Genomic DNA, 576,716 nt, shown 5'->3' with positions numbered 1-576,716 from the left:
CTGACTCCAGACCCAGACTGGCCATGACCTTGACTCTAGATTGAACCCTAACCCCTTTTCCAGGCTGAGCCCTGACCCTAGCCCCAGACTGAGTTCCGATGTTGGCCCAGACGTTGGCAGTTGAGGACATGAATAGTTATGGTCAGCTCTTCTCCCCTTAACTGCAGGAAACTCAGCTGAGGACGCCCCAATAAAGGCCACTAGTTCCTGACTCACTGTGCCCTGAGCGTTCTGTCTTAAAGACCTGCCCCCCACACCCTGGCCTTGGCCTCAGTGGCCTGGGGACCAGCAGCTGTGGGTGATGGACATCCATCCAGGCCTCCTTGCTCTGACCATGAACTCTGCATCCCCAAGTGGGGTGCCAGCACAGCTGAAACTTCCCTCCTCCTCCTCCTAATTTGCCTCCTAATTCCCCACGCCATGTGATCCATGGTGAGGGCTGAGATATTTATAAAATCTGTGTCCTTCTTGATAAAGCCAGCCCCAGGGACCAGGGCCAGAGCAGTTCTATTCATCCTGTAAAGCTCCAGAAACTTCAAACCACAGCCACTGCAGAGGGCCCTCATCAGTCCACCTGAAGTCACCACTCCTGCATTTCGGAGCTGTCCCTTCTGCTGCACCCTAGCAGACCTGGAATCACTGTTGCTAGCAGCCGCCAACCCTGGTGGAGTGGAAGGGACCGGGCATTGGAGGCAGGCAGCCACTCCGCTTCTGACTGGCTGCCTGACGGTGAGTCACTACCCACCTCTGAGCGCCAGTCTCTTTGTCTTGCAAATGGGAACAGTGGCTCCTGAGTCCACAGCCCGGGGAGTGGGATTCAATGAGGTGCAAAGGGCTCAGCGCAGGGCCTGCCAGAGAGGAGCTGCTTAACACCATGCCCACCATAACAAGGGCCATGGGAGCAAATGGGTAGGACCTACTGTCGCTTTCCCACAGCTGTCACAGTGACTGAAGGTGCATCATTGGGTTGTCTAGAAATCTCAGTGTAAATACAGATCACCCTTGAATGGAGGCAGCTTAAGGCTGCCCTTTCAGGGAGTTGCAAAGGCTCTTGGGAACATCCTGACTTCACATAGTGGGCCTCAGGGCCTGGGTGATAGGCACAGGGAGTGGCTTGGGGTCATGCTCCTGAACAGTCCCTTGTGCCAAAACCATCTTCACCAATAGGTCAGAGACTTCAGAGGTCTTCCAGCCACCCCTTCCCAGGGCAGAACTCCCTCCTCAAATTCTGCTGCATTCCTCTGACCTCTGCTTGCATTCAAGTTCACCCTCTGCCAAGCAGCTTCTTGCACCATTGGGGTTTTTCTTAGATTTATGCCAAAACCTTTCTCTGTGTAATTTCTCCCCTCTTATCGAGTTGCTTCCACTTGGAGCATTTGTTGTTGAGCCCAGCCCTATGCACTGGGCTCTGAAGACTCATGGGAAGAAAGCTCAACATGATCCCTGCTGTCAGGGTGTTCACAATCCACTTTTAGAGTCAGATGGACCTGCGTTCTAATCCTGATTCTGCTGTCACTTGCTGTGTGACCTTGGGCAGGTCACTTAACCTCTGTGTCCTCGTCTGTAAAATGGGCTGCCATGCAGATGATATGACATGATGCATGTGAGGCTCCCAGGACATGGCCTGACAGGTGGTTGGAGCCTGATAAATGGTGGGATGAGAGAATGCAGGCTGAGAGCAGCATGGCATAGGCTACAATAGACAGCTGCCCAGAGACGGGGGAAATGGCCCACGCCTGGGCAGGGGCACAGCTCTGAGAAGGTGGTGCAAAGCTGGGACGTGAGCAGCCAGGCAGACAGAGAGGGGAAGGCTGTCCTGGCAGTGTGAACTGCTGGATAGAGGTCTGGAGGCTTCACCCCCACAGGCTGTCATAGTGGCAGAAGCCTGGGTGTGTAGTGGCAGTCGAGGCTGGAGAAACCACCTGAGTCATGTCACAAAAGACCCTTGTTATTGGGCTATGGAGTTTGGGCTCCAGCCTGTGGTCACTGTGGAGGCAGTGAGAGATTAGGAGGCATGGTGAGGTGGTATGGATTCAAGGGGCTGGACTGGTATGACCCTCCTGACAGGTGATGGTGGCCAGGTCTAGGACTGAGGCAGCAGGGATGGAAAGAAACAGGCAGTTTGAGAGTTAGCTCAGAGATGGAACCTCCAGACCTGGCCAGTGGGCTGGGCTGGGGGGGTAGGTGGGCTGGTGGAGCAAGGGTGGGGATCCAGGGTCCTCCGCATCCATCTCAGGTGCTGGGGGGCCACTGGGATGGGGACATGGAAGGAGCAGGTCTCCCAGAGGAGATGCAGAATTCAGTTCAAATGTATTGAACTGAATTGACATTGGTTGACATGCAGGAGGAGGTGGCCAGGAGGTGATAGATCCTCAGGGTTACTGGTCGTTCATTCACTCATTCATTTATGCATTCTTTTACTCAACGTACATTTATTAAGCACCTCCTGTATTTCAGGCACTGCATCAGGCCCCAGGATATTGCAATGGACAAGACCCAGCCCCAGCTTTCATGGGGTTCTCAATCTATGGAAGAGACAGACAATAAGCAAAATAAATGAACAAATGCTCTGAAGAAAATAAACCTGGATGACATGAGAGTGGGAGAGGGCCCCCACTGTAGATGGGGAGGGGGCTCGGGGAGGCCTCTCTGAGGAGGTGACATGTGGGCTGAGCCCTGGATGAAGGGAGCGAGCAGCCACATGAGGATCTGGGCAGAGCACTCCTGGTGGAGGGAACGGTGAGTGGAAAGGCCCTGAGGCAGGAAAGTGTCCCATGTCCCAGGAAAGAAAAGGAGGCCAGGCTGAGGGCTGCAAATGGGGGATGGGATGGTCAGAAAGGAGTGTGTGGCCTCTGTGAGGAGTTTGCTTTGGGTCGAGAACCCAGGGGTGAGGTTGGAGTGGGACTGGAGAGGCTGAGACTCGTCTGGGCAGAATGGGTGATTAAAATCCCGAAGGGCACAAGGTGCACCAGGGAGAGGGGGTTGAATGGGGAACAGTGGCCTGGCCAAGAGCCCGCAGAGGCCTGCAAGTGCCCCCTGGGCCATGGGGTCACAGAGGCCTGAGTTAGAACCCTGATCCCTTCACTCACTCACCATGTGGTCTGGGCAGGTCCCCCCATCATCTGTTAGATAACAACATTGATACCTGTCCCTAGGGGGTGATGGTGGCAGAGAAAAGAGCTGCTAAACTGTGAAGTGCTGTGCATTTAGGAGGCGCTGCGGTGATCTGCAGCCCCTCTTGCTGAGCTGGGGAGGGCAGGGCCGGCCTGGATTCTGGATTTGTACCCCCCACCTCCCCCAAGATCTCCAAAGGTGGAACCCCTAGAGAGGACTGAGGGGAGAGCCCAGCTTGGCCTGACTGGTGCCGCAAGTCCGGGTGGGCCAGCTGCTGTGAGCACTGACCGGACTAGAGCTTATCTCAGCCCCAGCCTGGAGACGGGACCCCAGGCCCTAAAAGAGCTGGTGAGCAAAGTGAGGAACTGAGGCAGAAGCTAGCACAGGAGAGAGAAGGAAAGGGAGGGAAAGTCCATTTGTCCATTACCTACTACGTGCCTGCACCTTTCGTGGCACTTTACACACGTTCTCTTGAAATTAGGCATGGGTTGGAGTCTCCGTTGTTCAGATGAGGAACGAGGCTCAGAGAGGGAGGTAACCTGCCCAAAGTCACATAGCGAATGAGTACATTCCAACCCTAGCCGGTCTCTCGACCAGCCCTGAGGCAGCTGGGGAGGGGGCTCAGGGACGCGTCCCCTCGTCAGCCCCCAGTCTCGGCCCTGGGCCCTGCTGTACACACAGGGAAGGTTGACTTCTGTCTGCACCTCCATTCCCCCGCCACACTGGCTTTCTCTCTATTTCCCTGGACCTTTGAATCTTTGTCTGGCCTCAGGGCCTTTACACGCACTGTCACCTGCCTGGAGCTCTCTCTCTCTCTCTCATATACACACACACGTATCTCATCCTGCCAATTCCTATTCATCCGTCAGAGCTCAGCTCAAACCTCACTTTCTCCAGAAAGCCTTGTGTGACTTTCTCTCCTTAAATGCTCTCCCTGACCCACTTACCCTGTCTCCCGAGCTCAGGTCACTGCTGTCACTTTCATCCATCTGTGTGGTTTTATATTTATGATGTCTCTCCCCTGACAGACTGACTGCTTGTCCCTGAAGGCAGGGCCCACATTTCTCGTGGTTTCTGCGGGGCTGATGCAGAAAAGGACTGCAGGAACTCTGATGGGGAGTGTTGCTCTGTACCTCGGCCCTGCGGGGATGTGGGGCTGCAGAGGGTACAGAGGACCCCTGGCCTTCTGGTCCTCCTGGACACCTGTCCCCCACCCTACTCCTGAGACGACTTCATGAGCCCCATCTCCTCTGGAGTGTGACGTCAGGCATCAGGTGGCTTCTGAGATGAGCTGGGATGGCGTGGGCTCTGTGGTGCGTGTGTGTGCACGTGGCCCTGGGTGCACGCACGTGTGCACACGGGCCTCCGTGAGTAATTCCAGTGGTGCTTCCAAACGCAGTCTCCATGGAGAGGCCACCCCCACCTGCCCCAGCCCCAGGTCGCTTGCCTCTGCCCCCCCTTCTGGCTCCCCTTCTGGCTTCTCCATGACCCAGATTCGACCTGCCTCACCTCCCACATCTGCAAGGCTCTGGCTTCTGAAGGCTCGGGGTTCAGGGGCTTCTCCCTAGACGTGCCTCTCATTCAGGATCAGCTCCAGCTTCCAGCAATGCTTACTGAGGCCACGTGGAAAGAGAGTGGGCGCTGGCATGTGACTGTCTGGGTTGGAACCCAGGTCTTCCATCCTGGTTGTGTGGCCTGAGGATAATAATGGCTCATTTTGGGGATCCAGTCTTTAGAGTGGCCCACGGGACTCCGCATGATCTGCCCCTCCTCTTACACACTACCCCACTCAGGCCCCCTTGCACTAAGCCTCTCACCCAACATGTACTCATACACACTGACACACTCACATGCTCTGACACACACACTCTGACACACTCGCACATACTCTCATACTCTGACCCACTCACACACACACACACCAGTTGCACTCCCACTTTTGCACCTGCTGTTCCTCCACCTGGAATGTTCTTTCCCCCAAAATCCCCAGGGCTCGCCCCTCACTTCTGCCCAAATATTGCTTTTCCAGAAAGCCTTTCCTGACCACCCATCACACCCGTTCTCTTCATGTTCTCTTCAAAGCTCTAATTTGCTTCCAAGAAGGTGTTGTTACCTGACATTGTAATGTGTAATGTGTTATACACATTATTATATAATTATTATATTGTACACATTGCACACCTGTGTCTGTTGTCTGTCTCCCCGTGGCATGTAAGCTCTCCGAGGGCAGGAACTTGGTCTTTGCTGTGTATCCCAGAGCCCTGATTGCCTGGCACACAGTAGGTGCTCAGTAAGTACCTGTTAAGTGCAGGAATGATTGAACCTGAAGCACTTGGCCATGTGGCTCTCACTGTTACTCCCGCCATTCTTAACCCTGGAGCCTAGTAGGAGCTTGGCGGAGGGTAGTGGGCTCCGTACTGGGCACTTATCACTTGGGACCCTCACAATAATAACAAATATTATTATTCCCACTTTCTGGAGGAAGGTACAAGGCTTTGCGAGGTGCCAGGGCCCCCTGAGGCTGGTGGGGCTGAAGGGGTTGTTGGAGCCCAGCCTGCCCAGTCTCAGCCTCCAAGCCCAGCACTTGCTGCCAGCTCCGAGGTCACCACCTGCAAACGCGGCCATCTTGGGAGCCCTGTTTAAATAGTATCATGGCAGCGGGCACTCCAGGCCACTGAAGAGGGAGGCAGCTCCGTGCCGAGGAGAGAGGCCGGGCCCCAGAGGCTGGAGCCCCGAGTTCCAGACCCAGGTTGGGACTCCTCCCTGCTGGGTAACCTCGGGTCAGCATCTGTACCTCACAACCCCGGGAGTGCAGTGAGTGAGGTCATTCAAGCAACTCGAGACCTCTTCCAGGTCTAACGCTCCTGAGTCTAAGAGAACGACCAGACAGCCTGGGGCCAGGGGCCTGCCAGCCTAACCCCCTCACCCAGCACGTGTGTGCACAGGACACGCACGCGCGCGCACACACACACACACACACACACACCAGGACCCCATGAGGGATAGGGATAAGGAGGTTTGACCTCCTTCTGGGGTAATTCCAGGGGCCCATTGAAGACTTTGCACCCCAAAGACAGCCCTAATCAGCCTCGGTTTCTTCATCTGTAAACAAGGACCCTACCGAGCCCTGCCCACGGTCCCAGGGCTGTTGTATTCAAATGCTTCAGAGGAGGGAGGATGGCCTTTGTGAGCTGTGCCTTTTTGAGGAACAACAACCCACCAGCGGTGACCCCTGTCATAGAAAGTTGGCCTGTGCCCCAGGGACGAGTTGCTGGAAAGAAAAATCCTGAGGCTCTGGAGGTGCAGGGGAATAACCATCTTTATTCCCATATTACAAGCAAGTAAACTGAGGCTTGGATTTGGGACATGATTTCTCTAAAGTGGTATGAAGCAGATTATGAAAATCTCAGCAGGGAGGAGGGTCCCTGAGGGGAGGGTGGGTTCCCTTGACAGACACACCTGACCTCACACTTTTCCCTGAGGCTGCCCTGCTCTCCCTCACCTTGGGGTTCAAGATCAGTGCCCAGGGAATTCTCCAGGAGCTTGTTAGAAAATGTAGGTTCTGGGGCTTCGTTCTGTTTAGACTCAGATAGCCCAAGTTATCTCATACAGGTGGTCTGGAAACCCAACTTGAGAAACACCAACACTGAAAATGGAAGAGTGAGGAACCAAAACTGTTGTACCCATAGCACACATTCAACTGACAGTTACTACAACCCTCCAGCACCAACCCCTGGGCCAGCCTGTGCTGGAGACCCAGAGATGCCCCTGGTGCGATGAGGGAGACAGATGTGGAAGTTGGCAAGCAGTCCCTCCCTTCTACCTTCTTTGTATTTATTCTGGTGTTTTTTTTCTAATTTCTTAAGTTAGATACTTGTATTATTTTTCAGTCTACTTTTCTAATACAAACACTTAAGGCTATAAATGTCTCTCTACGTACTGCTTTAGCTGCATCCCACAAATTCTGATATATTGTATTTTTATTATCATTCAGTTCTAAATGTTTTCTCATTTCCCTTTTGGTTTCTTCCTCAACATATGAGTTATTTAGAAGTATGTGTTTAAAAATTTTTAAACATAAGGGCAATTTTAAGTCATCTTTTGTTATTGCTTTGTGGTTTTTAAAAAAATGTATATGTGATACTGTTCTTTGGTATTTGGTGAGACTAATGGCCAATCTAACATGGCCTAAAACATGGCCAGTTTTTGTAAATGTTGCATACGTGTTTGAAAAGAACATGTATTTTCTAATTATTGGGGTCAGGATTTTCTATATGTTTCTATATGTAATATTTCTTTTGTAACATTTTCTTTGTGTTTCTATATGTAATATTTCTTAATGTTCAGTGTCAATTCTGGTGTGTAAGAGAGAAGAACCAAGGGCTGTGGGAGCCAAGAGGAGATTCCTGAGTGTGTCTCAGGGCAGGCCTCCTGGAGGAGGTGCTACTGAAAGATGTAAGTGTTAACCTGGTAGGCAAGACAAGGAAGAACATTCCACCCAGAGGGAACAGCATGGGCAAAGGTTTGGAGGTAGAGAGTAACTTGCAGAAAAAATGGAAACACTGAGAAAACTTGCTAGGAATCCAGGGAAGGGAAGACAAATCTGGCTGAGGTGGCAGGGTCAGGGAATGGTGTTTACTGGAGGACATATTGATCCTAGGTTGATGGGATGAGTCCAGTTTCAACTAACATAGCCATACAGAAGGGTATGTCAGGTGGCAGGAACTGTGCGAGTAATAATACTAAGTCCAGCTAACATCTCTTGGGCTCTTACCACCTGCCAGGCACTGTGCTAAACGTTCTGTGTGGATTGACTCATTTAATCCCTTCAATGGCTCCATGAGGTAGATAGTATTATCATCTCTGTTTTACAGATGAGGAAACAGAAGCCAGAGAGGTTAAGTAACCTGCCCCAGGTCACACAGCTCCAAGTGGTGGAGTCAGGATTTGAAGCCAGCCGGATACAGTCTGACTCCAGCTCCCACGCTCTTAGCCACTACACTGCTGTCGCCTAGGTATGCTGGGGGTCGTTGAGGAACGACATGTGGCCCACTGTGACGGGGCTTGGATTACCTGAGACAGGATGGAGATGAAAAGCACAGGCTGGACAAATGAGGGTTTTACACTCAAGAGAACAGGGTTCCATTGCTGACTACTTCTCAGCTCTGTGACCTTGGGCAAGTCACTTCTGCTCCAAGAGCCTTGGTTTTCTTATCAGTAAAATGGGCTTGATACCCCTGCCCTGCCTGCCTCACGGTGGTGTGTAAGGATCAGATAAGATCGCGTATGCTTTGCAGTCTCTGAAGCGCTCTGAACTCGTGTGTCATTGTTGGGCCAAGTCAGGGAGAGCTCAGAACGCCAGGAAGAGGGAGCAGGGCTGCTTCCTGTCAGCCATGAGGAGCCATGGGTGGGCTTTGAACTGGGGAGGGGCAGATCCTTGAGCCTGAAGCTAAAAGAACCTCGCAGATCCTTCATTCATCTCTGTCAAATTCAGTAAATATTTGTGAGTTGAATGAATTGCAACACTGAGCCAAATTTCATCTCATGATCCAATTCCAGTGGGCTGCACAGAGTGCCAGTTTGAGGATTCCAGGCCTTATCCATTCGGTGAGAGAGTAAGCTTTCGATTAGCCGTGTCTGCCAGGAGTGCAGGAACAGCAATGGTGGCAAGCTCTATATCTGCCATTCAGGCTCTGGTCCGGAGGCTCTCAAGGGGACACCACTGCCCCCAGGGACCATTTTTGTTACCACAGTAATTGGGCAGGCACTACCAGCATTTAGAAGGCAGAGAACTGGGAATGCTCTGGCCAGCCCCTCACAACGAAGAATTGTCCCACTTGCATCCCACATGACTTTCAAATGTCCTGCCAGCCATTCCAGCCATTCCACTCACTATATTTTGTATACATGCATGAAGAATTTTCTGCGCAGTTTTAACATCCCCTGAATTTTCTGGGAATGTCACTATCATGTATATCAAGGAAAGGATATGCTTCGCCTGTACGTTCAGAACTTTACCAAGAGTTGGTCGCCGTTTTAGAAAAATCACACCCCCTCGAGTTTGTGGTGCTTGTGTATTTGAGTAGCTGATTCAACAACACATCTTTCTCTGTCTGCCTTCGTAGCTCTCACTGAATCTGCGTGTAGGTGCCAGCATCCTCCTTCATTAGTCTTCCAGTGGAGTTATGTCCCAGCATTTATGCTTTATAATATGCTACATTGTAAATTACTTTCCTTCGACTTCTTTTTTATGTTTCAGTTAGGACATTGTATTTTTTTTATTATGTGTGTAGGTAGGTAAAATTATCTATGAATTTTATTTCAGGATAATAAAGGGGGACATTATCAAATATTTGCTGTAAAATGAGGCTTGAGGTCTGATGGGTTTGGATGGGGCTGAGAACTACTGTTGTAGCTTAACCCCTTCCTTTCATGGGGAAACCGAGGTCCAGGGAGGGGAGACCCTTGACTAAGTTCAAATGCCAAGTGGGAGGCAGAACTTGAAGCTTATATTTTAGGAAGATTTGTCTCACTTTGGAGTAGGGGGAACAGGGAGGCAGGAGACTAACGATGTGCCTAGGGCAGGAGAACGGGGACGGGAGGAGGGGGTCACTATGACGGGGATGAAAAAGATGGTGCAGAGCTGAGAGATGATTCGGAGGCCAGGCGAGTGTGTCATAGGGCACTGGAGGATGGAGGACAGGAGAGTGTGCCTTCAGTTCTTTTTTGAGGAATTCCTCCCTTTGCCGGAAGAACTAGCTGTCTCTGGCTGGGAACCTCAGAGGCAATCAGGCCACCCCACAGAGAGGTAAGACAGATCTCCTCCTGCACCTGCCCCCAGAGCAGCCAGAGACCCACACTGGGCCCAGCCAGTCAGGCAGCCTGAGGCCAAACCAGCTCCCACCCAATCCTGGGTGGCAGAGGCTTCCGCTCCCTGGGAAAATGATGTGTCTGTTCCGAGAAACCAAATATCCTACAATGAATCCAATTAGATTTCATAGGCACATGAAAACGCGATCCATCTCAAATGTCCTCTGCAAACCTCCTGCCACAGATAAATATTTTATTCCATTCCATGCGGTCCTAGGCAGAATATCAAGCAGCATCCAGCCGCCTCCCTGGTGGGTCCAGACAGTCCTGGCCTGGGGAGGGAGTTCTGAGCAGGGAGACAGAGCCCTGGGTCTGTGCCATGTGCTGCTGCCTTAGCCCTCGCATGACCTCGGGCAGGTCGCTTTTCCTTCCTGAGACTTGCATGGCCTCACTTGCAAAATGGGTTTGCAGCAACCGCAGCCTTCTCTCCTCCCCCTACAGTGCTGAGCAAGGAGCTGGGCACGCCGGAAGCTCATGTTCATTCATCTGACAAATAGTCACTGAGTAGCTGCTGTGGCCGGCGTCATGATTGGTGTAGGGGCACAGCCGTGAACAATACAGGCCAGTCCTTACCCTTGCAGAGCTCAATGATCTGGGAGGAAGGGGCAGAAATCAACAAGTAAACAAAGGTTGCTTTTGACAGAGATGAGTTTTGCAAAGGATGCAGTCAGGCTGCTATGTTGGAGAGAAACAGGGAGCACCTACTGTGGATTGACGGGTCAGGCCTCCCAGAGACCAAGATCTGAATTGGAAAAAGTATTCCCGACAGAGCGCTCAGCAAGTGCAAAGGCTTGGAGGAGGGAAAGTGCTTGGTGAGTCTGAGGGTCAGGAAAACCAGTGTGGCTGGTGCCGACTGAGCGACGGGGAGAGAGGTGTGAGAGGAAGCTGGAGACAGCAGCAGGCCCGAGTGTGATGTTGAGTTCATGCTACGTCTCTGCTCAGCAGATGAATTGTGAAATTGTTCACAACTGCAAATGAGCTGGACCAGGAAGACACACATCACCCCAGTGGGAAGAGCACTGAGTCAGTGCATTTGGGGTCCCGTTCCCTGCTGGAGCTCTACTGATGAGAACACGCTGGTAGAAAGAGAGTGCCCCTTACCTAGGATATCTCTCGACCTAGGCAGAGTCATGTGGGGTTCAAATCTCAGCTCCACCGCTAACCAGCTGGGCAAGTCACTTCACTTCTCTGGGATCAGTTTCCTCCTCTGTAAAATGAGGCATAATCTCACCGCCCCTGCAGAACTGTTAAATGGGCTATTGTATGTCAAGTGTCTGGTGGATCATATAGAGGACCTGGGATTCAAATCTAGATCTTCCAGATTCTGTAAGTGCTATTACTTCCTCTTAGCCACTCAGGTCTGTAATAATCTGGACCATGGCTTGAAGAGAAAACACAGAGTGGGTGGGAACCTGAAGCCTCACTCTCTGAAAAAGGAGGCCAAAGAGTGGGCTGGCTGTGCCCAGGGCTGTGCAGCTGGCAGAGGAGGAGGCCAGAAAGAATGCAATCCCTGCATGGCCAGCCCAGGGCAGAGGGAGCTTGTGTCTTCTGTAATCCCAGGGCGCAAAGCTGGGGCCAACGAGGAAACCCCAGGGAGGCAAATAGTCTGAGCTGCCCAGTGGTAGAGGAGATGGCTTTATGAGGTAGTGAGCTGCCCATCCTTAGAAGTATGCAAGCAAAAGTCAACGTGTTTCCAGAGGAGATTTGTATTGGTTATATATTGCTGTGTAACAAAGTACCTCAAAACATAGCAGCCTAAAACAGCAATGAACATTTATTATCATATGGTTTCTGTGGGTCAGGAATTTGGGAGCAGCTTAGCTGGGTGGTTCTGGCTCAGGGATCTCTCATGAGGTTGCAGTCAAGACGTCAGCCAGGGCTGCAGTCATCTGACAGCTTGACTGGGGCTGGAGGCTTGGCAGCTCACTCCAGGGCTCTTGGCAGGACGCCTCAGTTCTTTGCCACGTGGACCACTCCATAGGGCTGCTTGAGTGCCTTGAGGACATGGTGGCTGGCTTCCCCCAGAGCAAGAAATCCAAGAGAGCAAGATGGAAACTGCAGTGTCTTTTATAACCTAGCTCTGGAAGTCACATATGGCATTTCCACAATATCCTATTGATTACACAGGTCAGCCCTCGTCAGTATGGGAGGGGACTGACTATCCAAGGGTATCAATACCAGGAGATGAGACTCATTGGGGGCCATCCTGGAAGCTGGCTATCACAAGATTGGACTGTGAAATCTTAACTATACTTTCCAGCATCAGGTGTCCCCTCCAAGCCTCAGTTTCCCCATCTGTACAATGGAGGTTACGTATGGTGATTCGTAAGACTTCCTGCAGGTCTGTGGGAGGGTGAACCCAGGGTCAGTATGTCAGGTCAGCTGCAGAGCCCCATGTGGTGGAACTCAGGAGCCAGGCATACAAGAGGGGACAGTGGAGGCCTGTGGTCACCCCAGAGTCCCCGAGGGGCACCGAGGTAGGCTGCGGGATGTTCCCCCAGAGGGTGCCATCCCCAGGCACCAGGCCACCTCTGATGTGGCAAAGGGGGCGTCTCAGGGGCAGGTAGGCTGCAACGGGTGTATTCCTCTGCTCCCAAAAAGTCCCACATAAAATTTAGATAACTCATTTACAAAATGCTTGATATGGTTATAAGATACTTAGGTTGATCTACAAAGAAATTCTTCCAACGTTCAAACATTTTTAAAATCCAAATTATGATTAATTAAAAAAGAGAAGTATTTTTTAAAATTCAGCATATCTTCTTCACAAAATAGTTGGAGGTCAGTTGCTTTAACTGTGTATATAGAAAAATATGTGTACTTTTGACATCTATAGCTTCTGTTCCTGTTGGTAGAATACTGTAGCTCTTTAGGCTGCACTTAGATTTGTGTGTACCACACAACCAATTGCAAGCACACTTCTCTATAGATTTCTTAATTTAATAAAAATACCATTTTTACTATGGCATTATGCTCCACCAAAATTGTATTCATATTATCACTATAAAAAAATAAATCACACGCACTGTAAAAAAAAATCCCACATAGATCAGATCCTATTTCATCCATCTCCTTTTCCAGAGAGCTTTTTCTAAAAGCTTCTCTAGAGAGACAGTGTGTGAGGGGGTGGAGTGAGGGGAGCAGAGGGGTGGGCATGTTCTGTGTGTGGTGCTGGTCTCCTCCACAAGACAGCTCTGCTGATGAGCACTGGCCTAGCTCACAGGAGGTGTTTACAAATATTTGTTGAATGAGTGAATGAATGAATGAAGCAGATATGAAAATGAGTAAGCTGCCGTCCCAGCTTGTGGGGAGCCCCCAGTCCAGTGGGGACCCTGACAGCTCACTCCAGCACAGTGGGATAGATGCTCTAGTGGCCTTTGAAGGTACAGGGGCTCCTGGAGGGAGAGACAGCCGTCTGGGCTGCAGGCAAGAAAGGCAGTGGCTGAGCAGGTCAGGTAGCCCCAGACCTGGAGGAGGAGAAGGGCATTCCAGGCAGGGGAAACAGCACAAATGATGGATGGAGGGAGAACAGATGGCGTGGGGCGGAGATGACGCTACAGAAGTGGGCAGGGCAGGGTTGCAAAGGACTTTGAATGCCAAGGGGAGCAAGGCAGCCAGGGAAAGGTCTTTAGTAAAGGAGGACGTGAATGGAGTCAGGAAGACATGTAGAGTGATGAAGAGCATGGACTCTGGACTTAGACGGCCTGGGTTCAAATCCCAGCTCTGCTGCTGACTGGCTCTGTGACCTTGGGCAAGTTGCTTATCCTGGGTGCCTCAGTCTCCTCATCTGTGAAATGGAGGTATTGACAGTAGACAACCACCTCGTGGGGCTGTCAGGGGTGTGTTTAAAGTGCTCGGAACAGAGTCTGACATGTAGTGAGGCTGTGTAAGTGTTAGTTATTGTAAGCATTATGTGCACATGCGAGGGAGGCATGGACTGTTTCTGGAAGACCACACAAGAAATTCCCTGGGAGGCCTAGGTGGGAGGGAGACTTGCTATTTTTTTTAACACATCCTGGGCATGTGCTATTTTAATAATGATGGCGGATGGGCCAGGGAGGCTGCTGGGGGCTGGGGACTGGTTGGACCAGAGCTGATGAGGGTCCAGTCATGCAGAGGATGTGGGGCAGGAGGCAAGGGCTGGATTAGGATGTTGGATGCTGCCACCCTAGAACAGCATGGTGACCTGTTAAATGTGGGAGAGAGGGAGAGGGTGGAGTGAGGGCACCCCAAAGTTGGTACATCCATATTGGGACATCCAGACCCAAATGGACACCAGGCTGGGGGCCTCCGTGGAGTGAGTACCAAGAAGCTTTGCCAGGCTGGTCCAGAAAAGAAGGGCCCAAGGTAAGAACAGCTCATAGGGCCCAGGAATGCTTCCTCAGAGGTGCTGAGACAACAATCAAAGCAAATTATTGGTGTCCATGGGGAGGCTGGGGCCGCTGGCTCAGGCCGTGAGGGTCGCTGTTAGGAGCTGGGGCCCCCACACACAATGGGGAGCTCCGCCCCTTGTTCCACCCATTCAGCCCCTCACCTTGGCGAGGGGGTGGGAGGGGGTGAAATGTTCACCCTTGAAGTCACATCGGATGAGTCACCTCCACTCTGCAAAGCACAGAATCCCTGCTTGCCTTAGTCTCAGGGGTGGAAAGGGGTGACAGGTCACCTGTAAGGGGACCGGTCGTTGACTCTCCTCTTTAAAGGGAGGGTGGGGCTCGTAGTAGGGTGTTTGGATACCACGGATGACTCTTGAACCATGGATGGTTCTTCACCTTGAACACAGCTTTTTAGTTACCAAGTACTGTGCCTGACCCCCCTCCCGTCCCTGAGAGACAAGGGGACAGGGCTGAGTCCCCTTCACCCAGGGCAGTCCGCTGGCAGACCCTGGAATCCCAGACTGTGTGAGCTGTGAGAGACCTTAAGTCTCCCTATTCCAGCGAACCCACATTGTGCAGATGGGGAAACTGAGGCCCAGAGGCCAGCCTGAGCTCTCCTTGCAGGTTAGGTGCCCAGCCACGACCAGTCAGCAGGCTTGGTGCTCCAGCTTGTGAGTAGGGGGCGGGGGACAGTGGAAAGGCTGAAGGAATTCGACAGACCTGGGTTCGAATCCTAGCTCTGCTACTTACCAGACAAGTCCCCTCACCTGTGAGCCTCAGTTTCCTCATCTTTTGATCAGAATTAATGGTACCTCAATCTGAGAGTTGTGGGGAGGTCAAATGATACCACGTCTTAAAGGGGCTGATGCACAGTAGGCCCTCAGTGAGTGGTGTTCTCCTTTACAATGTGGTCCTAAAGCGTTGTTCACTTCTTCCTGCATTGTTTCATTCATTCATTCACTAGGCATTTATTAAGCACCTGCTGTATACCAGACTCTGTGAGGTGTATCAGACTCAGGAGCGTCTTTGCACTCGGGTTGCTCACAGAGTGTGGAAGAGAGGATTCCAGATTTGCTGGAGGGGTGACTAAAGCACCATGTGCCCCCTGAGGGTCAGAGAAATACAGAGGAGACGGCATTCGGGCTGGGCCCCTGGGATGAGCAGGAGTTCCCTGGGCAACCAAGGAGAGGGGGGACATTCCAAAAGCACGTGCGAAGTCACGGACATCTGAAACTAGCATTTTTGGGGATCCCTGAAGGGACCTCTGTGTGTGGCTTCCAGGTGGGCAGCTGCTGGGGGCAGGGAGCAGGGATCTGGGCGCAGACAGCCTAGGGATCAGGCCGAGGGGCTTGAGTTTTATCTCAGTTGGAGTTTTCCTGGAGACACAGAGACAAGGATTGCAGGGACATCTTTTCAGGGGTGATCCCAGAACAGCTGTGTTGGGGAGTGAGTAAGGGAAGAAAAGGGAGTCAGTAAAGCCCTGTTGCCTAGGCAGGTACCGCTGTGGACGACTGGGGCCCCTGGGAGACACAACTCGGAGTTACCAGCACCTGGGATGAGGAGGCTGCGTGTTTATCCACCAGTTCCCCAGCTGTCATGGTTGAGGGCTACTTCCGGGGGCACCAGCTCCCTGATATTTGCTGCCTGCCTTGTGCCTGGGCAGAGCTTGCTCCCGTAGACAGAGTCACAGTGTTTGTGGAGGTGGCCTTGGGTAGGTAGAGGTGAGTGCCCAAGGGATATCGGGGGTGTTCCAACAGCATCTGCTACAGGTTTCATCCTTCTTTTTGGAGAAAAGGGACCAGCAAATGCCTGTGCAGGGGGACCAAGCCCCTGTGTGCGGCTTGCATGGCCCAAGCTTGCCTTTCCATGGGCTTCTGGTGCTGGGGGTAACCCAGGTCAGGTCAAGCCTGCTCAGAAGTCTTCGATGACTCCCAAGAGCCTACAGTTTATTATTTGTTGATAAATTTTTGGAATAGATAATATATTCACATGGATCGAAATTCTAAAGACTAAATGCGATGGGGTATCCTGAATTGGATCCTGAAACAGAGAGAGGACATTAATGGAATTGTGAACTCCAAATAAAGTCTGGAGTTTAGTTAATAGTAATGTACCAGCGTTAATTTCTTAGTTTTGACAAATGTACCATTGTTATGTAAAATGTCCACATTAGGGGAAACTGGGTGGAGGTTATACCGGAACTCTGTACTCTTTGCAATCTGGAATAATCTAAAATTATTCCCAAATAAAAAGCTTATTTTTTTTTTAATTCTAAAAAAGCATAGTAAAAAGTCCCCCTCCCACCCTTGCTTCCATCCACCCTGATCCTAGTTTGTTCGGTACCTTTCCACAGATAAACAAAGATGAATCATATTCTGTTGCCCCCTTTTTAGACGATTGGGACCGTTCTGTACTGCCTCACTTCACTGTCTGGTTCATGCCCACTGCTTCCTTCTGGAAACACCTGCAACTCTCCAGGTGAGGGCTTTCCTTGAGCCTGCGTTGGGGGGGGCGGGGAGCAGCACTGGGGAGTTAGTGCCCCGAGGCAGCCCTCAGCCAGTGCGGAAGGAGGTGGGGAATAAACACCCCAGCTCCCCTGGCCAGCCCCCCCTCAGCCGGCCCGCCCTCGGTGGGGAAACTCTTGAGATGTGTGTTCTCCCTGTCATGCAGAATTCCCCAGCAGGACAGAGCTTGGTTGCCCCCTGCTCAGGAATGCGTCCTTCATTGTCTTTCCTTGCTTCCCACTCCCTCACTGTGCTTCTTGGAATCACCTCCCAAATACCACTCAAAGCCTTGGCTAGGGGTCTGCTTCTGAGAGAACTCAAACTAAGACAGATACTCTTACTCTGTTCTGCCCCTTGCTGTTTTCACTTAACGGTATATTTTGGAGGGCTTTTCATGTCAATACTTAGAGCTGCCTTATTCTTTTTTCCTGTTGCATAGTATTCCATAGTGTGTTGGATCCTAATTTGCTTATCCAGTCTCCTAGTGTACATTTGGGTTGTTTTCAGGCTTTTGCTAGTACACATGATATTTCAAGAAGAACCCTGCACACCCCCATTTCCCACATGCGTAAGGCAAGGCTGCTAGATAATTCCTAGAAGTGGAATTGCTGGTGCCAGTGGCCTTTGGGGTTCTGTTCTATTTTGATGGAAGATGGCCTACAATTTAAATATAGAGTCCCTGGGCTTTACCAAGGCCCTCCATGATCTGACCCCAGGTGTCTGCCTCCCCCTCCCTCTCAACCCCCCTCCCCCATAGACAACTTGCTGTTTCCAGCACCGCCTCCATCTCTCACCTCTGACCATGATTTGTCTATGCTTTTCCATTTTTTGAAATGCTCTTCCCTACACCTTTATCTGTTGAAGTCTTACTTGTCCTCAGAGGTCTGGCTGAAATGCCACCTCCTCCAGGGAGCCTTCCTGGTGCCCCAGTGAGTATTAATCCCTCCTTTCACTGGGCTATGCACCTGGCTTAGACGCTTCCTGGAATTTATTTCTATGTGTTGTCTAATTGCTGTGTGTATTTCTGCCTCCTGCACTTGGCCACATGCTCTTTAAGGGCTGAAACTATCTGAGTCACAGAGCAGGCCCCATAAATGTTGGAGGAATTGAATTAAATGTGCTGGCAATCGCTGCATTCTGACCATTTTGTTCTACTCTTTGCCAACACGATCTTCCAGGATGGTCCCTCAGCGGGAGCCAGACTGAAACAGGCTAGGGGCCCACCTGCCCCACTGTCAGAGCTCTGAAGCCAGACAGCAGGGCAGTGCGTCCCCTGGACGACCTTCCTAATAGTCCTCTCCCAGGAAGGTTGTGGTGAGCAGGCAGTTAGAGGTTGTGTCTCCTGACCCAAGCTTGGGGCTCTGTGAGCTGGTGGCAGATGGGACATTGTTACCTGAAAGCTGAGAGGTGGCTCAGGGAGGTGACTGGAGGCGGGGGCTCTGGAGCCAAGCTGCCTGGGTTCAAATCCCAGCTCCTCCACATCCTACTGTGTGACCTTGGGCAAGTCACTACTTTTTGTGCCTCAGTTCTCCCTCTGTAGAATGGGACTAACCATAGGATGCACTTCATAGGGCTGATTTGAGGGCTCTGCAAGACAACTGATGTAACATGCTTATGTACATATAGGAAGCGCTTGACAAATAAGCTTCAGAAAGGTCTTGAAAAGTGGCTTTTGGGGGTCCTGTAACAACCACGGCTTCTCTTTATCGAGCCCTTTCCTGGGTGCTCTGTAGGCAGGCTCGTGCTGAAGCTCACAAATACCCTACAAATGAAGTATCTTAATTTTTTAAACTGTGGTAGGAGACATAAAATTTACCATTTTAAACAGTTAAAAGTGTACAGTTCAGTGGCATTAAGTACACAGTGTTGTGCAAACATCACCACCATTTCTAGAACTCTTTCATCACCTTTAACAAAAATTTGTACCCATTTAACAGTCACTCCTCACTCCCCCTCCTCCCAGCCCCTGGCAACCACTAATCCACTTTCTGTCTCTATAATTTATCTGTTCTGGGCATTTCATAGAAATGGATCGTCCAGTATATGGGCTTTTGTGTCTGGCTTCTTTCCCCTGGTGTAATGTTTTCAAGGCTCATCATGCTGTAGCAGGTATTAGCACTTCATTCTTTTTTATGGCTGAATAATGTTCCATTGTATACCACGTGAAATATCTTATCTGTACCTCCCAGGTGAGGAAACCGAAGCTTGGAGAGCCAGCTGACCTGCGTAAGGTCACACCGCTGGGAAGAGGTGGATCCCGTCCAACCCAAGTCAGATGGGATCCAAACCTCTTCTCCCCCTCCCCTCATGGCGCCTGGTGGACACATGCTCTCCCATCCAGCTGGTCCCATTGGGCCTCTCATCAGTGCCCCACACAGTTGGGATAATTATCTCCTTTCTCTAAATGAGAACCCCGAGGTGGGGGCGGTGACTTGCCTGAGGCCACACAGTGAGTCCGCCAGGACTTAGGGTCCCAGCCCCCATGAGCACAACAACAAATATTGCTTTGAAATGGCAGCTGAGGGAGTTATTGGGGTCCCTCCAGATTCTGCTGGAATGGGAAGGGGAGAAAATGAATCCTGCCTTTGCCCTCTTCCCAGCCCTATGGTCCTCCCAGTGTGACCTGGGGAGCCGTCCATGGGGCTGATGGGTGCCTGCTCTGCAGCTGTGGCCAGCTGCCCCCTGCCTTCCATCCCAGAGTGGTTTTTTGGCTTTTGTCCATCAGCAAAAAATCATTTCTGTTGACCAGCACCTCTGCCCAGCGTGGCCTGACTGCTGACTGTCCAGCCTGAGCAGCGGGGGGCTGGGGCACAGCAAGCACGGAGTCAGGAGACCTGAGCCCCTCACAGTGTCCATCTGCTGTGTGACCTTGGGGAAGTCCCAGCCCCTGCCTGAGTCCACTGAGCAAAGCGTAGCATGAGAAGGTTAGAAAGATTCTCCAGGTTCAGCGCTGAACATTCCTACAACCGTAGACTTTAAGGGGTTTCTCTGGAGACTGCAGAAGGCAAAACACCATTGCTGTCCCTCTCCAGTGCCATGTAAGTATCGTGAGCACCAACCACGTGCAGTGATCAAGTTCTAGGCCAGCGCTGTCCCCTAGAGCTGTCTGTGCTGATGGAGATGGTCTGTATTGCACCGTGTGTGTGGTGCCACTAGCCAGATGTGGCCATTGAGCAGTGGAAATGTGGCTAGTGCGACTGACAATTTTAATTTTAATTTAATTCCACTTAAGTTTCATTCAATGTCTAGAGCAGGTCTAGACAGTTAGGCTCTGGGGACACGAGGAGGGGTGAGGACCACTGGGACGGTGCCCATAGCCCAGAACACACCCAGCCCTTGTTGGTTTGAGACCTCTAGAGAGCACTGGCCTAGGAGTCCAGAGGCCTGGGTTCAAATCCCAGCAAACACCAACGTGCTGTGTGATCCAGGCTAAATTCCATTCCCTCTCTGAACTTCCAAGTGACTAAACAGGACAGTGCCCAGCCCAGTTTGCCTGGGATGGGTCCTGTTGATAAGGACAGCAACAGCACTCACTGTGTGCCAGGTGCTGTGTCCAGCCATCTGTCTAGATTAACTCCTTTATCTCTCCCAACAACCCTTTGAGGACACTGGACTCAGGGAGGTTCAGTAACCAGCTCAAGGTCACACAGCACCAGGGTTCAAATTTGAGGATGCTGGTTCCAGAGCCCACATGCTCAGCCTCCATCCTGGACTGCCTGCAGGGGCAGGGCTGTACTCACCCCTCCCTGGGGCCACCGCAGGGAGCAGCTGGAGTAGGGCAGGGAGGCCTGGAGTGTCAAGGGGTGGCCCCAGGTGAGGCCTGGAGGTGGAAGGGAGAGGGACAGTCGTGATCATCACCTCTCATCCCTCCAACTCAGGCTTTTCCTAGATGAGGGTGGGGTGACCCTGATCACCCTAGGATTGAGGGGGTCCTGGCTTGGGAATCCAGGGAAGAAGCTCAGGCCAGACCTGATTTACTCCATCTCAGCCCCACACCGCTTTTCCTTGCCTGTGTCCCCGTGTTCCTTCTTGCATGAGGTGAGCATATAATTCATCCTCCAAACCATGACATCTTCGAGAATGAAATAGGACATTAGCCATCAGGGACTCAGGACAACAAGTAGAACCTGGGCAAACCAGGATGTACGTCACCCTCTTCGTGCATGAACACTTAGAATGCCAGCTCTGTGCAGGGTCCTGCTTCTGGTGCAGAGGGACACTCAGGACTGTCTGTGATTCCTTCGGGTGGTAGCTCCCATCACGGGAAAACCCAGAGGGGGCCTACCCCCCACCTGCAAGGTCAGGGAAGACTTCTTGGAGGAGGCAGTGTCTCTTCTGAGCTTCAACGATATTAGGCAGGGAAAGAGGGTAGGGACAGAATGTTTTTGGGAAGGTTCTGGGGAGCAGAAACACCAGCCTAGTGTGTCAGGGACCGAGCATGGAGAAGAAGCAAGAAGGGAGTATGGGCAGCCTGGCAGTCAGCTCCCTTCTCTCCCTCGGGCAGCTCCAGCTCTCTCCTGCTCCTCTCCCTCTGAGGCTCTGTCTGACCACCTCATTCATTTAGCAGCTGCTTATTATGCACCTACTGTTTGAGGACTCTGTCCTTAGTACCGGGGGTACAGTGGAAAATGAAACAGGCATGGTCCCCCCTACTCTCAGAGCCCCCAGAGCATGGAGATGGATATTAGTCAAGTACACAAGGAACCAAGCAGGGTAACTAGAGACCTGATAAGTGCTTTGAAGGAAATCAAGAAGGGGGTCGAGAGAGAGCAGGGTGGGTTGGAGGAACCATCTTAGACGCAGCGGTCAGGGAAGGCCTCTGAGGAGGTGATGTTTGAGCAGACTCAAATCAACAGAAGCAGCTGGATATGTGAAGAATTGAAAGGAAAAACGTTCAGGCAGAGGGAACAGCATATGTAAAGGCCCTGTGGCAGGGAAGAGCTGGAGGTGCTGGAGAAATAACAAATGAGGAGGCCAGCAGGGCTAAGTCAGGATAAAGAGGCTGGTGTTTTGCCTGAGGGTGAGAGGAGACCTGTAAGGGGTTTTAAGGGAACTGGGTAAAGCGATTCTGTTTGGGTTTTTTAAAGGATGACTCTGTGGTTCTGCCTCTGTAGTCTCTTTGTTCTGAGGGTCTAGGTCTGTTTCCTTTTATCTTTTCTGGGTCTACCACACAAAGATGAGTGCTGAGCGGGGTGCTCCTGTGACCTCTGAGGCCTTGCCTGAGGCTAGGCCGGTTTAAATGGGGTCTCAGAGAGGGCTGGCAGGCAGCCCTGTCCCCACAGAGCGCTCAGCCCCAAATCTGTGCCCCTCACCCCAGAAGAGCTACAGCACCCGCATCATGGGCGCTGTGTTCACCATCAGGATGGGCGGCACAGGAAGTCGGCTTCGAGCACAGGAGGGGGCCCAAGGTGGACACAGTGTCGGCCATGTGTCCCGAGCATCCAGATCCAGGGGTATATGCTCAAGCCATTGCCTGCTATCTTGTTGACCAAACAACCAATTGATTGAATGTCAAACAGTTGCTATGGACACAGACTTAGGCTGGAAACAGTTTGGACCTTGAATCCACCAGGATAACAGAGCTGTCATAGATGAAAAGGACCCTGGAACGTCAGCCTGGTAGGCAAGGCCGTGGGATGTGGGCTCAGGAGTCAGACTGAAGCACACCAGGCTTCACCCCCTACCAGCTGTGGGGCCTAGAGCAGGTGACTTCAGTCATCTGAGCTGCTTTTTCTCCTCTAACATGGGTGTATTAGTTACCTATTTCTGCATAAAAAATTATACCCAAACTTGGCAATGGCTTAAAACGATAAACGTGTATTATCTCACACAGTGTCTGGGAGTCAGGGACCCAGGAGCAGCCTCAGTGGGTGGTTCTGGCCCTGGATCTCTCACAAGGTGGCACTCATGTTGTCATCCGGGGCTGCCGCCATCCGAAGTCCTAAGTGGGGCTGGAGGGTCCGCTTCCAGGGTGGCTCACGCACATGGCTGGCAACTTAGTGCTGGCTGTTGGCAGGCAGACTCAGTTCCTCCCCACGTGGACCTCTCCTTCGGGCTGCTTGAGTGTCCTCACAACATGGCAGCTGGCTTCCCCCAGGGCCAGTGATCCAAGAGAGCAAGGCAGAAGCTGCAATGTCTGTTCTGACCTATCTCAGAAGTCATGCTCGGTCATTGCCACAATATCCTATTGGTTATATAGTCAACCCGGCTCATGTTGTGGGGAGGCGGCATACACAAGAACATGAATACCAGGAGGTGGGGGTCACTGGGGTGCATGTTGGAGGCTGACTGCCACGGTGGACTCATCATCCCCCCCAGAAGAGCTGCAGTGAGGCTTCAGTGAGCTTGCATATGGGAAGTGCCCAGTATACAGTGAGCACTCAATAAGGATTGCTGTGATTAGCTTGAGCTGAAAACTCACAGCCCTGTGGCTCCTCACTTCATTATTTCTAGGCATCCCCCAAGACCTTCTGCCACTCTCTAATTTAGCAAAAGCTTTGTGAGCCTCTGTGGCGTCCAAGCCCTGTGCTGGGTGCTGGTGACACAGCAGTGACAAACACAGGCCCTGTCCCTACTGTTCCAGGCTCTGTCGGACATAAATCAGGGTGATACGGAAGAGAGGGCTGGCAGGTGAGGGGCTGCTTTGGACGGTGGTCAGGGCTGGCCTCTCCGCGGAGGTAGCCTGTGTGCCGAGACCTGAATGAAGTGAAGGAGTAGTCGTGTGGTCAGAGAGGGCAGAGCATTTCAGACAGGCGCACTAGTCAGGGCAGAAGCCCCAAGATGGACGTTAACGGTCTGTGTTCAAGGAACAGAATGGAAGCCCAAGGGAGTAGGGGCAGGAAATGTGGTCGGGAAAGCAAGAAGAGGTAAGAGTAAGAAGAGTGGCTTTTAGTCTAAGGGCCATGGGAGTCTTGTCATCTGGGTGAGGATGATGGGGACCTGGCCCCGGGCTGGGCTGTGGAGGTGGTGAGAAGTGGTGGGATGCTGGGATATCTTGAAGGTAGAGTTGTTGAAGGATTTGCTGTTGAGTGGAATGTGGGGGGTGAGAAAAAGAGAAGTCAAAGATGGTGCCAAGGTTTCTGACCCGAGCAAGCGGGAGGGTGACGAAGCTGAATTGGGGCAGACTGTGGGAGGAGTAGGTCGGGGTGGGTTGGAGATCAGGCATTTGATTTTGGACCTGTCAGACATCCAGGGCGAGATGTCGAGGAGGCAGTTAGAGATAGGAGCCTGGTGTTTGAGAGAGAGATTGGGCGGAAGATGTAAACCGAGGAGTTGTCAGATGTCAGTGGTGTGTAAAGCCATGAGTCTGGATGAGATCAGCAGGAGAGTGAGTGTAGAGAGAAGCAAAGAGCACTCAGTTCGTCTAGCGCCGAGAGGTCCGTGGAGGAGAGGCCAGCAAGAGATGGAGCAGGTGTGGCAAGAGGGGTCAGAGGAGAACAGGAGGGGTACCCAGAGACCAAGTCACGGTGTAACACAACCTGCCTCTCTCTGCCTCTGCCCCTACCCCAGGCAGCACGAAGTCCCTGGAAGCCCCATAGAGCCCACCTTCCCTTTCCACACATCATCCTTTCAGAGGCCTAAGACAGTGGCTGTGTCCTTCATGGACTGCTGTGAACATCCCCAGAATATTCGGCCATTCCACCCACATCATTTTCAGCCTTTCATCGCTCAACTCACCCTCCAATGCCCCAGTCTAGTTGTCTGTCTCTCTCTTAACAACAGGGCTCAGCATTGGATAGGACTATCCCTTCCCTTCATTTAGACTCTCTATCTCTGTTAATGCAACCTTAGACAAAACCAGCCTTTCTGGTAGCACCAAATATGGAAGATATAAGTAGGAAATAGTATGGGATTCGGGCTGGTTAAAGGGAAGAGCTGTGAAGAAGGGAAGTGGGATTGATAATATCTGAAGAAAGGTTTGGGGTTAGATCAGTGAGGGTCTTGGAAGGAGTTTGGGAAGAGGATCCACAGAAAGTTCTAGATTAGGGAAATGACATGATCAGGTGAATTTTGCTTCAAGAAGAGGCAGGCTGAGTTCTGTTCCTGGCCTTGTCCCTAATTAGCTCTCCCATGCTCACAGGCCAACCCTGGCTCCAGGATGAGCTGGGGTAGGGCAGGGAGGCCCCACTCTGTAAAGATGGGGGGTAGCGGCTGCAGACACAGAGGCACCACAGAGTAGGGAGGGCTCCCAGGGAGGCAGCAGCTCTGCTGGTTCCTCCACGTTTCCGTGAGGGCAATGAGGCTTATATTATGAGAGGTAATTATGGGCACCCGGATGGGCCTAAGTATAGCTCAGAGACACAGGCAGCACGAGGCAGCCAGTTGCTTCCCCTGTGAGGCCGAGGCCTGCCTGTTTTAAGACCTCCCCAAGGTGAGGCTCTTGCCACCCCTGGGTGTTGGGTGGCTGAGGGGCTGGCATCCAGTGTCCCAGGAACCATGACCAAGAGTGCTCAGAGGGCATCAATGTGACCAGATGCCCAGAGCACCCTCCCTCACCTCAAACCTCCTCCTGCCTAGAGATGAAAACTGGGGCCCAGAGAGAGGGACCAGTCCGAGGTCACAGCAAGTGAAGAGCAGAGCCAGGATTTGAATCCAGGTCCAGATGCGTGCACTTTGCACTGTGCTTTGCAGCCTCCCTACACTTGGGAGCCTTGTCCTGTCCTCAAGAATCACAGTAAGGTGAAGAGGGGAGCATGAGTGGTATTTACAGAGCACCTAAGTGCCAGAGGCTTTCTCCATGGCGTCACAGTTAATGTTGAAAAGTAACGATCCTCATCCCAGTGTTATAGAAGAGCAAACTGAGGCTTACGAGGAGTAATTAAATTGCCAAATGACCCATGGTAAGGAGGGAAAGAAGTAGAACCCGGTTATGTCCTGTCTTAGGGTCAGGTTCCCCAGGAAATAGACTTTGAGGTTTTGCTTGGGAAGTCTCTTGGGAACACCTGTGACAGGTGAGGGGCACAGGGTTGAGGAGATGCAGTTAACAACAAAGGCCTCAGCTAATCCCATCGGGAGCTCTGAAGTGGGGCTGGCCCTTTAGGGTTGTCTGAATTGGGCAAGGGGGCCAGGCCTTAGTGCCTGCATATCAACCAGTTACTGGATGAAGGCTGCCCCTGGGGAAGGAGTGTAACCTTGAGTGAGTCATCTCCCTTTGGCTGAGAGCAAGTCCTAGCAGGTTCCCAGCTGTGAACTGTCAGCAGCCAGTGCACTTGGCAGCTGGAGACGTGAGTGCCTCAGTCCTGAAGGGGGGACCTACGTGGCCACCACTACATGTCCTACAGCATCCACTACATGTCCATCTCCAGATCCTCCTCGGTCCTCTGCCCCCCAGATGCGGAGAACCAGCCCCTGCACACAAGGAGGTTATGGGAACATGGACTCATGTTCTTTGTGGAACTAACAGGCCAAGGGATGCTGAGGGGAAGGGAGGCCATCAGTGCTAATGAAGAAGAAAAGAGTGAGTGGCCAGTCCAGGAAAAGTTGAAAGACATTACCTATTAAAAACCTATAGGGACAGAAGGGGAGAAAATATTTGTAAATCATATATCTGATAAGAGTTTAATATCTGGAATCTATAAAGAACTCCTAAAACTCAAAAAAAAAAGTGACAAATCACCCAATTAAAAAATGAGCAAAGGACTTAATTAGACATTTCTCCAAAGAAGATATACAAATGGCCAATAAGCACATGAAAAGATGCTCAATATCATTAGTCATCAGGGAAATGCAAATTAAAACCACAATGAGATACCAGTTGATAACTACTGGGATAGCTATAATTTTTTAAAAAGGAAAATAAGTGTTGGTGAGAATGTGGAAAAATTGGAACCCCATACATTGCTGGTGGGAATGTAAAATGGTGTGGCCACTATGGAAAACAGTTTGGTAGTTCCTCAAAAAGTTAAACAGAATTACCATGACTCAGCAATTCCACTCCTAGGCATATACCCAAAAGAATTGAAAGCAGGGACTCAGACACTTGTACACCAGTGTTCATTGCAGCATTATTCATAATAGCCAAAAGGTGGAAACAACTCAAATGCCCATCAGTAGATGAATGGACAAAATGTGGTCTATACATACAATGGAATATTATTCAGCTATAAAAAGGAATGAAGTACTAACACATGCTATAACATGGATGAACCTTGAAAACATTATGCAAAGTGAAATAAGCCAGATACAAAAGGACAAATGTATAATTCAATTTATATGAAATATCTAAAATAGGCAAATTCATAGAGACAGAAAGTAGATTCAAAATTACCAGGGGCTGGGGCAAGGGGGAGAATAAAGAGTTATTGCTTAAGGGTTGTAGAGTTTCTATTCAGGGTCATGAAAAAGTTTTGGTGATAATGGTGGTGGTTACCCAACATTCTGAATGTAATTAATGCCACTGAACTGTATACTTAAAAATGGTTAGAATGGCAAATTTCATGTTATGTATATTTTACCACAATAAAAATAAAACCCATGGGAAGTAGGTAAATTCTTAGAGACCAAAAGCAGATTGGTGGTTGTCAGGGGCTGGGAGGAGGAAGGAACAGGGAGTGACTGCTCACTGGGTGCAGGATTTTCTTTTGGGGTTAAGAAAATATTTTGGAACTAGATGGTGGTAGCGGTTACACAGCATTGTGAATGTACTAAATGTCACTGAATTGTACACTTTAAAATGGTTAATATTATGTTATGTTAATTTCACCTCAATTTTTTTAAAAGAGAGGGAAAATACCCATGGGAAAAGAAAATCTATGAGATGCAGCCAAATAGGTACTCAGGGGAAAATGTATAGCCTTTCCAATGACACATTTATTAGAATATAAGAAAGTCAGAAAATGAATTAAGCTTCCAACTCACAAAGGTGGACAAGGTGTTAGAGGAAAGAGAGCATCCTGGACCCCAGCCTTAGAAGGGTGAGGGAGGGAGTTTTGAAGTCCTAGAACTGTACTGTTCAATATGGTAGCCACTTACCACATGTGAGATTTAAATTTAAGTTAATTACAACTAATTAAAATTAAAAATTCAGTTCCTCAGTTGCACTATCTGCATTTCAAGTGCTCTATAGCCACCTAGTGGCTACCACAGTGGACAGCACAGACCAGGGAACAATGGACAATAAACTAGCAAGCAAGTAACATGTGAGAGTTTCCAAGAGCAGTGAGAACTATGAAGAAAATCCAGCAGGGCAATGAGTTTCGTTGGCAGGGGGAAACAAGGGGTGGGGATGAGGCTGGAGAAGCTGGCAGAAACTAGACTATGCTGAGCCTTCTGGACCTCCACTCTTTGCTGAGGCACCTCATGTGTTCCACCCTCCTCACTCTGCTGCTTGGCTGGCGATGCAGCCCCAACACTGTCCTCTTCCTTTGCAGACCCTCTAGTTCAGGAGGGACGGTGGGCAGGGGCCTGGGTCGAGTCAAGAGACCTGGGTTCCAGGCCTGGAGTGGCCTATGCTGTCCCTTCCCCAGGCTGACACTCTCACAGTTCCTTTAGCTCAAGCAGGTCATGTGGCTGGAGCCAAGGGTTAGAGGTTTGCAGAGACTAGCTCTCCAGTGGCCTTGAATAACAAGCTCAGGAGTTGAGCATTCATCCTAAGAGCCATGGGGAGCCACTGAACGGGAAGAACACTATTGCTTTGGCATTTTAGAGCCAGCCACAGTTTGGAATCTTGAATTGTAGGGGTCTTAGAGTGGACACAGAAAGACCATGGAGGAGGCTGATACAGTTTGACATAGGCAGAGAATACCAAAGAGGGGATGGCACCAGGAAACACAACTGGGGTAGAATCACTGTGACTCAGTGACTGTCATAGTTGGGGTTCCCCAGAAGCATGCCCAAGACAAGGATTCAAGTGCAGGTACTTCATTTGGGAACAGGCAGCACAGTGTGTGTGGGGGGTGGGGGTCGGGAGGTAAGACAGGGAAGGGGAGGCAGCCAATGAAGGGAGCATTATCAGGCAAGTGACCACTGTGGGCAGCTGGAGCTCAGTGTCACTGGGCAGCTCCAGGAGTCAGTGTAGAGCACATTCCTCAGTTGGCCCACCTGAGGGTGGAGGAGCTGGGGTATTTATACACCAGCTCCCCTACAGTCACTGGTTGAGAGTGCAGCTGGATGGGGGTGTCGTTAATACTCTGACAGTTCTTGCGGGCCGCATGTGAGCAGAGCAGGCTCCAGCTGCTAGAGAACCTCTCCCCTCACCCCTCCGCAGGGATACAGATGCTGACAGTTGGAAGTCAGCCTTTTGGGTACCACAGTGATGAGGCCACAGGAGATGGGCAGGGCACCCACAGCCACTGCTATAGTGACCTACTAGATGTGAGGCCAGCATCAGTCAGGCTGTTGTTGAAAGACACAGAAGCTCAACTCAGACTTAAGCAAAAAGTCTCTTGACTCTCATATCTGAGATGTCAGGCAAGATCTTGATGAAGGACTCCAGGCTGACACTCTGCCAAGCAGAGTAGCCCTAATAGAAAGGAGAACACCTCTTTCCCTGGAGTTAAGCCATAATCCCGGGGCCAACTCTCATTGGCTAGCAAGGATCCTGTTTCCATCTCTGAGCCAATCAGTACTCAGGGATACAAGGCTCTGATTGGCTAGGCCTGGGTCATGTATCCACCCCCAGGGTGCTGGGATAGAGCTGGCTCCCAGTAGACCACAGGAACTGAGACTCGGGGAGAATCATTTTCCAGGCACAGTGGGGGCTGTTACTAGGGGAAGGACAGGGAAGGTCAGGAGAGGGAAGAATTCAAGGAGATGCCCAAGTGTCTGGCTTGAGCCCCCACTGGGTGACATTGAAGCATTTTACTGATATGGGGACACTGTGGGCCCACCCAGAGCCCTGGAATGCACCAGCAATTAAGGCAGGGTAGAAGGACAGACATGCAGGACCCCAGCAGTCAGAGGAAGAGATGTTTTAACAATGAGGGCCCAGTCACAGAAAGGAGAGCAGTTGGGAGGTCACTTGTGATCATTAAAGTGTCTAGCTGGTCTCTGGAGGTCTCCCTGAGGCTGGTAGCCCCCACTCTCCCTCTTATAACCCCAAAAGCACCTTTGAGACCTAACTCCTCCCACAAGCCAGGCAAGGGGCCTCATTACTCAAGACCACCAGGACTCAGGGGAAGAAGCACATGCCAGCACTTCACAGTTCAGTCAGCTCTTCCCCACATCTTCCCTCACATCCTCCTCCTGGCCCCATTTAGCACACGCACAGTCTGAGGCTCAGGGAGGCGGCCATAGGCCCCGGCCCACACTGTCCTCCTGGGGCCGCCCTGGGTTCCCGGGATCAGGAGTACCTGTGATGTGACATTGAAGCCAGCTTCTCTCCAGGAGGGTGGAGAAGGTGCTCTGGGCTGGGAGAACTGAGTGTAGTATGCACTTCTGGGACAGGGCTCTGCAGCTGTCTTCTGCTCCCGGTGACCAGAGTCAGGCCCCTGCTGAGCCAGCAAGCCAGCAGGGTCGTGTTTGCAAACAGTGTTCTCAGTTTTCAGTATCATTGGCGTTACTTGAGTGGGCGTCAAGAACACACAGTTCTCCAGCTGGAGAGCCAAGGAGGCCGGCCCCTGAGCACAGGGATCACTCAGGCCCTGAGGGGATGCAAGGAGGCCAAGAAAGGCCCAGGGGCAGGAGGGATATGGGGGTGGTTTTGCATTTGCCTGAAATTGTCTTCAGGAAGGGGTTTGCCCAGAGAAAGCTGCTGGTGGCTGGAGAGGAGGGGCATCCTTGACTGTCTGGGACACTGATGGGGTGGCTGAAGTCTGAGTTACCTATTTCACTTTGGCTAGAACTGCGTCTCCCAGTCTCAGTTTCCCCATCTGTAAAATGGAGACAATGGTCCCCCACCTCATGTGGCTGTTGTGCGGATACGGCCTAATGAAGATGAAGATGTCAGTCAGCAGACTTCCTCTCCAGGCTGCGGATGCGTGCTCTGCCAGGCCTGGTGGAAGCAGAGATGGAAGCATCACGAAAGTGCTCTGGACTCCAGGAGTGGGGTCCCTCAGGCTCCTGGAGGCAAGGAAAGTCTCCGCAGAGCAGCGGGGGAAGTCGAGCCAGGTGGACTCTGCAGAGGTCTCAAGGCTTAGGAAGACTTAGGGCGCTGTTGGTCATGAAAATGCCTGGGTCCAAGGAAATAATTCTCAGATTCTTGAGGGTCTTGGGACCAGCCAGCTCAGGGTGACAGTTGCAAGGTAGCCATGCAGAAGAGTAAGAAGAGTTGTGGGTCCCAGTCCTGCCTCAGTCGCTGACCCACTCTGTGACCTTGGGGAAGTTCTTCCCCTCTGAGGGCCTCGGTTTCCCCATCTATAAGATGAGGGTTTCACCTAGGCCAGTTTTTCATGCAGTGTTCAGTGAGGTCTGGGATTTGCCTTAAGAGCTGCTCTGAGGGGTGGGAGGGAGTCTCAGATACCCGCACCCATGTTTCGTGTATTAGTTTTACTATTGCTGCTGTAACAAATTACCACAAACTTAGTGGCTTAAACAACACAGATTTACTATCTTACAGTCCTAGAGGTCAGAAATCTAAAATGGGTCACAGGGCTGCATTCCTTCTGGAGGCTCTAGGGGAGAATCTAGGGGAGAGGCTCCTTGGCTCTTCCAGCTTCTAAAGGCTGCCACATTCCTTGACTCATGACCCCGCATCACTCTGACCTCTGCTTCCGTCGTCACATCTTCTTCTCTGACTCCTCCCTCTTATGAGGACTCATGTAATTAGGCTGTACCCCTCTAGTTAATCCAGGATAATCTCCCCATCTCAAGATCCTTAGTCATATCTGCAAAGTCTCTTTTAATATGTAAAGTAACTTAGTCACAGGTTCTGAGGATTAGGACATGGACATCTTTGGGAGCCATCATTCTGCCTACCACACTTGGCTTCAGCCAGAGCCTGTCCACTTTGACCTGCCTCAGCCCCTCTGAGAGCTCTCCCCCTACTGCCCGTGCCCTCACTTGCTCTGGTCCAGCCACACTGACTCCTTGCTGATTCTCATCACACCAGGCACACAGGCCTGGACCCCACCGAGCAGGGCTGGTGGGGTCCAGGGATTAGAAACCTCGCTGACCTCTCCTCTGCTCCATGGTACAGATGAGAAGATTGAGGCCCAGAAAGGGACGGGACTTGCCTAAGTATGAGACTGGTATTTCCAGGATGGTCCTGGCTGGAAGACCCAACTAGTCCAACTGCCCCATTTTGTAGGTGGAGAAACTGAGGCACAGTGGTTCCACCTAGAAGCCATACTCTCCTGAGGCCTTGCCCTGTCCACCCAGTCCTGAGGATGTGTTCCTGTTATTGACTCGCTGAGAGCTCTGTTCCAGGCTGGCCATCATTGATTCAGCCCGGAAATGATGGGCTAATGGGCTTGTTGGCCTCTCTCATGTCTGCAGCCCCCAGCACCTAGCCCAGGGGTCACACTCGGTAGACTACTGTTGAGAACAGAGCAGGTTTTTATGGAGGGTTTGCATTTGATGTATGGATTCTTTTGCTAAAATAAAGAGTTGGACAGTAATGCCCTCGGACCTGGGTAAGAGGGGCCCCAGCCCTGGCCCCTACTTGTTAGAAGGCCCCTCTTTTGACCAGGTTCTTCCCCATGAGGCAAGGAATGTTCATGGGCCAAGGGGACATGCCCGCCCAGAGCCTACATCCCCCTTTAGACCACACTCTGGATACTGGGGCCCCTGGAATTCCCTGCCCAGATGACCCCAAGCCTGCTTCCTGGGCCAGCACAGGATCTTCCCTTGGGTGGCCTACACTGCCAGTGGGACCACCCCTAGCCCCAAAGGTGGCTATTTTGGAGGCATGTGGCATGAGCTTGGATGTGGAGGCTAGGGTACACATGTGTTTGCAGTTCCTTGTGGTGAAGGACAGAGTCAGAGATGAGTGGAAACGGAGGGCAAGTAGCTCTCCCACCACATTCCACCACAGAATTCAGAGGAGACCAAGAAGTCTGAGTTTGAACCTGGCTTTCAAGGTTATTATGAAGATAATGTTCATCAAGGTAGAAAAGCAGTGCATATTTTGTTTAACAGTTTGCTAGCCTGAGTTGTAACTTTTATTTATACATACAGTGTGTGGGCCTCCATCTGTATTCTCGTCCTCAGCCCCACAATGACAAGGGCAGGCCAAGAGTCTTCAGAAATCGTCCCAACCCTGAGACCTGTGGGGGTCTGGCTGACCTTCCCGGCACCCTGTCCCCTCCAAATCCAGCTGACCCCTCTCTGTCTTCTCTCCCCAGGATAGCTGCTGCCCGGGAAAGGTGACCTGGGCGCCCCGCTAGAGTGACGGCCCCTGCCCCGAGGGCCAGGATCATGAAAGGCCTCGGTGACAGCCGCCCCCGCCACCTCTCCGACAGCCTGGACCCACCACATGAGCCCCTGTTCGCAGGGCCTGACCGCAACCCCTACCTGCTGTCGCCCACGGAGGCCTTTGCCCGCGAGGCTCGCTTCCCTGGGCAGAACGCTTTGCCAGGGGATGGTCTCTTCCCCCTCAACAACCAGCTGCCGCCACCGAGCAGCACCTTCCCCCGCATCCACTATAACTCCCACTTCGAGGTGCCAGAGGAGAGCCCCTTCCCCAGCCATGCCCAGGCCACCAAGATCAACCGGCTGCCCGCCAACCTCCTGGACCAGTTTGAGAAGCAGCTGCCCATCCACCGCGATGGCTTCAGCACGCTCCAGTTCCCCCGCGGTGAGGCCAAGGCCCGTGGCGAGAGTCCTGGCCGCATCCGCCACCTGGTCCACTCAGTCCAGCGGCTCTTCTTCACCAAGGCACCCTCACTGGAGGGCACAGCAGGCAAGATTGGTGGCAATGGCAGCAAGAAAGGTGGCATGGAGGACGGCAAGGGCCGGAGGGCCAAGAGCAAGGAGCGGGCCAAGGCTGGGGAGCCCAAACGGCGCAGCCGCTCCAACATCTCGGGCTGGTGGAGCTCCGATGACAACTTGGACGGCGAGGGTGGTCCCTTTCGCAGCAGTGGCCCAGCCTCTGGGCTGATGACACTAGGCCGACAGGCGGAACGCAGCCAGCCACGCTACTTCATGCACGCCTACAACACCATCAGCGGGCACATGCTCAAAGCCGCCACAAACAACACGGCTGAGCTGACCACCCCGCCAGCCCCGCCTGCACCCCCAGTTGCCTGCCCCAGCATTGGGGTGGGCACCGACAACAATTACGTCAAGCGGGGCTCCTGGTCCACTCTGACCCTCAGCCACGCCCATGAGGTCTGCCAGAAGACCTCAGCCACCTTGGATAAGAGCCTGCTAAAGTCCAAATCCTGCCACCAGGGTCTAGCCTACCATTACCTGCAGGTGGGTCCCTGCCAGGGTAAGGGGTGGGGTGAGGAGTGTGGGGAAGGCACCAGTTTTGAGGCCCACCTGTACCACAGATTCACTTGGAAAGTTGCTTCACTTTGGGCCTCTGTTTACTCACCTGTGGAATGGGTGTCTGGTGGTACCTGTCAATAAGGGGATTCTTCCACTGGTCATGGTCTCACAGACATTGATTAGGTCCCTTCTGAGCCCAGGCCTGAGTAGGGACTAAAACAAGTCCCTGCCCTTTGGAAGACAAGTTTGGAAGCTGTGCCATCCAACTCCCCTCATAGGACCAATTGAATGGCATTCTAACCTACTGGCCTCTGGAGCCCACCAGAGCAGAGGCTTCTTGAGGACAGGGGCCACATCTGATGCAGCTGTGTGTCCCCAAGGTCTAGGACAGGGTCTGGCATAGAGGAAGTGCTCAGGAAATAGGAGAGGAGAGAGGGATAGATGAACAGATGGACACGTAGGTGAACAGAACTAGAAATAAATAAGACATAGCCCCATTTATCAGGATGCTGGGAGAGAAAGATGCATGAACAGACAGACATGTCAATGTGAGCAGAGCATGATGGAGACCACTCCTGGAAAGTGGCAGAAGGCTCAGAGATATCTCTGCTGCTGCACATCCCCTGAGGCTCTCAAGGGCAGGGCGAGTGGCTGGGTACGGTTCCTGAGGGCAGAGCCCAAGCTGTGGGTGGAAGTTACAGGAAGATGTCAGTACATGTCAAGATGGAAAGGGCTACTTCTGTAGGTAGTGAGCACCTCATCCTGGGGGGTATGCCAGCACAGGCCTGGTCAGCCTTTGGGAATACATTAGATGCATTTTGAAACAGATGAACATCAAAGTCTGACAAAGCCCTGAGTTCTTGTCATTCTATATAAAATTCCAAAGAGAGTGAGACTATGGGAGGAAAGGCTGTTTCTTTTCAATAGGAGAAAAATGAAATAGGCAGTATTGTATATATTTAAAGCTTTTGTGGCTCTCAATCCACTTCCTTAGTTTAGAAACATCAGAGAGGGTCGTATGTGACCTGGCTCCCTCTCCAAGTGGTGTGGTTTGGGCTGATCATGTGAAAATGCTTCAGAAACACCATGAAAGGGTGCCCTGCGGGCCCTCGGGTTTGTGCTGCCTGCCTGGGTCACGGGAGGTGGGTGAGTGGGGGCTGGAATAGCAACAGGTTTTGAGCAGGGATATATAAGGCCACCTTTCCAAGGGACAAGGAGCGGTAAGGAGGACGGACTAGCAAATGGTTTGAGAGGTAGAATGTGCTGGCCCTCATGACTGGCTGGGCAGTTAGCAGCAGGGGTTATGGAAAGGCTGAGGGGGGCTCTTGGGGGGGAAGTCCCAGACAGGGACCCTCCCTTAGCCAGGAATCAGCCACTGGCACTGTGGGCACCTGGAAGGATGTGGGGTCTGTGCAGGTATGGTGATGCTGGGAGTATGCGTTTGTGCGCGTGGTGAAGAACGGGTGTGCTGTGTACACTGAGAAATGTGTGTACTGAGCATCTGTGGTGAAGTGCGTAGACCTAGTGAGGGTGTGCACTCTGTATGTGTTGAGGCAAGGACGCTGTAGTGGGGACGTGTTGAGATGTGTCCACAGTGTGGTGGTTGCTGGTACAACAGGTGAGGAGGGGTGTGAGTATGCTCTGTGTTCACGTCGTGTACACGTTGAGGGGCATGCGCATGATGAAGTGGTTGCTGTGGTGCATCCTTGGTGAGATGGGTCTGTGGGAAGGTATGCTTGCTCTCTGAGACATGTGACCATGGCGAGGCGTGTTCCCTCTGTGCTGGGGCTGAGGTGCAAGTGCTGAGATGTGTGTACTCATTCACCGTGAAGTGAACGTCCACTGTGTGCACACATCGGTGTGTATCAGGTGAACGAGAGGTGTGGACTGTGCGTGCTGCCCTGGAGCATCTGGCAGAAGCTGGCCTCAGAGGGGCAGGGGAGGTCCCCTCGGTTGGTTTCTGCCACCGTAACCCCTGGGGACCAGGGCTGCCCTCACAGCTGTGCCCTCACTTGCCTTTATCACAGGTCACCTCCACGGGTGGGGTCCTGAGGTTCAGATGGGAAAACTGAGCCTTTTTTCCAGGTCACCACGTGGCTGCCCAACCTTCACAAGCCTCTCTGTACCCTGTACCTTGGTTTACCCACCTGTGGGATGTGGAATGTTGATTGACTCCAGGGACCCTGCCCACATACTGATGTGTTAGGGTCCTCTGACAGGTCCTCTGCCCCCCAATCCTAGGGCCAGCCTCTTGGTGCCAGGTCTGGGGGCCTCTCAGGCCTGCAGTTCTCACCTGTGCAGTGGGATCATAAGCCATCCTCTGAGACAGTAGGGTGAAGTGATGGGAACACTGTGGGTGCTCAGGAGGGTAGCTACAGTGGAGGCCGTTGTCTTCATATGGCCTGGATGGTTTTGCTGGGGCACGCCCAGCCTGGGATCCACAGAGAAATCTGAGCCCGGAGAGGGGCAGGGACTTGCTTAAGGCCAGACAGTGAAACTGTGGCAGAGCCGGCTCTGGAACCCAGGTATCCTTGCTAGCCCAGGGCTCTGCCGTGCTGCTAGGAGGCTTCAGTGGCAGTACCCAGTACCGAAGGCTGAACTCTGCGAGGTGGGGAGCGAGGGAGCTTCGGGAACCCGGAGCTGAGGGTTCTCGCCGTCGGCTCATTTCCCAGGTGATGAGCCCGAGGACGGGCGGCCGGCGGGGCGCTGGGGGTGTGCGCTGCCCGCCGCGCCACCCTCGCTGAGGCCTATCCGCCCGTCCCCAGGTGCCCGGCGGCGGCGGCGAGTGGAGCACCGCGCTGCTGTCCCCGCGCGAGGCGGACGCCGCGGCCGAGGGCCCCATCCCGTGCCGGCGCATGCGCAGCGGCAGCTACATCAAGGCCATGGGCGACGAGGACAGCGACGAGTCCGGCGGCAGCCCCAAGCCTTCACCCAAAACAGCGGCGCGGCGCCAGAGCTACCTGAGAGCCACGCAGCAGTCGCTGGGAGAGCAGAGCAACCCCCGCAGGTGAGCGCGCAGCCCCGCCCCTTAGAGTCCCGCCCCCAGGCAAGCCCTGCCCCCGGGAGCCCCGCCCCTGGAAAGACTCTCGGGCGTCCAAGTCCCGCGCAGGAGGTCTCCGCTCACAAGAGAGCGCCGCCCACCAGAAGCCCAGGCCACTTATGAGTTCTGCTTCCTAAGTAGACCACTGCCTTAAAGGGAGCCCCGCCCCCATGGGAGCCCCGACCACAGGCTAACCCTGCCCTATTGGAGCCACGCCCCGCTCCGGTGAGCCCCGCCCTCATTGAGCTCTTCCTAGGAAAGCCTCTTTCTGCATGCACAAGCCTGGCTCATAGGCAAGCCTTGCCTCTTAGGTGAGCCCCTCATAGGTATGCCCCGCCCCTGGGAACCTCGCCGCCCCCGAGAGCCCAGGCCCACAGATGCATCCTGCCCTCCAGCCTCAGATCCAGGTGAACCCGCCCGCGCAATGATCCGGCCCCCTGGGTGATACCGACTTTAGGTTAGCCCGCTCCCTGAGATCCTCATCCTTAGGTTGGCCCCTTCATTTTGAGGAGTCGACTCCAGAGAGCCCCGCCATCAGCCCCCCCAAGTTAAATCCTGACCACAGATGAGCCCCATCCTTTGGTAAACCATAAGGAGAGACTCTCTGGAATGACTGGCCTGGGGTAAACCCTGCCCATAGGAGCCGCACCCTCAGGTAAGTTCCGTTCCCACAGGGGAACTGCCCCAGGGGACCCTCTTCTTCAGGTTAGGAGAACCCTGCCCTTAGTGAGCCCACCATTTGTGCCAGCACTGCCCAGGGCATGCCAGAGCACCCTCTGCCATTGCCCCTGTAGTTGATCCCTGTGGTGAGCTCCAAGACTGGGAAGGGAAGGGGATCCATAAGTCAAAGAGACAGATAGCCTTCACCTGTCCCGTCACCCTGCCTGGAATTCCACCATTCCAGCCCCGTCCTGTTGCTCTATGACTTGGAAGAGTTAGTGAAAGTATGAGCAAATGAAATGCATACACACAGAAAACAATAATTCAACTGTTAGAGAGAGGGGTGAGACTTTCACACACAGAAGTCACCATGGGGATTAGAACAGAAAGGAATGAGAAGAGAGTTAACAGAAAGTCTATTGAATGAGGTACAAACAGGCAAAACTACTTAGTAGAGGGGGTTCCAAGGCCACTGAGGAAAAGAAATAAAAGCAAGTCAGAAACAAACAAAAAAAGCCTTGGAAGAGTAAAAGGAAACCAGCTTAGTCTCAGTTCCTCGACTACTGGGGACATAAGCCAAGGCTCCATGGAGGAGGTGCCCTGGGGGGACTGCAAGAGAGGGAAGAGAGCAGGTCAGGTGACAGTAGCACTGAGGCAGGGAGGGACAGTGCACTGGGAGAAGACTGGACTCAGACTGGCTGGGAAAGAAGGCAGGGAGTGGCCTTCAGGTGGGAATTCAGGACACCACCAGCCAGTCCCAGGTCTGTCCCACTCTGAGCCTCAGTTTCCCCATCTTTAAGTGAGGGGGCTGAGCTGGATGATCTATAAGACCGCTTCTAGTCCTGAGATCCTACGGTTCTATGAAGGGGGCATTGAGGTGGAAAGGTGGGCAGGACTAGGGCACAGGCCTTGAATGAGAGGGAATCAATAATAATAGTAGTAGTAACATAATGGGCACCATTTGTTAGCACTTGCTGCACTCTGGGCTCGATGCCTGCCCCTGTGCACTTCAGTCTGCGTCACTGAATCCTCATCACAGCCCCAGCAGGCAGGCATAGTGTCATCCCCACTTTATAGGTGAGGAGACTGAGACTTAAGCAAGTGGTGATGACTTGCCCAGGGTCACCTGGTGAGGAAGCTGGGTTCTAATCCAAGCCAGTCTGTGTCAAGGGCCTGAGCTGTTGGCTGCTTGGACCTTATCCCTAGAGCTGTGATGAGGGGAGGCCCAGGGTCAGATAGGTGTGAGAAGGATTGAAGAGCCAGGATGAAGTAGTGAATCTTCTGGGGCCTGGTGGAGGCCACCTGGACGTCGTGTCGAAACTGATGCCCTTTGGGCAGCCCTAGCCTGAGGTCAAGGCTGTGAGCCTTGACCAACCTCCTCTGTCCAGCCCCTCGACTTGCCCCAGATCTGCAGGGGAGAGGCTGTAGAATTGGGCTGGTGTGGGCCGCCTTGGGTTTGAGATGGTCAAAAGCAAGCTCATGCTGCCACCTTGCGGCTGCAGCGGACATGACAGGGGAGGGCTGCCTGCACCTTCCAGATGCACAAGGCTTCCAAAAGCTGGGAGCTCTCCCCTTGCTCATTGCCCAGGCCACTACCCAGGCTGACAGTGACTTCCATTTTTCCCTCTGCCACTGGATGACCTTGGCCAGTCTTTTCCCCTCTGGGCCTCAGTTTCCTAGGCTGAACAATGGGTGGTCTGAGCCTTGTCTGCTCCCCACCCCCACCAGGAGTCTGGACCGCCTGGATTCAGTGGACATGCTGCTGCCCTCCAAGTGTCCTAGCTGGGAGGAGGACTACAACCCCGTCAGCGACAGCCTCAACGACTCCAGCTGCATCAGCCAGGTGAGGGGGTGGGAAGCCAGAAAGGTCAGTGGGCTTGGGAGAGAGAAGGACAGATGTCCAGGTTGAGCGGTTCGTCCCCAGATGTCTGCACTGTGCTTCTGTTTGGTCTTTGTTCCCGAAGCTCCTTTGTGTGTCTCTCTGCCCCACTGACCGTCCTGTGGCTGGAGAGCAGTCACAGGGCCTGGCCTTGCATGGCCCAAGCTGAGGGCTCTGAGGGAGGGGCTGCTCCACTGCTGTAGACCCAGGGGCCCTGAGGATAGGGAACTGGAGACCTGGGTTTGAGTCCCAATCTTATCACTGACAATATGAACCCAGGACAAGTCACCCCCTCCCTGGGCCTCAGTTTCCTGATTTACCACAGAAGGGTGATAATTCCCATTTCAAAGCTTAGTGAGGAATCAGTGAGATAATGAACATAATATGCTTAGCCAAGGGTAGCTACCTTTACGGTTATTATTGTCATCTTGCCGTGTGACCTCAAGCAAGTTACTTCTCCACTCTGGACCTCTGTGTCCCACTTGCTCTGTGGAAAGTTGGACATCTAGGGCCTAGACAATTCTGCCACTAACAGCAATAAGCACACTGTGCTGCACTTTTAATTCTCAACCATCACCTCCTTGAATCCTCACAGCCACCCCCAGAGGGTCTCTTATTATCCATATCCCCTTTTCACAGATGAAGAAATTGAGGCTCAGATAGGTGAGGTCACACAGCTAGGAGGAGGCAAAGCTGGGCAGGGATCCAGAGCTGTCAGACCCAGAGCTGGACCCCAGGCCCTGCTATGTGCACAGTACTTTAGGACTTGCGAAGGGAGGACCAGCCAAGGCTCAAGGGCTCCCCCTGTGGTGTGGATGGGGAGATGGGGCCCAGAGAGGGCAAACATCTGCCAGTAGTAGCACAGTGAGGCAGTGGAGACAGCCAGGTGCAGATTCAGCCTCCTCTCTGGGTAGGAACAGGCCCCAGGTCCCACTGTGTGCAGCACCATGGCCCAGGCTAATGGCTTAGAACTGGAAGGCTTTGGGGTCCCCGCTCCTCACTGCTCCATTATTCTTGACCAGGCCAAGCCCTCCCCAGCCCCACCCCCTACCCCCCAGCACTGTCATTCCCAGACTCCAAGGAGACGTGGGAGGGGTAGAGTGCCCCAGCCATGGAACCCTCTGCCCCTGCCATCCTCATCCAGGCCTCACCAAGTCTCACCTGAATGGTTGTCCTGGCCTCCGTACCTGCCACCTCCAATCTGTTCTCAGCGACCAGAGGGAGCTTGTAAAAGATGTAAGTCAGATCATGCCATGTCCCTGCTCCAAACTCTCCCATGGCTCCCACCTCACCCTGAGTGAAAGCCAGAGTCCTTACTCAGACCCGTGAGGCCCTGCCTCCTCCTCAGACGTGATCTCCGACTTGCTCTGCCACCCGCCTGCTCCAGCCACACTGGGTGCTGTCTGCTCTTCACGCACCTTATTGCTGCCCCAGGTTCACTGCATTTGCCGCCCTCTCCCAGGAGCACTCCTCCCTCAAATCTTCACACAGCTGGCTCTTCTCTGTATTCAAGTCTTGGCTCAAATGTCCCCTCCTCAGAGGGGTCTGCTCTGTCATTGTCTAAAGAGCCCCCAGGGCACTGTCCCCTGACCTTCCTTAATTTTCGTGACAGCACTTCTCACTATCCGGAATTACCTCTGTTTGCTTATTTACTTGATGTCTGTCTCGCTCTTAAGACTGGGAGCTCCCTGCAAGCGGGGACCTTACTGCCTTGTTCCCCACAGTGTCCCCAGCACGTGGCACAGGGCACCTAGGTGTTTGCTGAATGGACAGCTTCCCTCCCTGTCTCTCCCATCCTACCACATTCTGTCATCTCTCCATCTTCCTATCTGTTTGTATCTGTCTCCCTCTGTTTTTCTCTCCCCTCGTTCACATTCTTCTCTGACTCTCTCTAGTGTGTCTCATCTCCATGTTTCTCTCTGGGTCTGTCTGTCTCTCTCACACACCCCATCTCTATCCTCTGCCTGGCCCTAGCATCTGAGACACTTTTGTTCTTTGGGTACACAAAAAGGCACATGGAATCAGCCAGGCTGGGGACCCCAGCAGGTCTCTCCCACCACCCCCTGCCCAGCCCCAGCTCTCTCCTCTGACTCCCCAAACCCTCACCCCCAGGAGCTTGAGTGACCCAAGCCACATATGTGACCCCAAAGTCAGAGGGGTCCCAGCTCTGGCTGTGTCTCTGAAGCCTCAACTCCTGCCAGAAGGAACTCCCGTCCCACCAGGCACTCGACTGTGTAGGCCCTGATGAGAGAAGAGAAGGCTCTGGACTCTGTCCCTAATCTATAGACCTTGGGGGGCTGCCTGCCCAGGTGAGAGGCAGCAGACAGGGCATCCATAGCCCCAGGGGCCAGACCAAGAGGAAGACTTGTAAACAGTAGGTGACAAGTCCTCAGCAATGCCCAGCCCCAGAAGGAATGAGCCTCCCATCCTTGGAGGAAGCCAAATGAGACCTCCTAGCACCAGGGCCCCAGCCAGTCTGGGGAGGAGGTTAGACCAGCCAACCACAATTTCTCTTGCAGCCAAGCCTAAACACCCACCCCCAGCCCCCAGCCTTGGTCTCCCCATAACCCTCCCCCTCTCTTTCCTGCAGATTTTTGGACAGGCCTCCCTGATCCCCCAGTTGTTTGGCCATGAGCAGCAGGTCAGTACGTTTGCCATTCCCTTGCACCCCACTCCCAGAGTCCAGGGCTGGGCCTTACGCCTGGCATCTGAGTGGTCTTAGCCCCCAGCCTGGGCAGGTACAGGCAGAGCCAGCACCAGGAAAGCCACCTCCAGTGAGGATGGAGTCGAGGCTTACGTTGGTGCCCTGACCTTCCACTCCCTGGCCCTATCGCTTCACTTCTCTCTGCATCGGTTCCCTCTTCTCAAAAATGAGACAGAATGAGCTAGGTTCTATGGATGAGACAAGAAATAACCCCAGTATAAGGGAAGGTGTTCCCTGAGAGTCTTCTGGCTCTCTCCCTCCTTGCCTCCCCCAAAGCCTGGGGAGACTATTTTATTTGGACAGGTTAGGGGCTGGGGGCTGGTGGTACTGGCCTCCAGGTCCCAGCCCCCAGATCCCCTGACTTTTCTCCTTTCTTGGGCTCCAACAAGACCTTTAAGGATGTTGGGGTGTTGGAATGAATACAGAAACTTTCCAATTTTCAAAAGTTGGTGGAAGTGGTACCAGTCCTGGCACTCTGTGGCCACCCTAAGGGTGCCCCCATCCCATGCACACCCATCCTGCCCCTGGAAGTGGCCCTCTCCTCCATACCAGGCCCCAGCCCCAAGACAGAAAGTGGGGCAGGAAAGGTGCTCTGAGCTCCACCCCTCATTGTGGCCAGGAGTGGGCAAGGGACTTGTCCAAGGCCACTCGTCCTCCCGGGGCAAAACTAGGACTGGCCCACACTTCCTGATGCCAGCTGTGGATGCCTTATGTGCCTTCACCCCCATATCACAGTTCCTCTTGAACACATTATTCCAGAGGGACTTTGGGGAGCCCACAGTGGGCCAGGCAACCTCTTCCTCCCCTAACTTCAACAGGCTCAAGGTAAGGATGTGATGTGTTTACATAAAAAATCCCCAGGGCAGTTCTCTGCACACAGTGTGTCCTCAATGATACATGTACCAGCAGCACTGACCAGCTCACCACCCCCCTAGAGCTTGGGAGTATCTTAACCAACATTTACAAATCCTTGACTCACCCCACGGAGCTGCCTGTAATAATAGGTGCTTCTTCTCACAGACACTCTTCTAAGCACATGATATTAATTGTCACCTTTAATCTTGACAACAAGCCTATGAAATCAGGTGTGTAATTAGCCCCCATTTTATAGATGGGGAAACTAAGGAACGGAGCAGTTAAGTGATTGCCTACATTCATATTTCGAGGAAATGATTGCTCCAGGATTGAAACTCTGGCAGTCTAGTTCCAGAGCTGTGCTGTTACTGTGCAATCCCAATGCAAGACCTCATTGCCCCTGGCAGTCACAGGGCCTCTCGGTATACTTCAGGTTGCAGCTTTGGAGGATAAACACCCATCTCTTTAATATCCCTTCCAAGTGAAGTTTGGGTATGCCATATGGCCTGTGTTTTAGTTTATCAGCACTGCCCAACAGAACTTTCTGCAATGATGGAAATGTTCTATATTCCACACTGTCCAATAAGGTAGTGTAAGCAAGTGCAATATGGCTACTGTGACTAAGGAGCTGAATTTTTTATTTAATTTTAATTAATTTAAACCTAAATAGCCACACATGGTTAGTTGCTACCATTTTGGACAGTGCAGATTAAGAACTTTCCAAACATACCCCCCAAATTGGGTGATGACCCATCTTGTCATTTGACCTGATACAGAGTCAGACAAGTAACAGGCATTCTATTTCATTTAGAATAGGAAACACTGACCCAGAGGGTAGTGATGGCCTGGGGTCACACAGCCAGGTCCAGAGCAAAGCTGGCCCCAGGCCCAGCTCCATCTTTTCCTCCACATGGTGCTCAGTCAATTTCTGCTGCCTTCCGTCTAGCTCGGGCCTCTCCCAGGACCTCCACCCACCATCTTTGGCCAGCTGATTCCTCATCTTATACTCTGTGATCCACAGTTACCAACATGGCCTGAGACATGGGTCAGACAGAACTTTGCAGAACCCTTGGCGTGGGTATGCCTGGTGAGGTCCCTCTATGCTCACACCTCCAGCTGCAGATTTGCTGGATCTTGGATGGTCATCTCTGGAGGGTCACTTAGAAGCCATGTAGATGAGGTTGAACTAGATGTGAGATGGCAAATAGCACACATGCTGCCATTCTTCATACTGCCCATGGCAGACATCATTAATCAGTCCTCATTGCCACTACCCTCATTCCAGTCTTATCTTCTCTCACCAGACTACTGCATAAGCTTCATCTCTGGCCTCTGCCTCCATTCCATACCCCTCCACTACATCTATTCTGTACACCAGGGCTAGATTAATCTTCCTTAAATACACATTTGGAGTGTTGATTCTGCCACTTAGTCACTGGGTACCCCTGGCAAGTGTCTTCCCCTCACTGGCCCTCAGTTTCTTTGCTTGTGAAAATGAAGGAATTGGGCCATAGATGGTAAATATCTAGCACACCTATTCCCACCACCTATTCCAACATTCAGGGCAGACATTACTAATTGATTATACCCTTCTTTCCCACTGAATTCAGATGTGATCTCAAAATCTACTATCAATCCATCAGTGTGGATACGCAAGACATAATCTAGTTAATATCCTAGAAACTATCCTTAACAATCTCTTTTCCATTGTAGAGATGGGGAAGTTGAGGCCCAGAGAGGTTGAGAGGGGCTGTATATTTCTTAAGGGCTCCATCTGCACATCCCATACCCTGAGTGAGATGGGAGGGGGAGGATAGGCTGAGCTGAGGCCCTGCAGACTCTCCAGCCCTGCAGCCGAGCCAACCACCAAGCTCCCCATCCTTCCAGGATGGGCAAAGCTGGCCCCTGACACCTGCCTTTGCCTGGACAGGTACGGGAGGCAGATCTGAGCGACCAGTACGAGGCTGCCTGTGAGTCGGCCTGCAGCGAGGCGGAGTCGGCGGCGGCAGAGGCGCTCGACTTGCCGCTGCCCAGCTACTTCCGCTCCCGCAGCCATAGCTACCTGCGTGCCATCCAGGCGGGCTGCTCGCAGGAGGAGGACAGTGTCTCCCTGCAGTCCCTCTCCCCACCGCCCAGCACCGGCAGCCTCAGCAACAGTCGCACACTTCCGAGTGAGTACTGTGACAGGGAGAGGGCTTCTTTTTTCTTTTTTTTTTTTGCAAGGGGACCCCTGGGATCATTCCTGGTGGGCCAATGCTGGGGAAGAATCCACGGTGGGCTGGCCAAGACTGGAGGGATGGTTAGGAGGGAAAGCAGGAGGTCTTGGGGCTGAACTTCCCACCAGCTGGAGAACTGGAGCTCACATGAGGGTCACAGAGGCAGACGTCACCACTGGTTGTGGGGGTGAGGGGATTGGAGAAGGCTCCACTGGGCTTGCGGGAAGCTTGGTTGCCCCTGACTGTCGAGATCCTGGCTCAGAGCAGCCACCAGCTGGTGGGCAGGGCTTACTGAAGCCCTACCTACCTGTTTAGATTAGTTCAGGTACACAAACCTGTGGGGAGGGTGGGACCCTGCAGGGAGAGGATGGGATCTGCATTGATCTCCTCCTCAAAGAGATGAGTTTGCAGGTTTCTCTTATATTCACAACTGATTGGGACAACCTATCCTCCTGATACTTGTTCTAAATCCTTGAAGATAACCCATGCACAATCAGAGAATAAAGGGGACCGTGCACAGAGCAAGCAATGAAAATCAAGACCAAGGAAAATCATGGGACAATTTCTGGTTTAGTAAAGAGAGCTTTGAGCTTACTCTGGCTAGCTAGTTCTCCTCCCTGAGCCTTAGTTTCCCCATCTATAAACTGAGGCATAAGCCAGAACCCAGAGGGCTCTTGAGGAGATGAAATGAGCATAGGAGTGTTTAGGCAGGACCTTGCATGGGGTAGGAGCTGCCAAGTGATAGCTTTTATCAATGGTTCTCCCACTTGACTCTGAGCTTCCTGATAGTCAAAGGCAGTTGGGGTTGGATTGTTGTAGGAAGAGAGACAACTGTTTCAATTGCTCAATTGGTGTGTGAGGTAAATAAATGAACCTGAATCCCATGGATATTCTCTACACAGGAAACTAGCTTATTAATGGAGTGAACTGCTCTTTGCAGGGGGCAGAGCAAGAAACCATTTTGTTTCACTATTGCCCTCCAAACCCTGGGTGATATCTGAGTAGATCCCTGAGCTTTTCCAGTCACTTTTAGGCCTTAAGGAGCAGTCTCACTTTCAGGTATGGAGCCCAGTCTGGTCTCATTTCATAACTTCAGTCTTGTCCACCTCAAGTCTCATGCACCTGCAGCTAGGGCCTGGCTTGGGCTGGGAAGCCCACAGTGGGGAGCTGTGTGTGGTGGTCATGTCTTCTCTGTTTCTGGTTCACCAATGGCTGTTTCTGGTCTCTCCCGGTGGGAGGGGAAGGCAGCTAGTGCAGGTGTTGTCTGGCATCAGGACTTTCTAGATGACAGATGCCACATGCTGACTCTTTCTCCAAGGTGGTGCTTTTGGAGTTTCTCCTGTCCTGCAGGGCCCTCATGGTGCCGCCTTTCCTGGCATGGGCAATGCCCCTCCAGGCCACTGCTTCTTTTTTTTTTTTTTTTTTTATAATTTTATTTATTTTTCCCCTCAAAGCCCCAGTAGATAGTTGTATGTCATAGCTGCACATCCCTCTAGTTGCTGTATGTGGGACGCGGCCTCAGCATGGCCGGAGAAGCGGTGCGTCGGTGCGCGCCCGGGATCCGAACCCAGGCCGCCAGCATTGGAGCGCGAGCACTCAACCGCTAAGCCACGGGGCTGGCCCCAGGCCACTGCTTCTTATTCCCCCTCAGCTCTTCCATCCGGTGGTCCCCCTCCTCCCCACTCAGCCTCTTTTTGCTAGGGGACCTGGCCCTGCCAGGCAGGCATCTTGGGCAGAATCCTCTGAAGACAACTTCAGCCGTACTTTCTTCCTTGGCTCCCACTTAACCTGTCTGAAGATGAGGCCTTTGCCTTGTGGAAGTCTGAAAGTATGGGCTGGTCTGCTACAGCCTTCCTTCTAGACCTGCCAGTCACAGGTAGCCCTGCCAGCCTCTCCATTTTAGAGGTCTCCAAGCAGGTGTTGAGGCCCAGGTTCTGTGGCCCCCAAATCCAGAAGATCCCTGCCAGGCTCTCCCAAGCAGTCCACTACAGTCCCATAGAAGCCTCAGGTAAAGGATCAGATTCTCCACATCATCAGGCCCATGAGAAGTTCTCTAAGCATGAAGTGGGCCTAGGGGGACATATAGCACCTCAGCAATTTTCTTCTAATAAACCCTCATTCCCCAACCTTCCCCAACCCCAATCACTCAAATGGGCTGAGGATGGGTCAGCTATTGCTACAATAGTGCTGCATAACAAATCGTAAAATCATTCTAATACAACAATTAACATTTATTTCTTGCTCCCAAGTTTGTGGGTCAGCTGGGACAGCTCTGCTCCACATGTCTCTCATCCTCCTCCTGCAACCAAAGAGTACTGGGATCAGTGGCCTAGCCAGGGCATGTTCTTCTCATGGTGATGGCAGAAACACAAGAGAGCAAGTTTAATTATATAAGCACATTTCAAGGCCCCTGCCTGCATAATATCTACTAAAATCCTATTGGCTAACGCAAGTCATATTGACTGAGCTCAAAGACAAAGGATGGAGAAGTACCCTCCCACCTTTGTGTAAAAAACTATATTTATATGACAAAGAGTGTGGATACAGGGAGGAGTGAAGAATCAGGGTCAATAATTCAGTCTACTATAGTCCACTCTCTTGGCCACATTTATTCATGTCCCTCTCACATAGAAAATATGCTTATACTTAAGACCCCCCCCAAAGTCTCATCCAATCATAACATCAAGATCTCATGATCTATATCAGTTCTGGATGTGGCTTCTCATGACTGAGTGACCTAAAATCTAAAAAAGAAAGTTATCTACCTCCCCCGCCAACTCCCAACACATTGGCAAAATATGGACAGTATGACTGCAATTCATGATCAAGAGGGAGAATGGGAATTCAGAAACTTACTGATCCATGGCAATTCTGGAGTCCTTCTGGGCAGCTACTGGGAGAATACTCTGAGATAGGGAATGTTCCTTGATTAGGCCCAATCTCTACTCCCTGGGGTTGACTCACTAATCCATTGTTTTCCACAGCTTTTGGTTCTGCTCTCTGAAAATGCTTCCTTTTCCATTAGCCTTTTTGGCCACTTCTGAAGGGAACATTGAAGAATATGCCCTTTGGGCAGCTGAACAGCTTTCTTAGCCTGCCTTCTGCCTGAAGAAAGTTAGGTACTCAGATGTCTTTTTACATCTTGAATGGCCTCAGTCCCTTTGACCTAAGCTGATCATAATTTTGGCCATCTACCTACCTCAACACTTTATGGGTTTTTTACATATTTGATTCCACTTAACTCCATGTGCCAAAAGCCACACCCACAATTATTTTTGAGTCATGCCAGTCTCTCTAGACTCAATTACAACTACTTTGAGTACAGCAGGCTTCTGTGAGGCCAAGCTCTTCAGCTTTCTGGAAGCCCTTTTGAGTAGCTGAGAGCATCTACTAGATGGTACCTTATTATTTTAGAGTATTAATAAAAGATGTTATAACCATACCCTTGATTTGATCTGGTCCACATGCTATATCTGAACTGGCCATGACCTTGGTTTGATCTTTGTCTTTTGTCCAGTCTCTGTCTTAATTTAAGAATGATTTACTGGCAGGAGAGGCTGGAGTTGACAGATTTATTTTCCAACTCAGCAAGTTCTAGGCTCTCTATATTCCCTCTAAACACTCTCTGCCCTACAACACTCCTATATTTTTTATGAGTTCCTCTCTTTCTTGTAAGTCCTTATCAAATGTAGCCCAAAGGAGCCAGCTTTTGCTTTCCACATTTTGCCTGGAAACCATCTTGCCCAAATCCATTTGCTCTCTTCAAGTTACTGTAGATTGACAGTTCTACCAAGTGTTTTGTCTCTACATAATGGGTCACCTTTTTTTAAGCTTCCTTTGACAGTTCACTCACTGCTCACCACTTGGTCCCAGAGCCACTTTTTCATATTTTCATTTTTGTTGCTAACACACCATTCTTGGTACCAATTTCTGTATTAGTCAGCTATTATCACAATAATGCTGTGTAACAAGCAAGCACATAATTTCAGTGGCACACAATAATATGCATTTGTTCTCATTCATGAGTATGCAAGTTGGCTGGTTCTGCTCTGCATGTCCTACATCCTCCTCTTGGAACCAAAAGGTACTCCTGGAATGAGTGCCCTAGTAAAAGCATGCTCTTCTCATGGTGGTGGCAGAAGTATAAGAGGGCAAACCCCACAATGCAAGCACATTTTCAAGTCTCTGTGTCATATCTGCTAACATCTGGTTGGTCAAAGCAAGTCACATGAGTCCAAAGCCAAGGTCCAGGGAAGTAGACTCCACTTTTTGTGAGAGAAACTGCAGTTACATAGCAAAGGGCATGAATACAGGGAAGGATTGAGAATTGAGACCAAAAATCCAGTCAATTACAGCTCCCCCAGCACATCCGATATGGATGATCCAGCATCTGGCTGGATGTAGGAATGTGGGGCTCCAGTTATTCTCAGTTTGAGGGCTTTAGCCCAAACCAAGACACTCAATAAAGTATCGTATAGCATCTGACGCTTACCCAGACGTGTGCACATATGCACCTACTTATAGACATATATAAAGTTTTTTACCCTTAGACCTATATATGACACACACACACTGATGTTCTCACATGTACACATATACACCTCATCTCTACATACACCTGCACACACATTCACATACATGTGTGTCTCCTTCAAGGCTCATGCCACCTCTACACCTGTGAGGAAATCGTCCCCCTAGCATATTGGAGCCACCAAAAAATTCACCCCCCATGTTTCCCTGGGGGAAACGTTCAACCCTCATTCCAGGGCTCTGCAGTGAGCACTACATACTTGCTCCTCTCGCCTCTACCCTCTGATCCCCTCACGCTCATCAGGTAAACCCACCTGTCTCGCAGGGAAAGCCAAAGCCACCAGATTGTCAAACCTATGCCTAGAGCTGCAGCTGGTCCATACAGTACCTTTGTGCTGGGTTAGGAAAAGGTGCTCCTCCCAAGACACTTAATTGCCATCTGTTGAAAAATTGTCATGATGTACAGTTTTTATTAGAATAAGGTCCTTTACTGCCATCTGCCAGAAATTTGTCATAATAAGTATATAATTCAATTATGTCTTTGTTGTGAACAGCACCCCCGTTATATGTGGCATCCTTAATCAGTGTGAAACTTGTCCAACCATACATGGCAATCCTGCCCATCATCACGTCCCTCCACATAGGCACACCCTCACTCAGACATTGTCTCCCCGCAGGGTCACCCCTGCTCAAAAGGCTGCCCCCTCTCCTCACTCCAATGAGTGAGTGGTCCAGGTCCTATCCCACACCTAGGGCTGTTCTGAGCCCCCAAGTTGCTGAGGGGCTTGAAAGCTCTTTGTCACTCTCACATGGGTGCATATGCTCTCGGGCCATATGTAGGCGGGTGGGTAAGTGGGGGGTGGTTATTGAGGCAGTGAGAGCCTGGAAGGGGCGGGCCCCTCTGGAGTGGCTGTGGCCAGGACATGGATCTGCCCACCCACCTACCCACTCAGAGCTGGCCAGCCTCCCAGCCACCACCCCCCTGTCTCCCTCCCCATTTCTGACCCAGATTCCACATTCCAGAAATAGCTCTGGTAGGTGACTGGCAGGCTGGGTCAGCTCCAGCTGGGATGGTGGGGGAAGCAGCAGCTTGCCTGCATATACATGCCCCTCCCCAGCCAAAGGACCTACCTGGGAGGGGCCACAGGGGTACCATCACCCCTCAGTCTGCCCCATCCTGCCTCCTCTCTCTCTGCCTCTGAGAAAGAGAAGAAGAAAGAACAGAGAAAACCCTCCCTCCCTCTTCCTCCCTCCTCCTCCTCTGCCCATCTCCCATTAGTGCTCATTCTTTTCTCTCCCCTCCCTTCCTCCATCCCTTTCTTCCAGCTTCCCCTTCCTCTCCCCCACCTCCCCACCATCTTAGCCTTCCATCTGTCTCCCCCAGCCCTGTTTCTCCCCGCACTCTCTCTTCCTTTCTTCCCTCTCAGTTTCTGGCCCTCCTCCCTCCCTAGCCTCCCTTTCTGTGTCTCTCCCACTCCCTCTGAATCACAAGGGAGGCTGTGACATCATCCAAGGACCTCAGCAAGCCAGGTGGTGGGCTGCTGGGTGGCACCCCTGCTCCTGCCAACTGCACTCTCTGCACCTGCATATGTGTACATGTGTGTACACACGCACAGAGGTACACACACTTGGGGTCACTCCCTGGCAGTGCTTGAGGCTCTAGACTGAGCTGGGATAGGTTCCCGGGCCTGGGATACACCCTTGCTCCTTGCTCTGGGGCCCTGAGTTCTAGTTTCAGCTCTACTGTGTCACTCTGGGTGCACCCCAGCCCCTCCCTGTGCCTCACATTCTCCATCAATGTTGTGAGGCTTGGGTTTGTGGAACCCCCAAACATCTCCCATCCAAGTCACAGAGTGCTCTGCCCTCCCTCCTTCCCCCCCACCCCCCCAGAACTCTCCCAGTTCTAATTCATTCCCCGCTCCATAGACAAAGGAAAGGAGGCTGACAAAATTCTAGGAAGCAGCCAACCCTCCAGTCAGCCTTGTCCCCCAAGCCCTCTCCCAGGCCTAACCCTCTGCAATCTCTGGTTATTACCCCACAGGCTCTTGTCAGATTGGACACTCCAACCCCAGAGTGTCAGGGCTGAGAGGAACCTCAAAGAACATCATGTCCAGAGATGACAAATAGACTTCAACTCATATGCCATCTCTGATCCCTGGAGCTCAGGACTGAGATTTAGTTAAGCAGAGAAGTGTACCACCATCAATTAGTGATGTCTGCCGTGGCCAGGATGGTTACACCTATCTGACATTCCTGATTTAACCCAGTTTAACCTCACACACACATGCACATACACATTTACAGATATTTTACAAGAAACTGCAGCCTAGAGAAAGTGAGTGTCAAGTCCAGGTCACCCAGTTAGTAGATCAAAGAGCTTTTCCCACCTGGGTCTGCCTGACTCCAAAGCCTTGAGTTCCCCATTATCCTATGTGGAGAGGAGCCATCCAGGTTCCTGGTAAAGAGATGCAGTATGGTTACAGGAGTTTCAGGGAGAATTATCTGGCAACCTGGGCAGGATGGACTGGAGGCTGATGCAGTGGTCCAGGCAAGGCACAGTGAGGCCTGGGCAGGGACCGTAGGGTTGGAGAGTAATGGGAGGACCCAGGAGGCCTTCTCAGACTGAGTGATAAGGAGCCAGAATTCCTTGCTGCTGCACCTCTCCACAGAAGGCACTGGGCAGAAGGCAGGGCTCCTCACTGAGCTCCACCAAGCCTTGGACCAGGACGTTCCTGGTTAATGGGCCCACCATGTGCTCAGTGCATAGATCCTGGTTAATGGGCCCACCATGTGCTCAGTGCATAGATCGTCACTCTTCTCAGTCCCATTTTTTGGCAGACCCATTGAACCTTCTGGGGGAAAATAGTGATTAGGCTTAAGGACTGGTGGGCAGGCCAGGAATCCCAGAATTGAGATTCTTGAACAAGACAGAAGCATTCCTTACACGCTCAAGGGCAGAGATGTCAGGCTGAAGGACGAGAGACTAAGGTGCTTAAAGCGAACCTTGGAGGCCCTACAGTACCGTGGCTAAGGATATGAGCCTTGCACTCTGGCAGCCCTGTCATTGAGTAGATGTTTATTATTCACCTAAAATAGTCCAGGCTGTGCTCTGGGCACCAGGGACACATCAGTAAACAAAAGGGAAACCGCTGCCTTCACGGAGAGTACATTATTTGGGGGTGGGGGCAGACAAAAAAGAATAAGCATAAATAACAAGTATATGATTTATGGGAAAGAAGCGCAGAACAAGGGGTCCTGGGAGCGCTCGCAGGGGAGGGGAGGGGAGGGGAGGGGCATTGCAGTGTAAACAGAGTAGCTAGGGTAGAACTCATTGAGAAAGATGTTTGAGCAAAGACTTGAAGGAAGTGAGGGAACAAGTCTACAGGGGAAGTACTCCAGGCAAAGGCAAGAGTGCAAAGGCTCCGAGGCAAGAGGCTGCCTGGTGTGTTGGAGGAGCAGGGGCCCGTGTGGCTGGGTCAGAGCAAGACAGTCAGCGTCGTGCTTAGGGACTTCCTGAATTTTTTAAGTTAATCAGTTTACTAAGTGAATAGTACAGGTGTAGCATAGTGAGTGTGAGTAGGACAAAGTCAGCTAATATTTTCAAAGCGCTTAGCACAGTGCCTGGCGTCAAAGTGGCTCAGTAACCCTCAGTTGCTTGTTATTATTATACCTTTATGCAAAAATCGCCACAGTGGTATTAGAAACACTGTATCATCTTCAGTAAGATTCTTTTCTTCATTTTATATTTGGAAAAGAGATGCACAGAGAAGGGAAGGGACTTGCCTAGGTCACCCAGCAAGGCAGGTCTGGGAACAAGAGCTGGGTCTATGGGTGACAGATCTACAGTAGGTGCGACTTGGAGGGATGAGGCCACCAAGGAGACGACTCAGGACCAGGACTGTGAAGAGGGGGGACTCGCCGGGGAAAAGCTGGCAACTGGGACGGCCATGAGGCGGGAAGAGACTGATTTACGGATTTAGGCAGTGCCAACTGCACTTTGCTCTCCAGGGCACCGTGGGTGTGCTGGTTTTATTTTGCTGAGGAGAAAACGAAGGCTCAGGGAGGTTGAATGAGCATCTTGTCCAAGGTCACACAGGCCTACGGAAGCTGAGCGGGGATTTGAACCCAATCTGAAGGAGTCCAGATGAGGACAGCAAAGCGAGGATGGGGCGGAGGGGACAACTAGAATCATTTAGGACGTAGACTCGATAGTACTTGAGGGCTAATTTGACCAGACGGAGGTGAGACGACCAGCACAGTACCCACGGTACTGCTGTGAACTCTCCCAGCCCGCCTCCCGTACAGAGCATGCGTCCCGTTCCAGCTGGAACCGGTTTGGCGCGGCGGCCCGAGGGGCGGAGCCCCCGTGCTCAGGCATGCGCGTGCCGACGTGGGCGCGCGCTCCCTCTCACAGTCGGCCGGCCTGGGCGTGGGCAGGACTCAGCGCGCCGCGCGCGCGCGCGCGGGCCACGTGCCGAGCGGGCTGCGCGCGCCCCCGCCCGCCCCGGGAATCCCGGGGGACGCGCGCGCGCGGCTGACGCGGGGGGCGGGGCGGGGCGGGGCCGGCGCGGGGCTTTAACCCAGAGGCCCCGCCCCTCGGGCGTACAAAACCGGAGCGTCGGGCCGGGCCGCGTGAGGGAGGAGGGTGAGTGCCCGCCGCTGGCCGCAGCTGCCGCCAGCCAGTCCGTCACTCCGTCCGTCTGTCCGGTCCACGTCGTCGCCGCCGCCGCCTCAGCCCGGACGCCCGGGGCCCGCCCAGCGCCGCCCGGAGCCGCCGCGGCCCTGCGAGGAAACGGGCGCCGCCCCCGCCCGGCCCTGCCCCCGCCCTCCTCCCCGTCTGTCCGTCCGTCCGTCCGTCCGTCCATCCATCCACCCGCCCGCCCGCCCGCCCGCTTGCGCTTCCGTCCTTCTGTCCGGCCGCCGGCTCTCGGGCCCGTGTCCCGCTCCGCCCGCTTTGTCTCTCTCTGGCTCGCTGTCTCTTTGTCTCTGCCCTCGCGGTGCCGCGGCCCCTCCCTCGCTCCCGGTCTCGGGTGCCCCTCGGAACGCTCCTCGTCCCTCACAGCCTCCCTTTCTTAGCGCCCCCATTTTTCGGACTCCCCATCAGAGCGCCCCACATCTTTGGGGTCTTTCCTTTACAACGCCCTCCACACTCTCCCCTCGGAGCTCCCGCACATCTTGTGGGGGTCCTCTCTTCCATCTGTACCCCCAAATCCCTGGGGTCTTGCCTCTTAGCCCTCATTTCCCCAGGATTTCCCCTCTTTTTGTGTCCCCCATATACATTGAGCTCTCCGAGATCCCTTAGGGTCTCTCCTTGGGACCCCCAAAAGCTCCCCACTCGCTGACTTCAGTGCCCCTCCCTGCCTTACCTTGGTTTGTCCGCTGTCTCTTTCCTTGTTCTCTCTCAGGCCTCTGCACCCTCTCTTTCTCTGGATCGGGGTCCCCTGCTTTGCTCTCCCTGTCTCTCTCTGCCCCCACATCTGTCTCAGTGGTCTCACCACTTGATGTCTCTTGCGCTGAAGGCCCCCCTTTGACCCTGCTCCTTTGCCCAGGGCTCCTGGCCCCCGTTGCTTTCTCTGCCCCGGCCCCCTGTCTCCCCTGCTTTCTGCTCCCCTGTCTCTCCCTCTCCCCTTTTCTGTCTTTGCCGGTCTCTGGGGCTCTGACCCCCATCCGGCCCTCATGGCTTTGTGTCTGGAGCTCTTGAAGCAATGTGAGTGGTGGGGTGTCCAGGTCGGGCCGGAGTCCGCCCGCAGGCTGGCCGCGGCCAAGGCTCCATGGGGTTGGCGCTGGGGCAGGGCTAGCGCTGGGGCAGGAGGCTCTGGGGCCTCCCAACAAAGGGGGCAAGGAGGGAGGGGCCAGGCTGTCTGGCTGAGGGGGGAGTGGGGGCCTTCCTGCTCTGAGGCTTCTGCTTTAGTTGCTTGAGTGTGTGGAGGGTGCCACGGGCTGGACGTCCCTGCCCGCTTGGCCCTGCATGGCCTGGCACTTTGTGATCGCTTGTGGGCAGGCCTGCGCTATTTTGGAGCCGGCAGGATGTGATATCACTTGGGCGTTTATTTAGATCAGGCTGGGGGTGGGGGTTGCGTTCTTGCCAACTTGAGTAATGAAATTTTGCAGGGGGTGCGGCCTCCTAGGCAGCTGGGCCGTGGGGTGTGTGGCCAGAACTTTGCAGGCCACGAGACTAGGCAGGTGAACAAGGGTCTATGTTGCCTTGGTCTTGCTGAGACTCTCAATCAGGATGAGGGGAGAGAGTAGTTCATAATCTGACCATCCTTGAGTACTGGGTTTGGCATCTAAGACCTCTGGGCCCTTGGTTCTACCAGCTTCAAGCTCTGTGACCTTGAGTGAGACCCTTGACCGCTCCAAGACTCAGTTTCTCCATCTGTAAAAAGAGAATAATTGCGCGGGTCTCATGGGATTTGTTACAAAGATCAAATGAAACATCTGTAGACATGTCTTGTGAACTGTCAGCCTGTCTTTAAACAGAGGTCTACAGAGGGAAAGCAGCTTGCCCGGGGTACACAGCTAGTTCATGGCAGAGCTGGGACAGGGATCCAGGCCTGGGACTCCCCAGTCCAGGGTTCTTTACCTTCTACTCCATTGCCACCTAGTTATTCAGGAAAACACCTGCCCTTCTGATAGGGCTGAGAGCAGGCTGTCCCTTGTTTGTGCCCTGATTCTTGGTTGTCCTTTGTCAGTTTGTGAAGATAGGCGGGTGTGTTCCGCTGGATGTCTGTACTGGTAGACAGTTGGATTTTCCATGTTGTTTTCCATCCCGTTGTTGTTTGTGGGTGGGCCCTGCTTGGCCAGTGGCCCTTGGGAGTAAAGTCAGTCAGTTTGTAGTTGAGCCCAGGCTGCTTTTCCTGCTTCCCGGTAGAGTGGGGGAACAAAGGCCCCAGCTGACAGAGGCTCCACAGACCGCTGGGGTCTGCTGTCAGGGTGCCTAGGATGTCCTAGAACTTCGGAGCGGAAGATGAGATCAGCTATCATAGCCCGCTTGTCTTAGAGATGAGGCCCAGAGAAGCCGGGGACTCACAGAGGGTCAAGCCAGGACTCCTGGGTCCTGTTCCATGACACTGCCTCTGAGGAGGTCACTGTAAGGCTGGTTTCACCTGCCCACTGGTGTATAATGACAATTTCTAACATCCGTTGACCTTTTAGTGTGGGCCTGTGCCTGGCACACTCCACGGACTACTTACAGTGGGGCGGAGGAGGGCCTTGGTCCCTGGCTTGGAAGTGAGAGATCAGGGTTCTGGTCCCCACATCTCACCCACTCTCACGCCACTTTCCCCTGGGCTTCAGCTTCCTTATCTGTAAAATGGGAATAATAATCCTTGTTCTAAGACTGATTTTGAAATCATGGAATTCCTAAAGAAATTCTGTGAGGCAGAATGCCAAGGTTCTATTCCTAGCTCTGATGCTAAGATGCTGTGTGACTTCAGACAAGTGTTTTCCTCTCTGCATTTTTCCTTCTGAAAAATGAGAGAGTTGGGTGGCATAGTCTCTTAGGTGCTTCCAGCCCCTGGCATTTCAGAATTCTAAGGTAACTCAAAGATCACCTATTTGTACCTGCATCTCATCTTACCTGTTAAAAGTGTGCTTATCACAGAATTAGAGGGAGAATGTGCTGATTGCTACCAGATGTGTGCTGATGATGTGCTGGGGGGTTTCATAGGAGAGAGGTCCGTCTGGGCAAAGGGATCAGAAGGGCTTCCAGGAGAAGGTAGTACTTGAGCTGGGCCTCTATACCAGGCATGTTCTGCCTCTTATACAGACTTTTCCAGAGAGTAGAAATAGTGTGGATTTTAGAGCCACCAACACCTGGTTTTAATAAGTCTGCATCAGCAGCTGCCAGTGTAATCTTTGTCACGTTACTTTCTTTGGGCTTCAGCTTCCTCATCTGGACTCAATCATATTTACACTGCAGGATGGTAGTGAGGATTGAGACTGTATATAAAAAACACCTGGTACACAGTAGGCACTTAAATGTGAACTTTCACCTCCCCAAAATATCTAGATCACATTTGTTTTTGTGGAACGAAACAGAGGCCCAGCCTCTCCCCCCACCCCCTGTGGCTGGGCTTCAGGTAACAAGGAAAGCACCTTCTGGCTGTTCTAAAAAATAATAGGAGTAATCCTCTAATCTGTCACTTGCTGTGTGAGGCATTGTATAATCTGCCAGGCTCTTTCCTGACCATTGTTCCTCACAGTAGTCCTGGGAGGAAGTCAGAAGCCAGTGGAGTTCTCTGTTTCACAGGTGCGTGAAGAAGAGAGGGCCAGGGACCTGCTCAGGATCCCACAGCATGGAAGTGTTTGGGCGGGCTTGAGTCCAGGTCTCTTGACTTGTCCTCCCCCCCCCACCCCCCCGCCCCGAGCCCACAGTCTTATTGCTTCTGCCTGATAGCCTACCCCGCAGGCCGCCTTCTCTGGGTCTGGCATCTGTTCTGCACTGGGGGTTTGACATTTCCCCAGCCTCCGAGCTCATCTCAAATTTAAATGGGACTAGCTTGAGGCTGGGTGGGAACTGAGTCACCGTCTTCCCTGGTTTTCTCATCCTGAGCAGCAGCCAGACACACCCAGAGGGCTACTGCCAGAGACCTGATGGTTGTAGACACCGCACATGACAGGCTTTCCTCCCAGAAGCTCAGGTGAGCTCAGGACTGTCTCTCCCTGGGCTCTTAGGGGAAGGCTGTAGCAGTGGCTTCATGTGTATTTCTTCACTCCCCAGGGATGGGAAGCACAGGGCACGTGGAACAGTTGTTGCCTGGCCATTCCTGTTCTAAGCCTTTATTTGTGCTCTACCCTCCCCCTATGGTGCCCTCTCTTCCCTTCGAGGTCCCCGTGGTCAAATGCCACCTCCTCTCGTAGTCTGATTGCTGCCTCTAGAGTCGGACTGTGAATTCAATCCCAGGTTCATACTTACTGAAAGTGTGACCGTGGTGGGTCCCTTCACCTCTCTGTGCCTCAGTTTTCTCATAGATAAAATTTAGATTCCTCATCTTTATAAAGTTCAAGTTCCTGAGCTCTATCCCCAGAGATTCTCGTTTGGTGGTTCTGGAGGCAGGAATCCATGTGTTAAACCAGCCCTCTGGAGGAGTCTGATGCTGACAGCCTGTGGGCTGCACTCTGGGAAAAGCTGAACTGAGAGTTTCCTGGGTGTGTATCACAGCTTGTCTTGTCCCTGCTGTGTGACCTTGGATTGATCAACTTTCTGTGCCTCAGGTTTTCTTCCCTGTCAAATTGGGATGAAAGTACTTACATCACAGGCTGCTGTGTGGATGAGAACTCATGTAGTAAAGGCCCCTCAAGAAATGAGAACCTGTGTGCCACACTGCCATTCCTGGGTGTCAGGGGACTGTGCTAAGTGGTTTATGGCATCCTGTCACTGCATTATTGCAACAATCCTTTGGTACGGGTAACAATAGTATCCCCATCTTACAGGTGAGGAAACTGGACCCTTGTCAACATCTTTGTTTCAGGTAGGATTGGTTGTTTCCAAAAGCAGGTTACCCTTCTGCTTAGCCCTGGCAGCAGACGCTGTCAGACCTGGCCAGGGTGAGGGCTGTGGAATTGAACACCTGGGCAGGAATACAGTCCAGTCGTCAACGGGAATTTAATGAGATTGATGAGGTTTGAGTGCCTCTCAGGTTCCCAGGTTTCCCAGTCCTGGCTGTGGCTCCCTCCCTTCCCTCAGCCTGTGTTGGAATCAGCTGGTTCCTCACCCACCCACTCCCGGGAACCAAGGCTACTTTAAAGACAAATAAAATCCATATTCTAGAGCTAAAAGCTTATTGTTTCTTGTTTCACAGTAAGGAAGCAGGTCTAGGGAGGGGGAGGGACGAGGATGTGCCTAGGATCCCAGAGCAAGACCATGCCCGGGCCAGGCGAGAGCCATAGCCCTGCCTCCCCACCCAGGTCTCCCTCATTTCCGTACATTGCTGGCCCAGCGAAGAGCTGGAGCACCAAGGTCTGGTTTGGCCAGTGAACAGTTTACTCACAGGACAAGAGCAGGAGAAGTGGTACCAAGTGGTCAGAGCTAGACTTGGCTCAGCCTGGAGCTGAACTGGGCTTGGAAAATACTCTCTGACCAGGGGCCTGCCCTCCCAGCCCTGGGCCAGGCTCTGAGAGGATGGGAAAGAACAGACAGACAGGGCCTCTGCCCCTGGGAACTTGTGGTCTGATGAGGGAGACAAGGCCTACAATTATGAGAGACTGTGTGACAGTCTGTAATTAAGCGTCTGCTGAGGAAAAGCATTGTCTGAGAAGGAAGAAGTGAGCGTGAGCCAGAGGAAACAAAAGCCCTCTTGAGGGGGGCTAGATTCTGTAGAGACCGAGGGTGGGGCTGACAGTCGGGGAATGGTTTGCGGAAAGACAGAGGTGTAGGGGCTGGAAGGGAAGTACGTATTTAGGGAAACAGCAAGTAGACTAGTTTTGCTGGTGCGTCGGTGAATATCTCGGAGGAGCCAGGAGGTTGTAGGCAGTGTTAAACATTAGCTGAAAAACAGGCTTTGGGGAGCCATGGAAGGTTTTAGAGCAGGGGTAGCACAGTTGGCAGGCTGAATGAATGAAAATGAGGACAGGGAGGAAGCTTTGCCAGCATCCGGATGAAAGAAGAGGGCAAGGTTTGGGTGGAGCCTGTGGGAGTGGGAAGGGCCAGTTGTCCCTGAGGAGAGCCTGGCCAGGCTCTTATCTCTCTGATAAGCCAGAGAGAAAGATGGTGGGTGTTGCTGCTTTGGGGCAGGAAGTAACAGTCTGACCACACTGCTTGTACACCTGCTCTATACCAGGCTGTGTGCCAGGGCCTCCCAGGGTGCTCTCATGAAATCCTTACAACAAACCGGAGGCAGGTGGACGTACCATCCCCATTTTAGAGATAAGGAACCTGTGGCGCAGACCCAAAGCTGGCTGTCTGCAAACCCTGGCTGTTTCCACAGTTCAGCTCCACTTCTTGGAAAGGAAACTCCTACTGTTCAGGTCCCAGGAATCTGAGCCTTCTTGCCCCTTGAATTGGGGGCATGGAAATACATCCCCTACAGCCCACAAACCTCTGCTTTCTAAAGATCTGGAAGGCTGAGGCTGGGTGCCAGCTTAGAATTTCTTCAGGGTGGGAAGGTCAGGGAAATAAGGGGCCTTCACATCAGCAGTTTTGCTCACCAGGCTGTGAGCAACCTCCAGAGTTGGGTCTCATATGTGTCTAGTCCAGTAGTGGGCAGATCCATGACTGGGCCTGTTGGGATTCTCAGCCAGCCCCACCAGAGAGGGTGTACCCTGGCCCAGCCAGCAGAATCAGTCACGCGCAAAGGCAGGAAGGGACTTGTCCCGAGGTGCTCTCGGCACAGGAGAGCCAGATGATGGAGCCTGGTTCCCATTTCCCAGGCTGCAGCCAGGGATACTCATTGGTCAGAGGGAAGGGAGAGGGCACTGGTACTTACCGAGCGGCTACCATGGGAGGCAGCAATGGTTGATCCCAGTGTGCAGCTAGGAAATTGATGGCTTGGCCAGTCATTCTCCTCTGTGTGCTCCCCTGAGCAGGGCCTCAGCCTTGGATCATGAGGCACAGTGACCACATGAGAGGCAGGCACAGCCTCTATGCTCCACTCACCCCACTCGTCCCTTGCCTCCAGTGAACACCCCCAGGATCCATATGCCAGTCTACATTGGCATATGCTCTCTGAGCCCAGATGTATGCAGGGTACGATTGTAACTGCATCCATGTTTTTCATACCAATATCTGGACAAAGGTTTTGATGAGGGACTTTTGTACTCCTTTGGAATAGATGCAGCCTGTGAAATAGCATTTGGACATTGGAACGGTGGACTAGAATGACCTGTGCGGTCCCTTTCAATTGTAGTAATTCATTTGATTAATGCTTTACCGTTTGCCAGGTGCTTTCTCGTAAGTTTGATCATTCTCATGTATATTCATTCTTTTTATTTTGTTTTCAGCATATTGGTTCTGGATCCTTAATATTTGTTTAGCCTGTTTTTGATTTGCAGAGCACTTTCATCCACATTATCTCAGTAGATCCTTATACAACCCTAAGAGGTCATTACTGTTCTTGTGATCTTCATTTTCCAGAAAGGGACTTGACCAACGTCACTCTGGGATTCATTGGCTAAACTGCTCATTTATTCAACAAATATTTATTAAGTGCCTGCTGTGTGCCAGGCGGTGGGCTGGCCCCGGGGGTGCAGTGGCACGTAGAGCAGTCTTAGAGACTTAGTTTCTGACCTCCTAGAGTCCACAGTATCCTTGAGGTCTAACCAGGATCCATCCCAGCACTCCTGACCTCCTCCCTGGGCTCTTTCCACTGCAGACCCCTGTGGTTTGGCTTAGATCTAGACTGTTGTAGCCTGTGAGACCTCAGCCTAGAGTATCATGGTAAAGCAGCCAAGGCAGCAAGTCTCTGCAAACTGAACTTCAAAAGTGACAAAGGAGTTCTTCAGGAATAACTTAATTATTAACAAGAAGCGGGGGAGGGCATCTCAGCAGAAGGCCATCTGTTCATTTTCCTCTGGGGGCAGTCACTCAAGGGCTGCTGTACCTAAGATCCTGGCCTGCATTTTCTGCAGCCTCCAAATATTTGATTACAGTCTGCACAGGTGTGGAGCCCTGTGGCCATGTGCTGAGCTGGGAACCCTCCCTTCCTCCTTTAATATTAAATGGGATGAAATAAAGGCAGATCCTAGGATATCTGGTCTGCAAAGGACTCTGGCCCAGCCCCCTCACTACCTATGAGTGGGAACCAAGCTTAGGAGGGGAGAAGATCACGTATTGAGAGACCTTCCTTCCACTTCCTCTGTCTACCAGCCTGACTTATTTCCCTTGTCCTTCAGGTAGGAACCCTCTCTTGCCACCGGTACCTGTTCAGCATTCAAAGCTCTCTTCAAATCCTTCCTGTGCCTTAAGGCCAAGTTTTTCCCGAGTCTTCCCTGATACTTTCTCCCCACCCAGAGCCCTGTGGTGTCCAGGCCACCTCTGTCTGCTCTCAGCTGCCGACCACCTGTCCTACAAGGTTAGACAGGCAGCCTTTGAGGAGACTGGGTGCCTGGGCCCTGCCCCCAGGGAGTCTGATGCCTGAGACCTAGAGGTCTCTGGGTGCATTTTGCTGGAGTTTTTATTGAAAAAGCAATATGTGTATGTGGTTAAACATTTCAAACTTTGTAGAAAAATTAGTCTGTCTCCCACCTGGGCTCCTAGATAGTCACTCTGAACAGTATTGATGTTTCCTTCCAGAAATACTCTGCGTATACAGGCAGCTGTGTCGATAACATCCCTTTTTATTACAGAAACAGTGGCATATTCCCTACCTACTGTTCTGTACCTTGTCTTCTTCGCACAAGTCTGTCTCTGTTGTAGGTTATTTCCTGTGGGTGCACACAAGTCCACAGCCTACTTTTCTGTGACTGTGTGGCAGACCATCAATAGATGGACCACCGGTTGTTTCTCCAGTCCTCTATCAGGGACATTCAGGTTGCTCCCAGTCTTGCTGCTATGAGTAATGCTGCAGCGAGCACTCTTCCCCACGTGTCCATGTGCATATGTGTGCGCACAGCTGTGGGAGCCAGTCCTGCAAGTGGAATTGCTGTTTTGAAGAGTCTGTGCAACTAAAATTTTGTTAGATATTTTCCAATTGCCTTCTTTTGCATTCTGAAAATGTATATATTTTTAAAAGCACCCTGCCCCCACCCCTGGATTCAAATTCATTTCCTTGGTTAAGAACGACTATTCTAATCTAGCCCAGAGAGGGAAGGGGGTTGGCCAGTGTCACTCAGCAGCCAATGAGGTGTCTTTCAGAGTAAGGTGCAGATGGAGGAAGTGAGGGATGAAGGAAAGAAATGGGCTGGAGGGATGGCAAGAATGGAGCCAGGACTGGGGGGAGGGAACTCTGTTACAGGTACCTTGGGACTTATATACATCTTGGTCTCCAGGGAGAGGTGTCGCGCGCGCGCGCGCACACACACACGCACGCATGCCATGCTGTATCCTTCCTGTGCTTCTCTGGCGTGTGCTGCACCTGCTTGGCAACCCCTGGGCCAGTGAGCTCATTCATCCAGTAGATATTTACTGAGCTCCTGAATCTGGTACTGGCTTGGCCACTCTGTCTCTGCCCTTCTCTGAGCCTCAGTTTTCCTCACCTGAAAGGTGGGGAGGCTCATCCCTGCTTTTTCTCATGTCATCAGGCTAGTGGAAAGATTTGGTAAACCAGCCAGTGGGAAGACACCATAAAACAGATTACAGTGGTCTTAGCCAGACACTGCTAGGCACCCTGGGGTCAGCAGAGTCTGAAGTTTGGGCCAGTTTTCAGTCATCTGTTGGTGGGTGTTTCCTCTTGCTGTGCCAAGACAGGGTCAGGCTTGTGCCTAGGAGCTTCCTGAATTTGCCCTGCCCCAGGCTGCTGGGACTCCAGGGCCCACTCAGGATATAGGAATTCAGTTGACAGTAGGGGAGAGACAAGGAGACCAGGAGGGTTTCCACACTACAGGCAGAGTTTTGCCTCTCCCTCCAAGCCAACAGGAAGGCCCTTTTGGGTCTCCCCCAGGTCATTTCTGCAGCTCCTTTTCAGTCTTTTGTGGTGGCAGGGATGAGGAAGGGGAAGTTCTGTCGTTTCTAGTTTAAAATGACGTTTAAAGTCACTAGCCTAGTCCCTCCCTCCCATTTTATCAATAGAGAAACTGAGGCCTGGAGTTGAAGGCATCCTTCCAAGTTTCCCAGTGAGTCAGCAGCCTTACCCGGATTAGAAGCCAGATGTTCAGCCCTCCCAGGCCTGAACTCTCACCTCCTTTCCCACATCGTCCCCATCTTTAGTTTCACTTTGGGGTTAAAAACCAAAGTGAAAGAAAGAAAAAGACAAAGCAGGAAGCAGCTGCTTCAGAGCCAACCAAGGCTGGCGTGGAGCCTGGGGGACCTAGGCTGAGCTGGCCTTACTAGGAGGGGAGCCACCCTCTTCCCCACAGGCTCCCACCCTTGTTCTGGGGGCCTGGCTGGGGCGGGAGCTGGGTGGGGCCCCGCAGGGAGAGGTGCCAGGCTGCAGACAGGCAGGCAGTGGCATTCTGTCCTGGCCCACCGCTGTCTGGGAGACTGCTAGTCAGACGGGTTCCCTGGTGAGGTCAGTCTCCCCTGGGTGTGGCTCCAGGTGGGGAGCTACTGCCTTTGAAACTCCTGTCCTTCCAGGGCAGGGCTGAGCTGGAGCTGGGCCTGTGTTGGCCTGGGAAAGAAATCCTGGCCTCCCGAATCCAGCTTTCACAGAACAGTTCCACTCGCCCTGAGGTAAGAGCTAGCGCCCTGTCTCCCCTGTGAGGACTTTTAAACTTTCGGTCGCTGTGGGCACTTACCTCAATCCCTGGCCGTGTCTTCTCAAGGACCCAGAGGGCCTGAAAGCCTTTTTGTTCTGGTTCCAGTCCCAGGGACTTGGAGAGGACAGGGGTTGGGGGAGCAGGAGCCATGGCTTCTTATCGAGTTGATAGGTGGCCTCAGGCAAGACCCTTTCCAGCTCTGGACCTCAGATTCCCGTTTTGTTTCTGGGGCAGGAGGAAATTCCTTCTCGCTCTGCTGTTCAGTTGAATCGATTTTGGTCCCTTGGAAGCTACTGAGAGAGTATCATAACACTTGGTTTGGTTGGCCTGTGTATTTCAAAGATCAGCTGTTATCTAACTAGCTGGGGTCGTAAGTTCCTGTTTCTCTGTGCTTTTTCTAAGGAAATTTTCAGACTTGCCAAAGCAGATATGGTATAAATTTTGTTGCTTCAACAAATATGATTTTTGTGTACCTCACTTCTCCTCTGCACAATCACAAGGTCCCCAGGCACAGAGCCGCTGTGGTTCAAGTCCACTCCCTGAGGGTACACACTGAGCACACAGTAGGTGATCTGGAAGTTGTTGTTGAATGACTGCGTTGATGACCCACACCTGGCGGTGCTGCTCCCATGGAATGCAGAAAGCTGGCATTTATAAAGCCCAACTGTTTAAGGCTGAGCTGGGCACAGTGGGGAGAAGCCCATACCCCAAAGGTCACGCATACCTGTAGTTAAGAGCATAGCTCTAGAGTCAGACTGCCGGGGTTCAGATCCTGGCTGCTGTCTAGAGCTGTGAGACCTTGGGCAAGTTGCTTAACCTCTCTGGGCCTCAGTTTCTTCACCGGCAGAACAGAAATGTTAATATTACCTAACATTAGTCTCAGCGTGGGGACAAGAGAGAGAATATGCACAAAGCACTGAGCACAGTGCGTGGTACAGGAGAAACACTTAAGCAGTGTTAGCTGCTGCTATTATTTTTTTTTTAATTATTTTTTTTTTAATTTTATTTTTTCCCCCAAAGCCCCAGTAGATAGTTGTATGTCATAAATGCACATCCTTCTAGTTGCTGTATGTGGGACGCGGCCTCAGCATGGCCAGAGAAGCGGTGCGTCGGTGCGCGCCCGGGATCCGAACCCGGGCCGCCAGCAGCGGAGCGTGCGCACTTAACCGCCAAGCCACGGAGCCGGCCCGTAGCTGCTGCTATTATTGATATCCAAGGGGAGAAAGAAGACAAAATATTTAGACTGTCCATGTCCCATGCCTGGAAAGATGTAGGTGGACTAGGTGGGGTATTTGGAGGGGATCAGTCATTTGATGGCTGTTTGTTGAGTGCAGGGCTCTAATGGGGAATATGGAGTGAACCAAGGCAGGCTTTAGAGAGGAGGTGACCTTCAGGACCTCAAAAGTTGGGTAGGCTCCAGGTGGATGGAGGTTTTTTTTTTTTTTGGTGAGGAAGATCGGCCCTGAGCTAACATCTGCCAATCCTCCTCTTTTTGCTGAGGAAGACTGGCCCTGGGCTGACATCCATGCCCATCTTCTTCCACTTTATATGGGACGCCACCACAGCATGGCTTGACAAGCAGTGTGTCGGTGCGCACCCAGGATCCCAACCGGTGAACCCCGGGCCGCCGCAGTGGAGCGGGCGCACTTAACCACTTGCGCCACCGGGCAGGCCCTGGATGGAGATTTTGAAGGGAGGACACCGTGGATGGGGGAGGGGAGGGTACCCTGGGTTGGGGAGGGAAGGCAGCGGCGTGCCGTCCAGAGCCAGGAGAGCTGAGATCAGGCTAGAGAGGCCTGCCCAGGGCCCTCGGAGTCTACCACACTCAGAGCCAGGGTTTTTCTCTGCAAGGTCATCACTCCATGGAGGCAGTCTCCTTCTGGGGGCCAAGATGAGGAGCCTGTTATTGAGGGTGCTGTGAATAGATTCAATAGTTTAGCCGCTCCTGGAACTTTCTTGCCTTCCCACGCTTCATGATGTGGCTGTTGCCCTGCACAGGGGTGTGGTAGCAGTCAGGAGGTGTCTGCCTGCAGCCTGTGCCACCCGGTGGGGTACAAGCGGGGCTTGTTTGACAGCACCTATAAATGCAGGGCTGCCACCACTCCTGCTGCCCCAGCAGTTTCCTCAAAGAGGGCGGGTGCAGCAGTGTGTGGGAACAGTGCAGGGGAAGAGGATTTGGGTTCATCCCAGCCAGCTCCTCCCCTCCTCACCCCACCTCCACTTCTTTCTCCGAACAATCAGCCATTCATGCACTCAGAGTGCTAGGTGCTGAGCTGGGGGGAGGGCGGGGGGACAAGATGGACTTGGTCTCTTTCCTCATGGAGCTTCCATCCAGCTTAGAGTCCCCATCCCAGCAGGTAGCAGATACACAAGATACTGTCTAATTGAGATAAGCCCTGAAGGAAACAAACAGGTGCTGAGAGGGACCTATTCAGAGGATGGGGAAGGCATTTCAGGGAAGGTGAGGTGGAGGATGGGAAGAAGGTAGTCAGAGGCAGACTAGGAACAGTGGGGGTCGAAACCCTGAGGTGGGAAGTGTTTGGTTTACTAAGGGAACAAGGAGAGGTGCACATTACATCTGGAGGATCTGCAAGATCAGGCAGGGCCTCATTGATCTCAGTGAGCCTGGTTAGGTCTGAGGCAAGTACCTTTGCTTACCCTGTAGGAGCCAGAAGTGTCACTGAATTAAGAGGTGTGGTAGTGAAAGCGCTACAAGTGATTTTGTTTTAAAATTGACATCAGAACTTCCGAAAACTTACCTTATGATTGGTTTTCATACTGATTGTAAATCATCAAGAAAAGGCTTCTTCAGCACTCCCTATTTATTGCTAACTTCCTTTCTCGTACTGCTTCACAGTCCACAAAGCCTTGTTGCTTCTGTTGCTGAGGGAACCAGGTTGCAGTTTTTAGAGGTGATGGAACAGAGAGGTGAAGTGACTTGCCCAAAGTCACACAGCTTAATCAAAATTTGAAGTCCTGGTTCACTATTCTTTCTGTTCTACCACACTGCCTCTGTTTAAGAAGACCAGAGCAGAAGTTTATTTCTTTTTAGCAAGATTGCCATTCTAGGCTGGCCCGGTGGCTTAGCGGTTAAGTGCGCGCGCTCTGCTGCTGGCGGCCCAGGTTCGGATCCCGGGCGCGCACAGACGCACCGCTTCTCCCGCCATGCTGAGGCCACGTCCCACATACAGCAACTAGAAGGATGTGCAGCCATGACATACAACTATCTACTGGGGCTTTGGTGGAAAAATAAATAAATAAATAAAATTTAAAAAAAAAAAAAAAAAGATGCCATTCTAAAATGATCACAGTTAAAAAGTTTTGGTGTAGAATGATATAATAGTAATTGTGTTAGGGTAATGGGATTAAAATGACTTTTTTTCTGTGTTCTATAGTGTTACACAATATATTTATTTATTTTTTCCTCCCCAAAGCCCCAGAACGTGGTTGTATATTCTGGTTGTAAGTCCTTCTAGTTATTCTATATGAGCTATCACCACAGCATGGCTACTGACAGATGAGTGGTGTGGTTCCATACCCGGGAACTGAAGCAGGCCTCTGAAGCGGAGTGTGCCGAACTTTAACCACTAGGCCATCAGGGCTGGCTCAATTCTGTTTTTTCAAGTTTTTTTTTTTTTTTTTTATCTCACACAGTCTCCCATCCAGCTCCTTTCCAAGGTTCTGTGATACTGACAAATCCGTCACTGCCCTTGTAGGCCTCCGATCTTTTTTATTCTCTATTTGAATTCTTTTTCTTTTATTTCTATTTGCTGAATCTCAGTAAAGAGATTGTAGGCAGATTATAAATCAGCCCCAGCTCATAAATACATTTAACTCAAAACAGAAATCAAAAAATTTATGCCTAAAGTAGTTTTAAATATTTTATTTTGTGACTCTTGGATTTGGGATGAAAAAATTCAAAGCAGTTTGATAACTTGGGCTCATTTGTAGAGAATTCCTCAGTGGACTCCTCACTAGCCCTTTTTTTTTAATTGTAAAATACACATAAAAATTTACCATTTTAACTCTTTTTAAGTGTACAGTTTAGTGGCATTAAATACACTCACATTGTTTTACAACCATCACCACCATCTATCTCCAGAACTTTCTCATTTTGTGAAACTGAAACTCTTACCCATTAAACAGCAACTTCCAATTCCCTCCTCCCCCCAGCCCCTGGCAGCCACCATTCTACTTTCTGTCTCTGAGTTTGACTACTCTAGGTACCTCATTCACCTAGCCCATTTTAAGGAGGTACATTTGAAAAGGGGAGCAGGTGATGTCTCTGAATAATTAACTCTTTTTATGGTGATGGATTCTCCAAGTTAACGCACACTGCAGCTCTAAGCTTTCTGTGGCCGTGTTCCAGCAGAGTTTTTAAAAGACTGATCATCTCCTGGGACGGCTTTTTCCGCAGAGGCACCCTTGGTTCCAAAGCCGTGGTGGCTGCGGGGAGCCTGGCCACATCTCCCCTGGGGAAGTGGGCTAATGGGATGGGGAAGACTGTGGATTTAATCATAATTTAACATAATTTGTCAATTAGCTACTTGCTGTGGGATTTGGGCCAGGTCCCTCCACCTCTCTCAGCCTCAGCTTCCTCTTCTGAGAAATGGGACAATACTTTCTGTCATGTGTACATCCCAAAATCAGTGAGACAAATAATGAACTTCTCTTTGAGCCCTGAGAATCCTATCACAGTATTCAGATGTGGTTAAATGCAAGGAAAACAGGGCTCCTGATCCCCATTTTACAGAAGCAGCAGCAGAGGCTTGGAAGTAAAGTGACTTACCCAAGGTCATTCAGCACTTAAGTGATAAAACTGGGCTGAAACCCAGCCACCCTCACTCTATAAGTTGCACCTATTTAGGGTTCCTTGTTGGTCAGTCTTTCGAAGGATAGTAGACTGAAACAGAAGGTTGCTTTCCCATCTTACTGGATTTAAAGCATTGCCCAAGAAGCTCTCATGTTGATGGGCCTATCAGGAAGGATGAGGGGTAAAGGTTTTGGTGGGGAGTCAAAGATGGCGATGCTGCATCATGGGAGTGGAGTCCTAAAGCATTTCCATGGGGACCATCTTGCCCAGGGACAGCAAATACCTTGGACTTGGCAGTTACTTCCCATACTAGGCCTGTGGCTGACTGCATTAGTCAGCATTAACACTCCCACTGAGCCTAGATACAGCTTCAGGATCCTTCTTAACACAGGCACGTATTACCAGTGAACCAGAAGTAGCACACCCAGTGGAACCTGTGCTGTCCCCAGCCTAGTGCAGTCCTCAGCTTTTACAGATGGGTGGCAGTCCTAGGAGGGGGAAGGGGCTGTTTGAGGGGCAAGTGATGTCACTGGTCTCTTTGTGAGAGCGGAAGAGAGTCTTGCCGGAGACCCCGAAGCCTGGGGAGGTGATTGGTGTGCTTGTGGAAACATCGAGGCAGAGCAGCTCAGAGGGGTAGAAGTTGTCAAGGTAAAGTCTGCTTTCTTCAGGTGCTCTTTGGTTTGCTGGCTTGGCTTGAGGTCTTTGTGAAAGTGCACTCTAGTCAGATTCCGCCAGCAGAAGGAGGAGACCACACTTGTCTTTTATGGCAGCTTCTAAGCTTCGTAGGAGTGTGTGTTCAGTCTTGCTTGTATTTTTATTACTTGTGAGACTGGATGCTGTGAAGGTTGGGTTCTGGAGATTAAAATCTGTAGGGTTTGCACTCCTTTAGCAGATAGAGTATGACTTGCTGTGTGATGATGAGCAAATCCCTCAACCTCTCTGAGCCTGCGTTTCCTCAGCAGCACAAGGAGAGATGGTGAAAACATCTTGTGGGGATCAAATATAAGATGCAGATGTAAGGACCTCGGACAGTGACTGGGCCACTGCAGTAGCCACCGATTCCTGAGCAGACGATACACACCGGTAACTATGACTGTTAGCCACTAATATTCAGCCAGTTCACAGTGCCTAACACTGTGCCGTTGTCGGGGCAGGGCTCTGTGGACAGGGTAGGGAGGCTGGTGACCTTCCCTTGGGTAGGTGTTCTTTCAAAGAGATCTTCCCAAATGTTACCATGTTGTGCTTCCAAAGGTGCCTGGGAGAAAAATCGAGTTGAGGGGGTGGGGTATGGAGGCGTGAGGGGGAAGCGTGTAGTCATGACTTGTCCCAGCGCCTCTGTCTTCTGTTTGCCAAGTCGCCTTTTACAGACTCTTCTCTACTTGCTGTGTCCTCAAAGTCTTCCAGAGGGAAGGCCCTGCAGTACCACTTTTGGGGTGAAGTCAGAGATGGGGTCCTACCTCATAAGTGTCAGCAGGCATTTGCTTAGCCACCTCTTCTGAGCCAGGGATGGGGCCACAGGCGTGGGAACCACTGGTTGCTGTCTTCAGGGGCTTAGGGTCCAAAGAAAGAAGTAGAAAAGTGAGCAGGCCTGTTCCAGTGTGGTGGCAAAGGCCCACGGCACATCTGAACGTAGGGTAGTGACTCAGGGGAGCCAGGGTGGGATAGTCAGGGAAGGCTTTTTGGAAGTAGTAATGCTGGACCTGAGACCTGAAGGAAGAGGCAGAATTAGGAAGGATATTGCAGGCTGGGCGCAGCTGGTACAAAGGCCTGGAAGCTGAGAGCATGGCATGAAGAGGGTGTGGAGAGAAGTTAGAGGGGTACTTAGCAAGGCAGGGACGCGCACGGTCACTACCCTAAAATATTAGAACAGTGATGCAAGTGGGGCATGGAGAGGATGGACAGCTGTGGGTCCTCAGGCAGGGCACTGAACCTTCCTAACCCTGCCCCCTGGAGGGGTGTGCCCCAGGCCGGAAACCCCCAGCCTCTGGCCTGCAGAGTCCCTGGAGGGCCTGGGATTGTGGGCTCCTTGCTCAGGAGATATGTGGGCCCCTCAAGCAGTTGTAATGACAGTTTCTCACCTGCCAAGCCTTTTCCACCTGTCTTCTCCAGAGACTCTCATGGCAGTCCTGGGCAGTGTTGTTCTCATTTTATAGATGGGAGGAAGGCCTGGGGAGCCTAAGTCGAACAGTGAGTGAGTGTGGGAAGCAGTGCTCACACTCAGGGACTCCTGACCTACAGGCCACTTCTCTAACCCAGTAGCAGGTATTGGGGGCGGGGGGGTAGCAAGTGTCGGCTGATCTCATATTCTGAGGATGGGTTTATCATTTCAGGTAGGGGCTCTGTGCTGCCAGACTTCTCAGAAGGTGTCTTAAGCCCTGACTGTGCTGAGGCCCTGGTGTTAGTCCTCACGACATTTCCCATGTAGCTAGGCTGTATAAACATTCTTTCTTTTTTCTGCTTGTTGATCACAATTCTCCCGAGGCAAAAAAAAAATTTGAACTATGAATGTCGTACACACAAAAATGATGTCTGATGTCATATCCAGAACTGGGCGTGAAGTAGGAAGGCAAAGAAAGAACATCTCAGGCCTGGAAGGAATCTTGAAGGTCACCCCCGTGGGGGCTTGAGTCCCTCCCTAGGATCCATCGTGCCTGTGTCTAGCCTTGCTGGCTCACTCCTGGGAGTTCTGCCCCTTAGAAAGTGCTTCCTTATAGTGAGGCAAAATCTGCTTCCCCTTAACCACCCCCACCTTCCCGTCCCCGCTCTGGTTGTAGTGTGACGACCTGGACCGTGTGTATATGTGACCACCTTCTAGGTATTTGGGGACAGCAGCCATGCCTTTCTGAGTTGCCTCTCTTTTCCAGACCACTCATCCAGTCTCTCCAAGCCCTCCCTTATGTTAGACTAGGCCCGGCTCATGATGCACCTGTCTCACACCCCATTTGTGGCAAATCTGTGACAGACGTCACTAATCAGTCACAGCACTCTGATTCAGTCCGTCCCAGGCTTTCTCGTGGACTACTCCATGTGGCTACGCCCAGTCAGTGGAGGGAACATTTCATTGCCACCTCTTCACTTTATTTGTGACTTTCTTGAGGACAAGGACTATTCATCCTGGGTCCTTAGTGCCCATGCAGGGCCCGATGTGTGACTTCCCCTTTGTAAATAAGCACTTGTAATGGGATGGATTTGAGACTTGTCCCGGTGCGGATTGCCCTCTTTTCATCAGGCTCCAGTTTGGCAATGTCCCTTGTCCAGAATCGCCACCAACATTACCCAGAGTTCAGTGGGGGCTGCCGCCCTCCCTGGTCGTCCACCTTGCTCTGTTAGTGCAGCCTCAGACTGTGTCTGTGGTCAGCTGGAGCCGCTAACGTGTTTTTCCACATGTGCTGCTCTCTCGTGGAGTTGTCTAACTTGGGCTCCCAAACTCGGGGTATTAATATAAGCTCTGAGGACAGGTCCCTCTCCCTGCCTGTGTCTCTGTCCCCAGGCCTGGCACTGAAGCAGGCAGCATTGCCTTGCTGACCTGAACTGAACTCATGGTTTTCCCCATTCAGTTCTGTGCCGTTCATTTCATCCCATCTCTTGGCTGCCCGGGGTTCTTGGCTCCTGCTTCTGTCGCCTGATATACCACCTGTCACTCCAGGCACAGTGAATGAGCCTGTTAACACCGTCTTTCTATTCTGGGATCTGCTTGGTCATTCAGAATGATGAAGGAGGCCAGCAGTCGAGGTGCGCGGGGCCTGGCAGTGTCTGGCTTTGCACAGTGGACACTGAGATCCGTGACAGCTTGTAAAAAGCCCGTGACCCATCACCAGGGTTTGATGTCAGCCCTCCAGAAGTGAGGGTGGTTTTTGACGCTCTTTCTAAGTAGTACTTTCCAGGCTGGGCTCCTGGGACCTTACGGCTTTTGAAAGACAGGAACAAGGTCCACATGCCAGAGCCAGTATTTGAAAAGCCAAATCTTAGATTCTACACCCCCACTCCCCAACCAGGCAGACAGGGGCTGTACACATCAAAGTCTTGCTTGGACTGGAGCTGTAGCAGCCCTGCAACTCAGGCCATCATCAGCACCCCTTACTAGTGGTTATAGCTTTAATATACAGCAAGAGAATCGTGATTCAGTAACCGCAGCTTGGAAGCTGGCATCTCCTTAAAGCTTGGACTCCCAGAGGTGGTGGTAATAAGGTGTCCTGGGGGGTAGGGCAGGGGCCTCTGAGCAGAAGTGCTGGTAGAGCCGACTCTGCAGGTGAGTCTTGGAGGATACGTAAGACGACGTTTGTGGCAGATTCCAACACAGAATGGGTGAGGGCTGAAGGTTGCCTGACAGGTTGCTTCCTGGATACTGTTGCAGTAATGATGGAAATGGTTTTTGAGAAGCAGCATGCTATTTGGGGTTCCCTGGTCAGGGGCTGGAGGAGGTGGGGTTCAGCCACAGGTGAGTGCCTCCCTGAATACCTGGAACTGGTGGTCTCCAGTCTAGGGAAGCTGAAGGTGTCTTCCTTTCTCAGTCTGAGGGGAACAGGGAACACACCCACATTCAGAGCCCTGGGCAAGGGTCCCTGCTCTGCCACCTGATCCCCAGGGAGTGCATTGCCTTTCTGATCCTCGCTTTCCTTGTTTGTACTATGAGGAGGTTGAATAAGTCTAGTGGGTCTCAAAATACCATGTGAGGATTTCATATGGAGAAAAAAAGGAAAATGGAGCTGCTCTAAGGGACCTGGAGTGGGGTGGGAGTCAAAAAACCTTCCCCAAGGTCCCCTTGGGGGCCCTCAGAACCTGGTTTGAAAAGCACTGGAATTACTATTTCCTAGGACCCTGGAATTTGGAGGCTCCACATCCTCTTTCCAATCCCAGTGCCCCATCAGCTAGCTATGTGATCTCAGACAAGTGGCCTCACCTCTCTGGGCTTCACTTTGAGGCTGTAGTGAGACTTAGTCAAGCTGGGGAGGTCCAGGTGACTGGGAAACCATGTCAGGGGTTCTTTGGGTGAGAGGGTTGGAGTGTCCAGGACGACTGGAGGAGGAGGGCCTGAGGAAGGGCAGCGGGCAGCGGGCAGCAGTGGTCATGGGGAGGGCTGGGCGCCTTTTTCTTCCATATGCTGGGGTTCTGTTCCAGGGGGCACTAGGCCTCTGCTCCCATGACTGGCAGAGCCAAAGGCTGCCACCATCTAACCCAATGAGAGGAAATTGTCAAACCCTGCTTGAAGATCCCAGGAATAGGGACGCATCTAGGACCTGACAGGGGAGATGTCCTGGAGCTTGTGAAGTCTCCCGACTGGCTGCTTCCTGTCCTCTGAGAACCAGCTGACCTTAACTCTAGGTCCATCTGGAAGGCCTTGCTTAACCGCTTCCTCCAGCCCCTCTGGCTGAATGTGTCAGGACAGAACCCCCTCACACCCTTGACTCCAACTGGGGTGTGAACAGTGCTTCTAAGGAGCAGCTGTCTCTGGAGGGGGCCCGGGGTGTTGCCCCAGCAACCAAGCAGGTCCCTCTCAGGCAGCTGCTCCAGGCCCATGAAGGGGGGTGGCCATCTGTACTCCGGATGGGGCTCTCCCGCCACCTGTGCCCTGGTGCCAAGAGCCTAAAACCAGACCTGTCCTGCCAGCCAGAAGGGGCTTTCTCTGCGTTCGCCCAGCTGGAGCTGCAACGCCACCTGAAGGGCCTCCTGGCTGCTTTACTTTCAGGGTTCCCAAGGGTCTCCTCCCTTTCCAAAGGGGAGGCTCTTACAAACAGGCTTCCTAGGGTGCAGGGGGAGAGGGGATGGAGCTCCAGAAGGAGCAAGGAGGTCTGAGGGTCTGCTCCAGCAGTCACAAGCTTGTGTGCCACAGGCCACATTAGCTGGCAGGCATGTACCTGCGCAGTGTTTTTTAAAACTCTGAATTAACTAACTCCATTTCAAAATTTTAGAGGTTTTTTTGTTTTTTTTTTTTAAAGTCCATATTTCTGGCTTCTCTCACCCAGGTCTCCACATGGCAGCTATGGGCCAGAGGGGTTAGATGCCCAGTCTCCTGTAGACATTTGAATTTGTGACCCCCGTTCAAGGTCAACCTGCTTAGTTTACAGCTGAGGAAACTAAGGCCCAGAAAGGATCAGGCCCCATGCAAGGTACACAGCCCGCCGTGGCCAGTGTTGCGTTTAGAACCTGGCACCCTGGCCTCACAGAGCAGACCTTTCTACGCTGCCACTCTTGAAAGTAAAAAGCTTGTTCTCTCCTCTGTAGAACATCAGTGATAATTGTCTTCCCTCCCAGGCTAAGCACTGCCTACTTTCTTTCTCTGCCGCCTTTCAGAAATGGTTATTTTTCCAATAATTTCTGATAGCCGGTGCTTAGGGTTTGTTGGGCTCTTGTTCCCATGGCTTCATTGCCCAACTTCAAGCTGAGTTGCTCAAGGCTTTGCCTCCCACCAGATTTTGCTCCTATCGAGAGTGTGTGTGTGTGTGTGTGTGTGTGTGTGTGTGTGTGTGTTAGGAGCTGAGCTGAAGGGAGTTCAAAGCCCTAGCTCTGGGCATTAGATTCCAACTCTGAGTCAGGAGTAAATCATTCTGCTTCTCTGAGCCTTAATTTACCCAACTGCCAAATACAGATTTGTTCACTCGTTCAATAAATATTTACTGAGCCCAGCCATGTATTGGGCCTGGTGCTGGGAAAGCATAGTAATTGTATAAGATATTCAGTGTCTCCACCTCCAGGAACCTATGTGGGATACTCAGGATCCCTATCAGGTAGGTGAGAGAGACAAAAGACAAATGAACAATAAGTTGATTGATGCTTGAATGAAACAAACAGGTCCTCAAAGAAAGAGTAACAGCTTTAGACAGGGTGGTCAAGGAGGCCCTTGTTGAGGACGTGACACCTGAGTGGAGACCTGAATGGGAAGCTAAGACGAGATCAAGATGGGAAGAAGTAGGCATGCAAAGATGGGGGTGGGGATCATTTCAGACAGGGAGTAGCAGGTTCAGGGGCCCTGAGGTGGGCACATGCTTGGGGTGTTTGAGGAATAGCAAGCAAGGTGGCGTGGCTGGAATAGAAAGAGCAGGGGAAGTAGGAGCTGAGGCTGGAGAAGGGGGCAGGGGCCAGTTCCTCTTGTAGGCCAAGGTGAGCCATGTGCATTTTATTCTTCATGGACTGGGGAGCTTTTGAAAAGCTTTAGAAAGAGGAGGAAGTAATCCAATTTGTACTTTTAAAAAATTCCGGGGCCGGCCTGGTGGTGCAAGCGGTTAAGTACATGCGCTCCCGACGGTTCAGATATCGGGCGCACACCGACGCACCGCTTGTCAAGCCATGCTGTGGCGGCGTCCCATATAAAGTGGAGGAAGATGGGCACATGGGCACGGATGTTAGCCCAGGGCCAGTCTTTCTCAGCAAAAAAGTGGAGGATTGGCAGATGTTAGCACAGGGCTGATCTTCCTCACAAAAAAATAAATAAATAAATAAATAAAAAATAAGAATGAAAAATTCCTCAGGCTGCTGTTTGGAGAGTGATTGTGGGTGAGTTGGGCAACTGACAAAGCAGGGAGGCCAGGGGGTAGAAAGTGGAAGCTTAGACCAGGCTGCTGGGGATGGAGGGAAGCCGGTCTCTGTAACATGTGCTTTTATGGAGGAGGGGCAAGGCCTTGCGGATTTCGGGGGGGGGGGGGGCGGGGGGCAGTCCCAGGCTTCTGGTGTGTGTAACTGAGTGCATGGGGTCCCTTCTCTAGGAGATCAAGGCCGATGTAGGGGAGGAAAGAATTCAGACTCATTCTGGACATGCTCAGCTCGAGATGGCCTTGGCACGTCACACAGAGCTGCCTAGTGCATTGGGCTATTGAGATAGGGGGTGATACGCCCTCCCAGCGACTTTCAGGTCTGCGTGCTGTAAAATCCTCTGCAGGCCAGTTTGGAGGGACTTTATGAGCAATGCTGTGGGCAGGGAGAAGATGCCTCTGTTCCCGTTGCCCAAGCAGCCTCAGGAAGCCGAGGACCCTGTCTGAGAGGAGGCAGCCTCCTCTCAGCCCTCCTTGCCTCAGTCCCTGTCTTCCCATGCCTTGGGCTGTCCTGCCCTGCTCCTTTGCTCATAGAGGATCCCTTCACCCTAAAAGCCCTGTGTTTTCTTGCCACTCAGTGACTCTGGTCTGTCCTTCCAGATCCAGTCAACCTTAATGTCTTCCAGAAAGGCTCCCAGGCTGCCCCCCAGGAGGTGATCACCCTCTCCTTCATCCAGAAACCATGGTCACAGGAGTTGCAGGGGGCCACCCCACAATTATAAAGCGTCTTCATGTCTATCATCTCCTCCGTTCCTACTCAGAGCACGTTGGGTATCACACCCCATTTTCTGGGTGAAACGATTGACATGCCCAAGGCTGCTGCCTCCACATGACCCTCACTGAGTTAGTGCAGTGGACAGGGCATAGGGTAGTGGTCAGCCTTCAGGCAGCCTGGTTCAAGCCCTGGCCCCAGCACTGCCTAGCTGGGAGGGTGAGCTGGGGCGAGTCATTCCACCTCTCTCAGCCTCATCTGTAAAATGGGGCGATGACAGACCTACCTCACACATACCCATTTTGAGGATCCAGTTGGCAAAAGTACAGTCCATTCTCATTATTGTTCATAAAGTCTCACACTGAATTAGTGAACACTGAACCATTGTTCCTTTGGGAAATGCAGGGTCCCTGCAAGCCTCTGGCCACAATATTTCCACTAACCAGTCAATACATAACCTTGTTTTATGTGTATTTCTGTTTTAAAAACACCTTATTTAATATGTTGTTGATTTATTAACATTGAACACAACCACAGCACTGTGACTCGTGCCTCAACAAAGCTTTTCTGACACACGTATTTTCTCTGTAAGGCACATCATGGCTTTCTTGCACTTAGAAACACTAGACAGTGCTTCAGCACTGTGTCTGGGGCCCATTTTAAATAGATCACCAACAGAAAGCACAAAAACGTGAAAAGCATAGCACTAAATAGACCAGGGAAAGGACACTTGTGTACAGTATGAGAGCTGAAACAAGAAGGCAAAGTGTCACCTTGTTCAGCCTCAGCTGGGAACCTGTGCGTTGGGTGACTCAAATTTTCAGGTTCTGTGCACATCTGTGAGTGACCATAAAAGCCCCATGAGGATTGATTTTGGGGATACCAATAAATTTTTGTGAGTAGGCAAAATCACAGATCAGCATCGTGAGTAATGAGGATCAACTGTGTATGAAGTGCTTGCTCAGGCCTGGCCCAGTGGGCTCTCAGTCAGGTCGCTGTTAGTGTCGGAACCCTTACCAACAGGGGTACATCCTGGCTTCCAGATAAGCCTCCGAGGATAGGCCAGAGCTCCTTGAGCTCTGTGGTCCGCTGTGGGTGCGGATTCTGTAGGCCCTAATGCCCGCACTGAAGGGTTTGTTCCACGTCCACTGGGTGGGTTGTGGCACCATTGAAAGGTTTCAAACAAAGCCGTGATGTGATTGGACTCCTCGAACAGCCGGCAGGGGTGAAGGAGGGACAGGAAAGGCAGGACAGGAGGTTGGGGGGCCAGGGAGCAGCAGTATGGGTGGTCTAGGGGAGGCTGGCTCTAGATCAGGGGGAGAAGGGAAAGATGGGAGAGGCAGTTAGGGAATGCCTGATTGTGCTGAGTGGTGGAGGATCCCCAGGAGGATGTTGAGGCAAGACATACTGCTAGTCCCGCTGGCTGGAGTTTGAAATTGAAGTTTGATAACTTTAAGCTAACTCTTAAGGCACAGCAGGGGGGAGGTGGCTTCCACACTGACGCAGTGGGAAGATGGGGGTCACATGGGCTGCCGCCAGGAAAGTGGCTCTGAGGGGGCAGTCTGCCCCTGATCCTGAGCTAGCTGCATGGAATCTTTCCAGCTTCCCCTCTTTGGGGGAAGAAACAGGGAAGGAGGGAGCAATTTGAGGCTGGGTGGGTGGGAGCCTTGAATTCTCTTTTTACCATAGCACACAAATGAGTTGCCCAATTTAGCTGTATGGTTTGACAGGTCACTCGGGTGAGAGAGGGAATGGGATCTTACAGGCCCTCAGCCCTTCCTCTGACAAGCCCTTTCATAAGCCTGGCAGAGCCAGCAAAGGGAGTTTAGGGGGTTCTGGCTCTGAGGCCAGCTGTTCCTTCATGTGGGGCCTTGAGTGGTGTCAGGGAAGAGGGAGAATCCCTCTCCGCCCTTTTCCTTCAGGTTCTTCTGGCTGGCCAAATAATGAAAAGACAGGTTAGCAGGAGAAAATAATACCAAGTTTAATAACATGCATACATGGGAGAAACCAAGGAAACTGAGTTTCTCAACACAATAGCAGAATACCATCTTTAGCCAAAGACAAAGGAGGATGTTGGGGGTGGGGGGAGTCAGTTATGGGAGATTACCAGTAAAGCACAGTAAACAAGAGTAAGGTTATTATGCAGATTTAAGGCCTCACCTTCCACATTGATAAGTTTCTAGAAATGAGGTCATCCCCCCTCTTCCCAATACAGAGAGGGAGATACCTTTACAAATGGAGATTTCCCTTATAAATGTAAATATTTGTCTGGCATCTCCTAGCAGGGCCACCTAGAGAATGTGGCCGGGAAGAGACAGAATTTTTGATAAGAGGGGCCCGTTGGTGCCTTTCCTATTGTAACATCTATTTTACATCATATTACAGTCATCAGATAGTAACTCCTTCCTGGAACAGGTCTTCTATGTTAAATTCTTTAGGCAGTTAGTGGGGGAGGTCAAATGTCTGTCAGAAAAAACAATCAAGGTAAAAAGATATATTTCAGGGTAGCCAATTTTGATCTCCCACAGTGGCCACACTGCCTCTTCTGTAAAGCCTGCTGCCATGGCTCCCACACTGTCTGTGGCCCCCTGCATCCATTCCTCTTCAGGAGTCTAGACCTCTTCTTCAGTCCCCCTGCCAAGCTTGGGCCCCTGGTAGCTAGCAGGCATGAAGGCCACCCTGGGCCTCAGGACCAAGTCCGTATTGGCCTCCGAGGCACTTGGAGGGGGCTAGCTTCCTGGAGTTGCTGTGTCCTCCATATCTCTAGGGAGATAGGGTCACAGCCACTCCTCTGAGTGTCAGAAGCTCTCTTTGGCCATGTTATACACTGTGGCATTAAAAAACAAAATATGGAAACAAATACATTCTGACCTGAAAGTTTGCTGGATAAAATCTTGGGGCAGAAGGCAGAAATGAAACAAAGGGAGCTTCTACTTAGAAGAACCAAGGACTTGTGTGCTGTGGGGCAGGGAGGCTGGGCTGGATGTCTGGGGCTGGGGGCAGGCTGCACCGAGGAGGCATCGCACAACTGGCTCCTGTCTGAACCTTGGCAAGAGGGACCAGCACGGCCAAGAGGGGGACAGGGAAGCATGCAGCCCCTGGGGGCAGTGGTTCAGTGTGTGCACGCTGCTGTGGCTCAGTGGATTCTTCACTCAGGATCTTTGAAAATATGCACAAGGACCAGCTGGAGGAGACGGTCACACTGGAAGGATGCTCACCCCCAAGCTTCCTGGGCAAATCTGCAAGTTTTCCAGAGTGAATGGACAAAGAGTCGAACATGCCATGTTGTTGTAAACTGTGGGACAAAGAACATTTCCCCAGGGCAGGGAGGGCCGGAGTCACATCCTGGAGGATGCAGGGCTGATCAGGTCCAACATCTTGGGTGTCTGAGGCACTTGCCTCCCTCTAAAGTTTAATCAGCAAATGATGGTTGTGCACCCTCTGGGCTGGGCACTGGGCACCGGGCACCAACATGCGTGGGACACTCTCTCAGGTGCATGGCCACAGCCCTGAGTGCTCCAGCTGATCCACAGAGAAAGCAGGGGGGCCAGACTCTGCCTGGGCCAGAAAGAGCTGGGGATGGGGGGACTGGCGGGAGGACAAGAAGCACAGAAGATATGAAAAGGGATTCTGGCAGAAACAAGTGCATGCAAAGGCCTGGGTGCATGAAGTGTGTGGAGTGTTTGGGAAAGGGCGCGTTGGGTTCTCTGGAGCTGGAAGGGGCATGCTGAGGGGGTGGGAGGGCAGGAGATGAAGGGGCAGATGTGTGGGTGAGTACCAAGCAGAAAGGGCTCCAAATTCAGGAGGGGACTAGAGCCTTGGATACTAAAGTACTGGGAGCCTTCACTATAGCTAAATAATCTTGATTTTTGGCAACCAAAGGTTTTTTGTAGCAATGATGAGGTTCATTTTCTCATTCAACAAATATTCGTTAAGAGCTTTCTGTGCTTAGGTATTACCCTGGGCCTGAGATATGACCTGTTGTGCCAAGACAGAGTTCTCCCCATCGCCCCAGGCCTATAACCATCAACAAGTAAATCTTTCAATGAGCCGATGACAAATGTGATAGGTGCTCTCATGGAGATCCTGGGTGATATGAGAGTGGAGGGCAGTCAGGGGAGGCCTCTCTGATGAACTGACGTTTGAAACATGAGGAGCTGAGAGAAGCTTTCCAGGCAGAAGGAATGGCATGTGTAAAGGCCCTGAGGTGGGAAGCAGTGTGATGGGTGTGAGGAACACAGAGTGGCTGGAGTGTGATGTTGGAAGGGGCAGGAGGAGAGGTTGGCCTATATTTCCTAGCATTTCACACATGTGAAATGAGAGCTGTCCCATGCAGTCAGGTCCCATTCCCCTGCCCTGGAGGGGACAGTGCTTAGAGCTGAGGGATGCCTGCCACCCAGAGAGTCCCCGAGGCCCCGAAATCCTCTCTGTTACACCCCTTATCCAGCTGTGACCTGTGCCCCCGGAGACAGAGAGAATCCAAGATAAGTTCACTTTTTCTGTTATCATATCTGGCCCGGCCTCTCGCTAGTTCAGTTTCCCTCTAATGAGTGGCTGCCTCAGCCAGGGCTCAGGGCCTCTCAGCATCAGCAGGACTCTGGGCCCAGAGAGCCCTAAGAGAGAGGCTGGAGGGTCAGTCCTCTGTTCAGACCCCTAGCTGTGGGCAGCCCCATTGTCTCCTGGGGAGGTAGGAAGAGCTCTTCTATGCAGATTCCTACACAGACTCCTCCAGGCCAGTATCAGCCCCACCCCACAGATGGGGACCAGGACACTGATGAGGGTCACACAGCTTCAGGCAGGCCTAGAGCCCAGTTCTGGCTCCTCACGCCCATTGCTACCCCCTTAAGGGGGAAATACCCCCCTTGAACATTTTGAGCAGGTTGAGACTTCACTCTTCTGATCTAGGGCAGAAAACTTCACTGAAGCCCTGCTTCCTTGGGGATATTTAGGCCAAACAAATCAATTCCTGAAATCTCCAATGAGTCTGGTCTCTGCTGGGCACGGGTGGCCGTTGGCTTCAGTGGGCTGCTCTAAATATCCAGCTCTTGGGGGAAACCGCCCCTGGTCTGGTCAGAGAACCAGCCCAGCCTCCCCACCAGTATTGGAGTGGGGAGTGGTAAAAATTTTGGCTCACTGCCCTCCAGGCGTGGCTCCCTCTGTATCAGAGACCAATAGGAGCCATGCCCTGGGCCTGTCTGAACCTTAACCTCTGTGGTGTAGCCTATCTGATCACTCCCTGTGGCAGTACAGCTGGTATGCAGCAGAGCTGGGATCTGGACTCAGGCTTGTCTGGTTCTGTGCTGCTCTGTGGCTTCTGGATCCTCACCACCAAAGGAATGGCTCTCAAATGGTAGAATTTCAGGCAGTGGAGAGAAGGAATTCAGAGCAGGGATCTTTCCTTCAGTCACAGTGATGGGAGGTTCCACACCTGTGCTTGAATGAGAGAACGAATGGGAAAATGCTTTGAGTTTGTCAAGGGCTGTGTGAATATGGTGTGCTGTTACCCAGTTAGAACCTCCCCCACCACCACCACCACTGAACAGATGAGGGTACTGAAAAGTTGCGGGGTGGGGCAGGACTTGCATGAGGAATTGCTGGGGCCTGGAAGCCAGGCCTCTGCCTTTACTCCTACTCCAGCAGTCAGATCTTGGCTTGGGTGTGCCCCTGCAGACTGGCTCCAGGGTCCATCAGGATGCTGGGGGTGTACTGTGATCAGTGAAGGCCCCAGACCCTTGGGACCCCAGACCCTTGGAGCCCCAGCCCAGCAGGAAGGGGCCTGAGGCCTGGGGAGCAGAGTGAGGAGGGCTGTACTGTCAAACAGATGTGGTTGCCACTTACTGTTGGCAATTTGGGTGTTTTCTAACCTTTCTGAGCCTTAAGTGCCCCATCCGTAGAGTGGGCATAATCGTATCCCCACCTCACAGAGTCACTGTGAGGCTTAAATTACAAAGCCACAAAGCTGCTGAACGCAGCTCAGTAAATGACCCAGCTTTTGGCTGTCAGCCTATGCCTTATGGCCAGCTGAGTACAGGAGCTTGGCTTCCCTGAAGCCGCCTGTCCCTCCTCCCACAGGGAGGAGCATTGGAGGGTCATTCTTCTGTGGACCGAAGCCCCGCCTCCTGCCTGCCCTGCTGCCTTGATTCTCCTTCTGCCCACGCGCTGCCCTTCTCAGGTTGAGGAGTCAGAGATTGCGAGTGTGTCTATCTGGGGGATCCCTGAGTTTTTCTCAAGTCCTGAGCAGGACTGGAAAGTTTTCAACAGAGTGGAACTTTAGTGCTTCTGGCTCTGAGCTCCCAGAGCACTTTGTCACCTCCAGGCTAGGCCAGGCACAAGACACGGCTCCCAGCTCCTGGCCTTTCTCATTGTGGTATCTGTTGCTGTTGAAGCACTCATTTCCCAGCTAATGAGGGCTCGTCACTTCCCTGGAATCCAGTTCTGGGCCTGGCTTAATAGATGTCTGTTGGATGAATGGACAGACGGATGGGCTTTTTAAATTAAATTTTTTATTTTTAGGTCATTGTAATTTACAAGCAGTTGTAAGAAATAATACAGAGGGATCCTATGTATCGTTTACCCAGTTTCCCGCCATGATAAAATCTTACAAAACTGTAGTATTATATCATAACTAGAATATTGACATAGATACAATCCACCAATCTTATTCAGATTTCACCATTTCCGCTTGTGCTCACTTGTGTGTGTATTTGGTCCTGTGCAGTTTCATCACATTTGTAGAGTCATGTATCCACCACCACCGTCAAGATGCAGAACTGTTCCATGAGTCAGCACACACAAGGATCCTTCTTGTCGCCCTTTTATAACCACACCCACGTTCCTCCCAGCCTCTCCGTCACCCTCTCCCCCTCTCTGCTTAGTCTTCCTCACCAACCGCTAATCTGTTCTCCATCTTTATAATTGGGTCATTTAAAGAATCCTTTATAAATAGAATCATACAGTATGTAACTTTTGGGGATGGGCTTTTTTCACTTGGCATAATTCACTTGAGATTCATCCAAGTTGTTGCTTATATCCGTAGTTCATTTAGTGTTATTGCTGAGTAATATTCCACAGTCTGGATGCTACAGTTTGTTTAACCATTCACCCATTGAAGGGCCTCTAGGTTGTTTCCACTTTTTGTCTATTACAAATCTGCCATGATTCAGTATGAGTTTTTTCTGAACATGTTATCATTCCAAGGGATAAGTACCCAAGAGTGCAGTTACTAGGTTATATGGTAATAGCATGTTTAATTTTAAAAGAAACTGCCAAAATGTTTTCCAGTGTGGTTGTATCATTTTACATTCCTACCAGCAATGTATGAGTGAGTGATTGTTTCTCCACATCCTCACCATCATTTGGTGTTGTCATTGTTTTTTATTTTAGCCATTCTGATAGGTTTGTGTAGTGATAGCTCATAGTGGCAGTTGAATAGGTTCTGCTATGCCTTGCCCACAGCCTCTGTGGCACGGGGCCTACTTTTGTGGGTTTCCATGGGGCCATTACCACGACCATGGTTGGTAGCCCTTTGGAGGCAGGGCTTCAAGTCACTTGTTTGGCTCCTGCTCCCAGCCCAGGCCCAGAAAGGGCACTGGACAATGGGCATTTGGAGTTAAGATGCTGAGAAAGGCCCTTGAATCTGACCCAGCCCCTCATAGCAAGTAGCTACTGCTGTTTGAAAAGCACCTTCTGTTTGAAACAAAAAGTTCAGCATCTGAGAAGCCAGCTGTGGGCCAGCCCCACGCCGGGAATGTTATTCGGAGATGACCCCAGGTCCCACCCATGGCAGGTCCTGGTTCCCTGAATCTCCGTGGAGTACAGGGAGGCAGACCAGGCATGATGAAGTCTTGGAGGAGACAGACTGGTGTATGGGGTTTTCACGTAATGGAGGTGAAGTGGAAATGGCAAGATGGGGGAAGGGTTAGGGGGTCCCTGAAGGATGTGTTGGTTTTTGACCAGACAGGGAGGGGGCATCCAAGCAGAGGGAACAGAGGTATAGGGAAGGTAGAGTAGAATAAAAGACCAGGGGGAGCAGTAGGTCTCTCTCAGCTTAAGGAAAGCAGGGTTGACCATTCCTTAGGTGTCCTGACTTCCACTCTGCTGTCACTGCTTCCCCTGGCATGGTTCAGGCTCTGTCATAGCCTGTGGTACCTCACCGTCTAGCCCATGCCCCAGCTGGATAATACCTTTGTGTGTGACTATGAGGTAGAGGATATCTTTGGTCAGTGTTGGCATCCCCCACTAGATTTGGCCTTGGCCTAGCATGAGGGTGGGCAGGGCCTGTGTCTGTCTTGGTCACTGCTGCATCTGACTCCCATTCTCCTGCTCCAGAAATCCTCGCTGAGGGAATGGCTGAGGCCAGAGCTAGGGCCGGGTCAGGTAGGGCCTCAGACTTGAAAGGGGCTCGAGAGGGTTTGGGGGGCTCACCTTCTCCCTTATCCTCCTCTCACCCATCTGCAGGTTCATCATGCCTAGTGGCATATAAGAAGACCCCGCCACCGGTCCCGCCACGCACCACGTCAAAGCCATTCATCTCAGTCACGGTCCAGAGCAGTACCGAATCTGCCCAGGACACCTATCTGGACAGCCAAGACCACAAGAGCGAGGTGGCAAGCCAGTCAGGCCTGAGCAACTCGTCGGACAGCCTAGACAGCAGTACCCGACCGCCCAGCGTGACACGGGGCCTAATCACCCCAGCCCCCGAGGCCCCCGAGCAGCCCCCAAAACATGCAGCTCTGAAGAGCGAACAAGGGACGCTGACCAGCAACGAATCCCACCCTGAGGCCATCCCCAAAAGGAAACTGTCATCTATAGGAATACAAGTAGGGGCCCCTTTCACACTCGTGTGTCCTTGGCCCGCTCCGTGCACTTGCCTGTGTGTAATTACATCTGGTGGAAGCCCACTAGGTCTCTTGGACAAAAGTGACAATAGACAAAAGTCTGTCTATTTTGGGGGGTTGGCCCCAAGTGGCCAAACCAAATTCCACCCATAGCCATGCCTTCCTCACGTCACCTACATGTGCTGCGACGTCTGTAGCTGTGGGCATGTCTCTGCTCCTCCGATGGGTTGTCCCAGTGAATGTAGTTACACTCAGCCAGCCATCTCCTGTCCACTGTTTGCCTGTCCACTGTCTGTCTGTCCATTCTACCCTTTGCCCTGCCAGCCAGTGTGTGGGAGGCGGGACTGGCCTAACAGTTCTCTAATCCAAGGTCAGCTCGGGTGCGGAGACCTAAGCCCCGCTTGGCAGCGGGAGCAGCGTGGAGCATAGACGCCAGTGGGCCAGGAGCCCAGGACCCAGGACCCTTAAGCCATGGGGGTTGCTCGAGGGGACCTTTGCCCAGAGCCCTCTCGGGCATTGGGGACAGGTAGGTGGCTCAAGGCGCCAGGCTCATGTCAAATTGAGAAATGTGATACTGGTCCTGATGCCTCTCTCCGTGGGAAAGGATCCAGGCAGGTGGTTCCCTAGGACCAAGTGGCCAAAGCCAGCAGACCTTCCTGGAAGCCAGACTCACTGTGTACCCATGGCCATGGCACACAGCAGGGCAGGGTGTGCTAGCTTCCCCTCCACTGCTTCATTGCACCCCTGCATGCACCTAACATCAGTAATCTGTCTTCTGTTAGCTGAACTGGGGAAACTTGGGCCCCGCCTTGCAGTTTTCAGGAGGTGCTCTAAATCCAGAGTGAGAGGACTCTCCCTGCCCTGGCTGGACTTCCACACTAAAGTGGAGCACACTCAGGGCAAGGAGGGGGGGAAGCTACAGTGGGCCAGGAGCTTGGGGGAGGCAGAGCCCTACTAAACCCGGGGGGGCGGTCAAGGTGGTGTGCATTGTAGCTTAGGGTTGGAAGGAATTTCCATTTCCCCAGCCACCCCTGAGCAATTGGACGTGGCAAAGTGGATGACAAAGCAGTGGAATGTGGAAGGAACACAAGAAACAAAAGGGGCTGAATGGAACAGAGACGGCTCGCTGACCAATTTCTTGCACTTGCCTGAATTTCCTTCCCCGCAAGAGGCAGCTCTGGGCTTCAGTGTCCCCACATATATAAGAAGAGAGTTGGCGAGGAGACTCTCCTGTTTGTTTTCTGGGCTCCTTCATAAGGGGTCCAGCCCCTGCCCTGTACAGCCGCTCCGGGAGGGGTTCTTAGGAACACAGAAAGTAGCCTAGTCTCTGACTCTGGGTCCTGACCACCCAGGGTCTTTGGGCAGCCCTCCCCTCTCCTTGGCCAAACCAGATGCTCCTGTCTTTCCAAAAGGCCTGAGTTAGGCTCAGTCTTGATTCCTTTCACCCAGAAGTTCACATGAGGATGAGAACTCCACATCTTGGGCCTATTCTAGGCTTCTCCTTCCCCAGATTCCCCCCTACCCCCATTCCATGCCCTCATTGCAGCTCCTTGAGGTCCAGTGATGCTGCATTCTCGGAGCTGGCTCTTGCTGAAGAAGTGCGGCCGCACCGCCATGGCAAGGAGGAGCCTGTTGCTCAGCCCCCTGGCCCCTGATGCTTCCGTGAAGCCAAGAGACTGGAGAATCCCCAATTTCCAAGGATACCCTGACAACCCTCATCCCATCCCTTGGTGCCTCAAGTCCTAGGTCAAGTGTGGGTTCTCCCTTATTCATGAGTCATGATGGAAGGGCTGGCCTGGCTGCTCCATGGCCACACACCTTTGTCCCAGAAAAGAAAGGCAGGCCCAGGGCATCATTGTTGCCATGTTTCTTTGCAGTTCACAGGAGTGTAGAGAAAGAGTGCTAGCTTTGCAGTTGGCCCTGCCCTGGCCCTTCCTACTGCTCCCCAGGCGCTCAGTGCTGAAGGTAACCTCAGCCAAGTGTGATCAAGGCCCAGGGATGGCATGTCGTAGTGTCCAGGGGCTTCGCCAGCTATTGCCTTGGTGGCAGTTCTCAGATCCAGAACTGCTATCCGAGGTTTGCCCAGTACAGGCACCTCCAGCCTGCCCTTCAGCTGCAGGGTTGGGGGAGTGATCTGAGCCTCGAGACAGCCCCCAGCTTCGACTACACCAGATAACGGCTGTGGCCTTGTGTGTGTGTGTCTTCTTTCTCTTTCGTCCTTTTTTTTCTTCTCTCTGATGTGTGTAAAGGAGAGGACTAGAAGGAACGGTTCCCACCTCTCGGAGGACAACGGACCCAAAGCGATCGATGTGATGGCACCCTCCTCAGAGTAGGGAAAGCCAGTCATCTCCACCCCATCCCACCTCCCGCCCGCCTCCGTGCGAATGAGCAGTGCCCGGCTTAACCTGGTCCGGCCTCGGGCCCATGTGGTGTCTGCATGCCTCGTGTCTGTCTGTCCACTTGTCTTTTTGCGTCGTTCCACTAATGTGAATTTCAGCAGCAAGTGTGGTGTTTGTTTTTTATTTTTGTCTTTGTCTCTGTGCTGTTGCTGTCGTTGTCCTTCAATAAGGTTGACTGCATTCAGCCAGTGCCAAAAGAGGAGCCCAGTCCCGCTACCAAATTCCAGTCCATCGGGGTTCAGGTAGAGGACGACTGGCGGTAAGTCGCACAGAGGTGGTGGCTGCTTCTCCCCTCTTCTCTCCCGCCCTCTGCTCTCACCTCTCCTGCGCCGCCTTCTCCTGCTCTCGCTAACCCACTTCTCCTTGCTGGATTTCTAATAACCAAGCTGGGTTTGGGTGCGGGTGGTGGCCCAGGCATGGGAGGCTGGGCAGGCAGGCGGGTGGGCAAATGAGCACGTGCTCTGTGAGATTAATCCGCCCATGGGGGGCCAAGGCCGGGTGGAGACATGGCCCGGCTCCCCGATGCTGGTGGTCTTCCTGGCCCCACTGCAGTAAACAGGCAACCTTATGACCTTGTCCATGTGTGTGTGTGCGTGTGTGCGTGTGGGCGTGGTGGGTGGGGCAAGGGCTGAGCAGAGAATGAGATCCGGGCTGTGGGACCCGCTTCAGGCGCATGGTGAGCAGATGATGCATCCGTTTCTCTGTCTCCCGTGTGTCCGGGTTGGGGTGGCCTCTGGTCTCTGGCCCTCTTGGTGACTCTCACCCCTTCCTGTCCCCACCCCACTCCACCCCCCAACCACAGAAGCAGCGCCCCCTCTCACAGCATGTCCTCCAGACGGGACACCGACTCAGATACCCAGGATGCCAATGACTCAAGCTGTAAGTCGTCTGAGAGGAGCCTCCCGGACTGTACCCCGCACCCCAACTCTGTCAGCATTGATGCCGGCCCTCGGCAGGCCCCCAAGATTGCCCAGATCAAGCGCAACCTCTCCTATGGAGACAACAGCGACCCTGCCCTAGAGGCATCCTCGCTGCCCCCACCTGACCCCTGGCTCGAGACCTCCTCCAGCTCCCCGGCAGAGCCGGCACAGCCAGGGGCCTGCCGCCGAGATGGCTACTGGTTCTTGAAGCTACTCCAGGCAGAAACGGAGCGGCTGGAAGGCTGGTGCTGCCAGATGGACAAGGAGACCAAAGAGAACAACCTCTCTGAAGAAGGTAGGTGCTGCAAGGATGGCCCCCTGGGGCGAGGGGAGAAGGTGGATACACAGCTAGTTCTGCAGCTTCCAACCAGATAGCCTCAGAGCGGGGAGGGTCTCTTAGGTTCTCTTCTCGGGTCAGTTGTGAGCTCACCTCTTCTTTTCATTCTTTCCTTTCCTCTATCCATGCATCTGCCTAAGGAAACCTTTTTACAGAAAGGCTTTATGGCAACAGCTGCTAGTTGTACAGGCTGTGGGATCAGCCATACCTGGTTGAATCCCAGCTCTTCCGTTACTAGTGAAGTGACCTTGGTCAAGTTACTCTGAGCCTCAATTTCCTTATCTGTAACGGGGAGATAATCCTACCTCTAACTGCATAAGTATATTGTGAGGATTGAATGTGGCAGTGCATGTAAAGGGCCCTATGAAGTGCTGGACCCAGAGAAAGTTGGTACCATAATTATGCCTTCAGCTCCTATTGAGCACCTACTGTGTGCCAAGCACCAAGGATCTAACTGTGGGCCTCAAAAGGGTGTGAGGAACTATAAATGGGTGAGACAGAAGTCATCTACTTTTCCACTTATGTTTCTAACTATACCATGCCTATTTCCAAAAATTCCCCCCATAAATTAGTTCAAGAGCTAGAAATATGTAGGGGGCCTAGATTCGCAGGTGGTTGATATAGGGGAGGGGTGGTTTGGAGGCAGGCCTTTGGGAAGCTCCAGGAGCCATACCCTGCCCTGACTTGGTTCAGTCAAAGCTCCAATCCCCAGTTAGCTCCTCCTGCACAGAACACACGGGAAGGACAGGTCTCTAGAGCATCCAGAAGGGACAGAGCCAGCATCCCACTGACACGTGATGGGGTGGGGCCCGAGGAAAGCACCCTTTGATGATTCAGGGAGCACTTAGGAGTCACCGTTTTCACTGTCCTCCAGGCCAGTTCCCAGCTTTGATGTCACACCGCTGTTGTGAGGTATATATCTAATAACCCTTTACAATAATATATTTAAAAAATCAGAATGGAGGCAAGGATCAGAGAACACTGAAAGGCTTCTAACAGAAACCATTCAGCCCACTGCCCTACCTTAGTCTTCTCCACTTTCAGCTCTCATTAGCTGTATATTCTGGTATTTACCTTCATATTTCTTTTTTTAAATGTGATTACCTTGGGCCGGCCCCGTGGCTTAGCGGTTAAGTGTGCGCGCTCCGCTGCTGGCGGCCCGGGTTCGGATTCCGGGCACGCACCGACGTGCCACTTCTCCAGCCATGCTCAGGCCGCGTCCCACATACAGCAACTAGAAGGGTGTGCAGCTATAACATACAGCTATCTACGGGGGCTTTGGGGGGAAAAATGAATAAATAAATAAAATTATAAATGTGATTACCTTTAATTTCCTCTCTAAAATTTAATCAGCATTATGGATTGATTTCCTGCCATACTAGATGAGTATTTAGCTCTGTTACCTCCACCTCCTGTGCCCCACCCTCCCTATATTACATCACAGTTTTGGATTAAATAACAACCAGTATTTCTGTTTACTGTGAGCATGCAAATATTGTTCATTGCAGAGCCTAGTAATATATTATGATTTCATTTTCTTTTTTATACATTTTGTTTTCCCTAGAATGAATAGTTGCCTCATTTTTTTTACATCATTTTCTAAGCTCTTATTTGTAATTTTTTCACATGCTCCACCAGATCTGCCAACCCTCTTCAGTATTATTTTCCAGATGTGCAAACATATCAGATAATCTCTTGGGTTCTCATTTTTCCTGGTGCCCTCTGCCTCTGCTCTGGTCTGGCCAGGCTGCGTTCTGGGCCTGCCACCTAGCTGCTGTCCGGAGATTCCCCTTTTCATCACCTGGACTGCCTTCAGCCGCTTCCCATAATGGGCACCCTACTTTTTGGACCACATGGTCTGCTGCTTTCTTGGTTTTAGTCGCTCATTTTCCTGGAGCACATCTTCAATTGAAGATAAATTTTTGGAAACTTTGCATATCTTTATTCAGACTTCACACAGTTTGGCTGGGTGTAAAGTTAAAAATAATAAATATATATATATAAATATATGTGTTTATATGTATATATAATTTATATGTTATAAATTTATATATATAATTTTTATATAAATTATATATATAAAATAAATATAAAAATAAAGTTGAAAATAATTTTCCCTCAGAATCTTAAAGACTGTATTGTGTTTAGCTTCCGTTACTTGTGCTGAAAAGTTTGATGCCATTGCAGTTCTCAGTGCTGTGTATTTTTTATCTCTGGAAGCTGTTAGGATCTTCACTTTACCTCTCTTGTGAAATTTCTCAGTGATGTGCTGTGGAATGGGTTTTTGTTCATTTATGGTGCTAGTAGTTAGAAGGCCATTTCTATGTGGAGACTCAGGTCTTTCATTTCTAAGAAATAGTCTTGCATTAATTTTTAAAAATAATTTCCTCACTTGCATTTCTTGTTTTCTCTCTCTAGAATTCCTGTCACGCAGGTGGACCTGCTGGATAGATCCTTAGTCTCTGATCTTTTCTTCCTCAAATCTTATCTTTTTTGTCTATCTTTCTGGAAGCTTTTCTTTTTCTTTTTTTTTTTCCAACCTGTAACAGCTTTATTGAGATATAATTCATATGCCATAAAATTCACCTTTTTAAAGTGTACAATTCAGTGGCAGTTGGTACACTCATAGTGTTGTGCAACCATCACTACTATCTGGTTTCAGAACATTTTCTTCACTCCAAAAAGAAACCCCATAACTATAAGCTTTCACTCCTCATCACCTCCTCCCCCCTTGCTCTTAGCAACCACTAATTCTGTCTCTGTGGATTTGCCTATTCTGATCATTTATATAAATGGGACTATACAATATGTGGTCTTTTGTGTCTGGCTTCTTTTGCTTTGCATAATGTTTTCTAGGTTCATCCGTGTTGTAGCATGTGTCAGTACTTCATTCCTTATTGCTGAATAATATTCCATTTTATGAATATACTACATTTTATTTATGCACTTATCTGTTGATGGACATTCGGGTTCTATCCACTTTTGGGCCAATATGAATAATGCTGCTGTGAACATATTGTGTACAAGTTTTTGTGTGGATGTATGTTCATTTCTTTTGGGTACATACCTAGGAGTAGAATTGCTGGGTCATATGGTAACTCTGTGTTTAATTTTTTGAGGAACCGCCAAACTGTTTTCCACAGTGGTTACACCATTTAACATTCCCACCAGCAATAGTATATGATGGTTCTAATTTTTCCACATCCTCACCAACACTGGTAATTACTGCTCTTTTTGATTATAGCCATCCTAGTGGGTGTGAAGTAGTATCTCATTGTGGGTTTTTTTTTTAAGTTTATTTTTTTATTGAGGTAACATTGGTTCATAACATTATATAAATTTCAGGTGTACGTCATTGTATTTTGATTTCTGTGTAGACTACATCATGTTCACCACTCAAAGACTGTTACCATCTGTCACTATACACATGTGCCCTGTTAATCCTTTTGCCCTCCCCCTCCCCCTCTGGTAACCATCAATCTAATCTCTATATCTGTCTGTGTGTTTGTTGTTGTTGTTTTTATCTTCCACATATGAGTGAAATCGTATGGTATTTGGCTTTCTCTGGCTGACTTATTTTGCTTAGCATAATACCCTCAAGGGCTATCCATGTTGTTGCAAATGGCAAGATGTAATCTTTTTTTATGGGTAAGTAGTATTACATTGTGTATATATACTTCGTCTTCTTTATCCACTCATCCATTGACTGGCACTTAGATTGTTTCCAAGTCTTGGCTATTGTGAATAATGCTGCAGTGAACATAAGGGTGCAAATATCTTTTTGAGTTGATGTTTTTGTATTCTTTGGATAAATACCCAGAAGTGGAATAGCTGGATCATATGGTAGTTCTTAATTTTTTGAGGAATCTCCAAACTGTTTTTCATAGTGTCTGCATCAGTTTACATTCCCACCAACAGTATATGAGGGTTCCCTTTTCTCCACATGCTCTCCAACACTTGTTATTTCATGTCTTTTTAATTATAGCCCTTCTGAAGGGCGTGAGGTGATATCTCATTGTAGTTTTGATTTGCGTTTCCCTAATAATTATTGATGTTGAACGTCTTTTCATATGCCTGTTGGCCATCTGTATATCTTCTTTGGAAAAATGTTCAGATCCTTTGCCCATTTTTTAATTGGACTGTTTTTTTGTTGTTGAGTTGTATGAGTTCTTCATATATTTTGAATATTAACTCCTTATCAGATATACGATTTGCAAATATCTTCTCTCAGTTGTTATGTTGTCTTTTTGTTTTATTGATGGTTTCCTTTGCTGTGAAGAAGCTTTTTAGTTTGATGTAGTCCCATTTGTTTGTTTTCTCTTTTGTTTCTCTTGCTTGGAGAGACATGGTATTCAAAAATATACTGCTAAGACTGATGTCAAAGAGCATACTGCCTGTGTTTTCTTCTAAGAGTTTTATGGTTTCTGGTCTTACAGTCAAGTCTTTAATCCATTTTGAGTTAAGTTTTGGGTGTGGTGTAACATAATGGTCTACTTTAATTCTTTTGCATGTGGCCGTCCAGTCTCATTGTGGTTTTGATTTGCATTTCTGTGATGGCTAATAATGTTCTAGCATCTTTGCATGTATTTATTGGCTATTTGTATATTTCTGTTGGAGAAATCAGTTGAGGTTGGGAGGTTTTCTTGACTTTATCTCCAAACTGTCCATCAAGTGTTTACTGTGGCTGTCCATATAGGAACTCTTTCTTATTCTGCTCCTTTTTCATAATATTTTTGTCCTTGTTTTATGCATGTAGTATCTTCTCCTACCTCTCTGAGACTTAACATAAGTTTTCATGTTGTGTCTGTTTCCTTTAGGTTCCTTTTTTCTATTTGTCTTTTGGTTGGAGGCTCTCCTGGAATGTCAGTAATCTTTGGTTGTTTATTCATATTTAAAAGTGAGGAACTGATTCAGGAGTAGGAAGGAGATTGCTGTTTTTGTTGTAAGCCTAGTAGTTCCACTTGTTTTTTAATTTTATGATTTAATTTAAAATAAAACTTAATTTTAGAGTTTCCAAAAGCTAACTATATAAAAATAAAAATAGCAAAAGTCATGGTAATATACTAGTATGTTAGTAATATATGGTAATAACATTAAAGATGAAGAAATAATTATTTAAGCATCAGGATAAAAACTCTTTAATAGCAGGATAGAAGCTATTATGAATAATGCTGTGTTCAGATCTCCTGAGATATACCTAGGAGTAGAATTGCTGGATCATATGATAATTCCATTTTTAACTTTTTCATTTTTTTATTGTGGTAAAATATATATAACAAAAAATTTTCCATTTTAACCACCTTTAAGCATACAATTCAGTGGCATTACTTACATTCACAGTGTTGCATATCACCAATATCTATTTCCAGAACTTTTTCATCACCCCAAACAGAAATTTTGTACCCATTAAGCAATAACTCCCTATTCCTCCCTCCACCCAGTCCCTGGTAACCTCTAATCTACTTTCGGTGTCTATGAATTTGCCTATTCTAAGATATTTCGTATAAGTGGGATGTTACAATGTTTGTCCTCTTGTGTTTGGCATGTTTTCAAACTTCATCTGTGTTGTAGCATATATCAGAGCTTCATTCCTTTTTATGGCTGAATGATATTTCCATTGTACCTAGATATCACATTTTGTCTATTCATCTGTTGATGGACACTTGGGTTATTTCCACCTTTCAGCTACTATGAATAATTCTGCAGTGAACACCGGCATACAAGTATCTGTTTCAGTCCCTGTTTTCAATTCTTTTGGGTATATGCCTAGGAGTGGAATTGTTGGATCATGTGGTAATCTATGTCTAGCTTTTGAAGAACTGCCAAACTGTTTTCCACAGTGGCTACACCATTTTACATGCCCATCAGCGATGCACCAAGCATTCCAATTTCTCTCCTTGCTAACACTTGTTATTTTCCATCTTTTTTTTTTAAATTACGGCCATCCTAGTAGGTATGAAGTGGTATCTCATCGTCATTTTGATTTGCATTTCCCTGATGACTGGTGTTGAGCATCTTTTCATGTTCTTATCGGTCATTTGGATATCTTCTTTGAGAAATATCTGTTCAGTTTCTTTGCTCATTTTTTAATTGGGTTATTTGTCCTTTTGTTGTTGAGTTATAAGAGTTCTTTATATATTCTGGATAATAGGCTCTTATCAGATATACGACTTGCAAATATTTTCTCTCATTGTGTAGGTTGTCTTTTCACTTTCTTGATAGTATCGCTTGATGTACCAAAGTTTTTAATTTTGATAAAGTCCAATTTATCTACATTTCTTTTATTGCTGTGCTTCCACTTACTTTTTAAGTTTTGAACATATATTAATTTAATGAAAATCAGGATAAAAGATGGAGGCACTGAGAAGCTATCTGGCAGCTCTGTGTGGGCAGGGCTTGTGGAAATGTAGGCTTCTGTGGACACCACAGAAAATTGGTTTTAAATAACATAAAGCAAAAATTATATCAAGATAACAAAGGATACCAATTACATTAATATACAATTATCAAAATATTAAATAAATTTGTGATATAATAATTTGTGTACTTGTTTGTCAAGGCATTAAATAATAAGATCTAGCCGTCAGTCTGGTTACTGTAATTTTGAAGTAGTGATGACGGTAAACATTATTTCAAGGTAACTGTGACAACTATAATGTGATATGAAATTATCTGTGATTTCTATCAGTGACAAAGTGACACATACTGCTAACATTAAAGTTGTTTGTTGCCCAGCTAAGTTTAAGGACATCCTGCTCTAGGGTGATTGGGTGACAAACTGGCCTTTCCTTAGGAGAAGACTTCGAAAGCTCAGTATCTTTTCTGTGGAATCCTTCAGAATCTTCTTCAGAAAAGAATCCTCTAGTTACTCTAGGGGCCAATAGAAACTAGAGGTGGTATCTCGTGGTTTTGATTTGCATTTCCCTAATGATTAATGATGTTGAGCATCTTTTCATGTGCTTGTTGGCCATTTGTATATCTTCTTTGAGAAATGTCTTTTCAGATCCTTTGCCTATTTTGAATCTGGTTGTTTGTTTTTCTTTTGAGTTTTGGGAATTCTCTATATATTCTGATTGTAAATCCTTTATAAGATATATGATTTGCAGATATTTTCTCCTATTTTGTGGGTTGCCTTTTCACTCTGTAGATAGGGTCTTTGATGACAAAATTTTTAAATTTTCATAAAGTCTAATTTGTCTATTTTTTCCTCTATTACCTGTGTCTTGGGTGTCATATCCAAGAAATCACTGCCAAATCCAGTGTGATGAAGCTTTTGTCCTATGTTTTCTTCTAAGACTTTTATTGTTTTAGGTCTTATATTTAGGTCCTTGATCCATTTTGGGTTAATTTTTTTAGGTGGTGTTGATAAGGGTCCAACCTCATTCTTTTGCGTGTGGATATTGAGTTTTCCCAGCACCGTTTGTTGAAAAGACTGTCCTTTCCCCATTGAATGGTCTTGGCACTCTTGTCAAAAATCATCTGGCCGGGCCGGCCCCGTGGCTTAGCGGTTAAGTGCGCACGCTCCGCTGCCGGCGGCCCGGATTCGGATCCCAGGCGCGCACCGACGCACCGCTTCTCCCGCCATGCTGAGGCCACGTCCCACATACAGCAACTAGAAGGATGTGCAGCTATAACGTACAACTATCTACTGGGGCTTTGGGGGGAAAATAAATAAATAAATAAAATCTTTAAAAATAATAATAATAAAAAAAAATCATTTGGCCATGTTTGCAAGGGTTTATTTCTGGGCTCTTCGTTCTATTCCATTGGTCTGTTTGTCTGTCTGTATGCCAGTATCACACTGTTTTGATTATGTAGCTTTGTAGTAAGTTTTGAAATTAGGAGGTGCAAGTCCTCCAACTTTGTTCTTCTTTTTCGAGACTGTTTTGGCTGTTCAGGGTCCCTGGAGATGCCATACGAATTATAGGGGTGGGTTTGTCTGTTTCTGCAAAAAACGTCATTGGGATTTTGATAGGGAGCACATTGAATCTGTAGATTGCTTTGGGTAGTATTGACATTTTAACAATATTAAGTCTTCTAATCCCTGAGCATGGTTTCCTTTTATTATGTCTTCTTTAATTTCTTTCAGCAGTATTTTGTAGTTTTCATTGTATAAGTCTTTCCCCTCCTTGGTTAAGTTAATTCCTAAATATTTTATTCTTTTTAGTACTACTATAAATGGAATTGTTTTTGTAGTTGTTGGTATATAGAAATGCAGCTGATTTTTGTGTATTCACCTGCTAGTCTGCTGAATTCATTTATTAGTTCTAATGGTTTTTTTATGGCATTTTTAGGGTTTTCTACATGTAAGATCATGTCATCTTCAAACAGAGATAATTTTACTACTTCTTTTCCAATTTGGGTGCCTTTTATTTGTTTTTCTTGCCTAATTGCTCTGGCTAGAACTTACAGTGTTATGTTGATTACAAGTGGAGAAAGTGGGCATCCTTGCCTTGTTCCTGATCTTAGAAAAGACACTTTGAGTCTTTCACCATAGAGTACGATGTTTGCTGTGAGTTTTTCTTATATGGCTGTTATTATGTTGAGGTAGTTTCCTTCTATTCCTAGTTTGTTGTGTTTTTAACATGAAAAGGTGTTGAATTTTGTCAAATGTTTTTTCTGCATCAATTGAGATATCAAGTGGTTTTTTTCCTTCGTTCTGTTGATGTGGTATATTACATTGATTTTTGTACATTGATCCACCCCTGCATTCCAGGAATAAACTCCACTTTGTTGTGGGATTTAATATGCTGCTGAATTCTGTTTGCTAGTATTTTGTTGAGGATTTTTGCATCAACATTCTATAAGGGATATTGGTCTATAGTTTTCTTGTAGCATCTTTGTCTGCCTTTGGTAATGCTGGCCTCATAAGAATGAGTTAAGAAGTGTACCCTCTTCTTCAAGTTTTTGGAAAAGTTTAAGAAGAACTGGCATTAGTTCTTCTTTAAATGTTTAGTAGAATTCACCAGTGAAGCCATCAGGTACAGGGCCTTTATTTGTTGGGAGATTTTTGATTACTGATTTAGTCTAATTACTAGTTATAGGTCTATTCAGATTATCTATTTCTTTGTAATTTAGTTTTGGTAGCTTTTGTGTTTCTAGGAATTTGTTTATTTCATCTAAGTTATCCAATTTGTTGGCATACAATTGTTCATAGTACTCTCTTATAGTGGTTTTTATTTCCGTAGAACCAGTAGTAATGTCCTCACTTTTATTTCTGATTTTAGTAATTTGAGTCTTCTCTCTTTTTCCCTTAGTCTCTCTAGCTAAAGGTTTGTCGATTTTGTTGACCTTTTCGAAGAAACAACTTTTGGTTTCATTGATTTTTCTTTTTTCTTTTTTCTTTTTTTTTTTTTTTTTGTGAGGAAGATCAGCCCTGAGCTAACATCCATGCTAATCCTCCTCTTTTTGCTGAGGAAGACCGGTTCTGAGCTAACATCTATTGCCAATCTTCCTCTTTTTTTTTCCCCAAAGCCCCAGTAGATAGTTGTATGTCATAGTTGCACAGCCTTCTAGTTGCTGTATGTGGGACGCGGCCTCAGCATGGCCGGAGAAGCGGTGCGTCGGTGTGCGCCCGGGATCCGAACCCGGGCCGTCAGTAGCGGAGCACGCGCACTTAACCACCAAGCCACGGGGCCAGCCCTCATTGATTTTTCTCTATTGTTTTTCTATTCTCTATTTTGTTTCTCTCTGCTCTAATCTTTATTATTTCCTTTTGCTAACTTTGGGTTTAGCTTGTTCTTCTTTTTCTAGTTCCTTAAGTTGTAAAGTTAGGTTACTGATTTGAGATCCTTCTTGGGTTGTTTTTTTTTTTTTTTTTGAGGAAGATTGGCCCTGTGCTAACATCTGTTGTCAATCTTCCTCTTTTTGTTTTTTTTCCTACCCAAAGCCCCAGTACATAGTTGTATATCATAGTTGTAGAGTTGTAGCTCTTCTATGTGGGACACCGCCTCAGCATGGCCTGATTAGCAGTGAGTAAGTGTGCACCCAGGATCCAAACTGGTGAACCCTGGGCGGCCAAAGCAGAACACGCGAACCTAACTGCTACGCCACCAGGCCAGCCCCTCCTTCTTGTTTTTTAGTGTAAGCATTTATAGCTATAAATTACCCCCTTAGCACCACTTTTGCTGTGTCCCATAAGTTCGGTATATTGTGTTTTCATTTTCATTCATCTCTAAGTATTTTCTAATTTCCCTTGTGATTTCTTCTTTGATACATTGGTTGTTTAAAAGTACATTGTTTAGGAGGCCGGCCCCATGGCATAGTGGTTAAGTTCAGCGCACTCTGCCTCAGTGGCCCAGGTTTGTGGGTTCAGATCCCAGGCACAGACCTACACCACTCGTCAGCCATGCTGTGGCAGTGACCCACATACAAAATAGAGGAAGATTGGCACAGATGTTAGCTCAGGGCAGATTTTCCTCAGCAAAAAAAAAAAAAGTATGTTGTTTAATTTCCACAATTTTGTGAATTTTCCGGTTTTCTTTTTGTTATTGATTTCTAACTTCATCCCATTGTGGTCAGAGAAGATATCTATCTTTTAAAAAATCTACTGAGTCTTAATTTGTGGCCTAACATGTGATCTGTCCTTGAAAATGTCCCATGTACACTTGAGAAGAATGTGTATTCCAATTGTTGGGGTGAGTGTTCTGTATGGGTCTCTTAGATCTAGTTGGTTTATTGTGTTGCTTAAGTCCTCTGTTTCCTTACTTGTCTTCCGTCTAGTTGTTCTATCCACTATTGTGAGTAGGGTATTGAAGTCTCCAACTATTATTATAGAACTGTCTATTTCTCCCTTCAGTTCTGTCAGTTTTTGCTTCATATATTTTGATGATCTGTCATTAGATATGTAAACGTTTATAATTATTCTATCTTCTTGCTGTATTGAATGCACCTTTGATTCTTAAGAACACCAATGACAGAAATTTTTTCATGGTTTCAAAATTTGTTTTTTATGTTTTTTCATATTTAGGTGTTTAATCCATCTGCAGTTTATATTTGTGCATTCTAGGATCTCATTTTATTTTTTTCATATGGAAAGCCAGCTGTCACAACACTAGTTATTGAAGTGTCTCTACTTTCCTCACTGATTAGTAATACTAATAACTAGTATACTAATAACTAGTAACCTCTGCCAAATTTCCATGTACTCAAGGGCGTGTTTCTGAGCTCCATTCTGTTCTGCTCCTCTTTTGCCTATTTCTGTGCTAATAGAACTTTTAATTACCATAGCTGTGTAACATGCCTTGGTATCTAGTAGAGTGAATCCCCCTTCCCTATTCTTTTTGTCCAAAAAGGAAAACTCCACTTACCTCTTTATTCTTCCAGTACTAATTTTAGAATTAGTTTATCAAGTTGCTCAGAAAAATTTTGCTGGGACGTTGACTGGAAATAGAGTTTATAGATTACTTTGGGAAGAATTGATACCTCTGAAATATTGAGTTCTCTTACCTATGAATAAAGTTTCTCTCATCTCTCTCCATTTATTCAGATCTCCTTTTATATCTTTCTTTTCGAGTTTGATTAATTTCTCTATGAAGGTCTTAAATATTTTTATTAGATTTATTCCTTGATACTTTCCAATTTTTGTTTTGATGGTAAAATGAATCATTTTTTAGTATTTGTGTATTCTAATTAGTTATTGCCAGTAGATAGAACTGATGCTTGATCCTTGTACATTGATCTTGTGTCCAGCAATCTTGTATAATTCTCAGGTCTCTTAGATTTGCATCATAAATGATCATATTGTTGGCTAGAATTGCAATTTTGTCTCTCTTTTTCTAATCTCACTGTGTCTTCTGCATAACTTGTCTGTGGGAGCTTCAGGACATTGTGGAATAGTAGGAAGAAAGCAGCATCTCTCCCCTGCTCCTGACCTTCATTTAGTCAGCCAGTGGTTACGAGTACCTACCATATGCCAGGCACTGTTCTAGTTTCTAGGGATATAGCAGTGAACAAAACAACATCCCTGCCCTCGTGGAGCTTACATTCTCGTGGAGAGAGACAGAAAATAACCAAATACACAAGTAAACATAATATGTAGGATGGTTAGATGTGCAACCAAGAAAATAAAGCATAGGAAGAGCAGGATAGTGATGCTGCATGTTGTGGGGTGGGGGCAGTGTCACGGTCCCACATAGGGACTCAGAGAAGGCCTCTCTGAGAAGGTGACCTTGGAGCAGAAACCTGAAGGAAGGGAATGAGAGAGGTCTTAGAGATCAGAAGAGCAGAGGTGACCGTAGGGGCAGAGAACTCCTGTGATGGGCAAATGCTTCTAGGCTTAGGGAAGGTGGCTGGTGTGGCTGCAGCAGTGAGCAGGAGGAGAGAGGGGGAGATGAAGGCAGAGTGGTGGCACCCCAAATCACAGAGGGCCTCAGAGGTGCTTTTAAAGCCTTGACTTTCACTCCCAGAGGAGAACTCGTTGCAGAGTTTTGAGTGCTGCAACTTGACATTCTTTTCTAAGGGATTAATCTGAATTCTTTACTCAAAAGAGAGTTGAGGGAGAGAAGTGGAAGTTGTGAGATGAGGTAGGAGGATGTAACCATCATCTGGGTAAGAGAAGATGGTGGTGGCCATGGAGCCTTTAAGGGAGGGGGTCACCTTCTGGATATATTGGGAAGGTAGAGCAGGATTTCTTGATGGGCTGGATATGGAATAAGAGTGAAAGGAGTCAAAAATGGTTTGGAGTCTGAGTGATGAAAAGGCTGGAGTTGCCACTGAGATAGAGAAGACTAGTGTAGACATCAAGAGGACAGTCAGGAGTTCAGTTTTAAACTTGATAAATTTGATACACATTATTAGGTGTCAGAGTGGAGAAGCCGAGCAGGCAGTTGGACATATGACTCTGGGCAGAGGTCTAGGTTGAAGATTATATTTGGGAGTCATCAGAGTACAGATTAAGGCCAAAAATGAGATGAGAATGCCTAAGGAGTAGAGGAGAGCCTCGATGCAAGGACTGAGGCCCAAGACACTAGTACTTCATGGTGGGAAGGGAGGAGCAACCAGTGAGATGGGAAAAAAGGCAGTTGGAGCCAACTGAATAAGGTTTTCAAGAAGAGAGAATCAGTGATGTCAGATGCCGCGGATGGGCACAACAGGGCAGATCTAGAAATGCCAGGTCACTAAAGACCTTGAAGAGCTGGTCTGTTTTGGTGGAATGGTGATGGTAGGGGGCAGGGGGAGGGGCAGCCTGATTGGAGAAGGATTAACAGAAAATAGAGTAATTGGAGATGCCAAGTATAGTCAACTCTATTGATAATTTTTTTTTTTTAATAGGGTCAAGGGAGGAGAAGGTTGGGTTTTTTTGTTCTTTTTCTTGTTAAATGGAGTGATGTAAGCATGTTTATATGTTGTTGAGAAGGACCTTGTAGGGAAGGGGGAATTCATGATATGGGAGAGAAAGGAGACAGCTGCTGGGATGATATTCTTATGCAGCTGAGAAGGAACTGAACTAGTGCCCAAGTGGAGAACAGATAGTGACGAAAGGGAGCAGAGTGAGAAAGTGGGAGGCAGCTCGGGAGGTTTGAGGAGAGATCTGGAATGGTCGTCTAGAAGTGCAGGGGCCGCTGAGATGAGGTGGTAGAGGGAGAACTAGAATGGGGCCAGGGGTGTGTTAATCCAAAGATTAGCTTGTTCTTAATTTCGTTTTCAATTTAATTGTGTTGTGTTTAGGGAATGTATCTATATCATACCACTTCCTATAAGATGGTGAGTTTGTCTGTTTCTCCTTATAATGCTGTCAAATTTTGCTTTATATTATTTTGGAGATATCTTAGGTGTATCAAGTTTAGAGTTGTAACATTCCTGGCAAATGTTTCCTGATCCACTCTCTGTGTTTTTCTGGATTTATATTTGTGTTTTGCCTTAAAGTCTTATTTGATGTGTTAGGAGTATTGCTGTCCCAGCTTTCCTTTGGTTAGTGTTTGGTATAACATACCTCTTTTCCATCCTTTCACTTTCAGTCTTTCACTGTCCTTATAATCAGATATACCTGGCTGTTGTGTTCTGTCCAGTCCGGTGATTTTTATTTCAGAAGTAGACAGTGTACTCCCTTTATAGTAGGATATCTATATTTTATTCCTACCTTGTTACTTTGTGGTATTTGTTCTACTTTTTTGAGGTTTCTTTTTTTCTTCTCTCTTTTCTTGCCTTCTTTTGGATTAACACACCCCTTTCCCCATTCCCTTTACTAGTTTTGAGGCTGTATTAATTGGAATTACATTTGCCTACAAATAATGTTTGGGAAAAAAAAATGGTTTGAACAAGACTGTTTATTTCTCTCAAGTTCATGACTAAGATAGTAATGCTAGAGCCCCAGGCTTCTTTTTTTCTTGAGGTTTGATGTCATGATTGGCTTCCATTCACAAGATCTTCTCATCATTCAGAGTGGCTGCCGGATTCCAGAATCCCAAGTGCATTTCAGCCAGCAAAGAAACCAATAGCAAAAAAGAGCGAGCCATCCCCATATACCACTCCTATCTCTACCTGCTTTTTTTTTTGGTGAGGAAGACTGGCCCTGGGCTAACATCTGTGCCCATCTTCCTCCACTTTTTTTTTTTTTTTTTTTTAATATGGGTCGCCACTACAGCATGGCTTGCCGAGCGGTGTGTCGGTGTGTGCCCGGGATCCGAACCAGCGAACCCCGGGCCGCCGCAGTGGAGCGCGCGCACCTAACCACTTACACCACCGGGCCGGCCCCCTCTTCCTCTGTTTTGTATGTGGGACACCGCCACAGCATGGCTTGATGAGCAATGTGCAGGTCTGCGCCCGGGATCCGAGCCCACGAGCCCTGCGCCGCCAAAGCAGGGTGTGCGAACTTAACCACTATGCCATCGGGCTGGCCCCTACTTATACCCCTTGTCCAGACTGCTCATAGCTTGTTGCAAGGGTAGCCTAGGAAATGGTCGAGTCCAGGCTGCTGTGTGCCCAGTTAAAAATCAAAGGTCCCCACAGATCACTTGTTTTCAGAAGCCTGTGCTGTGCTTAGCAGTGTGTGCACGTTATAGAGATGTGACATAATACTAACAACAGAAGTCCTTATTCTAATCTTGATTCTACTGTAACTTGTTATATGACTCTAATATTTTACATACCATGCCTCATATTTTCCAAAGTATTTGACAATACTTTGTCCTGGAAAATTCACACTATCTGTGCTTAAGAAATTTCTCTGTTTTTACTTCATCTGAATAAAGTTGCTATTTGACATGAAGAAAAAAAAAAAATCAAAGGCTCTATTTCTGAGGGAGAAGGAGAAACAAACATTGGGAACAACTAGCCATATCTGCCACAGAAGTTATACACTGTATTTGTATTCTTTTTTTTTTTAGATTTTTATTTATTTATTTTTTCCCCCCAAAGCCCCAGTAGATAGTTGTATGTCATAGCTGCACATCCCTCTAGTTGCTGTATGTGGGACGCAGCCTCAGCATGGCCGGAGAAGCAGCGCGTCAATGCGCGCCCGGGATCCGAACCCCGGCCGCCAGCAGCGGAGCGCGAGCACTCAGCGGCTAAGCCACGGGGCCAGCCTGTATTTGTATTCTTTTAACCCTTAAAATTTTAACATTAAGTTGCTCAACATCTTCACCTTTCTCTCAAACAACACAAGGACTTGAAATATGATTCATCTAATTGTTTTCTTATGGTAAAACCCCACTAATAATAATAATTATATAATTTTCAATTTATTATATAATTATGATTATTTTATCAATATCTTTATTTAAATTTGTTTCTATATTTGTAGTTTTCTTTGCTCACCTTTCCTTATTATATCTCAGATCTTCCTTCTTGGATCATTTTCTTCTTTGCTGAGTACATCCTTTAGAACTTCTTTAGTGAGAACCTGAGAACTGGCATTAACTCTGTTTTTATTTATCTGAAAATCTTTATTTTACTCTCATTCTTCTTATTAACTTTTATTTTTATTGTGAAAGATACATGCAAAGAGTAGACAGAGTAAAGAAAGATAATAAAAAGAACACTCGTGGGGGCCGGCCCGGTGGCTTGGCGGTTAAGTGCACGCGCGCTCTGCTACTGGCGGCCCAGGTTCGGATCCCGGGCGCACACCGACGCACCGCTTCTCCGGCCATGCTGAGGCCCTGTCCCACGTACAGCAACTAGAAGGATGTGCAGCTATGACCTACAACTATCTACTGGGGGGCTTTGGGGGGAAAAAAAGGAGGAGGATTAGGCAATGGATGTTAGCTCAGAGCCGGTCTTCCTCAGCAAAAAGAGGAGGATTAGCACGGATGTTAGCTCAGGGCTGATCTTCCTCACAAAAAAAAAAAAAAAAAGAACACTCGTGAACCCACCACCTAGTTTACAAAATAGAATGTTACCAACATCTTTGAGGTCCAGTGATATATCACCTTTCTCCCATAGCAGTCAGCACTGTCCTGAATTTTGTATTAATTATACCCCTGCTTTTCTTTATACTTACACCACATATACGTATGACCCTAAGAAATATATTGTTTAGTTTTGCCTGTTTTTGAAATTTGTATTAATAGAAGCACAGTGTGTGTATTTTTCTGAGGCTTGCCTTTTTTATTCAACCTTGTTTTTGAGATTCATCCGTGTTAATGCCTGTACTTGTAGTTCATTCTTTTCATTGGTATGTAACATTCCACTATATGAATATACTACTGCTTATCCATTCCACTGATGAGCATTTGAATTGTTTCTAGTTTTTAGTTATGAACAATTTTTTATAACAGTGTTGAGATATAATTTACATACCATAAAATTCACCTCTTTATACAATTCAGTGGTTTTTAGTATATTCACAGAGTTGTGCAGCCATCACTGCCATCTATTTTAGAACATTTTCATCATCCCAAAAAGAAACCTTGTATCTATTTAGCCATCATTCCCTACTCCTCTTGCCCCCTCCCCCAGCCCTAGGCAAATGCTAATCTGTTTTACTCTCTATAGATTTGCCTGTTCTGGATATTTCATATAAATGGAGTCATACAATATGTGGTCTTTTGTGTCTGGCTTCTTTCACTTTGCATAATGTTTTTGAGACTTATCCATGTTGTAGCATGTGTCAGTACTTCCTCTTTATTGCTGAGTAATATTCCATTGTGTGGATGTATCACATTTTGCTTATCCATTCAAAAGTTTCCACTTTTTGGCTATTAGGTACTCTTTGAAACACAAGTTTAATTTTAGTGAAGTCTAGTTGGTTTTTTCTTTTGTCACTTGTGATTTTGGTGTCAAGTCTAAGAAACTATTGACTAATCCAGAATCATGAAAATTTACTGCTGTTTACTTCTAAGAGTTTTATAATTTTAGCTGTTACATTTAAGTCTGTGATTTATTTTGAGTTAATTTTTGTATATGGTGCGAGGTATGAGTCCACCTTCATTCTTTTACATGCGCATATCCAGTTGTCCCAGCATCATTTGGTAAAGAGACAGTTCTTTCCCCACTGAATGGTCTTGGTACCCTTTGTAATAAGTTTTCAAATTGGGAAGTGTGAGTCCTCCGACTTTGTTCTTCAAATAAAAATGGAAATAAAAGCAGTTTATGGCCAGTTCTCAGGTTCCCACTAAAGGGAATTCTAAAATATGTACTTCATTCTTGCATTTCCATATGAATTTTAGGATCAGCTTGTCAATTTCTACAGAAAAGGCAGCTGCGATTTTATTTTGATAGAGATTGTGTTAATCTGTAATTCAATTTGAGGAGTATTGCCATCTTACTATTAAGTCTTCCAATCCTTGAACATGGGATACCTTTCCATTTATTTAGGTTTTTAAAAATTTCTTTCCATAATGTTTTATAGTTTTCAGTGGACAGGTCTTACATTTCTTTTGTTAAATTTATTCCTAAGTATTTTATTCTTTTTGATAATATTGTAAATGGAATTGTTTTTTTAATTTCATTTTCAGATTGTTCATTGTTAGTGTATAGAAATCCAATTGATTTTTGTATATTGATCTTGTATGCTGCAACCTTGCAGAACTTATTTATTAATTCTAAGTTCTTGGGGGATTCTTTTTCGTTTTGTTTTCTGCTGAGGAAGATTCACCCTGAACTAACATCTGTCACCAGTCTTTTTTTTTTTTTTTTTTTGCTTGAGGAAGATTAGCCCTGAGCTAACATCTGTGCCATTCTTCCTCTATTTTGTATGTGGGTTGCCACCACAGCGTGGCTGGCGAGTGGTGTAGGTCCATGCCTGGGAACCAAACCCATGAACTCCAAAGTGGAGTGCACCAAACTTAACCACTACGCCACAGGGCCGGCCCCTTTTGGGATTCTTTAGGATTTTTTATATATAAGATCTTTTTATCTGAGAATAGAGATAGTTTTACTTTTTTCTTTCCAATATGGATTCCTTTTATTTTGTTTTCTACCTAATGGCCTTGGCTCCATATAATGTTGAACAGAAGTGGCAAGAGTGGGGGGCATCCTTGTTTTTGTCTCATTCCTGATCTTGGGGAGAAATTATTCAGTCTTATACCATTAAGTATGATGTAAGCTGTAGGTTATTATGACCATATTTGACCATGTCTCCTGGTGTACATAGACAAGAGTTCTCTAAGGTATATACTGGGAGTGGAAATGCTTGGGTCCTAGGGTATGCATGTGTTCAGATTTACAAGAAATGCCAAATTGTTTTCCAAAGTGATTATACCCATTTATTATTCCCTTAGCACTGTGTGAAAGTACCCAGCGTTCTATATCTTTGCTTACACTTAGTATGTAAGAGTTTTTTTCCTCACCCAATCTACAGATATAAAATGATGGTTATAATTTACATTTCATTGGTTACTAATGACATTGAGCATCTTTTCACATATTAGCCATTTATGTTTCCTCCTCTGTAAAATATCTGTTCATGTTTTTTGCTCATTTTTCTATTAAGTTGTCTTTTTCTTTTTGCCTCATAGGTGATCTTTATATAGCTGGATTCTGGAACCTTTGTCAGTTATATGTGTCGTAAATATCTTCTTTCAGTTTGTGACTTGTCTTTTCATTTTTTTCATAGTATCTTTTAAATGAACGGATATTCTTAATTTTAATGTAGTTAAATTTATCAGTGTTTTCCTTTAAAGTTTGTACTTTTTGTATCTTAAGAAATCCATTGTTCTCCCAAAGTCGAAAGACATTAAAATAATAATAAACTGTTTCCTTGTTAACAGTTTTCAAGTTTTGTCTTCCATATTTAAGTCCTTGATCCCTTGGAATTGATTTGTCTGCATGGAGTGAGATAAGTCTCTATGTTGATTTTTTTCTTGTTTGTTTGTTTGTTTGTGAGGGAGATCAGCCCTGAGCTAACCTCTGATGCCAATCCTCCTCTTTGTGCTGAGGAAGATTGGCCCTGGGCTAACATCCGTGCCCATCTTCCTCTACTTTATATGGGATGCCACCGCAGCATGGCCTGACAAGCGGTGAAGCGGATCGCGTGCACTTAACTGCTACGCCAGCGGGCCGGCCCAGATGTTAATTTTTTCTTATTGGACAGTAATGTATTAAAATGTTCATCCTTATCTATCAGTATGCAGTACAGCTCAGACAAATATCAGGTTTCCTGTGTGTGTTGCTCTGCTTCTGAGCTTTCTATTCTGTCCATTAGGCCATCCTTAGGCCCACATCATACTCTCCTCGTTGTTATGACTGTATCATGAATCCTGATCATTGGAGGGACACGTTCCCCCAACCTTGCTCTCCTTCAAGGGTGTCTCGGCTAATCTCGGCTCTTTGCTCTTCCATAGAAATTTCAGCATCAGCCTTTCAAGTTCCATGTTGAGATTTTGATTGGAATTATATTAAATCTGTAGATCAATTTGGGGGGAAATTGACATCTTTATGAACTGAGTCTTTTCTATCCAAGAACATGATTATGTCTCTGCATTTATTTAGGTCTTCTTTAGTGTCTTTCGATTAGATTTTATATTTTCTACATAAAAGTTTTGCATGTTTTCTAACAATATGTTAGACTAGTATTTTAATTCTGGAGGGATGTAAGTCTTGTTTTTTGTTACTGTGTTTTCTGTTTATTGATGAAATTCTCTTGACATTTATATTTATCTTATATCTAGAAACCTTTTTATATTCTTATTAATTTTATTTGTAAATAAGGAATTGCTTTTAACGTACCACTGAGTATGAAGTTCACTGTAAATTTGTTGTAGATATTCTTACTCTGGTTAAGGAAATTGTTGAATTTAATGAAATTTCTTACCATGTCTATTTAGTTAATCATATAGTTTCTCTTTTTTAATCTAGTAATGTGGTAAATTTTATTACTAGGTTTTTCTCCTTTCTTGCCTTCTTTTTGGATTAATCAAGTATTTATTTCCAGTTTTCTCATGTTAGCTTATTATTCTTTTAGTAGTGACTCTAAAGATAACAAACTGCATCAGTGACTTTATAAAGACTAATCTGAGTTGGTACCTTTACCACTTCACAGATGATGCAAGGATCTTTGAACACTTTTTTCCCTTCCTGACTTGTATACTATTGCTGTGAAGTTTTTTGGTTCTATGTATATTCTAACTGCCACAAGACATTATTTTTGTTTTATACAATCAATATTACAATCAGTATTTACTTAGCTTTACCCACATATTTACCCTTTCTGTTACTCTTCACTCCTTTACGGTCATGCGCCACATAATGATGTTTCAGTCAACAACAGACCACATATACAATGGTGGTCCCGTAAGATTAGTACACTGTAGCCTAGATGTGTAGTAGGCTGCACCATCTAGGCTTATGCAGATACTGTAGGGGAGGAAGAAATTTTCCTCTACCTTTCTTGGTTCTTCTGAAGAATTAAATTGACATGAGACAGATTAACAGGAGAAAAACAAAAGTTTAATAACATGTATACATGGGAGAAACCCAGGAAAACTAAGTAACTTGCCAAAATGGCCGAAGCCCGCACCTTAAATACCATCCTCAGCTAAAGACAAAAGAAAATGTTGGGGGTGGGGAGAGTTGGGGACTTCAAAGGGAAAGAAGGCAATTCACATATTTTGGAAAACAAGTGTTGGGCCACATAGAAACAGAAAAACACAGAGGGGAGCCCAACAAACAGGCTTTTCTAGGTTCCTCCCTGTCTGCCACCTAGTTCATGTTATGCTACGGTGATAGTGCACTTCCTGAAACAGGTTTTTTATCTGAATTCTTGTAGGCAGTTACGGGGGAGGTAACAAGAGAAACTTACTTTTTTTTTTTTTTAATTTTATTTATTTTTTCCCCCAAAGCCCCAGTAGATAGTTGTATGTCATAGATGCACATCCTTCTAGCTGCTGTACGTGGGACACAATCTCAGCATGGCCGGAGAAGCAGTGCGTCGGTGCGCGCCCAGGATCCGAACCCGGGCCGCCAGCAGGGGAGCGCGAGCACTTAACCGCTAAGCCGCGGGGCCGGCCCAGTCACAGTTATTTTAAAGCCCTTGTCCAGTAACTCTAGTATCTGTATCCCCTGTAGGTCTTTTTCTTCTTTCTATTTTTTCTCTTTTGGTGTGCAGTCATTTGGTTGTATCTTCTGGTATGCTTGGTGATTCAGTGCCACAAACTGTCTATGAAAACTACAGATAACTTGGGACTCAGGATGATTTTCTGTTCTTCAAGAAAGGATTTACTTTGGCTTCTTGCAGGCAATGAGAGTAGAGCTAGACCAGCTTAATCCAATGTGGGACTGAACTGATTCAGAGCTGAGTTTTCGTGGTGGTTAGTCTATTTCTAGTCTGCCCTTATCCTGATGTGTACCCTTCAGGGAATCCCAGTGATAGCCTGTGGTATTTACCAAGCCCCTCCTCCCTGGCAGACCCTGAGCTCCAATTTTGGTCTGTCCCACACCTAAGACTGCTGGAAGCGTTGCTCAGCTTAATGCACTTTCCTTGATACTTCAAGTCCTGTCTGCCTTGGTAGCTGTGAGTTCCAGTTTTGGTCTTACTGTCCCCATGAAACTGCCACAGGCTCTGTTCAGCCTCTTAGCCTTGTGTTGCTTATAGATGGGAGATTCCTTGGGGTAAAAGCAGTATAGAATATCAGACTCGCCTGACTATTGTTTCCCTTCTCACTGGGATATTATTAGCTTCTCAAATTCTCGTTGCTTGCTTAATTTTTTAATGCCTTGAAAGAGATTTTTGTTGTTGTTTTTGGTATTTTATTTAGGTTTTTTTTTATTTGTTCTTGGTGGGGGAGGATTTAGTTTGTCTGATACTGAGTGGTTTTTCATGGCCAGATTCAGAAGTCATTAGAATTTTCTAATATTGAGTCAGTCTTGTATTACCAGAATAAACCCAGCTGAATTATGATATATTATCATTTTAGTACATTGTTGGACTTGATTAATATCTGATTTAATAATTTTGCCTTTGTTCACGAGAAATTGGCTGGTGCTTTTCCTTCCTCATCCTTGTCCTGTTTTAGTAGCAAGGTTATCTGGTTTCATAAAATGAGTTTGGAATGTTTCTTCTATTCGTATTCTCTTTTGTTTAAGAACAAAATGATCTTTTACTTCATTGTTGTGTAGAACTTTTTTGTGTGTGTGTGAGGAAGATTAGCCATGAGCTAACATCCATTGCCAATCCTCCTCTTTTTGCTGAGGAAGACTGGCCCTGGGCTAATATCCGTGCCCATCTTCCTCCACTTTATATGTGGGACCACCGCCTCAGCATGGCTTGATAAGTGGTGTGTCGGTCTGCGCCCAGGATCCAAACCTGCGAAGCCTAGGCCACCGAAGCGGAGCCCTTGAACTTTAACCACTACACCACCAGGCCAGCCCCTAGAACTCTCTTTTTTAAAATATCTTTTCCAGTATGGTTATGTTATATGGTCCTTTTCCATTCTTAATCTTTTTTATTTGTACCTGTCTCATTTTTTCTTGACCAGTCTGGCAGGGTTTGTTAATTTTATTAATCCTCTGTTATATGTTGGTTTATTATTTTGTTAATTTCTCCTCTCTTTGGGTTAATTGTACTATTCCTTCATTCATGTCTTAAATTGGATCATTAGCTCATTTGTTTTTCAGCCTGTCCTTTTTTTTTTTTTTTTTTTGGTGAGGAAGATCAGCCCTGAGCTAACATCCATGCCAATCCTCCTCTTTTTTGCTGAGGAAGACTGGCCCTGAGCTAACATCTGTGCCTATCTTCCTCCACTTTATATGGGACGCCACCACAGCATGGCCTGACAAGCGGTGCATTGGTGCGCACCTGGGATCCGAACCCGGGCCACCAGCAGCGGAGCACGCACACTTAACCACTATGCCACGGGGCCGGCCCCCAGCCTGTCCTTTTTAAAAATATAAGTTTTGAAGCCTATGGATTTCCTTTTAAGTGCTACTTCAGCCATATCTAACAAGTTAGGGTGTGTAATATTTCCAACATCCAATAGGATTTCTTTGACCAGTGGGTTATTTAGAAATGTATGTTTTTAGGTTTTAGAAGTATTTGTTTTTAAACATATGAGTTTATTAGTTTTGTTTTCATTACTAGTTTCTAACCTAATTATATTAATGTCAAAAAACATGATTTGTATGATGCCCATTTCTTTAAAATTTGTTGAGATAATACTTTATGTCCTAGAATGTGTCAGTGTTAGTGAATGTTCCATGTGTGTGTGAGAAGAAAGTATATTTTATGAGTGGGTATAGGGTTCTATATTATGTCTTTTAGATCAATTTGTTAAATAAGTTAATCAGATATTCTCTGATGTTGGTGGGTTTTTTTGGTCTGCTTTATCTGTTTGCTACTCAGAGAGGTTCTGTTAAGGTCTTCTGCTCTGATGATGGATTTGTCAGCTTCGCCCTACATCTGTCACTTTTTGCATTTACACAATTGAAACTGTTATTACATGCCTATGAGTTAAGAATCATTTTAATTTTCCTGGTGAATTGAACCTTTTATCAATATTTAGTCACCCTTTTTCTCTCTACTTTTTGGCCTAGAGTCCATTCTTACATTAGTATAACTATACCAGCATTTTTTTTTTAGTATTTACCTAGTATACCTTTTTCCATTTTCTTATTCCTAAGCTTTCTGTGTTCTTAGGTTTTAGGTTGTATCTCTTGTCGACAGCATATATCATATATCTAGATGTTGGTTTTGTATCCAGCCTGAAATTGGTATATTTTAATTGGAAATTTAGTTCATTTGTAAAGATTGTAATTACTGGTATATTTGGATTAATTTCTACCATTTTATTTTGCACTTTGTCTCTTTTCTGCCTTTTTCTAAATCATTTTTTAATTGTGGCAAAATATATATAACAAAATTTCCCATTTTAACCACTTTTAAGCATACAGTTCAGTGGCATTAATTAAATTAACAGTGTTCTGCAACCATCACTACTATATAATTCCAAAACTCATTACCCCAAACAGAATCTGTGTACCTATTCAACAATAACTCCTCATTCCCACCCCCTGCCCCCTGGTAACTTCTAATGTACTTTTCTGTCTCTATGAATTTGCCTATTCGAGATATTTCATGTAAGTGGAATCATACCATATTTGTCCTTTTGTGTCTGGCTTATTTCACTTAGCATAATGTTTTCAGGGCTCATCTATGTTATAGCATATATCAGAACTTCATTCCTTTTTATGGCTGAGTAATATTCCAGTGTGTGTATATACTACATCTTGTTTATCCATTCATCTGTTGATGGGCACTTGGGTTGTTTCCACCTTTGACCATTGTAAATAATACTGCTTTGAATACTGGCATAAAAGTATCTGTTTAAGTCTCTGTTTTCAATTCTTTTGGGTATATACCTAGGCGTGGAATTGCTGGGTCATATGGTAATTCTATGTTTAACTTTTTGAGGAGCCACCAAACTGTTTTCCACAGCAGCTGCACTGTGTTACGTTCCCACCAGCAATGCTCAAGGGTTCCAGTTTCCCCACATCTTTGCCAACACTTGTTTTCTGGGGGTTTTTTGGTTGTTTTGTTTTTATCCTAATGGGTGTGGAGTGGTCTCTTGTGGTTTTGATTTGCAGTTCCCTAATAACTAATGATGTTGAGTATGCGTACTGACCATTATCTTGGGAGAAATGTCTGTTCAAGTCCTTCCCCATTTTTTAATTGGATTGTCTGTCTTTTTGTTGTTGAGTTGTAGGAGTTCTTTATATAGTCTGGATATTAAACCTTTATTAGATATATGATTTGCAAATAATTTTCCCATTCTCTGGGTTGTCTTTACACTTTCTTCATAGTATCCTTTGATATATAAAAGTTTTCTGTTTTAGTGAAGTCAGATTTATTATTTTTTCTTTTGTTGTCTGTGCTTTTGGTGTCTTATTTAAGCAACTACTGCCAAATCCAAGGTCAAGAAGGTTTTCCCCTGTGTTTTATCCTAAGAGTTTTATAGTTGTAGCTCTTATGTTAAGTTTTTGATCCATTCAGAGTTAACTATTTTATATGGTGTAAGGTGAGGGTCAACTTCATTCTCTTGCATGTGAATATCTAGTTTTCCCAGCACCATTCATTGAAGAGACTGTACTTTCCCCATTCACACTGACTCTTGCCGGATAGTTCCTCTGGGTGTGGAATTCTAAGTTAATACTTTTCTCTCAGTACTATATTCAGTCTCCATCCATTGTTGTAGTTGAGAAGTTTGCTGTTTAATTCATTCCTTTGGCAGTAATCTTTCCTTTTCCTTTGGCTGCTTTTTAAGAGCTTCTCTGTCTTTGGTTTTACTGTAATTAAGTGTTGATTTGCTTGGGATCCATTTGGCTTCCTGACTCTGAGGACTGGTGTCAGCCATTTCTGGAAAATTCCTAATCATGATCTCTGAATATTTCTTTCTTCCATTCTTTCTGTTTTCTTCTTGTAGAACTCTGAGTGATGTATATTGAGTCTCCCTCTCTGTTCCATGTCTCAGTTGCTTTCTTTTTCAGTCTTTTCTTTTTAATACATTTAGTTGCTTCTTTTATTTTTTAAAAAACGAGGTATCCACGTGCAATCTGATGATTAGGAATTCTCAGGAGAGACTTTTCCTTTTATTCCCATTCTACCTTAGACCAAGCCAGGCACGCTACCCACTACCTACTTGGGGGGTGTTCATTTCATTTCCAGCAGCTTAGCTATTCATTTTAAAAGATAGCTTGTTTTGTTAATCAAGAAGTTTGTGTTCTGCACCAGGAGCTTTTCACTCCTGTTCTCCTTGTGCTTTATTCTTTGTACTGCTTCTAGTGTGACCCTTGTCTCTGGGATGGCCTGAATGTTCTCTTGAACTAGTTCCAGAGCTCGTGTTTTATCTCCTTGCATTGGCTTCCATCTCTTTTCGCAGCACCTCTGTCTCTGCTTTGAACTACTATTTTACATGTGCATGACTAAACGTCACACTTTTCCATCTGTTCTCTGGCAACGGCTTTTCTGGTGAATGTTCATCTGCCATTTGCTGTTCCTATAATGTCTGTTTAGCTCCTGTGTTACTTCCTTTTTAATTACTAATTTCTTAATGAAGTGAAATTCTTCCTTGCTGAGCTCTTGTAAGTAGATCCTTGTGGGACAGGGGCCAGGACTGTGTCCCAGGCTCGCAGGAATTCCTAAGGGATGAGTGCAGGCATGCCTTCTTCAGCCTTGTCTTCCCCTACTTTGGAGAGCTCAAAACTGCCACCTCTATCTGAGACCTTCGACCCCAAGAATCCTCCTTGTGTGGCCTTCACTGCACCTAGCAGCCTTGCTCATACGCTGTGCTCTGGAGTTCTGTCAGAGACGATTTCCATTTCTTGTCTACTCTGTTTTGCTTTTCAGTGATTTCTAAGAGGTTTGGAGGTAGTACTGTCTTTATGCCACCACTTTAAAGCTGGAAGTCACGCTAAAAGATCAACCTGGGCTAAACACTTCATGGTTCACTCTTTTGTTGGATTCTATGTGCTTATATTTTATTTAAGACTTTTACATTTATGTTCATAATGAAAGTGGTCTATTCTTGGCATGTCCTATCTGCTCTCAGGTCTCCTGAAATCAGTTGTGTCATTTCCTATGTTTATTTACTCTCTGGAACAGTTTGAATATTCTAAGACAGGGATTTTTTAAAACAGTTATTGGTCTAATCAGATTTTCTTTTTCTTTTTGAGTCTATAATAGTGATTTATGTTTTCCTGAAAAATTTTTCCATTTAAATTCAGTTTTCAAATTTATTGCCATAAAGTGTCCTTAAGAACTAAAGGATCGGGGACGGAGGCCAGCCCTGTGGCGTAGTGGTTAAGTGCGTGCGCTCTGCTGCTGGCGGCCCGGGTTCAGATCCCGGGCGTGCACCAGCGCACCGCTTGTCAGGCCATGCTGTGGCGGCGCCCCACGTAAAGTGGAAGAAGATGGGCACAGACGTTAGCTCAGGGCCAGTCTTCCTCAGCAAAAAGAGGAGGATTGGCAGATGTTAGCTCAGGGCTGATCTTCCTCACACAAAAATAAAAAAAATTAAAATAAATTAAAAAAACAAAAACTAAAGGATGGGGTTCACTTTATATGTATTGTTTGCATTTTTCACAATGAGAGTGGATTAGTGTGTAAATAAAATGAAGACCAACTGCCATCAGCAAATAATGATTCGTTATCCTAAGGTGGGGTGGGGAGATGAGAGCCACGACCCTGATCCTGCCTTCCACCCCAACAGACACTGCTCTGCTCACTCAGTCTTTTTCCACCTTCTCTTCTCAGTCTTAGGAAAAGTCCTCAGTGCTGTGGGCAGTGCCCAGCTACTGATGTCCCAGAAATTCCAGCAGTTCCGGGGCCTCTGTGAGCAAAACTTGGTGAGTGTGATTTTTCTTCCTACACAGTGGGGCTTCCAGCCTTTGGCTGCCTGCCAGATCCCCCATCTGGATTAGCCCCTCTAAGCCTCTGTGACCGCCCCCGTAACATGGAGAAGGTGCTGCTTCCTCATGGCATTGAAAAGATGACGGTGACATGTGTCAGTGCTCAGCACAAGAAGAGGGCCAGGAAGGGTCCTTTCAGATCTCTTAATACCTTTTGATAATTTTATTTATTTATTTTTTCCCCCAAAGCCCCAGTAGATAGTTGTATGTCATAGCTGCACATCCTTCTAGTTGCTGTATGTGGGACGCGGCCTCAGCATGGCTGGAGAAGCAGTGCGTCAGTGCGTGCCCGGGATCCGAACCCGGGCCGCCAGCAGCGGAGCGCACGCACCCAACCACTAAGCCACGGGGCCGGCCCTCTAATACCTTTTGAAATGGAAAAGTGAACTCTGTAAAAACAGCCACATGCAAGTTAAAAATCAATTAGCACTGATTTATTTATATAAAACTCTATATCTGGGGCCAGCCCCGGGGGGCATAGAGGATAAGTTTGCACACCCCACTTCGGTGGCCCGGGCTCCGCTGGTTCAGATCCTGGGCGAGAACCTACGCAGCACTCACCAAGCCATGCTGAGGCGGTGTCCCACATAGAGCAACTGGAAGGATGTACAACTGTGACATACAACTATCTACTGGGACTTTGGGGAGAAAAAGAGGAAAAAGGAGGAAGATTGGCAACAGATGTTAGTTCAGGGCCAATCTTCCTCAAAACAGAAAACAAAAAAACTCTATATCTAAGAAGACAGTCAAGGTAAGAACTAAAGAAGTACCACCACGAGGCTTGGTGGGTTTCCTCCACCCTTACCTGTTAGGAGAACAGCTTTTCTTACGGAAGCCTCTCTCCAGCTGGTCAGGGGCAGTGTATTCCGAGGGGTAGATGACAATGGCGAGTGTTTGTCTCCAGGACCTATAGGGGTTTTTGGGTTGGCTGGGGCAGTCATGATGAGAAATGTATTGTCAGAGAACATAATGGTGGGAGGGAAACCACCTGGATTCTGTAATCATACCCACGTTGGAGTGATCCTGGCTTCCCCCCCGCCTCACTGTGAGATCATCGCCAGGAACTTGTTTCCTCCCTGTAAAATGAGAACAGTTGTCTGCCTGGCATATGTTAGGGACATGCGAGCCTTCCTCACTGTAGCCCTACAGTGGTGGCAGAGGCCTCAGTCCCCATTTTGTGCAGGGCCTGCTCTCTTGATGGAACTGTCTCCTTCTCCCAAAGATGTCCACCATCAGGGCTGGTAGTGACCAGGAACTGGCTTCGTTCACTCATACAGATACTGACCCTGGGAACAGGGGAGCAAGACTAGGCCTCAAGAGACCCCAACCATGGGGCCAGCCCGGTGGCGCAAGCGGTTAAATGCGTGCGCTCCGCTGCGGCAGCCTGGGGTTCACTGGCTTGGATCCCGGGCGCACACCGATGCACTGCTTGTTAAGCCACCGCTTGTTAAGGCGGCTAAAGTGGAGGAAGATGGGCATGGATGTTAGCCCAGGGCCAGTCTTCCTCAGCAAAAAGAGGAGGATTGGCAGGTGTTCGCTCAGGGCGGGTCTTCCTCACACACACACACAAAAAAAACACCCCAGCCATACTTGGGGTGGGGTGCAGGACAAGCCTCTGCCTTGCTTGTCCCACTGATCCTCATCTGCCCCACAGAACCCTGACGCCAACCCACGTCCGACAGCCCAGGACCTGGCAGGGTTCTGGGACCTGCTACAGCTGTCCATCGAGGACATCAGCATGAAGTTTGATGAACTCTACCACCTCAAGGCCAACAGCTGGCAGCTGGTGGAGACCCCCGAGAAGAGGAAGGTGAGCATGGAGCAGTGCGGAGGGGAAGTCCAGGGACAAATTCCTGGTCGGCAATAACGCTGCCCACATCGGTCAGTGCTGCTTGGCTCCCTTCTCCGTGTGTTGTCTTTGAGCTGGGGGCTCACGTCCATCAGTGCGCGGGGTCCATGCTCGGCACTTGTCCAGCATGCCGCTCGCTCTGTGTAGTTGAGGCTGCCCCCCTGAAGCATGCCCTCCTGCCCTGCATGTTCAGAAAATGGGGCTCCTGGGAGACACATGCCCATAGCCTGGAGCACTAGTGTAGACATGACTGTTGGAATTTCAGAGGCAGAAAGATGGTCCTTCTCCTGGGGCCACACTGCCAGGAATACCGGGGTTTGGACCCAATTCTGCCTCCTGGGGCAGCCTTTTCCCTGAGGCTCAGGCTTCCTTCTGTAAAACAGTGGCACCCAATGACCCCTATGGTTATTGGTTACTAGACTGTTGCCCTTGTGAGTTCTGATCCCCTAGAATAGCATGTAAAATGTGACCTGGGAGTTGAAGGCCCTGGATTTAAATCCCATCTCTGGCTGTGTGACTCAGGCTCATTCCTTTCTGAGTCTCAGGTTCCCAGTGGTTCAAAGGAGGGGTGGGAACAGGTGGTGATCTCTCTGTCCCTTCCTGCTAGAACATTCTAGAATCATAAGCTTGCTTTTGCTCCTGTGCCTTGTGCTATTCCCACTATCATCGCTTCTTGTGGCTTCCTGATTCCAAATGTGTGTTGCTTGTGCCCGATGCGGGAGGCTGGGGTGGAGACTCCAGCTGCCAGCATATAGTGGGTGGTAGCGCCACACAAAGGGTGGCACCTTTATTTTATTTTTCTTCCCTCCTCACTGTCTCACTAAAGGAAGAGAAGAAACCACCCCCTCCAGTCCCAAAGAAGCCAGCCAAATCCAAGCCGGCAGTGAGCCGCGACAAGGCCTCTGACGCCGGGGACAAGCAGCGTCAGGAGGCCCGCAAGAGACTCCTGGCGGCCAAGCGGGCGGCTTCTGTGCGGCAGAACTCAGCCACAGAGAGCGCAGACAGCATCGAGATTTATGTCCCCGAGGCCCAGACCCGGCTCTGAGACCAAGAAGCAGGAAGCAAACAATTTTAAGTCATTAAGAAAAAAACCACACAAACTAAATGCAAATGGAACAAAATTTTCTCAACCTTTAGTATGGTTATTCTGTCTAGAGACCCTGAGCCAACTTTCAAATTGATGCATACAAGGGCTCACAATTTGGCTTTTTTGGGTCCCTCTCAGCTTTAGGTTATGAAGACTTCACACAGAAAAAGTCAACAAAAACACAAAAGTATAAAACTTTTTCTTCCCTCTTGCTGGCCGTGGTGGACTAGAGAGATGGACTTCGGCAACTCCTCGGCCCAGCCTCCAGACTGTGGTCTTTTTACTTGTTCTATCTAATGAGAACTTAAACTAGCTTGTTTACAAGATGACGACAGTCCAAGGGCAGCCTTGGGCACCTGCCATGTCCTTCCTTCTTTTCCCAGCTACCCCTGCTCTGACTTGGAGTTTTCATTCTTACATTTTTCTCTTTTCCCTTCAGAGCTCACACAGGGGTCACCATCCTGGTATCGGCTTTCAGGTTCTCAGCCCTTTTCGTGGTTGAGAGCTCAGAGGACAGAGATGGACATGCATCCCCTCCCCCACCAAGTGCTCACACACAGTCACACACATGCACACACACAGATGTAGGTTCCTCTCAGCAGAAGCAGCCCTCCCACTGTGATCCGCCAGCATCAGGGTCAGGTGGGGGACTCGCCTCTCTGAGAAGATGAGGAGGGTTTAAGTCTTGGGGGAGGGTGGGGGGAATGAGAGAAAAGCCACAGTCATCACACTCCAGACTCCTGCCTTTTTCTTCTCTCCAGCCCCTTCTTCCAAAATGTATGACTCAGAGTGACTTGCAGGGGGCACTTGAGAGGGACCCCATTTTCCAAGGGTTGTCTGTCCCTGGCGAACCTGTGTACAGTACCCGAGAGGCGGGCGGCTGTGTCTGTACGTATGTGTACATATGCACATAGACTTTAGAGTGTATATTTAACAAACGCCCATCTGCTCACCCATGCCCACCAGCGCCACCGCTGGCTCTCGGGGCACCTGGCAGGAGGCGGGTGTGTGAATAGCATATATTTTTACATGTACTATATCTAGGTGTGTGTACAAGTGTGTGTAAAAATATATACCTTGTGTATAAGCAGCCCTTTTTTTTTGGTCTCCCACCTGCCCCCTGCCATGGGCCTATCTGCCTGGCCTCTGAGTTTTCTGTTCTATTTTTTTTACCCCAGTCATCCTCTCTCCCCTGCCCCCCAGCCCCACTCCCAGGGTGTCATGAGCCCTGAGCTGCAATGGCCCGGGCCTGCAGGGTGGGGAGGGGGAGGGCGGGGCCCAACCCGCAGTGAGCTCAGTGCACAAGGGCTGCTCTCTACTGTGTACACAACTAGGCATTGGAGACGTCCTCGTGTCCAGCACTTGCTGCAGGGGGCCCTGGGGGGAACCGAAGGCCTGCTCTGGGGCCCCATTCCAGCTTGGCCGCCGTCTGTGACCTTGGGCAAGTCACTTGACCTCTGTGTGCCTCAACTTCCTCCTCTGTAAAACGGGGACAGTCCCTGCCCCTCCCTACCTCACAGGCATGTTGTGAGAATAAATGAGGTAACGTGTACCAGGGGCTCATGGTGTTATTACAGCGGGACGGGCCAGGCTGGGATGAGGCGAGTGGAGCAGCTGCCCCAAGAGACTGAGCCAGACGTGCCCCCCCACCCACCCCCAAACGGCAGCTCTTTGGATACAGACTGACTTGAGTGCAAACCGTAATTCCAGCTCTGTCATGTGCCAGCTCTGTGATCCTGGGCAAGAAAACTAAGCTCTTGGTTCCTGCACCTGGAAAATGAGTGTGCAACATCTACCTTAGCAGCTTTCTCGGAGAAATAAATGCTTAATTTATAGTTGCTACATGGGAGCCAAGATGGGCTGCCTTTGCTGACCTCTCACTTCCTCCATAGACCCTGACTCTGCACATCTCCCGGGACAGGGTACTCAGGACCCTGGCAGCTGCCTCCACCCGACAGCTATATGCACTGAATGAGCTTCCTGAGCACCTACTGTACCAGGCCCAGTGCCTGGCAGGTCATTCACAGAACTCGCGCTCTGGTGGGGGACACAGACACTGAACATGTCACAGATGAGTTCAGGTCTACAGCAGGTGGCAGAAAAGAAGATGAGTGCAGTGAGGCTGTGGGAATCCATGACAGCACCACCAAACCTGGTGTGGGCAGGAGCGTTCTGGTCAAGGCCGGAAGGATAGCTTTGGGGATGGGGGTGGTGTGCAGCAGAGAGCCCAGGAAAAGTGTGTTCAAGGCAGAAGCAACAGTAGGTGCCAACACCCAGTGGTAAGAACATGAGAAAGTTTTTGGGCCAGGCTAAGCTACAGACACCTGGATTCCTCCCTTGGTCCATCTCAGCCAACATGCCAGTGACTTCCGGCCTAGGGAATGCACAGACCTGCCTCCACAGGAGCTTTGTTCAGGCTGCCCCGCCCTTCCCAGTGGGGCCCCTCGTGTGCTCATCCCAACCCTGTGGGCCAGAACTCCTGCACTGGGAGCAGCGTGCTCTCATCTGTGAATCCTATCAGTGGCAGCTGAGCGTCCAGTGACCATGGTGGCTCTGATTAACTCCTGGGGCTGGCACCTTCCTGGACCTACCCCTGCTCTGAGACCCAACTAGGGGGTGACTTGAAGGGCAAGGGAAGAGGTTTCAGGTTGCCTTGGGCAATGAGCCAGACACCCAGAGCTCAGTAAGTGCAAGAGGTGGCCAGGCTGGATTTGAGGGCCACCGTCCAGCTAGCAGTCCAGCTCTACTGACAGGCGTTGGGGGACCAGGGTGGACCCTTACCCCTTCAAAGCTTGAGTGTTTCTGCTGCAGCAGGGGAGGGACCTTGAAGGTTAGCTCAGGGTCTCAGGGAGGGTCCGGCACTCCCTGTATAAGAGCACAGGGGGGAGGGAAGCATCTGATGTGCAGAATCTGGGCACCCACTCCCAGTCCTACTGGTGCAGCAGTGGAGGGCCCCCCCCATCCCCCAAGATGAAAGAATAGTCCTTGACCCAGAATTACTGACTGTCAGCATTTTGCCATATTTGCATCATCCCTCTCAGGTACACACGTGTACACACACACACACTTTTTTCCCCCTGAAGCCACTTGGAAAGTAACTTGATACATCATGATAATTCACCCCCTTACACCCCACGCAGCTCCTAAGGATAAGGACATTCCTGCATGATCACAGTACCACCATTACCCTCTCATCTAACAAATGAGCGGTCTGCAAGCTTACCCAGGGAGGCACTCGGCGCGCAGACCTTAATGCCAGCTAAAGCCCAGCATGTTCCAGATGCCCCAGTCATGTCCTCTATGGCTTTTCCTTTGTATCCATCAGAGATCTAGTTAAGGATCATTCACTATTATTTTCATTTATCATGTCTCTTTAGTTTTGTTGAATCAAAAACAGTTTCCCCACTTTTTTTGTTTTGTTTTTCATGACATTGACATCTTTTAAGTGTCCAAGCATCTTGTGAAATGTTGCATAATTTGGATTTGTTGTCTCATAACTAGATTCAGATTAAACGGTTTGAACAAGAATATGACTTAGATGATGTCCCATGTCCTGTACTGTGTTCTGTAAGGGAGGCATTTGTCACTTCAGGGAAAGGCCAAAAGCAGCTTTCCAGAGAAACTGGGAAATGATCCCTCGGCTTCTGCGTTTCCAAAGCCCAGTCCTTGAGGGAACAGAAAGGACGAGGACTGACAGGGACAGGAAGCACCCTCCTGAGGACTGCAGGGTGCTGGGGAAGAGGCAGAGGGAGAAACAGATTGCACGCCACCCCTGGTCCCTGAGACCCACCCACAGGCTGCAGGTCGGAAAGCAGGGAGGCCCAGCTTCCCATTCTAGACCCCCTCCTCCCCCAGGGTTGCAGGTCCCCAAGCCTCCCAGAGTCCCCACCCCACAGCCTGAGAGCAGAAAAAGAAGGCTCAGCCGCAGCCAGGAGCAGCACTGGCCCTAGGTGCCTCATGGTCAGCACAGAAGGACAAAGCCATTGCCATCAGTGGCCTGAGAGCCAGGGACCAACTGGACGCCAGCATGGGTAAGTGCTGCTGAGGACCACCAGACCAACTGAGATGAATTCCTACCACCAGCACTGGAGCGGGGTTCATAAGAGAAATTTAAAACAAGGTTGTGTCTCCTGCCCACGTGAATGTGGCTGACCTGAAAAATCAGTGTGGTCCCCGCTGCCCCTCCCGCCTCTCCTTAGGGCAGCCAGAGGCCCTCTTCAAAAGTCCTCCCTCTGCTCCCTCCAAAAGTCGCCCTCGGCTCAGAGCCCTTTGCAGCCTGTCCAGTGGTGGCAGCAGAAAATCCAGCCTCTTTGCCTTGGAGGCCCCTGTGCACCTTTCCAGCTCCAGCTCCATGGAGCCCACCTCTGCCCTCTGCCCTCCAGTCTCAGGCCTCGCACAGGGAGCGCTGGCTCCCCCACCAATGCGGTTAACATCTGCTCTTTCCTCAGCTCTCAGGCCAGTGGCAGTCCCCTCAGGGAAGCCCTCCCGAAGCACCTCAGCCAGGCCAGGTTGATGCAAATCCCCTGCTCTACACTTGGAGCACGAGAGAGTCACTTCATTTTGTTGCTGTCACCGATGTGATGATACTTATATCTGTGTGATTTTATGTAAATATCTGTCTCCACTAGGAGATGGTGGCTCCCTGAGGACAGGAATTGAGTTTTTTCACCAGTCTCAGTGCCTAGCAGAGGAGAGCCTCAAGAACTATTTCCAAAATTAATGACCTTGTTGAGGGGACGTGGAGCAGGACTTCACAGAGAAGGCAATATTTGAGCTGGGCTTTGAAGGATGAGCAGGCGTTCTCCAAGCTGTGGCAGTGAAGGGCACAGTAAGCACACAGAAGTGTGAGACTGTGCTGCTGCTCACGGAAGGGGCAGTGCCAGACAGGCCTCGAATGCCAGGTTACGTTGTAACGGCTTTCACCAGCTTTCAATGAAGCAGGGAAATTTCCTTCCACAGAACCCAATTCTTCCCTGCTTCTATGGAGCCACGGTACCCTGGTGACCCAGCCAGCCCCAGGGTTTGTCTCCGAAACATGTCAGCAGAGCCCAGCCTGGTGAAGCCCTATGACTAACAGGGAACATGGGCTCTTGGGGACCCTCAGCTGCTAATGGCTTTAACTTTCTATAGGCTGACAACTGTTACATCTAAATCTGCAACCTGTGCCTTTCCTTGAACTCCACACTTCCCACTTACCATCTCCACTTGGAGGTCTAACAGGCAATCTCAAAATTAACATGTCCACCAACTAGTAAAAGGAAGTGAGAAGGTTAGAAAATCACCATTTGGCAACTGTCATAGTAACAACTGAATCATCCGTGGGTGTTAAAAGCATGGTTGAAAGTTTGATGAGGAACGGAATATTCAGTCTCAAAGGAGGACCCCACAAATTACTTATTAATTATAAAGGGAAAAATAGTAACTTTCTTACGGATAAATCTGGCAGACACTACCTTAACTAGATGGCCAAAGTTATTATTACCAGCCAGTGATGGGAAAACTTAATGTATCTCCTGATGAGATGCACTGAGAAGGGCACATCATCACTCCCATGATATTCCTGTCAAAAATCCATGACCTGAAGCTAATCGTGAGGGAGCACCAAGTAACTGGCCTGGACTCTCCAAAAATGTCAGTGTCATAAAAGACAAAGAAAAGCTAAGGAACAGTGCCAGATCAAAAGGGATTAAAGACATCTCAATAGATGCAGAAAAACAATTTGACAAAACCCAATACCCTTTCATGATAAAAACATTCAACAAGCTAGGACTAGAAGAGGACTTTCTCAAGCTGATAAAGGGCATCCAAGAAAACTCCACAGCTAACATCATATTTCATGGTGAAAGACTGAAAGCTTTCTCTCTAAGATCAGGAGCAAGAGAAGGATGTCTGCTCTTGCCACTTCTATTATTCAACATTGTACTGGAGGTTCCAGCCAGGGCAATTAGGCAAGAAAATGAATGAATGAATGAACAGCATTCAGATTGGAAAGGAAGAAGTTAAACTATCTCAATTCGCAGATAACATGATCTTTCATATAGAAAATCCTAAGGTATCCATAAAAGAACTCTTAATGAGTTCAGCAATGTTCCTGGAAACAGGATCAACATACAAAAGTCAATTGTATTTCTACTGTGATATAATAAAAAATAAATATTTGGCCTCTGTTCCTGGTTCCTGGCACACAGCTCTTAAAACCCTTGGAATCTCTGAAGTGATGAGTGTCTTTTGTATGCTAATGAGAAGACTGGAGGTTGGGGGCCCTAGATAGCTTTAGGATGGGGGCTGGTTGCCAGAAAGACCAAGGCATGATTAGTGGGTTGGAACTTTCAGCCTCACTCCCCAACCTCCTGGGAGGGAAGAGGGGCCGGAGATTGAGTCAATCATCAATGGCCAGTGATTTAATCATTATGTCTATGTAATGAAACCTCCATAAAAACCCCTAAACAACAGGGTTTGAAGAGCTTCCAGGCTGGCGAACACGTAAAGGTGCTGGGAGGATGGCATGCCTGGAGAGGGCACAGAAGCTCCCCACCCCGACCCCATCTCACCCTATGCATCTCTTTCATTTGGCTGTTCCTGAGTTCTATCATTTATAGTAAACTGGTAATAGTAAGTAAACTGTTTACCGGGGTTCTGTGAGTAGTTCTAGCAAACTTTTTTTGGGGGGAGGAACCCCCAATTTGTAGCCAAGTTGGACAGAATCGTGGGTAACCTAGGAACCCAATACTTGCAACTGGCGTCTGATGTGAGGGTAATCTTGTGGGGCTGAGCCCTGAAACCTGTGGGGTCTGACACTAACTCCAGGTAGTTAGGGTCAGAATGGAACTGAACTGTAGGACACCCAGTTAGTGTCCAGAGAGTTGGAGAATTGGTTGCTGTGAGGAAAAAAAGCCCCACACATTTGGTGTCAGAAGTGTTGTGAGTAAAAACAGTTTAACTACTAGTGAACACTGAAAATGAATTTAAGAAAACAATTTCATTTACAATAGCATCAAAAAGAATAAAATACTTAGGAATAAATTTAACAAAAGAAGTATAAGACTTGTACACTGAAAACTACAAAACATCAAGAGAAATTTTTAAAGACCTATGTAAAAGAAAAGACATTTCATGTTCATGAAATGTCAAGTCAGAAGACTTAATATTGTTAAGATGGTAAGACTCCCCCAAATTAAATCTACAGATTCAACACAATCTCTGCCAAAATCCCAGCTGGCTTTTCTGCAGAAATTGACTAGCTGATCTTAAAATCCATATGGAGGGGCTGGCCTGGTGGCATAGTGGTTAAGTTCATGTGCGCCGCTTCAGCAGCCCAGGGTTCATAGGTTTGGATCCCGGGCGCAGACCTAAACACTGCACATCAAGCCATGCTGTAGCGCCATCCCACATACAAAATAGAGAAAGACTGGCACAGATGTTAGCTCAGGGCCAATATTCCTCATCAAAAAAAAAAAATTCATATGGAAATGCAAGAGACTCTGAATAACCAAAGCAATCTTGAAAAAGAAGAATAAAGTTGGATGACACACTTCCTGATTTTAAAACTTACTACAAAACTGAAGTGATCAAGATTGTGTGGTACTGGCATAAGGGTAGACATATATATCAATGAAATAGAACTGAGAGTCCAGAAATAAACCCATACATTTATGGACAACTGATTTTTCAACAAGGATGCCAAGAAAATTCAGCGAGGAAAGAACAGTCTTCCTAACAAATGGTTCTGGGACAACCGGATATCCACATGCAAGAGAAGGAAGCTGGGCCCTTACCTCACACCATATACAAAATTAACTCAAAGTTAATTAGAGACCTAAATTTAAGAGCTAAAACCATAAAACTCTTAGAATAAGACAGGCATAAATCGTCATGACCTTGGATTACACAATGGTTTCTTGGATATGATATCAAAAGTACAAGAAACTAAAGAAAAAATAAACCTCATCAGGGCCGGCCCCGTGGCTTAGTGGTTAAGTGCGTGCACTCCGCTACTGGCGGCCCGGGTTCGGATCCCGGGTGCGCACCAACGCACCGCTTCTCTGGCCATGCTGAGGCGGCGTCCCACATACAGCAACTAGAAGGATGTGCAACTATGACATACAACTATCTACTGGGGCTTTGGGGGAAAAAAAAGGAGGAGGATTGGCAATAGATGTTAGCTCAGAGCCGGTCTTCCTCAGCAAAAAGAGGACGATTAGCATGGATGTTAGCTCAGGGCTGATCTTCCTCACACACACACAAAAATAATAAAATAAACCTCATCAAAGTTAAAAACATTTGTACTTCTTGAAACTATCAAGAAAATGAAAAGATAACCCACTGAATGGGAGAAAAATATTTGCAAATCATATTATCTGGTAAGGGTGTAACAGATAGAATATATAAAGCACCTTTGCAATCCAACAACAAAAAAAACAAATTTTAAAATGGGCAAAACATCTGAATAGTCATTTCTCCAAAGAAGATATACAAATTTTCAACAAGCACATGAAAAGATGTTCAACATACCTAACCATTACGGAAACACTAATCAAAACCACAATGAGACACCACTTCATACTCAACAGGATGGCTAGAAGACAAGTGTTGGTGAGGATGTGGAGAAACTAGAACCCTCATACATTACCGGTGGGAATGTAAAATGGTGCAGCACTGTGGAAAACAGTTTAGAAGTCCCTCAAAAAGTTAAAGATAGAGTTACCAAACGACCCAGGAATTCCACTCTTAGATACATATCAAAAAAAGTGAAAACATACATCCACACATAAACTTATACACCAATGTTCACAGCAGCATTATTCATAATGGCCTAAAAATGGAAACAACCCCAATGTCCATCAACTGATGAATACATAAACAACATGTGGTATATCCATAGAATGGAATGCTATTTGGCAATAAAAAGAATGAAGTACTGATACACGTTACAACACGGATGAACCTTGAAAACATTATGCAGTAGATTATTATTCAGCCTTAAAAAGGAAGAAAATTCTGACATATGCTACAAGATGGGTGACCCTTGAGGATATTATGCTAAATGAAATCAGCCAGTCGCAAAAGGACAAATACTATATATGATTACACTTATATGAGGTATGTAGAGTAGTCAAATTCAGAGAGACAGAAAGTAGAATGGTGGTTGCCCAGTGGTTGAGGGAAGAGAATACGAAATTACTGTTTAATGGATACAGAGTTTCAGTTAGGGAAGATGAAAAAGTTCTAGAGATGGATGGTAGTGATGGTTGAACAACAATGTGAATGTACGTAATGCCACTGAACTGTACAATTAAATGGTTAAAATGGTAAATTTTATGTAATTTTACCATACATACACACACACGCACAAAAACAGGGAGATTAAAGAAACATAACCTTGGATTGGCTCTCGGACCAGAAAAAAAACTTACTGTAAAGGACATTATTGGAATAATTGGCAAAACTTGAACAAGGATTATAAATTAGATAACAGTATTAAATCAATGTTAAAATTTTCCTGATTTTGATAATTGTACTACGGATATGTAAAAGAATCTCCTTTTTAGGAGATACTCACTGAAGTATTTCAGGGTAAAAGGGCATGATGCATGGAAGTTACTCTCAAAGGTCCGGGGTTGGGGGGAGACACACACATACACACAAACGTGGAAAGAAAGAGAGTACAGTAAAGCTAAATGTTAACAATTGGAGACTCTGGATGAAAGTATACAGGAGCTCTTTGTACAGTTCTTATAAACTTTATTGTAACTTTGAAACTATTTCAAAATAAAAAGTTTTAAAAAAAATTAATATGTCCAAAACAGAACTTCTGATATCTCCCCAAACCTGCTCCTCCCACTGCCGACCCATCTTAGAAAATGGCAGCTGTCTCTCCAGTCGCTCAGACCAAACCCTTGCAGTAATCCTCGATCTTCTCTTTCACACACATTCCAATCCATGCGCAAATCCTATTGGATGCAACTTCAAAATATTTCCAGAATCCTGCCCCTTCTCCCCACCTCCACTGCTACACTAGTCTGAACACATCACCTTGCTGAATACTCCTCACTAGTCTCCCTGCTTCCGCCCTTGGTCCCTTCACTCCATTTCAACACAACACAAGGAGGGATTCAGTTAAAACATAAGCCAAATCAAGTCACCCTTCTGCTCAGAAATCTGTCTTACTGTGACCTACAAGGAGCCACCGGCTACTGCTTCTCAGACCTCATCTCCCACCCTCTCCCTTCACTCCCTCTCCAGTCACGCTGGCCTCCTGCTGCTGCTTGACCAGGAGCTGGACCAGCTCCCCCTTCAGGGCTTCCACCTTACAGGCTCCCTGGGCACGGCTCACTCCCTCACCTCCTTCAGGTCAGCCCAAATGTCACTTCCGGGGAGGCACCCCCCTCCTGCTACTCTCTCTCCCCTCACTCTGCTTTATTCTCCTTCAAAGCACTTATTTCTACCCTCTAAGCCATGTAGCTCCTTGTTCACCATGTTTCCCTCCACAAGAACAAATGCTTCCAGAGAGCAATGCCTTTAGTTCACTGCTGTTTCCCCAGCACCCAGCAGTGTCTAGCAGGTAGAAGGTGTCAGTTAATATTTACAGAATAAGTAACTGGGTGCTGGAAAGTTCCCTTGGGAACGTCTACGTTGGATCAGAGGAGGCAGGGACAGAAAGCTGGGCTGGAGTCCAGTAGGGGCTGAAGGTGTTCCTTCAGGGGTCAAAATGATGGACAAGACCTAATGCCTGATTGGGGAGGAGATGGGTCTATCCTCCCAGACTCCATCCTCCGACTCAGGCCAGCAAGAGGTGGGTAGGGGGTGCTGCCACCGCCAGGATACACACGTGGTTTTCTGGCCCTCTGGCTGGCTCCTGGGTGCTATATGGCTCTTTCCGGCCACTCTTCCACTGAATCCTCACCACCACCCTCCCATTTTACAGGCGAGGAAACCAAGGGCAGGTAGAGAGGAGAGTGACTTGGCCGAGGTGGGCTGTCCCCAAAGTGGTTCGACCCAACTCCCATGTGCTCCCCACACCCGCAGGGGCCTGACTGGTGGCCCCTTGCGTGAGGAGAGCGGGTCCTCTCTGACGCGCCTCTTCTCTAGTACTGGAAAAAAGCCGTACTTGGCCTGATGGAAGAAAGCCCTCCCCCTCCCCGGGAAGGCCGGCAGTGGGGCCTCTGGGGAAAAGATGGGGTAGGGTCTGAGAACTGGAGGCCCCTGGACGTTCTGCCCGCCTCGCTGGAGAGGGAGGGACGCCCCAGGGTGTCCAGGCACCCCACTCACCGCCATCACCTCCCCCTGCCTACCACGGGGCAGGCCGTCATCGCAGCCTGGGGGTTCACCCAGGAGCGCGCCCCCTCTTCCCAGCCCGTGGGTCGAGGCCAAATAAGGCCGGGCGGGCCCGGCCCCGCCCCCGCCCCGCGCGCGCACATTCTTCTGCCTTGTAAGGCCCGGCGCCGCGCCCCGCCCCGGCCGCCCGCCCCGCCCGGCCTGCCAGACCGACCGACCGACGGCCGCCGGCTCCGCACCCAGCTCCGCGCACCCAGCGAGCGAGCGAGCGCCTTCTCCGCACCAGGTGGGAGCCCGGCCGGCGGCCGAGGGGGTCTAGAGTAGGCGGTGTGACGGCCGGCCTGAACCTGGGGCGGGTCCCCGGGCGTGGACAGCCGCGGTGGGGCTGGAGCTGCGAGGGTGCCCGGGTCCGGCAGAGATTCTGGCTGGGGCTGGGCCGCAGGGAGACTGTTCCGGGCTCTGGGAACCGGTGGTCCTTTGGCAAGGGAGGACTGTCCCAGGCCCCGGCCCTTTCCTGTGGAGTTAGAGACGCCGAGCACCCGGGTGGATGGAAGGGGGTCGTGATCGCGCGGCATTCCCGGCCCCAGTGGACCGAAGTGTCACAAACAGGAAACTGAGCCCTGTCGGCTCCATGAGGCTGTGTCCCCTCCCCCATCTCCTGGGGCAGGAAAGAGGGATGGAGACTGGGGTGACCTCGCCCCATACACACTCAAGTTGTGTGCCACGCACTGGGGCTTCCTGCTCTGGGCCATCTGCCCATCTGGGCCTGTTGGGGAAGGTCTGCCAAGGACCCTGCAGGCTCGCCCCTGACAAAGATGGACAATGACCTGAGCTGGGGGAACTCAGCCCCTGCTCCTCCCAGGCCTCCAGCTGCTCTCAGAAAAGAGTCAGATGAGGTGAACTTAGAAGCGAGGCATCGGCACTGCCAGCCATAGGGCCCATGAGGTGATGGCGGACACAGGCCTTGTCTTGGCTGTGATGGTGGGATTTCAGGCACCAGAAGGGGGAAGGTGGCACCTAGTTGCAGCCAAGCTAAGTACCAGCTATATCTGATCCCTGGTGTCCAGGACCCCCAGGAGGGGGAGGCAATGGCTCCAGGGCTAAGGGCCCAGCCTGTCTCTGACCCCAGTCCCTCAACCAAGCCTAGAAACTGCCTGGTCACACAGAGCCCTGAGCCCCTCAGCTGCAGTAGGCCCACCAGGAGCCTCTTCAGACAGATGTTTTCTTCTGTGTTCAGGCCTCGAGGGCACCAAGGGCCATTTGCCACCACTGACCCAAGCCTAGCCCAGGGGTCCTAGCTTCCAACTGGACTCCACCCCTCTCATGGGCATGCCACACCCCTTCTTGGGCCTCAGTTTTTCTAACTGCACAGTAGGGGCCACCCCACCCTCTTCCCCAAGATTGCTGGGATGGACAAACCATAGAGTTGAGTGCTCTCAGCCATGTCACGGCCCCTTGATAGAAGAGGGTGGGGAAGGGGCGGCCATGGAGGCAGAGGGGCCCAGCCGATATCAGAGCAGTGGGTGAGCTCTTGGCCATTCCTGCCTCTGGCCGTGGCTTCCTCTCTCCTCCTGGCCATGTCCGCCCTAGAGCTTTGCAGACAGGTGGGTGGTGGTGACAGTGACGATGACCCTCATAGCCTCTGTGGACTTCTCGGCTGCCTTCTGTGCCAGAGTCAAAGTTCCCAGAGAACAGCAGGCTCAGGGAGGGATGGGGCCCCTGGAAGCACAGGAGAGGACGGCACTCCCCGCTGACGACCGGCCCACTCTCGCACACGTCACAGCAAGAAAGGCTTTAGTCAACCCACCCTGAGCCGTGCGAGAAACACCGAGGGCCTGGTGTGTCGGTCCAAGGAGACATGGCAGCCAGTGTCTCATGACTATACGCAACTGCGGCCCTGGGGACAGTTGGGGCTGGCCAGGATCCTACTCAGGGTTTAAGAGCTCAAAGGCCAAAGACCGAGAACAACTTGAACAGGGTCATGGGGTAGAGGCCTGGAGAGGGTGCAAGGAGCACTCACGACCACCCAGTTTGGGGTGAAAAACAGAAGGCTTCCTGGAGGCCTTCGAGCAAGGGGTTCAGGGCAGAGGAAAGAGGGGGGCAGCAGTCCTGGGGCCTCGGCCAGGCTCACAACTGCCTCAGTCAAGGGGCACACGGCAGGAGGTCTACACAAGCCGTGACAAGGGTTCAGGGAAAGAGCCCCTTGCTGGGCCTCAGTTTCCCCATCTGTATAGGGGGCAGTAGACTGGCCACGGCTGCCCTCACAGTCATTCATTAAACAAGTATCTGTTAGCCCCACCGTGGGCTTTGGTGTAAATCAGGGGATTTATACCAGCCCTGATTGACCGTGAGGCAGAGAGACCTTGAAGTGCTTATTGTCAAAGCAAGGGTGTGGGATCTGCTCCCCAAGGGGGTGTCTCGAGAATTGGGCTGGAGAAGGAAGGGCGTTCCACGGGGAGGGAGGATGAAGGAAAGTCTGAGCATGTCTGGAGAACGGCCAGAGGTCCAGCTTGGCAGGATCACAGATGGCAGAAGGGACACACTGAGGGGTGCCATGGTCAGTCAGAGAAAAGGGCAGGAGGGGTTCACAGCCTTGAATGCCATGCCGAGGGGCCCAGACTTGCTCCAGGGGATGGCAGGAACCTTTGAAGGCTTCAAGGAGAGGTGACAGGTGCAGGTCTGGAGCAGTATGGGGTGCGACAGACTGGCTGGAGGCCAGGAGGCCAGGTCTAAGCAAGGGTGACAAGAACCTGGCCTTCTCAGCCTGCAGGAGCCTCACGCCCCATCAGACTGAGGACTGAGAACAGGAGTAGGGCCCAAATCAGGTCCATCACCCACCTGAGGGGCTGGTCAAGTGTGGGCAGGCGGGGGGGAGGGGAGACTGCCCAGAGCACGCCTTCCAGAACCTCCAGAGCAGGGAGCCTGGAGGGATGGGGAGGAGGAGGAGGAGAGAGAAGAATGTCAGGAATGCAGGGCCGCTGATGCAGCTCCTTCCTGCTGGGAGGAGGGGGGTGCGGGGAGCCTCACAGCCTCCCACATCTCCACCCACCTTGTCACTTGGAGAGAGAGATGGAAGGTGTAAATGCTATTAAGGATTACAGGAGAGAAAGCATGGAAACGGTTGGCACCAAACCCAATCCTGAGTGTCTTACCCAAACAGTCACAGCAAAAATAGCTTACTCTGTGCCCGGCACCATTCCAGGGGCTTCTCAGGCACCAAGTCAGTTAATCTCTACTGCTGGGCATTCCTCATGTCCCCATTCCCACCTGAAGAAACTCACTCAGAGAGGTAGAGGAAGTTGTTTAAGATCACACAGAGCCCACGCTTGTCTGCTTTTGTGATGAGCCCAGTGGCAGGAGCCCCAAGCCTGTGGGAGGCCCTGAATGCCAGGCCCAGGCACTGACAGCCAGTCTGGGGAAGGCAGGAGGCTTCCCTGGCCCAGGGTCGTAGGCTCTCCCCCTGACACTCACTTCCTGCAGGGAAGCCCCACCTACCTGAAGCCAAGATGTCCAGCAAGCGGGCCAAGGCCAAGACCACCAAGAAGCGGCCACAGCGGGCCACATCCAATGTCTTCGCGATGTTTGACCAGTCCCAGATCCAGGAGTTTAAGGAGGCCTTCAACATGATCGACCAGAACCGAGATGGCTTCATTGACAAGGAGGACCTGCATGACATGCTGGCCTCGATGGGTGAGCAGGGACGGGGCTGGGCGGGGTCTGCGTGGGCCGGGCAAGGGCCGCATCTGGAGCAGGCAGTGGGGCTGTTCACCACTCACGGAGCACTTCCCGTGTAGTGACACGTGGTCCCCACCCTGGAGAGTAGGTGCCACTACTGTCTCCACTTAACAGATAGGGAAACTGAGGCACAGAGCAGTTCGGTGCTGGATTTGAACCTAGACAGGCTCACTCCAGAGCAGAAGTGGCTCAGGCAGATTTGTGGGTTGGGCTGCCCCGTACCATTTCATTTAAAGAAAGGGATCCATGACTAAAAGAAAGTTTGAACTGCACAGACTTTCCATTGTACGGATGGGGAAACTGAGGCCAACAGGGGAGGCCAGAGCACCTCCCCTCCTTCAGAGGTCACCCATGCCAGGCTCTCAGAGCCTGACACCACTGACTTCCCCAGAATCAGAGTCTTAGGGCTGAAAGGGCTCAGGAATCCAGTACAATTCACCATTGCTCAGATGGGGAAACTGAGGCCCAGAGACCAGGCCTCCAGACACCACCGCCCCCAGCCTGTAGCCCTGCCCCCACATCCCTCCCCATGTGCTGGCCACAGACAACCACCCTCAGCCCCCTTCATCCAGGTGAGAGCACCTAGACCAGACACTGGCCGGGGGAGAGGGAGAGCCTCTGGCAGCAGGGGAGGCAGTCTTGGAGGTCAAGACCCGAGCTCGGGGGCCAGATGGGCCTGAGTCAGTCCCCGGCACTGCCCCTCACAGCTGGGTGGCCCTGCTTTGTGCCTGTTTCCCTTCCTGTGCAATAATGACTGTGGCCCGTGTGTGCATCCCCAGGGCGTCCAGTGGGAGGACCGGCAACCCTGAGTGGGAGGGCTGACATCGGACTCGGCCCCCACCCTGGGCGCCAAACCTCTCCCAGCTTCAGACCAGACTCACGTGACGATTCTCTCCCCCAGGAGGTCACCCGGCAAAGGGGGACTGAGGCCCAGTGATGGGCGGGGCTGTGGGTCCTGATGTCACAGCTCCTCTTGGGCCTCGGCCATCCTGTAGGGACACAGCAGGGTGTGTGAGGCTCAGAGGAGACAGGGACAAGACGACTCCTTCCCATTTAGGATGCAGCACCCTGAACCCAGGGCCCTAAACTGCAGAGACCTGATGACAGCCCTGGGCATCTACCCAGAAAAACCCCACACTCCCGTCTGTAGCTCAGGTCACTGGGTCCACAGATCAGTCATGGCATCTGGTTAAGAATATTCAGGTTAAAAAACAAGAGCAGGGGCCGGCCCTGTGGCGTAGCGGTTAAGTGCGCGCTCTACTGCTGGCAGCCCGGGTTTGGATCCCGGGCGCGCACCGACGCACCGCTTATCAGGCCATGTTGTGGTGGCGTCCCATATAAAGTAGAGGAAGATGTGCACAGATGTTAGCCCAGGGCCAGTCTTCCTCAGCAAAAAGAGGAGAATTGGCATGGATGTTAGCTCAGGGCTGATCTTCCTCACAAAAAAAAGGAAAAAAAAACAAGAGCAGCATATAATAATTACAACAACAAGGGGCCGGCCCCATGGCCTAGTGGTTAAGTCGGCACGCTCCGCTTTGGTGGCCCAGGTTCAGTTCCTGGGACCAGACCTACACCACTAGTCCATGGCTACACTGTGGTGGCGACCCACATACATAATAAAGTAGAGGAAGATGGGCACAGATGTTAGCTCAGGGCCAATCTTCCTCAGCAAAAATAAGCAGCAGCAGCAGCTTGGGCCGGCCCCGTGGCTTAGCGGTTAAGTGCGCGCGCTCCGCTACTGGCGGCCCGGGTTCGGATCCCGGGCGCACACCCACGCACTGCTTCTCTGGCCATGCTGAGGCCGCGTCCCACATACAGCAACTAGAAGGATGTGCAGCTATGACATACAACTATCTACTGGGGCTTTGGGGAGAAAAAGGGAAAAAAAGGAGGAGGATTGGCAATAGATGTTAGCTCAGAGCTGGTCTTCCTCAGCAAAAAGAGGAGGATTAGCACGGATGTTAGCTCGGGGCTGATCTTCCTCACAAAAAAAAAAAAAAAAGAAGCAGCAGCTCTGCCAGCATTATCTTAAATCTCAAGGCAATCCTATTGGGTAGACATGATTATCATTCCCACTTTACAAATGAGGAAACAGAGGCTCAGAGAGATTAAGTAATTTGCCCCACAGCTACTAAGTGGTAGAGCTGGGATTTGAACCCAGCAGTTGATTCCAGGGTCCACAGGGCTGTGCCAATCGTTGCTACGTGCATTTTACAACCATTGCCTTCTTCCTCTTCACAATTCTCCTAAGAGGCAGGGGAAACTGAGGCACAGAGCTGGGATTCAGACCCGAGCCTGTGTGACACCAAAGCTCACTGGTTTAACCACTTTCTAAACTGCCTGGAACCTGGGGTCTGGCTGCCTGGCTCCACTCCTTACTCCCTGTGACCTTGACGCGTCTCCTCAGCTGTGTGCCTCAGGTCCCACACCTGTGAAGTGGGGGTACAAAGGCACACAGGGGTGACCGCTGAACGCAGTAAGGCACGTGGAGCACCCGGCAGAGTGAGCGGGCGGCAGACGGTGCCTCTTCCTCTTGAGAGAGCACGACTGGTGGCAGGCATGCAGACCAGCAGAGGAACCTGCTCAGGGCAGCCAAGAGAGCCCGCAGGAGGGGGCGGTCAGGAAGCCGGCCGCCCCGGCAAGATGCTTTACAGTTTACAAAGTGACCACCTCCTGTCTGTGGGCCCCACCGTGGGCCAGGAGGGGAGAGGACAGGGAGACAGGAAGGGACAGACAGTGACAGCAGCACAAACGCCCCACTCACCACAGGGAAGAACCCCACGGACGAGTACCTGGAGGGCATGATGAGCGAGGCCCCAGGGCCCATCAACTTCACCATGTTCCTCACCATGTTTGGGGAGAAGCTGAACGGCACGGACCCCGAGGACGTGATCCGCAACGCCTTCGCCTGCTTCGACGAGGAGGCCACAGGTGGGCAGCCTCCAGATGGAGGCCTGGATGAGGTGGGGGCCGAGCCCCTCACCCACGGTGCTCCCATGTAGGCAAGCAGGGCTGGGCCTTCAGGGCCCCTGCCCCAAAGGCCAGAACAGAAATCACCCACGTGCTGGTTTCTGTCGCCAAAACTATAAAAGCCATGCTGCTGCCTTGTTCTCTCCCCCAAATGCTAGACCGAAACAGCCACGTCCTCCAAGGCTTCCCACTTCTTCAGTTCACCTGTTGGCCCTACACACTCTGCCTCTGCTTTAGACCTTTCCAGAAACCAGACCATTTCAGGCCCTTCTGGCCAACAAGGTACAGAAACCAGTCCCCATCCTCAAATCTTCCAAAGGACTTCCTGTCCCACAGCTAGCTTTTCCCAGGGACAGACCAGAGTGATAATGGCAGTAGTAGTTTCTCAGGGGCCACAGGCCTAGGTATGTTCAGAACATTTTCCTGACTACCTTCACAGTCCCTTCCAGGTTGACATATTTGCATCCCTGTTTTCCAGATCAAACAGACACAGAGAGGTTAAGTAACTTGCCCAGGGTCACACAGCTTAGGAAGAAGGGGGATCAGCGTTCAAACTCAGGCAGTAGAACGCCAGGGCTCATGCTCTTAAAGCAGGACATACCCAGCACTCCCCCACTCCCAGCCCCCAGTTCCACACAGAATCACCTTGCAGGGCCGGCCCCGTGGCTTAGCGGTTAAGTGCGCGCACTCCGCTACTGGCGGCCCGGGTTCGGATCTCGGGCGCGCACCGACACACCGCTTCTCCGGCCATGCTGAGGCCGCGTCCCACATACAGCAACTAGAAGGATGTGCAACTATGACATACAACTATCTACTGGGGCTTTGGGGAGAAAAAAGGAGGAGGATTGGCAATAGATGTTAGCTCAGAGCCAGTCTTCCTCAGCAAAAAGAGGAGGATTAGCATGGATGTTAGCTCAGGGCTGATCTTCCTCACCAAAAAAAAAAAAAAAAAAAAAAGAAAAGAATCACCTTGCAGACTGTCCCACTGTAGAACTCTTCCCTCTGGGGCCCTGGCAGGCTTGAACTGACCAGAGACTAGTGCTGTCTCTTCCTGGTCCCTCCCCCACTACAAGGTCTGCAAGGACATGGGGGGCCGAGGGGCAGGGGGTGTGGGGTGTCCCAGCCCAAGTCCCTGTCTCATATGAGGACCCTGGCCCTGCCCCCAGGTTTTATCCATGAGGATCACCTTCGGGAGCTGCTCACCACCATGGGCGACCGCTTCACAGATGAGGAGGTGGACGAGATGTACCGCGAGGCGCCTATTGATAAGAAAGGCAACTTCAACTATGTGGAGTTCACCCGCATCCTCAAACATGGCGCCAAGGACAAAGACGACTAGGCCACCCCAGCACCCCCACGCCCAGGCCCCTGTCCCAGTCCAGTCACCTGCTCCCCACACACACCGTCTGCGCCAGCTCCAGCCCACGACCCCACAGGACCCTCTCAGGGGATCCTCCCTCTAAGGGGTTAGGAGCCCAGCTCCCAGTGGAGGAAACAGGCCTAGCGAGCACAGTGCCAGGCAAGGGGCACACAGCCAATGTAACGCAGGTGACCCTGCAAGAAAGGACCATCTTCTAGGGAGCTGGGTCAGAGAGCTGGACCTGGAGGCACCAAGGGAAGGCCCCTCAAGAGAGCCCAGGCCTCAGCTGTTGCCTGCCCATTACCAGGCTGCTCCCCACAGGAAGGGCCCTGTGTCCTGCTCTGAGACACCACTTCACCTGCACTCCCATGCAGGGCATGAAACCCATTTCCCGGCCACTGCCACAAACACACGAACCTTGCCAAAGTCTCTGTTCTCAGAGGACAGGATGCCAAGTCCCCTCCTCTACACCCTGCCCAGCCACCAGAACACCCCACCCCACCAGGAGTGTGCTCCAGAAGACGCGTGTAGGGAGGCAGAACCTCTAATAGAAGGCTGAGCACTGCTTTGGGTCTGTGTGTCTGTGGCTGGGGTGAAATAAGGGAGCCCCTTGGCCCTAAACTCCCTCCCAACCTCTCCTCCCACCCCCAGTGGCTGCCCTGATCCTCCCGCACTCCCCACTCAGGGGAGGGCTCAGCTGAGACCAGTCCAGCAGTGGGGAGGACAGAGGTACTGAGGGAAATGGCCCTCCTAGGAGCGAGAGGGCAGAGTAGGGGATCCATGGAAATCACCACAGCAAATCCCAGTGGGGAGTTCTAGGCCTCTTGGGGCAGGGGACAAGGTCACGCGGCCTTCAGGACTACAGCCTGGATCTCCAGGGTCACCTCAATGCTCCTGGAAAGCCAGGTGGTCCTGGAAGAACAGGGAGGTTTTGGGAACAGTGAAGAGGGAGCATCCCAGTAGCTCAGAGGTGGAGGTGGGAATGAATGGGTTTAATGGATTCCCTGAGGTCAGCTCCAGGCAGCCACCAGGTGTGCTCTGGGCTGCGCCCTCCACAGCTAGAGGGTGAGTTTGGCCACATGACAGCAGCACAGCGGGCCACAGCTTTTTACATCCCATATGTACACTGAGGTGGGCAGGGCTGGGATCCCTGCTGCATTTGAATGAAGGGGACACTGACAACAGTACCTGGGCCATAAGAGAAGCAGAAATATTGGCTGAATGAACAGAGAGTCAAGAGGGGCAGGGACTGCCTGAGGTCACCCAGTGGGTCTGGGGCAGGGGGAAGGCTGGACCCCGGCCTCTGGATCCTCCACTGGGCTCAGGCCAGGACTAGACACATCCCACCTGACCCCAAGCAAAGTTCAGAGAGCAGGTGCTGGGCCCGGCTCGGTCCTACTGCCTTCCCTAAAGCCAGCCACTGCACACAGATGTCCGAGATCAGAGCCAAGGGAGTGCTGAGCACTGAGGGGACCCTGCACTGGCCCAGGAGGCCCTAACCTCCCATGGGTCTCTGCCCCGACCCCAGCACCAGGCCGCTCCAGCCAGGCCCTGGTCAGACCCCATGAAACCCCTCCTCTTACTTCCAAATTGAGCTCCACGAGTCCCTGATCTCAACTCCAGATGGAGCCAGGCCCAAATACTGCCCCAGACTCGGTCCTGACTACACCCTCAACTCTGGCCCCAGACTGCCCGCCCTGAGTTACCCTCAGCCCAGCCCCACACTGAGCCCGGCCACCCACTCACTGCAGCCAAGGGAGGGCCCAGGGAGTGTGGCAGCTCTGGGTGTCCTCCTGGGACTCCTAGAGCACTGGCCATGCATGCCCGACACAGCGTCACAGGTCCCTCTGCAGAGCCACTGCAGCACCAAAGGCCTTCCTGGAGGAAGGCAGGGACCTGTGGTCAGGAACAAACCTCTTGGCTCCAACCCTAGTTTGCAATCCTGCACAAGCCTACTCCCTCTCCACCTCAGAGAGATGGGAGGATTCACACCTGGGGGGAGGACAGAACCAGTCCAGCCTCACTGGTTTCAGAGCTGGCCTGGGGCTGACGGGACCCAGGGGACGGGAAGGGAAGTGTTCTGTGTATGGAAGGGCAGGACCGCAGGCCCGGGGGACTCTGCAGAAGCGGAGCTAAGGGGGAAAGGGTGCTGCAGGGCATGGACACAGCCTCAACAAGTCTGGGAGCAGGACCGCATGTGGCATACTCGGGAGCCGGCAAGAGGGCAGTGTGTCGCTCATGAACTAACTGATTAAGATCTTAGCAGGTTTTCAGAAAAGCAGCAGCAGCACGGGCTGCTGTTTTATTTCTCACAGGCAACATTTAGAGGTAGCAGTGAAGCGCCCTCGGAACTTGCAAAGTCTGGCAGAAAGCTCAGAAGCCACACAGGGAAAGTCTGGCGGAGTAAATGCACGAAGACTAAACACTTCTGTGGGCTACGGGAACATAAGCAAAGTTAAAACCAAATGCAGATCGGGAGAAAACACTTGTAGCATATTGAACAAAAAGAGTTAACAACACTCACCCATAAAGCGCTTCAGCAATTCAATAAGAAAAAGACAACTCAGTAGGAAAAAATGGGCAAATAATATGAAAAGGGAATCTCAGAAGAAACACAAACACTTAAGAAGCATTTTTTTCTCCTCTGGTGAGGAAGACTCACCCTGAGCTAACACCTGTGCCAATCTTCCTCTACTTTGTATGTGGGTCGCCGCCACAGCATGGCTGACATGTAATATAGGTCCGTGCCTGGGATCTGAACCTGCGAACCCAGGCCACCGAAGCGGAATGGGCCAAATTCAACCACCAGGCCACAGGGCCAGCCCCAAGAAGCATATTTTAAGTGCTCAATATCATTGTAAAATCATTAAACTATTCTATATTTTTCTAGTTTTAATTTTTATACTTAGATCTTTGACGAAAGTGCCTGGGTTTTTGACAATTATATTCCCAGGAACAATAGTTCTATCTGGAAAAAGTTGTGTGACCTCAGACAACTCACATGATAGTGTTACATTTATTTTTTGGTTAGTTTTTTCTTAATTTTTAAAATTTTTAATTGTGGTAAAATACATAATGAATAAATGAAAAGCAATAGGATATATTGGTGTGTATGAGAAAGTTATTTGGTTTAAAACTAATTTGGGGGCCGGCCCGGTGGCGCAAGCGGTTAAGTGCGCGTGCTCCACTGCGGCGGCCTGGCATTCACCAGGTGGGATCCTGGGCGCACACCGACGCACCGCTTGTCAAGCCATGCTGTGGTGGCGTCCCATATAAAGTGGAGGAAGATGGGCATGGATGTTAGCCCAAGGCCAGTCTTCCTCGGCAAAAAAAAGAGGAGGATTGGCAGATGTTAGCACAGGGCCGAGCTTCCTCACAAAAAAATAACTAATTCGGCCTGACCTTGTTTTTCTAAAAGGGCCTGATGTGGCCTGTTGAGCATGCACTGTACATCTGCTTTAAACATTTACAATGTCCCAAAGACAAGACTGATGCCTTTAAAGATAGGGATGTAACCTTCCCCCATGTCGGCATTTCTTTAAGGATAAGCATTTCTTCCTGGAAACTGAGGATTAATTACCGACCTGCTGTGCTCACCTTGTGACCACTGACCTGCTGACCACCGACCTGCTGTGCCAGCTAAGCATCTCATGACAGTAGTAAAAGAGATATTCCTATCATCTGTAATGTATGCTCTGTTCCAAGACGGTACATAACCACTCTGTACACCCCACTTCTTTGGTGCCCTTCCTTCCTTGGGGAAGGAAGGCCCCAGGCTAGTCCTCAGACCTGGCTCATAATAAACTCACCCCAATTTTTTTTTTTTTTAAGTTTAAATATTTATTTATTTATTTATTTAGTGTTTGTGTGTGAGATGAAGATCAGCCCTAAGCCAACATCCATGCCAATCCTCCTCTTTTTTTTGCTGAGGAAGACTAGCCCTGAGCTAACATCCATGCCCATCTTCCTCCACTTTATGTGGGACGCTGCCACAGCATGGCCTGACAAGCGGTGCGTCGGTGCATGCCCAGGATCCAAACCCGGGCCGCCAGCAGCGGAGCTCGCACACTTAACCGCTATGCCACGGGGCCGGCCCCTCACCCCAATTTTGATTTATAGAATGATTGTGGATTATCTGTGTCAACATACACATAACATAAAAATTACCATCTCAACCACTTTTAAGTGTACAGTTCAGTGGCATTAAGTATTCACATTGTTATGCAACCATCACCACCATCCATCTCCAGAACTTTTTCGTCTTCCCCATCTGAAACTCTGTTCCCATTAAACAATAACTCCCCATTCCTCCTCCCTTCAGGCTCTGGCTACCACTATTCTACTTTCTGTCTCTATGAATTTTACTACTCTAGGGACCTCATTTAAGTGTAATCATACAGTATTTGTCCTTTTGCACCTGGCTTATTTCACTTAGCATAATGTCCTCAAGGATCATCCAATGTTGAAGCATGTGTGAGAATGTCCTTCCTGTTTAAAGCTGAATAATATTCCACTGTATGTATATACCACATTTTGCTTATCCATTCATCTGTCCATGGATGCTTGGGTTGTTTCCACCTTTCAGCTATTGTGAATGATGATGCTATGAACATGGGTGTTGATTAGGTTATTTTTACATATGTAGAGCACCTACTATGTGCCAGGCACATAATAAGCACTGGAGCTTTCAAAATGGACAAATCACAGTTCTCATGCTAAAGGAGCTCACAGCATCATGGGAGACTGTCCAGAAACCATACAGCACTGAGTAGGAGTTGAGTGTCACGGGGTCACACAGGGACTCAGGGATGCCCTGAGGAAGGGGGATGAGGCAGGATCCAGGAGAAGGTGTGAAGTGAGGCATAAATCAGGCCAGGTTCCCTCAGGCAGAGGAAACCACTAGTGCAGAAGCCTGAGATCACAGCTAAAGGGCCTCTAGCTGCCAACAAGAAGAAGAAAGCCTGAGCTGTGGCTCCCGCCTCATCAATCCAGAGACTCAGGGGAAGCCAGAGGGAGGTTAAGGAAACGTCAACACCATCCCAAAACAAAGACTCCCCGGGGGCCATGTTTGGGCCCCAATGGATGACGTGGCGCTGTGTAAAGAGGAGGAGAGAGAAAGAGCAGCCCAAAGCAGAGGCAGGGTTGTAGCAGGGTTGGAAGTCTATGCCTTTTTGCCCCCACCACTTATCCAGAGCTCAAGGGTTGGAGACCACCCAAACTCCTAAGCATTCCTCTTGTAACTGTGAAGGAGACAGTACTTGAAAAAGAACTGTGCCAGGGTGGAGAAGAATTAATGAACTAAGACCAAGAATTTATTCACATTATTAACAACTATATGCCAACAATTTTGAAAACTTAAACAAAATGAATAAATTCCTAGAATAATAGAGCCTTAGAAGTGGCTCAGAAAGAAATAAAAGGGATAATAAAACATTTAAAGATAGGAAAAAAGAAGAAAGCCTGAGTTTTCTTCTAAGTATTGACGGAATTAAAGCAGTGGTTAAAAATCTTCCCACAAAGACAACACTGGGCCCAGATAATTTTATAGGTATGTTCCACCAAACTTTCAAGGAACAGATCATCCTGATTTTATATATACTGTTCTAGCATAACTATGATACCAGAAGTAGACAAAAATATTATCAGAAAAGAAAATAGCAGGTCAGTCTCACCCATGACTATAGATGCAAAACTCTTATACAAAATATTAGCAAACCAAATCTAACTGTATTAAAAAAAGGTAATAAACAATGACCTAGTTATCCCAGGTATTCAAGGATGGTTTAATACTAGAAAAGTCATGAGGGGCCGGCCCCGTGGCGTAGCGGTTGGGTGCACACACTCCGCTACTGGCAGCCGGGGTTCGGATCCCGGGCACGCACCACTGCACCACTTGTCCAGCCATGCTGAGGCCACGTCCCACATACAGCAACTAGCAGGATGTGCAGCTATGACATACAACTGTCTACTGGGGCTTTGGGGAGAAAAAGCGAAAAAAAAAGGAAGAGGATTGGCAACAGATGTTAGCTCAGGGCTGATCTTTCTCAGCAAAAAAGAGGAGGATTGGCATGGATGTTAGCTCAGGGCTGACATTCCTCACAAAAAAATAAATAAAAAAAGAGAGGTCATGAATGTAATTCATCACATTAACAGATTAGAAGAGAAGAAAAACACATATGATTATATCAAGAGATGGAAAAAAAACTTTAAAAAAATCAACTCCTGGGGCTGGCCCAGTGGCATAGTGGTTAAGTTTGCGCGCTCCGCTTCAGTGGCCTGGGGTTCGTGGGTTCGGTTCCTGGGTGAGAACCTATGCACCGCTTATCAAGCCATGCTGTGGCAGGCATCCCACAAATAAAGTAGAGGAAGATGGGCACGGATGTTAGCCCAGGGCCAACCTTTCTCAGCAAAAAGAGGAGGATTGGCAACAGATGTTAACCTAGGGCTAACCTTCCTCACACACACACAAAATATCTATCAACTCTTATTCATGACAAAAATTCTTAGTAAATTAGAATAGAGGGGAATATCCTTAACCAGATTAAGACTATCCAAGGAAAAAAAGCCTGGATCAAATAGCATCTTAAAGAGGCAAAAAGTAAAGGCATACCCTTTATAATCAGGAATGAGACAAGGGTGCCCACTATCACCACTTTTATTCGACATTGTATTGGAAGTCCCACATAGTACAAAGAGACAAGGAAAAAAAATTAGAAGCCTAAGGATTGGAAAGGAAGAAATAAAACTGCCATTATTTGCAGATATGACCCATTTACAAAGAATCTACAAATAATTAGAAAGAATAAGAGAATTTAGTCAAGTGGATGGATAAAGATTAATATATGAAAGTCAGTTGCATTCCTAGGTGCCAGCAGCAAAAAGCTAGAAAACGTAACTTAAAAGGAAAAAGAAAAACACTGAAAATTGTATAAGAAAATATTAAGCATCTAGGAATAAACTGAACAAAACATGTATAAGGTCTGTGCAAGACCTGTACAAGACCTAAAGTAAAATTATAAAGTTTTATTAAGTGAAATTAAAGACCTAAATAAATGAGAAAATAAATCATGTCTACAGATAGCAAAGATGTCAATTTCCTCTGAAGTGATTTACAGATTCAATGCAATTCTGTTCAAAATTCCAAGAATGTTTTTCATGAAACTTTGTTAAGATGATTCTAAAATTTATAATGAAAGAGTAAAGGGCCACGAATTGCCAGATAATTATGAAAAGGAAGAAGAGGAAAGGAAGATGTGCCTTCTAGATTTTAAGGCTTAATATGAAGCTATAGTAAACATGATGGTGATACTGGTGGAGGGATAGACAAATTGATCAATGGAATAAAATAGAGAGTCCGGGAACAGACCTACACATGTACAGGACTTGTTATACGACAAAGGTGGTGTATCAGATTAGTGGGGAAAGGAGGGACTCAACGAATGGCGCTGACACCCCCCAATGAAGCCACCATGAAAGAAACCTCTCAATACCAAGTATTGTGAGGGCGAGAACGGGGAGCACCTAGAACCCTCACACACTACAGGGGGAGTGTAAACAGGTACAACCATTTTGGAAAACTGGTTGGCAGTATCTACCAAAGCTGAATACTGTAACATACATCTACCCCACGACTCAGCATGTCCACTCCTCAGTATGTACACACCCAACCGAAATGTGGACACGTTCACAGATGCAAGACTGCTCACAGCAGCATCACTGTAATAGCCTCAAACTATAAACAACCCAACCTGCCCACCAACAGAATGGACAAAGAAATGACAACAAACTACAGCTACGTGCATCAACACGGATAAACTCACAAACATAATGTCAAGCAAAAAAACCAGACACAAAAGAGTACACATTTGTATCAGTCAGGATTCAATCAGGGGACAGAAACCACACTGGTTATTTCGACAGAGATTATTTAAAATAAATAATTGTTAACTAGATATAAAGTTTAATTAAGTAACTGAAAAGGTAAAAAGAACTCAAGAAATTTGAAAATATGGGTGAAATTTTTTTCTGGGAAGTACAAGAAACAACAAAATCTGAATAGAGTGAATCACATCAAGTAAGTGAAAACAGAAAATATTTGCAAATCATATATCTGATAAAAGACCTGTATATAAGTAACTCTCATAACTCAATAATACAAAGATAAATAACCCAATTTAAAAATGGGCAAAGGATATGAACAGACATTTCTCCAAAGAAGACATGCAAATAGCCAATAAGCAAATGCAAAGATGCTCAGCATCATCAGGCCTTAGGGAGATGGATGGCTATACAGTAAGCCCTCAGTATCCATTGGTTCCACATCCACGGATTCAACCAACCATGGATCAAAAGGCCTACCATGGTTGCCTCTGTACTGAACATGTACAGACTTTTTTTTCTTGTCATATTCCCTAAACAATAGAATATAACAACTATTTACATAGCATTTACATTGTATTAGGTATTATAAGTCATCTAGAGATGATTTAAAGTATACAGGAAGAAAAGTGTAGGTTATATGCAAATACTACACCATTTTATAAAACGGACTTGAGCATCCGCAGATTTTGATATCCGTGGGGGTCCTGGAACCAATCCCTCTGCAGACACCAAGGGACAACTGTAAACAAAAAAAAAAGAAAAAGAAAAAGAAAAGAACAAGTGTTAAGCAGGATGTGGAGAAATTAGAACCCTCATCCACTGCTGGAGGAAATGTAAACTGGTGCATCTGCTTTGGAAGAGAGTCTGGCAGTTGCTCAAAAAGATTAAACATAGAGTTACTACATGACCCAGCAATTCCACTCCTAGGTATATACCCAAGAAAATGAAAACCTACATCCACACAAAAACTTGTACACAAATGTTCACAGCAGCATTATTCAAAACAGCCAAAAAACAGGAACAACCTAGATGTCCATCAACTGATGAATGGATAAGTAAATGTGGTATATCCCTGCACTGGAATATTATTCAGCAACAAAATAACAAAGTACTGATTCATGCTACAACATGGATACACCTCAAAAATATTATGCTAAGTGAAAGAAGTCCACAACAAAAGATCACATATTATATAATTCTAATTATATGAAATGTCCAAAATAGGCAAATCCATAGAGAATAAGGTAGATTAGTGTTGGCCTATGGCTGGGGTAGGGAAGGTGCAGATGGGGAGTGAAATCAGATTATGCTGATGGTTGCACAACTCTTCACATATACTTAAACTAATTGAATTGTACACTTTAAATGGGTTAATTTTATGGTATGTAAGTTATATATTAACAAAGCTGTTAAATAGTAACTAGTCAAAAAAAACAAACAAACACAAACCTTCCTAAGCTAACATTTTTGTAAGGTTTGCTTTTTTTCCTCCTCAAAGGCTAGAGCATTTAAACTATTAGAACTTCCATTTCTTTATTTTCTGGAACTTTTTGTATTTCCTTATATTTATGTAAGCCCCATTAGCTCCAGTAAAACAATCAAAACAAACCTCTTTAAGAGATGTTACAATTTAACTTATTAATTAACATACTATACAGGTAGGAAATATTTCAGGCTCATATAGACACACTGAAAACTTTCAGCTCCAGTTCTCAAACCTCACATGTGCCAAAGTAAACCAAGGAACACAAAAACCCACTGGCCCGTATCTCAATGCGCTTTTCTCCTTTCAATGCTTTCTTAATTCTACTTCTCTCAATATTTTCTTAATTGATTTGAGCTCACAAATAGACAAGCAAACTATCAAAGAAAGACTAGCAAATAAGATTCTCCTCATCTCCCACTGGATAGAGACCAGATCCCCACAGTCCTGACAGAGATCAACAAACAAACCATAAAACCAATTGTCAGTCACTGCTGCCAGCAATGGGAAATAGCTTGGCCAAGAACTAAAACCAAAACACAGAGCAAGAAAACAAACAACAAAGGAAAAAAAGACAGAAAGATGGTATGGGGGAAGAAACAGAGTCAGTGAAGGCAAAGTTTTATTGATGCTTAAAATGCACTCCAGGGGGGCAGAAAAAGGTGTGCCAGAAACAGCTCATGAGACCCCCTTCACAGACAACAGTTTAACTGGCTCTGGCAGGTAAGTCCACTGAGCATCAACAGCAGGATGCCCTCCAAAACTCATTGTGTAATGTTCAAGGAGTTAGATGTGACTCGCAGGCATTCTACAAAATACCTGACCAATATGCCTCAAAACTGTTAAGGCCACCAAAAACAAATTGACAAATTTGCAAACAATCCAAATATCCTTCAAACAGCAAATGGATAAACAAAATGTGGCAGAGTCATCCAATGGAATGCCATTCATCCATAAAAAGGAACCAATTGCCTACTGAGATGCACATGACATGGGTGAATCTCAAACGCATTATGCTAAAAGAAAGAAGATTTAAAAGGCTATATACCATATGATTCCATTTATATGACAGTCTGGTTATGGTAAAACTATAGGATAGAAAACAGGTTAGTAATTGCCAGGGGCTAGGGATGGGAAGAGACCCTGACTGTAAACGGGACATGAGGGAATTCTGGGAGGTGACGGAACTGTTCTATATATTGACTATGGTGGTGATTATTTGATTGCTTATGTTTGTTAAAACTCATTTTTTAAAAAGGGTGAATTTTTACCATATCGAGATGAAACAAGGAATTAATATCTGAAATATTACAAGAAAAAGCTGGAGAATCTAATAGGCAAATGGGCAAAGCATATAAATAGGAGATTCACGAAAGGGAAATTTCAACTGACAAGTATAATATATCAACCTCACTGGTGTTCAGAAAATAAATTAGAAACAAGAGACCACATTATACTCATCAGATTGCCAAACATTAAAGAGATGGATATTACCAAACACTGGCAGAGATGGAGAGGAGAATCCTCATACGCTGGGTGATGGGGGACAGACCAGTGCACCCATGCAGGAGAGCACCTGACAGTACCTGTGAACACGTACACCCTTATGGCTCAGCAGCTCCACTGGAAACATCTCCCAGAGAAACTGTGCATAGGCCCAGAAGGGGCCGGACAACACGTTCACTGGGGCAGCATTGACAGTAGCAGGGCGTTGGAGGGAACATACGTGTCTGTCTCAAGTAGAATGGATGAGTGAAACGTGACGGCTGCATGCTGTGGGATACCACGCAGTGCTGTGAAGCAGTGAACTAAACGTTCATGCATCTACGTGGATAGATATTAAAAACAATGTGCGTGTGTGTGTGTGTGTGGGGAGAAACTGAATGAGCTATTGCCCAATAACTTATATGTAATTTTAAAACATACGTAGTATTTTAAAGCTAGCATAGGAGTGTTCAAGGGACCGTTCATACATTATCTAAGGATCCAAAGAAAACATTTTAGAGTGGATTTGTAGGGTCGGGGGGAGGGGCGATGGAGTGGGGACTGGAAAGACACAGGATGACATCAGTGTGTCACGATGACTGTACCATCGAGCAGAGTTTACCACGATGAGGACAGAGAAGAAAAGAAAGGGGGGCCACCTGGATTGGGAAGAGTACCTGAGATTAACAGAGTGCTGCCTGATGGAGAATCGCCACGAGAACAGGCACGCAATGACTGGGTGTGTTCCCAAACCAAAGCGGGTTCACTTCTTGGTGACCTGAAATCAAAGACTTCACCAGAAGTAGTTGTCACACAGAGTAAAATTTATTTGCAGTAAATAAAGGAGACCAAAGGCAATCACTGCCAAAGCTGTGGCTCCCAAGCTAGGGAAAACAGGTGTCTTTTATCTCAGATGGGGAATGAATATTCAAAGGGGAAGTTTTGTCATTACATGTAGAGGTGGGCATAAGCTTCCGTAGGTGCAGTTTGAAAACATGCTTTCACATACACTGCATGTTATGATAATAAGGCTTAAGCTCCTCCTGGGGCAGAGATCTTAACATTAAAATGAAGCAAAGGTAACTCCTGCACACTTCTCGGCCCAGCTGCGCAGGCATCACTCTTGTGCTGGGGTTTGGACCAGTTCAGGGCAGTTGGTAACTGCATCTCTTAACATAACTGAAGAAACAGTTACGTGCCTCTGAAACCTCCTTTGAGTTACTCTGGGCAGTTAGTTGGTGACAGGTGCACAATAAATGATTCAGGTTTATCTGAAGCTCAGAAGGAACCTTGGTCACCTTAACTGATGAAAAAAGAAAGCCAAACAGGTGAAGGGACTCCGCCCAGTCTCACTGACACAGCGTAGGGCAGGGTGGGGAGAAAGCTGCAGAGCCAGATCTGAAGAGCCTTCAATGCCAGGTGAAAGTGTTTGGTTTTTCCTCTTCCCCCACCCCAAAGCACCAAGGAGTCTTTGAAGAGTCTGAAGCAGGACAGAGCTTGATCAGATCAGCCCAAGAAAGAGCAGTGTGGATGCAGGTGAGGCACTCGACTGGACACTGGGTGCCAGGTAGCAATAAGCATCTATTCAGAGCCTATTATGGGAGGTTTTAGGTGTTGGGGGATTCCATAGTGAATATAACAGTTTACCATCGAGCAGAGGAGAGAGAGACAATAAACAACAAAACCCATCATTACAAACTAGGTTAACTGTGATGTAGGAAACAGAATAACATGGCAGGGAGGGGCTGGGAGCCCCGTCCTGAGTGGCCAGGGACAGTCTTCCCGAGGTGACATTTAGGCTAATATCAAGGGAAACAACAAGGGTTAAAAACAAAAACAAAAAGCTACTGAGTGGACACAAAGTGGAGTGAGTGAGGCTGAGAAGTGAGACGAGAAGTAGGCAGGGACCAAGTGATGAGTTCAGAGCTTTCTAGGACACGGGGGGAGTTTGGACACGACTATAAATATCAGAAGAACCACTGGGAGGTTTCAAGCAGGGACAGACTTTCATTTTTACTGGGCACTTACTATGGGCCACGTGACAAGCTCTACATTTTACATGGATAATCGCATTTAACTCTGTACGATTCCGCCATAAAGAGAGGCTATTATTAACCCCATTGGCACCTAAGGAAACTGAGGCAGGAAAAGGTTAAATGACCTCCTCAAGTCAAGGTCACACAACTAGTAAGGGTAAGACCCACAGTCAGACACTGCATAGGATGTTGCTTAATAAAATAAAGGGCCACACTTAATGAGCAATTATTATATGCCAGGCAGTCTGATTCCAGGGCCCCTGCTCTTTCCATGTCACTGACCAGGAAAGTGATCTTTGTAAGAATTCCTCTGGCTGTAAAATTATACGAGCAAATCCCTGTCCCTCTCTGGGTCTCGGTGTCCTCACATATAAAATGGAAAGGCTGGACATGGAACACAACAGCTAAAAGGACCTTCAGCATCCCAGCTGTGGCTCAGAGAGGGGCAGCAGCAAGCACAGGGTCACCCAGCCAATTCAGGACAAAGAACTTGGAATTCCCAGCCTAGTCTACTTTCCTGATGCCAGCTGCCTCTTGAGGACCTCCAAGGTCCCTCCAGTTCTAAGATGTTAGGAGCCTACCTCAAGGGGCCAGCTGCCCAGGCCCATGGGGCCCTCAAGAGCCTCTGGGTGGCTCTTAGGCACCCAGGCTGAGTAGCTCCGTTCTTCAAAGCCAGCACTCAGGGTGGGCAGTAGTGACAGGCAATGACTGCAGCCAGGAAAGACATCACAAGGACTACCGTCCCGCCCACCCACACCCCTGCCTGATCCCCTCACACATCCACTGAGTCACCCTGGGCAAACCACTGACCTCCATGTCCACCATACCTGCCAAATAAAGGAAAATAATAGAATCAGCTTCATCAGTCTTGGCAAAGTTGGGAGTTACTTTACAAAACCACTTAACCTGGGATCTAACTCTAGTAAACTTGTAGAAATTACCAGCAACTCTCCCCTGCCTAAGAATTAACTTCCTAGAAGAGGCAGAGTGGATCTTCCCTAGGACTGGTCTTTCCTTCATCCCAGGACATTTATGGAAGGCCCACCGTGTGTAAAATCCTGTGCTAGCCTTGAGGGGGATCTATGCCAAGACCTTCTTTGTGCATCAAAATAAATCTAAGCAAAGAAATGTAAATAAATCAAACCTTAAAAGAATTCATGTAATTCTTCACATGCCCCCCCATTTTACAGATGAGGCTTTGGGGGCCCGAGGTCACCCTGAAGAGGAACTGGGGCTCAGACCTGAGGTTAAGTTGGCTTAACTCCAGCTGTCAGTACCATATTTATTGACCCATAAGATACACAAGTACAGGGGGCTGGCCCCCTGGCCTAGCGGTTAAGTGCTCACATTCTGCTGCTGGTGGCCTGGGTGCGGAGCCCAGGCGCGCACCAACACACGGCTTGTCAGGCCATGCTGTGGCAGCGTCCCACATAAAGTGGAGGAAGATAGGCACAGATGTTAGCTCAGGGCCAGCCTTCCTCAGCAAAAAAAAAAAAAAAAGAAGAAGAAGAGGAGGATTGGCATGGATGTTAGCTCAGGGCTGATCTTCCCTACAAAAAAACAAAAAAGATACACAAGTACATAAGATGCATTCCAATTTTACATGGAAAGTTTTGGGAAAATAATTTTGAAGTCAAAGGTAACACAATGGAGTAATTAAGAGAAAAAAAATTAGTTTGCAATCCTGGTTCTGCCATTTATTAGCTACGTGAACTTGAGTGTGTTACTCAACCTGAGGCTCAGTTTCTCATCTATAAAATGGGGATAATAACACCCACCTCATAGAGTTGTTATGAGGATTAAATAAGTTTATAGTTATAAAGTACATAGAAGAGTGCCTGGTACATAGAAAGTGCTATTTTTTAAAAAAGTTATTACATAAAATGAATTTTAAAATACACGTATTGACTGTGACCTTAAAGTGGTCTTACAGGAGAAAACACTTGGTTATGTAAATACAGTTCAGAGGATTCTAATAGGAATTCACAAGCTCTGAAAAGGACAAAAATCCCACAACCTAAGAAAAAAATGACATCAGTGAATAGTGAGTGATACATCATAAGTAACAAGCTATATTGGATTTGTTGGTAAATAAAGCCCCATTCCATACATACAGTGGTGTAAAAGAAAACACCAGGACTGCATCCAAGGGAATAAAAAGCAAGTGGCAGTGCAAAAATGCAATGCAAAAACATATTGAAGGAATGTCTACCTGGTCCCTGAAGCAAAAGTAAATACATCAGCAAAATCTGGTAAAAAAACCATCCAGGGATGTTGTGTGTCGTCTCACTTTCCCACTAGGGGTCGCCCAAGGTCACTCAGAGAATTTGGGACAGAGAATTCAACTCCCAGCTCAGTCTGCTTTCCCCGATGCCAGCTGCCTCCAGGACCTGCAAGCTGCCTCCCGTTCTAAGATGCTCAAGGGACGGGTAGCCCCAGGCTCATGGAGCCCTCCAGAGCTTAAATAAAGGGATTCTGCAGCCCAGCGTGCCCAAGAGCCACACTTTGCACCATCCCCTTCCATCCACAATATGGGCACATCATAAGGCAGCGGGGAAATTACAGAATGCATTATTTAGGAGGGGGGAAAAGGGGCAGAAGTCATATGCCAGAAAATAGGATATTATCCTCATTTTACAGGCGAGGAACTTGAGGCTCAAAAACATTAAACACCCTGTCCAGGGTCACACCGCTAGGGAACTTCAGAACCAGCATTCACACCCCAGTGGGTCAGATCCTTGTCACTGGGTTACTAATCCCCCGCCCTTAGACGGGTTTGGGAGAAGACAAATAGGTAAGGAGAATGTATGAAGGAGGGACGTGAACAGACGGCTACTTCTTCCGCCAAAGTCCCTCCGTGCCTTCCCCAACTGGTTCAGGAAGGCTGTCCCCTATCCCCACCAAGCCATGACACTTGAGGATGAGGTCTAGGCCTTTTTTTGGCTCCCCATCCTAGCAGAATCCCAGAGCTAGAGTAAGTTCATTCACTCCACCAGGGCCCCTGAGCTCCACTCAGAAATGTGCATCTCAGTGCTCAAATATGACCTGATTTTCTCCCTGTCCTGGCCCCCCATTCCTCCCCCAGTGCCTCCTCTCAGTTTCCCAACATTTCCTCAGACCCTACCAGTTCTACAATCAGAATCCCACTCAAGTTCCTAGACTTGTCCCACTGCTCCCAGCCTGGCCTGGAGCCCCCTTGTCTGGCCTCTGGACTTCTCACGGACTACTGTGATAGTCTTTTGTTCTCATTTTTAAAAGCTGAAGTATAATTTACATATAGAAAAACACATACATTTTAAGCATACAGCTCGATGAACTGCACCAGCCTCTTAACTGGCCTTCCTGATTCTCCCCCAACCGGCCTCTCATCCATCCTCCACAGCGCAGTTTCAGGGTGCTCTTTCCAAGTATATCTGGCCATGTCAGTGTCCTGGCCAAAACGAGGCCAAAACTTCAAGCAGCTTCCTCCTGCTCTATGGATAGAGACCTATAGAAACAGAATATAAGCACTCCTCACCTTTGAGAAAGAAAAATAAAAAGTCAGATATAAATCCGCCTTTAAGAAAGGAATTCAGGCCCGGCCTCATGGCTTAGCGGTTAAGTGCATGCGCTCCGCTACTGGCGGCCCGGGTTCGGATTCCGGGTGCGCACCAACGCACCGCTTCTCCGGCCATGCTGAGGCCGCGTCCCACATACAGCAACTAGAAGGATGTGCAACTATGACATACAACTATCTACTGGGGCTTTGGGGGAAAAAAAATAAATAAATAAAATTATAAAAAAGAAAAAAAAAGAAAGAAAGGAATTCACTTCAGTTAAAGGGAAACTATTAGGCACAAGGTACTTGGACCTTAAAGGATTTTGTTGTTGTTTTTGTTGTTTTTGTGAGGAAGATCAGCACTGAACTAACATCTGATGCCAATCCTCCTCTTTTTTGCTGAGGAAGATCGGCCCTGGGCTAATATCCGTGCCCAGCTTCCTCTACTTTACATGGGACGCGGCCACAGCATGGCTTGACAAACGGCGCGTCGGGGTGTGCCCGGGATCCGAGCCTGTGAACCTGGGGCGGCCCCTCTGCGCTGAAGCGGAGTGCGTGCACTTAACCACTACACCACTGGGCCGTCCCTAAAGGATTTTGTTTATCCAGATGCTGCAGTGTAAAATGTCTCCGTCTGGGATGATGAGAAAGTAAATTTACAACACAGTGAACAAAAAGCATAGTTTAACTGCATATGTAAGCTGTTGATCAACTCAAATTTACCCATTTGTTGTTGTTGCATTTGTTTCCCTTTATTATTGCTTTGTCTCTGTCTCATAGTTGCTTGTTTTTTTAAAATAGAATTTACCTACTTGAAGTGAAAAATGAAATTAATTTTGGCAAATATTCGCTCATTCTCCTTTTGGTCGAGTCCTTCTCCACACCTCTCAGTCCAGGCAACCACTGATCTACTTTTTATAGATTCCTTGTGCCTTTTCTAGAATTTTATATGAATAGGTCATACAATACTTACTCTTTTGTGTTTGGCTTCTTTAACTTGGCATATTTTGAGATTCATGTATGTTATTGCATGCGCCTGGAGTTCCTTTTCACTGCTGAGTAGTATTCCATTGTAAGGCTATAACACAATTTAGCCTTTCATCAATTGGTGAATATTTGAGTTGCTTACAGTTTTGGGCTATCATCAAAAGGCTGCTATGAACATTCATGCACAAGTTTTCATGTGGACATATACTTTGTTCTCTACCAAAAATGTCAGATTTCTCTGGGGTGCTTCCTGCAATTTCATGCAAAAATAAGTATTCTCTGGCTATTGATTTGACTTACTACAGAAGCCTGTCTCTCTCATATGAAACACACACACACAATGACTTGTGAAACACAGATTAGAAAATTGTAGGAAGTCATAAAATGTAACTAGTGAAGATTTTTGTGCAACTTTCCCTTACTATTTACCAAGCGTTAGGCAGAGCATAGCATAAGCGTTTTGTCATTTACCTTTCACAACAGCCTTGGGAGGAGATAGTGCTGTTATTCCCATTTCCCATATGGGAAGTTGGGCTCAGGGAGGGGAAGAGAATGACCCGAGGTACACCCAGCAGCAGGGTCCACCAGGGTCAAGGTTCATCCCAGGGCTGGGGCTCGAGGACTGCTTCCACCACGAACTTGCTGTAGGCTCACTGGGCCTCAGTTTTATGATTCACTCAGCATGAGAGATTTCTGAGACTCTTCTGGAAAGTCCTGGCTTCAAATATCCTGCTCCCACAAATAATGGAAAAGTCCAGGAAATGCAAACATGTCACCAACCACAGCAGAAAGTCAGGACAGTAAACCTGGAATGCAGAGCCAGGTGGGAAGTTTTCTTATCTAACTGCTGGCCCCACACTACTCTTAAGTTAGTCTTGGTTTAGGGAAATACCTTGGGGCTTGACCAAAATAGACAGAGCCTGATGCTTGAGAAGCCAAAGAAACAAAGACAACAAAAGCAGCCATTAAATGGCTCTGCAGAAAGCAGAGGAGGAGATCTGTTTTTGCTCCAGAGAGGGTGGGGGTGAGGGGAGAGGGCAGGAGGGCCTCACAATGGAGTGGAGAGGAGACCAAAGCCAGGAGCAGGTGATGGAAGGCTGGGTACTGTTGGGCCATGACAAATCCTTCAGTAGCTGGGGCACCAGAGATTGCCCATGGATGGAGAACGTGGGATTGAAGCCCTTTGTGTTTCTGTAAAGTATACCTTTCCTCTCACCCTCCTGTGGTAAATGGCTTACTTCACTTGTGTTAGCAAGGTTTGGTGAAGGGTGGGGAGACACCAGGAGAGGCAAAGGGGAAAGTTATTGAAATGTGAAGACTATATAGAACCAGGGCATGCTTGTGGGCAAGCAGGATCCAGGGCCCAACATGATGGAGAACGAGAATGTCTAGCAATCTGCAGGTATCTTGGGAATGGCTTGGGACTTCCTCAGAGTACAGAATGGAACTTCAGCTGGTCTTATCAAGACCCAGGGCAGGAAGATCCAGCTGACATAGAACACCTGGGTGAGTCTGGAATGCCCAAGAACATAGTAGCTGGAGGAACACCTGAGGACACACCTTCAGAGGCAGCGCAGTTGGTGTGGGGTTAGGAAGATGGGCTTGGGAGTCAGATGGTCTGGGTTTAAAATACTATCCCCTACTAGAGATAAAGAGGGATATTTTATAATGATAAAAGGATCAATCCTTCAGGAAGGTATAAAAATTTTAAATAGGACCAGCCCCAGTGGCCTAGTGGTTAAGTTCAGCATGCTCTACTTCAGCGGCCCAGGTTCTTTTTTTTTTTTGTGAGGAAGATCAGCCCTGAGCTAACATCCATGCCAATCCTCCTCTTTTTGCTGAGGAAGACTGGCCCTGTGCTAACATCTGTGCCCGTCTTCCTCCACTTTGTATGGGACGCTGCCTCAGCATGGCCTGACGAGCAGTGCGTCGGTGCGCGCCCAGGATCCGCACCCGGGCCGCCAGCAGCAGAGCACGCACACTTAACTGCTACGCCACGGGACCAGCCCAGCGGCCCGGGTTCTGTTCCCAGGTGTGGACCTACACCACTCGTCTGTCAGCGGCCATGCTATGGCGTCAGCTCACGTACAAAAAGAGGAAGACTGGCAGCAGATGTCAGTTCAGGGCAAATCTTCCTCAGCAAAAAAAGTAATAATAATAAACATATATGTATCTGACAATAGAGCACCAAAATATATGAAGCAAAAACTGACAGAAATGAAGGGAAAAGTAGACAATTCAATAATCATAGTCGGCCACTTCAATACCCTACTTTCCATAATGGATAGAATAACTAGGCAGAAGATCAACAAGCAAACAGAAGACCTGAACAACACTATAAACCACCTACACCTAACAGACATCTATAGAACTCTCCACTCAGCAATCACAATACACATTCTTCTCAAGTGCACATGGAACATTCTCTAGGATAGACCATATGCTAGGCCATAAAACAAACCTCAATAGATTTAAAAGGAATGAAATAATACAAAGTATGTTCTCTGAGCATAACAGAATGAAATTAGAAAACAATAACAGAAAGAAATTTGTGAAACTCACAAATACGTGGAAATTAAACAACATACTCCTAAATAACCAATGAATGATGCTAAGAAGAAACCATAAAGCAAATTAGAAAAATCTATGGAATGATGAGAATACCAAAACGTATATGGGCTATAGCTAATGCAGTGCTTGAAGGGAAATTCATAGCTGTAAATGCTTATTTTTTTAAAAAGAAGAAAGATTTCAAATAAAAAACCTAACCTTCCACCTAAGACACTGGAAAAGAAGAAAAGAGGAACAAACTAAACCTAAATCAAGCAAGAGGGAAAAAATAATAAAGATTAGAGCAGAAATTAATGAAATAGAGATTAAAAAAAAAATAGAGAAAATTAACAAAGCCAAAAGTTGGTTCTTCAAAAAGATAAAAAAAAAATTGACAAACCCTTAGCTAAACTGACCAAGACTAAAAGGGAGAAGACTCAAAATTATTAGAATCAGAAACAGAAGGGCCGGCCCTGTGGCTTAGTGGTTAAGTGCTCGCGCTCTGCTGCTGGCAGCCCAGGTTCGGATCCCAGGCGTGCACCGACGCACTGCTTCTCCAGCCATGCTGAGGCCGCATCCCACATACAGCAACTAGATGGATGTGCAACTATGACATCCAACTATCTACGGGGGCTTTGGGGGAATAAATAAATAAATAAAATTATTAAAAAAAAGAAACAGAAGAGGGGATATCACTACTGACCTTACAGAAATAAAATCCTACCTCCTCCAATGACCAATGTGTAATCACAGGCAAGTTACTTAACCTGTCTGTGCCTTCATTTCCTCTACTCTTCAAAAAGATATCATTTTTTTCAAAGGGCTATGAAGAGTAAACAAAAGGATTTATGTCAAGTACCTCGTCAAGCTCAATTAATTATTGCTGCTCCCCCATTTGCTTAACTTCACTCTTTTCCTCTCCTTCCACATCCAGTCCTTCAGCCCATCTGTTTTGTTGGCTCTGTCTTCAAAATATATTCCAGCCGGGCCGGCCCGGTAGTGTAGTGGTTAATTTCACATGCTCTGCTTCGGCGGCCCGGGGCTCGCAGGTTCGGATCCTGAGCACAGACCTATGCACTGCTTATCAGCCGTGCTGTGGCAGGCGTCCCACATATAAAGTAGAGGAAGATGAGCATGGATGTTAGCCCAGGGCCAATCTTCCTCAGCAAAAAGAGGAGGATTGGCAACAGATGTTAGCTCAGGGTTAATCTTCCTCACCAAAAAAAATATATATATACATATATATATATACACACATTCCAGAGCCAACTGCTTCTTGTGTTGTCCGTCCATCCAACCCCTAGTCAGTCCAAGTCACCATTCTCTCTCCCTGGGTTAGGTACAGCCTCCTGACTGCTGCTACTCCTGCCTCCTCCCATAGTCTGTTCTCCACACAACGACCACAGCCATGCTTTTAAAACGTAACTATGCTTATGTCTCCATTCTCCTGCTCTCAACTCTCCAATGACTTCCCACTGTGTGTAGAATAAAATACACACTCTTTTCCATGGCCTACCAGGCCCTGCATAATCTGTCCCCATGCACCATTCTCCCCTTTGCCTGCGGGGCTCCAGCCAAACTGTTCTTGTTATTCTTCAAACTCGCACCGTTCATTTCTGTCCCAGGGTCTTTGCTCTTGGTATCTCCTCTGCCCAAAACAGCCCCCTCCAAAGATCCATGCATGGCTGGAGTTTCCAATTCATTAAAGATTCTACTCAGTGTCCTTCCTCTGACCAGCTTACATACAGTAGCTCAATCTCTCACTCTCTATGCCGCCACTCTGCTTTATTTTTCATCCTAGTACTTATCACTATCTGACACTGTTTACTGCCTATTATTACCTCTTCACTACAATGTAATCTCCATGAGGTGGGGGGTTTGCTTAATACACTGCTTTTACCTCCAATGCCTAGACAGAGCCTGCCACATAGAATGTGCTCAATAAATACCTGTTGAAACAGAGGAGAGAGCTCAGTAATAGGACTTACAGACAAATGGGACTTTGTACTTGGTGTAGGATAAAGACGGCATCTCAAACCAGAGGGAGAAAGGTGGACTAGTCAACACAGGGTGTTGGGACCACTGGGAAGACATGTGGGAAAAAAATTAAGTTGAAGACAGTGGATTTATCACAGGTATGTAACTTGCTTCCCTCTTGAAACTCTACTTTCAAAATGCATAAGCCTTCAAGAAAGGGGAGAGTGGGAGAGAGGAGCCCAACAACATGTCTGAGGGTAGAAAGTAAACGGACAAGTACTATCAATCAGAGAGCAACACCAAGCAGGCAATAAGAAAAGGTGAAAATTCAACCTGATTTACAACACAAAATCCTTAAAAGGCTCAGAAATTAGTGGTACCTCTAGAAGGGAGCATGAAGGTGAGGCTGGGTGGGGGGGCTGCTACAGGAAGGAAGGCTGCTATACTGGTAGAAGAGGGTTTAAAAAGCAGCTTAAAAAATAAAAACAGTAAACTCCTAGATCTCTTCCCTATGCTACCCCTACCCCCCACAGCTGAAACTCAGACCCTGACAGCTCAGAAATTTATTTTTAGGAGAGGATAGAAGAAGGTCCCTGGATAGGTGGACACAAGGCACAGGAGTCAGAGAAGGTACAAACAGAGGGATTGTATCAAAGTTCACCTACTAACTGTTGACAATATCCAGACCTTCAGCCCTCTTCCTCCACTCAGCTCTGGGAACACTGCCAGTGAGGCAGAGAGCTCATAATACTAAATGGTGAGACCCCCTCCCAGACTTTCATCTCCCACTCAACTCCCAGAGCTCCCAGCACAATGGGAAAAACAGACTCTTATCAGAGCATATCATCAAGAAATTCCAGTTCACTAAGGATGAAAGGAGATTGTAGAAATTTCTAAAGAAAAAGTAGGTCATATACAAAGTATCAGTATTCAAAAAGACTTGGGACTTCCCAGCTGCAATACTGAAAGCTAAGAGACAACAGAGTAATGCCTTCAAAATCTGTGTGGAACTTCTGGGTATATACCCAAAAGAACTGAAAACAGGGACTCGAACAGATATTTTCACACTCATGTTCACAGCAGCATTATTCACAACAGCCAAAAGGTGGAAACAACCCAAGTGTCTATTGACGGCTGAATAGATAAACAAAATGTGGTATATACATGCAATGGAAATATTATTCAGCCTTAAAAAGGAAGGACATTCTGATACAGGCTACAACATGGATGAACCTTGAAGACATTACATTAAGTGAAATAAGCCAGACTCAAAAGGACAAATACTATATGATTCCACTTATATGAGGCATCCATAGAGTAGTCAAATTTATAGATACAAAAAGCAAAATGGTGGGTGCCAGGGGCTGAGGAGAGGGAGGAAATGGGGAGTTACTGTTTAATGGGTACAGAGTTTCAATTTGAGAAGACAAAAAGTTCTGGAGATGAATGGTGGTGATGGGTGTACAACAATGTGAATGTATTTAATACCTGCGAACTGTACACCTAAAAATGGTTAAAATGGCAAATTCTACATTATTTATATTTTTCCATGATAAAAAAAATCTGAAGAAAAATTATTTCCAAACTAAGCTTTTATCATACACTCATGGGAGTGCAAATCCTGAGAATTTATCCTATGATTGTACTTGCATAAAACGACATATGTATAAGCTAAGTTACTGCAGGTCTGTTTGTGACAGCAATGCTGGAATCAAGCCAAGTGACAATCCATGGGACAGCAGTGTGATAAATGTGAAATACCCATCCAAGGGAATGAGAGGTAACTGCTGAAAAGACTGAGGCAGCTCCTCATGTGTGAAGAGAGAAAGGTCTCTAAGATACACTGTTAAGGGAAAAAAGCAAGGTGGGGGCTGGCCTAGTGGCATAGTGGTTATGTTCGTGTGCTCCGCTTTGGCAGCCCAGAGTTCGCAGGCTTGAATTGCGGGCACAGACCTACCCACCGTTCATCAAGCCACGCTGTGGTGGCATCTCACATACAAAATAGAGGAAGATGGGCACAGATGTTAGCTCAGAGCCAATCTTCCTCAGCAAAAGAGGAGGACTGGCAGCAGATGTTAGCCCAGGGTCACTCTTCCTCATAGAAAAAAAAAAAAAGAGCAAGGTGAAGAACAGAGTACTTCAAGTAACTTGACCTTTAGCCAGATCCAAAAATATGTCGGGGGCCAACACAAGGCCACTTGAAAGGAGGAGAAAAGTGAGGGGGAAGTCATAGTGCAGAAAGACAGGGAGGGGTCTTAACTGATTACAATGAAAATTTCTTAATTTCGTAAATTTTATAAAACACATGACCCTTTCCAGGGCCTTGGAAGAGAGAAGGGCAAATAAGGGTCTTTAAAGTGCCACATCATTAGCTTCAAGGAGAATCTGTCTCCACTACAGAAATTCAAAGGCTTTCCCTCCCTAGACAAAAATCCATCTTTTCATCCTCTATAGTAGTAGTCTCAAGATACCCCTTCCTTGGGGGTACACCATGAAAAACAGTGTAAGGACTCACTGCCCTGGAAAAGGCGCCATCACACATCCATGAAGAAAGGAAAGGCGGTGAGAAATGGTATGCAATTCAGAAAAAAAATTTATTGGGATTCTTACTTCACACTGTAAACCAAAATAAATTCCAGATGTAGTAAAGGGTTAAATATTAAAAATTCAGCCATTAAGAAACAAAATCAAATACTGTATTATATATTTGAAAGTTGCTAGGAGAGTAGATCTTAAGGGTTCTATCACAAGAAAAGAAAAAAATCTGTAACTATGTGTGGTGATGGATGTTAACTAGACTTATTATGGTGATCATTTCATAATACATACAAATATCGAGTCATTATGTTGTACATCTGAAAGTAATATGTTATATGCCAATTATATCTCAATAAAAATAAATTATTTTTTTTTAAAAAAGGAAACTAAGCAGTGGTGGAACTTATTAAATGAAAGTTTTTTGAAAAAAGAAACAAAATCAAAAAGAAAACGTAGGTGACTACCCTTTGATTAGTGGCCAGTGTATTCTTTCTCAGCCTAAAAGCAATGGACAACATCACAAAGACTGACATGTGACCAACTGAAAAGTTTAAACATAAAACAAACAGCTTAGAAAAATGTAAGGCCAACAATAATCTTGGGGGAAAAACGACCTGCAACAAATAGTACAAACAAGAGTTAAGCATCCTTACTACTAAAAAGAGCTTGCAAGTCAGAAAGAAACTTACCGGGGCCGGCCCGGTGGTGCAGCGGTTAAGTGTGCGTGCTCCACTTCAGCGGCCAGGGTTTGCAGGTTCAGATCCCGGGCGTGCACTGATGCACTGCTTGTCAAGCCATGCTGTGGCCTCGTCCCATATAAAGTAGAGGAAGATGGGCACAGATGTTAGCCCAGGGCCAATCTTCCTCAGCAAGAAAGAAAAAGAGGAGGATTGGCATCAGATGTTAGCTAAGGGCTAATCTTCCTCACAAAAAAAAAAAAAAACACTTATGAAGACCTCAAAAGATGTGGAGATAATTCACAGGTGACAAATGTCAAATAATTACGAAATTTTAAGATATTCAATCTTGGGCCGGCCCCGTGGCTTAGCGGTTAAGTGCACGCGCTCCGCTGCTGGCAGCCCAGGTTCGGATCCCGGGCATGCACCAACGCACCGCTTCTCCGGCCATGCTGAGGCCGCGTCCCACATACAGCAACTAGAAGGATGTGCAACTATGACATACAACTATCTACTGGGGCTTTGGGGGAAAAAATAAATAAATAAATAAAAATTAAAAAAAAAAAAAAGATATTCAATCTTACTAATAAAAAATGCATATTAGAGGGCCAGCCCAGTGGTGCAGGCAGTTAAGTGCTCGTGCTCTGCTGTGGCGGCCGGGGTTCGCCGGTTCGGATCCCGACGCACGGCTTGTCAAGCCATGCTGTGGCGGCGTCCCATATAAAGTGGAGGAAGATGGGCACGGATGTTAGCCCAGGGCCAGTCTTCCTCAGCAAAAAAAGAGGAGGATTGGCAGATGATCTCCTCACAAAAAATTAAAAAAAAAAAAAAAAAAAAATGCAGATTAAAAGAACCAAAGGCTGAGGCCTGCTCAGTGGCGTAGTGGTTGGGTTCACAAGTTTGGATCCCGGACGTGGACCTGTGCACCACTTATCAAGCCATGCTGTGGCTGGCGTCCCACACGTAAAGTAGAGGAAGATGGGGACGGATGTTGGCCTGGGGCCAATCTTCCTCAGCAAGGAGAGGAGGACTGGCAACGGATGTTGGCTCAGGGCTAATCTTCCTCACCAAAAAAAAAAAAAAAAAAAAAAGAACCAAAGGCTATTCTTCAGCCATCAAAAGAGCAAAATTCAACACAAAATTGCTAACACTTGATAAGGCTAAGGCCTGGGTGTGATAAACACCCATACACTACAAATACTGTCAGAGAGCACTTTGTAATGCCTTAAAAGTATTCATTCTTACACTTTGTCCCAGTAATTCAACTTCAGAGAATCTATTTCAGGAAATTCTCACTACTGCAAAGATATTTATGTAGAAAACGTTAACTGCAGTCCTGTTGAAAACTGGGGAAAAAATGTAAATAAGAGAGAGAGAAGAGAACACACCTCTCAGGATGTGTGCATGTTTGCATGTGTTTACATGAACGTGGAGAAAGGTGAGATAGAACACATACCTGTTATCACAGCTAATGCTGGAAGGTGGGAACGAGGGGGGAGGTTATTCACTTTTTCTTTATATGCCTCTGCATTGTTTAACTTGCCATAATAAACCTAGTGTATCTGCTTTTGTAATTAAAAAAATACTCCAGGGCTGGCCCCATGGCTTAGCGGTTGAGTGCGCACGCTCCACTGCTGGCGGCCTGGGTTTGGATCCCGGGCGCACACCGATGCACCGCTTCTCTGGCCATGCTGGGGCCGTGTCCCACATACAGCAACTAGAGGGATATGCAGCTATGACATGCAGCTGTCTACTGGGGCTTTGGGGAAGGGGGATAAATAGAAATTATTAAAAAAAAACTCCAGGAGATAAGAAAATTCCCACATATAAAAAAGATGAAACCATGCCAAATGGAATCTGATCCCCATCGATCCTATCACTCAAACCCTAATAAAAAGAATAAAGAAAAATACAGTCATTAAGTCCCCAAGGCCCCACAGTAGCCAACTCTGACCGGCTGATTTCTATAGCTGTGATTGGAGGTGCCACTACCCAGCGGCTTACGGGTAGGAGAGAAGACTACCAGAAAATCAACTGGGATTTTTTTTTTTTCCTTTTGTGAGGAGATCAGCCCTGAGCTAACATCCATGCCAATCCTCCTCTTTTTTTGCTGAGAAAGACTGGCCCTGGACTAACCCGTGCCCATCTTCCCCCACTTTATATGGGACGCCGCCACAGCATGGCTTGACAAGTGGTGCATTGGTGCATGCCCGGGATCCAAACCGGCGAACCCCGGGGCCGCCGCAGCAGAGCGCACGCACTTAACTGTTTGCACCACAGGGCCAGCCCCTCAACTGGGATTTTTTAAATCCTCAAATTAAAAGCACAACACTCACTATTTAATCTGTGTCTAGAAGCCAGAGGGCATCAAGAGAAGAGACTGTGGTATCCCTACTGCAGGTCACCACCACATCCCTGCCACACTGACACCGTTCCGTCAGCCGAGGAAAAATGCTGTGACCCAGGCCCATCTGAAATATACCTTTGATGCAAACTGTTTGCAGAGGAAGAAAATCAGATAATCAAGCATAACTAGAACAAAGCTTAGCCTGGCTATTGAAGAAAGCTAGGCAGACATATATCAGCTTTCAGGTAACACTCCTCACCACTTAAACCAGCAAAGAGAAAATAAAAAAGATAAATCCCAGTGTTGCCTAAACCGTGGGCAAACAGGCATTTGTACATATGTTGCTTTTAAAAACATTTAAGCCTTAGACGGTAGAATGCCAAAGAAGGAAGAGACCTTTAGGATTATCATGTCCAACTCTCTCATTTCCTAGATAGAGAAAAAGAAACTGGGACTCAGATGAGTTTATTTGTCAAATGCCACATAGCTATTAGAGGCACAGCTAAGACACCCTGACAATGGTATGTGCTCTCCTATAAGCACTTACCTTACTCACAAAGGGCTTTCATAGCCATTATTTTCTTTGACCCTCACCAAAGCCAGATGTTTCCACAGATAAGAAAACCGAGGCTGGAAGAATTTGGATGATTTGCCTACACCACCTGGCTAGTGGTTCCAAATCCCAAATCCCATACCTTTCCCACCACCAAGTACTGCTGTCCAAACCCTTCATCACGGCCTAGGTAGTGGGTTCCCCAGCTTCAAGCACACTGCCTGATGCGTACTACGCACTCAGAACTTAGCTGAATGAGTGAATATCCAACAACTAGGAGAAGGCTAAGCAAATTGTGCTTGACCAACAAGATACTACAAGGGTTTTAAGAAGGAAAATGTTGATAAGCTGAAATCCACATTAGATGAAAATGCAGAACCTCACGTAAGACAGCCACAAATCTCCCAGACCTCAGAGACAGGTCTCCAACTGTTCAGCCTCAATTACCCAGAGCTGCCTCACAGGATCACCCCACCTCCAATCTCTTCCACCCTCTCCTCAGCCGCTGTCTCAAGAACCTGCAGGCACTCCCTACTGCTGACAATGGCAAATCCAAATTCTTCACCCTGGCCTTCAAGGCCCTACCAGCTGATTCCGGCTGTTTCCTGCATTACTCACTGACCCTGGCCTTTGCTGGACTCTTCCCCTTTACTCCACAGAATCCCATCTCTTTTATACTGCCATATCTAGCCTTGGCTCATGTTGGCTCCCAGTGATTGCTGGTCTCTTTCCCCCACTTTCATCAACCCTGGGTAAAAAGGGTAGCGGCTTTTTTGTTTTTTTAAATGAAAGTGGAGGGGCCGTTAAGTGCGTGCGTGCTCCGCTGCTGGCGGCCCAGGCGCGCACGGATGCACCGCTTGTCAGGCCATGCTGTGGCAGCGTCCCATATAAAGTGGAGGAAGATGGGCACAGATGTTAGCCCAGGGCCAATCTTCCCCAGCAAAAAGAGGAGGATTGGCGGGGATGTTAGCTCAGGGCTGATCTTCCTCACAACAAAATAAATAAATGAAAGTGGATTTACATGACACTCATTTGAACCTATTTGTGATCACCAAGTTCACCAGAATCAGGCACAATCAACATGGAGCCCCATCATCAGGAACCTCTAATTCGGGTTTTCCAGTATGGCAGCAGGGAGTTGCCTTATGCGGCCTATCCAGTCCCTTTTCTGGCCTGAGGGGCCTTGAGTTTCTGGGACTCTTCCTAAAATGGCCTCCAGGGGGCAACCAGGTTGGACTGGGCTGGGCTCTGATGCCATGCCCACCTCTCCTTCCCCTCCTAGCCCCACCCCAGATCTGTCCCAGGAGTCAGGACCTCAGGTTCACTATCAGACAAGTCCCTTCTTCTCTTAGGGACCCAGTTTTTTCATATGTGAAAAAAGGGGCAGGGGGTGGCAAAACCGGATGAGAGAAAAATAATAATAAAAATAATTTCCCAGTTGGAAAAGGTTTTCCCATGAAAATTCTCATCAAATATATCCAAAGCCCCTCCTAGCCGGGACACTGCAGTCATAATAAATATACCTTAGCCATGCCCTAGGTTAGTGTGCACAGACTAACCCCATTACAACATCCCGACGTGCTGAGGTCCCAGAGTTGCTCAGGTCCCAGTCAGCTCCTGGTGAGCAGCATGTACTTGTTTCTAAGTTTCCACCAGAATGAACAGTGCTGCAAAGAACAATCTTGTATAAGCATTTATCTTTGTTCTGCGATTATTTCTCATGATAGATTTGTAGAAGCGGATTTACTGGCTTAGAGGACGCACACATTGCAAAGTTTGATACCTACTAGTTGAGAAACTTTACATGGTAATTCTCAAACTACTTGTATTTAGGCTTTACCTGGGAAATTTGTTTACAATGCACAATCCTAACACACTACCCGTCTCCCTCTACCTCCTCCCAACCCTCCCCCTCCCGGAAGTCTGGGGAGGGGCTCCTGAAGCTGCTTTGTTATCCAACTCCCAGGTGGTTCTACTGCAGGCTAAGGGGAGGAAGAAGCTGCTCCCTTTCATTTGCCCCAATGCAGCTCATCTAGCACAAGACTTGGGAAGCGCTGGCCTAGGGGGCTGCCGCTGGCCAAATCTGTGTGGAGGTCTCTGGGCTCCAGCCCAGGTCCCCAGTGGCTTCCCCAAAATTGGCAAAGTCTGGCTCTCATGCACTCGAGAACAATGCCTGGGGCCTGGCACTCAGAGCTGGGGACAGTCACATCTCCAGGTTCACCTGGCTGCACCCATTTTGCCCTCCAGGTTGCCCTTCTGAAGGTCCCTGCCCCACAAACACTCTGTGATCCCAGTGGCCAAGGCCCAGCAGTTTTACCTGTCTTACCTAAGACTCCCAAGCCTCCCTTTTTCTTTCAGAAGGCTGTAGACAGACCACCACTTCCCCAAGAAATGACTTGGGTCCTCCACTCCGGACCTTGGTTTACCTCTCGGTGAAATGGAGAGCACTGGGCAAGTAGCACTGACACGCTGGGTGTTGCTGTGAGGAGAGCAGTGTGGCCAACTAGGTTCTCAGCGCTTGCAGCGAAGCCTGGCTTCAACTGGGAGTCCAGGTGCACCTTAACAGTCATTGAATCAGTATTCTGATTGGCTTAGGACCTGTTTGGAGAAAATTCGATTTTTGTCACCAGAGTTCTCTACTGTTAAAGTGCAATTAAGACCAAAAGCCCGGGCCAGCCCCGTGGCTTAGTGGTTGGTTAAGTGTGCACGCTCCACTACTAGAGGTGCAAGTTTGGATCCCGGGCACGCATCGACGCACCGCTTCTCCGGCCCTGCTCAGGCGGCGTCCCACATACAGCAACTAGAAGGATGTGCAACTATGACATACAACTATCTACTGGGGCTTTGGGGAAAAAAAGGAGGAGGACTGGCAGTAGATGTTAGCTCAGAGCTGGTCTTCCTCAGCAAAAAGAGGAGGATTAGCACGGATGTTAGCTCAGGGCTGATCTTCCTCACACAAAAAAATAATAATAAATAAAGTGATTTTCTAAAAAAAAGGAAAAAGACCAAAAGCCATTTTAAGGCTGCTGATTCCCAAGCTCACGGGTCCTAGATGGGAAACCAGAGGCCCAGAAAAGGCCTCGCCCAGTTTTAGTTAGGCTGACTCTGCTGGGCTCTGAGGGTTTGGTCAGCAGGTATTTCACAGTATGTGGTAGAGAGCAAAGAGCAGGGAAGAGTGCTGACAGGGTTGGGGAAGACCAAGGGAAACGCTGGTTGGGTGCTGCGGGCAGAGGGAAGAGAAACCGTCCGGGAGCGCTGGGAGCCCGGAGACGGGCGGTCTGCCTCCTTCAAGGCTCCAGGCTCCGCTCTCCGACCCACCTGGCTGAAGGACACTGGTCGTCTGCGTGACAAAAAGCAAGCCAAGAGCCTCTCTGCAGCTCATGGGTACACCAGGGACTGCTCCATAACAGCACCTACCCCATAACCCGAGGACTAGACGGGGTGATACACGCGAAACGCCTGGCTCAGCCTCCTTGCGTTAGACCCTCCCGAAGCGCCGGCTGTTTTGACCTCCGGCCGTCACTGTGTGCTAGAGCCTGGAGCTGCGTGCTTCGGGGTTCTGTCTCAGGCGGCTTTCCACCCGCCTCAACGGCCCTTGAGGGCAGAACAGGGGTCGCATTCAGCGCCTGGGCCTCAGTTTCCTCCCGGTGCAATGGGAAGAAGCCTCGCGCCGGCGGGAGAGGAAGGGGACTTACGACCGTCAGCATTTGCATTACTTCTCCTCAGGGTAACGGCCCCCACCCCCAGCGTGGAGCACACAGTGGGCGCTCCGGAAACGCTCTCCGAAAGGACGGACGGACCACTTCCTGCCCCCAAGCGGACTCTCCCGAGCCTGGGTCCCCGCCACTCCTCCTCGGAGGCCATGTGGCATTCCTGAGGGTGGGGGTGGGCGCAGGAAGAAGGTGCCCTCCCGGCCCCGCCCCCTCTGGGCGCGCGGGGCGGGGCGAAGCCCCTCGCCGCCGTCGGCCCGCCCCGCGGGGGGTGGGCGTAGCTCGCCGCGCTCCGCACAAAGTTTGTTTTCTCCCTCGGGGCGGGTGGGGGAGGGCGAGGAGACCGCGGAGGGGAGGAGAGGGGATCTGACGTCAGGCCGCGAGGTGCTTTCCAGCCGCGAGCTGTCAGGCCGAGTGTCAGGCCCGGCAGGTACGCGGCGCGCTCCCCCGGCGCCCCCCGCCCCCTGCCAGGACGCCCCGGACCGAGCCCAAGGCCGCGTGGACGGAAAAGTCGCTCGGAAAAGTCAGTACGGGGCGCAGGAGGGCGGCAGATGGGGGCGGGGGCCGCGCGGACAACTTGGAAAGTTTCCTTTTCTTGGCCGGGCGGGGGAGGGGGCGGCGTCCTGGCGCGTGCGATTGTGGGTGTAGTGAGCTCGGTTGTGTTTGTGAGTCCCGACTGCGGTGTGCCGGCGGGGGCGGGTGGGGGGCTGTCCCACCCCCCGGGAGGAAGCTCGCTCGGGCCCCTTTTCGGGGTCTCAGCTCTCTAGGATCCCACCCCGGGACAGGGCCGCCCGTGCCCCGGGCCGGGGTGAGCGCGCGGGGGGCGGGTTTGTTTGGTTTCAAAAGTGCACGTTGCTAACCGCCGGCAGCCCCCCCACCCCCCGCCGCGGCCGAGCCGGGGAGGGGGCCGCTGAGAGTGACAGCTGCGGGTGGGGGCAGCGGGAAGGGCCCGGGGCTGGGGGGGCTAGGGAGCCCGCGCGAGTTCCCCTTTCCTTTGGAACAAAGGAAAGTCTGTCTCTGAGGCATCTGTCACTCCCAGGCGGGCCAAGGAAGCGGGGCGCGTGGGGCCGGCGACCCGAAGAAAGTTTGTTCGCGCCGGGACCCTCGGGCAGGCCGAGCGCGAGCCGAGCCTCCCGCGGGCGCAGCGCGCAGTCTCCGGGCAGGGGGCGGCCAACATGGAGTCTGGGCGCAGGGCTGGGGGTGGGGGGGCGGCGCGGAGGTGGGAGCCCAGCCCCCTCCCCTCCCCCTCCGGGCCGAGTTCGGAGCACAAAGCCGAGCGCGCAGGCTCGGCCGGCCCCGCGCCCCGAAGAGTCAGCCAGCGCCGAGCGGCGGGGGAAGGGGGTGGGAACCAAACTTTTTCCTGCCCCGGGACAGACACGTGAGTTTTCTTTCTTCCAGAGCCCCCGCCCCACCGAGATTGCGGGCCCGCGGGGGAGCTGGAGCGCCGAGTCTGACGCGGAGCGAGGGGCTGAGGGGTGCAGGCGCCCCGAGCGCAGGCCGATCCCCTGCCGCCCCGGGAACCATGTGCTCCGACTCGGTCTGGGCCGCGGGGGAGGCTGCGCGCTTTGTGTGAACTGTTGGGAATGCAGCGCGAGTGTGCCGCCCGGGGGAGTGTCGGGCCGGGCTGGGGGAGTTGTCAGAAAGTTCGTGCGGGAGTGGCTGCAGGTCGGCGTGGTGGAGTGTGTATGTAGGAGGGTGCGCCGGCTGTTGTGTCGAGAGGGTGCTGCCCCAGGCCAGTTAGGGTAAGAACTGATCGCTGGTGTGATGATGTCTGGCGTTTTCCCAGTCAGAGATCGTGGGTGGGCGGGTCGGTTGGAATTCGTGGGTGGGCATGTGTCCAGGATTGGGCTGGTTTTGTGGGTACCAGTTGTTCGCGCTAGACGTGGGATTTGTAAACTGTGTGTGTGCTGTGTTTGTCTGTGAAAATCATGGGAGTTCCAGGGGCTGAGCGATGGGTTGGTGCCAGTTATCTGAGTGGCTGTTAGAGAGTTGCCTGGTGTGACGGTGTGAGTGTGGGGTGTATATGTGGGAAACCTCCCGGATTGGTAGCGGACTGTGGTGCAGGATACTATGGTGGAGAGAGAAGTCTGTGTGGACTGAGGAGTCATCTCCACGGGCCACCCCTGGAACTCTGCAGACTGGGACTTGGCTGGCAGCCAGGGTGGAATTTGTACAGATAACCTTCAGTAAACTCACAGCCTGCCAGGGCTGCATCCCTGAGCCCAGATCCCAACTGTCCTGGCCAGCTAGACCTCAGAAACCTGACCTCAGACAGCAGCCTGCTCTTAGTGCTGAGGGGCACCTCTAACCAATGCCTGTCTCACCTCCAGGTGGCCTGGCTGGGAGGGTAGACCCTTCCCTCGAAAGCCTGGGCTAGCCAGCCCAGATATCTGGGCTCAGGCCCAAGTCGAGGAAACAAAACCTGGGAGATGCCAGAGTCTGTTGGCCCAGCCTGCTGGGGCGCTGTTAAAAGGCTGAGGAGGGAGGAGCCTTGAGATTCTGGCATCAGCTTGGCCTGGAACTTTTGGTTTTAAAATGTAGATGGATGAGGCATGTGTGAACAAGAAGTTTGTCAGTAGGATGAGCAACTGAGTTGGGTTGTCTAGGGAAACATCTTCCTTCATTTGACAGGTGAACAGGGGGCTCAAGCCCAGAGAGGGGAGGACACTTGCCCATGGTCACACAGGCAAATTGGAGGGTCCAGAGCCTAGCCTTGTTGATTTATCTGGATTTTTGAGGAGTTGATTCTGGGACTGGGCCAGGGGCTAAATAACAAAGGAAAATGTCTGAGATACAACCAGTAGGGATGACTCGACACTCTCTCTGCAAAGTACAGAGTAGGTGCACAATAAATGTTACATGGATTGCTGTAGGACCATGGTGATTGATAGATTTTCCAGACTCCTCACTGCGTCTTGGGAGACCTAGGAGGCAAGATGGTATAAGGTGGGCGGGAAGGGGGTGGCAAACTACCTTGGTCCAAACCCTACTTCCACACCATATCCTGGAGGTGAGATTTTTTTTCCGCAGCAGCTTTATTGAGATATAATTCACATACCATACAACTCACCCATTTAAAGCAAACAAATCAGTGGTTTTTAGTATATTCACAACTATACAACTATCACCACAGTCAATTTTAGGACATTTTTATCACCTCAAAAAGAAACTCCATACCTTTTACCTATCACCCTTCTCTTCCCTCTCCAGCCCATTCTGGACATTTCGTAAAAAATGGAATCATATAATATGTGTTTTTTGTGATTTGCTTCTTTAACCTAGCGTAATATTTTCAAGGTTCATCCACACTGTAGCATGGATCAGGACTTCAGGCCTTTTTATGGCCAAATAATATTCCACTGTATGGACAGACCACATTTTGTTTATCCATTCATCTGTTGATAGACACTTGGGTTGTTTCCACCTTTTGGCTATTATGAATGATGTTGCTGTAAACATTTGTGTACAAGGTTCTGTGGGGGGGGGCCGGCCCCATGGCGTATTGGTTAAGTGCGCACACTCTGCTGCTGGCGGCCCGGGGTTCAGAACCCCGGGCGCGCACCAACGCACGGCTTGTCAAGCCATGCTGTGGCGGTGTCCCATATAAAGTGGAGGAAGATGGGCACAGATGTTAGCTCAGGGCCAGTCTTCCTCAGCAAAAAGAGGAGGATTGGCATGGATATTAGCTCAGGGCTGATCGTCCTCAAAAAAAAAGAAAAATTAAAATTAAAAAAAGGTTCTGTGTGGACATAGGTTTTCATTTCTCTTGGGTAGATATACCTAGGAGTGAAATTACTGGGTCACATGGTAACTGTTTAATGGCCACAGTATCTTGGGTGGCTTTCCTAATCTCTCTGGGCCGTGGTTTTCTCATCTATAAAATGATAATAGTAGTGTCTCTCTTACAAGGGCTTTATGAGGATTGAATGAGATAATAAATGTAAAGTGCTCAGTACAGAGCATGGAAAACATGTCCATGGTAGTTGTAATTACTTCGTCTGGTACTGCTTTTTTTTTTTTTTGTGAGGAAGATCAGCGCCGAGCTAACATCCATGCCAATCCTCCTCTTTTTGCTGAGCAAGAACGGCTCTGAGCTAACATCTATTGCCAATCCTCCTCCTTTTTTTCCCCCAAAAAAAGCCCCCAGCAGATAGTTGTATGTGATAGTTGCACATCCTTCTAGTTGCTGTATGTGGGACGCAGCCTCAGCATGGCCGGACAAGCGGTGCGTCGGTGCGCACCCGGGATCCGAACCTGGGCCTCCAGTAGCGGAGCATGCGCACTTAACCGCTAAGCCACGGGGCCGGCCCTAGTCTGGTACTGCTTATTAATGAGCTGCCATTTATTTCAGTAGGCATCTACTGACCCCATGAAATGGAGGCATTTTGGACTGAGGCCTTCTAGCTTGCTCAGGCTATGGTATGGCCTGAGACTTTGAATTTCAATTCTCCCATTTCTGGTGTCCCAGGCTCTAGTAATGGTGTGTATGGAGACTAGGAAAAGGTGAGAGGCCGTGCATGGTAATAATATCCCCATCCCCTTTGTCACTTGTTCCAGGCTTGCCAAGGTCCAGCCTAGCCTCTAGACACCATGTCAGATAGTGATCTGGGCGAGGATGAAGGTCTCCTCTCCCTGGCAGGCAAGAGGAAGCGCAGAGGGAACCTGCCCAAGGAGTCGGTGAAGATCCTCCGGGACTGGCTGTACTTGCACCGCTACAACGCCTACCCCTCAGAGCAGGAGAAGCTGAGCCTTTCTGGACAGACCAACCTGTCAGTGCTGCAGGTAAGGAGCAGGTAGCAGGAGACCTGGGTTCTAGGACACACTGTGTGGCCTTGGATGGTCACTTCCCCTTTCTGGGTCTCAGTGTCGTCTTGGGTCAGATGAGAACACCTACTCTCCCTGCCTCAAAGGAAGACAGTGACGTGAAACCATTACAACTAGATTTCAGCTTTTAGAGCATTCTAAAGAGGCAAAGAATCAATATTAACGTCTAGGTGTCATCATCAACATTGGAGGCGGTGGGAAGGTGAGAAGGCATTGAATGTCTGGGATTCTAGACACTGGGATTGAGACTGAGCTTCCAGCCCCAGAGCAGTACTTGGATGGTGACTTGGTTGCAGGGGACAGCTGGCATCAGCAGTGTGGTTAAAAAATGAGTTGGGCTGGCCTGGTGGTGCAGTAGTTAAGTTCGGCGTGCTCCACTTTGTGGCACCAAGGTTTGCAGGTTTGGACCCCGGGCACAGACCTACACCACTCATCGAGCCATTCTGTGGTGGCGTCCCACATACAAAAAATAGAAGAAGATGGGCATGGATGTTAGCCCAGGGCCACTCTTTCTCAAGCAAAAAAAGAGGAAGATTGGCAGCAGGTGTTGGCTCAGGGCATTTTCCTCACCAAAAAAAAAGAGTTGGAATCATGGTCAAGGAAAGGGCAGAAGTCAGGAGTTCTGGGCTCAAAACCCAGTTCTGCCACATAGGAGCTGGGGACCACATCCTGATTTTCCCATCTGTAAAGTGGGGGTTAGAATCTTCCCCTGCCTGACTGAACTGTTGTGAGGAACAGATTCAGAATTGGATATGAAAGTGCTTTGTAAACCATGCACATGAGCACACTCAAAAGATCGTGTTATCCACTTTTTGTCAGAGTGCAGGGTCATTATCGCCTCTGAATTGCCCGACTGCTGACCTACAGGTGTTTTGGTTCTGTTTTCACGGTGCTGAGGCAGGACACCCTGCACTACCACTGCCTTGCCTCCAATTTAGTTCTCACGTACCTGGGAGACACAGAGCAGGCCCTCAGCCTAGCAAAGGCCTACCGCCTGCCCCACTGGCCCCTACTGCTCCCTTCATGAGCCAGCCAAGCCTCTACCCCAACCCCTCCTGCCTCCCTTTCCACCTCTGTTGTTTTCTAGCCCATTACTTTAATCCATGGTGCTGTCTCTTCCTCCTTCCCTTACCCTACTCTGAGCCTCCCATGTCTTCCCAGCTTTTGTCCCTCCTCCATGAAGCCTCATGGTGAGTATTCAGCCTTCAGAACTCCTGTCACCTGACTTTATACTCGCTGGGCAGTGGTTAATCGGAATCTGTCTATGAGAAAGGCTTTAGTTACAGATGCTAACTCAGATCCCATCTTCTTCACAAGAGGAAGCCTGGAGCTTGGCCAGTCACTGCCTCCTCTCTGAGCCTCATGTATCTTCATCTGGAAACGGAGATGATTATAGCACTTTCATAGTGTGTAAGGAGGAGGAACTGAGAAGAAAGAATTAAGGCTCACTGTGAGGTGTTTGGCATAGAGTGGGTGCTTCTCCTCTCCTTTTCATCCTCATCTCTCCTATATCATAGGTCTTGGACTGACCCCAGGTGTCTAGCAGGGCCTGGCATCTCACAGTGTATTGCCAAATACCCCACTGTGCCCATCTCTGTGCTGGACGGAGTTGGGATCTCAGAGAGGAACCAGACAACATTCCTACCCTCAAGGAGTGTCTAGTCTGGGATGGGAAGCAAGGGAAGACCTGGCTACTGATCTTTGCAAAAAATGATCACAGCTGGGACAGAAGTCAGCAGAGACCCGGGGCAGGGCTTTGGAGCTGGCCTGGACCCTCAAAAGGCCTCCCAGAAGAGGTGGACTTGAATTCACAGGATGTGGAACACAGGCCAAAGGCTGGAGCCTGAAAGTCAGGATTACGTACCGAGCCTCTTTGCTGATCTTCCTGCCTCCAGCCTTGTTCCTTCAGTACATTCTCTTGAACACAAAAGTGCAAATCTGATTGTGTCACACACTCCATGGACCCCACTGTCCTCAGGATAGAGTCCAAACTGCTTCGGAGCTTACCAGCCTCATCTCTCAGTTGTTCCTGTCCATGGGGCCCTCGAACCCTTGGGCCTCCAGGCCTTTTCCTTGGCTTCTTCCTGACCTTTCTCAACCGGGCTCACTCCATTTAAGCATTTTCTCGTGAAAGCATTTTCTGACTCCCCCATCCTAGGTTTGAGGCCACCTCTGTATTCCCAGTGTGCCTTATACCCTGTGCTGTCAAACCACTTGTCACACTGTATTGAAACTGCTTTTTGTCAGAGACACTGTTTCTCAAATCTGAGTATTGTACCAAATCCTTTTAAAGAAAATATTTTTCAGGGACCGCCCTTCCCCCCAACATGTTGACTTGAGTCGTTTTTATTATCACATCACTTAAGCATGTACAAACATAAAACTGGGTAAAAAACTTGCTTTTGCTCTTATACACAGCTATAAAAAACCAAATAGTTTTCCAAAGTTAAGTAAATGTAAAACCAATGAGGTTCCGTCTAACTGCACTAATATAAGATGGTGGATGGTGTTTGCTGACAGAGCTGTGCTGTGTAGGATGACAGAGGCACTGACTCTGGAGTTGAGCAGGTCTGGGTTGCCACAGGCCACGGTACTCCTACTTGTGATCAAAATAGAAAGACAAAGTCAAAACGTTCTTGTGGAGAACTAGTGGACCTCTAGAATGACACATCCCCAGCTCCCACTTAGAGAAATGTACGTCTGGGGCAAGGATTAGCTGCTGGAGACTTCTAAGCAAGGGCCGGCTGGGTCCCAATATCCCCTGGTGAGTGGGGCTCCAGTGGTGGTCACGCTGCTCTAGAGTCATGCTGAGCGTTAAGGAGCAGTGGGGACCATCTGGCACTCCTTGATGGAAACTGTACCATGAATCTCAAACAGCCCCAGCCATACACCTCTGTTGGAGGTCTTACAGGCACCTCAGATTTCCTTATTGATAAGTGATAACCCTGCCAAGCTGGCTCCTTCCCTTTCTAAGAGGTTCCCCTTGATAGCCCTTTCTCAGCTCGTTTGGTCAGTCACCAATTCCTATACATTTACTCCTTAAATATTTCTGAATATGGCTTCTTTCCTACCCTAGTCCAACCTATTATTGCCTGATCACTTGTCACCCCCTACTTAAAACCCTTCAATGGCTCCTGCCAACCTAATGACAACATCACCTGTCCCTATCTACATAGTGGGGCTCATCCCTGGCCCCCCCATTCCTGCCACGCTGATCTATACCCCAGAGCACTTTGCTCCCGCCCCTGACCAGGGAGACTCCTAGCCCTAAGAGGAGGTGTGTGCTCCACAGCACCTGGACTGGGTCAGCCTTTGGACACTTGACTAGAATTGCTTTTTAGGACACACTAAACTCCAGAGGCCTAGTCTTACTGATCACTATATCCCAACTGTTTAGCTCAGTGCCTGGTGTCTTGTAGGTGCTCAGAAAACAAATGCTGAAGTGACAGAATATGAAGATAAAGTGTTGGAAATGTCAACAGTCAGGACCTCAGAAGTAAGGAAATGTAGTGGCTCCTCAATCTGGAAAAGTTGGCTTAAGTCCCTGGAGGCAGCTCTTTTTCCTGTATTTAATTTTTAAAATTTCATTGTTTATTAAAAACATTTGCAAATATCCACAAAAGTAAGAGAATATTATAATGCACCCCTGGTACCAATCACCTGGCTTGACAAGCATCAACTTTTTGCCAAGCTTGTTTTCTCTCTCCCTGGAGACATCTCTTTTCATTGTCTCCTTTAACCCGCCCCAGAGCGATCTCATTAGCAAGTCAATGAGTCATTTAACTGGTTTGCTGGTACTTGCCTGGGGCGAGGCAGTTGGGAGGCTCAGACCAAAAAAAAAGTTGTTTGTGAAGGACTTTCACAGGTCCCTGTGACACCCTCTAAGCCCATTTTATTGCTGTGGTTTCTGACTGTTCTAAGGGGCTGCCTCTTGGGCAGGGAAGGTAAGTGTGGCAGGGAGATTCAGGCCTCATTCCTGCACTCTGTCATAGTGACTGGGGGTATACTGTGTGTCAGGCCCAGGGCTGTGTGCTGGAAACACAGCGATAAAACAGGCACTGTCCCTGCCTTCGGGTAGCCTCCTAGGGGAGGGAAGACATCTTTTAAAGGTCTAAGAATTCAATGTAATTAATTACCAGTGTGTTGTCAGCTGAGCTGCCCTGGTTGTTAGGAAAGGCTTCTCTGGGGAAGCTGCATTTGAATGGAGTCCTGACAGCCCTGAAGGAATGTGGAGGGGAGGGGCTGCAGTTCCTCTGATATGGAGCATAAGGCAAGAAAGGAGCCTAGTGCAGAAGTTGTGGCCTGCTGTGTGGTGACGGTTGGCCTGGACCTCACTGACACTTTATCGATGGAAGCTGCTCTCCTTACTCTGGCTCCAAAGCTAGCTGCCTCCCAGTTCTTCCCACTGGCAACCTCTGTCTCCCCACCTTCATCTGTGTATATATTTTTTGAGCTTTTGTGTAAGCTTTCTTGCTTAAATAAAGGGCTCGACCTACCAGGACAAGTTAAACCAGTGGGTTAAACTATCGGTTCCTAAGCTGGGCAGCAGAAGTCTGGGGAGCTTGTTTAAAAAACACACATTCCTGACTCTGTCCCCAACCCACACTGGATCTATAAAGCTGAAGAGAAATAGGTATTGTTAAACATCACCCTCAAGGTGATTCTAACACAGCCAGCTGCCTTTAAGAGCACCTGGATATGGGTGGTCACAACACAAGTGGAGGTACCGTGATGTTTGGCAAAGGTCTCTCCACACCTTCACTTCTCTCTCTTTTGCTTCTGTCTTTCACAGCTGAAAAGACATTAAAATTAAAGCACTTGTGTCGCCTTCTTCAGATGCTCCATCCTCATGGCCTTCATCAGCTTCCTGCTGCCCCTCCCACTCCCATTTGCCACAGTGATTCCTCCTGTGTCCTTCATCTCAGCCACTGATAAAAAATACTGGTAGGGCAGCAGCCTTTCACATAGGGCCCAGTTTTATGGTAGAGACAAGCTTTCAGGGATCCAGGCTGTGTTTTTTCATATCAATCAGAGAATTCACCTTGGCATTTTCCCTACCACCTCCTCAAGGACCTTGAGTAGGGGCAAGTCACATGCTCTTTTCCTGACTTAGGCATGGGTCGGGCAGCTGGAAGGGGCTATAGAAAATCCTGATAGCCCCTTATCACAGCTGGCACTGGTGGTGCAGCTGTGCCTGCACCTCCTGCCTTTGCTCGGCCCCCCTCAGCTGTGCATTTCTATCGGATGAGAAGACAAAACAGACAGCGGGCTGCCAAGTTTTCTGTGGACCAGGGTGAGTGTGTGGGAGAGTGTGTGTGGGGGGGTGTTTTTCTGCTGTTCTCTTCTCCGAATTATAAGCCAAAGTGGGAGGTGCAGCTAGGGGCTGGGTGCCCACACAGCTGCTAGTAAATGCCCAGGCTCCCCTCCCGGAGACTGCTTTCTCAACAAAAACATTCATCCCTACTTCGCTTGACCCTGGTCACTGAGACCTGACTGTTTCCGTGTATACAGGGGTGAGGTGGAGAGGTGCAGTGCTCTCCTGTGGCACAGGTGGCTGAGGCGGCGGCTGCGGGGATGGAGGGATGGAAGCATCTGAGCAAGGAGAAAAGGCCTCAGGTTGACTCTTCAGTGTTGTCTCTTCACCTGGCAGTGGTGGTTGCCTGGAACCAGGCTGTCTGGATCAGATCCCAGTATTTGCGCTTGTGACCTTGAGCAAGTTACTGAACCCCTCTGATCAGGGCCTCTGTTTCTTCAAAGGTTCAATGGATAAAATGGAGATCATCACAGAACCTGATAGGCTGTTGAAGATTAAATGAGTAATTAGATGGGAAATGTTTAGAACAGCACCTGATATGTTTTGTGTTGAACAAATGTTTGCTTTTAGGATTAGGATGATGATGATTCTGTTTGATAAGACAGAGGAAAGCAGAGTAAGAACAGAAGTAGGGGCCCTAGAGCCAGGAGACCTGGGTTTGAGTCCCAGCTATGCACTCGGAAGCTATGTTACTCTGGGCAAGTTCTTTCATCTCTTCCAGTCCCCATCCCCTCTTTAGTACTTGGGAGACACTGCTCACTACCTTCAAGGCTTGTATGCAGATTAAACATAATGCAGGTGAGATAGCTGGCATGATACCCGGTATCAAAGATGCTTAATTAGCTCCCTTCCTTCGTCGCACCCAAGCCGTTCAGCCTTACCTCTCCTTGGGGCTTCCCTGCAACTCTAGCCAGGATTCAGCTCAGTCGGTGTCTGTTGATACAGGCTGTTGTGTGTGTGCTCAGTTGTACCAGGAGGACCATAGAGGTGAAGATGGGTAAATGAGAACCCAGGGGCAGGGTCCTTTCAAGCTGGAATGGGGAGGGAGAGAAGCCACAAAAAGGCTCTGGCTCTGCCCTGCCCAGGAGCTTTCCCAGCCTGACAGGGCCAGGGGCCAAGCACTGTCCTTGGGTCACCTATGGAGTGAGTGCAGTTGCAGCCTGCTGGGCCAGGAGCCAGGCCATCTCCTGTCACAGGTGGCTCTCCCTTTGGCAGAGTGGAGGCAGATACAGTCCACAGGAAGATGGTACCCAAGGGCTTGCCTGGGTATGACCCAAGAAAGGTGATAGGTAGGAGATGAAACTGGTACAGGAGCCCTGAGGAGAGCTAGGCCTTTGATCCAGCCAGCAAACATTAGAGGTATGTTAGGCATTGCTGCAGCCCCCACAGTTCCTAACATCCCAGCACACAGGAGGGGAAGGGGAGAGGGCTCCTGTGTTTTCTTCCCCCTACAGCAACTGACACATTCTCTGTAAGTATCTGTTGATAAACTGAGAGGAGAAAAGAGACATGACTAGGAGAAGGACCTAGAGTGTGAAATTTAGGTCAAGCCACTATTTAGGCCTTTTAATGGTATACAATGGTGTTCTGGCCTAGTGGGATCAGCCCTGCCTACTTCTGTCAGTTCCTTAAACCAAACCCTTTCCTGCCTCAGGACCTTGGCATTTGCTGTTCCCTCTGTCTAGAACATTCTTCCCTTAGCTTTCTGTATGGCTGGCTCTTTCCTATTCTTTAGGTCTCAGCCTTCCCAGACCCCTTATCTACGGAAGTCTCTCTTATCTTTATATGCTACCCTTTTATTCCTGTCTGTTTCCCTCCTGGCACTTATTGGTGGCTATTCACCGTATTTGTTCATTGCCATTCTCCACAACTAGATCGACTGTAAGCTCCACAGGGCCGAGTACATGTTTGTTTAATTCACAAAGACATCCCCAGCACCAAGAACTGGGCCTGGCACATAGGAAACACTCAATAAATATCATTTGAGTGAGCACGAAGCTTTGAAAGGGAAAGCGACAGGAAAATGAGAAGTTCTAACTTGACTGTTGTAGTGAATAAAATAAGCTGGGCTCTGGGGCCCTGTGACAGCCTGAGAGAAAGATTCAGAGAGGAGGGGCTCCCGCTCCTCCAGATCCGAAGGCCCAGGCTTGGGGATCCCTGGCTGGAGGTGGAATCCTGCCTGATGTCTCTAGGCTGAGCTTTAAGTATGTTCATCAGTAAAATGGGAATTGATCAAACTCTTCGGGCTGACGTAACTGTTAGAAGAAAATTGTGTAGATGTACAGTGCTCAGTAAATGGCAGCTATTGGTAAACTCTTCTCAGTGAAGGCTCCCCAAAAGATGCCTAGACGTGTGGATATCTACTAGGCCACATCCCTGCCCCATGCCCCCCACACACCCACAGTTTCCCCTGTTTCTTCTCTCCTGCTCCTTCTGAGTTAGCAAGAAAGTAATTAGGCAGCTTTTCCCCTATGGTGGCCCCTCCAGTGGAGGGCAAGAGGGAGAAGAGGGACTTGGATAAAAATGATAGGGGTTGTATTTGCCTGTTTAAGGAAAGAGTTAATTTTTAAAACATGTTTTGTATTTATGAGTTTACACCAGCCATGCAGCTAAGAAACTGTTTTCTAGTCTAATCCATAATGGGTTTTAAATAATGCCCAGGTGAGCTATTATAGGATTGCTTGTCACATCTCCAGGCCATTAGGAGTAAATGAGAGGAAAGAGGGTATAAGTGGCTGATCTTTTAGATAGTCAAGAATGATGCCACAATTAGGTGCCTGTCTGCTCCCGGGTGTGCAGAAACTATTCACATTCTTACTGAACAGTTATCTACCCTGATGGCGTCATTCATTCATGTATGAAAAGAAACTGCTAGGCCTTACACCAGCCATAGGTGAATAGAGATATGTTTTGAATCCATTTCCTCTACTCTGGCCCTATCTCTAATATCTTAGATCAGCCAAGACTTAGAGGAGTAGGCATTCTCCAAGTGGAGAAGAGAGCATTCCAGAAAGAAGGAAATGTGATATACAAAAGTCATGGAGCTATTCGAAAAAAAAAAAAGCATAGGCCCTGAATGAGGGCTGGTGAGCAATTTCACATGCTGAAGAATACAGGGCTGGAAAGATAGGGGAAGGTTTTAGCACCCAGGCCCAAGAGTCTGGACTGAAGCCTGTAGGAATAGGAGACAAATGGCAGCTTTCTAGAACAGGAATAACAGTCACTGCATTTTAGAAAGAGAAGTGACAACCAGTGAAGAGGCTGGACTGGAGGGCCATGAAACTGGAGGCTGTTAAGAGAGAGTCCAGACAGACATGGGACAGGGTGCTAGATATGTCTTGGCTTTGCAGCATACCACTTAACAGTGAGAAATTTCATGCCTCATGCATAGGTCTAAAAAGATTGATTTAAACAATGAGCTAGATGAGAATGGGGTCAAGGTTAATGGTAGCTTTCTCAGCAACATGTAGGAAAAAAAGACTTAAGGATGTTGGTTGAATGCACATTCAGCTGGAACCACTGATTCTGGTTTTGCTTGGAAACAATTTTTTCTTCTAAAACAATTTTTTCACGGTACCTTAGTGTCTTTGTGGCTCTTTCTCTGGCCTGCAGCAAGACCCTGCTCTAAACACTTAGGAGTGAATCATCCTTGGCACCATCCCCTCCTCTTTCATACACCCATATCCAACTGGGCACAAGATCCTGTCATTTCCAGTTTCCCAAACAGATCAAACAATCATCATCTTCTCATCACCTCCGTCCACGTAATTTTAACTACTAACCTTTCTCCCTGCTTCCACTCTGTTCTCCACATAGCAAGTCACTCTTTTGCTTAAAACCCTCTTTTGGCTCCTCTTTGCCCTTAAAATAAAGAACCAAATCCCCACCGTAGGAGGTAACCTCTAGTTACCACTCTGAGCTCCAACCATACAGGCCTTCCTTCTCTGAGTTCCTCATAGGCATTCTACTACCACCTGCCACGGGGTCTTTTCAGGGTTGATCCCGCTAAATCGAAAGCTCTTCTCCCTTCCTGCCTCCCACCTAAACTACTGCTTACCCTTCAGATAACAACTTACCAGCCATTTCCTCAGAGAATACCACCCTGAGTCCATAAAGACTACATTAGATCTTCCCATTATTGTCTCCAACAGCCCCATTGTACCTTCCCTTCACTGGCTGAATCACAGTTGCAATTTTATATTCATTTGTATGATTTCTTCTTTACCTGTCTCTTCCCAACATGAACCTGAGGGCTGGGATTGTGTCTGGCGTTTGCTGCTGTGTTCCTGGAGCCTGGAACATAGGTACTTCATAGCTGGTTTTGATTGAGTGAACTGATCACAGTCTCTTATACTCATTCCAGATATGTAACTGGTTTATCAACGCCCGCCGGCGGCTTCTCCCAGACATGCTTCGGAAGGATGGCAAAGATCCCAACCAATTCACCATTTCCCGCCGCGGGGGTAAGGCCTCAGATGTGGCCCTCCCCCGTGGCAGCAGCCCCTCGGTGCTGGCTGTGTCCGTACCAGCCCCCACCAATGTGCTCTCCTTGTCTGTGTGCTCCGTGCCGCTCCACTCAGGCCAAGGGGAAAAGCCAGCAGCCTCCTTCCCACAAGGGGAGCTGGAGCCTCCCAAGCCCCTGGTGACCCCTGGCAGCACACTCACCCTGCTGACCAGGGCTGAAGCTGGAAGCCCCACAGGTGGACTCTTCAACACGCCACCACCCACACCCCCAGAGCAGGACAAGGAGGACTTCAGCAGCTTCCAGCTGCTGGTGGAGGTGGCGCTACAGAGGGCTGCTGAGATGGAGCTCCAGAAACAGCAGGACCCATCGCCCCCATTACTGCACACTCCCATCCCCTTAGTCTCTGAAAACCCCAAGTAGGCATCTGCCAGTAGGGGTGCTCGAGGCTCGAGCCAGCTGTCCTGGGTTTCCGTTCTGGTTCCCTTTCATACGGAGGGTTTTCTTTGGATCACTGCCAAACATCAGGATCATCTCCTCTGTTCAGAGGTCTTCAGCAGGAAGACACCAGCTGGTGTCACTGCACTGTGATGGGGACCTCTCCTTTGCTGACTCTGCCATTTCTCCAGGCCTCCTCAGTGATGAGACCAAGAGATATTGGAGACAGGCATGGTGCTGCTGCTGCTGCTTCTCCAGAGAGTCCCCGGGACACCTTTGTCCCAGCCTGCTTTCCTGGGCTGGGCACAGGAAACCTGCCAAGTTCAGACCTATGCTGGGTCCAGGTTGCCCCTGAGCTGGGCCTCTTTTTGTTAAGCCAAGTGTGGACATTCCAAGTTCATAAGTGTGAACAAAAGAAAAGAGGAACCCAGCACATGTAACAGAACCGACTCCAGTTGAATGTTTAGGTTTTCACTAAACTTTGTGTTTATTTTTCCCTTTTTGCTGTGGTTTGCATTAATGGGAGTAGTTAGCCCAGGTGTGGGGAATGAGAGTGCGTTGCATGATGGAGTCTGATGAACTGGGAATGATCCACCACTGCAATTGGTGATTGTTTTACAAGGAAGGAGTATTTTTATTTGGGGGACCAGCAGAATCTCTGCAAAATTCCAAATGGTTGTTTTATTGTTGGTTTGGTTTACCAAAAAAAAAAGCAGAAAAAAACTTATAGGCTTTGGCTTTTCTGCATCAGGCACAGAAGAGGATAAAGCCACAGCTAGAGAGAGGGTCCAACAGAGAATCTGACCAAACCTTCTAGGCGCAGAGCAGAGAAGGATGACAAAACCAGAGAGGTGTTTGTTTTTTTTTTATTTTTGTTTTTACTGTATTTGGGGGGGGATGGGGGAAGTAAGCTAGACTGAGGCATTGGGTTTTTTTTTTTTCTCTTTAATGTTTTCCCCTTCTTTATCCTTGAAAGCTTTGCCCTGCAACCTGAGTTTTGAATTCCTTTAGGAACTTGGATTAGTGGGGCCAGAATGTCAAAAGCTCCCAGTAGCTCCACTTGGAGAGAAGTGAGCCATCTACTGGTCAGGAAGCCCTTGTAGCTGACTCAAATGGGCAGCTTTTCCCACGATGGTGGCAGGAAACTATTCCTGGAGGAAGCAGGCAATAGAACCCCCAGCTGCCTGAGGAACTGCCTTCAGAGGAGGCTGGGGCTGGAAATCGGTTATGAAGCCTGTTCGCAGTGAGTGTCTTTGTGTTGCACCTTTCTTTCAATTGGAGTTGCAGAGGCTCCTGCCCTGAACTTCACAGTGAAACAGATCACAGTTGGTCTTATTCTCCTCCCTCCTCCCCAACTTTTATTTTGCTGTTTCATTGCTGACAGCATTCAACAGCAATATACCCCATCTTTATATATCCTAAGAAACACTAATCCTAGGTTATTATTAGCCGAAATATTTTTGTTCTGAATAACATTGTTACTGGGCCAAAAGACAGGTCAGGAGCCCCAGCCTGTAGTTTCCTCAAGTTGCCAAGTTGGGCACATGGGGGAGAGTTCCTGGGTGTTGGCTGACTTGGGTGGGCCTGGTCAGGAGAAAGGCAGCAACATATGCTCTGTCCTTTCTAGAATGATCCCTGCAGCCTTCAGGGAGGCTCCTCTACTTCTGAGTGGCTTGGCCCACCCTTCGCTGTGGGAGTGGGGATTGGTTATTTAAGGAGAGAGAGCTTTGCTCTCTGTGAGTGAGCAAGTTTCCTAGGCTCCCTCTTGCCTCCCTGCCCGCTCCTTGCATGCCCCGGGGGGATCAGGGATCCTCACCCTCCTGAGGCCCAGCTGGGTAAGAATGAACAAGGCAGCTTCAAGGTTAGTTGAAGCTGCTGTTTGCTCAGCCTCCTCCACCCCACCCTTGTCTGTGAGCCCAGATCTGTGTGACTGTTGCAAGATGCTTGAAGCAGGGGACTCTGGAAGTGTATTGGGCTGGGGTGGGACTTTTCCTTCCCACAGTGCACTGAGCAATGGAGGTGGTGAGGGGTGAGAGAGCCATGCTGCTGAATTCTGGTTGGCATTCCCCCCTCGTGCAAGATGGGGAGGCTGGGGGTGGGGCAGCCTCTGCTTGGTTTGGTTGTGAGATAAACCTGGAGGAGAAGCACAGTTATCCCGTTGAATTATTTGAGCAAAAAACTACTGTAAATAACTTTTGTTTTTGTCTTTTGTCAAATAAAGTTGTTTTTGGTTTTTGTTTTGTTTTGTTTTTAAAGCAGACACAGATTGATCCACTGTGACCCTGTGCCCAGTCTGGAGATGGGGCAATTGCTGACTTATTACCGCTTGTTACCTCTTGCACCTTCCCTCTAGTAGCCACCTGTAAGAGCTGTGCACCCTGCATCCTTATTTCCTTGGCCTCAACCAGGTTCCATGACCCATTCATCAAAGTCTTGCAAGGGACATATGCGTCCCAAGCTGGACCAGTTTCTCCTGGGTTCAACAGTCAAGCTTTGGGGTTGCTGAGTGGTGAGGGAACTTAAGGGAGCTGGCCACTGTGTCCTCCCTCTCTCCCAATGAAGAAAGAGCATGACTGCGATATGAAGCCAGCACAGAAAGAAACAGAGAGGAGATGGATGCTCTAGTCATGTGCAAAACCAGTGCCACTTCTGGACTTCATATTATGTAAGCTAGTAAATTCCCCTTTCTGCTTAAGCTAGCTGTGGGATGCATTTCTGTCATAATGAAATGAGTATGCATTGTAATTGCAGCCCAAACAGTGCAAAATCAAGGTCTGCAACAGTAGTAAACAATGAGGCTTGCTATGTGCGTGGTCCTGCGTAATGTTCATTACCTCTTAACTTTTGTACACACAAAAATTAAAAAATTTTGTACACACACTCATAAGTGAGATGCCCTTCTCATAGGTAAAGAAACTGGAGATTTAAGTTACTTGCATAAACTTACACAGCCAGTGTTAAGTGGAGCTAGGATATGAACTGAAGTCTGTCTTGCTTGAAGGTCACCTTGAGGTCTACCCAGACCTTATTTGAACTAGTGATGGGCAGTTCACTGCCTATTGGCATCCAGCTATCTCACATGGCTTGGGCTAAGCATGAGAAGTTTTTTCTGCTGAACCAAATTGGCTTTTTCCTGATTTCTCCCCAATACACCTGGATGGAGGATATTGAATCTCTCCCACAGGACACTCTCCTTTAGGAATTTGGAGATGGAGCCTCCCCAATCAAGTTATCCAGATTAAAGAACCCCAAATCCAAGCTCCTGGTCTTCCCACTTCCATCGTCAGTATCCCTCAAACTGGACAGAATAGGAACATGCTTGAAGGGCTCTTCTTCGAAATAAGTTTAATACTCATTTTACATCTGAAAAATGAATATTAATATTCCCCTAAAAGGGGAAGTGATTTGGATGGTTCGACTGCCTCAGAAGAGATGGCTTCTTACAAATACTTTTAAGAGAATTGAAACCAAAAGTGTCTTCTGCATCAAGCTTCAAATTCATGAACCCTGGTGTGAGCATGCTTCTAGATAACGAAAGTTGACAGGGATAATGTGGCTAGAGCCCTTCTCTAAGCTATGAATGTTGTCTAAAGACATCTACCTTTCCTCTAACAGTCTCATTTAGGAATTAGCTTTTAAATGCATTTCTCCTCCCTGGTCTTGAGTACCTGCTGTTGTGTTGGCTATGTATTACCTGACCCCCTCTTTACGCCCCTCTTCTTAACAAGGGGATCATGATGCTTCAAGTCCTTGGGTATCAATGTAAACTTAGACCCTGTGTCAAGTAGTAGTGGTAGGGATCAGGGCAGGGGGTATCCCTTTAGACTGGAGATCAAGGAAAGCCTCTTCCTTTCCACTATTTTTGAAAGTGTGGTAATTTCTCCATGGACCCCCCAACCTCATGGACCCCACTGGGAAACGTTTCCCCAACTCAGTCCTATGAATAAAAATTACTAGGGGAGTACTGAGAACTCTGGATTTAAAAAGTACGGTGGTGGGCCGGCCCTGTGGCTTGGTGGTTAAGTGCGCGCGCTGCGATGCTGGTGGCCCGGGTTCGGATCCCGGGTGCGCATCGAGGCACCACTTCTCCGTTCATCCTGAGGCCGAGTCCCACATACAGCGACTAGAAGGATGTGCAGCTACGACATACAACTACCCACTGGGGCTTTGGGGGGGAAAAAATAAATAAAATCTTTAAAAAATAAATAAATAAAAAGTACGGTGGAGGGCTGGCCCCGTGGCTAAGGGGTTAAGTGCGTGCGCTCCGCTGCTGGTGGCCCGGGTTGGGATCCCGGGCGCACACCGACGCACGGCTTCTCCGGCCATGCTGAGGCTGCGTCCCACATATAGCAACTAGAAGGAGGTGCAGCTATGACATACAACTATCTACTGGGGCTTTGGGGGAATAAATAAATAAATAAAATTAAAAAAAAATAAAAAGTACGGTGGCACAGCGGTTAAGTTTGCGCCTTCCACTTCGGTGGCCCGGGGTTCTCTGGTTCAGATCCTAGGCGTGGACGTACTCACCGCTCATGAAGCCATGCTGAGGTGGCGTTCCACATAGACGAACTAGAAGGACCTACAACTAGGATATACAACTATGTACTGGGGGCTTTGGGGAGAAAAAAGAAAAAAAAAAAAAGAGGAAGATTGGCAATAGATGTTAGCTCAGGGCCAATCTTCCTCAAACAAAAAAAAAAGTACACTGCAGTTTGGAAGCTGCTACTGTGAAAGCTCCCAGAGGGCAGGAGCCAAATCTGCCTTGGCGTGGCTGTAACCTTGCTATGTTAGCCACTAGAGCTGTAGAGATTAAGGTCTGGAACTCAGGAGGGTGTGGAAATCATCATCATCACTGCACCCAATGTTACTAGTTTCCAGAGCACTTCTCTGTGATCTAAGCCTGGGTTCCAATTCTGGTTCTGTCACTTAATTACCTGTTGTGACCACAGACAAGTCAATTCACCACTCCAAACTTCAGTTTCCTCATCAATAAAGTGGGAATAGTAATATTCACCTCTTACAAGGATGAAAAAGGATAATCCATATGTTACCATTATTATCTATGGTTATTATCTGGCATCTCAGCACAGGGCTGAGAGTAAAAGAGAACTGTTGAAATAACTTGCCCCACACCACCCAGCTTTTAAGTGGCAGAACTGGGACTAATTACCCAGAGAAGTAGTTCTAAAGCCTTAATATGCATCAAGATCATCACAAGAGCTTATAAATATGCAAATTCCCAGACCTTACCCCACAACAGTCCAGAAATCTGCACTCTCCACTGATGCCACAGGAGACTCTCACGCTATTGCTCCAGGGGCCTCATCATCATCAGGACACTGACTTATCTCCAGGAAACTGCTGAGTTGGGAAGACAGCACATCCTCTTTCAAAGTTACAAGACAAGAGGAAGAAGGGTACCACCAAGTAGTCCTCCCTTAACCATTTGACTTCCTCTTGCCCCCCCCAGGAGTCTATGGTGGCCTGAAGGTCAAGTGTATCCTGCCTGAGATTGTCATTTTAATTACATAAGTAATCCACATTCACTGTAGAAAAATTTAAAATAAAGATAAAAGGAGAGGAGTTCAGTATAGTGGTTAAGAGCCCAGCCAACTTTTGGGGGAAAACAAATGTATGCAGAACATTTAGCAAAACTGGCTCAATAGTGAGGGCTCAATAAGTGCTAGTAAAACATTCATTGTAGGCAAAAAGAAAAGAGACCAGCATACAAACCCAGACTTCCACTTCACAACAGGTGCTCTTTCCACAGCTCATAGCTTTTTCCCACCTAGGCCTCCTGATTTCTGTGATTCCATCTATGTCTGTCTGGGGCCACAATCTTTTTTTTTTTTTTTTCTTGTGAGGAAGGTCAGCCCTGAGCTAACATCCATGCCAATCTTCCTCTTTTTTTTTTTTTTTTTTTTTGCTGAGGAAGACTGGCCCTGAGCTAACATCCATGCCCATCTTCCTCCACTTTATGTGGGACGCCGCCACAGCATGGCCTGACAAGCGGTGCCTCAGTGCACGCCCGGGATCCGAACCCGAGCCATCAGCAACCACTGCACCACGGGGCTGGTGGGGCCACAATCTTACCCCTCAGAGTGCACCCTCCTCTCCAAACCCTACTACAAGCAGCTGGCAGTGGTAGACAGGCATTCAGCTGGGAGAACATACTCAGCCCCAAGGCTGAGATCATGTATTTGGTGCTAAAAAGCCCCAGCCTCACAAAGGCAAAATCTGTCCTACTTCCAAATCTGTCTTTCACTTCTTGATCTGACTCTTCAAGTTCTTTTCCATCTTAGACCACCCAGGATGTTTATTTTAACCAGATGGATGCACTGGGATTCAGCCAGATTCCCCACTTCCTAAGATAAGGAAAGCCTTGGCTGAAAGCAGAAAGGGAACAACTCTCAGTCCCATAAATACATTCTAGGCAAGGGCTCTCCACCCTAGCTCCCAGCTTGGCTTTGTCTGCTCCTGGAAGCAAAGAGGAGGAACACAGATCAGGTTTCAGATGCCTACTCAACCTCTAACTTGCTGTGTGACCTTGGGCTGGACTGCAGGATCTGAGGACCCTTCCAAATATAACTTTTTGTGACACCCCCCTCTTCTCCCATGTAAACACAAACTTAATAAATCTGAGTTAAGATCAGAGCTTTAGGGCCAGCCCCATGGCTTAGCGGTTAAGTGCGTGCGCTCCGCTGCTGGCGGCCCGGGTTCACACCGACGCACTGCTTCTCCAGCCATGCTGAGGCCTCGTCCCACATACAGCAACTAGAAGGATGTGCAGCTATGACATACAACTATCTACTGGGGCTTTGGGGGAAAAATAAATAAATAAATATAATTATTTAAAAAAAAAAGATCAGAGCTTTACAATATAATACGATACGACATACAAAGAATTAACTCTTTTGTTTTGGAAGAAATAAAGTTATCTCTGCAGATGATATGAGCGTATATGTAGAAAACCCTAGGGATTCCACAAAAAAACTGTTGAACTTTTTGTGGAACTTTTGTGTAATAAATGAATTCAGCAAAGCTGCAGGATACAAATATCAGCACATAAAAATCAGTTGTGTTTCTATACACTAACAATGAACAATCCGAAAAGGAAATTAAGAAAACAATTCCATTTACAATAGCATCAAAAAGAATAAAATACTTAGGAATTAACTTAACCAAGGAGGTGAAAGACTTATACACTTAAAACTACAAATTATCACTGAGTGAAATTAAAGATACAAATAAATGGAAAAACATCTCGTGTTCATGGATTAGAAGACTTGATATTGTTAAGCTGTCAATACTACCCAAAGCAATCTACAGATTCATTGCAATCTCTATCAAAATCCCAATGACTTTTTTTTTGGAAGTAGAACAACTCATCCTAAAATTCATATGAAATCTTAAGGGACCTCCAATAATCAAAACAATCTTGTAAAAGAAGAACAAAGTTGGAAGACTCACATTTCCTGATTTCAAAACTTACTACAGAGCTACATAATCAAAACAGTGTGCTATTGGCATAAAGACAGACCAATAGACCAGCGGAATAGAATAGAGAGCTCTGAAATAAACCCTTGCATACGTGGTCAAACGATTTCCAACAAGGATGCCAAGACCATTCAATGAGGAAAGGACAGTCTTTTTAACAAATGGTGCTGGGAAAACTGGACATCCACATGTACAAGAATGAAGTTGGACCCTTACCTAACACCATATAAAAAATTAACTCAAAATGGATAAAGTCCTAAACATAAGAGCCAAAACTATAAAACTCGTAAAAGAAAACAGGTGAAAACCTTGATGACATTAGATTTGGCAATGATTTCTTGGACATGACACCAAAGGCACAGGCAACAACAACAAAAAATGAGACAAAATGGACTTCATCAAAATTAAAAACTTTTGTGTATTAAAGGACACTAGCAACAGAATAAAAAGACAACTCACAGAATGGGAGAAAATATTTGCAAATTACATATATGATAAGAGATTAATAAACAGAGCTCCTACAACTCAACAACAAAAAACTAAACAACCAGACTCAAAAATGGGTAAAGGTCTGGAACAGACATTTCTCCAAAGAAGATATACAAATGGCCAACAAGCACAAGAAAAGATGCTAAACATTACGAATCATTATGGAAAAGCAAATCAAAACTGCAATGAGATAACCACTTTACACCTGTTAGGTTGGCTATTATCAAAAAAACAGAAAACAAGTGTTTAGAAGAATGTGGTGAAATTGGAACTCTTGTGCATTGTTGGTAGGAACGTAAAATGGTGCAGCCACTATGGAAAACAGTATGGCGGTTCCTCAAAAAATTAAAAATAGCATTATCATATGATCTAGCAATTCCACTCTGGGTATATACCCAAAAGAATTGAAAGCAGGGATATGAACATATATCCGTGCACCTATGTTCATAGTAGCATTATTCACAATAGCAAAAAAGTGGAAGCAGCCCAAGTGTCCCTCAACAGATGAATGGATAAACAAAATGTGGTATATACATACAAAGGACATTTAACAAAGTTATTATTCAGCTTAAAAAGGAAGGAAATTCTGACATGTGCTACAACATGAATGAACCTTGAAAACAGTATGCTAAGTGAAATATACCAATGAGAAAAGGACACATACTGTCAGCTTCCATTCTCATGAGGTACTTAGTCAAATTCAGAGACCAAAAGTAGAATGGCAGTTGCCAGCAGCTGGGGTGGGGGGAGAATTGGGAGTTAATAGTTTAATGGGTACAGAGTTTCCGTTTTGCAAGATGAAAGGGTTCTGAAAATGGGTGGTGGTGATGGCTACACAACAAAGTGAATGTACTTCACTGTGCCACTGAACAATACACTTAAAAATGGTAAATTTTGTTATGTATATTTTACAGCAATTTAAAAAAAGTTTTAAGCTTTAAAAAATAATTAATTCCATTTTATTCCAATTTTCCCCATCTTCAGTGCCCCCATCAAATCTCACCTGAATAACTTTAACAGTCTTTAAACTAGTCTCCCACCCTGATCCAGTCCTCCAATAGCACCCAGAGTGATCTTGCTAAGACGCAAACCTGAAGAGTGTCCCCTGCTCAAATCCTTTCTGTGGCTTCGTCCACCCTTGGGACAAAAACAAATTCTTCAGCATGACCCTCTCCCACCTTCCCCAACTTGTGGCTTTATTCCTTACCATTAGCCAACATGATTTCACCTCCTGGAATGCTCTCTCCCCTTCCCCTCCCTCTTCCCCTTCTTAACTCCTACTCTTCCTTCCAGTGCTTAGTCTTCCCTAACCCCCAGATCATATTCCCCATTACAAACCTTTACCAATACACCCAGCAGACTGAAAACTTACCATTTTTGTCTTTGACCGTGGGCCAGGTATTCTTCCAACATTCTATGACAGAGTGATCAGTTTGTCTCCAGAGCCGCGGGCCACCAGGGAGTCTGTAAAAGAGGCTGTATACCAATAGTACACTTCCAAACTGGAGTGAGCTGGTTAGGCTTTACCAGAGTTTTGCATATGGGAGGGAAACTGGTTCAGAAAAGCGGCAGGGCCGGCCCCATGGCTTAGGGCCGGCCCGTGGCATAGCAGTTAAGTGCGCGGCCCGTGGCATAGCAGTTAAGTGCGCGGGCTCCACTACTGGCAGCCCGGATTCGGATCCCAGGCGTGCACTGACACACCGCTTCTCCGGCCACGCTAAGGCGGCGTCCCACATACAGCAACTAGAAGGATGTGCAGCTATGACATACAACTATCTACTGGGGCTTTGGGCGGGGGGGGGGGGGGGGAGGATTGGCAATAGATGTTAGCTCAGAGCCGGTCTTCCTCAGCATAAAAGAGGAGGATTAGCACGGATGTTAGCTCAGGGCTGATCTTCCTGACAGGAAAAATAAAAGAGGCAGGGCTGAAAACAACAAGATCCTGGGGGCTGGCCCAGTGTCGTAGTGGTTAAGTTTGCCCGCTCCACTTCTGAGGCCCCCCTGCTTGTGGGCCTGGATCCTGGGCTGAACCTAGGCACCACTCATCAAGCCATGCTGTGGCAGCGTCCCACATGTAACATAGAGGAAGACTGGCACAGATGTTAGCTCAGTGACAACCTTCCTCAAGCAAAAAGAGAAAGATTGGCAACATATGTTGGCTCAGGGTCAATCTTCCTCACCTAAAAAAATAAAAATAAATAAAAAATAAAGTATGCCAGCCCCGTGGCACAGCAGTTAAGTGCGCGCGCTCCGCTGCTGGCAGCCTGAGTTCGGATCCTGGGCATGCACTAAGGCACCGCTTGTCACGCCATGCTGTGGCGGCATCCCACATAAAGTGGAGGAAGATGGGCATGGATGTTAGCCCAGGGCCAGTCTTCCTCAGCAGGACTGGCATGGACGTTAGCTCAGGGCTGATCTCATCACTAAATAAATAAATAAATAGACAAACAAACAAAGTACAGGGAGATTAGCAACAGATGTTAGCTCAAGGCTAGCTCAGGGCCAGTCTTCCTCACCAAAAGAAAAGAACAAGATCCATGTGAAAGTTAGGACTGAAAGTGTGCACCCACATCAGGTATATGGCCCTCCCACCAGATCCAGACAGGGGAATGTCTGTTGCAGTGTATATCACCTTTGGAGTCCAGCCCCACTCAACCTGCTGAAACAGGATCTTGGGATTGAGTTGTGGTGGAAAACACCAGCTCTGGTATTCTGAAACAGCTCCCTAGGAGATTCTGTTGCTCACCCAAGGTGGAGAACTACAGGTGAATGTTGACAGGTATGCAAAGGATGTTCTGACCTTACTGATATTCTTTAAGACTTAAAGCTTAAGGTTAACAGTACCGATTCTGGAGTCAGACAGATTCAAGTACTAGTTGAGTGATTCTGAGGAAGTTACTTTGCCTCTATAAACCCACAGAAGTCATGTGCCTTGGTCTCAACTTACTGAGCATGGCACCACCGGGAGAGCTTATTAAAACGCTGATTATGGACCGCACCCCCAGAATTTCTGATTCAGTAGGTCTGGGATAGGATCCGAAAATTTGCATCTCTACTCAAGTTCCCAGATGATGCGGTGGCTGCTGGTCTAGCAACACACCCTGAATCACTGACCTAGCACAATCCATGAATACTCGGATATTCTGATACCTAATAAAGTACTCTCTCCACGTTTTCCCCTCTAAGGAGTCCTCAGCTGGTTCCAACTTGCTATATAGCCTTAGACAATCATTTCCCCTCTTTAGGTCTCAGGGCTCACACTGGCCAAATGGAAGTGCTGGGCATGGCGAGACACTAAGATATCAGAGAGAAAGAATTAATATCCTGAACAAGGTCCTACGGAAATTTGCAGGGTTAGGGGAGAAAAAGAGCAAGGGTTAACGCCTGAGGCCCAGTCAGGGCCCCGGGGAAGCAAAGTTTGGGCTCAAAAGGACGCCTCAAAAAACGAAGGTCAGCCTTCTGCCCCGCAGCTCGAGGGAACGAGCTGTCGCGGACTGGGCGACGCTCACATCCAACCTACGCCTTCGCTTCAGACACCGGTCTTCAGTCTCCACAGCGCCTCCTCCCGCTAGTATCACCATCCTCACCAAGATTGTCCCTTTCCTCTCACCCTACCACGCGCCTGGAGGAAGTTGCCGTCACTTCCGTCACGCGTGGAGCGCCTGCGCCGAGGCGACGGCTGCTCTTTCACTCGGACTGCTGCGCGGCCGCCGATTGGCTACGTGGGCACGTCAGCGGGGGGCGCGCGTCGCTGCGTTGCTCCTCCCTCCGGGGCGCCTGGTCTCGGCCAAGCAAACAGAGCTGGGTGCCTTGGCCGAGTGAGGGTAGCCGCAGCCCGCCACCGAGCCCGACCGCTGAGCTTGTCCCTGCCGCCGCACTGCGCGCCGTGACCCGCGACTCCAGACCCCGACTCCCTTTGGCTCGGCCCGCGCGCCCCAGGCCCGGCCCGGGCGGCGCGACGGGAGGATGAGCGGCGGGCGGCGGAAGGAGGAGCCGCCTCAGCCGCAGCTGGCCAACGGGGCCCTCAAAGTCTCTGTCTGGAGCAAGGTGCTGCGGAGCGACGCGGCCTGGGAGGACAAGGTGCGGTTGGACTGGCGAGGGCGCAGGTTCGAGGAGCCAGCTCGGACTCGGGGACGGATGGACAGGCTCCAGCCTGCTCCTGCCGCCGTCCGGGCGCGGCCGAGTGTTCGGCGTAGTAGGGCTGGTGGCCCAAGGGTGTAGGACCAACTTGGCGGGCCCGGCTCCCGGGCTGGGGGCTCACCGCGGAGTTGGGGAAGACGCCTGGGTCACGCGGGGAGCAGCGAGGAGGGGGGGGAGGAGTTGTCACCCGCGGGCAGGGCGTGTGCCCGACAGGCGAGCTGAGTTCGATTTGCCCTCCGCCTTTTGTTCCCTGTAGGAGAGGGGAGACTGAGACCACCTGCAGGGGTGAGTGTGTGTGTGAGAGAGAGAGAAAGAGACAGAGAGAGAGAGAGACAGAAAGAGAGAGACAGAGAGACAGAAAGAAACCACCAAATATGTGTGAGGAATGGTTGGGGCTTCAGGATTTCCTTACTGGTCACGCGCATTCAGAAGATCTGAGTGTGGGCACTCCCCAACTCTGCTCCGTGGTCTGGAGGAACCATCACATACAGCTTGATTCTGGATGGCCTGAAAAGAATGTTATTTTTGCAATCTTTCCTTTGTTTTTCGGGACTGATGAAGTGGGTTTTCCTTCCCGGAGTTCCAGTAAGGGGGGAATGGGAGGTGCTTCCTGAGAGTGCCCTTGTCCTGCCCCCAGCCCTGCCCAGCTCTTGTAAAACCTTTCTGATCTGCTGTGTCATTTCTTTCCTTTTACTGTAAGGACTGGTTTCTGCAATCTAGGGCAGGTCAGAAACCTGAGTCTTCATGTCCTTATGTGAAATTTAGATAAGCTGGCACCTGTTTCTAGCACTTTTGTATCTAATTCTTTCTCTCCTTTGTCACTTACTCAAAATTCAGTGTGCAGGAAGACGGTGCTGAGTAAGATAACAGTCAGCCCTTCTGTCTCTGGATAGTCTGTTTAGGTCTCCCCAGATCACATAAGAGTTATCCGTGGCCAGTAGCACAATTACTGTCACAGCCATTTCGTCACAAGCCATTTCATTTTTGCAGCTTCTAAAAAAGGTAAATGATTTTTCTAAAATTTTGATTTAGAGCACAGGCCCTGGAAGTCATCACTTAAAATAACTAAATATATTGCTTTTTACCACATTTTAGTATAAGAAGAGTTGGAGATGTGAGAACCACATACCATTGCTTTTGGGGGGATAATTCCCTGGAAGATGTGTTTAGCAGAAAGTTTCTCTGTTCCTCACTTATTACAAAAGGCTCTCCTATGGCACCCACTCCAGATAATGCATGCATTCTTTCTTTTTCTACAGGATGAATTTTTAGATGTGATCTACTGGTTCCGACAGATCATCGCTGTGGTCCTAGGTGTCATTTGGGGAGTGTTACCATTACGAGGTTTCTTGGGAATAGCAGGGTAAGTCTTAGGTAGCTTGCATTTTCATGGTATCATTTCTTTTCAAATCGAGATTTTGTTTTCCTTCTACAGAAGGCCATTGCTACTTTGGAGGATTTTTTTTTTTTTTAATGTGTGTGTGTGTGCGCGCGCGCGTGCGCGTGCGTGTGTAATGACTAAAGGAAAAAGTGGCCCCATGGCAGCACTCTTCAGTTCAACAAGCTCAGGAGCATCTTAGGTCAGGCATGTTACCTTCCCGAAGGCTGAGCCAGTCCATTCATTCATGGGTCCAAACTGACCTCATGCAGGAGGCTACCACATTGCCTGTTGGTGGCAGGCACCCTAGTTCTGGCGTGACCTTTGTTTGTACCTAGGGAAATTTGGAAAGTGGAGGAGCTTCTGTACTTGATGACTACTCCCTTGTGCCTGGCATTATGCTGGAGGTGCTGAATCTTGGCTTCAGCAGAAGTTGTTTCAACTCCCTAGTTTTTTGTTTTTGGTTTTTTTTTGTGAGGAAGATCAGGCCTGAGCTAACATCCATGCTAATCCTCCTCTTTTTGCTGAGGAAGACCAGCTCTGAGCTAACATCTATTGCCAATCCTCCTCCTTTTTTTTTCCCCCCCCAAAGCCCCAGTAGATAGTTGTATGTCATAGTTGCACACCCTTCTAGTTGCTGTATGTGGGACGTGGCCTCAGCAAGGCCGGAGAAGCAGTGCGTCGGTGTGCGCCCGGGATCCGAACCGGGCCGCCAGCAGTGGAGCGCACGCACTTAACCGCTAAGCCATGGGGGTGGCCCTCAACTCCCTACGTTTTAAAGGCAGTGAAAAAGTAGGACATTGGGCCCTCCATTTTTTACTGTGCTCCTGTGGCCAGTGGCAGCACGGTTGACACCAGCCCCTGGTCATCGCTCAGGTTAACAAGCCATTGAAAGTGAGTCCACATACCCACCAGATTGAATTAAAAGGGTGTTTGGGAGTTGTCTTCAGACAGGAATTGGGGGCAAGTTGTGGAACTGGACAGACAGGCCTGTGACCTTTTCTCTTTTCCCACGCAGAATATAAACTGTCATCCTTACCCATGGAAAATCACATTGATCACATCTCTTATTATTTCCTTACCCAAGGGTGGAAAGGGAGAAATAGATATCAAACTCATTTGAGTTGCCTGTTTTCTCGGAAGATAACCCAAAAGGGATGTACCTCTCCTAGCTAAAAAGGTTTTTCATTTGTGGTACTGAGCAAAGCATTTGTACAAGGAAACCAACAAGAGTTGATGCACTGCCTGACTTTGAAGAGTGGACACTTGATGAAGACTGATTGAGGGTGATGAGACACAGCACCTGGGGTTCAGGTCTGGGAACCTGACCCAGAAGAGGTCTGGGAAGAGGTCTTCCCAGGTTGGAGGTGGTATATAGCTACATTTTTAGAATGTTGATCACCCCATGTGAGCTTTCTATGAGAATATGCAGACAAGAGGAAAATGCCAGAGAAAGGGGTAAGGCAGTCTAAAGGCAAGAGGGAGTTTCTCATCTTCCCAAGGCCACTTGTCTAGGAGAGGATGACACTAGTTTAGAGCTGCACCTATCTCGTCTCGTAGGATTCCTAAGGGATTTCTCTGAAGTCATCTAATCTGGGAATAATACGGCAAAGACTGGAGAGCTAATCTAGTATCCTTCCCACTGAGGCAGATGAGTTAAGCTGCCCAAACAGAACTTGGTTTTTTTAAAGAAACTTTATAGAAAGCTCTGGATTCAAGTTTCAGCTCTGCCATTTTCAAGCTACATAATTTTGGCTCAACTCTCTGAGACTCAGTTTCCTCATCAAGATGGGGGCAATCAAAATGCCTTCCTCATAAGATTGATGTATGAATTAAATGAGATAATGCAAGTAAATCTGCATAAATGTAGTGCTTAGTACATCATAGGCACTCCATAAATGGTTTACTGCAATCATTATATGATTAGCTTTACAAAGAGTGGTAAAATATGGCTGTTTGAGAAAACAGGAAATGAGATGTTTGGGAGTGAATTCATCTTGGAGTGGCTCACCCATAGTGCATAGCGCCACTTTCTCAGGACTGCCTGTTTTCTGGGGTTCAGTCCCACACTGTCCTGCCCCAGCCAGTTTCTGTCACTCCAAACAAATCCATTCCCTCATTTGATTGGCACCTTTTCCTCTGCTCTTGGAAAGGGCCCAAGGACATTGATTTTTTTTTTTTCACGTGTCTCCTCTTCTCCGTCTGTCTGACCCAGTTGCCTGGGCTTAAGGCAGGACTGCTCTGGTGCTCAGTTCTGGTGACCCTCCTCTTCCCCACTTCCTGCCTTAACTGCCCTCTGTCTCGACCCCAACTTGGCTTCTCTTCATTTCTGCTGTGGCCACCAGTTGGGGCCTATTAAGGTAAAACCATTTCCTCCAGTCTTATTATTTATAATTTGCCTGAGAACTGCGTGATGGTTCTGCTCTGTCTGCTGAGGTTTTGTGTTATTGGAGACGGGCACTGTCCATCCTTCCTGTCTCTCTCTCATAGAGCTTGGCACATGATTAATACATGCTCAGTGAAGGCTTGTTAAAATTTTTTTTTAACTGAAACGAATTCCCATTGACCCTTGTAAGCAGGGCCGTAGATCACTGTTGTTGGGCAGCCTTCCAGCCCTGAAGTCAGAGTTATTTGTTAGAGATTCATTATTTTGTTAAAATTCTGACTGGAGTTTTTAGGATAGAATTTTTATTTTTATTTATTTTTTTAACAATACTTTATTCTTTTTAAATAAAGAGTATTGTTTATTTATTATTATTTTTTGTGTGTGTGAGGAAGATCAGCCCTGAGCTAACATCCATGTCAATCCTCCTCTTTTTGCTGAGGAAGACTGGCCCTGAGCCAACATCCATGCCCATCTTCCTCCACTTGATGTGGGACGCCGCTACAGCATGGCCTGACAAGCGGCATGTCGGTGCACGCACGGGATCCGAACCCGGGCCGCCAGCAACGGAGCGCAAGCACTTTACCACCACGCCACGGGGCCAGCCCCTAGGATAGAATTTTTAAAAACCCATTTGAGGGGCCGGCCCGGTGGCGCAAGCGGTTAAGTGCAGGGGCTCCGCTGTGGCGGCCCGGGGTTCGCCGGTTCGGATCCCGGGCACGCACCAACGCACTGCTTAGCAAGCCATGCTGTGGCGGCATCCCATATAAAGTGGAGGAAGATGGGCACAGATGTTAGCCCAGGGCCAGTCTTCCTCAGCAAAAAGAGGAGGGTTGGCAGATGTTAGCTCAGGGCTGATCTTCCTCACACACACACACACACACACACACACACACACAAAAAACCATTTGAGAGTTAGTCTTTTTAATGTTCTTTTCTGACCCCCAATCCAGCATGTTCATTTCTTTGTTTATAATATAGAAATTATGCCCATCCTTAAAGCTCAGTTTGCGCCCTTCCAGTCCTTTCCTGACCCCTCCCCTTTGACCACCAAACATTTAAATGCCTTTGTTTCTGTGACTTCACTTTCTACTTAATGTGTAACCCCTGGAAGGCAGGGCCTATGTCAGCCCTTTTCTCTTCCTGTCATCCCTTATCTCATCTTGCCCTTATTTTTCCCTATCTCATCTCACTAAGCAACCACTTTTACAGTTGGAGGCTCTCGGTGAATCTCCAGTCATTCTGCAGCTGAGCCCCAGAGTGACATTTCTAAGGCCCATTAGTAGTCTCTGTCTAGAGCCACTAACTCAGCCTGGCCAAAATCAACTCCTATCAGTGAGGTGGCCAGATTGGCTGGGTCCCAAGATTTCTGGCAGAAGATAAGGATGTGGCCACAACATGGCCAAGCCAAGGACTGTGTTTTGTGTGAAATCCAAGAAAAACCTTCTGTTCTTCCTGACTGCCTGCTTCTGTTACTGGAACCATTGTACTCCCAGGCCCTTAGGCTTGAAGCCTTTGGGACCTCTTGCCTCCCCATTCTGCCATTTGCCCAGTCTCTGCCCTCAAATTTTATTAGCACTCATGTCCTGAAACATGGTGTAGATCTAAACCAGTCTCCCAGTTCCTGTTCCTTCCACTCATGAGAAAGCCCCTCACTACTTACAAGCTGGAATTCCTGAAATGTGCACACTCTGCCTCATCCCTTCTTGCTGAGACAGCCTCAGGATCTACCCCCCACCCCTTATATACTGATTTACACTCCTCAGCATCATCATCCTGCCCTGCCCTATACCAGCCCACACTTCGTCCATTAGGAGAAAACAGTTCTCTTTTGCATTTTTCCACCTTAGCCTTCAGAAGAAACGTGGCCTAAGACATACAGTCCCCCATTAGATTAGGTGCTGTAACTGGAAAGACCATAAAGAAAGTCTCGATCACTTTATGAGCATTATTTTTACATGATGACGGTACTAAGAGATCAGTAGAGCAGGGTGATATGTTATTGCTCACTACATTCTAATTCCTGCATCCGTTAAATAATACATGATGGGGGTCAAAGACCTTCCTGGAGGTGTTCACAAACCTCTGGTTTCAATTCCACTTTCACTGCTTTTTTTAGTCCCCTAATAGAGTCACGCGCCACATAACAACGGACCACATGTACAACGGTGCTCCCATAAGATTAGTACCATACAGCCTGAGTGTCTTGTAGGCTATACCATCTAGGTTTGTGTAAATACATGCTGTGATGTTTGCACAATGATGAAAACCCCCAACAGGGCATTTCTCAGAAGGTATCCCCTTCGTTAAGTGACATATGACTATAGATGGTGAGCTGAGGGCAGGAATTGTCTTATTCACCTCTGCATCTAGTGCAGTAGCAGATGGTGGACATCCAGAAATTGTCTCCCGTTGAGAATCACGCAGGGGCTGTTTTAGTATGCCTTTGCTTGTTCAGCTAGGCCATGAAGCAGCAGCTTAACCTGTGTTTGTCCCATGGCCACCCCCCATCCCAGCTGGCGCTACCTGGAGGCCCATGTTGGTACTGGTCCTTTTTTTTTTGGTGAGGAAGATCAGCACTGAGCTAACATCTGTTGCCAATCCTCCTCTTTTTGCTTGAGGAAGATTGTCCCTGAGCTAACATCTGTGCCAGTCCTCCTCTATTTTGTATATGGGACGCCACCACAGCATGGCTCGATGAGCAGTGCGTAGGTCCACACCTGGGATCTGAACCTGCAAACCCTGGGCCACTGAAGCAGAGCGTGCAAACTTAACCACTATACCACCAGGCCGGCCCCAGTACTGGTCCTTTTTTATTTATTTTTGTTGTTTTTGCTGGGCAACTAAAGAGTTCCTTCTTTAAGTCTCTAGCTCAGCCAAGTGGGCAGCTCCTTTGAGGGCCCAGGCAGTTTCACATATTACTTCACTTGCCCCCATAATACAGACAGTTAACTGTGCAACAGTGAGTGTCATGACAGAAGTGGACTGTGGTGGTGGGCGTTCTGAGTCTTGTAGGCTTACGGTTTGTGTTTGGTGCTTGTCCTTCCTCACTCCAGATTCTGCCTGATCAATGCTGGAGTCCTGTACCTCTACTTCAGCAACTACCTACAGATAGATGAGGAAGAGTATGGTGGCACGTGGGAGCTCACGAAAGAAGGGTTTATGACATCTTTTGCCTTGTTCATGGTATGTGTAGCTGATAGTTTTACAGCAAGTACTATCATTTCATGAGGTGTCACTCAAGGGGAGCCTAGTGATTGAGTTACACTGTGTGATTGGGGGACCATTTTTCAAAAGGCTCCTAAGGCTGGAGGGCATGTCCTCTTGAGTCATGTTGTCCCAAAAGATGTGGTGTGATACATGTTACAGTCTCCCTGTGGTGTGCAGATCCAGGGCCCATCTTCAGTTTCTACATCTGATTCTCAACTCTGGCTGCATATTAGAAACAACTGGGAAACATTTAAAAATATATTCATAGTATTATTCATAATATAGCCAAAAAGTGCAAACAGCCATCACCTGGTGAATGCATAAATAAAATTTTGTATATCCATGCAGTAGAATATTATTTGGCCATCAAAAGGAATGAAGTAGTACTGATATGTGTTACAACATGGATGAACCTTGAAAACATGCTAAGTGAAAGAATCCAGACACAAAAGATCACATATTATATGATTCCATTTATGTGAAGTGTCCAGAATGGGCAAATTCATGCAGACAAAAAATAGATTAGTGGTTGCCAGTGGCTGGAAAGGGTGGGGAAATGGGAAAAAAATGATAATGGGAACAGATTTTTGAGGGTGATGAAAATGTTCCAGAATCAGTTAGTGGTGATGTTTGCACAGTTCTGTGAATATACTAAAAACCTCTGAATTAATTATATACTTTAAAAGGGTGAGCTTTATGGAATATGAATTATATTTCAGAAGTTTGGTTTTCTTTAATTATAGCCCCTAGCCCAAACCAATAAAATCAGAATCTTTGAGAGGTGGTGCCTAGGCATCTATATATATTTTTAAAGGTCCCAGGAGATTGCAGTGGACAGCCAGTTTTGAGAACCTCTGCTCTATTAGCTGTGAAATTGACAGGGTATGGTGGTGGTTTTGTGTTCACATGGGTTGCTAATGATAACACTGCCTAGCAGTACAGTCTGCTTTACGTGTGTTTGTTCACATCTGTAGCTCGCTTCTCTGGTGCTTTGGGTTGTTGTTTAGTTGGGGGAGTGGCTTGCTGGAGGTCCCTTGGGGAGCACAGGTGGGTGGTCCTGGGCTCTGTTAGAGACAGCTTGATTTCAGTGAAATTATTTAGGCCCCCAAGCAAATTATGCATTGGCTAGCCCCTGGGAAGCCCACTGTGCACAGGTTCTTATCTGACATTTTTGTTTTGTGGAATAGGGGCCTGCGTTGACCCAGCTGACCTATGAACATTGCTTGTCTCCTCTCTAGGTCATCTGGATCATCTTTTACACTGCCATCCACTATGACTGATGGTGTACAGCTCCCACCTGCTCCCTGTCCTGTCCAAAGGACCCTCTTAGTTACAGCACAGAAACATGATTGTAGGGGCAGACTCGTGGAACCTGGAAGACCCATATTTCCTGGACTGAGAATCAGTGTGTTGGGCGTCAGTGTTTTCTGCAAGAGTTGTGACCTGAAACTTTTTAAAGAACCATCACCTTTTGATGAAACATCTCTGCATTTTCCATCACCATCTATTTCTTCTTGGATACCATCACGAAACACCTGTTTGCCGATTGGAGCTCTCGTTTAATTTGATGCACCTCTGGATCCGGATGAAACGTTAAATTGTCTTCCTCACTTCTCCGTCAGGTGTACAGTTTTTAAACTATCAGTGGCATTTCAAGTCTTCTGAAAACAGTATGGCAGTATATGTGTGATCCATAACACAGTACAAGCAGCATCTAATAACAGTTTCCATTGTAGAATGTTTTCAGATACTTGAATAAATCAAATCTTTAATTGACAACCTGTTGATGATACCTGATAAAGCCTTTTCCACCTCACCTCTAGCCTCAGGACCCAGTAGAGATGGTGCCCTCCCATCCCTTTTCCCTCTTCCTCTCCCTGCTTCCTTCAGTAGCTCCAGCCAGGCCTCTTTCCTTTTATGGGCAGCAGGGAAATCAAAGGCTAGAGTTGGTTTAGGCTGTGGCCTTGGCTTCGTGGAGAGAGGGCTCACCACCTTCTCATGCCCTGATGCCCCTGCCCAGCACTGAGAACTGTGATTAACCTCACTGCAATGTGCTGGGCTCAGAAGGTGTCATTTTGCATTTTGCCACAAGAGGCAAGCCCATTGTACTTAGGAAAGCTTGGCCAGGTTCAAATGATAAGCCACAAAATGAAATAGAGATCTGAGAGCTAGGACTGTGCAGAGAAGGGGCTTGATGTGGACATTTGAGGACCTGGACTGTCAGAGGTCCTTCTCTTTGCTCTGGGAGTCAGGTGGAGGCTGGAGAGCCCAGGTTCTGCTGCTATGGTAAGCCGTCCATCCCCTCTGCTTTCCTGTCCCTTCTAGGCCACAGTCCTACCTTCTGAAGTATGGTGGTAGTCTGAGTGAGACTTGTAAATTTTCTTTAAATGATGTTTTTCTCCTTGATGCTAGTGGTGGTTTCTATCTTGTGGGTGAGGCTGGTTAGCAGTGGGGGTGTAGAATGGGACTCAACAGGCAAGATGGTTCTGGAAATCCCAAACTTGGGAATTGACTCCATCAGACCCCAGAGGAGGTTCAGTCTGTTTTTGGAGCCCTGGCCCTGCTCTTAACTGGTCTGGACTTGAAATGCAGGTTGCAGGCAGGGTCATGGCCCTGGGAGGAGGTTAAGTGACTTAGGGCTGAGAGGAAGGAGCAGAGGATGCAGGTGGCACCCAGGATGTGCCTCTGTCCCAGCCTCCCCTCAGTGTACAGCCTTGCCTCTGGGGTGCTCAGGCTGAGCTGGTTGGTGCTCTAGGTGCTGCAACCTTGGTTCTTCTTTCGGCCTCTGCTTTGGGCCTTGCATCGTCCAAGGAGGTGTCATCAGTCAGGCTGATGTAGGAGCTGAGGGCCTCCCGGAGCCCCTCGCTGAGGAGAGACGCTTCTCCTGTGGCAGATGCTTCAGAGAACAAGAGGGAGCTGTGGAGGGGGGAAAAGAGCTGAGTCAAGGAGCTTCGTCCTCCCTCACCACACAGTTCACTTTTCTCAAAACATGTCTTGAAGTCACTCCTGAAAAACAGTGGCTCCCTGTTCCCTGTCAGGTCAAACCCCAGCTTGACTTCTCCACTCGGGACTGGTGCTCTCTATTCTCCCCCATCTTGTCTGACCTTCTTTCCATCTTGGCCACCTTGGTGTACAGGCATACCCTATGTCCATGCCCACTTTCTCCTCCCTGCCAGTCTTCCCTACAGACCTGCTGAGCCTGAGCTGGCCTCTACGAGCTCAGTCAGTCAATGTTCACTGGCCCCCCTGTGTCCCTGAAGGTGACAAGCCCATTCTGGGTTGTGGGTTCCCAGGGGCAAGTCCTTCTAACTCTTCTTTGTTCCACCTCCATGTTCCAGGGGTCCCCTCACCTGTCCAGCTCTTTCCAGTTGAGTGGCGTCGTCTGTACAGTCACAGGTAGGGGTATGGCCTTGCCAAAGAGTGGGCCAGCCCTCCGCAGGGCACAGGGCTCCTTAAGGAGGCAGCAGATGTCATCCGCCAGCTCTGAGGAAGAGACCTAGACCCTTGACATGGCTGACTCCAGCCCTGCTTTCCTCCCCAGCAACGCCCACCCTCACCCTGACAGCTTTCCACACTTGGCAGGTGGGGGCATGGTCAAAAAAGAGTGACTGCATGAGCCCCAAGCTATTGGTCTCCTAGAGGCTGAGATGTAGTCAAATGTCATTCTGAGCTAGCTTTTGGGAGACTTAATTTACTGTGTGATTTTGGGTAAGTTGATGGACTTCTTCAAGCCCCGTGTTCCAGCTAAGAAAGTGCTGTGGGAAGAAGAAAGCTAAGGAATGCTCAACCTCTACTCATACTGTCAGTATCCACTGCATGGAACAACTCGCCAGAAAAACCCCTCATCAGTTTTCCCAGGAGTGGCCTTTCCTCTCTGCCCCTTTGACACTGTGCTCTAGTGACTGCATCCTCTAGTGCCTATTACAGGACAGGCACCAGAAAATGCTAAGAATCAGGTGAATTCCTACAGTAACAGTTCTGGGTCTAGTTGCCATGGAAAGAACCATGCCTGCCACTGGGGACTTTGACTCAGAACCACAGTGGGCGAGGTATTGGCCTGCGCTCACAAGGGACATCTCTGTGGCTCTGTGAGGGCATAGGATGAAGACAGGGCTCCCAGCCTGTTTCTTAGCACAAGGACTGGCATAAAGATAGGGGAGATCTTCTGTCTGGATATTCTTTTCTTTGTTATTTTTTTGTGAGGAAGATAGCCCTGAGCTAACATCCGATGCCAATCCTCTTTTTTTTTTCCTTTGGCTAAGGAAGATTGGCCCTGGGCTAACATCCGTGCCCATCTTCCTCTGCTTTATATGGGACGCAGCCACAGCATAGCTTGACAAGCGGTGCGTCGGTGCGTGCCCGGGATCTGAACCGGTGAACCCAGGGCTGCCGAAGTGGAGCGTGCGCACTTAACCGCTGCACCACCGGGCTGGCCCTGTCTGGATGTTCTTAAGCAAGTAAAGTGTCTAAAGGCATGGACCCCACGTCCCAGTCTACTCTCATGGAGGCAGGGAAAGGCCATACCAGAGTAATGGTCCACCAGGGCCTGGAGTGAGGGGAAGGTAAGGCGTGGCGAGATGTACAGCCAGCCGTTGTCAAGGCGCTGGATCCTGTAGTGTTTGATCCGGTCCCAGGATGCAGTGCGGCTGAGGCGGACTGACAGGGAGTAAAAGCCTGAAGAGGAAAGGGTCCAAGGTGAGACTGAGGCCCTGCTGGGACGCAGCCACACCCAGGTTGGGAGAAGGAAGAGATGAGGTGACCACGGAGAATGACCACAGGGCCCAGACAGAAGGGGAGTGGGCAGGGGAAGGACAAAGACTTGCTTTCTTGATAATAAACGACAACATATTCATAATAGGGCTCTCGAGAGGATGAAATGAGATCGCGCACACAGAGCCCTCAGTGCAGGGCCTGGCATAGTTTAAGTGAACATGAAGTGTTGGCTGTTATTATAAAGACTCAACTGGGCAGAAGTGTTAGAATATGAAAACGTGTCAGTAGATGTCAGCAAGGACCGGGAGAAAAAGGAGCTTTCTTACCCTGCTGGTGGAAAGATTAATTAGTACAAGCCACTTTGGAAACAGTTGGCATTAACTAGTCAAGTTGAACATGGACATGCCTCACACCCCAGCAGTTCCATCCCAGCATGTTACCTTAGAAATGCATGAATAAGACTATTCATAGCAGCATTGTTTGGAAAAGCGCAAAATTGCAAGTAGCCTATATACACTCAATAAAATGGTGGATTATACAATGGAAAACTATACAGCAGTAAAAGTAAATAACCACTACACGTATAAGTGTAGATAAACCTTAAAGATAATGAGCAGGGTGCTGGCCCAGTGGTGTAGTGGTTAAGTGCGCACGCTCCGCTGCTGGCGGCCCGGGTTCGGATCCCGGGCGCGCACCGCTTGTCAGGCCATGCTGTGGCGGTGTCCCATATAAAGTGGAGGAAGATGGGCACAGATGTTAGCCCAGGGCCAGTCTTCCACAGCAAAAAGAGGAGGATTGGCATGGATGTTAGTTCAGGGCTGATCTTTCTCACAAAAAAAAAAAAAAAAAAAAAAAAGATAATGAGCAGAAGCAGCAAGTCACAGAAGCATACATTCAGCATGGTCCTATTTAAATAAAGGTCAAAGGCAGCCAAAACTATATTGCATAGGGATACGTGTATGGCAAAGCTATGAAGAAAATAACTGAATGATTAACACAGTATGCAAGGGGCTTCAAAGGGATTGTTATTGTGCAATTTCTTTAGCTGGTAAATGGGCACATGGATATTGGTTTTATTATTAGTCTTTAACCTATACATATATACACTGATGTATATAACAGAATTTTTCCAGTTTTGCTTTTTTCGTTTTTAAAATAAACTCTTGAGGTATAATTTACATATAATAAAACGCACATGTTTAAAGTGTACAGTTTGATGGATTCAACAAAAATTTTAATTTTTTTTTTACAAAGGAGAATTGGCTAGAAGAGGAAAGCACGATTGAAAAATGAATAGAGAAGAAAGACTAAAATCATTATAATACACAGGCCTCCAACAGTTTTCAGCAGATGAGGGTACATATGAGAGCAGTTTATAACTGTAAAGTGGGATTCATTTCTTAAGTCAACACTTCATCAAAGCCAAGTGGGAAGGGGTGCTTAGTGAAATAATAGCAATAATGTATTATTACTATCATCTAATGATCTAAAGCTATCTGTAGCTTCCATTTATCGAGTGCTTACTGTGTGCTTTATATGGATTTTCTCATCTAATTCTCATAACCACCCTGTGAGGTAGGTACAATTTCCCTACTACAGATGAGAAAACGATGGCACAGAGAACCTGGAAGAAGAGGCAATGACCCTATCACCAACCTTTCCCTGTGGAATGCCAACCAAAGGCAGGAGTGAATTTCCCAATCCACAGGCACTGCTCAGTTTTAGGAAGCGTTTACTTTGAGGAAGTGGTCTAAACACTCCAATTCAAAAGCAGAGATTTTCACACTGGATTTAAAAAAGCAAGAACCGGCCTGGCCCCGTGGCTTAGCGGTTAAGTGCGAGCGCCCTGCTACTGGTGGCCCAGGTTCGGATCCCAGGCACGCACCAATGCACCGATTCTCCGGCCATGCTGAGGCCGCGTCCCACATACAGCAACTAGAAGGATGTGCAACTATGACATACAACTATCTACTGGGACTTTGGGGGAAAAAAGGAGGAGGATTGGCAATAGATGTTAGCTCAGAGCCAGTCTTCCTCAGCAAAAAGAGGAGGATTAGCATGGATGTTAGCTCAGGGCTGATCTTCCTCACAAAAAAAAAAAAAATAGATTAGCAAACACAATTATAAAACCAAAGATCAAGGGAAGGTAAGCACCAAGAATAAATATAACCTCCTCATGTTAAACACGAACTCACAACACAAGAAGGAATAAGATGTGACAACAATAACTTAGAAAGGGAAGAGGAAAGGGATCGATCCAACAGTGTAAGGGAATAAGAGGCCATCAAAAAATGGACTATCACATTCACGAGATTTTTTATACAAACCTCATGGTAAGCACTAACCAAATAATCAGAACAGAATCACACACGATAAAGAAAAACTAAGAGAACCCCCATACAGAACTACCAAACTGAATTGGTAATCCGAAACACATGGGACAAGAAACAAAAGAAATGCAAAAGGACCAGAAAAAGAGCGATAAAATAACAACAACTAGCCCCCATATATCAACAATTACCCTAAATGTAAATGGACTGAACTCTCTAATCAAAAGACGCAGAGTGATGGGATGGATGAAAAAACAAGACCCAACAATATGCTGCCTCCAGGAAACACATCTCAGCTCTAAAGATGAGCACAGGCTTAGAGTGAAAGGATGGGAGACAATACTCCAAGCTAATGGCAAACAAAAGAAAGCAGGTGTTGCCATACTTATACCAGACAAAGTTGACTTCAAGATAAAACAGGTAATGAGAGACAAAGAGGGGCAATATATAATGATAAAAAGGACACTCCACCAAGAAGACATATCACTTTTAAATATATATGCACCCACTACAGGAGCACCAAGGTACATAAAGCAACTATTAACAAACCTAAAAGGAGGTATTAACAACAACACAATAATAGTAGGGGATCAATACACCACTCTCATCAATGGACAGATCATCCAGACAGAAAATCAATAAGGAAATAATGGACTTAAATGAAAAATTTGATGAGATGGACTGCATTGATATATATAGAGCACTCCATCCAAACACAACAGATTACACATTCTTCTCAAGTGCACATGGAATGTTCTCAAGAATAGACCATGTTTTGGGAAACAAGGCATGCTTATATAAATTTAAGAAGACTGAAATCATAACAAGCATCTTTTCTGACCATAATGCCATGAAGTTAGAAATCAACTACAAGAAAAAACCAGGAAAGTGACAAAGCTGTGGAGACTCAACAACATGCTACTAAACGACCAATGGATCACTGATGAAATTAAAGGAGAAATCAAATCATATCTGGAGACAAATGAAAATGAAAATACACTGTACCAACTTGTATGGGATGCAGCAAAAGCAATCCTGAGAGGGAAACTCATAGCAATACAGGCCCAAGTTTGTTAACAAACAAGAAAAAGCCCAAGTAAGCAACCTCACACTGTGCCTAACAGAATTAGAAAAAGAAGGACAAACAAAGCCTAAAGTCAGCAAAGGAGAGATATAATAAAAATCAGAGCAGAAATAAATGAAATTGAAATCAAAAAAACAGTAGAAAGGATCAATGAAACAATGAGCTAGTTCTTTGAGAAGATAAACACAATTGACAAACCCTTAGCCAGACTCACCAAGAAAAAAAAGAGAAAAGGCTCAAATAAAATTAGAAATGAAAAAGGAGAAATTACAACAGATACCACAGAAATACAAAAGATTATAAGAGAATACTATGAAAAACTATATGCCAACAAATTGGACAATCTAGAAGAAATGGATAAATTCTTATACTCATACAACCTCCCAAAACTGAATCAAGAAGAAATAGAGAACCTGAACAGACCAATCACAAGTAAAGAGATTGAAACAGTAATCAAAAACCTCCCAAAAAATATAAGTCCAGGCCCAGATGGCTTCTCTGGAGAATTTTACCAAACATTCAAAGAAGACTTAATACCTATCCTTCTCAAACTATTCCAAAAAATAAAGGAAGATGGAACACTTCTCGACACATTCTACGAGGCCAATATCACCCTGATACCAAAGCCAGACAAAGACAATACTAAGAAGGAAAACTACAGACCAATATCCCTGATGAACATAGATGCAAAAATCCTCAATGATATATTGGCAAACTGAACACAGCATTACATTAAAAAGATCATACACCATCATCAAGTGGGATTTATACCAGGGAGACAGGGATGGCTCAACATCTGCAAAACAATCAACATGATACACCACATTAACAAAACGAGGAATAAAAACCATATGATTGGGCCGGCCCCGTGGCTTAGCGGTTAAGTGCGCGCGCTCTGCTACTGGCGGCCCGGGTTTGGATCCCGGGCGCGCACCGATACACCGCTTCTCCGGCCATGCTGAGGCCGCGTCCCACATACAGCAACTAGAAGGATGTGCAGCTATGACATACAACTATCTACTGGGGCTTTGGGGGAAAAATAAATAAATAAAATTATAAAAAAAAAAACATATGATCATCTCAATAGATGCAGAGAAGGCTTTTGACAAGATCCAACGTCCATTTATGATAAAAACTCTCAGCAAAATGGGTATAGAAGGAAAGTACCTTAACATAATAAAGGCCATATATGACAAACCTACAGCAAACATCATACTCAATGGGGAAAAACTGAAAGCTATCCCTCTGAAAACAGGAACAAGACAAGGGTGCCCACTCTCGCCACTCTTAGTCAACACAGTACTGGAGGTTCTGGCGAGAACAATTCGGCAAGAAAAAGGAATAAAAGGAATCCAAATAGGCAATGAAGAAGTGAAACTCTCACTGTTTGCAGATGACATGATATTATATATAGAAAACCCTAAAGAATCCATTGGAAAACTATTAGAAATAATCAACAACTACAGCCAAGTTGCAGGGTACAAAATCAATCTACAAAAATCAGTTGCATTTCTATATACCAACAATGAACTAACAGAAAGAGAACTCAAGAAGACAATCCCATTTACAATTGCAACAAAAAGAATAAAATATCTAGGAGTAAATTTAACCAAGGAAGTGAAAGACCTATACAAGGAAAACTATAAGACATTATTGAGTGAAATTGATTACGACATAAAGAAATGGAAAGATATTCCATGCACTTGGATTGGAAGAATAAACATAGTTAAAATGTCCATACTACCTAAAGCGATCTACCAGATTCAATGCAATCCCAATCAGAATCCCAAGGACATTCTTCACAGAAATAGAACAAAGAATACTAACATTCACATGGGCCAACAAAAGACCCCGTATAGCTAAAGCAATCCCGAAAAAGAAGAAGGCTGGAGGCATCACAATCCCTGACTTCAAAACATACTACAAAGGGATAGTAATTAAAACAGCATGGTACTGGTACAAAAACAGACACACAGATCAATGGGACAGAACTGAAAGTCCAGAAGTAAAACCTCACATCTATGGGCAGCTAATCTTTGACAAAGGAGCTAAGGACATACGGTAGAGAAAGGAAAGTCTCTTCAATAAATGGTGCTGGGAAAACTGGACGGCCACATGCAAAAGAATGAAAGTAGACCATCTTCTTTCACCATACACAAAAATTAACTCAAAATGGATCAAAGACCTGAAGGTGAGACCTGAAACTGTAAAACTCCTGGAGGAAAATATAGGTAGTACACTACTCATCATCAGCCATAAAGGGATCTTTTTGAATTCCATGTCTACTCAGACAAGGGAAACAAAAGAAAAAATAAACATGTGGGACTTCATCAGATTAAAGAGCTTCTACAAGGCAAATGAAACCAGGATCAAAATGAATAGGGAACCCACCAGCTGGGAAAAAATATTTGCAAACCATATATCCAACAAGGGATTAATCTCCATAATATATAAAGAACTCACACAACTGAACAACAAAAAAACAAACAACCCAATCAAAAAATGGGTAGAGGAAATGAACAGACACTTCTCCAAAGAAGATATACTGATGGCCAATAGGCACATGAAAAGATGCTCCACATCACTAATCATCAGGGAAACGCAAATCAAAACAACACTAAGAGGGCCAGCCCCATGGCTTAGCAGTTAAGTGCGTGTGCTCCGCTGCTGGCGGCCCGAGTTCAGATCCCGGGCACGCACAGTCGCACCGCTTCTCCGGCCATGATGAGGTTGCGTCCCACATACAGCAACTAGAAGGCTGTGCAACTATGACATACAACTATCTACTGGGGCTTTGGGGGGAAAAAATAAATAAATAAAAATTAAAAAAAAAAAAAACAACACTAAGATATCATCTTACACCCATTGGAATGGCTATAATCACCAAGACAAAAAACGACAAATGCTGGAGAGGCTATGGAGAAATGGGAACCTTACTTAATCCACTGCTGGTGGGAATGCAAACTGGTGCAGCCTCTATGGAAAACAGTATGGAGATTTCTCAAGAAATTAAAAATAGAAATACCTTATGATCCAGCTATCCCACTACTGGGTATCTACCTAACGAACCTGAAATCAACAATCCAAAGAGGCTTATGCACCCCTATGTTCATCGCAGCATTATTCACTATGGGCAAGACATGGAAGCAACCCAAGTGTCCCTCGACTGATGATTGGATAAAGAAGATGTGGTATATATATACCATGGAATACTACTCAGCCATAAAAAAGACAAAATTGTCCCATTTGCAACAACATGGATGGACCTGGAGGGTATTAACGTTAAGTGAAATAAGCCAGAAAGAGAAAGACAAACAGTGCATGATTTCACTTATATGTGGAAGATAAACCAACACACAGACAGATAGAACTGTTTGGTGGTTACCAGGGGCTAGGGGGGTGGGGGGTGGGCACAAGGGGTGGAGGGATGCATTTATATGGTGACTGACTGACAATAATGTACAACAAAAATTTCACAATAAAAAAATTTAAAAAAAGAATTGAACATCATTGTAATTCACTATATTAGTAGAATAAAAGAGAAAAAACATGATCTCCTGAAGAAATATAGAAAAATCATTTGACAAAATTCAACACCCATCATGATTTTTTTGTGTGTGTGTGAGGAGGATCAGCCCTGAGCTAACATCCAATGCCAATCCTCCTCTTTTTTTGCTGAGGAAGACTGGCTCTGGGCTAACATCTATGCCCATCTTCCTCTACTTTATATGGGACACCACCACAGCATGGCTTGACAAGCAGTGCGTCGGTGCGCACCCGGGATCCGAACCCGCAAACCCCGGGCCGCTGCAGCGGAGCGTGTGCACCCAACTGCTTGCGCCACCGGGCCGGCCCCAACACCCATCATGATTTCAAAAAAAACCCAACAAATAGAAAGTGTGATAGTTTCCTATTGCTGCTATAACAAATTACCACAAATTTAGTGGCTTAAAACACATTATTATCTTACACAGTTCTGGAGCTCATAAATCTGAAATGGGTTTCACTGAACTAAGACCAAGGTGTCAGCAAGCCTGTGTTTCTTCTACAGGCTTTAGAGGAGAATCCATTTCTTTTGCCTTTCCAGTTTCTAGAAGCCAACTGCATCCCTTAGCTCGTGGTCCCTTTCTCCGTCTTCAAAGCCAGCAGCATGGCATCTTCCAATCTCTCTCAGACTCTGACCCTCCTGCCTCCCTCTTGTAAAGACCCTTGTGACTGCACTGGGCTCATCTGGATAATCCATGATAATCTCCCCATGTCAAAATCCTTAATTTAATCACATCTACAAATTCCCTTTTTGCAATGTAAGGTGATATATTCACAGGTTCCAGGGATTAGGACCTGGACATCTTTGGGGGGACCATTATTATGCCTACCACAGAAGAGTACTTCCTCTCAATCTGACATAGAACATCTGTGAAAAATCCATAAGTAACATTATACTTAATGGGAAAGACTGAATTTTAACTTCTAAAATTGGGAACAAAGCAAGAATGTTCTCACCAATTCACTCATTGTACTAGAGGTCCCAGGCAGTGCAATAAGTCAACAAAAAGAAACAAAAGGTATACGGATTGGAAAATAAGTAGTTAAACCATATTTACAGACAATGTAATCATATATGTAGAAAATCCTAAGGAATCTACAGAAAAGCTACTAGAACTAATAAGTGAATTTAATAAGCGTCAAATAGGGTCCGTGCTTCTTTTTCCTTGTTCTCTGACTCTGGAGGCCCCTTGACCTCTGTACCTTTAAGAAGAGTCTCTTCTGGAGCTGTGTTGTGACTCTGAAAAAGCTCTGTGGTTGGGAAAGGGCTAAATATCTGAAAATAGGCCCCAGAGGCCAACCAACCCAGCTGAACTAAGCAACCAAGTCCCCACATCCTCTGCCTGGCTCTCCAGCCACCCCACCCTGGCCACTGTCACCACAGTCACTAGAACCAAGAAGGGTAGCTACACTGAGGACCTGGCTCATAGGTTCAGGGATAAAAAGCAAGCTCTGTAAACCCCATGGTGGGGACAGGTCACCTACTAAGGCCTGTAACTGGCCTATGTGCTTGGTATCCCGCTTTTCCTTCTCACTGCATGCGCCAGCCAGTCCCAGATACCTACTGCTCCCTCCCAGTTCCAGGACATCTCCTTTTTAACTCAGACTCTGGGTTCAAATCCCACATAGAGCCACGTACTATATACACCCCTGCTGCCCCATGCTCACTAGCTGTCTCTAAGGCACATTATTTGAGCTCTCAGATCTGTTTCCTATCTGTAAAGGGGGATAAAACTGTCCCAGTCTCAACAGATCACCGCAAGGACTCAGGTGGTGAAGCAGGCAAAGCATTTAGAAGTGTCTGGCGTGTAACAAGCACCCAACAACACTTATCAGGCCTCAGGTCCTTTGCTCATGCTGTTCCTTTTATATGGAACACCCTTCTATCTGATAACCCCCAGCCTTCCTTTTACAACTCAGTTTTGCTCAGACAACTCCTCTCCAGAACACCTTCCCTGCCTGGGAGAACCCCCAGCTCTAGGCTTGCCCAGGCATGAGTGCTTCTGTGGCACCAAGGGTCCTCCTCTGCTATCGTCTGTCCCTCAACCCTACCCCTCACCCCCCACACACAAACACAGCCAACCGTGAACCTCCTGAGGGATGGGTCTGATTTGTCCTCCCACCATCTTTCCATCTCAGAAAACAGCAGCACTATCCATCCATTATTAAACTCCTACCTGGTGTCATGCCTCACTGCTTCCATTCTCTCACACCTCACATCCAGCACGACAGAAAGCCCTACTGGCTACATACAGAACACGTCCAGAATCCAACCACTTCTCACCCAGACGGAGCCTGTAACTACTTCCCATGTGGCTTCCCACTTCCGCCTTACCCCCTGCTAAATCCCATCTTCACAGCAGTCAAGGGAGCAGGCCATGGCACTCACATCAGAACTCTCCCTGTCACACTTAAGATAAATCCTCACCCTGGAAAGGCCCAGCATAGCTCCCGAAGACCTCGGGTCTGCTCCAGGCACACCTGCCTCCTGCCGAGGACGCACCTACCCTGAGGCCTTTGCACCTGCACAGGCATCCCATCAACTCTGCTCCTCTTAGGCTTCTTTGTTGTTTCTTTCGGCACTTACCATGATCGGACACTTTATTATTTACTTGTTCACTGTCTACCTGCCAACTAGATTGTGGGCAGGGATTTTACTTTTTATACTGTTGAATCGCCAGCACTGAAAACAGTGGCTGGCAGAGTCGCCATGCAATATCTATTTGTTGAGTGAATGAATGAATCTCCGTGATAAACACTGGACAGAGCCGTGATTACAAGCAGTTTTGAGGAGTCCTTGTCACCATTTGCACTTCTACTGCTGTCTGTGAGCACAGATGGTGTTGGGGAGCAGTCTACCCCCCACCCCAGCACTTCGTCCTCTCCCCTCCCCTCAGGCACTCATTCACTCACTCATTTATTCAGTAAACATCCATTGAGCACTTCCTACATGCCGGTGCTGCGCCAGGCCCAGAGACAGGTGATCAGATCTTCACACTTTGGGGAAAGAGGTGCCGTCCCATCGACACATCACACAGCCAGAACGTTCTTTTATGGTCTTCAATTATTTACTTCCCGTGCCCTTAGACCACATACCCTGATTTTAAGAAATAAGTTTACTGCAGCTACAGAAGAGGTCTTTTCAAGATGCAATGGGAGTTGAGAGCAAAGAGTGACAAACAGCCTGGGGAAACGACATTGAAATGGGTCGTGAAGGATGAGTGTGAGTTTGCCAAGTGGCGGAATGGAGGAGCGGGCTTTCCAGGCTGAGGGAGGATTATGTGCAAGGATGCCACGGTGGAAAAAACAAGGTATTCATTCATGGAGCATTCTGGTGGGCAGTGGGCCAGAAGGCAGGATGTGGGAAGGAATGTTGGAGCCGTGGCTGAGTGCAGGGCCTGGAGGGAGACCTACTGGGAAAAAGGCAAGGAAGGTACAAGGTCTCGGGTTCCAGAAAGCTCCACCAGGCTTAGCCAATGTCACATCCTGGCCTGCATGGACCTCTGGAATCCGGCACCACGTTTTCCCAGGTGTTCTGAGGATGATGCCAAGAGGAAGGGTGGGCTCCACAGTGGTGTGAAGGATCAGATTAGGAGCTCTGTGTGGGAGGTGGACCTAGCAGGACCCTCTTGAACTTTCTCTGCTGAGCTCTCTGAGAAGCTGAGAGCCTCAGGGATGCTGCACCTGGGACCTTCCACTGTCTGCAGCCTGAGGACAGGAACCAAGACTTAGCAGGCCTGACTCGGAGGAGATGCTCAATAAGTGTTTCCCAACTGACAGAATGGACAGGGGTGAGCCCCTCAGTGGCAGGAAGCATGTCTCACTCATCAATCTCCCTTACAGTGACCAACACAGAACAGACACATAGCAGGACAGCAGGAAGGCCAGGGAGTGGTGCTGTTGGGGACCAGCCCTGGCACCGACCTCTGGAGCAGTCCTGTGACCTCCACCAAGTCTTCAGTGCCCCTTCACAGTCCAAAGTTTTTGGCCTGACTTGGGCCATACCAGGCTCCCCCAAGGCCTAGAACACAACCAGGTAGGCCAGAGGGACTCTGGGGAAGATGGGGGAGCCTTACCCTTCCCCCTCCAGATCTGAGCAGTGTTCTTGGGAGCTCATGGGCCCCAGGCCTGCCTCCTTGGTCCACACACAGGCTCAAAGTCTCTGCAGAATTTCCTTCTCAGAGGTCTATCTGGACCTCAGGCCAAAGAAAAGCTGATCCTGATATCACTCCCTCGGTCCACAGTTAACATGGCAAATTCATCACGTAAACGGAAAACACATTGTCTCTTATTACTTAATTCTGGGTTCCCTAGATTGGAACTGTGTTTTCAAACTTAAAAGAACGTTAAGAACCACCTGGAGAACTCGTGAAGGAAGCAGCTTTCTGACCTCTGCTCTCACAAGTCTGATTCAGTAGGTCTGCAGGGGGGCCCAAGAGTCCGCATTGTCAGAAGTTCCCCTGATAACTCCTGTGTACTCAGGTCTGAGAACCACCGTTCTATGACGTCACTTGGGCCCCTAGAGCTGTGGTGTCAAACTTTTTTTGACCACAAACCACAGTATGAAATTTTAGACTGTGACCCAGGACAAACTCAAAATTACTAAAACAAAAGTTTGATGCAGCCATATTTCCCCAACTCCCAGTGATGTACCCTGATGTCTCCTGGCTCTCTTTCACTTCACTCACTGGTCCAGATCCACCTGGACCTTAGCTGCAAATCAGAATCACCTGGGGGGGGCCGGCCCCGTGGCTTAGCGGTTAAGTGCGCGCTCTCCTCTACTGGCGGCCCGGGTTCGGATCCGGGCGTGCACCGACGCACCGCTTTTCCGGCCATGCTGAGGCCAAGTCCCACATACAGCAACTAGAAGGATGTGCAGCTATGATGTACAACTATCTACTGGGGGGCTTTGGGGGAAAAAAAAAAAAGGGAGGAGGATTGGCAATGGATGTTAGCTCAGAGCCAGTCTTCCTCAGCAAAAAAAAAAAAAAAAAAAAGAGGAGGATTAGCACGGATGTTAGCTCAGGGCTGATCTTCCTCACAAAAAAAAAAAAAAAAGAATCACCTGGGGGGCTTTTATAGCTTCCAGGGCCGAGGTCACACCGCTGACCAATTAAATCAGAAACTCTAGGGGTGAGGTGCAGGCATCAGTAATTTATAAAGCTCCCCCAGATGATTCCAAATGCAGCGAAGGGCTAGATCAGCGGTTCTTCAAGTGTGGTCCCCAGGCCAGCTGCAGCTGCACCTGCGACTGGGTTGGAAAGGCACAGCCTCAGGCCCCGCCCCAGACCTGCCAAATCAGAAATGCCAGCAGGCGTGGGGCCAGCTCTGTTTTAACAAGCCCTCCAGCTGATTCCGATGCCCACCCAGGTTTGAGACCCACCAGTCTCTAACCACTGAACTAAACTGATTTCTTAGCCCACGAATGGGTCATGACCAGCAGTTTGACAAACGCTATACAAAAAGAAGCCCCAGATGAGAGATTAGAAATTAGTACCGGGGAGGTCAGTGCCTTTCCTGCAGAATCGGCAAATCTCTTCCTTTTTTGATAATGAGAGCTGCATTCTGATCTCTCCCCTTTTGGTGTTGGCTGTGGGGAAGCTCAGAGTCAAATCTAACCTTAACCCCAGTAACCACGTGGGTCCTTATGGATCCTTATCTGCTTTCTCTTTTATTTCTCAGCTGGCTCCTCTTGTATATGTGCCTTCTTAGGAAAGGGGCAGAGCGGCAATAAGTGCCGGTCACTGAGCTCTTGGGGCTGAACCAGGCCAGAGAGGGGTGGGGGTAGGGCAGCTGAGCACGAAGCACTTCCTGTGGCTTCTCAAGCTCACTGGGGCCCGGTCTGCAGCACCCCTGCCCCTATCAGCACCACCACTGCGGTTTCCTGCTCGCAGCTGCATGCTCAGGCCAGCCCCCCACCCCAGCCAGCCTATGGGTGTGTGTGAGGGTGGGATGCTGATGCTGCCTGGAAAACAGCAAGGGGAGCTGCAGAGAGGTCAACCCAGGGAGCTCCCGAGGGAAGGGGAGGAGAGGCAAAGATTCGCTGGACGGGGCCCAGAGGGAGACTGAGTAGAATGCAAAGGACCTGACAACCCATCACGGTTGGTTCCAGTTAGGGCAAGTACAGGAGGCCGGTCCTCATTCCTGAATATCTCCTCCCTCGTCCAGCACTGTGCTTGCAATTCCACCGTTATTGTCACACGTGGGCCTTTCTTAGGTGTCTGAAGTTAGATGAACCTCAGCTGGGTTTGAATCCAGTTCTGCACTTACTAGCTGTGTCTCCCCAGGCAAGTTGTTTCTCTGCTCTAAGACTCAGTTTCCTCATCTATAAAATGGGGACAATGGAAGTACGGTCCCTACAGGTTGTTTGAAGACACTTAAAAGACCTACATAAACGGGGACACTGCCACTCCTTCAACGTCCCTCTCTGCCCCTGCTGTAAGGGACTCAGGGCAGCAGCTCAGAGGGAGGCAGGGGCATCAGAGATAGCATTTATCAACTTCCTGTTTTGTTTGCAAAGGTCCTGCACCCGGGGTAGGAGAAGTATCATACGGACGTGCAATGTGACAGGCCCCTACTCCTCTCCAGGCCTCTGTTTCCCCATCTGTACAGTGGAAAGAGGGAGGTCATGAGGCGACTTCTAATAGATTTTCTGGCTCTGACTGCCTGGTGACCCAAAGCACAGAGACCTTGTCAACTTGTCGACTTTTTGCCAAGAGATCAGGATCATGTTGTGTCTTGGGGAGAGAGGAATCATTACTGGTCAGGGCAGGGAAAACCTGTGACTGTACTCTATTACAAGTCTCAGTTGCCAAAGTGTTGGCTGAGCCCGGATCCCTACTATGGGATCCATTCACACCCCTTTTTAGAAATGCAGGTTATGGGCCGGCCTGGTGGCGCAAGCGGTTGGGTGCGCGCGCTCCGCTGCGGCGGCCCGGGGTTCGCTGGTTCGGATCCTGGGCGCGCACCGACGCACTGCTTGGTAAGCCATGCTGTGGCGGCGTCCCATATAAAGTGGAGGAAGATAGGCACCGATGTTAGCCCAGGGCCGTCTTCCTCAGCAAAAAAGGAGGAGGATTGGCGGATGTTAGCTCAGGGCTGATCTCCTCACAAAAAAAAAAAAAAAAAAAAAAAAGAAATGCAGGTTATTGCTCCATTGCTGATGGGGTCTCATGGCAGCAACACGGCACTCAGTCAGCCAGACTGTCCAACTCCCAGGCCAGGCACTCTAGGCCTTTGCAATTGGCCTCCTACCTCCGTGCCTAAGTCACAGCACACTTGGCTCTTGGTACTCAAGGACGGGCCCGGGGCGGGGCTGAGCTTACCCACCTCTCCTGGTCTGGCTCTCCCGGATGAGGAAGGCCCCTCCACGGTTTCCAGGCAGCAGCAGCAGTTCTTCAGCTTTCTCCCGGCTCAGGCCCTCATACAGCCACCTGGGGGAAGAGCAGAGAGAGGGGCGGGGGTCAGCCTGGGGTGGGTGGGCCGAGACTCTACGGGAACCCCTCATCCCTCTTTGGGCCTCAGAGTTCCATCTGTACCATGAAGAGCTGGCCTACAGGTCTCCAAGGGCCCCCCAGCTTTGTCCTGGTCCTGGCTCCAGGGGCCTCAGAGGACAACCTCATGGGGTCAGGCCTAGCCTTCTCTGCCTGGAGACCTCATTCCCAAGTGGCCAGGGGGCCGGGGCAGGTTGGGTGACCCCAGACTCTCCTATCATTTGCCCAGTTCCCTCAGCACCCCTATGCTACCCACTCACCTTCAAGCCTTCACCTTTCTAAGAACTGCCCGTTTTCTTCTTTTTTTAATTTTAGTCAATATTTTATCTGAACATAAGTTTAACTTTGCAGCCCAAAGGTATGCAGGTGATCATTATCACTGAAATCTAACTCCCATTGAAGCTTATTTGTGGTTAGAAGGGTTGGAACTAGAATGTTCAAGACATTCTAAAATTTTGGAAAAAATCGTGCAGCCCATCAATCACCATCCAGGCCTCCCAAAGCACAGTTTTCCACAGCCTTCTCCTCGGCACCTCTCTCCACGCTGGGATCACTGGTTACTCTGATCCCACATATTCCTTCCTCTTTTCACTTAATCCCTCACCCATGTATGTCCATGAGGACTTCATTGCAATGGGAAGTTCGGGGCAGCTTTGTAGGAATTTTTTGGATTATTCGTCCATCAGCCTCCTGATGTCCCCAGAGTCATGTCCTGTGGCCCCAGGCAAAGCTTACAGAAGCCAATTCAATGGAAATGACTGCCTCTGTCATTTTGTGAACTTCCACAGTCCAAGCCAGAGTCAAGGCTGAGTTGATTCCAAGTAAATAAATCAGAGAAGCTGCGACTCGCCTGGTGCCAGCAGCAAGCTTAGCCTAGTTTTATAGTAAGTAAAACAAGTCATTCACAGGACTTATGCAAACCGAGGATGGAAATGAAGGAGTGGCAAGGGAAGGGGACCCTTGGAGGTAGTTAGTGTTTCCTTGGCTTAAACTCAGCGCCACACCGTGGATGCAAAACTTCTGACCAGCAGGCCCAGGCCATCAGGAGACACGGCTGCAGACATCCTCCGTGTGAGCCGATTCCACGAGGTGCCCACACGTCTCAGGATCCCTGTGTTACTTTCATCAGAGCCAGGTGTACCATGAGCCTCAGAAAAGGAAGGCCACCCAGGGCTGGAGCCGTGCTTTCTCTCAGAACTGAAGGGCGGCTGTCACAGCACACTCAGGGATACCCACCCGATTCCCTGTGACTCAGGGAGAGCCCACCGAAGGCAGTTCACTGCCTTTCTCTCTCCTGACATAGAATTTGCTCTGGAGTCGGTTTCTTTTGCTGCTCACTCTTGGTGCGAGATGGCTCACACTTTGTAAGAGACTCTGCATCCCATGTCTGGCCCTCCCTCCTGTGGAGGCTCCTCTTGGAAGGGCAGGCCGAGGAGGCTCGCCTCGAGGTAGGCACCCTCACTGTTTGCCTCAGGACATTTACGCAGGCTGCTCCCATCTCCTGAGAGTCCCCTTCAGCATTCTCCCTCACCAGATTCCCAGGCACCTCCCAAGCCCAGACCACGACATCTCTGTGAGGTCTTCCTGAGCCCCCTCCTTGGGCTCCGAGACAGTTAATAGTCTGCTCCTCTTTTTTTTTTTTTTGTGAGGAAGATCAGCCCTGAGCTAACATCCGTGCTAATCCTCCTCTTTTTGCTGAGGAAGACCGGCTCTGAGCTAACATCTATTGCCAGTCCTCCTCCTTTTTTTTTTTCTTTCCCCCCAAAGCCCCAGTAGATAGTTGTACGTCATAGTTGCACATCCTTCTAGTTGCTGTATGTGGGACACGGCCTCAGCATGGCCGGAGAAGCAGTGTGTTGGTGCACGCCCAGGATCCGAACCTGGGCCGCCAGTAGCGGAGCACGCACACTTAACCGCTAAGCCACGGGGCCGGCCCCAGTAGTCTGCTCCTCTTGAGGGCAGGGCAGGGCCTGCTCTGATTCTTCCTCCATCCCCAGCTTTGCTCAGCACGTTGCTGGGCATAAAGGATTTGGCTGGTGGGAAGAGAAAGCAGAAAGCTCCCCTAAGGCAGGGCCTAGGGTGTGAACTCACCCATGGGAGATCTTGGCCACCTGGACGCTGGGGATGAGGTACTCTCTGCCTGAGACTTCCGACAGCACCGTCCACCAGTCTCCATTCCTGGAGAGAGAAAGGAGAGGGGACCTCTCTCAGAAGGGCCAAGGCCCCAGGAACTGCTCATTTGGGATTCACAAGGACCCTCTAGGCAGGATCCTGTGGCCCCCTGTCCCACCCGAGTTTCCCAGGTCTCCTTGCACCAGCCAGGCCAGGGACCTCTTGGTGGTAGATGACATGATTCAGGCCCCTGCAGGCCTTGCCCACCCACTGCTCCTTCCGCAGGGGTGTCACGCAATCCCACCATTAGGGCCACGTGGGAGCTCGCATCAAGGCCATGCTCTTTTCTCCTGGAGAGAGGGACCCCTTCTCCCTTTAGGGCACCTTCAGGTAACCAGGGGGAGGGAGCAGAGCACCCCACCCGGTGCCCCGGAAGGACTTACTCAGAGACGATGGTCAGTGGCTCCCCCAGTCTCAGTGACAGCTCTGCCTGCTCACCTACCGGGAAACTGCCCAGGGCCACAGCTGTGGCCCTGCTCCTGTCTGGACAGAGAGACAGAGATGCTCACCCTCTTGGCCAGCCCTCCTTCAGCTGCAAGGTTTGGTGAAGTGTGGGCTCCCACCATCAACCCTCCCATGTCTGCTGAGATCCCAGGAGGGAAACTCTGGAATCTGCAGCTTTTCAAAACAGCAGGGCTCTGCAGACCACTGGGGGTACCCAGACATCTCTTGGGGTCACCTCAGGGAAAAGGTTGATGTGGCAAGAAGATCCCCTTTTATATACAGATCTTTACAGAAGATTTTGACAAAAGGATTCTGCTGCTCAGCAAACTTAAAACCTACGGCTCCAAGCAGGTATCAGCCCAGATCTCGGAGCTCAGCTTCCGGAAGGCGTTGATGAGATGGGCCCTGGATGGACCAGCTCTGAGGGCTGGGGCCCTGTGGTGGTCACAGGAGGACAGGGGCTCCTGGCGGGGCCCGTGAAGTCACAGACGTGGACAAACTTTGTAACTCTAGAGTGCTGTGCACGTGGGCAGAGTGACTCTCCCGCGGTCTTTGTCCAGAGCGGTGGGTGTAGTTCTGTGCTGCCCCCTGAGAAGAGGTGCAGCCCTGGGGCCCACTGTGCCTGGCCTGGCCCAGAGCAGGTGCCCATCAGATGCATGTGGCCCAGTCAAGTGTCCTGGTCACACACCTGCATCTCTGACGGAGCACCTGCATGCATCATCTTGGCCCTCACGAGCCCCTGAGGGAGTCTTCTCTAGTCAGCCTCACTGCACAGCGAGGTAACAGACTCGGCAGCACGCTCCGCCAGGAGCGAGGGCACAGCTCCTCCGCCACAACACCCTGTCCCTCCCCTCCCATGGGGCACTGTTGGGGTGGGTGACCATTGTGGCTGCTCTCAGGCCCAGGTTGGGGGCACTGGGCTGGACAGCAGCAGCACATCTCCGAAAGGACCCAGACTCCCTGGGAGGCTGATGCTCAGAAAAGGAGTCACAGCGCCAGAGGACCCCACGCCACCCCCATGCCCCTGCACCATCACATCAGGACTGGTCCCGAGGACATGGGGGCCATGAGGCCCGATTTCAAGGCTGGAGAGCAGGCGGCCAGCGGCTCCCTCAGCATAGGATGCTCACCCCCTCGCCCACCTCAGGCAACAGCCCACCCAGTCTAACTAGACCTCCTGATGCCCGTCCAGGCCTTCCTGTCCTGAAAACCCTGCCCTCCGTGGGCTGCTGAGAACCACTTCACCTGCACCCCAGTGTCCCTCCCTTCCTTCCTCCTTATCCTGCTTCAGTAGGGGTCTCTGTAACAAAGGGGAAGGAGCGCCAGAGACTTGTCAGCATACCATTGTGGTAAGCTATGAAAAGCAGTCAAGGTCAGCAAGAAAGGTTTATCTGTCTCCTAGATGCTCCTGAAGGGGCCAAGGCCTGAGAGGGCTCTGGGATGCCCTCCAGACAGAGCTGGGGCCCCGGGAGGGGGAGCAGATGGACAGACAAGGACCCAGGGGATGGGTGGGACAGAACCAGAGCTGGACACTGTGGAGGCTGAGGGCCTCTGCTCTGGGTGGACGTGTGAAGAACAAGACTGATTCTGGAAATGGACTGGTTCCCGCATGTCCTTGCAGAGACCCCCCCCGGGGTGACCCAGGACTGGAGCCCAGGGGTCTCTCCTTCTCTGAGCCGTCTGCAGCACAGGGCCTGGCCATCCACAGAGCAGGGAAATACCTGAAGCCCAAACAAATGATGCAAGCAAGTCTTGTAGAGGGTGTCCTCCGACAAGGGTGGACCCAGGAGGCCTGGGAGGGCCCCTTCGCCTCCTGGAAGCCCTGGCCTTGCACCCCTAGGAGTCACTGAGCTGCTTGTGCTGGCCCCCCCGATTGGCCCTCTCCACCTGGCCAACTCACCCTCATCCTCGCTCCCTGGAGAAATGTCCCTTCCAAGGGGAAGCCTTCCCCAACAAGCCCCTCAGCACACACTGGGTCAGAATCCCTTGAAACACACTGTTGCTAAAATCTAACACAATTGTCATTGATTATTGGTTTAGTGCCTGTCTCTGGCACTTGACGGTCCCTGAAGGCAGGGGCCGTGCCTGTCTAGTCCGCTGCCGTGTCCCCTGGTCCTGGCACAGGCCTGGCAAGTGGCAGAGCCTCAGTTGATTTTGGATGGATGCAAGGCTGGTGGACAAACACAGGACTTACGGAAGGGGTTGCCCCAAATCCATGCTCCTGCTGGGACTAAGGGTAGACCCACCGAGAGAGGCCCCTCCTTCCCCCTGGAGACACTGGCAGAGGGGGGAACGCAGTCCCCCTCAACTCCCACGGGCAGGGAGGACCCCAGGACACCTGCCGGTGGGGGTGGGGGGAGTGTCATCCCCCTCAGCAGTCTGGGCATGACTCAGAGCAGCCTCAGGCTGCTGCCTGTGGCTAGATTCAGAGGAAAGGAGGTGGAGGTCTGTGTGGTTTCCAGCTCTCTTCCTGTGGGGCCTGGGGGCCCCAGGCTCATGGAGGGATCGAGTGGCTAAAGAGAGGCAGCTGCCTCCCCAGCAGGAGTCCCTCAGGGCCAGGGCTCTGAGGCCCGGGGGCCTACCTGCAGGCTGGTGCAGATGAGAATACTGAGGGAGGGGAAGGAAGCCCCAGCCACTGCAGGGGAGTTTCCAGATTGGGGACAGCTCCTGCCCAGACACAGACATCCAGACATTTGGCCCTGCAGTCTCCTAGTTCTGCTTAAGTGTGTGTCCCTGTGCCTCCTCCTCCAAGCGCTGCTTGGTTTAAAGTAATCTTGTTATCTGTGATGGTTGATTTTATGTGTCAGCGTGGCTAGCCCACAGTACCAGATATTTGGTCAAACACCAGTCTAGATGTTGCTGTGAAGATATTTTTAGATGAGATTAACCTTTACATCAATAGACTTTTTTTTTTTTTTAATTTTTTTTTGTTTATTTTTTCCCCCAAAGCCCCAGTAGATAGCTGTATGTCATAGCTGCACTTCCTTCTAGTTGCTGTATGTGGGAAGCGGCCTCAGCATGGCCGGAGAAGTGGTGCGTCGGTGCGCGCCCGGGATCCGAATCCGGGCCGCCAGCAGCGGAGTGCGCGCACTTAACCGCTAAGCCACGGGGCCGGCCCTACATCAATAGACTTTGAATAAAGCAGATTACCCTCCATAATGTGGGTGGGCCTCATCCAGTCACTTGAAGCCCTTAAGAGCAAAAGACAGAGATCCTTCGAGGAAGAGGGATTTCTGCCTGCAGACTCAGGACGGCAGCATCCAACTCTTCCCCGGGTCTCCAGCCTGCTGGCCTGCCCTGCAGATTTCAGACTTGCCAGCCCTACAATTGCATGAGCCAATTTCCTAAATCTCCCTCTCTTTCTCTGTCTAGACACCCACACCCACACCCATACCCACACACACCCACCCACCCAACCCTCTCTTGGTTCTGTTTCTCTGGAGAACCCTGATGAATATATTATCAAAACCCCAAGTCAGGATGTGATTTGAGAAACGATTTGTGGACTGTTTGGGGGAATAAGAAACAAACTGGGAGCTACAGTTTTGACATCAAAATATTAGAATTTCTAGGATGTTTTGATTATCCAATTGTCCTAAAAACTGGCATTTTTAGTCAGGACTATCTTAGAGAGTCACAGTTATAGGCTCAGCATACGCATTGTAGATGCTAATTTTTTCCAATTACCAAAGCCCTAATTTTGCTTCACGTATTCACAGCACCTCTCAGGATAAGAGGAGACACTGGAGCAACGCTGTCCAGTAGAAGTTTCTGTGATAAAGGAAATGTTCTACAATTATGCTGTCCAATAAGGTAGCCACTAGCTCCATATGGCTATTGAGCACTTGAAATGCAGCTAGAGTGACTGAGGAGCTGAATATTTCATTTTAATTAATATTAGTTTAAATTTAAACAGCTGCATATGGCTAGCAGCTACTATAAGGGACAGTGCAGCTTTTTTTTTTTTTTTTTGCTGAGGAAGAGTCACCCTGAGCTAACATCTGTTGCTAATCTTCCTCTTTTTTTCATTGAGGAAGATTCGCCCTGAGCTAACATCTATGCCAATCTTCCTCTACTTTGTATATGGGATGCCACCACAGCATGGCTGAGAAGTGGTGTAGGTCCACACCTGGGATCCAAACCTGGGCCACCGAAGTGGAGCACGCCGAACTTAACCACTAGGCCATGGGGCTGGCCCAGTGCAGTTTTGGAGAGCTACAGAAGTGGGGTTGGTCTTAGATTTGCCGGCTCAGTCTGGGAATAAACTGGTTGAGGAGGAGAGAGGCCTTGGGAGACGCCAGGGGGACTATCACATCCTCCCGGTTAGCACCTGGCACTCTCTCACATTTTCTAGTTGATCTGGTTGTTTAATGTTCCTACTGCTGAAATGTGAGCCCTACAAGAGCAGGGCCCCTGCCTGGACGGTTCCCTGAGTGGGGTCTCACTGACACTTGAAGCTGTGTTGGCGTGGCTGGTCAGGCAGGCCTGCAGAGGCAGCAATGTCGGGCTGTGCGGCCTCACGGTGCCTGGGAAGGCCTGGCTGCCCCGGGCCCCAAGGCCTACCTGCTTGCGCGGGCACAGGGCCCTGGCCTTGGACAGAGGGGCTTGGGCTTGGGCTCAGGCTCGGGCTCCGCAGGGCTTTCCCTCTGCTGGGCTGACTTCCCATCGTTCCTCAGCAGAACTCGCAGAAGCACATCACTGAGAGAAATCTGAAAGAGATGTTGCGATTGGAACAGGGCCGTGGCTCCGGCCTGACCCCCAGACACCCTCCCTCCCCAGCTGGGCCCTGCACCTCCTCTGGCCCAGGCTCCAGCCCCTCTCCCAGACTAGCAAGGCTCTGCAAACTGGACTCTGTTTTCTCTGCCTCCCATCTTTTCTTCGCTGCAGCCATGCTCAATTCTTTATTTCTGGGCCTTAGCGTGTGCGGTGTGCCCTCCTATTGGCTGGAATGTTCTTTTTCCCCTCGGGCCTGTCTGGATCCCTCCCTTCCCCAGGAAGCTTTCCTTGAATTTCCCAGCCCTCGATGACCACTCCTGTGGTTACTCAGAACCATTTCCTGACTGGGGATCACATTCTGCCCCTGGGTGGCAGGGACAATGGCAGCACAGAGTTCACTCCAGACATACCGGAACCCACGGCTGGGGTCAGAGGTGGGCAAGGGGGATGTGATGGGACCTGGGAGCTGATGTCACCACAAGCTAAGGTGACAGTGAGCACACTGTTATTGGTGTCATAGGGCAAAGTAGGATGACTGGGAGATTGTTACGACACAGTGATAATGTGCAAGGCTTTGGAGGATTGGCTGTCGAGCCACTTCCCCTCCCTTTGCCTCCGTTTCCTCATCTGAAAAATGGGGATAACAATACCCAACACATGGTCCGAGAGATAAATGTGTGAAAAGCCTGGGAGGGCCCACTTTTCCTTTATGAGGCCCTGAAGGTCACTTCACCAGAGGCCGCTCCAGGGAGCCTTCCCTTGTCTCTCTCTCGGCTCCCTGTTGTGTTCCTCCCCAAGTCTTACTTATTCATTTATTAGAGTGTTCACCTGTTTAATCTGCCATTATTCTAGAGCTCAGTGAGGACAAGGAGCTCTCTTTGTTTGCCTGTTTCCGCAGCATTTTGTGAGGCACCTGGCTCATAGCAGGCCCTCAACTCATGTTAACTAAATGGTTCTTAGCTCTTTGGACAGGTGTCTTATTCTTAGAATAATTTAAATTCCCGGGTTTCCAGGGTAATGCTGATTTCTCCAGACACTTGATTAAAGTGTTTTGGGGAGATGGCTTCATCCTTTTCAGTAACAACAAGGCATCATTAACCAGTCTGGTTCCATTCCGCTGGTATTCATCCAGTCCCTCTCTGTGCCAGCCACCAGGGCACGGGAGGAGGAAGCCACACTCTTTCCCTGGAGGAGCTCATGGAATGGCACGGTGACATAGCGGGCTCCATCCTTGCCTTTGAACGCTTCACCATGCCTGGGTGAGGACGGGTGTCTGTCAATATCATGGAGGGACTTCCGTGGCCTCCCAGGCAAGAGCCTGAGGAGTAAAGACCCTGCCTTAGAAGATGGGACACCCTTCCACCTGTGCAGGTGAGTACCCTCTGTTCTGCAGTCTCGTATCATCGGCATGGGGATAACAGGACCTGCTTGCTGCTGCCTCGCCTGGGAGTTCAGTATTCATGGGGACAGGAGCTCTTTAATATGAAACGGGCCCATCTTTAGGAGATGGCTCCTGGCAGCAACTCCCTGCTCAGACTTGGGATCCTGAAGCCTTAGCAGCCCGAGATGGTGCTGCTGCCTCCTGAGGAGGTCTCTGACTCCCTCACTCAGAGGGTACCCCTTTCACGTCAGGTTTTCAACATTCCCGCTGCTCCCTAGCCTTTCCTTTCCCCTGGGCTATGAGGCTCTGTGCTTAACTGTGCACACATGGATCCAGAAAATCCTAGGGAGAGATCTTGCCTGGGCAGCTTGAGTGATTAATTCAGACCAACCAGGCTTGAGCTGTGTGACCTCAGGCAAACCCCGTAACCTTTCTGAGTCTCATGTGTGAATCAGGCATAATACCAACTCCACAGGGTTGTGAGGAGAAGTCGAGGCACCAGGCCCAGAGTGGGTGCTCAGTAAAGATTAGTTTCCTTTCCTCTCCTCAGCAAGACAAAGTCACCACAATCACCAACTGCACTAAACCCAGAAACTTCTTCCCACAGCAGGTGGAGCTGGGGGATGGGCCCAAGGGAGGTAGAGAGCCACACTCAGGCTAGAAGCCCCCAGAACTCTCTGCCAGCTCCCTACACCTGGTCTGGTCTCAAGGCCAGGAAGCTTCCTGGGGGTGAAATGAAGACCATCGGGTGGGCAGGTCCATGAGGAGGAGAGACTTTAAAAAAGTTTTTAAAAGAGAGAATCTAATCGTTAGTTACACAGTATTTGAGCAACTTAGTATATGCTAGGCACTTTCTAGGGGACCCGAGCTAGTGGGTGGAAGCAAAGTTAGTAAAAGGCAGCTGAGATCAGCACACTGCCCACAATTGTTTGATCGTCTCACTTGATCCTTTGAGAAGTCAGCAGCCTTTGAATCCCATTCACATACAACGACTAAGGCCCAGAGAGGGTGACCTGTGCTCACTGCCACATAGCTGGTTAGTGCAGAGCTGGGTCTACAATCCACATCTTTGTGTTTTTGTGCTTCTGAAGATGATTTCTCAGCAGTGGAGGTAGAAGTGATGAATTTGGATTGAGCTAAAGGAGACCTCTCCCTTTCTTTCAACTGAGAAATATCACCCTTTTGAGAGGAACTGTAGGCTCGAGAGCTCAAAGTGTCTTCAGAGTATAATCCAGACTCCTCTCATTCACTGAGGCTGGGAGGCTGTGGCCCAGAGAGGGTCCTACAGCAAGTTGGTAACCGAGAAGAGACCAGAAGGGGCATGAAGACAAGCTGGAGGGAATAATGTAATCCTCCAGAGGCAGTCGAAGCAGGAGGGGGAGGCTTCGGATCTTTTGGGGACCCTCAGAAACCACTTCCCCTCTCCTTGACCTTGACTATAAAGCCCACTCCTAGTCTGAGGAGACCATCCTTCCTCACGGTCCCAAGGCCATCGGAAAACAAAAGCAAGCATACTTACTGGTTTCTTGCCATCGGAGGCTTGGGGCGGGGGCTCAGCTTAGACACATGCTTCTGCCGGAGAGGTTAGGGCTTTGGGGGCCCCTTCTGGAAGTCTGCCAACATCCTTAGTCCTAGGGCACCCAGAACCTTCCAGGCCTGGGAGAATCTTCAGACAGAGGCTCTTGGTGTCGCTTTGGGTAGCTCCGTATCTGCCTGTGGTCAGCAGTTTGTACACCTGTCGGACAGGAGATCTGTGCCTTAGGGATCCCCGACTGGGCAGCCCTCTCAAGCACAGCCGGGCCAGGGAAGCAGGCCCAGGGCTCTTTGAGCTCTGTCACAGGGCCTTGGGGCTCCCGGCTCACATCTGCAGGCTCTGTGGTTCTCACAACCACCCGTTTCCTCTGACGGCATCACAGACCATCAAGGAGCCACCTTCCCCAAGTTCCTGTTTCTAGGGGAGAAGCAGCTGCCTTGTCATGATGCTGGAGGGAGAGGCTTTTCTCTGGCTTTGTGGCTTGGTCTTGCCCAAGGAACACAGAACCGAGGTAAATGAGCACAAGTTTCCTACGCTTACCTGATCACAATAATCACCTGAGGGGCTGAATATCAGATTCCTGGGATCCTCCCACATCTTCTGAATCCACGTCACCAGAGCAGCCTAGGAATCTGAATTTTAAACATTCCAAGAGATTCCTTTGACTGGAAGTCTGGGAAGCGCTGCCTTGAAGTGATGTGTCCCAACCTTCAATGTGTATAGAATCCCCTGGAGATCTTGTTGAACAGCAGAGTCGGGTTCCATGAGTGTGCGGTGGGGTTCAAGGTTCTGCCTTGCTAACAACTCCCAGGCGATACCCATGTTGCTGGTCTGGGCACCACACTTTGATTAGCGAGACCTGGACAGTGCTTCTCCAAGGGTGGTACCCAGGCCAGCAGCCTCAACATCATCCGGGAATTTGTTAGATATGCAAATTCTCGGGCCCCATCTCAGATCTGCCTAATCAGAAACTCTGTGGGTGGTGCTTGCAATCTGTATTCACAAGCCCTCCAGGTGATTCTGATGCACATCCCAAGCTTGAGAATCACTCAGCAAAGGTAATCTCTGATGGAATTGCCTTTGATTGGTGTGTTACCTTCAGTCATTAAAATTTACACTAATAAAATCCCCAACTCATTAAAATCTAAATAATCACACCCACTTGCCGCCTTTCCTTTAGGGGGCTTAGTACTCCCGGAGACAGATGCATTTTTTTTTTTTTTCTGAGGAAGATTGTCCCTGAGCTAATATCTGTGCCAATCTTCCTCTATTTTGTATGTGGGTTGCCACCACAGCATGGCCACCACTGAGTGGTGTAGGTCTGCTCCCAGGAACTGAACTCAGGCTGCCAAAGCAGAGCATGCTGAACTTAACCACTAGGCAATGGGGCCGGCCCTGGAGATACATGCTTTTTAACACAAAACAGCCCATTACACCGAAATAGCTCTTGCCTCCAGCTCAGACTACACAGCCTTTTCTGGGGCCTTGCCAGCCAGGGCACACTCCAGCTCAGGTCCTCCCTTTCTCCTGAGGAAGGTTGGTTTGAGATTTAACTCTGAGGGCACTTGGCACGGAGCTGAAGGAACCAGAGTGGAGGCGCATCCTCTGTAGGAAAGTTCTAACCAAGATGTTAGAATGGGTGACAGCCACTCAAGGATGTGGCCTGTGGCAGGGAGGGAACTGAGCACAGGCCCACCCTCCTGCTCCTGCCTGCACACCACTCTGATGTCCACCTTCTTGGTTTTTTTTTGGTGAAGAAGACTGGGCCTGAGCTAACTTCTGTTGCCAATCTTCCTCTTTTTGCTGAGGAAGATTGTCCTTGAGCTAACATCTGTTGCCAGTCTTCCTCCTTCTGCTGAGAAAGATTGGCTCTCAGCTAACATCTCTGCCCATCTTCCTCTATTTTTCGTGCATGGGACAGCACCACAGCATGGCTTGATGAGCGGTGCGTAGGTCTGCGCCCAGGATCCGAACCTGCAAACCCCAGGCTGCTCAAGTGAAGTGTGCAAACTTAACCACTATGCCACCAGGCCGGCCGCTGTCCATCTTCTTATTTGACAGGCAGACTTTCAGACTGGCCTCAAGGTGATGTCTATGAAAGAGGTAGGAAGCAGGCAATGACCATCTCTGATCTTTTTTTTTTTTAAAACTTGGAAGCAAGAGTGCTCTGGAACATTGCTTCTTCCTTGGTTTATTTTCTATTGGGGTCACACTGGTTTATAACACTGTGTAAATCTCAGTCTTCTGTATAGACTGCATCGTGTTCACCACCAAAAATCGTGTCCATCCATCACATACACATGTGCCCCTGTACCCCTTCTGCCCTCCCTCCACCTCCTTCCCCTCTGGTAACCACCAGTCTGTTCTCGGTATCTATGTGTTTATTTATCTTCCACATATGTGTGAAGTCATACGCTAATTTTCTTTCTCCGCCTCACTCATTTCACTTAGCATAATACCTTCAAGGTCCACCCATCTTGTCACAAATGGCACAATCTTGTTTTTTATGGCTGAGTAGAATTCCATTGTGTATATATATACATACCAGATACATATATAGCAGAATTAGGATTTAAAAGCCCAGATCTGCTGCTTATTAGTTTTGTGACCATTTGTAAACTAGTTACCTCTGGGCCTGTTGTCTCATCCATCAAATGGGACTAGCTTGTATCTCATTGGGTCAATAGAAGGAAACACAAAGGAAGGTGCTAAGGGCCCGGCCTGTAGTAGGTGCTCAATGAAAGGCTGAATAAAATATGAAAATGCATTGATTTTGGAAGAACTGGGAACTTTCCAAGCCAGGTGACCTTGGCCAAATCACTTAACCTTCCTTTGCTGTTCCTTGTCTGTACAACATACTGCCCACTTTGTGGAGTTGCCATGAGAACTGGGTAAGACGATCTATATGGAACATGAGTTTTACACCATCATCTTGTGTGGAGTCTACTTGGCCACTTCCTTGCCTCTCACAAAGCAGGCACCCCAATTTCTTTGGACTGAATAGGAAGAAAGAAAGGAAATAAAAATAAGGAATGAGTACGATAAGGACCAGTCAAGTGTAGTCAGCTGGGGCCTGACTCCAGGCACAAGGCTCAGGTGGGAAAGCTGACAACCATCCACACAGGGTGCAGCCAAGGGGTCTGGAGCAACATGGGTTTTAAGAGCAAGTGTGGCTATCAGACCACCTCCAGCTCTGGAACTCGGTGTTGGCCAGTATTGTCAGGAACTCAGCTTGGTGACCTGTATCTGTCCAGGAGTATTTGTTTCATCTCCTCTAACAGAATGAGCAGGGTCCGGGTCGTTTTATAAGTATTTCCCATGGACAGAGCAATCTTGATGTACCATGGTAGCAGCCCCTGGATCATTCAAAACTGACCTGAGATGGTGGCCTCCTGAAATTCTTGGTGGTTACAAAGACAGCCCCTTCTGGAAAAATACAGCCTGGGCTGTTTGAGGGACCCAGACAAGTGGTTGCACATTACTACATGAGGGGTGGGACCCAGTAACCCCACAGATGGCAGAGCTGAGATGTAGAACACTCTTCTAAGATCTCAGCCTCTCCTCCTCCATCACAGGTTGTATGGTCGGGCTTCCACCACCTTTGGGTTGAGGAGAATATAGGTGTGTCAGATGGACTCAGGGTTCAATCCTGGCTGGGCTTACTGGTATGACCTTGGGAAAATTATTCATCCTGAGTCTTCATTTCCTCACTGTAAATGGACAGTGTCGCTGGGTCGGATAATCACCAAGTATGTGAAAATGCCCAGCATGGAGCCCACGTACAGTAACTCAGCACCTCCCTGATCTCCAGTGAGTGGCTTGACAGAAAGAACACCAGCAATCAGGTAACAATGAGACATATACAGCTTTATTTAATAATCTATAAAAATTCGTACTCTGGCAGAGTGATGCATTCCCTACCTCAGCAAAAAGTGAACACTAAGTCTGAAAAGCCCCTTCTTAAGATTCGAAACCGTGTAACCCTGAGCTTACATCTTGATGCCCTCAAGAGCGGGGTCCCTGCCGTGTGGCAGCTGGTTTCACTCTCCTCCCAGCCATACTCTCTGGCTGTGACCCCCTCACACAGCAGTAGACCGAAGACAATTTTACCCACACAGGCTGCCCTTACAGGTTGGCCCCTTCCCTCTTACAAAAAGGAGTTCACAGGATTAAGAATCTTTCTGAGAAATAGGTTCTAGCTTAATTTCATTTAGCTTCCCTCAAGTCTGCTGAAATCAAGGCTATACTTATTAAACATATTGTGTTCCTGTCTGTTCCTCTCCCCCCATCCATTTCCATTTCCTCACCGTCTACCTTTTTTGGGGACTGAGGGATTGAGAAGCATTCTCCATCACAGTCCTGGGAGGAGCTGCTCGCGGATGTCCGGTATGTGTATCAGACTTTGCAGAGACAACAGTTCTGCTCCGGCAGAGCGGAGGCCTGGCATTTTGTTTTCCACCTTCCTGTGCTGACAGAGTCCAGTAATTAAGCCACATTAAGCCACACTCACTCCTTAACAAAAAGTCCATGCTGCATCAGAACCTCATCTTTTATGGGCTTTTAACAGAATATATCCCTCTCTTTTATTTATAGAATAGTATATGTGAATTCATTTGGACAGAATTGGCCACCCTGCCTGCTTCTCGATGTAACAGGCTCCCTTCTATTGGTCACAATTAATCAATAGTCCAAACAGCAGTCATGATCTTCCACATTCCTCAGAGCTGCTTTCTCCTGAAGTCACTTTGTAAATATTGTTGACCAATTTGGAACCAAAAGAACTCAACTTAGATATCTGTTCTGCATATTTCCCCTAAAAACACCATTGAAAATGCAAAAAAAAAAAGTCCCTTTTTTGTTTTTTGCAGAAGCTCTACAAGAAAGCATGTCTAAAATCACATAACTATGCACACACAAACACAGACACACGTGCTCACACACATACGTCAGGATCAAAGAATCTTATCAGATACATATTGGGAAAGCATGGGAAAAAGCTGGCAAGAGAAGATATGGAGATCTGATCAGCTAAAGATGTTGGAATGTTACAGTAATGGCATGGAAGTGGTTTCTGGTACATACAAAAAGGGGGTGGGCAGGCACAGAGAATGATAAATCCAGGATACCAGAGAGAGAGTCAGTGGCCATGCAGGAGTTAATAGTAGATGACAGTTTTTTGTATGAAATGTTATATTATGGAGTGGTCGTTTGAAGGAAGATGGACCTGCATGGTCCAGGGGAGGAGCATCTGCTTAGCAGGACACCTCCATGGTCTGGTGCCTGTCCAGAACATCAGGGGACTCAGAGAATTCTTGAGTTCCATCTGACTGATTGCTGGTGACAGATCTGCTGAAGGCACTTTCTCCAGAGCCAATGCTACTTGAGGTGGAGTGGGTTCGTGATCGGGCGAGCCGGGTCATGCTGGCAGATGGTACTGTAAAAAAGAACCAAGAGGACTGGAAGATGAAACCTGGTTAAGCTCAGCTACTCTACATGTTTCACCAAAGGCTTCATGTTTAGCCTTCCCAACCCATTTAAGGTGACACCCAGGACAAGATGTAGCCACCCCACTTTGCACTATTTGCTCTAGGTGAGTGGCTATGTGCAAGGCTGCTTTAATCCTCTGGATCTGGATGGAATCTCAGCTGATTCTAGTCCACAGCAGAACAAGGGGAAACCTAAGTCCAGAGCACAGCCTCTCACACCATTCACACAGTGATTACGAAGGAGGCTTTGCGAACCCAAATAGGTAACCAAGACCTGCAGTGCATGCAAGACTAAACCAAAAGAAAGACAAACCACACAAGTATGAAGGTGTTTCACACACACAGTGCAAGCCCGATACAACGAGACTACCATCCGTGTCCCACACAGGCTACCCTTGCTACCTGGGGAGGAGACATGGAGGAAGGTGTGTGTGGGGAGGGCAGTGGGCCAGGAGCCAGCCTCTCCACAGGCAGTGAGGTACAGGCCGCCTGCAAGGAAGAGCCCTGGGGGTGGGTGTTTAACTCAGACATCTGTTCTGCCACTGCTTTGACCCTGAGCTCCTTCCAGCGTGGCCAGAACAGGGCCTTACCTGGCATAACCTTCCTGCTTACTGTCCTGAGGCACCAGCCACTCCCCCAGCCGTCATTTCAATGCTGGGGTCAAAAGATGCCATCATCTGCAGAGTTCTCCAGACACAGGCTCTGACACTCCTATTTAGAATCAAGGCTGCCCTTCAATTCCTGTGTCTGGGGGTTAACTCAAGGATCAGTAGGTGGTGGTGGAAGAGGGGCCCTGCCTATAAAGTTACAGCTGCTGCTGTATTTGGGATGATGAGAGGAAGCCTAGCTATTATAACCCATTCCCTTCTTCCTCCTGGGTGACCAGGGCTGGACCTACAGGCTAACCCTCTTGGGGCACAATGAGCCACGTTCTATCGGGCTCTCACTGCACAGGAAAACCGCGGACATGCTGCAGGCAGCCAATGCAGCCAGGGGACGTGGCTGGGAGGCGGGGGCGGGACCAGCACAGAGGACGGTACCTGGCTCGGTGCTCATGTGACTGAGCTGCACATACGGGACTGGAAGCAGGATGGACACAGGAAAAGGCAGGTTAGTGACCCGAGAGTGCCAAGTGGCAACCTCGGCTGCCTAGTAGACACCGACAGAATACTCTCAGCCAGGGATGAAGGTTTATTTTAAGGTCCCAGAGAGGAGGTGAGGCTGACTGATGCTTCAATAGCATCTCGGATGTTACTTCTCTCAACTGGTCAAAGGCAATTGATGTCCCCTCCACTATAAACAGCCATCCTGCTTTGGATCAGAAATGGGCTGGAAGACCACCTGTTTCCTAGGCAAGGGACTTCTGCTCCTCCCAGTGACCAGAGGGATGAGGGTGTGGGCTCGGGTGGTAGTGGCTCACAGATGGGGATGACACAGCCACTCTAGACGAGACATACATGGTCTGCCTGCCAGGTACAGGGCTGTACCCAGGGGCACCAGTGCTGTCCAATGGTCATCATCCACACTGATACCAGAAACAGGAGCAAAATCACCCTACTAGGTAAAGAGCTCTGTACCTGGGTGGAAGGGTTTTTCTTCTTAAAACTCCAAGAAAGGAGCAAGTGTGGCTATTCTGTGACAAATGAGAAAGCTCAGGGGTCTCACAGTATAAGAGACCAGGACAGCAGCACATGATATGGACACATCCTTGGACTCACTCTAAAATACTCTGCAAGTTCATCTCCTGTGGCAGATCTAACTGAGGACACTACCCTTTTCTTCTGGAGTTTCCACTGTGTTTCTCTGGGCCAGGAGTCATTAGCTGAGCTCAAATGCAAATCATAATTTCAGATTCACAGCTAGGACAGCCGAGGCTTCAGTGGTTGAAATTGTGGGCTCTGGAGTCAGACTGCCAGGGCTGAATCATGGCTCTGCAGCTGAACTGTCAGCTGGGAAAAGTGCTTAGCCTCTTTGAGCCTCAGTTTCCTCATCTATAAAACAGGACTAATGACAGAACTTACCTCTTGAGGTTAAGAATATAGTGTGCCCGGCACAAGGCAGTGTTAGCTCACCTTTATATATATATATATATATACACACACACACACACACAAATGAACGCTCCATAAATGTGTTGGTTTCTACTTGACCTCAGGCTGCCTAGCATGGAAGTTATGTCCTGAGAACCTGGGCTCCCCAGGTGTCAAAATGACCCCATTATCAATAAATCTTTGCTGGATAGAAAGTTGTGTACTACTCACTGTAGCCCATTCCCTGCAAAAAGTACTTGAAGGCCTCGGTGAGCTTCCCGGGCTAGGGGGACAAAATAAAAATAAGGCATTAATCTTTGCAGACAGAGAGGCAGAATCAAATGGCTGCTTTTAAAACAATCTCCTTACCTGAACTACTTGAGGCAGTCCACCACAGTCTGCCATCTAAAAGAGGAAAAATACGTCAGTCAGCTGGGGCTCACACTTAAGGAAAATGCTCTGAACATCCATGAGTCTTTTCAAACAGGACAGGATTGAATTTTAGGTTCCTTAACTTTAACTGCATCCAAGTGTACATCTCCTCAATGCAGTCTTATAGAAAGACTCAGATCCTAGCAATAACCTTGAGGTGCAAGGTTATTATCTAGCAATAACCTTGAGTATAAATCTGAAAAGATTATTCAATACTTATTAATCAGTAATGCAGGGCCTGGCTTTCCAGCCCATGGTGGGAATTTTCCATTAGGGGTGACAGAAGTTAACACTACCTTCATCCATGGTTCTGCCTCCACCTGAAGAACGTTCCTTTCAGAGTTCTCAAACCATGTGACCCTAACTTCTCAGGGTACCATGCTTTCTAAGTTCTCTCTCAACTCTATATTATCTTCACTCCACAACTAATGGGATTTCTCTGATCAGGTGCTGATGCTGAATTCGGCCAACTTGCTTGGTCAGTCACTTTCATATCATTGCTAGATTCGGTGAGGCTGTCTCTCACTTCATAAATCTTTACAGTTGGTTATTCTCAACTTGTGCAAGGATTTCTAGAGGAGGGTTTTGTTAGCATGCATGGGAATTACCTGGGAGGACCTGCTGAAACTCAGATTCTTGAGTTCCTGCCCTAGAGATTCTGTTAATTGGTCCAGGGTGGGGTCAAGGACTCGCAGTTCTACCCCCAGGTGATGTAGATTCTGCCAGTCTGCAGAGAACAGGCTTCTAGGGTGTGACTGCCAACCGTGAGCCCACCCTCTTCCTTCCAGCTCTGATGCATTCCATACTTAGACAGTATTCCATTCAGGCTGACTGTCATTTTTTAAAAAAGTGAACCCCATGGTTTCCATTCACTAGCACAAAAACTTTCTTTGAGCGAGGACTGTTATTTAGAAGATAAGAATGCCACAGAAGGCACAGGAATTTGAGGTTAACAAGGAACAGTCTCCTGAAAATACTAAGTGGAAGATCAAGAACAAACATTTAACCTGATTTAAGTATAAAACAGACCTAACTGGCACAGGCTGTATTTTCATGAAACTTAGGAGTCAAAATCTGATTAGAATCATAAAACAGTTCCCTCATGCAGAGAGAAAATATTGGGAGAGACTATTTCCAAGCTTGATACCTATCAAAAAGGTGGAGCTTCAGTGTCATCCCGCTGTCGTGGATGGGCAGAAACAACCACGTCTACGGCTACCATAGGGTTCAGTTTTGTGCTTTTAGAATATTGATTCAAACCTGCAGTGAAAAACTAATTTGAAACCACATACTTTTTAAAAAAATTCATATTTTAGACTAGTTCATCAATCACCTGGACCCCAGAACACTGAGTTTTGTCACCTCAGAGCATTAACCTCATGTTATATTTCCAGGAACCATGGGCTGCTTCTGGTGACAGCACTTCCCTTTCAAGCACACTTCAAGGAGAAAGGTAAGAAAGCAGAGAAAGCAGCAGCAAGCAACATAAGATCAACACTTAAATCTACAGTAATGCAACCAGGAGGGTAGGTCCCTCAACACTTGACTAGAGGCTCCAGAAAAAGCGAAGTTGAGACACCTGCCTGGGGTCCAGTCAAAAGGGGGAGAAACCTGATGCTAACCCTAGAAATTCAGTACAAGAGTTGCTCTCCATTTGCCCTAAGAAAAAGAAAATGCACCCACCCTCATCATTAGAGCGTTATTGGAAGCTTCCTTACCAATACGAGATTTAGCATATAAAGAATTTCCACCCATTACCTTAATTCTGGAAACATTAAATAATGCTTAAGAAGTTTTCAGGGCTGGCCCCATGGCTTAGCAGTTAAGTGCACATGCTTCGCTGCTGGCGGCCCGGGTTCAGATCCTGGGCACGCACCGACGCACCGCTTCTCCGGCCATGCTGAGGCCACGCCCCACATACAGCAACTAGAAGGATGTGCAGCTATGACATACAACTATCTACTGGGGCTTTGGGGGAAAAAAAAAAAAAAGTTTTTAATGACGTGGGAAGATGCTTACGTCAAAAAGTGGAGGAAAACAGGTACAGGGCTATAAATATCCTACGATCTTAACATAAAAATGTACAGGAAAAAAACACCAATATTTTTACCAGAGGTTACCTCTGGGAGGTAGGGTTATGGGTAATCTGTATTTATTTCTATTCTTTTCTCTTTTCCAATTTTCGACAATGAGAATATATTCAGGAAAAAACATTTTTTAAAAAAGGAGAGAATGAGGGCTGGCACCGTGGCTTGGCGGTTAGGTGCGCACGGTCTGCTGCTGGTGGCCCGGGTTCAGATCCCGGGCGCGCACCAACGCACCCTTCTCCGGCCATGCTGAGGCCATGTCCCACATACAGAAACTAGGAGGATGTGCAGCTATGACACACAACTATCTACTGGGGCTTTGGGGGGAAAATAAATAAATAAATAAAATCTTTAAAAAAAAAAAAAAGGAGAGAATGAGAAAATGAGAGAGAGAGAGAGAGAAAGAGAGAAGCTTTCCTTCTTTCAGAGCAACTATTCCAGAAATAGAGTAATTTGAACCATGTGTAATTTACTCACAAATGGTTGGCAATAAGGAAAGAAGACACGCTACCTTTAGCAAAGTTGTATTTATAGGATTCAGGCGAGAATTGCATTCAACCTTAAAAAAAAAAAAGGAGAAAACAATTTCACAAACTGCTAGAAAAATAAGAAATAACTTGGCATGAGAATGATCTTCCAACATCAACAGCTCAGTTTGGAGATGAGTGAATCAGCCAAAGAAAGTACCAAAATACAAAGTGGGAGATATATTTATAGGATGCACTTTATATCTGATATTTCTGAGTAGATCTAAAAATCTGACTAATTTCATTTTCTGAATCTGTTACGAGTCTTTAAAGAACTATATGTTGAATCTAATTCCTCCAACTCATGGGGGCAAGTTACCTACTTCTTTAAAAAGTGAACTGGATGGGACCCTCTCCTGCTGGGGTCTTGATGGCTTCCCAGCACAACTGGCCCCACTGACAGAGCACTGTGCACTTCCCCGGCCCATTTCTCACCCCTTTCCTGTGTCCTGGGGGGCAGTGGGTTCGCCTGACTCTTTTCTGCCTCAAGGTGTCTGACTATCGCGTCTAAAGTTAGTCCCTCTATGGTTTTTCCCACAGAGCAGTCATCATACCTAAGAATTATATATAAGAATTATATATTATATATGTATATACATGTTTGGTATCTTATACTCTTATATCCACGAAAGCAGGGATCTCAAAGAAAATGTTTGGAGGTGATAATCTCTAGGTTCATCAAAATTTTATGACTAATTTGATCAGCTGGATCTCTTCTTTTACACATGCTTGCCAAGAACACATATACAAAACTCTGTGCTCTGAGTGTGAAGTCGAGAGGGGAAAAACATAATAGAAGGCAGAATGAGATCACCTCAAAATTTCACACCTTAGCTGAGTACAGAAGGATGAGCAGGATTTCTAGAGGTATAGTAAAAAGGGGTGGGGGGCATTGGAAGACTTCCAGAGTCGGGGGAACATAAGCAAAGATGCAGGGGATGTGACGTGAATGTGCAGGGCACGTGTGGGGTTACAAGGGCAGCATGGTGTGAGGATCCACTGCAAGGTGAGGGTGGGGACGCAGACTGGGGCTGACTGTGGAAGGCAAGAAGGTATCCGAGGTGACAGGATTCAAGGTGTTTTAGGAAATTAACCAGCAGCGGCCTGTATGACAGACTGCAGAGGCAGCAAGCCAGCTGAGTTGTTGTTAAAATTACCAACAAGAACTAGTAATCCAGATGAACTTTTGCTCTGGGGACTGCTGATGGGCAGGCATACAAAACTCTTCTACAATCAGGGGATGATGTAAAAGCCAGGATCACCACATCACAGCTTTTACTCTATAAAAATAACAATGCAGGCAGTGATAAACAAACTTACCAGTTTTACTACAGAATATGCATTAACTCTAAAGAGTAGAATTTAAAAACTGGATTCCTAACTGCCAGGCATAGTGCTTAGAACACAGTAACTATGCAATAAATATTTTCTGGAAGAATAACTCCCAAGTCTGGGTTTAATCATGCTTTCCTTGGTTCACTACTTTGCAATTTCTATAACTTTATAAGAAGTATCAACATCTGGTAGGCCAAGCACAATGGTTGGTTTTTGCCATGTCTATTCTCTCCTCAGCTCCACAAATGCAGACTCCATTTTATTCATTTTTGTATTCTCCATTGCATCACGCAAAGTGGAGATGCTCAAAAAATGATGCTGAATGGATAAGTGAGCAATAGGTAGCAACAGTGACCAGAACTTGTGGCGTTTCTTCCTGCTCTTCTATGCACGGACAGCCCCCTAATCTCTACCAACCTGAGAGATAAAATGCTCTCGCCGGGGAGCTAGGTTTGAATGTGTCTAGAAGAGCATCTACTCTGTGGTACAGATAGGGCTCCCGAAGTTCTTCTCTATAAACATTGAAGGTGTGGAAATTAGAAAAAAACCTTATCCATATTGGCCAACCTACACAGTCTTGAAAAACAACTGGAAATGTTGCTTTAAATCCATTCAATTTCAAAAAGACAAATAATTCAGCATTATTACAGAATTCTGGTACGGGTATTTTCTAAAAAACAATACTATTTTCCTGTTTCAAGTACACGTTTACGAAAAAATGTTTTTGACATATTTTTGTAGCATGTATCTCCACCATTTTAGCCAGAAAAGACTGACCTTTACAAAACTCCTTGATGAATTGGGATCATCACTATGATTTGATTACCTTGGGAGAATTTTTTTTTTTTTGGACTTGAAGGTTATTTGCCTCTGTGCTCAAGCCACGCCATGTATTTTACACCAGACAGAATGTTTTACAGGGCACTTCAGGGAGGTGTGAATATATTCTATCGTCACATCTATCTCAGCCTACAAACACTCCTCCTGCCCCACAAACCTCACCTATGCCAACACCTCTCATTATATATTAGACTCTGTGATAATAGTTAAAATAAGAAATATATATTTGGTTTTCATCACCATTCCTGGCACAGAGCTCCTAAAAACCCTTGGAATTTCCAAAGCAAAGAGTCATAAAGGTGTCTTTTGTAATGTTAATGAGATGACTTTTGGAAAGCCCCTTGGTCACCTAAGGATGGGGGCTGGTTGCCAGAACCAACCAAGTGATTAGAGGGTTGGAACTTTCAGTCCCACCCCCTGACCTCTGGGGAGGGAACAGAGGATGGAGACTGAGTCCAATCACCAGTGACCAATGATTTAATCAATCGTGCCTATGTAATGAAGCCCCATAAAAACCCAAAAGGTGACCCATGCAAGGTGGCCCTGAGACTGGCGGGCTCACAGAAGAACACAGTTCAGGGAGCTTCTGGCTGGTGAACACATGGAGATTTGGGGAGAGTGGCACACCTGGGGAGGGCATGGAAGCTCTGCACCTTTTCCTCATGCCTTGCCCTATACATCTCTTTCATCTGGCTGTTCCTGAGTTATATCTTTTTATAACAAATGGATAATCTAGTAAATAAAATGCTTCTCTGAGTTCTGGGAGCCGCTCTAGCAAATTAATCAAATGCAAGGAGGGGGTTGTTGGAAATTCCAATCTATAGCTAAGCTGGTCAGTCAGAAGCACAGACTTCTGAGGGAAGGGGCAGTCTTGTAGGACTGAGCCCTTAACCTATGGGATCTGAGGCTATCTCAAGGTAAACAGTGTCAGAATTGAAGTGAACTGAGTTAATTGCTTGATGGTGGCGAAAAAACCCACACATCAGAATTAGTGTCAGAACTGTAGACTCCCGCGCCGGCCCTGTGGCTTAGCGGTTAAGTGCGCACACTCTGCTGCTGGCGGCCCGGGGTTCGCATCCCGGGTGTGCACCGACGCACTGCTTCTCCGGCCATGCTGAGGCCGCGTCCCACATACAGCAACTAGAAGGATGTGCAACTGTGACATACAACTATCTACTGGGGCTTTGGGGGAAAAATAAATAAATAAAATTAAAAAAAAATAATAATAATAGAAACTAGTGCTTACCAACTGTTTCTAGTGTGTCAGCAGTGTGCTATACACACTTTATTGCATTATTGCATTTTAATCTCATTTATCTTCATAACATTAGTACATACTCACCACAGCCTCAACCGCAGGTGAACTGTCCCCTACCACCAATAAAGTAGAACACCTGAGGAAAGAGAAAGTAAGAGGTGACACTCCGCAAAAGCACACACGCCCACTGAACACTGCACTCGTCCATGAAAGGCAAAGATATTTAGCAACTTGGTGGGGAAACTGAGGGACTTACTTTAACGTCTTTGATTTGTTATCATTTTGGCCCAGCATGGGTCTTTCAATCTCCAGGTCTCTGCGTCTAGAAATACAAAGGAAGCAATGCCCTTTTCAGGTAAAATCATGGCAACTCAGGTTATTTCTGGGTGGTGAAAACCCCAATGTATCAAGGAATGTGAAAACTATCTTTCCTTCACACCTCATGAGAGAAGGGGCCCTTGTGTGCTTTGTTCACAAGCAGCCATTTCAGTGGCCTCCTGAGTGGTACAGAGCAAGAATGAGGCTCTGGCCTTAACACTGAGGGAGGGACTCTGTGGGACGCCAAAAGGAAGCAACTTCAAAACTCAACTACTCGCTACTGAAATCCTCAAGTCCTAAGTGTTTGATTTTCCAACTAGTTAATAGGAATAAACTCCTTAAGAGAAGGGGAACTTTTTGGGGGGAACATTTTCCTTGTAACTAACATAGTTTAGTGCAGTACTTAATAAACCTTTCTGATTTCAGCTAAAAATGAGGTTCTGTTATTTAGAGGAAGGAGCTAGAGAGACCAGGTTCAAAACCTGGCTTTGTTACTTACCGGCTGTGTGTCTTTGGGTAAGTTACAGCTGACTCATTTCCTCAATCTTTTTCCATGACCCAGAAAGCTACAAGGAGCTAACATTTTTACCTCTTATCCCAAGATAAGAATCAGGCTCTCTCAGTGACCCGGGGTGGGGGGGGGGAGATGTGACAGTAGGTTTTGGAATACACAAACAAAAGAGAATTTACCAGTGTCCACATGTTACTTCTGCCTGACGACAAGATATCTTCAAAGAGAAATGGAATCAAGACTTCTATCCTTCGCCTCCCCTACACGCATTTTTCTGTGCGACCTCAAATTACTTGTGTTGTTGTGTGTGGACATAATTTAGGTACCCAAAATGGCCTTCAGTTCATTCATTCTTCTTGAAAGCTGTCATATCTGTCTGAAAGCCCTTCCTCTTCCATGGTGGTGAAATAGCATGCAAGCAATCCCATCACACAACACTGGAAGAAGTAGTTTATTTCCCCTTCCCATCTCCCTTAAATGTCCATTATCTTCTTAGACCTGGTCTGCATTTAACTGAAGGAATAGGAAACAACTGTACCCATTATAGGAACCCAGGAAGAGCTGTAGGTTTTCTTGGTTGATGTCTTGCGCAATGTGCAGTCTGTAGGTTTGAATCAGGTCAAGGTTGGCCTGCAACTCTTCCTAGAATAAATGAAAGAAGACACTGGTAAGCTTCTGAGCTATAGTACAAGCCCTTCTTGTTTGCTTTGCATTCTCAATGCCTAAAGCCAAAGCTCCCTGCCCATGATGGGAAATGGGGCAGAGCCAGGGCCTACTGACGTACTGTTAGACTGAATGGCTAAAATCTTTTTCATCTGCATCAGACTGGTTCAGTGCCTCATTCTGTGTTGGATGAGGGCATCAAAGAATCTATGATGGAAAAGGCTGGTGATCAACTCCAGGTCAAGCACAAAAACTTGGGGTAGACTCTGAACATGCTTACCTTTGGCACAGTGGACACTGCACTAGACTTAGACTCAAGTACTACCTGTGGGACTTAGGTCACCTAACCATTCAGAACCCTAGTTCCTTATTTGTGTTTTTTTCATGTTCTGCCATTTCTCATAAAAACAAAATAGTGTCTGTAAAATGAAGATAAGAACCAGCTACCTGACAGAGCTATTTTAAAGATTAGATAAGAAAAGTTATATGAACTGTAAAGTATAAAATAAATGGAAAGTAACATTTCCCTTAATAGCCAAAAATCTGTATAATTAACTTATCTGTATCCTCACCGATGTAATCAGTGTACTACCTATTTAAAACTATCATTTAATAATATACATTATAGAATTATATTCCATTTATATTTTAAGTCAATTTATCATTTATTTAATCTTATTACCAATACTATTAAGGGTATAAAATACAAGAGAAATAAAATGGTCTATACAGTGAAAAGCGAGTCTCCCTCCCCACCATCCACTGTCCAATGGTCCCTCTCTTTCTGGCCTTCTCAGAGGCCATCAGAACCAGCTGCCAGGTTCTTGTGTACATAAGCATATATTACATATGTGTACACTCTCCCCACTGCCTCCCAGTAAGCACTTTTAAGCTGAAGGGAAAATGTTTGCCTTGGAAGAAAGAAGTGTATCAGGGATAGTGAGAGTCAGCTAACCCAGGGCAGTGTGTCAGGATCACCATCAAGCCTTGTAGAGACACAGAGATGAGAACAATTGTTTCCATTCTCACTACCACATGGGTGAAGCAAGCCAAGAACACAGTTGGAAACTGACCAAAGGGATCAGAGTCTACCTGAAATTAAAGGGCACTGGAATCGCTCCAAGGAAATGTGGTAAATGCTAAATATATTGTAATAAGAAAAGTAAACAATAAATGAAACATGCAGTAATTAGAAATGAAATGATCTAGCCAGCTCCCCCTTGAAAGTCTGGAGAGGAACTTGAGCAGCCAAGTTTGAGATAAAAAAGGGAAGAAAGGATATTGGTATAACAGGGGTAAAACTGCCTTAAGTGCTAACGGAATGTCTTAGGCAAGGCTGTAAAGTACAAATTGCCCCCGACCAATCCACCTTTTCTTTTCAAACAGAAATTGTAGTCTGCTAGACAGAGTGTTCAATACCTTGCTTTTCCAGCTAAAGTATGGTAGAGATCATTTCTTATCAGGACGTATGGGGCTTTCTTGTTTATTTATACCACCTTTTTCTCCACACCCTTACTAGTACAAATGGCCACTCGTTTTGATTTTCGCTAATTTAATAGATTAAAAAAGGGATATCACATTGTGGGTTTTTTTCTCTTATTAGTGAAGATGAGATTATTCATGTTTAAAAACCTTATTTGTGTCCATTTCAAGGCAATAAAAGCAATACAAGCATTTGCTTGCTTAAATTTTAAATGAACTCTTCAGCCTTGTGACAACCCATTGTCAATGACCTCACATATTTTTAATTAAGCACACATTATGTATATATTGTGAGGATGTTCCTGCTTTATAGAAATCATTATAACTCTGGTCTTAGCATCCTCCTATTTAAAATGGTGTTTCTAACATATTCAAACGTAAACACCTCAAAGCCTCATTCCTCCACGTCTGTGAAAAGGCTTCAGAAGTAACTGCTTTGGCTAATCAACCTCCTGCTGGTACGCTACACCAAGTCTCCCCCAGGTTACTTAACACCCCTGAATATGTCTTATAATTCCTTCCTCTTTGCTTTGCTATTCCCCCTTCCTGGAATGATCCTCTTCTTCCTCAAATCTACAATGTTGAAGTTTATACATTCTTCAAGGCCTCGCTGGGATACCTCCTCTACCTTGAAGCCTTCCCTGAAGGGAACTTCCCTCTGAAGAAAACCTCTCCTGCCTTTGAATTCCTCTGGGCCCCTCACAGCGCCTCTCCTAAGGTACATGGTAGAAAGAGGAAAGCTTCGCAGTCAGGCACATCTGGCTTCAAATCTCCTCCCTTGATATGTCATTAGCTGTGATGGGTGAGGTTCAGGGCAGGCCGCCCCAAGATGTGCCACTCTGGTATGCGGATTATTTCGAGCTGAAGACAATAAAGGCTCAGAAGACTCAGAAAGAAACTTTGACCTCCGCCCCCACTAACTGCCTAAAAGGATTTAAGATAGAAGGCCTGTCCTGATGGCAATGGATATCTCTGGGTATGGATAGACTGGGAAGGTCCTTGCTAAACCCATTCTTATCAAAGCTCTGAAAACCAAGTAATAGTAGAAGTTACCCTTCGTAAGAAACATTTACATTTGTAAGGGAAATCTCCATTTGTAAAGGCGTCTCCCTCTCTGTACCAGGAAGAAGGGGAGATGACCTTATCTCTAGAAACTCTTATCAATGCAGAAGGTGAGGATTTAAATCTGCATACTCTTGTTTACTGTGCTTTTCTGGTAATCTCCCCTAGCTGACTCTCCCCACCCCCAACATCTTCCTTTGTTTTTACCTGAATACGCTATTTAAGATGAGAACCTCCACCATTTCGTCAAGTTACTCAGTTTCCCTGGTCTCTCCCATGTATACATGTTATAAAGCTTTGTCTGATTTTCTCCTGCTATTTGGTCTCGTGTCAATTTAATTTGTAGCCCACCCAGGAAGGATGCAGAGTGGGCAGAGGACACTCTTCCTCCCCTACAGCTGCTGACCTTGTGTAAACCAGTTCATTCCTCACCTGTAAAGTAGGAATAATACAATTCTCATTATGAGACTGCATATTAGATTGAATTAAGGTATATAAAATGTCTGTCTGAAATTTGTAGGTGTTCAATGAAAGGTAATTCTTATTACTTATCCCTTTTTACCTGTGCTATAAAAGTATTTCCGTATATCTCATCTCCCATAGAGCAAGCTCCTGGAGAACAAGGGCCATACCTTATATACCTTTGTTTTGTCTCTCCCAGAACACTTAGCATGGAATTTTGTGAAGTGGTTTTTAAGGTCTGCAGTCAAAACCAAGCATGCTGTGTCTTCAGGAAAGTATCCACTCTACCCAGCATTATGTAGTGGAAAGATCATGGTTTTTGAGACTTCCAATTAAAGGTGTTGGATTAAAACACAGCTTTACTCCTTCCAGAAAAATCATAAAAATAACAGCAAAAATTTTTCTTTATAAGTCATAAACTCCTAAGGACAAAGACAACAGGAAAAGTGACAATAGCAATAACATTTTGAAAGTGGGAAAGCAGAAGGAAGACTGTAATCACTCATTTAGCAGACTCAATAAGGCTGCTAGGCTGGCAGGGAAGAGAGTGAAAGAAATCAGTGAACACGCACCAAGGAGCCTGAAAAGGCTCAAGAATTGTCATTCGGCGCCAGTTCTCTCTGCAAGCAGAGGGTAAGATGGGGCTAACAAAAGAGAATTAGTTGAAAGTTATGTTTGTAGAACTAAACTAAAATGGAGTCACTTATGTCAAGGACAAAATGGAAACAGTCAATACAGGTGCATAAAGGAAACTTAACCTAACCTTACAGGAATTTACAGCTCCTCTCAGAAATCTGCAGAGGACACCAGCCAATCCCCAAATGCCACATCTCTTCGTGCCATCTGTGGAGTTCTTTGTTCTCCTGACTCTGCTACCCTGATCCAAATAAGAAAGAAGACCACGAGGCAACCAATCCACTGAAAAAGTCAAATAACTTCTGCATTTATCCCATAAAAATCCCTTAGCCTGTGACCAACTGGGAACTCATTGCTCCTATAGCCTTGAGTTTCCTTGTTTGCAGGTGGAAAGCCTTGCAAACTCATCTGTCTGCTTTGTTTTATTCAGTATGCGGTTTGTTTTTTGACATTTCTATTAAAGACACAACATCAGGAAGGCATAACAATTAAAATACATGGAGGAAGGGGGCCAGCCCAGTGGCGTAGTGGTTCAGTTCGTGTGCTCCACTTGCACGGCCCGGGGTTCGCAGGTTCAAATCCTGGGCGCGGACCTACACGCTGCTTATCGAGCCATGCTGTGGCAGGTGTCCCACATATAAAGTAGAGGAAGATGGGCACTGATGTTAGCCTAGGGCTAATCTTCTTCGCAAAAAAAGGAGGAATGGCAACAGATGTTAGCTCAGGGCTAATCTTCCTTACCACAAGAAAAAAAAAAGATACATGGAGCAATCAAACAGAATTGAAGGGAGAAGTAGACAATTCAATAATAGTTGGTAACGTTAACACCCACATTCAATAACAGAGCGAAAAAACAGGCAGAGGATCACAAAGAAACAGGAGAACTGAACAATATAAACCACCAGACCTAACAGACATCTATGGAAAACTCCATTTAACAGCAGCAGAATGAATACACATTCTTCTCACGTATACATGCAACATTCTCTAGGATAGACCATATGTTAGGATATAAAACAAATCTCAATAAATTTGAAAAGGAATGCAATATTAAGTATATTAACTGACCACAATGGAATGAAATTAGAAATCAATAACAGAAGGAAATTTGGGAAATTAAACAACATACTCAAATAACTAATGGGTCACAGAAGAAATCACAAGGAAATCAGAAAATACTCTGAGATGAATGAAAATACCAAAATTTATGGGATGTAGCTAAAGCTGTTTTTAGAGGGAAATTTATAGCTATAAATGCCTGTATAAAAAAAGAAGAAAGATCTCAAATCCATACTATCCTTCCACCTTAAGAAACTAGAAAAAGAAGAACAAACAACTTAAAGCAAGCAGAAGGACGGAAATAATAAAGATTAGAATTGAAAGAAATAAAATAGAGGGCCGGCCCCGTGGCTTGGCAGTTAAGTGCGTGCGCTCCGCTGCTGGCGGCCCGGGTTCGGATCCTGGGCGTGCACCGATGCACCGCTTCTCCGGCCATGCTGAGGCCGCGTCCCACATAGAGCAACTAGAAGGATGTGCAACTATGACATACAACTATCTACTGGGGCTTTGGGGGAAAAAAATAAATAAATAAAATCTTAAAAAAAAAAAAAAAAGAAATAAAATAGAGAATAGAAAAATAAAGAAAATCAATGAAACTAAAAATTGGTCAGCTGGACTGACCAAATAAAACAGAAACAAGACTCAAATTACTAAAAACAGGAATGAAAGAGGAGAAATTACTATCAGCTTTACAGAAATAAAAAGAATTATAAGGGAATATTATAAATAATTGTATGCCAACAAATTAGACAACTGAAATGAAATGGACGAATTCCTAGAAAGACACAAACCACTTAAAGCATTTTAAGAAGAAATAGAAAAATCTGAATAGACTTATAATAAGTAAAGAGATTAAATTAGTAATATAAAAACTTTCCACAAAGAAAAGCTTTGGCCCAGATGGCTTCACTGTGAATTCTACCAAATATTTAAAGAAGAATCAACAGTAATTCTTCCCAAACTCTTATGAAAAATAAAAGAGAGAATACGTTTCAACTCATTCTGTGAGGATAAGTATTACCTTGACACCAAAACCAGACAAAGACATCATAAGACAACTACACACCAATATCCCTTATGAACATAGACACAAAAATCCTTAACAAAATACTAGCAAACCAAATGCAACAACATATAAAAAGGATTAGACATCATGAGCAAATGAGATTTATCCTAGGAACACAAGGTTGGTTCAACACACAAAAATCAATAAACGTAACACACCATATTAAAAGAATAAAGGACAAAAGTCACGCATATCTCTCAATAGATACAGAAAAAGCACTTGAGAGAATCCAACATGCTTTCATGATAAAAACACTCAACAAACCAGGAATAGAAGGGAACTTCTACCTGATAAAGGCATCTATGAAAAATCCACAGCTAACATCATACTCAATGGTGAAAGACTGTATGCTTCCTCATAAGATCAGAAACAAGACAAGGATGCCCACTCTCGTCACTTCTATTCAACATTGTACCAGAGGTTCTAGCCAGGGCCTAGAAAGTTCTGTTTAGGTAAGAGAAAGAAACAAAAGGTATCCAGATTGGAAAGGAAGAAGTAAAACTGTTTATTTGCAGATGACATGATCTTGTATATAGAAAATCCTAACGAATCCACACAAAACAATTAGAGCTAATAAATTAGTTCAGCAAAGTTGAACGATACAAGATCAATATACAAAATTAACTATATTTCTACACATTAGAAATAAACAATTTTAAAATGAAATTAACAAAGCATTCCATTTATAATAGCACCCCAAAAATAAAATACTTAGGAATAAATATAACAAAAGAAGTACAAGACTTCACTACAAAACGTTGAAAGAAATTTAAAAAGACACAAATAAATGGATAGGCACTCCATGTTCATGGATTGAAACAATATTGTTAAGATAACAATGCTTCCCAAATTGATCAACAATACAATTCCTATCAAAATGCCAGTTAGCTCTGCAGAAATGGACAAGCTGGATCCTAAAATTCATACGGAAATGCAAGGAATCTAGAATAGCCAAAACAATCTTGAAAAAAACAACAAAGTTGGAGGACTCACACTTCCCAACTTCAAATCTTACGATAAAGCTATAGTAATCAAGACACTGTGATACTGGCATAAGGCTAGACAAATAACAGTAGGATAAAAATAAGCGTTCCCAAATAAACTTTTACATTTATGGTCAACTGATTTTCAACAAGGGAGCCCAGACAATTCAATGGGCAAAGAAGAGTCTTTTTAACAAATGGTGCTGGGAGAACTGGATTTCCACATGCAAAAAGAATGAAGTTGTATTCCAACCTCATATCACATACAAAAAATTAACTCAAAATGGATCACAGACCTAAATTTAAGAGCTGAAACCATAAAACTCTTAAAAGAAAGGACAGGAGTAAATTCATGACCTTGGATTAAGCAGTGGTTTCTTAGATATGACACTAAAAGCATAAGCAACAAAAGAAAAAGTAGATAAATTAGATTTCATCAAAATTAAACACTTTTGGGGCCGGCCTGGTGGCACAGCGGTTAAGTGCACTCGCTCCGCTTTGGTGGCCTGGGGTTCGCAGGTTCGGATCCCGGGCGCGCACCAACGCACCACTTGTCAAGCCATGCTGTGGCAGAGTCCCATATAAAGTAGATGAAGATGGGCACTGATGTTAGCCCAGGGCCAATCTTCCTCAGCAAAAAAAGAGGAGGACTGGCATCGGATGTTAGCTCAGGGCTGATCTTTCTCACACACACACACAAAAAAAAAAAAAAAAAAAAAATTAAATACTTTTGCGCTTCAAAGGACACCACCAAGAAAGTGAAAAGACAACCCACAGAATGGAAGAAAATATTTGCATATCACATATCTGAAAACTTGTATCCAGAATACATAAAAAACCTCTTGACAATATGTGTATAAAATACATAAAAAACAACTTGATAATAAAAAGATAAATAACCCAACTAAAAAATGGGCAAAAGATTTTTTTTGTGTGTGTGTGTGAGGAAGATCAGCCCTGAGCTAACATCCATGCCAATCCTCCTCTTTTTTGCTGAGGAAGACTGGCCCTGGGCTAACATCCGTGCCCATCTTCCTCCACTTTATATGGGACACTGCCACAGCATGGCTTGACAAGCAGTGCACCGGTGTGTGCCCGGGATCCGAACCCGGGCTGCCAGCAGCAGAGTGCGCACACTTTACCACTACACCATGGGGCCAGGCCCTGGGCAAAAGATTTTAATAGACATTTCTCCAAAAAAGATACACAAACGGCAGATACATAACACCATTAGTCATTAGGGAAATGCAAATCAAAACCACAATGAGATACCACTTCATACCCACTTTTTGTTAGTGCTGTTAAGTTGATTCTGACTCCCTAGTGACCCTATGCATAGCAGAGCTAAATTGTGCCTGGTCTTTCTGTGCCATCCTCTCACCTTCTGGTACTATATCAAACAATGCTCTGCTGCTATTTACAGGGTTTTCATCACCAAGTTTTTTATGAAGTGGGTGGCCAGGTCCTTCTTCCTCGTCTACCTTAGTCTAGAAGCTCCACTGAAACCTGTCCACCATTGGTGAACCTGCTGGTATTTGAAACACTGGTGGCGTAGGTTTCAGCATCACAAGAACATGCAGCACTACAGTATGACAACCATCAGACGGGTGGTGTGGTTCCCCCCGACTAGAAATGAAACTGGGCCGGGGCAGTGAGAGTGCCGAATCTTACCACCAGACCACCATTACACCCACTAGGATGGCTATAATCAAGACAGACAACATCAAATGTTGGCAAGGATGTGGAGAAACTGGAACTCTCATGCATTGCTGGTACTATTGTAAATGGTGCAGCCACTTTAGAAAACAGTCCAGCAGTTTCTTAAAATGTTAAACAGTACCACGTGACCCAGCAATTCCATTCCTACTAGGTATATACTCAAGAAAACTGAAAACATGTGTCCATACAAAATCTGTATATGAATGTTCATAGCAGAATTTTTCATAATAGCCAAAAAGTGGAAACACCCAATGTCCATCAAGTGATGAACAGATAAACAAAATGTAGTATATCTATACAAGGAAATATTATTCAGTCGTAAAAAGAAATGAAGTATTGATACATGCTACAGCAAGGATGAACCTCAAGAACATGTTAAATGAGAGAAATCAGGGGTCTGCCCGGTGGCGCAAGTGGTTAAGTGCGTGCGCTCTGCTGCGGCAGCCCGGGGTTCGCTGGTTCGGATCCCAGGCGCACACCGATGCACCGCTTGTCAAGCCATGCTGTGGCAGCGTCCCATATAAAGTGGAGGAAGATGGGCAGGGAGGTTAGCCCAGGGCCAGTCTTCCTCAGCAAAAAAGAGGAGGATTGGCAGATGTTAGCACAGGGCTGATCTTCCCCACAAAAAAAAAAAAAAAAAAGAAAGAAAAAAAAGAAATCGGACACAAAAGGCACACGTTGTATGATTCCATTTATATGAAATGTCCAGAATAAGCAAATCCATAGAGACAGAAAGTACATTAGTGGTTGCCAGGTACAGGGGGAGGGAGTGACTGTTAACAGATACGGAGTTTCTTTTTGGGGTGATGAAAATGTTCTGGAATTAGTGTGATGGTTGCACAACTCTGTAAATATACTAAAAACCACTGAATTGTGTCCCTTAAAAGCATGAATTTTATGATACATGAATAGTTCAGACCTAGCAATTCCATTCCTAATTGTAGACCCAAGATAGACTTTTGTACCACAGGGGGCATGTACAAAACTGTTTACGGTCATCCAGCAATAATATGGATGAATCTCAGCAATTTTAAGTGAAAAAATTCCCCAAGTTATATCAGCACCATATGGTTTTATAATTATAAATACATATATAATTTTAAAGACTACATATAAATGCGGCAAGACTGTCATAAAGGAAAACAAAGGACTGATAAAAGATGATGGTTTTCTGAGGATTCTTGGGTGCTTATTATATTATTAAAAATAACTAGCTAATCAACTAAATAAAAATGGGCTATGCATGGACCAGTGATGAGGGTGTATCATGAACCAAGGACTATGATTATTCTAATTATCTGCACCCGTAGTCCAATGGGAAAAAAGCAAAAGGCAGCCAGAGCTCCAGATCTGGGGGACTTCCCTTGCATTCTGGGGGACTTCCCTTTTCCCATCCCAGGAGAATTCTGAAGGTTTATTCTCTGGAAATGATAAAAGACAAGGTCTTTGATCTGGGAGACCACAGGCCCAGGTGGTAGTAGATATACCATACTGAAAACAGGAGGGTTAAGTGAAAGTTTAAAGTCTGAATGTTGAGGCCCTCCACCTTTTTCTGCACTTGGGTCCAAGAATACTAACGTTAGTGTCTGGTGCATAACCTCAAAGTTTATCTGGGGAATCTCACTAGTCCCAGAGAAAAGACATAACTAAAGCTGTTGACATCAGGGATTCCCCAAGGAAATGGCCCACAGTGATAAGCGTCACCTGGTGCACACGGGCCTTTTAGCGATCCATCCTTATTACACATGGACAGACAGCCAGGGATCACCAGCCATTTCGGTAAAGCACCTACACTAGTTATCAATTTCTGGTTTCTCAGCCTCAGATCCACCATTCTTTGTAATTCTGGAGCTAGACTGCATACACGTTGTCCCTTTGCCAGTCCTTTTAAAAAACTGAGCACAGAGGCCAGTGGCTCAAGGTGTCAGGAACCCTCCAAGACCAGCTGCAGCCACACCCACAGCCCACACTTTCCCCACTCACCTGCAGCCTCTGCAGCAGCTCAGACCTCAGTGTAGACAAATGTCTCCGTCTGGGGATTGGCTCTACAGACCAGTTATGGCCCTCACCCTCTGGCCAGTTTCTTCACTACTGGCTGGCCGTGTTTCTGTGGAAACTGTGCCGTCTTTGAAGAGGACAACTCTCAGTTTGGTGGTGGGGCTCAAGTCGGTCCTTAGTTCCTTCAGGGTCCACACCCCCTCAGCCTAGAAGTAGTAGCTGCTATTTTCCATCTGCTACTTTTGGACCCTCAGAGTCCTCTTTTACCCCTTTGAGAAGTAAACCACTTTCTACTAGTTCATAATATTTTATTGCAAATTTTCATTGCTCAAAGTGTGTGGTTTCTGTCTCCCGACTGAACCCTGCAGAAACAGCCCACAGGATGGAGAAAGCGTGACCTGAAGGCTGCTGAGATGAGAGTCACCAGGCCTTCTGTATTCGAGCTGACTCCTGTGCTAAATTAAAAAAAAAAAAAGCCAGAACTTGGAAAGAAAGTGCCTTCCTGTCACTGTCACCTTGTGGTGTCCCTCCAGTGTCCTGTATTTACAAATTCTAACACTGTCAGCTGGTAAAGCAGAAAAGTTGTACAGAAAAAGAAAGCAGTCATGGCTCAGCTCTGAATAACATTTACATAGTATGATAGCGTAAACTGGAAATTAATCTGATGCAAATTATGTTATATTGGGAGGATGGAGTAGAGTGGTGGAAAATACAAATGGGGTCGAGTGTGTGTGTATGAGAGAGTGACAGAAATCATCCTCCATAATGAAATGCCAAAAGATAATGCCTACAACTGAAACATCAACAAGTAGAAATATATGCATATTTAGAGAGATGGAGGCAAACAGAATTGAGTACGTACGTTCAAAACTACCCGTATGAGAATGTTCACTGGAGCTTTATTCACAATAGTAAAAAAAAAAAAAACAACCCCAAAACTAGAAACAACCCAAATGTTCCTAGGTGAATAAATAATCTGTGGTATATTAACACAATGGACTGCTACACAGTAATGACAAAGAATGAACTACTAACACACAGAATGACATGGACGAATCTCAAAGACAGTAGATTGAGCAAAAGAAGCCAGACTCAGAAGAGTCAACACTGCGTGATTCCATTTATATGAAGTCCAAGAACAGGCAAACTAACCTACAGAGGCAATAGAATACTGAATACCTTGTTTGGGGAGGGGGATTAGCAAGCAGGTAAGGGCACGAGGGGACCTTTTGAGGGAAATGTTCCCTATCTTGATTTGGTGGTGGTTACACGAGAGTATATGTATATAAGAGGTCACTGAGATGCACTTATGATTTAAGTTCTTTACTATACGTAAGTTATACCTCAATTAAAAAGAGAGCAATACGGAAGCAAAACCCAAAAGAATTAAAGTGGTTACCTCTAAGAAGCAGGAAATGGGATGGGTAGCAGACTCTTTGTAATAAGCCCTGCAGAACTTCTCTACTCTAAAATACATGTGAATTTGTAACTCTGATAAAATATAACCTAAATAAAAGAAAAGAAGGACTAGGAACTCTGGAGTTAGCTGACCTGGATTCAAAATGTCACCAGTGTACACCCTAAGCAGCTTGAAGGAAGTTTAAAGGTGCTTAATAATCCTTCAAGGTTGTTTTTCAGAGCTATGCTGGGAAGAGATACCAGCGTCAACTGGCCTGAACCAGATGGAGCCCCACTGCAAGGGCAGCACTTGCACAGATGGCAAGGAGATTATGAAAAGATGTCCTTTACTTCATCTTCATACTAATACTATGTGAGAGCATGTTTTCAGACTGTGCCTGCATGAGCACCAGCTAATATCCGCCTCTACACGTGATGACAAAACTTCCCTTTTAAGTATTCATTCCCCACCTGAAATAAAAGATACCTGCTTCCCTTTGTTCGCTGAGCTCCGACTCTGGAAACGATTCCCCATGGTCTCCTGTTTGCTGCAAATAAACTCTACTTTGTGTGACAACTACTTCTGGAGGAGGCTCTGATTTTAACTTGCCAAGAAGCGAACCCACTTTGGTTTGGTAACAAAATGTCAGCTCCATCACTTGCTCTCTGGACAATGGTGGCAAGTTATGTTGCTCTCAGTTATGGGCCTCAGTTTTTCCATCTTAAGTTTAATAGAACCATGTGTAAAATAACTGAGTTTGTGCCTTAAAGCACTTATCAAAGTGCTGTACACATAATGAGTACCCAGGAAATGCTAGTTTTCTCCTCATCTATCATTTTCCTTCCAATAATATTTAAAATTAACTACACAGACTGCAGTTGAATGTACATTACTCCTACTTATATTGTTCTCATCTTCCCACTCCAGACACCTCACAGCCCTCCAGCCTCATTGCTCATTTATTCTCTCACTCCTTCATAGATCATCTGTGATACTGTGATTTATAATAAGAAATATATATTTGGTTTTTGTCCCTGTTCCTGGCACAGAGCTCCTAAAACCCTTGGAATTTATGACAGCCATAAAGGTGTCTTGTTACCTTAGGGAGGGGACTTTTGGAAAGCCCCTAAGTAACTTTGGGACCAAGTAATTAGAGGGTTGGAACTTTCAGTCCCACCTGTGGGGACGGGGGAGGGGTTAGAGACGAAGGTTCAATCACCAATGGCCAATGATTTAATCAACCATGGCTACGTAAAGAAGCCTCCATAAAAACCCAAAAGCACAGCGTTTGGAGAGCTTCCGGGTTGGTGAACATGTGGAGGTTCTGGCAAGCTCCGAGAGGGCATGGAAGCTCCAGGCCCCTTTCTATACACCTTGCCCTATGCATCTCTTCCATCTGGTTGTGCTTCAGTTACATCCTTTTATATATAATGAACTGGTAATCTAGTAAGTAAAATGTTTCTCGAGTTCTGTGAGCCGCTCTAGCAAAATCAGTCAAACCTAAGGAGGGGGTCGTCGAAACTCTGATCTATAGCTGGTCAGTCAGAAGCACAGTGTGACAACCTGGAAGGGACTGGCATTTGAAATGGGGGATGGTGGCGATTGCCGAGAACCTTAACCTGTGGGATCTGATGCTATCTCCAGGTAGACAGTGTCAGAATTGAGCTGAATTGTAAGACATCCAGCTGGTATCTGAGAATTGCTTGGTGGTGTGGAAAAAAACACACATTGTAATTGGTGTCAGAAGCATATCATCCAACTCACTTTTCCCTCTGAAAAGAGGACTGGGGTCCCCTCTCCCACCCAATAATTATCCATATAACTGTCATTTTCTCTGTAGACTTCAGTTTTCTTACCAGTAAAACATGGGAATTGAACAAAATAATGTCTAGCGTTCTTTCAGCCCTAACATTTCATGGTTTCTTTTTTCTCTGAAATTTCTATTTCTGTAAAGCCTTTCCCAGACCTCATTATGGCTCTAAAGATGTTTGGTGAGGCACGTGATGTTGTCAAACATTAACAGATGGCATGCTGCTTACAGGGAACAGGTTGGGGGGTTGGGTGCTGCCTTCTCTCATTTCTCCAAAAGCTAAGAGCCATGTGGCACTGACTTAATGCCTCTCCCCTAAGATTGGCCTTTGCTGGGCCACATGCATCTCACAGTGCACTGGAAGTGCTACCCGCTGGGAACAGGTGAATTCTAAGGCACCCCATCTTTCCTGAGGTAAATAAGGCTTTGAAGGCAAGCCAATAAACACAGCTCTCCTGGTTGTAAGAGGCACTTACCTGCCCAAAGTGATGAGCCAAAATAATGTCCACGACATTGGTTGTCAAGCCTGAGAGCTAAGAAGATAAAAACTCTGTGTCAAAATTTATCAAGCTGTCCACTTAAGATTAGCGCACTTTATTGTATATATGTTATCCTTCAACAAACAAAAACACAACTCAGTGTCACATTTTCATGAGACAGTGGTTTAAAGAGACATGAGAACAAGAAACAAGTCAGAAAAAAAAGTCTCCCTTCTAGGGTAACATAGCCTGCTTTGAAATAGGCAGCTGGAAGAAATGCTGGCCATTCTGTCTTTAAAAACTTGAAACCTAGAACTCACAGCTATTAGCTACTTCATCCCTGCCTGTATTTCTGCATTTACACTGGACTTACGGCTAATAAGGATCAACTTGCAACTACTTCCAAGCCACCTAAGAGACAAAACCAATTTTTTTTTCTTTCCTCCAGTTTTTGCTATCTTCATTTCAGGGAGTGGGAGGTAATAGCTATGTTTACAGAATGTTCTTGTTTTTTGAACCTTTTTTTCCTATTTCAAAATGGTGCATATCACAGTCTAATAAATGTAGCAATCTGCGTAAATCTGCAGACTGTTCGTCTATTTTCAGAAAAATTTCCAGGGGCTGGCCCGGTGGCATAAGCGGTTAAGTGTGTGCGCTCTGCTGCAGCGGCCCAGGGTTAGCCGGTTTGGATCCCAGGCGTGCACCAACGAACCACTTGTTAAGCCATGCTGTGGCAGCATCCCATATAAAGTGGAGGAAGATGGGCATGGATGTTAGCCCAGGGCCACCTCCTCAGCCAAAAAAAAAAAAAAAAAGGAGGATTGGCATTTGATGTTAGCTCAGGGCTGGTCCTCCTCACAAAAAAGAAAGAAAAATTTCCAACTCTAATTATGTTGCTGATTCCCATTAAGCATTCTTTCTTGGTTTTACGCTCAACTGTTGCTGTTGACTTGGATCTGAGGTGAAGTCCTGAGTTGGGGGTGGGGATGGAGAAGAGAAGATGAGAGACAGACATGGATATGGGTGAAAGAGGATCACACAGTCTCAGAAAGATTAAGGAAGAAAGAAGTCCAGAAATCTTTTTTTTTTTTGTGAGGAAGATCAGCCCTGAGCTAACATCCATGCCAATCCTCCTCTCTGCTGCGGAAGACGGGCCCCGAGCCAACATCTATTGCCAATCCTCCTCCTTTTTTTCCCTTTTTCTCCCCAAAGCCCCAGTAGATAGTTATATGTCGTAGTTGCGCATCCTTCTAGTTGCTCTATGTGGGATGCCGCCTCAGCATGGCCTCACAAGCGGTGCGTCGGTGCGCGCCCGGGATCCAAACCCAGGCCACCAGTGGCGGAGTGCGCGCACTCAGCCGCTAAGCCACGGGGCCACCCCCGAAGTCCAGAAATCTTCACATGGGTTATTGGTGATCCACAGGTTATAAAGATAATTAGAATTTAATAATCAATCTCATTTCATGTTTAATACTCATAAGGTCATTCTGAAGTTTCATAAGAATTTTATTAGGTTCTTAGACGTTACTGAGAGTGTTCAAGTAAGTTTTAATTCCTATCATACTGGATAGGAATTAGAACAAATTTTAAATAAGTCAGGTTGTAAGAAAGAATTTCCACAGCATTTGGCAATAGCATTAATATATTTCATCCAAAGCTAGTGTATGTGACTGTGGGGGATCAGAATTGTCTCCCACCCCAAAATGTGTCTCTTTGGTTTGATTATTTTTTATTTTTATTTATTTATTTATTTTTTAATATATATTTTTTTATTTTATTTTTTTCCCCCCAAAGCCCCAGTAGATAGTTGTATGTCATAGCCGCACATCCTTCTAGTTGCTGTATGTGGGATGCGGCCTCAGCATGGCTGGACAAGGGGTGTGTTGGTGCGTGCCCGGGATCTGAACCCGGGCCGCCAGCAGTGGAGTGCGCGCACTTAACCACTAAGCCACAGGGCCAGACCCTTTGGTTTGATTATTTTTAAGAACAAAATACTCTGAAAGAAACTTTGACCTGCCCCCTAACTGCCTAAAAGAATTCAAGACAGAAGGCTTGTCTCAGGACATGCCATCACCATAGATAACTCTGGGTATGGTAGGCTGGGAGGATCCTTGCTAAGCCTATTTTTATCGAAGTTCTCTCTCCAGTCACATTGTCATAGATGGCCCAGCAAACACTTGTGTATCAAACGTTTGCTTTTCCATCTCCATGTAAATTACCTTCCTCCCCTTTGAAGTCCCAAACCACTACCCCCAACAACCTCCTTTGTCTCTAGTTGAAGATGGTATTTAAGGTGGTGGCTTCAGCCATTTTGGCAGGTTACTCAGTTTTCCTGGGTCCCTCCCACGTATACATGTTATACAAACAAATCAAACTGTTTGATTTTCTCCTGTTATTCTGTCTCATGTCAATTTAATTCTTAGACCAGCCAGAAGGACCAAGAGGGTAGAGGAATAGTTCTTCCTCCCCTACACAACATTTTTCCAGAATTTAAGTGTGGGGAGGGATGAATAAATTTTTTAGAATCTAGTCTGCTGGTAGGTGGAGTATTTTAATATTTTTAAATAATTATAAAAGCAATAAATGCTTATCATAGAAAACTAGGAAAATACAGAATATGAAAAAGAAAATAAAAATAATCTGTAATGCTACCAGCCAAAGATGTAACTGCTAGTAACAAACTATTTTCCCTCTTTTCTTATGCCTATATGTATTTAACAATACTGGGACATACATAGTTTTACGTCTGCTTTTTAAACATGGCAATTTTCTCATTTCCTTAAATAACCAAATAACAATTTTTTGGTTGCACGGTCTTCCATTCTATGGTTGTATCACAATTTTAAACAGTAAATTAATTTTTAGCATAGGTGAGTTCAATGCAAATGGGATATAATATAATGTTTTTTCCCTTACTCCCTCTTTTAACTCTCCTTGTCACTGGGAATGTTTATATTTGTAAAGTCATTAGCATACCCCTATAGTTTCCTATCTCTTTGAACAGATTTTATTTATTTATTTTTATTTTTATTTATTTGTTTGTTTGTTTGTTTGTTTTTTTGTGAGGAAGATCAGCCCTGAGCTAACATCCGTGCCAATCCTCCTCTTCTTGCTGAGGAAGACCGGCTCTGAGCTAACATCTATTGCCAATGCTCCTCCTTTTTTTTCCCCCCGAAGCCCCAGTAGATAGTTGTATGTCATAGTTGCACATCCTTCTAGTTGCTGTATGTGGGACGTGTCCTCAGCACGGCCTGAGAAGCACTGCGTTGGTGCGCGCCCGGGATCCGAACCCGCCAGTAGCAGAGCACGTGCACTTAAGCGCCAAGCCACGTAGCCGGCCCCCTGAACAGATTTTAGATAACATTCTATCTGGATAGCAAGTTCTATCTAGATAGCAAATATCTTCATTTTTCAGATAGCAAACATCTATAATCCATGCATCTTGGGGAGCAGTAGCACAGATAAACTATTTGGGTTCATTGAAGAGAGTGATTCATTCATTCATCTCACTCACGAAAAGAGTAAAAATGCAAACCACAGATTGGGAGAAAATATTTACCTGTACTCAGCAAAGGATTCCTATGCAGATTACGTCAAGAATTCTTACAGATCAATAAAAAAAGAGACCAACAACCCAAGATAAAATAAAAGGGCTGTGGGGGGGAGGGAACCACCGGACAAAAGACTTGAACAGTCACTTCACAAGAGGATATTCAAACGGCCAGTTTTAGAACAGGTGCTCAACATCATGGGCTCTTAGGGAAACACAAATTAAAACCCAGCATTATTTACCCATAAGCATAGCTTAAAATTAAAAAGACAGTACAATTTTATTAAAAATTGTTTTTGAATAACTAAAGCTATTTAAGTAATGGGTTCCATATAAAAACAAACTAATGTTACAGATAAAACTGTTCATCTTTTATAAAAATTAAAAGGACTGACTATCAAATGTTGGGGAGGATGTGGAATAACTGGAACTTTCATGCACTGCTGGTGCGTAAATTGGCTCAGCACTTTGGAACATCGGCAGTATCTATTAAAGCTAAGCACACAACTGCCCTATGACCCAGAAATTCCATCCTAGGTATAGACCCAAGAGAAACGAATGTGTATGTTTACCGAAAGACATTTGTAAAAGAACATGCATAGGAGCTTTATTCATAATAATCAAATAATCAACAACTCATTTTGTGTATTCACACATAAGACTACTGAACAACAATTAAAAAGAACTACTGTTGGGGCCGCCCCGTGGCTTAGCGGTTGGGTGCGCGCGCTCCGCTGCTGGCGGCCCAGGTTCGGATCCCGGGCGTGCACTGACGCACCGCTTCTCTGGCTATGCTGAGGCCGCGTCCCACATACAGCAACTAGAAGGATGTGCAGCTATGATATACAACTATTTACTGGGGCTTTGGGGGGAAAAAAATAAATAAATAAAATTATATATAAAAAAAAAGAGAACTACTGCTGCACACAATATGAATGAGACTCACAGATGACGAATGAAAGAAGCTAGACACAAAAGAATATATATTCTATTCTTCCAATTTTATGAAGTTAAGAATAGATTAAACCAATCTATGGTGACAGAAGTCAGAATAAGACAGTTCTTTCTGGGAAAAAAATTAATTAAGGAAAAGGCACAAGGGAATCCTCAGAGCTGGAAATATTCTGTTATATTGGCTGGGTGGTGATTACATATGTAAACATCCACCAAGCTGTATACTTAAAACTTCTTGCCCTTAACTGTATATACCTCGATGAGAAAAATAAAAATAAGACAGATAAGCCATTTTTAGAATGGACCAAGAGATGAGCCAATGGACACCATTTGGTGCTTACTTTGGAAGCTGCCCAGTCAATCCAGCCTTTAGCACACGGGTCAATGTTAATGAGTACAAGGCCTTCCACAAGCTCTGGATGATTGAGCTGAAACATGAGACAAAGACAACAGTATGAAAGTTCACTCCCAGTATTCTTCTAAAAACATTGCAGCATGGTTAATCAATTCTTACTATGCCTTAATGCCTCAGATTTGAAAGTAAGACTTCAGAGAGGTGCTAGGGAGGATATCTGGAAAACAAAAACAGCTCTTTAAATCTGACTTAGTGGGCTGGCCCCATGGCATAGCGGTTAAGTGCATGCGCTCCGCTGCTGGCAGCCCAGGTTTGGATCCCGGGCGTGCACCTTAGCAACGCATGTCAGGCCATGCTGTGGCAGTGTCCCACATAAAAGGGGAGGAAGATCGGCCAGATGTTAGCTCAGGGCCAGTCCTCCTCAGCAATAAAGGGGAAGATTGGCAGATGTTAGCTCAGGGCTGATCTTCCTCACAAGAAAAACAAAGAAATCTGACTTAGCATCTGGAAATCCAGTTTCTTAAATTGCTGTCAAATGATCTTGCCTTGCAAGGATCTAGGGGGGAAGACATGCTTTTCATTTCTACAGCAGAGGAAGGCATCTGGTGTGTCTGTAGTTGTTAAGCTCATGGTGGGTCTTCCCTGCTGGGGAAGTGCCCTTGGAACTACTTGGCATCAGTGGCTGCTGAGGGACTGGCTACTTCACACTCATATACCTTAGTTCCCAATAGGGGCTTCTGAAGTTATTTTTGAAACCATATGAATAGGTGATACCACCCCCAGGAGACTATCCTATCACCCAGGAGGCATTTGAAAAAAAGTTCCTTAAATAAAAATCAATAGGAACATTTGTATGTAAACTCAAAACTCTCTAGCTTACTTTTCCCCGTCTGATTACACTGATCATGCTCACTGTAGAAAATCTGAGAAACAGAGAAATTATAAAAAGCAGAAAATAAAATCTCATATGATCTTACCACACAACATCAATCCCTGTTAATACTTTGGTATATTTCCTCCCAGTCCTTTCCTATGACTATGACCAACTACGTGAATCTGTATTCTAACTTTTTTGTTGACGTTATAATGTATGCGAATCACATATCATTACAAGCTCTTCTTACAAAACGTTAATGGCTGTACAAAATTCCATCATAAGTATCCTCTACGAATTACTCTTTATTGATGATGTACTGCCCGCATTTGAGATTTTTCAAGTACTATAAATTAAAAGCAAGGCTTTATACAAACCTATATCTGGAGCCGACAGAATTTACAGAAAAACTGACATGAGATCCACACCAGTACCTGGTCACTTAACACAGTGATAAGAGCTGTGACCCAAGTAGCGCCTCAAGGGTATCGAGACTAATCTTCCATGTACTTACCGCAAATCTGCTGAGGATGTAAGCTCCAGCTCCAACTCCAATTCCAATGATGCTTTTCAGACTGTGAATGGGACATACCAAATTGAAAGGGTTAACTCATGTGGAGGTAGCATGGCATAATGGAAAAAATACGACTGGGTTCACATCCTGGCTCTGACGCTTACTGGATGTAGAATTTGGTCAAGTTTCTTTAACTTTCTGAGCCTCGTTTCTCTATCTATAAAACAAAGATATGACCACTTACTTCTAAGCTGATCTTAAGAGTTAAATGAAATATGACTAAAACTTGTGAGTCATCCTTGACAGCTCAACACTTCTATCACCTCCATGTCCAACCCATCAGCAAGTCCTATGAAGTCTACTTCTGAAACACTCCCATCTATCTCCACCTACTTCATTCCATGCCCCTCCCCCCCAAAAAGAACCCCGTACCATTATCTCTTGCCTGGACTGCTGTCATAGTTTAACCGGTCTCCCTGCCTTTCCTCTTTTATTCCTCTCCAACCCATTCTCTCCACAGCTAGAGTAATCCTTTTTAAAAAATTTTAACAGCTTTCTTTCTTTTTCTTTTCTTTTTTTTGTGAGGAGATCAGCCCTGTGCTAACATCTGCCAATCCTCCTCTTTTTTTTTTTTTTTTGCTAAGGAAGACTGGCCCTGGGCTAACATGCGTGCCCATCTTCCTCCACTTTATATGGGACACTGCCACAGCATGACTTGCCAAGCGGTGCGTCGGTACGCGCCCAGGATCCAAACCAGCAAACCCCGGGCTGCCGCAGTGGAGCGCGTGCACTTAACCGCTTGCGCCACCGGGCCGGCCCTTAACAGCTTTATTGATGTTCAATGTGGATACCTAGAGTGATCATTTTAAAAGACTAAATGGATATCATTCCCCTGCCTAAAACCTTTCAGTGTTTTTTGTCATTCAAATAAAATTCCAAATTCTTACCTGATCTGTGAGATCTATGAAATCTAGTCTTTGTCTATTTCTCTAATTTCACCCCATGCCCTCCTCCCACTTGCTCATTTGGTCCAGGACTTTTGAACATGTTATCCCTTTTGTCTGGAATCCTCTTGCCCTGGCTCTCTGTCTAGGTAGCTCCTTTTAATTCTCCAGGTCTCAGCCTAACTGACAGCTTCTTAGAGAGGCATTTCCCAACTAGCCTTATCTATATAGATCCTGCCCTTATTCTCTATCACAACACCCCACTGACTTCTTCTATAGCACTTTAGTTGTGATGATTTGTTTCCTTGTTGATTATTTCCCCCACTAAGACGTAAGCTCCACGAGGGTAGTGACTATTCTGTTTTGCTCACCATCATATCCCCTAGGTCAGACACATAGTAGAAAGTCAATAAAAACTGTGTGAAAGTACTACAGAATGAACCTACCTTAAGTGGGTAAGAATAGGAGGCAGCATTTCAGCCAACTCATCCATTGTGGGATACTGGTACCTGAAATCCAGAAGGATACCTCCTGAATGAGAATGCACCCATATTTCCCAATCACTACAACAGCTAGAAAAGTACAGGATTCTTAGATAAAAGCATGCCCTTTACCAAAGACTCAAAGATGCCTGGAAACAACTGTGGCATGTTGTGCTACTCTATGATTACCATGCGAAGAAGAAAGTAAAAGAACCTACATATTTCTATATCCTAAGGAGCAGTCTCTGGGATCAGAGGAAGCCATGTGAAAACAACAGGTCATATGGCTCTCTCTCAGGGTATTTCCCAATTCCTAACAATCACTTCAATTGGGGTTCAGGCTCAGTAAACTTCCAGCAGTGAGAGTCAACTCAGGAAGCGGCTCTTGGTCTGCTACTTATACTTGGCAGCTAAATGCAAAAGTAAACAAAGCTTTACAAGTCCTAAGCACACAATCACAAATCCTGGGCTCCGCATCATGAATGCTGACTTATTTTCCTTGAGCCATAGGATAACATGGTTACTTTATTATTTGCTTTTGAATTTTCGCTCATGATATGAAGCACTGGATCCTAAGAAGGTATAATGAGCCCAGGAACAGACTCAGACTAGGAATCCAAGAAAAGCAGGGAGCATCCGCAGAGACCACAGAGCCAAAGACGGAAGGGATCTTAAGACAACCTCCTCTATATGAGGCAGGGTCTGGTCTACATCTGACAGGCAAGTCAGCCTGCCTCTGCTTGAAACACTTTAAGCGATGGAGCGCTCTTGAGCCATCTGTGCACAAACTAGAAAAAAGGAACTGGATTTAAATCTTTTTGGATACAAACTGGTCACTAGCCAATTTATATTTGAGAGACAGAATAGCTTGGACATAGTCAATAACATGGATTCTAGAGCCAGACGGCCTGGGTTAAAATCCCAGCTCTGCTACTTATTTGTTATGTAACCTTGGCCAAGTTATTTAATATCTCTGGACCTTAGTTTCCTCACTTGTATAATAGGAATAATAGTGAACCTATCCTATAGGGCTGTGAGGGTTAAATGAGTTAATAAACGTAGAGTATTTAAAGCAGTGTCTGGAATATTGTTTGAGTACCATATAAGTGTTAGCTATGATTTGTCTGCAACGGTCTATTTCACGGCAGTCACCGGCAAAGGCACCTCTGGAGATGAGTAAAGGGAGAGGGGAAGAATTAGCATGCCACAGCTTGAGCTTTCACCCCTCCTCCCAGGGTCCTCTCAATAATTACTCTGTCCAGGGAAGAGTTAGGGGAGACTGTGGATCCGCCACGCAAAGCAGGCTCAGAATGAGGCTGAGAGCTCCAAGCCCAGTCAAAATGCAGCTCTACCTGACAGGGCAGCTTCTCAGAATAAATGGTTACACAGATATTCAAATACCTGTCACCAGTTGGGAGGTAAGAGTGGGGAGGTGCTCCCAGGAAGCTCAGAGGGATCTGAGTTTGGGCCCAGGTAGTTGGGAGTTGCAGGGAGGGGCACAAAAATGACAGATTTAAAACAGATGAGGAAGGGGACAGATAAAAGACAACAAGTGGGTGTTCCAGACACATGCCTTGTAATTACAGGGAAACAGGTTTCCGTCTATGGAGAGCCATGCCTGGAAATGGGAAAACAGGCAGTTTTCCTCAAAAAATTGTATCTAACAGTCCTCTCGTAGTGAGGAGAGAAAATATGAGGATGGTTGGTTGATAAGTATAACCTGTAGGCTGTGCTGAAATCAAGTGGGAAGGGAAGCACACACTACTTCTCCTGCTGGAGCTCAGTCACTTGCTCTTCTGAGTACACGTCTTCCAGAAGATCTCACTTGCGGCCTTACCCTGTTGGGAAAGAGGGTGAACCTTCCTGCTGGCCTGGGGCATCCACATGACAGACAGCAAAGTGTTGGGTGATCTCCTGCATATCCTCAAAGTTAAAGAACGTATTGAAACAGGATTTATCTGCAAGAGTAAAAATACTCATAAGTTACAGGCTCTCCATTTCTCCCCAATTTTCCTCTACTCAATCAATTATACATCCTCATCCTCTTTCACTCCCTTCTGATCACTGTTCCACGAAAGTGAGGTGTCTGAACACTCTGTCTGACTCAAGCTGCCCTGAAGGCTGAATACCAGACGTCTCAATGACTTGAAAATGACAACCAAGTCTCAACTCTACAGAACGTCCACAAAGTGGAAACCAATCCTAGTGTTGCAGAAAATAATCTTACATCCATAATGCTGTCATTTCTCATGCACCTAATTCCCATATCCGATACAGAGACTCTGACTATATCCCAAGAATCTGGCTAGAGTGAGTATCTTGGCCTGCTAACATTCACCATGTGGAAGACTGTCCCTTGGCAAAATTGCTGGAGTGTAGGGAGGGGCTGCTGCTTCAATTTCTACCCTGTTAGTAAAACCGCTTAAATCACTTCTCATGCTAAGGAGGTGATAAAACCTCCAGTGCTAGACTGTAGCCTCAAATGCAGGCCATCTCGGGAAACATGGGAGAAAACACATGTATACAGACTCCGTGTGCCTGTGGCTAGGGTCAGAATCTTATACTACCATCTAGAAAAGTCCACTTAAAGTCACTGATGACAGGCTGTAGCAAGAATACTTTTATGAACTCAGTGACGGGCTCACAATCAAGTTAAGTTCAAACTCTGGATTTTCTAACCTGAACTATGAAAAAACCAAAGAAGTGTAGACTTATAAAAACAAACAAACTGATTTCAGTTCTATTTTTTTAATCAGTTCATCAAATAATCTTCAGTCCTTTAGCAGATATGATGCAAAGGAAGATATAATTCCAGCATCCCCCAAAACGCATTCTCCTGCACACTTTCCCGGGAACTGTAATCCTGCCATTAACATACGTAGCAGGGAGAAAACCTATGTTCTTTTAGAATACGGGGGTCTCGTGTGTGTGTGTGTGTGCGTGTGTGTGTGTGTGTTTTTAAATATACAAAGATTAAGTATGATAATAAAAAGAGAAAGTATAAAATCAAATACATACGATTGAGGCCAATGTCATGATATGTCAGAATAACTGGTCTGTTTCCCTTCGGTAGGCCTCTTATAGTGACGTGGATCATACCATGAGTTGTTTCTATGTCATGTTCCTGTAACAAGAAAATGTAAGGTCTCAGCAAAGCCAGAACAGACCTCCCAGGTTGCTGAAGTTTCACAATACCCGATTTACCGCTATTTCCCAACAGCTGGGGCAGAACATATCACTGAACTCTAGGCATACCAGAGAGATGTTACATTATACAGAATATTCCTACTTTCTAATTCCTTCCAGATAAACAAACAAACAAACAAACGAGGGAAACATACACCTTCTTAGCCACAAAGCTCACTTTCTTAAGTAGGGAAAGTCAAGGATCTGTTGAGAATATATTTGCAATTGGCTATGGAAAGGAAATCAGCAAGTTGAGTAAGGAGCCAGGTAAGACCCGGGGAAAGAAAAGTTAAGGAAGCAGAAGATAAGAAGTTATTGGGTAAAAAGCCAGAGGCGTCAGAGCCTCTAAACTCATGTACAGCAACTGATAAGTTCAGTAGACACCTATGGGTGTATCTGCCTAAAACCTCTCTCTCCCCTTTCCTGGGAGCTGACCTTCCGTGTCACCCATACATTACAGGAGTGGCTCCTGGCCACCATATTTGTAGACTGTAACCTTATGGTCATGGCTTACTGGAGTCAGGTGGGCATCTGGTCCATGCTGGGTCAGCATCCTTGCCTGAGAATTTGTAATTGGAACTAAGAGATTCTATACTTGGCTTGGTTCTTCTCTTGAAAAAGAGAAGTAAACTTGGGAGCTTCTAGTAGGCATTTCCTACTATTCCTGCTCTAATTCCTAGTTCTAGCTGCATGTGCTCTTAAGTTCTGAGATATCCCTGGATTGCCTCTGGTTTAAACTAGCTTGAGTGGGTTTGTTTCCTGCACCCCAAAGGATCCTAACCAAGGCAATGACTAAAGTTTAAAATACAGTCAGAGGGGCCGGCCTGGTGGCATAGCGGTTAAGTGCGCACGCTCTGCTGCGGCGGCCCAGGGTTCAGATCCTGGGCGCACACTGATGCACCGCTTGTCAAGCCATGCTGTGGTGGCGTCCCATATAAAGTGAAGGAAGATGGGCACGGATGTTAGCCCAGGGCCAGTCTTCCTCAGTGAAAAGAGGAGGACTGGTGACAGATGTTAGCTCAGGGATAATCTTCCCGACACACACACAAAAAAAAACAAATAAAATACAGTCAGAGCAGAGCTCAGGAACTGAATAAACTCAAATAGAATGCAATCTGAGTTGCTGGGACCAGCACTAAGAATGGCTGGATAGACAAAAAAAGAGACTGTAGAAAAGTTAACTGAGATTTATTCCAGTCTTCTTCAGTGTCTACATTTCTCAAAAATAAAAAATTATCATGCTTAGCCTAGTGAATTTTTGCAAAGTCCACACCTATCTCAGAAAGCCTTACAGTAGATAAGACAAGATTAACTCTTATCAATAAGAACCCTAACAAAGGCAAAGGGCTTCCAACTTAATTTCCTATCTAATAATGAACCTCATCAGAGCTTCGGTTTCTTCTCTGATATGGGACACAAAACAATCTTAGTCTAATTGAACATCAACGTATCTCAAAGCACAGGAACCAGGCTGGAGCAGACATCTCTATCAAATCAAACCACAAGTGACTCAATATTTCTGCTCTTCTCTATTACTGCTACCTCCTATTCAAAGGCTTGAAAAAGAGAAGTAAGAAAGGAAGGAGAGAATTCAGACTTGTGAACTGGCTATGAAATAAAGTATAGAGTTTGGATGGGAGGAATATAAGGACAAAAATTCCTGTTACTGTATGAACATTTCTCTTGTAGTAATATCAGACTTACTGAGGAACCCTCCTACCACCACCAGGCTCGTTCATTAAATGCTACAGTATTTATTCAACCCCTACTACCAGACCCTCGACTGAACTCTGGGGATAAAACAGTCAACAAGAGAGATGTGATCCCTGCTCTCACAGAGATTATGTTCTAGACAGGGAGACAGACAATTAACAAACAAATTAAGCAACCTATAACACTAGCTTGTAATAAATGCTATGAAAGAAATAAACAGAATGCCGTGATAGAAAATTGAGGAAGAAGACATTAACTCTATTAGCAGTCAAGAATGTGAAAATTAAATTCAATGAGATGCGACTTTATACACATCAGAATGGCAAAAATTTTAAAGTCAGACAATGCCAGTGTTGGCCAAGATGTAGAGAAATAAGAACTCTCATACACTGTTGGTAGGCATGTAAACCGGAACTACTACTCTGGAGAACAATTTGGTAACTTCCAGCAAAGTTAAGAGGTGTCTATCCTTCCACAGTTTTATTTTTAGGTTAATCTAAAGAAATTCTCAAACATGGTCACACACACAAAAAAGTTATGCACAGAGATGTACACTGCAGTCTTATTTATAATGTCAAAAAAACTGAATATAGCTTAAATATTCATCAATAGAGAAATTGATAAGTGAATTATGACATATTCATATAATGAAATACAGGTAAAAATGAACTAAAACTATAAGCATTAATACATAAAGAAAATCTTGAAAAAACAACGTTGAGTAGAAATGCAGAAGGATATGTATATAATATACCACTTTAGTAATAAAAAAGCAACACTATATAGATTGTATACATTTACATACATACACTTAAAGTGTAAAAACATGGAGGAAAAGGAATGTACACTAACTTTAGGACTTGTTTCCTTCCAGGAAGTGACAGATTCAGAAAGGGAACTTGTGGGGGCTTCAATCTCTCTCATGTTTTATTTCTTGAGAGAAAGAAAGAATAAAGAGGGAGAGAGGGAGAAGCTAGCCCCTGCCAGATGGGTGACACTACAAGAGAACCCAAATTGAAGAGAATGTGCACCAATTTGTCATCTTGACAATCTAGTTGCTGGAGCCTTCCTTCTGTCATATCATTCAATAGAATCTTGCTTAAGTATTCCAGGTTGGCCTCAGCTGTGCTACTGAGAACTGAGGGAAAAACCAGTCTACACTCTGGCCCTAAGATCAGCAGGACCTCCCGAGGCCAGGTAATTAGTGGGGATAGTGTACGTGTAGGTGGAGTGGGGTGCGGGATAGTGAGCTGTCAGGGAAGTTCAGGAGAAGGATGATGAAAAGGGAGATATAACAGATGGGGTAAAAGAGAACACATTAAAAGTAGATAAAGGAACAGGGCAAAGTATCTACTTTGTCATCATTTCATAACCTGGACGAAAGTCAGAGTTAGGATCGGCTTATAGCCAAAGAGAGAAAGACAAACACTGCATGATTAAGTGGAAGATAAACTAACACACGGACAGAGAGAACTGTTGGTGGTTACCAGGGGCAAGGGGGGTGCGGGGTGGGCACAAGGGGTGAAGGGAGGCATTTACATGGTGACTGACAAACAATAATGTACAACAAAATTTCACAATAAAGAAAAAAATTGGCTTATAAAATTTCAACTTTTTAGGAAGAAATCAGCCTCTATCTGCCCATAATATGCCCTTAAATTGTGTAACAGCCCAAGTATCAAAGGGCCAAGAGTCCTGGGCCCTATTCACCAGTCCTGTTGCCATATTTGGAGCAATGCCTGGTTGTCAGTGTCTCATATAGTTTCTCTTCATTTTCAAAGTATGTGAATGTAAATGTTCCTAGCAGAGTAAAGAAAATGAAAAGAAAGGAGACATTCACCATCATGCAGACTCGTAAATACATCCTTGGTGACCTTGTGTGTGAATAGCTTGAACAGGTCTTTATCTGGAGATGAGTGTGCAGAGACCCTGGCTATGGAGCTGACTCACTGGTCAGGCCACTGCAGGGGTGATGCTGCTGCCACCTTTCTGCTTCAGCCAACTACCACCTGCTTCCCAGGCTGCTTCTGCAGCTACTCAACCCTCACCCCAGCATTCTAGAGGCTGTGATGACACAATGAGGGCTCCAGGTAGTGTCTAACAGGCTCTGCTCATAGATCCTTCCCAGCACTCTCGGATTATCTACCATCTCCAAGGCCGTGTACTTCTTGAACATGATCCCTTTCTCCAGGCTTATTAAACAACCTGAAATCATATTGGTCCCTGACATACTTCTCCATCCTGGACTGCAGCTCCCTTTTAATCATAGAGATAGTTCTAAGAGTCTTTTTAAGAATTTAAGAGTTTAGGATATTACCATTATTTGATAATAATCAACTTTCACCTTTTTTCTGAGTCTTCATCCTTCAGCTAAACGTGTTGTCATCAGAATTACACAATCTGACTTGTCATATCTCTCTGAACTCAGTTAAATTTTGATCACTTCATGCCTGTTAGTACTTCTTCCTCTCCCTGGCCAGTCTGGAACACATAGGTAAACTTTATGACAACATACTCTTAGAAATGTCAACATTTTTATTACTATAAAATTTTATTCTGTTTCTAATTAAGCAGACTACCGTATAAGCCTTGGGTATAGTTTTTGTTATTATACACGAAATTTTTTTAAAAATAATTTTATTTATTTATTTATTTTTTCCCCCCAAAGCCCCAGTAGATAGTTGTACGTCATAGCTGCACATCCTTCTAGTTGCTGTACGTGGGACGCGGCCTCAGCATGGCCAGAGAAGCGGTGCGTTGTTGCGCGCCCGGGGCTCTGAACCCGGGCCGCCAGCAGCGGAGCGCGTGCACTTAACCGCTAAGCCTCGGGGCCGGCCCAGGAATTTTTGATATAATACCCCTACTACCTTACTTCTGTGTAGCAGTATAAAAGTTCATTTGCATAACCTCATTTAATCTTGTAGTAAAAGAATCTGCCTCCACAATTACTCAGCCTTCTGCCTATCAGCAGATTATCTTTTCCTTTTTAAAGTTCTATAATACATTTTCCCTGACTCTAGGCTCAGCTCTCTCCCCTCTTACCTCTTTCAGCCTAGTTCACTAGTTCACACTCCTTCAGACATCTACTTCTACTTTTCAGCCACCCACAACTCTCAGCCTTCTCATAAATCATGCTCTTCATTTGAAAGCTTCTTTTGCAATATGTCAACATAAAATCTATCTTTTCCTCCTTCAAAGACAACTCCAATATCTTCTTCACATAGCCTTAGTTAACAATGAGGAGAGGGCCGGCCCCGTGGCTTAGCGGTTAAGTGCGCGTGCTCCGCTGCTGGTGGCCCGGGTTCGGATCCCAGGCGCGCACCGACGCACCACTTCTCCGGCCATGCTGAGGCCGCGTCCCAAGTACAGCAACTAGAAGGACGTGCAGCTATGACATACAACTATCTACTGGGGCTTTGGGAGGAAAATAAATAAAAAAACCAAAAAACAAAAAACAAAACAAAACAAAAAAAAACAATGAGGAGAAAAAGAGTGAATGATAACCCACAAGCAACAGCCCAGAACACCTTCAGAACATGCACACTCTAAGCAAGTCCAAACAGGAAGAGGTCCAGGTCTGGCTAATTCAAACACCCCACTCTCTGGACCACAGTGAGTGGTTCAGGGATGTGCATGTGACCCCCCCAACCCCCCACCACGTGACCCATGCTGAAACAACAAAAGTCCGCCCCTGGCCTTTTCCCTGGAGTGACAGGTAAAGATCTTCTCTTAACAGTAAGGCTGCTAAGCTGGAAGGATGAGTTTTGGGCAGTTGGCAGCCATCATGCTTATGATGCGACAGAGCTTGTCTGAGAAATAAACTCTAGTGACAAAGGAAAAGACAATTGAGATTGGGAGTGGTGATAAAAAAGACCTTAGCTTTTCCTATAAGATTTTTTCCCCGCAAATGAGAATAGAGTCATCTATATCCTTAGAACTTAATAATCAACCTCCCTTTTGCCCCCACCCTCCAATAACAACAACAAAATCAAACCAAGGTAGGGGGACGCATCTCAAGGGAGGAACTGTGGACAAAGGCTATCAGAAAGGAAAAGCACAAAGCAGAAGTAGGGGTAGGTCAGCAATAATTCCAGTTTTCCTCGGGGGGGGGGCATACAAATGGAAGCAGTGGGACAAGAGGCTCAAAGGTGGACTGGGGCCACCTTCACATCCTTCAAGGCTCGGGGAGGAGCGTGGAACTGATCAAGTTCTCTAACACAGATTGCAGCTGGTGGCTGAATCCCAGCTCTCTCCAAACACCTCTTTTCTATGGAAGGAACTTTCAGGATATTTATTTCACTTAATTCTTATTTTGTAACAATGTCCATTCACCAAGTGATCTGCAAGAGTTTAAAGCTCTTTAAAGCCCTTTAGGAAAGGCGTTAACCATACATTCATTTGAATTGTGGTACTAAAAACCAACCCTCACAGTTGGCTTCTACAAATCAATCCTCTAAAGAGCTACTGCAATTAAAGAGCCAGCATGAAATTCCGCATCCCTTGGCCATGCCTGGATTATCCCTAGGAGCAAGAACTCCATTCTAGTGAGTTCACTCCATTATCAGCCTCTCCTATAGGCATGATATATCCTGGCAGACAGCAGCTTTTCACTCTCCATTAATATTTATTGAGTATCCCTCTGGTGGAAGTGGAAAGGAATTTGACAAGATATGTCAAGAGCCTTAAATATGCTCATTCCAGGAATCCATCTAAGGAAATAATCCAAAGCGTAGATAAAATTTATGCACAAAAATGTTCAGTGAACTGAACATATAAGCAATTTAATTTCCAAAAATAATGGAATAGTTAAGTCATGGTACAGCCATATGATGAAATAACAGACAGCCATTAAAAATTATTTTTATGAGGGGGCCAGTCCGGGGGCGCAGAGGAAGTGCTCGCACTCTGCTTCGCAGCCCGGGGTTCGCAGGTTCAGATCCTGGGCGTGCACCGACGCACCGCTTGTCAAGCCATGCTGTGGCGGCGTCCCATATAAAGTAGAGGAAGATGGGCACGGATGTTAGCCCAGGGCCAATCTTCCTCAGGAAAAAAGAGGAGGATTGGCATCGGATGTTAGCTCAGGACTAATCTTCCTCAAACATACACACACAAAAAATTATTTTTATGAGAGTTTTAAAATGACAAGAAGCAGGGCTGGCCTGGTGGCGCAAGTGGTTAAGTGCTTGTGCTCCGCTGCGGCGGCCCGGGGTTCGCCGGTTCGGATCCCGGGTGCACACCGACGCACCAATTGTCAAGCCATGCTGTGGTGGCGTCCCATACAAAGTGGAGGAAGAGGGGCACGGGGTGTTAGCCCAGGGCCAGTCTTCCTCAGCAAAAAGCGGAGGATTGGCAGATGTCAGCTCAGGGTTGATCTTCCTCACAAAAAAAATAAATAAATAAATAAAATGACATGGCGGGCCGGCCCCATGGCTTAGCGGTTAAGTGCGTGCGCTCCACTACTGGCGGCCCAGGCTCGGATCCCAGGTGCGCACTGACACACCGCTTGTCCTGCCATGCTGAGGCCGCGTCCCACATACAGCAACTAGAAGGATGTGCAACTATGACCTACAACTATCTGCTTCACGCTGGCTCTTTGGGGAGAAAAAGGGAAAAAAATGAGGAGGATTGGCAATAGATGTTAGCTCAGGGCCAGTCTTCCTGAGCAAAAAGAGGAGGATTGGCATGGATGTTAACTCAGGGCTGATCTTCCTCACACACACAAAAAAAATGACATGGAAATGAGATTGTGTTCTAATATTAAATCAGAAAAGGGGATACAAAACTGTACACCCAGTGTAACCAACCATATAAATCAAAAACTTATTTTTATAAAAATTACACACGCAGGGCCAGCTCCGTGGCTTAGAGGGGTTAAGTGCGCGCTCCGATGCTGGCGGCCAGGGTTCAGATCCCAGGCGCGCACTGACGCACCGCTTCTCTGGCCATGCTGAGGCCGCGTCCCACGTACAGCAACTAGAAGGATGTGCAACTATGACATACAACTATCTACTGGGGCTTTGGGGGAAATAAATAAATAAATAAAAAATGTAAAAACAAAAATTACACACACATATATCTCAACACTAAACATATTAACATGCTTGTCCCCAGGTTATAGGATTATGAGTTTTTCTCAAGCCACTTTATAATTCAGTGTGCTTTCCAAATATTCAACTATGAGGATGTATTCTTTTGATAACTGGAATATAAAAGTAAAAACTGTAAAGAAATATAATAACATATGGTTATCTCTAGCTAGCAGGATTATAGGTAATCTTTATTTTTATACTTTTCTGAATTTTCTAAATTTGTTTCTGATTATACACAAGATAAGTCTTGTTTTTTTAAAGCAATATATCATATACACAGAGAAGCTATAGCATCCGTCTCAGCTCTAATTCCAAACTTTCAAATAGTCTCACAAGGAGAGGAGAATTAAGCAGCACTGAAGTAGATAAATGGACAATAAACCTGCTGATTCACTGTTCCAACCAGCAATAGGTTCCTTTCTCCTTTCTCATCAATTCTAAGCAGGTCACCTCTAATCACCCCTTCCCTCGTCACTCTTACATCCAAATATAACTGTGTTTGCCTCAGAGGAGCTGTATAGCAATGAAATCACTTAGGACAATCAAAGAACCAAAAGAAATGGTACCCTTTTAATTACACTTTCAATTATTGGGGGGGGGAAGAAAGCATGTAGTTGATTAGTAAAGAATATAGAGGAGGAAAAGGCTGTTCAGACTGAACTTGTGAGATTGGTCGATGATGCTAAGATAACTTCCTGGGATATCACCAAAGATTACTTAAAGATTTTTCTGAGGCAAGGCAGAGATCAGAAGGAAGTCCTGATTAAATGGCTTCAGTTAACCTCTCACTGCAGTTATGCTAATGGACAACACCAACGCCAAGGCTAAATGCCTTTCCATTTAGTGACAATGTCAGCTTTAGATTTGTTCTGATTTGTCTCCTAATAATGCCCAATGGTCTCTGGGAAGCCTTCAGGCTAACCAAGCCCTTCTAGACTTCTCACATCACAGTTCATATGCCAGAGGTCTTCTATCAGCCTGTCGCTAGAATCTCAGCTTCCTCCAAGTCTCCAGAACATCACATAAGCCTTTAACAAAGAGACAGACGAGCATGGTGGTAGGAGAGCATTCACGAGTGCTGGAAGGGGGAAAAAGGAAGGGCCTATGGTTTCTTCCTCTTTAGAACACAAAGAATGCTTACATTCAAAACCAGTGACAGACAGTAACAGTGACAAACACTTGCCATCATTCTATTTGTATCAGAACTGAACTAAAAATTTTATTTTATGAGGCTAGAATATGTCACTATATTAAAGTTTCACCCAAAATATCAAGAATTTTTGCCAGACTATTTTTAAGCCTTAATATTAAAGAGTGATTCATAATTATCTTTCTAAAACTCCATTTCATTTATATCTAAGATTATTGATGTGCAAAAAAAATCCTAAAGGATATATACCAATTTATTAACACTGGTGAAATAACCAGTGATTTTCATTTATTTACTTTTTGTTTTTTTCTTATCTGTTTCACAATAAGCATGTAAATTTTTATATTCCAATTGTCTTTTTTGGGGAGGAGGTACTCAATTTGATGAAAATAAATATTTCCACACTTTTAGGTAGGAGTATACATATACTATTTCTGGAATTCCTCACCTTGAATTTTACTGTCACCCTCTCTCAAATGATCTCCTTCTAGGTAAATTATATCAAATATTAACAGCAATCAAGTTCAACTGGTTCAACCTAGGATCCAAACCATAACTGGAGTTAGATCACATTAAAAACAACTAAACCCAAACTTGACTGACACCACTTATCAAAAAATATGACTTCTTGTTTTTGAGCAAAGGACCTATAGCAAATGATTCCCTAACAGCACTACCTGCTTATGTTGTATATATAAAATACCAAATAGTCACACCAAGAGATGTTTGACACTGGGATTCAGAAATCTGTAACAATGCTATGAGCCTGCTCCTTCCAAAGTGAGTCTCATCTGTCCTGCCAAGGAACCTCAGCTTTACAGACAACTCAACTCCTTTCAACATCTCAGCTCTGGACATTTCCAGGTGGGAAAGAAGAGGCAATGGGTTCAGGAAGAACGGGGTTTTTCAACTGTAATTCCACCCAATGGCAAGTTATAAAACGTGATTCTCAATTTCCTCATCTGTAAAACAGGGACGATAAAAACCACCTTGTGATATTGCTCCAAGGACTGGAGATGATGCATGTTTATCAACAGTAGGTACCCAATAAATTATGACATAACTGGTCTGCCTATGAGATAGACATCAGTTCTTCCTTTTGATGCTAATGCTATAGGGAGATTCCAATGTACTTAACATAAACGCATACCTGAAAATAACTATTTGCCTGTGGGGATACAGGTTGGCTGAATCCTGGAAGCGAAGAAGTTGGTTTCCCAGCACCTTCCTTTCCTGCTTACGACCCTCTGAGTCTACTTCACGTTGCTTCTGCTAGCCACTGCTATGACATCTATCCCAAAAGTGGGAGAGTCGGGCTGCAACAGGCTTACAAGGTTCCCATTTCCATGCACTCATTCCTTCCTCACGTTTCTTTCAGGGCCAGTCAATTGATAAAGTAGGTAGATGGAGAGGTCCTGGTTCATTTTATTGATTTTCAAATGGCAATAGAGGACCGGCCCCGTGGCTTAGCGGTTAAGTGCGCGCGCTCCACTACCAGCGGCCCGGGTTCGGATCCCGGGCGTGCACCGACACACCGCTTCTCCGGCCATGCTGAGGCTGCATCCCACATACAGCAACTAGAAGGATGTGCAGCTATGACATACAACTATCTACTGGGGCTTTGGGGGGAAAATAAATAAATAAATAAAATCTTAAAAAAAAAAAAAAGAAAACATTAATGAGTCAGGCTTAATTTTGCATTTCCAAACATAAAGCTAAGAGAAATCTGCATTTTGTATTAATAACACTTAATTAGTCTTTTTCTTTCAGGAAAAGATTTTGCTGTCAATAAGTCTCCCCTCCAAATTGCCCCTCCCCCACCTTCTCTGCAGTGAGGTGACAACCTTCCACTTGACACCTGTGACTGGGGTTTCCAATATCATCTGAGGAAAGGAGATCTTAATCACAAAGAGACAGCTCAACCCAGTAACCTACAATCATAAAGCAGGCACCTGGCATGCAGTTTTAAACACAATAGCAAATCATTTTCAATAAACTTGATCCAATGACCATAAGAACAGGAAGGAGCCATGATTAGCTACGAAGAGAGATCCACTTCTACAAGACCACCAGCACAGGGAGGGAAGCACTGCAGAGATCCTGTACACAGCCCTCCTCGGTGCTTGTACAGTCCTTACCTGACAGTCAAAGTCCTGGAAGTTTCGTGTACCATTCTGTCAACAGAAGGCAGAAAACACAGTCAGTTTCCCATGTGGCTTCCCCAAATGTGCAGCAAATTCAGTTCACAGTGAAAGCAGTCTATATGCAGCCTTTTGGTTGCCATAAAACTAAAATGGTTCTCATCGAAACGCTTCAGAGGCTGGGTGGGTTCCTAACATGCGTTAGTAAAAGGTGAGTCTGGCGGGCTTCCTGTGAAGATAAAGGAGAGGAGCCTGGTTTCCCAGTAAAGCTTGTAACTTCTTGCCTCCCTACCTAAGGAGAGCAGTGAGAAGCTGTGGGAGAGGGTGAAACACGGACCAGAGTCTAAGAGCACACTCACAGCCCACAAAGGAAGTACCTGGAGGACAGGAGTTGGAGGCCAACCCTGAGAGGTGCAAAGGAGGGCAGGAGCCAGGGTGCCCACAACCAGGAGTTCAAGAAAGGATCAAGAAGAGGAGAAAGATATAGATGGATCAGAAACAGAAGACTTGAAATTTAACAAGGAAGAAAGGCAGTGTCACTGAAGGAGAGAAAGAAAGACAGGGTTCCTAATACACCAGCAGATCTGTTACCTCCCATGAAACTGCTGATAGGAAAGAAAGACAAATCACTGAATCATTGAAAAAGCAGAACACAGTCAAAAGATCCAAGGAGAGGGGCTGGCCCAGTGGCGTAATCATTAAGTTCCCATGCTCCGCTTTGGCAGCCTGGGGTTTGCGGGCTTGGATTCCAGGTGCGGACCTACACACCGCTCATCAAGCCATGCTGTGGTGGCGTCCCACATACACAAAAAAAAAAAACAGAGGAAGACTGGCACAGATGTTAGCTCAGTGACAATCTTCCTCAAGCCAAAAGAAGAAGATTGGCAACAGATATTAGCTCAGAGCCAATCTTCCTCACACACCACACACACACAGACACACACACACAAAGATCCAAGGAGAAATCATCAAGTTTCTGAAAAGAGATTATATCATACTAATGTTTGATTGGCAAAAAAAAAAAATCAATGACAATGACTCAGAGGCATTTTTGTAGCATTTCAGATGCCAGATTTGCAAGAGTATGACATAAGAGTATAAAAAGAGTAATGAGTGATGTATTTGGGAGGGAGAAAAACCTTCTGACTTGATTTTTCATACAGCAAAGCCTTTCCCCTGAAAAAAAACCTCATTATTTAGAAACTGTATTATTATAACATCTCTCTTCTGACTGCAATGGCTTCCAGAAGGTGTGGAGTTGCTAATAAGCACCTTCCCAAGAGCTGCTCCTCCAGAGAACATCTAGAAACCTGATCCTAAGGGAGTACTAAGCAGTCCCATCCTCTTCAGAAGATCCTCTTAGAAATAGTTCTGGGGCCGGCCCGTGGCTTAGCGGTTAAGTGCATGTGCTCCGCTGCTGGTGGCCCGGGTTCGGATCCCGGGCGCGCACCGACGTACCGCTTCTCCGGCCATGCTGAGGCCGCATCCCACATACAGCAACTAGAAGGAAGTACAGCTATGACATACAACTATCTACTGGGGCTTTGGGGGAAAAAAATAAATAAAATTAAAAAAAAGAAAAAAGAAATAGTTCTGTATCCCACCACCCACACTGCTAGCAGGACAAAACAGAGGGGTTAACACCACAGCCCTGTGTAGTAAAAAATCACCCACAGAAACAAACTGTCCCCCCCATGAGAGGAACTGGCAGAACCAGCTGGGATGACCTAGAGCGGCACTATCCAATACTGCAGCCATTAGCCATATGTGGCAATTTATATTAAAATTAATTAAAATAAAAAATTCAGTTTCTCAGTCACATTAGCCACATTTCAAGTACTCAACAGACATAGGTGGCTAGTAGGTACTGTATTATTGGGCAGTGCAGATACAGAATGTTTCCATTATTGCAGAAACTTCTGTTGGATAGCACTGATCTACAGACAGAAAGCTTTTGAAGGAATAAGGTTATGGATAAGCAGCCCTTGTTTCTCTAAAGGTGGCATTAAAGTCACAAGATTACCAATCACAGAGAGACTGCAGATGACAATGAGAACAAGAGAGAGTGGTAGAGACAGCCAGTCTGAAGTATTATTCCTGGCATGAAACCAATTTTACAAAATCAAGTCGGATGTGGTTACAGCATGGAAAGACAACTAAGATACCATGCAGATGGGAATGGGTAGCACATTTTCAAGGAAGCTGCATTTGGTAAAAAAGATCACAGTGTTTCGTGGCTCCCACTAGCCCCATCAAACGCCTGAAACCTCCTTCAGAGAAGTCATTGTGTTTCTAGTCAGACTATGAGAAGCAGAGGGAAGGGCCCTCTCATGGACTAGGGTAGATGGTTTCAGTGGGATATAAATGACCAGCTGGTGAGTCTCTGTTTCCTGATTCAACTTGCACTTTCCCCCAAATATAGCACAGGGCCTGGTATAAATCAGGTGCTTGAAATATATTTATACAACAAATAAGCCAATATAACAAAATTAAATGTTGAAAGATTTTTGTTAGGACTTGGGGTCAAAAATAATAAAACACTCGACTGCATTCCAGTTTAAGATATGACATGGTCATTAAGTGAAAATAAAGTAGGATACAATATGGTCTTTACAGTTTGACCTCAACTACATTAAACATGTACTAAAAAAAACTAGAAGAAAAATACCAAAACATTAATAATAGCAGCTATTTCTGAATAGAGAGGTTATGGGTGATTATAATTTTCTTTATACTTTTCTACAATGAGGATATACTTCCCCTTTTGTACTTAGAAAATTACAAGAAAAAAGGATTTGCTATGATAAAAAATATATTGGGTAACTTAGTATTTTATAATATAAGACCTAAAGATTCATTTAATCTTTTGAAGAATCATTAATAATGATGTTGAAAAAGACTATGTTAGGGCTTCGATCTTACATGGTTCCCAGAGGTTCCTTTACAGATTTTTATTTAGAAAGCCTAGAGAAAACCACTCTAGTCTGAACTAAAATCTTGGTCATGGAATACAGAGACACAAATTTTGATGAGCCATTTGGGAAGCAGCTGTCACTATATGCATGAATTCCCCTTCCTCACAAGCATGTCAGCATAGCCATGAGGCACTTCGCGAGGCCCTGAAGCCTGAGATGAGCACAGAGTGAAACGCCAAAAGCAGAAAGAGGCAATTCTCTAGAAACTGAAGCCATCTCTTTTTTGTTGAGTATCTAGCAAAAAAAAAAAAAAACCAAAACCCTGCACGTTCTTAATCCAATATACACAGCTAGACTCCCAGAAAAATGTACTAAAAATTGGGAGAAGAATATCTAACACTTCTTAACTTGGCTTTTTTTTTTAAAGAGATGCCAGACCCTCTGAGAAAATGGCTCAAGTTTCACGAGTGATGAGAAAAGATATGACCGGGTCTGTTGACAGTGTTTGGCACCCAGAGTTTCTCAACAGAGATCATTAGCTGTCTCCCCACTTGACTGTGGTCAATGGAAGCCACCTTCTCTGAACTCATTAAAAATTCAATACTACTCATTGGATGCATTCTGGAAGGAGAGAGACTTCCCTGGGGCCCTTCCCTGGGGATTTATTTGTCTCTTTGTGATACTCTAAACTCATTAAAAATTCAATACTACTCATTGGATGCATTCTGGAAGGAGAGAGACTTCCCTGGGGCCCTTCCCTGGGGATTTATTTGTCTCCATATTCGTGATACATGGTTCCACTCTAACAAAATTTCTAGAAGTTTCAAGCTCTGGGTGGCTTTCTATTTTTTGGTCCATTTTGAAGGTATCATTAATTCCATGTTCAGAGAGATTTCTGCACTAAGCAGACTTAAGTAGCAGAAAGGGATTCAAGAATAAAATTAAAATAATACAATAATTTGGGGGACGAGAGAAGAAAGAATAAATCAAGCAAAAAGAGAAATTATTACTGAAAGTTGCAGTCAAGGTAGAAGACAGCTAAGGGGAGTGTTTCCTGGTGGAGCATCAGGATCAAATGTAGAAGGTAAAGGAAGCAGCTCAAGAAAGTAAATTAAAAACAAGTAATTCTAGGGGCCGGCCCGGTGGCGCAAGCAGTTAAGTGCGTGCGCTCTGCTGCAGTGGCCCAGGGTTCGCCGGCCCAGATCCCGGGCACGCACCACCGATGCACCGCTTGGCAAGCCATGCTGTGGTGGCATCCCATATATATAAAGTGGAGGAAGATGGGCATGGATGTTAGCCCAGGGCCGATCTTCCTCACAAAACAAAAAAAACAAGTAATTCTCTCAAGTATAAGCCTGGAGAATAAGCAAAAAGCAACTGAGAATAGGTCAATGAATGAAGAGAAGTATGAAAAAAGGGGGAAGAGAGGGAGGAAGGTTTAAAAAACAAATAATTGCTAGACAATAATCCTTATCAACAATTGTACAAGCAATGTTGCACTTCATGACTATTCTTTAATGAAAATGTCAATAAATCTCTTTTATTTTTTTTAAAGAGACCTTGGCACAAATGCTTTGCCTGTCTCTGCTGTCCTGGAGGTTACAAAAATGCTCATCTCTGGGCTCTCCAACCTCCACTTCTAATATCCTCATCTCTCCCCTGCTTACATTTCCAGTCTACTCAGAAAGGGAAGCTTAAACTGCAGTAGGGTCTACCTCACTTTTACTCTAACAACCCAAACAAAGTAAATACCTTGTTTCCCTTCTCCTCACTAAACATTTCTTCTCTTTCCTGATATTTCCTCAATTCTGCAGAAGCCAATGTCGCCTCCTACTCACTTTCTCAAGCCTGGTCTTCGGCTTTCACCAGGCTCAGTAGTGTCTGAGTCAACAGGCAGAGGAGGGCAGGGGAGGAGGGCAGGGGAAATGAAGCACAAACCAGTCAGTTCTCCTGCTTACTACAGGGTCTGCGGGGTGAACAGGTTGGAACAACCAGCTACAAGAGGCAGCAGATGGCGGAAAAGTCCTAAATGCCCTGATCCAGGTGGAAGTGAACAGATATGGGTTCCAGTCGTGGCTTCACCACCTTACCAGACACTAATGTTGGACAAGTCACATAATCTCTCTGAGCCTCATCTGAAAAACGGAGTTAAAAATACCTTTAATTACTTACTTCATAAGAGGCTGGGACATTCAAATAAGATAATATCTGTGAAAATGCTCTGAAATGGTGAAATGCTATTTAAAAAAAAATCATTTCATACGCCTGTGCAATTCTGTTCCCAAAAACAAAGATAAGTGCTGGCGGCTGCTTCTTTTCATCACTGGAGCCAAAACAAGCATGGCAAATTACCCAATTCTTCACAATTCTGAGCCATAGACAAAATTACAGGCATACTAAAATTAAATGGGAAAAGTAGCAACAAATGAGAAAAGTTAACATAAGCCTCGCTTAAACCTATTTTGAGAATGCTTCCTTATAGTCATGTCAGGACAAATTTCTCCACAATAGGTTGGTTCTAGACTTCCTTTAGCTCTCTGGAGCCTGGAAGGGTACAGCGATGTCTTTGGCTAAGAGTATCTATGAGGAGAATGGACAGAAAGATTAAATGAAACAATACACAGCTCTAGGCTTCTCCTTAAAGAGACAGGGCAAGCCACAGAGGTGATGCCAAAACATCTATAGGGTGAACACAGTGGCAAGCCCTCAGGTTCTTTTTTTTTTTTTTTTTTTTATAAAGATTTTATTTATTTTTTCCCCCCAAAGCCCCAGTAGATAGTTGTATGTCATAGCTGCACATCCTTCTAGTTGCTGTATGTGGGACTCGGCCTCAGGACGGACGGAGAAGTGGTGCCTCGGTGCGCGCCCGGGATCCGAACCCGGGCCACCAGCATCGGAGCGCGTGCACTTAACCACCAAGCCACGGGGCCGGCCCAAGCCCTCAGGTTCTGGAGTAGGCAAGACCTGGGTTTCAGTTCTGGCTCTGCCACTTACTGACTGCGCAAGCCGGTCTTTCCATCAGATTTTCATCTGCTAAGTGAGGAATACTACCATCCACTTCAAAGGGATACTCTGATGACTAAAAGAAGGTGTGTAAAGCACCTAGCACATAAGAGGTGCTTAACAAATAAAAACAGGATAGACCAACCCCCCCACCCCAAAAGAACCCCTCAAGACATCTACTCCTATTCAAACCTGGAGGCTTATACCCTAACAGCAGGGGTTCTTAACCTGGGAGACTTTGCCCCCCAGGAGACATCTGACAATGTCTGGAGACATTTTTGGTTGTCACCACTTGGGAGTGCCATTGGCATCTAGTGGGTAGAGGCCAAAGATGCTGCTAAACACCCTACAATGCACAGGACGGTCTCCCACAACAAGAAATTATCTAGCCCAAAACATTAATAGCGCCAAGATTGAGAAATCCTGCCCTACAGCAGGCATTCTCAGGTACTCAATCTGAGTAAGCTACTTCACCTTTCTTAGGGTTAGTTTCCTCATCAGCAATCTGGGAATAGATTGATCTGTGCACCCTACACCAGCAGGCTATTGGAGAATCAAATGAAATAATGGATGAGAGGCATTAACATCATTATACCTTTCACAATGCATGCAAAAGCACCCACTTGCTGGGCAAAGACCGAGTCATTGATATACTGGAGGTGGGGTTGGGGGGAAAGGGAGGTTAACGGAGGTGGAATTCTTTGTTTGGGAATGCTACCATCCGAAGAGGGCCTCTTGCCAATCTACTTCTATAAAGCTTGGCTGGAGCAGGGGAGCTCTCGTGAACAGTGATGGGACAGGAGCACTTCTCAAGGAGAGGAACAAAATGGAGCATGGGAAGTGGGTAGAACAGCACAGGCACATCAAAGAGGAGCTAACACATGTTAGGAAGTGAAACAGTGCTTGGTGTCTTAGGCTGCTCCAGCTGCCTGAGTGGCTTAAACAACAGAAATTTATTTTCTCACAGTTCTGGAAGCTAGAAGTCCAAGATCAAGGATCCAGCAGGGTTTGGTTTCTGGTCAGAGTTCCCTTCCTGGCTTGCAGATGGCTGCCATCTTGCTGTGTCCTCACATTGGGTGGGTAGGTGGGTGGGGGAATCTCTCTCTCTTTCTCCCTATTCTGATAAGGCCACCAATCCTAACCGATTACAGCTCCACCTCTATGACCTCATTTAATCTTAATCACCTCCTTAAAGGCCATATCTCCAATATAGTCACATGGGGGTTAGGGCTTCAACATACGAATCTAGGGGGAGGGGGCAAAATTCTGTTCATTGCACTCGGGCACACATAAGACACAGCCAAGGCATCCCTATGGCCTCAGAAGGAGGACCTTTGACATAATTCAATTCTTTTCTATGGTCACAGTCACTGAATCTTTCTTTTTCCAGCTGCCTTCTCTATGAGATATCCAGTCAATTCAACTCCTCATGTTGATGCCTCCTCAGGCATTCTGTGCACTTCCAGGGTCAAGGAAGGATCATCCTCTTATTTGTGCCCCAGTCCTCAAATATCTGAGATCCAGCAGGTCCTGGGTTTCCAACATTGGCTAATCAGAATCACCTTAGCCATAGTTCTCAATCTTGGGAGCTCTTTTTTTTTTCTTTTTTTTGTGAGGAAGATTAGCCCTGAGCTAACATCCGTTGCCAATCCTCCTCTTTTTGCTGAGGAAGATTGGTCCTGGGTTAACATCCATGCCAATGTTCCTCTAGTTGATATGGGACGCTGCCACAGCATGGCTTGATAAGCAGTTTGTAGGTCCATGACCAGGATCCAAACCTGTGAACCCTGGGCGGCCGAAGCAGAGTGTGTGAACTTAACCACTATGCCACTGGGCCGGCCCCTCAATCTTGGGAGCTCTTAAAAAAGCTCACCCCAGACTAATTCAATCAGAATCTCTGGAGGTAAGACCTAGGCACTGGTCATTTTTAAATCTCCCCAAGTAGTTCCAATAGGCAGCCAAAGATGAAGACCACTGATCAAAGAGGGGTGTGTGTGTCCTGTCCCCCTCCCCTCAGATTCCAATTTAGTTTTTCTAGACTGGGACCCAGGAATCTATATTTTTAAACAATTCCTCAGCTGATTCAGATGATCAGCCAGGTTTAGGGGGTTACCACCTTCCTGAAGCTAAACTGCCTACTCCTGCCTCCTGTGACTATCCATTTCTGTGGCTACACATAAGCTTTACAGATGCAGATTTCATTTCCTTCCTCCTCTTTGTGGCACATCATTTTTGGGACAGCCCTTCACATGCACCAAAATATAATACTTAAAGAGGGAGCAAGTTTTCTGAAAACACGAGGGGAAGCAGCAGGAGAAACCAAATGGGGGTTTAAAAAGTGTGCAGCTTGCCAAGGGACAGAGCAAGAAATCTGGTGAAAGATAAAGGAAGGGGTGGCAGTGGGGATGGAGACATGAGGTCACAGGGATGAAAATGGGGCTGGCAGGATTCAATAGCAAATTAATAAACACCTGGTAAGTCAAGAGCCCCAGAAGTGAAGGGCCTTGCTTTGGGCAAAAAAAGGTAACAGGCAATAGCATCTCCTGGTGTAGCACCCCCAACCCAACCTCGCCCATCTTTACCCTTACTCTCCATCAATATTCCTCTCAGGAAAGGATATCATGGACTCCTTCACACCAAACTACAAGAGTATTTTAATAGGAGACGATGACAATAAACCAAAAGAATGGGGTTGAAAAAGAAGGAATTTCAGGTACATTTACTGAATGGAGAGGGACAGGAGAGAGAACAACTCTTTCTTAGCTCTTCAGTAACTCCTATCATCACACCACTCTTTACCTGCTGAATCCTGGTGGCTGCTAACTATGCTGCTCATTGTGCAGTTCTCTAATACTAACATAAAAATGAGGTATATTACTGACATCCAGGCATTCCTGATGAAAACCTCAACGTTGACAGAAAGGTCACATCACAGACTTGACAAACTTTAGGGGAAGCGTTGCAGCCTATACGTACATCACCAGCCATGGATGTTAAGTTTTCCTCTTAGAGGCTGAAAGTCAAGACACTTGGATTCTAAGTCAACCCCCACTCTCATACTTTCTGCTTAACTTTGCCATATTATTTTTTCCCTTAACATCTCTATCTGTATAAGAAGAAAATCTCAAGGATAACTTGATTGAATTTGGCCCCTGGAAACAAAAGTAGGAAGAAAGAAAAGGGAGGAAAGACATCAACACGAAGGTTAAGAAATACATTCTAGGGCCGGCCCTGTGGCTTGGTGGTTAAGTGCGTGCACTCCGCTACTGGCGGCCCGGGTTCGGATCCTGGGCGCGCACCGACGCACCACTTCTCCGGCCATGCTGAGGCCGCGTCCCACACACAGCAACTAGAAGGATGTGCAACTATGACATACAACTATCTACTGGGGCTTTGGGGAAAAAATGGAGGAGGATTGGCAATAGGTGTTAGCTCAGAGCCGGTCTTCCACAGCAAAAAGAGGAGGATTAGCACGGATGTTAGCTCAGGGCTGATCTTCCTCACAAAAAAAAAAAAAAAAAAAAACCTAAATAAAATATATCTTTAAAAAAAAAAAGAGAAATACATTTTAAGCAAGTATTCTCTCTATAGAAAGTCAAGCTAAATATGTTTTGAGTTAGTTACTATTCAGATAACATAGAAAATAAGCTAATCACAGAAGAAAAGACATATATTTTAGTGAAAACAGAGTAGTCTTTACCTTATCATTCAGAAGTGGCTTGATCTCTGTGAGCTGAACATCCTGAAGTTCATCCATGAGGACAGATGACAGTAGAGGATTCTCAAGAGTAAATCAGTAACCCTGAAATAGAAGAGAAGGAGGAAAAGGAAAAGGATTAAACTAGGGGTTGGATACATACTAGTTGCACCACATCTATTCATTCAAATATTAGAGTTTAGTATGTGTCATGCACTGCTCACTTTCTGAAAACAGTAAACTAGATAGTTACGGCAGACGGACTCTAGGCGGTCTCCATGATCCCCGCCTCCTGGTATCCACATCCGTGCATAATCCCCGCCACTGCGTGTTGGTGGGACCTATGGCTTGCTTTTAACCAATAGAACATGGTAAAAGTGATGGAATGTACATGAGTACCTGTACAGATTACACTACATAATATTTTGACAGCTGTCTCGCTGAGAGACACACTTTCCCCTGCTAGCTTTGAAGAAGAAAGCTGGCATGTTGTGAGAGGGTCATAGGGCAAGGAACTGAGGACAGCCTCCAGCCAAGAGAGCAAGAAACCAGGATCCTCAGTCCAACAACCTGCAAGGAACTGAATGCTGCCAACAACCACATGGGCCTGGAGGCAGATCCTTCCCCAACTGAGCCTCAGATAAGAAGGTAGCCCTGACCGGCACCTTGACTGCAGCCTTGCAGAGGACCCAGTCAACCCACGCTGGACTCCCAACCTCCAGAAACTATGAGAAAATAAATGCATGTTGTTTTAAACCAGTAAGTTTGTGGTAATATTTTTATGCAGCAACAGATAACTAATACAATAGTCTTTGCCCTCATGGAGTATACATTTTAATTACTGAAGATGTATGAGTAAGAGAACAACATGCTCAGAGCTACGCTTCACGAAGCAACAGTTTGGAGGGTGGATTAAGAAGAGACAAAAATTGAAGGTTAATGCTGTAGCCTAGGATGAGGCCTTGAATTAGGAACGGCAATGGGAACAGAGGAAGATGAACCAAGGCTAACCTCGCTAGCCTTCACTTGGGAATCAGTGAAGCAGTGGATGGAGAGTATGGTAGTCAGCCTCCAAGATGGCCTCAATGAGCCCGGTGATCCTTGACTCTTCATATTTGCACTCATGTGTAGTCTCCCACCCAAATAAATCAGGGATGGCCTGTGTAACTAACAGAATGTGGCGGAAGCAACAATATGTGACTTCCGAAGCTATGTCATAAAAGACATTATAGTTTCTGCTTTAACACACTGTAGTGTTGAATCATTAACTCTGGGGGAAGCCAGCCACTGTATTGTAAGGACACTCAAACAGCCCTCTGGGGAGGCCCATGTTGAGAGGAACCAACTTGCCAGTATCAACCTGTCAGCCATGTGAGTGAGCCACCTTGCAAATGGATCCTCCAGCACCAGTCAAGACTTCAGATGACTGCCGCCCCAGAGACATCTGACTGCAACCACATTAGAGACCCTGAGCTGAAACCACCCTACCAAGGCTGCTCTTGAATTCCTGACCCACAGAAACCATGAGACATAATAAATAATTTTGTTTAGGAGTGATCTGTTACATAGCAGCAGATAACTAAGAGAGGAAGATAGGGAAACACAGTTCTAGGAGAAGAGGGTAGCTGGAGGGGGGAGGCAGAGTAACAAGCCATAAATCCTTCCTTCAACCCAAAGAAGCCATGGGGAGAGGGTGCAAATACTGGATATTGCATCCAAGTGATTCTCACCCAGACTTCTGTGGAGGATCACAATTAGCCACCCCAAAATGTGTCTTGTTGGCTTGATTATTTTTAAGGACAAGAGACTCTGAAAGAAACTTTGACCTTCCCCATAACTACCCAACAGAATTTAAGATAGAAGGGCCTGTCCCAGGAAGGAGGTATCACCATAGATAATCCTAGGTGTGGTGACAGGAAGGCATCTAGCAAGGGCCATTTTATCAAAAGATCTCTTTTGGGTCCCAATGTCTATAGATGGCCCAGCAAACACTTGTGTATCAAATGTTTGCTTTTCCATCTCCATGTAAATTGCCTTCCTCTCCTTTGAAGTCTCAAACCACTACCCCCAACACCCTCCTTTGTCTCTAGCTGAAGATGGTATTTAAGGTGGTAGCTTGGCCATTTTGGCAAGTTACTCAGTTTTCCTGGGTTTCTCCCATGTATACATGTTATTAAACTTCGTCTGATTTTCTCCTGTTATTCTGTCTCATATCAATTTAATTCTTAGACCAGTGAAAAGGACCTAGGGGGTAGAGGAACTGTCTTCCTCCCCTACATTTCAAAGCTCTAGGCTTCATCTCCTCTGCCTTGGCCCTCAACTCATCAAAGTCAGGAAAAATGCTAATTGAATGAGTCGGGAATTTAGACATTCAACCACCATTTATTGAGTACCTACTGTACAAAGCATTATGGAAGATACAAAGAAGATCCCTGCCTTCCAGGAGCTTACTAAACAGTAGAGATGACAGCTATCCATAAAACTAACTACAAAAGGAGAAATAAAAGGGCCAGAGGAGTTCAAAGGAGGAGTAATTACTTCTGATTGGTATGAACCAAAAAAGCCTTCACAAGATATTAGTTTACTATATTAATCCATTTTTCTGTTTTTCCCTCCAGAGAGAGAATTGCATGGTTTTGACTTAGTTATCTACGGAGAGGGTATGTGTTCCAGGCTACCTTTTAACTATTACTGACCAAAACACCACAATAAATCCTGCTCCCAACTGTGACTACATTAGGGCAGACTAACAAAAGCTCTTTTATCATTCCTTCTAAGAAGCCAGAGAATGCCAATCCAGAACACTCCTCAAACTATGGACCCCACATGCCAACCACGAGCATCCAAACATTTGCGCCCCTTAGCACAAGCCTGATGATATTTAACCTCCCTATTGGACATGGTTCTTTTCTCAGAGCCCAGCACCCCATAAACTTAATTGAGCTACTGATGCCCAGAAGCTGAATTTTTATACCAGCCACATTTCAAAAGGAGATGAGGTGGCTTGAATCTTTTATCACAAATTTCAGCCGGCACCTACAATTCTATTTTAGAGTCCCCACTTCAACCAAATTAACTCTCAAAATATTGGCCTAACTGGGATCTACTCATTGTGTTTATTAATCACACTATAAACTGTGGCTACTTTTCATTTGGACTTCACTATTATCAGTAATTTAAAACGGCAATTTTAAAGTTCTTTTTCCTATTGTAAAAGCAACATGTGCTCACTTTAGAAAATGTGGAAATTATGGAATAACGAAAAAATATTTTACTCATAGTCCTTCTACCTAAAGACAACCACTGTTAACATTTTAGTCTATTTCCATTTGGTATTTTTCCCCAAGTAACATGGTGATTTCCTGAGACTGTTTTTCCAACCTGTTCGCTTTATTCCCTAGTCTAATTCACTCACTTGAAAGCAGGGCACTGCAAGATGTTAATTATTCAAATGTGACTCCACATGGCAGGGCCTGTCAAGGAGCCTCAGGGCCAGAGGAAAGCCTGAGGTGCCCCCAGGTCCAAAGTGACTGGCATTCACCTAACGTTCCCGTGCATTTTTTAAAGATGAAGAAAAACGAGATGTTTGTGCCAGGACACTTAAACAAGGGCACAAATTAAATGTGAAGGCTTTCCCTATCAGCTGGGCCCCGTGCAGACTCAACACAGGACAGTAAGCAGCTCCAGTATGACTTAGGAATTGGCAACAAGACAGCAGACGTTCACCTTCTACATTATAGGGGACCTAATGCATTCTTCCGGAGACTCAATTTTTGCTCAGTTCTCACTGTCCCAAGACCTTGCCAGTGAGCAGTTTTATAACACCTATAAGAAAACTAAGATCACGCAGTGGAAAACTCCATCTCCAGTTCCCTCAGCTAAACAAACTGGCTCCCTTCTGGGGATCTAAGGCCTGCAGTGCCCTCATCTGCACAAATGATATGACTGCCAGCTCCCACCCTGGTACTAAGGGCTATTAATACTTTTACAAGGCTAGTAGGGATTTTTCTAAACTGCAGTAGACAACAAAATGCGCACCCTCTTTCCAAGTTTTATGAGGTAGAGAGAGGACTGATAAAAAACAGCCCTCCTTAAACTGAGGAAGTCAGCCTGGTACCAAATGGCTAGGAAGGGAAAGGGGAAAAGTCTAATTCCTACTCTGTGCCAGAAATTATCATCTAAGCACCTTATGTTTAATCTTCATAACAACCCTCTCAGGTAGACAGCTTCATTTCTTATTTTATAGATGAGAAACTTAGGCTTAGAGAAGTTAAGTGACTTTTCCAATATCCCACATATAAGTAAGTAACCGGGCAAAGATGTAAAAGCCTTTGCTTTTCCCACTATACCATAATGTCTACACCAGACCCCGTCTACTGGCTGTAGGACCTTGGGCAAGTTCAAGAGGCACCTCCTTGAAGTAAAGGCAATAGAGGTCTAGAGCAATCCTATACCACCAATGACTCAGATGCCTTACAATGAAGGTTTGAGTCATCACACCCCAGGACAAGAACCCTCAGTATCTCAGTAAAGCTGGCCCTTCGCATCCGCAGGTGCCACCAACTGCAGATCAAAAACATTCAGGAAAAAAATACAGTATAACAACTATTTACATAGCATTTACATTGTATTAATTATTATAAGTAATGTAAAGGTGATTTAAAGTATATGGGAGGATGTGCATAGGTTATATGCAAATACTATGCCATTTCATATAAGGTAGTTGAGCATCCATGGATTTTGGTATCCTTGGGGGTCCTGGAACCAATCTCCCAGGGATACTGCTGAGGGATGACTGCAGTTAGCTGAGGACAAGGAGAACATGGAATGGGTAGGGAAAAGAGAAACAAAATTCCAGCTATTACTTGGCAACCAGCTTCAGAAACAAGGGCTACTTCTTGCTTGCTGTTAGAATAGTGAGCCTCAAACTTTAACGTACAGACAATCACCTGGGGATCTTGTTGAGGATCTTAGATACAATCAGTTTTGAGTGATGACAGTCCAACATGTGACCTCATCAGCTGAGGAAGAATGGAGATCATTTGAGTTGAAGAGGTGAAGAACTGAAAGGCTTGATTATTAGCAACAATCCTTAAAAGAGATGATGAGGATGGGGTAGAGACAGACTCTGTCAATCTAATTTCATCCTGCCTTCCTCCAAAAAGGATTTCAGTAAACTAGACGGGATTTTAAAAAGATTCAACAGGCCAGACCAACTAGAAGGGGAATATACTGGAGAAAGAGAGAAAAGTTTAGTAGTTTACTACAGAAATCCAGCTGAAAAGTGACAAGAGTCTGACCACACTATTGGAAACACAGATATAAAGAAAAAGGGAGATATAGGGTATAAAGTTGGTAAAAATATGGGCCGGCCCGGTGGCTTATCAGTTAAGTGCGCGCGCTCTGCTGCTGGCGGCCCGGGTTCGGATCCCGGGCGCGCACAGACGCACCGCTTCTCCCGCCATGCTGAGGCCGCGTCCCACATACAGCAACTAGAAGGATGTGCAGCTATGACATACAACTATCTACTGGGGCTTTGGTGGAAAAAAAAAAAAAAAAGAAAAAAAAGAAACCATATAAAAAAAATAAAATAAAGTTGGTAAAAATAGCGTGAGATCAGAGAAGAGTCAGATTTTGCCAAGGTTTCCATTTAGAGGGATAAAAGAATGATAACATAATTAACAGAAACCAGGGAATTGAGTAGCAATAACAGAGAAATTGGTGAAAAAATCAATTTCGAGTTAGAGCTGAAATTTGGGCATCCAAGAGATCTGAGCACAGGTGAGAATTAGTGAGGAAAACCTGTAGGCGTTCACCAAACCAGAGACAAGGAGGAGCTGCAGGCCCTGGGCTCTTCTGAAAGACAACTCAGTGATGGAAAAGAAAGCAGAACCAGTAAGAAATAAAGAAAAAAATGCTCAAGAGATGCAAGAGGTAAAGCAGAAATACAATGTCACAGAAGTCAATGGAGAAGAGAGATTTACATGAAAGGGGAGGAAAACTGTCAAATGCTGAAGGGGGGAGGGGGGAGGAGGAGGATGAGGACTAAGAAAGGTCCACTATCTTTTGACAGGGAAAGTCAATGGTATTATAATCTAGGAAAAATGAAGTTTAGTTCTCCACGCTGAAAAAAAGCCCATGCTTATGACTTTTTAGAAATATAGAAACTGACATTTCTGAATTTAAATGCAAACAACAGGGCCGGCCCCGTGGCTTAGTGGTTAAGTGCGCGCGCTCCGCTACCAGCAGCCCGGGTTCGAATCCCGGGCGCGCACCGAAGCACCACTTCTGCGGCCACGCGGAGGCCGCGTCCCACATACAGCAACTAGAAGGATGTGCAACTATGACATACAACTATCTACTGGGGGCTTTGGGGGAAAAAAAAAAAAAGGAGGAGGATTGGCAATAGATGTTAGCTCAGAGCCGGCCTTCCTCAGCAAAAAAAAAAAAAAAGAGGATTCAGCAGGATGTTAGCTCAGGGCTGATCTTCCTCACAAAAAAAAAAAAAAAAGAGGAGGATTCAGCAGGATGTTAGCTCAGGGCTGATCTTCCTCACACACACACACACAAAAAAGCAAACAACAATGTTCCTAGGGTGGCCAGGAGAGGCACCAGTGTTCTTTGATACTCAGAGAGTCAGCACTGAGAGGGCCTTTAAAGATCATCAAGACTACTGACTTTTAATTTTTGCACCAAAACTCTGAAATAGATAACAGAAAAAAGTGTAGGGGCTCTGGCTGAAGTGGTGGTGAGACCACTAGGGCTCTGCAGAACACAGTTTAAGTCCAATGATACAGGGCAACCTTTGTTCACTCAGGAAAAATGGATGCCCAGGTTCTTCCAGTCATGGAAAGAGCCCATAAGCACATGAGATGTGGACTCTAGACCTAGGTGGGCCCCTACCCCGCCGAGTGGCACTGGGCAAAACACTTTCCCTTTCTAGGCCTCAGTTTCCCCATCTGTCAAGGGAAGAGGTTGAGCAGGAGGACCTTTTTGGCCCCTGATAGGGCTGACATTTTGTGACCCAGAACCTCCCTATAAATGCAGTATTTTAGATTCTTCCCCAGGGTGAGCACTCCCCCACTCCCCATCTCATTTGATTCTCACCACAATCCTCAGAGGTCACCCAGTTATCAACTTGATGAGGTTCAAAGACTAGCTGACAGTCACTCAGCAAATCAGCGGGAGGGTGCACTTGGACTGACCCCAGGGATATGAGGGTCTCAGGCTTTTATCTCACCCTGCATCGTGTCCACTTGGTCAGAGAAAGCTCACTGAGACTTCTAGTGCTTAAAAACATTGCTTTGTTACTTAAAAAAGACAATAAGGGACTACACATAGTATTGGCTTTCTAAACTAGAAGGTGTCTTGTTTTGTAGCTTTCCCCCATGACCAAGGTAGTTTGTCAGGCTTTGCCAGGATGTACTAACAGCAGGCCACTAGGATGTATTCTAGAGGCAAAGTCAATCACTTTTGGTTTGGGCAAGACTGCAGACAGACAACCAAAGCAGAAGGAAGGCAGCAAACAAAGGAGGCATACTGAGAAGGAGCCGGCAGGGGTGAGCTGGAGCTGGTGCTGAAGCAGTTATGGCTGAAAAGCTGCAGGCAGTAGCCAGGGGACTGGGTAGGAAGGTGGACAGTGGTGCTCCTACAGCAAGCTGACTCACATCCTCCCTTTTTACCTATAAACCACTGGCTGAATGAGTAATTATTATGGCACTTTACATCTAAGATCTCACTGGGTTATCACAATGGCACTAGAGGTAAAACCCTGGGGCAGTGGCATCATCTCTATTACAGAGATGAGGAAACTGAGGCTTAAAGAGGTGAAACAGATTGACCAAAATAACACAACTAATAAATGCAACAGTTGGAACTGAAATCCAACTTTCTTCTGATCCAAAACGCTCACTCTATGCCCTGTACCACACTGCCTCCCAGGTTATCACATGAAAAGACCTGGAGGTGAAAAGGAGAGAAACCCAGCAGACCACCTCACTGCACCCCCCCCACACTGAGGACACCTCTTTACCTCTGGTCCCAAATTACACCAAGCGATTAGGATCAGGCCACAGGCTCTAGGATTAAACCCTAATGTGAAGTTAATAACAAGAAAGCACAGATTTGGACTGGCATTTGCCTTCATCCATTAATTCAACTGAGGAGGGAGATTAAATCTACAAATAAATCACTACAGTTCAAAGCAGTATAAACACGAGCCTATGAATCAGACAAACTCTAAGGCAGTTTCTCAACCTTGGCACCACTGACATTTTGGGCCAGATAATTCTTCGTTGAAGGGGCTGTCCTGTGCACTGTAGAATGTTTAGCAGCATCCCTGGCCTCTACTCATTAGATGCCAGTAGTATCCTCCTCCAACAACCAAAAACGTAACAACCAAAAATGTCTCCAGATGCTGCCAAATGTCCTCTGGGGGGCAAAAATTGTCCCCAGTTGAGAACCACTGCCCTAAGGTTTACAGAGGTTTAGGGCAAAGGTCAGTTAATGCCAGGTTGTGGGTGCTGAAAAAAAGTTTCATGGAGGAGGTAATATTTGTACTGGACTCTGAAGAATAGATAAAATTCCCGCAGGTGAGGATGAGAGAAAAATAAAAGCAAGAATTCCAGAAAAGGAGGATAACTTAAAAGCAAGGAGATGAGAAAGCACGAGTCTGTTGGAAAATGTTCCAGTTTGGCAAGAGCAGAAGATTCCTGTTGGAAACAGGAGATAAGGCTAAAAATGCCCATTGGAGTAAGGTCACAGATAGCCATCCATCAACGAATATTTACAAGAAATACACACATAATGAGATAGCCAGCAATATAAGATACCACACAGATGTTTAAGAGTAACAAGCCAAACCAGCGCTGTTTCCATGTGTCCCATCTCTCCAAGAGGACAGAATGTTGCTTGAGTATCACGTCTCCCCTTGCATCTAGTGTTCACTGCATGCAGTCAGAGCTAAACGAAGCACCGAATCAACGCAGAGGTAGGAGAAATAACTAAGGACTGGGATGGTCAGGAGTTTCTCAAAGGAGGTAAGAGTTATGGGCCTTGAATGGATATGGTTGGACGGCTGGAAGGGAGGAGAGGACATTCCAGGGAAGACATCCAGGTTGGGAAATAAAGAAATGTACACAATATATCCAGGAGACATCAAGAAGGACAATGTAGCTGGGAAAGAAGACAAGGCTGGTCAGAACACAGAGCACATGCATCAGACTTCACTGCGTAGACAACTATTCCTGAGGAGCAGAATGACACAGTTGTTTAAAACTTGGTCATTTTGTCCAGTAAGTTATCTTAGCTACACATTAGGAAGACCTGGGAGCTTTGAAGAATGTCAATACCCAGGCCCCAACCCTAAAGACCTAATTTAATCAAGGCGAGGATAGGGCTGGTATTGTTTTTAAAACTCCACAGATGATTCTTACATGCAGCTAGGGCTGAGAACCACTGATCTATATAGTCATGCCCTCAGCCTCAGAAGAGAAAAGAGGCCTAGAAATTTAAGTGATTTGCGTAAATTCACACAGCCAGCTGGATATGGGGCCAGAACTGGCATCTGGACTCCTATGCCAGACTCAACAGATATCGCAGAGTACTGGGCTAAATTCCATACTTCAGTCTATAAGAAGCACAAATATCTGATGACTTGGCTCTTAAGTTTTGCCAGGGTTAAAGCCTGAATTAATCTAATCATAAAACTATTGACTTATGCATCCCCTCAAGTGTCTAGGGTAATAGATGCTGGTTTCATTGCTGTCTCCTGGGGGCCCTTAGGCAAGGAAAGAGTCTCAGGAGACTCCCCAGAAAGCCAGATAAACAAGCCAAATCACCCAGCTCCATGGAAGAAACAATGACCTTTTAAAATACAGCTCACTGAACTTTTGTACTACATAAAGTCAAGTCTGAGTTCCTCTTCACCAAAAGAAATACTCTCAGAGACTCTACCCCATAAGCAAAGGTGGTGGTGGTTGGGGGACCGACGATCAATGGCAGCTGCTAAAGCATGCTCACAGACCCTCATTTCAACAGGAAACATCCCTGCTGGTCCTCAGCCCTGGATAAGGGCCATCTGCACACCTGTGTTTTTCTGAAAGGAAAAGAGCAGCACCCCCTACAACAGGCCCACCTTCCTGTGGTGTAACTCCTAGATTCTGGCAGCAGGTGGTAAACAGGACGTTTGCAGAGACTGCCAAACTGGGAATCTGAGTCTGCCATATTCATTCTATTCATTCCAGGGTACTGGTACAGATAACTACTAGAACAAAGCAACATCTATCTAGAGGCCTTCTTGCTAATCCCAGGCACCCCTCAACCAGCTGAAGCTCTAACATGGGGGTGATACTAAAGTAACTCTAGAAGCAGAAGCACTACCCTCTGCCTTCCACTCTTGAAGGACGCAGCTCAGGACACAAGGAAAACTACTGCTGGCAAAGCCCTGGTATATGTTCTTGGGATGAGCTTCGTGTCCCTGCCAGCTGTAAGGCAGAATCGCTAAAAACAATTTGTTCTTTAACATAGCCTGAGTGGAGGGAAAGAACAAACCACAGCCCTAAGATGCAATAATTTAATATTCACACTAGCCTAATTTATTGAGCACTTACTCTTGGCTTACTTATTGGCTCTTATTTGAGCCAGATACCAAGATAAGCACTTTATCCATTCACTATTTCATTTTATTTTCCAACACACTTGTAAGACAGGTACTGTAAGCCTCCCCATTTTACAGACGAAGAAACTGACACTTGGAGAGATTTTGTAATATGCCAAAGGTCACACAGCTAGCAAGTGGCAGAGTAAGGATGTGAACCTGAGCAGCCCGCTTCTAGAGCTTAGGCAGACCTCTATAAACAACTTTTCCCACTTGATACTGTCGGGGGAAGAGGGAGAATCCCCCTCTGCCCTTTTCCTTAAGGTGCTTATGGCTGGCCAAATAATTAACAAGACAGGTTAGCAGGAGAAAATAATACCAAGTTTAATAACATGTATACATGGGAGAAACTCAGAAATGAGCAACTCGTCCCTCTGTCTAAGCTGCTTGCTTAAGTATTGCAGCTAAAGGTGAGGAGCGTGTTGGGGGTGGGTAGTGGCCTGGGACTTCAGAGGGCAGGAAGACAATTCTTTTCAGGGTCATCTATAGATAACGTGGTCAGGGAGAGACAGAGTTTTTGATAAAAGAGGCTTGGTGCCTTTCCTATTGTAACCTCTATCCTACATTATCTTTACAGCCATCATGATAGAAGATCTGTTCCAGGAAGGAGCCACCGTGTCAAATTCTTTAGGCAGATAGTGGGGGAGGTCAAATGTCCCTCAGAGAAAACAATCAATGTAAAGAGATATATTTCAGGGTGGCCAAATCTTGATCTCCCACAACACCAACTGATCATTAATTCTACTTATTTTCTCAGGTTTGGCTACTGGAGTTTAGCATTTATTAGAGTTTACCAGGATCATTTTTAATGATCAAAGAATTCTGAAAACTCAAGAGAACCACACAAAGTTCAGGTATTATTAATACAAAATTAGGTATTAGGTATTATCATTATTACTTGAATTAATAGGCAAGACCTGCATCTATCTGAGGGTATTTGAAAAGGAACCTACCCCGTGGACTGTCTAATCAACCAAACTTGCATTTTAGGCAACACTCTGGTTAAAACCACATTACACAAAGGTTTAAAAGAAGCAACATGTTCAAAAGTTGAAGAATGGCAGGAGGGTCCCTGGCCCCAGAGCTTTCTCAGCTGCAAAGATAAAGAGACAATAGCCTAATTCCTCTCCTCTCTCTGCCAAGTATTACTGTTTCACATAAAATGCCTTTAGAGCTAAAATCTCACAATTTTAAAATGCATTCAACTTTTATCCATAAGTTGAAAGTTCAGGCTTAAAAACGTAGAAGCATTGTAAAGATAAAACTGTCACTTTTAGTAAACAACTGCATCTGTTTTGAAAGCAAATGGTATTTCTGGGAAGATTACCATAAGACAATTACCAGTTAAAGGAAAAGCTGACAAGACTTCTAATGTTAGGTTATCATTAGAAACGGGAAGCAACTTCATGCTGTTTTTATGAGCTACACACAATTTTCCTTACCCTGATGTATTACATTTAGGAATTTTTAAGCCATCACACTCGCAGTTCCCAAAAAATAATAGTTATTGCTGCCAAACTTGAAAAAGCATTATCTTTAAAAAGATACTGCAAAACTTATTATTGTATGATTTCTTTTTGATAAGTAATAAAATCAAGTATGAAGAGTGGGTGTAGCAAAAATTTATACCTGATCAACTGAGAAACCTGTAAACTGTAGGCAGTGGGCATTTTTAGGTGGTAACGGGATTACAACCAGCTCCGGTGGTCACTGGTTAAGATTCAGCACTCTCACCACCGCAGCCTGCTGCTGCCCAGTCAGGGAGCCACACCACCACACTGTAGCAGCTGCATGTTGCCGTGATGCTGAAAGCTATGTCACCGGTATTTCAAATACCAGCAGGGTCACCCATGATGGACAGGTTTCAGTGGAGCTTCCAGACTAGGAAGAAGGACCAGGCCACCCACTTTCAAAAAATTGGCCACAAAAACCCCTATGAATAGCGGCAGAGCACTACCTGATACAGCACTGGAAGGTGAGGGGATGTGTAAAAAGACCGGGCAAGGTTCTGCTCTGCTATACACAAGGTCAGAGTCGGAATCGGAATAGACTTGACAGCACTAACAACAATGACGACGAAAGGATTATAGATAAATGATATAGCCAAAGCCTGGGGGACACCACCCCTCTACTTGGGAAATCAATTTTCATTTCCTATATTAAATCTCTGGGGAAGATAAAAAGTAGCACTTCTCCACACTAAATTGGGGAGAACACCCACTCAGTATCACACATTCTTTACCAAGTTTAATAGCATAGCCTGTTCGGTAATGTAACTAGTGTTTATACAGAATTCAATTCAGAATGCAATGAAGCCATATTTCCTCCCAAGTACATCCCATTCAGCCATCAACAACGGATATTTATTTGGGACTGATGATACGTCGAACTCTATGAGACATTATGGAAAATTTGACAGAATTCTGAGTCGACTGTACCATCCTTCTCACTGAAGAGATAAGATCAAAAGACGTAACACCACCTATATTTTTGTACAGCATTTAAAACCACCTCCATATATCTCAGTTAATTTCACACTCATAAATAAGAGAACAATTAGTGTCAAGACTGTAAGTAAATATTATAAACACAACAGAATTAGCACTGCAATTAAAGAAAAAAATTTCATTTATCAAAGAAAGCCCTGAAACCTAGTCAATCTAGGTTAAGTTTTTGTGTGCTATTTTCAAGCAGTCTCTTAAAAAAAAAAAAAAGGAAGGGGGTTAAAAAAGGTCTTTCAGAATAGATGACACCCAATTCTGCAGTAAACCCAAAATGTCATCAATCTTTGGACTTGAAAGTCCTTGACACACCCTTTCCTTTCATCACCTCTATTCAGGCTTGTCAATTCTTCTTCCAGAATCTCCCATTTGCCCTTTCCTTTTCTTTCGACTGTCCTCACTTCGTGCCTGGATTTGCTCATTCATTCATCACTTACCAAGTGCCTATTATCTCCCACGAACAGAGCTAGACCCTCATCTTTGCTCTTAGGAAGCTCACATGATACTCAGGGGAGCTGTTATCTGCCCATCTCCATCACCAGACCGCAAGCTTTAGAAAAGGCTTTGTATTTCCAGAACCTAGCAGCATCTGGCATACAGCAGACACTGTAAAAATATTTGTTGTATAACACTAGATTACTTCAGCAAGCGCTTTTTTAATCCACAAATATTTTAGGATATATCTTCAAAAAGGACTCAGTTTCCTTTCTAAAATACAAAAGCATTATGTGCACAAAGTAAAAATAATATAGAAAGGTACAAAGTAAAAAGTGAATTCTCCAACCCCCTAAATCCCACTTCCAGAAGTGACTACTATTACAGTTTGGAATGTATCTTTCTAGAACTCTTCTTTTTTTTTTTGTGAGCTAACATCCATGCCAATCCTCCTCTTTTTGCCGAGGAAGACTGGCCCTGAGCTAACACCCGGGCCGATCTACCTCCACTATTATGTGGGATGCCGCCACAGCATAGCCTGGCAAGCGGCACCGGGATCTGAACCCGGGTCGCCAGCAGCGGAGCGCATGCACCCAACCGCTACGCCACAGGGCCAGACCCTCTAGAACTCTTCTATGCTGGTATCTCTCTCTCTCTCTCTCTCCCTCCCTCCCTCCCTCTCTCTCTCTCTCTCTCTCACACACACACACACACACACGTGTACACACACACTTTTTGAGCCAGTTCTTTGACAGTTTCTGACTCTAGCTTCCTAACCTTCATACACACACACACTTTTTGAAGAAGTTCTTTGACAGTTTCTGACTCTAGCTTCCTAATCTTCTAATCCAGTGATTCTCAAAGTGTTGTCCCTGGATCAGAAGTATCAGCATCATCTGGGAACTTATCAGAAACACAAATTCTCGGGCCCCACTCCAGACCTACTGAATCAGAAACTCTGGAGGTGGGACCTCCCACAATCTGGGCTTTAATAAACTCTGAATCTCTCCGGTGATTCAGACACGCACTGAAGGCTGAGAACCACTGCTCTAATCCAGTCAAGACACCCTGGTCAAGCCAGTTTTCTTACTCTCCCTTAAACACATCAGGCACTGTTATCTTGCTTCAGTTTTACTACCCTCCTTCAAAATGCTTTCCTTGTCCTTTCAATTAATTCTGACCCTACCAATCTGTCACAGCCCAGAGTCCTAACTCCTCCCCCTCCTCTCACTACCACAGCTACCATGGATCGCTCTTGCCCCTCCCCCAACTCCCGTGCCATACTCAGTCCCTCTCCCACACATTTAACAATTAGGTACACACTGTCTTCTGCGTTAGAGAACAGTTTGTACTATTCCCCAGAAAAAGATCATAAGCTCCTTGAAGACGTGAATCATATTTTTGTTATCTCTTCCTCATCCCTGTTCTAAGCACACAAATAGAATTTTAATAGAATTGCTGGTTAATGTCTTTTACGGATGAACCCACTGAGAGAAATACTGATAAACCTTTAATGGATAAAAAGTCTGGAATTTCAAGTTGTAGCCCCAGTTCTGTGACCTTGAACAGGTTCACTTCTCAGGATGAGGTCTGTAAAAGTGAGAAGGTTGGACTCAATGGCTTGATGCTTCCTTTCAGGTTGAACAGCATATGATTTTATGAAATGTCTCATGTTGGAATATCTTATTCCATTATACTCTCATATTGCTTTGCTTGTAATGCTATTATGGCAATTTGTAGACTGGACTTAAGTTACAGTTAAACATGGTGTTTCCCAGTTAGCTAGTAAGCTCTTTCAACAGGAACCATGTTTTATTCAACCGTGAATCTTCCACCATCCCCAGCACCATGCCTTACACATAATAACAACTCAATGTATTTGCAGAAAATTACCCGGAAAAACTCTTTAAAAAGATTCATTTAGGGGCCGGCCCCGTGGCTTAGTGTTTAAGAGCACGTGCTCCACTACTGGCAGCCCGGGTTCGGATCCTGGGCGCGCACCGACGCACTGCTTCTCTGGCCATGCTGAGGCCGCGTCCCACATACAGCAACTAGAAGGATGTGCAACTGTGACATACAACTATCTACTGGGGCTTTGGGGGGTCAAAAAAAAAAGGAGGAGGATTCGCAATAGATGTTAGCTCAGAGCCGGTATTCCTCAGCAAAAAGAGGAGGATTAGCACGGATGTTAGCTCAGGGCTGATCTTCCTCACAAAAGAAAAAAAAAAAGCTTCATTTATATAGAGAACTTATGTACAGATACGCTGCCTCCCAAAGGGCCCTTTTGAATATTTATTATTACCAATATCATAAGATGATTTATGTTAAAAATTGTGATTACTCTGATAGTACTGGGGCAGTCGGTCACATAAGGCAAAGAATGTAAAAATTTTGAATCTCACATGCATTTAGGGATAGACTAAAAGGCCATAAGCCTCAGGCTACCTTAATGAACATGCAAATGAAAACTGCCCTGTATATTAAGCGGCATACACCACTGTTGGGGATAAACAGGCTTCTTGATGCAGGACCCTTATCTGCAGATTTTCAGAAACAACAGGGTAGACTGGAGACTTCTGAGTGGCAGGTGATGACCAGAAGTTGCATCTAAAGGGAGGGACAGCAAAGAAAAACTGAAGGGCAAGAGGGAAGAACAGGACAACAGGAAAACATCACTCTTTGTAATGAAAAGGAGCAGTGGAAATTCACTGAGTCTTTACCAAGGGCCTACTATGGACCAAGCACTTGGGGCTGCAAAGACGGCCCTGACCTCAAGGGGCTAATAGTCCTAAGGGTAAGACTGAAGCTTCTATTCTACTGTGTGTGTACATATACATGTATATGTATGTGTGTGTAATTCTAATTGGGAAAATCAAGCAAGGAAGGCTTCACAGAGAAGGTGGTGAGTTAGTGCAGCTTTGAAGTGTGTAGGAGGATTTGCTAAGGAAGAAAAAAAGACTGAGCTAGTTATTTTGGGGAAGAAACATGCACATATTTTTACAGCTGTTCCTTAGGGACTTGAAATCATAGAGACTTCCTATATTCAGCACCACTTTGTCAATGCTTTCTTTCTCTTTTTACTATATCTTAAATACTGAGATGGTCAAGTCCAGCGTTGGAACAGAGCCAAAAAGCCCCAGAATGAAGTGAGTGCTGGCCAAATTTGCTCTGTCACCTCCAAATCCAGCCAGCCCAGCTAGCCCAATCCTGCTCTCCTGGCAGCCAGAAAAGGAAGGCTAATTATATACTCTGGGGGCCAGGCTAGGGGGAAATCTGGATGCAGACATACAAGGCTTATCCCTGTTCTGCCAGTCAGCCACGACGGAGCTTCCCTGCCTCCTGAGCCATGAGGCTCACAGTCTACCTGTGACAGGGAGGCCAGCTCTGCAGGAAAAGGAAGGGAAACGCACTGGATTAAGAAATGCCGAGGTTAAGTGAGATAATCTTAAAAAAAAATGTTTAGCAAGATCCCTGGCACACAGTTAAGTGCTGGACGAACATTAGCTCTTATTAATAACATTATTACTACTATTATTATTACAGTAACACCGCAATTGTATTCCAACAACAAGAAAATACTGGTTTTGCAGCCCACTTTCATGACGTTTAAGAAGCAACTCCAGAGACGCAAGAACATCTCAAATTTTTTTAAAGGTACAAGATCAAATTCCAACTGCACTGGCCTGAGAGCCCGAGACCCTGAGTTCAAGAGCCAGCCCTGCCTCTTGTCAGCCGCGTGACCTTGGGCAAGCACTTCGCCTCTCTCTGCCTCAGTTTCCTCATCTGTAAAGTGGGGCTAAGAAGCCCCCCTCGCAGGGTCGTCGTGGGGTCCGGCCCGAGGGTACTCTGCGGCATCGGGGCTGCACGGATGCGAGGCGCGCGCACCGCCCACCTTCCAAGCCCCCTTGGCTCTGGGGCGGGCGGGATAGATGGATGCCCTTCCCCGAGGCCCACCCAACCCCACCGCCTGCAGAGCAGGAGCGGGAAAAGGGGTCGCACCTTGGAGGGGCTCTACGACCGAGGCTGTCGGGCGCCGCAGGCTCGGCCCCTGCCGCCTGCACGCTGTTGCCGGCGGGCTGGCCGTGGGACCCCGAAGCCCGGGCGCGGGGAGCGGCCGAGGGAGGCCGGGCTGACCCGGGTCCCGCGGGCCGGGGGCGCGGAGGGCGCCGGGGGACCCGGAGCAGCCAGGCAGCGCGGACTCCGGGCCCCGCCACGCCGCGGAGATGAGGCGGGGAAGGAGAAGGCAAGGGGAGCGGCCCCCCGCAAGCAGCGCCGCGCGCCCCCCGCGGGCCGGGCTGAGGCGCTCACTCACCTGACGCGCGGACACCCGCCGTCAGAGCGGCAGCAGCGGCAGCAACAGCAGCGGCTGCAGCGGCAGCAGCAGCAGAAGCGAAGGCGAGAGGGGCGGGGGAGGCTCTGCGGCCGCGCAGGCGCACTGAGGCCGCCGAGGCCGCGCAGGCGCGTTGCACCCGCCCTCCTTGGGAACTACCGAGAAGATGGTGGCCCAGGCGGGACGGGTCGGCGGTGTCACCTTTGGTGTAGTTTTTTTGCTGCGGAGTCTCCTCGGAGAAGAACCTTAAACTAGAACTGCCCGGAGGGGAGGGCCTTGAGTGCTGCGTCTGGCCGTCCTCCTCCCCTTTCGCCGAGCTGCGTTCTTGTGAAGCTGTAAAAACCTTGGCAGGGCATGGCATCCTCCTTTTACACGGGCCCTGAGACGTCTCAAGGTCACATGGCGCCTAGCGCAGTGTTTGGCGCGTGGAAGGGGCTTAGTACCTCTTAGTACAATAGAACTAGAATCCAAGACTCAGGGCTCCTAATTCTCAGTCCTCCATTCTATTACCTCTTACAACTGCCAGCCACCCCGTCTCCTTTCTTGGGTGCAAAGTGAGAAACGGAATTTTTTTTTTCCAGAATGATTACGCACATTAAGCTTAATGACTCAATTTGAATACCATCAAAATGTACAGGACATACTCTCTTCCCCAAAAGAGTTTATAATTTATTATTTAAGTATCACTGACTGAAAGTGAGATATTCTCTTAACTAAATTAGGGCACATGGAACGGATATTACCAAACATCGCCAGAGCAGCAACTGCCTATAATATTGTTATTCATCAAGCACAATTCACGAACCAAATCTGGGGAGAGAGAAAACTTAACTGAGCACAGCCTTTAATTATATGATTTACGTTTATTCGTTAACATTTACTGAGCGCCAAATTGGTTCTAGTTCACCCTCCACTACTACCTATATGTCCTTGGTTAGATTATTAAGCCTTTCCATGCTTGAGTTCCTCATCCATAAATTAAAAAAAAAAAGTTATAAGATTATAGTCTGTATGCATGTAAATGCTTAGAACTTATTATTTTTCTATTCTCTATCCTATTTAGACGCTTCTTATCCTTGAGTTTGAACAAAGTCTTATAAACAAAAAATGCAATACAATATAATAAATAAAATAGGGGAAAGTGATCTATCCCCATTTTACAGATGAGGAAATTAGGATAAGAGATGAAGATGCACTCCAAAGTCAATGCTCTTTCCATTATACTACTCTGCTTCTGAACCAGTAGGCAATTAACACCTCTCCTCTGATTCGTAATAAGCCCCAGTTCTTGGGGCTGTCCAAAGTTTCTTTCCTTGCTTTACTCTGGACAATATTATCCATTCTCAAGGCTTCAATAACTAGATATTGGTAACTTACAAATGTCATCTCTATTCCAGATTTTTCTACCCAGTTTTCCACCTATATATCCAACAGTCTAGTTGACTTCTCCATTTGGTATCCCAAATTGAACTACTAGCTTTCCCATTTCATTAACTGCTCTATTATCCAACCAGTTGTTCAAGCTTTCACATCCTCCATCATAACTGATACCAGTGTTCTAAACTTATTTAATCTAACCCTTACAGCATCCCTGTGATATGGGTTCTATCATTCTCCCAATCTTACAGATAAGAGGTTAAATAACTTTTCCTCAGTCACATTTAATAAGTGGCAGAGTTAAGCTTTTAACACATAAGTTACATGCCTACTATGTTCCAGACACTATGAGCAACACACCCCACTCATTCATTGTCAACACCTAGCACAGGCTGTCATTTCTCACCTAGACTACTGCAATAGCCTGACTGGTCTCGCACATCCACACCTTGCTTGCTTCTGTTTATTCTCCACAGAGCAACTAGAGTGATCTTTTAAAAATAAAGTTCTGATCCCATCCCTCCCTCTCTTAAAACCTTCTAATGACTTTCGATTATCTTTGTCTCACGTGGCTCTCCCACTGGCACTCAACATTCCTGCTTTACCAGTCTTTTTAGTATCCCAGAATGATTCCTTCTCTCTCCCTCCTCAAGCCTTTGAAAATGCTGCTCCTTTTGCCTCAAATACTTGCCCTACTTTTAACTCCTTTATCCTTCCCAAATCAACTAAAACATCACTTCTGCAGAGTTGTCATCTCTTCTTGTTCCCTGTGTCCCCACTAGACTATGAGCATCAGGAGAGGAGGTCTCATGTCTTTTTTTTATTCTTTGCTCTCTCCCCAGTTCCTAGAACTCTGCCTGGCATACAGCAGGGGCTCTGTAAATACGTGAAAGAATAAGAAACAGAGGTCAAAGCAAGGAGATATCACTTCTCACTAACTGGTGCTTAGGCCAAGTTTTAAGACTGAAGATTATGACTGGGTATTTAAATGAAATGGATTTTATCCTATTAGAAGGATCAGAGAATGAGAGACATTAATAAAAAATTAGTTGATGTTTTATTGGTAATTAATGCTGAGGTAAATCTCTACACTACTGTTCACTTCTGCATCTTGGCAAAGAATCCTATTTTCTGCTAAGCCCTTCTTGCCTTTTAATTTTTTATACACCCAAAATATACACAAAGACAAGGGAAAGCTGTTAATTATGTGTAATTTTATATTGCAGATTATTAACAAACATAGAGAACAAGGAAAAGGAGTACTTAGCCCCTTCTTGCCATGAATCCAAGATTTAGGATGTTGAAAAGCACTCTATAGACATCAGGACATAGAGAATGTGTATTTCCTTCAACTTGGACATCTTGTGAAGTGATATACACGTCCACACGATCACAACTCCTCTACCTATCACCTTCAGAGCCACACGAGAAAATTGGTCTCATTCCTTTACAACTAGAACCCAACTTGATCCCTAAAATGTTTCATTGGATTTGGTCCAGAATGACTTTGGATTGTTTCAAAACCTGGAAAACATCTTCACAAGATGAATATTTCTGACCACACAGGATATTTAAAAGAATGGGCTACTGGTTCTGAAGGTTATTCCAAAACAGAAGTCTCAAGAATTTTGCAGGTTCTTGGGAAAATGTCTATACAACATTCTTTCGGATGCATCAATTCCATCACTTTTAGAAAAAAATGGAAGTGCTCTACAGTCAGCCAGTTATCTTCAAAGGCAACAGGGCAGATATCACCAGCTCACACTACGATGCAGCCACCAAGCACTGGGGCACTCTTCCCATTTCTCTCCTCTAGAGCACCTGGTGGGAGAAAAGCTTCATAAGGTCACTGACAAGATCTAGAGCAATGTGGTCGGTGGGTTTCGTGGTTGAAGCTTGAGCAGTTTTCGAGCTGGTGAGGGATCTAATTGTTGTGTGCTTCTCTTCCCTGCAGAGGAAAGAAGCCAAAAATAAATTTCAATTGAATTCAAATAACATTTATTGAAAACTTAATGTATAGACACTGTGCCAGACAATGAAGGGCATTACAATGACAACTAAGAGAGCATCTGTTCTCAAGGAGATGGCAGTTTGGTAGGAAAACCAGCTGCAACTACAACCACAACACAGTGTGATAAATAAGAAAATGAAGGTATCCACAGCAAATAATTTAGGACTGAAGGAGGTGAGGAAAAGTGATGGAGAAGTAACATCAGTGTCACTTAGTGGATTCTTAAAGAATGAAGAGGGAAAAAGGCAATGGGCATTTCTTAAGTCTTGGATTTACCAAAACAACAACACAGTTTGTGGAGATTTAATTCTTAGTCTACTGTGCTTCTGTGGAATTTAGAAATTTCCCATCAACTTTGAGTACCCACAACATAATAGTTATTGTGAGGGAAAAAAAATCCCGATATAGGCCTTACCCTCTGAGATCATATGTTTTGAAGGGCAATTTGTTTCCAAAGGGCTATGAGATATAAGCCAGTGTGAGCTCTGGGTCCCTCAGAGACACACTTACCGAGCTGTACTGACACCTTCTGGAGGCACTGGGAACTTTCGCCCATAAAGGCACGCAGCTGCTTCACTGATCCCTGCAGCTCATCCATCTGGGACGAAAGACAGCTGTGAGCTACAAGGGTCCGTGGCTTCTTTGATGTTCCTCAAACACACCAGGCAAGCTCCTGGTCAGAACACTCCACTCTTCTCCATGCTGCTCTATGCCCCAGGAGGCTGACCTGGATAACCTCTGACAGGATCCCACGTCCTCTGGCTTCTAGGTGGATTTGGCCAACAGGAAGCCCAACCGGGAGGGAGCTGGATGAGGTCAGGGTATTTTTACCCAGCCTTGCTCACAGAAGGGTCATCTTGAGTTAGCTGTGTCTCTCAACTGAAGGTCACAGCTCTCTCAAAGCAGCCCACTATGTGACTTTCCCCCCAGATGCCACAGTAACTATTCCTCCCCTCCTTCCTTCAGGCCTAGGGGTAGCAAGAGCTCAGCTGCCTCTAAGCTCCTGATTACTTCACTAACCCTGATACCCACACTTTATCCATAGCCCCTTTGTAAATAAACTCTCCTTGAATCACCCTATATCAAGTACCATCTACTTCCTGTGATACGCGGATTGGTATAACACTGTTCTCCCAAATGTCCTCATGGCTCACTGCTTCATTTTTTTAAATCTCTGTTAAAATAACACCTTAGAGGAACCTTCAACAACTGCTCTACACAGCAACCTACTGCCCTCCCTAGACACTCTCTCTCCCTTACCCTGCTTTATGAACCATCTGTTATCGCCATCTATTTATTTTTTATTGTCTCTCCATGTTTCCCCTAGGTAGAGTTAAATATACTTATCTTATTATACGTATTTTCCAGGTCTTTTAATTTCCAAGGACGACAAGGTAGCAAAGCTGGATAACTCAACCAAATAAACATGAGCCAACTCACCACCAACTCCATCCAGTCAAAGACTTTGTTCTGGTTCTGCAGTATTTTCTGGTAGTCAGGCTTTGTATTCAGGACGTCACTCTGGGAAGACCCAAGATACATCGTAGGTTCCACTTCAACTTCAGTAATTTTGGCTTCAGTTGATCCTCTAAAAACAAAATAAAACAGAAAAAAAAGAGCTTTCAAGGAATTTTATAATCATTTTCTGGGGAAGATATGAAAAATTACCTGGGGGGAAGAAAACCTCCTATAAGGCTTTATTAACCTGAATCAATATTTTTCCACCCCATTGTAAGTATAGGCTCTCTTATTAACAAGAGATTCTGAAACAATTATCCAGTATTAATGTTTTTATACCACTGGACTCCAGAAAATGCTAGAAGCTTCAGGTTAGCTGACTCCACCTAACAGTAAGGTCCATTTACAAAAAGGACTATATCTGGGGTACAGTAAGCCAAAGCTTGCTATCCTCAAGTCAATGTCTAAGATCTTTTACCAAAAAAATGCTGCCCTACTTCAATTATCTAAAATAACTGAATACTATCTAGAGTTCATGAAAACTGATGACGACTCTTTAATAACAATACTACAGTTTACTGAGTGCTTACTGGGTGCCAGACACCACTAAGCACTTTCCATTTAACCTCATTTAACACTCACAATAACCCAATGAGGTAGGTACTAATATTATCCCCATTTCCAAATGAGGAACTTCAGGCTTAGAGACAAGTGGCTTGCCCAAGGTCACAGAACTAAGGAGTAGTTAGGATTTGAATAGACAGTCTGCCTCCAGAAGCATTCTTCTTAACTAATACGCTATGCCCCACCAAAAGTTTTTATTCTGATTGGGACAATACAGAGATTAGCATGGCCCCTGTGCAAGGATGACACGCAAATTTGTGAAGTGTTCCATATTTTTCTTGGAAGCAACGTAGGTGCCCATCAAGAGACGAATGGATAAAGAAGATGTGGTATACAACATGGAAGGACCTGGAGGGTATTATGTTAAGTGAAATAAGCCAGAAAGAGAAAGACAAACAGTGCATGATTTCACTCATATGTGGAAGATAAACCAACACATGGACAGATAGAACTGTTTGGTGGTTACCGGGGGCTAGGGGGGTGGGGGGTGGGCACAAGGGGTGAAGGGATGCACTTATATGGTGACTGATAAACAATAACGTACAACAAAAATTTCACAATAAAAAAAAAAAAAGAAGATGTGGTATATATACACAATGGACTACTATTCAGCCTTAAGAAACAATGAAATCCAGCCATTGGTAACAACATGGATGGACCCTGAGGGTATTATGCTAAGCGAAATAAGTCAGAGGGAGAAGGTCAAACACTGTATGATCTCACTCATAACTAGAAGATAAAACCAAGAACAATCACATAGAGACAGACATTGGATTGGTGGTTACCAGAGAGGAAGCAGCGGGCGAAAGGGATCATTAGGCATATGTGTGTGGTGATGGATTGTAATTAGTCTTTGGGGGGTGAACGTGATGTAAGTGATACAGAAATCGAAATATAATGATGTACACCTGAAATTTATATAATGTTATAAACCAACGTTACAGCAATAAAAAAAAAAGTAAGAGAAAAAGTTTTTATTCTGAAACTGCCATCTTATACATTATCTATCTTCATAAAGAGAACATGTAAGGGGTGAATAAAGTAACTGACAACCATCAATGCCTGGACTGGGAAATGTTTTCAAACCATGTTTCTCAAAGCACCTCTTTACTAAGAGGCCAATTCTGCCATCAGCAATTAGGGTTTTGGCCAATGTTTTATAGCTGCGTTTCTAGCTAAGATTCTATTTGGGAAAAAAGCTTATAATCACTGGTTTAGATGGTCAAATAAATCAAAATCTAGCACTTTCCCACTTTCTTACCCCTTCAAGACCCAGACAAAGATCCTCTCTCTCCTGTACACCCTCTTCCATCACCCCCTTTCATGTCTCTGTATCTCCACGCAGGCCCTGGCCAGGGTTCTCTCCCACACCTGCAGCTCAAAGGCCATGTGCTCCCTGAAGTCTCCAGACCATTGTTCTTGGCCCAGCTCCAGGTTGCCAGGTACAGGGCTGTGCCTGTCTCCCCCAGGACGTGGAACAGCAGCCAACGACACAGAACAGAGGCAATTCTGTTCTTTGACTGAAAATAGTGATACCAACTCTCCCCTCCTTTCCCCCTCACTCTCCATTTACAGTCAGAGAGTGCTAATATCCACTTTACAGAGCTTTGATGAGTTGATTGACCTGTGAGAAAGAATTCATCATTCAATTTGTGCTAATGGAACTGAAATCAATTCAAATCAAACTCCACAAGGTAAAAGATGGCTTCCTATTTCCAGTCATAGATCTAACCTGGATATGATCTCTTCAGCCTCCTCCTGGTAGTGCAGCAAGAGCTGATCCCAAGTCTGACGTTCTAAAGAAAATCTATAGAATCAGAAAAAAAAAATCCAGTTAATTTTTGATCATCTCATTCTGAATCACTCAGGGCAACAATAACTACATAAGGTGTCTACTCTGGTTCTAAGACGTGAATAAAAAGGTCATAAAGGATCAGAAAGCATGACAGATTCAGAGGACATTAACTTAATCAAATCAAACATCAGTTCTTAAAATCAAATTAACATCCTTATTCCCTAGACTCCATTCTACGAAACTGGCCATCAGTACAGCCCATAAAACCCCAATATGCAGCTTTCTTACATCTAGCGTGGATACGATAGTATTAACACTGAACAGGATATTGACCATTCATTTTTCCTAGGTTTCGTTATTTCCCCAGATGAATTTAGATTTTCCAACAAAGGTAAGCTCATTTTCACTTACTTTGTTATGTATTCCTTCATCTCTGCCACTGATGTTTCCAGGGACAAATCTGATGCTTTTCTGGAATACAGATAGGATTATGAGATTAACACAAATCTTTCAAGAACACTTGCTTTTAATGACACCTTACATAATTTTAATGGCAATAAAACATGTTCAGAATTTATCTTTTGAAAAATATTTATTCTTGGACTCTACCTGACTTTTGCATTAGGTAATAGCTTTCTCAGTGGTCTCTTTATCATCTGTTTCTCTCATCAATTCCAATTCACACATGGCCTGATTAACCTTTCTTAAAATATTCCTTTAATTTTTTTCCTTGCTTAAAAACTCTGTGACCTTTTAATGCATTCAGAAAAGTCAAAACTTCTTAACCTGGCACTTAAGGTTCTCTGTGTTCTGGCTCCATCCAGCTCATTAACTTTGATTCCCACTGTTACCCTTTATCTATTCTGTTCCATATAATCCCACTCAGTCTCAAATATCTGGGCGTTTCAATCTCCAAACTTTTGTTCATATCATTTTTTGGTCTCTTCCCCTCCCACTAATCAAAACCATAACATCTTTTAAGGCCCAAAAATACTTTTTCATATGACCACCTAGTCTTCCCACTTAAATTAAAGCTATCAGTGGGCAGGGATTATGTTTTACTTACGCCAAGAGCTCAGCACAGTTGGGTGATTAATTCTAATGGAAAAGAAGCAGGCACTGAAAATGCCATAATTTTGCAGATGTATTTGGTACTCAATCTGGCAAAGACAAATCAGTTGTGTCACCTTTCATGTTTTTCTACCAAGGCCTGTGACACACAGCCTCTATCACCTCTAGCTGAGATACAGCAGCCTAGGGCTTAAATACGCTGCATTACAAGAGAAGCTAATGTTGAGCTAAAATATTTTTCATTTCCTGAACAGCAATGTTAATTCTAAGGATCTGTGGAAAAGTAGACCTTTGTGAAGTCAAAACTTGAAAGCTCATGATGTAAGCCCAAGTGACATGATTTGTCGCAGGCAGTGGGTAGAGGGTTGGGCACCACTCCTGTAGAGGAACTACCAGTTTGGGAGTGGGAGTTTTAAATTTTTCCTAATATTCTTGCTTGCCAGCAGCTAAAGAACATATCCCCAACTTGCTTGGCTAGCAAAGATCAGAAGAAGGCTTTTCCTCTCATCTTTCCACGGCTGGTTCCTTCTCACCATTCAGGCCCACAGGTCTCAGTCCAAAGGTCAAATCATTAAATCTCTGAACAGTCTACCTGAAGTTGCCTACCCCCTCAAATCACCATATTTATTGACTTCTTAGATTATCACTATCTGAAATCATTATTTTCTATGTATTTGTTTGACTGTCTCTCCAATTACAATGTATAAAAAAAGAGATCTTGTCTGACTTATCACTATATCTCCAGCATCTAGAAGAGCCGGGTACACAGGAGATGCTGGATACATGCTTGTTGAGTGAATGAACTGTCTAATTAAAATGAAAAGTCTTAATTCAATTATAATTTAGGACAGAAGGGAATTGCTCTTACTCTTTTGAATCTTCAAAACATTTTTGTAGAGTTCCATCACTTTCCAGTTCGTCTGCAAAATGTTTCATTTCTTCAGAAAGAGAAGATGCTAGAGAGAATAAAATTACGTTATAAAATAAAGAGAATATAAATTTTCACAGTGAGCTGCCGACAAAGATGTAACATACTTAAGGTGGTCTCAGCTCTAGGGTCCCCTGTTACATTATGGCCCTCTCATTCAAAAAAGTGATATAAATATGCAGACAGATTTTATATTTTTTTCTTTGGCTATGTATAGATAACAGGGAAGACAACTCCTCTTTATGGCATTTATAGTAGTGTTTTTTATACTTGACGAGTGAAAAAGCAGTTAAAAAGGTATATCTGTACTGACATTTCATTCTTTCCAAGAGATCTGAACTGCTGGCACTAGAAGGAAGAACATATTACAGAAGTCAGGCAATGGGCAAGAGTATAATGAGTATAATGAGAAATGTTGGAAGCAAATAAAGAATTATGGGCATAAAGTAAAAATAAGTCTCCGCTTCGACTTGGAAGAGCCCACAATTACATTCAGGTGAGGAATGCGGAGGGGAAAGGATATGTTAAACGGCCATCAAGATAACCTTGGCATATCTACTCTAATTATGGTGATGGTGCAATTCTGAGATAAATAATTGTAACTGGCAAGTAAGTCTGAGGTCATGTACTTTCTAGGTCTTTTAAGTGGCTAACATTGAGTTATTTCTGACCCGGAATGATTGTGTAATTATACAGTAAGGAGAATAACTACTTCCTAGAAAGTTGAAAATTGATTCCTGGGAAAGAATATTTGTGACTTATGTCACAGATGAACAGTGAATTTCCTTATTATATAAAGAGCTCCTACAAATCAATATAAAAGAGCCAACATCTCAATTTTTTTTAAATGAAAAAAGGATACAGACAATACACAGAAAATAAAGTACAAATGGCTCTAAAAACATATTAGAAAATGCTTATCCTCTTCAAAAGAAAAAGGAACACAGATTAAAACTATGAAATACCGTTTATCACCTATTAAATAGTAAAAAATCTGGGGCCGGCCCGGTGGCATAGCAGTTAAGTGCACACACTCTGCTGCTGGTGGCCCAGGTAGGGATCCCAGGTGTGCACTGATGCACTGCTTGTCAGGCCATGCTGTGGTGGCATCCCATATAAAGTAGAGGAAGATGAGCACAGATGTTAGCCCAGGGCCAGTCTTCCTCAGCAAAAAGAGGAGGATTGGCATGGATGCTAGCTCAGGGCTGATCTTCCTCACGAAAAAAAAAATAGTACAAAATCTAAGTTTGATAAAACTATGCTGGTGAACACGAGAAAATAGGCACTTGCATATTTTGTTGGTGAGAGAATAAATTGATACAACCTTCCTGTAAGGCAATCTGGTAATTTTTATCATTTCATTTGACCTAGTTAATTCCAATTCTAGAAAAATCTTATTTTTACTTGAATATGTGCCAAAAGGCTTGTGTAAAAAGGCATTCACTACCCCATTCATTATAATAGCAAAACACTGGGAACAACCCTAAAAGCCCATCAACAAAGAACTGATTAAATCAAATACAGTACATTTATAAAATGGAATATCATGTGGCTACTAAAATGTCAAGACAGCTCTATATGTGTGATATGGAACAATCTGCTAGATAAATTAAGTTAAAAAAAGACAAAGTAAAGAACAGTGCAGAGAGTATTACTCATTTGATTTTAACGTATAAATGTTTGGAAATGCAATAAATATCTCTGCAAGGATACCCAAGAAGCTGGTGGCTGGGCTGCCTCTGGGGAGAGGAACTGAAAATGGGGGTCAGGGTGGGAGTAAGGCTTACTCTTCACTTTTATACCTTCTGAAGTTCATAAGTATATATTATTTCTTTTCATGCAATTCCAAAAAAAAAAAAAAAAGGAGGGGAGCTGGCTTTGTGAGGCAGCAGCTCCTATAAGCAGGGATCCTGACAGTGTGGCTTCAACTGACCTTAATGAAAGGTACAGCCCAAGGTCAAAGCTCACTCATCTGTTCTTAGCAACTTACCTTTGGCTCTAAAACTTTCAAGACTGAAGCCCTCAGTGCCCCTTAGGAAAGGTTCGAGTTTCTGAACAGAGAACTAAATAAAGAAAAGCATTTTCAGTACAACCACCAAGATTTTCCAGGCCAGTCCCGAGTTCATGTAATTTTATGATGTTTAATAAATGTGAAAGTAAAACGATTTGATTTTTATACCTAAGATCTTTCATATAAACAAATAAATAGATCAGGAAAAAACTCTTTTTTGCTCACACTACACGATTTGATTTTTGGTTCAGGAGAAAAATGATCATTTAATTCACACAAATGACTTGCTTATCTAAACTGATGTAATCACCAGTTAGCCATATAATACTGATTTAGCATGTAGTCAGACCGCAAATGTCTGCTTTAATTTAGATTTTGACCTCCACCCACTTTAAATTCCCATCATTTGCTGCCAATAGGCAAAAGATACTGGATTGGGGAAATCTCTGACTGTTAGCTGCTCAGTTAGGAGCAGCAGCACCAATGGGATTGGCAGACAGCCTAGTCCAGAGAGAAATCAGCTGCTGGGATTAAATCTGGCTTTTAAGTTAATCCCAACTAGAGAGAAACATCTTTTAATCTTAACTGATGCACCACACAGTATTGATCTCTCTTTGGGGCTGTCACAGTTTAAAAAAAAAAAGAAAGCATTTCCCAGTCCTGAGAATCTCACCTGGAAACTGGAAAGCAGGAGAGCGCCAAGCCGTTTGCTTTCTGCTAAGTTGACGCTGATGGATCTGCTGAGCTCTAACATAAAATATCACATTTAAGGAGCTAGATACTTACAGTTAGCAAAGTAAAAAAAACCAAAAATCTACCTCCCTCTTCATGCAGTCCAACTTAAGGCAAGATACCCAAGCAGCCTTCTCTAATTAAAGGGAGAATTCATTCAAATTAGTCACATCTAATTTTTTCAGGATTACCAAGGAATAAAATTTACCCATTTGTGCATCCTAACTTTAAAAAGTTATAAGAACCCTTTATGTATTGCATTAAAACCTTGTCCTGTTAAACAAGGTAGAAAAAAGTAGTTTATTTTTGATGTTTTATATTCACCATTTGAAAAGAGATGAGAATACTTGAGCATTTTTATGACAGGCACTGAGGTGTGCTTTAAATACCCTGTCTTAAGAGTCTTCTTATAAACTATGAGCTCCATTTTACAGATGGGGAAACTGAAGCTCAGAGGGGAGATGACTTGTTTGAAGCCAGAGATGGGTGCAGCCAGAATTCAATCCCAAGTCTGTCACCAAAACCTGTGTTTTTCCCACTAATAACATGCTATAACGACCTAATAACATTAATAGTAATTTGTTGAACACTTGCTGTATAAAAGGCATTTTATTAAATGCTATACACAACCCCATTAAAACTTGAGACAACTATCAGTTCCATTTTACAGATGATGACACTGAGGCACAAAGGCTGGGTAACAGGTAACTTGCCCAAGGTCACACAATGAGTCAGCCTGAACTGGATGGGCATTTTACATAAACATGCCACTGAATCCTCAAACAACTACAAGATGCAGATACTGTTCTTTCAATTATGTCCATTTAAAAACATCAATTATTATACAGCAAAGGAAGTTTGTTTTGAGAATTATGAGAGAGACATGTCTTTTTGCCCTCCAGCTTCGGCTGGCTGTGTTTTTAAAGTTATTTTGTGTCCTCTCTTGATTACTTCTCAATGCTGTTAGTCATGCAAAACAGAAGACCTCTGCCTATAACCAAAGAAACCTGGCAAGTGGCCAGGAGTAACTGGGAAATAACCAAGATTTTCTGTTACACAGAATTTTAGGTCCACATCCTCTGGGTAATCTTAAGAGAACTGCTGTTTTCTCGGCACACCTATGGAGTAAACTGCATGAACATAACTGTGGTGGCAATTTTCTGATATTGCAAATGGCTGTTTTTACCCAGATTTCCTTCTAGATATCAGACTATCTGGAAGTGAGGTAATATCTTTAAAATAATCACAATAGCTTAACATTTGAGCTATTTACTTACTATGTGCCACTATATAACACTAAGTACTGTGTTATATATCAACTCATTTAATCCTCACACAGCACTGTAAAATAGATATTATTTCATCCTGCTTACTAATAAGGGCCATAAGGCAAAGGTGGTTAAGTAACCTGCTCAAGGTCACACAGCCAGTAAGTTCTTCCTGAAATGTGCTCGACCTTCCACATTACATCTTGTACTTCAGGGGCCAGCCCGGTGGCACAGCAGTTAAGTGCTCGCGCTCTGCTGCAGTGGCCTGGGGTTCACAGGTTCGGATCCCAGGCGCGCACCAATGCACCGCTTGGCAAGCCATGCTGTGGTGGCGTCCCATATAAAGTGGAGGAAGATGGGCAAGGATGTTAGCCCAGGGCCAGTCTTCCTCAGCAAAAAGAGGAGGATTGGCATCAGATGTTAGCTCAGGGCTGATCTTCCTCACCAAAAAAAAAAGAAAAAAAAATCTTGTACTTCAATGCCTCCTGAGATGTAACTATTATTGTAAATTCACAGAAAACCACACAAATCACATTCAAATACAGCATGTGTAAAAACTAGGTTTTCACTCTAGATATTTTTATGTACTCTTCCTTCTGAGATATTTTCAGTTATAAAGCCTAAAATCAGGCAGCAACGCATCCACCTTCTGTTCCACTGTAGGATACGAGGCAGAAAGCCACAGGAAGAAATCTTTAATGCCTCTCATCCTAGCAGAGGTGAGTGTTGAACAACTGTAAGTCAGACTTTCTGTTCACGGTATAGATTACAATGAGCAGCTAACAACATGATACAAATAGCAGTAATACTGAACACTTACTAGGTGTTTGACATCAGTACTTATAATAGAATATTCCTCTTATAGGTGAGGTAACTGAGGCTTGGAGAGGTGAAGTGACTTGTTCAGTCACACAGCTAGCAAGTAGCAAAGTCAAGTCTATCGCACTATGCTCTTTCTGCCATACCTCACTGCCTCTTATCTGAGCTGGAACTCCATTGTCTTATGTACATAGCACCCCACCTGTGATGCCCTGATGAAAGGGAAGCAGCGACTTCCGCCGGTTCATTTCTTTCATACTTGCTCGCCGCCAGGATTGCCTCCTGTCTTGACGATGGGCAGACTCTTCTTGGGGGGTCAAACGAAGGGACCCGGATTGAAGTCCTTCCTGGGGGCTGAGATCACAACTTCCCTCCTTTTTAGGGCTAGAGACAAGGTGAATTCTTTCCTTTGAAATGCCTTGAGTCATCTCCAGCGAGGCAGACGATTTACTACACACTTCCACAGGGTTGGGATCTGATTCCAGTTGACGATCATGAGTCTTAGATGTCACTGGCTCCTCTTCTAGCACTTATTATAAAAGAGTCAAAATACAGAATCAAACCCACCACAAGTAAGTATCTGTGCAAAAAGGCGGAAAAAGAAAATGTATGCCCCAGATCATGAAAACACTGAGGAAACATCTCTGCAAACACGTGAATATAATTCCAAATCCACCAGGAGCAAGGAAGATATTTGAGTATAGCTCAGAAACCTGAACCCAAGATAAGAGGTACTGAATTTCATTACAATACTCACCTTCTACAGTCTCTGATCTAGCCACTGAAGTCATCCTGGGTGGAGAACCCTGGAATAGGAAAATGAGGTGATCTGTTCTCCACATTTCAGCCCCAGTCTTGCTGGGGCTTTACTACCTCAGAATACGCCTTGTGTTTTCCAGCCTCTCTGAACTGCCCATCTGTGCCCCATGAAATTCCACCTACCTGACAAGGCACAGCCCAATCCCACCTCACCCACCTCCTCCACGGAATATCAGCAGGGTTCATCACTCCCTGTTCAGAATTTCCACAGAACTTATCACTAGAAATACTCATATTTCCTTAACACATCCCCCATCTTATTTCCCAATTACTTCGTGTTTAACTAGCCCCTAATTCCCTAATTCAATTGACAGCATTATGATCTACATGGACTTCCAAACAAGAAAAATCACATCATCCTTTACTTCTCATTAACTCTCCAGGGGGCCGGCCCTGTGGCTTAGCGGTTAAGTGCTCGCACTCCGCTACTGGCGGCCCAGGTTCGGATCCCGGGCGCACACCGCTTGTCAGGCCATGCTGAGGCCGCGTCCCACATACAGCAACTAGAGGGATGTGCAGCTATGACATACAACTATCTACTGGGGATTTGGGGAGAAAAAGGGAACAAAAAAAAAATGGAGGAGGATTGGCAATAGATGTCAGCTCAGGGCCGGTCTTGCTCAGCAAAAAGAGGAGGATTGGCATGGATGTTAGCTCAGGGCTGATCTTCCTCACACACACACAAAAAAAGTACTAACTCTCCAGATCCAGAGGCCTGTCCATCCTACCTCCAACAATCTCTAAATTTTTGCTCCATTTCCAGTTACCAGTTTAGTTCATGTCTCATAATCTCCACCACCTCTCCGCCACTCCCCCCAATAATCTAACAGCTTCTCCACTGGTTTTTCTACATCCAGCATCGCTCCTCCCCAATCCGTTCTTTAGACAGCAGCAGAGATTTTTCCAGTGTATTCAACACCTTTCCGAAGCAAGTCCCAACCCACCCATTCCTGCTGTCTCCTGCCACTCCCATTCCCTGCACCACTTTTGAACCTTTGCACACATTGCCTGTAAAACATTCATCCTTCCCAACCCAGCTCAATCGTGAAGCTTTCACACCACTTCTCTTTGGCTGGGTTGGCTTCTCCACCCCTTGGTCTCCCTAGCACTGACTGTAAAGCCTGTTTACATGTCTGCCTCCCCAGACTGTACTCCTAGTGCCTGTCACAGACAACTGACTGGAAGAGGGCAGGGACATGACTGAGGCATCTCTACACCCTCCATGCTGACCCCTCCCTCCTAGCAGAAATCTGTACATGGGGGGTGCTTAGTAAAAAAAAAAAAAATATATAGGTGGAGGGGCAGCTTGGAAAAGATAACAGAACAAGGAGGAGTAGGTCAAGGATCTGAACACCCACAGTTACGACTGTATCACACCGACTCAAGCCTAGATGATAACAGCAACAACTGAGCCTTGTGAAGCTGCTTGTTAAGCGCCCATTGTAGGCCGGGCCCTGTGTACATACGTAAGCACTTTATTTGCATCATCATCTTATTATCCCATTTAATCCTTTCCACAGCTCCGTTAAGTACTATTATTACACGTTGCAGACAGAGGAACTAAGGTTCAGAGGGGCAAAAGCCTGACCCAAACTTGTCACGGAGCCATCCTGGGGCAGAGGCGAAATTTGAACCCCGGCCTGTGACCCACCCCCAGCACTCAACCACTGTTCTGCAATCTAGACCGTCTGCTCTACAAACAGGCCCCGAGCGAGGGGCACCGCCCGCCAGAGGGTTTCCTCTCACCCGGAGGAGGCCGCAGCGCCCCCGGGCCCCCCAGTCTGGGCTGTCGGGAGGCGGCGACCGGTCTGGGCTGGACGGAGGGGCCCGACGCCAAAGAGGTGAGAAGGGCCGCGTCCGGGGAGAGGTCTGCGACTTCCTGACCTCAGAGCGACGCCCGTACCGCCCGGAGCCTCCGTCTCTGAAACACAAGGCGGCAGATCACTCTCTCCGCGGCCGGAGATTACCCCCGGCCCCCCTGCGCCACCGCGGCCGCTCCTTCCTGGTCCGGGCCCGCTGCGCCTCCCCCGCTGCCCCCCCCACGCCGCCGCTGCCGAAACTCCCGCCAACCAAGGGCGCATGCGCGGCCGGCGGCCTACAGGCTCGCTCACGCGCACGCGCGGAACGCCGGGCTCCCTCAAGGCGCATACGCAAACTGGTGTTCCAAGCTCTTGCCAGCCCTGCCCCCTTGTGTAAGTCCTTGGTGGCTGGGACGTGGGCGCGTTACCGCCTCCCCGGCTACCACGCCCCCGGACTACCCCCCTGGGACCCGTCACAACATCGTGTTCTTTGCTCTCTACAAGCCAAGAGCCCATCTAAGATGGGGAAACAGGCCCAGAGAGGTGCTTGCCAAAGGAATACAGTGCATCAGCGGCATCTGATGCCCTGCCCCGTCGCTAGGCCGTGGTCCCCCCTCCGTTTATCTTCTTAACTCCAAAAATATGGACCGTGACTGTCCCAGGGCGGACTGGAGCTGTGTGCTCAGTTTCCTTCATCCTATCCCACTCCTGCTCTAGCACTTTTTCTCCTTCTGTGGCCCCTTCAATACCTGGCAGAGTTCAAGAACTCTCCTTGACAGACTCTTTGCAGGCTACCCGCTCCCCAACCTGCTTGCCGCTCTCTGGCCGCCCCCACTGCCTCTTGCCTGAGTTCCTTTGCTCAAGCTGTTCCCTCTGCCTGGGAAGCCCTTCCCTGCTTGTTCTTGGCAAAATTCTCCAATTTTAAGCCCCAGTTGAGGATTCATCTCTCTCAGAGCGTTCTTTAAGGCCTCAGGCTGAAAACCAGATGCCCAACCTGTGCCTGTTCCACTATCCCTTGCTGGCCTGGGAGCTCCCAGGGAGCAGGCTGCTTCCTCACCACCCAGCATGATGCCATCAAAATGTCCCCTTGCATGTATGGTCCTTCCAGGATTGGAAACCTCCAAATGTTGAATTATGAGCAGCCCACAAACTCTGAAAGAGGGGTCGAGGAACAACAGCTGGAATGTGACTGTGGTCATCCTTCCGTAGCAGCTGTGGTCCTTGGAAAAGTTTTCTGGTGGTAGGCAGAAATCTGCCTTCCTGAAATTTCCACCCTGTGGTTCCAGCCTGCTGGCTCCAACAGCCATCTGAAAGCAGAGATTTGCTCTTGGGTCTCTGAATATCACTTTCTGGGGCTCAGCAGCACCCAGTTCCTTCTATGCCCTATTCACCCCCCCCCCCCCCCGCCTTCAACTCCTCACTTGTCAATGTCCCAAGAACAGAACACAGTGTTCCCAGCCAGGGCTGGCCATCCTGGGGCACAATGAGAATATTGCTTCGTGGAATCCAGACCCAATACTTCCTGTATCCTTTCCCTGCTTTCAATTCTTCCACGGCTGCCTACTGTTCACAGGATGAGGATATTCCTTCTCTCGTAAGGCACTGTGTGATCTGACCCAGCCTCTTCTTTCATCACTCCCTGCTCCAGTGACATCAAACGTCTTTCAGTTCCCCAGTTCTGCTCTTTCTACTAGGCTTTCATACGTGCTGTTACCTCTCCCCGGAACCATTGCCCCTCTGTCTCCCGCCTACAACACACCACCATCCCCTTATCTTGTCAACATCTCAACCCTAGGTGCCAGTTCAGTTGCCCCTTCCTCTGTGAAGCCTTTCCAGATTCCTCTTGGCTCCCTGAGCACCCTGGGCTCCCCTCTGCCATTGCCATTTCCTTTCCTGTCTTCCAGGCCCATCTATTGTATCCTCAATGCCTGGCACAGGCCTGGCTGTTGTTAGGCCCTCAAAAAAGAGGAGACCTGTAAAATTTTCACGTGGTAGACAGCTTCCAAGATGGCTCCCAATGACCCCTGCTTCCTGGTATTCATACCTTGTGTAGTCTTCTCCCACAATGAATAGAGGTGATCAGTATAACCAATAAGATATTGCAGAAATGATAGTGTGTGATTTTCAAGCCTTAGTCATAAAAGACATTGTGACTTCTATCCCGCTTTCTCATTGATCATTTGCTCTGGGGGAAGCCAGCTGCCATGTTGTGAGGATACTCAAGCAGCCTTATGGAGTGGTCCATGTGGGTTGGACTCCTGCCAACACTGACTTGCCAGGCATATGAGTGAGTCACCCTGCAAATGGATCTTCCAGCCCCAGTCAAGCCTTCGCATGATTGCAGCCTGACTGACACTTAACGGCAACCTCATGAGACCGTGAGTCAGAACTACCCAGCTCCCAAATTCCTGACCCACCGCTTCTGTGGTATAATAAATGTTTTGAGATAGTTAATTTTTTTTTAATTTTATTTATTTATTTTTCCCTCAAAGCCCCAGTAGATAGTTGTATGTCATAGCTGCACATCCTTCTAGTTGCTGTATGTGGGACTCGGCCTCAGCATGGCGGGAGAAGCGGTGCGTAGGTGCGCGCCCGGGATCCGAACCCAGGCCACCAGCAGCGGAGCGCGAGCACTTAACCTCTAAGCCATGGGGCCGGCCCTGAGATAGTTAATTATACTGTAATAGATAACCTATGTTAAAAGTGTCCTTTTTTTTCATGATAAAATTTTTAAAGTCTTTTGTAGAAAGGTTCAATTCCATTTTTGAGTACTCTGCATTTGTTTCCCGGTGGTCATATCACACTTCATGGGAGACTCTGGGGTGTCAGCAGTCAGGAACACCTGGTGGCTCCTCTCAAGTGACCCCAAACCAGCCAGTTGGTTGTGGCATTCCCAGGGCTCCCTCCTTCCCAGGCAACTGGGGGTGGGCTAGAGTCAGGTTTCAAATCTGTGGGGGCCCCACCCACCCCACAAGAGAAATCAGAGAGGAAGCCAAGTCCATGGAAACTGTTCATATGACATACTTTATTTCCAATCTACAACCATTAAAAACCCTTTGTAAGTTTACACTGTACAGTTATTCTCATGTCTGAAATAAGACACGGGGGCAGGGAGAGCTGGCGGATTGGACCACAGTTGTCCTAGCACCCAATCCGTCCTGGGAAGGAGCCTTTTGAAGACAGGAGTGGGGAGGAGAGAACAGCGGACAGGAGAGGTGGACAGCTTGGCCCAAGGATGCCCTTGGTCCCTTCCCTCCCGAAGGCCTTTCCCTGGGGGTCCCGTAGGGCCCATGACTGCAGGACCTACACCAGGAAATCAGGCCGGGCAGGAAGGGGGCTTCACAGTATTGGCAGGGGGTGGGGAGGGGGACCAGGATGAGGACGAGGGACAGCTTCTGGCTCTCTTCCCCAGCCGCTGGGGGTTGGAGCTGTTTTTTGGCACTGTCTACAAGGTCTTCCTGGAAGGGGGTGGGGGGCAGTGGCGCGGAGCCGGGGATTCAGGATTCTTGAGGAGGAGTTAGGTTTCTTTCCATTTGAAGAGAAGCCATGAGCCTGTGTGAGGTTCTCAAGGGATAAATGGTCAGGGTCTTTTGTCTCCTGCGCCCTGGACTCCCACCCTCTGCCTGGCGGGCACAACCCTACACAGCCTTTTGTAAAACCCAGACAAGTGGGAGAGGTGAGCAGAGCTGGAACCAAGCCAGGGGCAGGGAAAGGAAAAATGTATGCCTTCTCCCTGCCCTCCAGCTTCCAGGATGAGGAGAACATAGCTTTGTTTTGTTTTGTTTTTAGGGGGCAGGAGAGTTCCCAATCTCCCCGGAGTCCCGATGAGGTTGCCGTTTCCCACCTGTTCCTGGTCTGGGCCAGCTTCATTCCCTCCCCAGGCCACACTAGTTGTTAGTCTAGATCAGCAGTTGGCAAACTCCTGTGTATATCAGAATCACCTGATGGGCTTGTTAAACCCCAGCTGGCTCCAGAAGTTCTAATTCTGTAGGTCTTGGATGGGGCATTTCTATCAGGTTCCCAGGTGATGCTCCTGCTGCTCTGAGGACCTCCAGACATCTCATCCTCAGCAGCTTGGTGCCCCAAGGCAGTGCCAGGGAGCTGGGCAACAGCCCGCAAGGCCCAGCCTTAGAGACACCAAAATGTCTGAGAAGCTGCTGAGAATAGTCTTGTGGTGAGCCCCCATGTGCAGAGAAGTAAACTAAGGCACAGAGATCAGTGGCAGAGCTGAGAGAGGAGCCAAGATACCAGGGCCCAGTGGACAGAGGATGGTGAGGCAGGGCCCCAAAAGACAACGGGTGCTCTGGGGCCCTAGGGATTATCCTGGTGCTCATCATAAAATCATACAACCAGCCAAACTCACAGAAGTTAAGAGATCTGCCCAGACCTGGGCCAGGTCTCCAGACTGCCGGCTGAGGTTCCTCTTCATGGGAGAAGTTTGAGTGGTGTCAGAATGGAGTGTGACAAGGTGACCAGGCCCCAACTGCCTTGGCCTTCGAGGATGCTTAGAGGAAACCAAAGCTTCTTTCCTTGGGGCCTGGGGTCCAGAGGGCTGGTGAAGGGCAGGAAGGGAGAGGAGCAGGGCCGACGGGATTGACAAGGGAGGGTCCAAGGAGGCTGAGGCAGGAGTGGAGGGGAGCCCTGGGCAGGTGACTAAGGCCCAGTATCATGTCCCCAGTCTCCTTTGGTTCTTGGGTCTGTGGACTTTGCAAACTGCAAACACTGTTGGGAGGGGTGAGGGGTACACCCAAGGTAAGCTGTTCCCGAGGTAGTGAGGCCCAGAAGAGAGCGGAGAGGATGGTAGGATGTCAGATGGACAGACAGATGGATGGAAGACCAAGGAGTGGGAGAAAAGAACCGAAGCCAGGCTGCATCTGCTTTCCAAACAAGGCCATGCAGGACTGGGCAGGGTAGAGGAGGTCAAAAGGGGGCTCCAAGCTCCCCCAACACACACACTCCCAGTGGAAAGTGCTGGGGTCCTGCCGGGAGGCTGTGGACAGAGAAGACAGTGTGGCTCCGGGGTGGGACTGGGGGATGTCTTTCTGGGCTGGAGGGTTGCTGCGGCAGAGCCCAGAGAGAAGGGCTGGCATGGCTGATGCCGCCTGAGGCCCTGGGGAAAGGTGCCCCCTTTGGTGTGAGAAAACACAAAATAAATAAAACAGAACTTAGGAAATACAACCAGATCTGAAAAGCAAACATCAGGAGTTGAGAGACCGAAGACATGGGAGGACAGGAATGAGCCTGAGGGGACAGGCAAATCCATGGGAGGGGAGCAGAGCTGGGGAGGCGGCTCTGAGAGGGCTGAGGGGTGGGTGCTACAAATAAGCCCCGGGGCCCAGAAGAGGAAAACCTGGCCACTCGGCCTGCTGGTGAGAAGAGGAGGCAGGATGAGGGGAAGCTTTGGAGGAAGATGATAAAAGAGAGGATGGGTGGGAGGTGGGGAGCAAACAGATTGAGCCCAGAGAGAGGCAGGGGTTCAACCAAGGTCACAGAATGGCAGAGTGGTGTCTCATTCACCATGGGGGATGCAGAACCTGCTGGGAGTCAGGAAACCTGGGTTCTGGTCCTGACTGCCTCTAGTTTGCTGTGTGACCTTAGGTGAGCCACTCCCTTCTCTGGGCCTGATTCCTCATCTGAAAAAGTGAGGGGGTTCAACACAAAAGGACAAATATTGTATGATTCCACTTATATGAAGTACCTAGAGTAGGCAAATTCATAGAAACAGAAAGTAGAATAGAGGTTACCAGGGGCTGGGAGAGGGGGATTGGGGAGTTATTGTTTAGTAGGTACAGAGTTTCAGTTTGGGAAGATGAAAAGTTCTGGAAATGGATAGTGGTGATGGTTGCACAACATTGTGAATGTACTCAAAGCACTTAAAAATGGCTAAAATTGTAAGTTTTATGTTATGTATGTTTTGCCACAATTAAAAAAAAGTGAGAGAGTTGGTCCAGATTATTTTGTGGTTCCCTTTCTATTGACTAAGACTAGTGAGGGAGGTGAGGAATGTCACCCCCAGGGCCAGGGTGCTGGGGGGCTGGCCTGGGGCCAATGAGTGCGGTCAGACCACTTTACATTTGTGTAGAACCTCATGCTTTTCCAAGTAGACTCATGGGTACAGTATTGTATTTGGTCCTTACCACAGCCACGTGAAGTAGAAGGACATTCTCCCACCTTATAGCTGGAGAAACTGAGGCATACACTAGCCACATGATCCGGGGCCATGGTCATTCAAGTTGGTGGTAGTTTATTATTGTTGTTTTTTGTTTGTTTGTTTTTTTGGTGAGGAAGATTGGCCCTGAGCTAACAACTATTGCCAATCTTCCTCTTTTTGCTGAGGAAGATTGGCTCTGAGCTAACATCTGTGCCCATCTTCCTCCATTTTGTATGTGGGATGCTGCCACAGCATGGCTTGATGAGCGGTGTGTTGGTCCGTGCCAGGATTCGAACCTGCGAACCCTGGGCTGCCAAAGTGGAGCTTGCAAACTTAACCACTATACCACCAGGCCAGCCCCTATTTTTTTAAACAGTGACCTGGAAAACATCCTTGCATTTTAGGTTCACCTGAGGTTCACAGTGCAACTGGCTTAGTGGCCTTTGAAGAAATGACACATGCTATAAATTAGTAGAGGAGTTTGTCTCCTGGGGAAAATATGCTTGCTTCCCATGACTGGATGATGCAAGTTATGAAACCTGATGTGTTTCTCTTTTTACCATGGCTGCCAGGAAACTCAAGAGTAAGATTTAATTGCAGAATTTGGGGAATTAGATAGATGTAGGGAGTGATACTTCATCCTGCCCTTTGACTTTCTTTTTTCTGTTGTCTTATTGAGCCTTATGACTAAGATTCTAAATTGCCTCTGATGCTTTTTGAAAATTCTCAAGAGTAATTAAACCAAATCAGAGCTAGGTTGAGGACCAGGCCCCCTAATTCCCAGCTGAGTGCTCTTTTTAAGACATAGCATTGTGGTTATTGGTTAAAAGAAAGAGGGCCTAGTGGTCAGAGCTGTGAACATAAATGGTGTGGCCACTGGTGCTCAGGATCTCCCTGGGAGTTTGTTAGATATGCAGATTCCTGGCCCAGGAGGCTGAGGTGGGGCCCAGGAAGCTGCATTTTGCACATGCCCTCTGAGGATTCTGATGCAGGGGGTCCCCAGACCACCTCTGGGACACACAGGTCCAGTGATTCAAGAGTGGACTGGTTTTATGTCTGGGTCGGGCAGTGGCACACTCTGGATGTCTGGTACTCACACAGTGGCGCAGTGGGTTTATAGAGCAAGCAGGACAGAGTGGGGCTGGAGCATCCTGTGGACCCAGGTTCTAGTCTAAACTTGATGACGTCCGTTAGGTGACTCTGGGATGAGACCTGCACCTCAGCTTCCTCATCTGCAAAACGGGAGCACTAACCCCTGTCCTGCCAAGGTTGCCTTCCAGAGTTGTCCCTTAGAGGTCTGAAGGGGATGTGGGATGGGGAAGCAATTTCTAAAGAGTAAAGTGTTCTAGGCAGGGCATGCAGAGGATTATTATTAATGAAAACATAGTGGGAACTTGGCGGCGCTGGTGAGGGTAGAAGGCTGGTGAGGCTGGGGGGACATCCTAGATGAGAGGGGAGAGGGAGGAAGGGCCTGGAAGTTGGGTGGGCAAGAGAACAGGCTCAGTGATGAAACCACGAAGGGTACATGGGGGCAGGCATGATGGAGCCATGTTGGTGATCAGGGTATAAGAGGGTCACGCCTTTGGGCCCTCAACTTTGTCACCCAGGAGAGCAGCTGGTGGAAGAGCATCCTTGGGGTGACCAAGGGGTGGGGCCCATTCTGAGTTCATAGAAAGCAAGACTTCTTGGAGGTGTTTTTAAATTGGTCAGCCATTGGTGGCAAAAGAACTGTGAGGAAAGGACCACAAGGCAGATAGGGAATTGGGTTCTGATGCCTTGTGCATACAGGGTCTAGGAGCCACTGATGTGCCAAAGTGGTCTGAATTTCATGTCAAATATAGACATCATTGCCCCCAGGAGGGTCTAATTTGGCTCTGGGAAGAGGTCTGATACTAGAAACATGAGGTCGCCTAGTTTAGGGTCAACTGTGTCAGCTGGTCCCCATTTCCCCCAACCAACTGGTGCCAACACCATGGACCCAAGTCTAGCAGTTAGTAGGGGATTAGGACCCCAGGGTTCCTTGGGACTTTGGTTGAAGAGAGTGGAGATGGGGAAAAAGGAGAAGGGTAAAGGAGGAGGAGGAAGGTGCTAGGAGTAAAAGGGCGGAGAGATAGTAGGCAGGGGAAGAAAGGGAAGAAGGGCAGTGTTCCTTCCTGGGACCCAGTGCTCCAGGGCAATCCCCACTGTGAGTCAGGCAGTTTTCTGCTTTGGGAATGTTACCAAGACATAAAAGGCATTTGAAGAAACAAACAAACTTAGAAATTACATTCCAAAAGAGTAGAGAGTTTTTACAAACCAACCCCCCCCCCCGCCCCAAAAAAGAAAATACAACCAGTTACTAATTAAAAAGCTAAAAATCAAACCAAACCAATATTTACATGTAACATTTTCAACCCCATCAAGCCCCGTGTCCAGAGGCTTCTGTAGGAACAGTGATGAGTGACCTTGCACAGTGACATGCAGGAAGTAGAAACTGGGACTTTATTGAAAACCAAGATCTGGAGCCTCTAACACCGGCTGGGGCCAGGTGGCCAGGCGCTGGGACAATGAAGATGGCAAGGACAGTCTTGAACGAGGACGATGGTAAGGCTGAGCGCGGTGGGAGGCTGTAGGGTTCAGGTCTCACGAAGATTTCTCCCCAAGGCTGAGAGCACAGGCTTTCTGGCCCTCTGCAACTCGGGGAAGTGGCAGAAGGCCTCTGGTGGCTTGTGGCCTGGTCTGAATCCCCTCACCTGGACATAACCTCGGAGGGGCCCTGACCTCTTGGTGGGGAGCAGTGGCATCTCAGAGGCCCCATGGGCCTGCCTGTCTGCCCACACAGGTCACTATGGCATGAACAAGTGGCTGGTCGGACTGACGTGACCTGATGGTCTGCCACTAGGGAATGGAGATGGACTTTGGGTAGCTGGTCCAGGTGACCCTGAAAGGGCAGGACAGGGAGCTGGCAGGGGGGAGTGCAGAGGTGTCTCCTGAGTCCTGGGGGCAAACTAGCAAAGCTGCTGGCTTTTGGTCTTCCTGATGGGGAATTCCTGTCAATCTGCTTCATGCTGGTATTTCCACTCTGGGCCCCCAGCCAGTGACAGGAGGGCCACATATGTGCATGTGTGCAGGCATGTGTGCAACCAAAATGGGTTCACTGGCACCAAGGGGGAGGCCAGATGAGGCCTCCTCGCCACAGCGCAGTGAGCCCCGTCGCAATCCGTGTGATGGCTCAGGGAGCTGACACAGGACGTGGGAAAGGGTGGGCAGTGGAGTTGGGGCTGGGAGATGAGCCGTGAGAGGCCGTAAGGCTAAGAAGAGAGGCTGGTGAAAAGGCTGGCAGGCTGGTGAGAACTGAGGCAGGCTGACAGACACTCTCAGGTCCATGTGCAAAGCTGCAATAAACAACATTCTCAAAGTTCAGTCCTGTTTTCCTGTGGGTTCTCACTTGGGGAACTTGAAGGGATCTCCATGCTCTCAATAGAGCCCGGGTAATCCATGTTTGACTCATCAAAAAAGGTGTCAGAGGGAGGGAGGAAAATGAGAAGGGAAGTGGAGAATGTCTGGGAAGTGGTGACGTCGGTCCAGCCCTCCACCGTGTCGGTGAGCGCTTACAAACTGACTGTCGGGGCCGGGCAGGTACCAGGTGCTGAGTGAAAAGCAGCACTCTGAGGCCAGTGGTCAGCGGTGTTGGGGGAGCATGCCACAGGGCTCCAGCTCTGCTGGGGGGCCCTCCACACCTGACCAGAAGACCAGAGCTCGGCTGCTAAGCTGCCTCGTCCACATGGGGACCCCATGCCTGTCCATCGTGTTAGAAGCCTCGCATTGTCCCAGCGGCAAGAATACATGTCTCAACCTCCAATAAATTACCTTAGGGACTTTGGGGTAAATTAAATTATTAAAATAAAGTAAAACCACCTTAAATATTTATAGTAAGAAAAATTCAAATAAACAACCTAGGCAAGAAATGTGTTTCCAGGCCCCAGTCTACCACCGTGTCCTGGGGCACGGGCCTCCTGGAGTGCTCCTTGGCCTGGCCTGGCCAACTGGGAGTCTCTTACTGGGAATATCTTTGCCCTGCACCAGCTGCAGGATGTAAACACAGTGGCGCCCTTCCAGGATGCTGGGGCAAGAGGCCCCAGCAATCAAGGCTGTGGGCATTTAGGCATTATCTGTGTACCAGCTCTTAAGACTGACTCTACCTGTTTCTGTCCTCAAGGAGTCTTGTGGGAAGGTTGGGGTCCCCCGATCACCTTGGCAAGGGAGGCAGTTCCAGGGCCCCCAGCCCGAAGCCCACACATTCCCACTTCGTCTTCCAGTCCTCACTGCATCCAAGCTCTGGGCAGGGAGCTCCGGGGCTCCAGGATTCCAAGCAGATACCTGGCCCTTGCTTCGGCCCTATCATACCCCCTGGAGTCACAGCAATCCAGAGCAGGGGCTGAGCAGAGGAGGCGGTGGAGGGGAGGAAGGGATGGGCACGGTGCCCGGCCCAGCTCCACCAGGAACCCTAAACTGAGCCCAGAGCAAAGCCTGTTCTCGTCGGCGTTTCCTGCCCATGAAGGGAATGTGGCTGGCCACGAACATCTCTGTGAGCCCCTTCCCTGAGGGCACTGCCAGAAGTGTATCCTTTCCTTGGCTCTTCTGAGAAGTGGCTGTGTATAGAAGCAGGCAAGGCTCTCCCTCAGGACCCAGGGATTGGGTTCCAACGGATCTCTCTGTAGACGCTTCCGAAGCCCAGTTTTGGTCTTTCTCCCACTCACTGCCTTCCCCTGGGAAGTCGGAGAGCACCACCCAGCGGTCAGCAGGAGACCCCGCTTTACCTGGATGGGAAGGCTGTTCTCTGGCAGTGGTGCAGCTGCTGTCCCCCAGGGCTAGATGACGCTGAGGGCACGGGCTCCTCGCCTTGTCGCCTCTCCTCTCCGCTGGTTCCTTTCAGCTATCCAGGGACTGGGCTGGTCGAGGCGGGGAGCTCGGCTGCTCTGTCACTCGCTGGGGGGGGCTGCCCTCTCCTCCCCACCCCAGCCGGACTCTGAAGGGTGCAGCCTGCACTTGGAAGGAGAGTGGCGGATGGCAGAGCGGGATGGCCGGGCAAAACAGGAGGTGAGAGACTGGGTGCTACAGTCACAAACGGCATCCTAGGAGGAGGGAGGGAGGAAGTGAGGAGGAGCCAGGAGGCACTGACCACCCAGGGGGTGGGTGGACAGCCAAGCAAGGAATTTGGACTCAGCTGGGCCCAGGGACCAGTTCCCAGGGGCTATAGCCCCTCTCTGGACCAATTTTTTAAAACTGTTTTTCTCCCATTAGAGCAGTAATGAATGTTTACAAATAACACTCCAGAATGTATTAAATTCTGGAATATACAGAGAAGAAAGTGGATGTTATACATGTTCTTACACATCAAAGATAAATTCTCAACACACTGTGCACATATACATTTACCAGAATGACTTCATCCCCTATAGCCTATATTGCAATTGCAAAACATGAACACTTTTCTGTCACTAAGTGTGTCTACATCTCTTTCTTTTTAATAGCTGTATACTATTCCACTAAATGGAAATACCTTAATTTATTTATCCAATTCATTTTTGATGTGCATTTAGATAGTTTCTAATTTTTTACTATTACCAACACACAGGGATAATGGTTAAAAGTGCTGCTGAAGAACTAAAATGCTTGGTTCAAATCCCAGCCCTGCCACTTACCAGCTGTGTGACCTTAGATAAGTTACTTAACCTCCCTGAGCCTTGATTTCCTCCTCTCTAAGATGAGGGACATGATACCTTTCTCAAAGTTGTTGTGAGGGTAAAATCAGATATGGTATGTAAAGCATTTGGCATAGTACCTATTAAGTACTCAATAAATGTTAGCAATTTTTATTAATAATGCAATACATTTCTTTACACAAGTACGTTTTCCCACCTCAGTCAATATTTCCATAGGCTACATTCCTAGGAGGACTACTGGTTAGTGGGGAGCATGCACATTTTAAATACTGAAAAATATCTGGATCAGATTTAAAATCAACATTCAAAATACAGCCAGCTTTGTACCTTTGTTTTTTGATGTAGGTGTGGTTATATGGGTGTAATGATTAATTTTATGTGTCAACTTGACTGGGCCACAGGGTGCCATATATTTGGTCAAACATTATCCTCAGTGCTTCTGTGTGGATGCTTCTGGATGAGATTAATATTTAAATTGGTAGACTGAGTAAAGCAGATTGCCCTCCCTAATGTGGGTGGGCCTCATCCAATCAGTTGAAGGCCTCACTAGAACACAAAGGCTAACTCTCCCTGAGACAAAGAATTCTTCCTGCCTGATGGCCTTCAAGCTGGGACATTGGCTTTTTTCCTGCCTTCAGACTCAAACTGAAACATCAGTTCTTCCTGGGTCTCAAGGCCGCCAGCCTTTGGACTGGAAATACACCACTGGCTCTTCTGCTTCTCAGGTTTTTGAACTTAGACTAGAACTAAACCATTGGCTCTCCTGGGCCTCCAGCTTGCTAACCTACCCTGAAGATCCTGGGACTTGTCAGCGTCCATGATCACATAAGCCAATTCCTTATATATATATTGATTCCTATTGGTTCTGTTTCTCTGGAGAACCCTAATACGATGGGTGTGTTCAGTTTGTGAGAATTCAGTGAGCTACAGTCACACACTACTAGGGGCTGTAGAAATTGGACAAACTCTTTTGAAAAACAATTTGGCAACATTTACCAAATACCTTTAAAAATTTATATTCTTTTATCTTATAATCCCATTTCTGCAACTCAAACCTGAGGAAATGATCTGAAATGTGGAAAAATGTTTTTGCACCAAGATGTTCACAGTAGCATTATTTATAATAGGGAAAAACTAGAAACCACTACACATACAATGCATACAATTGGGTCAATTGTATGCCCTGCCACCTCTCTGTGCCCACCTACAGCCCTCACTGAGTGCACCACAGACCACAAGATACCACTCCTGGCCATAGCTGATTGGACCAAGGGGGTACAGGGGACTCGAGCTGGACCAGTCAGTTTCTTTCTTCCAGAAATATGGAATTGGGACTGAGGGGTTTGAGTCAGTCTCTCTTAGGTGTTTGAACTGGAAGATGTTATAAAACCAGAGCTGGTTCAGCCCACCTGAACCATATGCAAATGCAACAGAGAGAGAGAGAGAGGAAGGAAGAGGACATAAGAGAAAATGAAGCTCGCGAGAGAGGAGAGAGACAGAAGAAACTGCTGAGGCCTTTGCGTCCCTACCCTTGGGTTCTATAAGATACTCTGCCGTTTCCCTTTCTGCGAAGATAACTTACATGCATTCTTTTACTAACATGCAAATAATCCCCAACTAAATCTGACACTGATATCAGGAGTGGGGTGTGCAGCAAAAGATCCTCAGAGAAAATGAGAGCATTTAGGATGGAGCCATGGTGGGGTGGGGGCAGGGGTGTGCTGGTAAATGTTTAATAACTAGTTTTCCAAGAGTGAGGCGAGAAGCCTTGATTTGTAGCATTTGCCAATTTTCAGGGTGTAAATCCTCCCACTGTGGCCGATCTCAAGGTACCAGGGTGATGTCACTGAACACAGAGATGCACACGACTGACTCTCACGGACCAAACGAGCCTGCTCCAGCACACCATTGGGTGGCAGGAGAGAAGTGAGCACACCCTTTCATTGGTGGGGATGCTGGCAATCTCTGCTGTGCGGTGGCAAAGCAGCTAGTTAAGCCATGCCCACTAGTCTCTTGGTATTCAGACCATTTGTCCATCAGGTCTGTCGTTCCAGTTCTGGGGCCTCCCAACCCCCATCCCAGACTAGTGCAGAACTTTCTGAAGCACACAATTATATTTCCTAAGTTTCAAAACCAAAGGAACTTGTACTTTATAAGCCAACCTCAACTCCCAAGAAAAAGGGCAGACCCTACCCACCTACCTCATTGGGAAGGACCATGGCTCCGTCTCCATCCCGGGGGACACCATCCTTCCCCACCTGGGGCAGCACGGAGAGTCGGGCCTCCTCGCTGCTGCCTGACTTGGCTGCCTTCTTGTTCAGGATCCTGGCCATGCCCTCCGGCTGATGGTAGCTGGCCGGGGAGAGGGGCTCTGGCTTCTTGGTGCTCTCCTCCCCTGTCGCCGAGGTGGGGCTTGGTGCCCGGCCACACACGTTGCGGAAGAACTCCTGCACAATGCCGTACTTGGGCGGCTCAGGCTTGGCCCGGGCCTCGGACATGCCCAGTTTCCAGACAGACTCGGTGCTCCCCGAGTGCTCTACCACACTGAAGAGGCTGGACAGCCCATCATTGATGTTCCTCAGTACGGGGCTGTCCCGCGTGGTGGTGGAGCGGGCCCAGGCCGAGCCGTTCTGCTTGCCCTGGTGCAGGTTCCACAGGCTGCGGTCCTTGGCGCTGTCCAGCTTGGACACAGACCGCCTCTGGAGCTTTGGCGAGCCATACTTGGGCGAGCAGCATGGCCGCTCGATGCGCGAGTGCACCTTGTCCAGGGAGGAGGAGATCTGCTTGCTGCGCACAGACACGAGCGAGGAGCTACGGGGTGACCAGCTCTTGCTGTGGAGGCTGCTGCGGGGCGGGTCGGTCTGCAGCCCCACACTGACCGTGCGGATGGTCTGCGTGCCCACACTGGCTAGGCCCACTGTCTGGCTGGACGTGCTCTTCACTTTCCTCTCCAGCGAGCCCGAGCGCATGGCCTGGCGCACGCAGTTGGTGATCTCCTTCATGTCGTCGCTCATGTTGCCTGACATCTCAAAGTCGTGCAGGGCCGCTGGGAAGCCAGGCCCGGACGCCGAGGGGCTGCCTCCTGAGCCCGCGTCCAGGCGCTGCCGTGAGAAGTTGCAGAGCCACCGGCTGTAGGAGCTCTCGGCCAGCCCGTCAGCCTCAGCCGACTCTTTGGGCTTGGCTGTGGTGAAGAGGAAGCCAGGCTCGATGATGATCTTGCCCTCCCTGTCATGGACCACGGGCACACCCAGGCGCCGGGCCACCGGGGGGCTGTAGTAGACGCGGATGCCCGTCTTGTCGGGAGCTGTGTAGCTGCGCTGCATCTGCCTCCCTGCCGGGTCCTGGCAGGCCAGGGCGCCCAGGCGGCTGCAGTCCCTTGGTGAGAGCCCTGGCTGTTCCTGGGCATCCTTCTCTGGGTCCACTGGCTGGGTGCCCACAAAGGCAAAGGCAGGGTTGTTTGGCAGCTTCTTGCCCCGGGCCCCTTCGCTGGCAAGGTAGGGGGAACAGTCAAGCAAACTTTCAAACTCAGACATGGAGGAAACAGATTTGGTCCTAGGAAGAGCAGAGGAGGACGAGTGGTGTTAATGGAAGCTAACATACACCCAGCGGGCACTGTGGTCTTCCTCCCGGTCCGTGCACTGCACAAGGGCTGGGGCCACGGCTGTCCTGCTCACCTCTTGTGGAAGACGCTGTCGGTGCCCTGCCCCACATCCCCTCTGCACTCACACCTACGTGCCCAACACCGCACGCTCTGAGCACCCGCCATTCTCCACCCGAGGGCTTTTTTCTGACTGCAGGAGCACACCTGGCCTCCACAGAGGAAGCTAGAAATAGCAGAGAGTTTATGCCTAGATGCTGCCCTCAACAAACAATGAGCTGGATTTGGTGGCTTGGTACCCAGCCTCCTTGTTCCTTGGGTGGGAGAACTCTGTGTTGCATGTTCCACTCTGGCTCCGAGAGTTCCTCAGCGACACTGAGCTCTGGTTGTCCATGTACAACCTGGTTGATAACAGGTTATCAACTGGCTGGTGTTTCCTGAAACACCCTCCCAGATAAACCATTTGCACTCACATTCTTGTCTCAGGGTTTGCTTTTGGGGAAACTCACACTAAGCCACCATTAATCTCCGACACAGACCTGGCACATGTATTGCCTGCTGACTGCAAGTGCAAGGCATGTGTAAGTGCATCTAACGTGTCAGACCATTCAATCCTCTAATAAGTCGAGGAGGCAGCTCCTGTTATCCCACTAGGCAGAGATGGGAAGTATTGCCCAAGGTCACAGAGCTAGGAACAGCAGAGCTGTAATTCTAACCCGTACTCTTGACTCCAGAGCCCACCCTCCTACCCTGGGGTCCGCCTAGCTTCTGGCTGCTCTCATGGCCCCTGTGGGTTCTGTTGCCCTCTCCTTTCATGGGTTTCCTAACGGTGGAGACATGGTCCTGACAGCCCTGGGGGTCTCCTTGGCCACAGCTCAAGTCTCCTAACTCCAGAGACAGGAAGAAAGAACCCCAAGAGGAGCTAAGCAGTTTCTTTCCCAGGTAGGATATGCAGGTGCCCCAGTATTCCATGCCCAGAATCAAACAAACAGCAGGCTGGAATTCCCATCGCCCCAAGCTTCCCATCTCCTAGATGGCTTGAGTTCTATAGAAACCATATACCAGTGTTCTTCCAACTCTACTGAGGTGCAGCGGTGGGCACAGTGGGCACCAAAGAGAAGACAGGCAGAGGGGCGGGTCAGGCCTCCAGGGCGGAGCAGGGGCGAGGCTGGAGGGCGGAGCAGGGGGCGGGGCTGGAGGGCGGAGCAGGGGCGGGGCTGGAGAGCTGAGCAGGGGGCGGGGCTGGAGGGCAGAGCAGGGGCGGGGCTGGAGAGCTGAGCAGGGGGCGGGGCTGCAGGGCTGAGGAGGCGGGGAGGAGAGGATGCCAGCACCTCTTTAAGCCGGTTCCCCCAAGCTCAGCTTCAGAAACAGCCTCCTTGTCGTGGATCTTCTCACTGCGTGTCTGTCAAAGAAAAGAGACAGGGTTAGTTCTGGTCACCAGCACAGCGAGGTAAGGTGACAGGAGTTCTCACACCTGAGTCTCCTCTTGTAGATCAGGAGTGATGTCAGCACCGATCTAGAATGTCCATTGGTCGGTTTCTGGCTACAGTGCCTCTAAGCCCCTCTCCATAGGTATGTGATCCAGGCTTGGCCAATCGCAGCTCCAAGAGAGAGCCCCAAGGAAAGAGTCCCTTTAGAACTCATTCTGAATGTGGTGGCAGCAACAAAGCACCTGTGGTGGCTGCTGTTCAACTGGCGGTGACAGCAGTGACCTGAAGGTCCCTGCTCTGGGCTTGTCTCACCCTGGTTCCGGAGCAGGCCCCCTGGGGCCCTCACCAGTTTTCTGAACCTACATCACCAGCCCTCTTGAGCCGCTAATAAAATCCTCTCCTGCCTCAGTTCCCCAGAATGGGTTTTTGTTGCTTGCCACCAAATCTCCTGACTAACACACCACTTCCCCAGGCTGTCATGAGGATTACATGAGACGATGCAGAGGCCTGTATGTTCACTGTTTGGTTACTCAATGTGATGCTATATGGACAATGCACCTGAGGCTTAGGAGCAAACTTCGCCACTGTGTCCTAATTGAACCAGGGCTAGGCTAAGGCAGAGAATGCGATTCACATTTTACCAATGAGGCAACTGGGGCCCAGAGAGGGAAAGTGACTTGCCCAGGATCACACAGATATTTATAGGCCCTGCTTTTCAGAAAGACACAACTGGAACCAAGAGAAGGCAAGGGGCCTGGACAAGAATACACAGAGAGACACCAGCCTTTCTCCCAGGCATGGAAGGATGGCGCTGGCAGAGCATCCTTCACAAGTCCCAAACCACAGGCTGGAACCACGGGGTAGAGACCCTGGGGTTGAGGAGCCCGAGGTGCCAGGATGTGACCTGCGGGACGAGGTTAGCATTCTCCCTGTCACGTCCCCCACAAGTGAGGGACTTTCCAGTGTAGCCAGGAGCCAAGAGCACAGGGGCGGCCTGCCCCCCCACTCACCTCCTTCCAGCCAGTGTCTTGCTTCTCCAGGTCCGAGTGCTTCAGGACCCAGGGGTCAGCAGCCTTCTGCAGCTGGGTAAGGGTAAAGAGGGCGGGTCAGTGGCGGGCAAAGCTGGTGAGCAGGGCCTCGCTCTGTGCAGGGCCACCCCCCAGGCTCTGCTCTGCAGCTGGGAGGACCCAGATCACGGACTTGGAGCCACTTTCCAGTGGGCAGCAGCTCCCAGCCACCAACCAGGTGGATTTGGAAAATGATCATGAAAGCAACTACTTCCAGGCATCCTTATAGATGTCATTATATCTAATAGAGTCACAGTTACTACTAGGTTAATCCATGCTACAATTCCTGCACCAGCCAGATCTGCTAAGCAGCAGCTGAATCAAATCAGAATGGTGTCTCCATACTCGGAATGCTAAACAGCAGTTACACTGAACGAGACCAGCCTCTACGCTCTGTCGTGAACAGCTCTCTATGAAAGAGGCAGAGTATAAACAACACGTACATTATGAATCAATTAATGATACAAAACAATCTCTGTGAATATAAATTTAAATAGCAAGAAAGGGAAGATGTGGACTGGAGTATGCTTTTGCAATATTTGGGTCTTATATATAAAAATGAAGTCCTGATTTATGAAATTAAAATAAAAAGTAAAACAGGAAGAGTCGAAATAAAGAGTGGAGCATAGCAGCCTGGTAGGTGGCAGCGGGGTGCATGATGTAAACTGTAGTGGGTGCAATGGTCAATGATTGTTTTTTCTATGCCCCCTCTTTTGGTCAGAGGACTCCAATTTTCCCATGGGGAAACACCCTTGGTTCTTCCCTCTTGGTTCCTGGGTTTCGGTAGGTGCTAGGGGCAGGCACATGACTCACACCTGGCCAATCAGAGCCTTGTAGAAAAGGAACACTCTCTTTCCATTACAGTTGCTACGTTGTGAGGATATGAGCACAAAACTAACAGTAGCCATATTTGAGGACAGCTTGCTTAGGAATAAAGCAGAGAGAAAAGCAGCCTGAGAGACTGGCAGAGAGAAAGACCTAGTCCCTACTGCATTCTCTGAGCACTTAGATCCAGCTGTACCTGAAGGATACCCTACCCCCGGACATTTCCTGCAGTGACTCCCCCTTGTGGCTCAAGCCAGTTTGGGCTGGGACAGGCCTCACCTGGCTCAGGCGGTTCTGCAGCTCCTTTACCTGCTGCTCCACCTGCTGCTTCTCACCCTGAAGCCGCTCCGCCAGCTGCAGCTTCTCCTGGCTCCAGTTGCGCTCGCTGATCTGCAGCTGCCGCGTCAGCTCCATGACGGCGCTGTAGGACTCAGCCAGGAGGTGCTGCTGCTCCTCACGCTCCCTCTGCAGGGCTGCCTTCCAGTCGGGCCCCGCCCGCTCCCCGGCCCCCTTCCCAGCCTTCAGCTCCATCTGCGGAAGGAAAGGCAAACTGGGTGGCTGGCACCAGGGGGCCCCCCCGCCCCGCCCTCCTCTATCCTTCCCTCCCGGGCACCAGAGAGAGCTCTCCTGGGAGGACCCCTCAGCCAGGAAGCCTTCGCTGACCTCCCCAGTCAGAACTACCCCCTCCTCACAACCAAGGCTCTCGTGAAGCTCTTTCTACAGGCCAAGCTCTGTGCCAAGGGCTTTTCAGGCATTATCTCAGTATTCTCATGAAAACTCGGCAAGATAACTACCATTTTCAATATTTTACAGGAGAGGAAGAGGTTCAAAAAGATTAAGTTATTTGTCCCAGGTTACAGAGCTACAAAATGGCAGAGGCTCCTTGTTACTGCTTCTCAGGATATTTCATCAACTCTAACCAGTGGTATAGTTTACAGTTAGTGGGGGACAGGCACACACAGTCACATCACGAACGTGTGCAGGAATCACTCCAGCCTGATGGCTTTCTTGGCCCCACACCTTTGGGGTGGCAGGAGGTAAGCATGCAACCTCAAGAATGAATGCACCCCACATCAATCAGGCTGTGGTCTGGGATGTTAACCCTCAGAGGGCCACTCAGGTTCCCAGTGGGGAGGGGCACCTGGAATGGCTGGGTTTGGGGGCAGCAGGAGCAGTGGACACTGTGAAACGTGCAGATGGAGCAGGAGCTGTGAGATCTGCGGGGAGGGTCAGGAAGCAAGAATGGTGGCACTGGGAGGCCGGAAGTCTGTGAGCATTGGGAAGAAGGTGGCATCGCGGTCATGGGGAGCCAGGAGGGACAGAGGTTTGGGGAGCAAAGATCAGGTCTGCACTTACTAGCTGGGTGACCTTGGGAAAGAAACTTAACTCCTCTATGCCTGTTTTGTCACTTGTCCAGCAGAGGTCTTCAGGGTACCCACCTCCAAGGGGCTGTGATGCCCGGGAAGGCAGCCTGGAGCAGGGGAGGCCGCAGGCAGTTGGGACCCAGAGTCATGGCGGGGGGTAGGGAGAGCGGTCAGAGCATTCTCTCTGAGTGGGAGGAAGCGCACCCTCTCACTTTTCAGACCAGAGGGGGCAGCAACCTGCCTCTAGGCACACAGCAGAGGCCTAATACCCAGGGCCCTTGGTTAAGGCTCCTTCAGTCACACTGGGTTGTGGGAAGGGGAGTCCCCCAGTTTGAGTGGACAGAGCAAAACAGAGCCAGGTAGCAGGGGGTCAAGGGATCCTTATGAGGAGAGGAGGGAACGAATGACAGCAGGCAGCGGGAGTCCATGCAGGTATCTGAAGGCCGTTACCAGGTGCAGACAGGAATCAGAGTGTTCTGGCTTCACCTGTGAGCAGGTGGTGCAGCAGCGGTGCCTGTGATGCCCCCGTGCCCTTTTGTCACTCCCTCACCTTCTCTCCCTGGCCCATTCCCCACTGTTTCTTGCATCCTTGCTGTGTGACTCTAGGCAGGTCTCTTGCCCACTCTGGGCCACAAGTTGAGGTGAAGGGGTTCCTATGCTTCTAGAAGCATGGCTTGAGCATCCTGCTCCCAGATCCGACAGCTGATGAGGGCTGCTGAGAGGGCAACAAGGCGGAAGATGTCTCTACAGGCGGGAGACTCACCTGGGCGGTATGGCTCTTGAGCTCTGCTCGCTCTGTCTCCCAGGTGGCCTTGGCCTTGGCAAACTGTTGCTGCAGCTCGGTCAGACCACGGCGTTCATCCCGGAGCAGCCAGCACAGCTCCTTCAGCGTCACCTTCATGTCGGCCAGCGTCTTGATGTACTCGTTGGGCTGCAGACAGGGGCGAGGCCTGGGTCAGGAGCTTTAGGAGGGCAGGGAGGGGAGTCTGGGCTGGGAGCTCTTACCCAGAGTCCAGCCCGGGACTCGACTAGGCCTCGGGCAAGTCCCACAACCTCTCTGGGGTCTTCTCACCCATAACGTGGGCAAGACAAGCCCAGCCCTGGCCATCTCCTCTGCTGACATGCGCCCCAGCCTCACGTAAACAAAAACCCTGCATCACAGCAAGAATTATTCAGCCTAAAGCTGAGCTGGGCCCTGGCTTCTTCAAGGCTCTGCCCAGTCTAAGCCCTGGGTCTGTATCCTTGGCCAAGATCCGCATCTCTGAACCACCGTGGGGCCAGACAGGAAGTCCGAACCATGGAGCCTCCCTGACTGCCTGACTGGGTCTCAGTTCTCTCTCCTTGGCCCACGACCTGTCTCCCACCCATACTCAAGCTCACTGTGTGACCCTGGGAGCCTGACCCCACTGCTTTCTCTATCCCATGGCTTGATTTGAGGGTTCCCGACTCCAGACTACAAGGGTGATGTCCCTCTTCATAAGACCTCAGCCTGATGTCCTTACCCCTACTGTGTACATCCCAAGCTGCAGCCAGTCCCAGAATACCTTGCCACACCTCCGCACACACAGTTCTCTTGGTCCTGAATGGCCTTTTCCCCATTCTCTATTGGGCAAGCTCCTCTTCATCCTTCAAAAGCCCACCATCTATGACCCCTTCTCTGTGATCCTGTCCCCTACACTCCAAACAGAATTAATTGCTCCCTTGCCTGTGACCCCACAGTCCTTCATCTGGCCCTCTGTCACTGCCCTGGGATGACTTACGAACCCCACAGCACTGCGCATCTGGGGCCAGTGACCAAGCAATAACCCTCTGCAGCTCCAGTGCCCAGTGCAAGATGGATCAGAGAAGGTGGCAGGAAGTGATCACTAAACCAAGGAACAAATGGACAGGACAGGACCAGGCATGGGCTGAGAACGCACCGTGTTTTGGGTCCAGCTGTCCCCTGTGCAGGTCTTGTTATCAGAATGCTGGGCGTTTAATTCTTCTTCCTCCATTAGCAGGTACAGCTCCTTCATGCTATTTACCTATTTTTTTAAAAAACACACTCAACAGGGGGGTGGGAAGGCGTCATGCCTGGGAGTCTGACCCTCAGGGGGAGGGGATTCAGGCTAGTGGTCCAGATAGAAAGGGGACTGCACAGCCAGGCGGGAAGAAAGAATGGGGGGTTATGATACAGGATGAACCACAGCACCCTAGCTCAGCGCCGATTTCCAAATTTTTTTTTTCCCTGAGGAAGATTAGCCCTGAGCTAACGTCTGTGCCGATGCTCCTCCATTTTTTTGTATGTGGGACACCGCCACAGCATGCCTGGTGAGTGGGGTAGGTCTGCACCCAGGATTCAAACCCGCGAACCTGGGCTGCTGAAGCAGAGCATGTGGAACTTTAACCACCTGGCCAAAGGGCTGGGCCTTGATTTCCCAAATTTTAGATTTGACCCCTGGGCACCGTCTAGGCCCAGGAGCACAGCTGGAGAGTCAGGCCCTTCTGGCCTCCTACACCATGTCTTCTGCCCCAACGACCACGAGGCATCCCTGAGCGCTACTCAGAAATAACCACGTTGCCAGGCGGGGTCAAGGTGGGCACTGTGGTTGGAACAACAGGGCCACGGGCACCCCATAATTATAGATGAGGGCAACCAAAGGTTTGAGGGGACAGAAGGAGATCTCCTGGGAGGGAGAGTTAGTTGCTGATGGATTCTGGGCAGGAGTCCAGGGCCAGCCAAGGAGACCAGGGTACTAATTCAGGATGGGAATGAAGCAGAAGGAAGCTGCCTCCTAACTGGGGAGCTCATTTATCGTTCATTCATTCATTCAACAAATATTTATTGAACACCTACCGTGTACTGGGTCCTGTGTTTGGAGCTGGGGATACATCAGTGAGCAAGACAGAAAAAACCCTGGCCCCCTTTAGCTTCCATTCCAGTAGCAGGAAAACAAACACATAAGTGAAATATATGAAATGTCATTAAATATACAGAATGTCACATAGTGATCGGTGCTATGGAGAAAAAGAGAGCAGGGAAAGGAGCTAAGATGTGCTGTGCACGGGTGGTCAAGGAGGGCCTTAGAGAGAAGGTGATATTTGGGAAAAGTCCTAAAGGAGGTAGGAGAATAAACCGTGTGAATACCCGCAGGGCGAGAATTCCAAGAAAGGGCACAGCAAGTGCAAAGGCCCTGAGGTGAGAACACATCTGTTAGAGGAATAGCAAGAGAGCCAGGGAGGAAGTGAGAGAGACATGGAGAACAAGGCTGGTTGACCAGGCCACTGTAGGGACTTTGGCTTCTCTGGGTGAAATGGGAGCCAGTGGAGATTGTGAGCCAAAGAGTGACACCGACCTGACTTTCGGTTTCACAGGATCACTCTAACTGCTGTGCTGAGTTACATTATAGGAGAGCAACAGAGCTCGATATCGCACAACTCCAGGGGGTACCAGCCACATGATGTACCTGCTGCCTGGTACCTCCCTGTACCCTACTGAATACAAGACGCTTGGTGGAAGGGTGCAAGGGCAGAAGCAGGGAGACCAGTTAGGAGGCTATGGTAATAATTCAGGCAAGAAGTGATGACGGCTCAGATGGGGAGGTGGGCAGCGCGCCTGGGTCAGATTCTGTAGATTCTAGATAGATTCACCGTGTGCAAGAAAGGCCATTTAAGCCTTGAGCCTGCTGAGTTCCCCCAGGGAGTAAGTGTAGGTAAAGGAACGACGTGGCCCAAGGCCTGAGCCCCAGGGACTCTGACGTTAAGAGGTCAGGTCAGGGAGAAAAGGGGGGTCCAGCCACGGAGACTGAGAAGGAGCAATCAGTGAGGTGGAAGGAAGTCCAAGAGAGTGCGGTGTCCTGGAAACCAAACGACGAAGGGTTTCCAGGGCCCGGGCAGGCACTGAGGCTGGGAGGCATGTGGGGGAGCAGGGCCTGCGTGAACAAGCACCCCAACTCCGTCCCTGGTCACGAGTATCTAAACATACAGACTTTTCGTCACCTATATCCATGGGGGCACGGTTCCTTTTCTGACATTCTTGGGGCCAGGCGTACTTGGAATTCAGAATTAATCGGGATTTAGAAGGATAATATGGTACCTACACTGTATATTGCATAACAGCCCCAGCAAAATCTGGCGTAACATCCTATGCTCAAGGACACCGATATCTCCCCTACAAACATGTGAATATAACATAAAATGGGATAACAAAGGTTTTGCTGCCAAAAGAATGTCAGGACAATGTTTTCCAACTGAGTTAGACACAAAAGAAGCTCTGAGTGAGTCAGAGCTTCTGGATTTCAGAATTGAGGACAAGGAATTAAAGATAGTTATCCATGGTAGAATGGGGATAATAATTGCCTCCACATCACAGGATGTATTTATACAAGTGAAATGCAATAATCCACTAAAAGCATTTAACACAGCGCCCAGAACACTACAAATACTCAATAGATGAGGGTTATCATTCACATATAGAGTGTTAATTCTGCATGTGTGGACATGTATATTCTTTAAAAGTATGCATGTACATCAAGTTTATTATTTATATAGTTACATGTATTTTATTATGTATTTGTATGTATTTTCATACACATGAGCTTTATATCATATCATATACAGTCACACATTGCTTAGCGACAAGGGTACACTCTGAGAAATGTGTCTGTTAGGTGATTTCATCATTCTGAGAACATCATAGAGTGTACTTACACAAGCCTAGACGGTACAGCCCACTAAACACCCAGGCTATATGGTACTAATCTTATGGGGCCACTGTTGTCTGCAGTCCATCTTTGACCGAATCATTGTTATGCAGCACATGACTGTACATATATGTTTGTATCTATTTTTACAACATATGTGGGTATGTTTGTATCTTATTATGTCTATTTCAGTAAATATGTGTATTTCTATTAATTATGGGCACATATATTATTTAATTTTCTATGCTTACACCTTATTTTTTTCTAAAGTAAGTTTCTCTTTCTCGCTGTTACTCCAGGACATGGAAATGGCAAGAAAAATTTTCACCAAATATGGAGAGTTTGCCTGAAACAAACTGACTTAAAACATAGGTTATGTGGCCTACAGGCAATTCACTTTGGGGGGTGTGGCGGAGCATCTTCCCTAGCAGCCAAAACTGGGCTTTAGCTATGGAAAAACAGTATAGTGGTTTCCCAAAAAATTAAAAATAGAACTACCATATGATCCAGCAATCCCACTTCTGGGTCTATTTCCAAAAGAAATGAAATCTGAATCTCAAATTGCTATTTGCACTCCCTCGTGTTCATTGCGGCATTATTCACAGTAACCAAGACGTGGAAACAACCTAAGTGTCTGTCTACAAATGAATGGATAAAGAAAATGTGATATATACATACAGTGGAATATTATTTGGTTTTAAAAAAGAAGGAAATCCTGTCATTTGTGACAACATGGATGAACCTGGCGGACATTATGCTAAGCGAAATAAGCCAGGCACAGAAAGATAAATACTTCAAGATCTCACTTATATGTAGAATCAAAAATGTCAAACTCATAGAAGTAGAGTGTAGAATAGTGGTTGCCAGGGGCAGGAGGAGGGGAAAACGGGGAGATGTTGGATAAAGGGTACAAAGTTTCATTTACGCAGGATGAGTAAGTTCTGGGGATCTAATGTACAGCATGGTGACTACAGTTAACAATACCACATTGCATTCTTGAAATGTGCTAAGAGAGTAAATCTTACATGTTCTTACCACAGGAAGGAAGGACAGAAGGAAGGAAGGGAGGGAGGAAGGGAGGAAATGGTAACTATGTGAGGTGATGGATATGTTTTTGTTTTGTTTTGTTTTGTTTGGTGAGGAAGATTTTCCCTGAGCTAACATCTGTGCCCATCTTCCTCTATTTTGTATGTGGGATGCCGCCACAGCACGGCTTAATGAGCGGTGCCTAGGTCCACGCCCAGGATCTGAACCCACAAACCCTGGGCCGCCAAAGTGCAGCACATGAACTTAAACCACCAGGCTGGCCCCACGATGGACAGTTTAATTAGCTTGATTGAGGTGATCATTTCATAATGTGTATATATATCAAAACATCAAGTTGTACACCTTAAATATATACAACTCTATGTGTCAATTGTACATCAATAAAGCTGAAATAAAATGCGGCATATACATACAATGGAATATTATTCAGCATTAAAAAGGAAGGAAATTCTGCAATGTGTTACAACATGGATGAACGTTGAAGACAGTATGCTAAGTGAAATAAGCCCGGCACAAAACACAAATACTGTATGATTCCACTTATGTAAGGTACTTAGAGTAGTCACATTCACAGAGACAGAAAGTAGAATGGTGCTTACCAGGGACTGGGGGGAGAAGGGGATGGGGAGTTAGTGTTTAATGGGTATAGAGTTTCAGTTTTACAAGATGAAGAGTTCTAGAGATGGATGGTGGACATGGTTGCACAACAATGTGAATGTACTTAATGACAGTGAACTGTGAACTTAAAAATGGTTAAAATGGTAAATTTTGTTATGAATATTTTACTAGAATTTAAAAAAATAAATTTAAAAAAATACATTAAAAAAAAAACCCTAGGCTTCATCCAAAGGCCTGTGTGGGACTTCCAAAGAGGAGAGGCAAGTCCTATATTTTCAAATCCCATGAAAGAGAGAGCAGGCAGTGGCTTCAAACGGGAGGCCCCAGGTGTCACAAAGGGTGACACTCAAGGAGCAGCCATGCTGGCTTTTGAGCCACTTCTCACAGGGGCACCTCTGTGTCAGATATTCCAGGGCGTGGGCAGCAGGAAATGGGTCCATTTAATGACGGTCAGTGACTCTCCCAAGGGGCCTTGAGGAGCTGGGTGGCCCGGGAAAAGAACTATGAGCCCCACTGGGGGTGGGGGCAGGGGACTCTTGCTACAGAGTCAGGTCTAACCATCATCCCCTGCTCCTGGGGCATTCGGGCTACTCTGGGGGACCCCTGACAGGGGTACATGGGGACTTGGGGAGTGCCACTGGGCCCCACTGGCTCTGGAAAGAGTAGCCTGAGCCGGAGGGCCAAGCCTGGGCTAGACCAGAGGTACCTGTACCCCAAAGGCCACGGCCAAGGTGAGCGGTGCCAACACGGGTGGGTGTGACTGAGGTATGACGTCCCCACAGGCCCCCTTCTCCTAGCAAGGTTAGCGTGCTGATGATGGGGCAGGGGCTCTCAGGAACAAGGGTCCTGCACAGACCTAGGGACAGATGGGCCACGGGAGTCCTTCCCGAGCTTCACACATTCCCAAAGCCACATCCAATACTACCCGTACTATCGTTATGTTTCAAGTCAACCTCTCCTTCTAGTTAGACACATCTAAAAGAGGAAGTTGATACTATTACTAAAAATGGAAAGCCAGTGCCCACTGCCATAAATCGAAGGTAATATTAGAAATAAAATAGGTATATTCATAAGTCAAAAATAAACAGCAAGAAAAAAGAATGAACTACTTCTACGTGCCAAACATGGTCGAATCGCAAAAAATTATACAGAGCAAAGGAAGCCAGACACAAAAGGCTACATGCACTTATATGAAGTTCCAGAATAGACCAAATTAACCCACGGTGTATGAATGAGAACAGCACTGACTGCTGGGGTGGGCATGTTGACTGGGGTACAAGGGAGTCTTCTGGGGTGCTGGAAATGTGATCTATTGTGATCTGGGTGGGGGCTATACGGGTGTACACTGTCAAACTTCATCAGCTGTACACTTAAGATGTGTGCACTTTACTGTGTGTAAGTGATACCTCAAAAGAATAAAAAACATTAATATGTACTATATTGCATATAATGCAATAACAACAAAACTAGATTATTAAATTCACTTAGATACTGTTGCCTGCTGAAGACTCTGAGGTTTGTTAAAAAGAGAAACAAAGAAGTATTAGGTGTTAAAGACCTACTAGCCCCCAAAGAGACTTTCTCCCGGTAAGGCCAGGACCAAGGCTGTCTTCTTCACAGGTATCCCCAGCACCTGCCACAGCCCCCAGTAAAGAGCTGGTTCCCAAGAAACAGACGCTGAATGAGTGAATGGATGCAGGGATGAAAGTCCGCAAGCTGACGGCTCGTATATGAGCCTCAGGGCTGTGTCGACGCCAGCTGGGCGTCCCTCTTGTTGTATCTCCCCCACGCCACCCCTGCCCCAGACCCAGTCCCACGGGAACCATACCTCAAGGAAGTCATCCCCCTCGCTGGGCAAAACCTTGCCCTGCCGCCAGCGCTTGAGGAACCACCTGAGCTTCATGAAGAGCAGCAGGAAGTTGTGCTTGAACTGCTGGGACTCCTGCACCAGCATGTTCTTCTCCTGGCTCCAGAATTTCTGCTCCAGCCTCCGCTGGAGGCTCAGACTCTGCAGCTCAAACTCCCGCCTTAGGAGCGCCCTCTGCTGGTCCTCCTTTAGCTGCGAGGGGGACAAGAGCGTGAGCAACCCTGGCCGTCGTCTAGGGCACTGTCCCTCCCATTCCAGACCTCACGCCAGGGCAGAGAGGAAAATTTGGGTGGTGCCTGTGGGTGATCCCTGCCAGAGACTCCACCGCTAGCAGCTTGTTCTGTTGAGATAAACACTGCCCTCTGCTACTCCAGGGAAGAGAAACTCATAAAAGCAGTAGCAATCACAGCTACCACTCAGTGAAAGAGCTGGGATTGGAACCCGGCTCTGTTCGATTATGAAAACCATGACATCATATAATAAGCACGTACTTATTGTTTCAAATGAACTCTCACATTTCAGGAGGAACCTGGGAGCGTGAGCAATGATGGCAGGGAGGGGTGACCGACGTGGAGAGCAAAGGGCATGCTCAGAGTTGAGGAAGGCTGAGAATATGCAATACCCTAGGAAGCAATGGCTAAGGGGGAGCCAGAGACCTGGATTAGAATCCCAGCCCCACCTCGCCCTGGACATGCAACCCTGGGCAAAGCGCTTCAGCTCTCTGGGCATCAGTTTCCCCATCTGTCAAGTGGGGACGCCTCCTAGGGGAAGACATAAGGACTAAAGGACATAATGTGTGGAAAGGGCATTGCACAGCCCTGACATACAGTAAGGGCTTAATAAATGCTTTTTATTAGCAAGACTATCATCTTGATTACCAGCCAGGCCTCTGGCCTTCCTGCTGTAGGTTTTCAGCTCTGATGGGGGCAATTTTTCATAGATGGGAAAACTGAGGCCCAGAGAGGAGACAGGATTGGCCTGAGGTCAAACAGGCAGTCAACGACAAGCCCAGGATTCCAGCCCAGCGCACCTAATGCACAATCACAAGCAAAGCAAAAAAAAAAAAAAACACCCCACAATCACGACGGACGGGAAGATGAGGGTTTCCCTTGACATTCTTGCCTCCTGAAGATCCGGGGACCTCTAAGGTTTCTGCCTTCAGTTCAGGGAAGAGAGGGTAGCGCAGGTGCGGGCAGGGCGCTGGGCACCACCCACCTGGACCATCTTCTGGTTGAAGTTGTCGGCCTCCTCTTTCCGTAGCTGCCGCTCCTGGGAGAGCTGCTCTTGCAGGCCCCGGAGGCTGTCGTGGGCCTCGGCGAGCACCAGCTGCAGCTCCTTGATCTGGGGCAGGGATGAGGGACGCAGACAATGAGGAGGGAGAGAGCAGGAGGGCAGAAGCTGTGGTCAAAGGACGAGAGTGGTGGGGGAGCAACAGCAGTGAGTCGGACCCGAGCTGTCCTTCAAGTACAAATCAGCACCATGGCTGTCCCCACCTCCGTGGGTTGTCATGACAATTAAAACAGGGCACATCAGACCTAGCTATTACAATTTTAACTTGATAATTTCTCTCTCTGCAATTTATTTGAAGAAAATAATATACTGTGAAAACTAAGCTTGATTCACCAAGATAATCATTGTTTCACTGTTTATAGTTGCAAAAATTTACAGACAACTTAGATGGTAAATAATGGGGATCAATATATGTGTTTAACAGGTCTATACATATGTAAAAATCCATTCAACTGTACACTTAAGGTTAGTGTCCTTTATTGTCTGTATATTATTATTTTATACTTCAATAAAAAGTTAAAAAAAAAGATACATACCTCAACAGAAAAACATGAAGGACACAGACACACACACTAGATGTTAACAGTGGTTAACTATGTGATGCTCCTGTGACCTTGATTTCTTCTTTATATCTTTACACAATACTACTTAGGGATTTTGTTGTAGTTATTTGTTTATAGTGACTATGTAATAAAATCTTTTTTTTTTTTTTTTGTGAGGAAGATCAGCCCTGAACTAACATCCATGCCAATCTTTCTCTTTTTGCTGAGGAAGACCGGCTCTGAGCTAACATCTATTGCCAATCCTCCTCCTTTTTTTTTTTCCCCCTTTTTCTCCCCAAAGCCCCAGTAGACAGTTGTATGTCACAGTTGCACAGCCTTCTAGTTGCTGTATGTGGGACGCAGCCTCAGCATGGCCGGACAAGCAGTGCGTCGGTGCGCGCCCGGGATCCGATCCCAGCTGCCAGTAGTGGAGCGCGCGCATTTAACCGCTAAGCCACGGGGCCAGCCCCTATGTAATAAAATCTTAAGAAAAAGACAATAAAACTTATATTTTCAGGAGAAATTGTGTTTTTTTTTTATAATTTTATTTATTTATTTTTTCCCCCAAAGTCCCAGTAGATAGTTGTATGTCATAGCTGCACATCCTTCTAGTTGCTGTATGTGGGACGCGGCCTCAGCATGGCCAGAGAAGTGGTATGTCAGTGCACACCCGGGATCTGAACCCGGGCCGCCAGCAGCGGAGCGCGTGCACTTAACCGCTAAGCCACAGGGCCGGCCCGGAAATTGTGTTTTAAGTATTTGTAGCTAAACAGGCAAAACTAATCTACTCTGTTAAAAGTCAGGATGGCGGGGCCGGCCCCGTGGCATAGTGGTTAAGTTAGGCGCACTCTGCTTCGGCGGCCTGGGTTTGTGGGTTCGGATCAGGGGCATGGACCTACACCACTCGTCAGCCACACTGTGGTGGCAACCCACATATAAAATAGAGGAAGACTGGCACAGATGTTAGCTCAGGGCTAATCTTCCTCAAGCAAAAAAAGAGGAAAATTGGCAACAGATGTTAGCTCAGGGCAAATCTTCCTCAGCAAAAAAAAAAAGTCAAGATGGTGACTAGAAAGGACACGGGTGCTCCCAGGAGCAAGTCATGCTCTCTTTAGGGACTGGCTTGCTGATTACATAGGAGTGTTCAGTTTGTGAAAATTATTTGAGCTGTGCACTTACAATATGAGCACTTTTCTGTATGTATGCTATACTTTAATTAAAAAATTTTTGGGGCTGGCCCGGTGACACAAGCGGTTAAGTGCATGCGCTCCGCTGCAGCAGCCTGGGGTTTGCCGGTTCAGATCCCAGGCACGCACCAACGCACTGCTTGGCAAGCCATGCTGTGGCGGTGTCCCATATAAAGTGGAGGAAGATGGGCACGGATGTTAGCCCAGGGCCAGTCTTCCTCAGCAAAAAAAGAGGAGGACTGGCTGATGTTAGCACGGGGCTGATCTCCTCACAAAAAACAAAATTTTAAAGTGTTTCTAGTAACAGAGGGAAATTTTTATGCTGTCACGTTAAGCAGGAAAAAAAAAAGGAAATGTCAGCTCTAACTCCTACATAAAACCTTCCTGGGCATGGCAAGATGTCCCTTTGTGAAAAAAACCAAACATTTATTATCTGGCCAATAACGTGGAAATTCAGCAATGGAAGGCACTCTGACTTGAGGCATATCTTGTATGTGTGTTTTGTACTAAAAATCCTTGCAGGGCTAGTACTATCTGCTATCTGTGGTGTTTTCCTTGAACTCAGTGCCCAACACAGTGCCTGGCAAATTGTAACTGCTCAGTAAAGAGTGGTTGAATGATACAATAATTGAATGCATGCCGGAAATTACTTTCTCTGCAGGGGAGCTGCCCTATTTCCTTTTCTCAGAAAATGAGAACTAAGTATCACATAATTTTTTCCCTTTTTGCCATGGCTGCTAGGAAACTCAGACCACTTAGAGAGTTTGATCCATCAGCTTCAAGGGAGCTTCTCCCCCTGCATAGTTGCAGACTGGCCTTCCTGGGACCACAAAGTTGCCTTCCTGGGAGTGCTCAGAAGAAAACGGTGCTCAGGTTGGGACACACAGAGGGCTCTCCATGGTTCAGGAATCTCAGGGAGGCAGCACCCAGTCCACAGGAGCCATTTCCTGCTTCAGGTTCATTACAAAGTGCAGGTTCATTATGAAGAACCAGCCAGAATTCCTCAAGGACCAGAGAATCCTAGCACTTCTACAGCTACCACCAACTCTATCCTCTCATGTTACAGATGCGGAAGCTGCAGCCAGAGAATGAGAACACGCCAAGGCCACACAGCCACACTGACGAGTCCCCTGAGGCCCAGTGATATGTCATCATCCTCCTCATCCTCACCCAACAAGGACCAGACCTGAAGCTAAGGCTTTCCATGTATTTAATCGTTCCAACAACCCTATGAGGGATCACTTTTATTTTAAAGGAGAAAAACTGCGGATCAGAGAGGTAAAGTGACTTATCTAAGATCTTACCACCAGTTTATAGTTGATCCACGATTTGAACCCAGTCAGCCTGACTGTGGAGACTGCTGCCTTCCTCCTACATAAATTCATGGTTCCATTAAATGACAAAAATTATTGAATTCCCAGTGGGATTTAGTATAGGAAAAAAAATTAATTTCTTCAAATGAGTTTATAAGCCTCCTTTTATCAGGCCACGAGGACAGCCCAAACTTCCTTGTTTCCCTTTTCGCCCTGCCTTCCAGCAAGCTTAGAACCAAATGGAATACTCAAAACCCATATCATCACCAGCTAAGATTTTAGGAAGCCCCAGCCACTCTCCTCCTACCCGCCCCCCTGCTTGCTCAGGCCCAGGCCTACCTCAGAGACGTAGGAATCATTGTCTTCAGCTCGGTAAGGCCTGAAGCTCCGGCTAGGGTCGGGCTTGGAGTCCAAGTCACCAGTGCGAAAGGCTTCTCGTATCCTGGGCTCCCATTCCGGCAGGTCCCTGAAGTCCGGCGGCTGCACCCAGAGGCAAGGGCAGAAGAGACCAAAGGTAACCATGGGGAGGGGCCCAAGGGGTGCCAGGAACAGCCCCCACCCCAGGCCTCTGGCTCTATAAGAGGCTCTGACCATCCCCCTGATGGCTGGGACCTGGGTGGATTCACCTGTAGCCCAGACCCAGCCCTGGCTGGGGCACTGCAACCACTCACTGGATGTCTGTTGAAAGGATAAATGACCAGGTAAGCAGTGAGTGGAAACACTGATTCTATGCACGTCTGTCTTGTGCACAAACCTTCTGAGCCAGCCTCAACTGTCCTACCACACATGCGGACCCAGCTCATTCCTACCTAAGAAGAACCAAGAGGGCGACCTAAGATAGGACAGTCTGCTTGCTTAGAAAAGCAAGATCAAGCCAGATCAACAGGGCACTGGTTAAAGAAATAATGGCACAATTACAGTGTGTAGTTGTGAAAAAGAAAGAGCTAAATCTCTCTGTATAGACATGGAAAGACCCCTCCCATTGCTCTCGGGGTGAAGATCAAACCTCCCTAGTGCTCTCTGCAGCCCAGCCTCACGTGTTCTCTTAGTCCTTGGACACACCATGCTCCTTCTGGCCATGAGGAATTCACAAAGGCTGTTCCCTCTGCTTAGAACACTCTTCCTCTATAATCCATCCTTCTGATCTCAGCTCAGCTCAGAGTTCTTCCCTGACCCGGGATCAAGTTCTTTGTTCACAGAACCAAGTACCTTTCCTTCAGAGCCCCCTTCTCAGTTTATAATTCCACATTCATTGCATGATATTTTAATTAACATCTCTCTTCCCCACTATATAGGCTGAGGGGCAGGAATCATATGTTTTTGCTTATCATGGCACCTCCAGCACTGAGCACAAAAAGTATATGAACTACAAACACAGCATCATAAGTAAATGAACAAATAGATACATTACACAAGAAAAATAAGTTGTGTGGTCACAGTAGGTATAACATAAGACAATTTGGGTGAAAAAACAAATATCTGAGAGTACATATAGAGAAAGATTCAGAAGGCCATGCTGTGACAATGAAATATTCTAGATCTGCACCACTTGACACACACAACTACGGAGCACTTGAAATGTGGCTAAATTTTCAATTGTACGTAATTTTTATTAATTTAAATTTAAGTAGCCACATGTGGCTAGTGACCACTGTAGTGGCCAGCCCTGCTCCAGACTATTACCAGTGGTACCTGCTGGGAGTGGGAGGCGACCAGAAGGAACCTTTATCTTTTTACCTCAGGCACTGAAACTCATCGGCTGTTTATGGATTACCTTGGCAGTAAGGCTTTTTTTGGGACAAGCGTATTTGCTCTTTTCATTTGTCTCAGTCATATTTTATAGACATCAAGGCTGGAAGTTCATTACATTTAGAAAGCCAAGTTTCTTGCCTTTGCACAGGACCTGAACAAAACTTTTTTTTTTTTCGGTGAGGAAGATCGGCCCGGAGCTAACAGCTGCTGTCAATCTTCCTCTGTTTTGTACATGGGCTGCCGCCACAGCATGGCTTGATGAGCAGTGTGTGGGTCTGTGCCCGGGATCCAAACCTGCGAACCCCAGGCCGCCGCAGCGGAGTGCACGAACTTAACCACTACGCCAGCAGGCCAGCCCCCTGAAGTTGTTTTTCAATAATACTCATTTTAAAAAACAAAATTGCAAAAGAAACAAGAAAAGAAGAAAGAACAACCGGGCAAAAAGATAGGGGCTCGGAACCAGCCCCTATATCTGTGGATGGTAAATGAGTAAGTGAACCGTGGCATTTCACTCAGCGAGATTGTATCCAGTAATGAGAAGGAACCATCTATTGCTACATGGGACCACAAACCTGGTGAGTGAAAGATGGCAGGCAGAGTGAGTGTGGACTGTATGGGTCCATGTATATAAAGTTCAGAGACAGACAAACTGAATCAAGAGAGGGTTCCCTTGGGAGTGGGGCTAGTGGCTAGAAGGGGACATGAGAAGGGGCTTCTGGGGTGCTGGTCATGTCCTAGATCTTGTCTTGGGTGACGATTACATGAGTGTGTTCACCCTGGGAGAATGCATTAGGCTGCAGACTCGTGCTCTGTGTACCTCTCTGTCCATATGTTATGATTCAGTGAAAGGTTTCTATCAAAAAAAAAGTACTAGGGCCTGTGACTGGGACATCTTACCTGGAAGTCCGAGCCAAGGTCTTTGGCCAGGAGAATCTCCTTGGAAGGCCCCTGGGAGCCCAAGGAGGGTAGTGAGGAGAAGGGCTCTGGCTGCTCCTTGGCAGAACTCCCAAGGACGGAGTCCGCCTTCCGCGTGAAGGCATTGAGCTCCTGCTGGAGCATGCTCAGCCGCACCAGGATGGCATGGATGAGCTTGGTGTCCCTGGGGCCCTCGCTGTTGTCAGGGGCCTCGTGCAGCCGAAAGTCAGCACACTCGTTGTCCAGACACAGGCGGAGGCCAGCCGAGAAGCCATTGGCATCGGCCACCAGGACGTCGATGGCCTTGCTGACCAGGGCCGCCTGCTCCCTCAGTCCAGGCAGCGCCTCAGCCTCCCTGGCTCTGCAGAGCCGGGCAGCATGGGGCCCGTGGGCCTCGTCGAGGGCGGCGGGCACACACTGGGCCGAGTCCCCGGCCTCGGCGTCCGTCTCCAGCATGGGCCGCGCGCTCTGGCAGGAGGCGAGGTCGCAGCGCTGGAGGTTGGAGAGGAGCACGCGGTTCTCGTACTGGAGCTTCTTGACCTTGCCGCTGAGCTCGCCGATCTGCAGCTTGGCCGCCGCCAGCTCCTCCTGCGAGGGCTCGCTGAGCACGGAGCAGCTGTCCTCCGACAGCGTCACGTCCAGCTCGTGCTCCGAGCGGTACTTGGCCAGCTCGCTCAGCAGCAGCTTGTTCTGGTCCTCGAGCTCCGCCGAGGAGCGCCGCAGCAGCTCCGCCTCCTCCTCCACGAACTGCAGGTGTCGCCGCAGCTCCGCCAGGCTCTCCCCGCACTCGCTGCCCCCCAGCGCGAAGGCCAGCCGTGCCTCCGGGCCCCCACAGCCGCCCCCGTGATCCCTCATGTCGTCCATCTCGGCCCGCAGGCCCCGGTTCTCCACCTCCAGCTCCACGATGCGGCGGCTCAGCAGGTTGGCGTCCTCCTCCACCAGCTTCAGGTGCGCCTTCAGCTCGCTCTCCCGCGAGTGGGGCGCGGCCGCCAGCTCCTCCGCCGACAGGGCGCTGTCCAGATCGCCGTAGAGCGAGCGGTACTTGGCCAGCTCCTCCTTCATGCTGTCGTTCTCCTTGGCTAGCTTGGTGAGCTTCTTGCACATGAGGGCCGACTCCTCCTTGGCGAAGTGCAGCTGGCACTTCAGGTCGGCGCTGTCCTCCTGGAGCGCCACGGCCACAAGGATAGACACAACCCACGCAGGTTAGTGTGGGGAGGCTCAATACCAGCTGTAGCATTCCCGGGAGCTAACTATGTGCTGGGGACACAGGAATGAACCGGACACAGCCTGACCCTCAAGGAGCTGGGGGTTCAGAGGGGAAGCAGAGAGGGGGACATGGATATTGCAGCAAGGATGGAGCACCACACACAGCCTGGGGAGTCCAGGAGGGCTTCCTGGAGTAGGTGACATTCTGCCAGGGTGACTACTGCTGCTACTACTGCTAACTACCATTACTACTAGTTTCCTCATTTGTAAAATGGGACAATAACACTCCTTCCTTCAACAGCCATGGAGAGGATTAAATGAGATAATGTATGAAAAATGCCTGGCACCTGACAATCCAGTACCACTAGAGGCTAACTGTATTCTAAGCCTGGACTGTCTACAGACAGCACTTTATCTATCTGAGCTGGGGAAGGGTGGGCACCTCTGCAGATTCCTCGGGCCACCTGGAGTTAGGCCCCGGGTCTTAAGACTAAAACCTGCCAGTAGGGGCTGCAGTGGGGGGCTGCAGTGGGGCTGTCAGGAAGTACCTGCACCGAAGACTTCTTGTCTGTCTTCCCCAGGGAGCGGGTTCCTCTTTTCTTTAAGGAATGCTGGAGGAAGATAAAAAAACTGAACTGAAAGCTCATGAGGGTGACGCGCATCCAAAGCAGTCAGACGCCTAGGGTTCCAGAGGGTCCCCTCCCCAGCCCAGCCCAGCCCAGCCACGTCCAGGCCTTGACCAGCACCAACTGCTGGGCCGGAGGAGCTCTCAAGACCACTTAGTGGGCTGCAAATGGGGAAGAGGCCAGAAGCACTCAAGATGATTCTGAACACACCTGCCCTGGGGTCCTCCCCTCTCTCCCACCCCGACATTGTGATCCAGTTGGCTTACACCAAGACCCGGAAATCTGGGCTTCTGTTCTTGTTTGGCCTTCATTCATTCACCAGGGATTTCCTGAGCACCTGTTATGTGCCAGGCATAGAGAGGTGTGGAGAACACAGCAGGGACCAGGACAGACAGGGTACTTGGGGAGGATGCTGTGGTGCTCTGCCCAGAGCCCCGCTTCATGACAGGGGCACTCATTCCCCCAGCCAAAACCTAAAAGCTGAATCCTGCTCTCAGGGATGGCCATCGGCTGAGCAAAGCCACCTCATCCAAGGTCATGTGCCCTCCCAGCGGGGAGCCCACATCCAGTGACTGGTCCATGCCCCTCGCCTCAACTCGGGACAATGCTAAAGGGCCGTCCAGCTCCAGGGCTCCCCTGGGACTGGCTGAGGCCACTGGTGTGAACGCTCCTCACTTCAGCTTCTCCCTCTGCCTCGATCTCCTTTGGTGTGATTCCCAAGGGGACTCTTCCATGAGCCTCTGCAGGCAAAACTCCATCTCCCGGGAGCCCGGTCCTCGTGGAACTAGTATTCTAGTTGGAACTTTAATTCAGAATGAATAGGAATAAACAAAATAACTATGGGTGTAACAAATCATACAATTTAAATTGTACAAGTTTTCATGCAGATTGAAAAAAAGGCTATAATGATAATCATGATTCAAAAATCCAGAAGCAACAGGGGAAGACATTTGATTAGATAAGCAAATTCTACATGGGAAAAAAAAGCCTAAGCAAAGTAAAAACATAAATAACAAACTGGGAAAAAATATGCAATTTATTACGCTGACAAAGGGTTGGTATCCTAAATATATAAAGAGCTTCAAAAAATAGAGTAAAGGGGCCAGCCTGATGGTGTAGCGGTTAAGTTCGTGCACTCTGCTTCGGCGGCCTGGGGCTCGCAGGTTCGGATACTGGGTGCAGACCTACGCACCGCCTATCAAGCCCTGCTGTGGCAGCATCCCATATAAAGTGGAGGAAGATGGGCACGGATGTTAGCCCAGGGCCAATCTTCCTCAGCAAAAAAAGAGGAGTTTTGGCAACAGATATTATCTCAGGGCTCATCTTCCTCAAAAAAGAAAAATAGAGAATAAAAAGGCCAACAAACCTATAGAAAAACGGGCTAGAGATGTGAAAAACAGTACACAGGAAAAGAAAGATAAATGGCTCCCAACCATAGGAAAATGCTCACCCCTACTCAAGATAGAGAAATGCTAATTAAAACTACACTGAGATACCATTTCTCACCTATCAGATTGGCAAAAATCCAAACATCTGACAACATATTCTACTGGTGAAGCTATGGAGAAAGAGGACCGCTCATGTGTCGCTGAGCAAAATGACGCCAGCCCCATGGAGGGGAATTTGAGGAACTGCAACAATAATCATTACTGAAGTTTCTCAATGTTTAAAAAAGTCACTCAGGTAGATGCATGATTCCAATGAACACTTCTTTCCAAGAGAGGGGTGCCTCATGTTAGTGGTGGATAAAACCGCACTTAGGTTGCTTTCCATTTTTCAAGCTGGGCAGGTATTTTTTGAGAAAGGTCCCAGGCAGTCTGAATACATGCCCTCCCCATCCCATCTCTCACACCCCATCCCTGAAGGTGAGAACTACTCATCTAATCCCTCACTTTACTGAAGGTGAGAGGTCCCACAGCAAATCCACCGCTGACCTGGGACCAGCTCTTGATATAGCTCTTGATCTAGTTCCGAAGACTTGGAAGGAGAAAATGTGCTTTCTTTGATGAGGGCCAGAGTGGAGCTAGCACAGGAGTTCTCAACCTGGGTGTACAGCAGAATTACCTGGGGGAACTTAAAAAAAAAAATACTGATGCCCAAGGTCCCAGCCCCCGGGATTCTGATATAACTGGGCCGGGGTAGGTCCCAGCCTTCAGGATTTTTAAATAGCTTCCCAGGTGATTCTCCGGTGCACCCCAGGTTGGAACCACAGAGCCAGGGAAGGACTCCAGATGGGCTCTTAACTATATCTTAAAGGATCAAATCCTAAAGAGACCTTTGGAAATGCAAATGAGGCAGGAAGGCTGAGGCTGATATTTCAGACACTGGGTGCCAAGAGCAGGGAGCCGGTATCTGAGAAGGCTGCCATGAGATCTTTCAAAAGCAAGGAGCAAAGAGTAGGGAATGGGGTGAGGGCCACAAAATAAGCCCCGCCACAAAGAGCCCTTCCCACAAATGTAGCCCGGGAAGGGTGTGCTTAGAGGGAGACCCCCACGTGGAGTGGTGACCACATGGTGAGATGATCAGATCCAGGCCTGCTTAGCACAAGCTGAGTGAGAGGAGCTGTGGCCTCAGCTGGAAGCTGAGCTCTGGGAGCCCACCAGCACTGAGTTTATGATCCTGGGTGAGCCCCTTCCTCTCTCTGAAACTCCATTTTTTTTTCCCCTGAGGAAGATTCACTCTGAGCTAACATCCCTTGCCAATCTTTCTCCTTTTTTGCTTGAGGAAGAGTAGCCCTGAGCTAACATACGTGCCAACCTTCCTCTATTTTGTATGTGGGTCGCTGCCACATACAAAATGTGGCTTTTTTGTGGCATGGCTTGATGAGTGTTGTAGGTCGGCGCCCTGGATCAGAACCCACGATCCCGGGCTGCCGAAGCGGAGCATGCCTAACTTAACCACTATGCCACGGGGCGGGCCCCTGAAGTCCCATTTTATCATCTACAAAACTGAGCCACAGATTAGATGACCACAGCCTCTTCAAGCACTGCAGACTCCCTGGAGGAGGCAAGTGGGACGAGAGGAAGGGGAGCCAGGGGTCTCCTAAGGCACTGAGAGGTCCCAGCCATTCCATATAAAGGAACGAGATAATAGAAAGCCTAAAACCATTAAAAAGGAGAGGGGGAGTGAGATTCATTGACATGGTAAAGTCTCTGAGACATCTTGGTAAGGAAGGAAGGAACCTGCAAAGCAAAACCTACAACCCAAATGTCCACCAACCAATGGATGGATAAACCAAATGTGGCATGTCCACCCAAGGGAATACGATCCAGCCACAGAAAGGAATGAAGTGCTGACACATGCTACAACATGGATGGACCTTGAAAACATCACACTAAGTGAAATAAGCCAGTCACAAAAGGCCACACGGTGTATGATTCTATTTACATGAAATGTCTGGAAAGGCAAATCCACAAAGGCATAAAGTAGACGAGTGGCTGCTGGGGAGAAGGGGGCTGGGGAGTTATTGCTGGTGGGCTCGGGCTTTCTTTTTGGGGTGATGAAAATGTTCTGGAATGAGAGTGGTGATGGTTGTACAACTGAATACTCTAGAAACCACTGAACTGTATACTTTAAAAAGACAAATTTATGGTACACGAATTATATCTCAATGAAGCTGTTATTAAAAAAAAAAAACCTAGGGCCAGCCCCCTGGCGTAGTGGTTAAGTGCGTGCGCTCCACTGCTGGAGGTCTGGGTTCTGATCCCGGGCGCGCACCGATGCACCGCTTGTCAGGCCATGCTGTGGCGGCGTCCCATATAAAGTGGAGGAAGATGGGCACGGATGTTAGCCCAGGGCCAGTCTTCCTCAGCAAAAAGAGGAGGAATGGCATTGGATGTTAGCTCAGGGCTGATCTTCCTCACACCCACACAAAAAAAACAAAACCTAGAGCATGTTACCATTTTTGTAAAAATAAGATAGGTGTGTGTGTGCACACACACATGCAGATAGGGGGAAAGGTCTGAAGAATATCCACCACGCTGTTAACAATGAGAGTAGAGAACTTGCAGTTTGCTCTTTTCTTCCCCCACATCTTTTTTTTGTGTGTGTGAGGAAGATCAGCCCTGAGCTAACATCCATGCCAATCCTCCTCTTTTTGCTGAGGAAGACTGGCCCTGAGCCAACATCCAGGCCGATTTTCCTCCACTTTATGTGGGACGCCACCACAGCATGGCCTGACAAGCTGTGCATCCCTGCGCGCCCAGGATCCGAACCTGGACCGCAAGCAGTGGAGCGCGAGCACTTAACCGCTAAGCCACGGGGCCGGCCCTTCCCCCACATCTTTTTTTTGCAGGGGGCACACAGTCCTCCAGCATTTTTTCTTTTAAAAAAAATTTTTTTTAATTACACAATATTAAAAAAAATGAATTAATGTACAAAAACACATTCTCACCGTAATCTATACAAGGCTGACAAAGCCAAGTCCCCTGGTTACACCCCTACGTATCCTCCTCCCCAACCTGAGGGTGACCACAGCTGACCGGTGGCTGGAGCTCCTTCTAGACCTTTGGCTCTGTGTTTAAAATACTGAAATAGATGGTGCTCTTTCTTTTAGACTTTCTTCCCTCACTATGTTTACTTGACTCTGTGATCTTTGATTTTTATAATAAGCACCTTAGGCAGAAGAAAACCCCAAAACATCTAGCATTTAAAAAACAGTCTGTGTTCATGCTACATTACTCTGTATGTTACATAAACTGTATCTACAATATAATCCCATCTTTATTTAAAAAAAAATACATAGAGAAATATACATTGTATGAGTATAGAGAAAGGTCTGAAAAGATACAAATCAAACTGTAATCACAGGTTAAGCTGAGTCAGGAGTAGAACTGAGGGAGGTACTTAGGGGAGATTCTTCTTTTATTCTCCATATGGTTATTATAATTTCTATTATTTTCTGGATAACACATTCACATGGTTCAAACTTCAAAAAGCACAAAAAGAAAAGTCCAGCCCGGTGGTGTAGCGGTTAAGTGCGCGCGCTCCGCTGTGGCGGCCCGGGGCTCGCAGGTTCGGATCCTGGGCATACACCGACACACTGCTTGTCAAGCCATGCTGAGGCGGCGTCCCATATAAAGTGGAGGAAGATGGGCACGGATGTTAGCCCAGGGCCAGTCTTCCTCAGCAAAAAGAGGAGGATTGGCAACACATGTTAGCTCAGGGCCGATCTTTCTCACACACACACACAAAAAAGTCCAAAAAGAACACAGTGAACCCAGTCGCCACTTTTCCTGCCCGAGGCAACCAATGCAACCAGAGTCTGCTGTATCCATCCTTAGGAGTATGCTAGGCATGCATTTATGTGCCTTTGTGATGATATTTTTGCTTCACTGAGCTTAAATTACTTTTTTAGTAAAAAAAAAAAGGATGGATATATACATATACATTTCAATATGTTTGTGCGAATAAATAGAAAAACTTATTGGAAGTCTATGCACCTCCGACCCAGGTAGTAATTACTCAGGGTAATTCTCTCTGAATACTGGATTACAGGTGAATTTTTTCTCCTTATGGCGTACTTATATCTGCTGGTCTTTCTCTACTAAGCATATATTAGCTGTTGAGTGGAGGGGGAAAGTCATAGTAAAATGTTTTTAAAATGTATTTTCCCCCAAAAAAGTCACTGACCACCTTTCCAACCACAGAGAGTGAGCCCTGGGTGGCTTGAAGCTCACCAGGAAGGGAGGACAGTGGGCAGAGAAGAGGGGCAGAAGCAGCAAACCTTTTCAGGACCAGAGTGGTTCCAGCTCTTTCTGCTTGGAACTGACCCTTCCCCCACCTCATCGAAGCCATTTGGGCTTCCAGACTGCCCTGCGGCCCCGGAGGGAAAACAAGGCAGGCTCACAGAGCACAAAGGCCTTCCCTCCCCCTGCAGGGCAGCAGCTGGCCAGGCAGCCTGGGAGACCGCGATGCCCCTCAAGGGAGCCAAGGCTTGTCAGAGCCCCTTTGTGGAGCCCCCTGGGGCAGATGTTCTGGCCCCTGGGCCTGGGGAGGGCAGGACGGGGCCGGGCAGGACAGTACCCGGGCACCCACAGGAATGCCAGCCGCAAGTGCCAGACCCCAAGGGCACACTCTCTGGCCTGGCATGCAGCAGGGGCTCCCCCACCCACCAGCAACTCACAAGGCCGCCTTTGAGCAGCCTGGATGGCGCCTCAAAGCATCCTTGGTCTAAGGGCTCCTAGTAGGAGCATGAGCTATGTCCTCCCTTGTCCTTCTCCAGCAGACTAGTAGATTGTGCCCCCGCCCTTTCGGCCCACACAGAGAGGCTGCCCAAGCACAGCTCTGGAGGGCCCCTGCCCTCTAACACCTTCCATGCTTCCGTGCTGCCAGGAAACAGAGACCAACCTCCAAGGAATAAAATGAACCTTCTGCCAAAACAGCTGGGCATATTTTCACCGAGTTTGGAGGGGATGTTTGGGAAGGTCTCATTGAAAACACAGACTGTGCTGTGTGTGCAAAATTTACTCTAGCGGGGACCTGGGGTGTGGGTGCACTTGAGAGACTGAGGCATTCTTCCTCCAGAGCGGCTGAAGCCGCTAGACAGAGAGGCCGTGTGGCTGGGGGAGACCACTGGGGGGAGGAAACAAAGAGTAGTTTAGACAGGAGCCCCAAATCACAAGGCACTGGGACAGATGCTGCCAACTGCAGGCTCTGATTTGCAATGAAACTGCTCCTTCCATGGGCAACTGGCAGCTTAATCTAGAGAGCTCCTTGCTGGAGGCAGCAGCAGACGCGTATTTATTTAACTAAGGTGAATGCGTCACTAGACCCACAGCCATCGTGGTGGTGGTGAGGGTAAAGATAATCAGTATTTACCAAGCCCTTATTCTCTGCTAAGCACGGTACCTGCTTGTCTCCATAATTCTCACAAACACCTCTGAGGAGTAGGGATTATTATTTCCATTTTATATATTAACAAACTGAGCACTGGAGCAGTTACGTGATTTGTCCAGCGTTGCAGTTATTTGCAAATAAGTGACAAAGCCAGGATTGAAACTCAGGCCTGTGTGACTCCAAGTTCACATTGGGCCTGCACCACACAGACTGTGGCTAGGCTGCGTTGCATGATGCCAGCAGAACCAAGATTTGAACCCAGGTGATCTGACGCCACGGTCAGTACCCTTCCTACCCCATCAGAATGGGAATCAGGACAAGCCTGGGCCAGAGAAGAAGGTACTCATTGGAATGAGCAGCCTCTTTGGAGGTTCTGCAAACTCAGGAGGGTCCGAGGAAGGTCCCATCACCGTAAGAGTCTGTGTGGTTTTGGGAGATAGGGAGTCCTGGGTTAGAATCCCATCTTTGTCTTTCCCATCTATATACAGCAAGTCTACTCCTAGGTGTATACCGAAGAGAAGTGAAAACATATGTCCATATAAAAACCTCTACACAAATGTTCAGGGCAGTATTATTCATAATAGCCAAAAAGTGGAAACAACCCAAATGTCCATCAACTGAAGAATGGATATACAAAGTGTGGTCTATCCATACAATGGATTATTATTTGGTCATAAAAAGGAATAAAGTACTGATACATGCTTCAACATAGATAAACCTTGAAAACATTATGCTAAGTGAAAGAAGCCAGTCTAACAGATCACATATTACATGATTCCATTTGTATGAAATTTCCAGAATAGGTAAATCCACAGAGACAGAAAGTTGATGAGTGGTTGCCAGGGGCTGGAGGGAAGGGGGAGTGAGGAGTGACTGCAACAGGTACGGGGTTTCTTTTGGGGGCAATGGAAATGTTCTGGAATTAGATAATGGTGATGGTTGTACAACATTATGAATATATTAAACCACTGAATTGTACACTTTAAATGGTGAATTTTGTGGATTATATTGCAGTTAAAAAATTGCCAAGAAGAGTCCCCCTATAAACCAGGACAACACCACACATACGTTGGGAAGCTGTTGGTTACATAACGTGAGGACATACATAAAATGCTTGGTGTGGTGCCTGGTGCAGAGCAAGCACTCAGACACAGCAGCTATATTATAATAAATCACGTCAACACTGATATTGGCCTTCTGCCTAAAATACAAGAAGAGGGAATGATACTGGATGGGGGAGGCTGATTTACAATTCTTGAGCCGCAGCCCAGCTGGGCAACAGCGCCACCACAGAGCACGGGTAGCGCTGGCTACCCTCCCTTTCCTCCAGCAAGGGCGATCTCCATGGCAACCACATCAGCTCAGGCCAGGGGCTCCTGTTCCCAGCCGGGTGACAGCATCGCCACAGCAACCTGTCAGGATGGCAAAGGCAGATCTCGATGATGGGACTCGAGCAGCTCTGGAAGAAGAATTGCTAAGGCACCCTTGTCTCCATAGAAACCATGTCAGGAAGGAAAGGGAGGAGGGAGAGAGCCATCAGCAAATAAATACAGAGCCACGCCTCCTTGCCCAGATCCTGAGACACCAAGGGGCACGTCAGGGAGGGCTAGACCTGCCTCGCTGACATCACCTGCAAAGGGGAAGCGAACCGGTGTTTCCTGAGCACCTACTGTGTGCTGGGCGCCACAAAGTGTTCTTTACATGCTTGACTGCATTTAAAATTTCACAAATAATATCCACTCCCCACAAAAAACACCTAACTACAGCATTAAAAGAATACAAAGCAGGGGCCAGCCCAGTGGCATAGTGGTTAAGTATGCGCATCCTGCTTTGGCGGCCCGGGGTTCGCAGGTTCAGATCCCTGGTGCAGACCAACGCACGGCTTGTCAAGCCACGCTGTGGAGGCGTCCCATATAAAGCAGAGGAAGATGGGCACAGATGTTAGCCCAGGGCCAGTCTTCCTCGGCAAAAAAGAGGAGGACTGGCAGCAGATGTTAGCTCAGGGCTGATCTTCCTCACAAAAAAAAAAAAAGAATACAAAGCAAAACTCATTTCCTATTCTACTCCCACCATTTCTAACTCCTCAGTTCAGTGGCTTCTCCTCCAGACTTTTGCTGTGCATTTGCACATATACATGCGTGCTTCAAAACCAGTTTGTTTTGTATGGCTTTTCAAAATAATTAGTGGGATTGCATAATATGTATAGTTCCATAACTTTCTTTTCCTGTTTAACTATGTACCTTAGAGATCTTTCCACGTCATTACATGTATATCTACCTTATTCTTTTTTTTATAATTGTGGTAAAGTATACAAAACACGAAATTTACCATTTTTAGCCATTTTAAAGTGTACAATTCAGTGGCATTAAGTACATTCACATTGTTGTGCAACCATCACCACCATCCATCTCCAGAACTTTTTCATCTTCCCAAACTGAAACTCTGTACCCATTAAACACTAATTCCCCACTCTCTCCTCCTCCCACCCCTGGAAACCTCTATTCCACTTTCTGTCTCTATGAATTTGACTACTCCATCTCCTGTAAGTGGAATCGTATAATATTTGTCCTGTTGTGTCTGGCTTATTTCACTTAGCATCATGTGTTCAAGGTTCATCCACGTTGTAGCACGTGTCAGAATTTCATTCCTTCTTGAGGCTGACCAATAATCCATTGCATGTATATGCTACAGTTTTGTTTGTTTGTTTGTTTGTCCATCAATGGACATTTGGGTTGCTTCTACCTTTTGGCTACTGTGAGTAATGCTACTATGAACACAGGGTACAGATATCTGTTCGTGTCTCTGCTTTTGATTCTTTTGGGTATATATCCAGAAGTGGAATTGCTGGCTTATATGGTAATCCTATGTTTAATTTTTTCAGAAAATTCCATACTACTTTATTCTTTTTAACTTCTTCAGAGTATTCTATGGTTACCCAATCTTATTAATGATCATAAACAACCTCATAAGCTGGATACTGTTATTATCCTAACGTCACAGACGAAGAATCTGAGACTTAGAGAAGGGAAGTGGCTTCAGGGTCTCAGCCACCTCTCTGTCAGGGAAAGGCTGGGAGAGCTCAGGCAAGCTGTCCCTCTCTGGGCCTCAGTCTCCTCTCCTTTACAACAAGAATATGACCTCTGAAATCGTCTCCACTTTTCACTGTCAAGGGTGGCAGCAACGAGATATGGCGCCCTATGCTGTGGGCCAGGCCATGGGGGGCAGGAGGCTGCCTGAGGGAGGGGGCCTCCCACCCAGCCCTGGAGCGGGACAAGGCTCCACAGCAGCCTTTAGCAGCCAGTGCCCCGTCTCCACACGGAGAAGCCGTTGGAACATCACACCAACATGCCCAGCAGGAAGGGCAGCGGAAGGATGGTCCTGGCCTCAGGGCTGTGGTGTCTCAGTCCTGGAACACTGGCATGCCTGCCCTGGAGGAAGGTGAGGAGTGCCCCAGAACAACGTACGATCCTAGGATACCTCATGAGCGGCCAGACGGCTGAGGCCCACCTGTGCCTCTGTGGCCAGAAGTCACCTCAGTCCATCTGGAACAGAGACCCCTGGATGCTGGAAGATTCCAGCCCTTAGGGGTCAGCTAGGCTGCTGGTTTCCAATCAGCGTTCTGCAGAGCCCACTGGGCCCTGAGGGACCTTGAAGACATCCCTCCCTCTCCCAAGGGCTGTTTTCTCATCCGTAAAATGGGCACAATCATAACCTCATTGGGCCTCTATGAAAATCGTTGATAAAGGTCTAGCATGGTGCCTAATGCACTGTACACCTAACACACAGCAGAAGGAAGAAAGGACATGCTAGATGGAGGGACTCGCACGAACACAGACGGAGAGGCTGGTGCCTGGAGGCCACATTCAGGAAGTGTCTAGTGTCCTGAAATCTGTGTCCAGACACTGGCCAGAGGCCCAGCCCCAGCACGGACTTTACACCGAATGGCAGTCCCTAAAGCATGTCCACACTAGTTATCCTGGCTTGTCCTCACAATGACTCAGGGCATTATTGACCCATTTTATAGATGAGGAAACTAGGGACAGAGGGCCAGGCCCCATGCTGGGCACTGTTGCATAAAACATTTTCTCAGTTCATCCTCCCACAGCTGTGGTTCTTTGATGGAAGACTGTCTCCTTCATTAGCCTGTGGCTCCTTGAGGACAGGAACTGGGTGGCTTTCATTCACCATCATGTCCTTAGTGTCCAGGACACAGCGTACACAGTAGGTGCTCAGGAAATGTGTGCTGGAGGAATGAATGAATAAACAGCCCTGCCAGGGAGGCATACCCATGCAGAGACAGAGGTTCAGAGACACCAGTAGGTAGGGCAGGCACATGCCCACCTGTCCCCAGCCTGGCCCTGCCTGGGATGGACGGGCCCTCACCTCTCTCGGCCGCTCCAGCTCCGTCTGCAGCACCTGCTTGGCCAGCTCAGTCTCAATGAGCCGCTGCCGAAGCTCCTCGTTCTCCTCTTCCAGCCGCGCCCGTTTCTTCTCCACCGCCTCGAGCTCCTTATGCAGCCGCACGGAGATGTCCTTCGAGACCTGAGCAAGGGCAGGTGATGAGCAGGGCGTGAGCAGGCTGAGGGACCATCCCGCCTCGGATGGTACTCTCATTACCCCACTTAGCAGATGAGGAAACCGAGGCACAGAGAGGTCAAGTAACTCACCAAGGGTCACACAGCCAGGAAGTAGTAGAACCAAAACCCAAACCCAGGCACGCTGTGCTCCCAATGTCTATACCACAGTTCAGCCCTTGGAAAGCTGTCAAGGCCCTGCCTATTCTGAGGAATGCCTGTTCATTCACCTGGGACTTTCAATGCTCCCAAAAGTCTCTCCCAGCCACCCTCTTGCCTAGTTCTCTCAAGAGCCTGTGGCAGGCCAGAAGCTCATTTCAAAGGGAGGGAAGAGAGCTGAAGTGGAAATCCAGAGCAAGACGGGCAGCCCCAGAGCCATTTCTATCCCATCTCCGCCAAGGACCAGCATGTGAGCCTGGGTAAATCATTTCTCCACTCTGTGCCTCCATCTCCTTAACTACAAAATGGGTGCAACAATCGAGCACAGCCTCATGGGTCCAACAGGAGGCCTGAATCAGCTATTGCACCAGCAGGACCTGGCCCTGCGCCTGCACAGTGAGCACCAGGCGAGGCGCGGCTGCTGCCATGAGAAGCTGACGCTCAGAGAGGGGCACGCCTTGCTGGAGGCCACAACGTGACCCCAGGGCCTGTTTCCAACTGTCTGGGATATAAAACATGCCCCAAATGACAAAGGCTGGGCGGGTGTCCAAGTGCCTAGAGAAAGGAGCTAACAGAGCTGCAAACTCCAATCCCCGCCCCAGGACTCTGCAGCAACGACACCCCATTTCCTCCAGGACACCTTCTGTCTCGTCCCCTGCTGGCAGGGGGTGACAGGCCAGGAAAGGGGGCCTCCAGGGACAAGAAAGGCCCTTCTGAGCTGGTAAATCACAGCCAGACTCCATCCTTGAGCGGGCTGGGTACTACCATTTGCTGAATACCTACTGTGTGCCAGATTCATTCATCTTTACCCTAATTCTGCCCCGATTTTACTGCAAGGAAACTGAGGCTCAGAGCATAAGTGACTTGCTCAGGGTCACACAACGCAAGCACGGGCTGAGCCGGGCAGAGCCCCAGGGATCTGGCTGAGCAGCCAGCGCAGCCAGGGCTTTGCCAGCAAGAGGTGTGCGTGGGGCAGACGGCCGAGTGCCTCGTGCCTCGTGCCTCCCAGTCTCGGAAATGCCCGTGGCACCTCCTCCCTGCCGGAAGGGAAGAGGGCCCTCCCTGGCTCTGCCCTCTGCCTGGGCTCAGGCCCAGCTCGACACGGACCCCTTGGCAGTGTGTGAGGCTAGCCAGGAAAAACAACAGCCAGAGAGGAAATTCAGCACTGCCTCCCCCTCCCTCTGCTGCCCACTGCTTCTCTCTGCCCGTGACGATCCCCAAGGACAGCCAGAAGCTGCCTCCCTCCTCCCACGGTCTCTCTGGGCCACCAAACTTTCCCCAGCCACAAAGCTGGGTGAGAAATCCCTATTGGAACAAGGACGTGCAAGTGGAAAAACTAGATTTGAGACTGATTCCAGCGCTCACTGGGTGTGGGACCCCAGGACACGATATTTCACCAATCGAAGGCTCAGTTTGGTCATCAGTAAAAGGGGGTTGATATAAACAATATATAAATGATACAAATAATAAATAAATGACATAGTGCTTGGGTTGACAGCTGAACCATCGTAGGTGATCAAAAAACATCCCGAGGGGCCGGCCGGGTGGTGTAAAGGTTTAGTTTGCGTGCTCTGCTCCAGCGGCCCGGGGTTCGCCAGTTCGGATCCTGGGCGTGGACCTACTCACCACTCATCAAGCCATGCTGAGGCAGCATCCAACATAGAAGAGCTACAACTCAACTATGATACACAACTATGTACTGGGGCTTTGCGGAGACAAAAGAAAAAAAAAAAGAGGAAGATTGGCAACAGATCTTAGCGCAGGGCCAATCTTCTTAAAAAAAGAAAAGACATTGCTAAAAAAAAAAAAAATACACCCCAATTTCTAATGCACTGTCCAGATCACTGCTTCACCGCCCTGCACTGATTTTATCTGACCTGGCCCAACGCCCACAACCTCACTCTTGAGTTTGGTGTCAGGGTTTTTGCTGGAGGTGTTCAGCCCCAGGCTCCTGGCTACGGTCCCCAGTTTGGGGCTCTTAGGTCACCCAGTGAGCCCCTGTCCTGATCACCACTCCATTCATTCATTCATTCATTCATTCATCCTGCTTAGGCCCTGGGGTCAGGAGTGACGGGACCAGAGACCAAGGCCCCAGACCACGCCTGGGCTCCTTCACATCTCTGTGTCTCAGCAGCAGTGCAGGGTCTGGCATACACTAAGTGCCTAATAAATGCTTATTAGATGAACAAACAAATCCAAGGCCCCAACAAGTGAAAAGGGAGGGAGGTGAAGGAGTGAAGGACTGAAATATGGGGAGCTGCACCTGCCCTAGCGTGGCTGAGCATGCTCCTCCCAACCGCCCACCCCACCCACTGTCCAGAGAGGGCTGTGTCCCTCACGGGGGCAACGGATCAGCTGCAGGGGACCAGGGCTCCTTTCCCAACTATGCTCCCGCCAGGGCCAGCTCCTCTCTACCTGGGCGGTCGCTACGTCCCCACCATGGTCTTGACCTGGGAAGGCAACCTGCTCTCCACCAAGAAGTCATGATCCATGTGGACTCCTGGGTCCTCTTGGGTTCAGCAGTGACTCTGGATTTAATCCCTTCCATGAGTCCCCAGTCACCTTCTGCTCCATTCTCCCCAGGCTCTCCTTCCCCAATGCTCCCCACCCTCAAGGGTTGCGATGACAAGAAAGCCCAACCCCAGGCAGCTTACAGAATTCCCATGTGGACAAGAGAGCCCTTCATCTCGGATCCCACAGAGCCCTGTGCCCCTGATGGAAGCCCACAGGAGCAAAGAGCATGCCGGCCTGGATGGCAGGAGCCTTGTGGCCTGGGCCTGTCCCTTCCTCTCTCTGGGGCCCCTCAGCTCTCACAGGTGATGTATAGAATCGGCTGTCACTTCCCGAGCACTCACTACGTGCCCTTCATCCGCTCAGGAAGGGCTTTTATTATCCCCATTCCGAGGTTCACCTTGGGCTCACTTGCCCAAGGTCACACAGCTAGGAAGCTACAGAACCAAGACTTAAAATCAGGTGGGTCGACTCCCGAGTCTTGCTCTCAACCCGACCCTGCTGTTGGTCCAAAGCTTGAAGACATACCAATATCAGCGATAAAAGTATTAATAATAAGCCCAACAGTGGGTTCGCTGTGTCAGGTGCTCACAGGGCCCCACCTGCCTGTCTCACTTCATCCTCTCACGATCCTCCCAACTCTCCCCAGGTGGGGCGGCCGAGATACTACGGGAGGTGAAGCAGTGGCAGCTTCCGGAAACCAGGGCAAATCCCCAAAGCACAAACAAATGCGCTCAGCCATGAGGTCACTGTTTACAGCGCTCGGGCCTGGCTCCTGCCAAATGCGACCAGCAGCCTCCAAGCCACAGCTCCCCTGCTCATCGGGCCCCTCAGCTCAGGGGCCTCAGGCTTCAGGATGTCGCTGTCACTCGGAATCCTCAGGGAGGGGGATGGGAAGTCTCACTAAGGGGCACCCACTGGCCGGGCAGCCTCTGGGCTCTGAGTGGCTGAATCCTCCCAGGAACCCCTGGAGGGTGGGAAAGTCATCCCCATTTTACAGATGAGGAAACTGAGGCTTAAAGAAGGGAGGCAACCTGCCCTGGTCACCCAGGAATTAAACTCAAAGCCATAACTTTTTCTCCAGTGACAGGTTTCTAAGAAAGGAAACATTTTACTGGTGTGTCCTTGGGCCTCCCACAGGAGTCCCTTCAGGTGGAAATTTACAGCCCAGATTCCCGGACCCGACACTTTCCGTTAGGATCCCAGGCCCTGAGGGTGGGGCCTGGGAATCTGCATTGTGAACAAGCCCTCCGGGTGATTCTCATCCACCCAGGGAGGCAGAGATTCTGGCCTCCCCTTCCCCGCCCCCGCCCTTTGCCCCAGCCACTTGTCCCACTAATGCTTTATAAGTTCTTCTCCCGAACAACACCACCACAACCAACATTTGCTCATTTGCTGGCCGAGCACCCTGTGCCAGACTTTGTATTCAGCACTCTCTTTGAGTTATTTCATTTTATCCTCACAAAAATCTCTACAGGCAGGAACTAGTTTTATCTCCATTTTCTATACGGGACACCGAGGCTTAGGGAAGTGAAGGAGCTTTCCCAAGGGCACACAGCAAGCAAGCGGTAGAGCAGGTCTCTGCCCCCTGCCCCTGCCCTCCTCATGCTGGGCAACGTTCCCACTGAGGTACTGTGGGTCCTGCAGGCTGAGGACCAGCGGAGAGTGAGAGAGGGAAGGGGGGCACCAAGGCCTGAGGTTTATTCACAGTGCCTTCACCAGTAACCTACTTGCTCGATAAAACCACTGGGGCTGCAAAAGCCCTGAAGATTCGGCTGCTGTAAGCCCCACATTTAACAGAAGGGGAAACTGAGGCCATATGAGGTGGCCCCATGGCAGTTGGTGCATGGGCTAAAGAGCTGGCAGAGCAAGTCAGAGAGTCCCCAGGGATACCGTCCTAGGCAGCTCCCGGCCCCCTCCCCACCTGAGTCCGTCAAGCCCTCCCAGCCAATGCCAGGGAAATCAGCTTTCTGAGGACCTCCAAGAACGGCCAGAACATCCCCAGCACATGAGACAAAGCGTGGTGGCCAGAGGCGTCCAGCCCAGGCCTGCGTGCATGAGCTCAGCTCTCCAGCTGCAGAGAGAGGAGGGAGGGAAGGGGGCAAGGTCGATGCTGATTGGCTAGTTCAAATCCCAACAGAAGGGGCGGCTCCCATGCGCCCGGTGTGCAGGGAGCCCCCCTCCCACACACACACACACACACACACACACACACACACACACACGCGCGCCAGCTGCTCTCGCTCCTCCCATGGAGGCACCGGCAGCCCAGCCAGCCTGCTCCCAGCCCCCCCGTCCTCTACCCTTCCTTATCTCTCGCCAAGGCTGACTTTTCTGTGTCTCTGCCCGAAACCCCCAACTACCTGGGCCCAAACTCAGTTTTGTCTGAGCTTCCTGGGCTCTTCCTCACTCCACATGCCCCCAACCCAGAGCCTGGAATTTGAGTATTTCTGTAACCATTTATCCCGGGAGCTGCCCTCTCAGGCAGAGGTGCACTCTGGACTTAGAGACATAACCTTTCTGAGCTCAGTTTCCTAGTCTGTCCAACAGACCTATCATCCCACTGTACACACGCGAGACAACAGGAGATGCAGAAGCCTGGGTGTTCACCTCCCTTGGCCCTTACTGGGGCCCTCTTCCTCCAACATTCCTCCTTCCCCCTCCCGGCTCATGCCCACTTCTCCCTCAGGCCTCAGCTCAGAAGTCACTCCTGCAGGAAGACTCCCTCCGGCCCCCAGGCTGCACCAGGTGCCCCCACCCCCAGCTCCTACATCACCCTGATCACACTGGGCTGAGTTCTGAGAGCAGGGGGGCGGGTCCGGGTCTCCCCCTGAGTTCTCAGTCCCCAGACCAGGGCTCCCACAAACAGACAGGTGGACTTCTCTCCTGGAGGCCCCACCTGCCAGCCCCTAGCCCATCCCTCTCCTGCTTCCCGAGGCAGAGAGGGGCGAGGTCAGGCAGCAAGGCACATGAGGCTGATGAGCCTGCATTCTGCCAGCTACACTGAGCCTCACCTTCCTCATCCGAAAAATGGGAATAACAGTAATAGCCAACATGTTTGAGTGCTTCCAGCGACCTTTACCTACATTGTCTCTAACCCTCACAGAACAGAGGCAGGGACCGCTGTTCCACCTATTTTACAGATGAGGAAACCAAAATTTAGATGACTTGCTCAAAATCACAAAATCAGGGCATACTGGAGCCAAGATTTAAACCAGCCCTATCTGGCTCCCGGCCTTCACTGCTCCCCATCAGCACAATCAAGAACTCCACGAACTGTGAGCCCAGCACCAGGTGTGAGGCTGACACTCCAAGAGGGGCTGCTGTTGGTAGGAGTCATAGTACGATATCACTTTGGGACGTCCCTGGTAGATGGCCTGTCGCTTCTCCAGAGGTCCCCATTTTACAGATGAGGAAGCTGAGGCCCAGGGAGGTCGTGTACCTTGTTCAAGGACACACAGGAGTGAGCTGCGGGCTGACCTGGGCCCCGCTAGGGCTCTTGGTCTCACCCCGCAACAGGGGCACCTATGAGGGTCGGGGAAGCCCCGGGCTCACCTTGACGTCCTGCTCCAGGCCACGGATGAGCTCACCGTCCACCTGGCCCGTCTGGGCAGCGCGGAGGCTGCGGCGCTCGGCCTTGCGCAGCCGGTACTGCAGGATGCGGCAGGTCTTGCTGGCCTGGTCCAGCTGCTGCCGCAGCTCCTGCAGCTGGTACACGTCCTCCTCCATGTAGACGTCCCGCATCTCCAGCATCTCCGCCCGCAGCTCCTCGATCTCATCCTGCAGAGGGGAGGGGCGGTCAGGTCACTACGCCCTGCGCAGTGGCCAGGGTGCCTGGGTGTGGCAGGCTGAATAAGGGCCCCCAAACAAGTCCATGTCCTAATTCCCAGAATCTGTGAACATGTTACCTTACATGGCAAAACGGATTTTGCAAGTGTGATTAAGGATCTCGCAATTGGGAGATTATCCTGGTTTATCTGGGTGGGCCCAGTGTAATCACAAGGGTCCTTGGAAGAGGGCGGCCAGGAGATCAGAGTGGGAGAAGGCGATATGACAATAGAAGCAGAGGCTGGAGTGATGTGCTTTGGAGAGGGAGGAAGGACCAGGAACCACGGAATGCAGGCAGCCTCTAGAAGTTGGGAAAGGGAATGGACTCTTGGCCAGAACCTTCACAAAGAATGTAGCCCTGACAACACCTTGATTTCAGACTTCTGACCTCCAGAATTGTAGGATAATAGTCTAGGGTTGTTGTAAGCCACTAAATCTGTGGTAATTCGTTACAGCAGCAATAGGAAACTAATACATGGGGAAGGCGGAGAGGCTCATTCAACAAGCATTTATGAGCACCAACTGTGTACCAGGCTCTGTGCAAGCAGGGGGGAGGGGAGGGACAGTGGTGACCAAGACTAAGGTGGCCCCTTCTGCATCTTCTGCATGAGCCCCAAGTCTCATTGGGGAGAATTTAAAAATTCAGATACTGTTAAGAGCTATGAAGACCAAACAAACAAACAAAAACCCCTGGGTAATATGGTAGAGTAGTGGGAGAAGGTGCTGTGTTAGAGAACATGGTCAGGGAGGTCATCTCTAAAGAAGGAACATTTAAGCTGGGGCAAGAAGGAATAGCCATGCAGAGAGAGAGCCAGGGAGAGATTATTCCAGGCAGAGGGAACAGTACGTGCAAAGGCCCAGAGGCCGGAAAGAGTTCAGTGTGTCAAGATACAGCAAGGCAACCAGGGTAGCTATGGGGTAAGCTGAGGCTGGGGAAACAGACGGGGGCAGCCATCCAGGGCCTTGAAGAGCCAAGTAAAGAGTCTGAGTTTGGGTTTAAGTGAAGGGAGATGGGGAGGTGACCTCACTTCCTCAGGGCAGCTCCTGCCCACCTCTGTCACCAGCTTCCAGATGTCCCTCACTTCCCCTTTGTCATCATGAGCACGTCTGCAATTCTTGATTTAATAGTCTGTCTCCCAGAGACACTGCGAGTGTCTGGAGGGCCGCCCCACGTCTACCTCACTCGCGGCTGCGTCCCCCAACCCAACCCAGGGCCTCGCATCCCGCAGGCTCCCAACAAATACTAACTGAACAAATGAATGTGCGTCTGGTTAGGGGAAAAACCACAAAAAAGACATACCGTTGTGAAACAATCATTGGACACAAAGTGTAAGGGGATGAGTGGGGAGACCCAGCGGAAGAAATGGATAATTATTATGCCCATTAACGCATATGAAAACTGAGTCACAAATGGGAATAATAATGTCTACTCTGAGTGTGACTGAATGGATTAAATAAGACTGTACACTAAAAAGAGAAACTGAGTCACGTGAGATGGATGACCTGCCAAAGGCATCCCTGAGGAGCCTGAGAAAGCACCCAAGGACTGTGCTGATGGGACAGGGGGGTGGGCCCAGGAATCCCATCGTGGGTCCAGGGGCCACAATCCAGACAGCTGGGTTCACCAGCCCTCTGAGCCTCCCTTTCCCCCCCAAAAAATGGGGGGCTCACTACAGGGCAAGGGCCTGGGCTTGTCCAGCGCCCTTGAGACTGGGTGGGCAGGTTTAGTCCAGGAGCAGGGTTAGGAAGCGGTACCCTCCAGGGCAGTTCTAAGTAAAAAAGCTGACCGAGGTTTCCACATCCATCTGTTGACTCCTGGGACTACTTCTCAAGTGGTTCTGAACTCAGGAGAGGAAGACAGAGGGGACAGGTATCTGCTTCTCCCATCCCCTACAGATACTGTCCCATTCCCACCATCAACTGAAGGGTTTAATCCCCACCTGCCACCACAGCCTCTGTCCTGGGGGTGGGCTCTGCGGCACCCCCAAAGTGGATGAGTCTGTCTGCACCAGCTGCAGAGGAGTGGTCACCTCACCAGGACCCCCACCCCCACCTCCACCCCAGTATACACACAGACTGCCCACCCCACCACCATGCCAAGTGGACAGAACTAAAAGTGGAAAAGGAGGAAGTGGGCCAGTCAGTGATCACACCAGCTAAAGAAATGAGGAAGCGAGGAGTCCACACGCCATGTCAGCTGGCGGATGAAAGAAGCATCAAGGAAATGGCACTCAGAAAGTGCAGGCCAATCTAAATCCAAGCTAAACCAGCCTCCAGATGGGCCTGTGTTCAAATCCTCACCATGCTCTTTTCTAGCACTTCACTTACTCCGTCTGCAGTCACGCTGACAGGACCCGGTGATGGGGAGGATGTGAGGGTCTGAGTGGACCCAAAGCTCAGGATGAGCCAAGAGGAAGTGCAGGGGACACACAAGCTCATGACGCTGGGCTACATTAAGAGATGCGTGACATTTAGATCATGGGAGGCGACATCCCTCAACCTAGGACCACATCCAGAGCACTGGAGTCATTTTGACGGACCACTTATTTTAACTTTTAAATAACTGATTTTTTCTATTTATAAAAGTAAATGGCAATCATACAGTTTTGAAAATGCAGAAAACATAAATCACTCATAACTCCTCCACCTGGTCCTGACTCACAGTGGCTCTCAAAGTGTGGTCCCTGCACCAGCAGCGTTAGCATCACTGGAGAACTTGTCAGAAATTCTCATGCCCCAACCCAGCCCTGCTGAATCAGAAACTCTGGGGATGGGGCCCCCTAAGTGACTCTAATGCAGGGTGCTTCCTTCCAGTCTCTATCCCTAGAGAGTCATGTGTCCCAGCACCACAGGCCCCAGCCTAGGCCTGACATGACACACAGCAGGGGCTCACAAGCTTCTACTGAATAACTGAGTGAATGAATGATCATTCTCACATGAGCAGCTGTCTCTCCACGGCCTGCCCTTCCCCACAGTCAGTTTCCAAAAATGGAGGATGTTGTATTCATGCCAGCTCCATCTCTCTGTGGTGGCCAAGGGGGGCCCAGGCCCCTCGGGGGCTTGTCCCAGCTGCAGCAGAATGCGGGTCGGCCCCTCCTGGCACAGCCCACGTGAAAGGGCGAGTCCACAAAGGCCGGCTTGTGGCCCCATGGCCGGGTCTGCTGGGATGTGAGCAGCAGAAGCTGGTGAATGCAGGACTTAGGCAGGGGCAGGGAAAGACGCCGCTGGGACATCGGGAGGGGCCCCTGTTTGCTCCAGAGGTTCTTAGGCCTCACTGAGCCTCTGAATGCCCTGGGGCTCCTCAGTCCCGCAGTCCCAGCCCCCCACCCCAGAAAGCTCTCCAGGGGCTGTCTGATCCAACTGAGGGACCTGGGGGACGGGGGTGGGGAGCTCAGCCTTTCCGGCTCCTTCCAAGACAGCTCAGTGGCCTTGCTGAGCCTCTGCCCGCTCCCAGATCCCCCAACCACGTGGAAGTAGGGAGGGAAGGCCCAAACTCCACTGGACTCTGTGGGCCTAGTGGTGGCAGAACAAGGTTGGCGGAGTCCCCCCAATACCGATGGGGAAACTCCAAACCTCATTCTCCACTGGAGACAGGAACAGGCCACACTGCCCAGCAGTGTCCACCTCAGAGCCTGGGGGCCCTCGAATTTCAACCCCACAGTCAGCAAGACTGGCCTACAGAAGCCGGGAAAAGCGCCCAGACCAGGTGCGGCCTGCCGGCCCCTCCACACCCAGCCCCTCTGGCCACTCCTCCAAGTTGACCTCTCTTCCCCTTGAAGCTTAACACGATTATTTATCCCAGACTGATAATGGGGAAGGGAGGGGGGCAAGATGGGGGATAGGAACGGGGCACATACACTGCTGCCAGGGTAGTCAGCCTTTCCCTTTACAGAAAATGTTTGTTTTGCTCTGATTACAGAGATAATACCTGTGTATTAGAGAAAACCAGAAAAAAAGCAGACAGCTTTCTATCTCCTCCACTAGTTCCCATGGTTTCTGCGTTAGGTCCAAGCCCCTTACCCGGAACCCAAGCCACCCCGGTCTCCTCCCCACTCCTGTCTTGCCCCTGCCCTTGCATCCTCTGCCAGATGCCCTTGCCTCCCCACGTCCAGATCTGCCACAACTAAAAAATAGCTACCACCTGTCTGGAGGCTCACTAATGACCAGGCGCCAGCCCAAGCACAGTAGGTGCACAACAGTTTGATCCTCTTACCAACCCTGTGAGGTAGGTACAGAAAATGTTCCCATTTTACAGATGAGGAAACTGAGGCTCAGAAGTTTCCTAGAGCTGCTCAAGCAAGAGAGCAGTGAAGCTGGAGTCCAAACAGGCCCTGTGGCCCCAGGCCTGTGCATCTTAACTGTGGGCCCTACTCCCAGGTTTGCTCGGGCTATTCCCTCTGCTAGAATGGCCTTTGCCAGGCTAACTCCTAATTATCTCATCCTTCCTGAGCATTCTTTCCTCGCCCAATCTGATTCAAACCCCACATTCTGAACTCCATTTGTCTCTTATGCTAACAACTTTAGGTTGCATTTGCCTGTTTTCAAGTCTATCTTCCCCAAGAGGTGGGGGGAGGACAGGGGAGGGTCTGACTTGTGTCTGGTCCTTGGCATCCCTCAGGAGAGGACATGGTACAGAGCAGGCACCCATCACTGTCTATGGTGGATGAATGAATGAAAGGATGACCATGGCTTCTGCCCTGCCCAGTCTCTCTCCACAGCCCAGGGTGGGCAGACCCTCCTGATTCTAGCCCCAAGCCAGCTGCAAAGAGTCAGGGAGAGCCTGGGATGCTCCAGCGCTGGCCTCAGACCCCCACGCCAGCCCAGGAGGATGGGCAGGACATCTCTACCCAGGGAACCTCTTGCTCACCCTCCCACTCCCTGCCCACAAAGTGCCTCTCTGTCCATCCCCCCACAGTCCCCCTCAATGATTCTTGAGGTCAGCCTGCAGGAAGCAGCCTCTCAGAGGCAGACCCACTCCCCAAAATGGATTGGTTCCCAGGGACCCTGGGGGAATCGGCCAGGAAGAGTCTCTTGGCCCATGCCGGGCTGAAGGGCCAAACATGAGCTCACACTCCTGCTAATAATAGCGAGACCTTGCACGGCAGCACGGGGCTTCACAGTTTACAAAGACATTCCATCTGAATCATCCCGTGGGTCCTCACAGAAGTCCCATGGACAGCAGGACAGGAATCACCATCCCTGTTCTAGAGACGAAGAACCGCAGAGAAGCACAGAGAAGGTGAGCTGTGCCCAAGGTCACACAGAGAGACCTCCAAGCAGGACTCAGATTGCGGACTTCAGGCTCTTTTGTCTGTACCAGAATTCAGGGAGTCCATGAACGTGGATGGGAAGGGAAAAAAAAAATCACATCTTTATTTTCGCTAACCTCTAACTAAAAATTAGCATTTCCTTCTATTCTGGACAAACCACGATCATTACCTGTGACTTTGCTACCAAAAGAAACCACAGATATTTTCATACCACATAACAGTTGTTGCAGAAATGTCAAAATATTGTTTACACTCATTAGTACTTTGAAATTACAGTAGTTAATAGACCTGTCACCAGATCTTATGAGTTCATAAACACACATATTACTATATCATAATTTTGAAACATATTTTGATAACTGTATTTCCATATGTTTGGTTTCCTTTGGGTTTTATTTTAAACATTTAAAAACATTCCGAGAATTATCCTCAGCAGAGAGCTTAAGGGGTCCCTGGCACAAAATAGATGCAGCCTCTATTCTCCCGTCTCATCTACGGGGTCTGGGCTCGTACCCTAGACTCTGGCTCTCACCATAGGGACAGAGAGCTGGAGAAGCAGAGCACTGCTTTCAAGCCACATTTTAAAAAAACGTTCCAGGAAAGAATGCTTTCTGCAGAAAACCTACACAAATGGAAGATGATTAATCTTTGCATAATGAGGACAGAAGGGGGAAGTTTAGAGTTGGGGCCCACTGGAGCACTTGCAAGTGACTCCAGATGCACGGGTCCGCTGGAACTGGTCTGCAGGAGCATATGGGAAGGTCTCCTGACCTGCAGGGCTGGAGATGAAAGCGACCGACACGAGGCCCCCCCGCAGAAACACAGCACAGGGCAATGGGTGGTCTGAAGCCCAGCAACAGCTCCCAGCTGGCCCTGAGGGGGCAGGGAGGGAACCAGGGGGACAGGAGGTTCCTGAAGGTAGGAGGAGGCCACCTCTTACCAGCCACCAAGGGAAGAGACTTTCCAGAGCAGAGGTCTCCTGGCTACCTCCCACCCAAGAGTCAGCCCCCATAGGGTAGGGTGGGCCCTGCGAGGTGCCTGTTCACCCAGTGCCCCTGGGGAGCTCTGACATGGGCCCTGAAGACCACCTTCTAGAAACCCTGGTGTACCAAGGCTGGGTCAGGAGCAGGAAGCCAGTGTCTCAGACCATCCAGCTCCCACGGGGACTCTGCACTGCCTGGGCCTCCTTCCACTCTGTACCTGTCTCTCTTCTCTTCACCTCTCCACCTCAAATGCCACCTCCACCAAGAAGCCCCCATGGCTGCCCCAGGGCACAGCCCTTTTGTTTGAACAATTCGTGAGTACCTATGGTGGGCCAGATTCATCACCAAATCATTGGATTTAATCCTCGTGATGGCCAGTTTGCTCCCCACTAATCTGTTCTCCATTCAGTACATGGAGTCATGTTTTTTTAAACCCCATTACTACCCCCTTTAAAACCCTCCAATGATCACCAAAATCTGGAAACAACCCAAATGTCCCTCACTTGGTGAGTGGATAAAGGGTGGTACGTCCATATAATGGAATACTACTTAGCAAGAAAAGGAATGAATAGCTGATACCTGCAAGAATGTGGATGAAGTTCAAATGCATTATGCTGAGTGAAGGAAGTCAGACCCAGCAGGCTGCATACTGTATGATTCCATTTATATGTCATTCTGGAAAAGGCAAGACTAGAGGGACAGAAAACAGATCAGTGGTTGTCAGGGACTGGGGGAGGCAGGAGGAATTGACTACAAAGGGGCACAGGGGGAATTCTACGGGGCGAAGGAACTGTTCTATATCTTGATTGTGGTGATGGTTACGGAACTGTATGCATTTGTCAAAACTCATTTTACTGTATGTAAATTTTGTGGTTAGTGCTGTCGAGTCAGGTCCGACTCCTAGCAACCCTGTGTACAGCCGAGAGGAACCCTGCCTGGTTTCTGCGCCATCCTCTCACCTTCCAGTGCTGTATCAGACGATGCTCCGCTGCTGTTCATAGGGTTTTCACGGCCAATTTTTCGGAAGTGAGTGGCCAGGACCTTCTTCCTAGCCTGTCTAGTCTAGAAGCTCCACTGAAACCTGTCCACCATGGGTGACTCTGCTGGTATGTGAAATACTGGTGGCATAGCTTTCAGCATCACAGCAACATGCAGCCGCCACAGCATGACAACCAACAGATAGGTGTGTGGTTCCCTGATCGGGAAACAAACCGGGGCCACAGTGGTAAGAGCCCTGAACCTGAACCACTAGACCACCAGGGCTGGCCATATGTAAATTACCCCACCCAAAACAAAACAAAAAGCCTGACTCCTGCCCACCTCTTCATCTTCATCTCCCCCACTCCCCCTCCCACTGGCTACACTCCAGCACTCAGGTCTTCTCCCCGCAGCCAGAAGACTCCTCGCCTGTCCCAGCTCTAAGCCTCTGCCCCTGCTGTTCCCTCTGCCTGATTTCCCTGCCCTGCATCTGTACACTAGTGGCTCCCCCTCCTGAAGCCTCCACTTAAATGCTACCTCCTCAGAGAAGCCTTCCAGACCCCTCTAGGCCCATTGCGTGCATCTCAAACCTGTGTTTCTTTCATGGAATGTATCACAGGCTTGTTCATGATACTAATTACTAATTATTTTACTCAGTGGTCTGTTTGCATGTGGAATGTCAGTCTCTACCACTAGGATGTGAGCTTCAGGAGGGCAGAGCCCACCACAGTGCCTGGCACACAAAGGAACAGCTCAATGAACAGACGCTGAATGAGTAAAGGGGTCCTAGGAGGGGAAGGTTGCCATCCCCTTCCACTCTCCTGCAGAAAACCACTTCCGGTCAGCACTGCTGTGTCTAAATTTACTTCTTTGATTCTGTGAAGCTAATGTCCATGGAGGCTTCAGATCCCTGTGGAGGGCCTCAAACCCCAGCCCACCAACTCCCAGGCTGCATCCCTGCCAGATCCCAAACCTTACCCAAATATATCACCTCCTCCCTGAGTTCTAGGGACCCGACTGGCCGATGGGCTGACAGACCCAGGAAGAATGGCAGAGCTGAGCTGTGGGGACCAGAACCTTCACTCTATGGGACAGCAAACACTCCACGGAGGAACAGGAGCCTCTGCCTGGCCCGCCTTCTCCCACACCACCCTGGTCACCACGGTCCCTCCCTCGGGCCAAGGCCCAGGCTGCCTGCCCATCTGCCACCCTGGCTCTGGCCCGGGCCACTCACCCCGGCCCGGAAGGGCTGACCTGCAGGGTGGGCCAGCAGTGGCCACAGGGGCAGCATGCCAGCCTCCCCAAGAGGCCAGGGCAGCCATCTGCTGTCCCTTCTGCCCGTCCCCCAGGGTCTGTCAAGGGTCCAGATGAGATCATTGCACTTGGACCCCAAGGAGGGCAGAAGGCTCTGCAAAGCTCCACTTCCCTCCCAGCTCAAAAGCAAAGACTCTGGGAACAGCAGCAGGGGGAGGGGAACCCAAAGACTCCACCCATCACAGACAGGGACACTGAGGCCTGGAGAGGGACTGGGGACAATCCCAGAGTCCCCAGAGGGTCCAGAGTCAAGCAGGGAGGGATTCTGGGCTCCTGTCTCCCAGCCCAGAGCTCGGTCCAGCTTAGCCTCCTTGGGTGGTAGCTGGGCTCTAGTTTTAGGGGAGTCGGGGTGAAAGGTCCTGGAGAAGGAAGGCCAGGATGCCCAGCCAGGCATCGTCGTGCCACACAGTGCCCCTGCTCCAGCTGGCACGGAGGTTGCCTGCTCCTGGTGACCTGCAGGGTTACGAGGGAAGACAAGGGTCCTGGATTTACCTCTCTAACACCATAAATAATAACAGGCAAGTTGCTCCCTGAGCACTCCCCCTGTGCCAGGCACACGCCAGGCAGCACACATTATCTCACTGTATCCCCAGGCCCCACAAATGACTGGTGAGAAACGAGGTCAGAAAGCTCAACTATGTTGCCCAAGGTCACATGCCAAGTGGCACAGCCAGGATGTGAGTCCAGTTTGAGGTCTTGTAAACTAGACTAGACAATCTCTATAATGGGACAATCGTGACAATAATAACAGTTAATATTTACAAGGGCTTAATATGTGCCAGATGCCAGGCTGAGCTCTGAATGAATGTCCGTTATCTTTTTTTTTTTTATAATTTTATTTATTTATTTTTCCCCCAAAGTCCCAGTAGATAGTTGTATGTCATAGTTGCACATTCTTCTAGCTGCTGTATGTGGGACGCGGCCTCAGCACGGCCAGAGAAGCGGTGTGTCGGTGCGCGCCCGGGATCCGAACCCGGGCCGTCAGTAGCGGAGCGCGCGCACTTAACAGCTAAGACACAGAGCAGGCCCCGAGGGGGGGTGCTATTTTTTATGCCCATTTTACAGATAAGCAAACAAAGGCTCTGGAAGGTGAAGGCTCCACAGCCAATCAGGAGTGAGCCTCCCAGACCTGGCACAGCCCTGTGCCTGAGACCACAGACACTCCCTCTCGTGGGAGCTGTGCGTGCATGCGTGTGCTGGGGGCGAGGAGATGCCCAGAGAGCGCTGCCCACCAAGGCCAGGCCTGGCTTGTCATTGCCCATTCCAGGCCTCTCCAGACAGAGCAGGGAGACCTCTGAAGCCCCTGCTGCCTCAGGCGGGGGTTGGGGGGGGTAGTTGGTGCGAGGGGTTGCTCACAGCAGGGGCGCCTGACGGTGTCCCTCTTGTCCTCTCTGTGTGGACAGGAAGGAAGGCAGCATTTGGATCTGGATGTGTTTAAAATATCCCCCGAACGGCCTCTGGGCTGCAGCCAAACCTCTGAGCGGGGACAGGACAGGGCTCAGCGGTCTTTGGGGCAGGAAAGTGAGGCTGAAGTCCAGGGAGCGGCTCGGCTGCACAGCCTGAAGCTCCAGCACACCCCAGCATTTCACATCTCCAAGCCTTTGTTCGTGCCATTCCCCCTGCTTACCACCCTGGCAAGAGCACCACGAGACCCCAGTCCTTCTGCCTGTTGCCACTTACAGGCTGTGTGACCTTTGGCAAGCCCCTGAACCTCTCTGAGCCTCAGTTTACAACTGTGTAAAAGGGGCTAAGTCCCTGCCCTCATGCAGAACACATAGGGGGAGGGGCTGACATGAAACCTGTAATTACCCAGTTAACAATCTAATTACCGTTGTGGTAAATGCCCCCAAGGAGCCTCCAGGAAGCTCCTAGGTGTCTAACCCAGGAGCCTGGCCAGCAGCGGAACGCTTTGAAGATGGAGGAGGAAACCAGGGGAGGGAGAGGGCCCTGCAAGCGCAAAAGCCCAGGCAGAGCACAGGGACAGAGCCTGCGGTGTGGAGCATGGAGCTTGGGTGGAGCAGGGGTGAGGTGAGGCTGAGGGAGGCAGGACCACACAGGCCGCCCAGGCACTTGGGAAGCGCTGAGGAGGGGCGTGGAGGGGGAGGCTGGTGCAATGGACCCAGGAGATCCCAAGTGGATCTGGGGCAAAACCAGGGTCAAGATGTTTAGCTGGTCCAGCCTGGCTACGGGACCCCAATCAGTTTGTCCCCTGGAGCCTGAGCTTCTCTTGGTGGGCCAGGCAACGGAAGGTTATTCACCTCGGTCTGAGAATGAGGGACCCCAAAGGCAGCCCTCCACCAGCAAACAAGTTTCCCGGGGTTACAGTCTGCAGCACTGGCCTCGGCTGTCCAGGGAAGACTGACTTGTGGTGGGAGGGAAAGGGGGGATGCGCAGAGACAGATGTGTTTGGGAACACCCGCAATGCATTTCAGCTCCACGCACACCTCCCAGGCCCTGCCCTGTGCCGGGACCCGCACCCAGAGCCAGGCACGACCCTGCCGTCACGGACCCAGGGCTCACAGGAGTCAGACCCGTGCCTGCTGATAGAGCGGGATGAGGGCGCACAGCTGGCGAGTCCGTACTGCGAGCCAGGCCCTGGCTAATCCTCGCCTACATGCTTTCTCTTATTCAATCTTCACGGCAGCCCTGCAGGGCGGGCACTATCAGCATCCCCATCTTACAGAGGAGGAGACTGAGGCTCATGAAGGGGAAGCTCCTGGAGAGAAAGGCAGAACCAGGACTCAAGCCCAGGTCAGCCCAGCTCTAGAACACAGTGCTCTTAACCACCTCGGACCCCAGAGAGGGGAAGGGCTGGCCTGCTGCTCCCACCTTCTCGGACTCCCTGCCGTTCCTCAGGGAGGCCAGCGCTGTCCACTAAGAATGCAGACGTGGAGGCCGGCCTGGTGGCGCAAGCGGTTAAGTGCTCGCGCTCTGCTGCGGTGGCCCGGGGTTCACCGGTTCGGATCCCGGGCGCGCACCTACACACTGCTTGTCAGGCCATGCTGTGGCGGCGTCCCATACAAAGTGGAGGAAAATGGACACGGATGTTAGCCCAGGGCCAGTCTTCCTCGGCAAAAAGAGGAGGATTGGCAGATGTTAGCTCAGGGCTGATCCTCCTCACAAAAAAAAAAAAAAAAAAAAAAACAATGCAGACGTGGTGCCAACCCCGGCCTGCCTTCTCCCACACTGCCCTGGCCACCACGGTCCCTCCCTGGGGTGCTAACCATGCAGACATGGTGCTGGAGTGCTGGGAGCACCCTGGCCCAGAACACCCAGAGCCTCTGGCTCTTCCCCCACCTCAGCTCCAAGTTCCTTCTGGCACCAGAGGGTGGAGCATGTGACCACAGATGAGGTCATGCTGACGGGGCATGGGGCAATGACCTTGGTAATAACCTTGGCTGCTGGTCAGGCCCCGCCTGGAACTTAGCCGAGCCCCTCCCCTGGGGAAGTCCCTCTGCCTCAGAGGCTACACAGGATGTGGCGCTCCCTCCCTTCCTCTGTGCCCAGGACAGTGCAGGATGTGCCACAGACCGGAACGCTAATCCTCCCAAGTGCCCTGCAAGAAAGGGACTAAATTCTCATTTTACAGATAGGAAAACTGAGGCTTGATGAGCAGACTTACACATGGAGATTATGCATGGGAGGAGGTAAGAAAGCAAGACTTGGCCCCAGACTTGACCTCAAAAGTGGAATTTGTCCACGAGACCACATAGCCTTCCTTCCCTCCCGCCCTGGGCCACTGGGGCAGGCCAGGCCTTGTGCCCAGTGCTGTAGACACATGGTAAGGGAGCAGCTGCCAGCCTTCTGTAAGTCCATATGGCCCCTTCCCAGCAAGGTGTTCACAGGCCTCAGCTCGGCATTCAACACCCTTCCCAAGCAGGCCCAACTCCCCATCCCAGCCTCTCCCTGACCACTGTCCCCACCCACCATTCCCTCCAGCTCTTCTGTTTCAAGCCTGCAGCCCACCTGCAGAACCTGATCACTGCCTTTCATTCAATCACACAACAAAATTTATGGAGTCCCTACGATGTGCCCGGCATTGTTCAGCAGCTGGGCACACAGGCAGCTTCTCAAGGTTAACTCCTCAGCTCTAATGCCTCCTCCTCCAGGAAGTCTTCCAGGCTCCTCCTCTGAGTGCCCACATCTCCTCCAGCCTCCTCTACCTTGGCCTCCTTCATGTTTCCCAGGCAGAACCAGGCACCCTTTAGGGACGGGAGTGGCATGGCCCTCCACAGCCCCCAGCAAAGGGAGAAGGGGAGGAGGAGGGAGAAGAGGGCAAGCAGGAAATTCCGAGGAGATTAGAAGGGAGTTGCCCCTGGGCAGTGTTTCTCCTGTGGGCAGGCCTGACAACTGCTCCATTTCACTCAGCCCACTGGGCCCAGGCCCTAGTGCTGGGCACCAGGGGCCTTTGGTGCAGCGTCGCCTGACTTGGTGACCGGCCAGCTCTGCCTCCGCCTACCACCCAGCCGCAGCCTCCCGCAGATCCAGGTTACAAAATCAAGCCCCCGCCATACTCCTCACTGTTCCCAGCAGCCTTGTGGAGGAAGCCTTGTAGAGGAGCTGAAAACAGTAGTTTGTACACATTAACTCCAGGAGACACAGACCAGGATATCCTGTGTTTCTGTGTGGGTGAAATGTCACAGCCAGTGTGTGTACACACACTGTATACCAACTGTATACAAACTGGGTACCCTAGTTTGTGAGTCTCTGGCTCCCATTAGCAAATGCTACAGGCCTGACATTTGAGTGCTCTGTGCTCGTGTCCCTGCTTATGTGCGTGTGGCTATGCGTCTTGTGTCCATGTGTGAGTATCTCCTGGGTATGCGTGTGTGCCTGGTAGGTGTGCAAGGGCTTCTGCTGCTGTCTTTGTGGAAGAGGCAGTGGGGCACCTGGGTGACGAGCTTGTCTCTGTGCCTGCCTGGCAGGGGTGGATCTGTGGATTTCCGTGGATGCTGGCGCCTGTGTAATGAGTCTGCGTGGGTTTGTGTGTGCGCCTGCATATGTATGTGTACTTCCAATACGTGTGAGGGTGTCTCCAGGCTGTGCATCCATCTCTGGGACACGGCCAAGGCTGGGGGTGTAAGATGTGTGTGTGAGGTGTGTTTCTGAGCCTGGGGTCTCCAAGATGGTGTGAGTCTCTGTCATGCCTGTTTGGTAACGTGTGGGTATGATGACACAGGAGATTGTGTGTCTGCATGGGTTTGTGTACTTCTCTGAACATGTATCCTTTCTAATATGTCAGAAGTTGTACTTCTGGAAGCATACGACATAACCTGGATGTGGTGTCTGGATGTGTGTGTGAGATGTGTGTGAGTGGCTGTGGATCTCTGAGCACGACCTGTGAATACGTGTATGTGTGTTTGTGTGTGCAAGAGAGAGTGTGCCCAGGGACACAGGCCCAGCCCCTCTGCCAGGAATGCTGGGAGCCCTGGGAGCTCCGCGGTCCCCCCAGGCCTCAGCAGCCGCCGCCTCACATTTCCCATTTTCCATCTTGCTGGAGCTGCCTGCCTCCCCCCATGACAAACTGCTGAGGACTCTTAAAGACCCAGCCCCGTGGCGTAGTGGTTAAGTGCGTGCGCTCTGCTGCTGGCAGCCTGGGTTAGGATCCCGGGCACGCACCAAAGCACCACTTGTCAGGCCATGCTATGGTGGCGTCCCATATAAAGTAGAGGAAGATGGGCACGGATGTTAGCCCAGGGCCAGTCTTCCTCAGCAAAAAGAGGAGGATTGGCATGGATGTTAGCTCAAGGCTGATCTTCCTCACAAAAAAAAAAAAAAAAAAGACCCAGGTCTCAGAGCAGCTTCTTCCAGGCCACCTCTCAGCTACCACAGGGCAGGGACCAGCCAGGAGCTTTGCTGACCAGGATGACCACCCCTCTCCCCAATCCAGTGACAGAGAGACTGGAGCCGTCCCCCTACAGCTCCCAGGAGCTGAGAAGAACTTCATGACTTGCTGGCTACTGCACCAGATATCCGGCACAGGGCCTGCTACCCGGGAGGCACTGAGAAAACATGTGTTGAATGAATGAATGAATGCCTGGAGAAGCAGGTAAGGGACAGGCGCTAACAACATTTACCGTGCACTTGATCTGAATCATCACACTCCAAAGGGTCCCATGGCCCTTGGGCAGGCATGTTCATCTCCCATTTTACAGAAGAAGAAACAGAGGCTCAGAAAGGCTGAGTATCTCACTCAATGTCACACAGCTTGTAACGGGCAAAGCCAGGTGAGAACGCTGCTCTGTGAACCTTGGAGGCACAAGCTGCCTCCTACACAGGAGCGGGTGGAAGAGACGGGGGAAGGGGAACTCTTTAGGGTTGTCTAGTGAGGTTCCCAAGTGTATCGGCTGTGCAATTTTGGGCATGTTATATAGCCTCTCGGTTTCCTCATCTGTCAAATGGGTCTGATATCAGAACCCTCCACACAGGACTGCTGTGAAGAGTAAAGGGCTTTCTTAACCCAGGAAGTGATCAATAGTTGATAGCATTTGTGAGACAAGAGCCACAGAAGTCCAGAGGACAATGGTCTGGGGGTCCCAGGCCAGCTCTAACATCTCAGCACTCTGGGGTCCAGCCTAACCATTATCTAACCCTTAAGGTTGGATCCAAATCCCCATTGCTACCTCCAGGATCTCAGACGCCCCGGCCCCGATCACATTCTGTATTGGTGCAAGGAACACACAAACACACACACACACACACACACGTCCCCCATTCCCACCCCCAGGCTCCAGGCCCCCAGCTACAGCATATGTTATTCTCCACTTGTTCCCAACAAGTCTTAGCCCAAAGCCTGGGACACAACAGGATTCCTCTCACCAACCTGTGTCTCAGACTAGACACACTGTTAGCAACCAGAAGCTCAGGGCTCTAGTCATACTGTAGAAAGAAGTGGACCCAGAGTGAGAACAACCAGGTTTGGAATCCTGGCTGTGTGACCTGGAGCCTCCATTTATCCAACTGTACGATGGGAACTGGGGGTGGATCAGATGCTTCCTCTGGGCCCTTCTGGGCTGACACCTAAATTGGCTCCACTTTGAACACTCACATCTAGAACCTCCAAGGAAGTGGGGAGGCCTTGCTTTGTGGAGCCCACACAGCATGGAATATGATCACACCCTCCTGTCCTCCCCAGAGCAGCTCCTGATTTAGTAGCATCCTAAAGCTAAGAGGATCCACCCTCCTGGCTTCTCCCAGCTCCCCCAAGAATGAAAACATAGACATCCTGTCTGCTCATTGGCTAACAATTCCCCAAGAGATGCAGGATTTCACTGCTTGCAAAATGTTTTCTTGTCTATCCATACCTCCCTGATTCCTGAAAACAATCCTATGAAGTTGCCTGGGCAAGTTCCATCATCTTCGTTATACAGATGGAAAAAAAGAGTAGCTCAGAGATGCCAAGTGACTTGCCCATGGCCACACAGTAAAGGGCAGAGTCAGGTCTCAAAGCCAGGTCTTTGGGCTCCCACTCTCAGATTCTTCCATCTACACCCAGTGGGTTCCCAGCATGTCCTCAGCACACAGGACATGGGTGATGGTTAGTGGTGATGGGGAGCTGGAAGGCCTCAGACCACCAGGGCTGCGAAAGTCAACAGTCGATGTGTCTGCTCTGCAGCTAAAGCTGCATCTCAGAATCCTGGAACCTCAAACATGAATAACCTTCAGACTTCCTTGGCTGGAAGGGGCTCTGAGGTCAGGCAGCTCAACTGTAGCCACCACATAAGTCTCCCCCAAATCCTCCTCAAGTAATCACAACTGCCAACATTTTGTACAAGCCGCTTTCCACAAACCCTGTCTTTATCTAAACACGCAAGGTCATGAAGCCTCTCTTTGAATAACTTGAGTGACAGCAAGCTCACTCCCTTCTCCGTAGCAGCTCCTAATCGCCTCCTTGGGAGACAGCTGCCCTGTTTATATTTTCCGCTCCTGGGCCCCAGAGCAGGCCTCATGCAACAGGAGATCTGCCATCCCCCAAGAGGCCCTCCCAGTGGACAGTTCCCAGTGCCCCCCACCAGCTGGGAGGTGAACCCAGACGGGGCCCCATTGGACTCAATGGGACTCAACTCAGGCAGCAAGAGGCCTGCAGGGGACCCACTGGGATCTGGAGTCCTTCTGCTGGTAACTCAGTTTCTGCATCTTAGAAGCGAAGCGGCCCAGAGGGGCAGGAAACACGTCAAGAGTGTAATGCACTTTTACTCCAAGCCCTGGCTGCCTAGAGAACTGGCTCTGGGAGCTGAAGCAAGTCCCTTCCCCTCCGGCCACCATTTGCCCATCTGTAGAATGGACAAAAGACCACCACCTGGAATAGCCCCTTCATCTCCGGTCCAATCCACAGTCTCTGGATCTTCACCTCGCCTCCGTGGGGCTGCAGGTGAGTAAAACAAAGCTCTAGGGAAGTTCAGGGACCCACCCGAGTGTACACAGCGAGGACCGCACAGTCCGGCCCTGCTCGCCTCTCCCATCCCATCTCCCTCCTCTCTCCAGCCTCAGTGCTGTCCTTGAAATCAAACTGTCCTACTTTCCTTAGCCTGGAATGTTCTTAGTCCAGCACCTTAGTCAGCCGGCTCCATGGCATCCTTCAGCCCTTGGCCTCCCTGAGCACCCCAGCCCCACCTCCACGTGTTCTTGGCACACTGTGTGCTTCTCCACCCCCATCACGAGCCATATGGTGACGGCCTGTACGACTATTGTTTAGTCCAAGATTCCCCCACTACGCTCAATGCTCCGTGAAAACAGACACTTCATCCTTGTCCACGGTTGCATCCCCAGATCTGCACGTGCCTGGTACACAACAAGCACTAAATAAATCGTTGGTGAATGCATGAACAGGGGGCCAGGAGGAAGAGTCAAGCCTGCTTCAGGTAGGGAGGAGGATCTATTCTGCCCCATAGAACCCACAGAGGACATGGAACATGTCATGTGCCACTTGAGAACAGCGGTGACCACAACCCCCCTCATCTGAGGCTCACAACACGCTGGGCGCTCTAGTGGTGTTTGCATATACTATCTCAGCCCTTAAGGTTGGAAGATGTATGATGGGCCTTTTTACAAGGAGGAAACTGAGGTCCAGAGACAGTAAGTAACTTGCCCAAATCACACAGCCTGGAAGCCACAGACCTCAGATCCAACAGAGGTCTGAGGCCTGTGTATGAAGCCTAAAATACTGCATGAGTAGTGGAAACCGAGGCTCAGCCCTGGCCAGGCAGTGGGACGTCCCCAGCCAGGCCCTGGCCCCTGTGAGACCCTGGGCTCCACCCCAGCCTTCTGGGACTATTTAGCATCCTAACAGCCATGGTGGCTCAGACAGACTCCAGAGCTCTGCCTGATGATCTCCCGGGATGGACAGGTGGCCACAGCGGGGTGCACGAGCAGACCCGGAAGCAGATCTTCCCTACATCTGGCCAGGGTGAACAGTGGGGGCCAGGAGGTGGGAGCGAGGACTCAGGGGCTGAGTTTAGAGCAGCTCAGGCACCGAGTACGGAAGCAGCTCCGAGCACCGAGAGGGCAGGGCTAGGCCTCTTTCTGGGACCTCCCTCCTCCCCACCCTCCACTTGTCCTCCCCCCACCACTGGCTTCTGAAGACCATAGGAACAGACTGAAGCCCTGATTGTCCACACCAAATGGGGCCTTCGGGAAGACTTACCCTCCCACTTCACAGATGAGGAAACTGAGACCTGGCTTGGGGAAGGTTAGAGGCTGAAGGGGTGGATTATCCTGATGCAGTCAGACCCTGTCCTTCTACTCTACAAGCATCTACTGAACATATGCTGGACAGCAGATCCTGGGGGAAACGGGCAGGGAGAGACACAGTTGAGTAAGACTCCAAAACTCTAATGAGAGAGAAACCTATTTGGCCAGAAGAGCCACAACACAAATCTAAGTGTTGTTGGGCAGACGTAAATCAGCAGAGTAGTGTTAACTCGGTGGCTCTCGGCCAGGGGTACTCTGGGTGTTGTGCCAGGCCATCAACTGAAAAGAGTAGGTAACATTTCAGCCTCTTCCAAAACCATCCCAGCCAGTGGCAGTAGAGCCCATGAAGCTTCCAGTCTCCCGGGCCAAGGTCGACACACGAGGGCTGGGCTGTCCCTAAAGTTGCCACAGTGCCAGGCAGGGGGCAGATGGAGCATGGCCTGCACCTAGTAGGTGCTCACATCCACTGCAAGGGCGAAGGCAAAGCCTGCTCTCCTGGGGAAGCTCTCAGGCCCCCACATGCCCAGAGGGAATGCCCCCTTTAGAGGAGCAGCTTCCCTCCTCTCACTGGGAAGGTGGGAAGGACATGTGCACTGGCCATGAGAGGCCAATGGGGCCGCTGTGTGTACAGGGCCTGTCCCAGTGAGGGCAGAAGACAACATCCTGGGATTTAGGAAGCTCCCTCTGAACCGGTTCTCCCACGACATCACCCTCCCAGGCTGTGGGACCGTTAGCCTGGGCGGAAGTCGGACTCCAGCCAAGGGGATGTTCCCAGATGTCATGCTTTCAAAGGAGACCCGCCCTGAAAAGCAGGCGGGGACAGGCCTGCGCCCGGGGAAAGCCCTGGGTAAAGACTAAGGACGGTGTTCCGGCCTCTCCTCGCCAGAGGAGGGCCACAGGTTTCCCTGGCCTGTTGGAAAAATAAGAGCCACCAAAGGCCTGGCGTCTGGCCTAGGGGTGGGGGCTCTGAGCAGCTGAACGCAGAGGTCGAGCCGCTCACTGACTCCCTCCTCCCCCCAACCCAAGTGATGCATCTAGGCACCCTCCAAAGCAGTTTTCTCAAGCTCCCCCCTTCCCATATCAGGGCCCTTTGGCCAGATTCCTCATCCAGGTTCCTCCTCAGGAGAGGGTTTCCCAAATAAAATGAGAGGAGGGATGTGAGGGAGCCCTAGATGGACCTCAGGGAGATCCCCAAGGGTTTAGGCCCCCTTTTCCAGCTCATTCAGTGGGACAGTGGGCCTCAGGTCCGGGAGTTGTGACAACCGGCGCCTGCCGCGGCCTTCCTCTGCCCCCTCCGCGCGCCCACCTTGAGATAGTCGTTCTCCGAGCGCAGCTCCTCCAGCTCCCGCACGAAGCCTCCGGGCCCGCAGTCCAGCATCTCCTCGGTGAGGTCGGAGAAGGCGAGTGAGGTGCTGAGGGGCAGGCGGCTGCTGCCCACCGACGACGCGGCCACCGACGGCTCATCGGGGGAGGCGGGCGGCCGCGGAGGCTGCTGTGCGGGCGGCGCGGGCTGGGGCGGCTGCCCCGGGCGGGCCCCCGCCGGGCCCCCGGCCGCCGACTCGGCGTCGCTGCTCAGCGCCAGCTCCAGGCCCAGCAGGCGCGCCTCCTCCGACGCGCAGTCCGACACCTCCGAGCTGCTGTCAGTGAGGCTGGGCGGCGGCGGCGGCGGTCGTGGCCCGGTACCCGGGCGCGGGCGGCCCTTAGCGCGGACCCCGGTGCGGACCCCGGCCACCCGCGTCCCTGCGCCCCGCGCCCCGGGCGCCACCGCGCGCCCCTTCTTGTCGGGCCGCGCGGAGGACGCGGCGCTGCCGGCGGCTGCGGCACCCGGGCCTGGGCCGCGGCGGCCCTTGGCCAGCGACCAGCCGGCCACGTCCTTGGGCCGCGCCGGCGACGGCGCGCGGTGGCTCTTCTTCCTCTCCAGGACAGGCGCGGGCGGGGGGCCGCAGCCCCGAGCCGGGTGCTCCCCCGCCGGCGCCTCCATCTCGGCCTCCCGCGGCCTCAGCGAGCGGCGCGCATGGCCTGGGCCCGCCCGGCCTCCGCGCCCCTGGGGAGGGTCCCGGCGCCCCTCCGGCCGCTGCGGCCGCAGCTCCTCCTGGCCCACCTCAGCCCCGGGGCTGCGCTCCGGCCCCGACCCCCGCCGCACGGTCTCTCCGCTGCTCTGAGCTCGGAGAGCGCGGCCTGATCGCCTCCAGGCGCCCCGGCTCCGGCTGCGGCTCCGCCCGGCGCCCGCCCCCTCGGCCTCGCCGCGCCCCCGCAGCGCGCCCGGGCCCCGGCTGCCCGCGCGCCGATCGCTCCCTCGGGCTCCGAGTCCGGCTGCGGCCCGGGCCCCGGCTCCGCCCGGCGCGGCCCGCCCCCCGCGCAGCCCCGCCAGCTCCCCGCCCCGCCGCCTCGGCTCGGGGGCGCGCGGCTCCGCGAACAAAAGGCGGACGCGGCGGGAGCGGTAGGGAGGGACACAGGCAGCGAGCGAGGGCGGGATCTGCGAGGCAACAGCGACCCCCTCGAGGGTCAGGCGGGCCGGGGCTGCCGCGGCCGGGGCTCCCTCCGCCTCCGCTCCGCCGCCGCCCCCTCCCCTGCCGGCCCGGGGAACGCACCCGGCGGAGGCGCCCCTGCGCCCCGCGTTCGGGCAGGGGCGCCGCTCGCGGGGACTCGCAGGCAGAGGCCGGGCGGACCTCAGATCGCGAGAGGCAGCATCCATATACATGCCCGGCACTCGCCCCTCGCGGCTGTGCGGAGCGTGCGCGAACTCCGCCCCTCTCAACCTAGCAAAGCAAGACCGATTATCCCATTGTACAGATGCGTAAACTGAAGCCTGCGGAGGACACGCGATTAGCCCAAGGTCAATGGCAGAGCCAGGATGGAAGCCAAACCTCACACCTCCAGGGCGTGCTCCGGCTCCCCTGCGTCTGCTTCCCTCTCGCAGGCCTGGGGACCGTGGCGCCCTGGATGCACGCCCGGCTCTGCACACCCTGACCAGCGGTGGTCCGAGGCGTCCTCCCTCCTCCCCGACCCGGGTTTCAGGCTCTGCAGGCTAAAATGGAGGAGACTCATTACGAGGTGTCAGACCAGCGATGCTTTGGGAGTAGGTTCTGGCCCCAGTGGGCTGGCACGGGCTGGAGACAGTTGCCCTGATCCTCACATGTGCCCCCCAAGAGCAACTCTGGACGACCCCGGAGCCCCGACTCTGGCAGGTGTTGTTTCTTTCTTTCCAGGGCTGTCTCCACCGCTCGTGGCTGCGTGGTTGATTTTCCCCGCCCCCTTCCCCTCCCCTGCTCCTCACTGCTGCTCCCCACCGCGAGCCGCCGCTGGGCAGAGCCAGATTAAGTCCTTTGGCTGCCCCTCAGTTGGGCACTCGCCGTTAGGGTGACAGTCCCTTGCCACGGGGGGGGGGGACAGAGTTGTGTTTACCCCTCTGAAGCTTCTTCTTCCTCCCCCCTCATCCCCCTTTTCCATTTCTTCCCTTTCCTCCTCCTCCTCTCCCAATCCTGTTCCTTCACCTCCCCCTGCCCTTGACACGCCGCTGGCACCAGGTCCTCGTCTTTGTTCCTGTGCCACCTCCTCCATGGCAGTGAATACACTCCTGCCGTATGCCGGCTCACCCGAGGTACGGCTTCATTCTGATCTAGGTGTGTCTAGGTATGTGAGTGCCCCCTCCATCCTCAGATCCTTCCTCCAGGTGCCCCCACGGAGCCAGGTAAGGAGCAGAGCCACTCAGCAGGTTCTCCACAAACACTTCTTCAGGGGCATTAACACCCGCCCCCCCGCAAGGCACCAGCTCCCCTGCCGCCACTGACTGTCCACTCACCCAGTCCACAGGCACCAGGTAGGACACTGAGGGACACAGCAGTGGACTTGTCAACGGTGCGTTCCTGACCTCATGGAGCACATAGCATAGGGAGAGATGGGCCACAAAAGAGTCATCAAAAGCAGGCTGGCATGGTGTGGCTTAGGGGCCAGGGGCCGCCATTCCTTGGCCTCAGAGTCCCCACCTGGTCTGGTCTGCTGTAACGGATGACAGGGTCCTTCCAGCTCTGACGCCCCTGTTTCTTGTAGGCTGGTTCTGGTCTGACATAGAGAGATGCTGTGTGGCTCTTGGAGATTGTTTACCCTCTCTGTGCTTCATTTTCTCCCCATACACAGATTGTGGGCTTGGAGATGTTGGATGGTGTGAATCCAGGCAGGGCACGTGCTAGACCAGGCTGGCTCAGCCACTCCTGACACGCCTCTGGCCACACCTGTGGTCCTGAGATTAGAATGGCCTGGATCTCCCCACGTGGACCTGGGCCTGAGTCCTGGCATTACCACATGTCCTGTCTGGGCCCCCACACTCATGGCTGAACAGGGGGCTGAGGGCCCTTCCTGCTCTGAGGGTCTTTGGATTTGGGGAGCCATGAATCTACATTGTAGCCCCAGGAGAGCCTGGGGTGGGGGTGGGGTGGGGGGGCCCCGGGGTTGGGTGGGGCCCAGGTGGGGGCTCTAGACTCAGGCTCTGTTCAGACCAGAGACACTGCAAGAGGAGTGAGACTTGCAGGGAGACCGTCTGCAGCTTCCCGACCCGTGGGCACCTGCTCAGGCCAGGCTCTTGCCTGGCACCTCAGTAGAGAGAGGATCTCCAAAAGGTTAGGAACTTCTTGTGGCTGATTATATTTTCCAAAAATAGGCACAGCAAGGTATAGGTCATCCCAATTACTCTTTTTACAGCGTGGCATTGACACTCTTCCAATTGAGTGATAGGGTCTGTGTTCCCTCCCCTCGAACCTGAACAGACCTTTGTGACTGCCTCAACCAACAGCGAATGGCAGAAATGACACTGTGGCTTCCAAGACTCGGTCATAAAAGGCAGTATGGCTCTGTCCAGCTCAATCTCTCTCTCTCTCAACCCACTCACCGTTGGAACCCTGCCACCATGTTGGGAGGAAGCCACGCCTCATGGAGAGGCCACGTGAAGGTGTTCCAGCCCACAACTCCAGCTCTGGGCCCGCTAACCACCAGCCATGGGAGGGAGTGAACCTTCAGATGATTCAGCCCCTAGCCTGGGAGCTGCCCTGGCTGATGCCAAGTGGAGCAGAAATGAGCTATCCCAAACTGCAAAATAAATATTGTTGTTTTAAGCCACTAAGTTTTGGTGTAGTTTGTTACGCAGCAATGGACAGCTGGAATGCTTGTCCAAGGTCATACAGCTTGGAAGTGGCAAAGCTGGGACGGATTTGAACCCATGGCCACCAAATTTCAGAGCCTATTGTGCTACACTATTGGGCCGTGTCCAGCTCAGGTCCACAGGGTGTGCTGTATAAAGTTCTACTCAAGAAGGAATGAATCATTCCTTCTTTGAATGAATCATTCAAAGAGCCGGAGTAAGAGAATCCCAGGCAGAGGGAATAGCAAGGGCAAAGGCCCTGAAGAAGGAACAAACTTGATAGATGTTCAAGGAAGCGAGAAGGTCCATATGACTGGAACTTGATGGGTGATGGAAGGAGAAGGACGAGATAAAGCTGGAGTGGACAGCAGGAGCCAAGGCCCGCCCTGGGCAGGGCTTCATGCTTGAGGCAGTGACAAGCCACTGAAGACTGTAAGCAGGGGCATGATATAAGCTGATTTGTGTTTTAAGTAGATCACTCTAGCTGCCTGCAAGAAGAGATGCTAGAAGATGGGTTAAGGGCTGTTGAACCAGTCTCTGCAGGATAACGACGGCTTGGATGAGGGTGGAGGCGGTGGCGAGGGAAAGAAGAAGGCGTTCTTGAGATCTGTTCCGGAGCTTCAGAGTCAGACATGCTCGGTTGGAAGTGAGGGACCAGAGAAATGAAGTCAAGTTCAACTCCCAGGCTTCCGGCTTGAGTTACAGGATGAATGATGGTGCCATTTAAGAAGACAGGGAAGACAGCTTGGAGGTGGTCCCGGACAGAGAGACCAAGTTTGGAGGGGGAAATGACGAGTTCTTTCTGGACACGTTCCGTCTAAGATGTCTGTGGAGACAGCCAGGTGGAGAATTCATAGGGGCAATTAACACATGAGTGTAGGGTGCAGAGGAGCAGCTGGTCTGGAGTCATGAAGAGTCATCAGCATTTATTATTATTATTATTTTTGAGAAGATTGGCCCTGAGCTAACATCTGTTGCCAATCTTCCTCTTTGCCTTTTTTTTCTCCCCAAAGCCCCAGGACATAGTTGTACATCATAGTTGTAGAGTTGTAGCTCTTCTATGAGGGACGCCGCCTCAGCATGGCCTGATGAGCGGTGAGCAGGTCCGCGCCCAGGACTTGAAGCGGCGAACTCCAGGCCACCAAAGTGGAACAAGCGAACTTAACCGCTACGCCACCAGCCGGCCCCAAGAGTTATCAGCATTTAGACAATATTTAAATCTATGGGACCAGGTGACGTCACGTAGGGAGAGGGTCTAAAGAGAGAAGAAAAACTGGCCTAGAACCAAGAAATTAAGAATTCCTGGTTCTAGAAAGTAGGTAGAAGAGGAGAAGCCAGCCACAAAAGACAGAGAAGGAGCCGCCGGTGAGGTAGGAGAGAAACCCAGACAATGCGCTGTCGGGAGGCCAAGGATAGATCGTTACGGAGTAGATGGCTGAGGAGGAAGACACTGCGCTGTCCAGAGGCAGAAAAGCTGGAAGAAGATGAGAGCAGAAGAGTGCCCCCTGCATAGGGTGACATGGAGGTGCTGGGGACCTTGACAAGAGCAGGGGTGGTGGGGACAGTGTTGGGGACAATCCAAAGGGAGTGGATTGAAGCACGAACAGGACAACATAGAGGTGGAGTATAGGAGAAGAGTCATAGAGGGGACTGTGGCCTTGAGAGGGAGGGGCAAGCGAGAGATGGATGAGGCAGAGAGGGAAGCGAGGGCAGGGGAAGAGGAGAGGGACGATCCAGGGACGGGGCCCTGGCTTTCTAAAGGAAGAGGGACCTTCCTCCATTGTCCTGGAGGGAAGGCAAAAGAGACAGGTGAGACGCAGCTGGGTCTGTGGGGAAGGTGACAGAGAGAGTGATGATGGCCTCCGTCTTCTCAATGAAGAATGAACTCTGAAGTCGCCAGCTGAGCATGAGGAGACGGAGAGAGAGTCATTCGAGGAGGGCAGAGCCCGTGTGTCATGGTGACCTCAGAGAATGGAAATCAGAGCTGCCAGCTGTGGAGCGGGTACGTCAGGCCATCTAAGCCCCCATTTGAGGTTCACAGTGAAGCCAGTGGGCCCAGTGAACACGGGGTGTACTCAAGAAGGGATTCTAGTTATTTTCTCTTAATGTTTTGGGTTTATTTTGTGTAGCTGAAACCATACTGCGCGTACAATTTTATATCTTGCTTTTTATTTCCGCTTAGCAGAAGCATTTGCCTTGCATTTATAAACTCTTTGTAAACATCACTTTCAATACTTAGAAATAAGCCAGGGAGTGGGTGTTCCGTGGGCCACTTAACCTTCCTCCTTTTAGCGGACACGTAAATTGTTTCCTGGCAGGGACTATCGCAGTTCTGAGAGGCAGCGTGTGGTCTGGTGGAAAAGAAAGGAGAAGGCAAGCTGCAGGGCGGAGCTGGGACGCGCGCACTCGGGTGCCTGGAATCCCGTCGTGGAAGCTTTTTAGGGGCCTGGTATATGGCACCTGGGGTTCCTGACAGGTCACATTCTGGGTTTTCCTGGACATGAGGACAAAGAATGGGACAGCAAGGCAAATCTCGCTGGCTTCTCAAATGCCCAGTGGTTCAGGTGTTGAGCGGGGGTGGAAATAGGGTTGGGAGAGGGGCCGGGAGAGCTGGGAGGGCCAGGCGTGTGACCCTCAAGTCGTTTACAGTTTAAACACATATTGCAACAGCCATGTTTGAGGTGCAACAGGGCCCTTCACTTGCCTGTTTTCCCCATAATACAAGTCCTTCCGTCATCCCACCCCTTCTGGAGGGGCATTGCCCCGGGAGGCCTGGCCAGGGGCAGAGTATTCAGAGACCCAAGCCCTCTCCACCAGCCCAGCATGAGAGGGCTCTTTCAGCTGCGTGAAGACGCCGTGAGCGACCCCAGATAGTGGGCTTACCCACCCAACAGAGGCTGGGGGACCACTTGGTGGGCATATTTTCCAGGGGATCCTGTCCTGGGTGGAGGCCGCTTGCTCTGGGACTGGCTGAAACCCCCTCCAACTTTGAGGTTCTGTGATCCAACAGCACAGCATTCACTGAAGTCCTACTATGAGCCAGGGACAGAGAAGTAACCCCCAGTGACGAGTGCCTACTGTGTGCCAAACACTGGGCTTCCTGTGCATGTCGCCTAATGTCATGACAGGCCAATGAGGAGAGAACCCGAACCCCATCAGAGAGAGGGGAGACCAGCAGGGGCAGAGCAGGCCTCCCCAGCTCCCGGCCCTGCGCGTCCCCTGCAGCGCGGGGGGGTTGCTGGAGAACCCCACAGCATTGCCCTTTCCTAGAGCATTTGCACTCCATAAGGGAAGGGTCTTAGTAGTGGCCTTCAGTCACCAGGTGGCACCTGGTAGCTGTGGTGAGAGGCTCCGGTAGAGCCAAGGAATTCAGTATCCCCCATCTCTTTGGCCTGGTGGGGGCAGAGCTGGGGCCAGAAGGTGACAAGGTCTGTTTGTGTGTGTTTGTGGAATTTGAGTTTCTGATGGAAGATAATCGATGCCAGGCCTTCCCACCTAGAACCGGAGTGGGCGCAGGGCCAGGGCAGGTATAAGAGCGAGGGAGAAGGGCCTGGAGCCAGGCTGGGGCAGAGGTGCCAGCCGTCTGCCTGAGGACCAGGGTGTAGAGCTGAAGCTGCTGCGTACGGACTGCCGGGTGGGCAGGGCCGGTTCTGGATGTGGCCCCCTGTCTGGGGGATCGCGGAGAGGCACTAAGGAAACCATCAGGCCGGACAGGCTGGAGGAAGTCGCCAGAGGCTGGGGCTCGGCAGAGTGAGTAAATTTGCACAATTCCTGCCTTTCCTTCACCACCGAGCTCCTCACCCTTTCAAGTGACCGAGTGGCTGTCTGTCCCAGAGGTGCCCAGAGGGAGGCTGAGTGGCCACTTGTCAGGGATTTGAGCCCTGGATCTCTCAAAGAGGCAGTGTGGGGGGATGGTAATAAGCAATGTCATTTATCCAGAGCTCACCAAACACCAGGCATTGTGGGCTATCCCACTGAATTGAGGACAGAAGGATGGAGGCCTGGCTTAGCATCCTAGTTCTTCAGGCATTATCTTCACTTACTCTTACAACAGCTCTATGAGGTAGATACTAGTATTTCACAGATGATAAGACTGAAGCGCAGAGATGTTAAGTAACTTGCCCAAGATCACACAGCAAGTAAGTGACAAAACCAGGATTTGAACTTCCTGGCTCCCTTAACTTCCATGTTGTGTGGCTGTGGTAAGTCCTTTCCACTTTCTGGGTGGCAATTTTCTTATCTGTAGTTTGAGGGTATAAAGACTTGATGATAAGAAAGATATTACCCCAAGATTCCCTAAAGGTACCTGGACATGGGTCAGCTTTAAGCACCCAGGAAGCCTTGGTGGAAACATTTACCAAGAACTATATATATGCCCTTTAGTCCAGCATTCAAATTTTGAGATTTATCATAAAGGATATAATCAGATTTATGAACAAGGAAGTCCATTATAGTTTTGCTTATAATCACAGAAAATCAGAAGCAAAGAAAATGTCCAATAGTAGAGGAATAAATGATGTACATCTTATGATGAAACAATATGCAGCCATGAAAAATCACGAGTTCAAAGGATACTGAATGTCATTGGAAAAATTCTCATTTGTTAAGTGGAAAAAGCACTTGATAAAAGTATGTATGAGGGGCCGGCCCGGTGGCACAAGCGGTTAAGTGTGCGCACTGCACTGCGGCGGCCCGGGGTTCGCCGGTTCGGATCCCGGGCATGCACCGATGCACCGCTTGGCAAGCCATGCTGTGACAGCGTCCCATATAAAGTGGAGGAAGATGGTCATGGATGTTAGCCCACGGCCAGTCTTCCTCAGCAAAAAGAGGAGGATTGGCAGATGTTAGCTCAAGGCCGATCATCCTCACACACACAAAAAAAGTATACATGATACAATCTATTTATAAATGTGTATATATACATGTGTATGAAATAAATGTACAAGACTGAAAAAAATACCCTTAGGGGTTGAGTTTACATCTGAGAGATGAAATTATGAATATTTAAACATTTTTCTTTATACTACTCAGCCATAAGAAACGATGAAATCCAGCCATTTGTGACAACATGGATGGACATTGAGGGTATTATGCAAAGTGAAATAAGTCAGAAGGAGAAGGTCAAATACCATATGATTTCCTTCATTAAGTAGTAGATACTAACAACAATAAACAAACACATAGAGACAGAGATTGGATTGGAGGTTACCAGAGGGGAAGGGGGGAGGGAGGAGGGCGAAAGGGATAATTTGGTACGTGTGTGGTGATGGGTTGTAATTAGTATTTGGGTGGTGAACATGATGTAATCTATGCAGAAACAGAAGTATAATGATGCACACCTGAAATTTATACAATGTTATACACCAATGTTATAAACTGCAATAAACAAAAATTTAAAAAAAATAAAATAAACATTTTTCTTTATTCTTTTCTAGATGTCCCAAATTTTCAACAATAAACATGTATTACTTTTTAAGTTAGAAAAATGAAGTTTCTTTTTTTTTAAAGGTCTGTTAATTTGGTGTAGGCTTGGCCCTTTCCGGCCTCTGTTATAATGCACTCACCAGCTTTGAGAGGGATCTGAACAGCAGGTTGTCTGTCCTATGAGGGCCTCTGAGATGATCTGGTCCAATGTGTTACATGTGGGGAGACTGAGGCCCGGGGGTGCAAGGGGGCTCATCCAAGGTCGTACAGGGAAACAGAGGCCCCGGACCCCCAGCCCAGGGCTCAGGCATCTGCTCAAAGGGCTACAGGACCTGGGCCAGGCTGCCAGAAGGGCAAGGAGGTGGAAGGGAATCACAGCTAGAACTCACTGTGTGGGGCTGACCCGTGTTAGATGCTAACTGCAAGTGAGGCCTAGAATGCTGAGTGTGGCTGACCTCACGGACCCACCCACTGATAACTCGGCCTGAGAGGACAGGTGAGAGGGAGCAAAGGGCAGCCTGGTAGGCGTGGAGCCAGCCGGGCGTGCCCCAGGCCTCGCCCTCTCATCCTGCCCAGCTGTGATTCCTCCCCACAGAACTGAGGGCTGGCTCCTGGCCTGCGGCTGGGCTCTGACAGGAGAATGAAAGGTCTCCGCTGGCGGTACACGCGGCTGGTAAGTGGCCCCACTGGGCTGCGGTCAGGAGAGGTGGGGGGAAGGTGAGGTCTCTGGCAGGGGGACCTGGGCTAGAGGCGGCCAGGTGATTTGTCCCCCTTCCAAGTCCCTCCGCAGCTGGCCTGGGGTTCGGAGAAAGGACTGAGTCAGGAGCCCGGGGCCTTAGTCCCCAGACCCACAGTCCTGAGACCCTCGAGGAGGACAGACTCATGTCCAGCCCTTCCTCCCTGGGGTGGGGGCCAGATGGAGCTCTGTCCAGAAGCCCCGCACAGCTGGGAGCTCCTCTTTAGGCCTGAACCTGGCAAATAGGAGAAGGTGTCCTGTTCATCTCTCAACCTCGAGGAGGTCTCTCCTTCCTATGAAAAGTCCCCAAGTCACGTGTCTGTGTACACACACACACACACACACACACACATACACACTCAAACACAGGCTCTGGTACAGAGTGGAAGCTCAATTGAGTGAATGAATGAATATACATGCCCACTGACACACATATATATTTACACAATCCCAACTCACACTCACAAACACGTTGACAGGTGAACACACAAAGGTACACTCAACGCCTTCTCAGACCGATCTGCCAACACAACTCTATTTTAAGCCAACACACACATTCACAGAGACAAACGCACATTCTACACGAACCTGCACACGCTGTCTCACCTCCGACTACACACATCATTTCCCATCTGACGGGGAAGCCTGGGGCCTCACTTTCTTCCTTTGTAAAATGGGGACAGTAAGACGCACATTCTTCTTAGGATTCTTAGGAAAATTCAAAGAGATTGTGCGCAGCAAGAGCTCACACAGGCCTGGGCAAATGTCAGCCGTGATCCTTATTACTCTGCTGTTATCATCATCATTTCATGTACAAACACACACGGTGGCAGCCCAGTCCTGGGAGCTGCCCCCAAGCTTAGAACTTGACCCCTGGCACCCACTCTGGATCCAGAACAGACAGGCAGATGAACCACAGGGCCCACGGCCACACCTGATGGGCATGTGTGCCTCGGATGACCCTCAGCTGGCAGGGGCCAGGGAAGGAGCCCGCTGGCAGCAGGGGCAGAGTCCTGTCTGTCTGTCGCAGACACTTCCCCGCCGCCTCTGGCTGGGCTGGGCATTGCAGGAGTCTGGGCAGGGGTGATGAGGGGCCGAGGATCTCGGGCTCAGGAGATGTGGACACTGGTGTCTCCTTGTCCCTCGACCCACCAGGCCTCTTTGTGTCCTCACAGCCCAGCCAGGTGGAGGACGCTCCATCTGCAGAGAAGGGTGAGGAGGAGGAAGAGGAAGAGGAGGAGGAGGCAGCCCCGGGGCCAGCCCCAGCCCCAGCGCCTGAAGACCCCGTGGAGCCCCAGCTGGCAGAAGCCAGCCAGGTTCTGGGAGCCTCGGAGATTAGGCAGGTTCGGGCATGGCCCATGGCGCAAGGATCTCAGCCCTGAGCCTGAGGTCCCCCCCTCCTGCCCTACCCAGCCAGGTCCAGGTTCTGGAGTCACTCCTGCTCTGTCCCAAAGCTGGGGTGGGGGGTGGGAGGATTAGGAGGAGGGATCAGCATCTCATCTATTCTCCAGCCTCTAGGGGCCAAGGTGACCAAGGGGAGAGAGTCCTGAGAGAGACCTGACCTGGGCTCAAATCCTGACTCTGCCACTTACTCCCCATGTGGGCTGTAGGCAAGTTGCTTCACCTCCCTGACTTCAGTTTCCTCATCTGTAAAATGGGAATGATAATCCCTCTCCCCAGGGGCTACTGCTATGGGCGTGAAAGGCCCTTGGAAACAGTAAACTACTCTGTAACCTGTAAGCACCATGCCTGTGTGAGTGTCCTTCTGAGACCCCATGGACATAGTGGAAGGAGGGTGGGAGGACAAGGATCCCTCGCTCACCTCCACCCTGTCCCCAGCTCAGCCTCCACCTCCCACCGAGAGTCACAGGATATTCCTGGCGTCTGGCCTTCTGCACGTCGAGGGATGGCTTCAGTCTGCGGAGCCTGTACAGGCAGATGGAGGGCCACAGCGGGCCGGTGCTGCTGGTGCTGCGGGACCAGGATGGGCAGGTGAGCTGGGCCAGGGCCCCAACCTGAGGCTCTGGGGGTCCCCAACCAGGTAGCAGCGGGTCCTGCCCCGGGGCAGCCTTGGGGATGAGAGGGCAGAGGTGAGAATCTAAGTCACCTAAAATGGACACTGATGATGACATTGAGAACTACTCTGCTCAGAGCCATTCCCCCATTCATTTATTCCCTAATTCATTCATGCAATACATGTATATATGTATATTAAGCACCTTCTATGTGCCAGGTTAGTCTAGACTAGAGCAGGGTCATCTCGGAGCTGGTTCCAGCCCTCTTGGAGCTAAAGGCCTAATGGGGGGCGGGGCCAGATGTTAAGCAAATAATCATTTGACTGTAAATACAAAACTGCATCTTTATCCTCAGAAGCACAAGAAACTGGGGAGAGATTTTAAGCAGAGGATCTATACCTTAATGATCCGTTTAGGTTTTGACAACTCCCCCTGCTGGTGGGAGAAGGATTGGATAGTGAAAGCTGAGCAATCTGTGAGGGGGCACCAAAAGGAGCCCCTGCATTTTACAGCAGCGACCTCAAGAGGGCACAGTCTCAAGTCGGTCCTGTCTCTCAAATGGGGAGACTGCAGGCAGGCTCTCCAGGCAGGAGTGGGAGCTGGTCACCTGCTCTTCTGTGGAGGGAACGTGTTAGAGCTGGGAGAGATCTCAGGATCCTGGAGGACCCCCACTTGGGCAGGAGCTCCCTCCTCAAGATGCCCAGGGAGGGACTTCTGCCTCAAGGCCTGGAAGCTCACTCCCTCTGGACGGAGCCCCTTCCTTGGCAGAACACTGCTGACTGTGGGGAATTTTCTCCTTACATTCAGCCAAAACTGCCTCCTCATAGCTGTCCCCAAGAAGCCTGCCTCTGCCCCTCAGTATTGTTCATAACAGTGAAAACTGCAGTCCCCCTAACTCTCCCACAAGGAAAAATGGCCAAGTCAACTCTGGTCCCGCTGTCCAGTGAAATATTGGGCAGGCAAGAAAAATGATAGAACCATAGCTATTAAAAGTGTTAAGTTTTTGTTTTTAAAGCAGGATATAAAAGGCACTCTTGGGACAACTGGGGAGAATGGCATACGAACTGGATGCTAGATAATATTATGGAATTACTGTTAATTTTCTTGGGTGAAATAACAGTATTGTGGTGGTAACAAGAGAAAGTTCCCATTCTTAAGAGCTGAACTATTTAGGGTTAAAGAGTCATAATATCTGCAACTTACTTTCAAATGAAACAGAAAAAAACAGAGAGAGAGCAAGTACGGTGAACACGTTTACAGTTCTGAATCTGTGTGGAGCATTATCTGAACTACGCTTTTAACTTTCCTGTATGTTTGAACTTTTATAAAGAAAAGTGAGGTGGGGAAGCAGCTTACAAAACAGAGGCACCATAGGATCTCGTTCTTTGTATAAGAATACGTACCCTGGGGCCGGCCCGGTGGCGCAAGCGGTTACGTGCGTGCGCTCTGCTTTGGCGGCCCGGGGTTCGCAGGTTCGGATCCCGGGCGCGCACCGATGCACCGCTTGGTAAGCCATGCTGTGGCGGTGTCCCATATAAAGTAGAGGAAGATGGGCACGATGTTAGCTCAGGGCCACTCTTCCTCAAGAAAAAAGGGGAGGATTGGCATTGGATGTTAGCTCAGGGCTAGTCTTCCTCACAAAAAAAAAAAAAAAAGAATGCATACCCTGGCATTAAACAGACACTGGAAGGAAATGCACCAGAATGTTAAGAATAGTCATCCTAAGGAGGAAGAAGGGGGATTTCGGATGGCTTTATTTTTCCTTTCTGCTTGTCTATAACTTCTAATATTTTTTCTACAAGGATTACTTGCATAAAATAAGTACATTTAAGAAAAAATAGGATGACACCAGTAAGAGCTCTTCCTCGGGGAGTATTAAGGGACAAGTCGTGTGTTGATGGGCCTGTGGGGCCCTCCCCATCCCCCAGCTCTGCCCCAGCATCCCCAGGTGTCCCTCTAGGATGAGCCTGTCTTACCAAGCCTGGAGAGTGGGGTTGCCAGAGGACCTCCAACTCCCTTCTGGCTATGAACTGCTTTCTTCTGCTTTCCAGATGTTTGGGGCCTTCTCCTCCTCGGCTATTCGACTCAGCAAAGGCTTCTATGGTACTGGCGAGACATTCCTCTTCTCCTTCTCCCCACAGCTGAAGGTGAGATTCCCACCCTGCGGCTGGAGGTGGGGAGGAAAGTAGAGTCTATGACAAAGATCCAGGGGTCCCAGTGGCCCCCAGCTCCATCCCCAGTGCTGGGGTGCCTGGTATCTTTCCGTCTTTCCACAAAGGGAATGCAACAGGGCAGCAGTGGCCTGCCCATCTTCATTTTTACAAATGCTCAGTAGGTCCCTGGCAACCACTGACTGGCTCTGAGAGGAGGAAGGATGTTGCTCACCAGACACATCAGGCTAGAAAGACAAGATGGGTCCGAGTGCACGTAGACCTGTGGGCGTAGGGGTAGGAAGATGAAGACGGTTACATCCAAGGGCTTCAATCTTCTTAGGAAGTATGGGGTGAGGTCATCAGCTAAGAGTGAGGACGGAGGAGAGGGTGTGAAGGTTGAGGAGAGTGAAGGCATCAAACAGACATCACAGGAGTGGAAAGGGAGGGCCGGCCCCGTGGCTTAGTGGTTAAGTGCGCGTGCTCCGCTGCTGGCGGCCCAGGTTCGGATCCCGGGCGCGCACCAACGCACCACTTCCCCGGCCATGCTGAGGCCGCGTCCCACATACGGCGACTAGAAGGATGTGCAACTATGACGTACAGCTATCTACTGGGACTTTGGGGAGAAAAAGAAGGAGGAGGATGGGCAATAGATGTTAGCTCAGAGCTGGTCTATCTCACAAAAAAAAAAAAGGAGTGGAAAGGGAAGCCTGCCAAAGACAACTCGAGAAACAGAAGGACAGCGGCAGTGTAGACTGGAGGTTGAGGGTCTGAGTTCCACGGCAAGCCAGGCACTTGGGCTGCGCTTTCCTCCAGCCGCACTCGGCTCCTCGGGTTCAGGCACAGAGAGAGTGGGGGAGAGTGGGGCTCGTCCAGGACGGACGTGTGCCGAGCCGGTGTAACAGCGGCAGAGAGGGAAATGGAGGCTGAAGGGAGTAGAAATACAAAATGGACCACAGAATCTGGACCGGACAAGGAGGCGAGGGCAGCCAGAGGGGCACTGAGGGATGGGAGACGAAGGCAGAAACAACAGCTCAGAGGTCGCCTCGAGGTTAGAGACTTGGAGCAGTGACCCCAGCTGAGCAGTGGGTTGGAACACAGGACACAGAGAGAGGGACGTTTGAAACAGACGGGTGAGGACAGATCCTGGGTGTGACCCTGGGGGACAGTGGCTGAGGTGGGAGTAAGAAAACCCGCTGGAGAGGACGAGGAGGGGAGCTGAGGGGCGGGCGTTGGGTGGGTCCACGTGGACGGCGAAGTTCACCACGGAGAATGCCAGGAATGGAAGGAGGGGAGGATGGTGGGCCCGAGCCAGCCACTGCTGGCTCAGAGACGGATGAGTGACAGGGACAAGACGACCGGTACAGTCAGACGGCACCAACTGCCAGGGAGTGGGGCTTTTGGAGGAGGGAGAATAGTCCCAAACATCTCCTGGCTAAAGCTTTTCCTTCTCTGGGCTGTATATTGAATAAAATACTGAGCACTTGCTTTTACTACTAATAAAAATCATGGCAGCTAACACACATCAGTTTACTACCTGCCAGGCGCTCTTCTGAGACTTTCACGAATTAGCGCTTTTAATCATCACAACAATCCTATGAGGTACATACTATTATCAGCCCCATCTTACAGATGCAGAAACCGAGGCACAGAGAGGTTGAGTAACTTGTCCAAGCTCACACAGCTAAGTTAGTATGAGGATGAGATGCAGAGACAGGCCCTGGAGCTTGAACGCAGCCACAGCACTACCCCACCCCTCTAAATGACAAAAGGTCCCTGCCTTGAGATGCTTCCAGGCTGGGAGAGGACAGATGATCACAATATAGAGTGATAAGTCCTGTGGAAGAAGCACAGAGGAGGAGCACCTAGATCAAACAGGGGTGGGGAGATCAAGGGAGACTTCCTGGAGGAGGAGCTTCTTGAGCTGGGTCTTGATGGACAATCAGAAGATCCCCAGGTGATGAAGGGCATAGGGAGCAGTCTTCTTGGAGCATGTGCAAAGGCACAGAAACTGGAGAGAAGAGGAAGCCCACGTAAGAACCCAGTAGATGAGAGGGTAGGGGGTCAGAGTGCATGAGGCGGGGCATGTCCCTCTGCACTCCCATCACATGCCGTTGAGAAATATTTGCATGAAGAACTAGTTCCAGGTGCTTTGGTTTGCTGTTAGAGACCCCGTCTCCAATGCACAGAGCAAGACACTTCCAGCCACACGATCATCTGGTCACACGACAAGGTCACAAGGAGCCTTCTAAAGGCAAAACACACTGTACCTATCCAATCGCCTCCGCTGGCCAGCCTGGTAATCTTATCAGGAAACGGCAAAGGGGTCAGTTATTCATGGTGAACCCATGCTGGATACGAGTCATCACCACTTGCCTTCCTGCATTCACATACTAGAATTCTAAACTTCTAGAATTCTCCCCCTATGGCACTGAAAATTCTCTGACAGAATCCTTTGCTGGTTCCTCCTCATCTCCCCTACTTTTTTATTTTTATTTTTATTTTTTTATTTTTATTTTTGTGAGGAAGATCAGCCCTGAGCTAACATCCATGCTAATCCTCCTCTTTTTGCTGAGGAAGACCGGCTCTGAGCTAACATCTATTGCCAATCCTCCTCCTTCCCCCCGCCTCAAAGCCCCAGTAGACAGTTGTATGTCATAGTTGCACAGCCTTCTAGTTGCTGTATGTGGGACACGGCCTCAGCATGGCCGGAGAAGCGAGCCCCGGATCCGAACCCGGGCTGCCAGTAGCGGAGCGCGCGCACTTAACCACTAAGCCACGGGGCCGGCCCTCCCCTACTTTTTAATGTCAGAGGGTCTCAGAGCTCAGTTTTTGGTTCTTGTCTCTTCCTTCTTTCCTTCGAGGTCTCGTCCGTTCTCAGCTTTCCATGCCATCCACATGCTGATGGCCGCTTCCCCTGGGCTCCAAACTGACATATATCCACCCACCACCCAGTGTCACCACTTGGGTCCCAAACATGGCATTTCAAGCCTCATATGTCCAAAGTCGAGCTCCTAACTTCCCCCCCAAAATCTGCTCCTCCCACCATCTTCCCCAACAAAGGTGACGACACCTCCATCTTTCCTGCTGCTGAGACCAAAACTTTTGGAGTCCTTCTCAACTCCTCTGCTTCTTTCACACCCTACATCTGAGCTGTCGACGAATCCTGACAGCTCTGTCTTCTCCTTCTACCTAAATCCAGAATCCACCAGTTCTCACCATGTCCTTTGCCGTCACCCTGGTTCAAGTCACCACCGTTCCTTGCCTGTGTTCCTATAGCCTCCTAATGGTCTCTCTGCTTCCACCTTCAGTCATGGCAGTAGCTGGAGTGATCCTTTCAAAAGGTGTCAGAGCACGTCACTCCTTGGCTCCAAGCAACCAATGGCTTCCTTTCTCATTCAGAGAAAAGCCAAAGTCTTTACAGTAACCTACAAGTCCCTATATCTTCTGGCCTCTCTCTGATGTCGTTTCTTGCCACTTTTCGCTTCCCTCACTCTGCTCTAGCCCCAATGACTTCTGAGCTGGCCATCAAACATGCAGGCCTGCTCCTGCCTCAGGGCCCTTGCACATGCTGTTCTGCCTAGAATGCCCTCCACTGGATCTCCACATGGCTCAGTTCTCACCTCCTTCAGGACTCTGCTCAAATGTCACCATCTCAGTGAGGCGCTCCCTAACCCCCTGATTTAAATTTACAACACCTGGGCCGGCCCCATGGCTTAGCAGTTAAGTGCACACGCTCCACTGCTGGCGGCCCGGGTTCGGATCCCGGGCGCGCACCGACGCACCGCTTCTCTGGCCATGCTGAGGCCGCGTCCCACATACAGCAACTAGAAGGACGTGCAGCTATGACATACAACCATCCACTGGGGCTTTGGGGGAAAAAAATAAATAAATAAAAATTAAAAAAAAATAAATAAATAAATTTACAACACCCCATCCCCTGGAAACCCCATTGCCCTTCTCTACTTTTTTCTCCGTAGCATCACCACCAAACATAGTATTTCTTTTACCTGTTTATCTGCCTCCTCCCGCTAGACTGGGAGTCCCATGAGGCAGGAAGTTTTGTCTGTTCTACCCAGTGCCCAAAATAGTGCCTGATGCTAAATGCTAAAAAACATTGTTGAATGAAATAAAAGATTTTTCCAGGGGCCGGCCCTGTGGCGTAGCGGTTAAGTGTGCACCCTCTGCTGCTGGTGACCCAGGTTCGGATCCCGGGCGTGCACAGATGCACCGCTTGTCAGGCCATGCTGTGGTGGCGTCCCATATAAAGTAGAGGAAGATGGACATGGATGTTAGCCCAGGGCCAGTCTTCCTCAGCAAAAAGAGGAGGAATGGCATTGGATGTTAGCTCAGGGCTGATCTTCCTCACAAAATAAAAAAAAAAAAGATTTTTTCAGGGGATCACTATCTGTCTTATTGTTATGGAATCTCATCTTCTCAAAAATTTGTTAATTCTTCCTATCTGGTCTTCTGGCACCTCTCGTGTTCCTCATGAATTTCTAGCAGTTCCTGGATTGCTATTCCAAGCATCAGCACGAATGTGGTCTTAGTTTCTTCTGTAGCAATGTTTCTGTTACTCCTTCCGGTTTGAAGGTCGTGTTCCTTGATGAAAGTAGAGGAGGTGAACTGTTTAGTCTTCTCGTGCTCACTTGTTAATATTATCTCATCTCTTCTGAGCTCAGGGCTTATCTTTTATTAGTCCATTTTCTTGCTAAAAACCCTTTGGTTGTTCACAGCTTTTTTTTGCAACTAATTATAGGCAATAATATCCTATACTCTTGTGGCCCTTTAAAACTCTTTATGAGCGAAATTGACTCTTGAATAATTTATTCATTCAACAAACATCTCTACCACGTGCCAAGAATACTGCTGGAAATGAAGACAGCCCTCACAGGGCTTATGTTAGTGGGGCAGACACTGGCACGTTGACACACCGGCAGGGTTATCTCAGAGTGGTGAATGCCGAGAAGAAAACAGGGCCTGGGAGGAAGGGATACGTTAGATGGGGTGGTCCAGGAAATTCCTCTACAATGACAGTTGGGCTGACAGATGAGAAGGGGGCCATTTGAGGGTCTGGAGGAAGAGCATGCTGGGCAGAGGGATCGGCAAGTGTGAAGGTCCTAAAGCAGGAATAGCTTTGGGCATCCTGGGGAGGGCAAGGCCAGAGCAGCCGAAGTCAGTCAATAAGGGAGAAGAGGTCAGAGAGAAAATCGGGGGTCAGAGCAGGCTGGGCTTCCGGCCATAGTAAGGGGCTGGATTTTATTCCGGTTGCAACGGGAAGCCACTGGAGGGCTTTAGGCAGAAGAGAAATAATGTCCAGTTGGATTCTGAAAAGCTCACTAGGATTGCGGGGCAGAGATGGGCTGTGGGCAGGAGACGGTGGAAGCAGACACCTGTCAGGAGGCTGGGATCCAGTGCAGCGACTGTGGTGTGGACTGGGTGGGCAGGAGGGAGTGGAGATGGACAGGACAGAAACGGTGGCAGCCGGGGTGTCTCTTTGGGGAGGGGCGCGCAGGACTTGCTGAGAAGTTGGGTGCAAGGCTGCACTGGGGGGGCAGGCAGGCTTGGTGTCCCCTCCGAGAGAGATGAGACAGGTAGGTAGTGAGGGGCAGAATCAGGGCCCAACTCCTGCCCTGGACTTTTCCCCTCCTCTCTCCAGCTTTGGAAGCAGGAAGCCTCAGAGGATTTTGGTCTGTTTCTAGAACAGAGGGGCTTTGAGGTTGTTGAATTCAGAATGGAGGGCATGAGGAGGTGAACTCCAAGGAGACTGGAAAGAAGTCTCAAGAGCCCAGAGCTCAGAACATTCTGTTCCCTCCACAACACTGCCATCCAGTGGTATAGAGTCAAACTGCAAGGGCAGGACTCACTGCCCCAGTAACTGGAGCCTTTTCCTGTCACCCCAGGTCTTTAAGTGGACAGGAAGCAACTCTTTCTTTGTCAAAGGAGACTTGGATTCACTGATGATGGGCAGTGGCAGGTGCGTGTCTCAGTCCTTCCCAAGTCTCAGGGTGGTCTGTGTTCTGGTTCCTTCTCCTGCCTGGAAATGCTGGGCAAGGCTGCCCCTGACCAAATGGGGAGGCTGGTGGTCAACTTTCAGGCCTCTCCCTTCAACAGCCCCGGCTGCTGCCCAGTCCCAACCCCCTCAACCCGGCTCTAAGACAACTTTGAGGGGAAAGAATGGCAGGAATTCTCCCGCAAAGCATTGACAGTTGGTGACAGATTAGTCTGAATTTACATCATTTTGGGAACAGCATTCCACATGGTTGGATGAAGCTAGAGTCCAGGGGTGGGCAGGCCTCAGATTTACCCGTCACCCTGTAATCCTAGGGAACTAACTCACTGGAGGAAGGCGGGCATCTGCCCAGAACCCGGCCTGCGCGTGTGCTGGGGGATGGGAGGTGGAGCGGATTAGGAAGAAAAGGTTAGTCTCGCCCCTGGTGTGACCTGCAAATTCAGGCAGAACCAATCTTATCCTGAGGGCAAAGATGAAAGTATTGTTTGATTAGCACCAGGCACAGTCTTTGCTCTCCCAACTGCCTGAAAAGCCTCCAATGAGAGGCAGCTCGGCACGGAACACGTCAGCCATTGCTGAGTTGCGGTAACCCCCTTCCAGGCTCCAGCCTAGGTCTGCTGTCAAACGGGAGGATTAGAACGGATGCTCTCCGAAGCGTTTTGGGCTCACAGTCCACTCCTGTGAGAGTCACTTTAAAGCGCTGCCATCTTAAAAATGTTCCAAATGTTCTAAAACTGGATTGTGGTGAAGGTTGCATCACTGTGTATATTTATTAAAATCATTGAACGCTAAAAAAAAACGCATGCTCTAAACCCCGTGGGGACCAAATACGGAGTTCCCAACAATTCAGGATAAATCCGTTTAAAGGAAGATGAAACATACGCAAAAGTGAGCTGTGGTCACGGAGTGGCCAAGAGCTGATGGTGTGGATCTGAAAGGTCTCAACGCCCAGGAGTGAGCCATGCTGATTTCCCTCTCTCTTTAGTGGCCACTTCGGGCTGTGGTTGGACGGAGACTTGTACCACGGGGGAAGCCACCCCTGTGCGACCTTCAATAACGAGGTGCTGGCCCGGCAGGAGCAGTTCTGTATCGAGGAGCTGGAGGCCTGGGTTCTGAGCTGATGCCCTCACGTGGGCAGCTTCCTGAGGGAACAGGAGGTCAGACCTGCTCATGGATGCCATCCGGGCCCCTCCTTGTGCAGGGCAGCCCATTCTGTCCGAAACATGGATGGCGAGGTGGCCTACTGCTGGCTGTGGCTGTGAGCCAGCCTCCCCGTGGCCTGGGGACCCAAGACAGGCCTGGGGGCAGGCAGTGTTCTCCTGGAGAGGTGCCTTTGAAGGACTGAAAGATATTTACACCTCACCCAGGCAGTGCAAGTCCCTCGTGAAAATCATCTTTTTAGAAATTATACATGGTTTTTATAGAAAAACCAGAAGACGTAAAAAAATTAAACTTGCCTAAAATTCAACCACTCCCCCAAAACACTGACATTTTCATGTATAATCTTCCAGACAATTTTCCATGAAGATATATATATATATACACTTTACAAAAATGGGATTCTACACTGTATGTTTTGGAAATTGTTTTAACTTAAAGAATATTGTCAAACCAGACACCTGGGCTCAACCAGTGAAACTAATAAAGACTCTAGGAGTATCACTGAGGGCTTTGTCTGCCACCAGTGTGCCAGGTACTTGCAAATCTCGTTTAATTTCACGAGGAAGATATGAAAGCAGCAAATGAACAATACGCTTATTTGGACAAAGAAGTTGAAACTGTAGATGGGAACCTCAGGAAGGTTAAAAGAAAGGCTATCATTTCTGGCACAACAGGAGCTCAGAAAACTAAGCAAATCCCATATTCCTTCCCATGCTAGTGCCTACTCCCGCCAGATGGAAAAGATTCTTTATTATGCCATGACTTGCCATTACTGAATAAGGAAAACCAAATAACTTAGGCCCCGTTAAATACCATCCCCTCTCTCGCAGACCCAGCACAACATTGAGGTACTAAGAAAACACCTGGGGAATTGCGTAGACACATTTCCTTTGCACAAAAAGGTCAACACTGGACACACAGGTGTGAGAGAAAGTCATTAAGGAAGACACCTCTGGTTTCCAGATGGACATACATTCACAAAGCTTTATTGCAGCTGTTTCCCTCACCCAAATGAAGTAACCAGTCATTTAAACTTGCAGTTCTATTTACAGTCTCAAGGTGACAAGTTCAGTAACTCTGGAGACTAAGCTGTTAAAGCCTCCGTTTTTATACAAAGAGTGAAGATGTTTCTTAAGAAAAATTTAACCTTGTAAACTGCACACACTTCTCATAATTAAAACAGTTGCCAAGAGCACAAAGTGCAGCTGCCTTATAAGTAACAAAAGATGCAAACAAAATAGATTCAAGCTGTTTCTCAGATGGCACAATGATATAATATTGGAATACAAAATTCCAGAGTAAATCACAATGATTTAAAGGTAGGAGTTGCAGAAATAAAACAATCTTAGCAGACAAATATTTCCATTCTTGACCTTGGGTCTGGGTCCAGGAAATCTGAGACCTCTAGTTTCCCCCACTGAATGCTTTAGAGGTCACGCTTTGACTCCAACTCCAGACTGGGTTCTTGGTGAATTTCTGTAGATCTGGAGATGTTTGGGGGGGTAATGTGGGGTGCCCTGGGCACAGGAACATTGCTCAACCACAGTGGTGCCTACTCCACTGCTGTAGGTAAAGAGCAACTGCTGGGAACATCAAGTTACAAAGGGAGCCTGGAATTCACTGGGTAATCACTGGTCTAGGCACAGGCAGCCCAGTCTTTGCTCTGAAACCCATCAAATGTACTGAACCAGCAAAAACCAAGTCTCAGCTCTGAGTAGCCCCAAGGATGCTTCCTGCGACAGCCTCTGATCAGCTCACGAGGAAGATGCAGAGAGCGGTCAGAGGGGAGCCTTCTTCTCCAGGCGGGGCAGTGGTAAAGCCCTCGGGACTCGGGCAGTGAATATTCAGGAGAGAAGAAACCGCCCAGGTCTAGAGCCACAGCTGACGCAGAGAACAGCCTGATTTGGGCGATCCCTCTGTCACTGGGGGAGGGATCTCCTAAAAGGTAGTTTTATGTCCCACTTTAGAGGAGGCCAGAGCCCTCAGATCTTTTCAATAAATTAATCAGGTCTCTCACCAAAGAGTTACAGCCTACTCCTGGCCCTCATCTCCTACTGTTGACCGTTTACCCCAACCTGGCCGAAAGGGTGAGGGAAGGTTCTTTCACTAATGTTTAGATCACTTAATGAGAGCTGTCCTCAAATTCAGGGTGATGGGTACCTCCTCAGGGGGCTAGGATTTTATATTTTGTTTTTAACCATGGCTGTTCATGACAATCCCAACTTCAAATTCCAATGTGCACCCTTATCTCATTTCCAATTATTGTTTTTAGAAAACAATCGTACGTCATAAGAATTCAGAGTACATAAAAGGATTGTTATTCTAAGAAAATAGACTACTAAAGGAGAAAGCCTTTAATTAATACTAAAAATAGGCAGGGTAATGCTTTTCATAGTATGTATAGCAAGATTTACCTAATACCTTTTTGTTGCTTTGCATACAAATTACTTAGCTTCACAGATAACAGACTGGTGGTTACCAGAGGGGAAGGGGGGTGGGGGGAGGACAAAACGGGTAAAGGGGGTCAAATGCATGGTGATGGACGGAAACTAGACTTTCGGTGGTGAGCACGCCGTAGTATATACAGATGTCGAACTATGATGTTGCACACCTGAAATCTATGTTATAAACCAGTGTTACCTCAAAAAAAAATTACCTAGCCTCAGCACGTGTGTACATTCAAAATATAAAATAAAAAGCACTAGTCGTCACTAAATTTGTAAAACTCTATGATCGAATTCCCTAAATTAGTTAATTGTGTTGGGGGGGGCTCTTTGTAAACAACTGATGGCAGACATTCACGTGGAGTCATCCGGAAAAAGCCGGACTCTGAATCTGGCTGGTTCTCGGATGCGAGCTGGACTCTGGGCTGAATCCGTGTAATTCCACTCCCGTTTTAGAGGTGTTATAAGTGGGGCTACAACATCACCATCCTGTCGAGAAGAAGAAAATTAGGAACAGAGAAAAGCTAGCTTTCCTAACTTTGAGTGCTAGTCTCAGGTACACACATCCTGTCTTGCAGATAGACTGCTTCTGGACATACCTACTCTCGGGATACCCCAGATTATAGGTATCCCCTGCACTTGGGTCAAGCTAAGCAGATAAGAGCCTTCATAGCACAAGCCACCAGCCCTCTTCTCTTCACAGACGGCCAGAGCAGCACACTGCCCAGGTCTCTCCCTTCACAGTCACACAACACAATCTCCATTCTGTTTCTCCAGGAGAAAGAGGGGCTGCACTGGACCCCTGCTCCTCTCTTGCCTCATCCCCCCTCTAATAAATGACCCTGGTCTGCAAGATGGCAAAAAAAGGGAAGGACAGTATGTACTTGCAGAACTTGAACTGTCTCTGCAAACTATAACTGGGGCCATCAGCAGACTCCACCCAAAATGAGGGACGTTCTCAAAGTGAAGTGACACTTTGACTTGAAAGCAGAGTGTAAGAAGCTAGGCTCTCTAACACCTGACTCTGTTATCCCAAACCGTTCTTGAACGTGTGGATAGATCCTCTTAGGTTATGTGAGGGTATCGGGTCTCTGAGAGCCTTCTTTGCACCACGAATACCATTGTGCGGTAGATGCTGTGCCCCTCATTTGCCTATTTGCTCCCAGATCCACTCGCGACCCTTCCCCTGCTCTACTCTGTATAACAGGAGCTGCCCTTGTCAATTACATTTCCCAGCTCCCGTGCCTACTGGCTGCCAGTTAGGTTTGGCCAGTGGGAGGCACTGGAGGAAGACAGGAAGAGAGGAGGGCAGAGAAGCCAGGGTATTTCTTCCCCCACCCACTCTGGCACAGGCGGCAGTGGCCGTGACTCTTCCGTGGTTCTACCTTCTGCAGAGGCCCCAGCACCTGGGCTCCCTTGGTCCTTCCGACCCCAGAGGTGGTAGCAGCTTCCCACTGTTGTCTCACTGTCCTCTGTTTGCTCCTTTAGCTCCGCCAAAACTTCTCTATCTCGTCCCCCACGTTACATTTTGTCCGTGAACCACACTGGATCTGACTTGATAGAGTTATTGAATGCAGCCATTCCACTGCCATGATACTCATATTTAGAAGACCCGTCTATCTCAAAGTCAACATTACTTGTGTTCAAACTCATCTCTATTTCTACCAAACTTCCTTACTTCTACCCATTCTAATTTCAACTTGAGTGAATTTTATAAATGCAAACCTGACTATGTCACTCTCCTGCTTAAAACACTTCAATGGCTGCCACTGCTCTCAGCTTATAGGACTATCCATAATGCCCCAGGCCGCTCCCCTAAATGCACCAAGTTCTCGCTCATCTTCTGGCCTCCTCCTCTCTCCCTTTACCCAGATGACTACTTCTCACCTATTCTTCAGGTCTCAGCTTCTAAGTCCTTCTTTAAATAAGCCTTTTCCAACCAACCAAGTCTGGCTTAAATCCTCCTCCTCTTTGCTCCTCTTTGACTCTGTACACACTGCCTCCCACCCCAAAGCACTTACATGCCACTGTCATTGTTATTTACTCAGGTGTCTGTTATCCTCAGCTGGAGTGAGATCCGTGGGAACCATGTCTGTCTCAGGTACTGTGCCATCCCTGGTACCTAACACAGGGCCTGGAAACCCTGGATACACCACTCCACAAGTGAATATATCTACATTTAAGGTGGTTGCTGCCACATGGCTGAACCTTTAATAGCCTCTGTCTCTCTGCTTCAGTTTCTCCAAGTTCCGATCCATCTGCCACCAGAGTTTGCTTTCTTCCTCAGTGGTTCAGTTTCCTTAGCTGCTACAGTACCCGAGACAGACGTACTTCCTTATATATGTATTCCCATGGGTCTCACTCTAGTTGGCAAGGACAAACACAGAAGCAAACAATCATCACGGCAGCACGGTAAGTCTTGAACTCTCTTGATGATTCCCACCTCACTGTTCATAAGAAAACATCTTTCTTAACCAATTATCCAAGGTTCTCCACAACCGTGTCTACTCTTCCCATGTCACTTCTCCCCACTCAACAGCAAGAATCTTCTACTCCAGCCAGCAGGTCTCCTCACGGGCCCCAAGGACACTCAGCTTGCTCCAGTTTCACGCCTTTGTCTTGCTCCCACTGCCAACAACGTCCACCTTTCTCTCTGCTACTCACCAAACACAACCTAGCCTGGATCTAGCCGAATCCTCCCTCCTTGCTAAGCTTTGCTGACAGCTCTCCAACTCTCTGCATCCTAACAGAATGCATCCATATCCCTCTTTCTGGCGCCTGTTCAAGTGCCGGCGAACTGGCTACTCCTCCACGGCGGAACTTCTGTTTCCGTTTCCTTCAGCATCTGACACGGGGGAGAAGGCAGCTATGGTGTTGAGAGAGAGTACCAGACTAGGAAGTAGAACGCTGTTTCCCACCTGCCTGCCCATTATATTCAATCCGTCAGTCAACAAATATGGATTGGTCACTTTCTCTGTGCCAGGCACCTACTACGTGTAGGTCAATAACGGACAATTTTAACAACATTCTCTCCAGCATTGGCAACTATGGCTTGGCTCCTCTTCCCTTCCATTCTCTTATTCTAGAGAGTTTAAATAGTTTATAGGTTTGGGGATACTGAGTTTGAAGTAGCAAGTTAGAAAACTTATTATCAGTTGTATGTAGCCTTAAACAAGTTAACTACTCATATTTGGTAAACTTCTCTGAAAGATGAGGACACTGACTCACCTCCCAAGGTCACTGGGAGGACTGCATGAGACAACTGGTGAGGACATTATGAACTGGTGAGTTCACATGTTCGCTATTTTAAACTTTTAATATTAGGACAATAATGATAAACAGAGTCCCCACTCACGATTGGTGTAGAAGAAAGCACTGGTTGACATAGATTCAGACATTTTAAAAGGAAAGCATAAAGCAGAAAAACTTTTTTTTCAAAACCATAACCAAATGACTATAATTTAAATGAGAACTTTTCAGAGAGAAGTAAGGATCTCTTTTGATTTTTACTTAAAAAAAAAAAAAATGTGCAAAGTATGTGAATAAGCCGCCCACCTGCGGCTTGGTGAAATTTTTGACTAAGCACCACTGAACAAAATGTTGTCGCGCAGCAAACAAACTCTTCTCATCCGTCTTCTTACAATACACTCGGATTAGCTGCTCTGCAAATTTCTCTGGCAAAAGTTGTGAAACCTTTTTGAAAAAGAAAAAATTTCACTGTCACCTTGAATTCACACACTGAAGAGATCAGCTGTTCCTAAGCCCCATTCCTGATTTATATTAAAAGCACCACATTGTTTCGTTATCTCGATTATAATCCAAAGAAAAGAATTCACGGTGGTTGTCATACTGCAAATTGGCCACAATTTTATATCAATTACTCAGATTAAAGGTTTGTATTATATAATTAAATGTAGACTACAGACTCTCATACAGAAGATATACAGATAAGCACATTTAACTTACAGGACTTCAACCAGAGAACACTCCCTTCCCGCCAGATTTATAACCTAGCCTCTAAACTAAAAACAGCACTTACACCTATGTTCAGCAAACAGGAAAAACTGGCTGTTAAGATGGTCTAGTCTATACAATACCAGGTATACTTTAATTTTAAAGATATGCTTTTTTTTTTAACTGTACACATTGACTTTAGGACCTAACCTGCATGTAAAATGCAAATTTACTACAAAGATTTGCCAAATGCTACTACAGTATATTTGTTTTACCTAAGGAGTTACCTGATTTTTTGTAATCATGATTGCTTTCCTGAGGTCACTCTTACAATAGAAGCGAACATGATCAATAGGATTCTTGTCTTCCATTCCATAATCCATGTTGATAACCTCAAGAAAAGCAATAAGTAAGTGATCATTTACATAATGTCATTGAGAATTGAATTAAGGGTTGTAGGGTATCATAAGAAACGGGGCAGAGCTCTCTGGAGGTTCAGAAGTCAGAGCACTGGGAAGGTGCTTATAGTAGAGTAAAAATAACTCGGTGCAGGACCCATAGTGGGGTTTGGTCTTGAAATCTGGGTGGCGGGTATTTGTGCCTTCAACATAAGTAAGGTAAAGTCAACACCTGCTCCTTGACAGACCCTGAGGTAAGCACTAGAGATGCAACAAGGACACTTGATACATTCCCAGCCCCCAGATCACGTGGCCTCGACTGAGGTTGAACAAATAATTATAAAAGTAGTTATCTAACCACCTTTGTTATAAGAGCTACCAAGGAAAAGCAGATGGTGCTGTGACACTTTGTAACCGGGGAACCTAGTAGTCTGGGGTTCCTAGGGAATGACTGGAAATGTTTGCCTGGGAAAGTAAGTGACTTTCCTAAGTGAGAAGGAATTAACCAGGCCTAGGTAGGAAAGAAAAGAATTCCAGGCAGAAAAAATAGCTCCGAGGCAGAGAGGACTGAAACAGCTTGCTGGGTTTAGTAACACCGAAGTCATTAGTGATCTTGGTGAAAGTAGTTTTAGTAGAGTGATGGCGACAGAAAAAAGGTGCAGGAGTAAATGAGAAATAAAAAAGATAAGACAACTCTTAGAAGTTTGGCTGTTAAGAAGCAGCAAGAAAGAAGAATATTGGGAGGAATGTAGTACCTAGGAAAGGTAAGGGGGACAACTTTTCAATGAGTTTGACCCTAAAGAAGAGGAAAGGAGTGAAGAGAAGTGTGGTGCTTGTTATTTTCTTTTTCTTCTTTTTTTTTTTTGTGAGGAAGATCAGCGCTGAGCTAACATCCATGCTAATCCTCCTTTTTTTTTTCCCCCAAAGCCCCAGTAGATAGTTGTATGTCACCGTTGCACATCCTTCTAGTTGCTGTATGTGGGATGTGGCCTCAGCATGGCCGGAGAAGCAGTGCGTCGGTGCACGCCCGGGATCCGAATCCGGGCCGCCAGTAGCGGAGCGCATGCTCTTAACCACTAAGCCACGGGGCCAGCCCTTGTTATTTTCTTAAGATGAAAGTCTGTTTGGGGCTGGCCCTGTGGAGTAGTGGTTAAGTTCACATGCTCCGCTTTAGTGGCCCAGGGTTTGTGGGTTCGAATCCCGGGCACGGACCTACACACACCGCTCATCAAGCCATGCTGTGGCGTTGTCCCACATACAAAATAGAGGAAGATGGGCACAGATATCAGCTCAGGACCACTGTTCCTCAAGCAAAAAGAGGAAGATTGGCAACAGATGTTAGCTCATGGCCAATCTTCCTCACCAAAAAAAAAAAAAGAAGATCTGTTTAACTCCTGATGGGAAAGTCAAAAAAAGAGACGAGAGAATCGATACTGTAAGGTTCTGCAGAAGTACTGAGACAAATGGCTCCATGGCTGCACTGCCCAATGTGGTAGCCACTAAGCCACATGTGGCTTTTAAATGTCAAGTTAGGGCCAGCCCAGTGGCTTAGCAGTTAAGTGCGCATGCTCCGCTACTGGTGGCCGGGGTTCGGATCCCGGGCGTGCACCGACACACTGCTTCTCCAGCCATGTTGAGGCCGTGTCCCACATACAGCAACTAGAGGGATGTGCAACTATGACATATAACTATCTACTGGGGCTTTGGGGGATAAAAAGGAGGAGGATTGGCAATAGATGTTAGCTCAGAGCCGGTCTTCCTCAGCAAAAAGAGGAGGATTAGCACGGATGTTAGCTCAGGGCTGATCTCCCTCACTAAATAAATAAATAAATAAATAAACAAACAAACAAATAAATAAATAAATAAATGTCAAGTCAGGCCGGCCCTGTGGCTTAGCGGTTGGGCGCGTGCGCTCCGCTACTGGCGGCCCGGGTTCGGATCCCAGGTGCGCACCAATGCACCACTTCTCCGGCCATGCTGAGGCAGCGTCCCACATACAGCAACTAGAAGGATGTGCAACTATGACATACAACTATCTACTGGGGCTTTGGGGGGGAAAAAAAAAAAGCAGGAGGAGGATTGGGAATAGATGTTAGCTCAGAGCCGGTCTTCCTCAGCAAAAAGAGAAGGATTAGCATGGATGTTAGCTCAGGGCTGATCTTCCTCACACACACACAAAATAATAAAATAAACAAATGGTAAAAAAAAAAAAAAAAAAAAAAAAGTCAAGTCATTAACATTAAATACAACAAAAAATTTAGTTCCTCAGTTGCAGTAGCCATATTTCAAGTGCTTAATAGCCATGTGTGGCTAGTAGCTACCAAATGGACAGCACGGATATAGAACATTTCTATCACCACAGAAAGTTCTACTGGATAGCCCTGGTCTAGAACACAGGTAGGATTACCCTTAGCCTTTTTTTTTTTTTTTTTTTTTTTTAGTGAGGAAGATCAGCCCTGTGCTAACATCTCTCAATCCTCCTCTTTTTTTGCTGAGGAAGACTGGCCCAGGGCTAACATCTGTGCCTCATCTTCCTCCACTTTATATGGGATGCCACAACAGCATGGCTTGCCAAGTGGTGCATTGGTGCGCGCCTGGGATCCGAACTGGCGAACCCCGGGCCGCCACAGCGGAATGTGCGCACTTAACCGCTTGCGCCACCAGGCCGGCCCCCCTACCCTTGGCCTTTGATGAAAGACATTTCCCCAGTGTACTAGAGGGAAGGCTGAATACAGCTGCAGATGGAGGCAGGCTTGCTTATTTGGTGGTGTAGGTTGAAGGAGTTCCTACTTAATGGCCTATATTTTATCTCTGCAATAAGAGCCAAGGTGTAGTCAGTCACTGAGGGTGAGTACAGTTGGGGGTGAGGAGCAGGGTTGAAGGTCTGAGAGGAGTGAAGATGGCTTGAAATAGTCATTATGGAGACTTGGAGAATTGCACTAAGCTGGCCGGAAAGTCCAGAGGGCCCAGCTAGGGTCAGTGACCATGAATTGTCATTCAGCCTTTTGCTAGGTGGATACAAAGAAAGGCAAGGGGATTGAGGGTAACTGCAGAAAATTACTGAGTTGGTGGATCACAGAATCTAAGTTAGATTGGGAGAGTAGAAAGATAGAAGGTCATTGACAAGCTGGGTGAGGAGACAATACACTGGAGGTCCTGATGAGTTAGGAACAAGCAAATAAGGAAGAAAGGGGTTTGTGGACAGAGATGGGATGCTTAAATTAGGGATTTTTAATGGAAGGGTATTTTCGAATGTTGGTAAGCTTCAGAGTGTAATCTGCTAAGAGCGTTGGCTGAAGTGGAGTGGATAAGGTCACTGAGGATGAGGATGAAGACATCAGAGTTGGCCAGCCATGTGGACTATGGAATCACTAAGGATAATGGCAGGAATTGGAGTAGGGAGGAAGACTCCAAACCAAGAGGATGCTAGACAGTTTGAGGATGTCAGTCTCAGAGGAACAGAGATCCTGCACAGCCTTGATGTGGTACCAGGGAACAAGAGGACTGATGAACAGGAAGGTCTCCTGACCCTGAGGAATGTGCTTTTCCTAAAGGACTGCAGGGGAATCAGGTTCTCAGGGGACAGCCAGCCTGCAATAAAGCCAGATGCAGTCAGTGAAGAAGCTGAGGAGACAGGGGAGTTCCTGTAATCATGGAATTCCAAAGGGCTCCATGGATAGGTTTGGGAAAACGGGGGAGACTGGAAATGAAATGGGGGAAAAAATAGAGTAATGTGGTAATGATGGTACAGAAAAGAACAGATGATAAGAGGAGCTTATCCTGTGAGTGGTTACTGAAGAAAACCAGTACCTGAGGTTTGGCGGCTAAACTGCCAGCAGCCTGTGAGAGAAAGGTGGACATCTGAGATTCAGCTGTGGTCCAGAAGTGAGACCAGGGGTCTGCAATACAGGCCAGCCCTCCCACTCTGTGTGGCCTACTGGCTTTGACAGCTGCACTGCATGTGCCACGTCCCTTCACCCGTGAGGGGGCAACTGCTCAATGCTCCCCATGATCCCAGGGCTGGTGCTATCACAGGCCTCTCTCCTGGGTACTATTTCATGGCAAGGAGGGACCTGATGCAGACTTGACATCTTTACTCATCATAGGAAGGCAAGAACATTAACCAAATGTTCAGCAATTTTCAGAAGTGCCACTAGCTCTTTGATATTTATTTTCTGGGCTTTAGAATAGGAATAAAAGGCAATCCCTATTTTCTCCATAATGTATAACTGGAAATTTCTCCTTAAGGCAGATTTGATAAAACAATTTTTTTCCAGAAGGGCAACATTATAACAGTTGGAGCTCCCATTCTTAACCATGGACTCAAGAGCAAAAAAGACCAACAACTATGAATCTTTAATTCTAAATAGTAAAATTATGTTTTACAGCCCATTAACTAGTCATAAAAGTTACTACACATAGTCCCAAAAGGAGCCACATATGGTAAAATGCACCACACAAACATACTGTCAAACTAAAACTGAGATGCTAATACATGATAATACATTTAATTAGCAATTTTACTTGCTTTCTCAGAACATAGAAGGGCTTTAACCATCTTAAAATGGAAAGGTTTTTTTTTTCTGATTATAATCCTCTACCATACTCACTGGAAAAACACAAAATCACCAGCAATTCTAGGACCCAGGTGGAAACAATGTTAACATTTTACTATTAATATATCCAGAATTTTTTTCAGTGTGTTCACTGTATATACATTACATATATACATTTACAGAAACTATTATAAATGTCTTTCCATGTTAAAAATAACTTCTAATGTTTGCATTATTCCACAGTATTTCCTACTGAGAGACGTATACATGTATTTTTTCTAATTTCATACTATTATAATGCCACAATAAATATATTTGTACTTTTTTGCAAAATTGATTATCTTCTTAGGAAAAATTCCTATAATGAAATTGCTGGGTCACTTAAAATTGACCCTAGTTTGGTCTCTTGTATCAACTTACAAACTCATTTTCAAATATCTTTATTATCACAAGATCTTAAAAAATTTTTTGTTCTTATAAATCTGATAGTCAAAAACATCTTTCATCACTGCATCAATTTGCCTTTAGGTTAAAAAAAAGGTTAAACTTCTTTTCATCTACTGGCCACGTGTATGTTGTCTTCCATGCATGGCCACTTCAAGAACCTTTGATCCTATAGCCATCAGGAGATGGGACTTTGAGAGAAAAACCAGACAGGTGGTTGGGGATTGACTAGGAGCAGCACACTGCGTTGAGGGCGGTACGGTCTCCCAAGTAAAGCACTGAGTGCAGGCGCAGACATGTGAGGGCCCAGGGAGAACATTCTGGAGAGTGAAGTCTTTCAGAATCTCAGGAAGTCAGGATGTGGATCCCTTTATTCTGGCGGAACTTCATCTAATGAAACAGGAAACTGCAGCCTGCTCTGCAGATCTGAGGCACTTCAACACGCAACCAAGTGAACAGAGTGGGTCCAAGGGCAATTCACTCGTTGTATCCCTTAGCTAAGAATGGTTATAGAGAAATTGCCCTTTACTCAAAGACGCATCAACAAGAAAATAACAAATAAGAGGCTTATGGAAAAAGATACATGGGGAACATTGTCCTGAGATTTCAGAGGAGTAAAACTCTGAAAAGAATTTCCTATAGGAAATAGAAGAAAATGTGAGAAAGCTGTTTGGCATGCTTATTAGAGTACAAGAAGACACTACAGCCTCTATGAAAACAGGAGTCAAAAAGTCTTAGCTGTTTACTTTGTGTGTGCGTAGGCAATTTAAAAGAAATAACTGGCATGTATTACTTTTGTGATCAAGAAAACCTTAAAAAAATCAATATATACAACGTTCTAAACACATGACCACAATTATATTAAAAATATTAACAACATGTCAAGGAAAATTTAAAAACTGATTAATGTTGGTTCTTTCTGTGAGATCACAGGTGACTCTCCTCCTTACTTCTATCTTTCTGTATTTTCCAAATTTTCTGGAATGAACATGTATGACTTTTATAATGGGGAGGGGTTTTATCTTAAAAAAAATTCTTTACTTAATATATTATCAGGTTAACTACTTACATCCACTACGAAATCTTCAGCCTTCAGTTCAGCTTCTAGCAACACGTCCTTAGGTTTAGCGTTGGCAACCTCTTTTGGAAGGCGTTCATAGCTTTCCTAGAAAAGATAAAATTTCTCATGTTAGAATCTCAGTTCTTCATCAGTAAGTGTTTGTGCCACAAAGAGATTCCCTCTCTGAAAATGGCACTTTACTAAGAAAAGTGGGTAGAGCGATCCCTAACAAATACACAGCTTCTGCCTGTGCCATCTTTTATCAAATCACAATAGAGCGATTTTCTTTTTTTTTTTTAATTATTTATTTATTTTCCCCCAAAGCCCCAGTAGATAGTTGTCTGTCATAGCTGCACATCCTTCTAGTTGCTGTATGTGGGATGTGGCCCCAGCATGGCTGGAGAAGCGGTGCGTCGGTGCGCGCCCGGGATCTGAACCCGGGCCGCCAGCAGCGGAGCGCGCGCGCTTAACAGCTAAGCCACGGGGCCGGCCCTAGAGCAATTTTCATAACAGAATTTTCACATTTAAAAAAATGTGGCATTAACCTATTAGTAAAACAAGAGGAAGTAAAGGGTAACCCAAGGAAGTATTATGATGCAGAGCATGGTTATCAGTATGGCTTGTGTTAACTGGCTTTCTGGCAAAAAGAAAAGCCTTCAACAAGCAGGAGAGGAAAACAGATATTTGAACTAAAGACAGGCATGCGCCATCTGGGAGAACCTGATAAACTGCGAAAGAAGTGGTAGTTAAGAGCAGGTCCTCAGGGTCTCAAGGAAGCTCATGCAGATATCTCATTTTGAGGCCCCTTTCCCTTACATTCATTTTCTTGCCTTCGGATTTACCCAAAATTTGAGGCCTCTCTCACTTCCAGGATAAGTAAAGGTTCGGAGTAAGTTAGACTTGGCTTTGAGTCTCGGCTCTCTGTGCTTCCATACAAAAGTTATTTAATCTCTCCCAAGCCTCAGTTTCTTCATCTAAAGGACAGGCCTAAGGACACTGTATTAATGTGAAGATTAAATGAGAATGAATGTAAAGGGCTTAGAACAGAGTCGGGGTACCGTGATGGGCTAATGGCTTCCTCTTGAAGGACAGGGGCCTTTCACTAATGGCAAGGTGCTTGACAATTCAACTTACCCTTTTAATCTTTGTTTGTCCCACTGGCTGAGTCTCACCCACATACTTGTATAGATTACGGTATTCAATTTTTTTTAAAATCTTTCGTGCTGCATCCAATTTGGGATCAGTAGAGTACAAAATCTCCAGAAAAATATTATCTGCCAATTTGATGAAATTTCAGTTTATTAAAATAAAAAAAACCAAGATTTAAAAAGACTCATATATTGCTATACTTCTAAAATGATTTCAAGCAGAAGTTTACAAATGTAGGCACACTATGATTTTAACAATGTGAAAAAAGTTTTAAAAAGACTGAAGTGAACAAACCTTTGTAAAAGCATTCCAGTCAATGTCTTGGATTTGCTTCAAGGTAATCTATTGAGTGGGAAAGGGCAGAGATGAAGCAAGACCGCAATGGAGTTGATGACTTGAGGCTGGGTTACGGGTACTTGGGGATGTATTAATTTATTGTTGTTATATTTTGTTTTGGTTTTATTTATTTATTTATTTTTAAATTTTATTTATTTACTTCCCCCCGCCCCCAAAGCCTCAGTAGATAGTTGTATGTCGTAGCTGCACATCCTTCTAGTTGCTGTATGTGGGACGCGGCCTCAGCATGGCCGGAGAAGCAGTGTGTCAGTGTGCACCCAGGATCTGAACCCGGGCCGCCAGCAGCGGAGCGCGCGCACTTAACCACTAAGCGACAGGGCCGGCCCCTTGTTTTGGTTTTAAAGAGAATGATACTTAAGGAATTACAAAATTATGTCTGAGATCTGCTTCAAAATGGTCCAGTGTCCCATGTGCTATCGCCATTCACAAAAATTAACTCAAAATGGATCAGAGACCTGAAGGTGAGACCTGAAACTATAAAACTCATAGAAGAAAATATAGGCAACACACTATTTGACATTGGTTTTAAAGGAATGTTTTCAGATGACATGCCTACCCAGACTAGGGAAACTAAAGAAAAAATAAACAAGTGGAATTTATCAGATTAAAGAGCTTTTATAAGACAAATGAAACCAGAATCAAGATGAACAACCAACCAGCTGGGAGAGAATATTTGCAAAACATACATCTGACAAGGGCTGATCTCCATAATATATAAAGAACTCACACAATTGAACAACAAAAAAACAAACAACCCGATCAAAAAATGGGCAGAGGAAATGAACAGACACTTCTCCAAGGAAGATATACAGATGGCCAATAGGCACATGAAAAGATGCTCAACATCACTAATCATCAGGGAAATGCAAATCAAAACAACACTAAGATACCACCTCACGCCTGTTAGAATGGCTATAATCACCAAGACAAAAAACAACAAATGTTGGAGAGGATGTGGAGCAACAGGAACCCTCATACACAGCTGGTGGGAATGCAAACTGGTGCAGCCTCTATGGAAAACGGTATGGAGATTCCTCAAAGAATTAAAAATAGAGATGCCCTATGATCCAGCCATCCCACTACTGGGAATCTATCCAACGCACCTGAAATCAACAATCCAAAGAGGCTTATGCACCCCTATGTTCATTGCAGCATTATTCACCATAGCCAAGAAGTGGAAGCAACCTAAGTGTCCCTCGACTGACGATTGGATTAAGAAAATGTGGTATATATACACAATGGAATACTACTCAGCCATAAAAAAAGACAAAATCGTCCCATTTGCAACAACATGGATGGGCCTGGAGGGTATTATGTTAAGTGAAATAAGCCAGAAAGAGAAAGACAAACACTGTATGATCTCACTCATATGTGGAATATAAACCAACACATGGACAGAGAAAACTGGACTGTGGTTACCAGGGGCAGTGGGGGTGGGGAGTGGGCACAAGGGGTGAAGGGAGTCATATATGTGGTGATGGACAAACAAAAATGTACAACCCAAAATTTCACAATGTTAGAAACCATTAAAACATCAATTAAAAAAAAAAAATTAAAAAAAAAAAAAATGGTCCAGTGTCTCACGGCAGTGAAAGGATGAAGCAAAATTGCTGTGTGTTGATAATTGTTGAAGCTAAGTGATGCACATTTCCTTAATAAAAAGTTTTTTAAAGTTCCATTCCATGATGATAGCAGAAGGTAGTTTTTTTCCTTTTTTCCTTCTCTTTCTTTTCCCCCCAACTTTTTATTTTGAAAAGTTTCAAAATAAAATACGCTTCACCTAAATTCATCAACTGTTAACATTTTCCCACATACGCACATTTTTGAGGAAACATTTGAAAATTACAGACATCAAGACCCTTTATTCCTAAATACTTCAGTGTATCTCCCAAGAACAAGAATGTTCTATATAAACACAATCTATGCCAAGAAATTTAACACCGATATAAAAATATCTAACATACAGTCTATATTTGAATTTGCTTAATTGTTCCATTAATGCAATTTATGGATTTTCATTGCTGGATAGAGACATCAATCAAGTATTATGGATGACATTAGTTGTCATGTTTTTTAGTCTCCTTTAATCTAGACCTAATCTAGAATAATTCTCCTGACTTTTCGTTCATGATGTTGACATTTTAGAAAAGTTCAGGCAGTCATTCTGTAAAATGTCCCACATTTTGAACTTGTCCAATTGTTTCTTCACCATTAGATTCCGGTTAAACACTGCTGTCAAGAACACTATATAAGGGATGTGCCCGGCTCAGTGCATCACATAGGAGTCACATAATGAACTTTGTTATCATTATGGGTATGTTAAGCTCCGTCAGTTGGTTAAGATAATAATCTCTAGCTTTCTCTATTATAAATGTATTTTTCCCTTTGTAATTAACAAATAATCTGCAGAGTTATATTTTGAGACTGTATGATTATCCCAATAAGTTTTCAACCAATGGTTTAGCATTCATCGATCTTTGACTGACTCAATTGTTGCATTTTGCAAAGTGAGTTTTATTAAAATGCCTTTTCTTGGCAAAATAAAATATTAGCAGCCTTATGTCATTCACCTATGTGTATACATTTCTCCCTACTCAGTATATAGTTAACACATTCCTCACCCTTTCAATGATGATTTCTATATCTTTCCATCTTCAGTTTCAATTATTTCTTTATGTGTTATAGCTACAGTTTGAAAAATAGAGCAATTTTAACATAATAAGACCAGTTTTCTAATCCATGCCTTTACCTACCCTATTCCCAGCTGAATTAATGGAATGCTTTCCCCATCACAGAATCTCACTTCTTGAAAGCCTATCTAATCCCTGAGGTTCATCTCAAAAGGCACCTCACTATGAATCCTTCCTCTGTCCTTCCAAACCAAAGATGTAATTCCTCCTTCCTTTGAACTCCACAGAACTCCACTGATAGCTTTCTTAAGCCTTTCATCCTACTCTACCAGGTACAGGTTTTTGGGTGGTCTCACATTTTCATTTCTGTAGGTAAGTAGGTAGAAGAGGGATTACTGGATCATAGGATAAATATGTGTTTATAAGAAAATACCAAACTTCTTCCAAGTGGCTGTACCATTTCCATCCCCACCAGCCATGTGTGGGAGTTCTATTTGATCTCCATACATGTTTTCAGAAAAGAGTTATGTACAAAAGTAAAGGAAACTGCTTGTCTACTAAATTTAATGGCTAAAATATCACTCTAAAATACTGGAAACAACATTCAACTTGGGAGTCAAAAGACTTGGCTTGAGTTTAGCTTTGCCATTTATTAGGAAAAGTTGCTTTCCCTCATTTGGCCTCAGTCTCCTCATTTGAGGAATTTTAAGTAGATGATCTCTAAGGTCCTTTTAAATCCAACGTTCTATGATTCCAATTAATTAGAAGATTTTTGGGGAGGGGGTTTCACAGGGGAAGGAAGAGAAGGGGTAAGGTCCACTTATTGCTTAGGAATATTGAGGGATAAAGACCAAGGTAAGAAAATGGTTACCTAAAACAGTGGTCATAACATTTGCAATGCTTAAGATAGCTACATCTAGATAAGCTGAAACATTCATCAGAAATAGAAATTTAGGAAGCAGAGAGAACAGATAAACTGTGGCATACTCAGCAATAAAGAAAGGAACGAACTACTGATGCTCACAATCTGGATGAATCTCAAATACATAATGCTGAGTGAAAGAAGCCTTAAACAGAAGAGTATTTATTGTATGGTTACACTTATATAAAAGTCTAGAACAGGCAAACAGTGGTTGCTTCTAGGGGTGAGGTGGGGGCATGAAGGAACTTTCTAAGGATAAGATAATGTTCTGTATCCCACATTTGTCAGAACTCTAACAAATGCACACTTAAGACTTGTACATTTATATAAATTACATGTAAATTTAAAGAAAAAATCTATAAATAATTATAGAACTTGAGTTAATCTGCATGCTGAAGGAGTTAGGGTAAAGTGTCCTAAGGCCTGCAACTTACTTTAAAATGCATCAAAATTAAGATGGATTAATAGATGGTAAGTGATAGATATGTGATAAAGCAAGTTAAATGTTAGAATTTAGGTAGTGAATATACAGGTATTCACTATAAAATTATTTCAACATTGCTGTATGTTTTCAACACTCCCCAATAAAATGTGGAAAAACATTCTAAAAAATTAAGAAATAAGAAGTGGAGATTTTAAAATAAAGATAAGGTCAGTTGCCTTTTGGAAAAGCAGCACAGCTAATGAAGGCTCACACGGTCCTAGTCTTTCAAGGTCATATAGTTAAGGACAATAAGGATTATATGACTGCTCAGAATAATATGCAGAAAGATAAGATTATCCCTGTCTCAAATGATGAAAGTTAGAAAGACCATATGCTTGCTCTCCCAAATGCTGGCTGAGAAAGCACAAAACTGCGACCTAATCTCCTGTCTGAGATTTTTGACATTGCTGCAACATCTAAGTGCATGATCAGTGGACTCATCCCATGGAACAGGGTAAAAGCCACTTTGGGTGATATGGAACCTTCATGGTGAGGGAGAGCTATGTATACTCACATGCAGTAGGACCACATTAAAATGTATATTTTATGGTTTGTCAGTTAACCCAAAAGTGCATAAAATCCAGAATTCATTTCTTTTTACCAAAAGACTGTTTAAATGTAATATAATGTTATAGGATAAACTGTTAGAACCGGCTTCTGATGAAAACCGAAAATGACTTTTTAAAATACGGCATCACTTGCTTCATTCTGAACAAAAGTTAAGAATAAATATCTTGCTCAAATTGTTTTATAATCTCTTCTTCCATTCCTATCAACACAACAATGGGAGACTAGTTTATCCACTATGATGTAATTAAAACAAAACCTAGAAACAATTTAGATATACATTATCCCCGGTAACTCTGTCATCAATCCAACCTAGATTAATTAACAAGCAAGAAGCAGAGTCACTTATCACATTACAAACCTTAATACTGAGGTACACAGTGTTCTCAGTGTGCCCAAAGATACGTAACATGGGAAATCACTACTTCACTCCTAATTTTTGGTTTAGTTTTGATTGGAAAATGACTAAGAAGTTACAAGTATAACGGAGACTCTATATTTACTGCCTACGTGTATATTGTTAAAGAACAACATATATAGTTTTTGTAATTTAAGTTTTTTCTCTACTATGTTTCTTTTTTTTTTTTACTTCGAGATTTTATTTATTTATTTATTTTTTATTGCGGTAACATTGGTCTATAACATTATATAAATTTCAGGTGTACATCATTATATTTTGATTCCTGTATAGATTACATCATGTTCACTACTCAAAGACTAATTTTTTTTTTTTTTGGTGAGGAAGATCGGCCCTGAGCTAACATCTGCCAATCCTCCTCTCTTTTTGCTGAGGAAGACTGGCCCTGGGCTAACATCTGTGCCCATCTTCCTCTACTTTATACAGGACACCGCCACAGCATGGCTTGACAAACGGTGCATCGGTGTGTGCCCGGGATCCAAACCGGCAAACCCCGGGCTGCCACAGCAAAGCGCGGACACTTAACCACTTGCGCCACTGAGCCGGCCCCTCAAAGACTAATTACAATCCACCACCACACACATGTGCCTAATCATCCCTTTCGCCCTCCTCCCTCCCCCATTCCCCTCTGGTAACCACCAATCCAATCTCTGTCGCCATGTGACTGTTTGTTGTTGTTTACTATGTTTCTTTTGATTATATTTATTGAAATGTATGTTAAGTCTGTCAAGTTCAATAATAAAAGTTTGGGCTTGTATTTTGTATGTCTTTTGTCCCCCACTGCATTTTTCTAGTAATTCATTTTTATCATATTTTACAAAAGTATCAATCTGCGAGGGGCTGGAAATGAAGAATACAGGTTCTTCAAAGACAGTTTGAGAGGAAGTGGTTTAGGTCTCACTCTGGCAGCGTGCTGCAGAGAGTCTAGCAGGGTGGAACAGCAGTGGAACCCTGAGAGGAAGCTGCTGTGCAGTGATCTCGGCTGTGTCTTAGGCTGCTCAGCTTTGGCTGTTTTTGCTCCTTTTCAGAACCTTCAGCCTTTCCACTGATCCTATCAGCTATGTCACTGCTTTCTAATTTTATTTTTAAACAGAGTCAGTTTCACGTTTTGCAGCTAAGAACTCTGGCTGGTCTATACTTGTTGGTCTACCTGTTTTGCTTCACTGATCTTTATTTCTCAGTCTACACTTTCCCACATTAAAGAACCAGCTGTGACACCTTCACCTCTCTTCCTTTTCAACCTAAGCCGCAGATTTTATTTCTGCTGAAGTGTCAAGAAATGTTCCTGGCATCCTGTGTTTTGCAATAAAAATAATGTTAACAGGGCGAGTCAGTTTTTTGGTATTAGGCTGGTATTAGTCCAGCTGTATTATAAGTTAAATAATAGCAAATATTGAGTACTTATGTGCCAAGTACTATCCTAGGTGCTATGCCTCATTTAGCATCACGACAAAACTATATGCTAGATATCATTACTCCCATTTTATAGTTGAGGAAACTAAGATTCAGAGAGGTTAAGTTATCAAGGTTACCTTGTTAGTACAAAGCAGAGATAAAACTCAAGTTGAAAAGTATATAATCACTTGAGAAGCTAAAAACATTGGAATGTTTAGAAAATAACCCATCTGCAATCCAGGGACAGCTTACACTGTATCTGAGGTGTACCACCTATGTTACCTTCCAGTTCTTACCTGTTAGCTTAGTGAAGGCTTCCATGTCATCAATTGCTGTAGAAATATGATACTTTTTTCCTTCAGCACCTGTAATCTCTATGTAGGGGTCTGCTTTGAGGAAAGCATCTGTAATCCTAAAGACCATATATAAAAATGTATGCTTCTGAGAAAATTTGAATATTTGCTTTATGCCTGGCTTAAAGTTAAGGAAATCTTTCTATTTTAGGGAAATAACATCTCGAGACACGATGTTCTAAAGACAACTGCTTCTCGATCATACTGAATAAGAGCATGGTGATTTGTGAGCTACCATGTTTACTGTGTTCCAGGCATTACGGCAGAGCTTTAGATAAGTCACCTGATTTAATCTTTTCAACAATAAGATAGGTGTAATCAGCCTCACTTTTACAGATGCAGAAATTAAGTAATTTTCATTTAACCACGTTAGGAAGAAGCAATACCAGGCTTTGAACCTAGATCTCTCCAAATTAAAGACAAATGAAAACAACAACAAAAACTTCGTATCAAAGTAACAACCACACAAATAGGAGACTGTATTCTAACTAGTCTGCTCGTGACAAAAGATGGGAAAAAAAAATAGAAAAGAAGATAAATTTCTTCAACACAAATGTAAACATGAACATGAAAGGCTTAAAATAAATCAATTTAAAGCTATTTTAGAGACATGGAATTAACTCAACTCATATCCAACTTTTGAGAACTCCTCATGGGGTCTTTGAGTCACATAGGGACTTAGTTGTACTTTTCTGCTATGGTTCTGACTGGATCAGGGAGAAGAAGTGAAATTCCTGTCAGTTTTACTATTTGCTACTAATTTTCTTTGTTTCTTTTGGTGAGGAAGATTGGCCCGGAGCTAACATCTGTTGCTAATCCTCCTCTTTTTGCTTGAGGAAGGCTGTCCCTGAGCTAACATCTGTGCCAATCTTCCTCTATTTTGTACATGGGGCACCGCCACAGCATGGCTTGACGAGCAGTGTGTAGGTCCGCGCCTGGGATCCGAACCCAGGAACCCTAGGCCGCAGAAGTGGAGCACACAAACTTAACCGCTACTCCACCAGGCCGGCCTCAATTTTGCTACTAATTTTGATAAATAATTGACATTGTAAGGACAGACATTAGCTTAATCCTTAAAATTGATTTTTGTCATTAATTTCAGAATGTCAGTTAGCCACGTCCCATCTGTCACCTTGATGACTAATATCTGGTATATAAGTGACTACCTGTGTGGAGGTCTAAGCCATTCCAGCACTGCCTCTTCCTGTCTAGCCTAAGCTAGCTCTTCTGCCCTTCATCTCTCCCTTTTATCCATTCTCCTCCTCCTCCTCCAATGAGGTTAGGTTTACTTTACACTAGTTTTTGTTTTGTTTGTTTAAGGAAACCATTTTAGATTTATTCACTTAAAATTCACTTGAATTTATCTAGAAATCTCAACTTGACCCAAATATGATACTCTAGCAAAGTATCATGGAAAATTTTATAGGGAAATAACAATTGAATTTCTTACATTGTATCAATGATGTTGCCAACTTTGTGTTGATAAGCTCTACGGTGCAAACAGTTGCGTGTGTGGAACATATCATACAGATTCCCAACCTCCTGCAGGAAAACATGAAACATACATTAATGTAGGATCAGCTTAGGCTACCCCTGTTAGTAGACAAGTAGCTAAGACAAGGAAAAAGGTGGCAGACAAGAAGGCTATGCATTCAAATCCCTGAGCCTACTAGAAAATGACAAGGCAGATTAGTAAAACTATTTATTGGTTTGCAACTTCTGTTCTTAGTAAACCAAAATCTATTGAGTTTTTAACTCTGTCACAGGTCCTGTTTCAGGCATCCTAAATATATGATTTGATCTTTCTAATAACTAGAAATTAGGTATTATTCTTATAGTCTTCATTCTCAAAAGAAAGACTTTCTATAGAACAATACTATACCACTCTAGTTACATGACTATAATCTGGCAGGGACCTAATGATTTTACTATTTTAATTATTACGAAACACTAATATAGTGATTTGTTTTTTATAATTTTATTTATTTATTTATTTCCCCCAAAGCCCCAGTAGATAGTTGTATGGCATAGCTGCACATCCTTCTAGTTGCTGCATGTGGGACGCGGCCTCAGCGTGGCCAGAGAAGCAGTGCGTCGGTGCGCGTCCAGCATCCGAACCCGGGCCGCCAGCAGTGGAGCTCGAGCACTTAACCGCTAAGCCACGGGGCCGGCCCTAATATAGTGATTAATGATGAGACTCAAGCCAAACTTTCTGGGTTGAAATTCCAGTTCTGCCCTTTTTTAATTGTATATCTTCTCTGTGCTTCAATTGGCTCATCTGTTAAGTGGGATAATAACAGTATCTATCTCATAGGGCTGTGAGGATTGAACTAATCCAGCTGAAGCACTTTAAACAGTGCCTAGCACAACACTCAATAAATGTCTATTGCAATTTTATTATTATTTAACAATGCAGTAGAAGTGAAAAGAGCCTTAAGACACTTAAAAATGCTAAGCATGAAGTAAAGAGATTGACAGTTTACGAGGTACTGATTTTTCCAAATGATTAAATGGTCACTTCTAGATTTCAAACTAGGAACTACACCTTCTTTGTTGTTCCTCTGACATAGCTTACCTTTTCTCTAGTACAAATATGCTTCCTATTATCTACTTCACAGACACGGGCAAACTTAACAAAGCGCTTATAATCAAAATTATTTTGGATTCCAAGATGATGACAGTCCCTAGAAGGATTCCAAAGCAGAGAGATGAAATTTGTCAACAAGGAAACTGTATCTTAAATATTAACACTAAATTTATACAAGGATTTTTATTTGTTTATTTACTTAAATAAAAATCGTATATATTTAAAGTACACAAGGATTTTAACCAACTTTTCTGTAGTGTTCAGTGCATACCTGGCAAAATAATCCCATTTGTCCACATCAATGCCATTTCTTTTATTGGCCACTATCTCATAAAGGAAGCTTTTCTCTTTAGGACGCCCTTTGTATGGCCACTGGAAGACAAGAAAACCCAATGAAGGCTTTAGGATAGGAACCAAATCTATTTACAAGCAAAGCAAGGCAACTGTATTAATCCGAAAATTATAAACAGATACTTGAATGGAATGTGAGATACATTAGAAGGTTTTACTCTTTCCTTCTTGCACTTAATTCATAAATTAGTAGAAAAGGAAAAAGAAATGCTAAGGTATATGATATCCTGTTAACACTAAACCTTCTTGTGCCATTGAAAGGATCCTAACTCTATTACACTTCCCATAACCAACAAGCTTTCTTGCTTTAAAATTTTATTTTTTAAATATAAGATCTAATTAGGAACTACTAAGAATGTTCCTTGTATATACACTAATGCTTAAATTCGTGCATGAAAATAGTATTATCTTTCAAAGTAGCTACACGTCTGGTATAAATGACATGCGCTGTTCAAAGAATTTTTGGAGCTCCATTTCTTAGAAATAGGTTATTTGCTACAAAATCTACCTCTTTATCTTGCACCTTACACGTAGATTTGCATATAGTCAAGGAAAAAAGCTTAAAAACCTCAAGGGGAAATTATTTTTCAACTTTTTTTTTTCTTTTTTGGTGAGGTTTTCCTGAGCTAACATCCATGCCAATCCTCCTCTTTTTGCTGAGGAAGACCGGCTCTGAGCTAACATCTATTGCCAATCCTCCTCCTTTTTCTCCCCAAAGCCCCAGTAGATAGTTGTATGTCATAGCTGCACATCCTTCTAGTTGCTATATGTGGGACGCCTCCTCAGCATGGCCCGACAGGCGGTGCGCGGGTGCGCGCCCGGGATCCGAACCCGGGCCGCCAGCAGCGGAGCGCGCGCACTTAACCGCTAAGCCACGGGGCCAGCCCCTCAACTTCTTTTTTAATTAAAAAAAGCAAAAAGATCAAAAAGGATACAAAACAGACTTTCCTCTGAGCTAATTCAACTTTTTCTAGGGCTTCATATATCTAAATATTTCAAATGTTAATTTTAATGGATAAATAAGACACACACATTTACATTTTCCAGAATTACTTTAGGCTTCTATATAAAATACTGCATACAAGTTCATTTAAAAATATTTATGTATGTATTTTAAATTGGGAGGTAACTTGTAAAGAATTCAGTTAAAAGCTGGAAAAAATATATAAGCCTTTCATTTTCTGCATTAAACAGTAGAAATATATAACATATTTTATCATTTAGTCCCTCTAAAACAGCCAAGTGTCCCTCTTCAAACAGCTCTGAAGGAATCAAGAGAAGACTAGATGAAAAGCACCAGTCAGTTCAAATTAAGTTGTAAACAAACTTACCAAAAAATCTTTGGTGGGTGTTTCAAGTGGTCCTGTAATTTGTTCCTTGATAAAGCAAATATCTTCTTCAGGAATGAGACCATAGTGTTCCATGACAGCTCTGAGTCCATTAGAATTAACTAGGTGCTCAAACATCTTAACTGAGCCCTCTTCATGCTAGGAAAAGTCAGCACAATATGGTCTGTTACAGCCCCTAGTCCATTAGGGACCCTATACCATCCAAATTACTCTTGATTCCAGGTAATTCAGAGATAAGGTTCTACTGCATGTTAACGATCTAGTTTCCAACTACAGCCTTGCAGATATTTTTAAAAGCGTGCCAAACAACAACAACAACAAACAAACACATAGACACAGAGAATAGACTGGTGGGTACCAGAGGGGAAAGGGGGAGGGTGAAAGGGGTAAGAGGGCACATTTGTACGGTGACAGACGGCAACTAGACTTGTGGTGGCGAACACAATGTAGTCTACACAGAACTCAAAATATAATGATACACCTGAAATTTATATAATGTTATAAACCAGTATTACCTCAATAAAAAAATTTTTTAAAAAGCCTGTCAATTTGTCTGTATTTTACTATTCCATAAACCTGTTACAAACCATGTGCATCTTATTTCATACATTTACTGATATAATCATTTACAATACAGAAGTCCTGTACACTATAGTACAGAATATTACCAGGTCATACAGGTAGAATTCCATTTTAACGAATATCACTATAAAATTGAGTTCTATTGCTTCATCAGCCTTAAAACATGCGAGGTTACAAGTTCTGTTAGCACTTCCATCTAGTGAGGAAAAAGGGTAAATGCAAATTTGCCAGTAAAAATAGAAGTTAAGAGTTCTGAAGTCACGATCTGGGTGGGAATCTCAAACAGACCTCATTTTACTCATTTATCTCTGCTCACTGATTCATAATCATTGTAAAGATCAAATGACCCTCTGGAGACATCTGCCCTATCATTGGTCTTACCAAAAACTGACAAGATGAAAAGAAAAACCTGAATGGTCCTATAACTATTTTTTAAAAATTGAATCAAGGGCCCGCCCCGTGGCTTAGCGGTTAAGTGCGCGCGCTCCGCTTCTGGCAGCCGGGTTTGGATCCCAGGCGCAAACCGACACACCGCTTCTCCGGCCATGCTGAGGCCGCGTCCCACATATAGCAACTAGAAGGATGTGCAGCTATGACATACAACTATCTACTGGGGCTTTGGGGGAAAAATAAACAAACAAACAAATAAATAAATAAATAAAATTGAATCAAGATACATATGAATTATAAACAGGAAAAATAGTTAAGTTTATAGTAGAAAAATTTGGCAGACATTGCTTTAATCAAGTGATCAAAATTAATTTCACCAGTAAGGGTTTAGATTTTATGTGCCTCTCATGTGATACACTAATAAGACACAATGTGTGTGGGGGATCAGAATTGGCCACTCCAAAAGGTGTCTCTTTGGCTTGATTTTTTTTTTTTTTTTTTTTTGGTGAGAAAGATCAGCCCTGAGCTAACATCTGTGCTAATCCTCCTCTTTTTGCTGAGGAAGACCGGCCCTGAGCTAACAACTATTGCCAATCCTTTTTTTTTCCCCCAAAGCCCCAGTAGATAGTTGTATTTCATAGCTGCACATCCTTCTAGTTCCTGTATGTGGGATGCGGCCTCAGCATGGCCGGAGAAGCGGTGCGTCGGTGCGCGCCCAGGATCCAAACCTGGCCGCCAGTACCAGAGCGCGTGCACTTAACCGCTATGGCTTGATTATTTTTAAGGACAAAACTCTCTGAAAGAAACTTTGACCTGCCCCTTAACTACCTAAAAGAAGTTTATTTATCTCTTTTATTTATTTTTGTGAGGAAGATCAGCCCTGAGCTAACATCCGTGCTAATCCTCCTCTTTTTGCTGAGGAAGACTGGCCCTGGGCTAACATCCGTGCCCATCTTCCTCCACTTTATATGGGACGACGCTGCAGCATGGCTTGACAAGTGGTGCGTCAGTGGGTGCCCGGGATCCAAACCCTGGGCCGCCGCAGCGGAGCACGCGCACTTAACTGCTACATCACCGGGCCGGCCCCCTAAAAGAATTTTAGACAGGACTGTTCCAGGAAGGAGATGATACCATAAAGTAACTATAGTATAATATAAACTAGGTGTAGACAGGAGGATCCTTGCTAAGCCCATTTTTATCAAAGCTCTCTCTCCAGTCACATCGTCTATAAACGACACAGCAAACATTCGTGTATCAAACATTTGCTTTTCCATCTCCATGTAAATTGCCGTCCTCTTCTTTCAAGTACCAAACCGCCCCCCTCCTCCCCAAGTCCTCCTATGTCTTTAGCTGAAAATGGTATTTAATGTGGTGGCTCTGGCCACTTTGGCGAGTTACTCAGTTTTCCTGGGTTTATCCCATGTATACATGTTATTAAACTTTGTTTGATTTTCTCCTATTATTCTGTCTCATGTCAATTTAATTCTTAGACCAGCCAGAAGGACCTAGAGGGCAGAGAAATAGTTTTTCCTCCCCTACAGTTTGGCGACCATGAAGAGACAAAACTTCACTGCAACACTGCGTCCTCCTGGACTACTGCAGCTAAGAGATCCTGGACCCCTGAGAAGAGCCAGCAGAAGGTAAGAGTTCTTACAGGATCAGTCTTCCAGATCTCTGCCTGCAGCGTCCAATGGAAGCAAGAGTGGTAAGTTTTTTTTCCTTTTCTAAATTTAGATTGGCAGGAGAAAATACTGGTGAAGCTAGCTTCTTGGACTCAGCAACTGGGAAATTTGGTTCGAGTACTCATTGATTTATTGATCCTTCTCCTCCCAGAGATGGTCACTATTTTTCCTTGTCTCTGTCTCTTGTGTCATAAAAAGGAAAAATATAGGGCAAGACGCAGGCATCTCTATAAGCCTGTTGTCTGGGAATACGCACATGAGGTGAAAGCTATTGCTAAGCGCATCTTGGAAGCCAAGGAGGCCGCAAATTTGGTGGGCATGGGTAGAGCAGTTAAGAGCCATTAGGGCACTTGTCACCTCAAGAAGACTCCCATCATAGGATAAGTTGGTCATGGAATGGGGTAGATGACAAAAAATCCCCCACTAACCTCAAGAAAATTTCCATGCAATGAGGTACTCTGTAAAACACACACATTCCCCAACCCTGCGGCATCTCCCTCCTAGGTATTAGTTTCGCTCCAAGAGAGCCTTGGGTTAATGTGCATATGAGGCTTTTTCTTTTGTCTTGTTCTATGTCTTGAGAGCTTGGCTTTGTGACCATTCTGGTCTTTGCCATCCGGAGGATGCAAGTACCGGTGTGCATCTTGGTGGCCAGTCGAACAAACTGGGGTTCTGAGATGCACTCTCTTTGTCCGGCTTTGTCAGCTCTGAGGGGAGTTTGTCATAAGGGGTCCCAATTGCTTTCATTAGGGGCCTTTGTCATTTCAACCTTCATTGCTTCTTCACTCTGCCTGTGCAATGAAGGCCTTTGCATTCTTAGACTATTTTTGGGAGTAAATTTTCTGAATCTTGTGAGGGCTGCCTCTTGCATCCATGGTTACGTCATAAAAGGCTTATTGGTTTGAGTCGCTATTAAGATCCTACTCATCAATGGCCAGACGATGGATCATTTAAATTGAAAAACTTCTAAATTGGAAAAATTTGGGGGGAGCTCTCATCATAATTGTTTTACTGGTACCTATGAAAAAACAAATTAAAAAGGAAATAAAAAAAATAATGACTAGCCTAAAGACCCTGACTCAGGCTACAATTAAATTGAGAAAATGTAAAAGTATCAGTGTTGATAAGATTATAAAGGTTGGAATGTTTGAGCTACTTTTATATAAAGAGTTATATCAACTTTGCCTGAGTGTGTTTGAAAATGGATGTTGGGGCCGGCCTGGTGGCACAGTGGTTAAGTTCAAGAGCTCTGCTTCGGCAGCATGGGGTTCTTGGGTTCTGATCCTGGGTGCGGACCTACACACCACTCATGAAGCCATGCTGTGGCAGCATCCCACACACAAAATAGAGGAAGACTGTCACAGGTGTTAGCTCAGGGACAATCTTCCTCAAGCAAAAAGAGGAAAATTGGCAACAGATGTTAGCTCAGGGCCATTCTTTCTCACCAAAAAAAAAAAAAAGAAAACAGACGTTACGTCTGGCTGGAAATGCTTCCCCTACCAATATTATTAGACTGAGACTTGTTGATTAAGTCCTAATGAAAGCTATGATTAGAGGTATAAAAGCTGATGGAATTAAGTGATTACATCTCTTTCACAATTGTATTATAAACTGTATTGTGGGGATAGACTGTGTCTCACTGGGGGAATCGTTCCCCTAGTATTGATATTATAAGACAGCACATAAATCTGCCCTTCAGACAACGTTAATTAAACATACTAAAGGGAAGTCAATACGGTTGCCTGAGCCCACACCATATGAGATAAAAACTAGAGGCTAATATCAGGTGCTAATAAAAAAGATAATAAAAGCTCCCCCGATTCAAGGTAAATTGGTCTAGGGTTAAACTGTACACTTAGAAAGAGGACCTTTATTAAACGCTTTGTGCAGACTTTTAAAGGTATGGTACATTGTCCTAAAGCTTTAAAACAATAGCTGTGGAGTCTTTGCGTATGTGTGTCTATATGTAGGTTATATATGTGTGATATTTTACCCCTGGATGGTATGGCCAAAATTAAGAGCTCTGTTTAATTGCCTTAAAGTAAGTGCTTACAGGGCCGGCCCCGTGGCTTAGCAGTTAAGTGCGCGCGCTCAGCTGCTGGCGGCCCGGGTTCGGATCCCGGGTGCGCATCGACGCACCGCTTCTCCGGCCATGCTGAGGCCGCTTCCCACATACATCAACTAGAAGGATGTGCAACTATGACATACAACTATCTACTGGGGCTTTGGGGAGGAAAAAAATAAATAAATAAAATCTTTAAAGTAAGTGCTTACATAAAATGTTTCTAAATGTAATAGAAACTAACCCAAATGTTTTTCAAGTTAACACGATATGAAATAATCTTTGGTAAACAAAAGCTTAAGTTTGTTTGTTTGATTGAAATAGTCATGCCTTCAGAGTTATTAGCATTGGATATGATGCAGACAGGCAGCCTGGGTTTACTAGTCAAATAAGCTCATATTATCCCTGTTACAGATTTGTCAGCAAAATAATAACTTAAAATGATAGTTAATTTTGTCTAATGTCTCATGAAGTTTTCATGGGTAATCTAAACATAATTGTTGAGAGCAAAAAAAATGATTTAGATGTAAGTGTGATAAAAGTTTATAGATAAACTTTTAGCAATAATTATATTTTATGGCATGCATGTTTAAAATAACTTCCAAAATCTCTTTGGTAACTTGAAACTTTGATGTTTTGCTAGGTTAATTAATTAATTAATTTATTTTATTTTATTTTTTTGTGTGTGAGGAAGATCAGCCCTGAGCTAACATCCATCTAATCCTCCTCTTTTTGCTGAGGAAGACCGGCTCTGAGCTAACATCTATTGCCAATCCTCCTCCTTTTTTCCCCAAAGCCCCAGTAGATAGTTGTATGTCACAGTTGCACATCCTTCTAGTTGCTGTATGTGGGACGTGGCCTCAACATGGCCGGACAAGCAGTGCATCTGTGCGTGCCCGGGATCCAAACCTGGGCCGCCAGTAGCGGAGCACATGCACTGAACCGCTAAGCCACGGGACCGGCCCCTGCTAGGTTAATTTAAAAGATAAAAATCCATTGAGTATCTAGATCATTTCCAAATAAGATAATATATTAGAAGTTAATTACTAAATATAGGTTTATCTACTTTTGGCTTCTCATTACAGAGAAACCAAAAGATGTTTCAGTCTATTAGTAAACATGTCTTGTATTTTATTAAATGATTGTACTATAAAGTAACATGTTTCCAGAAATTATAAAAAGTATTTATAAATTTGCCAAGCCACAAAATGTTAATGTAAAAGACAGTTCATAATAGCTTACATTTTTTTTTTAATTTTTTGTTTATTGCAGTAACATTGGTTTATAACATTGTAAAAGTTTCAGGTGTACATCATTGTACTTCTATTTCTGCATAGATTACATCATGTTCACCACCAAAATACTAATTACAACCCATCACCACACACATGTACCGAATTATCCCTTTCACCCTCCTCCCTCCCCCCTTCCCCTCTGGTAACCACCAATCCAATCTCTGTCTCTATGTGTTTGTTTATTGTTGTTATTATCTACTACTTAATGAAGGAAATCATACAGTATTTGACCTTCTCTCTCTGACTTATTTCACTTTGCATTATACCCTCAATGTCCATCCATGTTGTCACAAATGGCTGGATTTCATCGTTTCTTAGGGCTGAGTAGTATTCCATTGTGTATATATACCACAGCTTCTTTATCCATTCGTCCCTTGATGGGCACTTAGGTTGCTTCCAAGTCTTGGCTATTGTGAATAATGCTGCAATGAACACAGGGGTGCATGTACCTTTGGAAATTGGTGTTTTCAAGTTCTTTGGATAAATACCCAACAGTGGAATAGCTGGATCATATGGTAGTTCTATCCTTGATTTTTTGAGGAATCTCCATACTGTTTTCCATAGTGGCTGCACCAGTTTGCACTCCCACCAGCAGTGTATGAGAGTTCCCTTCTCTCCACATCCTCTCCAACACATGTTGTTTCCTGTCTGGTTAATTATAGCCATTCTGACGGGCGTGGGGTGATATCTCATTGTAGTTTTGATTTGCATTTCCCTGATAGTTAATGATTTTGAACATCTTTTCATGTGTCTGTTGGCCATCTGTATATCTTCTTTGGAGAAATGTCTGTTCAGGTCTTTTGCCCATTTTTTAATTGGGTTGTTAGTTTTTTTTTTAAAGATTTTATTTATTTATTTTTTCCCCCCAAAACCCCAGTAGATAGTTGTGTGTCATAGCTGCACATCCTTCTAGTTGCTGTATGTGGGACGCGGCCTCAGCATGGCCAGAGAAGCAGCGCATCGGTGCGAGCCCAGGATCCGAACCCGGGTCGCCAGCAGTGGAGCGCGCTCACTTAACCACCAAGCCACGGGGCCGGCCCGGGTTGTTAGTTTTTTTGTTGTTGAGATGCATGAGTTCTTTATATATTTTGGAGATTAAGCCCTTATCAGATGTATGGTTTGCAAATATCTTCTCCCAATTGTTAGGTTGTCTTTTCGTTTTGTTGATGGTTTCCTTTGCTGTGCAGAAGCTTTTTAGTTTGATGTAGTCCCATTTGTTTATTTTTTCTATTGTTTCTCTTGCCCGGTCAGATGTGGTGTTTGAAAAGATGTTGCTAAGACCGATGTCGAAGAGCGTACTGCCTCTGTTTTCTTCTAGAAGTTTCATAGTTTCAGGTCTTACATTCAAGTCTTTAATCCATTTGGAGTTAATTTTTGTGTATGGTGTAAGGTAAGGGTCTACTTTCATTTTTTTGCATGTGGCTATCCAGTTTTCCCAACACCATTTGTTGAAGAGACTTTCTTTTCCCCATTGTATGTTCTTGGCTTTTTTGTCAAAGATTAGCTGTCCATAGACGTATGGGTTTATTTCTGGGCTTTCGATTCTATTCCATTGATCTGTGTGTCTGTTTTTGTGCCAGTACCATGCTGTTTTGGTTACTATAGCTTTGTAGTATATTTTGAAATCAGGGAGTGTGATACCTCCAGCTTTGTTCTTTTTTCTCAGGATTCCTTTAGCTATTCGGGGTCTTTTGTTGTTCCATATAAATTTTAGGATTCTTTGTTCTATTTCTGTGAAAAGTTTGTTGGAACTTTGATAGGGATTGCATTGAATCTATAGATGGCTTTAGGAAGTATGGACATCTTAACTATGTTAATTCTTCCAATCCAAAAGCATGGAGTATCTTTCCATTTCTTTGTGTCTTCTTCAATTTCTTTCAGAAATGTTTTATAGTTTTTGGTGTACAGGTCTTTCACCTCTTTGGTTAAGTTTATTCCTAGGTATTTTATTCTTTTTGTTGCAATTGTAAATGGGATGGTATTCTTAATTTCTCTTTCTGCTACTTCGTTGTTAGTGTACAGAAATGCAACTGATTTTTGTATGTTGATTTTGTATCCTACAACTTTACCATATTCCTTTATTACTTCTAAAAGTTTTCTGGTGGATTCTTTAGGGTTTTCTATATATAAAATCATGTCATCTGCAAATAGTGACAGTTTCACTTCTTCCTTTCCAATTTGGATCCCTTTTATTTCTTTCTCTTGCCTGATTGCTCTGGCTAGGACTTCCAATACTATGTTAAATATGAGTGGTGACAGTGGGCATCCTTGTCTGGTTCCTGTTCTTAGAGGGATAGCTTTCAGTTTTTCACCATTGAGGATGATATTAGCTGTGGGTTTCTCATATATGGTCTTTATTATGTTGAGGTACTTTCCTTCTATACCCATTTTATTCAGAGTTTTTATCATAAATGGATGCTGTATCTTGTCAAATGCTTTCTCTGCATCTATTGAGATGATCATATGATTTTTGTTCTTCATTTTATTAATGTGGTGTATTACGTTGATTGATTTGCGAATGTTAAACCATCCCTGCATACCTGGAATAAATCCCACTTGATCATGGTGTATAATCTTTTTAACGTATTGTTGTATGCGATTGCTAGTATTTTGTTGAGGATTTTCGCATCGATGTTCATCAGTGATATTGGCCTGTAATTTTCTTTTTTTTTGTGTTGTCCTTGTCTGGTTTTGGTATCAGGGTAATGTCAGCTTCATAGAATGAGTTAGGGAGCTTCCCCCCCTCCTCAATTTTTTGGAAGAGTTTGAGAAGGATAGGTATTAAGTCTTCTTTGAATGTTTGGTAGAATTCACCAGGGAAGCCGTCTGGTCCTGGACTTTTATTTTTGGGGAGGTTTGTGATTACTGTTTCGATCTCCTTACTGGTGATTGGTCTATTCAAATTCTCTACTTCTTCTTGATCCAGTTTTGGAAGGTTGTATGATTCTAAGAATTTATCCATTTCTTCCAGATTGTCGAATTGGTTGACATATAGCTTTTCATAGTATTCTCTTATAATCTTTTGTATTTCTGAGGTATCTGTTGTAACCTCTCCTCTTTCATTTCTGATTTTACTTATTTGTGCCTTCTCTCTTTTTTTCTTGGTGAGTCTAGCTAAAGGTTTGTCAATTTTGTTGATCTTTTCAAAGAACCAGCTCTTGGTTTTATTAATTTTTTCTATTGTTTTTTTGGTCTCTATTTCATTTATTTCTGCTCTGATTTTTATTATTTCCCTTCTTCTACTGATTTTGGGCTTGGTTTGTTCTTCTTTTTCCAGTTCCTTTAGGTGCATTGTTAGATTGTTTTTTTTTTACTTTTTACTTTTTTTTTTTACTTTTTTTACTTTTTACTTTTTTTTACTTTTTACTTTTCACTAAAAAATTAAGGTTTCTAAGGGTTAAAAATTCTAATTAATATATGTGATTAAAGCGACTAAAAATTAATAAGGAAAACATCTTTGTATTCAAGGAAAGTAAAATGTATGTTTTCAGTAAGGCAGGAATAAGAAAGATATTTTTGTTTGTTAAAAAGGTTATAGAAGGCTTATGGAAGAAAAATTGTTGCAAAAAGAGTTATGCATGGTCAAGTTGGCTAAGACTGAAGTAAATCTAATTAAGTAAATGAGTTTTAATGTCAAAAGTAAGCTGCTACAAAATCAGAATTTGGTTTTCTCCCTCTCTCTCTTTTTCTTGCTGAGGAAGATTCGATCTGAGCTAACATCCATTGCCAATCTTCCTTTTTTTTTTTTTTTGTTTGAGGAAGATTAGCCCTAAGCTAACATCTATGCCAATCTTCCTCTACTTTATATGTGGGTCACCGCCACAGCATGGCTGATGAGTGGTGTAGGTCCACGCCCAGGATCTGAACCTGCGAACTCGGGCTGCTGAAGCAAAGCATGCCAAATGTAACCACTATGCCACAGGAGCAGCCTGGTTTTTCCCTCTCTTAAAAGGATAATTTTCTTAACTTTTAGTCGGTTTTCGATAAAGCGATTATGAAAGGTTTTTTTTCCTTTGAGTAGTCTACCACAAGGGTAGGGATTTTTATCAAAATAAATTTCCCGTATTGTTTTTATCAGGTCTTTAATCATAGGCACTAAGGTTTTCCTTTCTTTCTTTCTTTTTTTTTTTTGGTGAGGAAGAGTAGCCCTGAGTCAACATCTGTTGCCAATCCTCCTCTTTTTGCTGAGGAAGATTGGCCCTGGGCTAACATCCATGCCCATCTTCCTCTACTTTATATGTGGGATGCCTGCCAGAGCATGGCTTCATGAGCAGTGCGTAGGTCTGCAGCCAGGATCCGAACCCGAAAACCCCGGGCCGCCAAAGCAAAAAGTGTGAGCTTAACCACCACGCCACTGTGCCAGCCCCTAACGTTTTCCTTATAGCTATTTAATTTTCTGCATTTGCCTGAAAATCTTTTAATTGTCACCATGGTTAGATGGATAAGTAAGCATTGTTTCATACGGACCTATGATATTGTGTAGGTAAATGTTATTGATATAAGCGTTTAAAAAATTATGTAAGATTCCTAAAATTCTGATCTGTCCTGGTTGTCAGTCATAATTCTAGTTATTATCTTAAAGTGTTATATGTCACAAAAATAACCAAATTTCTTTGTCAATTGCCATTTTCAAGTCTTTTGTAATTTACAAACACTTATTGTTTTATTCTGATGGTTTTGCAAATATGTTTCATTTTCAGAGGGATTCATGGAAAGGACTCTGACACTTGCTCTAGAATACAGGTTTCCGACAAACTTTCAGATCATAAAACTGAGCTAGGTAAAAAAATTACAGAACTCTGATGGAGAAACTGATGACTTCCTGAAACTGTTAACAGAAGCTTAAGATCAAGAGTTGATTACACGGGACTTTGAACTGATGAGGATGATTATAATTTTTATTACTTTTCATTTGAAATATGATTTTTTTTAATGTTCTGTTTTTCCAGATTTAGGGAAAACTTTTTCTCTTTTCTCTTAAGCTAACTATGACTTACAGCAGTTTGGTAAATTATACTTTTGTAACCAGAATTGAAGGATTTACCTTTTTCTCCCTCCCTGATCCCTCCAGAAGTTGGAAACTCTTAGTGAGTATTGTTATCTTCATGGCAATATAGTTATTTGCACAAGTTCAGTAAGAATCTGTTCTCCTTATAAGAGGACACAATTGGAAATATTGGTTATTACCAAGGCTTTGACTGGAACATCATATTTGAAAAAAACACGCAGACTCAGATATGACAAGAAAGCTAAGGGACAAAGATTGACTTTATAAAACAAATAAAGCCACTTGGAAATATTGGCCTGCTACATTGCTCTTACAGGGTTCCCAGCAACCTTACCAGGTGAGTAAATAAGGTCACTTCCCTGGCAGGTGTAAAGAACCTCAGGATATTTTGGGGACCTCAAGAAGGAATTCACCCAAATCTATAGGTATGGCAGGCAGAGTCTGATGACAAGTCCCGGCTTGGTTTTCCTGGCCTTGAGAGGCCTTTAAAGTTCAACCAGAGATTCTTTATAAAAAGTTCCAGTAAAGAGCCTATATGATCAATTGCTATTCTTGCTGTACTTACATAAATAATTGGGCCAAGTTTATTGAAACTAGACTTATGTTACAAATGAATGAGTCTTAATTTGGCTATCTTTGGTAAAAATGAGGGTGATTTTAGAGAGAAAAATTATGTTTCAGTAGAAACTATAATACACAATAGTAGATATTAGAATCTAGTTCTGTTAATTGTCTTTAAGGTTTTTGTTTTCTACCTGTAAACTGGACTGGATCCTGAATTCTTCTAGTCTCCTGAAATATCTAGCTATAACTCTCCAAACTAACATTTTCAATTTTTTCCCCATCATTTTCATTTGGAATCATTGAGAACTGAAACCACCCTTGTTGCTGAAGCCCTGCAAACTGAAGCTGGAGAACTTGATGTAAACTTCAGAGAGATCACCACGATAGCACGCCTGTTGCTGTGTAAGCCACTCAAAAGATACCTGAACACCTGACGACATCATCACAGACATTTCAAACAGCAAAAGATACTTCGACCCCAACATTTAGAAATCGTCTTGACTGACTGTCCCCTGGACTCAGAAACTGGTTTATAATTTGCTCCAACCATTAACGTTGTTTTTCTTTTTGTTTCCATAGAAATGCTTCTTATTAAATACCTGATTGCTTGCTTACATAATACAGGCCTAACACTGGGAGCCCACCTGCACCACTGGCTTCTAAAATGAATTTAACTGGACTGATCTATTATCAGGAGTAAGAGATGTGTTCAGTGAGATGGAACAATCTACCAACTCAGCTTCTGGACTGTGAAACTTCTTCAAGTTTCAAAGGCAGGACTGTGGGGGATCAGAATTGCCCACCCCAAAAGGTGTCTCTTTGGCTTGATTATTATTATTTTTTGTGTGTGTGGGGAGAAGATCAGCTCTGAGCTAACATCCATGCCAATCCTCCTTTTTTTGCTGAGGAAGACCGGCCCTGGGCTAACATCTGTGCCCATCTTCCTCTACTTTATATGGGACACCGCCACAGCATGGCCTGACAAGCGGTGCATCAGTGCACGCCCGGGATCTGAACCTGGGCTGCCAGCAGCAGAGCACGAGCACTTAACCGCTATGCCACGGGGCTGGCCCCTGGCTTGATTATTTTTAAGGATAAAAGACTCTGAAAGAAACTTTGACCTGCCCCCTAACTGCCTAAAAGAATGTAAGATAGAAAGCATGTTCCAGGAAGGAGCTAATGCCATAAGATAACTATAGTATAATACAAGCCAGGTGTGGTAGACAGGAGGATCCTTGCTAAGCCCATTATTATCAAAGTTCTCTCTCGAGTCACATTGTCATAGATGGCCCAGCAAACATTTGTGTATCAAACATTTGCTTTTCCATCTCCATGTAAATTGCCTTCCTCCCCTTTGAAGTCCCAAACCACTATCCCCAAAATCCTCGTTTGTCTTTAGCTGAAGATGGTATTTAAGGTGGTGGCTCTGGCCATTCTGGCGAGTTACTCAGTTTTCCTGGGATTCTCCTGTGTGTACATGTTATTAAACTTTGTTTGATTTTCTCCTGTTATTCTGTCTCATGTCAATTTAATTCTTAGACTAGCCAGAAGAACCTAGAGGGTAGAGGAATAGTTCTTCCTTCCCTACAGTGGCATTCTGCCAAAAATGCATAGTCTGAACACTATGTGGAAATATCAGACAAACTGAAACTCAAACTGAGGAACATTCCACAAAATAACTCACCTGCACTCTTCAGAAAAGGACAAGGTCGTGAAAGACAAAGACTGGAGAACTGTTCCAACAGATCAAAAGAGACTAAAGAGAAAGGACAACTAAGTGCAATGTATGTAAGGATCAGGAAAAGAAAGGTTTTTCCCCCCTTTTTCTATACGGACAATTGGCAAAATTTGAAAGAAAGTCTGTAAATTATATAATAGTACTTCATCAATATTAATTTCCTGATTTTGATAATTGTACTGAGGTTATGTAAGAGAATGTTCTTGTTTTTAGGAAATACTGAAATATTTAGGAATAAAGGGGTATGTCCACAAGTGACCTTCAAATGGTTCAGGAAAAAATACATATATACAGAAAAATTTAAGTTCCACAAAGATAGCACAGATAGTAACAACTAAAATTATAAGCAACTTAGGAGTAAATATAACAAAAGATGTATAAGGCCCATATGAAGAGAATTATAAAATTTATAATAGAAGAGCAGGGCCGGCCCTGTGGCTTAGTGGTTAAGTGCGCGCGCTCTGCTGCTGGCGGCCCGGGGTTCAGATCCCGGGCTTGCACTGAGGCACTGCTTCTCCGGCCATGCTGAGGCCGCGTCCCACATACAGCAACTAGAAGGATGTGCAACTATGACATACAACTATCTACTGGGGCTTTGGGGAAAAAAAAGGAGGAGGATTAGCAATAGATGTTAGCTCAGGGCCGGTCTTCCTCAGCAAAAAGAGGAGGATTAGCACAGATGTTAGCTCAGGGCTGATATTCCTCAAAAAAAAAAGTTAAAAAAAAAAAGAGCAAAGGGCCAAAGGTATTCAATAAAAGAACAAGGTGTGAATAGCTGTCCTACCAACTATCAAGACATTGTTTTTTTTTAATTTTTTAAAAATTTATTTATTTTTCCACCAAAGCCCCAGTAGATAGTTGTATGTCATAGCTGCACATCCTTCTAGTTGCTGTATGTGGGACGCGGCCTCAGCATGGCCGGAGAAGCAGTGCATCAGTGTGCGCCCGGGATCCGAACCCAGGCCGCCAGTAGTGGAGCGCCCGCACCCAACCGCCAAGCCACGGGGCCAGCCCTATGAAGACTTATTGTAAAGTACTAATAATGAAGAAAGTGTGGAATAGAACAAAATCCAGAAAGAATTATCATATATGGAAAGTTAATAAATGTTGGGGTTAGTATTATAGATCAACGGGGAAATGACGAGCTATTCAATAAACAATTATTCATATTTAAAAAAATTAGATTTCTACCATACACATGCACAAAAATAAATTCCACACGGCTTAAAGACTTAAATATGAAAGGCAAAATATTTAAACAAAAAGACTTGGGAATGGCTGAGTAGATCCTATTTTGATCAACTCTGCTGGAGAAAACAACTGGAAACTCAGGACGACTCCCTGAAGGCTCGGGAGTTGGACCAACAGCCGGCAGATGTTAACAGGGAAGTCAACACTTGAAAGAGAGAGGCATTGGGCAAATATTCCAGCTCTGTTATGGCTTTTAGCCAGAGGGCAGGCCCCAAGGCAGCAAAACTGGAGAGAAACTATCCATCTTACTGGGTCGAAGAACCAGACACTTCATTAAAATTTAAAATTTCTGTTTCCCAAAGGCATCATTAAAAAAATGAATTGGCAAGTCAGAGACTGGGGAAAAAATATTCACAATATGTATATCTTATAATACAAAGAATTCCTCAAATCAATAACAAAAAGGCAAACAGTCAAATTTTTAAAATGGGTAAAACGTTGAAAGAACTTTTCACAAAAGATTTATCAGTGACAAAGTACAAAGTACAGGAAATGGCACTTAACCTACATCAGAGAATGCAAATTAAACCACGAGATACCATTTCACACTCATTAGAAGGGCTAATCTAAAAAAATAAATGTTGGTGAGGCTGTGGAACAACAAGAACTCTCATACATTGCTGGTGGAGTGTGAAATGGTGCAACCACATTGGAAAGCTCTGGTAGTTTCTTATAAAGTTAAACATGCATCTACTTTACGATCCAGAAATTCTACTCCTAGGTATTTACCTAAGTAAGAGAAATGAAAACATTTTCCACAAAAAGCATGTATAATAATGTCCATAGCAACCTTATTCCTAACAGTCAAAAACTGAAAACAACCCTAATTCTATCAAAAGAAGAAAGGATAGACAAATTGTGACTTATTCATATAATGAAATACTACCTCAGCAATCAAAACGGATCAACTACCAATGCATGCAACATGACTGAATCTTAGTCATTACGTTGAGGGAAGAAAGCAAGACACAAAAGAGTACCTACTATATGATTATACTAATATCAAGTCTAAAAACAGGTAAAACTAATCTCTGGTTATAAAAACCAGAAGGTGAGGGTAAGGGGAGGAGTAGGAATTGACTCAAAAGGGGCACAAAGGAATTTTCCAGGAAGATGAAAACATTCTACATCCTGACTTGGGTAGTGGTTACATGGATGTATACACTTGTTAAAACTCACTGAACTGTACACTTAAGATCTGTACAACTTACTGTATGTGAATTATACCTTTAAAAAAAAAGAAAGAGGGGCTGACCCAGTGGTGCAAGCAGTTAAATGCACGTGCTCCGCTGCGGCTGCCCAGGGTTCGCTGGCTTGGATCCCAGGCGCGCACCAACGCACTGCTTGGCAAGCCATGCTGTGGCGGTGTCCCACATAAAGTGGAGGAAGATGGGCACAGATGTTAGCCCAGGGCCAGTCTTCCTCAGCAAAAAAAGAGGAAGATTGGCGGATGTTAGCACAGGGCTGATCTCCTCACCAAAAAAAAAAAAGAAAGAGAGAGAGAAAACAGTGGTTGACATGTAAGAAGTATTCAGTACATATTGCTATCCTTTTCTACCCCAGGTTCCAGAAATACAGTGTGGCAAAAAATAGGAGCCAACCTAACTTTACTTCTCAAAAATTGATTCCAAAAATATGGGCTGGCCACCTGCAAATCTCTAATTACATAATGGTTCATTTAATATATATGATAAAATTTGGCTGGTATCAATTACTTCATGGTCATACAGAATGAGTCAAAACTGGAGTTGGCCTTTTATTTTACAGGAGTATGATAGAGTAGAAAGAGCATTTAATTAACAGTTAGAAAACCTGACTTTCTAGTGCTGGCTCTACCATTTAACAGCTTTGTGATTTTTGTTGCATCAATATACCTCTGTGAGCTTCAAGTTCTTTTATACTTGTAAAAATGGAGATGATTCCTTCCTTACAGATTACTGTGAGGATCAAATGAAAAAAAAAATATGTGAAAGCATTCTGAAAACTGTAATGGGGAAGTATACTATAACACAGCAGTGGCTACTTAAACAGTCTTTACTTTATTGACTATTAAATATATGAATACTTACCGTCCATTTCACATCTGGGCGAGCAAGTGGAATAAATCTTCCATCAAACATATGAGAAAATGGCCCATGACCTTAAAAACAAAAGCAGCCTTAGAACAAGAAAAATGTTTGTAAATTGCTAAAAAGTGAATCTATATTTTTAATCTTTTTAGTTGAACTTGAATATCAACAGAAATTAATAATCTATAAATACATCACAAAAAGGGACAAATCCTTCCTTCTTATTTTCTAAAACAAGAGAACAGGAAGCAGAATCATATAGAAAAAAAAGTAAGCTCTCCATACAGGGGTCTCTGAGTCACTAGAGCTTATATAATTCTGATGGAAGGACAGTTTTGTATAACTACAACGAATGTTAATGACAAAAACTTTTGGCATCTTCAAACTGAATATTTGTATTAGAACAGCAGTTTTAAGACAATCCACAGGGGTACAGGAAGAAAATATTAGAACTTTATTACTCATCCTTTAAAATCATCTATTTTTATGTAAATTTTATAATGTACATAATATATTTTATAATAAATATACACATATGGGGCTGTATCTTGGGTTTTTACGGATGATACGAGCAATCAAAAGTGGATATCACTAGTTTCTTATTCGTAAGTGATTTTAACGTTCCACAACACTTAGTAATATGAACTTTGTTGAGGCACAACTCTGGAATTATCAGAATTTCTGTAGAAGTGAGTTACCTGGTTGGAGAGGAAGCCCACCTGAACCAGCCCTGGGCCTTTCTGCATGTCGCAGTCTGTACATACAGGCTCATTACTGCAGTGCGCAGACTCCTGGAGACTGGCAAAGGTTTCCCAATGATTCCCTCTCAAACCAAAAATCTGTTACCTGGGATGTGGTATTAGTCCTACTGAAATCTCCAAGGGGACATGTTGGAGAGAGTGCCCTGTCCCTTTAAGTATCTGCTATTGAAACACAGACACCTCGCTTTCCCTGCCCTGAGGACACACACAGACTCTCAGGATCCTCCAACAGGTACTCCAAATGTACTACAAGGATAGGGGTAAAAACTCCTGTGACAAAAGACGACAGTCTCTTTTCTCTTTCTTTGTCAAAGGCAAAGGATGTTATTCTTCTCTTTGAATTTAAGTGGCCCAAGACCTCACATGGGTCAGGGAAGAAAAGGAGTTCTCTAAGTCTGTTGTTAATCTGCTAGATTATGTACTCTAGGTATGAGAAGAATGGATTTGACAAAATAACTGAAAGAAAAACAGCAATTTTATTCAACAAGAAGGACAAAAGAAAGATCAAATTCACATCATCCTAAACACAGGACTCAAAACCTCACTAACAGTAAGTCTTTCATATAACTTGTAGCAAAGATGTTTAACATGGGAAATTCACTGAAAGACTACAAAAAAAGAAAATAACAATGCTTTGGGCTTATGAATCATTCTAGGAAGAAGCAATGGCACATTAATATTAATGTTAACTGAAGAATTAAAACACAACTTTCATACTTCTCTGGGTTAGTCGGATTTTTTAACTTAAAAGAGAGGAAACGTTACGGTTTTACATAACAGCTCTGACTCTTCGTACACCTTACCAAGATCATGACAAAGCCCAGCAATCTGAACGCAGAGCATGTCTCGTTCACTTATCTGCAGCTCTGGTTGTTTTTCACGTAATGCGCGAACCAGACATCCTGCTAGATACCCCACACTGCAGAGCAAAAAGAAAAGTCACGCTTCCGTTTGAAAGATGAGTAATACTTTTGGTCCTCAAGAACTTTAATGTGTTTATCAGATGCTATATATATCTCTAGGGCAATTTAACAGAAGAGTCTGTTTCAGAAGTAGGCAGGAACACACAAACAGAATCCCAAAAGCAGGACCTCTTGGCTCAGTATCACTAATGATTAGGGAAATGCAAAATCCAAACCACAGTGAGACACCACTTCAGACCCATTAGGATGGCTATTATCCCCCCCAAAAACAAAAAAATAACAAATGTTGGCCAGGATGTGGAGAAATTGGAACCTTTGTATACTGTGAGTGGGAATGTATGATGGTATACCCACTATGGAAAACAGTATGGAGGTTCCTCAAAAAACTCAAAATAGAATTACCATATGATCTAGTAACTCCACTTCTGTGTATATACCCAAACCAATTGAAAGCAGGGTCTCAAAGAGATATTTGTACACCCATGTTCATAGCAGCACTATTCACAATAGCCAAAGAGGTGGAAGCAATCCAAGTGTCCACCGACAAATGAAGGGATAAACAAAATGTGACATATACATACAATAGAATATTATTCAGCCTTAGAAAGAAACGAAATTCTGACACATAAACCTTGAGAAAATGATGGTAAGTGAAATAAGCCAGTTACAAAAAGACAAATACGTATGATATCACTTATATGTGGTAGCTCGGGTAGTCAAATTCACAGAAACAGAAAGTAGAATGGTGGTTACCAGGGGCTGGTGGCAGATGGGAATAGGGAACTGTCATTTAATGGTACAGAGTTTCAGTTTTGTAAGATGAAAAAGTTCTGGAGCTTGGTTGCAAAATAATGTGGATATATTTAACACTATTGAACGGTTCACTTAAAGATGACTAAGATGGTAAATTTTATATTCTGTGTATTTTATTACAGTTTTTTTAAAAAAGCAAGACTTCTGGCTTTATAATGTTTACAACACAGATTGAAGATAAAATGCCCAACAAAAGTTAAATGTATTTTTAGCACTTTCCCCTGAACGTAATTCCTGAATGAATATAATATCTTTCTTCTCCCCTAAACTCTGAACTCCACGAGGACAGAGACAATTGCTCTCTTGATGGTTTGGTAGGACTTGGTAAGTTTTCAGTAAATATTTTTTGATGAATGAATGAACATTTGAGTAGACACATATGTTCTGGCTAACTAAAAATGCTTCAAAACAACCAGAAACCGAGTGAGTACTTCATGAAAATCTAGAAAACTGTCCAGTTCTTCCTGGCCCATGTCTCCTGGCTGTACATTTTATAATGGAAAAGCAGACCAAAGTCTCAACTTTGTTGTAGGTAATAGAGGCGCCACCTTCTCTAAGCTTGTGAATGCTTTTCTGGTTTACAGATTTCCTGATAGGTAAGAAAATGATCTGGTTTCAAAGGGCAGTTCTGTAGACGACTAACTAGAGACTACAAGAAAATTAAATAATCAAACTTACAAAGTTAGCTATATCAGTAACCAACGTTACTTGTGTTTAAATATTATTTAAAAGCTAATATTTAAGCCAAATGACCTGTCAATAGACACTTTCACTATCTCTCCAGGAAGGATCTGAGGTGGCTTACAAGAACACATAAAATAAATAAAATATAGCAAGGCAAATCTAAGCCTCAATTTTCTCATCAATAAAATAAGGATACTATTACCATGTGTAAAACTATTTATTCTCTAAAAGATAAGATGAGACAATCATTTCATGAGACAGAGAAGGTACTTAATAACTGTAAGTTACCCACCCAATGCCCTTCTTACCCTAGACTATGCTCAAATCGATTGTGTGAAGCTCCTGGAAAAACATAGTAACCGCCTCCCAACTGTTTAATATATCGAAGCCGCTGAAATTGAGGTGTGTCAATGATTCGGATGAGGAGAGGGTGGAGTTCAATGTGGCCATGGATAGGATCATTAATTACCTAGAAAATTATGTTTAAATTAATATGAGTAACAATACATAACTCCATCTAAAATTTTTGTGCAGCCATTCCTATCTACAGTGCAAAGTCAAAGCTATTTAATTGTTCCCAAGTAAGAATATACGAAGTGAAATAACAAGATATTAATATCATTACCTTATTTAGGTATCACTACCAGACAGATCAAGTATTTTGGATCTGGGTATATTTTACTTCTTCCTAATGGATTCTAATAACAGAAGGCTAAGGATTTCAATCTTTTTATTATGTATATGATTTAATTAGCCTTTAATAAGTTAGTCTTGTATTCAAGTTAAACACACTCATTCAGATCATATAAGCCATATTACTACAGGCATTGTGTTTAAATTTTTTTCTAAATGTACCTATATAGTATCCATCATTAGAATCCTTAAAAAAAAAAAAAAAGAAAGAAACCCTTCTACTATATAGATAAGAAATGGTAAGCAGGAAGATAAAATTCTACAGTAGTTCTTTCTTATCCGCGATTTCTGTTGCCGTGGTTTCAGTTACCCATAGTCAACTGCAGTTCAAAAATATTAAATGAAAAATTCCAGAAATAAACAATTCATAAGTTTTAAATTGCACGACATTCTGAGTAGCTGATGAAATCTGGTGCCGCACTGCTCAGGACGTGAATCACCCCTTTGTCCAGCGTATCCATGCTGTGTACACTACCCATACACTAGTCACTTAGTAGCCGTCTTGGTTATCAGATCAACTATCATGGTATCACAGGGCTTGTGTTAAAGTAACCCTTATTTTACTTAATAATGGCCCCAAAGTGCAAGAGTAGTGATGCTGGCAATTCAGATATGCCAAAGAGAAGCTGTAAAGTGCTTCCTTTAAGTGAAAAGGTGAAAGTTCTTGACTTAAGGAAAGAAAAAAAAATTGTTTTATTTTATTATTAGTTATTGTTGTTAATCTCTTACAGTGCCCAATTTATAAATTAAAATTTATCATAGGAATGTATGTATAGGAAAAAACATAGTATATATAGGATTTGGTACTATCCTCAGTTTCAGCATCCACTGGGGGTCTTGGAATGTATTTCCCGCAGATATGGGGGGACTACTGTATAGTACTTAAGGTTACTCAGAAATACTTACACTTAGTAAAGATAAATTTCACAATTATTCATTACTCTAAGCTTAAACAGGGCCTTTAAATATGGGCGAAGATTTAATGCGTCTCTCCGTTTCTTTAAAAAAAGATACATCTTTCTTAACTGTCCATTACCCCGTTTTATTTTATTTTATTTTATTTTTTTTTTTTTAAAGATTTTATTTATTTATTTTTTCCCCCAAAGCCCCAGTAGATAGTCGTAGGTCATAGCTGCACATCCTTCTAGTTGCTGTATGTGGGACTCAGCCTCAGGATGGACGGAGAAGTGGTGCCTCGGTGCGCGCCCGGGATCCGAACCTGGGCCGCCAGCATCGGAGCGCGCGCACCTAACCACCAAGCCATGGGGCCGGCCCCATTACCCCGTTTTAAAGAGACGGCTACAGTGGCCAGCCCCGTGGCACAAGCGGTTGGGTGCGCGCACTCTGCTGCGGCGGCCCAGGGTTCGCCGGTTTGGATCCCGGGCACGCACTGATGCACTGCTTGTCGGGCCATGCTGTGGCAGCGTCCCATATAAAGTGGAGGAAGATGGGCATGGATGTTAGCCCAGGGCCAGTCTTCCTCAGCAAAAAGAGGAGGATTGGCAGATGTTGGCTCAGGGCCGATCTTCCTCACCAAAAAAAAAAAGAGAGAGAGAGAGAGAAGGCTACAGAATAAAAAAGGAACCTGACAAATGATCTCACCCATGATTTTCAAACTGCTTCAGATTGTTCCATGAAGTTCCTTAAAAATGTATGGAATTCTGGGAAGTGAAGGACCTTCCTTGTCTGTCTCATTTACTTCCATATTCTCAGAACTCATCACACAGCATAGTGCCTGGCACACAGTAGGAACTCGAATGTTTTGAACTACTGTTGAACCGCTATTGCAAAGTAATATATGTTAACATGCTATTATAGTTAAAGTGTACCATGTCCAGGCACAGAAATATATAAAATATGAATTACAGAAGCTCAATGCTGTAAAGAAGCTTAAAGGGATCATCTGGTCCAACTTTTTTTTTTTTTTTTTTGAGGAAGGGTGGCCCTGAGCTAACATCTGTTGCCAACCTTCCTCCTTTTTTCTCCCCAAAGCCCCAGTAGATAGTTGCATGTCATAGTTGTACATCCTTCTAGTTGCTCTGTGCGGGACACCGCCTCAGCGTGGGTTGATGAGTGGTGTGTAGGTCCGTGCCCAGGATCCAAACCGGTGAACCCCGGGCGGCCAAAGCGGAGCAGGTGAACTTAACTGCTATGCCACCAGGCCGGCCGCTGGTCCAACATTTGAACATGTTGGTGATAAGGAGGTCGTTTGCTTTAAAAATAGCTCAATAAAAGTTGGGTACTGACAATGTGAGTCAAGTAATGACTAGAATTTACAACTTTGTTAAACAATACGTATATACATTAACAAAGGTTAGATTTTTTTTTTTTTTTAAGATTTTATTTATTTATTTTTTTTCCCCAAAGCCCCAGTAGATAGTTGTATGTCATAGTTGCACATCCTTCTAGTTGCTGTATGTGGGATGCGGCCTCAGCATGGCCGGAGAAGCGGTGCGTCAGTGCGCGCCCGGGATCTGAACCCGGGCGCCAGCAGCGGAGCATGCGCATTTAACCGCTAAGCCACGGGGCCGGCCCACAAAGATTAGATTTATGAATGATGTTTGGTGAGTATTAATTTTTTCACCCTGCTGTATAAAACTACTTTTTGATTATTAAAACTATATCAATTTTAGTTACCTCTAATAATACACCAAGAATGATGTCCCAGTATCTCAAGAATAGAAGGAATCATGAATGTCATAATCCAACCCTGTGAATGTCCTTATCAGACAAGAAAAAGTTTCACAATCTTTAAACATATGAAAATCATATACTGGTCTATTCCTTCCCCCTTATACAAGATCAATGTAACCACCACGAACAAATGAGAATCCATTTTATTATTAAAAATTATAAAGAAAAATTCTACAATCTACTTTTACTCCCTTTAAAGGTCTAAAAGTCTTCATGTCAATTTTTCAAGTTTAATAACTGTTTCTAAAACATTTATTTCATCCTAACTATGCTAAAACAAAATAAATTTAAGCAACTTTTTAAAAAAATAATGAACTTGGGCCGGCCCCGTGGCTTAGCGGTTAAGTGCGTGCACTCCGATGCTGGCGGCCCAGGTTCGGATCCCAGGCGTGCACTGACGCACCGCTTCTCTGGCCATGCTGAGGCCGCGTCCCACATACAGCAACTAGAAGGATGTGCAACTATGACATACAACTATCTACTGGGGCTTTGGGGGAAAAATAAATAAATAAAATTATTAAAAAAAATAATGAACTCAATGAAAATTATTTTTAACTTAATATTATAATACACATACACATACTTTCTTTTCATGTCAAAATGCATCATAAACACTTCCTTGTGTTTTTACAAATCTTAACAATTATCATTTTAAGGGCTCCATTTCATTGATGAACCAAAATTTTTAAACCATTCTCCTAATGTTGGGCATTGAGTTGCTGGCAATTCTAGTTATATTATTTCATATTCCCTTCACAACTCTTAGTGTGTATATGTGATATTAAAGTGTTTTCATCATTGTTTACAATGTGTTATTCTTATTCTTCCAGTATTATTTAATATAAACCACTCCTTATACAGTCACGTGGCGCACTTACTTGTCACTTTTACAGGCTATATGATCCCCTATTGTGTTACTAGCCAAGCAGGCTGAAACAATCCTATTGTCTATTAGTGTCTTCTGTACATGCCAAGCAATGGGGATAAGAGATGAGTAAGGTACCATTCCTGCCCTCTGGGAAAGATAATAGAATCCTTGTCCAGAGGAGCAGGGAAAGAGAATGGAGAAAATGATTCAGGGGTGGTGATTCTATAATTTAACACATATGAAGTAAGAGAAGGTACATAAAGCAGGCATTTCACTCTCTTAAGATTCATTAATACATTTGACAAATTACTGCCTGTTATTAATGTCCAACACTGCACTTCTTCCTCATCATTACAAAATTCCTGGCTTCAGAGGCCAACTAACTAAATTTAGCATGAAGAAAACTAAGTCAAGAATAAAAGATTGTGACCTTGGATTAGGCAATGGTTTCTTTCTTTCTCTTTTTTTTTTTTTTTGTGAGGAAGATCAGCTCTGAGCTAACATCCATGCCAATCCTCCTCTTTTTGCTAAGGAAGATTGGCCCTGGGCTAACATCCGTGCCCATCTTCCTCTACTTCACATGGGACACTGCCACAGCATGGCCTGACAAGTGGTGCATCGGTGTGCGACCGGGATGAAAACCCGGGCTGCCAGCAGCGGAGCACACGCACTTAACCACTATGCCATGGGGCCAGCCCCTAGGCAATGGTTTCTTAAATATGACACCCACAAAACAAGAGGCAAAAGAAAAAATAGATAAACTGGACTACATAAAAATTAAAACCTTTTGTGCTCCAAAGAACACCAACAAGAAAGTAAAGAGACAATTTAGAGATAGGGAGAAAATATTTGCATATCATATAGCTGATAGGGGATTTGTATCCAGAACGTATTAAGAACTCTTACAATTTAAATGAGATTGTGATAACTGAACAACCTTGTGAACTTTCTAAAAAACATTGACTTGTATACTTTAAATTAGTAAATTACAAGGTATGTGAATTATATCTTGCTAAAGCTGTTTTTTTAAAAATAAATAAAAGGCGGATACCAAATTAGGGTAGGAATCAATTCTGTGTTCAACTGTACTGCTGATGAAGCTAAGATCCTATAAGGTATCAATTTCTTTATTACACAGTGACTAAAGTACTTAGTAGCTTTAAAATCTATTTTCAACAATTTTAATTTATACATAATTTATAAATGAGGCTAAATAATTTTGTTTTTGATGAAAAATAGAAAAAAAGAATAAAAGTGGGCAAATGAAACCCACTGGCTGCCTTGAATATTACTTCAAAAATATTTTTGTTGCAAATTGTAATTGTGAAAATGTGATCTCAGAGATCATCTGAGATATCGCACCTAATGAAGAAAATTCATGATACCTATGCCCCACCTGAGGAGAACACCCTATGCAGCTGCCAGTGAGGAAGGACAAAATAGGGCAGCAACTTTCTTCCAATAGCAAGACAAAATATTTAGATACCGTTTTTGATAAGTGATCATTCTATTTACTTCTTCATGAAAAAAATAAAGTGTTTTAATATTAGGTAACTTTTTCAGAAGGGGCAGGGATTTGATTATTCTTCATATAAAATATTTGCTGTAGGAGCCAATACTTTGTCTATAAAAAAATTATTGTAGGGGCAGGCCTGGTGGCGCAAGTGGTTAAGTGCGTGCACTCTGCTGCAGCGGCCCGGGGTTCACCGGTTCGGATCCCGGGCTCGCACCGACGCACTGCTTGGCAAGCCATGCTGTGGCGGCATCCCATATAGAGTGGAGGAAGATGGGCACGGATGTTAGCCCAGGGCCAGTCTTCCTCAGCAAAAAAAAAAAAAAAAAAAAAAAAAGGAGGATTGGCAGATATTAGCACAGGGCTGATCTTCCTCACAAAAAAAATAAATAAATAATTGTAGGATTGAATGAAACACATTCATTAAATATTTTCAAACGTGATTTTCAATGGAAAATAAGCAAGCTAACTTGCAAAAGTAAAATTAAAATATATATTCTCAGAGGGAGCTGAAATAACTCAAATACTGTACATTAAATACATAAAAAACTGCTGATGAAAAATGTAAATGATGATCATGCAAAAGGGGAATGAGATACCCTACACCTTCTTCCAGGTCTGAAACTAAGTTTTCTTAACCTTATAGATGTCAAAAGGGCGAGCAATAAGATACATTTCCTGTCACCAACCAATCAAGGAACATTTCTTTAATTATGTTATTAGAATCACCCGGAAGAGTTTGTGAAAAACATACATTCCTGGGTCTCTAAATTCTCAGAATCAGAATTTCCGGGATGGGGGCTAGGCAATTGACTGCTTGTTAAAATGATTCTTGGGACACCGAAGTCTGAAAAACAGGGCTTTTAATGTCTGACAAAGGGCTCGCAGATGAGAACTAAACAATTATTGATAGATTAAACTTTAGGAATATATCCACCCTCTAGACTAATATTTGACAAAAAAGTTTACCAAAACTGAAAATAAAATTCAGTACAACTTTAAAAGTTATTCTATGACTGAGGGGTAACTAGGGCTATGTATGTCGACATGGATGATTCTCAAAAACATAACGTTAAACACAAGTTTTAATTTTTTTTTCTTTTTTTTTTGGTGAGGAAGATCAGACCTGAGCTAACATCCATGCCAATCCTCCTCTTTTTTTGCTGAGGAAGATTGGCCCTGGGCTAACATCCATGCCCATCTTCCTCTACTTTATATGGGACGCTGCCAGAGCATGGCCTGACAAGTGGTGCATCATTTACATTTTTCATCAGCAGTTTTTTATCCGAACCCGGGCTGCCAGCAGCGGAGCGCGCGCACTTAACCACTACGCCATGGGGCCAGCCCCTAAACAAAATTTTTAGAAGGTTACTTACTGTGCAATACCATTTATATAAAGTTTGAAAAACATGTAACACAATACTATACATTGTTTATGGCTATACAACATATATAGTAAAAGTAAAAAACATTCATGAAAATGATTAAACACCAAATTCAGGATGATGCTTACTTGTGAGGAGGAAAGGATAGAAATAGAATTCAGGAAGGGTAAAAGGAGGCCTCCTATTGTTTCTAATATTTTGTTCTAAAAATAACAGATCTGAAACAAATTAGGCAAAATGTTAAGATTTGACAAGCTGGGTATTAGCCTATTTATGCTTTTCTATATTCTTACAACATTTTAGTTTCTCTTCTGATTTAAATATTCTGTGCTTATTTTAAGAAAATGTAGAAAGTTTAGAAAACTAAAAATCCATTACTCACAATCCTATTACTGAGAAGCAGATTTCCTTCCATTCTCTTTAAAATGAATTCTACATAATTGAGTTATATCACTTTATATTCAAAAAACAGAATAACAAACTCAGATTCCTCTTACCTTCATAGTATCAACATGAATTTGACTCAGTTGTTGGATATAATTAAGCAGCTTCTTTCTCTCCCCCAAGGAACTAAAATTAAAACAGGATAAGAAAAGCTATCATTATTTGCTTAATAATAATCCCTGAAGTATATAAGAGTATATAATCAAGTCTAGATTATCTACGCTAATAGAAAGAGAAGTTAGGTTAAAAGGAACAATTAATAATTCAAACATACTCCTGCTAGAAACTTTCTCCTTCCTTTGCTGCTAAGACATGAGACCCTCCCCTAGGCTTCTGCCCTTGATCTTCTTCTCTTGGTAAACCCAGACTTGAACATCTCCTACATCTCTACTGAATGCTCAATTTACACTTCAAACTTATTTTAACCTAACTGAAGTCAACAGGTACCTTCACGATCCTGAATTTGCATGGCTCAGATAAGTGAAAACTCAAGATAGCAGTCTTTGAAGAAAAGCCTGGTAATAACGAAAAAGGACTTGGGAATCAGACAGAACTGGCTCACATCTGTACATGGAAATTATATGACTTTGGAAAAGTCACTTAACCTTTTCTGGTACATTGATGTTTTCATCTATAGCATAGGGAGAATATTATCCACCTCACAGGGGTGGAGAGGGATTAAACAGTGTGTTCAACACTGGGGTTACAATAAAGACTCAGTTCCTGCCCTCAAGAACTACAGGAGAATTGTAACTGTGATTACAGGTACTATAGAAATTATTACTGATTATAAATTCAATATTTACCCCATCAGCAGTGTTTTAACTACAAGAATCTAGGAGTTATTAGTGTAACCAAGTGGTGAATATGTGAACAAAGTTACCTAAATTGGCCAAAGATGTTATATACAGGAAGACCACATTTGTTTGACAAACTGAGCCTTTGTCATATCAAAATAACTTTCAAATAGAAATAATTGTTGCTTACTGCAATTAAGATACAGTCAAATCATGGGCCGGCCCTGTGGCTTAGCGGTTAGGTGCGCGCGCTCCGCTACTGGCGGCCCGGGGTTCGGATCCCGGGCACGCACCAACGCACTGCTTCTCCGGCCATGCTGAGGCCGCGTCCCACATACAGCAACTAGAAGGATGTGCAGCTATGACATACAACTATCTACCGGGGCTTTGGGGGAAAAATTTTTTAAAAATTTAAAAAAAAATTAAAGATACAGTCAAATCAAATGCAAATGTCTAGGATACAATGAAAGCCTTGGAAATGCAGGACAATACAGGACTCCTTGGCAGGGACAGTTGCCAGTCACATGATCAGTCCATGAATAGATTTTTTTGTTGATTATAGTGGTGAGTTGCAAACGTCCAAGTCTGACTTATGAGCACCAGGTATGCCTCATGCACGGGTCAAATATGTATACATATGAAGGTTTTAGCTTATTTATACCCTTTGTCAGTAATCTCTCATAATGCTCCAGTTTTGAGAAAGAATTTAATAGGAATTAAACTTAGCTCAAAATCCTGTAATTCCTTATCTTGCTTCATTTACACTTATTAATTGGTCTAGATATCTTAGCCTGACACCTGGCTGAGTATCAACAGAAGCAGCAGGCAAGGGGTTAGCCTTTACTGATCTACTTGCTAATTAGATTGAAAAATAAGTCTTTTGCTTAAAGTCTTAGACAGACTTGGAGTCAGAAGCACTATAATTGGCCTCTATGTTGTACCGTGAGACCTGTGGTAACTACAAAATCTAAGGATGATCTTCTTGGGATGTACAGAAGCATTATTACAGCTGATAAATCATTAAAGCAGCATATCTTGTGTTTTACTATTCCCCTATCTTACTCATCAGTTTGATATAACAAGCACAGGGAAAGGCTAGGCTTCGAGAAGTTCTTAGAGGTGAGCTACAACTGACTCAGGCTAAGTATAGCTCACAGTTGAGTGTAACCAGGAGTCACGGTATAAAATAATACCAGGGGCCGGCCCCATGGCATAGCAGTTAAGCCCACGCGCTCCGCTGCTGGTAGCCCGGGTTCGGATCCCGGGTGTGCACTGATGCACTGCTTGTCAGGCCATGCTGTGGCGGTGTCCCATATAAAGTAGAGGAAGATGGGCATGGATGTTAGCCCAAGGCCAGTCTTCCTCAGCAAGAAGAGGAGGATTGGCATGGATGTTAGCTCAGGGCTGATCTTCCTCACAAAAATAAATAAATTAATTAATTAAATAAAATAATACCAAACCTAAACCAACCTCACAGCCCAGTATTTTCCTGAACTGGTACTCAGTATTCATCACTTAATTAAAACTCAAAAAGAAACTATTCATAAAGAAATCACTGATTAAAGTATATTTAAAAAGTCACCCAAAACCTAGAGATTTTTTTTGTTTTGTTTTGGCAAAGGATACAGCAAAATAAATACTTTAAACAAAGGCTTAAAGTAGTCACGGGCCAGGATAATTAGACTACAGTAAGATTCTATTTCTGTATTACATCACTTCTGAAATCTAATTCCTTTCGGAATTTTGTCTATTTTGTTCACTCGTGTCCCAAATTCCTGGAAGAATGCCTAACAGAGCCCTCCATAAATGTTTGTTGACTAAATCAATAGTATTGTGGTCCACAAAGTACATATATGGTTCCCTTTATTTATTTATTTATTTTTAACTTTATTTATTTTTTTGGGAGGAAGATCAGCCCTGAGCTAACATCCACGCCAATCCTCCTCTTTTTGCTGAGGAAGACTGGCCCTGGGCTAACATCTGTGCCCATCTTCCTCCACTTTATATGGGACGCCACCACAGCATGGCCTGACAAGCGGTGCATCGGTGCGTACCTATGGTTCCCTTTAAAAGACAGACTCTATTAGAACAAATTCCATTCAATTAAAATAGTAAGCAACTATTATACATAAGAACTAGGTAGTAAGGGTGACTTTGAGGGAACTGAGGGGGCTGAAATGTGGTTATGAAAGAGGCAAGATGAGGTCTGTTAAGAGACAACTGGCCCAAAATGGAGTCCCTTGTGCTAAGCCCTTGTCACCAAACTGAGACTTAATACCTAACCTACCTGTAGTTTGAGTCTCTCCCAGGAATGTAACCTTTAATCAGGAATTACCTGGTCAGCACTAGTGAAGTACTGTGCCTGACAGACCCCTTAAGGAAGGTGATTTTACCTAAAATAATCCTTTGTTTATGACCTCATTGTCCCATCCCCTTTCTGTCTCTAAAAACCTTTCCTTTTCTGCAGCCCTTTGGAGCTCCTGTCTGTCTGCTAGATGGGATGCTGCTCAATTCATGAATCACTGAATTAAGATCTTTAAAAATTTACTCAGTTGAATTTTGTTTTTCAATAGGTCCCTGAAGTTCTGAACCAAAGGACATTTATAAAAGTCAGTTAAATGTCCTAAAACGATCTTTTTTCACACTCTAGTTCCATTATCAATTACTAAGCAATAGTGTATGAAGTTAATTCAGTATATTCTGTTTTCATTCTTTGGTTACTGTTACCACAAACAACATTTAGCTAAGTGGAATTCCAGAAGAAAAGACCATATTTCACTTCTGTTGTCAGTTCTCTAACGGAAACAAAGTCTCCATTTTAAGGAATATTGAAAATATTGGATCCTCAACTGGGATCTTTAAAGTGGACCCACACTAACCTAGACCCTAGAACCTCCAGCCATACATAGGGATCTCTTGTTAGTGCTGTCAAGTCAATTCTGACTCCTAGCGACCCTGGGTATGTAAACCAGAGCAGAATCCTGCTTGGCCTTTTTTTTTTTTTGTGCCATCCTCTCACCTTCCAGTGCTATATTGGACAATGAACTGCTGCTATTCATAGGGTTTCCATGGCCAATTTTTTTGGAAGTGAGTGGCCAGGTCCTTCTTCCTAGTCTGTCTTACTCTGGAAGCTCCATTGAAACCCGTCCACCATGCGTGACCCTGCTGATATTTGATACACCAGTGGCATAGCTTTCAGCATCACAGCAACGTGCAGCCCCCACAGTATGACAATCGATAGACAGGGTGGTGAGGTGGTGTGGTTTCCTGACTGGGAAATGAACCTGAGTTGCGGTGATGAGAGTGCCAAATCTTAACCACTAGACCACCAGGGCTGGCTATAGGGATCTCTACCTATATATATCTATTTTAAATATAGATATATATAAAATATAAAAAATAAAATATAAAAATATATATTATTTTTATATAAAATATAAAAATAATATATATTATAATTATATATATTTAATTTATATATATATTATATATATATATATAATATATTTTTTTTTATTAAGGGCTAATCACTTTACATACACTGTCTCAATATTATCCATTTCACAGGTGCAGAAACCGAAGGGTTAACTAACTTGTCCCAAATCATACAACTAAAAAGTGCCAAACTATTTTTTATAATGTTTTTAAATTTAATACCAGGGATACATTCCAGTCTTAACACAGCCTTAGGAACACCTAGAAATATGTTCAAGATAAGGTTGTAGCCTTGATTGTTCTTGCCAATATTTTTTTTCCTATCAGTTCTTATATATTTTCTGGTGTGTATAATTTAATTATTTTGAACTTGAGAGTAAAAAGTTAGTCACTACAAACTTCATGAAGGCTTGTCAGCAAAATTTTTAAAAATAGGAATCATTAGTAATATTAAACACATGACTTACATAACAAAAACAGGGGCTGGGGATTCTATTTTAAAACACTTCATAGATTTAATATGACAACAGTTAATATCAGCGATCTTGGGCTTTGTCCCTCAAAGGTGAATAACAAGATCATAAGTATTCTTGGCTACAATGTAAATTTTATTATTCTTACCTTACGCCAAGCTCTTCAAGAAGAGACTCGTCAAGATAGGGCAGTAATGAACCTGTGATTTCATTTTCTACGGAAGAAAAGGGAGAAAAAAGATGAATGATTTCAATATTTAATACGTTTTTCAATTTCTTTCAGTTTGGATCCACCAGAATTTACTCAGATCAACATTTATTGACCACCCACTACAGGCAACAGACTGTGCCAAGTACCATTTTTTTGATTTGCCACTTGGAAAGTCTTAATTTTAATTAGATAGCTATACCAAGAGGCTTTTTTTTTTGATAAATCAGGTGAAAATTTTTAAATTATCTGAGTTAACTCTTTGCAAGGAAGTCCAGCTGCAAAACTGGCAACTTCCTCCTAAAATAAGTGAAGTCTGGGGCAGGGACAGGAAAAGAAGCGTAAGTCTATTGTTCTTAGAATAGTTAAGTCAAAACCATAGCTTGAAGGGTGACCAAAGTGTTACTTTAGTTGTAAAATCTCCAAGGAAAGCACATAATACTCTGTGTTTTGAAAGACTTAACATACATTGTTTCTTTTTCTTTCTGTTTGTATCTAATTAATTCTGGTTCTTCCTGACTTCAGATTCCAGAACTCTGGACTATTTTCTTTTTTCGTGAGAAAGATCAGCCCTGAGCTAACATCCATGCCAATCCTCCTCTTTTTGCTGAGGAAGACTGGCTCTGGGCTAACATCCGTGCCCATCTTCCTCCACTTCCTCCACTTTATATGGGACGCGGCCACAGCATGGCCTGACAAGCAGTGCATCAGTGCACGCCCAGGATCCGAACCTGGGGCCGCCAACAGCGGTGCGAGTACTTAACTGCTATGCCACGGGGCCGGCCCCTGGACTATTTTCAAACAAACAAAAATATTCTTTCTAAATGTAACAGAGAAAATGAGGAAGTAATTTTCCAAAAAGAAAAAAATGTTTTGTATTTTTCTATCATAAAAATATTATTGAATGTAAAAAATCCAAACAATATAAAAATATAAAGTATAAAATATCAACTTAAATTCTTCTGATAACTATTGTTAACATTTTGGGTAATATCATTCAAGACATTTATGTACGCAATTATGTAATTTTACACAAATGAAACTATGTTGTTTATAATCTATTTATTCCCACCCAATATGTCATAAAGATCTTTCTTGTCAATTGTTAAACTACATCATTTTAATAGCTGTTTTGTATTCTACAATATAGATGTACCATAATATATTTAACAAATTTTTTCTGAGCTTTATGCTCCTCAACTCTAAAATGAGTATAACTGAATCTGTCATAGAGCTGTTGTAAAGATTTTATAAAACATGTTAAGTACATCGACTAGCACTTCACACAAAACAAATGCTCAGTAAATGTTAGCCATCACTATTATTTATTACTATTATCGATGGATATTTAGATCACCTCTACTTTTTTGCTATTTATAACCAATGGTTAAAATAACGATCTTGAATATAATTCTTTGGGCACCTGTATCTGTAAATTCCTATAAGTGAAATTTCTAATAAATGAAAAGTATTGCCAAACTATCCATGGTTGAGCCAACTGACACTTCCATCAACTTTATGGGATTACCCATTTCTCCTATAATCTTTATTTTATTTTATTTATTTATTTTTTAGTTATTTATTTTTTTCCCCCCAAAGCCCCAGTAGATAGTTGTATGTCATAGCTGCACAGCCTTCTAGTTGCTGTATGTGGGACGTGGCCTCAGCATGGCCGGAGAAGCGGTGCGTCGGTGCCCGCCCGGGATCCGAACCCAGGCCGCCAGCAGCGGAGCACGCGCACCCAACCGCCAAGCCACAGGGCGGGCCCTGAATCCATTGATTTTTGATGAGAACACTTGTTAAGGTATAGCTGGCATGAATTCTTGAGTCCAAAAACCTATGCTTAAAATCCAGCTCTGCTTTTTTCTAGCTGTGTGACCTTTGGAAAGTTACTTAACACATTTGGACTTCAAATACATCATCTGTAAAAAACAATATGGATCATAGCCTCTAAATTTCAGGATACCTGTGAGATTGTATTCCATGATGAGGAAAGGGATCCAGCACCTTGTGCTTAGTTTTGTCAAATAAAAACAAATCTGGACTTAGAAAGGGAGCGATTTTAATTAGAAAGGAAGACTACTGCAATAGGGAGACTGCTGCAATCTCAGAAATCTGCAAGCAGCTCAAAATCAACAGAAAAAGATGTTGTTGTTTTATAGGGTAAAGGAAGGGAAAGCAGAGATATATAGAATCTTTGGAGGGGAAGTGGGGTATGACAGGACTCTATCCTGCTGTGGTCAGCTGGGTCCCAAGAGAAGCTGATCAGGGGGTATATGACACTTTTTTAGTGCTTGCGTAGGTTTGGGAGCAAGCAAGACTTCAGGGCCCTGTAGGGGAGAGAGAAGCCTGACTAAAGTTTGGTCAAGACAAAGCAGACAGTAAGAAATGAGAAAGGAGCGGTTTTTACCAATTAAAAGCATGTAGTGTCTTCTGCTAAGCATTAGACGGTGGGTTCAAGAAAACAGATCATTCTAGGGGCCGGCCAGGTGGCTTAGCGGTTAAGCGCGCGCGCTCCGCTGCTGGCGGCCCAGGTTCGCCCAGAGTTCGGATCCCGGGTGCGCACTGACGCACCGCTTCTCCGGATGGCTGCGTCCCACATACAGCAACTAGAAGGATGTGCAGCTATGACATACAACTATCTACTGGGGGCTTTGGGGGGAAAATAAATAAATAAAATCTTTAAAAAAAAAAAGAAAAGAAAACAGATCATTCTGAAGGCTGATGAATTAATCTACAGACCACCACTGAAACAGAGCCAACAGCACAGCCAATCACATTTTGGAAACAGAAAATATAAAACTACTGCATCCCCTTCTGTTGCTACTCAAAGAAAAATTCCATCCCAGCAATGGAGGAAAACAAAAGGGGCAAAAGGAAAAAAGAGAAGAACAATTTCTTACATCCATCAAGCTACCTTTAAGTCTTGAACCACTAAAGTTCCTCCCACCCTAGTGCGCCAGCCAGGGCAAACGGGGCTCCACCCCACAACTGTAAAAGTCTACTGAATTTGCAAATCACACCGCCCTCCTACTGAACACCTCAGAGCATAAGCCAAAGGTTAAGCTTCCCACTCACTACAGGAAGCTGAGTAGATTTCAAGTGGATGGATGCTCGAACTTGAGCCAGTCAAGTCGCTTAAAACTCACAACCTACATTCCTCTCCACGTGATGTGGCCAAGTTGTTGGCTGCTGGGAGTTCAGTGGTCAACTGAACAACCCCAGTGTCCAGAATTAGCCAGCGAAACCGCTTTTGGAGAGCAAACCACGCTCGTTACCAAGCTCTGCAAGTGCAGTCAACAGACATGTACTGAGCCCTACTGGGATGCTACGGTAGGCGACAGGGATTCAGAGATTAACTCAACAGGTTCCCTGCCCTTTAGGAAAACCCTGAGTGGGGGGTGGGAGGGGGCCAGACACTTAAAAGCACCACAACATACTCTAACGTGGCAAGTGTTCAGGAGCTGCAGGAGCACAGAGGGGTCTCCCGAGCCCGGTGAGCCTGGACGACAGCATCCCTCCGACCCAGGTCTGGCGAAAACGCTCTTCTAACTAAAGAAAATGGACCTGAGACTCGCCTGTCCGGCGCTGGGGTGGCAAGTTTCTGAAGAAACCCACCAGAGTTAGACCAACTGCCCCACACAACGTCGGCTTCCTTCCTACGGGTCCCCAACCCCAGGCGCCCCATTTCTCCTTTCTCCATTTCAGGGTATCACTCCCGGGCGCCTCCGGCCCCAGGTCCACCCCTTCTGGTGCTTCCCGCCTCAGCTCTCCCTTCCCCGCCTCGGGCCGCATTCTCAGCAGCGCTCTCCGCCTCAGGTTTCTGCCCTCTGCCTCAGGTCACCCCTCCCTCGGCGCCTCCCGCCTCAGGTCCACCCCTTCTCTGCTTTGGGTCCTCCCTGAGGCCCCATGCTCACTGCCTCCGGGCGCCCTCTCCTCAGGCCCGCCGTCCCCGCCTCGGGTCGCCGTCCCCCGGCCCCTCAGCCCTCCGGCCCCGCTACCTCGGAAGCGCTCCAGCAGTCCGGGATCACCGAAGCCACAGCGCTTTAGGAAGCAGCACACCTGCTCCGGGCCCCAGGTCTGGTGGTCGGAAGGGAGGTCGGGGCCCGGGGACCTCTCCGCCGCTGCGGAAGGGGTGCTGGGCGGGGTTCTTGGGCTGCCATCGTGTCGGGGCCGCTTAGCGGGCTGCTCGGAGTCGGCTTTCTGCATGGCTACTGCCGGCGCCCGGCGCTGCACAGTCAAGAACCGCGGCGCCCGGGCCACGCGCAGGCGCACTGACGGCGCGACGCTAGAGGTGAGTCGGCTCAGCCCTGCCAGCCTACTGGCCTCCGGCGCAGGCGCATTTATAGCTCAGACCTTCGGGCGCGGCTGCCCAGGCGCTGCAGCCACCGGACCCCTGCGCAGGCGCAGTGACAGTCGGATAGCCCTCAACCGTCCCCTGGCGTTTATGAGCTGGGGAGCCGCTAGAAGCAGAGCTAAGTTCGGTGCTCATAAGGGCGGGGACGAGGAAAGAGTGTGCCCAGGACTCATAGAAGTCTGGCCACAGTCCAGAGCAAGGGCTTTTCTGCTGAATTGAGGGTACTTTCCTCCACATGAGTTCCCCAGGCTTCCCTTGGCCATGTTTCGCCCCAAATTTAAAAGAACCCTAAAAGGGCATCAGGCCGCTAGCATCTTCCCAGTTAAGAGAAAAGTGGGCAATAAGCTGAATTGGAAGACGCTAGAATGATTTCAAATCTGATGTGAAGGTGTCTTCTTGCATTTCACAAGTCCTGCAGTATTGCTGGGCAGTTAGAGGGCCCTGGGGATGCCTATCCATGAACTCTTAGCCTAGCTTCCGGTTTCCATACAGGAACAGACTTCAAACGTCTCTCCAAAAGAATCTTCAACTCCTCTCTCCATCCCAGCTCCCTGCCTAGAGGAAAGGAAGTGGCCAATCTGATTACTTAAAATTTATCTTCAAGGACTTTTACTACCTGGTGGTAACAGCCTATGAAAATGGCAGGCATCTCCCCCTCACTTTAGCCACTCTGGGGCAGGACCCAAACTTCCCTATAAATCCTGGTCCATGCAAGTAACTGGTAAAAGGACTACTACTACCGCTGCTAAAGCCAATACACCTTCCCATCAACCCAGCTATAGACCCATCAAGGGGATAAAGGATGAGTGAGGCAGATTATCATCAAGCAGTATGACCCAGTGGTCTAGTGGTGAGCAAAATATTTTTAGCAAACACTTAGAGCTTTATTGTGTGCCAGGCACTGTTCTAAGGGCTTTACAAATAACTTTTAAGTGTCACAGTAACCTTAGGATGTAAGGAACTGAGGTACAGAGAAATAAGTAATTTACCTAAGGTCACACAGCTGGGAAGTGATGAAGCCTGGATTCAAAACCAGGCAATCTAGCCTGTCTCCAAAGACCAAGCCCTTAATCATTTGCCAACAGTTGCTTGTTAATGGGAGTGTTGATATAAAATTATTTTATATTAGTTAACCCAAAAGTTTCAGTTGCTCTCTTGTCCCACAGACTGTGTGGGAAATATGGAGGGTTGTACTTGCCCTCCATCTGCACAGAAGGGCCGGGCCCAGAAAACATGCCCTTCTGCCCCAGAATAATTGGGAAATAATTTGAGAAAACCGCAGACAGTGGCCAAGACTTGTGAAACTGAAACAAGGGGGTAAAATAGACGACATATAGCATGCATGTGAAAGACTTATATTTCAACTTGGAAATGGCTGGTTTGAAAACTTGTGTTTATAAGACTTGTGGGAAAATCTGCCCTGACACCAAGGCTTCCTGGGCAGTAGAAGGTGATATAAGCAGGGTTTTAAGTTTAATCAACTGGGTTTGTTCAAAGCAGTTGCTTTTGAGAACTTTAATTTTCTATTTTGTTGTTGCTGTTGTTAAAGAGTGTAATTTAATGCCGTATTTATTATTTTCCCCTAATCCCCTACTTTCTCGGGGCCCTAGATCTTGTGCAGGGTGGTTGTTTACTTGCTCAAGGTCACATGGCTGGTAAATGACAGAATTGAAATTCAAAGCTGACTCCAGAATTTAGGGACTTTCCAGTTTGCCACTTCACTTAATTCCACTTACAGTCCTGGTGATACTGTGCTGCCCAGTCATTCCACAACCTGGGAACAAATACCCACTAGAGACAGGCCCTGTGCTCTGATCAAACTGACCAGATATCAATTTGGATATCTGGTATCCAGATATTTGGATATCAATCTCGCCGTAGTTAGGACTGGAAAAGACTATTAGTTCAATTACTTTAAGGCCCATTGCTTAATGACGTTGAATACCTCCTGCAATTCTTCCCTGCCCTTTCCCAGCTGCCTTCCACCCACCCAGCTAAGTTGGGCAATTTTATTTCTGGCAGCATTAACCTTGTGGTTTTACATCTCTCCACAGCTTCCTCTTCAGCCTGTGCTGCTGGTTCTCAGTTGCTGGCTACCACCTCTCTCTGGTTCTTTGTTTTACTTCCTCTTCATCCTTTACTGAACCTTGCCTCCCCAAGACATTCTTTTTTTCTATCTGCCCAAATCCCAAAGCCAAGACAAAATTCTTGTTGCAAAATGACAACAGCTACCACATTTGAGTACCTACTATGAGTCAGACATTCTGCTTGTGCTTACTTTCTATCCATAATTTCTAACCCTTATAACAACCTCATTAGATAGGTGTCGACGCAAAATAACCAATAACCATTCTACAGATAAGAGAAATAAGGTGAGTTTACTTGAGCCGGAGTGAGGATTATAACCCAGGAAGGCCTTAGAAAGCGTTCAGAGAAGCATGGTTTTCAGTATAGAACAAAGAACGGGGTTGGCCCCGGGGCTTAGTGGTTGAGTGCGCGCACTCCATTACTGGCCGCCCGGGGTTCGGATCCCGGGCGCGTCCCGACACACTGCTTCTCTGGCCATGCTGAGGCTGCATCCCACATATGGCAACTAGAAGGATGTGCAACTATGACATACAACTATCCACTGGGGCTTTGGGGAAAAAAAAGGAGGAGGATTGGCAATAGATGTTAGCTCAGAGCCGGTCTTCCTCAGCAAAAAGAGGAGGATTAGCATGGATGTTAGCTCAGGGCTGATCTTCCTCACACACAAAAAAATAGAATAAAGAACATAAGTTGAACACACCCAGGATACATTTTCATCAAAATTTCAAAAGGTATTCGGTTGCAAATTAGCAGGTCAACCTGACTGTGATGTCAGGAAAGGGACTAATCCGAGCGTTACCAATAGGGCATAGGAGGGGAAGTATGATTCTTATCTTAAGAGAGTGCGTTCTTTACTTTAATGGTTAAGCATATGTACAATGTATGTTTGATAGGCCATAAATCAGCCTTTTTAGTTCAAGCCGAATCAGTTTTGAACCCTAATAGTTACCCCCTTACCTCAATATGTGAGAATCTCTTGTCATTGGTATTATACTAGTTGAGCTTATTTGGTTATAAATACGTTCATTCATTCATTCAACAAATATTGGGGCCGGCCCGGGGGCGTAGCCGTTAAGTTTGAATGATCTGTTTTGGCGCCCCGGGGTTTGCTGGTTCGGATCCTGGGCGCAGACCTACACACTACTCATCAAGCCATGCTGAGGCGGCATCCCACAGAGAGCAACTAGAAGGATGTACAACTATGACATACAACTATCTACTGGGGCTTTGGGGAGAAAAAAGAAAAAGGAAAAAAGGAGGAAGATTGGCAACAGATGTTAGTTCAGGGCCAATCTTCCTCAAAAAAAAACATTAATATTTACTGGGTACTTACTAATTTGCCTGGCACTTGAGACACATCAATGAACAAAAGAAACAAAAATCCCTGTCGTAGTGAAATTTATATTCTAGTAGGTGGAGACTGGCAGTGAATAATAATATAATTAACAGTAATAAACTTATATGTTAGAAGTTGGTGCTATGGGAAAAAAATTTTTTTTAAAAAGGAGTAGAGGGGGATAGGGTCACAATTTTGGATAAGGTGGTCATAATAGGCCTTTTGAGAAAGTGACATTTAAGCAGAGACTTCAAGGAGGTGCAGGAGTCAGCCATGCAGGTATCTGGAGGAAAAGCATTCCAAAGAGAACAGCAAGTGCAAAGGCTCTGAAGCGGGAGCATGCTTAGAGTTGAGAAACAGCAAGGATGCCAGCGTGGATAGGCAAAGTGAGTAAAGGGGATGTGCTAAGAGATGAGGTCAAGGAGGGTGCAAACCATGTAGGAACAAGAGGGCTACAGGCTACAAGCAGCTCTAAGGTCCCATCTTTACGGCTCCACATCTGGAGAAAGCATCTAGTCCTCTGGTTTCAACAGAAAATCATAAGGGAATGACTTCAACAGGCCTGGATTGCATTCATTCCTGAACCAATTGTTGTGTTATAAAATGATTGACCCAATCAGGTCACATGTTACCCTTGGGTGAGTGGGCAAGCTTAGTATCAGGAGGAAGAGAATTGGTTCTGGACAAAGACCCAGGTGTTGTTATACCTATTTAACAAATAAGGAAATGAAGCTCAGACAGGTGAAATGACTTGCCCAGGGTCAGACATAGGTATTAAGTGCTTTTGGATTTGAATGTAGATCTGCCTTGAAAACCACTGTTCTTTTCTGCAACTTGAGCTAGGTACAAGTTCTATTGCTTTAAGGCAGTCACGGGAAGAGGCCATCTCATCCTACCGAGTTTAGCTTATTGTGAGTCACTGTGAGTGGCTCAGTGTTTGGGGTGGGGTGATCATGTACTTGGGGGGGTTGGGATGCTCAAACATATAGGGAAGTGGCCAGACTTTAGGGACTGGGGTACCCCTGGGTAAAAATAGATCATGGATCCTTTTATTTTTTTTAAAGATTTTATTTATTTATGTTTTTCCCCCCCAAAAGCCCCAGTAGATAGTTGTATGTCATAGCTGCACATCCTTCTAGTTACTGTGTGTGGGACGCGGCCTCAGCATGGCCGGAGAAGTGGTGCGTCGGTGCACACCCGGGATCCGAACCCGGGCCGCCAGCAGCGGAGCGTGCGCACTTAACCACTAAGCCACGGGGCCAGCCCTCATGGATCCTTTCAAGCTCGTTGCCAAGAGCCAGTCTCAACTCACATTTCAAACGGCATTGGCTCCTAATATTCAAATGGTAGTTGCATCAGCCAGTCTTATTCCAACATAGATTTGCTTTAGAGCTCCTAAACTACAACAAAAGGGGAATTTGCCATTGCTATGGTTAGCTATCCTAAAATCATTAGGAGCAGAGTTTTAGGAAGAAGCCAATACTGTGGACAGACCGTGGGTTTTTATATATTATGGAGATCAACCCCTTGTCAGATGTATGTTTTGCAAATATTCTCTCCCAGCTGGTTGGTTGTTTGTTCATCTTGATTCTGATTTCATTTGTCTTATAAAAGCTCTTTAGTCTGATAAAGTCCCACTTGTTTATTTTTTCTTTAGTTTCCCTAGTCTGGGTAGGCATGTCATCCGAAAAGATTCCTTTAAACCCAATGTCAAATAGTGTGTTGCCTATATTTTCTTCTATGAGTTTTATAGTTTCAGGTCTCACCTTCAGGTCTTTGATCCATTTTGAGTTAATTTTTGTGAATGGCGATAGCACATGGTCCACTTTCATTCTTTTGCATGTGGCTGTCCAGTTTTCCCAACACCATTTATTGAAGAGACTTTCCTTTCTCCATTGCATGTCCTTAGCACCTTTGTCGAAAATTAGCTGTCCGTATATGTGTGGTTTTATTTCTGGGTTTTCAATTCTGTTCCATTGATCTGTGTGTCTGTTTTTGTACCAGTACCATGCTGTTTTGATTACTATTGCTTTGTAGTATGTTTTGAAGTCAGGAATTGTGATGCCTCCTGCTTTGTTCTTTTTCTTTAGGATTTCTTTAGCTATTCGGGGTCTTTTGTTGCCCCATATAAATTTTAGTATTCTTTTTTCTATTTCTGTGAAGAATGTCATTGGGATTCTGATTGGGATTGCATTGAATCTGTAGATTGCTTTAGGTAACATAGACATTTTAACTATGTTTATTCTTCCAATCCACGTGCATGGGATATCTTTCCATTTCTTTATGTCATCGTAGATTTCCCTCAATAATGTCTTGTAGTTCTCATTGTATAGGTCCTTCACCTCCTTGGTAAGATTTATTCCTAGGTATTTTATTCTTTTTGATGCAATTGTAAATGGTATTATCTTTTTGAGCTCTCTTTCTGTTAGTTCATTATTAGCATATAGAAATGCAACTGATTTTTGTAGATTGATTTTGTACCCTGCAACTTTGCTGTAGTTGTTGATTGTTTCTAACAGTTTTCCAACAGATTCTTTAGGGTTTTCTATATATACAATCATGTCATCTGCAAATAGTGAGAGTTTCACTTCTTCGTTACCTATTTGGATTCCTTTTATTCCTTTTTCTTGCCTAATTGCTCTGGCCAAAACCTCCAGTACTATGTTGAACAGGAGTGGTGAGAGTGGGCAGCCCTGCCTCGTTCCTGTTCTCAGAGGAATGGCTTTCAGTCTTTCCCCGTTGAGTATGATGTTAGCTGTGGGTTTGTCATATATGGCCTTTATTATGTTGAGGTACTTTCCTTCTATTCCCATTTTATTGAGAGTTTTTATCATAAATGGATGTTGTATCTTGTCAAATGCCTTCTCTGCGTCTATTGAGATGATCATGTGGTTTTTATTCTTTGTTTTGTTGATGTGATGTATCACGTTGATTGATTTGCGGATGTTGAACCATCCCTGCGTCTCTGGTATAAATCCCACTTGATCATGGTGTATGATCTTTTTAATATATTGTTGTATTCGGTTTGCCAATATTTTGTTGAGGATTTTTGCATCAATGTTCATCAGCGATATTGGCCTGTAATTTTCTTTCTTTGTATTGTCTTTGTCTGGTTTCGGTATCAGGGTGATGTTGGCCTCATAGAATGATTCAGGAAGTGTTCCATCTTCCTCTATTTTTTGGAATAGTTTGAGGAGGATGGGTATTAAATCTTCTTTGAATGTTTGGTAAAATTCACTGGAGAAGCCATCTGGTCCTGGACTTTTATTTTTTGGGAGGTTTTTGATTACTATTTCAATCTCTTTACTTGTGATTGGTCTATTCAGATTCTCCATTTCTTCTTGGTTCAATTTTGGGAGCAGACCGTGGGTTTTTGATGAGAATACTTGGCCATTTGACCAACCAACCCAGAAGTTCACCCTATCTTTGCACTTCCAACTATATGAGTCGATCAACTTCCTTAGTTTTTAAGCCAGTGTAAGTTGGATTATCTCTTTTGTGTGTGTATGTGTTTTGTTTTTTTTTTTTTCCCTCCCCAGAGCCCCAGTAGGTAGTTGTATGTCATAGTTGCACATCCTTCTAGTTGCTGTATGTGGGATGCCACCTCAGCATGGCCAGACAAGCGGTGCGTCGGTGTGTGCCCGGGATCCGAACCTGGGCCACCAGTAGCAGAGAGTGTGCACTTAACCGCTAAGCCACAGAGCCGGCCCCCTGTGTGTATGTGTTTTGAATTTTTAGATTTTCTTTCATTTGAAGCTGAAAGCATCCCTGATAACACAACTTCAGCATCTGACAGGGTCTCTTTCAGACATCCAGTTATCTGGCTGATTCTTTCCTTGCAGTAACACTTGTAACCAGTCCAATCTAGTCTGATTCCTAATCACTCATGCCCTACTGTCCCTAGTGAATACCACTGTCTGTTACCCAAATTCACAAAGATCCTTTTCTCTGAGAAATTCCTTGCCACTCACTGAGTGGACTCACAGTGTTATGGACTGAATCATGTCTCCCAAAATCGTATGTTGAAGCCCTAGCCCCCACTGTGACTGTATTTGGTGACAGAGCCTTTAAGGAGGTAATTAAGGTTAAATGAGGTCATGTGAGTAGGGCCCTAATCCAATAGATAGGACTGGTGTCTTTATAAGAAGGGGAAGAGATACCAGAGATCTCTCTCTTTCCCTCTGCACACACAGAGGAAAGGATATGTGAGGACACAGCAAGAAGAATGGCCATCCGGATGCCTGGAAGAGAGGCATCACCAGAAACCAACTGTGCTGGTGATACCAGCTGAAGACAAGGTTGACATAAGGGAAGCCATATTGTAGAAAAGAAAAACTCTATTGTAACTTTGAATGACCTCTGACAAACTAACCCAGCTGGATATGCACCGTCCAGGAGATCTAACTACTCTGTAAATTTTATGACCCCTGCTTGTGCGTGTACCTCCCAGCTGTGATAAGATGATAACTTTATTTTTGAATTCCTTAGGAATGTGATGACCCCCGAACAGAGAATCTATGCTGATAGCCATCATCAGTGAAAACTGAACGATCTGGTGTGGCACTCCCAGTCTGTAACACCAGAAGGTCAACATTCATAACCCCCTCCCCAATAACCCAATGGCCTATATAACTGCTGTAAGATTTTGTGCCCCCTTAAGATGGTTCTTTTGGACATGAGTCGGCCATCTTCCCTCTTGCTAGCAATCTGTAATAAAAAAGTCCTCTTTCTCCTACCACCTTGCCTCTTGACTATTGGCATGTTTTGCGGCGAGCAGAAGGCCCCACGTTGGGTGGTAACACTGGCACCTTGATCTCAGACTTCCAGCTTCCAGACTGTGAGAAAATAAATTTCTGTTGTTTAAGTCACCCAGTCCGTGGTGTTTTGTTGTGGCAGCCCTAGCAGACTAGTACACATGGCAAACATGTTTGTACTATGTGACGTCCACTCCTGACTTGATGGCCTAGTTGGACATTTTGACTTAGTGGTTCCCAATCTTTGGGCTCCAGGCTTCTTTTTTTTTTCAATAATTTTATTTATTTTATTTTTCCCCCAAAGCCCCAGTAGATAGTTGTATGTCATAGTTGCACATTCTTCTAGTTGCTGTATCTGGGACACGGCCTCAGCATGGCCGGAGAAGCAGTGTGTCTGTGCGCACCCGGGATCCGAACCCGGGCTGCCTGCATTGGAGCGCACGCACTTAACCGCTAAGCCACGGGGCGGGCCCATGGACTCCAGGCTTCTGATGGCCTTGGAGTTGGTTATTACCAAGAACCCCTGTGCTATTGAATATCATGCAAAATAAAGTCTCACACATCCTTGTCTATTTCTCCACTTTAAGTGTGCTATCACTGTTAACAAAATACATTTTTTCGTGTGTGTGAGGAAGATCAGCCCTGAGCTAACATCCGTGCCAATCCTCCTCCTTTTGCTGAGGAAGACCAGCCCTGAGCTAATGTCTATTGCCAATCTTCCTCCTTTTTTTCCCTTTTTCTCCCCAAAGCCCCAGTAGGTAGTTGTATGTCACAATTGCACATCCTTCCAGTTGCTGTATGTGGGACGCGGCCTCAGCATGGCCAGAGAAGTGGTGCATCGGTGCGCGCCTGGGATCTGAACCCGGGCCGCCAGTAGCAGAGCGCATGCACTTAACCGCTAAGCCACGGGGCTGGCCCCAACAAAATACACATTGATTCAAGTGTTAAGGAAGCCTTTGATCATTTTTTACATTCCGTCCTCATAGCTAAATATCTTGTTTACATAGTGATCCTTCTCATTTAAAAACTTGACACTTGTCTCAAGGAGGTCTGAAGGCATTCCTGTGCTTGGGACTGGTTAATCACTGTGATTAACAAGGAAACTAGTTTCAGAATTTCTATAAAGGTGGGACTTAAAGCCAGTGACCTGGGTGGGACTGCAGGATTTGTCTTTGGAGTTACATTTGCATAACAAGCATATTGTATTTACCTATATTGTGAGTTAAAGTAGATCAATAAACATAGCAATGTTTAAGATGCTCTTATTCACATTTTTTACAAGACTGAGAAAACCACAATTATCCCTATTAAAGAGAATATCATTTATGCTTGTGGGGCTGCAGGAGAGTGAACTTTCCCCTGTCGAGTGTGCTCCAAATGTCAGGGAGGAAACTGGCGCTAGATTCTGAGGAGAGCAGTGTTCTTGGGAAAAAGATCCTTTTCCTTGTGGAAGTGGTTAAGGTGGCACTGAACTTTCAGGGCATCAGTGGAAGCTGGTGCTAAGGCTTCTGAGGTGGGACATTTAGGGAAGGCACAGTGAAGGTGAAGAATTTTGGGGCTCCTGGGAGGCAATTTGGAAGAGGGGGTTTGGAAGAGGATTGAGTGAAAAGAGAAGATTGGCATTGGAACACATTAACAACCACCCCCTAAATGTTTGTTGTCAGCAACTTTTTGGATGGAAATCTTTCAACAAGCTGAGTTTCTTCTGTGTGCCATGGGAGTGGGAAGATCTGCTCCAAAATAGAAACAACAAATGAGGTTTCCCAAGGCAAAAGAAGAGAAAGAAGCTTGAGGAAGAAGACAGCCTGGGATTTCCCAGAATAAAGGGGATACTTATGGGCTGCCCCATGGTGTAGCGGTTAAGTGCACGCACTCCACTGCTGGCGGCCCGGTTTGGATGCTGAGTGCACACTGATGCACCGCTTGTCAGGCCATGCTGTGGCGGCGTCTCATATAAAGTGGAGGAAGATGGGCACAGATGTTAGCCCAGGGCCAGTCTTCCTCAGCAAAAAGAGGAGGATTGGCATGGATGTTAGCTCAGGGCTGATCTTCCTCAAAAAAAAAAAGGGGGGCAGGGTACTTAGGTAAATATGAGTGACCCCAAGACTAATATCAGAAGACACGGTATAGCATACAGATTAAAAATTGGGCTGCAGTCCATCGATGATGAATGGATAAACAAAATGTGGTATATACTTAAAAAGAAGGAAATTCTGACACGTGCTACAACATGAATGAACCTTGAGGACATTATACTAAGTGAAATAAGCCAGTCACAAAAAGACAAATACTGTATGATTTCATTTTTGTGAGGTATCTCGAGTAGTCAAACTCGTAGAAACAGAAAGTAGAATAGTAGTTGCCAGGGGCAGGGAGGGGAAAAAGAGAAGTTGTTGTTTAATGAGTAGAGAGTTTTAGTTTTACAAAATGAAAAAGTTCTGAAGATTGGTTACACAACAGTTTGAATGTACTTAATGCCATTGAATTGTTTACTTATAAATGGTTAAAATGTTAACATTTATGGTATATGTATTTTACCACACAAAAAATCCCAACTTCACTGAATTAAAGAAAAAAATTGGGCTATGGAACCAGGGTGCTTGGGTTTGAATCTTGTGACCCTGGGCAAGTTACTTAAAATCTCTGAGCTTTAATTTCCTCTTCTGTAAAACAGTTTATTATAGGGTTTTATGAGAATTCTGCACATAGAAAATGCTCAATACATGTGAGATATATCTGCGCATAGAAAATGCTCAATACATGTGAGATATAATTATTATAAAAAGCATCCCTAAACCTCCTTCTTCATTAATTCAACCAATGTAAACCCCATACTTCCTTCAATGCATCATTCTACACTCTGGGAAAACCACAGGAAAAAAAAGTACCACCTACATGGAGCTTATATATACTTGAAGTATATATATTTGACTATATGCAATTACTAAATTACTAGTGGTGGATTCAGATAATACATGAGTAGATTATAAGTGCTGGGAAGAAAAATAAAACAAGCTAAGAGTATAAGAAAGGCTGGGTTGGTCTAGGAAGTGCTGTGACCTGACACTTGAACAGAGACCCAAATGGAGTAAGGGAGCCTATGTGGTACTCCATTATGAGAAGAATATCTTTAGTATTTTAACAATTCTGTTTCATAATGTTATAGGTTAAATAATGCCTGATTCTTAACTTTGAAAACATTAGACTCCCTGAACAAAATTTATTCCAAATGCCAATATCTGAAACAAACTCAACCAAAAAAACACCCCTTTTAATCTTTCCTTGTTTGATGATAAAATAACGTAAATAATGGTACATTCACACATTGGAATACAAGAATTAGAACTGTCATAGAAGTATAATTTAGACATTGCAAAGATGACTCTGATATTAAGTGATATATATGATCCATTTTTACTTAAAAATATGTAATATATGCATTGAAAAAAGTCTAGGAAGATTCACATCAGGAGGTGGCTGCAATGTGGAGCAAATGGAACTCTTAAACACTGCTGGTGGGAATGCAAAATGGTCCACTTTGAAAAAGGACATGGCAACGTCATATGAAGTTAAACATATTCTTACCATTTGGCCCAGCAATCCAACTCACAAGGGAATAAAAGAAAAAATCATGTATATATATACGTTCAAATACTCGCAAGCAAATGTTCATGATTATTAATAGCCCCAAACTGGAAACAACCCAAATTGTCCATCAATTGGTGAATAGATAAACAAACTGTGGTATATCCATAGTAGGGAAAATTGCTCAGCAATAAAAAGAAATATATACACTTACAACATGAATGAATCTCAAAAATATTATACTAAAGTGACAGAACTCAAATACAAAAAGACTACATACTGTGCATATATACATTTATATGAAATTCTAGGAAAAACAAAACTATAGTGACAAAAAGCAGACCAACAGTTGCCTGGGTGTGTGGTGGGGAGGATGTGGGGAAGGCAGGGAAGAAGATCAGAGGACACGAAAACTTTTTTTTTTCTCTGGTGAGGAAGATCAGCCCTGAGCAAACATCTGTTGCCAATTCTCCTCTTTTTGCTGAGCAAGATTGGCCCTGGGCTAACATCCGTGCCCATCTTCCTCTACTTTCTACGGGACGCCGCCACAGCATGGCTTGACAAGTGGTGCGTCAGTCTGTGCCCCGGATCCGAACCTGCCACCCCGGGCAGCCGAAGTGGAGTATGAGATCTTAACCGCTAAGCCACTGCATTGGCTCCCAAAATAACCATTTTAAAGTGTACAATTCAGTGTCATTTAGCAAATTCACTGTTATGCAACCACCACCCATGTCAAGTTCCAAAATATTTATTTCATTAAGCAGTCAGTCACTCCCCATTCTCTTCCTAGTCCCTGGAAACCACCAGGAACATTAACTTTTAGGTAACACTAAGATATTTAAAAGATATAAAGCAGATATTTAAAGAGATATAGATTCCAGATGGCTGTACAATTGCTTCTAGTCACAGAAAACAGCACGAGTAGTTTTTTCAATAATCTCAAAAAAACAATGTTTTATTAACCATTTTATGTACATTGATGAGAAGTCCTGAAAACTCATAAAAACATGTCCAGAGCTTCTTATATAGTCAATGTACAAATGCTCATTTATATTTTGCACATTAATAATGAAGATGAAAATGACACAATAGTTATAGCTACATAAAAATATATACAAGGATTCAGGATAGACGATGTTATTTGGCTTATAATATGTGTAGATACTACACAAAAAATAAGGGTGTAATTTTCAGAAAAGTAAGACATGACCAAAATGACTTTTCTTCTTAAAATTTAAAAATAAAATCCCTGACAATAGTAATTACTAATTTACAGCCAAATATTAGACTAATTCAAATTAGCCAGGGTTAGACACAGGTTAAGTTAAATATTTTGCATTTTAAAAAATAAGGTTTGCAGTTTAAAAAATATACATTTGATAACATTTTCTCAAAGTTAATGAAGAATGGCTTATCCATGTCCTTCCAGATTCTGGAAACACACTAGAAAAAGTGAATATTGAACAGCCAATTCTTTGGAAAGCTGCACCCCTAGTACTGGAAAACATCCTTAAGGGGCCCCAGTGATCAAACCCTAATGGGAAACTCACAACGCACAACAATACTGAGAACAAAGAGGGGGCAATAACAAGCAGCTGCGTTACTGATGTGTATTATGAGGCATGAGGTGATATTAATGTGGTTTTGGAAAAGGTTTCAACTATTCTTAGGGAATCAATTAGACACTGACAATGAATGATCTTATGATGACCTCAAAAACAGTATCTCACACATCATCATGGTGCTACCTCACTAAAAGGAAACTTAGTTTCTAACAACTCCATCTGCATTTTATTCTACTGGCTTGAGAAGCAGCTTTCTATTTTGAGAATTATATGCCATAATATAATCACATATAATTAAATTAATGGTTTGGAAAACAAAATGACAGTAGTTTAAAAAAGGAGCAAGTACCCCTTTTATTGGGTTGTCACACCAGGCTAAGAGGGCTTAGGGTTGGAAAGCAAGGAGTGGGGGCAGTGTATGGGCCCAGGTACAAATCTGCCTATGCTCAAGGAGAGGAAGGGCACGAGAGGGGATCTGCACAACCCAGAATGCTAGTGAACCTGGATGTGGTGTTACCATAGTGGGACAGAGACATGCTGGTGCATCATCCTCTGGCCCAGGTGCTATGGGAACCAACCCCTACTCAATATTAAACTGAGAACACAAATATATCAAAGCACGCTTACCAAAAACAGATTATCTACCCTTATATTACAAAGCACAGAAGGAGGAGACATTTGATTATTTTAAAAAGTGAGCTAAAAAATTCAGAGGTTTCTACTTGCTTCATCTTAAAAACTAACCCAAGGAACAAACATTTAAAAAATTCTATGAATATTAATGTTTAAAAGGCACTTAAAACATTCCTTTCCAATCCAACTCAAAATACATCTCTGTCAACTACATTTTGGATAAATGTAAAAAAAAAAAAAAGCACAAAATTTTGGTGCAATTTTTCTTATAACCCAGTGATATTTACCATCTACAGGGCTGAAAGTTTTGAAGGCTAGAGCCCCAACTCTCTGCAAAACAACCTGAAAGTGCTTTTATTATAGAAACAGGAAGGACACTAATGATTTGCTCTTTCACTGACAACATCCTGTAGTCGTTTAAGTAAAACATCATCGTTTTCTTGACAAAGGCGTTTGGCAGGTGATTCTGCATCGCCATCGATGGCTATTGCTCGCTTCTTGGTTCTCTGCTCACCTTGCCTTATCATGTTGTTGATATCTTTCAAACTCTGTGCAAAAAAAGAGAACATGTGTGAGAAAAAGGGGAAAGAGCAGTAAAGAACAAAGCTAACTGCTTTTTCCTGCCCTCTATCTTCCATCCAAAGCTCGACACTAGGGTAGAGGTTATTTCTGAATGTAGGCTAACCTAATAAGGGTGATTAGAACTAATCTTCTCAGGTGATTTTAAATATTAGATTTACCTTATAAGCAGTAGTTCTCAAAGTGGGGACATCAGACCAGAAGTAGCAGAAGCATCTAGGAACTTATTGGGAATGCAAATTCTCAAACTGCACCCTACACCTACTGAATCAGACACTCTCAGGGTGGGCCCCAGCAATCTATGGTTTATCAAGCCCTCCCAGGGATTTGGATGCTTGCTAAAGTTTCAGATCCTCTTCCTAGAGCAATGTTTTTCAAACTTTAATGTGCTTACTAATCATCTGGGGATCCTGTTAAAACGCAGATTCAGATTCCGTAGGGTTAGTATGAGGTCTGAGATTCTGCATTTCTAACATGCTCCCAGGTGATGTTGATGTTGCTGGTCTATAAACCACACTGAGTAGTGAGGCCTTAGAGAAGTGGTTCCTGAAAGCTGTGCATCACAATCATCTAGGGAACCTGCCTGCCAGAGCTGTGTGATTCAGTAAGTCTGTGGGACAGGTATGTGTGTTCTACAAGCTCCCTAGGTGATTCTGAAGAATGGTTTCGAAATCATTGCCTTAGAAGTCAATTGGTCCCATCTTTGATTTCATACAAGAATCTCTTCTAAACATCCTTATAGGAAATCAGCTTCTATGAAGAGGAAATGCATGTCTGTGAGGTATTATACCTTAGTCAACTTTCTTTGCTTAGTAGGAACTCAACAGATGTTTGTGGAACTGAATGAGAAACTAATGAGTTAAGGGGCTACCACTGTATTTGGACTGAGTTACACAATCTGTCCCACTACAATTTCTTCCAGTTGGTACTCATTCTGGCTTCTGGAGTCATACTGAATATATCTGCTTGACAGTCCTTGAAATATCTGAAAACAGCAGTCTTCATCACTGTATGGGAATAAAGGTGGAGATAAACCACAGAGCTGTCTGTGTAAATAAGAGTAGGCCTCTGTTTTCAGACTTTCACTACCCTGGTTGCAATCCACCAAATGAACTTTCACATCCAAGGCCTTTCTTTCAACTTAATGTTCCCCGTATCTGACCACTTGCAGGTGTTGCCTTACTGGTCCCTTCTCAAGATCATGCCTGAGCAGAGAGACACACTGGGATCTTGCATTGAACTCCCCCAATACGATGTCAATAGTTATTCAGGATTAAATTATTATGAGGATTAAACTACCTCAACTGAATATACCACTCTCGATCACAGGAAACTTACTATAGTAAGTAACAGTTCCTATTTATTAGTAGTAACTTTGCAAAAAAAGAACAAGATTAAAGATTACTAATTGGTAATCTGAAATCCAATTTTTAACACATACGTAAGTTATTTTACAGTAAAATTTGTGTGCACCTTACCTTAGAAGGGCTGCCATTGAACTTGTACAGCAGAGCACTCCTTGGCGTCAGGCCTGACCCATTCTTGTGTGGGGAAACATAAATGGAGTGCTGCTGGGAAATGCGGCGTGGTGAGCCTGGCTGTTGCTTAATATGTGGAAAAGGAGAGAGTGGTGGAGCTTCCATCTGAAATAACCCAAAAGTAAGTTTTTTTAAGATAAAAATTTTTCTTTCTTTTTTGAATCCATATTTTTATTCTTATTGGCACCTTCTAGTTAGGAGTCAGTTATACTGTAAGTGTTTATTTATGGCTGAAAAAAGCAAAAAAGTAGTCCATAACTCTTGCTTTTCAACAATTATTAACATATAAACTAAAACTTATTTTCCTGAATCTTTCAGGAAATCCTGTAAATAGTACTAAGGAATTCTGGGCAAGACATCAGAAGCAGTAAGCCAAGAGCATAGGAACCTTGTGTCCATGCTCAGAAAGTAGGGGCAAACAGTAGTCAAAGTAGGGGCAAACAGTAGTCAATGTCCTAACACTTGCAATAGGAATCTCTCTACACACATGCATACCCACAACAAAAGCAATAGCAGAGAGAACAAAAGAGAGGCAGAGAATTCTATGAGCCAGTAGGATGAGTCCAACATGGGACGAATCTGTTAAGGAAATGGTTAAGACTTTAAATTGAAATGCAAAAGATTTAGAAATAGAGTTAGGTGAGTAGGACTGCACTTTTCTTTAATATTCTGTATAATGTTTCCATTCCAAGAATAAATGGAGATGGTGCCTTAATATTCATTTATCATCTTCACTTGAAGCTGATAAAACTAGTTTCAACTGGCTGATATTCACAGTATAGCACATGATGGGGGGAGGTAGAAGTGACGAAGTAGGATGAGCACTCATGGCTTCTGAGGATAGTCACAGACTATATTCCTTGAAAGGGAAAAGACAGAAATGTAGAGAGATACATACAGATACACATGCATGGTTACTGGGTGGATGCAGCTTCTACTAGGTCCTTCTTTCTTATAATTAAACTCCAGTCTCCTGGGAACCAACCTCAGCTTATATATTGGTAACATTTTCACAGGTCTGATGGTACTGCCAAATCTATGGATCTGCATAAAAATTTCTTAGTGTTGCCTCTATTAATGATTCAGGTCTATTTCCTTTTTTCTATATCTTGAGAAAAACATTTATCTCATAAATATAACAATAGAAATCAAAAACAAGAGAAAAAATTACCAGAATTAATTGTTTTCATTTTTCCACCTTCCCATCTAGTCCCTGCCCGTATGCATACATAATTTCTAGCAACATAATCACAGTATGGATAAAATTTCTATAATTTTCTCTGGTCTCATGTGTCATAGCCTTACTCACTCTCTGATTAATTACTAGTACATTTTCTACTATGTAATGCATCAGTGTGGCTTTAAACTCTGAAACACTTATCTAGCAAAATAAACTCATAGTAATCGAACTACTATTATATATATTAATGAAGTAGTAAAACATAAAACGTACCACATGGTCCTGACTTGACAAGTCGTATTTAAACGCAAATGCCTTTACTCTTTCTACATATATTGTATTGTAAAACTTGATAAGATCACCTCTTTCCTCTTTCACTGGTCCGCTGGAACAGTCAGGTGTTTTCGTAGCATCTTCCAAGTCTGTTAAAAGAATTCAGTGTTGTGACAGATGTACGTTAATATATGAGTTGGTGATTTGAATTACAACTCTCTCTACAATATAAAAAAAAAAAAATCAAATACACACAAATCTTTATATAAAGCAATTAATGTTTTTAGAGAAGGTTCAGAAATCTGTGTATAGAATGTATAAATTATGTTGAAATGCTAGAGAAATGCAAACATGTAAACTAAAGGTGGTGCTCTTTTCTCTAGATACCAGGTCTGCAAGAATGTTTTCACAACCATACCTTTTGAGCTCACTGTCATTGGTGGCCCTTAGAGGGCCACCAGCCCTGGGTTGGGGTCTAGCAAAAATGAGCTCTAGAGTATGGGTGGCAGAGGCAACCTTTGAGCTCAGATAACAAAAGCGTCCACAGATACCCATATTGGCTCTTTGTCAAAGGTGGAAAGACTCTGAAAGGTAAAGCATATCCTCATAGGTTAAGGAAGAAGCAAGATGAATTGCTTGTGTTTATTTTTCTGCAAATACGTGGCAGGTGACAGGTGTTCAAAGAGCCTTATTTTCCCATGCACAACAGGAATCTTAGTGTTCAGTTTATAGCTAGAGTCCTCAATTGTAAAATGACAGCTTGCCCCAAGGTGCTTTCCTATCTACTGATGTAACTCTGGGATAGCTTGTGACGCCAGGTAGAAATTTATCTTACTGTTTTTTTGGGGAAGAGTATTACAAACCATTGTCTACTTGTACATACGAGAATCATCTGCTTACTAAGAAAGACAACTACTGACAATTAAAAAGAATTCGGCATATGAAAAAAAGGTCTCATTTTCAATACATTGGCCTGCAAACCCTGAGAACATGAGTAGAAGCATGCTTTCACTCTAGGAAAACCAGAAAACTCAAACATGGTTTAAGGGCCAAGCAGTCCCACGGAATCTCCATTGGAATCTCAGTCCCAATTTGGATGTCTTTTTCACTCTTGCTATTTTTGATTTGAATTAAAGGATCTTAATGGGTGGGGGGAAGCTATGTGGTCAAATAAGTTGAGGAAATGCTGCGTATTACATCCTCCTTTTGGAAATTCAGAATAAATGTTAGTATATTAAAGGCTCTGAGAAGTTTTGCAGTTGGAAAAACAACACATGTTCACTTTTTTTTTGTGAGGAAGATCAGCCCTGAGCTAACATCCACACCAATCTTCCTCTTTTTGCTGAAGAAGACTGGCCCTGGGCTAACATCTGTGCCCATCTTCCTCCATTTGATATGGGACGCCGCCACAGCATGGCCTGGCAAGCGGTATGTTGGTGCGTGCCCAGGATCCAAACCCGGGCCGCCAGCAGTAGAGCATGAACACTTAACCGCTACGCCACCGGGCTGTCCCCAACACATGTTCACTTTAACTCCATACTTTTCAAATTTTTTATGCACAGTCCCTGTTCCCCATAACACTTACTACCATCCTGGGGAACAATGTTTTAAGGCATACTGGCTTGATAACAGCAATTGTAGGTTATTCTCATTATGTGGATCAATTAAAATTATTTAATGTCCTCCTTGGATTAGAAATTTCTGGAGGCAAAGACTATAGTCTCCATATTTCTGTGTCATTCCAATTCCAGTTGTTAATATTTACATAAGGTAAGGAGCTATACTTAGTTTGAAGGAACCAAACATTTAAAACTCTCTGGGACCTTATATTCTAACTAAACATGATTTTACTTACCTATATATTTTTTCATTTCAAAACAAGAAACCAGATGTCAGTTGTCCTTTATGCAAGAGAAAGATCTCTACCTTTCTATTTCTTTAAGGACTCTAGCACTCTGAAATTAAAGCCTCAGTAGGCCTGGTGACTATCTTACCACATATACATTAGGAGATGGAACTTATGAAAGACTGAGAGAGAAGATCAAAGGTTTAGGTGCCTGGTGCTATAACTGTTACAAATCTGTTTCCCCTCAGAAGGTAGAGACCTCTGCCTAATATAATTTGAGGCATATGGTGTATGTTTGATATATATTTGTGACCATCTGAAATTATGGTTTCATGATTTTCCCTATTGTTGCCATGAATAAGAGGAATGTCTTTTTTTGATTATCATAGAAAACTGTCAAGCAATTAAAATGTGGTTTTACATAAACAACTAGTGAATGAGACAAGCCCTTAAGGGAATGGAGATATTATCTGCAGGGCTCCAGAGAGACATGCTGAATTTTTTAGCCTGGATCATTAGCTCCAAAACTTTTCAAGGATCTAAAGTGAAAGTGTGAAGGGATAAGGCAAATTATCCCAGGGTTGCAGGTGGTCAACAACTGCAACTATAATATATGCTTAGTTTTATATCCCAGGACAATACATTTGCATCCAAGGGAAGAGATGTTGAGGAAACTGTAGATATCCACTTTTCAGGGGTTTTCACAGGTTGGACACACCCAAATTGTTTGGGATGCACATATTGATGAAACCCCCATCCATCACGACCAGGGGAGCTGCTCAATTGACTGATGCTAGTTTCTTTGCATATACTGTGATTAGTCTTCAGATTGAGAAGAGGCATGCATTTTTACCACTTAAAACTGGAGAAGGTAAATTATTTAAAAATGAAAGTTAGAAAGAAGATCAGAATTTATTTAAAAACCAAAGGATCAAGATATGATGGGCTTGACCAGCACAGCAGCACTTTTGTGGAGTAGGCATTTAGTATTCGTTTATATTTCTCCCACCATATCCTCACTCTTCCTTTTTGCTCCTCTGCCAATTGTGCTCCTACTGCACAGTAAGAATGTGCAGTAAATATTTCAGACTGGCTTTCTGATTGAGAGGGCAGTGCTAATTTAGCTCCAGTTATGGAAAAACTACTGACCACAGACCAATATAAAACTTTGGTGGTTTTAGACCATTTTAGTGATATTCTGGGAGTTTCTTGTGAGCTCTAAAAGGCATCACTATAATCTAAAAACAAGTAAAAATGTGCTCTACTTATATCTTGGTTGTCTATCTGGTGACTGTAAAATGGGTACAATGCAAATAAAGTTACCTAATTATCAATTTGCAGTACTGGTTTTATACATCTCATATGGAAAGAGAATTTTTGTCCCTTCAGAGAGTTTGCTTTAACTGTGTGTGTGTGTGTGAGAGACCTAGTTTTCAACATTTAAAGGATTTTATGTAAGGAATATGGCCTTAGACAAACCAGCTTAAAAAAATGAAAAAAAAAAAAAAAGGACACTTAGAGAGCCATACTCATTAATAAAATACAATAAATTTTGTATTGCGTATAAACAATATGCATTATCCACACTATCTACATCACTGACCTCATGTTGCCTGACATCACTGTATTATGTACAATGTAATCAAAGGTGTATTACATAAAGAATGTTACATTGGGCAACTTACCACAATCTGTCATTTCAAAATCACCATTCATGTTTTTATTGTATGCCACAACTTCTGTTGGAATACTTTTCAGTAGTACACTCCTATAGACCTATAGGTCAGAGGGGAAAAAAAGGATGGATGAGTCACAAAGAGGCACAGGTTAAGCAAAACCAAAATAAGAAGAGCAAGATATCAAGCCAATTAAAAAGTATTTATCTGTATGGGTGAAAATCAAGGGCAAGAAGTTATTAGCCTGGTAAATGTAGATTATGGCAAACATCTTAGAAGAGGAGATACTGAAGCAGAGCCTACCACTGTAGAAGTTTACAAAATAGAAAAATTAAGTAAGTGATGAGCAGGTTTTGCCAAACAAAAGCAACTTCAAAAATCTGAACATGTTCCTCCTTCCTTTTAATTCCTACACAAGAGTCCTTTGATCTCACTGGGGCTTGTTTTCCTGCTCCCATCTCATGCCCATCTTCTTTCATATGGCTACACGAAACTCTGTCCCCCTCCCTGCCCCTAAACTCTTTCTTATCTCCAAGATAACTGAAAGGCATGATCCATTCCCCCTCATCCTATGGGTATCGGTATTGAGGAGATATTTAGGAAGCTGTGGCTTGGCCCATTTTTGACCCACACTAACCTCACCTTAATGATCTTTAGGGACAATCTGGACCTCTCTAGGCTCTGTTCCTGAGGGATTTTTCTGAAGAGGCCCAGAAACTCTTAGCCTGTCATAGGATATAACAAATGCCTATACTTGGCTCTTCTAATATCTTTGTATCACTATCAGTGTATACTGGAGCTTAAGTAATGCAGTGAAATTATCTGTGGGGCTCTCTTCAAAGGGGGTGTCACTACTAGTATTGGGGCCTGGGATATCTGATCCACCACATCTCTCTTCCTGTCTAAGATGGCAGATCACCCAGGCCAGAGAAGAGGCCATTATGCTCCCTTAGAGCAGAGCAACCACGCTCTTGAATGGCCAAACCCTTAACGTAACCTAACCCTGTGTTCTTCAGCCTTAATAATAACGATAATATGGAGCTAACATTCATTAAATGCTTACTATGTGCCAGGCCACTATTCTAACATTTTATGTTTCCATGACTGAAAGGTTGTACAGGATTCTCATCATGGCTATTGTTTTTTTTTTTTTTTTTAAGGTTTTATTTATTCATTTTTTTCCCCCCAAAGCCCCAGTAGATAGTTGTATGTCATAGGTTCACATCCTTCTAGTTGCTGTACGTGGGACTCGGCCTTGGGTTGGACGGAGAAGTGGTGCCTTGGGGCGTGCCCGGGATCCGAACCCGGGCCGCCAGCATCAGAGTGCGCGCACTTAACCGCTAAGCCACAGAGCCGGCCCATCATCATGGCTATTGTAACGTTATCAGAAATGCCTGACATCTATTCCAAGATGCAAACATTAAGATTCTCAGCAGACGGCAAAAGAAGCTGGACTGAACAAATTCTCAAATTTCACTGGATTTAAACACCATTAGAGACTCAAGTCTCATACAGTTAAAGAATATTATTACTATAGATATTTTTCATTAGACTTTCTAGTGAAAACTGTCCCCACTCAACAAATGGACAAATGGAACAGAAGAACACGTGAGAAGTATCTGAAAATACATGGATGAGTCAGAAACAGCCAATTTCCTGGCTTCTACTAAAACTGTCTCCTGAGTTTAACGGTATCCATTAAACCAAAAAAACTATAGTAAAACTATAAAAGAAGTTCACCTTTTATTTGACTTGTCAGCAGAGAAATAGTACAAATCTATTTTAGGACAGGAGGAAAAATAATGTAACTCACGTGACTATTAGCTTGGGGCTGATTCCTATAACTTTTCATTATTTCTTGAAAAGTTCTTTCTTCTTTTGTTACCTAAGGAAAATAAAAACTGCACTTATCAACTGCTTTTAAAAGAAAAATGGCTCTGAACAAAAACTTCAATTATTGGTTGGCATTGAGAGCAGTCTTGCAGAAAGCCATTAACTCCAGGCTAGTCCATGACTAAAAACCACTACCATTTATGACTTTTACTACTTTTAAAGTTCAGGCTTTGTGGCCTTTGGGGACACAGCTAATAGTTTCATTAATCAAAAACACTGAGATTGCTGTGGTATACCTCTACTGAAAACGCATTTCTTTATAAAACGAATAATATAACTAAACTCAGATGTGCTGAACCCCCTGCAGTCTCTGGTTTTATTAGTTTTTAAGTACTTATTTAAAAATAAATTAACCACATACTAAAGGTCAGAAAATGTCCTGTGGTGATTCACAATAAAACTGAGCAGTTATTATAGGATTAGGCTTTTAACATTTCAGGGCAGACTATAGTGTTTCTAACACTTAGAAAAGTCACAGTGGTGGCCAAAAAGGAAGAAAACGGATTAGTGATCCATAAAGGAATCCCTTCTGGTCTATTTGTTATCATAAAGTTCATTTAAATTACTCTTTTTCTCTCCTTCACTGTCCATCAGCACTAAACCTGTTCTCCATAAAGACAAGCTAGGAATGGCAAAGCCTGAACCCTAATAGTTCTCTGGAAAACACAAATAATTAGTTAATAACATTTATTAATACCTATTTTGTATAGAGATTTTAAAGAGGCATTGTGAGAGGGAAGTCACAAAGGAGTTTGAAAACATGCCTTCTGCCTCAAAGAGCTTAAAAATTAGGTCTTAACTATGTACATCTGCTGGGACTGCCAGTGTGGGCAATACAGTCAAGACCACAGTTACAGATGACTGTTTCAGATATATCAGAATTTTAAAAAACAAGTAAGACATGCTATTTTATGACTCAAAACATGTTGTAGCAACTATAAAGTAAAATGCTCTTGTGAGGCGGCACAATAAATCACTGGAAAGCAATATGGCATAGAAGGTACGTTATACAAGATTATGAATCAGGAGATCCTAGGTTGCCATTCATGAATTGTCTAATTTTGGCCAAATTACTTTCAACTCTGGGCCTCAGTTACTCATCTACTATGTAATGATCATTTCTCTTTGAAGTACCAGATTAGAGGTGTCACAGAGGTAGGGATGGAAATGGTGTTGTTCACATTAATAGGGTGGAGAGCCACTGTACTACAAATGGACTCTAAGACTTTTTCCAACTTCTTTACAACCAATGTATTCTTATGAAGTGGGAAAGCTGATTATTTTTTATTTATTTTTTTTTTTGTGAGGAGATCAGCCCTGAGCTAACATCCGCCAATCTTCCTCTTTTTTTGCTGAGGAAGACGGCCCTGGGCTAACATCGGTGCCTATCTTCCTCCACTTTATATGGGACGCCGCCACAGCATGGCTTACCAAGCAGTACTTCGGTGCGCGCCCGGGATCCGAACCAGCGAACCCCGGGCCGCCGCAGCGGAGCGCGCGCACTTAACCGCTTGCGCCACCGGGCCGGCCCCGGGAAAGCTGATTATTATAAAACTAAAGGGAGAGTCCAGAGACTAAATATAGTAGCTGGAATTTACTAACAATGGTGGGCACTGTTGGCTTACAGTACTTAAAGCAAACTAACAACTAAGCGCAAAAGATTTTCACTTCATGCTTCAAATATAGGCAACTAGGACACAGAGCTTCCCTCAACTATACATTACCTTTGCAATGATGTAAAAGGCACAAAGGAGGAGCTGATCCAAATGTCTGCCTTTCATTAGATCAGGGCAGTGAACTAAAGTGAACTCAAAACATGTCCATATCTTCCTTCGTAACTCACTTGAAACATCCAGTTTTAAGCATAAATCACGTAAGCGAACACTTGCCAAATGATAGACCTAAGATGGAAGACAGCATATCGATGCAACAAAACTAAACAAATTTTCTCAAATTTATGTCTTACCATGAACACGGGATTTCAGGCCAAGATTAATACCTAGGATGCTGATAAATTACATGAAATTTCTATTCTAGAGTACTAGTTCACTCCTATGGCAGAAGAATATAGATTAAAGCAAAATTCTTTTTGGAAAACTACCTTAAAAATTCTTTTTGAAAAGATGTTACCTTTTACTCTATGCTGCCAACCATGTAAAGTGAGAAACATTAAAATGCAGGATTTACCTGCATGATGACCATTATGAATACAGAATTTTTCAAGTGTTCAGAAGTCTTTTGTTTTGTTCAGGTAAAATTGCTAGAAAGTCTAAAATGTCAGATAATAAAGAACTAAAATGTTTGACTCCAAAAATGAGTCAGAAAGCAAAACAATTTAAAAAATTTCCCCTACATTCGACATTGATTTTATAAGCACATGAAAGGAATGTTAAATGAGATACCAGGTTTTTTTGTTGTTGTTGTTTTTAAGTACATCAGAGTAAGTTCAGTTCAATGCCCTGAACCTTTTACATATATAGTCTTTATATGAATTGAGACTAATGCAAATGACCTGAGGGTCCTGCAAGACTCTAAAGTGGTTTCTAATCATTCAAGAAGCATTATGTTTTACTGTTTTAAGAGCTGGTAACCCTGCTGTGGTATTCCTATACCAGACTATTTTGTTCAAACTAAGTCTTTAAATTTAAATGTTCAGGGAAAAATATGAAAAAGAGTAAGGCATTCTGCAGAAGAGTATCTTTGGCAGGGAAAAAAAATCCACAAATTAGAGCTTAAAAATGAATTAAAGTTATCTAACACACTAATCTGATAGAAAGAGAGACAAGTGGTTGATTCCAAAGCCACCAGTGATTCATTTTACAGCAAATTCATTTTCTGCATCCTATCCCTTTGTTTCTAGTCCAGCTGGCCAAAAGATAAACAGGAACCAGTGGGGTCAGAGCAGTGAGAAAGATGCTAGACTTTTACATTCATGATAGGAGAAGATAACAGATACAGTCCTAGCTAGAAGGACTAAAAATATGTATTAAGTAATACTTGTTAAGTGTCTTTTACGGAGCTGATCCAATGCCTTAAAGATACACATACTCTGGAAGGCTTCTGACTCTAATAAAAAATTCACAGTACAGTCATGCGTCACTTAATGATGGGGATACATTCTAAGAAATGTGTCGTTAGGCAATTTTGTCATTGTGTGAAATTACACAAACCCAGATGATGCAGCTTACTACCCACCTAGGCTATGTGGTACTAACCTCACGGGACTGCCATCAAATCTGCAGTCCATCGTTGACTGAAATGTCATTATGCGGTACTTGACTGTAAATTCTATTCAGGCATGGAACACCAGCACCACACTGAGTTCAGCATGGATAATAGCTGCAATTTACTCAAGGAATGGTTATTTTGAATTCATTATAGATATGGATGCTTCAATTCCTTTTTAGGATAAAATTTTTCTAGCTTCCTATCTATATCAAGTAGGCTATAATTAAGTGGAAGAAAAAAACAAGCTAGATTCTGACATAAATTCAGAATTAAAAATTCAGAAATAAAGCCTCATTTTTGTTCATCTTGAATTCATTACCAAAGGCAGTAATTTGCCATTTTAAAAATTAAAAATAGGTAATGAATGGGGAAAACGCAGCATTTTGGAACTCTGTTTTTAAAACAGGCCTTAGGCATAAGAGGGGGGCAGGAGTTGGGGACAGAGTAGAGAAGGCAGTGGGAGGTGGAGAAAAAGGGCAAGTCTCTCAAGAATTACTATAAGAAAAACTAGAAGAAATAAATTTAAATTTGCATCAAGAGATAATTTGGACAAAACAAACAAACATGGATTTCTTAAGTCTTAAACCTTAATTACAATGCTGGAAAAAACCAAAAACCAGTACCTCCTTTTTCCTTTACAATTCTTAATAATGAGCTAGCCAGCCATCTAGCTATGGGGTAGACTGAAGAGGTATCTTCTCGTTCTGGGATTTATTTTAGAGAAGAGTCATATTTGGTTACAAATATCTGATTAACATGTCTGTCTTACCGGAAGCTGATGGTGCTTGTAAAAGATAGGACAAGTGGAAATTACTTGTATGTTAAATCTTTGAGTGCCTTTTATTAATACTAAAATAATTTAGGCATTATAATGAGAACTGGTCAATTTTAATTTAAAAGGTAACATAACGGATTTATGATAAAAACTATGTAGCCTCCCCATAGTATCCTATCAATCTTTATAATGATTCTTCAGCAATTTAAGCTTATCCATAAGATCCAAGATGTACTTGTCCCACAGCGAACTCCAATCTACAGCACATAACACAACGGAGGTCTAATAAATTCCAGAGGAGGGCCAACCACTCACTTGAAGTTAGGTAAGAACACAAGCTGGCAGGAAACGTAAGTTATATCAGGAAATGGAATCAAACCATATGAGCCTGAGTCCAAACATAGCTTACCAAGATCATAATGTTCTCTTTAGAGGTCAAATATGTTTTTTAAAAAGGCTAAGGTACATTACCTGATACCAAAGCTAGACACAGACACTATAAGAAAACTACAGACCAATATCTCTTATGAATATTGACGTGAAAATCCTCAACAAAATAGTAGCAAATTGAATGCAACATCATACACTAAAAGGATTATACACTATGAAGAAGAAGGATTTATTCCTGAAACGTAAGGATAGTTTAACATATGAAAATCAATCAGTGTACTATACCACATTAACAGAATAAAGGAAAAAAATATGATCATTTCTTCCTTTTTTTGTGTGTGAGGAAGATCAGCCCTGAGCTAACATCCATGCCAATCCTCCTCTTTTTGCTGAGGAAGAGTGGCCCTGAGCTAACGTCTATTGCCAATCCTCCTCCTTTTTTTTCCCCCTTTTTCTCCCCAAAGCCCCAGTAGATAGTTGTATGTCATAGTTGCACATCCTTCTAGTTGCTGTATGTGGGACGCCGCCTCAGCACGGTTGGACAAGCAGTGCATCAGTGCACGCCCGGGATCCAAACCCAGGCCGCCAGTAGCGGAGCGCACGCACCCAACCACCAAGCCATGGGGCTGGCCCCCAATATGATCATTTCTTGATGCAGAACAAGCATTTGACAAAATTCAACACCCTTTTGTTATAAAAACACTCAACAAACTAGGAATAGAAAGAAACTACCTCAACATAATAAATGCCATATATGAAAAGTCGGCAGCTAACATAATACTCAAAGTGAAAGAATGAAAGCTTTTCCTCTAAGATCAGGAACAAGACAGGATGCCCAATTTCACCACTTCTATTTCCACATAGGACTGGAAGTTCTAGGCAGACCTATTAGGCAAGAAAAACAAATAAAAGGCATCCAAATTGGAAAAGAAGTAATATCGTCTCTGTTCACAGAGGACATGATTTTATGTGTAGAAAATCAGAAAAACCTAAAGAGCCCATAAAAAATGTTACAACTAATTAATGAATTCAGCAAGGTTGAAGGATACAAAATCAATGCACAAAAATCACTTTCATTTCTATACACTAACAATAAACAATCCAAAAATAAAATGAAGCAAATGATTCCTTTTACAATAGCATAAAAAAGAATAAAATACTTAGGAATAAACTTAACTAAGGAGGCAAAAGACTTGTACACTGAAAACTGCAAAACGTTGCTGAAAGAAATTAGAGAAAACACAAATAAATGGGAAGACATACCAATGCCATGTTCACAGACTGGAAGACTTAATATTGTTAAGACGTCAATACTATTCAAAGCAGTCTATAGATTCAATGAAATCCCTATCAAATTCCCAAAGATGTTTTTTACAGAAATAGAAAAATCCATCCTAAAACTCCTATGAAATCTCAAGGGATTCTGAATATCCAAAATAGTCTTGAAAAAAAAGAACAAAGTTGGAGGTCTCACATTTCCTGATTTCAAAATTTACTATAAAGTTACAAGTAATCAAAACTGTATGGTACTGGCATACAGACACACGTAAAGAGATCAATGAATAGAATAGAGGGCCCAGAAATAAACCCTCACATACATGGTCAAATGACTTTTGACAAGGGTGCCAAGACCATTTAACAAGAAAAGGACTGTCTTTTCAACAAGTGCTGTTGAGAAAACTGCACATCCACATGCAGAAGAATGAAATTGGATCCTTATCTTACACCATATTCAAAAATTAACTCAAAATGGATCAAAGGCCTAAACGTAATTGCTAAAACTATAAAACTCCGAAGAAAACATAGGAGAAAAGTTTCATGACATTGGAATGGGCAATGATTTCTTGGATATGATACCAAAAGCACAAGACAACAAAACAAAACTTAGATAAATTGGACTTCATCAAAATTAAAAACTTCTGTGCAGCGAAGGACACTATCAACAGTGAAAAGGCAACCCATGGAATGGTAGAAAATATTTGCAAATCATATATCTGGATTAATATCCAGAATATATAAAGAACTTCTACAACTCAACAGCAACAACAAACTCAAATGACAAATGGGCAAAGGACTTGAATAGACATTTCTCCAAGGAAGATATACAGATGGCCAATAAGCACATGAAAAGATGTTTAACATCACTAATCATTAGAGAAACACAAATCAAAACTACAATCTGATACCATTTCATCCTCAATTTCAATTAGAATTGCTAGTATCAAAAAAAACAGAGGGGGCCGGCCCGGTGGCACAAGTGTTTAAGTGCGCGCGCTGCGGCGGCCTGGAGTTCGCAGGTTTGGATCCCCGGCGCGCACCGATGCATCGCTTGTTAAGCAATGCCGTGGCGGCGTCCCATATAAAGTAGAGGAAGATGGCCACGGTTGTTAGCTCAGGGCCCATCTTCCTCAAGAAAAAAGGGGAGGATGGGCATCAGATGTTAGCTCAGGGTTAGTCCTCCTCACAAAAACAAAACAAAAACAAAAACAAAACAGGGGCCAGCCCAGCCCGGTGGCGCAAGCGGTTAGGTGCACGCACTCCGCTGCGGCAGCCCGGGGTTCGCCTGTTTGGATCCCGGGTGCACATTGACACACTGCTTCATAAGCCATGCTGTGGTGGCATCCCATATAAAGTGGAGGAAGATGGGCATGGAGGTTAGCCCAGGGCCAGTCTTCCTCAGCAAAAAAAAAAAAAAGAGGAGGATTGGCAGATGTTAGCGCAGGACTGATCTTCCTCACAAAAACAAAAACAAAAAACAAGAAACAGAAAATAACAAGTGTTGACAAGGATGAGGAGAACTTGAAACCCTTGTGCATTGCTAGCAAGAATGTAAAATAGTGCAGCCACTGTGGAAAATGGTATGGTAGTTCCTCAAAAAATTAAATTCCACTTCTTGGTATGTAACAAAAAGAATTGAAAGCAGAGCCTTAAATAGATATTTGTACACCAATGTTCACAGCAGCATTATTTACAATAATCAAAAGGTAGAAAAAACCCAAATGTACATCTACAGATGAATGGATAAACAAAAAGTGGTATATACCACAACGGAATATTATTCCATACCAAGTTACATATACATAAAATGGAATATTATTATTCAATGGAATATTAGTAAAAAGGAAGGAAATTCTGACATATGCTACAACATGGATGAACCTTGAAGACATTATGCTAAGTGAAATAAGCCTGTCACAAAAGGACAAATATTGTATGATTCCACTTATACAAGGTACCTAGAGCAGTCAAATGCATAGACAGAAAGTAGAATGGCAGTTACTAGGGGCTATGGAGGGGGAGGAATAGGGAATTATTGTTTATTTTATTTATTTATTTTTTTGTGAGGAAGATTAGCCCTGAGCTAATATCCATTGCCAATCCTTCTCTTTTTGCTGAGGAAGACCGGCCCTGGGCTAACATCTGTGCCCATCTTCCTCTACTTTATATGGGACGCCGCCACAGCATGGCATGACAAGTGGTGCGTTGGTCTGCGCCCGGGATCCAAACCTGCGAACCCCGGGCCACTGAAGCGGAGCATGTGAACTTAACCGCTACGCCACTGGGCTGGCCCCGGGAATTATTGTTTAATAAGTACAGAGTTTCAGTTTAGGAAGATGGAAAAGTTCTGGAGATGACTAGTGGTGAAGCCTGCAGAACAATGTGAATGTACTTAATGACACTTAACTGTACACTTAAAAATGGTTAAAATGGTAAATTTTATGTTATGTATATTTTACCACACACACAAAAAAGAAGGCTAAAGCTGCCCTCTGTTACTCAATCTTTCTTGGATCGATTAAATTAGATCTTTTCTATATGCTATTAAAACACATACCTTTCTATAAAACAGTGCTAAGGACCCAGTTCTCTTTGGTTTGTTTATTCCAGTTGGATGTACCTCTTGTGCTTTAGACAGATGAGTCTGTTTTGGAGAAGCACCAATTAATGACTGAGCAGTAAGTGATACAGAACTCTCAACTTTGGACTCCTGAGTTGTATTCATGGAAATTGGTATAAGTGTGATCTCTCCAGCATCATTTGCAATACCTGAATGTACAAGCAAGAGTTGTCAGTTTCAGAAATAAGCGGCACGTGTTCCAGAAAAGCTGTCAATTGTTTGTATGTACCTATCTATCTAGGGAAGGAATATGCTAGAAAAGGAGACAAAGGCCACAAAAATAGTAATTCTAGGTTATCACATTCTTGCTTTTTATTTCTGCTCTGAAACAATAACATTCTATTTTGTTTTGAGCTTTAAAGTAGATGTTTTTGATCAGGAAACAAAATTCTTGTTCAATACACTCATTTGTAAAGCTCAGATAAGAAAACAAAACAAAATAAGTCCTAACAAACAGGATAGTAAATTTATAACGTGAAAATTCAAAAAACAGTATAGATTCAAAACAAAAGGTGGAGCACAGCGGGTTTTTAGGGCAATGAAACTATTCTGTATAATATTATAATGGTGGATATGTGTCATCAGACATTTGTCAAAATTCATAGAATATACAATACCAAGAGTGAACCCTAATGTAAACTATGGACTTGGGGTCATAATGATGTGTCAATGTAGGCTCATCAGTTATAACAAATGTACCACTCTGGTGGGGGAGGCTGTGTGTGTATGGGCAGGGGTGTACCTGGGAAATCTCTCTACTTTCCACTCAATTTTGTTGTGAACCTAAAATTGCCCAAAAAAATAAAATTAAGAAAGAAAAACAGTATAGGTTCAAGAAAAAATACTGAGTTAGAAAGACAATGTGATTCAATCCATTAAGACATTTCTTAAATTTTTATCCAACTCAGAAAAAAAATAAAATAAATGCATTAAAATGTTACCGTGCAATGGGATTGTAACTTTATGTCCTGTTGTTCCTGTTACTATGGCTGTGGCCATTGTTAGAAGACTTTGCCCAGGTGAAATTGATATATTTTCAGCAGTAATGCTTGAAGAAGGAGCAATTTTCAATTTTGTTCCTTCTGTTATGACCTTCTCCATAAGCATTTCCTTTGGGGGGTCTTCCCCAAAAAGTCTTCTCTTAGCACTCCCTGCAGTAGGAGAACTGTAGCGTTCATGGACAGAAATTGGAGACAACGGTTGTATATCTGATCAAGAGAAAAACACATTCAAAAGAGTTTGACATGTATTCCAAAATAATAAATCAAATTGACTCATTCATTCAACAAATAGATACTGAGTTACTCGGCTAGGCATTAGTGAATAAAACATGGCCTCTGTCCTCACGGGATATCAAATCTGGTGGGAGAGAGAAGCATAAAATAAGTCATTACAATAAAAGGTGAAAATTACGATAGCTTACCTTCCTCGTTTCTTGAACCTCTGCCTATATTAAGGAGCAAAATATTAAGAGTAAAGTAGAAGATGAGAGGTAGAATGAGGTGACCACTAAATTTAAGAAGTAGTCCAATTAGCTTCCGTCTCCCAGTCTTATCTAGTAAATAATACCTGAGAAGAAGGAAAAATCAGTGATTTGGTTCACAGTTTTGCCTCCTCCCACACTTCAAGCAGTTTAAGGCAGTAGCTGTGGCTTTCTGATTTAGCAGATACAGAATCAACTTTTATAAGCCCATTAGAAGATGAAGATGAGTAAAGGTGACATGACTGCTTAACTTGCCTTAATCTGAGGGTTGGCAGTAGTGTGTTGATCCAAAATAAAAAAGGGTATGGATTATGTCTCTCTTCCAGTGCTCTCCTTCTGCAGGAGCTGCTCTCCTTTTCCCTCTCCAGTAAGTACAAAAGTTCTCCTAGCCCCTTACAACCTCACATCTTTTTCCACAATTCTTCCCCACTTCCTGCAACCCCCACCGTTTCTTTACAGGTATATAATATTCTTTTAAAGTGAAAGCATTTCACTGTATATTTTTACATTCACTAGATAATTAGGCAACCGCGTACTCCAATTCCAAAACATGCTTAAAAGGTATTAAAATTACCTCTACCAATGATTTGACAGCTCTCTATTACTGAGGTAATTGGGGAAACAGTCATGGTTTAATAAAAATCTCTCCATAATTCTGGGGGTTATGAAAGCAGATCTGACTTCTCATCTTCAGTAAATAAGTGGTAAGTTCTACTGTAGCTCCCATTACCCCTTAAGAGAGTCTACCTGGATGTCTTATATCTAAGAAATCCAAGGCAGCCCTTGAATTTGACCAGGAATGCTCAAAGCTGACATTTTAAGTGAGGACTCATGTTATAGCCATGAAGTTTGCTATAAACACCTTGAAATTATCTTTTCCTAGCACAGTACTGGAAAAGCTATAGTGGACACACAAATTGAATAAATATATAAATTAATAAACTGTCTTTTTCTTCCCAGAGTCAAGGCTCAATATTATTGTTTCCTAAGGATTTTCCATTATTTGATTCTCTTGCCTGAACCCCTATGAGATAATAACTTTTTGCTCTCATTATAAAAATAATATTCAGGGGCCGGCCCCGTGGCTTAGCGGTTAAGTGCGCGCACTCCACTACTGGTGGCCTGGGTTCGGATCCCAGGTGCGCACTGACGCACCGCTTGTCCAGCCATGCTGAGGCGGCGTCCCACATACAGCAACTAGAAGGATGTGCAACTATGACATACAACTATCTACTGGGGCTTTGGGGAGAAAAAGGGAAAAAAAGGAGGAAGGGAAAAAAAGGAGGAAGACTGGCAATAGATCTTAGCTCAGGGCTGATCTTCCACACACACACACACAAAAAATATTCAATCCCACACAGGGGTGCCCCCCAAAATTTTAAAAAGCCCTGAATAATTCACAGCAGCATCATTCACAATAGCCAACAAGTGGAAATAATCCAAATGTCCATCAACTAATGAATGAACAAACAACATGTGGCATATCGATAACAATGAAAAATTATTCAGCCACAAAGAGGAATGAAGTGCTGATGCATGATACAACATAGATATCCTTGAAAACACGCAAAGTGAAAGAAGCCAATCACAAACGCCACATATTAAATGACTCCATTTATATGAAATGTCCAGAATAGACAAATCCATGCAAAGAGAAAGTGGATTAGTAGTTCCAGGGATTGAGGGGAGGGGAAATGGAGAGTGATTGCTATTGGATATGAGGTTTCTTTTTGGGGTGATGAAAATATTCTGGAATTAGATAATGGTGACAGTTGTCGAGTCTTGTCAATATACTAAAACCGTATACTTTAAAAGAGTGAATTTTATGGTATGTGAATTATATCTCAATAAAAAAAAAGCTCACTGAAAAAAATTCAAACAATACCAAAAAACTGAAATGAAGAAAGGAACACTCACTCAAAATCTCACCACCTGGAGAGACTCACATTTTGGTGACCATTCTTCATGATCTTAGTTCTCAGATCTCTAGCTAGGCTGCAAATACACACACACACACGTATATATAATAAATATGTAAATTACAGACAGAGATACAAACACATACACACAGAGGCAGTTCATGATTTGTGCAGTTCCAATTTGCATGAATTTTAGTTACCACAGCTCAGTTAAATTAACAGCCTTGGGGCTGGCCGGTGGCGTAGCGGTTAGGTGTGTGTGCTGTGCTGCGGTAGCCTGGGGTTCGGATCCCGGTCTAGCACCGATGCACCAGTTGTCAAGCCATGCTGTGGCGGGGTCCCATGTAAAGTGGAGGAAGGTGGGCACAGATGTTAGCCTAGGGCCAGTCTTCCTCGGCAAAAAGAGGAGGAATGGCGACAGATCTTAGCTCAGGGCTGATCTTCCTCACAAAAAAAATTTAAAAAAACATTTTTAGGGCCGGCCCCGTGGCTTGGCGGTTAAGTGCGCGCGCTCTGCTGCTGGCGACCCGGGTTCGGATCCCAGGCACGCACCGACGCACCGCTTCTCCGGCCATGCTGGGGCCGCGTCCCACATACAGCAACTAGAAGGATGTGCAGCTGTGACATACAACTATCTACTGGGGCTTTGGGGGAAAAATAAATAAATAAATAAAATTATATATAAAAAAAAAAATTAACAGCCTTAACAAAATGGTTCAATTTCACATTTCAGTTGCCATGGTATATTAACTGTGAGTAACTGCATAAACTACAAACTTCAGTCTACAAGTTATTATGTAAATAACAGATGTGCATCATGATCAGTGACCAATTATGTCACTTCTTTCAAAGTCTGTTGGTGATTGGTCAGAGCACACCTGTTATTCAATTCATGCAGACAGTAAAGCATATAGTTATGTTGTCTCTTGTCTCCCGGTGATAAAACCACATGACACTTACAAAAACAGACAAATGAAGGAGGAAATTGTCAAAAAAAAAAAGATCAAAGTGCAACAAAGAAATGAAAAGTAATAATGCTGAAAGTGAAATTAAAATAGAGTATCAATGAAGTTATAGAAGAAATAGCTAACCCTGGGAATGTTGACACTGCCGCTGTTCAAGAGATTAGAAATGCAGCCAGAACTTTGTAAAAATAAAACTTATTGATATGAGGAAAAAGTTATTGCGACAAAAAAGATGGAGATGTCCAACAGGAAGTGATGATGGCAAAAAAACTTCACATTAAAGCAACTCTCAGAGATATTTCACAAGACTGAAAGCACAAAGGATAAAATGTTGAAAGCCCATCTAAACTTAGAAAGGAACATGACAGTGCACCAAGGCGCAGAAAAGATACTCAGTATCATAAGTTACATGAGAAGAAGGCAGCAAGCACTGTTTAAACTTATTTTTCTAAGTTTTTTTTAAAAAAACAAAACACTTTCATTCTCAATGTTTCCAATGTTTTAAATTATAGTCTACTAAGTATTTTTACTATTTCTTCATTTCTATAAACATTAATAACTGATAAAGGTCATAAAACAATCTTAATTATTCCCATTGCTTATGAAGATTGTTTTGCACGCACAGCTTGTACATTTTTATGAACTTGCACTACATGTAAAGCAAAGACTGCACACACACATACACACAATTATAGTCCAAAAATGGATCTACAACTACCTTACTACGTAACCTTAATACTTGTTCATCTGAGGTTTGTTCAGGGATATTCTGTGATCAGAAGATTTTCTTACCTGACTCAAAAATTTCAAGAGCTATATAATCCAGAAGATGCACACATCAGTTTGCTATATCACAAGAGAAAATAAAAAATTTACTACTATCTTCCTATTAGTAAGGCTCAAATAAATTATTTTAAGAGAGTATAGATAAGTCATTTATTAGACGAACTTATGCAGCCCAAAGAGTTCTCTGTTCTGCTTTAAATATTTGTCTTTCTATAGAGACATATATAGACAGAGAAAGAATATAACTTCTGTCATATTTGGAAAAGTAGGTATTTAGTGTATTTAAATAGTTTTCCATTAAGCGTTTAGGAAAGGTTATGTGTGTTTATTAAAAGGCCAAAATACTATTTCCACAGTAACTGACATTGCAATTAAAAAAATAGATTATATTCAAAATCAGGGTGGAAATCTTATTAATTCAGTATAGAAAAGCACACAATGAGCCAAATGAGGGTGCTGGCATAAGCGTTAAGCCCCTTTTCAAATCCTTATGAAGAAATTAGATTTATTAATAATATATTAGCAAGACTTGAAATTTTCTCTGGGGAAAAAAAAAATCTGTGTTATTTTTTCATTGTTTTATTAATGCCGAACCTACCCCTTCGAAGATTGCCACTGTCAGTCCGAACTTCTTTGACCCTTGGATGCATCAGAGGAGACACTGGCATCATGGGAAGATGTCCCTGTACATTTCCCCCATTTCCTGTTTCAAAGTTATTTGGGAACATAACCTGTAGAAAACAAAAACTTTTTGCTTTATATAGAGATAAAGCCACTGATGAAAACTTACAACAGAAAAAACGAGAAAAAAGGTCTAACTTCTTTTATTGTTTTATTTCCTTTTCCTCCTTTCTTCTTCACAAGATATAAAAATTTGCAATAGTTAATGTTGTTAAATATATGTAAAGAATGCATCTCACTTAATCTTATAATTTATCTATTTAAGTTTATTGGCCACTAGAAGTAAACCTACGAGGTAGGCACTATCATTCTCCACTTAGGTATGAGAAAATAGAGGCTCAAAATGTGAGATTTGCCTAAGGACACACTACTACTACTATTAAGTAATAGAGCAAGGGCTTCAAACCAAATCCTTTTCCTTCAAGGTCATGGTTTTTTTTTTCACTTCCCCAATGGAAATACTGATGAATACTGAAGATTGCCCAATTAATCAGTCTGCTGCAAAAGACCAAAGAAGCATGGAAGAGAGATTTCAAGCAACCATCTTCTTTTCAGTTCTTCCTGGTCTTGGGTAGTTCTTCCAGTAGTTTGGGATCAGGGAAAAATTTAAGAGGAATAATGAAGCATAAGGAGACACAGAAAAGCGAAGAAGGATGAAGACAGGAGTTACAAAAGAATATCAGAGGTGGAGGGAAAAAACTCAGTTACTCACATGATACTAAACTGTTAAACGTGTGATTTGTGTGTATGAAGCACAAACTTTTGATTTTTTTATTTGAAATACTACTAATAAAAAGTATTTAATTTTTTATATGGGATTAATGGTTTCTTAGATATGACACCAAAAGCACAAGCAACAAAAGAAAAAAACAGATAAATTGGACATCATCAAAATTAAAAACTTTTGTGTTCCAAAGGACATCATCAAGAAAGTGAAAAGATAACCCACAGAATGGGAGAAAAGTTTTGCAAATCATACATCGAATAAGGGAGTTGTATCCACAATATAAAAAGAACTCCTATAATTTAATAATAAAAAGACAAATAATCCAATTAAAAACATCTGAACAGATGTTTCTCCAAAGATATAAAAATGGCCAATAAGCACATGAAAACATGTTGAACATCCTCAGCCAAAATAAAATAAAAAGCACAATGAGATACCACTTCATGCCTACTAGGATGGCTAGAATCAAAAAGTCAGATAATAAATGTTAGAGAGAATGTGGAGAAATGTGAATCTTTATATACTGATGGTGAGAATGTTAAATGGTTTAGCCCCTTTGGAAAATAGTCTGACAGTTCCCCAAAAGCTTAAACAGATCTACCAGATGACCTAGTACCAATCCTAGACATATACCCAAGAAATATGAAGATATGTCCACATAAAAACTTGTGCATGAATGGTCACAGCAGAATTATTCCCAAGAGCCAAAAGGTGGAAACAACCCAAATGTCCATCAATTGATAAATGGATAAACCAAGTCATATATCTATGCAATGGAATACTATTAAGCCATAAAAAGGAATGAAGTGCATACTACAACATGGATGAACCTTGAAAACATTATGCTAAGTGAATGAAGCTAGTCACAAAGAACCACATATTGTATGATTCAATTTATACGAAATGTCCAGAATAGGCAAATCAATAGAGACAAAAAGTAGATTACTGGTTGCTTAGGGCTAGGGAGAAGATGGAGAGTAGGGAAATGTGAGCTAAAGGGTAGTTTCTTGTTGAGATGATGAACATGTTCCAAAACATTGACTGTGGTGATGGCTGCATGTACCTATGAATACACTAAAAACACTGAATTGTACACTTTAAATGGGTGAATTGTATGGTATGTGAATTATATCTCAATAAAGCTGTTATTTTATTTTATTTTATTTTTTAAAGATTTTATTTATTTTTTATTTTTTCCCCCCAAAGCCCCAGTAGATAGTTGTATGTCATAGCTGCACATCCTTCTAGTTGCTGTATGTGGGACTCAGCCTCAGGATGGACGGAGAAGTGGTGCCTCGATGCGCACCCGGGATCCGAACCCGGGCCACCAGCATCGCAGCGCGCGAACTTAACCACCAAGCCACAGGGCCGGCCCTAAAGCTGTTATTTTATAAATGACGGGATTATCAGCCTTGCCCTGACTCACCTCTTCACAGGTAGGAACTTTGTTTGCAGAGGCCTGGAGAGCCTCCCATAGCGCAGAACTGTGATTCCATGCTAAGCTCTCCAAAATCTGTTCTTCGATGCTGTTCAGGTGTTTCACCATGTCCCTGGAGAGGCCCTCCTCTGAGCGAATCACCACCTCAATAACCTGGAGAAGAGAAAATGGAGAAGGTAATAAGGTTTCAAGCAGTCAGTTCTAGACCAAGTTTGCATGTAAGACTAGTTCTGGTCGTATTAATGACACAGAACCAAGGATATCTTTGAACCATAATTCCATGGCTTAATAATATATTCTAATTTATAAAGGAGTTTTTAAGATCTTCAAAATACTTTCCCATGCATTTCTGCTTTCACGTTTTATTTTATACATGGAAAACTGAGGCAATGATAGATGGAAACTAGGCAATAGCCCAATAGTGGTAGAAGCCTGGTCTTAGGTTCCCAGGCCAGTGTAATTTTGAATTTACTGCCTATTTTCAGACTATTCTTCCCAATAGCTCAAAAGAACAGAATGAATAACGTATTTAAAAGAAACTTTGCTTATATACACTATAGTTCCATTTTAATAAGAGTAAATATCTAGAACAAAGCCTAAGTATATACACAAAATTGTTAATAATGGTCACTATTTATAATTAGGATTATAATGTGTGGTTTTAATATTTACATTTATGTGTATTTTCTGTTTTTCTTCAAGGAGTGTATATTATTAATGTGGTTAAAAAAACAAAGGCATTGGGCCGGCCCGGTGGCGCAAGCGGTTAAGTTCGTGCGCTCCGCTGCAGCGGCCCGGGGTTCACCAGTTCGGATCCCAGGTGCGCACTGACGCACTGCTTGGCAAGCCATGCTGTGGCGGCATCCCACATAAAGTGGAGGAAGATAGGCATGGATGTTAGCCCAGGGCCAGTCTTCCTCAGCAAAAAAAAAAAAAGAGAGGAGGATTGGCAGATGTTAGCACAGGGCTGATCTCACAAAAAAAAAAAAAGGCATTTAACTTCTTGAATGAAAAGAGGATGTCACAAATAAAAATAAATTGCTATTAGGTGAGGGCAAAAACTAAACTTTTTCCTTGAATAAAAATACAAATATTTACATATACACATATTTCCTAACAGAAAATCTGAACACACACATCAACATTAAAGTAAGTATACTGAAGCAATTTTCCCTAAGAATCTGAAAAAAATTTTAATCCCACTTAGCCAATAATTCAGATAAGCTTTCCAATGATCTGCATTTTCTACAACTTTAGGCATACTTTAGATATAAAAATTTAACTTCAAACTAATGTTTCTATTGTCAATAGTTTGAAAGTAGCAAAGATGGCAAAATATTAACTAAATCATGCCAATAAGTGTAATAGTAGCATCAGTCAAATTCAGACACTAGGCAACATTAAATGTTATTGAAGCTATAATTTCTGTTTTATAAGAAAAAAGTTAATAAAAATAGTTCTAGCAGAAAAAAAGGATAAGTAAGATTCATCCATACTGAATTAGCTCAAATTTGGGGAAGGAGCATGATCTTTATTATAGCTTCATTAGCTAGACTATCACCATAATCAATTTTAGACTGTTTCTTTCTCCTGGGAGAAAGTTCTTGTTCTTCATCATGCATCTATTTAACAGGATTATGATTTTTATTCATAGATATGGAAAATTCAAAGTGAAGTACTTAGTTCCTGATCATATTTGCAAGTAAGTGATGGAAAAAGAACTGAAGCTGTAAGATTGGCTTAATTTAGTGATACTCTCATTCTCTCCCTTTTGTCCTTGATTCCACCCAAAAGAAATACAGTGGTCCCCCCTTATCCACGGTTTTGCTTTCTGTAGTTTCAGTTACCCGTGGTCAACTGTAGCCCAAAAACATTACACTGAAAATTCCAGAAATAAACAATTCATAAGTTTCAAATTGCACACTGTTCTGAGTAGTGTGATGAAATCTCGTGCAGTCCTGCTCCACCTTGCCTGGGAAGTGAATCATCCGTTTGTCCAGCAAATCCATGCTGTTATATGCTATCCATCTGTTAACCACTTAGTAGCTGTCTTGGTTATCACATCTACTATCACAGTATCACAGTGCTTGTGTTCAAGTAACCCTTATTTTACTTAATAACAGCCCTGCAGTGCAAAAGTAGGGATGACGGCAATTGGAATATGTCAAAAAGAAGCCATAAAGTGCTTCCTTTAAGTGAAAAGGTGAAAATTCTTGATTTAATAAGGAAAGAAAAAAAAAAATCATACACTGAAGTTGCTAAGATCCATGGTAACTTTTATTACAGTAAATTGCTGTAATTGTTCTATTTTATTATTAGTTATTGTTGTTAATCTCTTACTGTGCCTAATTTATAAATTAAACTTTACCATAAGTATGTATGTATAGGAAAAAACATAGTATATATAGAATTCGGTACTATCCGTGGTTTCAGGCACCCATTAGGGGTCTTGGAACGTATCCCCTGCAAATAAGGGTAGGGGTATTGTATATGCTTTCAGGATACCTCTGGAAATATTTTCCAGATATCACTACAGCTTGTTTCTTCAGCACTATGATAAACAGAATGTTTATGTGAGGAACACCATAACAGAACTTTACTCTCATCTCACCTTATAAAAATAAAACGGTTGCAAATTGAGAACTTCAATAATCCAGGGAAAAGTACGAGGTGAGCTATAGGCAAAGAGCACGATTTCCAAACAACAGGCCATCAAAGAACGATGAAATATATCCTGCTCTAAAAGGACCTGGAAGAAGAGACAGATCATGGTTTAACACTTCTCAGCAATTTCAGCCTTTGCCATTCTATAAAGAAGACTATAGAAACGAGATAAAACAACTTGTGTGCATTATATTATACTAGATTATCAGAGAGAAAAATTCAAGTTCTCAACTGGTAAAGTTTTCTTATATAATCTTTCTCAGAGTAGATATTAAACTTAAATGAGGCATACACAACAATCTGCTTTGAAATTTGAGCAAATAATAAAAGAGTCAAAATTCCCATCAAGAGAAAAGCACTAGGATTGGTTCCTTTTTTTTTTTAATGATAGTTTTACGACAACTGTTTTGTCAACATTAAGGGTTTATTAATCAAAACACTAAAATCAAAGGTATTATAATGTCACAGTTGAGACTTTAAAAAAGTTCAGAGAAAGAAATATTTTACTGAGAAGATAAACTCAATGGTGAAATAGGACTTTAAGATTTAACGTAAGTTTTCAGTTTTATTTATTTAATTAATTAATTTACTTTTTTGTGAGGAAGATCAGCCCTGAGCTAACATCCATGCTAATCCTCCTCTTTTTGCTGAGGAAGACCAGCTCTGAGCTAACATTTATTGCCAATCCTCCTCCTTTTTTCCCCCAAAGCCCCAGTAGATAGTTGTATGTTATAGTTGCACATCCGTCTAGTTGCTGTAATGTGGGACGCCGCCTCAGCATGGCCGGAGAAGCGGTGCATCAGTGCGCGCCCGGGATCCAAACTAAGGCCGAGAGAAGCGGAGCATGCTCACTTAACTGCTAGGCCATGGGGCCGGCCCCACTTTTCAGTTTTAAAAATGGTGTTTCTTGCCACCCTTCTTTCAACTATCACTCCAAACCAACAAAGAGAATAAGAAACAGAAATTGTCTTGGATAAAACTAGGAGTTATCTGTAACTGCAAACCATAATACATGAAAACCAAAAGTGGATGGAAGGATGACAAATTACTCAGCAGAAGGTAGGATGGTCCAACAGGGCCAGAAGAGAGACACTTAAAACAAATGAGTTTTGGGGCCGGCCCCGTGGCTTAGCGGTTAAGTGCGTGCGCTCCGCTGCTGGCGGCCCGGGTTCGGATCCCTGGCGCACACTGACGCACCGCTACTCCGGCCATGCTGAGGCTGCGTCCCACATACAGCAACTAGAAGGAGGTGCAGCTGTGACATACAACTATCTACTGGAGCTTTGGGGGAAAAAATAAATAAAATTAAAAAAAAAACAAATGAGTTTGCTCTATGTAACCTGGGAAAAACACAGAAACTTAGGGCACAGGCACAAGGGAAAGCAGGGGTTAGGCAGGGGCTGACACAGATGGATGATCTGAAAGTTTGTAGTAGTTAGAACTCCTCAGGTCCCCACCCAAATCTGACTCTAAGTAGTCAGATGATAGTCTGACTATCTAATCTATCCCAACAGGGGTGTTCTTGAAGAATTATTCCGTATAGGACTGAACTAGAGACTCAGAGCTTGAGAACACCACAGAAGAGACTGTGGTTTTAGGTGCAAGTCTGCAGACTTGAATTGTGAGACCAAGTTTCCTTTCCTTGTTCTGCTCCACAACACCAACAGCCAGGCAAGAGATTAGCAGATACTTCTCTAGAGAAGCCAAAATATTCCAGAAAAGGCTTAAAGACACCAACAGTTGAGGGTCCTTAATACTACATGATCAACTGAGGCTGTTGGACTTTTATTCCTGCTCTTGAACACAGAGCTTTGACCAAACTGTTTTGCCAACATAAGGATTTATTAATGTCTCACTTTTAGTGCCTCATTTAACTATAAGTGGACACTCAAGAATAATCCAATATTTGCGGCCAGCCCCATGGCGTAGCAGTTAAGTGCATGCGCTCCACTGTGGTGGCTCAGGGTTCACAGGTTCGGATCCCAGGCACGCACCAACGCGCCACTTGTCAAGTCATGCTGTGGCGGCATCCCATATAAAGTAGAGGAAGATGGGCATGGATGTTAGCCCAGGGCCAATCTTCCTCAGCAAAAAAGAGGACGATTGGCATTGGATGTTAGCTCAGGGCTGATTTTCCTCACAAAAATAAATAAATAAATAAATAAATAAATAAGAATAATAATCCAATATTTGAGGAAAGCCTCCAACTGAAAGACAACGATCAAAACAAACAGAAAAGAAACTCAGAGGAAACAAAGACACTGCAGGCAATAGAAGAAAATCTCAAAGAAATCTAAATTAATAACCTCAGAACAAGAAAGAGATCTTAGAAATAAAAATATAGCTAAAATAAAAAATTCATTAGGATTGGATGATGAAAGTTAAGTAAATATCCTTAGAAGTACAACAAAAAGACAAAGAAATGGAAAATGAGAAAAGAAAATAAGAGGATCAATCCAGAAGGTACTTTATCTGAATTATAATAAAAGCTACAGAAAGATAAATTAGTGGGCAATATATTATCTAAGAAATAATGCAATAAAATGACCCAGAACCACAGGACATAAATTTCTGGACTAAAAGAGCAACTCTGTAAGAATGCCCAACACACGAATGAAAAAACCCACAATAAGGCACTTTATTATAAATTTCAGAACATCAGTGATAAAAGGAAGATACTAAGATTTCTGAAAATAAAAACAGGTCATATATCAATACTGGGAATTAGAATGCCATTGGACTTTCTAATTAGCAACACTGGAATCTAGAAGGTAATGCAGCAATGCTTTTCAAATTCATAAAGGAAAACGACTGTCAATCTAGACATCTATACACAGAGAACTATCAATTAAGTGTGAGTCTAAAATAAAGACATTATTTATTTATTTATTTTTTTTGTGAGGAAGATCAGCCCTGACCTAACATACATGCTAATCCTCCTCTTTTTGCTGAGGAAGACCAGCTCTGAGCTAACATCTATTGCCAATCTTCCTCCTTTCCCCAGCCCCCCCACAGCCCCAGTAGATAGTTGTATGTCATAGTTGCACGTCCTTCTAGTTGCTGTATGTGGGATGCGGCCTCAGCATGGCCTGAGAAGCAGTGCATCGGTGCGCGCCTGGGGTCTAAACCCGGCGGCCAGTAGCGGAGCGCACACACCCAACCGCTAAGCCACGGGGCCAGCCCTAAAATAAAGACATTAAAGTTTTAAAAAAGGGACTTAAGGCGAGGTAAGGTTTCACCACTTTACTTGAACTGGCAAAATGTTTATACCAGTGGGCTGTGAAGTTATGTATACAAATGTAACACCTAGAGCAACCACTAAAAAAAAAAATCTATACAAAGAGACAGTCTAAAAACTGTTCAAGTAGGGGCGGTCCCATGGCGTAGTGGTTAAGTGCACACACACTGCTGCTGGGGGCCCAGGTTCGGATCCCGGGTGCGCACCGACACACAGCTTGTCAGGCCATGCTGTGGCAGCGTCCCACATAAAGTGGAGGAAGATCGGCACGGATGTTAGCTCAGGGCCAGTCTTCCCTCAGCAAAAAGAGGAGGATCGGCATGGATGTTAGCTCAGGGCTGATCTTCCTCGCGCGCACCCACACCCACACACACATACACACTAAGTAAATAAATAAATATTTAAAAACTGTTCAAGTAACCCATAGTAAAATAGGAAAAAGAAAAGAGAGAAACAAAAAACAGAGAGAACAAACAGAAAACAAAAAATAAAATAGAAGACTCATGTCCTAATATATCAATAATTAAATGTAAGTGGTCTAAATTTACCAATTAAAAGAAAGAGACTGACAGAGTAGATTAAAAAACATGACTCAACTATATACTGCCTACAAGAAATTCACTTCAGGGGCTGGCCCAGTGGCACAAGTGGTTAAGTGCGTGCGCTCTGCTGCGGTGGCCCGGGGTTCGCCGGTTCGGATCCCGGGTGTGCACTGACGCACCACTTGTCAAGCCATGCTGTGGCGGCGTCCCATAAAAGTGGAGGAAGATGGGCATGGATCTTCCTCCACTTTATACGAGAGGAAGACCCACAGCCGGTCTTCCTCAGCAAAAAAGAGGAGGATTGGCAGATGTTAGCTCAGGGCCGAGCCTCCTCACAAAAAAAAAAAAAAGAAAAACTCACTTCAAAGATAATGATACATGTAGCTTGAAAGTAAAAGGATGGAAAAAAATACACCAGGCAAACATTAATCAAAAGAAAGCAGGCTATATATATACATCAGACAGACTTTGGAACAAAGATGAAAGGGACATTTTATGATGACAAAAGGATGAATTCACCAAGAAGATATAGCAATCCTCAACATGTACATATCAAACAGCAGAACTTCAAAATATGTAAATAAAAAAAATCTGATAAAACTGAAAAGAGAAATAGATAAATCCACAATTATATTTGGGGACTTCAATACCCTTCTCTCAACAATTGATAGAACTAGACAGAAAATCAGCAAGGATATAAAAGAACTCAACAACACCATCAATCAACAAGATAGAATTGACATTTACAGAACACTCCACCCAACAACAGCAGAATATCTATTGTTTTCAAGTGCCCAGAACATTTACCAAGATATATCATACCCTGGGTCATAAAATAAACCTCAACAAATTCAAAAGAATTGAACTCATACAGAATGTGTTATAAAAGTACAGAAATAGAAAACAGATCAGTGGTTGAAGAGAACAAGTGTGACTATAAAGGGGTAGCATGAGGGAGATCTTTGTGGTAATAGAACAGTTCTGTATCTTGATTCTGGTGGTAGTTACATAATCTACACGTGATACAATGGTATACAGGGAGACATATACATTGTTTCAGTGTCAATTTCCTAGTTTTGATATTGTACTATGTAAAATGTAACCACTGGGGGAAACTGGGTAAACGGTACATTGGACCTCTCCATACTACCTTTGCAACTTTCCATGAATCTATAATTATTTCAAAATAAAAAGTTGAAAATTTACTTCTTTCTCAGGAAGATATAGAAGCATATGCTCTATCAAATTTTAGGGTAAATCACAAGAGAGAAAGATATGGAATCCAGGAAAAACGGGAACGAACACAGAAGAGAGATGAAAATTTTCAGGGTGAAACAAAGAGAAATTTTATTACAATAGTTATGCAGCACCCCTATACCTCAACCTGTTCCCATTGGAATTGAAGGTCAGAAGACTCCAAGAGTAGCAAGAGGGACAAGGAGAAGACAATGGAAAGATCATATGACAGGTTTGACTTTTTAGAGAAATTCCTTTACATAGTTATTGGAGAGAGTGGTCAGACTTGATCAAATGTTCAAACAAACAAAGCAATTTTTTTAAAAAGCTACCAACATTTTTTGTGTGTGTGTAAGGAAGATCAGCCCTGAGCTAACATCTATGCCGATCCTCCTCTTTTTGCTGAGGAGGACCGGCCCTGAGCTAACATCTATTGCCAATCCTCCTCCTTTTTTTCCCTTTTTCTCCCCACAGCCCTAGTAGATAGCTGTATGTCAGAGTTGCACATCCTTCTAGTATGTGGGATGCCGCCTCAGTATGGTCGGATAAGTGGTGCGTCAGTGCGTGCCCGGGATCCGAACCTGGGCCTCCAGTAGTGGAGCGCACGCACTTAACCGCTAAGTCACAGGGCGGGCCCATACCAACATTTTATACCCCCCAAATCCCTGGGATGTATGACAAATATCTTTTTTTTTTTTATGAGGAAGATCAGCCCTGAGCTAACATCCATGCCAATCCTCCTCTTTTTGCTGAGAAAGACTGGCCCTGAGCTAACATCCATGCCCATCTTCCTCTACTTTATGTGGGACGCCACCACAGCACGGCCTGACAAGCGGTGCGTCGGTGTGGGCCCGGGATCCGAACCCGGGCTGCCAGCAGCGGAGCGCGCGTACTTAACTGCTACACCACGGGGCTGGCCCCAACAAATATCTTAATTATCAGTTGGCTTAACAGTTGGGAGTTTTCATTATTAGCTAGCTGGGAATGAAGGACAAAAAAAAGACCTGAAGGGAAAGGATACTGATGGTGTGCCAAAGAGGAATTTCATATATTTCACATTTCTGCCTAGAGGTGGCTAGCTCTGGATGTGTCAAAGACAACTAAGGTCAACTAATATGTCATCTTGGCTAAGCTTGTCATTAATTGCTAACCCTACAATGCACTAACAGCCTCTCAACACACTGCTTCCAAACTTAGAATTTTTGGACCTTGCCAGTGGCTGGGAGAGTGGATTTACTTACTGACATGTCCATTCCATGAAGTCGTCGAGTTTCCTGAACCATTACAGTTTCTAATATTTTATAATACAAAATTTCTGCAAGCTTTAGTCTGTTTACAGCAAAGTCTACGAGAGAAATAAAGGGAAAACGTGTTAATGAAATGTACCTGTTAAGGACTAAAGAACAAAACTTACAAACTTAAATCTGCTACATTAAGAATAGCAGGGAAGGAAAGAAAAAACTTGAATTTCTACTTTTGTGTGTGTGTGTGTGTGTGTGTGTGTGTGTGTGTGAGGAAGATTAACCCTGAGCTAACATCTGTCTCCAATCCTCCTCTTTTTATGAGGAAGATTGGCCCTGGGCTAACATCTATGCCCATTTTCCTCCACTATTATATGTGACACCACCTCAGCATGGCTTGACAAGCGGTGCATCGGTGCGCGCCCAGGATCCGAACCCCGGGCCGCAGCAGCGGAGCGCACACACTTAACCGCTACGCCACCAGGCCGGGCCCCAATTTCTACTTTTTGGGGGACAATCTATCTACTTTCAACGCTGTGTCAACTTTAGTTTTGTTTTCTTACCTATGTGAGATCCTGGCTGTTCATCTGTTGATTGAGTATAGTGTTGGCAGAAAGTCTCTCCTATTCTTTTCACTATTTTCACAATGTTTTCCATAGGATTACGCATACAAGATCTATAAAATACAAGAGGAACCTAATTACCAGGAAAAAAAACCCAGACTACCAACATTTCTTCTTTCAAGAATTAGTCTGGTTTTTAGTGACCAACGTTCTTTTCTCAGTTATAAACCTAGATATGTAAACACTGCATATTTCAAACAAGTCTACAGCTTTTAAATAAAATCACTGTTTTGGAATTTCAACATTAGAGGAGTCAATGTCTTCTATACTATGCTTCTGTTTATATGACATTCTAGAAAACGCAAAACTATAGGGACAGAAAACATATCAGTGGTTGCCAGAGGCTGGGCATGGCATAGGGGTTGACTACAAAGGAGCATAAATTTGGGGGGGAAAATGGAACTGTTCTATGTCTTGATTGTGGTTGGTGGTGGTTATACAACCATATGCATTTGTCAAATCTCATACAACTGTACAGTAAAAAGAATGATTCCTACTGTATATAAATTATCCTTCAATAAACCCGATCTAAGAAAAATAGATTTTACATTCCACAGCTTTCTGGTACAGCCATTCCCATTCAGCCTTAGATCTTAATCTTTCCTTTTTGGCAGCAACTTTTTTCCTGGGAATCTCCTTCATGGTCTTGTTTAAGTCAGCATTAGTTTTGAAATTGTTGGCTTTCCATAAGTTCTGCATAGCATCTAATGTGGTCAAAATAGAACCAACTAATAATCATGGTATGTTTTTAGTAGGGTTTTTGTGGCAACATAAGTGATATATGAAGAAAACCGTCCTCAGGTTACTATGCTGAAATACCAAAATGTCAGTTTTGAACATGGTACTGAAGCAATCATGCTAAGAAAAAAACGTTGTTTGACATTGTCTTTGTTTAATTGACTTCTAAAATAAATGTTCAAATTGTCTATCTCTAAAAAGTTTACTAAATGCCTAGTACAGTTAAACATACTCTTGTTTAACAGGGTGTTGCTAAATTTTTTTATTGTCATTACTAAATAACCTTTGTAGCAAAATGTCTGTCAGCACTTTTCTCTCCTATTTTCAGGAGACAAACCTAGCCATAAACTATATCCTGGTTTGACACTTTGTAACTAAAAATTTCCAGTGAGAGGAGTTTATTGCCAAATTAAATTTGGCTGTCTTTATTCTTCACCCATAAACATAGTAAGGAAGTTGTACTTTAAAAAATGTTTGGACTATTTTAAAACCTGAGCAATGTCATTAATCCATAACATGGACTAGTGATGAACAGACATTTTCATAAGAGTTTAAATGCTGACATTTGATGGAAGGAGAGAGTAACTCATATTCCATCAATTCAAATATTCTTAGTACAGCTGATTTCTCTATTTGTTCAACAGACTGATAATCCTGGAATCTAAAGAATTTGAGCCTTTACAACTTATGTGAAGAAGTGTCAAACATTTCTGGACAAATGTTATTTCGTATTTCTGGAACAATGTAAATCTTCTAGGCCACTTAACACCAACAGTCCCAAGTTGAATATTCTCAAAAAATTTGTTTCCCATTATACCATTGGACCTTTCAGATCAGTGATCATGTTCCTGTTATATTTAAAACAACTACATTGAAGTTGTGATAGAAACTGTGTTTTCTTGCTTTCTAGAATATAGCTCACACATGTATAATTACTTGAATATTGTCTGAGATCACTAACATGTCAGAGCAGTTTCCACCGAACTAGATGGTCCAATACAATCTCATTTAGGAGGCTTGAAACATGAATGGTTTAGTCTCATCAATTTTAACCGTTCCTTGTCATCGTTTAACAAAATCAACAACTGGCCCAACTTCTTAAGCTGTGATTTCAGTCTCTGCTAGTTCACATTGCATGTTTATTTTGGAGTCTTCCATTAAGTATAGTGCTTGTATTGGTTTAAATAAAATGTTAACATGAAAGGAAAAAAAAATAGATGATGTAGCGCTGTGTGTGTGTGTGTGTGTGTGTGGTTGTAGAACCATAAACTGCATGTAGGTAGTTCTTATCAAAGCCAAAAAAATAACAAATAGAAAAACACAGCACTAAAAAAAAGACACTAGGCAAGAAGCAATTAACTTTGTTACCTTTACATTATTAATTCTTACCTTTCTATCATTCAAACACAGAAGACAAGTCTTAATTCAGACATGATAAACAAATCCAAGATGTGAGAAAGTGATTTGCCCAAAGCCAAATAACTAGTGCAGGGTTCAGGACCCCAATCCCATGTTCAAACAGACCAGTATCTCGTGCAGAGCAGTATATAGCACACACGGCAAAAATATTTTGTGTTCTTATCACATTCTTCTAATGCAAAGCTGTGCCTCTTGATCTGTTTTCTTCCAACTAGGTTGTCATTTTTTTATGTGGTATAAAAAAACACATAACAAATTTACCCTCTTAATTTTTAAGTATTGTTAACTATGTGCACATTGTTGTATATTAGATCTCTAGAACTTTTTCATCTTGCATGATTGAAACTCTATACCTAATTAAACAACTCCCCATTTCCTCCCTCCCCAAACCCTGGCAACTACCATTCTACTTTCTGTTTCTATCAGTTTGATTACTTTAGATACCTCATATAAGTGGAATCATGCAGTATTTGTTTTTGTGATTGGCTTATTTTACTTAGTATGTCTTCAAGGCTCATCCATGTTGTAGGATATGAAAGGATTTCCTGGGGCTGGCCCAGCGGAGTGGCCATTAAGTTCTCGTGCTCTGCTTCAGCGGCCCAGGGTTCGCTGGTTCGGATCCTGGGGGCGGACCTACTCACTGCTCATCAAGCCATGCTGAGGCGGCGTCCCACATAGAAAAGCTACAACTCTGCAACTATGATAAACAACTATGTACCGGGGCTTTGGGGAGAAAAAAGAAAAAAAGGAAGATTGGCAACGGATGTTAGCACAGGGCGCCAATCTTCCGCAAAAAAGAAATAAATAAATAAATGAAAGGATTTCCTTCTTTTTAAGGCTGAATAATATTCCATTGTATACATAAACCAAATTTTCTATATCATTCATCCGTTCATGGGCATTTAGGTTGCTTCCACATCTTGGCTATTGTGAGTAATGCTGCAACAGGTGTACAAACATCTCTTGGAGAGCCTGTTTTCAATTCTTCTGGATATATACCCAGAAGTGGGATTTCTAGGTCATAAAAATTCTATTTTTAATTATTTGAGGACTCTCCATACTGTTTTCCATATAAGCTACATGATTTTACAATCCCACCAACAGTGGGCCAGAGTTTCAATTTCTCCACATACTCACCAACACTTGTTATTTTTTGTTTTTTTCAGAGTGGTCATTCTAATGGGTGTGAGCTGATATCTCACTGTGGTTTTTTTTTTTTTTTTGCTCTTTCAGCCATTTTTAATTTACAGTTTGTGTTCAATGCAAGTCAATTCCATAACATGAGAAATTACTATGAATCAAAGCAGAAATACACAAACACAATATACAATCCAAAATGGATGTACAGCATTCAGATATGAAACAAAAGAGAATGTTCATTCATACACACTAACTCCAGATCTGTTGGGTGCTGTTGTTTCGGTGTAGGTTTCTAAAGATGGAAAAAATGATGACTGGTTATGAAGACTACTGTGGTCATATCAGATACAGGAACATTTAAGCATCAGTGTGTGACCATGCAAACAGAAGACTTTAGGGAGTGTCTATTTTTAAAAAGGTTTTTGTGCATCGAGGCAGTTGTGAAAAGATTTACTTTCCAAAATCAAGCCCACTTTAGGCTTAGGACCAGGTTCTAACTTTCTAAAAATATTGACTGATAACAGAAAGTGCTCCAGACGTGGCTATTCTGATTCATAGTTTTTAAGAAAAGTATTTACAGAAAGAGCATAAAAGTTTTTCTGAACTTCATGCAAGTTAGCTTCCAGTCTCCACTTCCCAAATACTTGATTTACCGTTTCAGCTCCTTCACATATTTGCCTTTTTAACTTCAAGATTTGTCAATTTTACCCTCAAAACAGACCACTTTTTAAATTGTAAGAAGTATTCAACATAGGCTGACATAGAAAGCATTTTGAAATTAGTTGAGGTCAACACACTTCTACTCTTTGGAATCAGTTCAGTTAAACGAATCTGGCGCTCTTGCTGAATACAGGTGATATTATGCTTGGATTTAGGGGCAATTCCAATCCATCATTACTCTGGCACATGCCAATTACTACATAAAGTCAAATGCAATGTCAAATCCAAAGCCTCAGAGGAAAACAGTTCAGTTTTCAAGAGAACAGTGATAGCTTAACAATGTAAAACTTGAAGAGTACATCAGCATTAAATTAGTGCTGCTGATGGCCGGCCCCACGGCTTAGCAGTTAAGTGTGCGCGCTCCGCTGCTGGCGGCCCGGGTTCGGATCCCGGGTGCGCACCAACGCACCGCTTCTCCGGCCATGCTGAGGCCGCATCCCATACAGCAACTAGAAGGATGTGCAGTTATGACATACAACTATCTACTGGGGCTTTGGGGGGAAAAAATAAATAAAATCTTAAAAAAAAAAAAAATTAGTGCTGTTGAAACAATACACTGAGGATTTACAGTGACACCTGGAAGTTCCTTCTAATGTACATAGAATCATGGAAGCTTTTCATATTACCTATTTTATATTTTATGGCCTTGTAGATTTAAAGAACCAAATGAAAACTGAATATCTGTTTCACATCCCATCCTTGATCTCTAGATAAGATAAAATCTATTCTTACTTTCAAGGTAGAGTTTTTTTTTTTGTGAGGAAGACCAGTCCTGAGCTAACATCCAACGCCAATCCTCCTCTTTTTGCTGAGGAAGATTGGCCCTGGGCTAACATCCGCGCCCATCTTCCTCTACTTTATATGGGACGCCATATATATATATGGCGCCATATATATATATCGGTCACAGCATGGCTTGCCAAGCGGTGTGTCGGTGCACGCCCGGGATCCTAACCTGTGAACCCCGGTCCACCGAAGCAGAGCGCACGCACTTAACCACTTGCGCCACCGGGCCGGCCCCCTCAAGGTAGAGTTTTATGTGCCCATATTTCTTAAGCTACGTTTCAGGAAATCATCTCTTAAAATTTTTGGAGGTTGTCTCTCTTCATCTTATAATCTTGTACATGAAACTCCAGCAGATTTAATATTGGCATTCATCCTCTAGTCAAATCTTTCACATGCTCTTCAAGTCAATCAAATTTGGGATCTTCAACATTTTCTGGGTCAATAAAATAAAGTGTGGAATTAGCACATTCGATTAAGACCTGTTTTTTCCTTGCCACACTGGACATCTACATGCCATTTGGATTGGGTGTACAAGATGGAGAAGTACAGATGTTTCTTGGCCTGAGTCTCTTAACAGTAGAGATGCAGAAGGGAGAATGAGATCACAAAGAGACTGGCTGTTGACTGCAGAGCACCGCTACTTGGCTTGGTGGTGACATTAGCTGGATTTGGGGCAGCCGAGGTACTCCGGGAGGTGTTACTTCAAAGTGTGTTTGGAACAGTTGTTTGATTTGAATAAATCTGCGTGGGTAAGAGCAGCGCCACAAGCAACAGCCCCAGTCCAAGCCTGGCCACCATCGCTCTGCCCATGTCCGCTCCCTTGGTGCGAGGCACATCTCGCCATAAGCTGGATGCGTGGAGAACCGCTGGTTCGGGGAGGGCGCAGGCAAGGTCTCATTGTGGTTTTAATTTGCATTTCCCTGATGACTGGTAATGTTGAGAATTTTGAGAATACGCTTGTTGGCCATCTGTATATCTTCTTTGGAGAAATGTCTATTCAAGTCCTTTGCCCATTTTTTAATCAGGTGAATTTTTTTGTTTGTTTGTTATTGAGTTGTAGGAGTTCTTTATACAGCTTGGCTCTTAACCCCTTATCTGCTACATGGTTTGCAATTATTTTCTTTTATTCCAGGAGGTTGTTTTTTCACCCTGTTGATTATTTCCTTTACTGTGCAGAAGTATTTAAGCTTGATGTAGTCCCACTTGTTTATTTTTGCCTTTGTTACTTGTCCTTTTGGTGTCATATCCACGAAATCATTGCTCATTCTAATGTCATAAAGTTTTTCCCTTATGTTTTCTTCTAGTGGTATAGTTTTGTGTCACGTTTAAGTGTTTAATCCATTTGTGTTAACTATAATTGTATATGGTGTAAGATAAGTGTTTATCTTCATTCTTTTTGCATGTGGACATCAAGTTTTCCTAACATCATTTGTTGAAGAGACTATCCTTTCCCCATAGCATAGTCTTCACACCCTTGTCAAAGATCATTTGACCATGTACGGAGAGGTTTATTTTGGAGCTCTCTAGTCTGTTCCTTTGGTCTACATGTCTGTCTTTATGCCAATCCCACACTGTTTTGATTACTGTAGCTTTGTAATATACGTTTTGAAATTAGGAAGTATGAGGCCTCCCACTTTGTTCTTCTTTCTCAAGATTGTTTTGGCTATTAAAGGTTCTTAGAAAATCCGTATGATTTTTAGGATTTTTTTTCTATTTCTGTAAAAAATGCCTTTGGGATTTTGATAGAGATTGCATTGAATCTGTAGATTGCTTTGGGTAATATGGACATTTTAATAATATTAAATTTTCCAATCCATCAACATGGAATATCTTCCCATTTGTTTCTAGACTCTTTGTCTTTTGCATTCTATGTTTCCGTTCCCTTCTTCTCTTGTTGCTATAAAATGTTTGCATAGCTGTCTTGCCACTTCTTTTCAACTTTTCATGCTTAAATGGGTAGTTCAGTCCAGACCTATGCATTCAAATGCTATGAGGATAGATCTTCGTGAAAGTCTTCCTTACAGCTTTTGTGCAGCTTTTGTTGGAGGACTAGAGCTTTGCCTTCTCTTCTGAGATTGAATTACATGGCCCCATTCCAGGGTTCACTATACCTAGTAAGGGATATCTTCTAACTCTATGAGGATATCTCCCCAAATCAACATAAAACCTTGGAAAGCGGCAGGCCCTTGGAGTTTTTCATATTTTGGCCACGATTTCTTCTGACTTTCACTAGGGGAGGTTTCTATGGCTTTTTACCCATCTGCCTACTCAGCCCATTTGTTTCTCTGCAGTCTGGCGTATTAATGACATTCTCAAGATCCTATCAACATACTCTCTTTCCCCAGTAATGCTTCTTGGGGTTGAGCATGCCAGAACCATTCATTTGCTTTCTTGACCACCACTTTGGAAATTTATAGCATGAAATCATATCTCTCTCCTCATTTGCTTACTCCTGGTAAATAGTTTGCTGGTTTTTACTATTCTCTTATTTCATTAGGTATTAGGAAAGAAGGTTCTCTGATCTGGGTTCATTCTACCATCTTTACTAGGAAACATGCTTCTTTTTCTTAAACAATTGCATAAAATTCCATTTTATGGTTGCGCCATCAATATGTAATCAGTCCCCCATTTGATGGACATTTGATTGAACCCATTTAAAGTCAATGTAAAGGGCGGCCCGGTAGCTTAGTGGTTAAGTGTGCGCGCTCCGCTACTGGCGGCCCGGGTTCGGATCCTGGGCACGCATCCTCACACCGCCATGCTGAGGCCGCGTCCCACTAGCAACTAGAAGGATGTGCAGCTATGACATACAACTATCTACTGGGGCTTTGGAGGAAAATAAATAAATAAATAAAATAAAATAAAAAAAAATAAAGTCAATGTAAAAAGAAAAACAATAATGCATAACTTAGGGGTAGTTAACAAAAGTGGAATGCCAGAGCTAAATAAACTTTAAGGTATATTTAACCTTAAAAGTCGACTGTAATAATATGAAATATATATATATATATATATATATATATATATATATATATATATATATATATATTTTGTGTGTGTGTGAGGAAGATCAGCCCTGAGCTAACATCCGTGCTAATCCTCCTCTTGTTTTGCTGAGGAAGACCGGCTCTGAGCTAACATCTACTGCCAATCCTCCTCCTTTTTTTCCCCCAAAGCCCCAGTAGATAGCTGTACGTCATAGTTGCACATCCTTCTAGTTGCTGTATGTGGGATGCAGCCTCAGCATGGCTGGAGAAGCGGTGCATTGGTGCGCGCCCAGGATCCGAACCCGGGCCGCCAGCAGCAGAGAGTGCACATTTAACTGCTAAGCCATGGGCCGGCCCCAATATATACATATTTTCAGTAGGTACTTCTATCTGATTTTAGATCAACATACTTTGTGTTGAAATGGTATAGTAAAACTTGCCAAATGTATATCTACTAGCTCAAGAATTCTAAATATACCAAAATTAGCATAAAATACAGAATCCAATTGAAAAGAGACATTTAGAAAAATAATAATAATGTACTTACTCAAAAATATTTATAAGTTGTTCACTTGGTGCATTTTTCAGTCCAGCCACAATACCCTGTAACCGGCTCACACTTTGGGTGGCTGAAGCAACAGGAGTAATGACTGCTTCTTTTTCTCGTAAATATCGTCGTCCCGTCAGTGGGGTAGAAGGTGCAAATGTTTTCTGTCAGAAAAGAAAAATCTATGAGATTAAGAAGTTACCTTCCCCCCTCATTATGTGTTTAATTCACTACATATATCATCTTCTTTATTCATATTTAGTAGGTTACCTTTTCCCCCTTTTATGGTTACCCACCAAATTTTTACCAATACTATGCTAATAACACCCTTACATTTGAGTAACACTTTTTCAAAGTACTTTCTACCTACAATCTCATTTTATCTTCATAACACTGATTTGAAATACAACATACACATTTTCATTTTAGATATGAGGAAGCAAGCACAGAGAAGTTAAAGAACTTGTTTAAGCTAACAAAGTTAATGGCAGAGCTTGGACTAAAACTTAGGTTTTCTACATTCTAAACCAGCGAATTTTCCATTAGACCTCATCCTCCAACCCATTTCACACATAAATACAGAATTAAGCCTTGGCTATTAACAATCAAGCCCAGAGTCACATGGCTGAAGTTTGGGAAGAGCACATAGTTTGTCACGAGTAGGAAAGCAAACTAAATTTTAAAGCAACAGAACAGTGGCTAAAGTGATGCAAAGAAAGAATGGTAAGAAAGCATAAATCCTTTATGTCAAAAGACACATACTTCATTGAAAAACACAGGCATTGTGGGTAAATATATCCAAAATATGAAAAATAGCAAGAAATGAGGTAAAAATACTAAGCGCTATAGTTATAAAAATTACCTTTTAAGGCTTTCATGAAAAATATGAATTAATAGAAGAAACTCAAGATTTAACTTGAAAGATGCTTCTGCTGTTAGTAGAATCACACACAGAGAGAAAAAGATCATTCAAGACTGAGGCCAGGCTAGGTTATATTACTTTTTCAAAGTGCTGAAGGTTACACTCCACATTAGCCTGTGCTGTCAGTTTCCCTAATGGGGCATCACCAGTGAACTTTCGAGGAGTTCCAATTTCCTCTTCTGCATCTGCTCCCAAAAAGATCCTCTCATCAAAATCACCAACAGTTAAAACATACTCTTCATACTCCTTGTTCACTGCTTTGCTGAAAAGAGAATTATTTTAAGCTGCTAGAATAAAACTAAGTTACACAATGGATTTATCCCGACTTGAAGATAGATTTGGACTCCACAGCCTGGAAAAGCTGATGACTTTCTAGTTTTTATTAACTCTACCCATCTAACGTATCAGAGGTTCCTATCTGATTATGGATATTCTTCACATTCACATACACAGCAATAAAATACTTTGAAAAGTAAATGAAAAGAGAATATATACTTAATCTGAAATCTAGTTGAACCTAATTAAGATCTGATCACTAAAGAACCAATAGTGGCTTTGAAATATAAGCACATTCTGAATTTGCCAACATTTGATTAATAAAACAATGTAAAATCAAATACAGAAGTCATTGAGTCCATGTGAGCTTATCAGGAGAGCAGCTGTTTTACCTGCCAATGGTTTCTTAGAATAAAGGTACTTAAAGACAACAAGGCTTAATGAAAACACACACTCAATGCCACTAACTCAGAAGGAACTTGAATTTGGAGGAGTTATGTTGATATAATGTTTCACTTTAGAAATTGCAACAAATCACTATTGACAGCTTATAAAATGCCATATACCATTTAGTGCTAGATTACTTACCTATTATCAGTAAAACTGGAAAGGTCTAGGAGGCATTCTCCTTTCAAAATCTGGGAAGAAAAAGTCATTTTATGACATCATATAATTAAGCATATTAACATACACACAAAGACATGACACTTATCTAAATTTTCACATTGGTAGTTGTTATAAATAACACATACATAAAACAGAATTACTAAATATTTCTTTCAGACCAGTAAATCCTATTGAGCATGCAAATAAAATACTATAAAACATTTAAAGTCAAGTTTTAAAAATACTTTGAAGTTAGTCTATGGCAGTGGTTTCCAAATTTTAGTGACATGATAATCACTTAGGGGGCTGGCCCAGTGGCGTAGTGATTAAGTTCATGTGCTCTGCTTCAACAGCCCAGGGTTTGGGGTTTGGATCCCAGGTGCAGACTTACATACCGCACAGCAAGCTGTGCTGTGGCGGTATCCCATATACAAAATAGAGGAAGACTAGCACAGATGTTAGCACAGGGACAATCTTCCTCACGAAAAAAAAAAAAAAAAGAAAGAAAGAAAGAATCACTTATAGGAACTTGTTAAAAATGCAGATTGATGGACCTCAAGACCTGAGCTGAGGCAGCACTTTTTAACAAATTCCCCAAGTGATGCTGATGAAAGCTGTCCAGTTTTAAACACTGGTCTATGGAGAAGGGAAATTAACATTTACTGAATGATTATATGTGTCAGACAAGTAAAAGATTCAAAGAGAATAAAGGTACCGTTGCTGGTAAGAGAAAAAAACTACACTGTTATTAATATTTTCTGTGTACCCACACTATACTCAGATTACTACACATCAGAGGTTGCAAACTCAAATGGCTTCAAGGGTCAGGGTTCAACATACATAAATGAAGAGGACACAAAGCACACTTTCCATCCTAAAAGAAGTGGCCATCATTTAGCTTGACAAGAGTTACCCATGTAGAAATTCATGTAAGAAATTCCAACCCAGTTTCCAATAGCTTCTGATTTTTAAAAGATTTTCATACAAAAGGTCTTTATATGTAAACTAAACATTAAACAAAATAAAAATAAAGAACACCCTACATAGGCCAAACAAAACATCTGTGGCCCATTAGGTAGGAGGACCATTGTCCAAACTAGGGTAGTTTGGAGTGAAAGCAGGTGCTATAATAATTACACTAAGACAACAGCCAAGAACCAGATAATCCAGGCAACCCAAGATGTATGGTCATCATACCGAGGGGCCCCTAGTGTGCTGCTTCTGCAGAGCACAATGGACATAATCCTCCGGTTCTTTTAAAAGTTTACTTCGCCGGAGATGTTTAACATACAGACAATGAGCCGTTACACACACACACACACAAATATATATGTATGTACTCGAGTAAAGATAAGACTAAATACAAAAGTTTATATAAGAGAACCACCCAGTAAGGCAAGACTTTATGCTCAAAGAAAAATCTCATAATATTTGCAAACAGGGGGACGACAGGAATGAGCTAATCCAAATCTGTTTTTTCACCAACAAGAAAACTCAAGGCCTAACTGGATTAAACAGCTCAATGTAGGGGAAATAAGAACTTGAGACCCAAGGGAACAAGCCAATTCATAAATACAGAAACAGCTAAGTAAATTACTGAGAAAAAAAAATCCAGAATGCATGTAGGTAGCCTGTAAGGAGCTACAAAACTATAAGGGATTTTCTGCTCTATTTATATGAAATTAAAGCTACAGTTGTTATGCATCATCCTACTTTTAGTCAATAGCAGTTATTCAAATTGTGGCAGTAAATTAGCTTACTCTGACCTCCTGCTTTTCATAATTCTTTATCAGGCTTACTCTGATGCTCTGTTCTTCATAGTTCTTTATCAGAACCTCCTACGGTTGCCTCTGACAGTGTGTTTACTTGCCAGTACATATGACTGGTCACATTCTTCAACAGCTCAGTTTCACACATCATAGATCATAGGACAATTCTGTATCACAGCAGAGACTGAGACCTGGGAATCCTGAGTCCTATAACGTTGAGAACTTGCTAAAAACATTGTTTTTCCCTTTGAAACTGCTGCTGCTGACCCCTAAAAATCTGTCATTTAAAACTAACAACTAGGATACACAACCATGCACTGAAGCTTTAACAAAAACAACAAAAAACCTCAGTCAGTTAATTATAAGTACAGTACCTTCCTGTCAAAGAGTTTTGAAATATATGGCTTAAAGTAGTGCTCCTTTATTCCTTTTGCTTCTACTATAAGTCCATCATGCAGTTCACACAGTACAGCAATGATGCAGGCAGGCTCTTCAGAAGCCCTAAAGTCAGCAGTATGGAAATCAGATGGTAAACCTAGTGTGACAGGGTATGAAGAGCAATAGGGGGGGAAAGAATATGGTCAATTTTTAAAACTCTTTTTCTAAAAATTAATTATCAGTTTTCAAAAACAAATAAGGTCTTACCTTTAAATGAGGGATTTAGCAAGTCTCGTCTATTTGGGCACATAATGGCATTGGCAAAAATCAGATCCAAGCAGCACAGGAGTAAATGATAAGAGTTTACTAAATCATCTCCAATCATACGAAAATTACCTTTATAAGAAAAAAAAAGACACAAAAACCAGAAACTTTTCATGTCAAATAACACCAAGTTCCCACAGCAGAAATGTAAAACCACTGAAAGTATCACCTTACCCTTAGTATAAACAAAGAGCGTCCAACAGAAATTAAAGAGATCCTTAACACTGCAAGGAATCCTCCTAAAAATGGAAAAAAAATGCACTTTTTATCTGACTAGGTAGCTAAATATCACTCCACAATTGTCATTTAAATTGAAACAGCAAATATAAATAATAATAAAGTCAAATTACATACAAAATTCCATTCACAAAAGACAATCTATGTTTCATTAAATGGACTTAAATAAATAAGCCTTTCTAATTTGCATAAAATAAGCAGAACATAGAAAAATAAGTAAAAGTATTACCCTGAATTTCCAGATGTGGGTAATTATAGATGGATTTAAAAAGAAATTTAAGTTTTTTGCAGATGGATACTTCTGATAAAAAGTAGACTTTTAAAAATGCAAATTCCCTTAATAAGTTTGTATCATAATTTTTATGTGAATTATACAAGGATTAAGGGTCTCACCTCTGCTTTCTGCTTCGTGGTAACTTTGGTGGCTCTTCATATGGACTTTGAAATATATCTAAAAAAATTGGCTCAAATTTTTTGAAAATTACAGTAGACACCTCAAAATTTCTTTCTAGCCTTTCTATACGTTCACGAAATTCTTGCGGCAGGTTTGACATGTCCATCCACTTTTTCATTTTATTAAAAAACTGTATTAAACTAAAAAAATAGAAAAAAAAGCAACCTTAAAATGAGTCCATATAGGCCAACAGGCACATGAAAAGATGTTCAACATCACTAATCATCAGGGAAATGCAAATCAAAGCTACAATGAGATATGACCTTTCATCTGTTAGAATGGCTATAATTATCACGACAAAAAACAACAAATGTTGGAGAGAATGTGGAGAAAAGGAAACCCGCATACACTGCTTGTAGGAATGCAAACTGGTGCAGCCAGTATGGAAAACAGTATGGAGATTTCTCAAAAAATTAAAAATCGAAATACTATATGACCCAGCTATCCCACTACTGGGTATTCATCAAAAGAACTTGAAATCCACAATTCTAAGAGACTTATGCACCCCTATGTTCGTTGCAGCATTATTCACAATAGCCAAGACATGGAAGCAACCCAAGTGCCCATCAACTGAATGGAGAAAGATGTGGTATATGTATACAATGGAATACTACTCGGCCATTAAAAAAAAAGACAAAATCATCCCTTTTGCAACAACATGGATGGAACTTGAGGGTATTATGTTAAGCAAAATAAGCCAGACAGAGAAAGACAAACACCATATGATTTCACTCACATGTGGAAGATAAACAAACACATGGACAAAGAGAACAGATTAGTGATTACCAGAAGGGAAGGGGGTTGGGGGGTGGCATAAAGGGTAAAGGGGCACATATATATGGTGACTGACAAATAATAATGTACAACTGAAATTTCACAATGTTATAAATGATTATGACCTCAATACAATTTAAAATAATAATAATAGTAACAATAACTATTAACAAATGAGTCCATATAACAGATGGAAAAGGAAACATTCTATTTATGCCTAAGAATCTTTACCAAAAAGCCTGAATTTATCAAAAAAAAGAAAAAGGAAACAAAATCCAAAAACCTTACTCCCAAGTACTATGAAATTGCTTTTGTTCCCAGAATCACCATGGGAATGTAGATTTTGAATCAATGGTCATTACATAAAAATGTCTTCTACTATGCAGAGAGTGACAGTATCTACTTCTTTCATTTTCTACAGCACCTAGACAATGATCTGCATAAAAATTACAAAGTAAATGTTAGTCAATAGATTGATGAGTTCACAAAATTAGTTTGAAGAAAACACAGAATCTCACAAGTGGTGGATTCTGGACATGGATCACAAAGCACCAGACTGTTACAGGTTAGAAATAAAATTCAAGTGTTGTGTGGGACCGGCCCCGTGGCATAGCGGTTAAGTGCATGTGCTCCACTGCTGGTGGCCCGGGTTCGGATCCCAGGAGCATACCAAGGCACCGCTTGACAAGCCATGCTGTGGCGGCGTCCCATATAAAGGGGAGGAAGATGGGCACAGATGTTAGCCCAGGGCCAGTCTTCCTCAGCAAAAAGAGGAGGATTGGCATGGATGTTAGCTCAGGGCTGATCTTCCTCACAAAAAAAATAAATGAATAAAATTCAAGTGTTTGTGTTCCAGTGTGTGGTTTCACCACCAAACATAAACTAAGAAGGTAGTACCTACCCAGAAAATCACTTAATAGATTATTACTCCACCTTTCTGGCTTATTCAATTATGAGTATATTTTTTATGTCCCCATGTTACTACAGTCTTAGATAGAAAATTTGTAGTGTTAAAGGTCATTTAAGTGTCTAGCACTATATACAGAGTGATAATGGTAATTTTTTTAAAAAACATGATAGAAGACATCATGAGCTAATTGTCCATAGGTATTCATACCCCAAACAGGCTGAGTGAAATCTAAGAATCTAAGAGTCTCTTTAAAAGGTTCTTATCAATAGCACCAAAAGAATTTTGCCAGATTACAAAATTTTTTTTTTTGGCTAACAAATTATAGCCTCTTATAGACGACTTTGTTTTGGAGGTGGGTGATGCTTAGCAGGTGAAATCCTTTCCTTTGAGGAATTCCCCACTTTTGAGTCTTGCCTTCTACTAGACAGATCAGCTTCTCTGGAAGTTAGGGTGAATGCATAAAACCTGAGGTCCCTGATCAGCTATATCTGCTTGGAATTTTGAATCTGGAGCTGGTGGTGCAGAGAATTAACAAAGTGGTACATTCTTACAGCAGGATCAATAGCAATATTTAGCTCCTAGGGAGAAAAATAGCGGCAATGTCCAGGGATGGCATTGCTGGCCATGCAAGCTGTGTCCTTGTTAGATGGATTCTGTGATATGCTTTTTGGGAATGTAGCCAGCTCCTTTTGTTCCTGGCCATTTTCCAAGCCTAATTTCTCAAGTCACCCTAAAGACTTTGTAAGCTATCCAATACCCTTCTAGTAAATTTCTTTTCTCCTTACATTAGCAAAGTTGGTAGTTGGTATCTGTTTTTTATAAACAAGAGCCTTGACTGATACATCCTCATATAAATCCAAAAATGGCTGCCCTAACCTGGAACAAAGTGCATCAGAGTGTCTGAAAACAAAAAAACTTACAGCATTGTAATCACAAACTATGATTGTGATTTTTAAAACTAAAATAAGAAGCAAGTAGGGGCCGATCCAGTGGCGCAAGTGGTTAAGTGAGCGCGCTCTGCTGCTGGTGGCCCGGGTTCGAATCCCGGGTGCACACCAACGCACCGCTTGGCGAGCCATGCTGTGGCGGCATCCCATATAAAGCAGAGGAAGATGGGCACGGATGTTAGCCCACGGCCAGTCTTCCTCAGCAAAAAGAGGAGGATTGGCAGATGTTAGCTCAGGGCCGATCTTCCTTAAAAAATAAATAAATAAATAAATAAATAAATAAAATAATAAAAAAAAGAAGTAAAATTCACAGCTTTCAAACAATTCCGTTCACTGGGATTCTGTTATAAAGAATACACTACTTTAATAAGCACATGAAAAGATGCTCCCCATCATGAGCCATCAGGGAAACACAAATTAAAACCACAATGAGATACCACTTCAGGCCTACTAAGATGGATGTAATAAAAAAGACAGATAATAGGTATTGGCAAGGATGTCGATAAATTGGAATCCTCATACACTGATGGTGGGAATGTAAACTGGTGGTCACTTTGGAAAACAGTCCAACAGTTCCTCAAAAGGTTAAACACAGAGTTACCATATGACCCAACAATTCCACTCATACATATATATACCCAAGAGAAATGAAAATATATGTCCACACAAAAACTTGTACACAAACGTGCATAGCAGCATTATTCATACTAGCCAAAAGGTGGAAACAACTCAAATGTCCTTCAACTAATAAATGGATAAACAAAATGTGGTATATCCATACAATGGAATATTATTCGGCCAAAAAAAATGAAGTTCTGATACATGCTACAACATGGATGAACCTTGAATACATTATGCTAAGTAAAAGAAGCCAATCACAAAGGAATACCATATATTGTATGATTTCACCTATAGGAAATGTCCAGAATAGATAAATCAATAGAGACAGAAAGTAGATTAGTGGTTGCCAGAGGATAGGGGTAGGGGAGGGCAGAGAATAAGGAGAGAATTCTAATGGGTATGAGGATTTTTTTTGGGGGGATGAAAATGTTCTAAAGTTGTTGTGGTGAATATATGAAAAACTGTTGAACGTACACTTTAAATAGATGAACTGTATGGTATGTAAGTTATAATTCAATAAGGCTGTTTAATAAACCAAAAATACTACTCCAAAAAGGGTACAGTGAAATGTTCTAGAAGTAGTAATTTGTTCACCTTTCTAGAGATGATTTGGCAACATGAATAAAAAGCCTTAAAAATGCTCAAATCATTTCATCCAAAAATTGCTTTTATAAGAATCTAAACTAAGGAGAAAGTCAAAGATATAGACAAAAATATCTATACAAAGATACATATCACAATACCATTTGAATGATGCTTCTCTTTTTTGGTTTTATTTTTTTATTTTATTTTTTTTGTGAGGAAGACTAGTTCTGAGCTAACTGTTGCCAATCCTCCTCTTTTTGCTGAGGAAGACTGACCCTGGGCTAACATCTGTGCCCATCTTCCTCTACTCTATATGGGATGCTGCCTCAGCATGGCTTGATAAAGCGGTGCAGTGGTCCATGCCCGAGATCCGAACCCACGAACCCTGGGCCGCCAAAGCGGAGCGCATGAATTAAATCGCTAGGCCACAGGGCCAGCCCCTTGGTTTTATTTTTTTAATAGGAAATGCACAACTACAAAATTAGTCTTCTGCCAAAACAACCATCCATGGACTTATATAATGCCTCATGCACTGTCACGGTATTCCACACAGCATTACTTCTGATCAAGGAACTCACTTCACAGCAAATAAAGTGCGGCAACAGGCCCATACTCATGGAATTCACTGGTCTTACCATGTTCCCCACCATCCTGAAGCAGCTGGCTTGACAGAACTGTGGAATGACTTTTTGAAGACTCAGTTACAGTGCCAGCTAGGAGGCAATATCTTGCACGGCTCGGGCAAGGTTCTTCAGGAGGCTGTATATGCTCTGAATCAGGAATCAAGGGATGGAAATGGGAGTGGCACCACTCATTATTACCCCTCATGACCCACTAGCAAAATTTTTGCTTCCTGACCCCATAACATATGCTCTGTTGGCCTAGAAGACTTAGTTCCAAAGGGATGAATGCTTCCACCAAGAGACACAACAATGATCCATTGACCTGAAAGTTAAGACTGCCATCTGGCCACTTTGGGCTCCTTATGCCTCTAAAGCAACAGCCAAAGAAGGGAGCTACCGTGCTAGGTGGAGTCATTGATCTGAACTATCAAGGAGCAATTGGACTTCTACTCCACAATGGAGGTAAAGAAGAGAAGAATACAGGAGATCCCTTAGGGCATCACTTAGTATCATGACGCCCTGTGATTAAAGTCAATGGAAAACTACAACAATCCAATCCAGGCAGGACTACTAATGGCCCAAACTCTTCAGGAATGACGATCTGGGTCACCCCACCAAGTAAAGAACCACAATCCGCTGAGGTGCTTGCTGAGGGCAAAGGAAATATGGACTGGACAGTGAAAGAAGGTAGTTACAAATACCAACTACAACCATGTGACCAGTTATAGAAATGAGGACTGTAATTGTCATGAGTATTTCTTTCATGTTTTGTTATAAATATGTTTGTGTGTGTGTATATATATATATCAAATATCTTTGTATTCTTTCCTCTTATCCCTTTGTCATGTAACATAGTATGTATTGACCTTATAGTATTTAAGTTATAGGATATCAAGGAGAAGAGTAAACATAACCCAAGGACTTTGGATCCTCTTTTGGGGAAAGAATTAGTGTGTTTTTGGATGTATGCAGGATACTTATATTATGTTAGGTGAAAGAATGATCTTGTTATTGTCTTTATTTAGGGATTAAGTATGGTTTAAAAAGATGTATACGGTGCCCAGATATTTGGTCAAACATTATTCTGGGGGCCGGCCCTGTGGCTTGGCAGTTAAGTGCGCGCGCTCTGCTGCTGGCGGCCCGGGTTCGGATCCCGGGCGTACACCGACGCACCTCTTCTCCGGCCATGCTGAGGCCGTGTCCCAAATGCAGCAACTGGAAGGATGTGCAGCTATGACAGACAACTATCTACTGGGGCTTTGGTGGGGAAAAAAATAAATAAATAAAATCTTTAAAAAAAAAAAAAACATTATTCTGGATGTTTCTGTGAAAGTGTTTTTCTGGATGAAATTAACATTTAGATCAGTAGACTCCTGAGTACAGCAGATTACTCTTCATAATGCGGGTGGGCCTTACCTAATCAGTTGAAGGTCTTAACAGAACAAAGAACTGACCTCCTCCCAAGTAAGAAGGAATTCTGCTAGTGGACTGCCTTTGGATTCAAACTGCAACTCTTTCCTGGGTCTCCAGCCTGCTGGCCTACCCCAGGTTTTGGACTCTTCAAGCCTCCACAATCATGTGAGCCAATACCTTAAAATAAATCCCTCTAACATATATATAATATAAATTATATTATAAATATCATATATATATGTTATTTATTTATATATATATATATATATATATATATATATATATTAGTTAGGAGAACCCTAACTAATATAACATATATACAATTTTTTCTGAATCAACTGAGAGTAAGGTGTGGATATCATGCCCCTTTACTCATAAATACTTCAGTTTCTATTTTCTGAGAAGCAGGATATTGTCTTTACATAACCAAGTGCAATTATCAAAATTAGAAAATTTTACATTGACAAAATACTATTGATCCATATTTAAATTTAAATTTAAAATTCACCGTTGTCCCAATAATGTTCTTTATAGCAATTTTTAATTTCCAAATCTAGGATCTAATCCAGTAGTATACGTTGTATTTATGTTATTTCCTTTTAGTTTCCTTCAATCTGGAACAGTTCCTCAGACTCTTTTGTGACACCAACATTTTGGAAGAGGACAGGCCAGTTATTTCGTAGTCCCTAATTTGAGTTTGTCTCATGCTTCCCTCATTATTAGATTTAGGCTTTGTATTTTTGACAGAGTATTATATAAGTGATGTCATATCCTTCTCAGAGGATCATATCCACTTGTCCCATTATTGATGATAACCCTGTACTTGATTTAGGTGGATCTACCAGGTTTTCCACCTCAAAGTTACTATTTTTCCCTTTGTAATTAATAAGTGACTTGTAGGGAGCTACTTTGCAATTATGTAAATATTCTGCTCTCATGAAACTTCTATCCACTAGTTTTAGCATCCACTGATGATTTTTGCCTCAACCAACTACTACTACGAGGTTGCAAAATGGTGATTTTTTTCTAACTCGACCATTTCTCTACATTTATTAGTTGGCATTCTAATGTGAGGAAGTTTTCCCTTCTCCTCTATTTATCATCAATATAGATTTTATTCAGTGAGTTATAATCTATTACTGTCCCTATTTGTTTGGATTTTCAAATTATCCCAGATTTCACTACTAATGGGAGGCTTTTCAAGATAGCTTCTATGTCCCTTGGACACATCTCCAACATTTTTCTGTGCACTTCCTTACTTTCTGGCATAATAAGCTGATCCAGGTTCATCAGAAAAATAGGTCTGCCCCAGCTTTTGAATCAGCCATTTCCTTGAAGACATTATACTAAGTATTTATATGCTGTGCCTTCTTGAAGACATTATGCTAAGTGAAATAAGACAGTCACAAAAGGACAAATACTGTATGATTCCACTTACATGAGGTACCTGGAACAGTCAAATTCATAGAGACAGAAAGTAAAACGGTGGTTGCCAAGGGCTAGGAGGAAGAGGTTAGTTATTGTTTAATTGGTATGGAGTTTCAGTTTGGGAAAATGAAAAAGTTCTGGAGATGGATGGTGGTGATGGTTGCACAACAATGTGAATGTATTTAATGCCACTGAATTGTACACTTAAAATGGTAAATTTTGCGTAATGTATATTTTAATACATATACACAAAACAAAAACAAAGTATAGAGTAGAGATGGTAAACATGGGGCATATGTCCCAATATTGGCACACTACTGAGTTTTAATGGCACTCAAAAAAAGCAAATTATTTTGTAAAAAATTAACATCATCAATGTTCCAATTAAAATGTATAAAAAATAATTTTTCATGAACTAAATTTTTATTCAGGTTCTACCATAATATAAAAATAATGGATGAATGAAAGTTATCTTGATTTAAATCACAAGTTACTGAAAAACTCGTGGAAAAATTACTTCTCAATACTTAAAACAATAAGATGCAGACAACTTCTTTATGAAAATGAATTAAAAATTCAAAGTGCACAACAGATACTACTTTTTAAAATACTACACTTAGTAGCCAAACAAATTTTTACATGAAACTTTTTTTAAAGCTGGAAGTTGCTTTGGGTAAGTTTTTTTTTTTTTTGCAAACTGAAACTGAATATAAATGCAGTTCAAAACAGAGACATAACTAAGACACATTTGTGTGCAGATATATGTAATACAGCATGGACTTGGGAGGCTCTGCCACTTAGAGGTATATATAACCTCTGGGAAGTAATTTGATCTCTTGGTGCCTTGATTTCCTCATTTGTAAAATGAGATTTATTTCATGGAATTACTATGGAGATTAAATGAATAAATACATGCAAACCCTTAGCATATAGTAAGTGTCTGGGACACAGGTAAGTACTCAATAAAAATCTGCTAGTTTTACATGTGTATCTATAACCTATACTTACATTACTATACTGTACTGTTTTGCAGTATGATATTAAAATATTTGATGGGTATTTTCCCATGTCTATAAAGATCTATACAATCATTTAAAATTACATTTAAAGTTGATATTTTGAAAACAGCCCAAATTATTATAAATCAATGCAAATAGCAAAATCACTTGCTTTTGTTTTTTTGGTGAGAAAGACCAGCCCTGAGCTAACATCCAATGCCAATCCTCCTCTTTTCGCTGAGGAAGATTGGCCCTGGGCTAACATCCGTCCCCATCTTCCTCTACTTTATATGGGACGCCGCCACAGCATGGCTTGACAAGCGGTGCGTCAGTGCGCGCCCAGGATCCGAACCAGCAAACCCCGGGCCGCCACAGCTGAGCGCGCGCACTTAACCGCTTGCGCCACTGGGCCGGCCCCCACTTGCAATACTTTTTTATTTGTTTGAATGAATATGTTGATGCTGGTCAACTGTTCTTTTAGCAATTAAGAATTTGACACTTAAAAAAATTTTTTTGTATCAATCTACATTTAAAAAGCACATCTTTTGATCCATCTCTATTCTTTTAGGAATTTATCTGAAATACATATTTACAATGATGTTCACTTGTCTGTAATCACAAAGTACTGGATACAACCTAAATGGCCATCAAAAAGGGGCTGACTAAATATATGAAACATCCTTACATCTTAAAATATCTTAGAGTCATTAAAAATATAGAGGTAGAATTACGTATGCTGATATGGAAGGATTTACAGAATACAAAGTAAGAAAACCAACTGCAGAACAATACATATAGTATGATCTTATTTAGACATTTCTCCAAAGAAGATATACAGATAGCCAACAGACACATGAAAAGATGTTCAAAATCATTAACTATCAGGGAAATGCAAATCAAAACTACAATGAGATATCACCTCACGCCCGTCAGAATGGCTATAATTAACAAGACAGGAAACAACATGTGTTGGAGAGGATGTGGAGAGAAGGGAACTCTCATACACTGCTGGTGGGAGTGCAAACTGGTGCAGCCACTATGGAAAACAGTATGGAGATTCCTCAAAAAATCAAGGATAGAACTACCATATGATCCAGCTATTCCACTGTTGGGTATTTATCCAAAGAACTTGAAAACACCAATGCGTAAAGATACATGCACCCCTGTGTTCACTGCAGCGTTATTCACAATAGCCAAGACTTGGAAGCAACCTAAGCGCCCATCAAGGGACGAATGGATAAAGAAGATGTGGTATATATACACAATGGAATACTACTCAGCCATAAGAAACGATGAAATCCAGCCATTTGTGACAACATGGATGGACATTGAGGGTATTATGCAAAGTGAAATAAGTCAGAGGGAGAAGGTCAAATACCGTATGATTTCCTTCGTTAAGTAGTAGATAAAAACAACAATAAACAAACACATAGAGACAGAGATTGGATTGGTGGTTACCAGAGGGGAAGCGGGGAGGGAGGAGGGCAAAAGGGATAATTCGGCACATGTGTGTGGTGATGGGTTGTAATTAGTATTTGGGTGGTGAACATGATGTAATCTATGCAGAAATAGAAGTATAATGATGTACACCTGAAATTTATACAATGTTATAAACCAATGTTCTGCAATAAACAAAAAATTTAAAAAAAAATAAAAAATAAAAAATAAAAAATAAATGAAAAAGAGATTTTTTCTCTGACAATTTATTAACAGTAAATTATTAATAGTGGTTAATTCTGGGGAGTGAAAAAAAGAAAACATCTTTCTATTTTCAACTCTTCTGTATTATTTGAAACTTTTTAATCTTTTTTTTATTGTGGTAAAAGCATATATAACATAAAATTTACCATTTTAACCATTTTATTATTTTTTTTGCTGAAGAAGATTCGCACTGAGCTAACATCTGTTGCCAACCTTCCTCTATTTTGTAGGTGTGTCGCCACCACAGACAGCATGGCCACCGATGAGTGGTGTAGGTCCACGCCCAGGAACCAAACCCAGGCCACTAAAGTGGAGCATGCCGAACTTAACCACTAGGCCACCAAGTCAGCCCCGCCATTTTAACAATTTTAAGTGTACAGTTCAGTGGCATTAAGTATATTCCCATTGTGCAACCATCACCACCATCCATCTCCAGAACTCTTTTCACTATTTCAAATTTTTATCATGAGCTTGTACTGCTCTAAATTTTAAGTTATTTTGATAGAAAACGATCAGATTGTTTTATACTACAATGGATAAGGTTTTGCTCCATTAAAAAATTACCTAAACTCCATCAATCTTAATTATACTTTCATTTTATTCTTATCATCAATGACAAAAATTGATATCTAAGTTTTTAAAATTGTCTTGACTTTATTATTTTTCTATTTATAGAAACCAAAATTGTTCTGCAAATTTTTTTTTTTTTTAATTTAGCATGAACAAAACCTAATTTCCCTCCCTGGATAGGACTTTAAAGTTTGTTTTTCTTCTACCCTGGAAATCCAGGATAGCAAATAGACAATGACTTCAAATAATTTTGTCACGGGTAAAAAACCCAGACACAGAGAACATTAGCACCTATCCAAGTCTGGATCACTCCATTTCATTTGTTTTGTATCCAGGCAAATAGTTCCATATGGTTAATACTAGAGTAAGTAAAAGCTATAGCTAAGACCCACCAATTGTTAGTAGTTGCAAGGTAAAAAATACTAACTATACAGTAGAGAAACAGGACAACACCTTGACCAGATGATCAAAGTTAACATCACCAATGAGAGGCAGATGGATATCATGTGCCTCCAAATATGATATTGAGGACACAAAATCTCTTATGTAGTTTTCCTTCTGGGAATGTATAACCTATATCTAATCATAAGGAAACACGAGACAAATCCAAAAGGAGGAATAATCTATTAAAAGGGGGATGAAGTGGTTGTGGACTATATTCTTCAAAAATGTCAATGTCATAAAAGACAAAGGCTGTGAAAACGTTCCTGATTAAAAGAGACTAAAGAGGGGGCCGGCCCGCTGGCACAAGTGGTTAAGTGCGTGCGCTCCACTGCGGGGGCCAGGGGTTTGCCGGTTCGGATCCCGGGCGCGCATCGACGCACCGCTTGGCAAGCCATGCTGTGGCAGCGTCCTATATAAAGTGGAGGAAGATGGACATGGATGTTAGCCCAGGGCCGGTCTTCCTCAGAAAAAAAAAAAAAAAAAAGGAGGATCGGCAGATGTTAGCACAGGGCTGATCTTCCTCACCAAAATAAAAAAAATAAAAAAATAATAAAAATAAAAAACAAAGAGACTAAAGAGACATGATAAAGGAATGCCAATACTTGATCTTAGACTGGAGACTGTACTTGAAGAAAAAAATGCTATAAATAACATTATTGGATCAACTAATAAAACTAGATTAGAGATGACAGATTAGATAAAATTATTGTATCAATGTTAACTTTGCTGAAGTTGATAAGTGTACTGTAGTTATTTAAGGAAATACACACCGAAGTATTTAGGGGTAAAGGGCTACAACGTATGCTACTTTGAAGTGGTTGAGGAAAAATATTACTTAAGAGAAAAAGAGGGGCAGACCCCGTGGTGTAGTGGTTAAGTGCTTGGGCTCCGCTGCTGGCAGCCCGGGGTTCGGATCCTGGGCGTGCACTGACGTACCGCTTGTCAGGCCATGCTGTGGTGGCATCTCACATAAAGTGGAGAAAGATGGGCACGGATATTAGCTCACAGCCAGTCTTGCTCAGCAAAATGAGGAGGATTGGCATGGATGTTAGCTCAGGGCTGATCTTCCTCACCAAAAAAAAAAAAAAAAAAAGGCCAAAAAGATATACATATTGAACAGAGAAAGCTCAATGACAAAGCAAATGGGGTAAAACGTCAATAATACGTCAATCTTGGTCAAGAATATATGGGTGTTCTTTGAACTTTTCTTATTTTTGCAGCTTTTCTGAAAGCCTGAAATTATTTCCAGATATAAAAAAATTAATGAAAAAATTACAGATAAAAAAGATTTAGTATAGAGGCCTCTGGCTGAAGTCAGAATTTGAGGAAGAAAGGCTGAGAATTGGGAAAGGATGCATATATGATAAAAAACTTAGAATGAAATGAAGTTAAATGATTTAAAATAAAGAGAAATTAAATTCTAAAATTAAATTTAGGACTTATATAAAACAACGTTTGAAAAATCAAAGTGCTTTACCTTAACTTAGCTGAACGTAGTATTCTGGTAAGTGAAACACAATTTCCTTCCATGATACCCTTTCCAACTGTAGGAATAATGCTTTTGCGGCATGCAACATACAATGAACATGCCAACCAGTGTATAACTTCTCCCTGGCAGGCAAAAGACAAACAGCAAAATGCATATATTATGTTAAAATGCTTAAATTCTGGAACCAGAAGAGACCTTAGAATTGTCTGGTCTAATTTTCATTCTGCATGTAACAGGTCAAAGAGGTGAAGATATTTGCTCTTGGTGACAAAGCTTAGTTAGTTGCAGTAACGGGTACAAAACTCCTCTCAGTAAAGTGTAACAGGCTAAATCAGTATTAATCTAAAGACAGATCTCTCACCTACACTTCAAATCTAGCATTATTGAAAGAGTTCTCTTAAAATTTCTTAGCATTAGCTTTCTCAATTTTAAAACACCAGTCATGGCCTTAATTGATGCTGATGTTCCTTTCTACCACTTTAGTTTTATGTTTCTTTTTTAAGTTTGGCAGAGAAAGCAAAGGACGGAGTAGAAAGATGGCAAGGGAGTCACATATAAAAAATTAATACCTATCTTGCACAACATAAAGGAGAGTGTCACCTTTGTGAGGTAAAAATTGGAGGATTTACTCCAATCTTTAAAACAGTAAGTATGGCTCTCTATCTTAGCAGATATCTCGATTTACAGTGCTACAAAAAAGATGACTTTTGGGAATTCAACACTTAATTCTCTGCTTTAGACTTGAGACATCTCCAAGCTAGGATCACTTGATGACTTCATCGCTGAACTCTATGTGAAATTTAGGGATTAAGAATTAGACACACACACACACACAAAGAATTAGATACAAATCGCACAGCACAACATAATACTGCTCCTATTTACTGTTCTGCAGATCCTCTTTAAGGCCAGACTCTAGAAGGATAAAAAGATTTCTTGCAACAATCCGAAAGGGGTGGGTAGAAAAGGGCGGCCACCAATAAAGCTAAAACCCAGTGTTCCCACCCTAAAGTGGTGAGAGGTCTTGTCTGCTCAAGGCATTAAACGAGGCAGGACAGCTTAGGCGGAATGTTTTTGGAAGGCTTGATTAGGGAATTGTTGGGAAACAGCATCCAAGTACTACAGATCAAGATGCTGGGGCGTGCAGCGCTCCAGCGCGAGCATCGCACACCTCCGCCCTAGCGAGGCAGACGGCGAAGTTCAGTGGCCCAGACTCCTCGGTCCGGCCCCACCACCAACCCTGTGTCCTCGGGCAGGCAGCTTCGCCTCTCGGGGCTCAGCCTCCTCATCTGTGGAAGGGGAACCTGTTCCAGGGCTGCAGTGGCGCTGGCAGTGGCGTCTCGGCACACAATTCATTTTAGTTTTTACCATCCTTTGTTTTTTTTAATCGATTTAAGGGGAGTACCATGACGTTTGTGGCGCCTGGCGGGGCGGAGGGAGTCTGGTCTGGAGTCTAGGGGACCCCTGAGGGGCGTGTGACATTGGACAAGCAGCTCCTTTTCCGGACTTCAGTTTCCCGCCTCAAAAAAAAGAAAAAAAAAAAAAAGGATCGATCAATCTGCACCCGCCCTTCCAGCTTCGCACTTCTCGGCGCCCGGCAGGGCAGCGACCCTCCTGGGTGGGGAACTCCCACCACCCCAGAGGATGGGGTGGGGAGGGGCGGGGCGGGGGTGGGGCCTGGCGGGGGTCTGTCCGGCCGCCCCACCTGCGCCGCTCACCTCTAGGCTGTAGTTGCCCCGGATGGCGGTGAAGTCGTCCAGGGCTTCGGCCGCGCTCCCCTCGTCCAGGTTCAGCTCCTGGCACAGGGCCTGCAGCGCCTCCCCGGCCGCGGCGACCACCGCCGCCCCCTCGGCGTGGGGCTCGTCCTCGAACATCCCCTCAGGCCCTGCGGGCGGCGCAGTCACAGCCCCCGGTTCCTTTCTCCCTCCTGGGCGCGCTACCCACAACCACCCGCGCCAAAGCGCGCGAAAATCGGCAGCTACAGAGCAACGTCTCTTCCACAGTCTGCATCCGCGTTCCTCCTCAAAAAAGTCCGCTTGTCCTCCAGGGCTCCCTGCCGTCCCTCTCCGGAAATGTGATAAGAAGATGGACCTTGGGTCCTGAAAAAAACCTGAGCTTGAGCCTTGGCGGGCAGCGGCGGGCACAGCCAGCGGGGCAAATGTGGAGCGGAGGGATCGGCAGTCCGCGCGCAGAGTGTGCTGGGAGTTGTAGTCCATTTCCTGTCTTGAAGGCAGCGGCGCCGCCCTTGTGTCCGCGGCTTTTTGGTCTGGGAAGGCCTGGGCTGCCTGTTGCGAGGTGGCCTCGTTCATCTTAGGGAGAAGCCTCCTTTGCCCCGCCAACCCATGGGCCTGGGTTTGTCACTGCCCTGCTGCGCCAAACATAGTCTGACTGAGACTTGCCCCTTGAGTTAAGAGATGGAGGTGAGAACAGAAAAAAGTCGTCCCTTGACCGTGGGGGGCCTCGTCGGACTCTCGTCCTTGTCTCCAGCGCCCAGTGAGTGGTCTGTCGAGTGATTGAAGGGTTGGTGAGGCAGGGATGGTAGGGAACACCTCCTCTTCTCTCCTTGATCGCTAAACGAGGCTTGGCCTGGGCTGAGAGAACTGCAGTAAGGAGGCCCTTTCTCAGCCCACTGGACCCTGGGAACCGTCCCAGTAGACAGTCATTCCAGGCTTAGGCATGGCCTGAGCATAAGCCTGAAGGCCTGGCCTGGCCTTGGAGCTTACGCTTCTGCTCCACCAAAACTTCTTCTCCGGGAAGAGCCAGAGTGCTCTTCTTAAAAGGTAAATCAGAGCATGTCACTGCTTCACTCAGAATCCTGCAGTAGATTCCTCTTGCCATTAAAATAATATCCAAACTCCTTTCCATGGTCTAGAAGGCCCCGTGTGATCTGGCCCCACCTCACGTGGGGCATTGTCCCACCCGGGTATATAATAAGGCCCGGCCTCACGGCTTTGTTTCGGAACCTTGAAAATGCCAAGCTGCCAAGCTGGTTCCTGCCTCAAGGCCTTTCTCACATGCTGATCAAACAGCTCCAAATACTCAACACCATATCTTTGCTTGTCTGGCTCCCCTCATCATTCAACTAAATGTCACCTTCTCAGGCCATCCCTGAGCGCTGTCTCCCGAGTAGCTGCCCCCTGCCCCCCAACATCCCCATTTTGTTGTCTTCATAGCACCTTATCACTATCTGAAATTATCTTATTTGTTTATTCACTGGCTCTTCCTACTAAAATGAGTTGCATGAGAGCAGGGACCTTCCTTTCATGTTGACTGTATTCCAAAGTTTAGATTAGTGTCACTCAGTACTTAGCATGATGTGTTTGAAAGATTACAAAGAGCCCCTTGTTGCTTGGATGAAGGAAAGAGTCACCAGAGATGAAAGTGGAAGACAGGTAGGTTGCCAAGGACCTCATACGCCCCACTAAAAGCCTGGACATTATCAGTGGGGTTTTAACAAAGGGAGGTGATGAGTTGGTGTGTGTTTTGAACAGGTTCCTCTGGCTGCTGTGTGAGACGGTTTGGATGGAGTAGAGACTAGAAGTATGGAAGTGGTAGGGGGCTCATCCAGCAGAGGAAGGAGCCAGGCTGGAGGTGGGGGTCCCTGGTGTAGAACTGAGGGGGTCACTGCTGAAGAGGGAGGAGTCCCCAATAACATAGGTTTCCATCTGGGCCAAGAGTGTGAAAAGTGATGCTGTTAACTGGAATGGGAGTACAAGCAGAAGAATGAGATCAGTTCTGGAAATGTTTGGGATGCTTGCAGGAAGTTTAAGAGGAGGCAGTCGGATCCTGGAAGGTAGCCCCTCTCTCCTGGCAATTTTCCAATCTTCTGCATTCTCCACACATAGAGAGGGTGCAACTTGGGAATCAGCCACAAGTCAGGTCTCAAATGAGTAAAAACTCAAACTCCCCCCAAAAAACTCAAACTTAACCACCTGTGTGGTACTTCCAACTCTGTTTCCTTCTAGAAGCTACCGCTGCAGCTGACTTCAGGACCATCTCATTATTCTCTGGAGAGGATGCTGGCGCATAGTGTCTGCACAGAGACTCTCCTCCCACGAGTCTTTGTTTATTTAAAGAGGAGTGGTTATGGGCAGTTGGGGGGAGATCTATCTCCAGTGCCAAGGGGTATATAACAGGGGTTATCATCCCTGCTCTCAACTTCCTTTCTTGTCAGCAAAGAAATGGCAGGGTTAGTAGAGGTGAGATGGATGAAGGTCCTCCTGTAGTAGCTCACTTGTTTTCTAATTAACCTACTGTGCTTATTTAGGAGAAAGCTCCAGGACTGGGGACAGCCTGGACATGGGTTTGGAAATATTCACGCAGTATCTGAAGCCAAGTGAGCAGGTTCATATCACTCAGGGAGTGTGTTGGCATGACAAGAGACTCAAGGGTAGAACCTTTAGGAACACCAACATTTCAGGGATGGGCAGAATTTGAGGAGTGTGCAAAAAACTGTCCAGAGAGGTATAAAAACGAGGAGCGGTATCTGAGGGCAGGCAAGAAGTATTCCATAGAGTCCAACACTGCAGAGAACTCAAATAGGATGAGGAATTCAAACAAGACCTCCAATATTATCGTTCATATGTTTTTAGTGACCTTTGTCAGAGCAGTTTTCTTTAGCACAGTAGGAGTGGAAGCCAGATTACTGAGGCTGAGGGGCTAATGGGAGGAAGATCAGAAAGTTGAAGTAGGAAGTAAAAACTTCTCTTTAAGAAGTTTAGTGGAGGCAAGGCAAAGGGAAGAGGATTTTCTAGGATAGGGAAAACACAAGCATGTGAATAATCAGGAACAGGAGCAGGCAGAGAGAGACTGAAGTTAAAAAAAAGATCATTGATATAGCCACGCCCTGGAAAAGGTGGCCAAGCTGGAAATCCAGAGCCTGTCCTTCCTCTAAATAGCTCCTGTCTGGAAGGTTATCACCTTACATCTAGATTAAACAGACCTGCTAGGTCCTCTGCTGAGTGGAAAATAGAGCAACATGCAGCAGGGAGTTGAGAGTGGTAAAGATTTGGAATAACTATTGAGAAATATCGCTGAGTCTGTCAAATGCAAACATCATGACAGAATTTTTGAGGAAAAATGGAATCAAAGTAGGTCTACCCCATAGGATCCCAGCTTTCACAGCTGGGCCTGGATAGGATCACAAGAGCTGAGAAGCCTCAAGTTTTTTTCCTTTGCTATAACTAATCAATCTCTTTTTTATCCAGATCTGAACTGCAGAGGGTGATTCTGGCCTTGAAAAGAAACCAAGATAGAAGGAAATAGCTCTCAGGAATTATAAACCAAACAAAATCAGAGACTCATTGCCCTATTTTTCATCTCTTTAGTAGTTAGGTTTTTGGTGAGTTGCAGTATATGTACTATAGCCCATTTCTTCTTTGCTACTGGATTTGATTCTCCTGATTCTTTTTCCACTTTATGCATACTAAGTCCTGAAGACCCTTCATTTCTTCATTCCACAAATGTTTACTGAATGCTTGCAGTGTGCAAGATACTGATTCTTCCTTTGCTGTGACTATCAGATCATCCAGACTTGAATTGAGGGGCATTGCTGGATTGAAAATGATCCCAGAACAAAAGAAACACCTCTCAAAGGTCATCCACTAAACAAAAACTGAGAAACATTATAGGTTTTTTTCTTCTCTTCAGGACTGAATTTGGGCTCTAAGTTTGGATTTTCAGTAAGTTGTATCCTGTCTGTGTAAAGCCTTCCATTTTCATCTCCTATCTTTTGATTCACCTGATCTGTCACCGTTTACATCCAATCAATCACTCGCTTCTGTGACTTTTCCTTTTGCCATGTTCTCAGACTGTCCGGAATTGAATTATTAGAAAGTACAGGCTTTGGAAATGAGGCCAGGATAAGAGGAAAATATTCTTTTTTAATAATTTTATTTATTCATTTATTTTTTCCCCCAAAGCCCCAGTAGATAGTTGTATGTCAGTTGCACATCCTTCTAGTTGCTGTACGTGGGACGCGGCCTCAGCATGGCCGGAGAAGCGGTGCATCGGTGCGCGCCCAGGATGCGAACCCGGGCGCCAGCAGCGGAGCGTGTGCACTTAACCGCTAAGCCACAGGGCCGGCCCAGGAAAATATTCTTGAATTCTCTTATTTCTCTTATGAAATAAAGCAGATTTAAGCAGTGCTCTTTTTTTTTTTTTTTCTTCTTTTGGATTGTAACTAAACTATCATTGGTTTTCAATAAACAGTACTGCCATAATCATCAAAAACAAGCACCGTGCTGTCCTCTTTGTTATCACTGACTCCCCTGCTCCTTCATCCCCTACACCTAATCACTAAATCTTGCGGATTCCTCCTCTACCAGGTTTCTAGTTGTCTTTCAACATTTTTTACTTTCTCTTCCAATCCATCTTATATTTAGTTACTACTCTAGTTTTTCTCAAGCGGGATTTATATCGTGTCAGTTTCTTTCTCACAACTCTTCAGGGGTTCACTATTACCGGCTGAATCAAATTTAGGGAGCTTAGCATGGAGGACACATCTATCAGATCCAGCCTTACCTGCATGCTTTTTTTTTTCCCCCCGTTTTATCAGTATGCTCTCCCTACTTTTTATCATGGTTCATGTTGGTTTTAATTTTTTTCTTGTTATCCAGTGGCATGCCCATTTAACACTAAACTGAGCTTTTTTGAATAGAACATGAAGTGAAATAGATTTACTCTGTCCTTCATTTTGGATCCAGATACATGGTGAAGGTTGTTTCTATTTTGATCCCATTGTGTGATAGCCTCTATGATTAGCCTCCTTGTTGTAGTTTAATATTTCAGAGTTCCCCAGAGCATGTGTCCAGAGCTTGATTAAAACTTTTAGAGGCTCCAAGACTTAAAAGATTATAGTGCACCCCCTCCCAAATGTAATTCAAAATATAAACAATTCTCAACTACAAAATAAATGTAAGAAAGTGCAACAAAGTTCTGATTATTTTTCCCAACATGGTTATTTTGTTTTGAAACTCTTTCCAAGACAGTTTTTTTTGTCCCTCAGCTTTGCTATGCCCTAAGCAGGTTCTTGGTCTGCACGTGCCCCTCTTAGGAAAAACTACTCATCTAACCTTCTAACTGTCAAAAAAAGCAGTTGATAGTTGTGGGGGAGGGGCAAGACGTGACCTCATCATTCTTACTGTTCTTGTTCCTCAAAGGAAAAACTAAAGTGATGGTCCTTAAGCTGGGTCCCTACAGGGAAAGTAGTGCCAGCCCTACTCACAAGGGCAATTAAGTGATTTTTGTACTTCCTTTGGACTTGGGATAAGAAAATGGGAAACTGAAAAGCCCAACTGAACTTAAAAATGTTAATTCTAAGGACTTTATCCATCAAAATCTATGCCTAGGGCACTCACTTTGGTCACAAGAAGATATTTCAGAATAGTATTTTCTTTTAAGTTTTACTCTAAGAGATTGTTCTAACACAGACTTCATTCTGCCTAGAACCAAAACTTAGGATCATTTTTGTTTCCTGAATCCATCCTTCTCTGGGTTAACCCTGCTCCTCCGTAATCCCAGGGAAGCTAGAAAACTGAACATTATTAGCTACAAACCACCCCAGATATTAGCCTTTAAGCAGAAGGTCTTGGTGGAAAAGTCAAATCATATGAGGGGGCTGTATGTGGCACCCATAGACAGCAACAGCAAACAATCTTGGCGAGATTATCCCTATTGCTTTTTTCCTCATTTCAGTTTCCTCAAATTTAGAGAAACTGATATTTTCCTTTTCTTTGAAACAAGTAAGGCTGTTACCTGTGGAGCTACTGAAGAAAGTACAGAGGATTGGAATCAAGAGACTTGAGTCTAAGTCCTAGCACTGCTACTTACTGATTTTGTGCTCTCTGACGAGTTATTTAAACCTCTCTGAGCCTGTTTCCTCATCTATAAAATAGCAATAACCGTAATATCTAAATTACACAATTAATGCAACGTAAAAAAATAACGTGAAAGTTCTATACAAATAACAGTTATAACTTACTATTTCCTCCACTGTTTTCCTACTGCACCAGAAACAATTGGGTGCTTTCCAATCAACTCTAATCTGCTTTATTTCCGCATCTTGAAGTGCATCACCTCAAACAATATAACTGATTCTTAAAGGCATGAATTTTTTTAAATTGAATAAGTTATTCAAGATTAGGAATGGGTCCACTTACAGCAAACAGACCGAAGATTATATACACACATGCATCTGTATAAACTATCTCTAGAAGGATACGTAAGAAACTGGGAACAGTAGTTGCCTAAGGGAAGAGGAATTCAATAGTGGTGAGATAGGCATAAAGAAAGTTACCTTTTACTGTGTATCTTTTTGTATCTTTTGAACTTTGTACTTACGCGAAAAGTTAACTTAATGAATACGATGTATGCTATAAAATAAAATAGACCCCATCCCACATACGTATGCTATGATAACTTAAGAAACTTTACTACCAATTTTTATTGATAAACTCAGTAAATTATAACTGCACCTAAGAACTCCTAAGCAGGGGCCAGCCCCGTGGCTTAGCGGTTAAGTTCTCGCGCTCCGCTGCTGGTGGCCCGGGTTCAGATCCCTTGCGTGCACCGACGCACCGCTTCTCCGGCCATGCTGAGGCCGCGTCCCACATACAGCAACTAGAAGGATATGCACCTATGACATACAACTATCTACTGGGGCTTTGGGGGAAAAAATAAATAAATAAAATGATTTAAAAAAGAAAAAAAAAAGAACTTCTAAGCATTTTGTTATTTCAGAAACGATTTTTCTCTGTATATTTGATTTTAAAAAATAAGACCCAGGGGTGGAGAATCATGAATTAATCTCCATACGCAATTGCAGTGTTATTGCTAAGGTCCTAAAGTTTGAAATGCAACAGACAAAAGTAAAACCCAGGTGGTCAGATCATTTCAGATGTTAACTTAATTTGTAACTAAAGTGACAGACTAAAGGCTAATTCCTCAATATATAAAAATCTTCCTATGAATCAACAAGAAAAAGACTAACAAACCTCCTCAAAATGGGGAAAGGATTTGAATACAGTCTTAGAAAAGGAAATACAAATAGTATGTAGATATGAAAAGATACTCAGCCTTTCTAATAAGAAAAAATGCAAATTTAAACTACCGAAAAACCATTTTTTAAATGTATTCAATTGGCAAAAATCCAAAGTCACTGAAGTGACTCCCCATTTCTTTCAGAGTTAAGCCAAACTCTTTGTCATGGCCAAGTCACTAAGGATCTAGATCTGGTCCCTTATATAACTTCATTTCTCTCTGCCTTTATTTGCTTCTCTCTCCTTTCTCACCCTACCCTAGTCATACTGGCCTACTTGTGGTTCCTTGAATACCCTAGGCAACCCTAGCCCCTTAGGACTTTTGAAATGGCTATTTCCTTTGCCCAGAATGTTCTTTCCCTACATCTGCATAGCTAACTCTTTCACTTCCTTCAAGTCTTTGCTCAAATATCACCTTCTCAATGAAGCCTACTGTTAACCATCCTGTTTAAAATTGTACCCCCTCCTCCCCACAACCACCACACTCCTGATTCCTCATACTCTGATCTTTCTTCCAGAGCACATTCCAGCTTCTAACAAACTATATGGTTTTATGTTTATTTATATTATTATACATTATATTATTTCTCGCCCCCTGCTAGAATATAAACTCCACTAGGGCAGGGATTTTGTTCTGTTTTATTCCTTGATGTTTCCTACTTATATAGAACAGTGCTGAGCCCCTAGCAAGAGCTGAGTGGATATTTGTGGAGGGAATGAAAATCACCTTGTGCTGGCAAAGATGTGAGGAGAAAAGCACAGTCTTACAACACTGGAGTGTAATTGTTATTACTTCCATGGAAGTCATTTGGCAATATTTTAATTTGAAATTACAAATGACGTATCCTTTAATCTGGTAATTCCCCTTTTAGGATTTTATCCTAAAGACACACTTGGCCATGTGTGAAATATGTATGTCCATAGTTACGACAATATTGTATGTGCCAAAGATTGGAAATTGCCTAAACGTCCATTAATATAATAAATACAATGAAATACTGGGCAGGAATAAAGAATGAGGAAACTCTTTGGACTAATATGGAAAAATCTCAAAGATATTAAGGAGAAAAAGTGCAAGGTGCAGAACGTTATGTATAGAATACTATAATTTGTGAAAAAAGCAGAGAAGAGAATTCATATATTGGCTCATAAATGCATAATTATGTCTTGAAGGAGATACAAGAAACTGGTAACACAGGGTGCCTTCAGGGAGGTGAAGTGGATGGCTGGGAATATTTTGTAACTTTTGAATTTTGAACATATATATGCATTACCACTTTAGTAAATCTGTAATAAGTCAAGAAAAACAAAAATGTTTTCTCTTTTTAAATACTGTATTTTAATTTCAAATAAACCCTGACTTAATATTCTGATTTAAAAAGAGTATCTTGAGGTCAGAGCTTTCATATAAGGAATCAGATGCAGAGATAGTATCTTGAGATTATTTTCAGATTCAATCACTTACTGATTTTATTTCAAGAAAGACCACTTAACTAATGTCTATTTCATGTTTTTATTTCACTTTTGGCAGTGATGAGGCCTGAGTGGTGTTACAATATTAATATTTCAAACATTTTTAAAGGTTCTTTTAGCAACCAGGATGCTATAGCAATTTCATTAATTGTTAAATAGTAAAATCTTTGAAGGTCTGCATTAGAAAATCCTTTTATAACTTTTTAAACTTTCAATTATTTTAATAATAATTTCAATTATTTTAATAATACAGTTGATGGAAATAGTTTTGCAAAGGACTTTTGTCTTAGAAACTTAAAATTAAAAATCCTGACAAAATTATTTAAAGCTCTAAAACAGGTTACCACAAAGGAAGTTGTGGAAATGTATTTGGCTTAAACCTATTTGAAAAAATTTTTTTCACATAAAACTACTAAAATGAAGTGAGATTGCTTGGCCAGAGTTTATAATTCTATGGAGTCTTGAACTGAAATGATAATCTGGGCAGTAATACAACACAGAAATTCTTTAGAAATCACCAAGGCTATTGCAGGGAAAAGGCTTGAGGTCTTTCTTGGAAAAATCAAGTTCTTTAGTTTTAAGGTTACAACACTTAAACTGCCTATAGATTCTTCTCCTTTTTAGTGTCCTGACCTTCTTGCCACAAAAGAAGTGATTTCCTAAAATCAACTGATACACAATGAGTTTAAATTCAGCAGGATTTGGTAGTTTGATCTGGTTGGTAGCTGCTTGAAAGACAAAGGCTTGGGAGAGGCACCCTTCTATAGCATACGTAGACTTTTGATCTAATCGTTTAAACCCAAGAGTGGCTGGGGAAGCAGACTCTTTACCCTAACTGTGGTCTTCTGAAGTGGTCTAGGGGAAGATTTTACTGAAAACCAGGGTCCTAGGGGCCAATAAGGCTGAACCCTACATTTGATATATCTTCTATATTGGCTCAACTTTCTACCTTTTAATCTCATTCACAGGTGGACATCCTTTCTAGAGTCCCAACTTCCATCTCCCTCCTAACCTCTTCCCATATCCCTGCTCCCTTTTAAAATTTCCCTTTCTATATTCATGCCACCATTTCTGTTAAAAAAAGGGGGGAGGGGGGTGTGACAGTTCCCTCATAAAGATTCTTTGGTATTGTCAAATGACAAAAATAATACAATTTAGTAATGAGTTTGATGTCCTTTATTCAAGGGAAAACAATCCATGGATAGGGGTGGGTACAGTGCCTCATGAGCAGTGGAGCACTGTTCCCGAGGGATTTGGGGCAAGAGTGAGGTGCATAGAACCTTAGAAGAGGCAACGTGGAAATGGCATGATTGGCTAGGAGGTCAGGGATTTCCATCTGAGGCTAGCAGGTCCTATTTTCTAGGTAAGGTAAGCTAGCTAAAGCTGAGTTAGAGGATGGTGATTGGGTGTATGTTAGGATTCCTTGACAGCTGTTTCCCATAAGTGCAGGCTCACTT

At 45.9% G+C, this 576,716-nt stretch overlaps 11 protein-coding genes, 1 long non-coding RNA gene and 1 other non-coding gene across 31 annotated transcripts in view; 6 read left to right on the top strand and 7 right to left on the bottom strand.

Annotated features, from left to right (window-relative positions):
* Positions 1-123,442, top strand: part of DLGAP4 (DLG associated protein 4) — a 144,322-nt gene extending 20,880 nt beyond the window's left edge. The window contains exons 2-12 of one of the 4 annotated variants that reach the window (XM_058562758.1): positions 33,082-34,153; positions 36,934-37,175; positions 39,597-39,711; positions 42,338-42,388; positions 45,237-45,477; positions 86,852-87,213; positions 89,801-89,889; positions 90,433-90,845; positions 118,510-118,601; positions 120,319-120,474; positions 121,340-123,442. In XM_058562758.1, coding sequence (XP_058418741.1) covers positions 33,155-34,153; positions 36,934-37,175; positions 39,597-39,711; positions 42,338-42,388; positions 45,237-45,477; positions 86,852-87,213; positions 89,801-89,889; positions 90,433-90,845; positions 118,510-118,601; positions 120,319-120,474; positions 121,340-121,558 — 2,979 coding nt within the window. In that variant the 5' untranslated portion in view covers positions 33,082-33,154 and the 3' untranslated portion in view covers positions 121,559-123,442. Of the gene's footprint in view, positions 1-33,081; positions 34,154-36,675; positions 36,841-36,933; positions 37,176-39,596; positions 39,712-42,337; positions 42,389-45,236; positions 45,478-54,724; positions 55,760-86,851; positions 87,214-89,800; positions 89,890-90,432; positions 90,846-118,509; positions 118,602-120,318; positions 120,475-121,339 lie in introns of those variants that run through there. The other 3 variants (XM_058562760.1, XM_058562759.1, XM_058562761.1) reach the window with 3 other exon arrangements.
* A 9,680-nt stretch (positions 123,443-133,122) lies between these two features.
* Positions 133,123-141,504, top strand: MYL9 (myosin light chain 9). Its single transcript, XM_058562769.1, has 4 exons — positions 133,123-133,160; positions 136,355-136,564; positions 139,379-139,540; positions 140,746-141,504. Exons 2-4 carry the CDS (start codon positions 136,381-136,383, stop codon positions 140,916-140,918), a joined length of 519 nt encoding a protein of 172 aa, XP_058418752.1. The 5' UTR covers positions 133,123-133,160; positions 136,355-136,380; the 3' UTR covers positions 140,919-141,504.
* Positions 136,492-172,437, bottom strand: LOC131418476 (uncharacterized). Of its 3 annotated transcripts, none has more exons than XR_009222914.1 (4): positions 172,310-172,437; positions 170,515-171,589; positions 149,473-149,559; positions 136,492-137,598 (listed from the first exon to the last, which is right to left on the bottom strand). It is a non-coding gene; the product is annotated as an uncharacterized LOC131418476 (long non-coding RNA). The 3 variants fall into 3 exon arrangements; XR_009222912.1 differs by lacking the exon at positions 136,492-137,598 and having other exon boundaries at positions 148,199-149,559; positions 170,515-170,658; positions 171,418-171,589; XR_009222913.1 differs by lacking the exon at positions 136,492-137,598 and having other exon boundaries at positions 148,199-149,559.
* A 217-nt stretch (positions 172,438-172,654) lies between these two features.
* On the top strand, positions 172,655-189,972 carry TGIF2 (TGFB induced factor homeobox 2). 5 transcript variants are annotated; one of them, XM_058562768.1, is made up of 3 exons: positions 172,655-172,718; positions 177,259-177,483; positions 187,203-189,972. In XM_058562768.1, exons 2-3 carry the CDS (start codon positions 177,292-177,294, stop codon positions 187,722-187,724), a joined length of 714 nt encoding a protein of 237 aa, XP_058418751.1. In that variant the 5' UTR covers positions 172,655-172,718; positions 177,259-177,291; the 3' UTR covers positions 187,725-189,972. The 5 variants fall into 5 exon arrangements, with proteins under 5 accessions (XP_058418751.1, XP_058418746.1, XP_058418749.1 ...); XM_058562763.1 differs by lacking the exon at positions 172,655-172,718 and adding an exon at positions 173,102-173,224; XM_058562766.1 differs by lacking the exon at positions 172,655-172,718 and adding an exon at positions 173,446-173,509.
* Positions 189,973-199,497: 9,525 nt separating this feature from the next.
* On the top strand, positions 199,498-208,615 carry RAB5IF (RAB5 interacting factor). The gene is made up of 4 exons (XM_058562770.1): positions 199,498-199,805; positions 201,125-201,228; positions 206,683-206,812; positions 208,075-208,615. Exons 1-4 carry the CDS (start codon positions 199,692-199,694, stop codon positions 208,114-208,116), a joined length of 390 nt encoding a protein of 129 aa, XP_058418753.1. The 5' UTR covers positions 199,498-199,691; the 3' UTR covers positions 208,117-208,615.
* Positions 208,616-208,711: 96 nt separating this feature from the next.
* SLA2 (Src like adaptor 2) lies at positions 208,712-237,957 on the bottom strand. Its single transcript, XM_058562762.1, is given in 9 exon segments — positions 208,712-209,637; positions 209,640-209,752; positions 210,187-210,319; positions 211,361-211,510; positions 225,839-225,942; positions 228,094-228,180; positions 228,558-228,657; positions 233,182-233,327; positions 236,235-237,957. Coding segments are annotated over 8 exon segments (840 nt in total). The 5' UTR covers positions 233,285-233,327; positions 236,235-237,957; the 3' UTR covers positions 208,712-209,587.
* A 2,138-nt stretch (positions 237,958-240,095) lies between these two features.
* NDRG3 (NDRG family member 3) lies at positions 240,096-315,457 on the bottom strand. 6 transcript variants are annotated; one of them, XM_058562757.1, is made up of 18 exons: positions 297,462-297,481; positions 287,841-287,876; positions 286,151-286,240; positions 280,808-280,944; positions 276,583-276,688; positions 275,402-275,522; positions 273,529-273,591; positions 272,139-272,199; positions 270,737-270,823; positions 265,889-265,945; positions 251,612-251,715; positions 250,501-250,566; positions 250,329-250,380; positions 246,796-246,843; positions 244,135-244,170; positions 243,997-244,048; positions 242,776-242,814; positions 240,096-241,683 (listed from the first exon to the last, which is right to left on the bottom strand). In XM_058562757.1, the coding sequence occupies exons 5-18, from the start codon at positions 276,659-276,661 to the stop codon at positions 241,502-241,504; spliced, it is 1,047 nt and encodes a 348-aa protein (XP_058418740.1). In that variant the 5' UTR covers positions 276,662-276,688; positions 280,808-280,944; positions 286,151-286,240; positions 287,841-287,876; positions 297,462-297,481; the 3' UTR covers positions 240,096-241,501. The 6 variants fall into 6 exon arrangements, with proteins under 6 accessions (XP_058418740.1, XP_058418734.1, XP_058418739.1 ...); XM_058562751.1 differs by lacking the exons at positions 280,808-280,944; positions 286,151-286,240 and adding an exon at positions 315,364-315,457 and having other exon boundaries at positions 297,462-297,563; XM_058562756.1 differs by lacking the exon at positions 280,808-280,944.
* A 2,341-nt stretch (positions 315,458-317,798) lies between these two features.
* DSN1 (DSN1 component of MIS12 kinetochore complex) lies at positions 317,799-397,755 on the bottom strand. The gene is made up of 12 exons (XM_058562748.1): positions 397,733-397,755; positions 332,041-332,135; positions 330,233-330,281; positions 329,678-330,004; positions 327,330-327,403; positions 326,636-326,708; positions 324,586-324,673; positions 323,058-323,117; positions 322,584-322,658; positions 320,210-320,357; positions 319,280-319,367; positions 317,799-318,706 (listed from the first exon to the last, which is right to left on the bottom strand). The coding sequence occupies exons 3-12, from the start codon at positions 330,264-330,266 to the stop codon at positions 318,618-318,620; spliced, it is 1,056 nt and encodes a 351-aa protein (XP_058418731.1). The 5' UTR covers positions 330,267-330,281; positions 332,041-332,135; positions 397,733-397,755; the 3' UTR covers positions 317,799-318,617.
* On the top strand, positions 321,025-321,128 carry LOC131418797 (U6 spliceosomal RNA). The gene has a single exon (XR_009223037.1). It is a non-coding gene; the product is annotated as a U6 spliceosomal RNA (small nuclear RNA).
* Positions 340,703-407,753, bottom strand: SOGA1 (suppressor of glucose, autophagy associated 1). Of its 2 annotated transcripts, none has more exons than XM_058562744.1 (15): positions 406,729-407,753; positions 386,915-387,139; positions 380,499-380,657; positions 369,201-369,263; positions 367,429-368,607; positions 365,119-365,259; positions 361,663-361,788; positions 360,409-360,639; positions 354,153-354,257; positions 352,997-353,164; positions 351,149-351,400; positions 349,988-350,059; positions 348,879-348,949; positions 346,151-347,501; positions 340,703-343,358 (listed from the first exon to the last, which is right to left on the bottom strand). In XM_058562744.1, the coding sequence occupies exons 1-15, from the start codon at positions 407,401-407,403 to the stop codon at positions 343,206-343,208; spliced, it is 4,971 nt and encodes a 1,656-aa protein (XP_058418727.1). In that variant the 5' UTR covers positions 407,404-407,753; the 3' UTR covers positions 340,703-343,205. The 2 variants fall into 2 exon arrangements, with proteins under 2 accessions (XP_058418727.1, XP_058418728.1); XM_058562745.1 differs by having other exon boundaries at positions 351,179-351,400.
* An 8,811-nt stretch (positions 407,754-416,564) lies between these two features.
* TLDC2 (TBC/LysM-associated domain containing 2) lies at positions 416,565-429,019 on the top strand. 2 transcript variants are annotated; one of them, XM_058562749.1, is made up of 6 exons: positions 416,565-416,653; positions 417,892-418,059; positions 418,556-418,708; positions 420,783-420,878; positions 426,785-426,858; positions 427,880-429,019. In XM_058562749.1, the coding sequence occupies exons 1-6, from the start codon at positions 416,621-416,623 to the stop codon at positions 428,013-428,015; spliced, it is 660 nt and encodes a 219-aa protein (XP_058418732.1). In that variant the 5' UTR covers positions 416,565-416,620; the 3' UTR covers positions 428,016-429,019. The 2 variants fall into 2 exon arrangements, with proteins under 2 accessions (XP_058418732.1, XP_058418733.1); XM_058562750.1 differs by lacking the exon at positions 417,892-418,059.
* A 6-nt stretch (positions 429,020-429,025) lies between these two features.
* Positions 429,026-490,078, bottom strand: SAMHD1 (SAM and HD domain containing deoxynucleoside triphosphate triphosphohydrolase 1). The gene is made up of 16 exons (XM_058562747.1): positions 489,807-490,078; positions 485,746-485,812; positions 480,946-481,018; positions 473,604-473,764; positions 471,679-471,794; positions 470,115-470,185; positions 453,456-453,611; positions 452,045-452,145; positions 451,762-451,870; positions 450,637-450,728; positions 449,130-449,245; positions 442,046-442,185; positions 440,921-441,016; positions 434,741-434,845; positions 434,055-434,192; positions 429,026-430,988 (listed from the first exon to the last, which is right to left on the bottom strand). The coding sequence occupies exons 1-16, from the start codon at positions 490,012-490,014 to the stop codon at positions 430,854-430,856; spliced, it is 1,884 nt and encodes a 627-aa protein (XP_058418730.1). The 5' UTR covers positions 490,015-490,078; the 3' UTR covers positions 429,026-430,853.
* A 12,552-nt stretch (positions 490,079-502,630) lies between these two features.
* On the bottom strand, positions 502,631-566,872 carry RBL1 (RB transcriptional corepressor like 1). Of its 3 annotated transcripts, none has more exons than XM_058562742.1 (23): positions 566,467-566,528; positions 565,988-566,268; positions 564,737-564,870; positions 552,185-552,385; positions 551,729-551,793; positions 551,498-551,626; positions 551,227-551,387; positions 549,066-549,115; positions 548,280-548,463; positions 547,280-547,443; positions 538,883-538,995; positions 538,320-538,423; positions 532,010-532,147; positions 529,387-529,551; positions 527,151-527,283; positions 522,341-522,607; positions 521,337-521,548; positions 514,833-515,009; positions 513,029-513,100; positions 511,225-511,315; positions 507,694-507,842; positions 506,181-506,345; positions 502,631-504,671 (listed from the first exon to the last, which is right to left on the bottom strand). In XM_058562742.1, exons 2-23 carry the CDS (start codon positions 566,117-566,119, stop codon positions 504,501-504,503), a joined length of 3,177 nt encoding a protein of 1,058 aa, XP_058418725.1. In that variant the 5' UTR covers positions 566,120-566,268; positions 566,467-566,528; the 3' UTR covers positions 502,631-504,500. The 3 variants fall into 3 exon arrangements, with proteins under 3 accessions (XP_058418725.1, XP_058418724.1, XP_058418726.1); XM_058562743.1 differs by having other exon boundaries at positions 502,632-504,671; positions 566,154-566,268; XM_058562741.1 differs by lacking the exon at positions 565,988-566,268 and having other exon boundaries at positions 566,467-566,872.
* Positions 566,873-576,716: the final 9,844 nt, after the last annotated feature.

This window comes from Diceros bicornis, chromosome 19 (genome assembly GCF_020826845.1).
Source record: "Diceros bicornis minor isolate mBicDic1 chromosome 19, mDicBic1.mat.cur, whole genome shotgun sequence".
NCBI classification, from domain to species: domain Eukaryota; kingdom Metazoa; phylum Chordata; class Mammalia; order Perissodactyla; family Rhinocerotidae; genus Diceros; species Diceros bicornis.
Note: the sequence above shows the minus strand (reverse complement) of the source record. Positions and strands in the feature narration are given on the sequence as shown.

Bases quoted from the DNA above. Each gene is read 5' to 3' on its own strand.
- MYL9 (XM_058562769.1), top strand. From the start codon at position 136,381: ATGTCCAGCAAGCGGGCCAAGGCCAAGACCACCAAGAAGCGGCCACAG. The intron at 136,565-139,378 runs GTGAGCAGGGAC...CACTCACCACAG, and splicing joins TGACATGCTGGCCTCGATGG to GGAAGAACCCCACGGACGAG. The intron at 139,541-140,745 runs GTGGGCAGCCTC...CCCTGCCCCCAG, and splicing joins CTTCGACGAGGAGGCCACAG to GTTTTATCCATGAGGATCAC.
- TGIF2 (XM_058562768.1), top strand. From the start codon at position 177,292: ATGTCAGATAGTGATCTGGGCGAGGATGAAGGTCTCCTCTCCCTGGCA. The intron at 177,484-187,202 runs GTAAGGAGCAGG...TACTCATTCCAG, and splicing joins CCAACCTGTCAGTGCTGCAG to ATATGTAACTGGTTTATCAA.
- RAB5IF (XM_058562770.1), top strand. From the start codon at position 199,692: ATGAGCGGCGGGCGGCGGAAGGAGGAGCCGCCTCAGCCGCAGCTGGCC. The intron at 199,806-201,124 runs GTGCGGTTGGAC...CTTTTTCTACAG, and splicing joins ACGCGGCCTGGGAGGACAAG to GATGAATTTTTAGATGTGAT. The intron at 206,813-208,074 runs GTATGTGTAGCT...TCTCCTCTCTAG, and splicing joins CATCTTTTGCCTTGTTCATG to GTCATCTGGATCATCTTTTA.
- NDRG3 (XM_058562751.1), bottom strand. From the start codon at position 297,518: ATGGATGAACTTCAGGATGTTCAGCTCACAGAGATCAAGCCACTTCTG. The intron at 250,381-250,500 runs GTAAGTCCCTCA...CTCTTTCCTCAG, and splicing joins AACAAATCAAAGACGTTAAA to GTGTTCTACTTTATTGGTGG. The intron at 244,171-246,795 runs GTAGCGTGTCTT...TTCCTCTTTTAG, and splicing joins TAAATACAACTTTGCTAAAG to ATGGCAGACTGTGGTGGACT.
- DSN1 (XM_058562748.1), bottom strand. From the start codon at position 330,266: ATGACTTCAGTGGCTAGATCAGAGACTGTAGAAG. The intron at 330,005-330,232 runs GTGAGTATTGTA...TTTTATAATAAG, and splicing joins TAGATCAGAGACTGTAGAAG to TGCTAGAAGAGGAGCCAGTG. The intron at 324,674-326,635 runs GTAAGTTGCTAA...TATTCTCTCTAG, and splicing joins TGAAAGTTTTAGAGCCAAAG to CATCTTCTCTTTCTGAAGAA.
- SOGA1 (XM_058562744.1), bottom strand. From the start codon at position 407,403: ATGGAGGCGCCGGCGGGGGAGCACCCGGCTCGGGGCTGCGGCCCCCCG. The intron at 369,264-380,498 runs GTGAGGGCCCGT...ATCTTCCTCCAG, and splicing joins AGCTGGAGCGGCCGAGAGAG to CATTCCTTAAAGAAAAGAGG. The intron at 365,260-367,428 runs GTAAGATGTCCC...CTCTGGGTGCAG, and splicing joins ACCTTGGCTCGGACTTCCAG to CCGCCGGACTTCAGGGACCT.
- TLDC2 (XM_058562749.1), top strand. From the start codon at position 416,621: ATGAAAGGTCTCCGCTGGCGGTACACGCGGCTG. The intron at 418,709-420,782 runs GTGAGCTGGGCC...TCTGCTTTCCAG, and splicing joins TGCGGGACCAGGATGGGCAG to ATGTTTGGGGCCTTCTCCTC. The intron at 420,879-426,784 runs GTGAGATTCCCA...CTGTCACCCCAG, and splicing joins CCTTCTCCCCACAGCTGAAG to GTCTTTAAGTGGACAGGAAG.
- SAMHD1 (XM_058562747.1), bottom strand. From the start codon at position 490,014: ATGCAGAAAGCCGACTCCGAGCAGCCCGCTAAGCGGCCCCGACACGAT. The intron at 481,019-485,745 runs GTAAGAATAATA...TTTTAATTTTAG, and splicing joins CTTGAAGAGCTTGGCGTAAG to TTCCTTGGGGGAGAGAAAGA. The intron at 434,193-434,740 runs GTAACTCCTTAG...TTTTTCAAAAAG, and splicing joins TCATGATTACAAAAAATCAG to GTTTCACAACTTTTGCCAGA.
- RBL1 (XM_058562741.1), bottom strand. From the start codon at position 566,622: ATGTTCGAGGACGAGCCCCACGCCGAGGGGGCGGCGGTGGTCGCCGCG. The intron at 538,424-538,882 runs GTAAGAAAACAA...TTTCTCTCGTAG, and splicing joins ACAGCCAGGATCTCACATAG to ACTTTGCTGTAAACAGACTA. The intron at 522,608-527,150 runs GTAGGTTCGGCA...TCTCTTGATCAG, and splicing joins CAGTGGCAATCTTCGAAGGG to ATATACAACCGTTGTCTCCA.